Consider the following 576716-nt stretch of genomic DNA (forward strand, 5'->3'; position numbering starts at 1 on the left):
CTCACTGGGAGCTGATGGATCAATAAGCACAGACGGAACTTTTAGTGACATTTACGCCACTATAGAAATGTCTAGAACACCTGTGCAGGTACATCAATCAGTAAAAGTTTGATTGACAGTCATCTCAAGCTCTGTTTGCACCGGGAATGTGACCCATATTCACTCACTGGTCATTACCAAATCCAAGTCTCTGATTGGTCAAAGTTTCAGCTGGTTTCAACGTGAGTTCAAAGGTCGCGTGTTTTTTTTTTTTTTTTTTTTTTTTTTAACTTGTCCTGTCCAACAACTGGGCAGTCAGATGAGAGCTGAGGGCCTCTTGGGTTGGACATATTTTACTTTAACAAGAGGGGTTATTAATCTTCAGACAAACCTAAGGTATGCCTGAATAAACCCCTTTTGTAATTGAGGCCAAACTTTATTAATTTATTATCTTTGGTGTTGGACCGGACGGAAAAGGAAAGAGGGGAAGAAGAGAGAGGGACGTTAGAGAGAGGGGGGGTAGGGGGTGATAATAGGAGGGGAAGGGGGGTAAGACCATGAAGCAGCATAAAGCAACAAGTTTACTGGTTGTTAATCATTACGGTAAGGTTCAAATGTAGTACAAAAAGGGCGGAGCCTGTCCACACACACACTCAAACGTTATAAACACACCTGTTAGTTGCAAAAATGTCCACCTGTCGACATGTACACAAAACAGATAGTGTTCACACGCATACTTATGCCTTAAATCCAACTAATGTGAAATATTTCAGTCATTCAGTCATGCAAACTGTTAGTGCAAAGGTGAGCTAACACCTGTGCCCAGGTGAGTGTTTATGTTCTTCTAAAATGGATGGTGGAACGTGAAAAGAAGGAAGTAGAGTGCCCAGCCATCCCCACCCCAAGACCCCCACCGCACCAGCAGCGGCAGCCGTAATCCCCCCAACGCCACACGGGAACCGACAGGGAACAACCGCCGCCCGGGCGACCAAGCCCGCCACCCAGGCCAGGGCCAGCAGGGCCGCCGCAAGGCCCCCAGAGCCAGGGAGCAGGGAGGCACGGAGGGAAATAGAGCGCCGCCCCAGCCCAACAAGGAAAGCAGCCCCCCCGCCGCGCCGGGAGAACCCAACGCAGGGCCCCACCGGAGAAGGACGCCCACATTCCCAGACGAGCACCCCACCACCACCCAGGAGTTCCGGGCATCCCCCCGCCCCAACCCCAGGTACGAGCCAGGACCCCCCAAGGGAGACCCGCTCCGCACTCCAGGCAGCCATCCGACCGGCCCACGGTTGGTCCAGGGAGGAGCGAGGCAGGGGCCCGCCGCCCCCGCCCAGGAGGGGGGAACTCCGGGGAAAAAAGAGGGCCCACAAGGGGTGTTGTAAATATGGCCCGACCAGGCTCGGCCACAGTTGGAAATTTGGCGGGGCCCAGCACTCAGGAGCAAGGACCAGAACCCACCCCCCAGGGACACGAACACCCCCGGCTCAGATGTAATGTGAACCCCCCCACCGCGCGGAGAGAGCACCGCCAGGCCCAGGAAGCCGGCACCCCGGGGCCGCCGTTGCAAAGGGGCCCGTACCCCCCACCAGGGAAGAGGCAGGGGACAGACGGTCCCAGGTCCCACCTTCCTTGCAAAATGTGTGTGCGTGTATGTGTGTTTGAGAGAGTGTGTGTGTGCATGTGTGTGTGTTTATGTTGGGATGTATATATTGAGGGGGGAGGGGTGTATGTACTAAGGGGGGTGCAGTTAAAATTGGCGGGTAGGGCACTAAGGGGACATCTCCTGATTACTCACAGTGACGTCCCCTCACCCTCCCCACCAAGGGGCCGTAAATGTCTAAGGTGCGGTTAAAATTGGCGGGTAGGGTGCTAGGAGGACATCTGCTGCTTGCTGGCAGTGATGTCCAAGCACCCCCCCTACCAAGGGCCCTACATGTTTAAGGTGCAAATAAAACCGAAAGAGGGGGGGCCCACTCCATACGGCAACCATAGGAGGGGGGCCACTGCCTAGTAAACCCCCCCCCAAGGCTCATCGCAGGCTAAGCCCCCCACCCCCTCACCCTGTTATGAGGTTATATGAGGAAGGGGGTAAGTTGGGGACAGCTGATAGACTGTCCCCCGGTGGTCAAACAGCCATCCCCCGCCCCCCCCCAACAAGGGGGCCAGGCCCACCCAGCCCAGGGGCCCCACCCCCGGAGGCGCCGACACCCCAGGCCCAGCACCACCCCCCCCACACAGAGAGAGAGGAGCCAGAAAGCGTTGGCCCCCCCCAGAGCAAGCCCAGGCCCCCACCCCCAAACGCCGGCCCTAGAAGAGCTCTGGTCAGGCCTCGACGGGACCGAGGCAGCCAACCGGCCGGGGAAACCGCCGATGGCCTCAGCGGAGACCCCGACCCGTCAACCCCCCCTGCCCCGTACCAATAGTGCTGATCATGTCCCATTTTGCTGCAACACTCTGTAATTCTAGAATTTACTGATCCAGATCAGCACCAAGTGTGTCAGGAAAGATGAAAACCTTCAGAAAATAGACTGACTGGGCCTAAGAACTTTATTTTGATAGTGAACAGGAAGTTGTGGGTTCAGATACCAACAAATTCTCCTTTTTTCATTACGTTTAACAAACACTATGATCACTCCAGACACCCAGGTTTTGTTTGATATAAGAAACGTTCAGTCCCCGTAGATGCACAAAGGCCATTGGGAGATTAATAAAAACATTAGGATTATTTTTCCAAGAAAAAGTTCCAATTCCTGAAGAATCAAATGTCCAATATGACTCAGCAGAAATCCTCTGTTTCAGTCTCTGTGGTGGGTTTGATGATCCGTTGGGTTGTCGTCTCGGTGGGTTTGATTGCGATGATCCTCGTCACCTGCTTCTACGCCACGGTACTGAACACACAACCTGCACGGCAAATACAGGACCTGAAGTATTTTATAGTGATGGTGAATTGTTGTCTTTTAGAAAAGCAGACGGAGAACAGGAGAGGAACCGAGACGTTCCTGATGGTTCTGGTTCTGGAGGCTGTACAGAGGAGAGGACTGCAGTGTGAAGGAAAGAATGAACAGTCCAGGCTGCAGCTGTAGAACTCTGCATTACATTACCAATAGATTCAATAAACATCAATATTAACATTTGACCCCAAACAATATTAAAGATTAAACTAATGAGTAAAGTAGCTCATTTATAGAAAATGTCATTGTCATTATTGCTCATGTAATCCTAATTTTCTACAAAGAGAATGAGGTGAGCGTTGGATGCAGATGTTGTACAAAAGCTGTGAAGTAAAAAGCGCTTTCATCCACCAGATTCATGCTTTAAAAGTTGGAGCAAATTATTTTGGAGTGATACCTGCTTTATTGTTGATGAACTCACTCCAGGCTTAATGGGTCACGTTCATAAATCCTAGAAAGAAAAAGGAGAAAAAGAAAGTCAAACACAAAGGTGTAGGAGGAATACATTTGATGTTTTAAACGGACTACAAGGTTTTTACGTTATAATTAAGCTAAAATGCAAATTACAGGTCAACTGGTTGGAAACTAGCATCACGTCTGAATTCCTTCTCTAATCACTGCTTGGTGCACCATATCAGATGTTTGCATTGACTGTATATGAGAAATGGACTGAGTGGCCCCTCCCCCTCTAGTGTTGATGCCTCAATAAATCATGTGGTGCCCGCTTTGAAACAGTCCGTTTAAAACCTTTGATTGACAGAGGTTTCAGAGGTAGAGGTGAAGACTTCCAACAAGCTTGGTGAGAGTGGTTCCCATAGAAACGTTGACTTGGATCAATAACTGTTTACTGACGGCGGCGTCTGAATTGGGGAAAATGGCGGCTTCATTTTGCTGGAGGCTGTAGTAAGCTGCTTTCTGTGGGTGACATCACACTGACTCAGTCCAGTTCGTTTTTACAGTCAATGGGCGTTCATCATTGTTTGGGGGTGTCTGAATCCTTGATTCCAAATACAGTGACCTAAAAGAATCAGTGTGGACAGATGCTCACTGGATTGGGTGACCCTTGTGCTATCCTAGGCACTTTAACATTGGGAGTTGGGTCATCTAGACCCACTAAACAGTGCGCTGAACCTTTTTTCTTCAATGAGTTGTGATCTTAACTGGTGTCTATGGATTACATGAAATCTTTCCACCTTTGTCATGGTAGGGAGAACACGTCAATGGAAGGGTGGGGTCATCTAAGATAACACAAGGGTTAAAGATGTGAGGTCAGACAGACGTCCTTAGAGCTGTTGGTTGTCTGTTTCCAGATCTCCTGGTGGGAAATCGTTCTGAGCTCTTGGTGTCTGTTTTTTGATACAGTCTTTAGTTTTCAGAAATAACCTTGACAAGGCCTAACGTCTAAACTTTGGCAAACTTTGGCACCACATCAAACAATCAGGAGCTCAGTTTTGGCCCATGACGTGTTGATGATGTCATCAGTGCGCTGACACCTTAAATGTCAGTTCAGGCTCAAAGCTGAGCAGCATTAAAACAAAGATTATTGATCTGAGATTCAAAGCAAACACCTGATCACAGACGTTGACAGTCCTTCCTGTCTGTTGGGGTTTTAAACGTTGACTCCTTGACTTCCTGCTGGAGGCGATTCGATCAGTTCATCAGATAATTCCAAGCTTGTTACTCAGAAAATTCAGTCTGCTTCTCAGGCTCCAATGTCAAACATTCAATCCTGAAACAGTCATGAATTTATTTACAGTCTTAATCTGAAAACAGTATTTATGACAATCCTACCGGGAAGAAAAGTGTTTGTATTTTCACCTTATGTTGACACATTTCTTTACTTTTTGTTTTTATTTTCATAAAATCTAACAAGAAAATAAATGTGTGTATCCCTTCTGAACAGATTAATTTAATCTGGTTCATCAGGTTATAAATCATTTTGCAGAGGAGGAAGCTGTATATTAAATGATACATCTAAAATTTTTATGTAAAAATAAAGTTTATTTACAGTTCCTGGGTGATCCTTTATGTTTTTCTTTTCATTTTCTTGCATTTCAGTTCAAGTGATAACACATTTCTGTATTTCTGTATATTTCTAAAGTCAATAAAGTTTTGGATGGACTCTCTCAGAATTGTGTGGAATCTGTGCCTTTCTGAAAGACATTTACTTGCTCATGAGTTCCTCGTCAGCAGAGATCTTCATGGATCCAGGAGACGCCGTCTGAGCCTCTGGGGGGGCTTCAGCCTCCCCCTGAAACTGCAGATGTTCCTCTGGTTCCAACACAAAGGAACCTCCAAACAGCTTTTTCCAGCTGCTTGGATGTGAACAGAAAGCAACATGAAAACACGCTAGTTTACCTGCAAAAGGGTTAGCTCTGGCTGCTGACGGTGCAAAAACCACACCAAACCAAATGGACCACATGAGAAACCACCTCAATAGCCAGCTGGAAGAGGTTTTTACCATTTATGGTCAAGTTCTTCAGTCTTTGTGCTTGTGCAGTTTCCAGAGTCAAACAGACCATCAGATTCAGCATCAAATGCAGAGCTTCACATGTGCCACCGGAGCTCCTCAAGGCTCCGTTCTTGGCACACGAGAGAATAAATCCACCATGGACGTAGAAACACGCATTGCTTCAAGATTTTCTAGTGTCACCCAGAGCCAGAAGGGTTCCATCAAGATACTGGAGAATATATTATTTGTTGGAGAAAATGAAGAGAGATGAAATGAGAACAAACTCATGACTAAAGTGCCGCAGGAGTTCACTGTTTGACAGTTTCTCTTTTATTACTGATGCTCTGAGACAAGACTCTGACATTGAGCTGTTTATGTGGTTTTTCTTCTCAGTAGAAGGCCCAACTTCTCTTTCAGTGCTAAGAGTAAAAAAAGGGTTTGATTATGGATGTCTGTGCGCCCTGTCATTGAAATAATGCTGTCATAATACTGTGACCCTTTGGCATATGACTATAGTGGGGAAAGAGGAGAGCGGCGCCACCAAATGTCCAGCAGAACATCCTGAAAGCTTCCAGAAAACTCATCAGTACATTCCAGGAGCAGATTCCAACTGTGAGGTTTCAGGAACTGGATCTCTGGTAAATCCTCCAGAACTGAGAGCCCCTCTAGAACCGGGCCATTCTTCTGTAAAAGCCCGGTGAAGCAGCGCAGAACACCAGCAGGCTTGGAGGCCCGACCTGCGTCCCACATGTCCGTCCCAGCGGCATGGAGGCTTCTGCGTAACCACTGCTATTGTAGATGTCCCCCTTCAGGTGTCACTCTGGAGGTTCCAGCAGGCGCACCACGGCGAGTAGACGGGTCCAGAACCTGATCATCAATTCAATTCAATTCAATTCAATTTTATTTGTATAGCCCAAAATCACAACAACAGTCATCTCGATGGGCTTCGAAGTAAAACATGAACTCAAAAGGATCACGAATACAAAGAGTTCAATAGGAAAATACTAAAATGAACTGACAAACTGACTAAGCTATACTGGCATCCCTGCCCTTAGACCCCCCTTCGCGGTAAGGAAAAACTCCTAAAAAACCGGATTCCAGAAAAACGAAGCAACCTCAGGGGTGTCCACATGAAGGAGGGATCCTCCCCCAGGACGGATAGGCGATTTACCAGAACTCTTAGAGAAGAATTAACTTATCTAAATCTACAACTACATATATAAAGTCCAGCAGACGAGCTTCATCCAGCCGTGGTTGGGGGGACAGTCAAAGGCGCGAGTCGAGCCGGAGACAGGAACCACAGCCAGGTGTAGGAGCAGGAGCAGAGGCGAGGTACTCGGTCAGGAACAGGAGCACGGATGAACCAACTGGAGTCTGGAAGCACTCCCACTCCCCAGGAGGGGAGAGGAAAAGAGGGACAATACATGAATCGCACTGTACCAGACAGAGGCATGGAGAACTAAATGATAAATTATGATCAAGAATAGAGGAGAGGAAGCGTAGAAGTAGAAAAGAAAAGAAGGCAGAACCCCAGTGTACCATAGTTACCCCAGTTTCAACTTCTAGCAGCCTTTTAAAACAAATAGTTATTGTTATTAAGTTTAATTTAAACATATTAACATTAAGTTAAATAATCTCTGAATACTAACTAGTCTGACAATAATCCTGCCCACATAGGAATGTTTTCAGTTCAACTTTGAATGTAGAAACTGACTCGGCCTCTCTTCCATGAGCTGGGAGTTTATTCCATAAGACAGGGGCTTGGTGGCTAAACGCTCTACCTCCAACCGTACTTTTACTAATTCTAGGAACCACAAGCAGTCCTGCATTTTGCGAGCGAAGTGTTCTCATTGGATGGTAAGGGACTATGAGGTCCTTAATATAGGACGGGGCCATTCCATGTAAGGCCTTATAGGTTAACAGGAGGATCTTGAACTTGATTCTAGAATCAACTGGGAGCCAATGGAGCGAAACTACTACAGGAGTTATGTGATCTCTTCTGCTAGTTCCTGCTAACAATCTAGCTGCTGCGTTCTGAACAAGCTGGAGACTTCTTAAGGAACTATTAGGACACACTGCTAACAAGGAGTTACAGTAATCCAGCCTCGACGTAACAAATGCATGGATGAGTTTTTCAGCATCACTCTTAGAAAGAGTATTTCTGATCTTAGCAATATTCCGCAGGTGAAAAAAGGCAGTTCTGCACGCCTGAGATATGTGAGCCTTAAATGATAAATCCTGGTCAAATAAAACCCCAAGGTTTCTAACTGTGGAATTGGGGGCTATACTTATGCCATCCAGGGAGACTATCTGAGCAGACAGAGTATCTCTGAGGTTTTTAGGACCAAGTATAATGACCTCAGTTTTTTCTGGGTTCAAGAGGAGGTAATTAATTGTCATCCAGGTCTTGATGTCACTGATGCAGGCGTTCAGTTTCTCTATCTGGTCATTCTGGTCAGGCTTCATGGATAAATACAACTGCGTATCGTCGGCATAACAATGAAAATTAATGCTGTGTTTCCTGATTATGTTTCCTAGGGGTAGCATATAAAGCGTAAACAGGATCGGTCCTAAAACGGAGCCCTGTGGGACTCCATAGTTAACTCGAGTGCACTGAGAGGAATGTCCATTTACATTAACGAACTGATATCTATCGGACAGATAGGATTTAATCCACTGGAGAGCAGATCCTCTGATCCCTATGTCCTGCTCTAATCTATGGAGTAAAATGCCGTGGCCGATAGTGTCAAAGGCTGCACTGAGGTCTAACAGGACCAGAATAGAAAGTACTCCCTTTTCTGAGGCCAATAACAAGTCATTAGAGATTCTAACTAGTGCAGTTTCCGTGCTGTGGTGGGTTCTTTTTTTTTTATTTTTATTTTTATTTTTTTAACTTGTCCTGTCCAACAGCTGGGCAGCCAGATGAGAGCTGAGGGCCTTCTTGTGTTGGACATATTTTACTTTAACAAGAGGGGTTATTAATCTTCAGACAAACCAAAGGCATGACTGAACAAACCCCTTTTGTAATTGAGGCCAAACTTTATTAATTTCAATCATGTTTGAAAATCTTTAGTGTTGGACCGGACGGAAAAGGAAAGAAGGGAAGAAGAGAGAGGGATGTTAGAGAGGGGGGGGGGGGGGGGGGTTAAGAGGGTGATAATAGGAGGGGGGGGGTAAGACCATGAAGCAGCATAAAGCAACAGGTTTACTGGTTGTTTATCATTACGGTAAGGTTCAAATGTAGTACAAAAAGGGCGGGATCTGTCCACACACTCAAATGTTATCAAACACCTGCTGGCTGAAAGAAAAAAAAAAAGTCCACATCCCAGACCCCGCAGCCGAAGCGGATGACCCCCAGAGCGACCGGGGGTCCCAAGAGGGCTGTCCCGTCCCGTCCCAGAGCCAGGGAAGGGCTGATCCCAGACCCAGGTGTAGACGGGCAGCCCACCCAAGCAGGGCCCCACCCAGGCACCGGACCCGGCCCCCGACCAACGGAGCCCCCACCGCCCCCGCAAGGCACCGGAGGCCCCGAACCACGGCAGAAGGGCAAGGAGCGCCGACGACCAGGCCCCCCACCCCCAAAGTCACGGAGTTAGCCATGGGAGACCAGAGAGACTGAATTCTTTCAAAGTTACTTGAACTTTGGGCTGACATTTTTTTCCAAGATGATATGATCAAGCAGCAGATTTCTGTTTTGACTTATATTTATATTTTTCTTGTTTTTACAATTTATTAAAATAGTTTTTTTAGCAATACAAAGAGTTACGAAAATGATAGATACTAATCCTTCTTCTATATCGATGGCACTCATGTCACCAAGCACACAAAGTGACGGTGAAGCTGTGATTGAAACCTTAAGCCAGACTGATAGATCGGCACATACCTGCTGCCAGAGAGCCTGGACAGGAGTGCAGAACCACAGTGCGTGCATGTAGCTGTCGGGTAGATTACTGTCACAGTGCTGACAAATGTCTGAGTTACTGAGACCCATCTTGAACATCCTCTGTCCAGTGTAGTAAATTCTGTGAAGAGTTTTGAAATGGATTAGCTGCAGATTTGGACTTTTTGTCAGTTTAAAGGTGTTTAGACAAAGTTCTGACCAAAAACTTTCATCTGTGCTGATGCACAAATCTGCATCCCATTTTGTTGTTGGAGGGGAAATATTGTTATCTAAATTACATAAAAGTTTGTATATTTTGGAGAGAGTTTTATTCATTGAGAAATTAACCAGAGTGGTAACTACATCTGGTAGCTTTAAATCGTCTCTGTATTTAAGCTTTTTGGTAATAATTGATTTAAGTTGCTGATATTCCAAGAAGTTATTTATTCCATGTTTGTCTTGAAGTTCCTGGGGAGTTATGAATCTTCTATCAATAATTATGTGCTCTAGTTGTTTTATGCCCCCTGCTTGCCAAGCTTGGAAGTGTATCATTTTTTTGTTTATAAGGATGTCTGGGTTGTTACAGATGGGTGTCATTTTGCACGGTTGACTTGATGATTTTGATATTTTGAGAAATTCCCACCAGGCTGTTAAAGTCGTGTTTATATTAATACTTTGAAAACAGTCCTGTTTTCTAACTGTTTGGCTAATAAATGGTAGCTGTGACAGGTTGATCTTTCCACATAACGCCTGTTCCAAGTCTAACCATGAGTTGGTTTCTGGATTATTTTTTAACCATTTTAAGATGTATTGCAATCTATTTGCAAGAAAGTACTTGTATAATTAGGTAGTTCTAATCCTCCACAGCTTTTTGCAGATTTTAAAGTTTTTAGACTTATTCTTGCAGGTTTATTGTTCCATAAAAAGCTTGATATGGATGAGTCTAATGTTTTGAACCATTTTAATGGCGGTTGTGTGGGAATCATTGAGAAGAGATAATTAACTTTAGGTAAGATTTTCATTTTAACCCTGGCTACCTTGCCCATAAGGGACAGAGGCAGGTTGGTCCAGCGTGTTAGATCGTCCTGTATGTTTTTCAGTAATGGGGTGTGGTTTAGCTGCACCAGTTCTGATAGTTTGGGGGAAAAGTATATACCCAGATATTTGATATTTCCTGTTTTAACTGGAATTGTGAGTCTTTGTTCCATATTCCTGTTGAGTGGTAATAAAACAGACTTATACCAATTAATGGAATAGTCTGATATGGAGGAGAATTCATTTATGATCATTGCTGTTTCATTTACAGAATGTAAATTCCTTAAAAACAGTAATATGTCATCTGCATAGAGACTAATTTTATGATGGCTGTGTTTGGTTTTTATTCCTATAATGCTCTCATTCTGTCTTATTGCTGCAGCTAGAGGCTCAATAAATATAGCAAAAAGAGAAGGAGAGAGTGGGCAACCCTGTCTGGTTCCTCTTCCAAGAAAAAACCTGTTTGAAGTCTGTTTGTTAGTTCTAACTGATGCATTGGGGTTGTGATATAATATTTTGATCCAATTGATGAATGCTTCTCCAAACCCAAACTTATGGAGGGCAGCAATAAGGAACTTCCAGTTTACTCTGTCAAAGGCTTTTTCAGCATCCAGTGATAGTATAGTCATTTCCTGGTTTTTGATGGTGGCAAAGTCTATTATATTAACTAGTCTACGGACATTATCATCCGAGTGTCTGCCTTTGATGAATCCAGTTTGGTCGAAGTGAATCATGTGAGGAGTGATTTTTTCTATTCTCTGTGCTAGTGCTTTGCAGATAATTTTTACATCTGCATTGATTAGAGAAATAGGGCGATAGCTTGAAGGGCTAGTGGGATCTTTGTCTGGTTTTAGAAGAAGAATTATGTTGGCTGAGTTCATGTTAGGTGGCATTGATTGGCTCTCATTGATAGATGTGACCGTTTTATAAAATGTTGGTGCCAGTTGTTCCCAGAATTCTTTATAAAACTCAGCAGGAAAGCCGTCAGGCCCTGGTGCTTTACCATTGGGCATAAGTAACAGAGCTTCATGAAGTTCAGACGGCGAGAGCGGATAATCTAAGTTTGTGATTTGATCCTCATTTAGCCTGGGTAGGTTTACATTATTAAGAAATGAGTCAATACTTTGCTCTGACGGATTGATCTGCGGTGTGTACAGGTTTTTATAAAAGTTTTCAAATGCGTTATTAATTTTGATCGGGTCATGAGTGACATCTCCTGTTTGGTCCGTAATAGAGGTGATTGATGATTTTTCTCTATTAATTTTAAGCTGATTAGCCAGAAATTTGCTAGATTTATTAGTTTTCAAATCTTTCAAGTCGTAGCCTTTATATTTGAAATTGTGTTTGTTTATTAATGATGTAATTTAACTGCAGCTTTAAAATTTTCTGATCTCCCAGAGTGTGATCCTGTGCAGAAGCAGCTTAAGCAGTCTCCAGGGTTTTGATTTTATTTTCTAGTTCTAATAAATCTGCTTTCTCTTTGCGTTTTTTGTGCGTTGAATAAGAAATGATTTTCCCTCTCATGACTGCCTTTGCTGTTTCCCAAAGAAAAGCACGGTGGGATGTCTGGAGTATTGTTGAAGTCTAAGAAGGTTGCCCACTCTTTTTTAAAGAATTCAATAAATTCCTGGTCCTTTAACAGAGACGTATTAAACCTCCAGGTTGTACCAGAGGGTGTGGATTTTTCCCTAGAAATGTTTACAGAGACTGGTGCATGATCACTGATAATAATTGGATGGATATTGGAGCTTTGAATATTTTTTAAAAGAGAGTTACTGATTAATAAATAGTCTAAACGCGAGTGTGAATGGTGGACTGGAGAAAAAAAGGTGAACCCCTTAGTGTTTGGGTGACATGAGCGCCACGCGTCGCAGAGACCCAAATCATTCATGTACTGCTTTAGAATACTTGCAGATCGCCATGTACGCTGGTTTGCTGCTGTGCTGAGTCTGTCAAGTTCAGGGTCCAAAACCAGGTTGACGTCTCCTCCTATAATGATTGTGGAGTCAGAGTGAACTGAGAGTGAGGTGAAGAATCTGTGAAAGAAGGAAGAGTCGTCAACATTAGGGCCATAAACACTCGCTATACAAAAGTCCTTATTCTGAATGGATATATTAATGATTACAAATCTGCCTTCTGGGTCAGTAACTGTATCCTTATGAGTAAAATTAAGATTTTTATTAATTAAAACAGCAACTCCTCGTTGTTTGGAGTTGTAACTGGCAGAGTATATAACTGGAAATTGTAAGCAGCACATAAGGTGATTCAAAGAATTTGATAAATGGGTCTCCTGCAGTAGAGCTATATCTGCTTTTAGACCATCCAGGTGATTTAACACTTTCAGTCTCTTTGGCTCAGAGCCAAGTCCACGCACATTTCAGCTAACGATGTTAAGACTGTTCATAACTGCTCTGACTGAAAAGGTGTAAAGCTAAGTAGTGCTTGTGTACCAGTCCGTGTGCGCGTGCCCGCATTGAGAAGCGCTGTGCGCGTGAACGTTTTCTGGCTATGTGATCTGCGTGTCGCGTGCGTCCTATGAGAGCCTGTGTGAGGTGATTGCAGTATGTCGGCGTGTGTGTGCGGGATCGCATGTGCACGCCCCTGTGTGCGCTTGTGTGTGCGCGCGCCCGTTCCGTACATAATTAAATACTTACCGAGGATGAGTTGCTTCCAGGTGATTTACATATGATGAGGGGGGAGAGGTGGGGGAGAGTAAAGGAAAGATAAAAAGAGATAGAAGGGAAAACGAAAACAGCAACAAAACAACAATAGAAACATCAGTGGGACTGAGGTGAAGAAGAAAAAAAAGACTGTTTTCCTGAGATCGAGGTGTGGATTATTGATGATCCAGTTTTCCGTTCATTGAAGTAAGTTTAGCGGGTTTCTTCTGGGCAGCGCAGATGTTCTCAGCGCGGATCTGAAAGCCTTCAGCACAGCCAGGGGGTGATCTCCGGGTCCCGGAACAGCCGGCCGTCCACGTAAAGTTTGTCAACGGCCACAATCGCTCTCGAACCAGCAGCAAGATGCTTCCTCCTCAGCGGGAACAGGATCTTCCTTCTGCGGAGGATTTCTGCCGGGAACTGGTCATTAACGCTGTAATGCGTGCCTCTCAGTTCCCGTCCGCGGCCCTTCACCAACTCCTTCTGTTTGAAATGTTCGAATTTAGCCACAATAGGACGCGGGCGCTGGTGGTCGGACCTTCTTCCTCCGAGGCGGTGAACCCTGTGGAAAGAGATCTTCTGCACCTCCTCCTTGGGGAGCTTCAGGTGGACCTGTAAAAAGGATCTAACGGTGGCCTCGGGGTCTTCTCCTGCCTCCTCTGGAACCCCCGCGACCACTAGATTGTCCCTCATGCTCCTCGACTGAAGATCCAGGAGGGTTTCCTTGATGGATCGGTTCTCCTCGGAGAGACGAGTGGTGTCACTGTTCAGGATCTTGACGGTCTCTCTGAGGGCCTGGTTCTCCGCTGCGAGCTCCCGCACCTGCTGCTGGCTGAATTCCAGAGACTCCCGCAGACCTTGAAATTCTCTATGGAGGATCTCCAGCAAATTGAGGCGGCAATCAAAGCTGGAGAGCTTTTTGTGAATCGAATCCAGGATATCGCTCATTCCGCTGCCTGGAGAGGACACAGCCCCGGGAGAGTCCTCAGGCCGTTCACGCTTGGCGGAGGGGGTGGTGGTGGCGGTTCTGGGCTTCACCATGTTGCAGGTATTAAAACACTCGTCAATGAATTTCTCCAGGTCCTCCAGGCTGACAGAAGCTTAATACTCTTAACAGGTTATGTTAGTTTGCAGGAAATATTTTAATATGGCGGAAAAATGAAACAAGATCGAAAATGTTTGTTCAAATGCTTACGCGCCGCCAAGTCGACTCACCACACTCGTCTCGCTGGGTCTCGCGATACTACAGCATCACGTTCCCCCTCATCCCATCATTAACTATTTTTAACAAGCAGAATTCCCAGAATTCTTTATAAAACTCAGCAGGAAAGCCGTCAGGCCCTGGGGCCTCATTTAAAAAACTTTGCGTAGGATTTGCGTCAGAAGTGGCGCACGGATGAAACATACGACGTGCGTACGCACCGAAATATTCGGATTTATAAAACCGTGCGCACGCACATCCTACGCATCTTTCCCTTAATAAATCACAACCAATTCTAAATGCTGCGCAGCTTTTGCGGCCTCATGACACGCCCATAGTTGCCCATAAATAGTCTGTGAAACGCCCACAAATTAATATTCATTGATAGCGAAACCATGGCAAACACAGAGAGGAAATGAAAAAAACGTAACTTCACTCAATGTGAAGTAGAATCATCGTTGGCGAGGTGGAAAAGAGGAGAAAAGTGTTGTTTGGAGGGACAGTGTGGGCATTACTAATGCCAAAAAGGCACGTGAGCGGCAGACGCCGTTAATGCTGTAGCCTCACGACCTCGGACCGTGGTTAAATAAAAAAGAAATGGTCGGACATCAAAGTCGAGGCAAAAAAACGTCTGGCGCTGCATCGCCAGAGTGTCTCTGCCACGGGGGGGGGGGGGGGGGGGGGGGGGGGGGGGTTGATGAGAGACAAGCGGCAAGAATTGGGGAATCCCTTAGTGGTGACTGAGGCGCAGGGGGACGCCGACGCGCCAGATGCACCGGGTGACACCCCCCCCAAAAGCCCGCAGAGGTCCAACAGGACGGCTCGAGGGAGTCGGAACCGGCTCATAAGCCACTCGTCCTCGTTTGCCAGCAAGTCTTCTTGCTGTCTAAAGATGCGTTCACTCTGAATTCTTCCATTTGCCACATCTTCTAAGAGCGCAAGATCAGCCATTGTGCGTCATTACGCATTGTGATGGGGCATTTTATTTCCATCCATTTAATTACATCTGACAAGCTACAGATGTTGGTAATAATCCACGTGGAAATGGGAAATTGTTCAGCGCAAATGTAATTTCTTGTTGCTTTCTGAATGGTTGAGACATACGCCATACATTGTTTTATCAAAATTAAAACAAACTAAAGGCATATGCATGAATACCATAATTCCATAGCTTATGAAGAAATGTTTTAATATGAAAACAACTTTCCCCAGTGGACAATTAGTGCGTCTGTCCATCCGTCCGCACGCCCGCACCTATATCTGCTCCGCCAGACGGACACATTGACGGGAATATCAGTTTTGTACATTATTTCGTTCTTTTAACTATATTATTTATGAGGATGAATTGCACAACATGCCAATATTGCAGAACATATTTCACTTTTCTTTTTGCAAATAAGTGTTCATTTGAATTTCTGTTGTGATTTACGTTTGTTTTTTTTGTTAGTTTCACTGCTGATCGATCAAACGGGTGTTGGTGTAGCTGTTAATTGTCAGACTTGCTTTGTGAAGTCTTCATGTTATTTATGAGAGGCAGTATTGTCATTTTCACTTTCACGTGTTTCTTCCATCTGCCGACAGCGTCGCCGTTTCTCATTTCACCCGTTTTTGTGCGTACGCCTGGGTCAGAGCTTGCGTGAAGGACCGCACATTTTCCCGTCAAGTTTGCTTTTTATAAATCTCAACTATTGCGTAGAGAGTAGCGTACGCCTTCTTTTGTGCGTACGCAACGTTTATAAATGAGGCCCCTGATGTTTTACCATTGGGCATAAGTAACAGAGCTTCATGAAGTTCAGACAACGAGAGCGGAGAATCTAAGTTTGTGATTTGATCCTCATTTAGCCTGGGTAGGTTTACATTGAATAAGAAATGATTTTCTCTCTCATGACTGCCTTTGCTGTTTCCCAAAGAACGCACGGTGGGATGTCTGGAGTATTGTTGAAGTCTAAGAAGGTTGCCCACTCTTTTTTAAAGAATTCAAGAAATTCCTGGTCCTTTAACAGAGACGTATTAAACCTCCAGGTTGTACCAGAGGGTGTGGATTTTTCCCTAAAAATGTTTACAGAGACTGGTGCATGATCACTGATAATAATTGGATGGATATTGGAGCTTTGAATATTTTTTAAAAGAGAGTTACTGATTAATAAATAGTCTAAACGGGAGTGTGAATGGTGAACTGGAGAAAAAAAGGTGAACCCCTTAGTGTTTGGGTGACATGAGCGCCACGCGTCGCAGAGACCCAGATCATTCATGTACTGCTTTAGAATACTTGCAGACCGCCATGTACGCTGGTTTGCTGCTGTGCTGAGTCTGTCAAGTTCAGGGGCCAAAACAAGGTTGAAGTCTCCTCCTATAATGATTGTGGAGTCAGAGTGAACTGAGAGTGAGGTGAAGAATCTGTGAAAGAAGGAAGAGTCGTCAACATTCGGGCCATAGATACTGGCTATGCAATACTCGTTATTCTGAATGGATATATTAATAATTACAAATCTACCTTCTGGGTCAGTAACTGTATCCTTATGAGTAAATGTAACGTTTTTATTAATTAAAACAGCAACTCCTCTTTGCTTGGAGTTATAACTAGAAGAGTACATGACTGGAAATCATGAGCAGCACAGGAGTTGGTGAGATGATTTACATAAATGGGTCTCCTGCAGTAAAGCTATATCTGCTTTCAGATCATTCAGGTGAGATAACACTTTCAATCTCTGGCCCAGAGCATTAGCATTCCAGCTAACGATGTTAAGACTGTTCATAACTGCTCTAACTGGGAGAGTGCAAGGCTAAATAGTGCGTGTGCCAGTCCATGTGCGCGTGCCCGCTGTGCGTGTCTGCTGCACCGAGAACGTTTCCTGGCTGTGAGCTGCATGTTGCGTGTGTCCTGTGTGAGCCTAAAGGAGATTTTTGCAGTTTATCAACGTGTGTGTGCGGGATCGCGTGTGCATGCCCTTGTGCGCGCTAGTATGCGCGCGTGCCCGTTCCGTGCATAAAAAAAAGCTCACCTTGGTTGCGTTGCCTTTACCTGATTCACATACGAGGAAAGGGGAGGGGGGGGGCAAGAGAAAAGAGAGAGGAAAAGAGAAAAGAGAAAAAACAAAAACAACGAAACAACAACAGAAACATGAATGTGAGAGAAAGAAAAGACAGTTTTCCTGAGAGGTGTGGATTATTGATGATCCGATTATTTCCTATTCATTTAAAAAAGTTTGCGGGTTTCTTCTGGGCGGCGCAGATGTCAGTGCGCCTCTGAAAGCCTTCAGCACAGCCAGGGTGTTACCTCTGGGTCCCGGAACAGCTTGCCGTTCACAAAAAGTTGTTTTTTTTTGGTTTTTTTTGTAACCCTTGTGCTATCCTAGGCACTTTGACATTGGGAGATGGGTCATCTAGACCCATTAGACAGTGCTCTGAACCTTTTTTCTTCAATGATTAGTGATCTTCACTGGTGTCCATGGATTACATGAAATTTTTCCACCTTTATCCACCTTTGTCATGGTAGGAATAACACGTTAATGTAAGGGTGGGGTCATCTAAGATAGCACAAGGGTTAATAACTTGTCCTGTCCAACAGCTAAGCAGGCAGATGAGAGCTGAGGGCCTCTTGTGTTGGACATATTTTACTTTAACAAGAGGGGTTATTAATCTTCAGACAAACCAAAGGTATGACTGAATAAACCCCTTTTGTAATTGAGGCCAAACTTTATTAATTTCAACCATGATTGAAAATCTTTGGTGTTGGACCGGACGGAAAAGGAAAGAAGGGAAGAAGAGGGAGGGATGTCAGGGGGGGGGGGGGGGTGATGGTGAGAGGGGGGGGTAAGACCATGAAGCAGCATAGAGCAGACAGGTTTACTGGTTGTTTATCATTACGGTACAGTTCAAATGTAGTACAAAAAGGGCGGGGCCTGTTCACACACACTCAAATATTATCAACTCCTGCTAGCTGCAAAAAATGTTCACATGTAAACATGTACACAAAACAGATAGTGTTCACGAACGCATACCTATGCCTTTAAACCAACTAGTGTGAAATCTTTCATTCATTCAATCATGCAAACTATAAGTGCAAAGGTGAGCTAACACCTGTGCTCAGGTGAGTGTTTATGTTCTTCTAAAATGGATGGTGGAATGTGAAAAGAAGGAGGAGGAGCGCCCAGCCACCCCCACACCCATACCCCCGCCACAGCAGCAGTGGCAGCTGGAATTCCCCCAACGCCACACGGGAACAGGCAGGGAACAACTGCCCCCCGGGCGACCAAGACCGCCACCCAGGCCAGGGCCAGCAGAACCGCCGCGAGGCCCCCAGAGCCAGAGAGCAGGGAGGCGCGGAGGGAAAGAGAGCGCCGCCCCAGCCCAGCCAGGAAAGCAGCCCCCCCGCAGCGCCGGGAGAGCCCAACGCAAGGCCCCACCGGAGAAGGACGCCCACAGCCCCAGACGAGCACCCCACCACCACCCAGGAGTTCCGGGCATCCCCCCGCCCCAACCCCAGGTACGAGCCAGGACCCCCCAAGGCAGACCCGCTCCGCACTCCAGGCAGCCACCCACCCGGCCCACGGTTGGTCCAGGGAGGAGCAAGGCAGGGGCCCGCCGCCCCTGCCCAGGAGGGGGGAACCCTGGGGAAAAAAGGGTGGCCCACAAGGGGTGTTATAAATATGGCCCGACCAGGCTCGGCCATGTTGGAAGTTTGGCGGGGCCCAGCGCTCAGGGGCAAGGACCAGGACCCACCCTCCAGGGACACGAACACCCCCGGCTCAGGTATAATATGAACTCCCCCACCGTGCGGAGAGAGCACCGCCGGGCCCAGGGAGCCGGCACCCAAGGGACACGGCCGCCATCGCCAAGAGGCCCGCACCCCCCGTCAGGGAAGGGGTAGGGGACAGATGGACCCAGGTCCCACCTTCCTTGCAAAATGTGTGTGCGTGTATGTGTGTTTGAGAGGGTGTGTGTGTGCATGTGTGTGTGTTTATGTTTGAATGTATATATTGAAGGAGGAGGGGTGTGTGTACTAGGGGGGGTGCAGTTAAAATTGGCGAGTAGGGCACTAAGGGGACATCTCGTTCACAAAAAGTTTATCCACGGAAACCACGACCGGGTTCCAGCAGAGAGATGCTTCGTCCTCAGCGGGAAGAGGAGGTGTGGTGGGGTCTAAACCCCGACTGAAAGTCTTCAAAGTGGCTGTTGTCCTGTAGGTGGCAGTAAAGCTGCTTAACTACAACTATTTCTAGGATTTTAGAAATAAAGGGCAGGTTTGATATCGGTCTATAGTTGGCCAAGATGCTAGGATCCAAACTGGGCTTTTTCAGAAGAGGTTTAACAACTGCATATTTAAAAGACTGTGGCACGTAATCCGTTCCCAGAGAGGCATTTATCATTGTTAATATGGGATCATTAATTAGGGGAAAAGTTTCTTTAAAAAGTCTAGTGGGAATTGGGTCTAACAGACACGTTGAGGATTTGGAGGACGTAATAATTGATGTTATTTACACTTGATCCACAATAGTGAAGCAGTCTAATGTTACAGAGGTTTCTATGGATGCCTCCATTTCTACCGCTTCAGCCTGTTCTGGGCTGATAATAGGAATAACTTGATTTAACTTATGTCTAATATTTGAGATTTTACTATGGAAAAATGTAAGAAAATCATCAGAGCTGAGAGAAACAGGAACACGTGGTTCTACTGAGCTCTGACTGCCAGTTAATTTAGCTATAGTGCTAAAAAGAAATCTTGGATTATTTCCATTCTCTGATATTAAGGTTGAATAGTACTGGCTTCTAGCTCTACGCAGAGCTTTTTTATAATTTAATAGGCTATGTTTCCAGATATCCAGAGACTGCTCTGAACCGGAGCAGCGCCATTCTCTTTCCAGCTTACGGGTTTCTTGTTTAAGAGAAAGAGTTTCAGCGTTAAACCACGGTGCTACTCGGTTTTGTCTGACGAACTTAGGTTTCAGGGGGGCAACAACATCGAGTGTACTCCTGAGGGCTTGTAAGGCATCATTAACAAAGTGGTCATTTATACTAGGACTGATGCTATGGGAGCTGGACTCAGAGTATTTTCTCAGAATATCACTAAGTACTGGCTGAACTGTGTGTTTAAACTCAGACACAGAACGGTCAGTTAAGGTTCTTCTAAGCTGTTTCTTATTCACTGGGGCAGAAGGATGTTCCAGTGTAAACTGGAAGGTAATCAGAAAGTGATCAGAAATGATGGGGTTAAGAGGAAGGACACTCAGCTGGCTGATCTCTATCCCATGGGTTAGAACAAGGTCCAGGGTGTGCTTATGACAGTGAGTGGGTTCATTCACACTTTGGGTGAAACCAACATCATCTAATAAAGCTGCAAAAGCCTTTCCTAGACAGTCACTGGGGTCATCAACATGAATATTAAAATCCCCTAAGATTATAGTTTGATCAGAATCTAAGACAATAGTCGATAGGAAGTCGGAAAACTCAGTTAAAAATTCTGAGTATGGGCCGGGGGGGGCGATAAATAATTATGAGTAAAACAGGTTTTGGAGTTTTCCTGTTTGGGTGATTTATAGATAATATGATGTTTTCAAATGAATTATAAGCATTTTTAACTTTAGGGCTGAGAAGTAAGCTAGACTGTGATATTACTGCCAAACCACCTCCTTTCCCTGAAATCCTGGATTTCTGATAGTTAGCATAAGTGGGGGGGGGGTTGCTTCATTCAATCTAACATAGTCATCCTGTTGGAGCCAAGTTTCTGTTAAGGCTAAAAGACTAAGGTTGTTATCAATGATTAACTCGTTGACTAAGAGGGACTTGGAGGAAATGGATCGAATGTTTAATAAACCGCATTTAATTACATCATAATTCTGCTTGTGAGAACTGCTGTCTGTCACTGTAAGGTTTCTATGACGCGCTCCTTTCATTTGTCTTTCAGCACATACACTACATACGCTACATCAGAACGGGGTGGACGGCCGCATGTCCACCTGCAGATGCAAAAGACGCAGAGATGCATCGGTTTAGATGCAATACTATCAGATTTACACAATTCACGTTTCAAAAACAACTAAACATCTTTAATCCACTGATGACACAGATCAGGGGGGCAACTACCTAATTTCATAAGGGAGGCCACATTAAATATGCCCCCCCCCACAAACACACAGACATTAATGCACACAATAAAACATCCCATCCACCCCTCCTAAAGCTATCTTAACCCCCCCACAACACCTTTATTGTTTGAATGTAAATGTACATTTTTTCATCTTTTTCTAACTTCTTGAAGGATTCTGGTTCTTCATTTTTGTTTTGTGCTGTTAGTTTTTATGTTTTGTTCTCTGTCTTCTGTTTTGCAGATTAGGATTCAGATGAATAAACATTCTGGAAAATTTTTGACTTTCTAACGAGGTCTGCTGATTTTAGCAAACATCAGAAACAGATGAAGCTCAAATGTTGCATTTATGTTTCAGTAACATTCAAATCAAATCAACCTCCTTCTGGAAAACCTGCTCTCCTTTTAAAGAGAACATGACCTAAATTATTTAAAAAATATGGTGTAAAGTGGAATTTGGAAGCAAAGACAGCAGAGTTTTTGTGGCAAAGAAGCACCATGAGATGAAGGAGCATCCAAACGGTGGAAGTGGAGGTCGTGTCGAGAGGAACTGAGAAAAAGTGGACGTTCACATCGGTCATTTCTTTTGCAGCCTATTTTTTTTTTTTACCCCAATTCATTTATCCAACCATCATAGATGTGAGGCGATGTTCATAGTTATTTGTTTGACACAAAAAGTGTTGCCACATCTGGGGACATGGAAACACTTTTGCCACAAAGGCAATTAAAAAAAAACACATTTCCCCCATGAGGGTAAAATTCAGCCAAGCTCTCTTTTAACCCAAAGATTCTTTAAAAACTTGATCTCTGAATCTTCATCAGGAAACAGGATCCTTGATAACAGATCTGCAAAATGGTTCAACAGGAAACTCTTCTGACTAGATATGATCATCTGACATTTGTGCTGCAGCAGCTGAGCTGCTCTGCAGCTTGACTTTTCTATAGGTTTAAATTCTGAACCTCATGGAAAAGAGTCAGAATGAGGAAGTTTTAGGAAGAGGAGGAAAAAGGGAGGTGGGGGTAAACATGGAGGACATGAGGGGATCGACATGAAGAGAGAAAACATAAAAAAAGTTGCTTATTTCCTCATATGTGAAACAGGTAAAGTCAACGCAACCACGGTGAGTATTTATTTATGCACGGAACGGGCGCGCGCGCATACTAGCGCGCATAAGAGCATGCACACGCGATCCCGCACACACACGTTGATAAACTGCAAAAACCTCACTTAGGCTCACACAGGACGCACGTAACACGCAGCTCACAGCCAAGACATGTCCACCCACAACGCACAGCGCTTGTCAGTGTAGCAGGTACGCACAGCGGGCACGCGCACACGGACGGGCACACGCACTATTTAGCCTTGCACTCTCCCGGTTAGAACAGCTATGAACAGTCTTAACATCGTTAGCTGGAATGTGCGTGGACTTGGCTCTGGGCCAAAGAGCTTGAAAGTGTTAAATCACCTGAATGATCTTAAAGCAGATATAGCTCTGCTGCAGGAGACCCATTTATCATTATCAGCTGGTCATCTCCTGTGCTGTTCCCAGTATCCAGCTATGTATTCTGCCAGTTTCAACTCCAAACAAAGAGGGGTTGCAGTTTTGATTAATAAAAATGTTACATTTACTCATAAGGATACAGTTACTGACCCAGAAGGCAGATTTGTAATCATTAATATATCCATTCAGAATAAGGACTTTTGCATCGCCAGTATCTATGGTCCTAATGTTGACGACTCTTCCTTCTTTCACAGATTCTTCACCTCACTCTCAGCTCACTCTGACTCCACAATCATTATAGGAGGAGACGTCAACCTTGTTTTGGACCCTGAACTTGACAGACTCAGCACAGCAGCAAACCAGCGTACATGGCAGTCTGCAAGTATTCTAAAGCAGTACATGAATGATCTGGGTCTCTGCGACGCTTGGCGCTCATGTCATCCAAACACTAAGGGGTTCACCTTTTTTTCTCCAGTTCACCATTCACAATCTCGTTTAGATTATTTATTAGTCAGTAACTCCCTTTTGAAAGAAATTAAAAGTTCCAACATTCATCCAATTATTATCAGTGACCATGCACCAGTTTCTGTTACTATTTCAAGGGAAGTACCCACACCCTCGGGTTCAATCTGGAGGTTTAATACATCTCTGTTAAAAGACCAGGAATTTATTGAATTCTTTAAAAAAGAGTGGGCAACCTTCTTAGAATTCAACAATACTTCTAAAATATCACCAAGTGTTCTTTGGGAAGCAGCAAAAGCAGTCATGAGAGGGAAAATCATCTCTTATTCAACGCATAAAAAACGCAAAGAGAAAGCAGATTTATTAGAATTAGGAAATAAAATAAAAACTCTGGAGACTGCTTATGCTGCTTCTGCACAGGAACACATACTGGGCGACCTGAAAAATTTAAAGCTGCAGTTTAATGACATCATCAATAAACAAACACAATTCCAGATACAAAGGCTTCGACTGGAAAGATATGAAAACTCAAATAAATCTGGCAAATTTCTAGCTAATCAGCTTAAAATTAATAAGGAAAAATCAACAATCACTTCTATTATGGACCAAACAGGGAATGTCACCCATGACCCGGTCAAAATTAATAATGCGTTTAAAGACTTTTATCAAAACTTATACAATCCACAGATCAATCCATCAGAACAAAGCATCAACTCATTTCTTAACAATATAAACCTGCCCAAGTTAAACGAAGATCAAATCACAAATTTAGACTCTCCGCTCTCGTTGTCTGAGCTTCATGAAGCTCTGTTACTTATTCCTAACAGCAAAGCACCAGGGCCTGACGGCTTTCCTGCAGAGTTTTATAAGGAATTCTGGGAACAACTGGCACCAACGTTTTATAAAACGGTAAAATTTATCAATGAAAGCCAATCTCTACCACCTAACATGAACTCTGGGGTTCCCCCCTCCTGGGCGGGGGCGGCGGGCCCCCTGCCTTGCTCCTCCCTGGACCAACCGTGGGCCGGGCGGATGGCTGCCTGGAGTGCGGAGCAGGTCTCCCTTGTGGGGTCCTGGCTCGTACCTGGGGTTGGGGCGGGGGGATGCCCAGAACTCCTGGGTGGTGGTCGGGTGCTCGTCTGGGGCTGTGGGCATCCTTCTCCGGTGGGGCCATGCGTTGGGTTCTCCCGGCGCGGCGGGGGGGCTGCTCTCCTTGTTGGGCTGGGGCGGCGCTCTCTTTCCCTCCGTGCCTCCCTGCTCTCTGGCTCTGGGGGCCTTGCGGCGGTCCTGCTGGCCCTGGCCTGGGTGGTGGGCTTGGTCGCCCGGGCGGCGGTTGTTCCCTGCCGGTTCCCGTGTGGCGTTGGGGGGATTCCGGCTGCCGCTGCTGCTGCGGTGGGGGTCTTGGGGTGGGGATGGCTGGGCACTCTCCCTCCTTCTTTTCACGTTCCACCATCCATTTTAGAAGAACATAAACACTCACCTGAGCACTGGTGTTAGCTCACCTTTGCACTTATAGTTTGCATGATTGAATGAATGAAATATTTCACACTAGTTGGTTTAAAGGCATAGGTATTGTTGGAAAATATAATCCGTCGCTTTGAGATTACTTTCCTTGTTGCATGTTCAATAAAGTCGAGAAGAAGAAAACCACGGGATTCGGCCGGATTAAGTTTAACAAATTTATTCCCTAACAATATTTCTAAAAACAGAGTAAAAACAGATCGATCTGGGTGTCCAAAATCAAGGCCTGCAATACGCAAGAGGTTACATTCCGAATTCACATGCAGCTTGTCTGGAGACACAGGAAAATTCCTTGAGTTCAGACTTTTAAGCATGTGGTCAGAACATTCTCCCCCGGGAGCAAGATGGCCGCCGAATCTCCGCCTCTGGTCGCTGGAGATTGGCTGACAGAGGAGCCCGCCTACTTCCTTCAGCCCATGTTAGGAGTTACAGCATTTGGTCCTAGCTTCCTGCTTCAAACGTCCAGGGGGGTTATTTCAAAGACGGACCACTGTCCGACCACCAACAGTGTCCCCATGGGGGTCCAGCACAGTCGCCCGGATCCTTCTCCGCAGGCAATCAGTCCCAACTCTTTGTCCTTCTCATGTGAGTTGACACCTTCAGGGGGTTCCCATGAATTGAATTGAATCCTGGAGACAATTTAATTCTGGTCCATGTCAGATCTACAGTTAAGGCTTCCAGATGGTCTTAGAAGATCAAAGACTGTTTTCTCCTGAAGGGGGTTGGAGGTTGGAGCTGCATTCCTGAAACCTCTCACAACTTAAAGAAGCTTCTTCGAGGTTTTAAGGATGTAAAAGCACACACTTCAGTAAATGACTTATCTTCAATGTAATAAAATTTAAGACTGCAAACCCTAATGAATTTACCAAAAAATATAAATTCCTTCAGTATGCGTGTGAACACTATCTGTTTTGTGTACATGTTTACATGTGAACATTTTTTGCAGCTAGCAGGTGTGTTGATAATATTTGAGTGTGTGTGAACAGGCCCCGCCCTTTTTGTACTACATTTGAACCTTACCATAATGATTAACAACCAGTAAACCTGTCTGCTCTATGCTGCTTCATGGTCTTATCCCCCTTCCCCTCCTATTATCACCCTCCTACCCCCCCTCTCTCTAACGTCCCTCTCTCTTCTTCCCCTCTTTCCTTTTCCGTCCGGTCCAACACCAAAGATTTTCAAACATGATTGAAATTAATAAAGTTTGGCCTCAACTACAAAAGGGGTTTATTCAGACATACCTTTGGTTTGTCTGAAGATTAATAACCCCACTTGTTAAAGCAAAATATGTACAACACAAGAGGCCCTCAGCTCTCATCTGTCTGCCCAGCTGTTGGACAGGACAAGTTAAAAAAAAAAAAAAAAAGTTGCTTGGATTGGAGCTTCATGCTGTCAATGCCATCAACATTTATTGTGTACAACCACACACATCTACACACTCAAACGCAAACTAAAAACTCAACTAAAAGCTAAATTAAAAAGGTGGGTCTTGAGCCTCTTCTTAAAAACCTCTACAGTCATCTTCACACTCAAACGCACAAACAAGCACACACCTTTGTAAATGAGGAATGGTTCTCAATCAACCTTCCTGGATAAATATGTTCTACAAGATGCAGATCTGCACACGACAAACGTGTTCTTTCAGAGTCACATTCACAAATATACAAAGTTAACATATTTACGGCTCGGTGGTGCAGTGGGCAGCGCTTTCGCCCAACAGCCAGTGATTGGCTGACTGCCACGGTGGGTTTTCTCCTGGAACTCCAGCTTTCTTCCACAGTCCGGAAACATGTTTTGTAGTTTTTTTTTAATCATTTTTTAAATGTCCCTCTGTCTGATTTTGTGGCATTGGGACAGGCTGGGGCAACACTGTGACCCCGATAGGGGTAAATTGTAAATGACATATACTTGAATAGAGCTTTTGTACCTTCCTCAAAGGCCCAAAGTGCTTTACAGTCACAGTCACCCATTCACACACTGGTGGTGGCTCTGCTTCCAAACACTGGTGCCAACCTTCCACCAGAGGCAAGGTGGGGTTCAGTGTCTTGCCAGAGGACACTTCAACATATGGGTGGGCAAGGCGGCAATCAAGCCCGCAATATTACGATTGGAGGTCGACCAACCTACCACTGCACCACAGCTGCCCCGACAGCGGGTAAGGAAATGGATGGATGGATGTGTTTGAATCTCATATCAGCATTCTGAGGGTTACATCACACCGAGGAAGAGTGGGAAATGTAGAATGGTTTAGTCCAGGGGTCAGCAACCCAAAATGTTGAAAGTTGAATGTTGAATTATGTTTCATTGCTTTGATAAAATTAAAGACATGTAATAAAGAAATCCGATTTTTGATGTCATTTTTATTTTGAGGGTTCGAACAAAAACAATAAAATGGAACGTGCGTGCCCCATGACAGTCAGCTTGTGCTCGAATGACAGAACAGCTTCAAGCATTTGCAGCGCCTGCAGACTTTCATTCAGCTCCTTTAGCTGGCTAGTCACAGTCATATTGTGTGACTGCGGTTGTCATGGAGGCAACGCAGCGACAGAAGGAGGCGTTGCCTTGGACGCCCCAGGTCAGGATGAGGCAGGAGAGGGTGAAACGCTGGAGAGGAAAAAGCGGCGCTGCTCGTCCAGCTCATGTGCTCTCTCTGAGTTCTGAATGAGGAAGTGTTTGCAGACGTGCTGTACTAACAGTTTGTTCCAAGTGTTGAACCTTTCCTGCGCGATGACTTTTATTTTACGACCGTGGTCAGAATCACACGGGAGATTTCCTCCAGGGCCAAAGGTGGATTCTCCTCCGGGGTTCACTGTCCCGTTCGGGACCCTCAGCTTCCAGAGCGGGTTAAGAAAGACTCCAGAACAGTCCTTTTGGGGGAGACACCTTCTTTTTATTATGGTTCCCCGCCACACTCTCCCTCTCTTCGCTCACACCCCCTCTCCTCTCCACACACACACACACACACACACACACACACACACACACACACACACACACACACACACACACACACACACACACACACACACACACACACACACACACACACACACACACACACACACACACACACACACACACACACACACACACACATACACATACACATACACATACACATACACACACACACACACACACACACACACACACGGTCCCCATCATACACGCCCCCACTCCGCAACACAAGCAAAGAAAGAAACAGCTTGTAGCCTGTTCCAGAGCAACGGTGTCCCGCTTCATTAAATAACAGCGGTTTCCGACTACGGCTGAGGCTGAAAGGTAACACGCTGACAGCAAAATCAGCACAAAAGCACCTTAATAAGTCATGTGATCTCAGTTGGTGGTCTCCTGAGTTGCCGTCACTGAGGTACGACTCGCAATTACTGGGGAATATCCGATCTGTCTGTTTACATGGCACACGCAAATGCACGAATCCGATTCGTATCCGATTTATTTCCACATATGAATGAGGCCTGATCATGATCTGAGAAAATCAGAATCCATGCGCTTTTGTCCTGCTTACACGTTCACCGGTCGTATCCGATCTGTGCCACATGAGAGGAAAAAAGTCGGAATTGTGTCACTTGAAATGGGACCTAAGTGACGCAAAAGGTCACCCCTGGACAGCCGTTGGACTTTGTTGTGCAGCAGGAGATCAAAAGATTTCCTTTTAACTTTATCAAGCAATGCACGGAACTGACGGTGGTTCAATTTCCATCAGCCACCTGCCTAGCGGTCCGCTAAAAGTAAAAAAAATAAAAAATAAAAGAAGCCCTGCTGGTAGAAACGTGTGTCGCAGGCTATGACGCAAATTTCCGTTGACAGAAATGTTGAAATTGTAGTGGCGGTCATGTGCATTTTAGGTCTGTTTGCAGCAGGGGATTGTGGGATGTGGGATGATGATCTTATTAGGGCTCAGCATGAGCGTTTCTGTTTGCCCACGTTTCTCTTCATATGGCAGTTTTGTTGTTCCACCTTAGTTTATTCTTCCTGTTATGTTGGTTCTTTATGTTGAACATGAGTTTGGAAGGGAGAGAGGTTGATGACCCCTGTGCAATGTTCAATGTGATGTGCGTTTAAAATAAATAGGCTTGATATGTCGGAAGAGGCTGCGCTCGCAGCGTCTCGTTGCGTACGCCTCTCTGATACTGTTCGATGTCGTGCGGTGTGTAGGACACGAGCAGTGCTCTCGCGCTGCAGGCGTTAAAATGTACTTTCTACTCATTCAGACAGTATTGAAAAATGTTAAAGATATTTGTGTCTCATGTTTCCTCCTACAGAAACCATAGTAAAACAAAAAGTATATTTCTCTCCCCCATCTTTTTACATTTTAAACATTTTTGAAAATGCTCCAGGGAGCCACTAGGGCAGCGCTAAAGAGCCGCGGGTTGCCGACCCCTGGTTTAGTACAAAAAACACCAAGATGAACGCTACAGACAGACTGTAATGTAGACACACTGCACCAGGGGCAAACGACGTATCAGTGCCGCTTCATGTTAGGAAACATGTGACATACATGCAGAAATGAGGAAAAGTAATCACAATGCATGAAAACATTGTAATTAGCAAAAGATCCTCAGCCCAGCTTGCATTGGATTGCACAATTTGCAGAGAGGCTGAGCTCGATGCTGCAACAGGAAACCCGCTAAACACAGAGATTTGGAGGATAAAATGATAGAAATGATTCAAATGTTTGTGGATGTCATGAAGGAAAGGGAAAAACATTTAGTTTTTACACCTTTTTAAAATATTCTTTAAAACTTCAATGATTCTTATTGTTTTCTTAGCTTGCCATCCCATAATGAACAAATCCAGAGCAGATGAAGGCCGTTTTTCTCTGCTCCTTTTCTTTGGAAGCTGAATTCATTTGCTATAAACCACCTTTCTCTGATGTGGAGCGACGGCTCAACTCCAAGCTCCTTCCAGACTCCTGAGCTTCCTCCACCTTTCTAAGGTGACCAGAGTCTTCCTCAGAGGAAACTCTTGTTTTGATGTTTGATGACATCTTGGTTCTACTCCTGAAGTTTCTTCTGCTAAAAGATAGATCTTGATTGTAAAGTTCTGAGCCCCAAGTGTCAGGAACTTCAAACCCTTATAGATGCTCAGCAGCAACAAACACCCAGAAAATCATCAAACTAGAGTCTTTGAGGGATGTTGTGAAGAACAGGCTGTCAGAGTTTGAAAAAACAGTGAGAGCAGAAAGGCTGGGAGGGCGGGGCCAGAGCACTGGCGTGATAAGTAGAGGAGCACGGGAGGGGAGGACAGACGGAGAGGACATGGAGCGTCCAGCTCTGCTGCTGTTTGTGAGTCTCTGCAGCTCAGGTAAAACTCTGCTTCCATCCTGACTGGCTTTGACTTTTAGATCTGGGAGAAAGCAGTGGCGGCTGTTTGCATTCCTGCTGACTGCAGAAGAATCCGTGCATTGAAGTTGGAGAATGTCACACATGACGCGCTGTTGTCCTCATGAGGGGCCTCATGTTGAGGATGGGGTTGTTTCCATGGAGACCATTCTTGTCTCAGTAGGTAGGGACCCTGAGAAAATTAAGAGGAGCATCAATTGAAAACGGCTGCAGGTAAATTCTGCTTGATGGCACCAAAGTTTGAACAGATGAATATTTAAAAAAAGTATTCTTCCATAAATCATATGGGACGGCTGTGGTGCAGTGGTAGAGCGGTAGACCTCCGACTGGAGAACTGCAGGTTCGGTTCTCGCCTTGTCCAGACATGTGTGGAAGTGTCTTTGGAGTTTGGACACTGCTTGTGGTTACGACGCTGAAGTTGGCTTCTGATTCACAGCTTCTGATTGGTGAGGCGCTAAAGGAACATTCTGCTGCATTTTTCACACTAAGATCACCTAAAACCAGGTCCTGATCAAAAACCACTGGACCTGGTCTGCTCTAACCTGGATTAAATTATGATTTAGATACTAAAGAACACATTAAACACAGTTTCTGATTTGTGAGAATGTGAAATAGTAGAATTTTTATTGTATTTTACGCACTGAGTCCACCTCAGACCAGGTCCCGTTCAAAAACTGCTGTGTGAAATAGAATCATTTTAACACATTTGATGTAATTTAAGGATAATAGGGACAAAGGAAGGACAACTTCAAGCAAAACACCAAAACAGGAACTTTAAAGTAAATCAGGAAACAAACCAAGAAAAAATGGAACAAAAAACTCAAATTAAAGTCAGGGGCTCAAACTAACCCTGACCATAACTATGTGTCCAATCTGACATCTGTTTCCCAGTTTCTTTTGGATGTTGATGTCTGAGATTGTGATGTGGCCTCGTCCAGCCTTCTTGGAGTTCCTGTAGTCCATCGTTAAAGTGTCAGCTTTAGTCTGTGCCCAGTCTGTGGAATGCAACAAAGTCATTTTGTGCACCCAGGTGATGTTATGGCCATCGGCTCGTACCTGTGGAAACAAATACAATAGTACAATCCAGTGTAAAAAATAAAAATAGAAAAATGTGAAGGAATTAAAAAATAAATTTCTCCGAAAATTTCAGGAACAGGACCTGGTCTGAGGTGGACTCAGTGCGTAAAATGCCATAAAAATCCTTCTATTTCACATTTTCACAAATCAGAAACTGTGTTTAATGTGTTCTTTAGTATCTAAATCATAATTTAATCCAGATTAGAGCAGTCCAGGGGCCTCATTTATAAAACTTTGCGTAGGATTTGCGTCAGAAGTGGCGTACGGATGAAACATAGGACGTGCGTACGCACAGAAATATTCGGATTTATAAAACCGTGCGCACGCACATCCTACGCATCTTTCCCTTTATAAATCACAACCAATTCTAAATGCAGCGCAGCTTTTGCGGCTACATGACACGCCCTTAGTTGCCCATAAATAGTCCGTGAAACGCCCACAAATTAATATTCATGGCTTGCTAAATCTTGGCAAACACAGAGGGGAAATCAAAAAAACGTAACTTCACTCAATGTGAAGTAGAAGTTATCGTTGGCGAGGTGGAAAAGAGGAGAAAAATGTTGTTTGGAGGGTACAGTGTGGGCATTACTAATGCCGAAAAGGCACGTGAGCGGCAAACGGTGGCAGACGCCGTAAATGCTGTAGCCTCACAACCTCGGACCGTGGCCGAAATAAAAAAGAAATGAAATAAATGATCGGACATCAAAGTCGAGGCAAAAAAACGTCTAGCGCTGCATCGGCAGAGTGTGTCCGCCACGGGGGGGGGGAGCTGACCCCTCTTGATGAGAAACTGGCCGCTATTATTGGGGAATCCCTATTAAGTCCCCCTTATCGGCGTCCTCCTCCGCCTCAGTCACCTGACTGAGACGGAGGGGACGCCGACGCGCCAGGGTCAGGCTGACACAGGTAAGAGAAATAATTCAAATGAATGCAGTCAAGTCACATGTATGCAGGCTACACAATTACAGATTATTAATATAGAAAATTTTTATTTTAGTTGCTGGGTGTTCCAGCGGGGCCAGTGGTTACGATGCTGCAGCTGAGCAGCCGTCTGGACCCAGCGTCTCCACGGCACGCGGCTCTCAACCCTCAAGCAGTGGACGCGTCCTCACCGATGCAGTCCTTGAAATGCAGAGGGAAGTCAGTAGTTCAATCAGAGAGGTGGCCAAGGAGTTGGGCGAAATCAAGACTGACTGAAATAAACTGCACGATGAGGGAATTCTTAAATAAATAATATTTTCCACACCTTTTGTTGTTCTTTACAAGCGACGCATCACTTCCAAGCGCTGGCGCACAGCAGCAGCATTTGGCTCAAATGCGTGGGGATGGGGTTCAGGGTCGGGGCCAACACAGCAATCGGCGCCAGGGGGTAGAGGCACGTTTTTAAGCTGTGCCACATTGTGTAGCACAGCACATGCCAGCACGATTTGGCACACACTGTCACTTTCACGTGTTTCTTCCATCTGCCGACGGCGTCGCCGTTTCTCATTTCACCCGTTTTTGTGCGTACGCCTGGGTCAGAGCTTGCGTGGAGGACCGCACATTTTCCCGTCAAGTTTGCTTTTTATAAATCTCAACTATTGCGTAGAGAGTGGCGTACGCCTTCTTTTGTGCTTACGCAACGTTTATAAATGAGGCCCCAGGTCCTGTGGTTTTTGATCAGGACCCGGTTTTAGGTGATCTTAGTGTGAAAAATGCAGTGGATTATTCCTTTAGTGCCTCACCAATCAGAAGCTGTGAATCAGAAGCCAACTTCAGCGTCGTCTTGTGGTCACAGATTGGCGCCAGTGTGAGCCGCCATCAGTGAGTGAATGTGACTGGAAAGAGCACTGGGCCTTAGAGCGAGGTAGAAAAGTGGGATGAAAATATTTACAAGTGAAACCATCCGTCCTCTAAAGCTGCTGAATCTTATTTGGGTTACCGGGGTTGCTGGAGCCTATCCCAGCTGCTGAGTGCAGGGTCAGATCACCAGTCTGTTACAGCACCACACAACCACACATTCACACCCAATGGACAAGCTGTGATCAATGAACCTATGAAGTGTGTTTTTGGACTGGGGGAGGAAACGGGAGAAAACCCACACATGTACAAGTAGAACATGCAAACACTCCCCCCTGGGATTTGAACCATTTGGGAGGTTAGAGTGCTTCCCACTACACCACCATGCAACCCCCATGTAAATCAGTAAACACTTTAATTGTGGATTGAACTAAAGTGAAGCAAAAGCTGTAACTGATAACTTTAAGTTTCCAGTAAAAGTGACGGCAGGATCTCTAAGAACCACTCAGCAGGAGTCGACACTCAGACTTTTCTGCCCTCTGGTGGTTCACATGCGTTTCTGCAGGAACTCTGACATCCTCATCTCATGACTGTGTGCGTGCAGTGAATGTGCGTGCGCGTGCGGTGAATGTATGTGCGTGCGCGTGCGGTGAATGTATGTGCGTGCGCGTGCAGTGAATGTATGTGCGTGCGCGTGCAGTGAATGTATGTGCGTGCGCGTGCAGTGAATGTATGTGCGTGCGCGTGCAGTGAATGTATGTGCGTGCGCGTGCAGTGAATGTATGTGCGTGCGCGTGCAGTGAATGTATGTGCGTGCGCGTGCAGTGAATGTATGTGCGTGCGCGTGCAGTGAATGTATGTGCGTGCGCGTGCAGTGAATGTATGTGCGTGCGCGTGCAGTGAATGTATGTGCGTGCGCGTGCAGTGAATGTATGTGCGTGCGCGTGCAGTGAATGTATGTGCGTGCGCGTGCAGTGAATGTGTGCGTGCGCGTGCAGTGAATGTGTGCGCGTGCGGTGAATGTGTGCGCGTGCGGTGAATGTATGTGCGTGCGCTGGACAAATGCTACTGTTACAATCAAGAACCTCAGATCCATGAGGAGTATATTTATATAAACCCCTACAACTATAACAATTAAATGTTTTCCTAAAGGGTGGGGCCTGTCACTCATCCACACACAACACTTTGTAGCGCTTTCTTAGCTTGCTCTGACCTACAGCAGATTTGTTCGACTCATGGAGCCCAGAGAGTGGATAGAAAACGCAACACAGAGATAAAGCAATCAATAGACTGTATTAAAAAAAAGGAAACAAAACAATAATTTGATACAGTGGAGAAAGGAGTGTCCAGGGATCCACAAGGATATTTTTCAGTCTTTGGTTTTCAAAGTTCCTTTGGGTATGGAGTCTTTTGCAAAGTTCCTTTTTCGTAGGTTCGTAACTCAAGTTCTCATTGAGAGTTTGTGGGTAGCTCGCCATGCACCATTGCTGTATGGTGCAGATCAAAGAGTTGTTCTAATCAGGGATAGAAGTAGGGGTGGAAAAAAAAACCTGACCTAAACAAGGTCAAACAAATTCTAGATTAGACACATTTGCAACACACACCATTTACAAGACATTTACATCAAATACAGTAGTCAACTGTATGTCATAACTGAAAGAAAAATAATAATCAAATAAGGTCCTAACAAAATTTGTAGAAAACTACTTTCAAATTTCCGCCCTATAAATCAATGGGTTTCAATGTATCAAAAATAAAGTGCACTTTCAATCATTAAGCAATCAATTCAGTTTAGTATTAATCAATTTAGTATAAATCAGGAGGAAAAACAATGAAATGAATTAATGAAGTCAAAACCAAAATGGCCGACCAGGCACAAATAAAAAACAAGTTGAAAAGTCCTAAAACGGACAAAAACTGAAAACAATTACCTGAAATATTTCCAATTTCAACAGAAAGAAGACTGATCAAAAATCTGTAAGTAGCCACACTAGCATGGCATTTCTGTGAGGTAGAAAGCCTCTGAAATACTGATGTATTGCTATGTGTGTGACCCGATCGCATAAACTCACAGAAGAGTAGGTAAAGTTGTTTATAAGAGTCGTTGCTCAAAGAACTGGTTCAGCAAGATGTTACAAAGTTTAAATAGCAGACAGCTATAGGGGATGCAGCCAGCCACAGCAGATCAACAACAGCCAGAGCATGGATGACAGGAAGTGGCTATGTGACCCGGATGTTAATATAGGGAACTGGCCCCATCAAAATAAGAGCGCCCAGGTGTTCCAAATCTGTTAATGCAGGTGGGGTACTGATCCGGGTTACATATTAGAAACACGTTAGCACACATACATGTCAACACGTACACAATACACTCTCGTGCACATGCATATGTCCATGCATACACACAAATAAACACAAACATTTATTATTCCTGTATCGTGTCGTGTTTTGCACTTGCTGAAGTAGACTTTGGTTGATTGAGTGAATGAGAGTCAGGTGTGTGGCATCCAGGAAGTTCACGCTGGAGGTGCTGGGAGATGAAGTGCTTGTTCTCTGAAGACTGTTCCAGCCGGTGACCAGAGGGGGAGACAGAGTTTTGACTTCTGACAAGGAGTTTTGAGTTCAGATGCCTGAAACCTGCATTGACATAGACCAGGGGTCTCCAAATCCAGGTCTGGAGGGCCGGTGTCCTGCTTCTTTTCCAGAAATCCTGCCTTATTTGCTGCTGGTTACCTGGATCAGGTGAGTTTAGCCAATAAGGAGCTTCAATGGCAGGTTGGTTGGAAAACATGTAGGACACCGGCCCTCCAGACCTGGATATGGGGACCCCTGACATAGACTATCTACTAGATGAGGACACTGAAACGTGTGTTTCTGATGGTAATGTGAACGCAGCTTTAGAGCATCTGTGACTAAGGCTTCATGAGATTCTCACCTTCAGTCAGTGATAGCTGTAGATTTCAGTGTGGACACGTGACATGTTGTAGAAAGTTGACTAATCTTCTTCACGCTCCCTCTCTGGTTTCTCCACAGGACTGTGGGCTGAACACACAACAGGTCAATGAGACAAACCCACAACAACACAATCTGCTGTAGGTTGTGCTGAAGTCCCACTGCTTCATGGCATTACTGTGTCTGTGCTCAGTAGGTCCAGAAGAATTCAGGTTGGTAGGAACAGACAGTCGCTGTGCTGGTGGACTGCAGAGGAGGATCCAGGGATCTGAGTGGAGTGAAGTATGGGACATAAACATGAAGATTGTAGCCAATGTTTGCAGGAGACTGGATTGTGGTTCTCTGGTGTCAGCCAGAGAAACAAGAGACAATTTGGAAATAACTTGTACAGGTGAGTTTATTAGTGTGTCTCTCTGTGACTTTAAGGGAGAAGAAAAAAATGTAAAGAAAACAATAAAACACTGAAACACTTCAGCTCCATCCAGGAAAGTCAATAGAATGAAAGTTCCCACATGAGAGAGACCATCATCTGATCAATGTCTGATCTGCTCTTCATCTCTTTCCAGACTCTGTCAGGCTGGAGAACGGATCCAGTCGGTGTTCAGGCAGGCTGGAGGTGAAGTCCAACAACTCGTGGTCCTCCGTGTGTGAAGATGACTTTGACCTGCTGGATGCAGAGGTGGTCTGTAGGGAGCTGGGCTGTGGGGCTCCTTCAGTCCTCCAGGGGGCGCTCTATGGAGAAGCAGAAGCTCCCATATTGAGCAGAGAGTTTCTCTGTGAAGGTCATGAGTCTGTTCTTCTGGACTGTGGAAGCTCATGGAGGAAAACAAAAGCCTGTCCACCTGACAAAGCTGTTGGACTCACCTGCTCAGGTACAGCTGCCAGTTAGTGAATGTAGGCGTGTTTCTGTAACATGTTCAATCTCACTGGGAGCTGATGGATTAATAAGCACAGACGGAACTTTTTGTGACATTTACGCCACTATAGAAATGTCTAAATCTATGAAGGTATTAATGTTCCAAAATGGCCGAGCTTGTATATTTGATTTGAGAACTTGTAATACAGAATGTGAATACTTGTGCAAAAGAAATCTGCATCTGTGTGTAAAAATCTTCTGCTGTAAACTGACAAATTCCCATTTGCATGTGTTCATTTAGAGTTACAACTTCAAATCTGTGATTACAACTGCTGAAATGTGCTTCTGCGTGTGCTCGAATCTGCTGCCGCAAATCACAAGTGCGCTACAACTGCGCTCTGAATTCTGACACATTCCTTGCGAGAAATTTGTGTCCAAACTGATCTGTGTCCGATAATGACCTGGGGGGGAGGGAGGGTTAGAGGAGGCGGAGTCAACCAATCAGAGTGCAGGATTCTGAGAACTTGGTAAAGTTAGAAAGAGCTTCACAGAGTCGGACTTCCTGCTTCAATAACTCTTCTGATAAACGTTCAAATGTGACAGCAAGTCTCTCAATCATTTTGTATTAACACGGAGAGTGAAATAAAAATGCATTTCTAAAGAAAAAAGTCATTTTTTTCATACATTTTAATGAGAAATGATCTCTTTTTGTCTTTTAAATGCAGACATGCAGTTAGACGGCTGCGAACGGACAGCGTCAGCAGGAAGATCATCTTTGTTGTAGCAGGACAACAGGGCTGTTGAGCATCTTTATTATAAATCATATGGAATAACATTTGGAAAATATGTATTAGATTAGATCAAGGCTTTCCCCGCGATGTTCCAGGCGACGGCGCGGCGGAGCGTGGCTGTGGCGGTCCCAGCCCACTGAGCAACGGCTGTTTCTGTGCAAGAGACAGGCGTGCTCCGCCGTCGGTCAGCGGGATCCTCGCTTCTTCTTTCCTCGACGGAGCTCAACGGCTGGCCGCTGAGCGAGGACGTAGCGCGGTGTCACAAACCCAGTATGGTTTCTAATATATGTTTTCAAAGGTTAATTCGTATGATTTATAATAAAGATGCTCAACAGCCCTGTTGTCCTGCTACAACAAAGATGATCTTCCTGCTGACGCTGTCCGTTCGCAGCCGTCTAACTGCATGTCTGCATTTAAAGCACAAAGAGATCATTTCTCATTAAAATGTATGAAAAAAATGACTTTTTTCTTCAGAAAAGCATTTTTATTTCACTCTCCGTGTTAATACAAAATGATTGAGAGACTTGCTGTCACATTTGAACGTTTATCAGAAGAGTTATTGAAGCAGGAAGTCCGACTCTGTGAAGCTCTTTCTAACTTTACCAAGTTCTCAGAATCCTGCACTCTGATTGGTTGACTCCGCCTCCTCTAACCCTCCCTCCCCCCCAGGTCCATTATCGGACACAGATCAGTTTAGACACAAATTTCTCGCAAGGAATGTGTCAGAATTCAGAGCGCAGTTGTAGCGCACTTGTGATTTGCGCCAGCAGATTCGAGCACACGCAGAAGCACATTTCAGCAGTTGTAATCACAGATTTGAAGTTGTAACTCTAAATGAACACATGCAAATGGGAATTTGTCAGTTTACAGCAGAAGATTTTTACACACAGATGCAGATTTCTTTTGCACAAGTATTCACATTCTGTATTACAAGTTCTCAAATCAAATATACAAGCTCGGCCATTTTGGAACATTAATACCTTCATATAAATCACCTGTGCAAGTACATCAATCAGTAAAAGTTTGATTGAAAGTCATCTCAAGCTCTGTTTGCACCGGGCATGTGACCCATATTCACTCACTGGTCATTACCAAATCCAAGTCTCTGATTGGTCAAAGTTTCAGCTGGTTTCAACGTGAGTTCAAAGGTCGTGTGTTTTGTTCATGGAGCCTAAAAACGGTCATAGAAACTTGCATAGCTAAGCGTGAATGTGAGAGCTTTGAACCAGAAGCCCTAAATGCACGTTTACATTGACTTTTCATTGGAAGTGGCTGCTTAAACGCGTTACTGAGGCCGATGTGAACGGAGCTTTAGGGAAGTGGACGGGTGGAGGGAAGCTCCTCCCACTTTGACAAAGCAGCAGTTTTTGCACTTCCTTGTGTGCTAGCAAGACAGCATTTGCTACAGATTGAAGGTCAGATCTTGAACTGGTTTTGTTTCCATGTTTCTCAAACAATCTTTGATTTCTTGGCTTCTTTCAGATCCTGTGAGACTGATGGGATCGAGTCGTTGTTCTGGTGAACTCCAGATGAAAATCGGAGGAGAATGGAGAGCTGTTGACGCCCGGATATTTCTAACAACACAGACATTAGCATCTGTGTGCAACAACCTTAAGTGTGGATCCTACGTTTCATTGACAACTAAACAACTTCCAAGAGAAAAGCCAGTTTTCTGGATTATATCTCTCTGCTTTGATGAATTTCCACTAAATTTGGAGGAATGTGTGTATGAAGATACAGTGAGCAGCAACACGATGGAAATCACCTGCTCAGGTAACAAACCTTCTGATGCCGACTGTATGTACGTCTCACTGTCAGTTTGTGATGCGTCATTGAGTCGATCTTAAGTCGTTTTTTTAGTAACCTGAGATGTTTGAGTCCAGAGAATTGAAATATTCCTCATTGTGAACCGTTCTAAACTTGGTCTTCTCTTCTGGATCCACAGACTCTGTCAGGCTGGAGAACGGATCCAGTCGGTGTTCAGGCAGGCTGGAGGTGAAGTCCAACAACTCGTGGTCCTCCGTGTGTGAAGATGACTTTGACCTGCTGGATGCAGAGGTGGTCTGTAGGGAGCTGGGCTGTGGGGCTCCTTCAGTCCTCCAGGGGGCGCTCTATGGAGAAGCAGAAGCTCCCATATTGAGCAGAGAGTTTCTCTGTGAAGGTCATGAGTCTGTTCTTCTGGACTGTGGAAGCTCATGGAGGAAAACAAAAGCCTGTCCACCTGACAAAGCTGTTGGACTCACCTGCTCAGGTACAGCTGCCAGTTAGTGAATGTAGGCGTGTTTCTGTAACATGTTCAAACACCAAATGATCGTCTCCTTACAAATATAACAAATTTATTTACAAATGAATAACAACTAACAGGAACTTAAAGTAAAACCAAAAGACTTCAGGGTGAACCAAGACCAAGATAACATGCAAAACCCCACCCGACTGAAATCTGTTTTCTTACCTGTACTAACCCTTGTGCTATCTTGTAGGGTAATGTTCCTCCAAGGCACTTTAACGTTGGGAATTGGGTCATCTAGACCCACTAGACAGTGCTCTGAACCTTTTTTCTTCAATGATTTGTGATCTTCACTGGTGTCCATAGATCACATGAAATCTTTCCACCTTTATCATGGTAGGGAGAACATGTCAATGGAAGGGTGGGGTCATATGGACCCCATAGGATAGCACAAGGGGTTAAAAGAAAAGGGAAAACAAAGACAAACACTATCCTCTGGACCAACATAAACAGGAGAAAAGGATCACTAAAGATAAATGTCAGTTCACCCCTACAGCTTCAATTAAACCAAACTACAGAGTGGGCCCAAACACAAAACCACAAAGAATTACAAAGTGCAAAACAAAAAAACTAAACAAGTGGAGAAGAGGGTCAAGCTGCAGTGGAGACTGGTTGCAGCCGAGCTCCCTTCTCCCAGGCTGGAGGTCCAAATAGTGCTTTTAGAAGATAACTCCATCAGCTTGGGTCCAAATGGAAGGAACACCCATTTCAGCACAACACCTGAAAATATTCAGGCACACACACAGACACACACCCACATGCACACACACACACAGACACACACAAAGATCCACAAAAACAAGGAAGTCCCACTTTAACAGAAAAAAATACACAAATCACAGAATAAATAGAACAAAAAAAAAAAATATATATATACATATATGTAAATATAGCCGTAACATGGAGGGAAGCTCCTCCCACTTTGACAAAGCAGCAGTTTTTGCACTTCCTTGTGTGCTAGCAAGACAGCATTTGCTACAGATTGAAGGTCAGATCTTGACCTGGTTTTGTTTCCATGTTTCTCAAACAATCTTTGATTTCTTGGCTTCTTTCAGATCCTGCTACTGTGAGACTGATGGGATCGAGTCGTTGTTCTGGTGAACTCCAGGTGAAAATCGGAGGAGAATGGAGAGCTGTTGATGCCGGGGAATTTATAAGATCACAGACAATAATTACATCTGTGTGCAAGAACCTGAAGTGTGGACCCCACGTTTCATCGACGACTAAACAACTTCCAAGAGAAAAGACAGTTTTCCAGATTGGGTCTACCTGCTTTGATGAATTTCCACTAAATATGGAAAAATGTGTGTATTACGATACAATGAGCAGCAACACATTGGAAATCACCTGCTTAGGTAACAAACCTTCTGATGCCGACTGTATGTACGTCTCACTGTCAGTTTGTGATGCGTCATTGAGTCGATCTTAAGTCGTTTTTTTAATAACCTGAGATGTTTGAGTCCAGAGAATTGAAATATTCCTCATTGTGAACCGTTCTAAACTTGGTCTTCTCTTCTGGATCCACAGACTCTGTCAGGCTGGAGAACGGATCCAGTCGGTGTTCAGGCAGGCTGGAGGTGAAGTCCAACAACTGGTGGTCCTCCGTGTGTGAAGATGACTTTGACCTGCTGGATGCAGAGGTGGTCTGTAGGGAGCTGGGCTGTGGGGCTCCTTCAGTCCTCCAGGGGGCGCTCTATGGAGAAGCAGAAGCTCCCATATTGACCAGAGAGTTTCTCTGTGAAGGTCATGAGTCTGTTCTTCTGGACTGTGGAAGCTCATGGAGGAAAACAAAAGCCTGTCCACCTGACAAAGCTGTTGGACTCACCTGCTCAGGTACAGCTGCCAGTTAGTGAATGTAGGCGTGTTGCTGTAACATGTTCAAACACCAAATGATCGTCTCCTTACAAATATAACAAATTTATTTACAAATGAATAACAACTAACAGGAACTTAAAGTAAAACCAAAAGACTTCAGGGTGAGCATAGACCAAGATGACATACAAACCCCACCGACTGAAATCTGTTTTCTTACCTGTACTAACCCTTGTGCTATCTTGTAGGGTAATGTTCCTCCAAGGCACTTTAACGTTGGGAATTGGGTCATCTAGACCCACTAGACAGTGCTCTGAACCTTTTTTCTTCAATGATTTGTGATCTTCACTGGTGTCCATAGATCACATGAAATCTTTCCACCTTTATCCACCTTTGTCATGGTAGGGAGAACATGTCAATGGAAGGGTGGGGTCATATGGACCCCATAGGATAGCACAAGGGGTTAAAAGAAAAGGGAAAACAAAGACAAACACTATCCTCTGGACCAACATAAACAGGAGAAAAGGATCACTAAAGATAAATGTCAGTTCACCCCTACAGCTTCAATTAAACCAAACTACAGAGTGGGCCTAAACACAAAACCACAAAGAATTACAAAGTGCAAAACAAAAAAACTAAACAAATGGAGAAGAGGATCAAGCTGCAGTGGAGACTGGTTGCAGCCGAGCTCCCTTCTCCCAGGCTGGAGGTCCAAATAGTGCTTTTAGAAGATAACTCCATCAGCTTGGGTCCAAATGGAAGGAACACCCATTTCAGCACAACACCTGAAAATATTCAGGCACACACACAGACACACACCCACATGCACACACACACACAGACACAAACAAAGATCCACAAAAACAACGAAGTCCCACTTTAACAGAAAAAAATACACAAATCACAGAATAAATAGAACAATATATATATATATATATATATATATATATATATATATATATATATATATATATATATATATATATATATATATATATATTATATATATATATATATATATATATATATATATATATTATATATATATATATATATATATATATATATATATATATACATATATGTAAATATAGCCGTAACATGGAGGGAAGCTCCTCCCACTTTGACAAAGCAGCAGTTTTTGCACTTCCTTGTGTGCTAGCAAGACAGCATTTGCTACAGATTGAAGGTCAGATCTTGACCTGGTTTTGTTTCCATGTTTCTCAAACAATCTTTGGTTTCTTGGCTTCTTTCAGATCCTGATACTGTGAGACTGATGGGATCGAGTCGTTGTTCTGGTGAACTCCAGGTGAAAATCGGAAGAGAATGGAGAGCTGTTGATGCCGGGGAATTTATAAGATCACAGACAAAAATTACATCTGTGTGCAAGAACCTGAAGTGTGGATCCTACGTTTCATCGACAATTACACAACTTCCAAGAGAAAAGCCAGTTTTCTGGATTGTATCTCCCTGCTTTGATGAATTTCCACTAAATATGGAGGAATGTTTGTATTTTGATACAATGAGCAGCGACACATTGGAAACCACCTGCTTAGGTCACAAACCTTCTGATGCCGACTGTATGTACGTCTCACTGTCAGTTTGTGATGCGTCATTGAGTCGATCTTAAGTCGTTTTTTTTAGTAACCTGAGATGTTTGAGTCCAGAGAATTGAAATATTCCTCATTGTGAACCGTTCTAAACTTGGTCTTCTCTTCTGGATCCACAGACTCTGTCAGGCTGGAGAACGGATCCAGTCGGTGTTCAGGCAGGCTGGAGGTGAAGTCCAACAACTCGTGGTCCTCCGTGTGTGAAGATGACTTTGACCTGCTGGATGCAGAGGTGGTCTGTAGGGAGCTGGGCTGTGGGGCTCCTTCAGTCCTCCAGGGGGCGCTCTATGGAGAAGCAGAAGCTCCCATATTGAGCAGAGAGTTTCTCTGTGAAGGTCATGAGTCTGTTCTTCTGGACTGTGGAAGCTCATGGAGGAAAACAAAAGCCTGTCCACCTGACAAAGCTGTTGGACTCACCTGCTCAGGTACAGCTGCCAGTTAGTGAATGTAGGCGTGTTGCTGTAACATGTTCAAACACCAAATGATCGTCTCCTTACAAATATAACAAATTTATTTACAAATGAATAACAACTAACAGGAACTTAAAGTAAAACCAAAAGACTTCAGGGTGAACCAAGACCAAGATAACATGCAAAACCCCACCCGACTGAAATCTGTTTTCTTACCTGTACTAACCCTTGTGCTATCTTGTAGGGTAATGTTCCTCCAAGGCACTTTAACGTTGGGAATTGGGTCAACTAGACCCACTAGACAGTGCTCTGAACCTTTTTTCTTCAATGATTTGTGATCTTCACTGGTGTCCATAGATCACATGAAATCTTTCCACCTTTATCCACCTTTGTCATGGTAGGGAGAACATGTCAATGGAAGGGTGGGGTCATATGGACCCCATAGGATAGCACAAGGGGTTAAAAGAAAAGGGAAAACAAAGACAAACACTATCCTCTGGACCAACATAAACAGGAGAAAAGGATCACTAAAGATAAATGTCAGTTCACCCCTACAGCTTCAATTAAACCAAACTACAGAGTGGGCCCAAACACAAAACCACAAAGAATTACAAAGTGCAAAACAAAAAAACTAAACAAGTGGAGAAGAGGATCAAGCTGCAGTGGAGACTGGTTGCAGCCGAGCTCCCTTCTCCCAGGCTGGAGGTCCAAATAGTGCTTTTAGAAGATAACTCCATCAGCTTGGGTCCAAATGGAAGGAACACCCATTTCAGCACAACACCTGAAAATATTCAGGCACACACACAGACACACACCCACATGCACACACACACACAGACACAAACAAAGATCCACAAAAACAACGAAGTCCCACTTTAACAGAAAAAAATACACAAATCACAGAATAAATAGAACAAAATATATATATATATATATATATATATATATATATATATATATATATATATATGTATATGTATATATATATATATATATATATATGTATATATATATACATATATGTAAATATAGCCGTAACATGGAGGGAAGCTCCTCCCACTTTGACAAAGCAGCAGTTTTTGCACTTCCTTGTGTGCTAGCAAGACAGCATTTGCTACAGATTGAAGGTCAGATCTTGACCTGGTTTTGTTTCCATGTTTCTCAAACAATCTTTGATTTCTTGGCTTCTTTCAGATCCTGCTACTGTGAGACTGATGGGATCGAGTCGTTGTTCTGGTGAACTCCAGGTGAAAATCGGAAGAGAATGGAGAGCTGTTGATGCCGGGGAATTTAAAAGAACACAGACATTAGCATCTGTGTGCAAGTACCTGAAGTGTGGATCCTACGTTTCATCGACAATAAAACAACTTCCAAGAGAAAAGCCAGTTTTCCAGATTATATATCCCTGCTTTAATAAATTTCCACTTAATATGGAGGAATGTTTCTATTACGATACAATGAGCGGCGACACGTTGGAAATCACCTGCTTGGGTAACAAACTTTCCGATGCCGACTGTACGTACGTCTCACTGTCAGTTTGTGATGCGTCATTGAGTCGATCTTAAGTCGTTTTTTTAATAACCTGAGATGTTCGAGTCCAGAGAATTGAAATATTCCTCATTGTGAACCGTTCTAAACTTGGTCTTCTCTTCTGGATCCACAGACTCTGTCAGGCTGGAGAACGGATCCAGTCGGTGTTCAGGCAGGCTGGAGGTGAAGTCCAACAACTCGTGGTCCTCCGTGTGTGAAGATGACTTTGACCTGCTGGATGCAGAGGTGGTTTGTAGGGAGCTGGGCTGTGGGGCTCCTTCAGTCCTCCAGGGGGCGCTCTATGGAGAAGCAGAAGCTCCCATATTTAGCAGAGAGTTTCTCTGTGAAGGTCATGAGTCTGTTCTTCTGGACTGTGGAAGCTCATGGAGGAAAACAAAAGCCTGTCCACCTGACAAAGCTGTTGGACTCACCTGCTCAGGTACAGCTGCCAGTTAGTGAATGTAGGCGTGTTTCTGTAACATGTTCAATCTCACTGGGAGCTGATGGATCAATAAGCACAGACGGAACTTTTAGTGACATTTACGCCACTATAGAAATGTCTAGAACACCTGTGCAGGTACATCAATCAGTAAAAGTTTGATTGACAGTCATCTCAAGCTCTGTTTGCACCGGGCATGTGACCCATATTCACTCACTGGTCATTACCAAATCCAAGTCTCTGATTGGTCAAAGTTTCAGCTGGTTTCAACGTGGGTTCAAAGGTCGCGTGTTTTGTTCATGGAGCCTAAAAACGGTGATAGAAACTTGCATAGCTAAGCGTGAATGTGAGAGCTTTGAACCAGAAGCCCTAAATGCACGTTTACATTGACTTTTCATTGGAAGTGGCTGCTTAAACGCGTTACTGAGGCCGATGTGAACGGATTTTTAGGGAAGTGGACGGGTGGAGGGAAGCTCCTCCCACTTTGACAAAGCAGCAGTTTTTGCACTTCCTTGTGTGCTAGCAAGACAGCATTTGCTACAGATTGAAGGTCAGATCTTGACCTGGTTTTGTTTCCATGTTTCTCAAACAATCTTTGATTTCTTGGGTTCTTTCAGATCCTGCTACTGTGAGACTGATGGGATCGAGTCGTTGTTCTGGTGAACTCCAGGTGAAAATCAGAGGAAAATGGAGAGCTGTTGATGCCCGGGAATTTCTAAGAAAACAGACAATAATTACATCTGTGTGCAACAACCTGAAGTGTGGATCCTACGTTTCATCGACAACTAAACAACTTCCAAGAGAAAAGACAGTTTTCCGGATTAGTTCTTTATGTTTTGATGAATTTCCACTAAATATGGAGGAATGTTTGTATTACAATAAAATGAGCAGTCAGACGTTGGAAATCACCTGCTTAGGTAACAAACCTTCTGATGCCGACTGTATGTACGTCTCACTGTCAGTTTGTGATGCGTCATTGAGTCGATCTTAAGTCGTTTTTTTAGTAACCTGAGATGTTTGAGTCCAGAGAATTGAAATATTCCTCATTGTGAACCGTTCTAAACTTGGTCTTCTCTTCTGGATCCACAGACTCTGTCAGGCTGGAGAACGGATCCAGTCGGTGTTCAGGCAGGCTGGAGGTGAAGTCCAACAACTGGTGGTCCTCCGTGTGTGAAGATGACTTTGACCTGCTGGATGCAGAGGTGGTCTGTAGGGAGCTGGGCTGTGGGGCTCCTTCAGTCCTCCAGGGGGCGCTCTATGGAGAAGCAGAAGCTCCCATATTGAGCAGAGAGTTTCTCTGTGAAGGTCATGAGTCTGTTCTTCTGGACTGTGGAAGCTCATGGAGGAAAACAAAAGCCTGTCCACCTGACAAAGCTGTTGGACTCACCTGCTCAGGTACAGCTGCCAGTTAGTGAATGTAGGCGTGTTTCTGTAACATGTTCAATCTCACTGGGAGCTGATGGATCAATAAGCACAGACGGAACTTTTTGTGACATTTACGCCACTATAGAAATGTCTAGAACACCTGTGCAGGTACATCAATCAGTAAAGGTTTGATTGACAGTCATCTCAAGCTCTGTTTGCACCGGGCATGTGACCCATATTCACTCACTGGTCATTACCAAATCCAAGTCTCTGATTGGTCAAAGTTTCAGCTGGTTTCAACGTGGGTTCAAAGGTCGCGTGTTTTGTTCATGGAGCCTAAAGACGGTCATATAAACTTGCATAGCTAAGCGTGAATGTGAGAGTTTTGAACCAGAAGCCCTAAATGCACGTTTACATTGACTTTTCATTGGAAGTGGCTGCTTAAACGCGTTACTGATGTCGATGTGAACGGAGCTTTAGGGAAGTAGACGGGTGGAGGGAAGCTCCTCCCACTTTGACAAAGCAGCAGTTTTTGCACTTCCTTGTGTGCTAGCAAGACAGCATTTGCTACAGATTGAAGGTCAGATCTTGACCTGGTTTTGTTTCCATGTTTCTCAAACAATCTTTGATTTCTTGGCTTCTTTCAGATCCTGCTATTGTGAGACTGATGGGATCGAGTCGTTGTTCTGGTGAACTCCAGGTGAAAATCGGAAGAGAATGGAGAGCTGTCTATGCCCGGGATTTTCTAAGAACAGAGACAATAATTACATCTGTGTGCAAAACCCTGAAGTGTGGATCCCACGTTTCATTGACAACTAAACAACTTCCAAGAGAAAAGACAGTTTTCCAGATTAGTTCTACCTGTTTTGATAAATTTCCACTAAGTATGGAGGAATGTTTGTATTTTGATACAATGAGCAGCGACACGATGGAAATCACCTGCTCAGGTAACAAACCTTCTGATGCCGACTGTATGTACGTCTCACTGTCAGTTTGTGATGCGTCATTGAGTCGATCTTAAGTCGTTTTTTTAGTAACCTGAGATGTTTGAGTCCAGAGAATTGAAATATTCCTCATTGTGAACCGTTCTAAACTTGGTCTTCTCTTCTGGATCCACAGACTCTGTCAGGCTGGAGAACGGATCCAGTCGGTGTTCAGGCAGGCTGGAGGTGAAGTCCAACAACTGGTGGTCCTCCGTGTGTGAAGATGACTTTGACCTGCTGGATGCAGAGGTGGTCTGTAGGGAGCTGGGCTGTGGGGCTCCTTCAGTCCTCCAGGGGGCGCTCTATGGAGAAGCAGAAGCTCCCATATTGAGCAGAGAGTTTCTCTGTAAAGGTCATGAGTCTTCTCTCCTGGACTGCAACCACCCCAGACTAGAGAGAAGCTCCTCATCAGACAAAGTTGTTGACCTCACCTGTTCAGGTGGGGGAGGAGCCACAGCTTTAAACTGGTATCAGGTGTAATCATTTATCAATAACGTATCTGTTTGTGTCTACATGAAGGAATCATCCGCCTGGAGGGAGACGTCAGTCACTGTGCTGGAACACTGGAGATGTTTTACGGTGGAGAATGGGGACCAGTAGCTGCTTCTACCTGGAGCCGGGACTCCGCCTCTGCAGTGTGCGCTCAGCTGGGTTGTGGTTCTGCTCTGTCTACTAGAAGCAAAGACAACTTCCTGAACAGATCAGTGTGGTGGATCCAGCCTCCGTGTGGCCCATCACTGGAAGACTGTAATATTATGCGTTGGGATGATCAAAGCCAATCTACTCTTGAAATAATCTGTTCAGGTAAAACCAAACATCAACGTCATTATTTTACTGATCATGTCCCATTTTGCTGCAACACTCTGTAATTCTAGAATTTACTGATCCAGATCAGCACCAAGTGTGTCAGGAAAGATGAAGACCTTCAGAAAATAGACTGACTGGGCCTAAGAACTTTATTTTGATAGTGAACAGGAAGTTGTGGGTTCAGATACCAACAAATTCTCCTTTTTTCATTACGTTTGACAAACACTATGATCACTCCAGACACCCAGGTTTTGTTTGATATAAGAAACGTTCAGCCCCCGTAGATGCACAAAGGCCATTGGGAGATTAATAAAAACATTAGGATTATTTTACCAAGAAAAAGTTCCAATTCCTGAAGAATCAAATGTCCAATATGACTCAGCAGAAATCCTCTGTTTCAGTTTCTGTGGTGGGTTTGATGATCCGTTGGGTTGTCGTCTCGGTGGGTTTGATGGCGATGATCCTCGTCACCTGCTTCTACGCCACGGTACTGAACACACAACCTGCACGGCAAATACAGGACCTGAAGTATTTTATAGTGATGGTGAATTGTTGTCTTTTAGAAAACCAGACGGAGAACACGAGAGGAACCGAGACGTTCCTGATGGTTCTGGTTCTGGAGGCTGTACAGAGGAGAGGACTGCAGTGTGAAGGAAAGAATGAACAGTCCAGGCTGCAGCTGTAGAACTCTGCATTACATTACCAATAGATTCAATAAGCATCAATATTAACATTTGACCCCAAACAATATTAAAGATGAAACTAATGAGTAAACTAGCTCATTTATAGAAAATGTCATTGTCATTCTTGCTCATGTAATCCTAATTTTCTACAAAGAGAATGAGGTGAGCGTTGGATGCAGATGTTGTACAAAAGCTGTGAAGTAAAAAGCGCTTTCATCCACCAGATTCATGCTTTAAAAGTTGGAGCAAATTATTTTGGAATGATACCTACTTTATTGTTGATGAACTCACTCCAGGTTTAATGGGTCACCTTCATAAATCCTAGAAAGAAAAAGGAGAAAAAAGTCAAACACGAAGGTGAATAATGAACACATGTGATATTTTAAACGCACTAGAAGGTATTTAAGTTATATTTAACTTAAAATGCAAATTACAGGTCAACTGGTTGGAAACTAGCATCACATCTGAATTCCTTCACTACTCACTACTTGGTGCTCCATATCAGACGTTCGCATTGACTGTATATGATAACTGGAGTGGCCCCTCCTCCTCTGGTGTTGATGCCTCAATAAATCATGTGGTGCCCGCATTGAAACCTTTGACAGATTATCCTGAGTCCACTTTCAGAGGCAGAGGTGTAGACTTCCAACAAGGGGAGAGTGGTTGCCATAGAAACGTCGACTCAGACCAATAACTGTTTACTGACGGCGGCGTCTGAATTGGGGAAAATGGCGCTCATCATTGTTTTGGGGGTGTCTGAATCTTAGATTCCAAATACAGTGTCCTTAAAGAACCAGTGTGGACAGATGCTCACTGGATTGGGTGACCCATGTGCTATCCTAGGCACATTAACATTGGGAGTTGGGTCATCTAGACCCAGTAGACCAGGGGTCGGGAAACTTTTTGGCCAAGAGAGCCATAAACGCCACATATTTTTAAATGTAATTTCCAAAGAGCCATACAATAATGTAGTGTCCCTTTCCCACACTGAGGCACGGAGACTTAACCTCTTTTAAGGTTCTTTATTCTGGTTACTGCAGACCGCAACGAACGCCGTACAATTAATTCAGCAACTCCTGAATCTCTCCCGCCGAGACGAAAGCGCTTCTCCCAAGTTTTTTTTATTTTTTTTTATTTTTTATTTTTTTAACTTGTCCTGTCCAACAGCTAGGCAAACAGATGAGAGCTGAGGGCCTCTTGTGTTGGACATATTTTATTTTAACAAGTGGGGTTATTAATCTTCTGACAAACCAAAGGTATGTCTGAATAAACCCCTTTTGTAATTGAGGCCAAACTTTATTAATTTCAATCATGTTTGAAAATCTTTGGTGTTGGACCGGACGGAAAAGGAAAGAGGGGAAGAGGAGAGAGGGACGTTAGAGAGAGGGGGGGGGTAGGAGGGTGATAATAGGAGGGGAAGGGGGGTAAGACCATGAAGCAGCATAGAGCAGACAGGTTTACTGGTTGTTTATCACCACGGTACGGTTTAAATGTAGTACAAAAAGGGCGGGGCCTGTTCACACACACTCAAATATTATCAACACACCTGCTAGCTGCAAAAATGTCCACATGTCAACATGTACACAAAACAGATAGTGTTCACGAACGCATACCTATGCATTTAAACCAACTAGTGTGAAATCTTTCATTCATTCAATCATGCAAACTATTAGTGCAAAGGTAAGCTAACACCTGTGCTCAAGTGAGTGTTTATGTTCTTCTAAAATGGATGGTGGAATGTGAAAAGAAGGAGGAGGAGCGCCCAGCCACCCCCACACCCAGACCCCCGCCGCAGCGGCAGCCGCAGCCGGAATTCCCCCAACGCCATACGGGAACAGGCAGGGAACAACCGCCCCCCGGGCGACCAAGACCGCCACCCAGGCCAGGGCCAGCAGGACCGCCGCGAGGCCCCCAGAACCAGAGAGCAGGGAGGCGCAGAGGGAAAGAGAGCGCCGCCCCAGCCCAGCCAGGAAAGCAGCCCCCCGCCGCGCCGGAAGAGCCCAACGCAGGGCCCCGCCGGAGAGGGACGCCCACAGCCCCAGACGAGCACCCCACCACCACCCAGGAGTTCCGGGCATCCCCCCGCCCCGACCCCAGGTACGAGCCAGGACCCCCCAAGGGAGACCCGCTCCGCACTCCAGGCAGCCACCCACCCGGCCTACGGTTGGTCCAGGTAGGAGCAAGGCAGGGGCCCGCCGCCCCCGCCCAGCAGGGGGGAACCCCGGGGAAAAAAGGGCGGCCCACAAGGGGTGTTATAAATATGGCCCGACCAGGCTCGGCCATGTTGGAAGTTTGGCGGGGCCCAGCGCTCAGGGGCAAGGACCAGGACCCACCCCCAAGGGACACGAACACCCCCGGCTCAGGTGTAATATGAACCCCCCCACCGTGCGGAGAGAGCACCGCCGGGCCCTGGGAGCCGGCACCCAAGGGACACGGCCGCCATCGCCAAGGGGCCCGCACCCCCCACCCGGGGAAGGGGTAGGGGACAGATGGACCCAGGTCCCACCTTCCTTGTAAAATGTGTGTGCGTGTATGGGTGTTTGAGAGGGTGTTTGTGTGCATGTGTGTGTGTTTATGTTTGAATGTATATATTGAAGGGGGAGGGGTGTGTGTACTAAGGGGGGTGCAGTTAAAATTGGCGAGTAGGGCACTAAGGGGACATCTCCTGATTACTCACAGTGATGTCCCCTCACCCTCCACACCAAGGGGCCCTAAATGTCTAAGGTGCGGTTAAAATTGGCGTGTAGGGTGCCAGGAGGACATCTGCTGCTTGCTTGCAGTGATGTCCAAGCACCCCCCCTACCAAGGACCCTACATGTCTAAGGTGCAAATAAAACCGAAAGAGGGGGGGCCCACTCCATACGGCAACCATAGGAGGGGGGCCACTCCCAAGTAGCCCCCCCCCAAGGCGCATCGCAGGCTAGACCCCCACCCCCTCACCCTAATATGAGGTTATATGAGGAAGGGGGTAAGTTGGGGACAGCTGGTAGACTGTCCCCCGGTGGTCAAACAGCCGTCCCCCAGCCCACCCCCAGCAAAGGGGCCAGGGCCACCCAGCCCAGGGGCCCCACCCCCGGAGGCGCCGACACCCCAGGCCCGGCACCACCCACCCCACACAGAGAGAGAGGAGCCAGAAAGCGTCGCCCCCCCGGAGCAAGCCCAGGCCCCCACCCCCAGACGCCGGCCCTAGAAGAGCTCTGGTCAGGCCTCGACGGGACCGAGGAGGCCAACCGGCCGAGGCAACCACTGATTGCCTCAGCGGAGACCCCGACCCGCTAGCCCCCCCGACCCGTACCAATAATGGGCCCCCCTCCCCCCCAGAACGCCCCCCCACAGGACAGGGCCGACAAGCCCCCCACCCCACCCCACCCCAGACCCCGCAGCCGAAGCGGGTGACACCCAGAGCGACCGGGGGCCCCGAGAGGGTTGTCCCGTCCCGTCCCAGAGCCAGTGAAGGGCCGATCCCAGCCCCAGGTGCAGATGGGCAGCCCATCCGGCGCCGCTGGGCCCCCCCCCCGAGCAGGGCCCCCCGCCAACCCCCCCCAGCACAGCCAAAGGGACCACCCCCCCAAGCCAAGCCAGACCACCACCCCACCCCCCCACCACGCACCCCCACACCCAAGCCCAGAGGACCACGCAGCGCCCCAGCCCGCCCCACCCAGGCACCGGACCCGACCCCCCGACCAACGGAGCCCCCCACCGCCCCCGCCAGGCACCGGAAGCCCCGACCCCCACCCCAAACCACGGCAGAAGGGCAAGGAGCAGCGACGACCAAGCCCTCCACCCCCTAAGTGCTTCTCCCAAGTTTTTATTCCCCCCTCCCGCTCCAGCCGTCCCATTTCCCTTATTCGGCCCATAGCTGAACCCCATTGGTCCAAACTACCTAACAACCGCCTGAGCGATAGAACTGAGAGACAATCAGATCTCTGCTTGATGCGTTTAATGAACTCCAGAACTTTTAACGCGGCCCAACGCGGTTTAAACGAGATCTTAGGTCTGGGTGTTCTTTATATGTGAGAAAGACTGCTCACATGCAGATGGGGAGCCAAACACACACGCTGCAGTGAGTGACGGGCAGCGGGTTTTACGTTTTTACAATCCCTGCGCGATTCACCTTACTGGCCGTGTCCCCCACCCCCTCCCACCCCACCCTCTGCTTTCCTCCTCTAACATCCCGTCCCCGCAACTGCGCGCTCGTTCTCAGAGACGGGGGCGCGCAGTTTTAGGAAGGTCAAATCACAGGGTTCCGGCTGGTACAAACTCTGTGAAATAATAGATAATAGTAACCGATAGTGCTGGCGTAGATATTGTTCTCCAAGCACCGCTACTACTGCGCGCCTCTGGCATCGCATCGCGCCAGACGAGGACTGGTCTAATTAAAAAAAAAAGTATAATTAAAGATTTGTCTGCGAGCCACATGTGACCATCAAAAGAGCCATATATGGCTCGCGAGCCATAGTTTCCCGACCCCTGCACTAGACAGTGCTCTGAACCTTTTGACTTCAATGATTTGTGATCTTCACTGGTGTCCATGGATTACATGAAATCTTTCCACCTTTATCCACCTTTGTCATGGTAGGGAGAACACGTCAATGGAAGGGGGGTCATCTAAGATAGCACAAGGGTTAAAGATGTGAGGTCAGACAGACGTCCTTAGAGCTGCTGGTTGTCTGTTTCCAGATCTCCTGGTGGGAAATCGTTCTGAGCTCTTGGTGTCTGTTTTTTGATCCGGTCTTTAGTTTTCAGAAATAACCTCGACAAGGCCTAACGTCTGAACTTTGTCAAAGTTTGGGACCACATCAAACAATCAGGAGCTCAGCTTTGGCCCATGACGTGTTGATGATGTCATCAGTGCGCTGACACCTTAAATGTCAGTTCAGGCTCAAAGCTGAGCAGCATTAAAACAAAGATTATTGATCTGAGATTCAAAGCAAACACCTGATCACAGACGTTGACAATCCTTCCTGTCTGTTGGGGTTTTAAACGTTGACTCCTTGACTTCCTGCTGGAGGCGATTCGATCAGTTCATCAGATAATTCCAAGCTTGTTACTCAGAAAATTCAGTCTGCTTCTCAGGCTCCAATGTCAAACATTCAATCCTGAAACAGTCATGAATTTATTTACAGTCTTAATCTGAAAACAGTATTTATGACAATCCTACCGGGAAGAAAAGTGTTTGTATTTTCACCTTATGTTGACACATTTCTGCTACTTTTGATTTAGTTTTCATAAAATCTAACAGCTATAAAATAAATGTGTGTATCCCTTCTGAACAGATTAATTTAATCTGGTTCATCAGGTTATAAATCATTTTGCAGAGGAGGAAGCTGTAGATTAAATGATACATCTAAAGTTTTATGTAAAAATAAAGTTTATTTACAGTTCCTGGGTGATCCTTTATGTTTTTCTTTTCATTTTCTTGCTTTTCAGTTCAAGTGATAACACATTTCTGTATTTCTGTACAAGTCAATAAAGTTTTGGATGGACTCTCTCAGAATTGTCAGGAATCTGTGCCTTTCTGAAAGACATTTACTTGCTCATGAGTTCCTCGTCAGCAGAGATCTTCATGGATCCAGGAGACGCCGTCTGAGCCCCTGGGGGGGCTTCAGCCTCCCCCTGAAACTGCAGATGTTCCTCTGGTTCCAAAACAAAGGAACCTCCAAACAGCTTTTTCCAGCTGCTTGGATGTGAACAGAAAGCAACATGAAAACACGCTAGTTTACCTGCAAAAGGGTTAGCTCTGGCTGCTGACGGTGCAAAAACCACACCAAACCAAATGACTGAAATTTGAAATACTGCACATTTCCACGTATGGAAGCAAAAAAAACCAAAATGCTTCAGTCTTTGTTGCTTAGTCAACATATAAACCCTTTTGTAGCAAACAGTTTCTAGACAAAAGTGTTTCAGAAATGGGTTTCACTCAAAAAAAAATTTTTTATGTGTAAATATAAAATATTTTCAGCCTCAGTCCCACCTGGATGCCTCCATCTTTTATTCTCCGTTCAGATGCTCTTGACAAGGGCTTTAAGTAGATAATGTCATGGTGGCTCTGTCAGCTCTTCCCCCCTTCCCTCTGTGATTGGCTCCTGATGCGACACAGCTGTTACCACTCACCTCATCACCTGCCTGCCTACTTAAGAAGATCCTCGACCAGCATTCTTCGCCAGTTCATTGCCCCTGATGGTGCATAGTTTGGTCACTATTTATCTTGTCATAGTGCTTTTGCCTTTGTCTTTTGCCTAAGTCTCGCTCTCTGTCTCATGCTCAGGTATTCATTCCCACGAGTGCTCACCTCACGGATCCAAGACTCAATCTACCTCCAGTTTCACCACGAGCCTCTACCGGACCTCCAGCCACGCCAACTAACACTCTGGACCAAGAAAAATTAAACATTATTATCACCCACCTACTCCCCTTAGTTTTCCTTCCGAGTTCCAGCGTCTGGGTCTGTTTCGTCGAGCTAGCATGACAGAACAAACTGGCCAAACACCAGACTCAGCTGACCGGTAGGACTTCGCTTCGCAGTTTCCCAGCAAGGGATCATGCTCGGATGTCAAGCAGATGCCTTAACTCAAATGGCCGCCGCTCAACAAGATCTGTTTCTTCGTCTAGATAGTATGACACAAACTCTCCATGATCTAACCAGACAATTTTCTCACACCGCAGCAGCTGCATCCCATGTATCCACTAGCAACCAAGCCATTTCCGCTTCCCATTCATTCACCGCACCAGAAAACTTCCGTCTACAACCGGAACCGTTCCTTGGTGACATCGAGGCCTGTGGAGGATTTATTTTTACAATGTCAACTGATCTTCCAGCAAGCACCCAGGTACTATCAGTCGGATCACAGCAAAATAACTTTAATCATAAATTCCCTACGGAATAAAGCTTTGCAATGGGCCCAACCATTCATAGCCTCCGATCCCATCTCCCATTTATATGACTGTTTCATTAATGAATTTCGACTCATCTTTGACCAACCCCATAAACAAGAAGAAGCCACACGACGATTACTGAACTTAAAACAGCGTAATCGCTCAGTCAGCGATCATGTGAACGACTTTCGAATTTTAGCTGTGGAAGCAGGATGGCCCAATATTGCATTAAAGGGCATTTTCTATCAATCCCTCAACGAAAAATATCAAAGACCATCTCTGCTCACAACCTGAAGCTCAATCTTTTGAAGATTTTGTGTCTTCGGCTATCCATTCAGATATCCATCTTAATGAACGCCAATACGAAAAGAATCAATTCCCTTGTAAGACCTTCACTAACATCACCTTCCCGATATCTACTGCTGTTTCATCATCCAGACCGGAGCCTGTTTCTATCCATAAATCTCCTGAAGAACCTATGAAAATAGGACATTCAAAGTTAACTGAAGAAGAACGTCGCAAACGCCGTGAAGAAGGTTCCTGCTTTCACTACGGAAACAAAGGCGACCTTGTACTACAATGCCCCCTGCGTTTAAACACCAGGGCCCCCCGCTAAAAGACAGGCCGTGAGCGGGCCACTCCGTAAATAACACAGAAAACAATTTCTTATTTATTCCTGTCTGCTTTCAGTCCAAATTCATGATTTACGAGCCCTCATTGACTCCGGTGCAGAGCAAAGCCTTATCGATCAGCAACTTGTCTCTAAATTGTCTCTGCCAACAGAACCCCTGGAAGTACCCAGCGAAGCCTCTGGATTAGGGGGTCAACACCTCTCCCGTAACCCCTCCTTCTCATCTCATCCGGTAATCACAGAGAATCGATTCAGTTCATAATTACTCCACCCACTCATACCCCCATCATGCTGGGGTTCTCCTGGTTAAAGCTCCACAACCCTCTGTTTAATTGGTCTCTACGTACTATTGTTAATTGGAGTGCTTACTGCATGGCCAATTGCCTCCAGTCTGCCATCCCCACTGTATCATTTTCTGACCATGATGAATCCTTTAAGGAGGATCTCTTTAAAATCCCTTCCTGCTATTATGATGATGATCATGTTATGGTAAAACCAAGGCTAGCGCTCTACCACCTCATCGCCCGTATGACTGCTCAATTAATCTGGAACGTACCACCACCACTATTCTGCCCTCCACCTGTGTCGTGGGGAACCTCACTTGGGACGTTGAAACCAGGGTTCTCCAAGCCCAAGGTGAGGATCTTAACCACCCACCTTGTCCCAGTGGTACCTTGTTTGTCCCCTCTCGTCTCACGTCAGGGGTGATCTCGTGGGGACACTCTTCCAAAGTATCTTGCCATGGAGGAGTACACCGGACCCTCAATCTAATCTGGAGGAGATTTTTCTGGCCCTAGATGGAAAGGGACGTCCGGGAGCATGTCTCCGCCTGCTCTATATGTGCCCGCTCTAAATCTTCCTCCTCTTCTCCGCTAGAATCCTTCATCCCCTGTCCACTCCTAACCATCCTTGGTCTCATCTGGCTGTTGACTTTATTAACGGGTTACCTCCATCTCAAGGTAACAGTTATTTTCACCATCATCAACCGTTTCTCCAAAATGGCTCACTTTATTCCGTTGCCTCAATTACCTACCACCACTGAAACTGCTCACATCTTAGTTAACCAAGTATTCCAGCATCATGGCACACTTTCTGATATAGTTTCTGACCGTTGCCCTCAATTCATTTCTCAAGTCTGGAAGGCCTTGTGTTTAGCCTTGGGGGCCAGGAACTGGAGGCGGCTCTTCGCTGCCTGGCAGCACAGAACCAACAGGACTGGTCCCAATTCCTTGTCTGGATTGAGTATGCTCACAATACTCATCCATCCTCTGCCACTGGGGTGTCTCCGTTTGAGGCTGGCCTCGGGTACTCACCACCTTTGTTTCCGTCAGAGGAATTCGATCTGGCGGTGCCCTCAGTCAAACACCACCTCCAACGTGTCTGGCGTCAAAACAGGGCTGCTCTCCTCCGCACCAAGGAGAGAAACTGCCGCATCACCAATCGCCACAGGGTGGTGGGACCCAAATACCAGCCTGGTCAGAGGGTCTGGCTCTCGGCCCGGAACATTCCCATCCAAGCTTCATCACAAAAACTGGCTTCCCGGTTCATCGTGCCCTACGTGATTGACACAATTATCAATCCTACCTGCATCCGTCTCCGTTTACCCAAGGCTCTCAAGGGACACCCTTCGTTTCATATCTCCAAAATCAAGCAACTTCAGGACAGTCCTCTGTGCCCGCCGTCCACTTCCCCGCCATCCGCCCGTATCATCAATGGCGCCCCTGCCTTCACTGTTAGCCGGGTTTTGGATGTCCGGCGCTGGGGTCGTGGATTCGAGTTCCTGGTTGACTGGGAGGGTTACGGTCTTCTGGTTGTTCTATGATGTTGAAGTGATCTCCTGCTCTCTCATTTTGGATCCATCCCTCATCAAATACTTCTACCAGGCCCACCCAGATCGCCGTCCTGGACCACCTGGAGGCGGTCGTTGAGGGGGGGGGGGGGGGTACTGTCATGGTGCCTCTGTCAGCTCTCCTATCCAGCCACGCCATGAGCCACGGACAAACCTCCATTCACGCCACGAGTCATCATCCGATCTCCCGAAACGCCAACTATCACTCTGGACCAAGAAAAGTTAAACATTATTACTCACCCACCTACTCACCTATGTTTTCCTTCCGGGTTCCAGCGTCTGGGTCTGTCTCGTCGAGCTAGCCATGACATTTAAATTACAACAAATCCACATTTCCAAGAAAAATACCCTTTTATATCATTATAAATCCACGTAATTATATCTATGAAAGCATAAAATCCCAGATTTGCACATTGTATTTTTTTTTCCGTATTGTGATAGTTTGTTTTGTTCTATTTAAAGTAAATCATGGGTTTCAAACAATCGAAGTGCTGAGACGTGACGTGATGCTGTAGTATCGCGAGACCCAGCGAGACGAGTGTGGTGAGTCGACTTGGCGGCGCGTAAGCATTTGAACAAACATTTTCGATTTTGTTTCATTTTTCCGCCATATTAAAATATTTCCTGCAAACTAACATAGCCTGTTAAGAGTTTTAAGCTTCTGTCAGCCTGGAGGACCTGGAGAATTTCATTGACGAGTGTTTTAATACCTGCAACATGGTGAAGCCCAGAACCGCCACCACCACCCCCTCGGCCAAGCGTGAACGGCCTGAGGACTCTCCCGGGGCTGTGTCCTCTCCAGGCAGCGGATTGAGCGATATCCTGGATTCGATTGATAAAAAGCTCTCCAGCTTTGATTGCCGCCTCAATTTGCTGGAGATCCTCCATAGAGAATTTCAAGGTCTGCGGGAGTCTCTGGAAATGAATGAATGGAAAACCGGATCATCAATAATCCACACCTCGATCTCAGGAAAACAGTCTTTTTTTTTTCTTCGTCACCTCAGTCCCACTGATGTTTCTATTGTTGTTTTGTTGTTGTTTTCGTTTTCCCTTCTATCTTTTTTTTTCCTTCCTTTACTCTCCTCCCCCCCTCTCCCCCCTCATCATATGTAAATCACCTGGAAGCAACTCATCCTCGGTAAGTATTTATTTATGCACGGAGCGGGCGCGCGCACACACAAGCGCACACAGGGGCGTGCACATGCGATCCCGCACACACACGCCGACATACTGCAATCACCTCACACAGGCTCTCATAGGACGCACGCGACACGCAGCTCACATAGCCAGAAAACGTTCACGCGCACAGCGCTTCTCAATGCGGGCACGCGCACACGGACTGGTACACAAGCACTACTTAGCTTTACACCTTTTCAGTCAGAGCAGTTATGAACAGTCTTAACATCGTTAGCTGGAATGTGCGTGGACTTGGCTCTGAGCCAAAGAGATTGAAAGTGTTAAATCACCTGGATGGTCTAAAAGCAGATATAGCTCTACTGCAGGAGACCCATTTATCGAATTCTTTGAATCACCTTATGTGCTGCTTACAATTTCCAGTTATATACTCTGCCAGTTACAACTCCAAACAACGAGGAGTTGCTGTTTTAATTAATAAAAATCTTAATTTTACTCATAAGGATACAGTTACTGACCCAGAAGGCAGATTTGTAATCATTAATATATCCATTCAGAATAAGGACTTTTGTATAGCGAGTGTTTATGGCCCTAATGTTGATGTCTCTTCCTTCTTTCACAGATTCTTCACCTCACTCTCAGTTCACTCTGACTCCACAATCATTATAGGAGGAGACTTCAACCTTGTTTTGGACCCTGAACTTGACAGACTCAGCACAGCAGCAAATCAGCGTACATGGCGATCTGCAAGTATTCTAAAGCAGTACATGAATGATTTGGGTCTCTGCGACGCGTGGCGCTCATGTCACCCAAGCACTAAAGGGTTCACCTTTTTTTCTCCAGTTCACTATTCACACTCCCGTTTAGACTATTTATTAATCAGTAACTCTCTTTTAAAAAATATTCAAAGCTCCAATATCCATCCAATTATTATCAGTGATCATGCACCAGTCTCTGTAAACATTTCTAGGGAAAAATCCACACCCTCTGGTACAACCTGGAGGTTTAATACGTCTCTGTTAAAGGACCAGGAATTTCTTGAATTCTTTAAAAAAGAGTGGGCAACCTTCTTAGACTTCAACAATACTCCAGACATCCCACCGTGCGTTCTTTGGGAAGCAGCAAAGGCAGTCATGAGAGGGAAAATCATTTCTTATTCAACGCACAAAAAACGCAAAGAGAAAGCAGATTTATTAGAATTAGAAAATAAAATCAAAACCCTGGAGACTGCTTATGCTGCTTCTGCACAGGAACACATTCTGGGAGATCTGAAAATTTTAAAGCTGCAGTTAAATGACATCATTAATAAACAAACACAATTTCAAATACAAAGGCTACGACTTGAAAGATTTGAAAACTCTAATAAATCTGGCAAATTTCTGGCTAATCAGCTTAAAATTAATAGAGAAAAATCATAAATCACCTCTATTATGGACCAAACAGGAAATGTCACCCATGACCCGGTCAAAATTAATAACGCATTTGAAAACTTTTATAAAAACCTGTACACACCGCAGATCAATCCGTCAGAGCAAAGTATTGACTCATTTCTTAATGGTAAATGGCGTATACTTATATAGCGCCTTTCTTCCTACAAGGACAAAGCGCTTTACAGTCACAGACCCATTCACCCAGTCACACACACATTCACTCACACATTCACACACTTTCTTAATAATGTAAACCTACCCAGGCTAAATGAGGATCAAATCACAAACTTAGATTCTCCGCTCTCGCTGTCTGAACTTCATGAAGCTCTGTTACTTATGCCCAATGGTAAAGCACCAGGGCCTGACGGCTTTCCTGCTGAGTTTTATAAAGAATTCTGGGAACAACTGGCACCAACATTTTATAAAACTGTCACATCTATTAATGAGAGCCAATCAATGCCACCTAACATGAACTCAGCCAACATAATTCTTCTTCTAAAACCAGACAAAGATCCCACTAGTCCTTCAAGCTATCGCCCTATTTCTCTAATCAATGCAGATGTAAAAATTATCTGCAAAGCACTAGCACAGAGAATAGAAAAAATCACTCCTCACATAATTCACTTCGACCAGACTGGATTCATCAAAGGCAGACACTCGGATGATAATGTCCGTAGACTAGTTAATATAATAGACTTTGCCACCATTGAAAACCAGGAAATGACGGTACTATCGCTGGATGCTGAAAAAGCCTTTGACAGAGTTAATTGGAAGTTCCTTATTGCTGCCCTCCATAAGTTTGGTTTTGGAGAAGCATTCATCAATTGGATCAAAATATTATATCACAACCCCAATGCATCAGTTAGAACCAATAAACAGACTTCCAACAGGTTTTTTCTTGGAAGAGGAACCAGACAGGGCTGCCCACTCTCTCCTTCTCTTTTTGCTATATTTATTGAGCCTCTAGCTGCAGCAATAAGACAGAATGAGAGCATTATAGGAATAAAAACCAAACACAGCCATCATAAAATTAGTCTTCATGCGGATGACATATTACTGTTTTTAAGGAATTTACATTCTGTAAATGAAACAGCAATGATCATAAATGAATTCTCCTCCATATCAGACTATTCCATTAATTGGAATAAGTCTGTTTTATTACCACTCAACAGGAATATGGAACAAAGACTCACAATTCCAGTTAAAACAGGAAATATCAAATATCTGGGTATCTACTTTCCCCCCAAACTATCAGAACTGGTGCAGCTAAACCACACCCCATTACTGAAAAGCATACAGGACGATCTAACACGCTGGACCAACCTGCCTCTGTCCCTTATGGGCAAGGTAGCCACGGTTAAAATGAAAATCTTACCCAAAGTTAATTATCTCTTCTCAATGATTCCCACACAACCGCCATTAAAATGGTTCAAAACATTAGACTCATCCATATCAAGCTTTCTATGGAACAACAAACCTGCAAGAATTAGTCTAAAAACTTTAAAATCTGCAAAAAGCTGTGGAGGATTAGAATTACCTAACTTCCACAAATACTTTCTTGCAAATAGATTACAATATATCTTAAAATGGTTAAAAAATAATCCAGAAACTAACTCATGGTTAGACTTGGAACAGGCGTTATGTGGAAAGATCAACCTGTCACAGCTACCATTTATTAGCCAAACAGTTAAAAAACAGGATTGTTTCAAAAGCATTAATATAAATGCCACTTTAACAGCCTGGTGGGAATTTCTCAAAATATCAAAATCATCAATTCAACCGTGCAAAATGACACCCATCTGGAACAACCCGGACATCCTTATTAACAAAAAAATGATTCACTTCCCAACTTGGCAAGCAGGGGGCATAAAACAACTAGAGCATATAATTATTGATAGAAGATTCATAACTCCCCAGGAACTTCAAGACAAACATGGAATAAATAACTTCTTGGAATATCAGCAACTTAAATCAAGTATTACTAAAAAGTATAAAATTAAAGACGACGATTTAAAGCTACCAGATGTAGTTACCACTCTGATTAATTTTTCAATGAATAGAACTCTCTCCAAAATATACAAACTTTTATGTAATTTAGATAACAATATTGCCCTTCCAACAAAAAAATGGGATGCAGATTTGAGCATCAGCACAGATGAAAGCTTCTGGTCAGAACTCTGTCTAAGGCAAGGCAAGGCAAGGCAAGGCAAGTTTATTTGTATAGCACAATTCGTACACAAAGTAATTCAAGGTGCTTCACAAAACAGAAAAATGCATTAAAATCACAATACATCATAGAAATAATCAACATAAAATTTACTTTAAAAGAAAAGAAGAAAAAAAAAGATTTAAAAAGAAAGGAAGGAAAGAAAAGTGCAGATAGGACCTTTCAGTCATATACACGGCTAAACAGAAATGTTTTAAGTCTAGATTTGAACATTAACACAGAAGAGGCCTGTCTTACGCCTTCAGGGAGGCTGTTCCAGATTTCAGCTGCAGAATATTGAAACGCTGATTCCCCTTGTTTAGTTCTGACTCTGGGTATCAACAGGAGGCCGGCCCCTGAGGTCCTCAGAGTACGAGATGGTTCATATGGCACTAACATGTCAGAGATGTACTTTGGTGCGTGGCCATGGAGAGACTTGTACACAAGCAGAGCTGCTTTGAAGTCTATTCTTTGAGGTACAGGGAGCCAGTGCAAAGACCTGAGCACAGGACTAATGTGATCATACTTCCTGGTTTTGGTCAGGAATCGAGCAGCAGCATTCTGGATGTACTGAAGCTGTTTTACAGCTCGTTTGGAGAGGCCGGTGAGCAGGCCGTTACAGTAGTCTAACCTACTGGAGACAAATGCATGGATAAGTATCTCCAGGTCTCGCTTTGAGATTATGTTTTTGATTTTGGCAATGTTTTTCAGGTGGTAAAATGCCGCTGATGTTACTGACTTGATATGGCTGTTAAAGTTCAGGTCAGAGTCCATGATTACCCCTAGATTTCTGACTTGATTTGAGGGTTTAAGAGACAGAGAATGAAGGTAGCTGCTGACAATTTCTCTTTGTTTCTGTGGGCCAAAAACAATAACTTCGGTCTTGTCTGAGTTTAGCTGGAGAAAGTTGTCCTGCATCCACGCGCTGATCTGTTGGAGGCAGTGGTTGAGTGAATCCACTGGCCCATATTCACCTGTTGTCAGTGACACATAGATCTGAGTATCATCTGCATAGTTGTGATAAGAAATGTTATTACTGCATATTAACTGCCCTAGTGGCAGCATGTAGAGGTTGAACAGAAGGGGTCCCAGGATCGATCCCTGGGGCACACATCAATTCAAGCCCATGTAGTCTGAGACACAACTCCCAATTTCAACAAAATATTTCCTGTCTTCCAGATAAGACTTGAGCCAACTTAGGGCAGATCCAGAGATGCCAACCCAGTCTTGGAGTCTGTGCAAAAGGATCCCATGATCAACAGTATCAAAGGCAGCGCTCAGGTCTAGTAGGATCAAGACAGAGACTTTTCCATCATCAGTGTTCAGGCGGATGTCATTGGTTACCTTGATAAGAGCAGTTTCTGTGCTATGATGGGGTCTAAAACCTGACTGGAAAACATCAAACGAATTGTTTAATAAGAGAAAGTCAGTGAGCTGTTGGTAGACAACTTTTTCAAGGACTTTTCCTAAAAATGGCAGATTAGAGATAGGTCTGTAATTATTCAGTAGTCTAAACACCTTTAAACTGACAAAAAGTCCAAATCTGCAGCTAATCCATCTCAAAACTCTTCACAGAATTTACTACACTGGACAGAGGATGTTCAAGATGGGTCTCAGTAACTCAGACATTTGCGAGCACTGTGATAATAATCTACCCGACAGCTACATGCACGCACTGTGGTTCTGCACTCCTGTCCAGGCTCTCTGGCAGCAGGTATGTGCCGATCTATCAGTCTGGCTTAAGGTTTCAATCACTGCCTCACCGTCACTTTGTGTGCTTGGTGACATGAGTGCCATCGATATAGAAGAAGGATTAGCATCTATCATTTTCATAACTCTTTGTATTACCAAAAAAACTATTTTAATAAATTGGAAAAACAAGAAAAATATAAACATAAGTCAACACAGAAATCTGCTGTTTGATCATATCAGCTTGGAAAAAATGTCAGCCCAAAGCTCAAGTAACTTTGAAAGAATTCAGTCTCTCTGGTCTCCTGTGGTTGACTCCATGAGTTAGGGGGTGGAGGGCTTGGTCGTCGCTGCTCCTTGCCCTTCTGCCGTGGTTTGGGGTGGGGGTCGGGGCTTCCGGTGCCTGGCGGGGGCGGTGGGGGGCTCCGTTGGTCGGGGGGTCGGGTCCGGTGCCTGGGTGGGGCGGGCTGGGGCGCTGCGTGGTCCTCTGGGCTTGGGTGTGGGGGTGCGTGGTGGGGGGGTGGGGTGGTGGTCTGGCTTGGCTTGGGGGGGTGGTCCCTTTGCCTGTGCTGGGGGGGGTTGGCGGGGGGCTTTGCTCGGGTGGGGGGGGCCCAGCGGCGCCGGATGGGCTGCCCATCTGCACCTGGGGCTGGGATCGGCCCTTCCCTGGCTCTGGGACGGGACGGGACAACCCTCTCGGGGCCCCCGGTCGCTCTGGGTGTCACCCGCTTCGGCTGCGGGGTCTGGGGTGGGGTGGGGTGGGGAGCTTGTCGGCCCGGTCCTGTGGGGGGCGTTCTGGGGGGGAGGGGGGGCCCATTATTAGTACGGGTCGGGGGGGCTAACGGGTCGGGGTCTCCGCTGAGGCAATCAGTGGTTGCCTCGGCCGGTTGGCCTCCTCGGTCCTGTCGAGGCCTGACCAGAGCTCTTCTAGGGCCGGCGTCTGGGGGTGGGGGCCTGGGCTTGCTCCGGGGGGGGCGACGCTTTCTGGCTCCTCTCTCTCTGTGTGGGGTGGGTGGTGCCGGGCCTGGGGTGTCGGCGCCTCCGGGGGTGGGGCCCCTGGGCTGGGTGGCCCTGGCCCCTTTGCTGGGGGTGGGCTGGGGGACGGCTGTTTGACCACCGGGGGACAGTCTACCAGCTGTCCCCAACTTACCCCCTTCCTTATATAACCTCATACTAGGGTGAGGGGGTGGGGGGTCTAGCCTGCGATGCGCCTTGGGGGGGGGCTACTTGGGAGTGGCCCCTCCTCCTATGGTTGCCGTATGGAGTGGGCCCCCCCTCTTTCGGTTTTATTTGCACCTTAGACATGTAGGGTCCTTGGTAGGGGGGGTGCTTGGACATCACTGCAAGCAAGCAGCAGATGTCCTCCTGGCACCCTACCCACCAATTTTAACCGCACCTTAGACATTTAGGGCCCCTTGGTGTGGAGGGTGAGGGGACATCACTGTGAGTAATCAGGAGATGTCCCCTTAGTGCCCTACTCGCCAATTTTAACTGCACCCCCCTTAGTACACACACCCCTCCCCCTTCAATATATACATTCAAACATAAACACACACACATGCACACAAACACCCTCTCAAACACCCATACACGCACACACATTTTACAAGGAAGGTGGGACCTGGGTCCATCTGTCCCCTACCCCTTCCCTGGTGGGGGGTGCGGGCCCCTTGGCGATGGCGGCCGTGTCCCTTGGGTGCCGGCTCCCTGGGCCCTGCGGTGCTCTCTCCGCGCGGTGGGGGGGGTTCATATTACACCTGAGCCGGGGGTGTTCGTGTCCCTGGGGGGTGGGTCCTGGTCCTTGCCCCTGGGCGCTGGGCCCCGCCAAACTTCCAACATGGCCGAGCCTGGTCGGGCCATATTTATAACACCCCTTGTGGGCCGCCCTTTTTTCCCCGGGGTTCCCCCCTCCTGGGCGGGGGCGGCGGGCCCCTGCCTTGCTCCTACCTGGACCAACCGTGGGCCGGGTGGGTGGCTGCCTGGAGTGCGGAGCGGGTCTCCCTTGGGGGGTCCTGGCTCATACCTGGGGTCGGGGCGGGGGGATGCCCGGAACTCCTGGGTGGTGGTGGGGTGCTCGTCTGGGGGTGTGGGCGTCCCTCTCCGGTGGGGCCCTGCGTTGGGCTCTTCCGGCGCGGCGGGGGGCTGCTTTCCTGGCTGGGCTGGGGCGGCGCTCTATTTCCCTCCGTGCCTCCCTGCTCTCTGGCTCTGGGGGCCTCGCGGCGGTCCTGCTGGCCCTGGCCTGGGTGCCGGTCTTGGTCGCCCGGGGGGCGGTTGTTCCCTGCCTGTTCCCGTGTGGCGTTGGGGGAATTCTGGCTGCCGCTGCTGCTGCGGCGGGGGTCTGGGTGTGGGGGTGGCTGGGCGCTCCTCCTCCTTCTTTTCACATTCCACCATCCATTTTAGAAGAACATAAACACTCACTTGAGCACAGGTGTTAGCTCACCTTTGCACTAATAGTTTGCATGATTGAATGAATGAAAGATTTCACACTAGTTGGTTTAAATGGTTCAAAGAATAATTAAAGGCATAGGTATGCGTTCGTGAACACTATCTGTTTTGTGTACATGTTGACATGTGGACATTTTTGCGGCTAGCAGGTGTGTTGATAATATTTGAGTGTGTGTGAACAGGCCCCGCCCTTTTTGTACTACATTTGAACCGTACCGTAACGATAAACAACCAGTAAACCTGTCTGCTCTATGCTGCTTCATGGTCTTACCCCCCTTCCCCTCCTATTATCACCCTCCTACCCCCCCCTCTCTCTAACGTCCCTCTCTCTTCTTCCCCTCTTTCCTTTTCCGTCCGGTCCAACACCAAAGATTTTCAAACATGATTGAAATTAATAAAGTTTGGCCTCAATTACAAAAGGGGTTTATTCAGACATACCTTTGGTTTGTCTGAAGATGAATAACCCCTCTTGTTAAAATAAAATATGTCCAACACAAGAGGCCCTCAGCTCTCATCTGTTTGCCTAGCTGTTGGACAGGACAAGTTAAAAAAAATAAAAATAAAAACGCCGCTCTGTCAAGAAGGGGGCGGGGTCATTGAGTCAGGTCAAACCAAGACGTCAGAAGGTGGTTTTTGCACGCCAAACAGAAGAGTGAGCACGGTGAAAGTGGCTTTAGCTGGTGAAGTCATGCAGACACCTGGAGGCTGGAAGAGAAAAGTCCCAATAAGAAAACTGCAGTTTTTCAGTACCAGGAGGACAGTTGGAGACTTTCAGAGTAGAAAGGATGGTTGGAATGGTTGGATGGTTGACATGTAGGGCCCTTGGTAGGGGGGGTGCTTGGACATCACTGCCAGCAAGCAGCAGATGTCCTCCTAGCACCCTACCCGCCAATTTTAACCGCACCTTAGACATTTAGGGCCCCTTGGTGGGGAGGGTGAGGGGACGTCACTGTGAGTAATCAGGAGATGTCCCCTTAGTGCCCTACCCGCCAATTTTAACTGCACCCCCCCTTAGTACATACACCCCTCCCCCCTCAATATATACATCCCAACATAAACACACACACATGCACACACACACTCTCTCAAACACACATACACGCACACACATTTTGCAAGGAAGGTGGGACCTGGGACAATCTGTCCCCTGCCTCTTCCCTGGTGGGGGGTACGGGCCCCTTTTCAACGGCGGCCGTGTCCCCGGGGTGCCGGCTTCCTGGGCCCGGCGGTGCTCTCTCCGCGCGGTGGGGGGGTTCACATTACATCTGAGCCGGGGGTGTTCGTGTCCCTGGGGGGTGGGTTCTGGTCCTTGCTCCTGAGTGCTGGGCCCCGCCAAATTTCCAACTGTGGCCGAGCCTGGTCGGGCCATATTTACAACACCCCTTGTGGGCCCTCCTTTTTCCCCGGGGTTCCCCCCTCCTGGGCGGGGGCGGCGGGCCCCTGTCTCGCTCTTCCCTGGACCAACCGTGGGCCGGGCGGATGGCTGCCTGGAGTGCGGAGTGGGTCTCCCTTGGGGGGTCCTGGCTCGTACCTGGGGTTGGGGCGGGGGGATGCCCGGGACTCCTGGGTGGTGGTGGGGTGCTCGTCTGGGGCTGTGGGCGTCCTTCTCCGGTGGGGCCCTGCGTTGGGTTCTCCCGGCGCGGCGGGGGGGCTGCTCTCCTGGTCGGGCTGGGGCGGCGCTCTCTTTCCCTCCGTGCCTCCCTGCTCTCTGGCTCTCGGGGCCTTGCGGCGGCCCTGCTGGCCCTGGCCTGGGCGGCGGGCTTGGTCGCCCGGGCGGCGGTTGTTCCCTGTCGGTTCCCGTGTGGCGTTGGGGGGATTCCGGCTGCCGCTGCTGGTGCTGTGGGGGTCTTGGGGTGGGGATGGCTGGGCTTCTTTTCACGTTCCACCATCCATTTTAGAAGAACATAAACACTCACCTGGGCACAGGTGTTAGCTCACCTTTGTACTAACAGTTTGCATGACTGAATGACTGAAATATTTCACATTAGTTGGATTTAAGGCATAAGTATGCGTGTGAACACTATCTGTTTTGTGTACATGTCGACAGGTGGACATTTTTGCAACTAACAGGTGTGTTTATAACATTTGAGTGTGTGTGTGGACAGGCTCCGCCCTTTTTGTACTACATTTGAACCTTACCGTAATGATTAACAACCAGTAAACTTGTTGCTTTATGCTGCTTCATGGTCTTACCCCCCTTCCCCTCCTATTTTCACCCTCCTACCCCCCCCCCTCTCTAGCGTCCCTCTCTCTTCTTCCCCTCTTTCCTTTTCCGTCCGGTCCAACACCAAAGATTTTCAGACATGTTTGAAATTAATAAAGGTTGGCCTCAATTACAAAGGGGTTTATTCAGGCATACCTTTGGTTTGTCTGAAGATTAATAACCCCTCTTGTTAAAGTAAAATATGTCCAACACAAGAGGCCCTCAGCTCTCATCTGACTGCCCAGTTGTTGGACAGGACAAGTTAAAAAAAAAAAAAAATAAATAAAAAAAAAAAAAAAAAGGATGGTTGGAATCTTCTATGGTTTAGTAAATGTTTTTAGAGATGCATGAATAACACCAGTGGGGCTCTTTAGGGGGACATTTGTTAACCAAAACCACAGTTTCAGCAGCTCAATGCTGCTCATAGATCACCATCCACTGCTTTGAATGCAGTCAGTGTGGATAGAGAACGGAGATGAACCTCAAAGCTGGAAATGAAATTCACTTTGGAGTCTGACAAATATTGAAACCTGCAAGAAAGACTTTGAGTCATTTTAACTCAGGCTTGGAGCAGAATTTGTGACAACATTCATGTATTGAGAGGGTTAAGGTTAGTAAAGAGAAGCAGGTCAGAGCTGCACCTCTGAGGAGAATGTGCCACCGTTACATGCACATCATTATTGTCCAGCATTTGGGTTCAATGCTGTGACACACAAATGAAGAAACCGTTTCAAACCTGTTCAGAAACAAAACAACCCCTACAGATCAACAGGTTTTGGTTGGGATGCATTCTGTAGTCTAGACCTCACCCATTGTTGACCAAGTTTGGGTCTGAGCAGAGTTTGTTCCTCTAAATGAGGATGAACTATCCTCAGACAGGTTGGTGTGAAAAGAAGAAGCAACCAAACGGAGGGGGACTTCACCCCCCCACCATGTTTACCACAGAGTTGCTTTAACCAAAAATATGTTCTTTTCTCTCAAAATGACAAAAATGAAACCATCCAGTTATAGAAATGTCCACCTTTCAGGGATCAGGACACGTTTGTTCAGAATATAAACTTCCTCCGTTTATATTCAACCCGGTTCTGAGATGAAAACCCAAACCGAGTGCAGAGAAACCCATAAGGCCTGGTTCCTCCAGAGTCCAGAGAAAATGACTACATTCAAAAAGATTTTTCATGCACCATTCAACAGACATTCCATAGGGAGACTCTACTTCCTGCTAGAGATCAAAGCATAGCATGGTTTTCAAAATAAAGCTAGATGGTTTTCAGCACTGTTCATTTCACACTCTAACCCGTAATGGAACAGAAATCTCAGGTAATCCGATTACAGGACGGCATCAATGCACCCAGAAAGTGAAGATCCCAGGTGTGTAATGCTGTGGCGGCGCCCCCCTGTGGTCAGGCCCAGAGCTGGAATAACTGGATCCCCAAAATACCATTTCCTCACAGCAGAGCAGATGCTTCTCAGAGGATTTCAGTTTCATGAGTCATGTTGGTGAAACCAGAGGGATGGAGGGAGGGTTCAGGGTCAGGAATCCTCATGAATCCATTGTTCTTTGGAACAATGTTCAGTATTTAAACCATTTTTTCAAGCAGCCGTTTTGGCCAACAACTTTGCCGTGCGTTTCATTTGCTCAGAAACTCATTTTGGTAGTTTGTTCTTTGAGGATTCCTGCAAACAACTTTGGTTCCATCAAGTGAAGTTTCTGCCTCAGTGGGACGGTGTACATCCTTCTAGAAACAGGCTTTGAATGCAGCACCTGACCATTTCTACAGACTTAGTGAATCTCAGGAACAGAGTTTGGAACTTTTCCTTTGGCCAGACGCTTTAACCACAGCTTTTCCATCCAGTTTGCAGTGGAATCTGTTTGCATACATGCTTGTATTTTCATGGCTCCCATTGGTCCAGTTTACTCTCTAGTTGGCTTTCAGTCTGAGTTGAAGCCTTAGTTCATGTTCCTCCAATGGTCCGGTCCATTTATCCAGGTCCACACGTCTTCCTGTTTGGGTCACAGTTCCTCAGGACTTTCACAGCTTTTTGCCATTTCTTGCTCTCCAATGTGTTTGTTGTTCTTCCATGAATCAGGCTTTGTGGGTTTTAGAGACACATCTTCATCTGTTGTGTCCACACAGTTCCTGATGAGTCTGTCCACTGCAGAACCACTTTGGAAGGAAACCGGTTCATGTTTGACACTTTATAAACCCAACATGACAGCTTTATATGAAAACATAATGACATATTCAGAGGTAATGTTAAACCCTCTGCTGGGAGGCCTCCCATCACACTACAATAGTTGGAATAAAAACTAACCCAGAGACCCAACATGAAGCCCAGAGGCGGAGCCTCCAGGTGGACGCTCCAGAAACTAGAACACCAGTGGACCCAGAAAGACAGACCAGTGGGGAACCAGAGAAGAAGAGTTCCCAACCATGCATCACCGTGACAACCATGCATCTCCGTGACAACCATGCATCTCCGTGACAGGTGGGTGTGGCCGACGGTGCATGCAGCCCTCCCTGATCTACAGCTCCCTGGTTGTGGGCTGGGCTTTCACGTTCACGACCGCATCAACAGAACCTGAAGAACCAAAGACCAAAAAAATGATTCAGACTACAGATTGTTCTGAGGAAGCCCAGAAGTGGGAGACACACTGCAGCTTCTGGACCAGATTCTAGTTGATTTGGCCACTAAGAAATAGTTAGGAAGTCGGTGAAAGGAGGACGGAACCTAGAAGTTCAGGCAGAACTTGATGATCTGAGAAAGATGAGAGTCCAGCTGCAGTCAGGCTCTGCTTTAGAATCAGGATCAGATTCAGCTGAACAGAAACCAGATTTAAAGAGTTTTATTTAAGAGTTTGAATTCAGTTAGTAAAAAGTAAAAACTAAACTAGAATGTTGAATGTGTTTGAAGTTTAAAATTGTAAATTAAAAAAAGGAATGTTTTCAATTAGAATACTAAAAAAAGAAGAGAAAAAAGAGGAAATTTAAAACTTAAACTTTAAAACTGTTACATGAAAATAATATTTAACTGGAACAGCTTTTGTTATTTTCAGCTTTAATTTCTTTTTATAATTTTATTTCAAGTATTGATGTTTTAAAGCATTTCGTCCCACAAATGTAAAGTGAAGCCAAATATTGTTAACATTCTGACATCTTTACTCTCAACGATGCTGTTAGATTTACAGTTTTGTTGATGATGATGTAATATTTAGAGTATTTCAGCAGAGAATCCGATTAAACCAAATTAGAATCTGGAGAATCCTAAATCCAACAGCTGTTCCCAAAAATCCAGCAGAAAAGACATTAAAGAAAATATGAAGCACAGAGTTTATTAAAATTTAAAAGCTTTATCAATAAAAAGCCTGATAGTGATTTGAAATAAGATTTAGAGCAAAAAGAAAACTGTTTTCAGGAACAGCGGCCTTTCAGCAGCTCCAGAACAGAAACGTCACATTTCTCCCCAAAGTTCCGGATTTTCACCAACAACCCGAGCAGAATGAAGAACCACTGACCTGCAGCTCCGCCGCGTCCCGCAGAACCGAACCGAACACTGCTGACACACCTGGACCCCCTCACCTTAATGAGCTCTCAGCGGCAGAGGGAGGAGGGGGCGGGGTCACGTGACCAGCCGCTCCTCCGGGAGACCAACCAATCGCTTTGAAGATGAGATGGTGACGCAATAAGGCGGCGGTTCAAAGCTGCTTTGGTCATTTTCCTTCATGTTTTTGTGTTTTGGATGCGCTTATTCAATAGGGGAGCCAGTTTAGCTCGTGCTGGTTTGCGGCGCCTTCCGTCCGTGAAACCCGGGCTCGACTCCGGGCTGCTCCCTGTTCCCTTCTCCACCTCTGCCGGTTTGAGAAGGTTGCGTCAGGAAGGGCATCCGGCGTAAAACATTGCTAAATTTACCATGCGACTCGTTCGCTGTGGCGACCCCTGATGGGAGAAGCCGAAAGTGGAAGAAGATGCGCTTATTCAATACAGCTTTAAAAGTTATTTTCTACGATAAAATAAAATCAAAAAGAGGTCAGGTTTCTAGGTTTTCTAATTTTAGTACTTTTTAAATATACATTTTATATTTTAAGGGACAAAACTGAGTTCAAAAGGTTTATTATAATCCAAAATGTGGCAATTAAGATCACAAGTGCATATTTGGTTCTAATAGTAATAATTCTAATAGTCAGAATAATGTTGAGAAATGAAAATAAAAAAAATAAAAAAACATGTAGTTTGAGATTTTCCCCTGCTTTAACTGTCATCTTATCTTCTGTAAGAAAATAACAAAAGACAAATTCAGTCAGTTATGAACTCTGACGTTGAAAAAGCCTGATTTCATTTTGTCCTGAAATACACTTTTTAAAGTTACTTAAGTAAATGGAACTGAGAGTCTGTATCTGTAACTGCTGCTAAATCATTTATTATTCTTCCCATCAAAACCTTAGTTGTTGTCAGAGGGACTTCAAATTATTTAATGTATCAAAGTATCTTTATTACTCACTGGTAACCTTTTGTTATGTATTAACGTAAATTCCGGACTACAAAGCGCACCCGATTATTAGCCACACCCACCCATTTTCACATGTTTAACTAATTTTGTACATACACAAGCCGCGTCGGGGTACAAGTCTGCATGAATTAGGCAACATTGTCATCCTGACGGATCACTTCCTAACTCAGAGTGTAAGTGTGATTTATTAGCACACAGTGGGTGGAGTCAGTTTTGCCTCAGGCTCATGTCTTTGAGTCTATCTGCATCTGCCAAACAGTATGCAGCTCTATTCTGTTCACAAGTTCCTCAGTTATGGTTTTTATTTTATTTTATTTTTTTTAACTTATTGACAATCTAGGTATCACACATAAAATTACAAACAGTAACCATATAATCAACATTACATCCCTCAGTTATGATGAGAAAATTTACATCCCCGATCCCCCATTTCCCATGAGTCTTAGGGGCTAAAGGCGGGGCCAACGCCCGGCTCGCCATTCTGTTGTACGTGTTTAAGAATGAGCAAGTATCAGCAGTGCACGGAGGGGTGAACGGGTAAAGCTCTCCTTCCGCTTGTGTCGCGGCAGCGTTATGGTACTATCAGGGCTGGTTAAAAAACACGCTCCCGTTTCTATCTACTCCGACAGCTCTGGCCAGGGCGGCTTCAAGGAGGAGCGCTTCGTCCCCATTGCGCCGGTGGACGGAGCAAATCGTGTCTGTGCAGAGCAATCGGACTTAATACTGTAAGTTTTGTGTATGAGGGGCGGATGCGTTGTTACGTGTGGGAGCCTTCAGACTGCCATCGGCCCCGCAGCTCACACGACACGCAGTCTCCAGCTCACACGGAGGCTGTGAGCGTTTCAATGCAAAACTCCGCTCAGTCCTTAATAACCGTTAAAACGATCACATCAATTTGTGTTTCCAGTCGTGTCCCGACAAAATAAAGGCTGATATTATTGCCACATATTTACGTGCAGCCAGCCGAGTCACTATGACTCAGAGGTAAATGCACTCCTGAGCATGCGCTGTTCTTTCCGTCACGCAGCTGACCGGCTTTTCCAAACCCGTTGGTGATTTTTTCACGCTGCTTTTAACTATTGCTTTTAACTTGAAAGCTTCATCATATTGTAGCGGCGATCACGTGCACGTTGGGTCTAATGGCACCAAAGGATTCTGGGATGCGGCTGGGCATGCGTGTTTCGTTTTGTTGAACCATGACTGAAGTGTTTAAGACCTGAAGTGAGGTCAATGCTGTTTGGCTGCTTAGAGGTGTGTTGAAAAATAAATGACTTGTGTTTGACGTTAGAGAATTCAAACCATTCACCGTGTCCGAAAATACGTACACGGCGGCCGCCAATAAAATCCAATAATTAGCCGCGTCACTGAATAAGCCGCACGGCTGTAAGCGCAGCAAAAAAGTAGCGGCTTGTAGTCCGGAAATTACGGTACTTTGATTAAAAAAACTTCATTTCTCTTCTGTGATGGTCGTCATGGTAACAGTCTGGAGTAGAGCTGCACGATATGAGCAAAACTTGGGATGTGCGATATTAGTGATCAATATAGCGATGAAGATATAATTTGCGGTACATAAACAAAGAGCTAAACAACCAAATACATCATTACCATTTCATTTCAACAGTTTAAAATTATACTCCAAATGACCGTCGTTGATGAAGGAGGCAAACATCTAACATAAAAGGCTCATCTGATTGGTCAAAAACGTGAAACGGTCCATCCAATTGGTCAAATGCATAAATGGATTTATTTGATTCATTAAATGCTTCAAGCTGCCATAGGATTGTTTTAGCCCATTTAAGGAAACGTTTTATTGTGATTTCTGCTGACTTTTGTGATATGCATGTTGCACAGCTTGATATTGTGATGACGATAAATTTGCGGTAAATTGTGCTCGCCTATGTCTGGAGATTTGCAGGAAAATCTGGTATCTCAGTCCAGCCTTTTGCTCTTCTTCTTGCTCTTTTGGGTGTGATTTTGTCACGGTGTCCCCGGCTGACTCCTCCCCCTCATCAGCTACACCTGATGCCTCCAGCTGCACCTCCTCATCCTCGTCTGGCCGCAGGTTCTAAAGGAGACCACGGACCTGTAATCAACGCTAGTTCGTTGTACTCCCACGGTGCATCTCCTGGCATAGTTACGATTCTCGTGCATGTTTGCTACGTCCTCGACTAACCTAGCCTGTCTTAACCTCGTCTCAGGATCGCATCTCCGTTTGGACCCCTTTGGTGGCTGCTTACCTCTCGCTGGTCACGTCCCGACGTTCCTCTGGCTTTCCTCCTCGGATCCAACGGTTGTCGCCGCCAGGACCCTCCAACAACCTCCGCTGTCTACCACAGCAAACCTGGGACTCAGTTTCATCCTCCCTGCCGTATTAAAACCAGTTACCACTTACCTTTCTGCCTGCCTTGTGTCCTTCCGGGTTCCAGCACTTGAGTCTGCCTAAGCCTGCTAGCCATGACAGATTCTTCCATTCGTTGTTTTTATTTATGGGTCAGAGGTCAAGGCGACAGACACAGAAGTTGAATCTGCCTCATTTTATCGTTGGTGAGGCAAAGTAGCAGTTGAACCTTTTGCTGATGTTGTTTTAATCTGGTGCTGAGATGTCTGATCTGGGCTGATGCTGGAATTCTCCTTCTTCAGACTGTAGAATTGTTTGTCCTGTTTTTAAAACAATGTGGTGCTTTAAGAATGTTCTTTGTCTAATGGTGGACAATGTTCTGCTGCTCCGTTATCTGACTATTTTTATTCCTGTCATTCCTGATTAAACCAACATTTAAAATCAAATCCATCTTCCTCTTCTTCGTCTTCTTCTGTCAGACGGCTGTCTTCCTGCAGAACATCAAACCAAAGCTGGATCTGTTTGTTCAGCAGCTGCTGGATGTTCTCTGTTCTCTGAACGTTCTACAAGTCTTCAAACACATTCTGCAAACTCCCTCTGAAGATGAGCAGCTTGGAGGAAGAGGAGGATGGAGCAGAGTCCTAAAAGAGTGACCGGTCCAAAAGGTCAACATGAGAACTTCAGACATGATTCCCAAACCTGCAAAAGCTGCACCGTCCTTCATGTTGCTTCCTGATCTGCTGATGAGCTGCTCCTCTGGATGCAGGCTGGACGACTGCGGCTTGTCTAAAGCCAGCTGTGACGCTCTGGTCTCAGCTCTGAGGTCTGCTGGGAACCACCTGACAGAACTGGATCTGAGAGGGAACAGACTGCAGGACTCAAATGTTCGGCCGCTCCAGGACCTGATGAAGAGTCCGGACTGCAACCTGCGCACCTTAAGGTCAGATTCTGAGGCTCCTGCAAAGCTGCAGCGTCTCAGGTGAAGGCAGGCAGTCGGCCAATCACAGCAGCAGAGCGTCCAGCACACCTGAAGCCACTTTTGGTTGACATCTTCTCATTGCAGATGGAAGTACTGGCACTGATCGGGTCGTGTGTTCAGGAGGAGCAAAGAGATGAAGCAGAGGAGGTGAAGAAGACTACGCTGGAGGAAATGGTTTATTTCTGGCCATCAAAGCAAAAAAAGAACTAGAGAAGACAAACCACAGAAGTAACTATCGATACAGAGATACATCAGACTTAGAATAATTCTTTTTGACGTGATAAATATGGAGTTAATAGAAAGGTTGATATTCTGTAGATTGTCCATGTTGGCTCCAAGCTCGGTTCTCCTTTCTGCTGTCAGATCGACATCCTTTCTTCTGGTTTTAGCAGACATTGTTTTAAGTTTTCTTCACTGTCATGTGAACTGATCTGAACTAAAACTGGCGCTGTGCAGCGTCCACGCTCCACCTCCGTTCCAGCCGTCCTTTTGGGTGGATACGGCTGTCTGTGGGTGAAAAGGGTCAAACTTGTACAGGGCGCACAGATGGCTAACATGAAATGTCGAGGTCGTGGACCCTCATTGAACCCGTATGGAGAGAAAGTTAAATTAACGTATCACGTGCACCTCCTGTGTGTGATCAGTAGGAGGGCCAGTACTCACACCTATTAATGACTAGAGTGCAGCATCAGGACGCCGTACGACATCATCACCTGTACATCATAAGTGCGTGTAACTAGACGCACAACAACGCTACGTTCCATTTAAGTGACGTTCCTTGTGGCGGCTGTACGAGCCTCAAGACACACCTGTGCTCCCCTTTAGATGCAGCCGCTCCTCTACGACCCTCCATGGACCCAGACAACCCAAAAACAGTCAGGTTAACCCCTTACAGGTGCTGTGACTGAGACTCTAAGACACAGCTTTTCAAAAAGCTGCTCTGATGGTGAGTCTTTCATTAGTCAGAACAGGAAGTTGCACAGGAAGTCAGGTCTTCTGGTAAACGTGAGCTGCTGAGTTCAGCTGCAGGAAACAAACAGTCCTGCTCCACTCGTTCCTTGTTCTCCACGCTGTAGCGCTTCTTTAAAAAGAATTGCAGCTCGACACAAAGATGCACTTTTTATTGTTTTCTTATTGAAGCCCAATAAAAGTAAAAGAGAGAAAAAGTTGAAGAAATGTACATTTTTTCATGTTTTTCTAACTTCTTGAAGGACTCTGGTTCTTCATTTTTGTTCTGTGCTGTTAGTTTTTATGTTTTGTTCTCTGTCTTCTGTTTTGCAGGTTATTCAGATGAATAAACATTCTGGAAAATTCTTGACTTTCTAACGAGGTCTGCTGATTTTAGCAAACATCAGAAACAGATGAAGCTCAAATGTTGCATTTATGTTTCAGTGACATTCAAATCAAATCAACCTCCTTCTGGAAAACCTGCTCTCCTTTAAAGAGAACATGACATCAATGATTTCAAAACATGGTGTAAAGTGGAATTGGGAAGCAAAGACAGCAGAGTTTTTGTGGCAAAGAGGCACCATGAGATGAAGGAGCATTCAAACGGTGGAAGTGGAGGTCGTGTCAAATGCAGCTGGAAGCTTCAGTTTAGATCTGATCAAAGATGCAACCAAAAGATAAGATAGGAAAGAACTAAAGTTCAACAAATCTAACCAGCAGCAGAAATGAAAGGAACTGAGAAAGAGTGGATGTTTGTCGGGCCCCCACCTTTGTCAAATGGGGGGGATCTGGCTAAATTGCTACACCCAAGATATTCCGGACCAGGGAGAGGGCATCACACAGAAAACCCAAGGAAGGATCATTTTTTGTACTGCAATAATAATTTAATAGAATAAAAACATGCAGCCCCAACACGACAAAGTCAGAACTGTTAAAACCCAAATAACTACAATAAAAAAGGTAATGAATACAGTTAAAAACTAAGCGAAACCTCATAAAAACGTTAAAAAAATAAAGATAAATAGTCCATGAAACACCGGGGGGACAGGTCCTGCAGCCAGCCACAGTCCTATTGCACCTCTCATCCACCCTTTGCAGGCGCAGTGGGTTGTTCCTCCAAACATCCACCTGTAAAGTGAAGATAGGTCCTGGGAGTATCTCAGTTGTTACGGGTAGACAGGCCTACATGCAGAGTGAGAATGCCACTGGAAGGGAAGAGGATCCTCACACACCAGCAGGGCTCCTCACCCGGACTATGCGTGTATGTTGTGTTGTGGCACTCCTGTCCTGGAGAAGACTCTCACACCGGCTCCGGCTCCGGCTCCGGCCGCACAGATTGCTCCAGTGCTGTCTCCTTCAACAGCTTCCAGCTGTCTTTTCTCTTTTCTCCTAATCACAGTTCAGCTTTATGGGTGGGGCCATCAGCTTACTGAGGTGTGTCAAATTTGGGCTTCAGACTCCATGGGTGTGAAACAACACAAAACACAAAAACCAACTCCACCACTAAAGCATGCAAACAAAAATGACAGGAGAAGGTTTAACCACACAACACGTTCACATCAGTCATTTCTTTGGTCCACACGCGTAAGCTGGTCACAACTCCAGAGCAAGGGACAGATTTGACCCTGAAGTCATGTGAAGGACGTGTCTGTCTGTGTCTGATTGTGAAAAAGCAGAGAAATCCAACCATCTTTTCCAGTGTGTGTCCTGAAACTGCTCCAGGTCCTCCCTCCTAAAGTCCTCACCTCGTCTCCTTCATCCTTAGCCGGGAAACTCGGACACGTCGCCTCCTCCTCTGCTGCAGTGAACCTTCATCTGCCTCTAACCGGCTTTCAGGAAAACAGCAATACAACATTTTTCCATCCATCTTCAGATTTACCTGAATCCCAATGAGGGTTACGCGGTTGCTGGAGCCTATCCTAGCTACTGTTGAGTGCAGGTGGGGTTCACCACTATGGCGTTTCATGACTGCCATAAAGTGTGCCAACTGAGTGAGGAACCTTAAAACCGCACAGGAGCAATTCTAACTGAGCGACCCCCCCATTTTACAACTGCAGGTCTGCAATCCCCAGACACACACACACACACACACACACACACACACACACACACACACACACACACACACACACACACACACACACACACACACACACACACACACACACACACACACACAATTAAAGCCATATTATTTCCCATAACACACTCTTCTCCTTACTATACAGCAGCTCTGGATTAAACGGTGCAGTTTCAGTTGTGATTTATTGTTTATTTGTCAGTCATCAATCAGCATCAAACGTCCATCAAAGTCCTCATCTTCTGCATCTGAAATGAACAGCTGGGCTACATTTCTATCAAACAGCTTCCCTTTCCTCATCCTCAGAGTCCATCTGGTTGCCGTGCGGCTCCAAAGATCAGTGCAGGCAGACGCCTCAGTCCCAGCTTTAGTCCTACAGTCATAAAGTCAGGCCTAACTCGCCCGGCGCTGCCTCCCAGTAAAAGGGGGGAGGATGGACAGCTGTTCACTGTCATCTGCTGGAAGTTGCTGCTCTCAGCCTCGAGTTGATCTTCCAACAGGCAACCTCACCTTGTTTCTGCAGAAACTCAGCTGCTGCTGCGTCTTCTTGTCTTGTTGGAGTTTGTTTTCCAGCTTCCTCACTTGTGAACCATGGATCCATTATTTTAAATTCTCTGACAACTGAGGTTCAGTTAAGTTAGAAAGATCTTCACAGATTCAGACTTCCGGCCTCAATAACTTCTGATAAACGTTCAAATGAGTCAGCAAGTATCTCAGTCATTTTTTTAGCTGCACAGATAGTGAACCACAAATGCATTTCTATAGAAACAAGATAGTTATTTTTTACCTTTTAATCACAATTGTTCTCTACACGCTGTGAATGCAGACATGCAGACACGCAGACACGCAGACAGGCAGACATGCAGACATGCAGACATGCAGACATGCAGACACGCAGACATGCAGACATGCAGACACGCAGACATGCAGACAGGCAGACATGCAGACATGCAGACATGCAGACATGCAGACACGCAGACATGCAGACATGCAGACAGGCAGACATGCAGACATGCAGACATGCAGACAGGCAGACATGCAGACATGCAGACACACCAGACATGCAGACACGCAGACAGGCAGACATGCAGACATGCAGACACGCAGACAGGCAGACATGCAGACATGCAGACATGCAGACACGCAGACATGCAGACAGGCAGACAATGCAGACATGCAGACACGCAGACATGCAGCGGGCCGGCTGCCAAGGAATAGCTGATAGCTGCAGTTTAAACTGTGCTTCATAATCGTGTCTCTTTGCATTTCCAGGGTTTCCAAAACGATTTTGATCTGCATTTATGCTCATATCTTCACCTTTGTACTATGGGGGTGGTCTTCTTTTAGATGCTCACCTCTCTCCGTACTTTTTTCTTCTAGGTTCTCTTTACTGGTGTCACACATGATCACATTAGGGCAGCTCTGTACATTTTTGGAGAAAATGTAAGACTTTTATGTGCGCCTTATGGTTGTGAAAGTACAGCATACAGAAACTGATCAAAGGCAGAGAGCCGCATGCAGCTCAAGAGCTGTTAGCCCCCCCTGCTCTAAAAATGAAAGTCCTGCCCTGCTGTCTGGCTGAATTTGAACAGCAAATTTTGGCAAATCTATTTATCCCAATTCATTTATCCAACCATCATAGATGTGAGGCGATGTTCATGTTTATTTGTTTGACACAAAAAGTGTTGCCACATCTGGGGACATGGCAACACTTTTGCCACGAAGGCAATTAAAAAAAGCTCTCTTTTTAAACCCAAAGATTATTTCAAAACTTGATCTCTGAATCTTCATCAGGAAACAGGATCCTTGATAACAGATCTGCAAAACGGTTCAACAGGAAACTCTTCTGACTAGATATGATCATCTGACATTTGTGCTGCAGCAGCTGAGCTGCTCTGCAGCTTGACTTTTCTTTTAGTTTAAATTCTGAACCTCATGGAAAAGAGTCAGAATGAGGAAGTTTTTCCACCTTTGTAACCCTTGTGTTATTATTCTATGACCCCACCCTTCCATTGACATGTTCTCCCTACAAAGGTGGAAAAAGGTGGAAAGATTTCATGTAATCCATGGACACCAGTGAAGATCACAAATCATTGAAGAAAAAAGGTTCAGCGCACTGTCTAGTGGGTCTAGATGACCCAACTCCCAATGGTAAAGTGCCTAGGATAGAACAAGGATTACAATATTCTTTAAAAGTTCAATGATTCTTATTGTTTTCTTAGCTTGCCATCCCATAATGAACAAATCCAGAGCAGATGAAGGCAGTTTTTCTCTGCTCCTTTTCTTTGGAAGCTGAATTCATTTGCTATAAACCACCTTTCTCTGATGTGGAGCGACGGCTCAACTCCAAGCTCCTTCCAGACTCCTGAGCTTCCTCCACCTTTCTAAGGTGACCAGAGTCTTCCTCAGAGGAAACTCTTGTTTTGATGTTTGATGACATCTTGGTTCTACTCCTGAAGTTTCTTCTGCTAAAAGATAGATCTTGATTGTAAAGTTCTGAGCCCCAAGTGTCAGGAACTTCAAACCCTTATAGATGCTCAGCAGCAACAAACACCCAGAAAATCATCAAACTAGTGTCTTTGAGGGATGTTGTGAAGAACAGGCTGTCAGAGTTTGAAAAAAACAGTGAGAGCAGAAAGGCTGGGAGGGCGGGGCCAGAGCACTGGCGTGATAAGTAGAGGAGCACGGGAGGGGAGGACAGACGGAGAGGACATGGAGCGTCCAGCTCTGCTGCTGTTTGTGGGTCTCTGCAGCTCAGGTAAAACTCTGCTTCCATCCTGACTGGCTTTGACTTTTAGATCTGGGAGAAAGCAGTGGCGGCTGTTTGCATTCCTGCTGACTGCAGAAGAATCCGTGCATTGAAGTTGGAGAATGTCACACATGACGCGCTGTTCTCCTCATGAGGGGACTCATGTTGAGGATGGGGTTGTTTCCATGGAGACCATTCTGGTCTCAGTAAGTAGGGACCCTGAGAAAATTAAGAGGAGCATCAATTGAAAATGGCTTCAGGTAAATTCTGCTTGATGGCACCAAAGTTTGAACAGATGAATATTTAAAAAAAGTTTTCTTCCATAAATCATATGGGACGGCTGTGGTGCAGTGGTAGAGCGGTCGACCTCCGACTGGAGAACTGCAGGTTCGGTTCTCGCCTTGTTCATGTGTGGAAGTGTCTTTGGAGTTTGGACACTGCTTGTGGTTACGACGCTGAAGTTGGCTTCTGATTCACAGCTTCCGATTCATGAGGCGCTAAAGGAACATTCTGCTGCATTTTTCACACTAAGATCACATAAAACCGGGTCCTGATCAAAAACCACTGGACCTGGACTGCTCTAACCTGGATTAAATTATGATTTAGATACTAAAGAACACATTAAACACAGTTTCTGATTCGTGAAAATGTGAAATAGAAGGATTTTTATCGTATTTTACGCACTGAGTCCACCTCAGACCAGGTCCTGATCAAAAACTGCTGTGTGAAATAGAATCATTTTAACACATTTGATGTAATTTAAGGATAATAGGGACAAAGGAAGGACAACTTCAAGCAAAACACCAAAACAGGAACTTTAAAGTAAATCAGGAAACAAACCAAGAAAAAATGGAACAAAAAACTCAAATTAAAGTCAGGGGCTCAAACTAACCCTGACCATAACTATGTGTCCAATCTGACATCTGTTTCCCAGTTTCTTTTGGATGTTGATGTCTGAGATTGTGATGTGGCCTCGTCCAGCCTTCTTGGATTCCTGTAGTCCATCGTTAAAGTGTCAGCTTTAGTCTGTGCCCAGTCTGTGGAATGCAACAAAGTCATTTTGTGCATCCAGGTGATGTTATGGCCACCGGCTCTTACCTGTGGAAACAAATACAATAGTACAATCCAGTATAAAAAATAAAATAGAAAAATGAGAAGCCATTAAAAAGAAATTTCCCCCAAAATTTCAGGAACAAGACCTGGGGCCTCATTTATAAATGTTGCGTACGCACAAAAGAAGGCGTACGCCACTCTCCACGCAATAGTTGATATTTATAAAAAGCAAACTTGACGGGAAAATGTGCGGTCCTTCAAGCTCTGACCCAGGCGTACGCACAAAAACGGGTGAAATGAGAAACGGCGACGCTGTCGGCAGATGGAAGAAACACGTGAAAGTGAAAATGACAATACTGCCTCTCAGAAATAACATGAAGACTTCACAAAGCAAGTCTGACAATTAACAGCTACACGAAGACCCGTTGGACCGATCAGCAGTGAAACAAACAAAAAAGATCAAACGGAAATTACAACAGAAATTCAAATGAACACTTATTTGGAAAAAGAAAAGTGAAATATGTTCTGCAATATTGGCATGTTGTGCAATTCATCCTCATAAATAATATATTTAACAGAACGAAATAATGTACAAAACTGATATTCTCGTTAATGTGTCCGTCTGGCGGAGCAGATATAGGTGCAATTAGACAGACGGATGGATAGATAGAGAGAGATGCATTAAGTGTCCACTGGGGAAAGTTGTTTTCATATTAAAACATTTCTTCATAAGCCACGGAATTATGGTATTCATGCATATGCCTTTAGTTTGTTTTATTTCTGATGAAACAATGTATGGCGTATGTCTCAACCATTCAGAAAGCAACAAGAAATTACATTTGCTGATCAATTTCCCATTTCCACGTGGATTATTACCGACATCTGTAGCTTGTCAGATGTAATTAAATGGAGGGAAATAAAATGCCCCATCACAATGCGGAATGACGCACAATGGCTGATCTTGCGCTCTTAGAAGATGTGGCAAATGGAAGAATTGGGAGTGAACGCATCTTTAGACAGCAAGAAGACTTGCTGGCAAACAAGGACGACTGGCTTATGAGCCGGTTCCGACTTCCTCGAGCCGTCCTGTTGGACCTCTGCGGGCTTTTGGGGGGGTGTCACCCGGTGCCCCCCCCCCGCCCCCCCGATGGAGCGTCTTTTACGGCGTCTGCCGCCGTTTGCCGCTCACGTGCCTTTTTGGCATTAGTAATGCCCACACTGTCCCTCCAAACAACACTTTTCTCCTCTTTTCCACCTCGCCAACGATAACTTCTACTTCACATTGAGTGAAGTTACTTTTTTTTGATTTCCTCTCTGTTTGCCATGGTTTCGCATCAATGAATATTCATTTGTGGGCGTTTCACGGACTATTTATGGACAAATATGGGCGTGTCATGAAGCCGCAAAAGCTGCGCTGCATTTAGAATTGGTCGTGATTTATGAATGGAAAGATGCGTAGGATGTGCGTGCGCACGGTTTTATAAATCTGAATATTTCTGTGCGTACGCACGTCCTATGTTTCATCCGTACGCCACTTCTGACGCAAATCCTACGCAAAGTTTTAGAAATGAGGCCCCTGGACTGAGGTGGACTCAGTGCGTAAAATGTGATAAAAATCCTTCTATTTCACATTTTCACTAATCAGAAACTGTGTTTAATGTGTTCTTTAACATCTAAATCATAATTTAATCCAGGTTAGAGCAGTCCAGGTCCAGTGGTTTTTGATCAGGACCTGGTTTTAGGTGATCTTAGTGTGAAAAATGCAGCAGAATGTTCCTTTAGTGCCTCACCAATCAGAAGCTGTGAATCAGAAGCCAACTTCAGCGTCTTCTTGTGGTCACAGATTGGCGCCAGTGTTTGTCCGCTGAGTCGCCATCAGTGAGTGAATGTGACTGGAAAGAGCACTGGGCCTTAGAGCGAGGTAGAAAAGTGGGATGAAAATATTTACAAGTGAAACCATCCGTCCTCTAAAGCTGCTGAATCTTATTTGGGTTATCGGGGTTGCTGGAGCCTATCCCAGCTCCTGAATGCGGGGTCAGGTCACCAGTCTGTTACAGCGCCACACAACCACACATTCACACCTAATGGACAAGCTGTGATCAATGAACCTATGAAGCGTGTTTTTGGACTGGGGGAGGAATCGGGAGAAAACCCACACATGTACAAGTAGAACATGCAAACACTCCCCCCTGGGATTTGAACCATTTGGGAGGTTAGAGTGCTTCCCACTACACCACCATGCAACCCCCATGTAAATCAGTAAACACTTTAATTGTGGATTGAACTAAAGTGACTCAAAAGCTGTAAATGATAACTTTAAGTTTCCAGTCAAAGTGACAGCAGGATCTCTAAGAACCACTCAGCAGGAGTCGACACTCAGACTTTTCTGCCCTCTGGTGGTTCACATGCGTTTCTGCAGGAACTCTGACATCCTCATTTCATGACTCTGAGTGTGAATGTAAGTGTGTGTGTGTGTGTGTGTGTGTGTGTGTGTTGGCAGATGCTACTGTTACAATCAGGAGCCTCAGATCCATGAGGAGTATATTTATATAAACCCCTTTAACTATAACAATTAAATGTTTTCCTAAAGGGCGGGGCCTAGGGATGAGTATCGTTAAGGTTTTAACAGTACTACCACTCTTATTGATACTGCTTATCGATCCAGTATTTTAACGGTACTCTTATCGATACTTTTTGAGGACAAAAAATAAGAACATAAAGTATTTTATTTCCTCATTATGCAACATTACTGTTTTTTTAACAAAATGTTTTACTTTAAACATGATAATGTTCCAAAACAAACCTGGAATGCATGTGGATGTGCCAAACCAGGGGTCTGACCTGAACCTCTCAAAGAAACATTTGGATCAGTTTCCCACTGAGATGAAAGCACAGGGAGCCAACTAGGGGTGTTAGAATTTTTGCCAATGTACAGCAACAGTTTATTTAATTCAAAATGCTTTCAGGATATATATTTCATTATTTATTGGAATTATTTTTATTCATTTATGAGCCTGATGTTTCCTTTGATCTTTTGTCCATTTTCCACAACTTTGAATAGAATTGTCTGTCTGTCTGTCCGTCAGACACCCAGATTTATGATGAGTGAGATGATGGAAACAAATTCACTTTGATGCAGACTTCTTTCTGTTAATTTATTTTCTTTAAATCCAGTAAACCCAATAAATGTTATTAATTTTATGGATGACAACTAATTTTTATTAGGATGCAGCTGTTAGTTTGTTGCGGGTCTGAAATCATAAGCGGTGAGTCTAGGATAGTAGGGGCGCCCTGACGCAAATTTAATTCATATTACGCAGAAAATAGGGGTCTTAGTTTAGGGGCATAAAATATATATATATATATATATTTTTGGACGCTCACATGTCCCCTACGAGATCGCCACTGCCCTTTCTTTCCAGAAAAACTTTCCATCCCATCACAGACTCGGGTCAGCGTTCACAGCTGCAGACACGCCCCCTCCGCCTGCTAACGCTGCTCTCTTCCCCTGTCTGCTCTGACGGTGTTAAAGGCACCACGACAATCTGAGAACATAATGGTTATTGTACAAAAACACAGAGAGCCGCAGCGTTTTGGGTGATGTGAACGCAGCTTTAAAGCATCTGTGACTAAGGCTTCATGAGATTCTCACCTTCATCCAGTGATAGCTGTAGATTTCAGTGTGGACACGTGACATCTTGTAGAAAGTTGACTAATCATCTTCACACTCCTCTGGTTTCTCCACAGGACTGTGGGCTGAACACACAACAGGTCAATGAGACAAACCCACAACAACACAATCTGCTGTAGGTTGTGCTGAAGTCCCACTGCTTCATGGCATTACTGTGTCTGTGCTCAGTAGGTCCAGAAGAATTCAGGTTGGTAGGAACAGACAGTCGCTGTGCTGGTGGACTGCAGAGGAGGATCCAGGGATCTGAGTGGAGTGACGTATGGGAAAGAAACATGACGATTCTAGCCAATGTTTGCAGAAGACTGGATTGTGGTTCTGTGGTGTCAGCCAGAGAAACAAGATATAATATAAACATAACTTGTTCAGGTGAGTTTATTAGTGTGTCTCTCTGTGACTTTAAGAAAGAAGAGAAAAATGTAAAGAAGACAATAAAACACTGAAACACTTCAGTTCCATCCAGGAAAGTCAATAGAATGAAAGTTCCAACATGAGAGAGACCATCATCTGATCAATGTCTGATTTGCTCTTCATCTCTTTCCAGACTCTGTCAGGCTGGAGAACGGATCCAGTCGGTGTTCAGGCAGGCTGGAGGTGAAGTCCAACAACTCGTGGTCCTCCGTGTGTGAAGATGACTTTGACCTGCTGGATGCAGAGGTGGTCTGTAGGGAGCTGGGCTGTGGGGCTCCTTCAGTCCTCCAGGGGGCGCTCTATGGAGAAGCAGAAGCTCCCATATTGAGCAGAGAGTTTCTCTGTGAAGGTCATGAGTCTGTTCTTCTGGACTGTGGAAGCTCATGGAGGAAAACAAAAGCCTGTCCACCTGACAAAGCTGTTGGACTCACCTGCTCAGGTACAGCTGCCAGTTAGTGAATGTAGGCGTGTTTCTGTAACATGTTCAATCTCACTGGAAGCTGATGGATCAATAAGCACAGACGGAACTTTTAGTGACATTTACGCCCAAGCTCTGTTTGCACCGGGCATGTGACCCATATTCACTCACTGGTCATTACCAAATCCAAGTCTCTGATCGGTCAAAGTTTCAGCTGGTTTCAACGTGAGGTCAAAGGTCACGTGTTTTGTTCTTGGAGCCTAAAAACGGTCATAGAAACTTGCATAGCTAAGCGTGAATGTGAGAGTTTTGAACCAGAAGCCTGCAGGGCTCCAGACTAACTTTTTTCACTAGGAGCACTGTGGCCCCCAACTGAAAAATGTAGGGGCGCATACCGTAAATCAACATTCTAACCAGATCTACTAATTTCCACTGTATTACTAATAAATACTTTAATAATAGATGCAGAAATTACAATGTGCTGTTTCAAATTCAGTGTCACATTTTATTCTGCACTTTTGAAGATTCAACAATGAGGTAAACTGACAGCAGCATCGCTGTCATGACAGTACAAATAGTAAACAAATTACCAAACATTTAGAATTTAAAAAAAGTTTTTAGTAACAAGTGATTACCGTAGTAACCTTTCGGTCATTTCACAGTTTCAAACAATACTTAAATGTATGTAAACATTAGGGGACGGAAATACATGTTGGCGACACCAAATAGTTGCAGGCAAGATGCACAATAATTTGAGATCACCCAGATGGACGCAACGCTGCACAGATCACCTGGTGTGAGACGTATATTTTTGTTTTTGCTCTAACATCACCTGTCAATCAAAACAAAAATATCACCATAAAGGGGTGGGAGCAAGACCCCAACCTGAGCGAACACAGCTGGAAATTTAGTACTGCACTGACTGAAAGCTGCCCTACAGACTACAAAACAATGCATTATGGGATATGCGTCCTGATGGGTTTTTGTAGTTCACTGATCAATTAAAATAATTTAAAATACCTATGATTAAAAAAAAGGCTACATCCACTACAAAATATTAAAACAATTATAAAAGCTGTAATATCACAGATCACACTAAGGGGGAGAGGAATATTAAAAGTAAACTGAATGTTAAGGACTACAACTTCCTGTTCTCCTTCAGTCTCGCTTTAGCTTCACCTTCATGCCCCCCCCGGGCCTGGTCACCCCAATGGTCCAGGCGCGGCGCTGGTTCATCTTAAACACGTCTATCGTTGCATTTTCCCCACGTGTTTTAAGCGTGTCTAAGACTAAATGGTGTTGTTGCTCACACGTGTTTAATGTTAGAGCCCCGTTAGCTGTCACGCATGTAGGTGCGGGACATTTATGCTCCTCAGCTGACCATCTCCCGCGGGATCGGTGTGCTGCCGTAACAGCCGTGCATGAGATCCGTGGTTTGCTTTACGAGTTTGAGACCCCTGCTGTACACTCTGGCACTGGTACACTAGCTGCAGGTTGGAAGAACGTATCAATAGTTCGCTAACTCAGCTCAGACGCACATATCAGGTTGTGATGATATTTGTCTCCGTTTCCTTCACACAGAATGTTTACGTGCGCTCGATTATCTCTAGGCCCCTCCCCCTCCACGCATTTAGCCACTTACAGTGACTTTCCCTATTCTTCTCACACGTATTGGCCGCCTCACAGACAGGCATCACTCAATGAAACCGGGTGTGTGCTCGCGTCTCATGAGTATGTGTGCGAGTGCGTGTGTCTGTCTGCATGCGCGCTCGCGTCTCATTGATTATTTAATTGCTCATTTCATTGATCATTGACGTGCCCCTTCCATGTTTAATGTATAAAAAATACGGAGGGAGGGGGAGGCAAATTTACTGGTAGCACATGTGCGACTGGATGTGAAAATTAGTCACACACTCTCAAATTTTGGTCGCAGTCTGGAGCCCTGAGCCTTAAATGCACGTTTACATTGACTTTTCATTGGAAGTGGCTGCTTAAACGTGTTACTGAGGCCGATGTGAACGGAGCTTTAGGGAAGTGGAGGGAAGCTCCTCCCACTTTGACAAAGCAGCAGTTTTTGCACTTCCTTGTGTGCTAGCAAGACAGCATTTACTACAGATTGAAGGTCAGATCTTGACCTGGTTTTGTTTCCATGTTTCTGAAACAATCTTTGATTTCTTGGCTTCTTTCAGATCCTGCTACTGTGAGACTGATGGGATCGAGTCGTTGTTCTGGTGAACTCCAGGTGAAAAGCGGAGGAGAATGGAGAGCTGTTGATGGATGGAGATTTGAAAGAACAGAGACATTACCATCTGTGTGCAAGAACCTGAAGTGTGGACCCCACGTTTCATCGACGATTAAAAAACTTCCAAGAGAAAAGCCAGTTTTCTGGATTAGTTCTACCTGCTTTGATAAATTTTCACTAAATATGGATGAATGTGTGTATTACGATACAATGAGCAGCCAGACGTTGGAAATCACCTGCTTAGGTAACAAACCTTCTGATGCCGACTGTATGTACGTCTCACAGTCAGTTTGTGATGCGTCATTGAGTCGATCTTAAGTCGTTTTTTTAATAACCTGAGATGTTAGAGTCCAGAGAATTGAAATGTTCCTCATTGTGAACCGTTCTAAACTTGGTCTTCTCTTCTGGATCCACAGACTCTGTCATGCTGGAGAACGGATCCAGTCGGTGTTCAGGCAGGCTGGAGGTGAAGTCCAACAACTCGTGGTCCTCCGTGTGTGAAGATGACTTTGACCTGCTGGATGCAGAGGTGGTCTGTAGGGAGCTGGGCTGTGGGGCTCCTTCAGTCCTCCAGGGGGCGCTCTATGGAGAAGCAGAAGCTCCCATATTGAGCAGAGAGTTTCTCTGTGAAGGTCATGAGTCTGTTCTTCTGGACTGTGGAAGCTCATGGAGGAAAACAAAAGCCTGTCCACCTGACAAAGCTGTTGGACTCACCTGCTCAGGTACAGCTGCCAGTTAGTGAATGTAGGCGTGTTTCTGTAACATGTTCAATCTCACTGGGAGCTGATGGATCAATAAGCACAGACAGAACTTTTTGTGACATTTACGCCACTATAGAAATGTCTAGAACACCTGTGCAGGTACATCAATCAGTAAATGTTTGATTGAAAGTCATCTCAAGCTCTGTTTGCATCGGGCATGTGACCCATATTCACTCACTGGTCATTACCAAATCCAAGTCTCTGATTGGTCAAAGATTGAGTTGATTGCAAGGTGAGTTCAAAGGTCGCGTGTTTTGTTGGTAGGACAAATGTTGGGAAATGGTTAAAATGGCGGAAAAAATGGCGGACGGAGTAACACCAGTGGTGAGTCCAGACCAGAACTCGGGTAAAAAAAAAATCCAACTTATGATCTGGACTCACAATCTCAGCGTAAAACCAGTGGAATCATTACTGACATTAAAGAAGACATCCGTCATCTTAAAGCTGAGCTGGAAATGAAGGACGCTCTCCTGTCAAGATTCATGGATGTCTCCTTCGCTCAGTCTAAGCGGCTAACCTCGCTTAGCGCCGCGCTCCAGGATACAGCTCCATGGGACCCGTCCACCTGCACACACCCGTCTTCATCTTCAACACCCAAGCAAAGATCCCTGGATGAAGAAGTGGTTGTCCGAAGGCCCAGAAGGAGATCTGATGAGACCCGGAAGGCTCCTGTCCTGAGTCTCTCCAATCAGTCACAACGGCACAGACTCCACCAGACTTGGGCTTCACCGTCGATTTCCCCGCTCTACGGAGAGAAGCCACGGAGATCCCTAAGGAGGACGGATGCATCGCGGCATGCAGCAACCCGGACCGGGCCTCGAGGATCACCGCTAAAGCCCCATCATCAGGATCAGACAGGCGCCTGCAACTGGATATCCCCGCCTCCTTGTGGGCTCCATCATCTTCCTCCCGCCGTCGGATCCTGAAGGAAGCCATCCGCTTCCATTCCAGCAAGGCTCGGGCCTCGCCGCCGCGGATGGATCACCGACCGCAAGGTGAGGTCCCCGCTGCCGCCACACAGGTACCTGTTGGCCCGCGTCTCCTCCTCCACTGTTTACCCCGACAATGGCGATAATCGGGGATTTCATAATACGGATGGTCCGCTTCTTTAACGCGCTCACTCACTGTTTTCCGGGAGCCACAGTTCTGGATATTCTGGAGAAACTCCCAGACCTGCTGCGATCTCTCCCGTCCTCTGTCAGGAGGCTGACTTTCCATGTGGGTTTTAATGACACCTCTTATCGGGAGTCTGAAACGACTAAAAAGGCGTTCATCAGACTTTTTAATTTTTTTAACTCCTGCCCAATGACTGTTTTTATCCCCCCCGCCCCTCCCCCCTCCTGCTGCCAGGGCCGCTTCGGCAGGCTGCTGAGTCTGAGGTCCTGGCTCCAGTCTGCTTCCAGCCTGAATAGATTTGTTTTTATTGCTGTATCCGTGGAGACATCTCATTCAGGTTATTTTTGATTATGGAAACCAGTGGTCGATGATCAGTCTCAGCTGTGAAAGATGGTAAGCCGTACACATAGTTATGAAACCGTTCCAGACCATATGCTAGTCCCAAGCATTCTTCCTCGATCTGTCCGTATCGGCATTCAGAATTGGTAATAGCCCTTGAAGCATAGGCTACTGGTATCCAGTGCTCACCCTCAGCCTGGAGTAGAACAGCACCAATGCCATCTTTGGAAGCATCTGTTGACAGCTTTATCTTCTTGGTGTGATCATAAAATGACAACACTGGTGCAGTGGTCAGCGAGTTCTTTTTGGTTTTATTTTTATTTTTTTTTAACTTGTCCTGTCCAACAGCTAGGCAGACAGATGAGAGCTGAGGGCCTCTTAGGTTGGACATATTTTACTTTAACAAGAGGGGTTATTAATCTTCAGACAAACCAAAGGTATGTCTGAATAAACCCCTTTTGTAATTGAGGCCAAACTTTATTAATTTCAACCATGTTTGAAAATTTTGGGTGTTGGACCGGACGGAAAAGGAAAGAAGGGAAGAAGAGAGAGGGATGTTAGAGAGAGGGGGGGGATAGTGAGAGGGGGGGGGGGTAAGACCATGAAGCAGCATAGAGCAAACAGGTTTACTGGTTGTTAATCATTGCGGTACGGTTCAAATGTAGTACAAAAAGGGCGGAGCCTGTCCACACACACACTGAAATGTTATCAACACACCTGCTAGCTGCAAAAATGTCCACCTGTCGACATGTACACAAAACAGATAGTGTTCACACACACATACCTATGCCCTTAAACCAACTAGTGTGAAATCTTTCATTCATTCAATCATGCAAACTATTAGTGCAAAGGTGAGCTAACACCTGTGCTCAGGTGAGTGTTTATGTTCTTTTAAAATGGATGGTGGAATGTGAAAAGAAGGAGGAGAAGCGCCCAGCCACCCCCACACCCAGACCTCCGCCGCAGCAGCAGCGGCAGCCGGAATCCCCCAACGCCACACGGTAACAGGCAGGGAAAAACCGCCCCCCGGGCGACCAAATCCGCCACCCAGGCCAGGGCCAGCAGGACCGCCGCGAGGCCCCCAGAGCCAGAGAGCAGGGAGGCACGGAGGGAAAGAGAGCGCCGCCCCATCCCAACCAGGAAAGCAGCCCCCCCGCCGCGCCAGGAGAGCCCAGCGCAGGGCCCCACCGGAGAAGGACGCCCACAGCCCCAGACGAGCACCCCACCACCACCCAGGAGTTCCGGGCATCCCCCCGCCCCAACCCCAGGTACGAGCCAGGACCCCCCAAGGGAGACCCGCTCCGCACTCCAGGCAGCCACCCACCCGGCCCACGGTTGGTCCAGGGAGGAGCAACGCAGGGGCCCGCCGCCCCCGCCCAGGACGGGGGAACCCCGGGGTAAAAAGGGGGCCCACAATGGGTGTTGTAGACATGGCCCGACCAGGCTCGGCCACTGTTGGAAGTTTGGTGGGGCCCAGCGCTCAGGGGCGAGGACCAGGACCCACCCCCCAGGGAGACGAACACCCCCGGCTCAGGTGTAATGTGAACCCCCCCCCTGAGCGGAGAGAGCACCGCTGGGCCCAGGAAGCCGGCACCCAGGGGATACGGCCGCCGCCGCCAAGGGGCCCGCACCCCCCACCAGGGAAGGAGTAGGGGACAGATGGACCCAGGTCCCACCTTCCTTGCAAAATGTGTGTGCGTGTATGTGTGTTTGAGAGGATGTGTGTGTGTGCATGTGTGTGTGTGTTTATGTTGGAATGTATATATTGAGTCTTTTACTGGGCTTGTCGTTGGCATGATTCTGTATATTCTTTTCACAAGTCCCAATTCTTCACAAGCTTTGTCACCACGAAGGGATTCACGTCCCTCATTTACAACAAAGAAGAACAGGTGGTGCACTTTTCCTTTTACTGACACTCTCAGTCTGCATGTGCCCAAACATTTAATTGGCTGCCCATTGAAATCTTTCAATCCAGATTTTTTCCTCTTTATTTCTGGGTTATTTTGCATTGTGTTTATGTCAGCCATGTTGATGAGATTTGCTTTTGCACCCGTGTCCAATCTCATAGTGATTTCAGTCCCATTTATCATTAGTGGAGCTAACCATTTATCTTCTTTAGTGACATAATTTTCTTTGTGTGGATTATTTTCTTGTTCGTTTTCACAATTTACAAGTCCAACAAAGAAAGTGTCACCTAGCTCTGGCTCTTCAATTAAGTTTACAGTCTTTCCTTTCCTTCCTTCTTTTCGTTTAGAGAAACACTGTTTGGCGAAATGGTTCTTGCCTTGGCAGTTGGAGCATTGCTTATCAAAAGCTGAACACTATCTGGGCTTGTGCTGCGAACCACATCTCCTGCAGCTGAACTCCTCCTGCTGCTGCTGTGCAGGCCGGGTCTGCATGCGTCTTTTCCGCTGATACGTCACCGGTCCGACCGCTGCAGTACTGTCGCTCATCCCCTCTTTGCATTTTCGTTTTAATTATGACACAGAATAAGCGGTTTTAGGTATAAAATGAAAAAGCATTTTGAAATATTGCTTTTTAATTTTAATTTTAAGTCATTTGATGCAGCTACATTTTGAAAATGAAAAAGGATTTCTGTTAATCCATTTTAATAGTCGAATTAGACATTTCTATATGAATTATGCTACACATTTAGCAGAGAACATCTTGAAAATGAAATTTCAAATACCATTTTCATTTTCATTTTAATTAGGTGACAGAATAAGTTGTGTAGAGGAAGGAAATGAAAAAGCATTTTGGTGGATTGCTTTTTCATTTTCATTTAGAGTCAAAAGATGCAGGTTCATTTTGAAAATGAAAAAGCATTCCTGGTTTTGACTTTTCTTTTTATTTATGCTACAGATTCACTTCCATAAAAGAGAGACTGCTTTGGGAGAAATACCTCACTCTTCGTAAAGCATTAGAAATATGCAGATCAGCAGAGGTGGCCAAAGCACAGATCCAGGCTATGCAGTCAACACCTATCAATCATGACACAGCAGTGGATACGTTGAAGAAAGCTCAAGGACACAATAAATCAGCACATGGCAAACACAGAACGAGCAGCAACAAGCAAGTGGTTTGCACCAAATGTGGTAATAAGCACGAGCCTCGACAGTGTCCAGCTTATGGAGCAACGTGTCACAAGTGTGGAAAAATTAATCACTTTGCCAAGGTATGCAGAACAAATGCAGAGAAAAAAGGTTACTTCAAGAAAAACGTGAACAACATTGAGACTGAAGTTGACTCATTGTACATAGGCATGGTGCGGAGTGATGATAGTGACATAGATGGTAGTTGGAATGAAACTGTGAACATCGAAGGCATGCAAGTTACTTTCAAACTTGACACAGGTGCAGATGCAAATGTTCTGCCCAAGTCAGTTTATGCAAAGCTACCTGGTGCTCCTCAATTACAGCCCACAAAGACTGTTCTCATAGCTTTTGGTGGAACTTGCATACTCCCAATGGTGTAGTTTCTCTTGAATGGGAAACAAGGAAGTGTAAAGCTGTGTGTCCAGCCATGCAGATAAGTCGATCCTAGGTGGAAAAGCTTGTGAACAGCTGCACCTGGTGAAACGAATTGAGACAATCGCAGCAGCAAAGTCTCCACAGCCAACCAAACCACCAGCAACCAAGGAAGAGCTCATTGAGAAGTAGGCAGAGGTCTTCACAGGCTTGGGGGAGTTTCCTGGAGTTCACCACATACACATAGACCCAAACGTCACACCTGTGATTCATGCATGCAGAAATGTTCCGCTGTCCATAATGGAGCCGCTGAAAAAGACACTGAAAGACTTACAAGACAGAAATGTAATAAAGCCAGTCAAGGAGCCCACAGATTGGGTCAACAGTCTGGTTGCAACACAAAAAAAGAATGGAACACTAAGGGTGTGTTTGGACCCTTGTGACCTGAACCAAGCAGTAAAATGTCAGCACTATTCTATCCCCATACATGAGGATGTTGGTAGTAAACTGCAGGAAAATCGATCTTCACCATTCTGGATGAAAAAGATGGTTACTGGCAGATCAAACTGTATGAGCCATCTTCTAAGCTCTGCACATTTAACACACCTTAGGGCCGGTTTCGTTTCCTCCGGCTCCCATTTGGCATTAAGTCTGCCAGCGAAGTTTTTCAACCAAAGAACTGTGAGACTTTTGGTGACATCCCTGGTGTGTTTATCATCGCAGATGAAATGATCATAGCAGCAACTTCAGAGCGCGAGCATGATGAAATCCTGCAAAAGGTAATGGAGAGAGCGAAAACAGCAAATGTGAAGTTTAACAAGGACAAAATTCAATTCAAAGTAGACACAGTGAAATACATGGGTCACATCATAACTGCAGCAGGCCAGAAAGCAGACGACACAAAGATTAAAGCCATTATTGACATGCCAACTCCAGAGGATAAACAAAGTCTCCAGCGTCTTCTGGGAATGGTAAAATTCTTGGCACAGTACATCCCAAATGAAGCGTCGGTTACTGCACCTTTGAGGCAGTTACTAAAGAAGGACACTGTGTGGCAGTGGCAACCACACCACACAGCTGCGTTAAGCACACTGAAGACGACGCTCACTCAAGCTCCAATTTTGAGATTCTATGACCAAACTAAATCTTTGACTACAAGCAGACTCTTCAAAAGATGGACTGGATGCGTGCCTGCTACAGGATGGACAACCTGCATGTTATGCGTCACGAGCACTCACGGACACAGAAAAGAGATACGCACAAATTGAAAAAGAGCTGCTTGCCATTGTGTTTGCTACCAAAAGATTCCACCAGTATGTCTGTGGAAGACCAGTGACTGTGCAGTCTGATCACAAGCCTCTTGAAGCGATCATGCGCAAACCGCTGTCCAAAGCACCAGCCAGATTGCAAGGAATGCTGTTACAGCTGCAAAGGTATGAACTCACTGTCACATACACGCCCGGCAAACACATGTTCATAGCCGATGCCCTCTCTCGTGCTACAGCAACCAGTGACAATGACGCCACAAGTGAAAATGGCTGCGATGAGAGAGTTGTGTATGCATTAGAGGCTACAGAGGCACTGAGTGAAGACACACTCAATAGACTGAGAACAGCAGTTGCAACAGACAGTGAGCTACAATCTGTGTGTGAAAAACACATTTCAGTCAGACAACTCTTGCAGTAAGAAATATTTGACATTTTTCCACATTCTTTAAGTTGGCATTCACATATTTTCGTTTGGCATAAGGCTCCGTTCAATTCCATAAAACTTCCATAAAATTCCATAAAACTTTCGGGTAACAAAACCCCCCTTTACGGAGCCCACAGGTGGAAGCCGGGGAGGAGGGTGGGGCGAAGAATGAGCGCTGAAGGTAAGAAAGAGAATGAACGACTGCGCACCTGGGCTTAAATAGGACGCTGAGCAGGTGAGTTAATTAACTGAACCGCCCTAGGGTATTTACCTGAAAAACACTGCAGCGAGTATCTGCCCGAAATACGATAAATCGTCATTAATGGGTGGCCAGCTGAACGGAAAAGTTTACAGAGCACTATATTGCTATTGGCCCATGCAACACACATCAGCATTCATAAAGGCATAGTCATGGTAGGAGACAAGATCGTGATACCACAGAACATCCGACAAATTATCCTGGAAAAACTGCACATGGCTCACCAAGGTATACAGCGCACGAAAGCTAAAGCAAGAAAAGTGCTATACTGGCCTGGTATGTCCAGTGATATAGAGACTATGATTCAAAAATGTGAACAGTGCCAGCAATTGCAACCAAAGAACCAGGCGGAGCCACTTGTTCCACACATGATTCCGGAGCTGCTGTGGATGAAAATTGGAGCAGATATTTTTGAGCTGAATGGTCAGCCGTATCTGTTGTTAATTGATTACCTGACCAAATACCCGGAGGTTCTCAACTTGCCAGACAAAACAGCTTACTTTGTCATTCAAAAGATGAAATCAGTGTTTGCAAGACACGAGATTCCCAAAGAAATAGTGAGCGACCATGTTCCATTTGCCAGCTATGAGATGAAATCATTTGCAGATGCTTGGGAGATTAAGCTCACTTATTCCAGCCCTGGTTTGCGGCGCCTTCCGTCCGTGAAACCAGGGTTCGAATCCGGGCTGCTCCCTGTTCCCTTCTCCACCTCTGTGCTGGTCCCAAGCCCGGTTTCTTTGAGAAGGTTGCGTCAGGAAGGGCATCCGGCGTAAAAACATTGCCAAGTTTACCATGCGACTTGTTCGCTGTGGCGACCCCTGATGGGAACAGCCGAAAGAGAAAGAAGATTCCAGCCCTGGTTTTCCCTCTTCAAACGGAATGGCAGAGCGACCCATTAAGACTGTTAAACATGCACTAAAGAAAGCAATCCAGACCAGCACTGATCCACATCTACTGATGTTTTCACTGAGAAACACTCCAGTTACTGGATTGAACTTGTCACCCGCACAAATGTTGATGGGAAGAGTCCTGCGCAGCACACTGCCATGTTCTAGTAATGTGTTGAGACAGTCAACTCAACAAAACATCCCAGATAAAGTACGAGGCATGCAATCAAAACAAAAGTTACTCTTTTTTTTTTTTTTTTTTTTTTACTTGTCCTGTCCAACAGCTGGGCAGGCAGATAAGAGCTGAGGGCCTCTTGGGTTGGACATATTTTACTTTAACAAGAGGGGTTATTAATCTTCAGACAAACCAAAGGTATGTCTGAATAAACCCCTTTTGTAATTGAGGCCAAACTTTATTAATTTCAACCATGTTTGAAAATTTTGGGTGTTGGACCGGACGGAAAAGGAAAGAAGAGAAGAAGAGAGGGATGTTAGAGAGGGGGGGGGTGATACTGAGAGGGGGGGGGGGGGTAAGACCATGAAGCAGCATAGAGCAGACAGGTTTACTGGTTGTTTATCATTACGGTACGGTTCAAATGTAGTACAAAAAGGGCGGGGCCTGTCCACACACACACATTTACATTGACTTTTCATTGGAAGTGGCTGCTTAAACGCGTTACTGAGGCCAATGTGAACGGAGCTTTAGGGAAGTGGACGGGTGGAGGGAAGCTCCTCCCACTTTGACAAAGCAGCAGTTTTTGCACTTCCTTGTGTGCTAGCAAGACAGCATTTGCTACAGATTGAAGGTCAGATCTTGACCTGGTTTTGTTTCCATGTTTCTCAAACAATCTTTGATTTCTGGGATTCTTTCAGATCCTCTGAGACTGATGGGATCGAGTCGTTGTTCTGGTGAACTTCAGATGAAAAACGGAAGAGAATGGAGAGCTGTTGATGCCCAGGAATTTCTAAGAACAGAGACATCATTAGCATTTATGTGCAAAAACCTGAAGTGTGGATCCCATGTTGCATTGACAATTAAAAAACTTCCAAAAGAAAAGACAGTTTTTCAGATTAGTTCTGCCTGCCTTGATGAATTTCCACCAAATAATGAGGAATGTGTGATTTACTATACATTAAGCAGTCACACGTTGGAAATCACCTGCTCAGGTAACAAACCTTCCGATGCCGACTGTATGTACGTCTCACAGTCAGTTTGTGATGCATCATTGAGTCGATCTTAAGTCGTTTTTTTAATAACCTGAGATGTTTGAGTCCAGAGAATTGAAATGTTCCTCATTGTGAACCGTTCTAAACTTGGTCTTCTCTTCTGGATCCACAGACTCTGTCAGGCTGGAGAACGGATCCAGTCGGTGTTCAGGCAGGCTGGAGGTGAAGTCCAACAACTCGTGGTCCTCCGTGTGTGAAGATGACTTTGACCTGCTGGATGCAGAGGTGGTCTGTAGGGAGCTGGGCTGTGGGGCTCCTTCAGTCCTCCAGGGGGCGCTCTATGGAGAAGCAGAAGCTCCCATATTGAGCAGAGAGTTTCTCTGTGAAGGTCATGAGTCTGTTCTTCTGGACTGTGGAAGCTCATGGAGGAAAACAAAAGCCTGTCCACCTGACAAAGCTGTTGGACTCACCTGCTCAGGTACAGCTGCCAGTTAGTGAATGTAGGCGTGTTTCTGTAACATGTTCAATCTCACTGGGAGCTGATGGATCAATAAGCACAGACAGAACTTTTTGTGACATTTACGCCACTATAGAAATGTCTAGAACACCTGTGCAGGTACATCAATCAGTAAAAGTTTGATTGAAAGTCATCTCAAGCTCTGTTTGCACCGGGCATGTGACCCATATTCACTCACTGGTCATTACCAAATCCAAGTCTCTGATTGGTCAAAGTTTGAGCTGGTTGCAACGTGAGTTCATAGGTCCTGTGGTTTGTTCATGGAACCTAAAAACGGTGATAGAAACTTGCATAGCTAAGTGTGAATGTGAGAGTTTTGAACCAGAAGCCCTAAATGCACGTTTACATTGACTTTTCATTGGAAGTGGCTGCTTAAACGCGTTACTGAGGCCGATGTGAACGGAGCTTTAGGGAAGTGGACGGGTGGAGGGAAGCTCCTCCCACTTTGACAAAGCAGCAGTTTTTGCACTTCCTTGTGTGCTAGCAAGACAGCATTTGCTACAGATTGAAGGTCAGATCTTGACCTGGTTTTGTTTCCATGTTTCTCAAACAATCTTTGATTTCTTGGCTTCTTTCAGTTCCTGTGAGACTGATGGGATCGAGTCGTTGTTCTGGTGAACTCCAGCTGAAAAAAGGAGGAGAATGGAGAGCTGTTGATGGCCAGGGATTTGTAAGAACAGAGACATCATTAGCATCTGTGTGCAAGAACCTGAAGTGTGGATCCTACATTTTATCGACAATTAAACAACTACCAAGAGAAAAGCCAGTTTTCTGGATTGTTTCTTACTGCTCATATACATTTCCACAAAATATTGAGGAATGTGTCTCTTACGATACAATGAGCATCTACACGTTGGAAATCACCTGCTTAGGTAACAAACCTTCTGATGCCGACTGTATGTACGTCTCACAGTCAGTTTGTGATGCATCATTGAGTCAATCTTAAGTCGTTTTTTTTAGTAACCTGAGATGTTTGAGTCCAGAGAATTGAAATATTCCTCATTGTGAACCGTTCTAAACTTGGTCTTCTCTTCTGGATCCACAGACTCTGTCAGGCTGGAGAACGGATCCAGTCAGTGTTCAGGCAGGCTGGAGGTGAAGTCCAACAACTGGTGGTCCTCCGTGTGTGAAGATGACTTTGACCTGCTGGATGCAGAGGTGGTCTGTAGGGAGCTGGGCTGTGGGGCTCCTTCAGTCCTCCAGGGGGCGCTCTATGGAGAAGCAGAAGCTCCCATATTGAGCAGAGAGTTTCTCTGTGAAGGTCATGAGTCTGTTCTTCTGGACTGTGGAAGCTCATGGAGGAAAACAAAAGCCTGTCCACCTGACAAAGCTGTTGGACTCACCTGCTCAGGTACAGCTGCCAGTTAGTGAATGTAGGCGTGTTTCTGTAACACGTTCAATCTCACTGGGAGCTGATGGATCAATAAGCACAGACGGAACTTTTTGTGACATTTACGCCACTATAGAAATGTCTAGAACAGATTGAAGGTCAGATCTTGACCTGGTTTTGTTTCCATGTTTCTCAAACAATCTTTGATTTCTTGGGTTCTTTCAGATCCTCTGAGACTGATGGGATCGAGTCGTTGTTCTGGTGAACTCCAGGTGAAAACAGGAGGAGAATGGAGAGCTGTTGATGCACCGATATATCGAATAAGACAGGAAACATTGGCATATGTGTGTAAGAAGCTGAAGTGTGGATCCCACATTGCATCGACAAATAAACAACTTCCAAGAGAACAGCCAGTTTTCCCGGTTGGTCCTTTCTGCTTAGATAAATTTCCTCAAAATATTGAGGAATGTGTGTATTACGATACAATGAGCAGCCAGACGATGGAAATCACCTGCTCAGGTAACAAACCTTCTGATGCTGACTGTATGTACGTCTCACTGTCAGTTTGTGATGCGTCATTGAGTCGATCTTAAGTCGTTTTTTTAGTAACCTGAGATGTTTGAGTCCAGAGAATTGAAATGTTCCTCATTGTGAACCGTTCTAAACTTGGTCTTCTCTTCTGGATCCACAGACTCTGTCAGGCTGGAGAACGGATCCAGTCGGTGTTCAGGCAGGCTGGAGGTGAAGTCCAACAACTCGTGGTCCTCCGTGTGTGAAGATGACTTTGACCTGCTGGATGCAGAGGTGGTCTGTAGGGAGCTGGGCTGTGGGGCTCCTTCAGTCCTCCAGGGGGCGCTCTATGGAGAAGCAGAAGCTCCAAAGTGGAACAAAGAGTTTCTCTGTAAAGGTCATGAGTCTTCTCTCCTGGACTGCAACCACGCCAGACTAGAGAGAAGCTCCTCATCGGACAAAGTTGTTGACCTCACCTGTTCAGGTGGAGGAGGAGCCACAGCTTTAAACTGGTATCAGGTGTAATCATTCATCAATAACGTATCTGTTTGTGTCTACATGAAGGAATCATCCGCCTGGAGGGAGACGTCAGTCACTGTGCTGGAACACTGGAGATGTTTTACGGTGGAGAATGGGGACCAGTAGCTGCTTCTAACTGGAGCCGGGACTCCGCCTCTGCAGTGTGCGCTCAGCTGGGTTGTGGTTCTGCTCTGTCTACTAGAAGCAAAGACAACTTCCTGAACAGATCAGTGTGGTGGATCCAGCCTCCGTGTGGCCCATCACTGGAAGACTGTGATATTATGCGTTGGGATGATCAAAGCCAATCTACTCTTGAAATAATCTGTTCAGGTAAAACCAAACACCAACCTCATTATTTTACTGATCATGTCCCATTTTGCTGCAACACTCTGTAATTCTAGAATTTACTGATCCAGATCAGCCCCAAGTGTGTCAGGAAAGATGAAAACCTTCAGAAAATAGACTGACTGGGCCTAAGAACTTTATTTTGATAGTGAACAGGAAGTTGTGGGTTCAGATACCAACAAATTCTCCTTTTTTCATTACGTTTAACAAACACTATGATCACTCCAGACACCCAGGTTTTGTTTGATATAAGAAACGTTCAGTCCCCGTAGATGCACACAGGCCATTGGGAGATTAATAAAAACATTAGGATTATTTTTCCAAAAAAAGTTCCAATTCCTGAAGAATCAAATGTCCAATATGACTCAGCAGAAATCCTCTGTTTCAGTCTCTGTGGTCGGTTTGATGATCCGTTGGGTTGTGGTCTCGGTGGGTTTGATGGCGATGATCCTCGTCACCTGCTTCTACGCCACGGTACTGAACACACAACCTGCACGGCAAATACAGGACCTGAAGTATTTTATAGTGATGGTGAATTGTTGTCTTTTAGAAAACCAGACGGAGAACACGAGAGGAACCGAGACGTTCCTGATGGTTCTGGTTCTGGAGGCTGTACAGAGGAGAGGACTGCAGTGTGAAGGAAAGAATGAAGAGTCCAGGCTGCAGCTGTAGAACTCTGCATTACATTACCAATAGATTCAATAAGCATCAATATTAACATTTGACCCCAAACAATATTAAAGATGAAACTAATGAGTAAAGTAGCTCATTTATAGAAAATGTCATTGTCATTCTTGCTCATGTAATCCTAATTTTCTACAAAGAGAATGAGGTGAGCGTTGGATGCAGATGTTGTACAAAAGCTGTGAAGTAAAAAGCGCTTTCATCCACCAGATTCATGCTTTAAAAGTTGGAGCAAATTATTTTGGAATGATACCTACTTTATTGTTGATTAACTCACTCCAGGTTTAATGGGTCACGTTTATAAATCCGGTCTACAACCGGAACCGTTCCTTGGTGACATCGAGGCCTGTGGAGGATTTATATCACAATGTCAACTGATCTTCCAGCAAGCACCCAGGTACTATCAGTCGGATCACAGCAAAATAACTTTAATCATTAATTCCCTACGGAATAAAGCTCTGCAATGGGCCCAATTATTCATAGCCTCCGATCCCATCTCCCATTTATCATATGATCGTTTCATTAATGAATTTCGTCTCATGTTTGACCAACCCCGTAAAAAAGAAGAAGCCACACGACGATTACTGAACATAAAAGGGCGTAATCGATCAGTCAGCGATCATGTGAACGACTTTAAAATTTTAGCTGTGGAAGCAGGATGGCCCAATATTGCATTAAAGGGCATTTTCTATCAATCCCTCAACGAAAACATCAAAGACTATCTCTGCTCACAACCTGAAGCTCGAACTTTAGAAGAACTTTTGTCTGCGGCTCTCCATTCAGATATCCGTCTTCGTGAACGCCAAAATGAAAATAATCAATTCCCTTGTAAGACCTTCACTAACGTCAGCTACTGCTGATTCTGCTCCCGAAGAAAATATGAAAATAGGACATTCAAAGTTAACTGAAGAAGAACGTCGCAGACGCCGTGAAGAAGGTTCCTGCTTTTACTACGGAAACAAAGGCCACCTTGTACTACAATGCCCCCTGCGTTTAAACACCAGGGCGCCCCGCTAAAATACAGGCCGCGGGCGGGCCACTCTGTAAATAACACACAGAACAATTTCTTATTTTTTCCTGTCTGCTTTCAGTCCAAAATTCATGATTTACGAGCCCTCATTGACTCCGGTGCCGAGCAAAGCCTTATCGATCAGCAACTTGTCTCTAAATTGTCTCTGCTCACAGAACCCCTGGAAGTACCCATCGAAGCCTCTCCCGTATCACCCACCGCACCAAACCCCTCCTTCTCATCTCATCCGGTAATCACAGAGAATCGATTCAGTTCCTCATTACTCCACCCACTCATACCCCCATCGTGCTGGGGTTCTCCTGGTTAAAGCTTCATAACCCTCAGTTTAATTGGTCTCTACGTACTATTGTTAATTGGAGTGCTTACTGCGTGGCCAATTGCCTCCAGTCTGCCATCCCCGCTGTATCATTTTCTGACCATGATGAATCCTGTAAGGTGGATCTCTTTAAAATCCCTTCCTCTTAAAAGCCGTTTTGGTAAAACCAAGGCTAGCGCTCTACCACCTCATCACCCGTATGACTGCTCAATCAATCTGGAACGTACCACCACCACTATTCTGCCCTCCACCTGTGTCGTGGGGAACCTCACTTGGGACGTTGAAACCAGGATTCTCCAAGCCCAAGGTGAGGAAACTAATCACCCACCTTGTCCCAGTGGTACCTTGTTTGTCCCCTCTCGTCTTAGGTCAGAAGTGATCTTGTGGGGACACTCTTCCAAAGTATCTTGCCATGGAGGAGTACACCGGACCCTCAATCTCATCCAGAGGAGATTTTTCTGGCCTTAGATGGAAAGGGACGTCCGGGAGTATGTCTCCGCCTGCTCTATATGTGCTCGCTCTAAATCTTTCGCCTCTGCTCCCGCTGGAATCCTTCATCCCCAGTCCACTCCTAACCATCCTTGGTCTCATCTGGCTGTTGACTTTATTACCGGTTTACCTCCATCTCAAGGTAACACAGTTATTTTCACCATCATTGACCGTTTCTCCAAAATGGCTCACTTCATTCCGTTGCCTCAATTACCTACAGCCACTGAAACTGCTCACGTCTTAGTTAACAAAGTATTCCGGCATCATGGCATACCTTCTGACATCGTTTATGACCATGGCCCTCAATTCATTTCTCAAGTCTGGAAGGCCTTCTGTTCAGCCTTGGGGGCCAGGAACTGGAGGCGGCTCTTTGCTGCCTGGCAGCACAGAACCCACAGGACTGGTCCCAATTCCTTGTCTGGATTGAGTATGCTCACAATACTCATCCATCCTCTGCCACTTGGGTGTCTCCGTTTGAGGCCGCCCTCAGGTACTCACCACCTTTGTTTCCGTCACAGGAATTCGATCTGGCGGTGCCCTCAGTCCAACACCACCTCCAACGCATCTGGCGTCAAACCAGGGCTACTCTCCTCCGCACCAAGGAGAGCAACTGCCGCATCGCCAATCGCCACAGGGTGGTGGGACCCAAATACCAGCCTGGTCAGAGGGTCTGGCTCTCGACACGGAACATTCCCATCCAAGCTTCATCACGAAAACTGGCTCCCCGGTTCATCGTACCCTACGTGATCGACAGGATTATCAATCCTACCTGCATCCGTCTCCATTTACCCAAGGCTCTCAAGGGACACCCTTCGTTTCATATCTCCCAAATCAAGCAAGTTCAGGACAGTCCTCTGTTCCCGCTGTCCACTTCCCCGCCATCCGCCCGTATCATCGATGGCGCCCCTGCCTTCACTGTTAGCCGGGTTTTGGATGTCCGGCGCTGGGGTCGTGGATTTGAGTTCCTGGTCGACTGGAAGGGTTACGGTCTTCTGGTTGTTCTATGATGTTGAAGTGATCTCCCGCTCTCTCATTTAGGATCCATCCCCAATCAAGGACTTCTACCAGGCCCACCCAGATCGCCGTCCTGGACCACCTGGAGGCGGTCGTTGAGGGGCGGGGGTACTGTCATGGTGCCTCTGTCAGCTCTCCCATCCAGCCACGCCACGAGCCACGGTCGTATCCTCCGGTCACGTCACGAGCCACGGACAAACCTCCAGTCACGCCACGAGTCATCATCCGATCTCCTACAACGCCAACTATCACTCTGGACCAAGAAAAATAAAACATTCTTACTCACCCACCTACTCCCCTATGTTTTCCTTCCGGGTTCCAGCGTCTGGGTCTGTCTCGTCGAGCTAGCCATGACATATAAATTACAACAAATCCACATTTCCAAGAAAAATACCCTTTTATTTCATTATAAATCCACGTAATTGTATCTATGAAAGCATAAAATCCCAGATTTGCACATTGTTGTGTTTTTTTTCCGTGGTGTGATAGTTTGTTTTGTTATATTTAAAGTAAATCATGGGTTTCAAACAATCGAAGACTGTAAGGTGTATGTCACACACAAACACAGACACTGTCAAACAGCAAAGAAGGAGGGAGGGGGAGGCAGGAGAGGGACAGCGCGAGTTCTGCTGGCCACGTCTTCATCTGTTCCACACATGAGAAACCACCTCAATAGCCAGCTGGAAGAGGTTTTTACCATTTATGGTCAAGTTCTTCAGTCTTTGTGCTTGTGCAGTTTCCAGAGTCAAACAGACCATCAGATTCAGCATCAAATGCAGAGCTTCACATGTGCCACCGGAGCTCCTCAAGGCTCCGTTCTTGGCACACGAGAGAGAATAAATCCACCCATGGACGTAGAAACACGCATTGCTTCAAGATTTTCTAGTGTCACCCAGAGCCAGAAGGGTTCCATCAAGATACTGGAGAATATATTATTTGTTGGAGAAAATGAAGAGAGATGAAATGAGAACAAACTCATGACTAAAGTGCCGCAGGAGTTCACTGTTTGACAGTTTTTTTATTACTGATGCTCTGAGACAAGACTCTGACAGTGAGCTGTTTATGTGGTTTTTCTTCTCAGTAGAAGGCCCAACTTCTCTTTCAGTGCTAAGAGTAAAAACAGGGTTTGATTAGGGATGTCTGTGCGCCCTGTCATTGAAATAATGCTGTCATAATACTGTGACCCTTTGGCATATGACTATAGTGGGGAAAGAGGAGAGCGGCGCCACCAAATGTCCAGCAGAACATCCTGAAAGCTTCCAGAAAACCCATCAGTACATTCCAGGAGCAGATTCCAACTGTCAGGTTTCAGGAACTGGATCTCTGGGAAATCCTCCAGAACTGAGAGCTCCTCTAGAACCGGGCCATTCTTCTGTAAAAAGCCCCGGTGAAGCAGCGCCGAACACCAGCAGGCTTGGAGGCCCGACCTGCGTCCCACATGTCCGTCCCAGCGGCATGGAGGCTTCTGCGTAACCACTGCTATTGTAGATGTCCCCCTTCAGGTGTCACTCTGGAGGTTCCAGCAGGCGCACCACGGCGAGTAGACGGGTCCAGAAACTGATCACCAGAACGGGTGGACGGCCGCATGTCCACCTGCAGATGCAAAAGACGCAGAGATGCATCGGTTTGGATGCAATACTATCAGATTTACACAATTCATGTTTCAAAAACACTTTAAACAACTAAACATCTTTAATCCACTGATGACACAGAATCACACTTTCAGGAGGTCCATTCCTAGTTTTTCAGTTGTATGTGTGTGTGTGTGTGGGGGGGGGCAACGTTTTAGTTAGAAGAAGTCAGAAAACAATGTGATGCAGAACAGACAAAATTAAAGGAGGAGGTCCATCATCCAGCTAACAGAGGGATGGGGGGAGAATAAACCTTAAAGAGAAGAGAAGCAAAGAAAAGAGTAGAAGGTCTGACTGGAAGAAATGAGGACAGTAGATGATGGAGCTCCAGCAATCTGCATCCTGAGGGGCATCATCATGCTGCCTGCTGACCCCATAAGCAGAAATGATGTTGTTTACCAAAGCAGGGTGGTTTTTACAGAATACTTAGAGAAATGGAGGCTCTGGCTCCCCTGATGGCTCCTGCCCATCCTCCATCTCATCTTCTCCATGAGCTTAAGCTCTTCGGCTGCATGTTTCCACCATCTCTGCCCTCAGGAGGTTCTCCTGGAGCTTCTCTGGTGGGCAGGTGAGGGCTCAGCCTCTCACCTCCACTAAAGTCAGGAAGTCATGCTGGATTCATGAACAACAAAGTTGAGGTTCTAGCTTTGTTCTGAACATTGTTTTTCTTATTTCCTGTTCTGCCCAGGTGCTCCTAGAATGCTCTAGAATGTTCCTGAATGGAATAACAGGAACAGGAAACCCCACAGCACTGAAGCCCACAACAGGTGAGGAGGAAGGGCAGCGCTGACCAGCCCGGCCCCCACATAAAATACAGAGTGGCTCCGCCCAACACAAAACTAACAAAAGACCAATATGAAACCTAAGATTTAAGGTATGTCCAAAGCATGTGTGAAACCGTTTTAGCCCTTTATTGTGCATCTTTAGATTTTTTATGTGGCTCCTTCATAGAGGAACTTAACCCCTGACCCTTTTCTGTATCCATGCTGAAGTGAGCCACACCAGAGCACATCTGTAAATAAACCCAGACGTTCACCTGAGTTCCCACCTGCCAAAGGAAGCGGACGGCCCAGACTCTGAAGCGGATCACATGACTGCACCACAGTTTGAAGGGAATGAACAGCATTCTGACTCTCATGTCAGAATGCTATTCATTGACTTCAGCTCCGCCTTCAATACAGTCATCCCCCAGCAGCTCATCCACAAGCTAGACCAACTCTGACTCAACACCTCCCTGTGTAACTGGCTGCTGGACTTTCTGACAGGGAGACCACAGGCAGTTCATGTCGGAAACAACACCTCCAGCACCATCACCATGAACACAGGGGTCCCCCAAGGATGTGTGCTGAGCCCCCTTCTCTTCACTCTGCTGACTCACGACTGCACCCCAACATCAAGCTCCAACCTCTTCATCAAGTTTGAGGATGACACAACAGTGGTGGTCTTATCAACAACAACGATGAGACCTCCTACAGGAGGGAGGTGAGGCTGGCGATGTGGTGCAAAGACAATAATCTCCACCTGAATGTGGAGAAGACAAAGGAGATGGTTGTGGACTTCAGGAGAACTCCCACCCAGCACGCTCCACTGATCGTCAATGGTGCTGCTGTGGAAAGGGTGAGCTGCACCAAGTTCCTGGGGGGGCACATCTCCGACGTCCTGTCTTGGAACCACAACACTGCATCACTGGCCTAGAAAGCCCAAAAAACGCCTGTACTTCCCTACTCAAACTGAAGAGGGCCAGAGACCCCCCATCGTGCAGACCTTCTATAGGGGGGGCATCAAGAGCATCCTGACCAGCTGCATCACAGTGTGGTATGGAGCCTGCACCGCGTCCTGCCGGAAGACTCTGCAGCACATTGTAAAAACACCTGAGAAGATCGTTGGTGTCCCTCTCACTGGCCTCTTGGACATTTATTACCCCCGCCTCACCCGCAAAGCCATCAGGATTGCAGGGGACCCCCCCACACCCAACCAGAGACACTTCAACCTGCTGCCATCAGGGAGGAGGCTGCAAAGTCTGCAGGCCAGAACCAGCAGACTAAAACACAGTTTCCTCCATCAGGCGATAAGGACACTCAACTCCCTCCCTGCCCTCCCCCCTCTGCCCGCTCCCCTCCCTGCTACAAACTCACACTGAAAAACTTTCATACCTGTTCAGAACATCATCTTCACCAAAGACTGCCTTCACAGACTCATCTACTTACTGTTAGCACTGTTGTCATTTCAAACTGTCACTTTAACATCTCATTGCTCTTTACTGTTTAGATTGCTGTTATTCTTCTCATTATAATTGTTATTTTATTTTATTATTTTATAATCTGCTTGCACTGGGGGGGCGAGAGGAAAGTCATTTCATCTGTGCTGTATGCTACGTGTATGCAGCATACTTGACACTAAAGCTGACTTTGACTTTGATAAGAAAAAGGTCACTTCTTATGGCGCCACAGCTTTCAGTGGATGGTCAGAATGAAACCGTCACCTGCTTTAACAGGAAAGTACTTTCAAACACGGAGGAGCAGGAAGTTATTAAAACTACTCATTTAGTTAGCAGCATACAAGATTTGCTGCTCAGCACAAACAGATGTCCAAATTCAGAGTTTAGGAGTCGGGCTTCCATGCATGTGAGGAGGCTTGAGCCCCTATAGGAACATATATTATTCATGCTTGGCTCTGCTCAGCACGGAGACGCCTGCTGGCTCAGTTTCATCGTCATTTGCTGCTTGAAAGGTTTAACTTTTCTTCACCAACAACAGTTTAAACTCCTCACCTGAGTTTAAATAAAAGTTAACAACAGCAGGGTTGGGCGTTTTCCTGGTAGCATGCTGACAACATGACCGCATTGTCTATTCCTGATTCTTCCTCCTGCATAGATTAGTACATCAGACGGAGAGTTGGCCGTATGAAATCTCTGCAGTGCCTCGGGCAACCTGGTTGTTGCTGGTGTCTCCGTCCGTCTGATGTTTGTGCAGCTTTCTGACCAGAGGCCGCTGAGGCTCCTCCAGCAGCTGCAGACTGTCACTCCTACTCTGTCCATAAAGTCCATATAATGAGGCGCTAACCTGGTTTGTGAGATGCTTTATTGAGGATCGTCTTGCATATGCAAAGCTTAATCATCTCAATTAAATGTCATTCAGTCAAGATCAGAGAGGTCCTTCAGTCTGCAGCAAAGCCAGCTAATTAGCCTGATCTGAAGTATTTTAAAGACAAACCGATAAGCAGATGTCCTAAATCTCACCAGAATTCACAGCAAGGCCGTCACCTACATGAGATCCCATCAGAACACAGAGCTTTCATGTCTTTAGAGTGCCGTAGCTGGAATCTGGTCCATGATCCTCCTTTAGAACCTCTGCATGTAACCCTCGGATCTCAGAGGAACACGGATTTGGTTTCAGCCTCCTGCACATCTCTGTTCACACAGGAACCCAGAAGACGATGTTCGTTTTTATTTGGCGATACAGCAGACCGATGCTGCATGTGAAAAAAATGAAAATCCTATTCAAGAAAAATTCAAATTCTGCAGCAAAAAAAAACAAAAAAAAACACCCAACACTATTTCCTGAGGCCGACTGTCGTCTCTCAGCTCGCAGGATCTTTATGTCCGATTTCCTCCAGAGCCTGTTTCTGTCCGTCCCCCCCTCTCCTTTGTGACAGTCCCCCCCATCTTCTGTCTTTGGGGGCTTTGTGACTCATCTGTGCTTCACTTCTCCACCATTTCGCTGCTCAATTTGGGCTTTTCTGCCCAACCTTCGGAACTGACTCTGACTTCTGTCTCCATCCTCACCGTTGGGACATTTCTTTTTCTTTTACCTGACCAAAAGGTCCATCTGTTTTTTCTGCCACATCAGCCCAAAGATATTTTTTTATGTTTATGTTTTCTAATACATTAGGAGGACGCTCCTTCAGTAAACCTAGAAACTAAACAGGAGACATGTGATCATGCATGTCAAAGTAAACCTCAGTGGAAAAAAGAGAAATGTCTGTGACTAAACAGCCTTAGCAAAGGCTGGTCATCCCTTCAGATGTGGTTTAAATACACCAAGATTGATTAAACCCTCCAGGCGACTGAATGACTTTTTACTTTTTCCCCATTTGGCCCATTTTTCTGTTTCAGGTTATTCCCAGATTTCAGATCCATTCCTGTATTATTCCATAAACGCTCCAGAACAGATTCCTGGTTGGTGCAGGACTCTGGTCCAGGGGGTTCCATGGTGTTATGGAACTTTCTGGGTCTGTGGAGTCCCACAAGGCTGAGTTTTAGTCCCAGTTTCATTCTTATTCATATATCTAATGATTGGTTGCTGATCTTTGATTGTTTTAGTGGTTTCTGAAGCTAAATCTGATCCAAAAATGCTAAAGCTACTTGGATGTGAGTTCTTTCTGTTGGCACAAACGGGTGATGCAGAGCAAGCGAGCAATCATGGCCTTCTTGGCGTTCTCAAGAACAACTTAAGCAACAACAAAGATGGCTCCAAAGCGGGCACTGACAGCTGAGGACATCGACGGGGTCAAAAGGTCGCCTGGCTTCATAGCAGAGATCTTTGCTGTGAAAATGCAGCAGAACGCTTTCCTGCAATCCACGGAAAAGGTTAAAAACCCAGAGCGCAGAAAGGAACCGGCATCTACTCCACCTGGACAGCAGAAAGGCGGAGCTAAATTCCAGATTCAACTCAAGTTCAAGTCAAGAAGAACAGTGAGAACCTGGAGGACTAAACTGAGAGACATCTGTCTGACAGAACCGACTCTCACACTGAAGGGATTCAGATGATCACCTGGATGGACGCTCCTCTCATGTGACAACGATAAAACACTGATCCTGACAGCAACTGATATGTCAAGCGGTCTCACTAACGATCGATATGATCCTCCATCTTCGACTGAAAAGACAGACACTGAAGTCCACTTTAACGGCAGGAGATCAAAGAGAACTCAAGTCTTTACTCCACCTTTCATAGAACCTGTAGCCAGTCTGCTTCAACAGTGAAACAGACTTTGAACTGAAATAAAACGACATATTTCAGCAGAAAAACCAAAGTGGGGCGTCCAGATGTGGACACCAGACGACGCTGTCGTTGGCTTCCTATTCACAGCGTCCGATTGACGAGGGCACTAAAGGAACATTCCACTGCATTTTTCACACTAAGAGCACCTCAGACCAGGTCCTGTTTGCAAACCGCTGGACCCGCTCTGAGGTGGACTCAGTGCAAACAATGCGATAAAATCATCCTATTTCACTTTTCACAAATCAGAGGAAGGTTTCACAAATCAGAAACTGCGTTTAATGTGTTCTTTACTATCTAAATCACAATTCAATCCAGGTTTGATCAGTCCAGGTCCTGTGGTTTTTGTACAGGACCCGGTTCTAGGTGGTCTTAGTGTGACAGATGCAGTGGAATGTTCCTTCAGTGCCTTCGCCAATCGGACGCTGTGAATAGGAAGCTAACTTCAGCGCCGTGGACACCAGGACGACTGAAAATCTCTCTGATAATCTTCTTCAAGTAGAAAAAAAGAATATAAAAAGATTTTAAAATGTGTACAGAACTGCTGCATGTCTGGATCCATCTAAAGACTGGATGGAAGAACATCTGGTTTGTATGTGTGTACATATGACCTTTAACCTCAGAGGGAGTCATGATTTTCTATACACATCTACAGAAAATATTTAACAGAAAAAAAGGACATTCATGACACATTTTAAGAAAGTTTTAAAATTTTCATAAAAAAAATTATCCAATTATACGACGTAGAAGCAGAAAAAAGGCTGGTCAGAAGTCTTTTGTAGGAAAAAAAAATTAAACTAAAACCAAAAACTGGGAATGAAATTTAAACATAAAAGAACATATCAGGTGATTTTCTCAGAAAGAGAAGGAATTCATTTAGTTCCAATCCACTGAAAAACTATAAATATTATATAGATGGAATTTTTTCAATAATATAATAAAGGATACTCATAGTCTAAATTTTTTGTTGAAATTAAAACGTTTATTAACTATTTTTTAAGACATGGATGTAAAGATCTCCTTTAAATAAACCCTCTTTTCCCAGCAGAAGGTTGTGATGTTCTTTATCTTCCATTGTGGGCTTCACCACAGAATGTGAGAGACAAGGTCCTTGTGTTTTTCCCCGGATACATGAGGATAAAAATAAAAGCTGCCCTTCACACAGCAGCCAGCAGGTGTCAGCGTGACTCCGTGACACGGCTCCCCGGGTCTGAATGACCCCTCATGGTTTCCCTGAACCCAGACGACGGTCTCAGCTCTCCTCCCCCACCATGTAAGGAGCTCCGTGGGGGTGGGACGGAGGCCGGGTGACACGCGTTCCAGTGCAGATGAAAAAACGGATATATTTACACCGACTTTAGTGAGAGACGGTTCCTGTTCTGTGAAGCAGCAGAAACCGGCCTAGCGTTGGACTGAAACAGAATTAGACAAACCTTAACGATGAAAATTTACATTTTGATGCCAAAGTGAATAAAAATGAAACCATTTCTGCAGAATGTGTGATGGATATGCAAGTTTTAGAGGTAAAACCTGAACAAACAAAATAATGAAAATGAATAGAAAGGGTCCACGTGCCATCTAGAAGACCCCCAAAAGCCTCATGTCCGTCTTTCGCCCAGCTTTGTTTTGTGAGATATGGACGATCCTGATGGGATTTTGTGGGAAGCCGAGTCCTGCTGACCGACAAACAGCAGCTCGGTTCTTTGGGATTGAAGAACAAATATGTGCTGAGAGATTATTTGCTTCTGCGGTGGATATTAAACCTGCAACAAATGGCCAACAGGCCGGCAGGAGCGGCGGAGATTGCCTCTTTCACAGGAAGATGATTGTGTAAGTGTGTGTTTGGGGGTGTGAGAGGAAAGACATGCATGACAGTGTGTGTGTGTGTGTGTGTGTGTGTGTTCAGACCAGAGGAAGATTATTAGAACCAGGAGAGGCAAGAAGATCTGTAAATAAATCAGCAAAGCAGGAGAGGACTGATGGGAATGAAATCTGCTGAAGTCAAGCGTTCATCCTCAGTCTTTCCTCTGATCCCAGCTGCTGTGTATTGCAAAAGACCTCTTACATCACTTCCTGTTTGGTTGTTAAGCTGACTTCCTTGAAGGAGTTCTTTTGAGACATTGTTGCTTGTTTTTGCTAAACTACTTAAAGACCTACTCTGATAAAACTGGTGTTTTTGGTGTTTTTAACATGTTTTTGTGGCATTTTTCTGATGATGGAGGATAAATATTAAGAGAATTAAGCAAAAAACTGTATTTCTGCCGTCTGCAGCATGGACGTATAAAAAATGTACTCAAACATTTTCTCTCTACGGGTTCACTAAGCGGTCTACCACTTTGATATTTCCTGCAGGAGACCTGCGTGTCCCGTACAGGTTTGATTATTCCTCAGCCGAAGACAGCCCACCACATCCACCCATAAGGGTAGTTGGGACTAAAGCTATGTCCACACCGCCCCTTTGCAACAAACGATCAAACGGACACTTCCTATGAGAAACGTAAACTGGTGTAAACCAGAGTTTTGGGCTTCTGGGTTTGAAACTCGCATTCAGGCGTAGCTAAGCAGGTTAGTCTGACCGTTTCTATGTCATACATACCAAACACCTGGACAGTTAACACGGGTTCCTTGTTAGACCAAGTCAAACTCTGATCAATCAAGGACTCAGATTTGGTAGCGATGTAATTATTTGGTTTATCTGGTCAACTGAGACACAGCGACGACCCTGACGATGTCTGCGTTTATGTCCAAATAAAGATAAACTAAGGCCACTCACCTGACATGATGGTAATCCAAATCCACCATTGCTGAGACGCTAGCAATCAATCAAACTGTATCCATATAGCGAGATCTGCACTGCTTTGACATTTTGCCTCGTAGGCGGTGGACATGCGCAGGTGAACAGTGGAAAAAGAATGAAGAAGACCCTCCCTGTTTGTTCAGTGTGAACACCATGGATTAATTGGGCTTTCAAGAACCTGCGTCAAATTCCCGGTGTGTACGTGTTTTATGGCTTTACCCAGAAGAAGATGCGGCTGTGAGAGACCTGACCAGGTGTTTCCTCACCAATGACAGGAGCTGCTCCTCGCAGGAAAGTGGAGTTTTGGCTCCAGGCACCAGAAACAGTTGTAGTAGAAAAAAAAGAAGGGAGGTGGAGACTGGTGGGGTTTGACTGACAGTTTCTTGTGTGTTATTGGGAAATTGCATCATCGTCATGGGTGTGATTTAGGTCCACCACAGTAGTCCCTCGAAGAGAAGCTCCTCCCACCCCCTCAGCTGACGACGACGACGGCTTATTTACACATCCTCCTGCACAACAGAAGGAGTTAGATCCTGGAGGTCAGGGAAACGTCGGCAGCTTTCTCGTCTTTTCTTACCTTGGCCTGCATTGGAGGAGGATGGAGGCAGAGCCAGGATGTTGGCTCCTCCCCCTCCCCCTCCATTGGTTTGGGAGCAGACGTTGGCCTGGCGCGCGGCGGCTTTCTGCTTGTAATGGTTGCTGTGCAGCTTGTACTTCATTAGGAGGATGAAGATGAAGACGAGCACCGAGGCCACAATGATCCCCCCAATGATGATGATCATGGTGCCGCCCAAGAACTGGTGGGAAAGGCAGAAAAAAAAAGTATCTGAAAGTTCATTCAACGCTGAGTCACGAACCTCAACAAGAAAAGGAGTTCTAGTAAAAGATGAACATAGGAGCATCTTTCTGACAGAAGTTCAGTGATTCTTAGTGTTTTGAATTTGAGGTAAAAATATTAGAACATGAACAAATGTAAAATGAACATCTTCTGATTTTCTGCTTCAGTGATCAGAAACAGCAGCCATCATGATGATGTGCTAACAAGCATCCACCTTTTTGCTTTATTCTTCAGATGTTATTACGGTTAAGATCATATATTTACATTTCAGAAAAACTATAAGGCTTAACTGCTTGTTATTATTATTTGAGTTGATTTTTTTTGCTTTGCAACTCAACTGTTTTCTCTCCCTGAGGGTCCTGAGATGGATCCCAGAAATAAAATTATTTTAAGTTAATAAAGATTTGTTTTTCCTCTCTTTTGTATTTTCTTCATTGCAGCTGTTTATCTTCAGAGGCATTGCTTAATCGAGACCATTGACTTTATATGAAAACTAGATTGAGTGACCCCTCCTCCCTGGCGTTCCAAACAGGAAGTACCTGCAAAATCCATAGACTTCTATAGAGAAATATCAGCTGTTAATCAGTCATTCTTTTGGTCAGAAGAACCGTTCTGGATCTGATTCCATTTTATTAACATATTCTAAATAATCTTTCATTTTTTTCATGACATTGCTTTTCTATAGTTTAAGCTATTCAAGACAGAAACTGACCAATCAGTTGCCTCAACAAAAGTAGTTGGAGCCTGCTGGCCCCACGTCCAATGTTGAAAAAGTTTGACACATTTCGTGTAGCCAGCTTTTAACTGGTAGGGGTGTTTCTATCAAGCAAGGGTTGATCCAGATTGGTGAGAGTGGTTGCCATAGAAGCGATGACTCAGACCGACTCGGACCAATCACTGCTCACGGTCGAAATGGCGGTGTCCGTATTCTGAGTTTGATTTGGTTGAAGCCAGATGTAAACCTTGTTCCATGGATGACATCACAATCGACTGATTGGACAGAACTTTGAATCCTATTTAACTCCATGTAACTACAGGAAACGGTGCAGCTGAAATGTGCGGCCGCCTCACAAAGCGTTTTCACCTCTTTGAAGGTGGTACATTATTGTTACCTGATCATTACCTGTATCAGGTGTTGTCACTGAACCACAAGGTGGAACTTACTTTGTCTTTCCTGATTCCTACTTTTCATAAACTGTCTCCTCTAGTTTCTGATTGGTTGAGACGCTTTGATCCAGGTATTGAGCCGATCTTGAAGACCAGGATAAACAAAAGCTAGGAGGTCAAAGGAGACCCGGATGGATGGAATGACTCCAGCTCTTCTTAGACACTGACCTGGTCCCGAATGGAGTGACAGTGTCCGTACTCAGAGTCGGTGCTGAAAGACACGCAGCCCACCAGCTTGGTGCCGGTCAGTGTGGTGATGCCGTCGTCGTACACGGCCAGGACGCACAGCTCATAGTCCCGCGCCGACGCCAGGTCGCTCAGCAGGAAGTACTTGTGGTTGGCTGGGATCATCCTGAGGAGCAGACAGAATAATAATAATAATATTAATAAACTTTGTTTGTATAGCACCTTTCCAGATAAAAATCACAAAGTGCTTCACAGTACAACACGATAAAACAACAGTAAAACACAGTAAAAACACATGTTAAAAAGAAATTAAGAAAAAGCTATTTTAAAAAGATATGTTTTTAGCTGCTTTTTAAAAGAAAACACTGAGTCCACAGATCTGAGGCTGAGAGGAAGAGAGTTCCAGAGGGATGGGGCCACTGCGGCAAAGGCTCTGTCTCCTTTAGTCTTTAAACGGGTTCTCTTAACAGCCAGCAGACCCTGGTCTCATGACCTCAGTGACCTGCTGGGAGTGTATGGCTGCACCAGGTCTTTTATGTAGACTGGTGCTTGGTCATTAAGAGCTCTGTATGTTAAGACCAGTTTCACTCTTCTGACTGTCTTTTGGTTGTGATGGTTTGATGGCAGAGTGCAGGTAAACAGGATTCAGGAGCTCAGCCCCGACTCCACACAGGAAACAGTTCACTCGGCTGTCAGAGGTCATGTGACCAAAGAAGGCGGGATCAAACACACTGCTGCCTCATTTATGCCGTGGACAGAAACCATCCTAAGCAGCAGCTTAAAGCTGTTCTCCAAACTAAGCCTGAATGTGTCAGAGCAGTAAGTTTTCTTCTGTCAGACCGCCACAAACTCATAAGGAAAAGCTTTTTGCTGTTTGCGGGTCAAACTGACCCAAGAGTAACCAGAACCCAAAATACCAGGATCAAATGCAACACTGTCAGGAAATTCTGACTTTTTTTTTTTTTTACAAGCGGCAGTTGTATCCGTTTTTTTTAATTTTTATTTCTTTGGGGGATGGTTTTGACCATTAACGTTTTGACGGATGAATAAATAAAACCAACTTTATTCATAAAGCACTTGTCTGATCGAAACGCTGTATAGTCCACAAGGAGCTGAAACGTATTTTAAAACAAAGCTCCACAAACAAATGAAATTATTCTGACAAAAGAAACACAGAAACACAATAAAACTAGAAAAGAAACGGACAAAAACGCAGAAATGTAAAACCGAAATCAGGGAGAATTTAAAGCTATATTTAAAGAAGATGAAATGTTGCACATTTATCATAAAAGTACATATTCCTTTAGAATGTAAGCAACCAACATGTGCGCTTTTAAACTTTGCCTGATACTTTTACTGAAGTTATGGTGTTTATTTTTTCTTTGTAATCTTAAATCAAAGAACATATCCTGAGAATGTTTTTTTTTGAAAGACACGACAGGAAGGGGTTTCATTGGAACACCAGGATCAACTGTAGGATCAACCGTAGGATCAACTGTAGGATCAACTGTAGGATCAACTGTAGGTTTAACTGTGTTTCAGCTTCTACTCGGAACCATTTTCCATGTTTGCAGTGAAACAGAAGCTCCCACAAAGGGCGGCAGTTATTTTTTCGATTTGTGCTGAAGAGGAAGATGAGAGGTCATCTGATGATGTCATAAAAAGGGGGGAGGAGAGTTCTCCAGCAACAGCAGAGATTGAAGTTGAAGTAGAAAATTGGAGAACAAAGTGAAAGGATAACCAAAGGACGGGAATCAGAGGGATTCAAAACACACAGAAGGTGAGAGGATGGAGCAAAGAAGATGAGGAGGAGGAGGAGGAGGAGGAGGAGGAGGAGGAGGAGGAGGAGACACAAGATACCAAACAATTGAAGCAGGAAGAGGAAGGCACAGAGGAGTCAGGAAAAGACGTGGAACCAACCTATCTGCATCAGGATGACAGACCTACAAGACTGACCTATGGGGACTCATCAATAACTGCAGCTACAGGTAACATAGAAGCACATGGATGATCCCTGAGGGGGGGGTTTATAGAACATTTGAGTGAAAGGATCCATTTCATCCATCCCTCCAGGTAAACTCTCTCATACTTGAACATGGGTTTTACAGGATGAGTTATTATTGTACAGATCAAATTCATACAAGAAAAAAGAAAAAAAGGAGTCAAAAGTAAAGCAGATCTGTGTGACGGAAACATATTGTTACATAATCGACATGATCTTCTCCTGTCCTCACCTTACACTTTTTTTTTTACTGCTGATACCTATATTGTACACTTTAAAATCATGTGTTTCACTTTAAAGATTTGTGAAAATGTGAACTAATTAGGTTGTCTGTTTTAATTCATTTGATCTAATTTTATTATATTTACTGTTGTTTATTATGTATTTAGAAAATTTATATGAAAATTCTGTGATTTTAGTCTGTGAATTCTCTTATTTATGGGTTTGGTCTGTTTGCGAACATGCATGTATGTATGTGTGTGTGTGTGTGTGTGTAGGTGTGTGTGTGTGTGTGTGTATGTATGTATGTATACAAAAACATATAAACAAACAAACAAATAAACACATGTATTGATCTGTGGGGACATGGCTGCAACTAAAAAGAAAAACCATCAATAAAGAACAGAAGCTTCACTTATTAAGTCTTTATAAACTAGAACTTTCAACATAAAAGACATATTGAAGGAGATCAGCTGTGAGTCACCAATGATGTTTTTTTAGTCGTTACACACAAAAAAGTAGAAATAAATTTAGTTTAAAAACATTCGAAAACAATTGTTGATCAATGTTCGTTATCAAATTTAATATTTTTTAAATTTAATATTAGAATTCCATCCATCCACCTACCCATCGATCCATCCATCCATCCATCCATCCGTCCGTCCGTCCGTCCGTCCGTCCGTCCATCCATCCATCCATCCATCCATCCATCCGTCCGTCCATCCATCCATCCATCCATCCATCCATCCATCCATCCATCATCCATCGATCCATCCATCCTTGGATCCATTCGTCCATCCATCCATCCATCCACCTACCCATCGATCCATCCATCCATCCATCCGTCCATCCATCCATCCATCCATCCATCCATCCATCCATCCATCCATCCATCCATCCATCCATCCATCCACCCACCCACCCACCCATCCCTCCCTCCCTCCCTCTCTCCCTCTATCCATCCATCCATCCTTCCATCCATCCATCTTTTCATCCATCCATCCACCCATCCCTCCCTCCCTCCCTCCCTCCCTCTATCCATCCATCCATCCTTCCATCCATCCATCTTTTCATCCATCCATCCATCCATCCATCCATCATCCATCCATCCATCCATCCTTTGATCCATCCATCCATCCATCCATCCATCCATCCATCCATCCATCCATCCACCCATCCCTCCATCCATCCATCCATCCATCCTTTGATCCATCCATCCATCCATTCATCCATCCATCCATCCATTCATCCATCCATCCATCCATCCATCCATCCATCCATCCATCCATCCATCCATCCTTCCATCCATCCATCTTTTCATCCATCCATCCATCCATCCATCCTTTGATCCATCCATCCATCCACCCACCCACCAACTATTCAGTGACGGGCAGTAAGGTTGATGCTGGTGAGAATGTGACTCCTCTGAAGTCAGATTTATGATGATAAAACGGAATATTTCATTGTTTATCCAACAGCATTTAACTGGTAATTCTTTGTGTCTCAACATTTCTCTTTCAATGATACTTACACCAACAAATACACAAACATCTGGACAGAGCATCCTTCTGGTGTCTGAGTGATTCATATTCACAGTAAACACATTAAATACATCACATTTCAGTTGTGTGCAACTTAAATTAAGTTTGATCTTCATTAGAATATCTTGCTTTTATATGTTTTTTTATTCAAAATTGTATGACTGACATTTGCATCAAAAGCAAATAATGTATTAAATAGTAATACATTGCAATGAATCAGTTTATACTAAGGAGTAATATTCCAACAAATAATCTGAAATAAATATTATAAACTACAAATCACACTAATAACACACTAGAATAAATGTAACTGCAGCACTAAGAACAGAAACACTAACTAAAACCTAATCTTTGTGGCCTTCCTGATGCAAGCTTGTCAATAACGTCATCATATGAAATCTGCTCCCCCCTGAATGATTGATACTAACAACAGCAGGTTAGTGAGTTGCTCCTGAGACATTGGTGATCTCAGGTATGACTTGATCAACTGGAGTTTTGAAAAGCTAACAGCAGCAGCAGCAACATGCTACCATCACAGCTTATTTAACATTATGAACTAATATACAACAATAAAACACAACAAAAACTTTGTGTTACAGCAGAGCAGACAGACACACGAATCATAACTAATGTTACAAGTTAAGGCAGAGCAAACATTTAAGAATAAATATCTTAAAAATGACGTTATTTGCAATATTTGGGCCTACTTCAGTTTTGGTCATGATAGACCAAACAAGAGATTTTTCCTCTGCAACGTTGTTGTTGTTGTAGGGCAGGTAGCATTCGAATTTAGAAAACGTGCATCTAGCTATGTGATAATACCCTTTTCTTTGTCTCTTTTCTCCTCTTCTTCTCTTTTCTTTCTAAATTGGGCACCAGCTTTGACCTTTTTTCTCCATATTTCAGATGTTTTTGCATTTAGCATAAATGTCCTGACATAGGTATCAAGTCTGTCGACTAAACCAACTGTCATCTAAGTGAAGAATTTTTTTTGTTTTCCCATTTTTTATTTGGGCATTTCACACAAAAATAACCAAAGAAGCATGATTTTTTTTATACCTTTTTTATACCCGCAGCCCCCCGTTCGTCAAACATTTCCAGCAGGAGCGCGTGCAGCTGCACCCAGGGGCGCCAATTCGCTACATGGCGGCGCAATTTTTATTTTTATTTTTTCATCAAGCACTGAGCCGCGGCCCGCGAACGTTGCCCCCCTGGAAGAAGATCCAGCCAGGTTTGCGCATGCGTTTTGTGCTCCGTGCTCACCTCTCAGCCTGCACCCTTCACCCCGCGTACCCTCCATTCTCCTTCTTCACCCCGCGCCCCCTCCCTTCTCCTTCTCACACACATTTGCGTCTACTTCTCAAAGACAGGTGGGAGCGCAGCTGCGGGGCGGGGGCGCCGCCAGGTTTCAGGCTGTTACAAACTCTGTGATATAAGTAAACCAATAGTGGTGCATAAAGTATTTTACAAGAGCTGAGCCGCTGGCGCCGCCCCTCCGTCATTTTTCCGCCCCGGGCGATCGCCCGTATGGCCCGTGCCTAAAACCGCTACTGAGTGGGATGATGGCCGTTTTGAATGTGCACTTTGAAAAGCTTCAACTTGTTAATAAAGGAGACAATTTGTGTCAGATCAGGAAGTTTTTCATTTTCTCCGGGATACGTTTTGTTCTTTTCTGCCATGACCAATGTTACTTCTTCCAAAAGCTCATAATAATAAACATCGTGACACTATTCTGTTCAGTAAAAAGTAAGAATCTTCCAGTTCTTCCAGAAACGTCCTGTGTTTATCTGTATACTCTGAATTTCACCATTTTCACCATGAGGGTAACAGTCTGCACGCACATCAATCTGTATCTATGTGTTCCGGCATTGGGCGTAACCCGCGCAAATGATTGGCGGTCACGTATGTGTCGGGAGCAGTATCAAACACACACTGCCAAATTACTTTTATTATTAATTATTTATTTTTAATACCTTCTGATGGTTTGAGTGTGGTTTAAGAGGGAAAAAATTATGAAATGAGGCACAGTATATGAAAAATATGACGAGACGCAAAGAGCCGCACGCTCATTGGCCAAGAGCCGCATGCGGCTCGAGAGCCGCGTGTTCGCCACCCCTGGTTTAGAGTAACCAACCTATGAAACATGTTTTTGGCCTGTGGGAGGACGCCAGAGAAAACCCACACGTGAGAACATGCAAACTGCACACATGCAGATAATTCACAGCAGGGATTCGAACCAGGGCCCTCCTGCTGTGAGGCACAGAGGGCCCTGGTCCACTGTGCACTTCTGAGAGCCTTTATTGATTCTGAACTCTGAATTTACACACAGGAGGAGGTGGCAGCAGCTGATCCTGAACATTTTCTTCCTTTTCTGATGTAAATCTGAATCTCTCGGCTTTGCAGGAAACTAAAAAATCCCACTGGAGTTTGGAGAAAAACCACGTGAGCGACGTTCTTTCATGGCCTCTACCTTCAGAATCCTGCAGTGGGCTGCTGCCTGTTCCCAATGAAAGAGAGGACGGCGTGTGGAACAAGCGCCGTCCTCCACCAAACACTTGGTCACGCAGACCACTGTTGGATCTGCCCTCAACCTCTGGGTGGAGCTACAGAGAATCCTAACGGCTCCGGATGTGTTTGGAAATTTAAATTAACCCCATCGAGAGATGAGGCCTCAGATAAAAACACTGAACTGAGCTCAGTGAAGCAGTAATGAAAGCCGCAACAAATCTGAGATCAAAAACGTTGAATTTTTAAAGCAGATTAACTTTAATAAAGAGATTAAAATGAAAACAGAGTTTGAGTTTATTAATATGTAAAAAAAAACAACAAGAGCAGCTGATGTTTCATCTTTACAGCCTTGTGTTTCACCACGAATAACTGAATACCATCAAGCACAAACATACAGCTCCGGCCTAAACACAACCCCCCCCCCAGACACCAGCAGGATGATCCACCTTCCTTCCAGTCAGACATAAAAAGTAGCTTTTTATTGGTCCACTATTTAATCTTTTTTCCAAATCACTTCATTCAATTTGGCAAAAATGTGCAAGAAGTTTCAAGATGAGATTATTATTTTGGTTTTACAGGAGGGGGGTGGGTGGGGTCTGACAGTTTCAGGCTGCAAAACCTCAGTTGTAAAGTAAAGTGTGATCAAACCCATATCATGACCCTTCCACCGCTGGTCCTGACCTTCTGTTTGTCTCTGCTTTTTGCTAGTGTATGTGAGGTTCCTGTGGCTGTGGAGGTTTTCCGTGTGTCTCCTTTATCCTGAATAATGTTCTGGTGCTGGAAGTGCCGAGGTTCCTTTGACCCAAACACGGTTTTTAACCCCTAAAGCAGCAGGAAAGGCCTCAGCGGTCCATCACTGTGTGACATTTTTGGTGACACCAGAATGCTGCAGACCTCCAGGATAACATAAGAATAATCAACCTATGTGTGACTAAAGTCTTTGGCCAGCTCAGCGGCCCTGTGGTGGAGTGTTTGCCCTGAGACTGGAAGGTCAAATCCTCAACTGAATCCCCATGGGACTTAATGCCTCCCTGCTTGACACTCAGCATTAAGGGGTTGGATTGGGGGAGGGGGTTAACCCACCAAATGGTTCCACAGCGCTGCTGTTTCCCCCAGGGGAGGGGTCAAATCCTGAGAACAAACTTCACACACCTAACTGTGTGACACCAATGGGATTGTTTGTTCTTTTGGAAGTGATATGTCTTGGTCTTCTGTCATTTGTTGTCCCCCTGTGTCAGTCAGACCAGGTCAGTGTGGATGACGTTGACTTCATGCTGTCCGAATTTTGAGTTTGAACGGAATAAAACATCCAGAGTTGCCTAAAAGCCCCGCTGTCATCCACTGTGGGGAAGTGACTCCCAGCGGATGGAGGGAAAAGATGAACTCCGACAGTAAAAGATGTAGAGGTGAGCGAGTGCTGACAGGAGGACAAAAAGATGATAGCAGATGAGAGAACGAGGAGTAAAGAGCGGGCAGACACTCCACTATTTCATAGGAGGACGGTTATTTCCTGTTTTCCCACACCTCCTCCTGCAAACCAGCTTCAACTGTTGAAGACAAGTCAAAGAAAAGACCCTTCACAGCCATTCTGCAGCCTCTTCTTCCATCCTTACAGTTTCCTCTCCTCTGAAAAAGGCCTAAATCTCAATTACAAAGCAGGAATTCTCACTTGCAAATAGCTGCACAAACAAAGACAGACATGGTGAGGCACACAGACAAAGAGCAGAGGAGGCTGAGAAAGAAAGGAGAATCAATAGACTCATTTCTTGGTGCTGGCAGAGGCGGCTCTCCCGTAATCCTTTAGTGCAGGCGTGTTTGTGTTTGTGAGGGAGGGAAAGAGGTGAAGGATGAAGACGGTCAGGTTCTTCCAGCCGCGGGGCACAGTCCAGAAAAAGGGCTGCAGAAACACAGCTTCTCCTCCCACTCCCTCCTTTTCAAGGGTCCGACAGTCAGGAAGCTGCACATGCAGGCCGAGGAAGGGGAGGACGAGAACATGTCAAGCTGTTATCTCCATGCCTCCACTTGATGCCACCGCAGCAAGACGAAGCAAAAAACGCCAGCACGGAGACTCTGACTCGGTCCTCCAAACTAACTTTCCCTGCTCTGCGTCCAGCTCTCCGATCCTCATCTTAATGCCTTCCCCAAACTGCTGTCAGCTGTTCTCCTTCGTCTCATAAACAAGCCAGAAGTCTGACAGGTGATTTATCAGCTGTCATCTGGCTCTATTATTGAGAGAGTACAGCTGCTGCAGGGAGACACCTCCAACTCCAGACGCTGGCAGCTCTCAGCGTCTTCAGCGGCTAAAAGGGAAGCGCCGCGTGATGGGAACGCTTCACGAATGTCCTGGCAGCCCATCAGCAGCAGCAGCTTCATGCACCAGCGGGTTCCAGCGCGAGCCACGAGGCGTAGGAAGTTAGATCTGCTGCTAAAGCGTCCGTCCGAAAAAAGGAAACTGTAATAGGAAACGGTGACGTGTTATGCACAAGAAAAGGTTTTCTGTGAAAGCTTGAAGGTGTGAAATAGAAGCTACTACAGACAAATAGATCCACGTTCATCTTTGTTTGCTTGTCTGTTTGGCTAAAAACAGCATAATCAGAACTAAAAGACCACCAGGAATGCTTTGAAAAAAGTTTAAAAGATGATTAGAGTGGGACTTAATGCCTTAAAGACATCAGTAAATCAAATCAATATTTAAGTAAGAGGCTATTTTAATGTAACTTAAGAAAAACAACCCCCCCCCAAAGAAAAAATAAACAAAAAGAAGACAAAATATGATCAGGACTTTCTGAAAATTATAAAGATCAAGAGTTCTTTTGTTTCTTTTCTTAGTGTGAAAGTCGACCATATTTCAGGTTCCTTCCACCACTATTTCCCCCTGCAATAGATAGCATGCTTCTGATTGGCTGCTTCAATCAGCAAACTGATTGGGTGACAGAGAAAGGCTCCTGATTGGTTGAATTATTGGGAAGCAAAAGAATTGTATTTGTAAGTTGCACATGGTGGTGTGTGCACGTGACGTCTCACACACAGTTTTACAGACGCACACATTTCCTATTATAAGTACGAAAACCTTTTTACCGACAGACAATCCTTAAGCGACAAATCTAACTTCAGAGGCGAAACTCCCATCTTCCATTAGATCCCATTTATTCAAGATACAGGAATAGTTTCAAATGTCATCCGGGTTCATTTCTAGTCACAAATGACTCGGACTAGTGACACGTTTCCACACAGTATGTCCTAAACACAAAAAAGGGTGAATCCACACTGGAGCCCAGTAAAACTGCAGATTCTTGCTGAGCAAAATCTAAAAAAAAGGTCAAACTAAAGAAATAAAAGCGTCAAACTGCTGGAATTTGGTGTAATTTGATCTGTGTGACGCGCTGGGCTTGAAGTGTCTGCAGAATTGAAGGCAGAGATAACGGCGTGTTGGTCGCTGGATTTCCCAGAACTTTGAGGATTTCTGCCGCTGCGTTCGTCACGCCGCGCTGAAAGGGCAGAAATCCTCAAAGTTCTGGGAAATCCAGCGACCAACACGCCGTTATCTCTGCCTTCAATTCTGCAGAGACAAGCGGGCAGCTGAGATGACCAGTCAGCAGATGGGAGTCAGTGACTTTCTCCTGCGAGGAGCGGTGCCGACTGATGCTGCCCGCCTCAGCTGGGCCGGACCGCCTGTGGAGCAGGCAGATGAGCAACAGCTTCAGGAAACAGGAAGCAGCGAAACCGCTGAATCCTGCCGGACGGAGCCGCTTCAGTGAGGAGGAAGAGAATTTCTGAGCAGAGATGAAGCTCAGCGCAGAAGGTTTCACAATCGCATAAAAACTCAAACTTTAGCGAGGCTGCAGGTCTTTGTGGTCCATATGGACCCAAAGTCAGTCCTTCGGGTCTCAGAGGCCCCGCTTGCATGTACCCGATGCTTAGAAATGCGTCTGCAGTGCTGCTGGGCGGTTCCACAGAAGTGTCTGTTGGCGGTGACCTCTGACCTGGAAATGCCAAACCTGGATCAGAGGTCCAGAAGAAGAAGAAGGTCCCCGCTGCTCGTCGCATGGACAGACCCGCAGCTGTTATGTCCCTGCGTTAGAGCCCCATCCCACTCCACCACAGGCCCAGAGGGACCTGTACTCACTCAGGCTTGTCATGTGAGGTGACGTCCTCCCATGCACATCCTGAGAAGCTGCTCAACCAGCATCACCTGAGGAACGCTCGCGTGACGAAACATTTATACTTTGTGGCTACCGCTTTACGATCATTGAGAACACTGGTGTCATGTTTGTGTCTGTGATGCTTTTTGATCTAATTTCTATTAAATAAAATAACTTCATATGAAACATAATGGCCTAAGATAAATGTTACAGGAAACAAAACAGATTAAAGAAGGTATTTTCCCTCCAAAATAAAGCAATAAACATGTTTATTAAGAGCAACAAGTTTGTTTGACTAGAATTGAGTAGAATTTTGTATTAGTCTGCTAATAAAAGTGTTTTTTTGTTTGGGAGAAAAATAGAAATAAGTGAACCGTCCCTGCTCTGCTCAGCGCCAAAGCTCTGTTCTGATTGGTTGATGTGAGTTTGCAGCTTTCTGTGTGTACTTATAAGGATTTTCCTCATTTACAGATTAGTTGACGTTAAATATCTCCTGCTGGTTTGCATCTTTTAAAGCTTAAAGTTCAATTCAAAGATTTTTGCAAAAAGCTCATTAAAAGTATCTCTAAGCCTCTAAGGCAGTGTTTTTCAACCTTATGCCGTGAGAGATGGTCAGGTGTGCTGTGGGAAACTACACATTTTCACTGATCTAAAAACATTTACCATCTCCATCTCATCATACTGAGCTCTTAATTAAAATAAATAATGTCTTAATTGAGAGTGTTACAGAAGTCAAATTCTTAAGTTGGAAGCAACACATCAGACACAAACTAAAGTCTCAAAAAGTATTTCAATCATAAATAAATCTAAACATATATTAGAATACAACAGTAGATATTTATTGTACTGCTCCTTAATATTACCATATTTCACCTACTGTATAGAAATTTGGGGTAATAATTACAAGAGCTCACTACATCCTCTCTGTTTACTTCAAAAACGAGCCGTCAGAGTTGTACATAAAGCCGGATATCTTGATCATACAAACAATCTATTTTATCAATCTAGACTTTGAAAACTGTATGACTTTGTGGATTTTTACACCAACAACTTCTATACAGAGCCAGTTGGAAATCGTTACCATTCAATATCGAGAAACAGTTCTTAGAAAATGAAGGAGGCTACAGACTGAGGGGATGTAGGAACTTCAAGATCAAACTGATAAGAACCACAAAGAAAGGTTTCTGTGTGTCGGTGTGTGGCACTAAACTTTGGAACGGTTTAAGTAATGAGCTCAAACAATGTTCAACTATTCAAATATTCAAGAAAATGTATAAAGAAACTCTTATTTCAGGATATGAAGATAAGAGGATTTAAGGATCAACAGGTGTTTGAATAATTCCAAATCCATGTGTGAACTTGACTGTGGTGAAATAATCAAAGCTCTTTTAATTACAACCAATGAGTGTTACATTGTAATGTGCAATAATGATTACTGAAATGTTTGAATTACAATCAATAACTATTGATTTTGTTTAATTGATCTGCAATGTGTAGCAATAATTACTGGTTTATTGTGATCATGTGTTCTAATGATAATCAATTATTATTAAACATTGGTATCGTTCCTGTTTACTGAAATCACGAATGAATGTTTTCTGAAGATAATCAATCATTTCTAAGCACTGGATTTAGTTACTTGAAGAGAATCTATCGATCAGAACTGGATTACCAAAACTGTCAAACTATGAAATAAATGAATTCAGTAGGGGTGGGGTTATTTAAACTCACTTCTTCCCGCTTCTTTCAAGCAACAAATCAAACTATACTTGACTTTAGTTAATGATCACTGTATTTAATTAAGCAAATGTGATTTAAGTGACTTTTTTTGTCTTATTTCCAGTTCTGTAATGAGTTTGACAAAGCTGTCTAAATTCTTTACTGCTTTGACTGCAATGCTTGAAATAAATCAATAAATCAAATCAAATCAAATCAAATCAATGACAGCTGGATGTAACCTTGACAGTTGCACGCTGAGTGCCCCCCCCCAGCAGACCTGTAGTCGTTTCTCATAGGCCCCATGCACTCAGCATGGCGGAACAAATCAAGGGATCCATCCATTCAAAGTCCTCTGAGAGGACAAATAAGCATTCAGAGCTCTGCAGGTGACAGGAAAGCAAGAGCAACAGTAAAAGAGCAGAGTAGTGGAGTGCAGTAAGTGCCTCAGTGTGCGATGATGAAGAGTTCAGGGCTGCTCTGCCTGGAACGGCCGCAGAGACCGGCCCAACAGGTCAGAGTGGGCGTCACGAGTCTCCGTGATTACAGAGTACACGGAGAGCGCCGCAACTCCACCAGAAAAGCTGCACTAGACTTCTGGAGAGCTCAGAGCCAAGAGTGAATTCAGCTTCTGTCAGCCACAGCGGAGCTCTCAGGTCTTTGTTACAAACTGGAAAGAAGCTGGACGGACGCTGAATCATAACAACACCAAAAGACAGCTTTGAGGTTCTGTCTCAGATGAAAACCGGATGGATTTCCCACACACTGACACAGCTGCAGCAGCACACATACAGGTGTGAAAGCACCGCAGCTGACATGTAAGTAATTCTTGCATCAATCATGTCATTTGAACGAGATAAGTGCAGCATATACGCGATATCAAATGTATACATCGGTGGTTCACGCTGTAAAGTCTGTTGGTCATACGTGGAACAGACGTGGAAAGAAACAAAATTGCGAATGCATCTTGCAAAAGTCCCGGACAACGGCGTAAAACTTGCATAATAATTCTGTATAAACTAAGTAAAATATGGATAAACAGCGTACATCTCAACCAACCAAAAATTTGAACAACTCCAAACCAAATTGACCTAAAAACCCGTCGACCGAAGCGCTAAACGGACACCTGCACACATCGTCGAATGAAGAACAGCAGAAACACTCATGAATGACGTATATCAAGCTTGTATGACGAAAGACCGACATTTCATACACAGTGGGACTGTGACAAGGCCTTAAAAAACTCTAATAAAACCCATGAAAATGGTCATTTTGGTGTTTTTAACATGTTCTTGTGGCAGTTTTCTAAAATGATGGAGGACATCATCAACTAAAAATAATTAGGCTTAAAACTGATTTAGAATCAGGAGCAGAAAAAAAATGCTGTGTGAAAAAGGTTGTATTTATGATGTAGAAAATACGCTGGGCGGGGCCACAAGCTCCCTGCTCCGCCCCTTTCTGATCATCCACCTGCAGACAAACAGATCCATGAACGTCTTTGTTTTCCTGGTCTGAGCTGGATTGCTGCGATATTTCTGCCATTTTTGTTGCACCTGCTAATGTTAACTTAAGCGAGCCTGAGAGCGCCTTAACACAGTCTCCAGTTATGGGTGTTGGGTAGGGGGGGGCGGGGTGACTCCATGCTAAAAGTCCCGCCCACAACTCAGAGGTGAAGTTCTTGTGAATCCCTGCCGCTCTGCAGAAGCGATGTCCAAGAAACCAACACAGTTTTTTAGATTTTGACTAAAAACTGCATCATTAATATTAGATCAAAAGATGTTGAAAGTGGATTTGGGATCATTGCTCGGTCTGCTTAAACTGTGTTCAGACTTTTTTTTACATTAAAAAAAAACAATTAGATTAAAAAATCAGATCCAATCCCCTTAAAGCGACATCAAAACACAGCAGCTCATGATTGGTATTCAAGCTCCTTTAGAGAATGACTTTCTCGTGATCCACATCATTGTTCATGAACTGTTAGTTTATTGGTGGAGACAAAAAGAAAAATGCAGCCGTTTTATCGTTCTGTGGTGTTTATGAGAGCAAAGAAAACTGCTCTTAATAGGCAGGGATGCTCCAACAGCTCTATTTTTGCACAGAAAACTGCTCCCTGAGTGAGATAAGAACCCCTATCTGGTCTTTTCTGCAGGTTTACAGATTTGTCGTCCTTCGGCTTCAGCTCCACAGGAGAATGCAAACGCTCAACTGAAGGGAGCCACAACAGAAGGGAACGAAATCAGACGAGAACAATTGGGTTTTGGCTGCAGTTCTCCTCTGAGCTCAGGAATCAAACGGTTGACCTTTGAAGGCTGCACCTCTGCACCATCAGGGTGCCAGGATGTTCAGAGGAGAAAACCCAGCCGTTCCTGCTGTAAATAATGCAGAAACCCACAGAATGGATGGAATATTTACAAGGCCTGCAGCAGGAACGGCAACTTTTCCTGAAAGCACGAGGAAAGACGTTTTTTTTCCTTCTTTACTGAAATCCAACATATTTGCGTAAGCATCTTGCAAAAATGAATGGTAAATATGAGTAAAAATGAAGTCATGTTAAATTACGAAGCATTTCTTTACTATTCCTTTCGGATAAATAATGGTTGAAAGTTAAAAATAGCAACAGAATTATTGGTAAATGAACATTGTTCCTCCTGCAAAGGGAGAACAAGACAGAAAGTTTGAAAACCACTGCCTTAAATGGTATTTAGAAATCAATTATTTAACAATTTTGTAGCTTTTTGATCCCAAAAAGTTCAGAATTCTAAGAGAACTTTAAGCTTCTTTTCAAACTTTTTAAAAAAACAGAAGAAAAGCAGTGTTTTTATGGTTTGCCTCCTGAAGGACTGTGGATTTAAAAAGGAGGTTTTGGTTCTAAGTTGCAGGTGTTTATTCAGATCCTGCAGCTAAAGGCCACAGCTTCATGAAGGAGCTGAACTCTTAAAGCTAAAGCTTTAACCTAACAGGATTACAGAACAAGTTTGCAGCTAAATGGTTATTATTGGTGAAATGTAATTAAAAAGGTTTAACAAACCTTTGGAAAATGTTATTTTTCTGGTTCCTCACACAAACTATTAACAAACATACAACAAACATTCCTCTGTTCTTCATAGATCTTTTCTCTTTTCTTCAGCGTTAGCTTCATGTTGTGGCGGGTGGTTTTCCTCGCCGTCTTACCTGTAAATGAGGATGTCGTCAGTGGAGCTGTTGTACTGGATCTGGTACATGCGGACGCCCGGTATGTGGTTCTGGGGCGGCCATCGGATGACCGCTGAGCTTGAGGTCAGATCGGACACGCTGACTCTCTGCTGGTCGGGTCTTAGGTGACCCCCGCTGACGTTGGATTTGATGGATGTGGGGATGTCTGAAGGCCCCGGGTCCGGGTCCAGTTTGGGGTCAAAATGAGGCGAAGGGTTGACAACCAACTCGACAGGAGCTGTAGCCTCACCGGCTGCGTTGGAAGCTATACATGTAAACTTCCCAGAATCCTCCAGGGAAGAAGAGAAACAGAAACAGATAAATATCGTTTTCCAACACAAACAAAATGACAAATGCAGAGAAAATAGATGATCCATCAATAGACATTTTAGAAAACTTAAAATTTTAAACTCTGAAAGTTGGTGTTATAAATGTATACATTTCCCCTCTTATTTCCCCAATAATTTTTATTTTTAGATGGATTTCAGAACCCAAAGGACATTTAACTTGGATTCATAAAGGCCTGGAAATCAGGTACAAGCAGATGAACAATCCGTCTTTACAGGATGGATGGAAAGAAAAGAAAAGGGTTTCAGGAGGGGTTTAGACCTGCGCCTCTTCCAGAAAAATGAGCCGCAGGAGGGAGTTTGGATATTTGACAAAAATGCCTCCAAAGTCCTCCTTATTGGGGTAGATTCAACTAACCGCTGAGTTTGAAACCCCGGGTAAACAGAAGAATGGATGGATGAATATATGATTAGATAAATGGAGGGAAGAAGGTATGGATGGGTCAAAAAAAGGAGGGAGGGATTGTTGGATTGGATGTATGAATGAAGTGATAGATAGATAGATAGATAGATAGATAGATAGATAGATAGATAGATAGATAGATAGATAGATAGATAGATAGATAGATAGATAGATAGATAGATAGATAGATAGATAGATAGATAGATAGATAGATAGATAGATAGATAGATAGATAGATAGATAGATAGATAGATAGATAGATAGATAGATAGATAGATAGATAGATAGATAGATAGATGGATTAGACAAACAAACAAACAAACAAACAAACAAATGGATGGAGGGATTGGAGGATGGATGGATGAATGGATAGGGATGGATTAAATAGATGGGTGGATGGATTAGGGAGGGATTGGTGGATGAATTAATGGATGGATGGATGAATAAAGGGATGGATGAAGGGATAGCGTATAGATGATGGGAGGAAAGCTGGAGAAAGGAATGATTAATAGAGGTATACATGAATGCATGAAGGGAAGGATGGATGGATTGGATGGACAGATAGAGAGTTGAATGGAGGGATAGATGGATGAACAAACACCAGATGTCTTTGTACCTTGACGGACGCCTTGAGGATGTCCAGTGATCCGTTTTCGTAGCAGACGGTTCTGGAAGTGTTTCCGATCAGCTTCCCGTCAGGACTGACCCAATGCGTCGACGGCTCAGGATCCCCGATGGACTTGCAGCGCAGGCTGACCTCCTGACCTTCCATCACAAACATCTTGGAGGTGTGTCGGGTTATCATAGGAGGCTCACAAACAAACTCTTCCTGTTGGGAACAATCGGATTAATGAGGATTGAAGAATTCCAGACCATCTCAACATTTGGAATCTGAGATCGTTATTGATCTGATTTTTACCCTGACCATGTAGCATTTAAAGCATTTCCTCCTGTCGTGAAATGACTATTATTTGTATTTCACATCAAACTAAAGGCAGGAAAAACACAATTCCAGATAAACTAGATTTTCACACCAGAGCAATAAAAATATGAACGTTTCCTCCTCTGTTATTTTGTTAGTGTAAGTCCAGTCTGTGCAGGAGGTAACGCTGACATTGCAACCACTTTTCCAAGGGTAACCCAATATAGTCATAGCCTACATAAAACACAAAGCAGCACATCACATCAGCTGCTACCAACAGAGTTTTAAAGCGGGGGTCACTCTGCAGTTTTTGTCCTACTTTTACTCATTTGTGTCACTGATAAGAGGTGACAAACCTCCTGGGATTTGGTACATTTCCCCAAAAAGACCCTAATGTGTCTCTATACATCCTCTAATAGATTGTGCATTCTTCCAAACCTCCCACAGGCACCTGAGCCGGTGTAAGGCGGGCACCAAAGCCCTGTTGGAGCAACGGCTCGGCGCTGAGGCTTATCACGGCTTACTCATCGTTCCTCCAAAGCTCCTCACGAGTCTGCTCCCCAGCAGAGCTGGTTTCTGACCTGACGGCTGCAGCTTCAATGAAACCCTCCTGCCTTTCAGCTGCGTTCTACATCCTGACCCCACAGCCGGCTCCCGTGAAGCTCAGGGAATTTCCCTGATGTGAGTGAAGAGCGAGGACGGAGGAGAATCGAAGCGTTTGTCCTGCTAACCCTCAGACTTCCTCAGCTCTGCAAGTTTTCCACCACAGCAGCAGCTTTCATTGATTGGAGAGCAGGAATGTCCCTCCCTGCTGAGAACGGAGCGGCGGTGGGTCACTTGTCTGCACAGTTGGGTAGGAACTATCGAACCTGGTTGTTAAGAAGCCAAGACACTTTAGACGCACAGGAGTCTTTGCAGTTCCCTCTCCACATGTTTAATCCTCCTAATACAGCCTTCAGATGGAGACGCAGGCCCACAGCACACCGCTCCGTTTGAGAAGACTTTAGCTCACAGAGCACCTTCAGGTGATGCTGTGGCTCTCAGGGCTGAGAGGGATCAAAGACCGAAGGTCTGAAGAAGGAGAGTCCTCTCATGAAAATCATTATTGAAGGCTGCCTCCCCACAGGTTCAGCCTCTTTTGTGATGCTGCTGATGTCTAGACTCTTTTTGGCTTCTAAACTCTGTTGCTGAAAGTCACAGACGTTTCAGGGAAACAAACTTGTGTCTACAGTTTTGCACAATAACTGCAAACATTTTTTAAGTACAGATCTCGTGGTACAGAAGACTGAACTTAAACCAACAAATTGACGAATCTGATGGAGAAACAAGACAAAATTTATAGTTTCAACTAGAGCGTCCCAGATTGACGTATTTTAGTTTAGGTTGATACAAACTAAAATTACTAAAGTTTTCTTGGCCCCTGGTTCACCTTTCATGATCTCGTTGTTTTTTGATTTTTTTTGCATTCTCTTTTTTAAAACAGCTCATTGTGTTCTGCGTCCTGATTGGCTGTAGGCCATTGTCAGTCAATCTCCTCCATGCCGGGTCTCCTGTATGGCTGTGGCTTCCAAGCCCCGGGCCAAGGACTGGTACCGGTCCGTGAGACAGTTGGAACAAAAACAATACGACCTAAACTTCAGCCCACTGTTGATTTTCCACATCCAAAGAATTCAAAGGGAACATTCTTAGAACATTCTAGAACACTGGATGGTCACATGACTTTGGTAAAGTCAATGTTTTCCACACTTTGGACTGGAATGATGGACTGATCCATTTTTGCTGCATCACATGTGTGTTGTCCGCTGTGATTGGTTGTTTTTACCTTATAGTCAAATAAACCTCAATCCAAATGGTATTTTCCAAGAACAATTGTAATAAATTTATTTCATTTTGAATTAATTTCATAATAGTATAATCTGATTTGATTCAATTAACAAATTGAATCAGACAGATCCATTTGGTTGGATAAATCAATTCATCGATTAATCTTTATATTTTGAATTTACTGCTATTTAAAAATATTCGTTGCTGAAACTTGTTATATTGTACCGACATAAATAAAAATCTACTTTCACTGCTGGCGAGGTTGAAGTTGACGTCTCATTGTTTTTATCTCCAGTTGTGGGTTAAGGGAAAATCTTGGTCACATTTTAATGGTTCCTACAGGAAATCTAGAGAACAAATAAAGTTTAAAGCAGCTGCAGAAAAACTTTACAGAGGATGGAGATGAACTTTAGCCTCAAAAGTGAAGAGAAACTGGAGGCTACTTCAGCCTGTGAAAATATTGACAGTAAAATGGTCTGTGGCCTGAAAAGGGTTAGAGAGCCCTGCTGTAAAATGTCTCTAATATACAACATCAGGTTTTAGATTAGGATTAGGAACGTTTGATTGCTCACTCTCCCCTTTAAGCAAGCAATCAAACTATTTGACAAACCTAATATTTGCTGGATTCAACGCATCATATATATAAGTACACTTATTTATGATTTAGAAGAATTATAATTTCATGTTCTAATAAATTTATGAATTATTATCCTGGATGGATTTGATGTATCTGTTTTTTAAATCGACTTTCTGCTTTATTTTTTTTGATAAAAATACCTTAAAATCAAGTAAAAACCTAAAATCCTTGAAATTGTGAGACAAGTCTGTTTAGAGTTTGTTTTTTCAACAGTCATGCAGTTACAGTCCAGAACCGACCTCCGGACAGACTGGAGCTTCACGTACAAAGTGAGCTGAATGTGTGACAGACCTCACGGATGGTCCAGAAGTATTTGCCAGCGAGGTCTTTGGGCGACGCGCAGGTCTCCAGGTCGTCCTCTCGGGTGACTCTGCGCAGCCACACCAGCTCGCAGTTGCAGTGCAGAGGATTCCCGCCAAAGCTCAGCACCAGCGCCGTGAGCGGCGAGCCCTTCATCTTGGCGTAAACCGGGATCCGGAGGAAGAGCGGGTCCGGGGGGATTTTCTTCAGCTTGTTGGACGTCATGTCCAGTCTGATGACAAAACGCAAACGTTAGCTTTGCCCTGTTTGTGCTTTCCCACCGATGTGAGGAAAAGTGACCCAAACATGATGACGTTTCTGGTTCAGGAGGACAAAAATCAATAACAGCGTTTGGAGAATAAAACCTGGAGGAAAGTCCCAAAAGTCGCACCGTTTCAAAGGGAGAAACCTCATAGTTTCACATGATTTCCTCAACAATTTCCTTCATTAGCTTTGTCGAAACAGCCATCAGGGCAATTTTCAAATGATTCTTTGAAACATTGACTTTAAACGAATGCCTTGGCCGGAGCAGGCAGAGCAGGTGAAGCCTCCGGTGACTCATTTCTCCACAATCATTGCTTTTATTGTGCTGCTGATGCTCTGAGAGGATAAAGCAGGAGGCCAGAGCAGACGGGCGGCGCATCGATCTGGTGGGAGGCCAGCCGAAAAGGTGAAATTGGAGGAGAGAGGGAAAGATGAAAAGAGAAAACGACAGGACGGCGGTAAAAGTATAAACTCATCTTCTCCCCCTAAAGGTAAAAAAATAACCAAAAGTATTTTTGTTTTAAATTCATCTTTGCCTTTCTAAAGATTAAAAAAAATACTTCTTCTATTGTAAGAAAATAAGAAGCTTTTTTGCAGCTTCTCTTACTTTAGCATGTATTTATTTTACTGGAAACACAAAGTTATTATACGTAGCCTGGACCAGGCTAACAAAGGCGGCAGCAAAGATGGAAAAGGGAAAAAGAGAATCACTTGATCCTAAAAAGTGCTTCTTCTTTGGTTGGTTGGTCTGAGAACCAACAGAGGAAACATAAGCAGATAGAGATTTGACCCAAAAAACAGAATTCCATCAGGTAACTATGGTCACAGGATCAAATTAAACACATTTTTAGAACCCAATTTAACTCACTAAATCAACTGGAATCTGACTTCCAGATTGAAGCCCATTTGAAGACAAACAGTCCTAAAAACACAGATTTTTAACCTTTTATTGGTACATTTTTCCCAAGAGGCCCCAACACATAACCTCTAATAGATGCATTCTCTGCATTATTCCAACAGCGGGCCCAGAAACCCTGGTAGAGCAACGGCTCGGCAGAATTTGATGTTAAATTAGCTCCATAGATAAGCTTACACTGTTGTCCCCATGAACTTCAGGGGTCCTGAGATGAGTTTTCATGAACCGTCTTCTTGTTTTTTGTCTTAGGGCAGTTTTTGTGGTACATTTGGGGGGTGTTTTTTTTTACATTTCCAACTGAGAGCATGTTTGTTCTGCCTGTTTGCCTTTTTCTTTTGTAGCTCCAAACGGCATTGACCACATAGATAAACAACTCCAACAGGCCAAATTCAACCAACAGGTGACCTCATGTCTCGCCTCCATAGTCTTTTTCTACAACCTTAATATTTCCATTTTCGGTCCTTCATCTGCATCCACCCGTACAGGCAGCTTCTGTGCTCCTGTGTTGTACTTTCATCAGGTTGACTGGAATTCTGAGTGCAATCATGGGATCTATTCATTGGAGTTAATGTCATATAATAAATGTGGTAAATGTGTCAAAGCAAAGGCAGCAGCGCAGTGAAAACGGTGTTTTCTGCTGAGAACGCTCAAGTGCTGGAGAGTTAAGCTTAAGCCGCTCTAAGTGCTAAATGGCTCCATTACCGTTACTGGGCTGAACTTCAGAGGCAAGCGGCGCTGCGTTAGATCGCTGTACTGCTAAGGGCGTAGATCAAGCAGTTTGATCAGAGGTTAAACCTCATGTTGGGACTTTTCTCTGCATTCAGCTGCTAATCCCGGCTTTCAACTGAACAGGGGTGAAGAGCCGAGGCAGCCTTTCAAACAGGAGACCCGGCCTCAGAAAAACACTTTTTTCTCATCCACTTTGGAGTCTGAAGGGTCATTTTTCCTGCAAAAGAATAGACCTGAAGACGGGCAATCAAGCAGGATACTCAAGCGTTCAGTGCTGGAAACAGCAAACACAGAAAAAGACTATTTTACCCCCCAGAAATATTCAAAACGGTGTCTTAACAAGAAGCTAAAAGCTGCAGAGAGCACGCTCAACTTGACAAATTTCAATTACTGTGTTTGATGTGTGGCAGCGGGGGGTTGGTTTGTGTGTACAGGTGTTTCCAACACACACACGGCCGGCCGCTACACGGGCGCCAGGTCTCCAGGGCGAAACGAATCCATTCAGCCTCTGAATGTCAGACCGTGCATGAAAGGTTCACATGATATTGCTGTTTCATGTGCCGATGAAGGACTTTAATCTCCATCAATTACTGCTAATTGGGTTTGTTTGTTCATTTCTGGACACCAACAGTTATGTTGCACATTTAAAAAAAGGCCAAACCAATAAAGCTTTGGATCCGCTCTGAGAAGGAGGTCAAACTGCAAATGGTCGCCCTCAGTGGTCTATGGTGCAGAGCAGCTGCTGGTGGGGGCATTAGTGGGGGCATAAAAACTCTATCTGCAGCTTCTAGTAGAGGGTGTCTACTAAATGAGCTCCAATGAGAAATATTTAAAGGTGACTTTCATTTACATGAACATCCTTTGTTTAAAAAGAACAGAGAAATGTTGAGAATTTGATCTGTTTCAATGTTTGAATGCATCAATAAATACATAAAAATCTCATACCGACTAGCTCATACTTTGACATTTTCTTATTCAATTACCCTGGTAGAAGTATGAGGTTTCACTGATATTTGCTAAATTGTTTTTTTCTGAGGTTTTTTTAACTCTAAACTCGATCTAGATAGAGTTTCATTTTTGCTTAGTTCAGAAAAATGTTCCAAAAACAAGTCAATGCATCTGACTAAATCAGCTTTTTGTCATTGTTATAATAATGTGTGATGTTTAGAAAAAGCATAAAAAAAAGAAATCCAGCTAAAATCAAAGCCACATAGTCGTTTGATTACATAACAATCTCTACATTTTTTAGCCCAAACAAGAAGTAAACTGTGTTTATTTCCAATTATATAAAAACCAGTTTTTGTTCTTTTCCAGTCAAGTCGATGCTCAGGGAAGTGGACTCCTGGATTAAAGGACAGGTTGTGATTTAGAAGAAGGGGTTAAATTCAAGCCATTTATGATTTATTGTAAACGAAGGAGGTTTGATGAGTTAATCACAGACCTACACCTGAAGCAGGTGAGATGGAAATGTTTGCATTCAAACAGAAAAGTGTTTCCTATTCTTTATGTGTTTCATTCAAAGCACCAATTCACAACCTACATCGTCTTGAACCTCAAAGAAACCAAGAAAACTACCCAAGAGGTTAGGGACTCTCCATGCAGCTGCAGAAAACAGGTGACCTCTGACCTGGCCAGCTTGTGCAGGTTGGAGAAGATTCCCTCAGGGACGCTCTCGATGAGGTTGTGGTCCAGGCTGAGCGTGTTGACGCTGACCAGCAACGCGATGGTGTCCCAGGGGATGTCCACCAGGTTGTTGTAGCTCAGGTCCAAGTCCTCCAGAGTCTCCAGGAAGTCCTGAGGAGGAGAAAAAACAGGATAACAGGACAAGTCAAAAAAGGTACATGAGATGGAATAAGCGGACATTCAAAATGGAGAGGAGTGAAAACGTGTGGGGAGCTGAAAAAACAAGATGTTTGGGTTCAATGAACGAATGAAGACATGTTTGAAAAGGAAATAAATAAATAGATTATTTTAATAAACCAAGGGGTTTTTACCAAATGTCTCCAAAAACCATCAAAGAGAAGTCTAGTTAATTTATGTCATTTTTATTTGACACGTATGGAGAATAACTCGCCATCTTCAAAGAGCTGATACTCCCATAAATGTATATCCACAGTATTCGACATATATTTATACTTTTATATCTGTGCTGGTGTAGATGAAACATAGAAGCTGGAAGTCAAATGACGCCCCACCACAGACAAATGCTAGGGCAATCTGATCAGTCGCTTTTTTTGTAATAGAGTACCCTGTTTTTCAGAGTATAGGTCACATTTGCTTTGCAGAGTTTGGTTGGAGGTGGGACTTCCACTCAGGTGCGTCATAAGTGATTTTTGAAAATGATAATAGGCTCATGTGTTTGTTATCTTCCCACTAACAGCCACAAGAGGGCGCTGTGGCACTTGCTTTTGACGGCCATAAAAGGAAGAAGCATCTGTAATTGTTCAAACTTGACACAGAAGAAGAAGAATTCAGCGTGTTAGTGATTTAGAGATTAGTTAACTTATTAGCATGTCCTTTTTGCGATGCTCATCAGAAAAATTGTTCATAGGTTGCGCTACTATGCTACGAGACATTTGTTCACCTTTCAGCATATCCCTTCAGGAGTCGCCATAGCAACTTAGCTTCCACTGATTTCCACAGGTGGCTTGACAGAGATTTTTACGCCGGTTTCCCCATCTGACACAACCGGGCTGGGGGAGCCAAACTTAGCCTCCCTTGTGACTACATGGTTCGGCAGAAATGCAAAGGGTCTTTCCCATGAACCCACACTGGATTAAGCTCATCGCCCCCCCCCCTCCCCCCCTCCCGGTGGGCGATGAGCGAACCCTGGTTTACCATGCGCCAGTTCTATATGTAGCCAACCGAGTCATCCAACCGCCACTCGCTAACATAAGAGACGCCGCAGTTGTGTCCGAATTCCCCCCCCAACCCCTATATAGTCCACTATGTAGCGCGTTCACCATTCTGTATTGCTGTCCGCATCTACAATTCCGAAATCCAGAGCCCTAGGAATTTCCCAGAAGTCTCTGCAATAAACCAGTGTGCATCGATGCTCACGAGATTGGCGTATATAGACCACAATGCATTGCGCCTGAAAATGTTTGCCAAAAAAATGTATTTAAATGTATTTTTTTAATAAGTCATCAATGTTTCTATCAATCTAGCCACAGGGGTTGCAAGCCAGTAACTTCTGTGCCGGTCCCAAGCCCGGATAAATAGAGAGGGTTGCGTCAGGAAGGGCATCCGGCGTAAAAAAATTGCCAAAATAACCATGCGAATCATCCACAACACTGTAGACATACCGGATCGGTCGAGGCCCGGGTTAACAACGACCGCCACCGATGCTGTTAACCTACAGGGTGTCGGTGGAAATTTGACTACTGTTGGTGGAAGAAAGAGGGGAGGCAGAAGGGTCCGTGGCCAGAGAGAGAAGGGAAAAGGCAGGAACATAGGTTTGAGAATAGGGACTCTTAACGTTGGCACAATGACAGGGAAAGGCAGAGAGCTGGCAGACATGATGGAGAGAAGGAAGGTAGATGTACTGTGTGTGCAGGAGACAAGGTGGAAGGGCAGCAAGGCACGTAGTATTGGAGGAGGATACAAACTGTTCTATCATGGTGTTGATAGGAAGAGAAACGGGGTAGGAGTGATTCTGAAGGGGGAGTTTGTAAACAGTGTTCTAGAGGTGAAAAGAGTCTCAGACAGGATGATGAGCCTAAAGTTAGAAATTGAAGGGGTGATGGTGAATGTAGTCAGTGGGTATGCGCCACAGGTTGGCTGTGAGTTAGAAGTGAAGGAGAGATTCTGGAGTGAGTTGGATGAGGTCATAGAGAGTTTTCCCAGAGGAGAGAGAGTTGTTATTGGAGCAGACTTTAATGGGCATGTTGGTGAGGGCAACAGAGGTGATGAGGAGGTGATGGGCAGGTTTGGTGTGAAGGAAAGGAATCTGGAGGGACAGATGGTGGTGGACTTTGCGAAGAGGATGGAAATGGCTGTAGTCAACACTTACTTCCAGAAGAGAGAGGAACATAGAGTGACATACAGAAGTGGAGGTAGGAGTACTCAGGTGGACTACATCCTATGTAGACGAGGTCATTTGAGAGAGGTTAATGACTGCAAAGTGGTGGTAGGAGAGAGTGTAGCCAGACAGCACCGCATGGTGGTGTGTAAGATGACTCTGGAGGTCAGGAAGAAGAAGAGAGGGAAAACAGAAAAGAAGACCAAGTGGTGGAAGCTACAGAATGAAGAAACTTGTGAGGAATTTAGGCAGAAGTTGAGGCAGGTCCTGGGTGGTCAGGATGAGCTTCCAGAGGACTGGGAAACTACAGCAGAGATTATCAGGGAAACAGGTAGGAAGGTGCTTGGTGTGTCATCTGGAAAGAGGAAAGACGGTAAAGAGACTTGGTGGTGGAATGAGGAAGTACAGGAATGCGTCCAGAGGAAGAGGTTGGCTAAAAGGAAGTGGGATGTAGAAAGGACTGAGGAAGGTAGACAGGAGTACAAGGAAGCGCAGCGTAGAGTGAAGAGAGAGGTGGCAAAGGCCAAACAGAAAGCTTACGATGAGCTATATGACAGGTTAGACACAAAGGAAGGAGAGAAGGACTTGTACAGGCTAGCCAGACAGAGAGACAGAGATGGGAAGGACGTGCAACAGATAAGGGTGATTAAGGACAGAGATGGAAAGGTGCTAACAACCCAAGAGAGTGTACAGAAAAGATGGAAGGAGTATTTTGAGGAGCTGATGAACGAGGAAAATGACAGGGAAAGAAGGGAGGAAGATGTGGGTGTTGTGGAGCAGGAAGTAGCAGAGATTGGAAAGGATGAGGTTAGGAAGGCTCTGAAAAGGATGAAGAGCGGAAAGGCCGTTGGTCCTGATGACGTTCCTGTGGAGGTATGGAAGTGCCTAGGAGAGACAGCAGTGGAATTTCTAACAAGGTTGTTCAATAGGATTTTAGAGAGTGAGAAGATGCCTGAGGAATGGAGGAGAAGCGTTCTGGTTCCGATCTTTAAGAACAAGGGTGACACGCAGAACTGCAGCAACTATAGAGGAATAAAGTTGATGAGCCACACAATGAAGCTGTGGGAAAGAGTAGTGGAAGCCAGGCTTAGGAAGAAGGTGGAGATCTGTGAGCAGCAGTATGGTTTCATGCCCCGTAAGAGCACCACTGATGCCATTTTTGCTTTGAGAATGTTGATGGAAAAGTACAGAGAAGGTCAGAAGGAGCTGCATTGTGTGTTCGTAGATTTAGAGAAGGCGTATGACAGGGTGCCGAGGGAGGAGCTGTGGTACTGTATGAGGTGGTCTGGAGTGGCAGAGAAGTATGTCAGAGTAGTTCAGGACATGTATGAGAGAAGTATGACGGTGTAGGTCAGACAGAGGAGTTCAAGGTGGAGGTGGGACTACACCAAGGATCAGCTTTGAGTCCTTTTTTGTTTGCTATCCTGATGGACAGGCTGACAGACGAGGTAAGACAGGAATCTCCCTGGACAATGATGTTTGCGGATGACATTGTAATTTGCAGTGAGAGTAGAGAGCAGGTGGAGGAACAGCTAGAGAGGTGGAGGTTTGCTCTGGAAAGAAGAGGTATGAAGGTCAGTCGTAGTAAGACAGAATACATGTGTCTGAACGAGAGGGATCAAGGTAGAAGCGTTAGGTTACAGGGGACTGAGGTGAAGAAGGTGCAGGAGTTTAAGTACTTGGGGTCAACAGTTCAGTGTGATGGGGAGTGTGGAAAAGAGGTGAAGAGGCGAGTGCAGGCAGGTTGGAGCGGGTGGAGGAAAGTGTCAGGAGTGTTGTGTGACAGAAGAGTGCCAGCAAGACTCAAAGGAAAGGTGTACAAGACAGTGGTGAGACCAGCTCTGCTCTATGGGTTAGAGACGGTAGCAGTGAGACAGAGACAAGAGGCTGAGATGGAGGTAGCAGAGATGAAGATGTTGAGGTTCTCCTTAGGAGTGACCAGGTTAGACAGGATAAGGAACGAGTACATCAGAGGGACGGCTCATGTTGCCTGTGTCAGCGACAAAGTCAGAGAAGCCAGACTGAGATGGTTTGGACATGTTCAGAGGAGGGATAGTGGATATATTGGTAGAAGGATGTTGGAGATGGAGCTGCCTGGCCGGAGGGCAAGAGGACGGCCAAAGAGGAGATATATGGATGTCTTAACAGAGGACATGAAGTTGGCTAACGTTAGGGTAGAAGATGTTCATGATAGAGTGAGGTGGAAAAGGATGATTCGCTGTGGCGACCCCTGATGGGAAAAGCCGAAAGAGAAAGATCAATGTTTCTATCTTCAGAAGATGGTGGATTCAAAAATATTCATCACAAAACGCTCAAATCAATTAGATTTTAACTTCATGAAATTAATGACGTCATATCCGGCGTTAAAAACAAAACAGAAAAAAGTAGTGAGCATTGTCTGAATTGCTTTTAAAATTCAGGGCACTATATAGTCCCGCACTATGTAGTTTTTTAGGAGTTAGGGTGGGAATTCAGACCTAGTTTATATTCATTAAGCTAGTTTCAGTTAAGGTGGTAAAATGTGCCTAAATTCTAGTTTATTATTATCTATTCTTTCAAGATTACATTTTTCTTCACGTTCCTGTATTTTGTCAAAAACATTTCTCCCAAAAGTGCAACTTTCCTTTTTATTCTGCTTATTTAGGATTCTGTGAAATACTCTGGAGTGACTTAAAGTCCAAACAAAACAGCAAAAGAGAAAACAGGACTGGCTGTTTTTTCAGACATTTGGTATCGAACTACACTTTCTCAAAGCTAGCGCGAGACAAACGAAGGCGCCGTGTTTACAAAGGACTGACGGATGGGGGTTTTGAAGCAAACGGAAAGTTACATCATTGTTGTTCTCCAAAACAAATCGATTTGATTTATTGATTTATTTCAAGCATTGTAGTCAAAGCAATAAAGCATTTACACATATTTATCAAACTCATTTCAGAAATGTTGAAATGCATAGATTAAAAAGACAAAACAAAAAAGTCACTTAAATCACATTAAAGACAGTGATCATTAACTAAAGTCAAGTAGAGCTTGATTTGATTTATCGTTTGAAAAGGAGCGGGAAGAAGCCACCTTAAATAACCCCACCCCTTCTGAGTTCATTCATTTGATAATTTTACAGTTTTTGTAATCCGGTTCTGATCCGATAGATTCTCTTAAAGTAACTAAATCCAGTGCCTGGTAATAAATGATTATCATCAGAACACATCATCACAATAATAATTGATTCCTGAACAGATGACAGTAGAACTGCTTGTTTACAGTAATTCTGCTAATGTTTTACTATGATGGACAAAAATATCTCCAAACAAACAATCTTCATTTTGAAATCCTATTTCTGACGCCCCATTGCCACGCCCATAGCCACGCCCACGGCCACGCCCATAGCCACGCCCCATAGCCACGACTTTGCAAAGCAGCATCATCAGAAATTCTGAAAGTCACACGTCATACTTTTAAATTACCGATCGATGTTATGTATTTATGTGATTTATGCATTTAAGTTTGTGTGTATATATATATATATATATATAGAGAGAGAGAGAGAGAGAGAGAGATAGAGAGAGAGAGAGAGAACTTTTACATACAACAAAATGTTAAGATAGAAAGAAACTGATTCTAAATGAATTTTATTTGGTAACCAGGCTCTTCATTGATTTTGAAATGACACGCTAAACATGGAGGCTGATGCCAAGACGGTGTGATCGAGAGCGTTTGTGTCTGAAGGCCTCCAGCAGAATGGATGGAGAACACTGGAGGATTACAGAAGCTGGTTCTCACACATCAGGGTAATACTAGCACCCTTGAAAAGGTTCTCAGAAGAATTGAAGCACATTTTGTAAGCTAGTAGACATACACATCATGGAGGCACGACTCGTTTAGGAGCAACATGAAGATTAGTTTTAAATTGAAGTTACAATTTGCAGCTAATGAGGGCCCGAGGCGTCCAGAGAATGCTTTCCATCTATGTTTATTTCACTAAAATGGCTTCAATTTCTCCATATTATATTCCTATACAATTTCCAATTAAAGTTCTGCATTTTGCTCAAATTTCCTGCTGTGAAAGTCTACCACAACTATTCATGTTTCCACTGTTTCTGAAACTTAAATGATAATAAAAATACATTTTTAATACCTTTTCTTCAATAAGTCTTTGAAGACTCATTTATCCAGGTAGATTCCATCACAGCAGTAGGTTTAAAGGTTGTCATCTGGACTTGGTTTTTAAAGTTAAAGACATTTCACCTCTTTTTCAAAACACTTTGTCAATTCGTCTGAATTGATAAAGTCTACAAAAACCATGAGCTTTTCTTCAAATAGATGCATTGTGGTGTATGTTAGCCAATTAAGTGAGCATCAATGCACACTGGTGGTTAGGTTGGTGCCAGTGTTTGGCAGCGAAGCCGCCATCACTGCGTGAATGGAACTGTGGCTGTAAGGCACTTTGGGGAAGGCAGAAAAGGTCTGTACAAGTACACACCATTTACTAGCTCTTTGGCAGAGACTTCTGGGAAATTTTTAGGGCGCCGGATTTAGGAATTTTAGATTCAGACACCCCCCAAAAAACAGCAAACGCCAGATATGGTACACTAATTAGTACTGAGGGAATCCAGACACAACCGACGCGTGGATATTGAAGTTACCATCTCCAGTCAATGCAGAGTGTTTATGATGATATAAGATCATACTTTAAAATGACAGATTGTTATGTTTTAGGATTTATTCACTTATTTTTTTGTTATCCAACTGTACTTTCAATGTATTTCAAGTTAAATAAAACCTTGTTTTCTGCTACAGATCCCATTTTCCACTGCCGGTTTAAAATCTATTTAACAGTTTAACGCCAGATATTTCGCTTCTGTGTTTACGTTTTTCTGCTACTTTAACTGTTTATGAAGTTAACATTCGCTGCGTTCTCACCTGGAAGGCTCCTTCAGATATGCTGTGCAGCTGGTTGTTGGCCAGGATGAGGTGCCTCAGGTTCACCAGGCCCTGAAAGTGGGAGTCGTCCAGGACAGTCAGGCGGTTGGCATCCATGTGCAGGGCGTGGAGCTCCTGGAGGTCAGCAAAGGTGTACGGCCTGATCTGGCTGATGGTGTTCCTGCTGAGGGTCAAGTGGATCTGCAGGTACCAACATTTACAGTCACTGTACTATTCTTCCTTTTTTTTATTCAATCCAATCAAGTGTTCACAGCGTCATTGGTAAAATGATATAAAGTTTAAGAAGAGTACATTTCTTCTGGCTCCACTGAGCTTCAAACCTGCTTGAAGGAAGAAGAGAATCCTTCTGACTGTCAAGAACCACATCCAGGAACCCAGAATTACATTGAAGAACCAAGAACCACATCCAAGAACCCAGAATTACATTTAATAACCAAGAACTACATCTAAGAACCAAAAATTACTTTCAAGAACCAAAAATTACATTGAAGAACCAAGAACTACGTCTAAGAACCAAGAATTACATCCAAGAACTATATCTAAAAACCTCTTCATTAATCAGTGAAAGTCAGCGTGGGTTTTAAACCAGTTTATCATTCATGAACAAAACTGTGCGTCTGCCACCAAACACAAAACCTCCACAGTGTGAGGACGCAAAGACGTATTCAATTGACTCTGAGAAAAGGTCAATGAGCGCCAACACGTTTGGAAAGGTGCCACTTTCAGCAGGGACACGTGTGGCGTTCTGCGGATGCTCAGTGATCAAAAGCTCATCTCCCGTGTTTCCGTGTGAGAGCAAACATCGTCAGTGCTGCTGTGGAGGCTCTAAAGAGGAAACGTTCAGACATGAGATCAAGATGTTGCTGTTTTTATGTGGCTGCTGCAGAGCGACTGCGGGGCGACTGCGGGGCGACTGCAGAGCGACTTTAGAGTGACTGCGGAGCGACTCCTGCAGAGCGTAGGGATCATTTGTGGAATTTGTCCCATTCTGTGTTGCTTTAAGGAGCAGATGTTTATCAACCGGGTTTGTCCCCAAACATCCATCTGATTTCTTGTTTTGGATTCTCAGAGGACGCTCCGACGTGCCCCTGAAAGCTGAACATTTTCTAAACTCCAAACACTTTTCAAGGCCACTACAGGCCTCAGTCTGACGCAGAGATAGAGCCTCACCTTCCTCCTCTCCTCATCCTCAACCAGAGGCAGTCTAACCTTATTTGGGTAGTAGATGCTTCCTGTTTGCTCACACCTGTGGATGTGATGTAGAACAGGTGAGGACCACCATTCAGAGTCCCCTGCAGGGGACTGTGGGGGCGACTAGTGTTGTTTCTGCTTTGATGCCCCCCCACAGCCACAACCTGACCGTGGGTTTGACCTTCAGCCAAATGGAAACGAACACAAACCACCAACGTTCTTGTTTCTGATTAGCGTCTTTGTAATTAAGTTTGATTTGTAAAACAGCGGGAATTTTTTTCAGCTTGTTTGAACCAAAATGTTAATGTTCAATATTCTGTGCATGATTTTGAGCTCAATAGTGAGAAAACATCTTTTAAAGTCACTCCTGGGAAATCCTCCTAAGGGTAGAAAAACACTCAATTTTTGTTATTTCTGTGAGCTTTTGTGAGCCTCAGCAACATAAAAACTTTCATGCCAAATGAGGTAAAAAGACCAAAATGATTCTTTGTTTTCTGTGTCGGTGCTGCTTCTGCAAACCCGTTGGATACTTCCCCCTGGAGGAAGTGTCAAGGGTCAGACTTTCAACAGAAACGAGTCAGACTGAAGGTGGCTTGGATGTGGTCGTCCTCAGACTGAACGCCGTGACTGACTGTGTGAAGGTGAAGGTGATCGCAGCGGCTCTGACCAGGCTGGACATGTTGGCGAAGTCCCGGTGCCTCAGCGTGGTGATGAAGTTGTCCATCAGCCTGAGCTCGGCCGTCTGCCGGTCGATGTTGGGCGGGACGAAGAGGAGGCCCGTCTTGGCGCACAGCACCGTGTAGGACGGCAGCAGGTTCTGGCAGGTGCAGCGCTTTGGACACAGCATGGAGGGGACACAGGGGGGGAAGAACAGCAGGACGAGGACGGGGCAGACCAGCGACGTGATGGCGTCCATGGCTGCTTGCCGGCTGCAAGACAGAAAAACCAAGCAGAAGTTGAGATGGGCGACTTTTTCCGCCGGGGTTCGGCTGCAGATCTAAATGCTTCTTACACTTCTGTGGCAAGCCATGATGGAGAAATGCTTCAACCATTTGGGCTTTTTCACTATTTCAAACAACACTTCTCATCTCCTTCTTTCGCTGAAACACAGCAAATGTTAAAAATGCAGCAAAGCAAGAAGCAGATATTTGCTGGAAAAAGCTTTAATTGCAGCTTGTTTTCAGAGGTTTTTTTGTCCCACACCTGAGAGTTGACGGCATTTCATCCACAGTCTCAGCAGGAGATGCTCTCTGCAGTTATCAGCAAGAAACCCCAATAATGTTTGTGCGCACAAAAATGTCAAATATTCCCAGGCAAGGCAATAAATGGACCAATCACGCCTCATTCTCTACCTAATAAATACGTTCAGGAGGTCTGAAGGAAAATCCTCTCAATGAGAAGGGAGGAGAGGAAAATCCTCCATGTTTTAGGATGAGGATGTGCAGAGCTGCAGATTTCCATGTAGACCTGCTGCAGAGTGAAGATGCTGCAATTGTAACACAGGTAGACAGACGCTTGTATTTGTGTGCTCATTCGATTTAAACTTCACCAAATCCTGGTCATTTAAATACATATATATACTTTATGACATGTTCATCTTGTTCATAATCAGGATGTGTATATTTTTTTGAGACATGAGTGCTCATAGCTGTACCTTCACTTTAAGCGAGCTTTCTGGCTTAAATCTCAGTTCGTGCTGAGACAACTGAGGAGAGGTAACACGATGGAGACCCACGCATGGGACGAATGCAAAACGCACACAACCGGAACCAAAAAAAACAAATCAACCAAAGATGAGGAGGGAAACAGCAGACTGAGGCCTGCAGCCGGAAGCTACGCTCCTTAGTTTTTCTCTTTGAATGCAAATGATTCCAACTTCAAGCACAGCCACAAACAAACATGCTTTTTTTTAAAACAGACTTGATCTTTTTTTTTTTTTATCCATTTTTTGAATGAACTTTCATTCTCTGAGTCAAAACCTTTGTTCTTCTGTTTTCTGAGCTGCTCTGCGTTTGGGTCAGGGATGGAATACAGGACGAGCTTCAGGGTAAAAGTAAGACAATCTTTGTAATAATCTGCTTTAAACAGAGTGCAGTCTGGACTACAAAAGTAGTTCTCATCATGCCTCACCTTCATTTATTCACCTTCTAAACCAAACATGTTAGGTATGTGTAACAAAAGAACAACAAAAATGTGGTTTTGAGCTTTAGGTTCTGAGCTGGATGTTTATTGCTTCCATTTCCTCCATTGGAGTTGAAATTTTTCAGCTTTCAACCGTGAGTGAAATCTCATTTTCTCCACAGAACCATGGATCCAGTCTCAGTGGTTCCCTTTTAAGCCAAGTCCTTGTTATGGTTTTTTTTGCAAGCCATGATCATGACTTTAAACAGGAACTTGTCCTCTTGTTGGTAACAGTCCTAGGTTTAGTATCCGTGGGTATTTCATACCCTACTATGACCTGCAGGGTTTTGATGATGCTCTGCCAGAAGGGATCAATTTTACTGCATGTCCAAAAGATGTGTGACTGATTGGCGCTCGCACCCCCACAGAGTCTCCAGCATTGTTGTGGAGTCCTCAGCTGTTTGCTCTTTATGTGGGGACTGATAAAGAACCTCGTTATACTTTTTCACCCGAATTCTCTCCATTGTCTAGAACTTGTTTAGGGGTGTTGTAGAAGGGAGATTGATTACCAGATCCTTTATCTTTTTTTTTTTAATAATCTATCTGCATCAGTTTACTCAAAAACCAAATGAAAAATCAATCCTCCAAAGTGCTTTTTCTTTTTCTACTTAAACACTGCTCATTCTGTGACATAATTAAAGGAAAAATGCAAAGATGGGATTCTGTTTATTCACTTTAATTGTCAAATTAGATATTTCTCATTGAATTTTGCTACACATCTTCTAAAGACCTTTTTGAAAATGAAATGACAGCATTTTCTTTATCATTTTAATTAGGTAACAGAATGAGCGGTGTTGAAGAAGAAAGAGCTTTTTCACTTTTTAATTTTGAGTCAACAAATGCAGCTTAGTTTTGAAAATGAAAAAGCGTTTCTGGTTTTGACTTTCAGTTTTAATTCTGCTACAGAGATGCTTCCATAGCAGCAAGGGGGTCACCTGCGCGCCCCGGTTCCTACAGGTTTGACCCGTTTTCGCCCGTATCCACATGTTAGGACAGTTGGGACTAAATTCTAAAAACCTATTTAAATATTTCATAAATGAATGTTCGGAACCAAAAAGAAAACAGAGAAACGTCTTCACAGCAGCTTTTTACAAAGACAGACGTTTTCTTTGTGTTTTTATGAGGGTTGAACGTTTTTAAAATATGTGCACAAACCCGTTAAGAAAATACAGTTCTCTGTGACACCAAGGTGACCCCCTGTCATTTATTTACACCCCCATCATCAATTATGGGAGTTAACACTGCAGGTTTTGGAGATGGATGGATTCAGCTGAGTTTCCTGTGAGGAGCCGGCTCTCTGAGGAGCACGGCTGCTTTGAACAGATTTAATTTGTTTAGTCAGGCCGGCTTAGCGTGAGAAAAATGCAAAGCAGCTTCATTTCCAGCTAGCAGCACTTCTCCATCTCCCCCCTCTCCTCTTTTGATCATCTGCTCCTTGGCTAAAAGTGGCTTTCATTTCACTCACAGTGCTCCTCGTCTCCATTCCTCCCATTAGACTCTACCTGCATCATCCCATCATCCCTCTCTGCCTCTCCTCTCAGATGTACTCCTCTCCTCTCCTCTCCTCCGCTACGACACAACAAACAGCAATTTGTTTATCTTTCCTCCCAGTCCTATCATCACTCTTTACTCCCATTTGAACTGCTGCCTCCATCCATCTCTTCATTCCTGCCTTTTATACCTTTAAGAGCATTCAAGCATCCATCTTCAGCAGCAACATCTTCATCATTTTTCCTGCCTTTCTCCCCCTCTCCTCACTTCATCATCTTTCTCTCAGAGTTTTCTTCTGCTGACTTCTGTTTGTCAAGTTTCCTTAAATTCAAATGTAGATCATCCACATTTGCATGCTGCTGGCCTGATTGTGCTGAGAGGATGATAATGAAATGTCTGATTGGAGGAAAACATTGGAATGTAGATGGAGATTGAACTGTGAGGATCATCCATCTGTCTTCCAAACAAAAAACAGAGCAGCAGATTCTTCTTCCTCTTCTCAATGTATTTATTTTAGAGCAGAATCTCAAAGAGTTTTATTTCCTCCAACCCAGAAGTTTCTTTCTTTTTTTCAAATGGTACATGATGGAGTTTAAACAGGAAAACCTGGTTTCAGCTGCTCCTTTGGACTTCCTGCTTCTTTTGGAGCTGAACACAGACTCCGCCCTCAATCTTCTGCGCACACTCATGTTCGGTTTGGACGTGTGTTTCCCAGCCCCCGGTCCCATTTGTATCCTGAAAGTTTCCATCCATCCAGCTTTAGGGCACCTGTGGACTGCTGTTGTCAGAGGCGGATGATGAGGCGGGTCAGGTGTGTTTGAGCAGACATGCGGCTGATTGAAAGGTGTTCAGCCTTGGAGGCGGGGCCTCTGGTCACTACTCTGGGGGTTACCGTGTGCGCTTACAGGAGGGTTACTTCTTTAAAGTCCCACTCCGATCATCTCTGATCTATTTCCAAAGCCTTCCCAGTGGTCTTTTATTATGATGATGCCGTTTCTGCAGAGCAGCAGGAGTTCATTAGACATTCACCTCTGAGATGTGGACGGGACTATTGGCGCAGAGCAACCCGGCCCCGCCCTTCCTCTCCCTTTTGCTGAGAGCTGTCTGTTTACATGCTCTCCCACTAGCTAGCAGCCCCTCACATCCCCAACCTAACATTACTACTACATTAAAAACTAAGACATTCATGGATCTATTCATTTATAAGTGGATGCATCAGAATGGGGCGGAGCAGGCAGCTTGTGGTCCCGCCCACGTCACAAGATCTTTTTCAAACAAAATGTTTTTTTCATCTGCTCCTGATTCAGATGAAAAGGCCACAGTTCTATTGGTGAAGGTGTGGTTTAAGAGGTTAATCCAGCTTGATTTGCAAAAAAAAAAAGAGAAAAAAAACATAGCTCTGAAGGGAAACCTTACAAAAATCAAAGTTGACTTTGTCCTAAATGCTTCAAAGATCCATTCTGATGAAATCTGTGCTTTTGCTCTTTTTAACATGTGTGGATGCAGAAAAATAAGCAAAAAGAGAATGTTTTTCATTAAAACAATAAAGTGGGATTTACCCAAAAGTTCATTGAACTGCATTTCTACATCATGCTCCATTGGTTAATTGGTGTCTCTAAATTGCCCCAATTGGTTGCTCTGGAGTGTGTGGTTGTGTAGCAGACTGGCCCCTGCTCAGGACTTACCCCACCCTTGCCCAAAGGTAGCTGTGTCCCTGAAAGGCATTCTGAGGGTTTAGAAGACGGATTTGTTCCTGCTTCAGGAGACGCGTTAGGAGATGCTACCCGTCAAACACGCAGGTTGTAAACATGATCTAGTCCAGAATGCAGCCGACAGGCTTTTCGTGTCTGTAATGGGAGCTAATGCGTTCATTTCATCTCTATCATGGAGAGAGAGAGCGCAGCTCTTTTAGATGGAAAGTAGAAGTCACATTTATATGACATGAGATGAGCGTGCAACAAACTAAAGGTAAATGTGAAAAGAAGATGAGGAAATGATGGACAGATTGTCATGTTTACACAGCATTTCTAACAGAAAGATATAAAAAGGTGTGGAAATGCATAAAGCAAGGAATGAATGAAAAGTGACGCTTATAGGGCGAAGAACTGCTTAGAACGTCGTAATGACCAAAAAAGACTCAACTGTGGGCAGAAAGGAAGATTGTTTTTACCGAACATCTGGTATGAATGTTGTTCTGCATGTCAGAAACACGCAAACAGGAAGAGTTCAGGCGGACGGAGTGAATTAACAGAATGAGAGAGCTTCACTCTTCTAACTCCGTCTCAATGATCGGTTCTCTGTTGTTCTGCGGCTTCTGCACTTAAAGATAAAAAAATAAAAATAAAAAAACTGAATAGAACTGTCTTCATGAAATGTGAGTTCTTGTTTTTTTTATTTTAAGTTCTATCATTGATTTATACATATATTTACTTAAGGAATTGGATCAAATGCTCCCTTCATGGCGTGAAGCAGCACTTCTGCCACTCTTCTGGGGATCTTTGTGGCGCGTACAGTGGAACTGATTAGAATAGAGAGCGCTAATTAGACTGATAATTACTAATTGAAGTAATGTCATTTTCAAGGCGTGTTGATTTGCATCCACTCCAACTCCAGTTTGTGTGGAACCAGGATATTTTGAGGGTCACAAAGAGAAGCCCACAGTAGAAAAACCGGATTGACCACAAAAAAACATCTCAGCTGGTGTCATGACAACGTCTGCAGAGATCCAGCAGGAGCACTTCTTGCTTTTTTAACTTCCTTGGAGCTAGTTTCAGGTGAAACTGAGCGAATGAGGAGCTGCCAGAACTAAATCATGTCCGGACATACTTAAAGGTTCATTTCTAAAAGTATTTTTGCACATTTCACCCCTTAAACAGCATAAGAGGAACTAATGTTTCTGTTTAGCTGTGTTTATAAGCCCCCCTGTTCATTTGATTTGCTCTTTCCTTCCTTTTAAAGTGAAGTTTATAATCATTATTTATGTTTTAAATCTTTGCACTATTACATATTGTGATTTCAATGCATTTTTCTGTTTTTTTAAGCACTTTGATCTACTTTGTTTGCGAATTGTGCCATATAAATAAACGTGCCTTGCCCAAAGGTTCAGGAGTGAGAATCATCCAATGAGAATGACGACAATTATATGTTTAACCTAAAGATGGGATCCTTTATAAGGAAAGTTAGATTACCAGGAGCGGGACGGGACTGGACAGGAGTGAAAATCCACTCCCGTGCCATCCTCTAGTCCAGTGTTTTTCAACCAGTGTGCCGCGGCACACTAGTGTGCCGTGGGAGATGGTCAAGTGTGCCGTGGAAAATTGCCCTCATTAACTGATCTAAAAACATTAACCATCTCCAGGAAATCAGCTCTTTGTTCATCCAAACAGGTCCTGATAAAACACTGAGGAGTTAGGAATATGAAAGATCATAAAATACTTATTTCTTTGTGTTTAACTGATTCTATTAAAGACATTTTGATAAGAATGACGGCACCGCGATTTACCTGCAGCTATAACTGTTTTCTGAAAAGTCCCGCAGCTTTTACTGTCTCCACGACTCCACCAATCCTTCTTGAAGGCTTAATCACATGTCATCAGTCTGACCAATCAGAAGTGTTTAAAGTCTAAACTTCCTTGTTCCAATTTAGCTCATAACTCACTCATTTCCAACAAAAACACCAGCTAAAGCTCGTCTTTAGCGGTGTAGCTTTCCACAGAATCCGGTATCAGACCGTGGAACAAGTGAACAAAACCATGAAACTCAGAGACGCAAGTGTTTCTGCCGTTTTCTCGCCGTATTCACACTACATCTCCCATGATGCATTGGCTTAAAGGGACAGCGCCTTAGCGTACAATGAGTCGTCCTTGTTACACGGATTGAAACCACAACGAACATACAGTTTGTATGTAACTTAACTTTTATTACATCTTTTAGAAAAAACATCTGCAACTTCCTGCTTTTTCTGCCACAATTATCACAAAAATGCACGTCAGATTGCCGGGGGGGGGGGTTTGCTGTTGATCAAAACAGACTATGAGTTTCTGCTTTTTTTTGGGGGGGGGGGGGGGGGGTGTGCTGGTGTGCCGCGGGATTTTTGTCAAGGTTAAAGTGTGCCGTGGCTCAAAAAAGGTTGAAAAACACTGCTCTAGTCCGTACCTACAGTAAGAAAGTGGTTGGTGGGTGAAGACTCCAAAGAAGTCGCTCAAGTTTCATGTTTTGCTGCTCAATCTGGAAGCTCTGCAGACGAGACCATCATCTCTAAACCAAATTATGAGCAGATTAAGGTTTTTTTCTAACCTTTTCATTCATTCAGTCATTCATTTTCTTAACCGTTTTATCCCTTTCGGGGTCACGGGGCTGCCGGAGCCTATCCCGGCCACTTGTGGGCGAAGGCAGGGGGGACACCCTGAACAAGTCGCCAGTTTGTTGCAGGGTATAATGTCCTCACTCACACACCCATTCACTCCCGCACTCACACCTAGGGTCAATTTAGAGTTGCCAATTAACCTATGAAGCATGTTTTTGGATGGTGGGAGGAAGCCGGAGACCCCGGAGAGAACCCACGCATGCACGGGGAGAACATGCAAACTCCACACAGAAAGGTCCCCCACTGATGTTCTGTTTTTTTTTTTCACGTCCCCCAGCCGGGACTTGAACCGGGGGCCTTCTTGCTGTGAGGCAAGAGCGCTAACCACTGCGCCACCGTGCAACCTTTTTTTTTCTAACCTTTATAGCTAAAAAAGTAAAAGTAAACCCTAACAAAAAGTTGTCTATTTCAGTGGACTACAAGTCTGTGTTCAAAGTGAAAAAGCACTGAAGTTTATGTAAACTTCCAATTTATTCAGAAGAATTATTCAGTTGCTACACGTACACTCAAGTATATTTGATAGAATAAATGTTAGTAGTACTACTTTTTGCTAACGGGAGCATCCCTGGTATATGTTTGTGTGGTGGATGTCCAGCTGCAAAGAGGCGATAACGAAACCCACACCCGCTCCGGCTGAGGCTAGAAGGATGATCAAAGATAAACCTGGTAAGGACTCCTCCCTCAGTGTTTGCTGCAAAGCTCAACTCTGAGTTTTCTGGCTGTCCTTCAGCAGCCGGAACCGTCACACGCCAATCAGCTCAGACAGAGGAGACTGGCGAAGAACAAGTCCAGAAACACAGTGATGCTGGCAGACTACAAGAATCCAGACTGTAAAACACTGACAGGATACAAGCAGGGAGCTGACAGAGGCAGAAACTCGGCCTGATTTGACTTGAGCGTCTCAGCGAGAGCACAAATGTGGACAGAAAACAGCCAAAGAAATTGCAGTTTCAATTAACATCAATCACTGTCTTCTTTAGCAGTGACACACTAATGGATTTTGCATAAGCACAATGCTTTAGCAGGCTGGATGTCATGGAAATTGTCATTTCTATTTAAATGTCATCACTGTTCATTACAAGCCACATAAAGCTGACAGCCTCAAACTTTAACCAGGAGTCCTAATCAGTATCCGTCTGCCAATTAAGGCAAACACACTTCCTGTTTATCATCCTGTTACTGTTGGCTACATTTATTAGGATTTCCATGTAATGAATGACTAATGAAATGACAGGACAATCACAGGAAAATGGTGCCATCCAAATCCCAGCCATCCAGCAGACATCCCTTATTACCCTAACTTGTCTAGGACTTGGTGGCTTTTCATATCAACAGTGAATCAACCAGGTGGTTTTCACCTGTAAATGTACAGATCAGATTGGATTGGATTGGATTGATGGATGGAACGATGGATGGACTGTAGTTTGTTGCTGTTTGGACACTTCCAGGACCAAAAGGTGCGCTCTAAAGGCTGGTTCTTGATCCTCTTCCTGCATTCTATTAACCAAATTTAACCCAATACCAATTTAAGGTAGAAAATATGCAACACTTCACCACCATAAAGTGTTGTTTACAGTAGTAGTTTTTCATAAAGTGTTGCATATTGACCCAAAGCTGCTTTTCGACACTTTAAAATCTTTTGGAATGACGTTAATCACGTAAACGGTGGAAAAATTACGGTGGTTCAAAAAGCTTATCTTACCTCTCAGACCCCTGGCCCTGGTATTAAAGGTTTAAAACAGTTTTTATTTCAAACATCTAATGTTTGCAGATGACACAGTTCTCTCCACATCAGGATCCACTTGTGGCTGCAAGCAGTCTGGTATCAGGAACCTTCTCTGCCTCAAAGTTGGTCTGCATGTGCTGTTTTTAGAAGTTAAAGAGAATTTTTAAATTAATCCAAAGAGCCTTTTTTTTGACCAAACCCTATTTTTTGGTGGCATGAAATGAAATGATACAAAAAACCCACTTTGTGTCACACAGGCTGTTGTGTCTAACTGAGAACCAACATACTTGGCTCTAATCCCACAAGAAGACTAAAGATAACTTCATTCAAGCAGCTTCTTCACCAGAAGAGGCCAATTCACACAGTCTGGTGCTTCCTGGTTCTTGGTCCAGTTGTCTTTACAGAATCCGGTCTGGATTTTCTTCTGAGATCGTGGTTTTATGGGCTGTTCCTGTGATCCTTCAGATAACCTGATCTGGGTTTTCTTTAGACCATTGGTCTTCAACCTTTTTCAGGCTGCGGACGGTTTAACGTCAGACAATATTTTTACGGACCGGACCAAACAGGGCTTAAGTTTGCGCTTAAGTACTGTTAAGATTCTGGTTTATATATATGTTACAAGAAAATCAAATTAAAAAAAAAATCAGAAGAAGTTTTTCTTTGCAGGTGACAAAACTGCTGATTTGTAGAAATTGACTTGTAAAAACTCAATAAAAGCGACATTCCTGAGATCAGAAACTTCTTCAGGAAGTCGGCAGTTTTATCTGATTGAATCTTCCTTCTCTGTCAAATGTTTGTGGCTGGTTTAAACTTTGTGATGAACACGAAGACGTCAAAGTGGATGCTAACAACCGGATGCTAACTTTAGATGCGACCGACTGTTAAGCTGTAAACTGCAAATTTTTTTTTTTTTTTTTTTTGCTATAAAATGCTGCATATTGGTGCAAAGCTGCTGTTCTGCACTTCAGAATTCTTTGGAATTACAATAATTGCATAACTGGTTGAAGAGTCATGGTAGTATGAAAAACATTATTTTGTTGTTGGTGGGGGCAGCTCTGGGCTTAAAGGGTTAACTCACCATATTTCTTCATGTAAAGTACTCCATCTAAGAAAAGCCCCAAAACAAGACATTTCTTCCATATTTCTTTTATAAACTAAATTTCTAAATTACTAAATTTCCCTTCAGGGATTAACAAAATTGATCTTGAATCTTACACATCTAAAAATTCAATCTCCAATGTCATAAACTCTGAAGTGAAAATAATAGCAATCATAAATGTGCATGAATCCATTTCTGCAACCTGATGTGTATTAACCCTTGTGCTATCTTAGATGACCCCCCCCTTCCATTGACGTGTTCTCCTACCATGACAAAGGTAGATAAAGGTGGAAAGATTTCATGTAATCCATGGACACCAGTGAAGATCACAAATCATTGAAGAAAAAAGGTTCAGAGCACTGTCTAGTGCAGAGGTGGGCACTGAGGGCCGCATTCCTGCATGTTTTCCAGCATACCCTGCTCTGGCATGTTCTGATTGGCTGGACACACCTGAACCATGTAATCAGCCATGAGTGGGGCAAGACTATCTGGAAATCATGCAGACACACCGGCCCTCGAGGCCTGGAATTGCCCACCCCTGGTCTAGTGGGTCTAGATCAGTGTTTTTCAACCAGTGCGCCGCGGCACACTAGTGTGCCGTGGGAGATGGTCAAGTGTGCCGTGGAAAATTGCCCTCATTAACTGATCTAAAAGCATTTCCCATCTCCAGGAAATCAGCTCTTTGTTCATCCAAACAGGCCCTGATAAAACACTGAGTAGTTAGGAATATAAACGATCATAAAATACTTTTTTCTTTGTGTTTATTTGATTCTATTAAAGACATTTTTATAATAATGACGGCACCGCGATTTACCTGCAGCTATAACTGTGTAAGGAAAAGTCCCGCAGCTTTTACTGTCTCCACGACTCCACCAATCATTCTTGAAGGCTTAATCACATGTCATCTGTCTGACCAATCAGAAGTGGTTAAAGTCTCCACTTCCTTGTTCCAATTTAGCTCATAACTCAGTCAGTTCCGACAAAAAACCCAGCTAAAGCTCGTCTTTAGCGGTGTAGCTTTCCACAGAATCTGGTATCAGACCGTGGAACAAGTGAACAAAACCATGAAACTCAGAGACGCTAGTCTTTCTGCCGTTTTCTCGCAGTTTTCACACTATATCTCCCATGATGCATTGGCTTAATGAGTCGTCCTTCTTACACGTCTTGAAAACACATCGAACATACAGTTTGTATGTAACTTAACTTTTATTACATCTTTTAGAAAAACATCTGCAACTTCCTGCTTTTTCTGCCACAATTATCACAAAAATGCACGTCAGATTGCCGGGGGGGGGGGGGCTGTAGATCAAAACAGACTATGAGTTTCTGCTTTTTTTTTTTTTTTTATGGGATGCTGGTGTGCTGCGGGATTTTTGTCAAGGTTAAAGTGTGCCGTGGCTCAAAAAAGGTTGAAAAACACTGGTCTAGATGACCCAACTCCCAATGTTAAAGTGCCTAGGATAGAACAAGGGTTAACTCAGTGAAAGCTTTTTACAGTAGAACACTGTACTATAGATCTGTACTATATCCAAATTTCTCCAGAGTCCACCAATCAGACCTTAAGGAACACAGAGCAACACTAAAGCACAGATGCATCTGTTAATGTTTCAATTATCAAGCATGTGCTGCAGGTTTTCATCACGGCTGTCTTACGTTTCTTTTTACCTCCACTGCAGACCGTATTGATCACGGTCCAGCCGCTTCGCTTGATGGCGTGGAATCAGCCTCAAAGGCAGCAAAGATCAAAGACTAGCAGAAGACCGCTTCACCTTTCTCCAAATTTCAGCTAATAAGCCTTTGATCACGCACATTGCACCTCTCCAAATCAATAACTCCTGGATTTTTGCCACAGATCTCATTGGCTTTGCTCCTGTTTGATCACAGGTCTGTGTCCAATCGGTGACGGGGTGCATGTTTCAGAGCTGAAGTAATTGGATGGGGGGAATAATAATGTGTGGTTGAAAGAAAGCAAAGAACCTGCACGGCGTGCTGACAACAGCTCTAATCAGAGCTCTGTTTTTCATCCTCACTCCCTGAAAAACAAGGCTGCCGCTACACTTGGATAACATTCTCATGTTCACAAATTTAAACAATTTCTCAGCACCCTGCTGGAAGCAGGAGATTTATTGTGGTAATAAGCAGCCGAGTGGCATTTGGCTCACCTTGCAAAGGCCAAGTGGGCTTTGCTTTGCATATTTAAGTGAAGGCGCCATGACTTCTGCAGACCCGCTCGCTATAAAAATGGTAAGCACTGTTTGAAAGAGTCCAAAACATGAAACGGAAAGATTATTCAATTCTCGTCACACGCTCTACAGACGCAGGCAGCAAACTCTCAGTAAATTAAATTCCTGCATGTCAAACCGCATGGATTTGAATTTGTTTGTTCTCCAACAGCCTGTAGCATCTTTAGGTCAGCTGGTTTGGAACATGGTGGACAAAGTCCGTCAACGGAGGTCTAATTCTTGAACTTAGATTCCTGCAGACTTCAAAAGGAAGATGAAACATTCCTGAATGTTGTTTTAATGTCATTTTTATTTAAATGAGTATCCAGTGGTCCCTCGTTAAATAATGGTTCATCTTTCACTGATTTTTGTACACTTATTTTTTTACAGTGCATATTGTTCTGCGTTCTAATTGGCTGTTGACCTTTTCCATCAGTCTCCTTCATTTGCTTCCTCCTGTACAGAATGCATTCAGTTCGCCAAATCCATATAAATCTTTCATCATAATCAATGTTTTGTTTATTATTCTATAAATCTAAATCTTTTTTTTTCTGTAAAAGTTTTGAAGTTTGAGAATTTGGAACAAGAGAGAAAAGTGTGAAAATGTTCATGTCTGTCTGAGAAAAGTGCAGAAAGTTTGACTAAGAAAGAAAACATTCTCCCCCCATTTGTGTGTGCATAATTCCTGATTTGTTACCTATGCAATACATTTGGAGCATAACTGTGTGTTCACGGACACTCGAACATCAAATCCAAGAGAAATGCAGTTTACACACCCACACCTTGAAATTACAGCTAATTGACATTTTTTCCACTTTCTTAAACATCTACACCCCAACAAAAATGCATTTTGAGAACTCATCACCTTTTTTTATCTGTTTAAAAAGATGGAAAAAAATGTCAAGTTTTTACTACATATTATTCACAATCTGAATTCAAAGCTGCTGATTAGAAAACTGTGATGACCCAGCATTTAAATGCAGTATCTACACACACATCTGGCTCTCCTGGACACACATCTGGATGACGGACAAGCTCTGTTTGGATTTGACAGTTTATCATCTTTTTGGCATCGCTGTCTTGGCTGGATGTGATGTCATCACAGCCCGTCTTGAAGGTTTGGCAACCTCCAAAATGGGCACAAAGGCGGGGCAAACATTTCTGTGGGTTGTTGGAAAAAGACGCCCATAAAAAAAACTACACTCCATTGAAACACAGTTTCATGGTAAATAAAAAATAAACAATGAAGTAATGATGTTTATTTCTGCGGTTCTGACCCGGTTGTGTAACAGAACCACCTGTTGCACACGAGCTTTATGTTAGTGTGGACTTGTTCAATTAAGTTTAGCCTAATCAGTTTTTCTTCTTTGTAAAAAGGCTGTAAGGCACCGAGACTTGAGGTAATTTCATCAATTCTTGTCTGCAGGGGTGGGGGGACCAAACTTCACAGATTTCTAATGAAGGTTTGTCGACTCCGTGGGCTTCAGGAACCCTCTGGTGACATTATCACATCATTTGCATTTCTCAGACTCCCCTGGGAAGAGCTCATCTACTGAACAAACAGGAATACCATTATCACCGCCAGCCAGCAGCACAATCACAGACTTCGACAGGGACGACGGTTCACTGATGACAATTAGAGATGCCTCCACTGAGTGGGGGAAACAGCAAGGCAGGGAAGAACTGAAGAATGGATTCTTCTCCCGTAAAACAGAAGGTGTATTCTGGGGACAAAGGGGAACCAGGATCTTCTGTTCCATCAGCGCTGAAAGTTGGAGCCATCTTGGTTGTAGTTTGGAGAGAAGTCATTACAGCCGTCAAAACACCTTAAATTAGTTTTTAAAGATGCAAAGTTTGACTCCTCAACGCTTTGCTGCATTTATACCCGAGAAAAGATTCATGTCGCTGTGAGGAATCGTCCATAACTTCGTTGAGAAACGATGGAAGCGTAATCTGTGAGTCTCTGGAAGTGATGGGATTGTATTAGAGCTCAGAGTGAGACGCTCAAACTTGAGCCGGCCATCGGAAGACTGTCAGTGCGTTTACATGGACTAAAAAGGCTTCACGTAAACACGCCATTCGCAATACTCTGAACCGATCAGACTCATTCGGATCAAAATTTCCGTCCGATCGGTTATGCCGGTTGTTGATCAGAATGTTGTGTCTATAAACAATCTATGGTGATAGTGGGTCGGCTCGTGAACGGAGAAGTGAGTCCAGAAAAAAACTAAAGGCTGATGTTTGTACATCAAGTACAAAAACGGAGGGAAATTCACGCTGACCACTTGTAAGACTTGCAGCAAAATTTCCCATTCCAGCATTGCCCACACTTAGTGTAAGAGCGTCTTAGGCTAAATGATGTCGGTTGCACGTTTTAACCCTAACCTTAACCTTTCTGCCGGGTCCGTGAAGCCAAGAAAAATAGTCTTCCACGCCCGATTCCAGTATTTTAGGTAGCTCTGCGCTGGTCAAAGTGATCCATTCCGATCGAAAGTGTGACGGTTGTAAACTTTTTTTCCATGCCCTTGAACACAGCTGAGTTCTGATCCAATCTTTGATCCGATTCAAAACTCCTCTGTCTGTCACAGACGGGTTCTACCAAACTCTGAAACTTCAGAACCACCAATGTTCTTCAGTGCTGAGGCTCGGTCTGCATCACTGATGTTTTTAGGAGGAATCGGTTTCATTCCTTTTCATCCCTCATGCAGAGTTTGGAAGGACTGTTTTCAGTCACTTTACAATTTAAATAGAACAACTACTGCTGTTTATTGGTGATTGTGTGCATGGATGGCATTAAACTGGAAATAATTTTGAATAACTTTGCATAATCCTGGAATGCAGATTTAACAACACAAATGAAGATGACATTTTAAACTCCAATCAGCCCTCTGTGGAGGCTGAGCTCACTGCCGGCTCACGCTAATGTGAATGCTAATACGAGGGCCTTTGCAGGCCTGCAACAGGAGGAAACATGGAACATGCAACGAAACGAGGAGCTGGAAACATCTACATACGGCCATTCACTACCTGACTGTAAAAAGAATCCAACAAAGTCAGTCGAAGCTCAAAAATGCCACCTTAGTTTTGCATTAATGGCACCATAACTGTGGATGCTTGCTGAGTGTAAAGAACAGCAGGTTTCCTGCAGAGCTTCAGGTTTTTCACAGTTTTTCTTCTGATTGGATGGAATTAAGGGTCCGTTTGCAAACCTACAAAAGCGTCTGAACTCTCCAGGACTGAAGGCAACGCTCCCAAAGCTTTTGTGCAGAAAATCATCTACCGTAGTTTTATTGCCGGGCCTAAAAATGACCATTTGATCAGACCCAGGAGTGTTTTTGCTCATTCATCCGCTGCAGTGATGTGAAACCCTGATGAAGATGTCAAAGAGGCTGTTATTCCTCACAGGAAGTGGTGAAAAAAAAATAAGCTCCACGTTCAGACTTTCTTCTTCTGTGCATGAGAGTATTTCAGTCAGATTTATGAATGAAAGCTCCTAGATTAAGTTAAAATAGTAAAAAAAAATTAGCTTTAGTGTCAAACAAATCCTAGAATAACATTTTAAATAGACAAAATTAAAAAACAATAAAAATACCATAAACGAAACAATGGAAACATCAATCAAATTAACAGCAAGCTGACCCACCAGATCTGCTCACTGGAGTTAAAAGACAAGTTTTTAAAAGTGACCTAAAATCCCAGGAACTGGCAGACCTCACAGAAAACGGGAGAGTATTCCAGAGTTTGGGAGCTGCAGCGGAAAAGGCTCCGCCTCCCCAGTCACAAGCCGAGTCCTGGAACCATTACAAGCATTTGATCTTCAGATCCCAGGACGATAAAAATGTTAAATCTGAAAGATGCTGAGGTCCCAGACCACTCAAGCATTTAAAAACCAGAAGTAAAATAAAAAAAACTGAGTCTGCAGGTGAAACCATGACGCTTTTTATCCAGTCACGGTCAGGATCTTCCAGGAAAGTCTTCATTTAAAATAGTGACCCAAGAACCCATGAAACCATCACGAAACCGTCATGAAACCATCACGAAACCGTCACAACATTTGAGGAACACGGCTGTTCTCATTGTTACTGTGAGGAAACTTTGATCCACAACACTCTAATGATTTCAGGTTCTTCAGGATATTCTGACAACAGTATTATTTTAGAAGCGCCTCCACCTTCCGCTCCTAAATTTGATGAAAACAAGGAAGTAGCTCATGATGGAGGTCCTAAAAGACCACTGGGGTCAGAAGGAAGTGTTCAAGCATCAACTCTCACAAGACAAATCTAAATTTGAGCTTTGAGTGGATTGTTTTAGATCGATGACATTCAGTGGAAGCTGGAAATCCTTTTTTGGAGCTCAAGTTTGTGCATCTTTGATTGGCAGCTGGTTGAACTGTATCTTTACTTTTTTACTGCTGTTTTTCAGAATGTTGCTGAGGTGAAAGTTGATCCGTCCCATGCGGGTTTCTCTGAGTCGTTGGAGAAACTCTGAGAGGACAGCAGAGAAAACAGAAGCGTCTTTAGCGGAGGAGCTGAGCGGAGCTGCAGCTCCAGGTCTTTGAAAGTCGATCTGCTCGGACCGCAAACATCCACATTTCCTTTTATTGCATCAAGTAAGCACCAACGCTGAAGCAGCAGCAGGAGGGAGGGGTTTGTTTTTGAAATGTTGCGTTTTCTAAAATGCTCTCACTCAAAATCCAGAACAAAAACGATCCCTTTAAAAAAACATCAGTTTCTCAGAATAACTGCTTGTTTTTCTGCTGCAACATGTTTATTCACAGGGAGAAGAGAAAAACATCATAGCAGCAGCAGCACTAGAGTCGCTCTGGCTGAGCCGGCCTTCAGATGAACTAAAGACCATCAGATGTCTGTCCTCAGACATCAGCTAGAACGGCTGGTAAAAACCTGCCTTCCTTCTTTGGGCTGCCATGTTTTTCAGAACAACAGTCCAGCTGTTCTCTGTCTTTTCTAAACCACCTCCGGGATCACAGAACCTTCAGCTCATGAAGTTCTCTCATTTATTCTTTTAATTTCACTCTAAAAACCACAGAATTGGAAGACAGGAAGATGTTTGAGGTGTTGATCAATAACCAAGCAGACGTAAAATTGATCTGTTGATCAGTTAACCACAGCTGTGACGTGTGTTCATGTTTTACTGCGTCTGCATCGCTTCACACGGTGAAAATGTGGCTCTTTAGTGGAAGTTGTTAGTGGAAATTTGGGTTTTGTGGATTTCTCACTTGAATAAATATACCTTACTTCTTTTTTTTTCTTTGTGAGAAGTCCTTAAACGATTTTTAACAAATCTCTGAACTGTTTTGTTGGTCATCAGGTTGACTGAACTCCAGGTTTTTGGTGGCAACAATGAAAAGACGTGTGGAGCTTCAGCTCTGAACCACACAAACGCAGCCGCAAACACTTCCTGAAAGCAAACAAAGCGCGCGATAAGATCGCCGCTCGCACACATACCTGACAGCGATAAGCACGCCCGCTCAGACACAGAGCGCACAGCCGTTCCTGCAAACGGAAGCGGCTGCTTGTTGTTGACAAGAGGATAATCGTGTCAAGGAGGAAGAACGAGGAGGATGAAAACCAAGATGCTTCAACGCTCCTGCTGTTGCATCACATTCCACATTACAGCACAACTGACGACAAAACGTCTACAACTGACTACTGGTTTATAATAAAAAAAAAAAAAAGACCTGTTAGATCTTCACAGGATGTGAGCTTAAACTGAGCTTCACAGTAAAATGCTTTCTCAGATTCTTGTAGTTAAATAAAGACTGTTAATTTATGGTTTAATTGAAAAGTAAAAGCAGACTTTAAATGCTTTTGATTGTCACCTATTCATCCATTTCTGTTCATTTTCAGAACCCACTGAAACCCTTTTGGGGTCTGCAGTTGCTGGAGCCTATCCCTGCTATGTTCATCCTGAACAGGTTGCCAGTCTGTGGCAGGGCCACAAACACACACACATATGCACACTAAGGAGTAATGCAGAGTCACCGATCCATCTATGAGTCCATGACCACACATGCACGGGCTCCAGGAGCTTAACACTGGATCCTTCCTTCAGTTTGCATTGCGGGGTTGTATGGCTAAAGAAGCCCCTAAAGACACGTGACATAGGATGTCTCAACCGTGACACCATGACTCCATGAAATAGCGTATGCAGCGCACATAGCACATTAAATTACGTAATTGATACACAAATCCCAAATGAATTGCAGATAAACAGCGCAAAAATCCCACACGTTCATGTCCCAATGGCGTATTGTGTGATGGGTCTTTAAATTGGCTGATCTTTCACCCCTCCAGCAGTCCAAGTGGGAGTCTCCCGCTCCCCTTGTCCGGCTTGTCTTGGCATAGGTGTCAGGTCTGAGGGGCGGTGTCCGGCACCGGTCACATGATGGGGCCGAGTCTGGCGGGTGTGACTCTGGACACAAGCTCGGGTCTGTCTGGTGGATCTGTCTCGGCAGACTGCCTTGGTTGGCTCCTAGTAGCTGACTTAGAACTGGTGCAGATCAGGGGAATCCCACCGTTTAATGAAAGCATGAGGGCCTGTGGCGGGAGCTGTCCATGGTGCTGACAAGATGTGATTTCTGCTCAGTGCTCTGAATGTCAGCATGAAGGAACTCATTAAAGAGCAGGTTTACATGTTCTTTGCGTGTTTCTTTCGTATTTCTTCCGTGGTTTTAATGTTTGGTGAACCATCTGTGAAAATGTCACGTAAACAACCAAACTTTTCTGACTTTTTTTTTTCAATATACGCACAATGTACATAGCGTCTGTGTGACACGGCCTCAGGACGCCGCCGTAGTGTTTATCTCTGTCGTGAAGTTTGAACCTTCTTGTGTAACAGGCCACTTTGTGGTTACAGGCTCTCACAGGAAGTGCAGGTCTCCCACAAACAGCTCTTTTATTTTTCCTGTTCGTTTACAGCTGGATTTCGTAAAACTCACATTTTCTGTTTTCATATTCATCCTTAACTGCGGCATCGTGTGATGCCCTCCGTCTGTTCCTGCACTGAAACTCTTCCTCCTCACATCTGTCAGGACCCTCTTTGCTGACATCAGCATGAATCAAGCCTCCTAGCTGCTCAGTTTGGGCCTGAACGGTGCAGCCCATATTCCCACGCCGGTGCTCACACGCATGTCTATATTTACTCGTGCTCGTCTCCGGAGCGAGCAGGAGAAACCGAGAACAGAGGCTGAGATAAATCATGGAGGAGGGGAGAGGTGTGCTGAGAGGAGCAGCAAAATGAAGAGATGAAGAAGTCAGCAGGAAAGCTGACACCTCATTAATGCGGCAGAACATCCTGTACTCAGCACAAAAACCAAATGAAAATGAGTAAAACACAGGAGGAGACCTCTGTTTATGAGAGATACAAGATCAGCTCAGACTCTGTTTTACCTGGGCTGCTCCTTTGGCCTGTCGGGTCAGATTCTGTTGTGTTATTTTTTGTTCCAAAGGGTTTTGGGTTCATGAAGGACGGGCTTTTCCTCCTTTGGCTTGTTGGACCACAAAACAAGGTTCAAAGCAGGGATGGAGGAAAGAGAGCAACGGCAGGAGCAGAGATGAAGAACGCAGGCAGACGCTGTTTTGACAGTGCTGATCCTCTGGGACTTCCCCTCACAGATACCTCTGGAGTTTTACAGAGACCAGTCAGGGAAATAAATCAAAGACATGCAGAGAGTGTCAGATCCCCGGGGGTGGACAGCACAGGCGCTTTATTAATGCCAGAATTCAGAGGGAAGCTGCACTGAGAAACGAGAATGTGACCGGAGGAAAAGATTTGCAGATTAGCGTGGAGATGGGCAGCTGAGTGACAGACTTTTTAAAAATGAAAAGCAGGTTTTTTTTTCTCTCCATTAAACCATAAATAAAGGATTTATTAGACAAGGATGTTTCCAGCGTCCTTCATGAGGAAGAGAAAGGACGACCCTCAGCATTCAGTCGTGATTGAAAGGAGGAAAGCTTTTCTTTGGGGGCAGCTCCACGGCTCTCTGTAGGGGTAGCTGAGCTTCTCCTTTAAGCCTGCCCTGCTGCTAGAACCCACCAAGGCCAGGAAAACCAAGAACCTTCAAGCAGTTTCTGCAACTTTCTCTTAGAGCATTTTGGGTGGAAAAGAATCACTTGACTGCAAAAATACAAAATACAAAAAAAAAAAAATAACAAAATAAAAACCTTTTCCTTTCTTTTTAAGACACAGCAACACGGCTGGGAGGTCAAAGACCGGAGATGAGTGACCTTCAATCCAGCATGAAAACCCCACGTCAACAGGACCACATGTCTCTGACTTCACATGTCTGAACTCCTTCCTGGTGGGTTTCTGGACTCGCCTGAGCAGAACCCCTGAGCTTCGGCTCTGATCTGCTCCACCGAACCCGTGTGGTCGGGTCTGGAAAAGTCAGTTCCCACCAACGACTCGTTTGTTATGAATGATCAAGAAGGACTTTAGTTTAGACAGAAAGATTCTGTAAAACGTTGCATTTTTTTACCTATACTGTATGTTCACTATGCTGAACTCCAGCGACCGCTTCACCTCCTGAAACCTGGCGTTCACACTGGAGGACATCACATGGTGGGTTCTGTTTTCACTCTAATCAGTTCTGATTACCTGGGGCCCTGTGACCTAAAATAAAATAATAATAAAATAAAGGCAAATCAAAGAAGAGTTTGGGTCTCAAGAGGTTAATAGAAAAATTAAAAGATTTAAAATTAAGTTTATTTCTTCAAAAAGAGCCGTTGGAAGAATTGATGAGATTAGATTTTGGGATGTACCACTTTGGCAGAAAATGCCTACATAAACCTGTAAAAAGGGGAGCCTAAAGGTTGGCATTTCCAGGCCTGGGGGGCCAAAGTGTCTGCATGTTTTCCACATATCATTCCTCTACTCACAGCTGATTACTTGGATTCGGGTGTCCAGCCAATCAGAACGTTCCAGATCAGGTTATGTTGGCCCTGAGCGCCCATCCGTAGTCTATAGAGCTCGTGACATCATTGTTTTTCCACCTGCCTCCCAGTGAGAAAAGCCACCAATTACATGCAGTTGTTTCCCGACGGCGGCGTGAATGCGGCTTTGTTGTTTCTCTCAATTCAGTCTGGCTCACAAAAGCCTCTGTTTCAGCACGAAGAGTCAAAAATCCCACGATTCCCCTCACCCAGTTTGCTCTGCTAAAATGGGTTTCCATGGTGACCGCATCTCAGCCCAACATAGCAGCTTTGGGAGTTTGATGCCGCATCGCATTGAGCAATTCTGAAAGCAAAGGGAGGTCAAGTGGTAACAGCCCGTGTGTCTGGCTCCTCCCACAAACAGTGGACGGCGCTCAGAATGAAGACATTACTTTGTCTGAAATTTCCAGCAGATTTCTCCACATTTGGGGTTTTCTGATTATTTAAATTAGCTGCTTTTGCAAAAAATGAAACTAAAACTGGAGGAATTTTAAGAAAGGAAAACAGCTTTTTGTTTCATCTTTAAAATATTCAGGATGTGTCTTTAAAAACGAAGAAATTCCTCCTTTGGCAGCAAAGGAACATCTGTTCAGACTCTGGATGGAGACAGGAAATGACAGGTGGCAGTGAAGCCACGCTTCTGCTTTCCTGACCCGGGCTGCAGAGCAGCCTGGGGTCAGGACCCCGGGGGCTCTGTTGTCTTGACCGGGCCGACACCGCCGGCCCTAATCAGCCCGAACAACAGCACCGAGGTCCGGCCAGGAGGCGAGGTCAGGCCTGCTGCAGGGAGAAAATGAGTCCTCCAGGACTTCTGCTGGAAGCGCAGAAGCACAGCCAACAGCGAGGAGCCCCCGCCTGTCAGAGGGCATGAGGACGGCGGGTAAAAGGCCCCTCCCTCTGAGGCATCGGCAGGTGCAGAGCTCACCATCGCCGGGTTGACTCTCCTTCACAATGCCACTTAGATGTGTGTTTGTTCCTCGTTAATCCAGATTTAAATGAGACTTTTTCAAACAGGAAGTTTGGTGGAGTCTAAAACCACAAAAAAACGGGAACGGCTCGGACTGAACCACTCACTCCTGCCGCAGTTCCTGCTTTTTTCAGACTTCCTGAACTAAAGATCTTCAAACCTTCCAAACATTCAGGTTTGAACCAAAAACCACAATACAGCTGAGATTTTTACATTTTCATCCGTTTTTTGGAAACAAGAAGAAAACATTCAATGTTCAAGGGGGGGGGGGGGGGGGGGGGTGTCACTCTGACAGCTTTTGTAAAAACAACGTGGGCCTGACTCGACTTTTAATCATGTTTCACCTTAACAAAGGCACAAAGTGCTTGGTGCTTCATGGCTTTACTGTCACACGTGTCAGGAAGGCGTCGGCCGTCACCAGCCACAAAAGCCGTTTCAGTCCCTCGAGTAAGAATCAAGGGGATGCCAGTCAATTCCAAACACAGCAGAATCACTTTACTCTTAAAATAAAGGTTATAAAATAAAAGACACGTTTTTTCTGCAGCATAAACTGCCATTTCCAATGTGAAACATGCATATATTTTCTCCAGACATATTCATTTGCTCTTTAACCTGATTGCATCAAACATTTCGGCTGTTTTCCTGTCCATTCAGGGCCATAAAATGCAAAGTGAAGGTTTCTGAATGCTGCTGGAGTGCAGCTCTGACAATGACAGACTGGATTTACCATTTATGGTGTCGCTCTGCATACAAGGCAAATGAGAAACTGGCCTCCAAACACAAAAGAGACTCAGAGAATTTGACTGTATTCTCAAAAACACGATGTTCAGCTTCCAAGGCGGTAAAATCTTGGAAAAATGATCCAACTATAAAACCAGTCCAGATCAATGAAAACTGTTGTTCTGTCCTTTTTTAAATGTGGACAACATCTGCTCTCTGATCCTCCAGTAGCCTAATTAATGTGTCCTTTTTTCTGTTTATGCATTTTCTAGTTTACTGTCACAGTTTTGTCTTCTTTTACTTTCAGATGTTATAAACCATTTCGGAGATTAAATTCCCATTTAACGGCCACATTGTGAAACATATATATATATATATATATAAAAAAAAGAATGATTGTATTTCTGACCCAGGGCAATAAGAAATATTTAGGAGACGTTATGGCTGGGCTGTTAAAGTATAAAAAGTGGAGTTTACTTTATAGTTTTAAACATTATTACACCAAACACCAAACTGATTTGAATTCTTTTTTACGTTAGAACTTTAGGTAAATGTCTTAGTTTCCTTCTTGACATCATTTCCTTTGGTGTCAGAAAATGAACAAAACAGAAATCGTAGCGTTTGTTTTTTCTTTTTCCGTCTGCAGCCCGGTACCAGGTGGCCTATGGACCGGTACCGGTCGCTGGACCAGAGTGTGGTGTCTGACAGCGTCACCTGTACGACATAAGTGCGTCTCACTTCCATTATCTTTACAAATACTTGACGATACACTTACCACCCACACGATGATGGTACGTTGCATTGTCATGACGTCCCCTGAGGAGGTCGTGTGAACCTCAAGTGAACTGAAAGACACACCTGCGCTCCCTTAAGATGCAGCCGCTCCTCTCTACGACCCTCCATGAACCCGGACCACCCAAAAACCCCGTAGGGGTCGACCCCCATACAGGTGTTAGTAAGGCTTGAGACAGATAACAGTTCCTGCCCCCCACCCCCCAAACCCTGAGGCCTTTGTTTTATATCAAAGAACAACCCAGAGGATGAAAAGAACAACAGTGATGCTAAAAATGATCCCTCCCCCCCCTTGATAAATGTCTAAAGGCAGCGACCCTGAACTGATTACAGGAAGTGAAAAGACCGGTTGGACCTGGGAGTTCCGGCTGACAGAATGTGGTCCATCAGCTGCTTTGTTTACTGCACTCATAAAGGCCTGATGGATTTCTACAAAAGTATCTAATCATACACTGCAGAGGCTGAAATCAAAGCACACCTGGAATTAATGGAAGACCTTCACGCACACACTCTCTAAACTCCATTATGCTCCATTCATCATCCTCCCAGCACTCTGTGTTTAGTGCACGCCTGTAATTGCTTTGTGCACATGGGAGGGGGAGTCTGACGAGGAGTGTGTGTCCGTGTTCCTGCGCAGGTTCGGAGTATTCTCTGCATCCACGATGCAGGAAATGAGCAGGTTAGGTTCACCTCTGTGAGGAAAAGCTGCAGTGAACAAAGTTCAAGGAGATACAAGTGAAGAAACTGAACCAGATGTTCTGATCAATGAAAGTCAAGTGGAAACAGGTTTGGAGACGTGTTGGTTGGCAGTTTTCAAAGCCTTACTTACAGTATATACTGACTTTTATAAAAAGGGGGAACTGAAATTTGGAGGTTAATGTAGAGAGTCTGTAAGAGTAAAGGAAACAATTCTGAGTGAATCAGTTCAACTTTAACGTATCAAAGTGGATTTGTGTCATGAGCCTTGGTCATTTCTCTGTAAGAACCATGAGAAGAACTGAGAGAATATCTGAGGACATGTGACAAAACAAAGAGAACACGTGAGGACAGGCAGAACATTTTCTTAAGAATTATACCCAAAAATAACTTGTTTCTCCTGCAAGAAAAATATCTTTTTCAGACGTTTTAAAATAACTCTTTTTTTCAGAGTTATGTTTCAAAAGTATGTTTCTTTTTTTCACTTCATGCAAGTTCAAAACTCTAAAATTTGAGAACATACTAACTAATTTTTTTCTGTTTTTGAGAGTTACCGTGGATTTTTGGCAACAATTGTATCCTGAAACACAAAGTGAAGCAGTAAAAGACAAACATGTTGATGTCCTTGTGCATGAATGAGTGCGAACATTTCTTAAGACTTGCTGATTTCTTGTTTTGTTTTAATGATCCAAAAAGCTGTGATTTCATTTACAGCTGCAGAGAGGCTTTTTTCTGTCACTGACTCGACATTTGACATTTTGCAACAGTTCAGATGTCGCCTTGACTCTTTCAGAGTTGAATTAGTGAAATACTCCTAGTCTCCTTGGGTGTGGGCATCAGCGCGTGCGTGGGCTTAAGCGCACAGAGGTAATTAGTCAGAACTTTGGCTTGCCTGTACACGCTCCCACAGCCCCCCTCTCAGGGTCTTTGCATATTGTTGGGAGCTTTGTCTGAAACCTTTATTCCTCTGCTGGCCTAATTAGGTTTCAGAAAAATGAAGTGGGTCACTGAGGAGAAGCGGCTGCTGAGCATGGGGGTGAAGGAAAGGTCAGTGAAGGATGAAGAGCCCTCAACGCTTCTGCAAACCTCAGATGTGAGCAGCTGTGCTTGAACGCTGTTCTGGTGGTTCAAGAGTCAGGAAGGTCTCAGCTTTAGCTCCACATTTTAGGAGAGGAAACAAGAGTCAAACCATGCAAACACTCAACCATAACTGAAGAATCTGGATCATGACCAAAACAACATAACCAAAATGTTTGGTTCTATAAGAATTTCTTTTTAATCAGAAAATATAGACCATAGCCAATAAAGGTAAATCATAAACAAAGAATTTACACCGTAATCAAATAATTTAGACCGGAAACAAATCAAATGAAAAAGAAACGAGTTCAAACCCAAAGAATCTAGGCTAAAACCAAAGAATCTAGACTAAAACAAATAATTTAGACTAAAACGAATAATCTAGACCAAAACCAAAAAATTAGACTGTAACCAAATAATAATCAAAATCAAGTCATCTATACCATAGCCAACAAACGGTAGATACAAAACATCTAATTTATACCATAGTCAAATAATTTAGATGAATTATTCCCACATATTTATGTTCATTTGAGATGTACATTAAAGCATTCACCGCATGGATTTGAACTGCATCTACGGCTAAATGCTATTGTTGGCACGTGTAAGCCTAACCCTAACCCTTCTTCTGGCTCTATGCGGTAAAGAAAAAAAGCATGGAGTAAAAAATTACTAAAACTATGAGCGAACAAGCACATAACCACGTTTAGAAGATCATCTCTCTCTCTCTGCATGTTTCTTTGTTAAGAACGGACACTTAATATTTCTTTTTCTACGGTGGTTTCCAGTATTTCAGAGTTCTGCGGATGTCCAAATGATTTATTCCCACCTAAAGTGTGTCGTGTTTAAGCATTTGTTATAATCGGATAAAGTTTTTCTGGGCCCATGTACACAGTTCAATTCTGATCCGACCTTTTATCAGATCAAAGATATTTTGCACTGTGCTGGGGGGGTTGGCGGGGGGCCCTGCTCGGGGGGGGCCCAGCGGCGCCGGATGGGCTGTCCATCTACACCTGGGGCTGGGATCGGCCCTTCCCTGGCTCTGGGGCGGGACGGGACAGCCCTCTTGGGGCCCCCGGTCGCTCTGGGTGTCATCCGCTTCGGCTGCGGGGTCTGGGGTGGGGTCTTGTCGGCCATGTCCTGTGGGGGGGCATTCTGGGGGAGGGGGGGGCACTATTGGTACGGGGCAGGGGGGGTTGACGGGTCGGGGTCTCCGCTGAGGCCATCGGCGGTTTCCCCGGCCGGTTGGCTGCCTCGGTCCCGTCGAGGCCTGACCAGAGCTCTTCTAGGGCCGGCGTTTGGGGGTGGGGGCCTGGGCTTGCTCCGGGGGGGGGGGGGCGACGCTTTCTGGCTCCTCTCTCTCTGTGTGGGCTGGGTGGGCCTGGCCCCCTTGTTGGGGGGGGGGGGGGGACAGCTGTTTGACCACCGGGGGACAGTCTACCAGCTGTCCCCAACTTACCCCCTTCCTCATATAACCTCATATTAGGGTGAGGGGGTGGGGGGCTTAGCCTGCGATGGGCATTGGGGGGGGGGGGGGGGGGTTACTAGGCAGTGGTCTTTCGGTTTTATTTGCACCTTAGACATGTAGGGCCCTTGGTAGGGGGGTTGCTTGGACATCACTGCCAGCAAGCAGCAGATGTCCTCCTAGCACCCTACCCGCCAATTTTAACCGCACCTTAGACATTTAGGGCCCCTTGGTGGGGAGGGTGAGGGGACGTCACTGTGAGTAATCAGGAGATGTCCCCTTAGTGCCCTACCCGCCAATTTTAACTGCACCGCCCTTAGTACACACACCCCTCCCCCTTCAATATATACATTCCAACATAAACACACACACATGCACACACACACCCTCTCAAACACACATACACGCACACAATTTTGCAAGGAAGGTGGGACCTAGGACCATCTGTCCCCTACCTCTTCCTTGGTGGGGGGTACGGGCCCCTTTGCAACGGCGGCCGTGTCCCCGGGGTGCCGGCTTCCTGGGCCCGGCGGTGCTCTCTCCGCGCGGTGGGGGGGTTCACATTACATCTGAGCCGGGGGTGTTCGTGTCCCTGGGGGGTGGGTTCTGGTCCCTGCTCTTGAGCGCTGGGCCCCGCCAAATTTCCAACTGTGGCCGAGCCTGATCGGGCCATATTTACAACACCCTTTGTGGGCCCTCTTTTTTTCCCCGGGGTTCCCCCTCCTGGGCGGGGGCGGCGGGCCCCTGCCTTGCCCCTCCCTGGACCAACCGTGGGCCGGGCGGATGGCTGCCTGGAGTGCGGAGCGGGTCTCCCTTGGGGGGTCCTGGCTCGTACCTGGGGTGGGGGCGGGGGGATGCCCGGAACTCCTGGGTGGTGGTGGGGTGCTCTTCTGGGGCTGTGGGCGTCCTTCTCCGGTGGGGCCCTGCGTTGGGCGCTCCCGGCGCGGCGGGGGGGCTGCTCTCCTGGTTGGGCTGGGGCGGCGCTCTCTCTCCCTCCGTGCCTCCCTGCTCTCTGTCTCTGGGGGCCTCGCGGCGATCCTGCTGGCCCTGGCCTGGGTGGCGGGCTTGGTCGCCCGGGCGGCGGTTGTTCCCTGCCGGTTCCCGTGTGGCATTGGGGAGATTCCGGCTGCCGCTGCTGCTGCGGTGGGGGTCTTGGGGTGGGGATGGCTGGGCACTCTCCCTCCTTCTTTTCACATTCCACCATCCATTTTAGAAGAACATAAAACCTCACCTGAGCACAGGTGTTAGCTCACCTTTGCACTAATTGTTTGCATGACTGAATGACTGAAATATTTCACACTAGTTGGTTTTAAGGCATAAGTATGCGTGTGAACACTATCTGTTTTGTGTACATGTCGACAGGTGGACATTTTTGCAACTAACAGGTGTGTTTATAACATTTGAGTGTGTGTGTGGATAGGCCCCGCCCTTTTTGTACTACATTTGAACCTTACCATAATGATTAACAACCAGTAAACTTGTTGCTTTATGCTGCTTCATGGTCTTACCCCCCTTCCCCTCCTATTATCACCCTCCTACCCCCCCCTCTCTCTATCGTCCCTCTCTCTTCTTCCCCTCTTTCCTTTTCCGTCCGGTCCAACACCAAAGATTTTCAAACATGATTGAAATTAATAAAGTTTGGCCTCAATTACAAAAGGGGTTTATTCAGACATACCTTTGGTTTGTCTAAAGATTAATAACCTCTCTTGTTAAAATAAAATGTGTCCAACACAAGAGGCCCTCAGCTCTCATCTGTCTGCCCAGCTGTTGGACAGGACAAGTTATAAAAAAAAAAAAAAAAAGATATTTTGCACGTAACCACAGTTATTGATAGGTGAAGGTGGGGTTCATCCTGGACGGAGCATCGCAGGCCCCCCCTTTTTCAGTGGGGTGTTTCTACACCGTCAGTGATCTGATGAAGATGTTCAGAATTCTTTTATCTTCAATTATAAAATCTTCTAAATCAGGCATCCATTGATTTTTCTCCTTAGACGGGCGTGGACCCCCACTCCCAGCTGGGTTTCTAACGGAGTCTCCAGCCAAAACTCCCAGACAAACTGGGATCCTGAGGATCTGTTGTTATTGGTTATTGCCAGCAGCCATCCTTGGTGAAGTGTTAGGTCTTTTTTTTGTGTTTTGGTACACAGAGTTTCAGGTTTTACGTTTTTTTAATTTTATTTTTAAAATATTTTTCTATTTTTTCTGATGAATTAAATAGTTTCCATTAAGTCTATGCCTCCAGTTAATTTAGACCATAGCAGCCTAACGCTGCTCCTCCACATCTACCACTCTGTCCACATGATCTTGCACTTTTTTCTGCTGATTTCCTGGATCAGGCGTGTTCAGCCAATCAAAATAAAGAGTGACTGAGTCAGCCAATCAGGAGAAAGCAGTGCAGGGAGCTCTGTAAAACAGTCAGAGTGGGGAAGCTCTGACTTACATCCTCCAATAATCTAAAATCAAGACGGAAGTACGGAAAACAAAAACAGGAAGATCTGAGGGCGCGGTCAACCAACTCACCTTAAAAAAGAATCATACGTCTTTTGTGTGGACACACGTTTAAGGATCCTGCTATCAGCGAAGACCAAACACAGAGGAAGACATTCTGTGCAGCACAAACCTCCAACTCCAAGCCTCTTCATCAAAACGGGACACGCAGGGGTTTTAATAAAGGAACGGATGAGGCCATTCATCACAGATGGAAGCACAATGAGCCCTGCTATTACAGACGCTGCTGCTTCAATGTAAACATGTCTGAAGCTCTTTGTCAATGCTGAGTAAGGCGGTGCAGCCGTGGGCCCGAGCAGCTCAAATCAATGCTGCACCGAAGCGGAACCTCTTCTGTTCTCCACAAACCAGAGGATCTCCGTCTGACAGTAACTTTCTTGTTGCCAAAAGTCACATTGAACTGGATCTAAAGCCAGCTGATAGATACACAGTCATTTCTTTTAAACTGCGTTTGCGTGACTCAGTAAAGCCAACCTCCCTGTTAGTGAGGTCACTTCCTGAAAAGCCGAAGAAGTTTGCGTTTTTACCCTCTTGTGCTGAGATGTTTCAGAGGAGCGAGCGGTTCAGCAGAGCGGACCCTCAGGAGGTGATGCGGAAAAGGTTCCAACCATACGGGAACGATGTGAGGAACGCATGTTGACCTTGAAGTGATAATTGTTAGTTTTCATGTGTCATTACTATTCTGCGGTTTCCTTGGTGACCATGTCACCATGGTTACGGCACTTCTGACTTGAAGCAGAGAGAGTCCCGCTCATTGTTTCTGCTTTGACTCAGTGGTAAAAAGCGCCGACCTTCACATCCAGCTGAATGGTTGGCGTGTTGAAATCTGCCAGTTTTCTCGGCAGTGTGCATCCCAGAGGAGAAGAAAAAACTGTTGCAGCTGAATGTGACACAGAACCGCAGTTGTTGTTGGATCTGACTCCACCTTTTAGATTGAATTTATAGCTTTGTCCTAGAGTAAAAGGACTCTGAATACAATGAAGTACTGCTGCAGGCTTGCGTTTGCCAGAATTGATTTTTACAGACATAACATGTTCCTCCAGGTGAAGTCTTTGCGGTAGCGTCTTTCACAGGTGACAAATCTGCATTGACGACCCGAATGAATGATCCATATCTCTGACAAAAATGAAAGTTTTGTTGGATAACTCAAAGAAAAGCTGCTTGGGGTAAAGCCAGGCAGTAACATAAGAAAGACGTAAGCGTGCATCACATGCCTGGTGTGAACAGTGTAACTGTGCACTCCTTGCACAGTCCACAGGATTTAGGGAGTTAAAGATATAAAAAATCTATACGACACACCTGTCAGAAGACAGAACCCTGTCTGACCCCCTGGTCACTGGCGGGAGCAGCCTCCAGAGTACTGAATGGACTACACCTCCCAGCAATCCCAGTGCACACTTCCTGGATGCCACACACCTGACTCTCATTCACTCAATCAACCACAGTCTATTTAAACACTGCAAAGTATTGTTTGTGTCACTCTGCCTTCATTACCAAACGTTACATCTGGACCTGATCTTCTGTCTCCTGACCCTGTTTGCCTGCCGCCTGCCCCATCCCCTGCCTGGATCCTGACTACTCTACAGGGTCACTGAGCGGTCTACGACCTTAATATTTCATGTGGGTCACCTGTGTTTCACCAGGTTTGACCTTTTTTTTGCCCACAGACAGCCCGTATCCACCCAAATGGCCTGTTGGGACAAAAGGCTTAAGCTTCAAACATGTTGACAAACCGTTTCCTCGTGTTTTCCGAAAATAAAAACTAAATTGAAATGTGTGAAAATAGGATCTAACAACAGCAGGAAAATAATTTGAGGAAAACTCTGATTTTCACATCACTGTGGGGGTTTTTAGCCTACAGTTTTCAGAACATCCCCACCTCTTTGATCTTAGAACTACATAAGGACAAATCATCTCACATGTCACCCATTGAAAAAAAGAAATCTTGAAGTTGTTGTTTTTTTTTTTTTTTTGGTCTACTCAACTCATAGCACATTTTAAAAACTGTAAAAAAAAGTTGGTGGAACATATTTAAGCCTGAAAGGCTGAAATATAAGTCCAGCCACCTGTCAATCAAAACAAAAATTACACTCCTGTAAACGAAATAATCTGAACTCTGACAAATCAAAACAGATTATTTAAAAAATGACACCCCTCCCTCAGCATTGTTATAAATAGATGCGTCATCAACTTAGCCTAGCTGAAAACTAGGATGAGTCTGGAACCAGCCCCCAGTGGTCGTTAGGGAAACTGCAGCATCCCACACCTCCTGGTTGCTTTGGAAGGTCGGGGCTAGAGCTCCACATCAGTTTCTCAGCAGAGAACCTCCGTCAGTTTCACACTACTTGGTGGATTTCTGTCAGGTTATTTTACCCATTTATATAAAGTCTGAGTAAAAATATGAAAAAATGCTTCAAAAGAGGTTAAAAATGTCCTTTTTTAAGCTCACATCAGACTGATGAAACCTCCTGCAGGTCATTCACTATCATGTCACAGAAATTTCCATTGTCTGTTTACCTGTTTGACCATATGTCCCACGTGTGTGCACGCGTGTGCACGTGTGTTGGACAGTTTATGCTAAAAGGACGCACATCTGTGCCGCACAGCAGGAACAAAAGCAGGAGCACGTATCGTTGAGTCGGGAAGGTCGAAGGAGCGGCGAGTCGGGACGCCGGACAGCTGGAGTCCCGCAGCATTGAACCCCACACCCCATTAATCACAGGCTGACAGGCACATCAACCCCATGACAAAACAGCACCTCTGTCTGTGGGCTCAACCCAAACAGAGAAAGCTCTGAATATTTACTCTGCCCTGAAGAAAACACTCTTTCAAAGCTGGTTCTGAGGAAGCAAATGTTTGGACGAGACACTGAAATCTAATAAAATAAATAAAATAAATGTGTTCCTTTAAATGAGGAGAGGACCGAAGAGAAAGGCTGCGTCTCTGCTGCTCCTAAAGACGACGACCGCCTGGATTTTACAAACCAGAATTTGAAACACTGAGCCAAAAGGTCAGAGTTCAGGTCCGGCTTGTTTTTTATTACTGAAAAAAGGCAAAAACTTGATATTTTTATTGTAATTCTGTCCCGCAGCAGCAACAGCCGTCCGTTTGCATCAGTGTGTGTGCACGTTTTCAGAAATGCGTGTATGTTTGTTTTCATTAATGTGTGTGCACATTTACATGACTGTATGTGCATGTTTACACTGGCGTGTTCATGTATGTGTGGGTGCATGTTTGCGTTAGTGTATGCACATTAGCATTAGTGTGTGTGCACGTTTGCTGAAATGCACGCACATGGCTGTGTGTGCATGTGTGTTTTGGTGTGTGTGAGTGCATAAATGTGTGTGTGTGTGCACAAGTAGGACATAGAGATGAGTATCTGTAATCACCCACACAGAAACATCTCTATCTGGTTTGACCTCCACCTGCTATATGTTTCCACCTGCTGAGGGATGATGGGAAACAGGAAGCCCCTGCATCACAGCAGCTACTCTTTCATTGGCTGTGAGTCCCAACGTCTCCACAAACACACAAACCCTCTTTGAATGTCCTTCGTCCAACTTCCTGCAGCCTCTTGGCTTTGAAAAGCTGCAGAGTTCAGACCAGTGCTGGTTCACCTGAGAACACCTGGTTATGTCAGAGGAACATGTAGGTGACTCACTAAAATGCTAAACTGTCTCATTAAATATTTACCTACACAGACATACCACAATATGTGTGTACTTATTTGTATATGTTCATGTACTTTCATAATTGGATGACAATTCTCATGAACAATGAACATATGCTGACTGAAAACCAGCTCATTCATGGAAAATATTAGTTCGTAGATGTGGTGCTGTGTAACTGATGTAAAATTAAAGTTAACTTAAACATACTCATTCACAGGTTAATGTTTAGATTATTCCAATCATAACAGAAGTAATTATTGGCTGAAAGCTCTCTTTGATTTGAGTAACAGTTTATGTCCACTTCTGTTTTCCTGGAACCTTCTTCATTATCGTTTTTCAGAATTTCAATCTTTCTCTTGAAATGTCTTGAGAAGCATCACTTCTGTTTGTTGTTTTTTCATAGTTTTACGTTGCAGCATCTCCTTTCCAGCCTTTCTTCTTTGCCTGCACGGCCTTTTTTCTTTCTTCTTCTGTGAACCTGCAGCTGATTTCACACTCAGCTGACTGGAAACCGTCGACGTCTTTTGTCGCGTTCTGAGCTGATTGACGTTCTGGAATTTTCCCGCTCTTTTGTTTCCGCTGACGGATCGTGTTGCGGTTAATGAACCAGCAGCTGGTTAACCATGACAGGTTCTCCAACCTGCACGCACATCTACATAAACTTTACATCTGAGAAAATAATCGTTTGTTTGTGTCTTTAATCTGCAGAAACAACATTTTACAACAGCGATGGCATCTTCCATTTTTTTAATTAAATGTTGGAAAATTTTAAGAGTAAAAAATGACTTTTTTTGTTTGTTGTTCATATCAAAGTTGCCATCATCATAGAAAACTTGTAACCGCATATCCTTTGTGATGCCACAAATCCTCCATCATTTAATCTAGAATAAAAAAAAAGGCAGAAGACATAAAAAGAGGACATAAAAAGGAAACCGATGACGCTGGGATGAGCATCGTGCAGTGACCTCCCTGCAGAAGGAGCTGCTGCTGCTGCTGCTGAGAAAAGGCTCCAGGTCTTCCTCTGATTTGCTTAATTTCAATTTCCACAATAAAAAACACTTTTTAAAAGAAAGAAACACCTCCTCTCATTTGGTGTAGATAAAAAGACGTATAGATAATTTGGTTTAATGAGACCAACTGAACAAACTTGGTGGTGCACCCCCACAAAGTTAACAAATGTTTCATCAAAAAGTTAAAGTTTCCAGGTGAAGAATCACCTCGAAGTTTTTAGTGAAACCCTGGAGTGAAGGAAACAGATTCTCCAACACAAACACGGATCTGCAGGAGTTCTCATGAACATGTTCGTCTTACTGTGACGCAGAGAGAACGTTTTAGCACCAAAAAGATTCCTTTTACGCTGAAAAACGGACAAACGAGTTCTGTTTAAGAAAACTTTACGGCTAAAAGAAAACGGCTGCAGGGATCTATATCTAACAAAAGGTAAGTGATACTAAAACTGGCAGAAGAGGCAAAAAGCCAAACAGCAGAGGATTAATATTGCAAAGAAAAATCATAGAAAACTGTGAATCTAGGAAAGCAATCAAACAAATGCAAAAAAATATCTGAAATTCTTGGAATAAATGATACATTTGTTCAATAGTATTTACTTTTATTCTCCTAAAATGAATATTGAAGACGGATTTAAGAAAAATATGTTCATATGAGGCGGAAAATTGTCTTCAAAATAGTTAAATAAAGACAGTAATAAGTAAGTTTCACTCTGAAAGTTTGGTTTAGGAATAAATTGTTAAATGTTTGCAGAGTTATATTTATATTATATTTGGAATAAACTTGCAAAATTGTTGTTAAAGTTTTAGCTCCTAACAAGCATTAAGTTCTGTTGAACTATTAATTTCAGTGGGCATCAAGCAGCTTCATTCTGTTTTCAAACAAGATAATATATAAATATCCATGTATATTTTGTCTTTTGGTGCTGTTATTGCTTAAAAGGACAGAAATTTACAAAACAAAAGTGAGTTTATCAGCTCAATAATTCATCCACTAACAGTGAAATGACATCCAGAAGCTCAGCGGTCTTCTTCACCAACGCTTGTCTTCAAACAAATGTAGTGACTCTGTTCTGTGCAGTTTCTGACAAAAGTGATGAGGCCAGAGCAGCGACGAGAGGCGGAGTTATTCCTGGAAGTCGCAGACGAGTCGCTCTAAACCCGGATGATGGAAACAGTTTACACCAAACGCTCAAACCTCCGCCGGATCTTTCAGTTTATTATTTCCACACTTCCTCTGAACACAGAATCTCCCCCACCTCATGAATCCAGCTGAAAAACAGCATCCTGGTTAAAAAACAACACATCTACTGTATGCCCCTCCTCTGAAGCTCCACCGCTGACGCAGAGCAGCAGCGGAGGACGCCGCCCACGGAAACCGTCTCTATCCACAGCCCTGTGCTGCACACACACTGACCCACAACAAGCTGCTCTGAATGACAATTCCGAGTTTTGTTCTGACGCTGATAAACCAGGAAATCCTTTACCTGCCGACATAAATGAGGAGGAAAACTATTTTCTCTAAGAGAATCTGAGCGTTTTAGACGATTCATTCACGTCAAAAGGCGGATGGACGCTGAAGACCAGGTTTCCACGTCTCTGAGGAACCACTGGACCTTCCTTTGTTCTAAAGAAACCTGCAGCATTCTGGTGTCCAGCTGGACGTGCCAGTCAGACCCCCAAACCCCGTTCTAGCGGGAGCATCAAGGCCCACCTGTGATCCGCCTCACACCTACGGTCAGCTCGTAAAAACAAACGGGTCGGACGCAGAACTGAGCCGTCCTCCTGTGAAGATGTCTTCATCTAAAGATCCATTTCACTTCTGGAAGATTCCACATTCGCCTCATGGAGACTCAGGTGTCTGAAGGCTTCATAAGACTTTCCCAGGTTTTTTTCTGAGGGGCATCAAATCTGATATTTAAAGAAAGCGGCACATGATGCAGACGGACGCTCAGGCCCCGCGCCGGAGGGAAGGTCCTACCTGATCTTTCAAGGTTCCGCTCTCTGGGGTCCGGATCAGCGTTGGCTGGATCTGATCTGCACCGCCTGGAAGACAAGAGTTCGGACTATTTAGTCAACATGAAACACAGAGATCCCAGAAAACGTGGTGATCACAGAAGCAGACGGTTCAAATCCCGCTGGCAGTGCTAAGGTTAAAATGCATGTATTAGTGAGCTTACAGCCTGCTCATAGCTGCAATTTGTTTGCTCCATTACTCTGCAGTTCACATGAGGCCGGCAGATCAGCCATTTAATTAGGCCTGAGCCAGAGGGCCTAATTAGGCGTCTGCTTCTTCTCTTCTATATGTGAGCCTAAAAAATGATTCTATACGTTTGCATGATTTCAAAGGGTGCTACTTAATCCATGCTGTTATCTTTGAATACTCTCTCATGTGGGCCTCCCACAGAAATCAGAAGACAAAAATTGTTCAGTAACCATCATGAACACACTGGGATGGTCCGTTAGACCCCGCCCCCTTTTTCTGGTTTGGTTCGCTGTCACACACGGCGCTCTCAGAGGAGAACCAGACACTGAAGAGGCCAAAGACGTCTATAGAAGATATTAAATGATAATCCTTTTTTATTTTATTTCTGTAGTTCAAGTTATTCAAGTTATAAACGGACCAATCCGATGCCTCAGTAAAAGTAGGTGGAGCCTGCAGGATCCCAAACATTTGATCAACAGATTTTGTGTAGCCCACTTCCGAGTGGTAGTTGTCCGGCCTTCCAGCAAAGCTCACTGGTTGCCATAGAAACACAGACCATCCCAGAGACTGGGTCCAAAGACAGCCGGATGCCCCGTGAAGTAGCGACACAAATGATGACGGCGACGGAGTCCCCACAGGGACGGCCGTGACTCAAATGTGGGTCAGAGTCCAGCAGCGGAGCCCTGTTGGCTTGATCTCTCATGGAGTGGCAGGTGTTATGTAAGCTCCTAATTCCAGCAAAGTAAGACGGACAAAGAGATGAACGGATGAAGGACAGCAGCCTCAAGGCCAGAGAGCCTCCTGGTTAAATAAAGGTTTGGTTTGAATGCATATCCATCATCTAATCTATCACCGATCTGCCTGGTTCTGGTTCTGCTCTGTGTTCTGTACCACAGCGATCACCTCAGACGTTTTCCTCCTGCAGGCAGACAGACACAACCGAACCAAACTGTTGTTTCTTCTGAAACAAAGAACTTTTCTGACCGCTGTGTTGCAGCTCAGGTGGGTTCCTAGTTTAGTATAATCGTGGCCGCCGTCGTCCTCTCACTGTTTTAGGCTGCAGCATAAATCCTCCAGGTTTGACAGAGAGCTGCACAAACACCAGGGAAGCACTTTTGACTTTGTTGAGCTCATTTTGAAGGAACAGATCATGAAACCCAGAGCAGACTGGCCCTGGAGTTTGTGAGCGAGACCGGCAGGTCATTGTGCAGTGTTCACGTTACACAATGACCCAGTGAATTCCTGACACGCAGGAAGTCCTTCATGAAATGCTTGAAGGGATTTATGTCGCGATGGTGTGGGTCAGAAAAAACGCCTCCCAGTGATTCTTCAAAACACTGTAGCAGAGAAAATCTGGGTTTTTAGATCATCGAGCTCGCAAACATCTGCTTGATCCATTCGCTGCAACTACATCCTCAGACTGTACAGTGGTGCAGTGGAAGGCACTCTCGCCTTACAGCAAGAACGTTCAGGTTCAAATCCCAGCTGGGTGGAGTTTGCATGTTCCCCTCGTTCATGTGTGGGTTTATTCCCACAGTCCAGAAACATGATTCATTGGTGATTCTAGAGTACCCCATGGTGTGCCAGTGAGTGTGTGACCCTGCGACAGACTGGTGACCTGTTCATTGTGACCCCAACATGAACACAGCGGGTTCTGACGATGCATGAATGCAATGATCCTCAGATAAATGCTTGACAATGGATTACAGTCAATCCACACTCTGCTGCCAAACGCCACTACCAATCTAGAACCACCAGGAGCAAAGCGGAGTTCATTCTCATCCAAGCACACGTGGCGGGAGCTGAACCTGTGACACTGATGCTTGATGAGTCTGTGCCTTAAATGTAAACATGCAGCCGTTGTGGAAGGGCGGCATGATCACTGCAGCCTCAGGAATGTCACATTTACAGAAGACGGCTCTAAAACATCGTTTTTAAGAATATGACGACTCCAACCCTCAGAATAAAATCCCATCTGCCCCGGCTGCCACTTCCACGTCTGCGTTCTTACTCGACTCTTTCGTCCTCTCGGCTTCCGTTTGGAATAAAATACAAACATGTGAATTACACGCAGATGATGAATCAGAGCTCTTTGGTTCCTCAGAGGAAAACGCAGCTGAGCTCAACCGGATTAGAAACACAGGAAACATCAACGCCACCACGGCGGAGCCAGATCTATTCAAATCCCCGGCTCTGATCCTCCTCGCCGCGTCCCGCTATCTGACATCTGAATCCGACATCATCCATCGTCTTCAACAACCGGCAGCTGTGTGCAAATAAAAGCAGAGCCCCTGCGTTTCACGCTCGCTGCTGGCTAACGGCGGCGGTGGCACGCAGCGAGGGAGTCAGCGATTAGTGAGGAGGACGGGGACGGTGAAGTGTCAGCTGCAGGAGAAAAAACACATTTAAACCACAGAGGCCAATGAGTCTGGTTAATGAGGTTCAGAGGCAGGCGGCCTTCAGGGATGGATGCAGCCGCTGCTCAGATCCTATTAAGATGAGGGAGGAGATAAGTGGGGTGGGGTTGTGGGGTGGGGGGCCGGTCAGTCAGCAAAGTCACACCAACACTTTCTGGTGTTCTGTTCTGATGACGCTCTGGACTCGCAGAAACAGACCTTCAGGGAGGAGGACGGTGGTTCCAGCTGTTTTCTTGTCTTTAGATGAAATATTCCTCATCCGGCAGCAGGACATGTAATCCTGAGGGAAAGACGCTTATGGAGACTAAAACAGGCACTACTGACTCTGAGGGTGAACCTGGAAGAACAAAAACCCTCAGACTGACCGTCTCACAGAGACGTTCACACCGACACTTTAGACACACCTGCATGTAGAAGCAGTGGAAGGTTCTACCCACAATTCATAAATTAAGCTGACCCTAAAGACTGGTTGGTCTGTCCAGTCAAAACTCTGACCCCGGTTAAATAAAAGGAAGTCCAAAGCCCGGCAGCGGTTCCGATGATCTCTATACATGTCAACCTTCTACCTAAAAATGACTCAAGCACAACATAAAGCAAACTATGAACCACATTAGGGAAAGTGTGAAGTTCCGTTCACACTGAACCGTGCATCAGGGGTATCAAGTTTCTATGTTACGTGAAGCGGAAACGCTTTTTGGGCAGTGTTTGCAGTGCTATCAACATCATCCGTTTCTCCCATGTGGTGACAAGGTTAAAATTCTTAACCGGTAGCTCCTCCCACAGGTGGCAGCAGCAACAGGTTTAGGACCGTTGGTAAATGGCGTATACTTCTATAGCACTTTACCACCTTCCTTGGAGACCCAGAGTGTTCTACACTCACGGTCCCGATCCGCCGCACTCACACACACACACACACACACACACACACACACACACCCCCACAGACACACACACACAGACACACACTAAATGCGGCTTCGCTGCTGAAGACTGCCGCTAACTTATGACCACCAGGAGCACTGTGACACCGGCAGGGCGGGACCTGAACCTACGATCTTCCGATCAGGGGTCGACCGCTCTGCCTCTGCAGTCACAAATTTCGTTTCGTTCAGTTTGAACGGGATTCACACTGGATTGATCAGTGTTAACCTTTAACTCTTCTGCTCCAGGATGACGTTTCTTCACGACTTAAAAAAGGAATAATAAATAAATAAATAAATAAAATAAATAAATAAATAATAAATAAATAATAAATAAATAATAAATAAATAATAAATAAATAAAATAAATAAAGGAATAATAAATATCTTACTAGAACCCCAAACAATAGTAATACTTCTTAATTTGTTAACAAAGGTTGTTAATAAATCTTATTAAGCTTATTAACACTGACACATTTGTTAGGCACCTATAATATCAGTAAATGCATCATTTGCATCTTAAAAACATCCTAATAATAATGCTTGTAAATGTGTTAACTAAGTAATTTAATAAACCTTATTAGACTTATTGTACTAATAAATGTCTTATTAACACCCTATAAATTAATTTATAATGCTTGTTAATGTGTTAACAAAGCTTGTTAAGGAATCTTAATATAAAGTGTTACCGGAATTTTCTTCCATCAACTGCTTTACTGTCAGTTGATGAAACAGCATCTCAAAATCTCAAAGTAACATACTTTACATTTTAAATATGTAAACACGATTCTGTAAAAATAGAATTGAAAAGCGTTTTTTTTTTCTTAAAAGCTTTTTTTTGTGGTCTCTTTTTGTAAAGTTTTGTACAAATTACTCCACTCACCCAAAATAACTGTCAGAAAACATAAAACAGAAGTAGGAACTGTGTAAAAATCTTTGTTCTTGACAAAGACAAAGAACAAAAGCGTTTCCGAAGAGGAATAGTTTGTAAAGGACAATTAAAGCTTCTTTCTTTTCAAACCAAAAGGAGATTTCTTTGAGCAACAGAGTGCAGGTGATGCAGCGAGTCAAACAAACACGTTAGGAAAAAAGCTCAACTTCATGTTCGGGTTTCAACTAAACATAGATTCAGTTTGTCTTTAATGGAAAATGTTGGAGTTGATATTTGAATCTTAAATGTCAAAGCATTACGGAGCTTTCTTTTCTCTTTTGATAAGAAGAAAGTCAAACTGACATTTGAGTTGTTTCTTTTATCACATTTCACTTTTATTGTTCTTTTTTTTTTACTGCTTCCGTCATTTTCAGACCAGATTTTTCTGTATAATCGGCTGCTCTTCATCTCTCCATCGTTCTGTTTTAAGTTTCATTGTTCTTCTAATAATCAATTTTCCGTAAGTGTTGGTTTTCCAGACTGGGTTTCATTTCAGGACGGCGTTCAGATCTACATTTAAATTCACACGACGTTCTTTCCTGGCAGATGCTGAAAGCTACGTTCAGTCTACCTCCTGGTTTCCTCTACAGAGAGGGAAGATTCTGATGTAAATGATCCAAAGGTATATTTGGGAAGAGCCGGTTTTAAAACTGAATCCATACGATGGTATCAGGCCTGCATTTAGCCCTCTCCCTGCCTTCCTTCATCCTCCTCTTCATCCTTCGATTGAGCAGATTTCATTTCAAAACAGTTTCCAGACGGGGCTTTTGAGTGGTGAGGCTTTTCCCTCTGTCACGTTCTCTCCTTCCTGTCTGCTCCTTCTCCTTCTGATCTGTCCATCCATGACCTTCAATCCTCAGCAGTAATCCCCGAGAGGACGGACAGGGAGAATGAAGAGAAGAAGAAAAGACAACCAGCAGGTTTCACTGCACCAAACGCTGCAAAAACACTTTCAATTAATGAAATCCTGAGTCTGCATCAGCCTCTTCTTTTCATAAAACTAATGATTCAAACTATTCAAAGTTTTCAAAGCATCACATTAAACAAACAGCATCTATGATGTCATGAGAACCATCAACATTTACATGATATAATAATGATCCAACTATAAAATGTTGTTGGAGAGCTAAATGAATATGATTGATGAGATGTTTTGTTCAACTCTACTACCTTTTATTGTTAATTTGTGAGAGGTGGAACCTTCTTTCTGTGTTGTGTCAGGCGGGGAAGCTTATTGCTGTTACTCCTAACTGGTCCACATGGCAGCCAGATGAAAACAGGATAAGTAAGAAATATTACTGCTGTAAACAGATGAAGTTTAACGACATGCTCTTCCAATAATTCACCTGTCAAAGCCACATTGTTCTCATACCCTGTCCAGGTGAAAACTCGCCTCTGATTGGCTGCAGGGTATCCATTAAAGCTAAAATAGAAGTTCCAGTGCATTCGCCTGCACGTTCCATGTTTTGGCGCTGGACTGAACGCCAGCAGGGAAGCAGAACAACCGAAACTTGGAACATCGGTGGACAGACGTTATTCCACAGTTTTTCACAAACGTAGAAAAGAAATAGTTATTGGTGGATGTCCCTTCAATAACACCGACCTAGGAAACTACTTATGGACTTTGTTTCTTGGAAACAAACTTTATCTTCATCGTCTGGACAGAAAAAAGCGGTAAGGGGTGAACTTCCCCTCTTAGATGATGCTTTGGATCACTTGACATGATATTTAACAGATCTATGTGTTGAATTAAAGTTTTTTTTTGGAAAACTACCAGATTCTGTTCACCACATCCATCCATGACTCACTCTTGATGCATGTCAAATCCGTCTATGGTCAAGTCGTTTGCCGTGGTCACGTGACGTAAAGCAGCTGCCAAGTTAAAAGCCCTAAGCTTAAAAGACTGCAACAAAAAAAAAGAAAAAATATGTTTTGGAATGCTTTTTTGGGGAGAAAACAGCCAATTAGGAAACTGAAGAAGAACCTTCAAAGAGGACCAGGAGTCTTCCTCGACATCTGGATTTATTGAAACAGTTTTTATCCGTCACACCTTGAAAGTCGGATGCAGCTAAAGATAGCGTCTGGTTGTTAGTCTCCACATTGACGATAAAAGGAAGATCTTCATCACAAAGTCTAAGTTTAAACCAGCCTCAAACATTTTATAGAGAATGAAGATTCAATCAAATGATGCTTTTGATTTGTGGAAACTTGTAAATGTGACGTTTAAGAATTTCCTACTGCAATGGGACAAAGGGCGCACAGCTGTCAATTAGCACAGAAAATGTTCTTCTGTGCGAAAAAATAATACAGAATCATTCAGGATTTATGGAAAACAAAAATATATATCATAAATATTTTCGTCCTGAAAGATAATAAGATTGAGTTCTGTGTTATAATGGCACTCTATGGGGGGAAAACTGTAATGTTGTCTTTATTGAATTGTTACAAATCAGAAACAACTTCTACAAATCAATAACTTCTTCAACAACAAAATCCACTGATATTTTCAGACATTTTTAAACTAAATTCCTCAAAAACCGCAAACTTAAAAATATTCGACACTAATGAGACACCGTTTGGACCAGTATGTGAAAGTATTGTCTGACATTAAACCGATCTGTGGCCTGTAAAGGGTCAGGGGTCAACAATACATACTACCGGTTAATCCTCACCAGCTGCAGCAGAGTGAGGTCGGTGCAGGCTATGTAGCTGTTACCATGACAACAGGTCAAATGTCTTATCAAAAAGTTAGCTTCTTATGAAAAACGATTTAAAAATTAGAAGAATGAGGTACTAATGTTCTATTTAATATTCCCTCCTAAGTGACCTTCGTATGTTGTTAAGGGTCGCCACAGTGAATCAGCTTTCACTGATCTGCACAGGCGGTTTGGCAAAAGGTTTTTACACACAATCCTGTATTTTGATAGGCACAGGGACATCTAGATACACCCAGATAGGCAGCTCATTGCACGCCCGGGGATCAAACTCAGGGTTTTCTGAGTGGCAGTCCTACACCGAGCAAACTTAGGTATTTAGAAGTGACAATGGTATAAATGGTATAGTGTTCTTTCAGGCATCTTTGATCAGACTTTGGACTTTGTGGAATCACCGTCCTTCTCTTTTTGTTGGAAGGTTCACGCCTCTTTATCGTCCATAAAAAGAATGGATAGTGGACACCTCATCTGGCGTTACCCCATACTTATTATCTATCCCGTACTCTTGGATAACAGCAGGTGGCTCAGATGTACAGTAAAATGCCGGGAGGGACTTTCCTTCAGTTTTGCTGCAGAAAAGGAATCGGATTGACTGACATCTTCTGTCAGGACGAAGGCAGAACGGGGACGGAACAGAAAGGCCTGCCTGGTGTTAAAAACAGCAATGCAGCAGACAGATCTGACTGAAAGGTGAAGGGTGAGGGAAAGGAAAATAACGAGAAACACAAAAACAGGAAACACCCGGTTGCTTGGTTTGACAAGATACAGATGGGAAAACGAGTGATACCTGGCGGAAGAAAAGGTGTCTGATGGTCTGATGAACAAACGGAGAACTGATGAATGGACCATTGCATAACTGGCAGATGAGATAATGGACAGAGAGAAGGTTCGGTGGACAGATGGATGTGTGAACACAACGCTTGACGGATGGACAGAAGTTGATTAGACAGACAAATGAGTCTAGTAATGGATGGATGGATGGATGAAGAGATGGACAGTCTGATGTATTAACGAACAATTGCATTGTGGGATAAATGGATGAGAGAGAAACGGAGAAATTGATGGACGGAGCAGAAGCCTGATAAAAAGGCTTCTGTGAGAAAATGGATGGAATTGTCGGTTGAATACACCGATCTATGCTCACCTTGTCATCTGTTTGTTAAACAGCTGATGGGTCAGGAATAGAAAAATTCAATAAACATGAGAGAAAATCCTCTGTGAAGTAAACTCATTACAGTTCTATTCAGAGTTCTGATTAAGGTGCTGATCCTTTGTGTTGTCAGCTGTACTGATGCTGGTGTACACGTGCTGTTGCTGCCGTCACACACGGTGGAACCAAGGCCTAAAGGTCTGAAGTGTTAATAACAACAACTACAGAGAAGATTCTCACAAACAACGTTCCAAACAGAGATAATGGCCTCCAGTTTTGGCAGCTTTACAGGACCAGGGGTGGTTGGTTACAGAGGATCCTTCACAAGGACTGGTCAGATCTTTACTTAGGGGTTTTCAGGTCTAGGGTCAGCACAGGAACTTTTTCCAGGCTGGGTTTGTCCTTAACGAAGGTCTCAACCATTAACTGTGAGAACTGTACCAAGTGACCCCTTCCACCCGATGTTCCAAACAGGAAGTACCGGCGGCCTCCAAGAAAGTAAAATCCCACAGACTTCTATAGAGAAATAAACAGCTGTTACTCCGTCGTTCTATTGGTCAGAAGAACCCTTTTTGATCTGATACCTTTTGTTAACATCTTCTTGATAAACCTCATTTTTGGTGTTTATTTTTTTTTTCTGTTGTTCAATGTATTCAAGTTATAAGCTGACCAATCAGATGCCTCAGTAAAAGTAGGTGGAGCCTACTGGCCCCCACTCGAACAACAGTTCGACAGATTTTGTGTAGCCCGCTTTCAAGTGGTAGGGGTGTGGCCTTTTAACAAGCTCTTATTGATTGGTAAAAGTGGATAATTCAGACTATTCGACCACTGATGTCATCTGATTCCAACATGGCGGCGTTAGTATTGATTAAAGACTAAAAACCTGGACTAAAACCTGGCCATGATTTTTATTTTGAATATATAATTATATTTTGCAATTAATCAGAGAAAAGTATTAGAATAACTAGGATTAAACATTTAGATTGTTGCCTAGCACTTTTTTGCTGGCAAAGTGCCTCTGATTCAATGGATTATTTAGCACCAAATGGTTCCAACAACTTTATATGAACCAGGTAATTTCTTGAGAACTTGATGAAATGTCTGATTAGAAAGGAGAAGAGAAGCTTCAGGTCTCCTCCCATCAGCAAAGACAGCAGCAGATGTCAGAAAAAAAGAATCAGTTTTTTTAAGCAATAAAAAGCCAATCAATCTACAATTCTGGGCTACAAAGGGGATTACACATCTCAAACATATTTTTAATTCCAGTGGTCTAGTACAATTTTCTTATCCAAGAATACGGCATCAGGAAGAGTCAATTTTTAGAATACCTACAACTTAAATCTTCAATAGAAGCTAAAATATCTGTAACTACAATAAATCTAGATCTACCACCTGCAGTAACAGATTTAACCTCAAGAAAGATAAAAAAATATTTAAAATAATCGTATTTTCAGATGAATCTTTATCACTTCCCAAAACAAAATGGGAAAACAATCTCTTTATTTCTGGTAACACTGAGTTCTGGGTTCAAATATGTAAGAACATCTATACTATGACAAAAAACACTAACTTACAGCTAATACAATACTAAACCCTCCATAGAATTCACTACACAAGAGAGAAAATGTCAATATGATTCAGAGATCTGCTCATTTTGCACTCAAAATACCCCGGACACATATATTCATGCAACTTGGGACTGCACACCCGTAAAAGAATTTTGGGAAGAAATCACCCAAACCTTATCTACCTTCTTGGCCTGCCTCATCCCTTTATCACCCTCATTGTGTCTTTTAGGAGACCTATCACAATTAACACATTCGAATATTGACCCGTCTAAGATTGAATTCACTCTTATAGCAATAACAATAGCTAAAAAACAATTTTCATGAGCTGGAAATCAAAGAACACCATAAATCTATATTTATGGAAACATTTTTTTCTTGAATATATTTCTTCAGCCAGTTTATTACCTTCTCTCCCTGACACGACCAAACCACTATCAGTGTGGTCGGCCTTCATGGAGTTCCTAGACCAACACTAAGTTTCATCTGAAAATCAAATATGTGACTGTCGTGTGTCCTCACCTTTTTCTCTCTATAATGTCCTATTCACTTCATTTGCAGTTGTCTGTCTGATGGTTATGTGCAACTTTGTTTGTTTTATCCATTTATTTATTTTTGAAACAATGACAAAATGATTATTTACAGAGAGGGCTTCAGGAGGGAGACCGCTACTGTTTTTCCAGTATCAAGAATACAATGAAGGCATAATTATATATGTCTCGAGCCTTTCCTGTCTATCTATATGATTCTCTAATAATCTACCCCATAAATATGTATAGTTGACACAATGTGTGACGGTTAGTTCAAGCTTGGGGATGGAATTCTCTCTCGCTGTCCTTACATCACACACACACTCACACTAAGACACACACACACACTCACACTAAGACACACACACACACACTTTATGTGTTAGTATCGGTAGTTGTCTGTGTTTGTCAGATCTGTTTTTTTAATTGTTTGTTGTTTTGTCTTGTTTTGTTGTTCTGTTGTCTCACTTAAATAAATAAATAGAAAAATATGTATAAATAAATAAAAAAGAATAAAAGAATCAGTGAAGTGTTTTATGTTTTCCTCAGAGGACCTGCAGGATGTTTCAGCTGTTTAGAAACCTTCAAAATGATCCGGTCTGGTTCTGGACATTTGTGAGGTTAATGTTTGTTCCAGAGTGGAATTAAGATGGAAACAGAAAAAACAAAATCAATGACGGTTGCTCTGGAAGAACCTGCAGTCAGTTGGAGGCGCCGTGTCTATTGTTGTTGAAGGAGTTTGTGTCTTCGGCAGGAAGGATGTCTGAACTTCTCAAGAAACCAAAAGACTCTCAGAGTCACGCAGGACTTTTTAAACACAGAGTTGTTTACTCTGAAACGCTCACGACAACATCTTTCCAAAAGAAGACAAATGTCCTGTGTTCAGTCACAGGACGTTCTGGTCTAAAGGTGTTTTTAAAATTCTCTCTGTACAGCCGTCTTGGTTGCATATTGACGTTCCCACACGAAGCTGCCTGTGCTCCACCTCTATGTCCACAGACATGAACACAGAGGTGGAGGTAAATCCAGGCTCTGAGGGAAAAGAGGCAGAAGGCAGCGATGGATGATGGAGCTGTTAATGAGAGAGGGGCTGCTGAGAGGGAAGCATAAAACCACCGGGGGGGGGGGGGGGGGGGCTGGCAGGGAGGGACGCACACATAAAACACACATATTAGGATTCATCCTGCATTTCTGCCTCCAAATGGCAAAAAGCTGCACGCAGGTTTGTTGTGCGTGTACGAGTTGGCAAAGGCTGAAGCCTAGCAGATGGTCAGAGCTGAGTGTCTCTCCCTGGTGAGTCTGTCATCTCCCCCCATCCTCCCCTCTTCTGTCCCTTCAGCCTCATGGCTGCTCTGAGCCTCGGAGTCTCTCCACTCCCAACACCACACGTTCTGATGAACTCCACAAAGTTTGGACGCATAAAAAACACAAAAATGGAGAGTTTATGCTTTTGCTATTTCACCTCAAAGGATGCATCATGACCGACTCCCATGACCCTCCTCAGGACGAAGCAGGAATTCAAGATGGATGGTTGACGGACGGACGGACGGATGGGTGGATGATGATGGACAGATGGACGGACGGACGGATGACGGATGGACGGATGGACGGACGTGTCAAATACTTTTAAACACCTTCTGGCCTCACTGTCTCCATTAAATATTTTGCTTGTTTGCTGAAAGACTTGGTGAAAAAAAACAACTTTATTTTTCTGCAGAGCTCACATCTGTCACATTCTGTCATTGACATCCGGAGCAGGTTACCGTGGTAACTGCATCACATGGCTTAGTAAGCCTATTAGACTATTATTATTATTTTATTCATTATACACTGCCCATTTTATTATTATAATCATGAAATTGAAGGTTTTGTTTTTATAATTTCATTATTTTTATTTTTGAATTGCCATTATTTTTGTGTCTGACTTTATTTTATTTGTATTATTTTATTATTATTGACATTCTGATGTTTCTTACTCCAGTGTTTCCTCTCGGGGATCCATAGTCCTGGTGCACTACTGGCTTTGCCTGTAGGGGGTGCTGTTGCAGCGGTGCTCGTTCCCATAAGGCCGGCTGGGGTCCCAATCTGTGGAGGGGGCCCTGAGCTGCTGTGTTGGGCGGGCGCTGTGGCAATGCCCCCCGTGGTCGGGCTGAACCTTGGAATGAATGGACCCCCATTATTTTGATCCTCACAGCCGGGCTTTCTTTAAGCTGCAGTGCTTTCGTTTTTGTTTAGGGTTATATTGGGGGAGCTGGGCGGGTGGAGGGAGGAATGTGGTGAGGGAGGGGTGCCAACTGTGTGTGATTATCCTGTGTTTTCTGTTTTTATTAATCTTCATATTTAATGACTAAGTGTATTTGCTTTTTTGTAAAGCGCTTTGTGTTTTCAAGTGGAACGAAAGACGCTAAACAAATAAATACAGTTGAGTTTGAGTTCAGCTATCATCAGGCCAGGTGAGGCGCTTTGGACTGAACCAACAGTCATATTCAGATCTGAACAACAACAAAAAGTAGAAATGAACCCAAAATGAGAAATAAGATGAAGATGAGATTGATGACAACCACTGAAAAACTGGGATTTCTGCCTGATGCATGAATTTATTTCCAGCTATGAAAAACAAAACAAAAAAACTTGTGTTTTCATCATCAAGTAGATGCTAAATTAAGGTCATTTTGGAGCTAAAGTGGTTTCATGTGTATTTCATCAACAGGCGTCAAGGGGATACCAGGTGGGATCGCCAGCTGTAAATTGATCTGAATTTGCTTTTTCTAGCAAATAAAGCAGAATACTGTTTTACATTTTACCTCATTCATGGTGGGGCTATGTTCTCAAAAAATTATAGATTTCTTGAGGCTGCAAAACCAGCCAATCAGGACGCAGAACAAAATCCAATGTTTAAAAAAAACGTGCAAAATTTAAAGTTTATTTAAAATTAAGAATATGTAAATTTTTAATTTTTTTTAATTTTTGTTTAATACATTTTAAATAAATCCTTCCTGTTTATGTTTCAATGTTGAAATTGAAAGAAATTGTCATCTTTTTATTCTTTTTCTTCACCTCTTTGTTTTTCCCGTCCTCTTTCAGACTGATTTCTCATGACCATCTGCAGGCGCTCCGTTTCCAACGCTCCATTCTGATTGGCTGCAGGGAACTTTGAAGGGACTGTTCCTGCCTGTAGGCAGAGGTTTTGAAAAAGGCCTCAGAAGACCTTCCCGTGTTTCTGTATGGCCAAACAAATGCATTTGCCGATCAGCAGCAGTTGGAAGTTGGCTGTTTTCTTTGGTTCGCCTGTTTTTTTTTCCCCACCTGCTTGGTCCACTCATGACAATGGTGTCAGAAGGGGATGATGGGAAACATGTTTGATATGTTAAGGTGCAAATATTCAGGCTCAGTGAAAAGACAGAGACTTGTGTTTGTCTGAGAAACTGTCACAGAAGAGTCCGGCTTTTGTTTTTTGACCGTAAAATGACTAAAGACTGGAGTTCAGCCGAAACTGTGAGGGAAGCTCAGCAGGAAAACAGTTTGTGACCAGAAGAGAAGCTATGAAAGCAGCTATCTCTGTATTGAACTATTTTTAATAAATCACAATTATTTGGTTCCAATGCTGTTCGTCTACATTTAACTTAAAAAAAATCTGCTGGATAAAATAAAAAAACTCTGTAGCCATTAAAGGTGGTTGGTTATATATATTAGATTTTTAATCCTAACCTATTAACTCAGTGTTAAATTTTAACCAACATCAACCAGTGTTAAATGTACAATTCAGGACAACGTGTCGTTGGGTAGCTGTGAAGTTTTGAACCCACTGTTCCCCCCCTCACACATCAGAATGGTTTGTTCTTGATCCGTAATCCACTCGGTGAAGCCCCTGAGTGGATTTCTGTAAGCGTCGGCGCCCAACTCAACACCCGCAGTAACTTTAGTCAGAGGCGGAGCCTGACGCAAAAAGTCATTTTCCTGAAATTGAGTTAAAGCCTCGGAAGACAGGGAAGGTGGGAACGCCTCGGGAAAGGAAATTCACCTGTTTCAGAAACTTAAACCGCCTCTCCAAGACTTGATGGTTTTTCCAGCTTTATTCCCAAATGAAATGATGGGATGTAACACAGTTAAGGCGTTTCTACACCTGCACAGCAGTTTTATTTGCTTTTTTGTCTGACAGAAGAGAAGGAATTCTTTTTCTTAGAAGAGCTTGGACAAACTCTTTGGCAAAACATAATCATAGCGAGTAATGATTGGAGTCAAAAAGCTACCGCAGCGTGTCGGGTTCTTGGTTTCTGACCAAGCAAAAGTCAAGTTTTTAAAAACGAGTGTTTTCAAACACACAATGTCTCCCACCAATCACAGGAGAGCCAATGGGACATGTCAGCTGCTCAGACAAGTCTATTTGGTGCAAGTCTGCGGCGCGCTGTGGGTGACTGCGAGGGCTGATGGGTAATTTCTTGGTCGGCTGCTAGTGTTTTGAATGACCAATGAGGTGGATGATTTGGTTGAGTGCATGTACGCCCCTGAGGCGACAGACCCGACTCTTTTTCAGTTTACAAGCTGAATATCAAAGTGACCTCGTCTGCTATTGTTTGGTTCACATCTATCCATTTTCTCTGTGGTGTTTCTTTCCAGTTTCCACGTCAGTCTCACTCAGAAGGATGTGTTGGCCTCATATTTGACCCCTTTCTTCTTAAAAATGCCGTCTTTCCACGAGAACCTTTTTCCCGATTTAAGGTGATACATTTGGAGTTTCCTCTTTTTCTGTTTTTAGTTTGATCATTTTTAGTCCAAAGCTGCTTTCCTTCAGTAACACATACTGCTGCAGTTCTGGGAGGAAAACTAAAAAGAAGGAGCAAAGACTGAACTCAGCAGAGTCTGCCTTTGCTGCTCCTCTTGGAAACGTGGGAATTCCATCAACGTTGACCTGTGTGCAGTGTAGTATACTTTACTGTACTTTTATGTACTTTACTTTAGGATTTCCTCACAGTCTGGCTGCAGAAAGGAGCACACACTTATTTTGATCGTTGTACTGTCAAAAGGATTTGGGGGTTGCAAAATAAAGATACGCCTACGTCTCACCTACTTCCCCCTCTCTCACCCGTACGTCACGTAGAAGTGTCCGCTATGACTTGTTGCCGCAGCATTCCTGTGCAGGTTGGACCGTTTTTGACCGGCAGATGGCCTGTATCCACCTGTAAGGACCATCGGGACGAAGGCTGAAGCTCAGTTCAGCTACCGTTGAGTTTTTATGAATGCTATAATGTTGCTGACCTGATGCATGACAAAAATCATGGAGATCTCTGTCAGCATGAAGATCAACCATCCGCTGCTGCAGTCAGAATGTCTTCTTATGATTTCAAATGGAGAAAGGTTTTGGCGAGAACACAAAGAAAAAGCTGAAGGAAAAACAATCTTTATCTGATTCTTCACATGCTCAGTACCACACAGTTCACACGATAACCAGGACAACAGCCCCAGAGATGGCACATACAAGATCATAAGGCATCATTATTTATCGTAACTTATACCACGGTCCGGGTGAATACTCGATTCTGATTGGCTGCTGGGTGTGCGTTAAAAGTGATAACCGCACGCCCCAAAAAGAAGTTCCGGTCACTTATCTTAAATCTTCTGCATCACTGTGCCAGCTTCTTTAAAACAACCTTTAGCTTCAGCATCTGGACAAAAACAAGCGGTTAGAGGAGAACTTTCTCTCTGAACTGATGCTTTATTTAACACATCGAGATCATCAGCATATACAGCACAGACCAAAGGTTTGGACACACTGTCTCATTCAAATGAATGTGACGGTGTGTTCAAACCTTTGGTCTGTGCTGTATACATCGCTTTATATCGCCGAATCTTGACTGCAGTGGTGGTGTGGTGCCTTGTCAGGGTAACGTGACCAGGCGCAGCACCACGTAACAAATAGTCCGCTTTTTGTGAAAAAAGCGATTTAAATTGGGAAAAAAAACAAGAATTAAGGAATGACAACTGGTTCATATTGATTTTATTTTTAAGTGACCATGGTATAAGCGGGTTAATGGCCAACAAAGTGTCCATCATCACTTTTAACGCACTTTGCGGAAGCAACCGTCCGACGTGCAGCGGAGGCTTCCACGGCGTGCGTTAAAAAGTGGTAATGCACACATCATCGGCTGTTAACCCTTACTTAAGCTGTAAGAAGGTTTTTCTTTTCAACAAAAAGTGTATTTCAGGGCAAAAACTAACATTCAGACAAACAATGATGTTTGCTGTTTAACTCTGTCATCTCAGTTAAACATCTCTTCAATTTTTAAGTCCTGACAACAAACGAACGACACAAAAAAAAAAAACAAAGACGCCAGAGCTGTGCTGTCAGAAGGACTTCGCCTTCAGCGCCGGTCGGCAGAAGTCCGTTGCCTTTACGGCACAGCGGCAGAGGTGGGAGGTCAATGGAGGAAGGCTCGGAGGAGAGGTGATGAATCACAGAGGGAGACTCTGCTTTGGAAGATCTGGCTTTAAATCAAACCATAAAACTAGACTGGAAGAAGATAAAGAGTTTGGATGGATGGATGATAAGGGAGGGTCTGTTGATGAAGAGGTTTGAGTTCACATCAGACAATCTAAAGCACATCGACCTGTGAGGAACGGCACCATCACAGCCAGATTTATAGATAAGCCTGGGCAGATGATGAAGGACGTATTTGAAATGGGTTTAACTACAGGAGTAAAAAACTAAATGTTCAGCAATAGTCTCTCAGAATCAAGCATACGGGATGGAACGGATGCTTTACTGGTTTGGTCCTTCCCTGATGCAGCAAAGTTGAAGCATAAATGAGGCAAAGATTTGTTCTAAAATGAAAAGCTATGATCAGCATCACAGCGTTGACCTTAGAAGGCTTTGATTTGAGGTTCAGGCAGAGAACAGGGACAAACTGGAACAGAAATTACACTGAAAACTTCTATCTTTTGGCTTTTCCTCGACTGATTCCTCTTCTGAACAGTTCAAAGATCCTCTGTACGGTAAAGACCGTCCACTCCAACAACTTTCCATGTTTTGCTGACCAGCTGGAGGCCGACTGTCCTTTTCTGCTCTAAAACTTTCAGACCTTCATGGAAACTTTGTTACCAACAAAAAGGTTTAACCTAAATAATTTTTTTAGGAGCACCAAACTACAAACTTTATTTCTCTTGTGTTGCAACCAAGACTTTAACTGAAAATAATAAGAATCTGCTGCGTTTGTTCTGCCTGAGAAAACATTATTCATGTATTTATTCTGTTTACATTTGCATAAGTCTAAACTTCTTCGGGATTGTTAAAAAAAGTCTCCAACTGTGAGAAAACTCACGACTGCATTTAATTTTACGCAGTAAGAACAAGTGGAGAGATTTCGGCTCCACAGTGAAAGCAGATCCAAGCTGCTGAATAAAACATCTGTGCGCGCACGGAGGATCCAACGCCTCGGTGGAGAAAGTTAGGAAACCGGGAGTAACCTTTGCAGACGCAGCAGCTCCTCCTTACAGTCAGTCACTTTGGGATTCCAACTGAATTCAGGAGTTTTCAGTCGTTGACATGAACACAGTAAAGTGGTTGCTGAAGACCGGGAGAATTAAGGTAGCATGAAATAAACAAATGCAGTTTTGTAACGTGGCTGCATAGAAAAATATATGTCAAGAGGAATTTTCTTATTTAGACAACGAGGCTGCTTAGAAACACATCATAAATCAAAATTTACTTTATGAATCATATTTTAGGTACCAAGACTTGTTTTCTCAAGCTTCGATTATTTAGATAGTGAAAAACTTTCTTGATCAGATTATTTTCTTGCCAGACAAAATATATAACATTTTTTCTTGAAACAAGCATCCTTTTACTTTCTTAAGAATCGTTTCATTTTGGTGCAGTTTTGAGTTTGATCACATGTTGGCTCATAGAAAAGTTTCAGTGTCTGAATTTTTCTCAAAACATGTTAGAAAATAGAAACTTAAGATGCTTTTCTCAAGTTCCAATGAAATAAAATTTACCATTGGAATGATTAGACCTGGTCTTGGTAGGATCTCTTAGAAAATGTTGATTTTCTGCCTTATTTTGCCCAAAATAAAACTTGAAATTAGCTATAAAGACTTATATTTAAGCACTAGAACAGTCAGGTTCTGTTTTTTTCTTCATAATAAAGGACAGGATTTCATATTTTAGGAAAAAAAAATAAAAATAAATGTATGGTACAGCTTCTGTCCTACTGTTTGTACTGTGAAATGAACTTAGTTTCCCTAAATCAAACCAGACTGTTTAATGAAACAAAAAGACTCACTGTTCACAAATAAAACTTCTGCTTAACAATATTATGTTAAGTAAAAAAAAAAACTTGTTTCATTACAGATATCGCTTGAAAAAATATGTTTTCAAGATGAAATGACATAACAAAATATTCAAGATTTATAACCTTACGAATAAGTAATTACATCTTAAAGAACATTTTTTTTCTTAAATCAAGTGTCATAAGAAATTTAAACTACTGAGAGAAATTTGGAAGTGTAATGTTGAAAAACTGTGGAATTCCTTAATGAGATTCCCATCAGACCAATTCATGCCAAGCTCTAAGACGATCCGGGTAATCCTGTGTTGGTTTAGGAAGCCTACAACATCAGTAATCCTCTCATGAATGTTAACATGATCACAGCACGGAGCCCCCGTGATTTCATGTGGATTCATTTCCCAGTGCACATTAGGACCCCTTTCAAAACCCCATCATTTCATAACACGATGCAAAAAAGCACAACATCAGATATGCTGGTCGTCTCCTTCATCGCCTCTGGCCGGATTTAAACACCCGGCTTTCCCTCGTCGTCCTCTCACTGACGAGAGGAAGTCCTCATGGCTGAAAGGAGATGAGCGGCACAAGGAGAGGAGCCGAGTTCTGACGAATCAGGTGAGTTTTTTCACAAGAGCAGAAACAAACAGGTCTGAAAATCAGACATTTGAATAGAAAGGTCAGAATAAAAAAAACACTTGAAGTGATAATAGTCTAAACTAGAACGAGCTGCATTTCCAGAGGAAACGGCAGGTTTGAGTGCTCTATTGATGAATGGAAATGGAACTTAGAGGGTAATAATTGGCAAAAAAAATTAATAAAGTAATGATCAAAGTTGACCATAAATAAAGTGAAAACAGCACAAGAACAAAAAATAAAAGTTTGTGAAAAATGCCAGAGCCGGGTATCGAACCAGTGAGCTTCTGCACCAAGGATTCCCCATGGATTTCAAAGGAGGCAAAAATCCTGGAAGTCCTGGAATATCTGGATAAGTTCTAGGATTTGAAGGACCAAAAGTCATAGCTGGAAAAAGCTGAAAGAGCTGAACATTTGAATAGTTGAATGGTTGAAATAGATAAACAATTCTAGAAGGACTTAAGTGGAAAAACATGGTGGAAGATACTAGAATAAAGAAGGAGGAACAGGAAAATGACGATAAAGGCAGTTTGGGTTCTGCTGCTTTGCTGGTCTGTAGTGAATCAGCCGAGATGTAAATCCATGTTTCCTGCATGATGAACGTTCACCCGGCTGTCTCCACTTCCTGTTCTCCTGGCATCCAGATGCAGTTAAACAGGCCTCTGGGGCAGGAGTATTGGCGTCTCTGTACATTCAAACATTCAAACTGCACGGCTTTTATAGAAGCTGCTGGAATAAAGCGGATTCAGTTGAAGACATCCTAGCCTGAGACTGTTTTACCATATTCTGCATTTAAATCCCCAGAAGAAATGCATTTGTGTTGAAGGCGCTTTTACACCTGAGAAAGAAGTCATTTGCTGTTTTTATCCAATAACATGTTTATTTACCATTAACAGTCTAAAAAAAGTCAACAAAAAGGCAAAATCAGTTAAATAAAATCAGGAAAACGGTTTAACATCTGTTGGTTTGTTTGCATTTGGGTTCTATGTCGTCATTTTGAGCCTTTGACCCAGTGTCATGTGGACGTGTTCAAAGACCACATATGATCTAAACTGAACTGTGCTCTGGCACGCGTCTGCCACAGCCGGGGTGCTGAGCTGGGCTCGAGCCCTGAGATGCTTTGAGCTTAGTGACACGGTAATCCATCCTCCATCCAGGAAGTAGCCATCAGGGGATGGAATGGAAGCACTGTGACAGATAGGCATGGTCAAGAACGATGCTTAAGTGGGAGGAGACTGTGTGTGGCGTTGAACAAGATCCCCTTTACCGTTACTTTTACCAAATCAAGATTCATCAGAAGAGGCGATCTTTGATTTTACATCGTTTGTTAGCGCGGTGCGCCGAATGTCCATTGTTCAGGCTAAAAGGGCTGTCAGGTAAAAGTATTCTAGGAGGAAGGAGACGGATAAACCAGCGATCCTCATCAGGTTTGTGGATCAGAAACACAAGCTAGCTCTGATGAATCAAAGGAGGAATCTGAAGGGATCTGCTGCTTACTGATCGACCATCTGACCAGAAGGAATGCAGAAATCACCAAACATGCCAGACTTCTCAGGAAGCGTAAGCAGATTGAGCCTGGAACTGTGTTGGTAAGGCATTGATATCAAATGAAAAGCTAGGAACCAGATAATGACAAATCATGTAATAAATGGTTACAGTAGAACAGGGTGGGATTACAGAAGTTTGCCTCCTTCCACTCCCTTACATGCAATCTTTGATTTGATATCTAATTATCTTAAGTTTGACACGTCTTTGAATGAATGTATGATTGCTTATTGTATAGTTTTGTGCATTATTCCTTGATTGCTTGAAATAAACCATTTCAAAATCAAAATAAAAAACTTCACAGCATTTGACTGATGAGCGGTAAAATCCGTGTGCAAAAACGGAGATGCAGCGCCGCAGAGCAGACTGTCAGAAAGAAGGAAATAAAACATCTTAGGCACATTCGGGAACTCTCCTTTGCCATTTTACGCTGTTTCGTCAGACCTAAATGCTTTTGGAGTAAATTGTTGCAGTTTTACATTTTTCAAGCACCGTTGAGACACTGGGACAATTTCAAAAGTACCGGTTGGGCACTGGATGAAATCCAAATGATACCCATCCTTAGTAATAACGTGCCGTCAAAGCTCACGTAAGAGCTTTAGTCTCTATTCTTTTGTGTTTTTACAAAGTTCAGGCCCCACCATTTATTCACCCAGTCATTCATCTTCTAAACCCGGTTGGTCCCTTTCAGGGTCACGGGGCTGCATCAGCCTAACCCGGCCCCTTTTGGGCAGAGCCAGGGGACATTCTGGACCGGTCAGCAGTCTGTCGCAGTGTCAGGTCACACCAGAGTTGTATCATTTAGAACCAAAAATCAGAATATTTCTTGGACCACAGCTATTCGTCATGAGCCCTCATTTTACTGTAGTTTACCACAATGTCACATTTCAGTTCAGTCATCAAACGTATGGATCCAATTTGGCCCCCGGAGAGAAACTTGTTGCCCTTTTCGTCTAAAAGCCTACAGTGACAAATCCTCCCAGAATACTAATGCCCCGAAAGCTCTGGAGGCTCAGAAAAATCACTTTTTTTAGAATAAATTTGCAATGACTGTCCACAGAGCTGAAAGGGAAAAATAAATACTTTCAGTACTCAGCACTGGTGGGAGCCCACGGTTATTAAAGTAATGAGAAAACTAAATTAGCCCTGTGAGGAGAGGTTACGGGTGCACTCGCACCCTTATCAATATTCATACAACACGGTCCACTTATTAATTCTCTAGACCAACATGGTTCAATTGTTATTGAGGAGGAGCCTTCAGGGGTTTGAGTTGAAGTGTTTTTGGTCCTTGGGTTTGCACAGTGTGGACAGTGGACTGTTTTCCTTTTCCACACTTGACTGAAGGCTTAAAGTCAAAATGTTTCACTTTTTACCATAGATGCATGTGATGGTAACATTTTAATTAAATCGTTTTGATTAACCAAGAATCAAAGAAGTAAAATAGCTGGGGGGGGGGGGGGGGGGGTCGGGCAAGAAAAAGAAACTCCCATATTTTTTATTAAGTAAAACAGAGAGGATTCAAAGTGATGAAAGAATGTCAAGGACATTTTTAGATTGACAAGAATTTTAGAAGTATTCAACAAACATTTTGGATTCTTTCAGAGTTCAGAGCTTGTTTGGGTAATGTGGAGCTGATCTCCTGCTGTGGGATCTGTATATGTTTGTTAACTAACAAAATTAATAATTATAATTATAATAAACTACAGACTGAAAATTAATCTTCTCTCCAATTTTAAATCCAATTTAGACTTTTTTGTTTTGAGCTGGACTAGTTAGAAACAAACTGGGGGCTTGTCCAGGATGTATATATATATATATATATATATATATATATATATATATATATATATATATATATATATATATATATATATATATATATATATATATATATATATATAATAAATTTTTTCTTTCATAATTCACATTTGTGGCAATTCCCGCTAATTTTTGTACAATTTTTTTAAAAATCTTTTATCAACTCATCCATTGCCTTCTTTTCATACTTTACAGTCTCCTTGTCCATTCAACTGCCTCTTCATCTATTCCGTCCACATGCTCTGGAGCTCCCTTTATCTTTTCCATCTATTTCATCTTTCTTTGTCTCTCGTGTCAGTGGCCACCATCTGGGGTCCAGCGAACAAACATGCTAGGACTCAAGATGCATCATCATGTATGCTATCATTTTAGCGTACGCCATCCAGACAGACTGGTCAGGTTTCTATTAATCATTCACGTCAGCAAAGGTTCTGGAGTTCATCAAGAAACGTAAAGCTGTTTTCAAATGTTGTCCCACAGATTTTTTCCTTTTTCAACCCCCCAAATCCTCTGTTAGAAATGAGGAAATCAGACAATCAGTATAGTTTGTGTGGACGTCCTACGGGCATTTACAACAGTGTTTTTCAACCGGTGTGCCGTGAGAGATGGTCAGAAATTACCCATTTTCAGTGATCTAAAAACATTTACCATCTCCAGGATATCAGCTCTCTGTTCATCCAAACAGGCCCTGATAAAACACTGAGTAGTTAGGAATATGAAAGATCATAAAATACTTTTTTCTTTCTGTTTATTTGATTCTACAAAAGACATTTTGATAAGAATGACGGTACCGCGATTTAGCTGCAGCTTCAGTTGTTTTCGGAAAAGTCCCGCCCCTTTAACTGTCTCCACCAATCATTCTTGGAGGCTTAATCACACGTCATCAGTCTGACCAATCAGAAATGGTTAAAGTCTTCACTTCCTTGTTCTTAATTCTGCTCATAAAGTATCTCAGTTCCAACAAAAATACCAGCTAAAGCTCGTCTTTAGCGGTGTAGCTTTCCACAGAATCCGGTATCAGACCGTGGAACAAGAGAACAAAACCATGAAGCTCAGAGAAAAGAGTCTATCTGCCATCACTACATCTCCCATGATGCATTGGGTTAAAGTGAGTCTGAGCGTACAAAGAGTCTGTTAAAGGTCTTAAACCAAAACGAACACACATCAACCAGTTTTTAAATCTTCTTGATGAAATCAGAGGTCAGAGGTCAACAGTTTAGTTCTCCTTCAAGGTTTGTGTTTCTTAACAGTCAAACATCCCAGAGTTTGGTCCAAGTCATCTTTCTAACTGAAACCCTTTTCTAATAACTTCTGGATTATTTTAGATGTTAAACTTAAAAAGAAGTAAGAACAACATTTAAGAAACAGGATTAAGGTGAAGTGGCCAACAGACACAATTAACTAAATTGAAAAAATGTAATCATCTAAAAATAAATAAAACATTTTTGTTAAAGTTTTCAAAGACTTTATCTTTGATTAAGACAAGAAAAACTAATAAAACTTCAACATGTTCACTTTGTGTGTAGCTACAGAAAACATAAATATAATGTTAGTTTTTTGTGTAAATTTTATCAAACATATTGTGATCATATTGCTCAAAAACTACAGTTTCCTTTGCACCAACATAAAAAATAAAATAAAAAAAATGAATCACTATTTAGAAAGACTATTTGGTTTTTTGTGAGTTTACATAAAATTGCATGTCAAGAAACTGGAGGGAAAAACAATTACCAGGGTAAAATTTCAAATAATTTAGTTGAAAATTATTACTGACTAAAACTAACTTAACTTTTTATTACATCTTTAGAAAACAGAGCAGCAACTTCCAGCTTTTTCCGCCACAATCATCACAAAAATGCTCGTGGGATTGTTGAAGGACTGTGGATCAATACAGACTATGAGTTTCTACTTTTGTAATGTTTGGATGCTGGTGTGCTGCGGGATTTTTGTCAAGGAGAAAGTGTGGCTTGGCTCAAAAAAGGTTGAAAAACACTGACTTACAGTATGTCTCACGTGCACACCCTGTGCATGTGGGTTTGGATGCAGTTAGTAAGGAGCCAGTTCTCACACCTAACCTTACCTTAACGACTAGAGTGTGGAATAGGAGCACTTTAGGCCAGCATCACCCGTAAGCCACAAGTGCATGTAACTTCCAGTATCCTTATGAATACTTCACATTACAGTTACCACACATAGAGTTATGGTACTTTCCATCCTTCTGTTTTCCCTTAAGGTGGCCACACGAGCCTCAAAGAAGCTTAAAGATGCAGCTGCTCCTCTCTGACCCTTCATGGACTCGGACGACCCAAAAATCTGCAGCAGTGGTATGGGTCAACCGCTGTACCAATGTACATGACTAAGATTTGAACACCATGTTTGTCCTGCCGACCTGCGATTTACAGTGTTGGTCTCGCACTGGACAAAGATTCCTGTAAAAAACTGCAACAACCCGCATTAAAACTATTTTATGAGTATTGTAGATAATTGTTTAACAATTGTGTGCATTCCTTCAACATGTCAACTCAATTTTTGCGTTGTGTAACACTTGGATGGCGTTGAGCCTAAACGATTCTTGTTGCTTTCGTTCAAGTTCCACCACATAACTTTAAGAGATGAATTTGCTCCTTTTCTCTGCAAATATGGCATATATTTAGCAATTTATTTGTCTCCTTGAAGCTGGAATCTGTCATCAACAGAGTGAACCCTCCGATCAGCAAAACCTCCCAAAAGCTTGAACTTCCCAGCATGCCGAGGGTATCTGCTGCAGTGTGGCATTACTTCCTTGCAATTCTTCTTTCTGCTGGAGCCCAGATGAAGACAGAGCCCAAATCAAATACGCACCGTCCCCCGGGCGAGGAGAGTGGAACTGGCACTGTTAGATTAGATGTAGCTGTGTCAATAATACAGCAGTCACATTGGCAGGCGGCAGGAAAATCCATCTGCTCGCCCACTGTGGGCGATAACGACAGTTGATGAAAAATTACGGAGGCTGAGATATATTTATAAAGCTTCTCCATAAATCAGATGTGAAAAAAAAAAAAGTAGTTGAACTCAATAACCTGACACATCTCCAACTGCGTCACACCCACAACCAAAACAGCCAAACATCTGCAGAGATAACAGTCAAAGCAGCAACACACACTTAACACAAACATGTAATCACACCAAGACCTGCAATCCAGAGACGCAAAACGAAATGAGAAAAAAAGTGGGATCAATTCAGAAAAAAACCCAAACAAATTGGAAGCAGAGGAAACAGAAATCGACTGACTATAGTGGTCATCGTGTATCAGGCAGCAGAGAACAGCAGGCCGCACACGGAAAGCATTCATTTCAGACAATAACGCCTCAAAGGAATGAGCTCTGGGTAAAAAAGATGAAGACAAAGGAGGGAAAGAAAGACGTCGCAGTAGAAGCAACCGGAGAGAATCACACAAATACTAGAACACGGCGCTCTTTTCTGATCATTCCAACTGAATTCTTCTCCATGTCTTTGCTCTGACTCACAGAAAAACCCTAAATCTGAAAAACAAAAGCACGTGTAAATATTTGTATAAAGTAAACATGGACACAGTCATATGGGGGGGACTTAAGTGTGACAAATGTTTGGCAGATGGATGCACTGCTGGTCACATGATTCCCTCAGAAAACATCTGCTGGGCAAAGAGAGGGAATCTATCTCTGCATTCGTCTGTGTTTTAATCAGGCATCTCTGCAGACACCTCCAGGCCTGGACTCCTCTGACGGCATGTAGCTAAACCAACACCACAGAGACCAACGAGCCAAGCCTTTGACCTATAGCTTTTGGATTTGAAATAATTTGAAATAATAATCTGTTTATTTTTAGCGTTTTTATCAAAGCCTTTTCAAATGAGAGTCAATGCAGAGAACTGAAGACAAGAGAAAAAGCAGCTGCAAGAAACTTCAACAGCTTCAGAAATCACATGAAACCATATAAAAAAAAAAAAAAAAAAAGAAATCACATGAAACCATATAAAAAAAAAAAAAAAAAAAAAAGAAATCACATGAAACCATCATTTCAGTTTCTGGACAGTTTTTTCTTCCTAATTTCCTAATTATTTTTGCTGTTTCATATGAATTTTGCAATAATAAAAATATTAAAACCATGGCAGTGAAATAATGCAGTTATGGACTCTCAAAAATGTAAACAACACAACAGGATTTATGCAGAAGCCAAAGACAAATGTGTATCTTTTCTTCAAAAGTAATTATTTTATGTTTTTAATCAGGGCTGATTTTCTTCTGGATTCATTTATGCAAAACATTTCTCTAAAAGAACCTTAAATGAATTCTAATGAATTCTCTTCTCCAGTGGACTCAACACTGCTCACATGGTTTCCACGGATCAAGAAAAGGTTTATACGACCAAAAGGGGGAAAACACCCAAAAAAACTTAGGAGACAAAAGACCAGCAAAGGAGGCCGACAGGTGAGGAGTTTACACTTAACATTAAAAGAAACACCAACAGAAATACTACCGAGTTAAAATTTTAGTAAATGTAACATATGCAATTATGTAAAGTGTGAGGATATGAGGATGAATGATTGAAAACTAAGAAAACAAGGATCCAAGGACACAATACTGCAGAAATGCAAATTTATCTTAATGGAATGGTTATATATTAAAAAAAAACAACAACAATGTGAGATTATCTTCTGAGTAACTGATGGGATAACACTTTCTAAAATGTTAAAATCTATTATAAAAACTTATAAGTAATTAAAAAAAAGTTATTTCTGTAAAAATACATTTGAGACTTAATTTATACCAAAGAAAGGTGAAAAGGATAAAGACTCAAACATCATAGCTGCCAAAACAGCAGATAAAAGTCCAGAAATTTTGGATTAAATGTTGGATCAGGAAATGGTTTCTCAGAGTTCACACTAGGAAATGTGAAGTAAAACAGATGCACCAAAAAAAAAGGGCAGAAAACCCACAAAAGCCAACAAGTCAAACAAAAGCAACCAAATACAAAATAACTGGATCAAAGTTGCAAGAGTCTCACGGGACCAACAGCTTCATCTTTTTATCTATTTTCACTTGTCTTTAAATTAAATCAAACAGCCTTTCACACAGGAGGACCTGCTTTGAATCCAGGTTTAAAGGGAAAACATAACGCTGAAGGATTTGTGGGCTGGCCCTGCAGAGTCATCATCAGGATGAAGCATCAGGTTTGTTCTGCCAAAGCAGCAACAGGCCACTGCAGTGTGGAGGGTTAGTTCACTGATCACTCTCTAACATTTCTGCTTCCTATCTGTATTGATAAATGGAAAAGAACGAAAGAAACGACCCAGAGGCAAACCTTCATCTCTCTAAAATCTGTCCAGACACCACAAACATGCAGGACAGACAAACAAACGGGGGACAGCAAACGATTCACTTTCATCTGAACTCAGTTCACCTGTGGGTTTTCCCTTCATCCTTTTTGCTGGCTAAAGTGAGGTGAGAGGGGGAGGCGGACATAAAAACAGGACCTAAGGTCATATTTCAAAGTCTGGTTTGTCCATCAGAGTGGAAAAGTGCAGTTCCTCCTCCTCCTCCTCCTCTTTACTGCTGCTGGACTTTTATAGCAGCCGTGACTGAAAAAGCAGAGGAGTCAATGAAAGGAGCCCCATAAATGAGACAGTCGTCGTCTAAATGTCAGCTCTTTTTAGGAGAGTGGGGTTTTATGAGGCTGTGGTCACTTTACCGGAACCATCAGAACGTGTGAAGAAGATGAAGAGCACACCAAACCACATGGATGTTTGTGTGTGAGTCATAAACAGCTCAGCCCCCTTCAAGTTATTAGCAATGAAAAGGAAGTGGGCATGAAGTCCGTCTGACACGAGAACCTCTGAAGGAAAGAAAAACTCCAATAATGTCACTTTAAGGCGTGTCACACAGCCACTTCGTACATTTTGCACATATGGCACGGATGAAAATTGGTCATACGTGAATAAACGTGTGGTCTTTACGTGAAATTTTCACAAATGTTTCACGAACACACCACGCAAAGAACACATAAACCAATGTAGAACATGAATTAATTATAATTATTATTATCACGTAATTAATATATGAAATTCATTAGTGATTTGTGCGTCAATTACATCATTTGAACTTGATATGTGCGACACGACATATACGTGACATAAAAGTTATACATCTGTGATGTATCCCTGAAAATTCAGTTGGACATATGTGGAACAGACGTGGAAAGCCTCAAATTTGTGTATGCATCTCACAAAAATCAGGCACAATTGTGTAAGACTTAAGTAGTAATTGCATATAAACCACTTAAAATACGCGTAAACGGCATAATCTCAACAAATCAAAAATCGTGAAAATTGAATTTACACAAAGACCCGTCGGCAGAAACCTTCGATGGACATCTGAGCACATCGACGAACACAAGAAACACCAATAAATTATGTTTATCACGCATGGACCACAGAAGACTGACATTTCATCCATGGAAAAAGCACATCCATATATGCTGGAGTTCAACAGGTTCTTTAACCAATCGCTGCTGACTTTGCAGAATTGGTCTGCAAGCACAACTCGTAATACATTTGACCAAAATGTATTTCTGTTTTAAACTCAAGCTCTAACCTCCGTTAAGTCACATCATCATGTGTGGATTACAGCATCACATCTGCAGGCCTTCACATTTTATTTAAAAGATGAATTAATTTATGGAAACAGCTGTGAAAGCAACAAATCTAAAAGTAAGAATAAATACAAAAAAAACTCTTACTGGCGATTTCATCACACCCTTAAGAAATGCATGCAATAAAAGCAAATCAAAGAAAAAAGTTCCATCTAAATAGAGAACAAGACAGAATAAAAATGATAAACAGGTTGCAAGAAAAGAATCAGAGCTGCATCCCGGACAAACCCCCAGCAGACACGCAAACGTGAAAGGAGAATTTAAACATGCCAACAATTAGTCATGAGCTGGAGGTTTTGGACCTCCGGGTGACGAAAACTTCATAAACAACAACTTTACTGACAGCAAAAACACAAACGCAGTTTGGGTTCTGTCTTCAGTTGACTTCAAACGAACATTTTTGATTGTTTTGTTGATTGTGTGACTGTTTTGGAATTTCAATCCAAAATAAAAGAGTTTAAAAGTCATTTTTTTGTCATGAAAACAACTTAACTTTTGTTTCTGATTAAAAAACAACAACAATCAAATAAATGAGAACTGATACTGTAGACCTTTACATAAAACACACACTGAATATGCTCAATAGTCAATAATAATAGTAAATGATTGTCATGTTTCATGTGTTTTTGACAAAAATATTAACACGTGAACAATGTCTGTTTTGCTGCAAAAATGCAGAAATTAATAAAATGTGTTTTTGTTTTTTTAATTACATCCCAGTTCTGCGTTCTGGCTGTATGAATTGATTGTCCACTGATCTTAAAGGTGCATAAATCCAACCTGAGAGAAAATCCTAAAGAAACATGAAGACTAAAAAAGAACCATTTTCCTCCTCTGGTTTGAGTCCATAGATGCTTAAAAACCACAGAGATAGAAGGTCGGTGAATGAACCTCCTTATTTGGATACTTTTTTGAATCCTGATGATGAAAACATGGAAACAAAACCAACCTGCGATGAACACGCCTGACGTATCTGTGCCTGCGTTCACGCGATGCCACAGCATTAGTGCTTGGGTTTGGGGTTAAGTCCTCCAATGATTCTGTTGTGGAGAACCCATCGCACACACTGAGCAGTAAAATGCGCTTAGAACCACACTATTAAAGATTCATAAGTAACTATTGCTTCTTTAAAAGAAACTAGAGAACCATAGGAATCCAAATCTAATAGATTTCCCTGTAGCTTCATCTACCTGAAAATGGTTGGCATCCTCTTCTTCAGAACTTTGACAGCCAACCTTCCAACACTAAAACCCATGAAAACTCCTTTAATTCTGTTCCTTTCAAGTCCTGGTTTGTTTTGGATCACAGACCACAGAGCTCCAGCTGCATCACCAGGTTAGGTGATCCGGTTTGGGGTTTAATGGGTCTAAACGAAGTGCAACAACCACGTCTCTCAACCCACTCTTCCACCAGGTCGGAATCACTCCTTTTTTGGGTCAAATGCTGAGAGTCGGCAGCTTTTTAGGTGCTACTTTCCAATTGGAATTCAATGCCTTATAAGGCTGTTTGTATGTTTTAAATTTAACATGAAAGCTGTGATCAAATGGAGGCCTGTTATTTTGATTGACTGGTGACAGTTGAATCTTTAGCTGTCCATCAGCATTTCAAACAGTGTAACATCAATTAACTTGATTATTTTTCCCCTTGTTAATTGCAGTTTGATGATGTCATATTTACCCTGAATGGCGACCGCTGCAGAGCTAAATAAAAACATTTAAATGGAACCAAAACACACCCTTGGGTCATGTGACCACAGGGGTTCTCCATCTTCTCCATCATCTATTGCGTAAACCTATGTTGATGCAAACTGACCATAATGGTAAGACAGTGAAGGAAGACCAAACAGTCACACCCACACCACCGTGCTACATACACTTAGTATGGGCAGCCTTTGCATAAATTAGTCAATTCCAAAAGCATGCGTCTGTTTACTATTCTGGTAAAGCAGAAAGTTGTTTCTACTCTCTCGTAGCTTTATTTTGAAAATACTTTTTGTCTGTATAGTTTTGGATTTAGGACACACTGTGCTTGAGGCGTGGCTTTTGGATTTCCTGCTTTTCTCTTTCGTTTTCTCCACGGTTAGTTGGGATTTCTTGATCGTCAGCCGACTGGTTTTTGCTTTTGTTCTTGTTTTTGTCGTCTCCTTCATCGTCGAATGAGATCTGAAAGTGACTGTGGTGCCAACTGTTCCTCTCTGCCATCAAGAGCAAATTCATGACGAACGACACCACTGAAGGCAGCATTCACAAGCAGCACTCAGCTGGAGCTTCCCGGGATCAGAACGCTTTCAGGCCTCACGCACTTGACTGCTCTAACATCTAGTTGTTTAGTGGAACTCATGATGCCGTTGTTTTAATCTGAGTTCAGCTCATTTGTGCTGCTGCTAGAAAAATACTCTGATGCTTGAAAGAGGACGAGGAGGAGGGAGGGTGAAGAGAGACTCATCAAAGATGGAGAGAAGAGGGCAATTACAGTGAGCTAAGTGGAGGGAAGGATGGGTGGGTGATGGATGTGAGGATGAAATGAAAAACTAAAACATGGCATGGAGAAGGGACAGCAGGGGAGGGATTGTGGGAATAATACTGGTCTGCTTGACTCAATGTTTTAACAGATGGCGCCCTCCTCCACCCACGCTCACACACATTTGTCTCCCGCACAAGCGCACACGCGTACGCCACGCTCACCAAAATAAGCAAACACACTCACACAGACGGAGAAAATGGGCTTCAGCTCAGGCCAAGATGGACGGAGTGTGTGTGTGTGTGTTTGTGTGTCAGAATGGGTTAGTTGTTGATCTGGAAGGCTGACGCTTCCCTGACTTCCTGTGTGCGCGCGTGTTTCCATGGCGGCTTGTTGTTTGTGTTTGAAGCCATTTTGGGTTTTTGCAGTTTCACCCTCTGTGGACCAAAGTCTGTAGATGCTCAACTTTAAACTGGGACTGCGTTTGTAACTTAGGATGCCTTTGCGGCATGAACTCCAACCACCTCAGCAATAGCGGGGTCGTGCACGTGTTGGCATACGGCGTGTCAGCGGGGCCGCATGCCCGGATCTGAATTCCTGTGAAAGAACTGGTGTCGCACAGGCCGGAATAATCCACAAAACCTGCTGCTTAAATTAAAAACACAATCATTTGTATCTTTATGCTATGCTAAGGAAATGACAAAAACAATCAGATTTAAGAGAATGTCATAACTTTGACTTAACAGAATAAAACTAGACTCTACATTAAATGCAAACCAAATGTCATTCAGATCTACAGAACATGCAGGAAAATTGTTCTTTTTTTCCTAATGTTAGGATATTTATTTTACTTCTTTTATTCTTCTGTTATTTATCTGGAGGTGAACTTGAGGGTTTCTTCCACCTCCCTGTAAGTTGAACTGCTGTGAATAATTTAAGTACTATAGTTTTATTCTCTCCTTTAGTTTTACGCCATGATGTTAAGGTCGTGTCACACAGCCACTACATTTATACATTAAGTGTATTTTTCACAAACAAAGTCTTTTGCGATCCATGCGTGTTATACGTCATTCATAAGTGTTACTGTTGTTCGTTATTCCTGGATGTTTGCAGATGTCCGTTGAGGGTTTCGACCTTAAGGGTCTTTACGAGAGTTTGGTGTTCAGAATTTTGGGTCGGTTGAGAATTACGCAGTTTACGTGTATTTGGTAGTTTAAACACTAATATGCAAATCTTACACAATTGTGGGTGGCGTGTGAGATGCATACGCAAATTTGTGTCTTTCCACAATCGGTCCATGTATGTCTAACAGATTTCCACGCATGTACCACTGATGTATAACATATATGGTGCACATATCATGTAAAGATGAGGTAATTAATGCGTGAATCACTCAGGAATTGCATAATAAAACGCTGCAAACACGGTATATGTTCTTGGTTGGTCCGTGGTTTTAACGTGGTTCATTCGTGATACATTCATCTTCTTTACCGTTTATTCCTTTTCGGTTGCCGGAGCCTATCCCGGCCACTTGGGCGTAGACAAGGGATGCCCTGGACTGGTCACCAGTCTGTCGCAGGGTAGATATCCTCAATCACACATCCATTCACTCTCACACTCACACCTATGGAGCATTTAGAGTTGCCAATCAACCTATGAAGCATGTTTTTGGATGGTGGGAGGAAGCCGGAGATCCCGGAGAAAACCCACGCATACACGGGGAGAACATGCAAACTCCTCACAGAAAGGTCCCCCATTGATGTTGTGTTTTTCATGTCCCCCAGCCGGGACTTGAACCGGGGGCCTTCTTGCTGTGAGGCAAGAGCGCTAACCACTGCGCCACCGTGCAGCCTGTGGCGCAGTGGAAACGGTGGCAATCATTCGTGATACATCTGTTAAAATTTCCAGTGCAGACTTTTCTCTCTTTTTCCACGTATATTCATGTATGATCAATTTTCATCCGTGCAATATGCACATAATGTACATACTGGCTGTAAATTATGCACACGCTAAATAAATACATAATCAAAACATGAATGGATGGATGATGAGGTTGATCCTTTTCTTTACCTGACAAAAACCAGCATTGATTGGTCAGGTTTCCTGTCTCAGTCTGCTGACTTGTTCCTTTTTTTGACCCTCACGGTGTCCCATCATGTCCACCTCATTGGAATCATTGGATTTTCTCCATTAACCATGAGTTTAAACACCATCGTGGTAAAAGTTTATTTATTCAACCTATTTCTGCTTCTGAAACGTCAACCCCTCACCTCCTGTCCCCAGTTTTCTCACACTTTCTGATTCATGAACTTGTCAGGAACAATGCTTGTGACATCTGGCAGGAAGTAGAAGGAAAAAAAACGGAGACAAAAAAGTTGACATTAACTGTTAGATTTGGTGGTAAAAAGAAAAAAAATGTTGAGTTTGTTATAAATGGAGGTTTTGTGCATCTTAGACACAAAAATGAACAGAATCTTTCTTGATGTCCCTCTTGCATTGCTGGATTCTATTTACGTCTTTAATGAATCGTACGTTTTCTAGATATTGGTTTGTAATTTGGTGCTTACCGCTGGATGGGAAAACGTGTCGGGATTAGCATCAAACGGTAAATCTGTGATTGAACAAAAAGAGCTTCTGTCTGAGAGAGAATTAGACACAGTGGGCCTGCATATCATCAGCTAATAATACATTCTGCAGAGCACAAGTGCTGGGATGCTGCAATCACAGGAACACTTCCACAGAAGCGTCCTCTTGCAGTCATAGTGGGAAAATAAGAGGAAGTGTGAGCCTTGGGGGGGGTGCTAAATTATGAGTGACAGAAACGGTGGGGTGTCGCAATCTACATCGCAGGCATGTCAACTCCATTTGGTCCTTGGATCCAAACCCTCTCTGCGTAAATAAACAAACATGGAGGGGATGATGGAGAGGGAGAGAAATGGATGAAATGATGCATTGTGACTGACAGAAGTGGAGGGGGGGGCAGCAGGTGGAAGGGGCGCCAACATCAGCACAGCGTTCTGTTGGAGCTTCACCCAACGTAAATGAGATGGGGGAGTGATGGCAGAAAGGGAGATGGGGGATGTGGCAGCAGGTGGGGGGTGATGTATTTGAAATGACAGCAGTGGTGGGACCAATCAGCATCACAGCAGACCAAATCCCCGTTAGCCCTTCTTCTGCTGCGTTACCACGTCCCTCCACCAGGTGGTGTCAAACATTTCTCATCAGGTGTGATTTCTTGACGCGGGGTGGGGGCTGGGGGTCGTTAAAGTGAGCAAGAATGCTGATCAAATGGCGACAAATATCAGAGCTGTCCATCTGAACAGTTCTGATCCAGATTCCAGCTCAGACCAGGAAAAACAAAGACGTTCGTGGACCCATTTGTCTGCAGGTGGAGGATAAGAAAGGGGCGGAGCAAGGAGCTTGTGGCCCCGCCCAGCGAATTTTCTACATCACAAATACGACCCTTTTTTAAACTGCATTTTTTCATCTGCTCCCGATTCAGAACGATTTGAAAACTCTGTAATGAAATTCCAGGCGGAATTTTTTTTATTTACGTCCTCCATCATCAGATAAATGCTACTTAAAATTAGGGGTCTTAAATTATCGTGTTAATCACAATTAATTAATTACACGCAACTTAGCGCGTTTTCCTTTTTGTTGCGTTAATCTCATTCATGCTTCCCTGTAAGTCCGCTCATGTCTCATAACGCACACTTCAAAAAATCATGATCTCGCTCATACAAAGATCATTTACTACAAAAACAATTTTTCTTCTGTTTCACTGAAAGCGGACTATTTAAAACGCGGTGCGTTGTCATGGTAACAGCTGCAGTGCCTGCAGGGCTCTCGCTCTTTCGTCTCTGAAGAACATGATTGTCATGAATCGTTAAAGCGTCATTTTGGAGGGAAAGTTCTCTTCACGCTTGTTTTTTTTTCCAGTTGATGAAGCTAAAGTTTGCTTCAAAGAAACAAACGTAAATAGTTCAATTCCTCCTCGTGTCTCATTTCCTCCTCTTGATGTTCTCTTCTGTCTCCTCTGGTTCATCCCAGAATTCAAAATTATTAAACTCAGCAACAGGTTTAAAAAAAAACAATAAAACAACAATATCGCTCATCTTTTTATACTGTTTGCTGTTGTGATATCTGTGGAATATGGCAGTCTCTGTCAATATGTACGATGGTATCAATAGGAGGTTTGTGGTCAATATTCTTTGGTGGATTTGCTCAGAAAATCGTTCATACTTTTTTTTGCGGTGGTAAATTAGAGCACAGTGGACCTGCTGTGTTTTTTTGACCTGACTTTTGTTTTCTTAAGTGTTCAAGTTAAAAAATAAATCCCCGTCGGTGGTGTAAAAGTAAGTGGTAGAAGTTTGTCAGAGTGAAAAACTTCATATAGCCATTTTTTCTATTGGATGTTTAATCTTTTACTGCAAGTTAATGTCATAAAATTACATGAAAATATCCAAAAATGAGGCTTTTTTTTTTAGGTCATACAATAACTGCGATAAAAACTAGATGAATTAGATGAATTAATTACAGGTCATGATTAATTAATCGCAAAGACATGAATCACGTGACGGCACTGGTTAAAAGCACAGTTTTCATCAGAGTGGCTTTTTAAACCTTTTGTTATCTTTTTCTCATCTCTCATCATCTTTTTCTCACAGAGTATTGGAAATTAAAAAGACTATTGATTATGTAAAGGAATCCCTGTCACGTATGTTAAGACATTCCTTTCATCTGATCATGTCAACCGTCTTCAGTTACAATCACAGGTTTCTTCTGCAGGTGATGTAAAGAAAAACTCATAACTTTCATTTGATTCTGTTTCAGTCCGTCCATCAATTTCAGACATTTGAACCTGGAACATGTTCAGAGTTGCAGAAAGGTCAGTCTATAAAAAAAATAACATCTCCAAGAAAAGACGGATAAGTGAAGCAGATCTCGGGAAACTTCTGTGGAAACCATGACTGAATACAGAATGTTATCATTTGTGTGGTAAAAATAATCTGCTGTCTGTTTCTGTTCATTTCTATGCTGATGACCCTCTGCTCAGATTCTCCATCATCTCTGCTTGGATAAATGAAAGAAAGCATCTTCATGTCTCACGGATGTCTGTCCTTCCTGCAGCCAAGCACCAATCACCTGGAGAGACCCTCATCCAGGTGCCTTTGACCCATTTCATGCCTCATTTTGAAGCTTTTTTGTAGTGTTGTTAAGGGTTAAACTTTTTTAAATAAACTGTATCCAGAACATATAAACTTTTTTTAAAAAATCTGGAAATGCAGAATTATACTTGAAAAAAGCCTAATTTGAATCATTTCAATAACTTTATTGGTCCGTAAGAGGTGAAATGTGAGTTCACCCTTTCCTCATTACAGCTTAAACCATCTCCTGCTGGCAGAAACGCCTCTGTTTTTATCTGAACCCCCAAGCAGAGAAAACTCCTCTGCCTCGGCTTTCCCCTGAAGCTCAGGCCTGGCCTGATGGAGCGTCCAGCACCGATCATCTCCTGCTCGGCAGCCCCCACACCGTCTCCACGCATTTCCCTCCACATCCTGTCAGCAGTTCCCGTTTGGAGGGTCCACACCTCCTGATGCTCCTGTCCCGTCTCGCCCACGCCGCCGTCAGCCCGCTCTCCATACATCATCATTCATGTCTACCAGCTGCTCGTCCCTCCCACCTCCAGCTCATCGCTGAAATTGACCTCGCTTGATGCTGACCACCGGATGTCACTTTTGCGGCTGTCATGGAAGGCGGATGGCTGCGGCGTGAGACCTCTGCAGGCGGGACTAACGATGGGTTTCTGTGACACGCCAGACGTGTCGGTGACAGGACGCGCGTCCTTCAGGCGTCCAACGACTAAAATACAGCAGAGCCGGCTTCTTTAGACACAACAGCACCCATTTTTTTCATTTTGTCAGAGGTGTGTGCCGTATTTTCCCATGAAACCATGTTTCCTCAACAGGGCAAACAATATCTGCAAAATATCTTTGATGGGATCAAAGATCGGATCAGGGTTGAACTGTTCACACGGGTCCAGAAAAACTTCATCCGATAATAACAAACGTTTACATACGCCACACAGTTGGTCAGAATAAATCCTTGTGACATGAGCACAGCTGTCAAAAATACCAGAAACAGCTGTGGAAGAAGAAATATTGAGTTCTGTTGGAAAAACAAAGAAAGCTGCAGCCTATGTGACATGATTTTATTATTGCAATGATTATTATTAAGTGCCTGATCGCTTAATCTTTTTCTAAAAAGGTGCGGTGAGCGCTTGTTTCTGGGCCGAACGGACCCGACACGTGTGTTTTGGATTTATTAGTGGGTTTTGAAATATTCTTTTGGGCTCCATAAGTAATTTTGGCTCCATTCATTTATCTGACAGTCTCTTCCATCTTTTTTTGTTTGTTTTGTGTGCACGGTTTGGAGTTTGTGCCAGAAGAACCTCTGCGGCCCGCTGTAAACAGCACACGCTCTGAAGTTTGGACCCCAGAAGCAAAAGGCGGGTCCCCGTGGACCGCCCAGAGTTCAGGAAAATCCCCAGATGGAAGTGCGCTCCGATAGGCCCCTGAGGGCTACACACAGCTGGGGGGCAGCCAATAGCAGCATGCCATTGTGGAGTAAATAAAAGTGTTCCAGAGAGATGAGAAGCTCTGACTCAGCACGAGCGTAATGAACATCTGACACTGTGTGTGTTTGCTGGCTGAAGTCCTGGATGTGTTCCCCGCAGCAGCAGAAGCTGCCGATAAAGTCGGCGCTGAGGGAGGGGCTTTGGCGTGCAGAGCGCCTCTGATCCCCCCCACAGCACCTGCGGGGTTCTGGGTTCCTGCAGCAGCATCTTCTGAACAGAACCAGGAAATGAAGCTCGCCTGAGGTGTGAGGAGTCTGCTGTCATTCTGCTTCTTCTGTCCCTGCAGCAGCAGAGAAGCAGAGAGCTGAGGAAGAGGAGAGCCGAGGAAGAAACCTGCCCCTCCCTGCACACGCAAAGATAAGATAAGCTCTAAAGATGACATCAAGCAAGGTTAAGGAGACTTTTTTTTGCACTTCTGTCTTAAAGAGTTGAACACAAATCTTCATTTTGACCTTTTCATTTGACTGCAAATCTGAGCAAAAAATGATAATTATTCTCCACGATTATCTTCTTCAGCGTTTCCGGATATTGTCCGGCCGCTTCTGAGTCAGCTGATGCCGTTTCTCCATGCAGGGGCACAAACGTAAATTATAGCAACCCAGGAACCGGTGGAACCAGCTGTGATAGTCCTTAGCAGCCGGTGAGGAAGCTGACGGGCCGGCGTGCTCTTTGTCCCCGCAGCCCCTCATTCAGATGCAAAAGTCTCAAACAAGCATCTTGAGCTGAGTTTTTGTGACCGTTGAGGAGTTAGTGAGGAGTCACATGACTCAAAAAAAAAAATCTTCAAATACTTAAAACCGCAAACAGTGAAACACGAATGAGCGGGAAAACACTGGATAATATATATACACCGGTATATATATATATATATATATATATATATATATATATATATATATATATATATATATATATATATATATATATTTTTTTTTTTTTTTTTTTTTTGCAGAAAAACCAGGAAAGAATTTTTTCTAAAAAATAATACAAGAAATAAAATAGTTTTGCTTTTCCTTTAGACTTCCTTTCAAAATGAAACACATCCTGTGCCATTTTGGATCATTCCACTGAGGCTAATGTTCTCCTTTGAACTGTTGTAAAAATAACATTCAACATTCAACTTTGTTACTTTCATCCTTTTCCTTTCTTACTACAGATGAACATGAACACATTCACATTCATAGCAGTTCCCTCCTGTCAAGCTAATAGAAATACTGTGCAACATAAGACGTATGCAATAAAGTCAGCATAGAAAAAACAGTCAAACTTTTTAATAAAGTGTTGATAGTATGTGAAATCTGTGAGATGGAGGAGGACAAGGCCTCTTGTGTTGATGGAATGCAGCAAGGGTGTAAAAGAACTTCACAGTTTATCCTAAATTTCAAGAAAACCCCATTGACTGTATGTGAGAACTGGACTGAGTGACTCCTCCCCCCGGGCGTTCCAAACAGGAAGTACCTGCTGGCTCCAAGAGGCTCTATGAAGAAATAACAGCTGTTACTCAGTCATTCTATAGGTCAGAATAACCATTCTTGCTCTGAAACCTTCTTAATAATCCTCACTTTTTAAAATAAATCTCTGTAGTTCAAGTTATTCAGTTTAATAACTAACCAATCAGATGCCTCAAATAAAGTAGCTGGAGCCTGCTGGCCCCCACATCCAATGGTCAAAACGTAACACCCCTACAGAAAAGTGGTCGGACTGTGGCCTTCCAACACGCTGACTTCTGATTGGTGAGAGCGGTTGCTATAGAAACGTCAACTCAGATGGACTCGGACCAATCACTGCTCACTCGTGACCTCTGGCTCCACCATCCCTGCATCCATATCGTGTAAAAACGGCGACTTAGTCGACTGCTGGAAGTGAACCATTTTCTATGGATGATGTCACACACACTCACTCAGTCAGTCCAGGTCTCTGATACAGTCTATCATTACAGTGTTCTTCAGCCAGAGAGCCACTATGGACGGTAAAAGAGCCAAAGTGGCCCCGGAGCCTCAGGTTCCACACCCCTGGTCTACAACATGTACTTTTCCTCTTCTTCCGATCAGGAATCAGGACTTCCAGCAACGGCACGGACTACTGCAGGTCAGTGTTCTACTTCCACAGAAACACTGATTCACACTGACTACAAAAGCCAAAACAGGAAGTTTGTGCATTGACATCCTGTTTGATCAAACCTCGCTGTTGTTTGTTTAACCACCATGTTGGTCCAACCACACACTGGTGTTACCTGCGTGTTCTCAGCGTTGTTTAGAGATTCTTCTCCATCTGCTTTATGTGCAAACATTTCACAATAAAAGCCCAGCCATCCCTGTTTGCACAAATATATTTTTGGAACCAAAAGTCACTAAAACCTGTCCAATACCTTCCGTCTGGTTCAGGTGCTACTTAGAAGAGAATGTGTTTTGGAGAAAAAAAAGACTTGAACTAAAAACCAGGAAGATGAGAGGATGTAGGTGTGGAAGTTAGAGCGACAGAAGAAGCAGAAGTCATGAAGAAATGGAGACAGATCTTCTACTCTGCTGACCCCCGAAGAGAAGGATTTATTCAGAACTTGGATTAAAAAGAAAGGTTTATTCTCAACAAGGTGACCCTTCCAACAGACCTTTACGTCGTGGCGTAGACCCCACCCTCAAAGGTTTTTAATCAAACCCAGATTTTGATCTATGGACCCGTGCTCGCACTGACAGAATCAGAATCTGCCTGCAGAGATTAAAGTCTCAGCTCATGGATTGGTGGGTCTGGATCCTCAACAAATGACCCGTCAGTGTTTTAGGTCCTTCCGCTCCAAACACAGGGCTGCCTGTCCAGCCTCAGCTGGCCTGAAACAAGGGCGCTCTGTTTCCGCTTTCGTTTCATCTGCACGCGGCTCCTCTGAGGGCTTTCACGCTGCAAAGGCCAACCGTCGAGAAAACACACACTGATCACCACTTTCTATCAAAATGTCGATTTTTCCAAAAAATGAACAAGCTGGCCTTTCTCCGCACATGCTCAGTGTGGTTTTAAAGCCCCACTCCGATCATCTTTGGATCTCTTTTCAAAGTGTTCCCAGTGGTCCTTTAATTACATGACCAAGTGGGTTTTAACCTGTGTTGTTTTTTAGGACATAGTTTCTGCAGAGCGGCAGGAGTTTATTAGAAATTTCCTGAGTTGTAGACGGGATCAAAAAGCCAAAAGAAACAGATCACAACATTTTAGTGGAAGTAAATGAAGCAGAATACGACACTAGTTTGATCAGGATGTGCAAATAGATCAGGTAGCAACAAGGATCACAAAGAAAGTTTGATAAAGTTAGCAGGTGTTGAATAATAGAAGGAGGTTAATAGAATAAAACTCGAGGACAACCTGGATCTGTCAATTCATTTTTTTTAAATGTGCCAATTATCTGCAAATTATTTAAATCAAATAACTCGGAATCGGAGCCAGAAAGACCAAATCATCCCTACAGAAGTTATTTAAGTGAGCTGATAAACCGGTGCAACAAGAATTACAGCCACATTGGAGCTCAGCCGTCCAGTTTAGATCCAGAGTCTCTTTGTCTGCGGATGGATGCATCAGAATGGGGCGGAGCAGGGAGACTGTGGTTATTAGTTAGCGTATTTTCTACATCATAAATGGGATTTTTTCATCTGTTCATGATTCACAACATGTATAGAAACACTGAGAAATACAGTTTTGAGCTAAAAACTGCCACAGTAACACGGTTACAGCACCAAAAACCCATTTTCATTGGAGTGGGTCTCTCAGCCTTCGCCGTGGCGTTCCTGCTTCAAGGTGACTTCCAGCCCCGCCCGCTGCTCTTCCACACGTTTAGCTGTTTTCCGGTGTTCAACTGTCACTCAGAACGTGTCGCTCCGGCTGCATCTCCTCTGCTCTGCTGTGACACCCCCCTCGTCCGAATCAGCCAGGCCTGAAGAGTTGTGGGGGGGCAGCATGGAGCTGAATGAACCTAATTAAGCTGTCCAATAATATTTTCTCTGATCAGCGTGGAAATCCGTTCTCACCGCCCGTCTCTGATGTCCTGAAGCTGACCCCCCAGTGGAGACGAGAGCTCCGTCATCGATGGCGTTCGCTCCAGAAGCAACTGTTACTGCTGCAAAACTATGAAGCTTCTTTCTTCAGGAAAAGTCTGACAAGCCGAGCAAATACTCTGTTTGCAGCAGCCAGTTTGCATCTCATCTTCTGTGAGAAGGCTAGAAGTTCTTTCTATCTGCTCCAGTCTGCAGAGCAGAGCTGAGGTCAGGACCAAAACGGCAAAACTAAGAATAGCTGCTGAAAGGATTTAAAGGAGTCCAGAAGATGTTTAAGAAAAAAAGTGTTCATGAAGTCCAAAAGGTGAAAACATTATGATCATCATGAAGAGGCTTTCAGAAGTATTGTTTCTCCTGCAGAAAACAGAAGACCTCCCCCTCCGAACATCAGCCATTCTCCATTTACTCTCAGGGCCAAGCAAATCTCCAGGTCAGAAATAGTAGCTGTGGGAACGCTGCTGCTGCCGCCGCTGTCGCCACTGCCGCCACTGCGGCCGCCGCTGCAGCTCATTGTGCTGCCAAAAAGGTAGTTCTGCAGGTTGCAAATACGTGTTGCTGCAACTGTTGCTAAAATGAGCAAACAGTTACCGACCCCGACTGTGGCTCTGCAGCGACCGTCTTGATCTGACCCTTCTTCTGTCAGGGTCACAGCAGCTTCCGAGTTTACAGACGATGACCGGAGAGAGGAGAGACAGATCCAGATGTGGAAAATGGATAAAATCCTGACTCTCACAAGGACAATAATCCTTCACTACATGTAGATGGGAACTTGGTTTAAGGGAGGACAGTTGTACATTTTATTTCTAATCTAAAGCGAAAGGACGTTTTATTTTGGAGAACTACTGGATTCGCTCGGTCCTGAATGGAAACCCATTTGCTTCTTTCTTAAAGTGGCTGTGCCGCCCGCCAAACTGAAACCCCAAGCTAATAAAGTTGACAAAAAACAAACTTATTTGGAAAGTTTCTTTTAGCGGAAAAGATCCAGAAAGGAAGCAGAAGAAGAGCCTTTGACTTCAAAATAAAAGAAGTCTGCATTAAACTGTCTTTACTCCAAAGAGGGATTTATTGTGACAGTTGTTCCCACAGACCATAATAGTAATGCAGAATATTCAGCAACCAACTGTTTAATGAGGATGCTGCTAATAAAGTTGTTCAAACGGTGTTTTTACGTTTATTATTTAGAATTTACCTGTTTTTTTATTTATTTACCCGTCGTACCTTGAAAGTCAGACGGGGCTGAAGTTGGTTTCTGATTTTTTTATCTTTCGCTTTGACAGTTTTGGGTTAAGGAAAAACCTTAAGTAAGATCAGACGCCAACCCGTAAAAAGGTTGTCTGATATTAAAACCACTGAAAAAGGTTGGAGACCACTGATCTCCATGGTGGATGAACGCTTTCCCTGCAGTCAGCTCTCAGTGTTTGTAGTGTTTCTCCCTGCTTCTGCTTTGCTCTTGACTTTGATCATAGAAAGCTGTTAAAATGGCTTTTCTCAGACTAATCAAAAATAGATCTTTTTTGATGAAAGTATGCATAGTTTGGAGGATTAAAAATGACTGCAGCTGGAATCTGAGCCTGATGTGAGACTCAGAGGCAGAAATCAGTGAATGAGGTTAGGAGGACTGATCATCCAGACCAGACAAACTCATTAGATCAACTATGAAAACAAGGCAAATATAAGCAGTTTATGTCCAAACATGCAATAGAAACCTCCTCTGTGGGGGCAGATGAAACAGACCCCCCCTTCCTTCTCAGATTCATAAATGTGTGGTTATTTTTGTGGATTATCAGCCGAGATCTCTCCACATTTAGGCAGTCTAAGCGTGTTATTCCATCATTTCACGGATGAGGTGTGAAATCACCATGACGCCCACATCCGCTGAGTTTCCACACACAGAGCTGCAGGGGCTCTTCATTGGAGGGGGGGGCATCCACACACATTACGGAGCCAGGCGGCAGCCCGGCTGCATCTGCTGCCCACGGTCAGACCAGAAGAGATCTTGGGAAAAATCTGGCTGACGTTTGGAGTAGTGAGACAGGAACGACGGAGGACGCCCACCGAGCTGCGTGGAAACGTTCACTTCAGCTTCTGAAGCTTCGTTCACGAGATCAGTCCTGAAATTCTGCACAGCAGCTTCCTCTCGACTCCAGAATGTGGTGACATTTTAAAAGATGGAAGTCCAAAAATGTCAAAAGTAGCCCTTAAAGCCAAGAATCAAATGATTTAATTGAGCCACAGGATCTGAGGGAGGATCCAAACTGCCAACCTGAGTCTCACCTGGCTCTAAAAAAAAAAGATCAAAATGCTGCTTTGATGATGACAAAAGCAAACAGACTAGTCTGAAACTATTTGTTTTACAAATCCTGTGTCAGTTGTTTTGTTATTGTCATTATTATCATTCAATTATTTTAATGTCTTTAAGCCAGTTTGTCCATAAAAATAACTTTTAGACTTGACAATCAGCCTTTATAACTGGAGATGTCGCCACCGACACATAAAGAACACACCGTCTGACGGTTTACGTTGATCGCGTAAACACTTTACTTCCGTCAATTGCATAAATGATTGAAAAGCTACGGTGGTTCAAAGAGCATGTGAGTTTTCTGATGATCTATCCTGCCTCATGAGAGTTTGTAATAACAGGTATCTGGTTGTCCTATCTTGTCCGATAATCCGACCAATATGGACGAACGCTGGGTTGACGGGTCGAAAACACGGCAGGTTGGAAAAGATTCACGGGGAAGTGGGACAGATTTAAGCCAAAACGGAAAATGATGAGGTAATTTTGGACCCCGCATGCACAGTAATTGTTTGTAGGAAAATGTCACAGATAAGATGGATTTATAGAACACCAGTAACTGTACATTCTGGAGCGTTACTCACGAACTATCATGAACAGAACTGGAGGCAGATTTTTGAACAAGGTAGAACCAGATTTAGAACTGTAAAGTGTTTCTAGCTGCTTTTCTTCACTTCATAATCCACTGGAACTATGTCCATTACGTAAACAGCATGTAACAGTTGAGTTACGGTAAATCATAGAACTATGTCTATGAAGACTCTCATTCATCCAGGTAGATTCCATCCTCAAAAAAACACTCGTTCCAGGACAGTGAAGTCCAAATTTTAGCCAGAGAGAAAAAATGGTTTGAGCGAGGAGTGAAAGAAGCCATCTTGGTGAAGAAAGGTAAACCTTCTCTCTTATCAGCTGAAAGAGTTGACCAGTTTGGGGAGGGAGTCACTGGCTCCCCAACCCCCAGCTGAGGACAAAGGACTCCTAACGACCAGAAACCATGTTGTCTAGGTAGACAAAACCATCCAGTTTCAGGTCTGACTCCTCCCCCATGAGCGCATATATACACCAGCTCTTTTATCAGCTAATTCAGAATTGACAAAGCTTTTTGGATGAGAGGTGAAACGTCTTCAACTTCAAAAACCACGTCCAGATGAGAAGCTTTAAACCTACTATAATGATAAATCATAGAACGTTAATGGGTTAGTCGTTCTTCTCATGAATGTCTCCATCTTTCTATGATGAGGTGATGGTGAGCTGGCAGTAAGCTGTGGGGTTGACAGGAACAAACCGCCTCTTGTTGCACTTCCTGCTCCGTTCTGAGGTTTTTCTATTCTTGCCTCATGTTCTCATTTTCCTGCACATGTGGCCTCTGTCAGTCCTTATTGATTAGCTACACCGACGTCACGCTCCGTGGCTGTCCTCTGGACTTTGGCAAGCACCTGACACGTTCACGTCTGCCAAGCTGGTTGCATTCTCTTCCCTGCTTCAGAATGAAAACCACAGAATTGAATTAAATAATAATGAAAATGCCAGTAAAATACATTTGGCGGCAGATGAAGGTCTTCGTATCACTGAAATGCAGACTGGCTTTCACTGAATGGCAAACGGCATCCTCACCAATCATCCTTCAGAATGAAAACAACCATTTAGATTCAAAAATGTTTTTCACAAGAGAAAGAAAAACAGACTAACTTAAAATCTTGAATAAAAGCAGCTGCCAAAGCTCTTAATTACAAAAATTGTTCTGAAACCTCCAAGCAAACATCATTACCTTCAGCAAACTGCAACAGATTGAGGCTGGCACCAAACGGCGGCCATACAAAACTCATCTGCGCCCGCAGCAGCAGCAGCACGGGCATCTTGGCAGGGGAACAGTCATTGATAAGAAAAGCTCTGAAGTCATTAGAGCAGCCTGCAGCTTCATAGGAGTGATGCTGCAGCACCACAAATAGCATCTCACAAATCCAAAAGAATGAGAGGGAAAGAAAAAAAAACATGGACAGAAATGAAACGGGAGGAAAAGAAAGATGGAAAAACCGCAGACACAAAGGAGTCAAATTAAAGACCAAATCCAAAGATGGAGAAAAGAGCCAACAGCTGCAGAGTAATTACACGCACAAAGGAAAATCCCTGTAATGCTCTTGAAGAATCCGAAGGTGGATATGAAAGTGTTGCTGCTTTGTTTCATTTGTTTGGCTGTCCTGATCAGTTCCTGCCTTAACGTGCGGACAAAGCTCATAAAACCCTGAAGCTACGGCCGATACGATACAGCAGGACGTTACCAAGCTCTTTGTTTGACTCAAATACTTTACGTCAAAAGGTCTCTGGACATGGAGGATTCCAAGATGCCGACCGTGTTTAAAGATGGCTGCCATACGATGAAGAAATTGCTTTTCTTCATTTAAATATAAGAAAAAAAAACAATAAAAAAGAAAAAAAATCCAAATTTTTTTGTGGTAAAAACTTTAATGTAATCATTACTATGAATTTAACACTTTCCCATGTGTGTGGAACAAAAAATGACATCCAAAAACTGAATAAATTTAAAGGTACAATGAAATTACTGATCTATTTTTAGAGAAAGACTTAGGATCCAGTGATTTGGTCATCATGGTTTTAGATTAACCCTTTAAGATCAGAAACGTGATCTTAAAGGGTTAGTGATAGGATGTACCATATGCTCTCCGAACTACCCCAACTCCCAGAGTTACGTACATCATGTGTGGTTGTCTATGTGTGTCATGTGCGACGGACTGATGACCTGTCCAGGGTAAGCCCCGCCTCCGACCAAACAGTAGCTGGGACAGGCTCCAGCAACCCAATGACCCCAAATGAGACTAGTGTTTTTTTTTTGTTTTTTTAACTTGTCCTGTCCAACAGCTAGGCAAACAGATGAGAGCTGAGGGCCTCTTGTGTTGGACATATTTTACTTTAACAAGAGGGGTCATGAATATTCTGACAAACCAGAGGTATGTCTGAATAAACCCCTCTTTTGGAATTGAGGCCAAACTTTATTAATTTTAATCGTATTTGAAGATTTTTTGTGTTGGACCTGGCGGAAAAGGAAAGAGGGGAAGAAGAGAGAGTGACGTTATAGGGGGGGGGGGGGGGGGGGGGTTGAAGGGTGATTATAAGGGGGGGGGGGTAAAACCATGAAGCAGCATAAAGCAACAAGTTGCTGGATGTTTATCAACACGGTCAGGTTCAGATGTAATATAAATCTAGAAGGGGCGGGGTCTGTCCACACACACACTCAAATGTCATAAACACACCTGCTAGCTGCAAAAATGTCCACATGTCAACATGTACACAAAACAGATAGTGTTCACACGCATACTTATGCCTTTAAACCAACTAGTGTGAGATATTTCATTCAGTCACACAAAGTGTTTGACAAAGTGAGTTTTGATTGATACAGTGAGTGAGACAAAGTGGGTTTGATGATAAGGACGGATAGATGGATAAATCAATAATCTAGTGTTTACCAATTCGATACATTTGCACATTTACTCCCATAACCAGACATTTCAAGTGATAAAAGGTGATAAAACAAACAAACAAAAAGAACAAGACCTTTTTCTACATTTTATAAGTCAAAAGCTGATAGAGGTCAGAGCTGCAAGTGCATTGAGTCGCACAGTCAGAGACGTGATATGATCACTCGTCATTAAACTTTGTAACTAGAGCCTTTCAAAAAGGAAGAAGTCATTCATTTAAGACTTGTTTTAAAGCTAATCAGATGTTCAGTGTTTTCACTCTTGGGAACAAATCCTTTTGCAGAGGAAACTGAAGTTATTAAAGAGGAACATCAGCTTGTCAGGATCCTGGTCACCTCCCTACCGGGTGACCATCTGCTCGCCTGCAGCCTTTATCTGGACTCCTCACCCTTCAGTCGACGTCAGTCCGTCTGCTTCCTGCGGTACAGAAACTGACTCATGCTAAGCTCTCAAGCCAAGCCTCATGCCACGCTTTCATCTGCACGCTTACCCACTCTGGGTTTTGCTTCTCCAGGAAGTACAACCGGCTTCATCTCCACCACTGTCGACCACTTGTCATTCCACAGGACTCCAATCAAGGCTCCAACTCTTCAGTCGTCACAGCTTCCACCAGGCCAGCAGCTCATCCATTTCATCAGCCATCCAGAACCCTACACCACTACTGGGACTCAATAAAGACCGTGTTTTCATCTGACTTCTGTCTCTGTCCTGCTTCTGGGTCCAGTCCCTGTCCTACATTACACAACTGGACTTCATCTGTTTTTGAAAATGCACATATAGATATAGAGTTGATCAGGACTGCTGGAAAACACGGAGTTCCTAACCGAGCGGGGGTCAAACTGTTCCCGTTCACCTCCTTTTGTTCCCACATGCCGACTTTCTGGCTCCGTCATCACCTCCGGCCTTCCGTTCTGCTCCAACAGAGCCCGACTTGAGACCAGAACAAAATCAGAGATTCTAATGAAAGTTCAGAACCAGAGAACTGCTCTTCGTCTCCTTCTTCATCACGTTATCAGACCCACATTTTCTCCATCCCCCACATCACTTTACACGGACAGGACGCTTTAGGAAGACGGAAGGTGCAAATGGGAGAGCAGCTCATTCTGGAAACTATTTGCAACAGCATCATGTAAACAGGAAGCCGTAATTTGCCGACAAAGCACCCTTTTAATTGACAAACTGTAAGTTTAAGGCAAAGCAAAAGATGCAGGTTTCCTGGTGATTCAGCAGAAAATGGTAACCAAGCAGCTGACATTAAACAAAGATGTCACAAAGTAGAATCAGGAGTTATTGTGCACAATGTAATATGCAAATGAATGACATTTCTGCTGCTTTCGCCTCACTCTCAGTAGGATTTAAAGCTGCATTTAATTGTGTTTATGCTAATAATTCTTTGCTAAGTGGTAACACAACTTTTTTTAGAGTTTGAAAATGGTTTTCATGAGCATTTGATTGCTCAGAGAAACCATCAGAACGATAAAAAAAAACAACAAAATGACTCACAATAACATCCTTTAAAACGCTTCATCCTTTCCTGGCCTTTATTTGTAAGCAGATCCAAAAATAAGGTAGTTACTGAATATCAAATGTTGACTCAGAAAACCTCCCCAAACCTAAATTTGTCATTTGATCAGTGTCCATATCACTGACTTTTCCAACAAGTTCAGAGTCTCCAATTGAAATCTCGAGCAATTCCACCAAGATATTAAGCTAAAAGTGAGATTTAATAGTAAATACAACAGGACAGAAAATAGACAATACAATAAAAGCATAAAATAAAAATACTAACCTATGTTTAAAACTATGGGCACATTTAAGTTTGATTCAAAAATGAAAGGTTTCCAGGTGAGAACCACGAGTTCTCACCAAAAACCATCCCTCAGTTGTTTGGACAGGGAAGCTGATGAAATTGAAAGTCTTGGCCATGCAGATGTTGATGCTCTTGAATGTTTTTCTATGTTAAAAGAAGAGATCTTTGAGGAGACATGCAGATCTGACCGTCGTCTGCATAACAAGACACAAAACAGCAGGATTAAGCTAAGGCTTATAACTAAACTATGAGGAACCACTGAGAAATGAACAGGAAGTTTGGTCACCAAAAGTGGAACAAAAGGTTTGGAAAGAACCAACTAATTGTGATAAGTAAAGTGTTAATATTTTATGGTCCTTCTTAAGATTTACAGCACAAGAATACAACGTTAATCTATTAACATTGTATAATAATGTAATATATAATCCTGTTTATTACGTCTTTGAATGAATGGATGAATGCTTATTGTATTGTTTTGTGTATTATTCCTTGGTTGCTTGAAATAAACCATTTCAAATAAAAATAAATTGGTTAATTGGCTAAAATGATCTCCTCCTCAAGATGGTTTGTTCCTCCAGAAAAGCCTTCAACTGACTTAACAGTTTATTTTCAAGAAGAAAAGAAAGTTTAAGCCTAAAATGAAAGACTGCCTACTGCAGCAGCTCCAACACAACTGACAAAATAATGTAGACACCGTCTGAAAACCACAAGGTCCAGATTAATGAAAGCCATTGGTGGGGGGGTCCTCCTACTCCTGACTTCTGTTGGGGGGGGTTAATACATCACAGTTTACAGAGTGAGGAGAGAGGTCAAAAGTGCACCAGGAGAAACTTCACTAAAAAGCCACCATGGCCTGTTTTTTTACTGATCTTTGATTAACTAACACTGCGGTCCCCAAACTCCCAAAATGCCACCGTGTGGCGACAAAGTTCAACCTTTATGGCGACATTGGTCAGAAGACGCCCGGGCACATTTCAGGGTCGCATGGTGACAGTTCAGTGACAGGCAGAATGGCCCACTTGTTATTTACCTCCGGGCTACCAGGCGATTGATGTGGACGGCCGCCGTCCGGAGGCATCTACATATTTGTTCAATCTGGTTGACGCCACCCAGTGGCCGCCCAGCTGTAGTGGTTTTGTCATGGTCTCATCCCCGCGTGACTGCCTGACACCAAACTGCCGCCATTTACATTCATGATCACTCCAACGATTTTCAAGAAATCAGGCGGCAGCGTAAAATCTGGTAGATTCTGCCGATACCGTCGCATCGCACCGTGGCTTTTGTATCTGTGAATCTAAAGTGTAGATAGGAAAGAGGAGCAGAGCTTCATCTTTCAGAAGGTCCTCAGTTTGAACCAAAAACGTGAAAAAGACAAACTTCCACTGAAGAAGCATACGTGCTGATGATGCTTGAATATCACAGTTATTGAAACCTTTCAGCAGATTCAGCAGATTGGTTTGTTTCTGCAGGACTGGGGGCATTTAGGGGGGCATCTGATAGCATGGAAAGTCAATTCTGACACGCATTTATCTTCAGCTTATTTAAAAGAGTTCTTTTCAGAGTGGAAACCATGCGTCAGTCCACAGAAAAGACTCAACAGCTGTGAAAGTCAATGTTTTCCTGCGAGTGCATCAACATTCTCCACTGTGTTCTGTGGCCATCTGCTCTGCAGGATTCTAGTCAAACAATCAAGCAGCTCTGCAAATGTTGACTCTTTATGAGATCATTATCTGATCTCCCTGCAGAACCTGAAAGGCTGCAAATGATCCATCATCCTAAAAAACACCCCATTTCACAGCACAGAGGTTTGCCTTCAACTTTTTCATTCATGGTTCTCAAATGAAGTCAAATATTCACTAAACATGTAAACCTCTCATAGTTGATCTGAGATCTGAGAGCAGGAGCCAAACTGGCACCTGTCCCAGTCCGTCCTTATTCTGGTTTTTTGCATTTGTTAATGGACTTAATGAGACATTCGGCCTGATCATGTCATGACTGTAATCCTGACTCAACCTTCACAAACATTCTTCTCAACAGGAAACTCTTTCACGGCTGCAGAAAAGACGTCGCGTCAGGAAGGAATTCAGGGACACACAGCTTAAGAATAAATGTCTGTGCAGGAAGAAAAGGGGGGAAAAACTGACAGAAAGGGAAGAACGCACCTCAGAGTGTGCCAGAAGGCAGGGTGCACAGTCAGGGGTCCCCTCTAGTATGTGTGTTCGGGGTTGTTATGGGATCTACCATTACCTAATGGGGCTATTTGCTTATCGGAGGCGCTTCCGATATTACTCAGAGCAAGAAGCTAATGTGGCTATTAAAGACACATTAGCCTCAGTCATTGTCTCCAGAGCGCTAATTGGGAGCTATGAAATCTTTGTTTCTATTACGAGTTAGCCTAGGAGGCTGCGGTGGGGTCACTCTGAGGCCACCGAAGCATAGCAGAAGCTGAGCTCACGGTTCAGATTCATGTTTTGCTTCTTTCTCCTCTCGGAGACCAGATCCTCCAGGAGGATCCTCCTCACATGCAGGGAGGCAGCACAGCATGTCCAGCAGTCTTCTATCGGGATCAGAAGCAGCAGAAGGATCTCAGGCTGAGCAGTAGAGAAGTGTTTTATGCCTAAAGACGTTCCTCAAGTCACCAAAGTCACACCTTTACTTTTTGAAGGACATATTCTTCAATTCCCAGCTTGAAAAGTTTACATCCTAACTGACTCATCCATCCATCTAACCATCTATGCACTCACTAATTTCACCATCCATCCATCCATCCACCTTTTTATTCATCCATTCGCCAATTCATTGAATCATCCAGACTCTCTGGTGAAATAGTCAGGTCTGCAGAGGAGCTCTTGGTCAATTCATTGGTTGCTTTTAGGAGACGTTCGCTCCAAATAGAGTCCAACCCTCCTCATCGTTATTACCGTGTCAACAGACAGTCTTTAGACTGCATGAGGTGATGAACAGACTTGCTGCTTACTTGAATTCCGAAACAACACCAGACCTCTTGTCTGGTTATGAAGTGTTGCTGTTCTGCACAGGAGTATTAATCAGGTGAAAACCTGACCATCTGTCCAGTATTACACCCCATCAGCAACCATGATTGATTTTATGTCACATCAGGAATAAATGTACTTTGGCCTCCGTAAACAGTTTCTCTGACTAACTATTCTGCAGTCTGTTGAGTTTCCATTAAACTCTGCATAGTCCATGCATTAAAGTTAAAAGACCGTCAGTAAACCTCCAGCACCTTTTCCAGTTTTGATGCAAAAGCAAATTATCCAATTCATATTTATATATTGCATTTTAAAGGGACAGAAAGGAGATAAAAGCACAGCTTCAAACAAATGATCAAATTACCGCTGAAGCATGAAAATCAATTAGAGCATGCTGCAGACACACAAAATGAGGCTGATGTTTTCCACACACAGCAGAGGGAGGACTGTAAATACAGCAGTAATCCATCATACCTGTTCCAGCCAAGTGGACAGAAGACAGTTTGGAACAGCAACATTTCACCATCCAGAAACCTCACAGCCTATGATTCAAGACAAACTTCAGCCTCTCAGTTAGTAGGATGAACTCGTGTTGGTCGTCCAGCTCAGTCCCACTCAGAGCCTCATTCCTTGTTTTGTTTTTTAATCCATATTTTATAGAGATGAGAGGATGAAACATCACAACGTATCCAGATCTTTAGAGAAGTCGATCGTGTCCGTCGGGTTTACAGTAAAACTTTATGCCATCAGGCGTAAAGTAAAAGTATTTTGACTACCTTGAATCAGGAGCAGCTGTCCTGGTCTTCCTCCAGGTTCCTGCACTTCAACCTCAGCGTGGAGCAGATGCACTTTCAGCACTCAAAAGCATAGCCATTGGCTCTGTCAACTGTCAATCAAATAGAGACAAACAAAAACAGCAGAAGATGTTAGCAAGAAAAATATAAACATTGGTAAATCTGAAACTGACTAAAAAAGGGGGGTTGAGTGGTTCTTTGCTGGTTTTGGTCATCGTCTTCACTCCATTGATCTGAGAAACTGTGGAAGCTGGAATATTGGAGAAGATTGCCGCCTGACACCAGTTTTAACTGCAACAGCTCCCCTCAAATCCTGTGAGGTTTTTTTCTGTTTAGAGTTGAAACCCAGCAGAATAAATCTGAAAAGATCTTCTCCGGTTTGCTCTCTTTGCAGATCCAGGAAAAGCGTTCAATATGTTTTGAATAAGTAAATATCTGTGGAAAGAGGACTTTTTCTGCAGGTGTGCTTTAAGCTGCAGCGTCTGTCAGACTGCTGGTGACTTAAGAAAACTACGAGGGAATCTGGAAAGGCTTAGAGGGAAAAGCCGTTTTCCTGCATTTGGAATTTACTCATTTATTTCATCGTCCTTTATGCAATCAGCCGCTCGGAGGAAAAACAGTTTTTACCCATCAAAATGTTGATCACCCCACTGATTCTAAAAAACAAACAAGAAACAAACATTTCTTGGCTGAATCGATGCCTCAAACTGTAGAAAAAAACGCCTGGATTTTAGGAATATTTATTGATTGGGTTAGAATTAGTATATTTCAAGAAATCAAAACCAAAAACTACTAAAGAAGACAAACAAAGACAAATCAAACTTCTGCTAATTAGTCACGACTTAATTGGAAAAATAAAAAAATAAAAAGGAAGATGCATTTCCATAAACACACACACACACACACATAATTATCTGCTTGACAATTAGTGGAAAAAAAGCAAACTTGTATTACAGCATCCCTAATATGCTCGTGTTATTGATTTACAATCAATCAAGTACCGAATAATTGTTCAACATTTCAATGGGATTAACGTTCAGATTGAAATAGATCCCACTCACAGATCCTTCCATCATTAGATCACAGAGAAGTTCTCTTTCCTCTCTAACATCCATTTCTCTTCAGTGGTCGACAGCTTCAGGTGTGGATGAGACCAAACCGCCTTCTGCTGATGATTCTGTTTGTACCTGAGGTAATTCCCCGTTTGCAAACAGTCAAAACTCGACATAATTGTTGTTTGTGCTGGTAATGCGCTGAAGGAGACATGGAGCCAAGACAGAAACCTCTTGAAGTCTATCTTCCTGGTGGTTCCAGCTCCCGTCTGCCAAAGCCGCCTCCCTGTTGCCATCTGGTTCCTTTCAATCACTTATTAAAATCTCTCCTCCGTGCCTCCTTTCACTGCTCTATCTCTCCAAAGTTTCGTGCTTTCCTTAAAGCCCAAAGCAAAAACTCCACATTCTCATCCGCAGACATATGAGAGCTGACTTTGGCCCACTTCCTAAACTATCTTTTCACAGTTATAAAAAGATGCATTCAGAGTGAAGTGCAGCAAACTAAATAGGTGACTGCATGAAATTGTCTGGGTTTCTAAGCACATTTTCTGCTTGGGAACTGTCAGCACTTCCACAAAAATAATGCTGGCAGACTTCCCCTGCCTTTTCCTGCGCAAATGAGCCCAACCTGGCAACCAGTCTGCTTCATCCATTGTCCTCCCTTTTGTCCCTGAAGAATCCTGCTTCTTCATCGGAATATCTTCAAATCTTTAGCTGCTCTGATGATAAAACCGTCTTTGTTCCTGACTTTGTCTACAAACACTGTGGCAAATGTTAGTATGTCCCATGAGGAAAACCATCGGAGGAAAAAAGGTGAAAACAGACAAAAATCAAGAACAACTTTAGTAAAAAATGGACAAAAAAAATCACAATTGTTTTAATGGTCCTGGCTGTTCTTTCAGCTTCAGAACTTTCCAGAGGTTCTGAAGGTCTGTTAGCAGTTCTTCCTTCAGAGTCAGAACAAAAACCCACAGTCCAACTGTGGATCTAAAGAAATTCATCTGAAGAGATGATCATGATTCTAGTGCCTTTTCTTCTGCGATGTCCTCTGACCTCCACCTCTCCAGCAGATAGTCATCTCTTCAAGCAGATAGGCTCCTCAGAGGAGGAACATGCTGGAGGCCGACCGCACAGCAGCACTGCCTCAACACTTCCTTTGTCTTCTACCTTCCCAGAAAAAACAGACAACTCTACCTGTTCTCATTAACCTGCACGCTTCCCCCACCAGCGGATTAAAGCGCTCTAGGACATGGTCGCCCCTGCTCTGCATCAAGCTTAACCCCCTTCACTTCTGAAGAGCTCTACAAGATTTCTGCTGCAAGTCCACTCCCTCCTGCTGCCTAAAATCCCTCCACTCCAGCGGTTCTGCAGTGCTGAGAACGCTCCTACCAAGCCGACAGCCTCAGCCGGTGCAGAGATCTCTGGAGAGGAACGGTGAAGGACATCATCTTCATCTCTACAGCTCCCTCATTCTCTGCCTTCAGTGCTGAAGTCTTAGCCACAGACAAGTTCAACTCTTTTGTGAGCAAACAATCACATTTGATATTTAATGTACACAGATGTTTGAGTCTACATTTTTAACAAAAGCACCAAAAAAGAGGGTTTGGTAGATTTTCTCATTGCTGTGAAAGTTTATTAATATTTGTAAAAAAAAACCAAGTTAGTAGCAGAGCTAAGGATCCAAATTTAAATCTGCCCACATTTCTGGAACCGTTGATTTTTTCGTTTCTGGTGCGTCCATATGGTGCAAGAGCATCAGGTCATGTTTGACTGAACTGGGTTTGGTTCAAACAACAGGGAAACTTCTGAATAAAGTTTTGCTAAACCAAGCTGCAGCATTGTTCGGAGAGGGCCTTGCTACCACCGTGAGTGGCCCCTCCCCCTGGCGTTCCAAACCCGCATAATCCTGTTGACTTCTATGGAGAAATAATCAGCTGTTACTCAGTCAAAACAACCATCCTTGCTCTGATACCTTGTTTTTTAAATATGTTCTTGACAATCCTCATTTTGTTATTCAAGTTATTAACTGACCAATCAGATGCCTCAATAAAAGTAGGTGGAGCCTGCTGGCCCCCACCATCCAACGTTCAAAATGTTTGACAGATTTTTCGTAGCCCGCTTTCAAGTGGTAGGGGTGTGGCCTACTAACAAGCTCAGTCCTTATTGGTGAGAGTGGTTGCCATGGAAAAAGTGACTGATATACAGTCAGTGAAGGCGGTTCAGTCCGCACTCAGCCGTTGCCGTTCCGGTGACCGACGTTCACCAGCAGGCCGGTTTGTGCTGCTGAGGAGCCGGCCTACTGTGGCGATGTTCAGTGTTTCCATCTGAGGCTCCTGTTTGTTGGTGAATTTTTGACCTTCTGACCCACCAGCCTAAATGTGTGGAAGATAAGTCAAATGTAGACGTGGATGAAGCAACAGGCTTTTAGGTCCACGTCCGGCCATTCTTCTCGGCGTGCTTTTCATGTGAACACAAAGTAATGGGCCTTGCAGGATTAAGCACCTTTTAAATATTGAGATCCATCGCTTTGACATTTAGCTACACATTTATCCCACATCAATCTGGAGGAGCTGATAGAAAAATCAATGCAGGTTTAAAAAACAAAAACTGTTGTGGCCCAGTGGCTTGAAACGTCTTTTTGTCGCTGGTTGTGTAATCTGATGCGTCTTTGTGTTATTATCTGTGTGTGGGAGATAAATCCAGGAGCACGGTCGACACTGAGCAGTCATCACTTTGATTATAACCCGTAAAAACCATTTGGCCATGGTTTGTGCTAATGGAATATTATTACCAGCACTGATAATGTGAGAGATTCTGTTGTTGCTGGTGCTCATCAAGATAAGCTATTGTGTGTTTGTGTGTGTGGGTGTAAAAAAGGGTATCTGACCCCATCATCGCACAGCGGCACCTTCATCCTTAAGCCTCCACGGACTTTTCTCACTGTCGCCAATCAATTCTCATTGCCGCCGTGACCCCAAGATCCATTTAGAGCCGCCTCGCCTCAAAGGCAACACACATTTGTGTGTGTTTTTGTGTGTTTGTAGGCTTCTGCTCGCAGCTTTAGTGACGACCTTGAAATGTAACAGGAAGAACAATCTGAAGATTTACAACGACTGCTGCTTCAACGAATATCCAGAAACCAGGACAAAGCGGGATGAATGGGACGATAAAACATGAGAAATAGACGGTGGAATAGAGATGGAGACTCGTGTCAGAAACATGAAGGCTGTTCCAACAATGTCCATGTCACACACACACACACACACACACACAGTCTGTTATGATGGATTGATCCAAAGCAAACTCGGTTTACCTCTTTATAAACAATAAAAAAACGCATATAAAATTGAATTTTAACTTTAAAGTCCCACTCTGATCATCTTCTGATCTGTTTTCACAGCATCCCCAATGGTCTTTTAATCATGATTACTGTGTGCCAGTTTTCAACAAAAGAAGGGGAGATGAAGGCCTCATGTGTTGGACAGATTTTACTGCGACAGCATACCGTTATGAATCTTCTGACCCCTTCAAAAAGAAAAAAGGGTTTTTCTAGGACATAGTTTCTGCAGAGCCACAGCAGTTCATCAGAAATTCACCTTTGAGTTCTGGGCTGGACTGTCGATGTGGAGTAAGCCCGCCCCCACTTCCCATCTGTTTAGCTAGCTTACAGCCCCTCACAACCCCAACATCACATTACCGGGGCTGCTCCTGATTCACAAAGGTTTGAAGAAAGAAATACTCAGAAACCTGGCTGTGATCCTCGCCTTTGGCTCGTCTCGCGACCCCAGCCGTCCCCCAACTCTATCTGGATAAAGCGCATGATTTAAACATGTAGTTGCAGAGCTGGATAAGCTAAATCCTCTAAAAGAGTTCTGGTAAATCACCTGGCTGTCCTGGGGGAGGATCCCTGCTTCATGTGGACACCCCCTGAGGTTTCTTCGTTTTTTCTGGAATCTCCTTAGTCAGCTGACTTTATGTTCTTTATGCTTCATGTTTATTACACAATCACTGGTATGAAGCCCATTGAGACGACTGCTGTTGTAAATATCGGGTAATAGAAATAAAATAAAATAGAATTGAATTAAATTGAAATGCAACTTTGAGCTTCATTTTCTTTATGATTTTCTCCATCATCAGAAAAATGCCATAGGAACACTTTAAAAAAACCAAAAACATCATGTTTATCAGTGTGGCTCTTTAAGATTTGGACTTGAAATTAGAGACTCGTGAACATTGAAATAAAAACAGAGAAATGCTTTTAAGTCACTCTACTTTCTTTGGACCTTTTGTTGTTTTAAAGACTCACTTTAGAAATGCTTGTTTGAATTTTAGATACTGTAGATTTATGGAGCCTCTAAGAAACTGGACATTTCCACTAAATCACATGGAGACGAGGATGAAGCTCATTTACATCTTTCTGGTAGCATCATGTAGGTCTCTACTTTATTCCTGCTTTAATGTGCAGCGAGATTTATCTTCATTTATTGAGCTGCAGCAGCACTTCCAGTTCTTCTGCATCCAGACAAACAACCTCCAGGCTTTGTCCAAAAAGAAGCTTTGACCATAGCAGATAGATTATTGATGAGTCTGAGATGGGACTGCAAGGAAAAGCCAAAAAAGAAGGAAAAAAAACATTTTTTGGGCTACCATCAGTTCAGTTTATTTCGACACTTTGACTTCCTGAAAAGTTTTATTGTGATTCCAAAGACACCATGTTGCTCCTCATGACAGATTTATCTGTGCTGACAAAACTCATGAAGATTTTAAGAGAAGCGCGTCTGTGGAGCTTTGAGTGCCTTCGAAAAAACTCGCCTAATTGAGGTTGAAGCAAAGCTTTGCTTGGATCCAAATAAAGGGAAAACGTGAAGCAGCCAAAACAAAAGCAAATCTGCTCCAAACTGACTTTGTGTAACGGTTGGTAATCTTTATAGCTGAGGACAAAACATCTTTATGTTCAGACCCTCCTCATCAAACTTTACAATCAGAACTCTGCTTGTTGTCTTAGCAACAGTGACTATTATCAGCTGATACAGATGAAGCTGTAGATCCCACAAACACACAAGGACTCTCAGCTTACCTCCACCCACTCAAACCCTGCCAATCCAGCCACACAACAGCACCAGGCCCTTATTGAAGTCCAACTCCATTTAGTCACAGAGCTAAAAAGAAAGAAATCCCATTATCAAAGAGGAGAGGAGGAACAAAAAAGGGGAAATCCTGAAATCCTTTCCTGTCCTCTTCCCTGGGCTCTGGCTGCTCTTTTTTAACGAAAGAGGAGCGATGCAGGCTCCAAACCTGCACCACCTTTTCATCCGACCGCACAACCTGATAGTCATTAACCGGATGAACGGGACTAGGTGTAGGCATAGACTTTATGATCCTAAGCTGTTTGCAAAGGTATCAGCTGCAGACCCGTTCACATAAAAGTCCTAAAGTTATATTTTGTTGACCTCAGTCAAACAGATTTAAGCACTCAGATGTGTTTGTGACAAAGAAACAGGGAGTTGAGAACTTTTCAAAATGAAGAATTTTGGATTTCATTGGGAAACTGAATGAACTCAGTAGGGGTGGAATTATATAAACTCACTTCTTCCCACTCCTTTTCAAGCAATAAATCAAGCTCTACCTAACTTTAGTCAATGATCACTGTATTTAATTAAGCAAATGTGATTTAAGTGACGTGTTTGTTTTGTTTTATTTTCTGTCTATGCATTTCATAATTTCTGTAATGAGTTTGATAAATATGTGTGAATTCTTTGTTGCTTTGACTACAATGCCTGAAATAAATCAACAAATCAAATCAAATCAAATCAAATCAAATCAAACTGAAGTCCACACAGAAAAGCATACCATCATCAGCATAAAACAGTAGCGTGGATGTTTGTTACACAACATGGCAGATACTCTGCAGGTTTAAGAGTCATATTCTCTGCCTGTTTTTTCTGCCTTTTTTAAATCTTGAGCTTGAGTTTTATTCTATTGCCCATAAAGACAAGTTATATTTCAAGAGTGAACATAGCTCTTAATCAAATCAGGACAAAAGCTGCGTTTACACTAAGCGTGATTCCCGTGGCGGGGACATTCAGTTTAAACGTTTAGTCAATGCAAAGATGCGTTGAGAAGTCCTGTGGCGTTTTTTTTTTGAGTGTCACGATGGTTAGAAATGTTTCCAGAGTTCAAATATCTGAACTTTGACAAAGAATTTGTGATGCGTCAACCAATCACGACTTGTTCATGAGTCGTGTTCATGACATCATCAGTGGGTGGAGTCTAAAACCAACATGCGGGAGAATCTGATCGTTCTCACCCGGCTCACCAAAGGCTAAATTGGTTCTGCTTTCATTTTATGTTAAATATTTAACAATAAACTTATAGTATAAAACTTTGTAGGCATCAAACTCTTGCCCACAGCAAAGAAAGTCTGCTATTGAGGTCTGGGAAAGCAGATATGCCATCAGCTCTGCTCCCTATTGAGTTACAGTTGACATTTCAGATTATTTTGCTGCTGGTGTTATCAGTCTGCATTAAACTGCTACCCAGCCTCAGAGACGCAAATGCAAACACAAACCTTTTTGAAGGGGAAGAGAAAGTTTTAGGTTTCCTCTAATCAGAAAAAAATACAAATGTTACACCTATTTGTTAAAAAAAAGTCTCAAGTCATTTATTAAACAAATAACTATCTCATTACATATAATTCAATAATTTAGTTTTGTCTGGCAGAGCGACCAAAGGAAAAAACATTTAAAAAACCTTTTTTTTTCTAACAGTTGAGGCCAATCTCAGGTCTCATCCGTCATTTGTTCATAAAGAGTAAAACGGCGTCACATGCAGTGAAATCCCCGTGTTCTTAATTAACACACAGAAGATAAAATGGATTTTAAAAATGTCAGGGAAAGATTTTGTTTCTAGAAACTAGGTTTATTTAAATGTCAACTTTGAAGGAAAATCAATGCACTTAAGCCTGTGTTTGCCATTAACCTCATGAGGAAATGCGTTCTCCAAACTGCAGGTTGGAGGTATTGAACATAACTGCAAGTCATTTAGTGGTGACGGATTTAATTTGTTTTTTATATAGCATTACAAAGGAGTATTGATCAGAGTCCACAGCATCTGCATGCAGCACCAACACTTTCCCTGGCGTACGGTAAAAAAAACCTCCATTTGGTATATACCATCGCATTTACTCACCATGAGGCACAAACGCTGTTGTTCTGCCACACGGTAACGTTCTGATGAATGGACTCCGGTAACTGGATCAACGGATACAAAGCTGGGTCACACGTTTGGCTGTTTTAGAACCACAACAGATTGCTTGATCGCATGGATTTAACTGATGGTGCAGGAACGAATCGCGAGTCTTTACACCAGAGTTCACTTGCAACAACCCGTTCATTCAGCTTCTATACCTGCACAGTCCAGTGCTGATTCATGGGGGGGGGGGCTGCTGGAGCCTATCCCAGCTCTCACCCAGGGGGGGGTTTCACCTGGACAGCTCACAAGTTCATTGCAGGGCCACAGAGAAACGTGCAACAGTGGGAGGAAACCAGTGTGCCAGTGGAAAACCAACACATGCACGAAAGAAGATTGAAGATTTTGTTTGAAGAGTTTGAAGATTGCTGTTCCAGATGAAACATCCAACTTCCCCTCCTGAGTTCCAGCAGTTCCTACAAAGAACATGGCAGGATGATCAGTAAAGACACATTTTATTTAAATTCCAGGTTGGATGTAACACCCCAGTTAACAACAATCTGTCCAGTATTTATCCTCTTCTTTCCCTTCTCAATACAGGTTTGAGCATTTTCCTCCCGCAGACACTCCATATCCTCCAATTTCAGGCTTTAGTTTTGGCGCTCGTCGCAAACTTCAGTCCAAACGGTGGGCCAGAATATCCATGTTTGACGTGACTCAGGGAGAAAGGTCTGAGGAGACACAAAGAGGTACAAACCTCCCAGACGCATTTGCATATCAGCCTGAATGAGTAACCCCTGGTGTTCATCTCTGATGTTAAAGTTGAAGAAACAAGAGAGAAGAAGAAGCAAAGCAAACAAGAATCGGACAAAACAGAAGAGGAGCAACAACCCAAGCAAAGGAAGATCAGCGGCTGGGAGGCGAAGGGCAGAAAGGGCGGGGCATGGCTGCTGCTGCTGCTCGGATGATGACACCAAAAGAGCTCTTTGTGGCCTTAACTGTTACTGAGAGGCGGCGGGTTGAAATGGTGACACCCCTGCTCAGAGCTATGAAGGACTTTAGACTCTTTCACACCTCCCTCTTTCTGTTTCGGAGGGAAACTGGAAACGCTCATTTACTGCTTATGTTTGCAGAATCTGGCATGGATGACCTTTCCATGAAGCCCGTTGTTTAATCATTTATACCTCTGCTTTGTTTATTCAATGTGAACCTTTACTGATGGCAAAGCCATTGGTTTTTCATGAAGTAACAACATCAGCCTTTTCTTTCCTGTGATTATCGTCATTGTTGGAGTCTTTTTCTGTGGGGACACTTCTATTAGACAGCCGTCCGATGACAGAAGTTCTGTTTTCTCTGCAGAGCTTTCCTAATATGGTCCTGTATGGATGATTTTAGGAAAGAGGTGGACAATATCAGGAGATCCCGGCTGGATCGTGGCTGCAGGAGCGGAAAGATGCCCCTGGGGCTCCCTATAACGCTGTGTTAAGAATATCATTCATATTCCATATAGTTAGAATAAAAGGTTGATAGTTTTACTGCTTCTGCAAAGTTTGTGAAAAAAAGGAAAGGTTCTGGACGTGACGTTCTACAATAATTAAACTAATCAAGAAAAATGGAAACTGAGCATAAATTATGGAATATCCGTAGACTGCAGATGGAAAAGTGGAACATTATTAGCTTCCCTCCTCAGATCAGCATCTGTGTACATGGCAGCTGAAAGGAGGCGCAGCTCTGTGGAATGAGTCAGTCGCTGTTTTCCTTGCAGGCCTAGATAAGACGCAAAATTACCCCTTCCTCATACCTCATTTTCTCATTTGTTTATCCCGCCGCTTCCATCTGCGTGGCAGAGCGGAGCAGCGCGCCCGTGTCACCCTCACACCAGCAGCAGTTGCTGCTTCTGGAAAATGAACATTTAGGTCACTCTGACGGCGTTTTCCTGGACGTCAACACATCTCTGTGCTACACATCTGAGCTGTTACACAGAGGATTAACGTATGGTCTTCACTGAACAACAGGATGAAACATTCAAAGTTATGGAAAGTTTATTTATTTATGCCGAAGTTTTTCTCTTTTAGACAACAAATCTTTGTTGTGGATGCATCGGAGGTCTGATGGATTTCAAACACATGTCAGGTTCATACGGGGGCAAAGTGTTCTACTACAGCGTTGATGCGTCAGTGGTGTCTGTAGCCACTTTGAAGATCCGGGCAGAAAGGCCTTTTGGCTGTTCCTGGCGCGTCTACAGTTCAAAAATCGGAACTTTGGCAACGAAGATCATTTGCGTCTACGATTCAGGGACCCAGCTTTGGCCCGCGATGTGTCGATGATGCAATCAGCAAACATAGAGGAGAATCTGATGGTTCACCTCCTGAACTTTGCAATACATATATATGTATTTTTTTCCATCAAGACAGCAATTAAAAGATCATCTAATTTTATTTTTATTTTTTCCCTCCTTGAACTCGTGCGGGACAGCAAGTTGACAAACGGAGTCCCAGAGGGATGGAAGTACTGCTAAAGGTGGCCGTCAAGCTCCAACGGCACCACTGAACCTTGGATCCAGTCTGTACATTGGCTTAACTTTAAAGCTGGACGCCACCAAATGCATTTGGTTGACCTGGAGACGCTGAGGCAGATCTATCATTTGTATTAGTAGACATGTTTGTATTTCATGTTTGATTATGTTTTAATGTAAAGCACTTGCGTTGTAAATGCACTAAACAAATAGATAAACTTTGATTTGATTTGATTTGTAAACACACAAATAAATCAATACCTCTTGGCCCACAGAGTCCTACTGTTGATTCGTGAACAAAAAACAACATTTCAAAGTCCTTCCAGGTACACGTGACGAATGAAGCGGTGAACAAAATGTAGCAGGACCCGCCCACCCACTCCGTACGCAAACCAACCAATAAAAATCTGCAGGTGAACAGAGGCACCACATCAAATTCTCTGCCTGATCATGTGACTCTGCCAAATCAACTGCAGCTACAGTCACAGCAAAACTTTATTTCAGACTTTTATCTGTAATTTATTATAGCTCCCAAAGCCAAAACACTTTTTATTTCGGGAAATCATCTGCAAACAAGTATGTTGTGCCAACATTTTAAGCTCCTTTTGACCTCTCTGGGGTCATCCTAACTCAGGCCTGTCAATCAAACTGCTTATTCAGATGAAAAACTTCATATTCATCTTGACAGCTCGGCTGATGCCACAGCCATCTGCCTCCCCACCACAATGTGCAGAACAAATACAGTGGTCCTAATGATGGAGATTATTGATCCTCTTCTGTTAGAGGAGCATATTTACACCGCAGCTGTTTGTCCACTTAATTATCTTACAGACTGTGGTGAAAAACTCAAACCGTCCCCGGGTTAGTCAATAACTAATTTAACACTGAAATGTCACACAACCGCCCTCATTTTTCATCCTTTGATCACCTCCTGCTCCTCCTTAACGCCGTTGCTTTAAGAGGAAGAGGAGCGATAAATCACGACCGTCCGCTTTGCTGCGACTCTCAGTTTTCCTAAAACAACACATTAATGAGAGAAGAGAGAAAAAGAAAATTGCTGCTAACTGCACTAATGTGTGTTTGTTCTGCGGACAGCGCCGGCTTTGGGGCTAAACATTAAAAATGTATGGAGCGAGGCGACTCTCAGCACTTCTCTGCAACTGTATTGATTTTCTGAACGAGTGGCTCGGACTAATATCTTTGGTATTCATGCCTTTTAAATATTCATGATGGGTATCACTTTACATACCCATGGAGCTCTTCCTTTATGCTCCAATAAGACTTCTCTGCAGCAGCTACAGCGGCGTTTCGTAGAGGAGAACCTTTATCCTCCAACATTGCTTTGGAAACCCAGAGTCTCAGGTTTTTGTTTTCCTTTGAACGTTGATCCGGAGCCTTTTGTTCCAGTGGCTGCATCTCGGTTTGTGGTGTAGAAACATTAATAGTGTTGGTGGAACACAGGTAGTCAAACCTGAACAGCCCTGTCACATGACAGGCATCCAAAAGTCTAAAATTCTACCTGTGAATCTGCTAACTTCATTACAGAACTGTCAGTTTTAGCCCAGGTGCCGTCCATACTCAGTAGTGGGGGGGGTCACAGTGGAAGACGATCAAACTTTCCAGTAAAGATCCTCTTTTATGGTTTAACCGTACAAATCTTTGCACTTTTCCTGACTGAATCCAAATGACAGACATGTCTCTTCTGGAGGTCCTGCCCTCTGTTGACTAGAGATGGAAAATACATTTACTCCTCTACTGGATTATTTAATCCTGCTGCTGTCATAACCGATCCATGCCAGACCAGAAAAGTTCTCCTACTTCTCCTCTGGTCAGAATTCTCCAGTTTTGGACATTCCATCCTGTAGGTGGCAGTACACTGTACTTTGAATCATCCACCCATGAAGAAGAATAACTACTGAACACATTTAAACAATTTAGACATTGAATTATTTCTATTAAGCTCCATCTTGTGTTTTACATGGAGGCTTTTAACTATTTGACACGAGGCGTCTGACCCTGAAACAGCAGACTGAATGGTGCTGGAACCCTAAAGCCATCACACGAGCCACATGGAGTCAAACACACTCGGGTACAGAATGCTAACAATAGCTGCGTTTACCTGGACAAAAGTAATCGGAAAGAACGCCTGATCGGAAGAAAAATGCGTCATGTAAACACGCCGTTCGGAATACTCTGCCTCGATCAAACTCGTTCGGATCAAAATTCCTTTCCCATGGAGATAGGTGGGTTATGCCGATTGTTGATCCGCCTGGTGTGAAGTGCCGCCCAGCCCACGCCCCGCCCACGCCCCGCTGGCTCCTCGCCTCTCCCTTCTCTTACACCCCTCGTAAGGGGGGTGCCGGAGAGGAGCGGTTCGTGCCCTGGGGTGTCTGGACCCTGTGCGGTCCGGGCTCGGGTGCCGGTGGACCGAGCGAACTGTGTCTCTGAGCAGAGCAGCCAGATTAATAACTTTGTGTTTGAGGGGAGGGGGGTTACGTTGTTTTGTTATATGTGGGACTGAGACTTCGGACTGCAATCCGTCCCGCTGTTCTGGGTTAGCGGCTGCCGGACGCAGGAGGAACAGTGTTTCCGAGCAGAGCTCAGACTTCCAGCTCACACAGCGGCTTTGGGGCGGTGTGTGAGCTTTTCAACGCCGAAACGCCGCTCAGTCCTTAGAAACTGTTCAAACAATCACGTGGATTTGTGTTTCCAGTCGTGTCCCGACAAAATAAAGGCTGATGTTATTCCCACATATTTACGTGCAGCCAAGATGCAGATTGCAGCATTTCCTGAATGGATTTATGTTCATCAAACAAAGCTAAGTTGTTAGCGGATGTTAGCCTTCACCTAACCGTTCTTCCAGCTACCTACGCTCCGCACCAAAAAAGCACTGACCACACGGATTAAAAATAAAATAATGAGCGAACAGGCACTTCCTAATAACTATAACAATAATAAAAGCATGTTTAGAAGATCATCTTGTATATTACGGAGCTGCCACATATCTATGCATGTAGCCGCTCTGCTTGTTTACAGCGGGACTCATTTCCTCTTCCGGTATTTTAAAGAGAAGTTCGCATGTTTTATTCCAACCAAAAGTGTGGCCCATGTAGACGTTTGTTATAATCGGAAAAGGTTTTTTTTGGGCCCATGTACACGGTTGAATTCTAATCTAATCTTTGATCCGATCAAGATATTTTAACCGCGGCTGTTGACGGGTGAGATGGGAGCGTCGTAAATGTTAGCAGTTAAAAGGCTTTAAAATAAAGCTGAATCAGAGTTATTACGTCAGTGAAGTTCCCCCTTTGACAAGTTTCCGCAGCAGAAAGAGGACAGTGGTGGCTTGATGGTACTATTCAAACCTAAAAACTATACATGTTCAGAGTACTGAGTAGTGTATTACATAGGACCGCTGTTGTGACTCAACTTTTAATTGAGCAGTTTTGTGTTGAGCTTGAGTTTACAGGTAATGAATTGGGGCATGTGTACAGGTGCATGATGGGGCTCTACCATCACTAACCCTCAGATTTAGGTGAACAATGAAATCTGTTTTCATCTACTGGAGGGGCTCCCTGGCCACCATGCAGAGTACATCCCTCTATTCTGCTGAGACCAGACAAATCTAAACAGATTCAGATAGACACAATAGACTTTATGAATATGTGGGCTTTATTAATCTGTCCGGCACTCATGGATTGGTGGTCCTCACCTTATCTGCCGTATTAGAGCCTTTTCACCACTTCTACTCTCGTTGTTCTTTCTGCTGTGAGCTTTGAGTCACAAAGCCTTCATCACTGATCTGGGATGTGCTTTATTCTTCCTCTCTGTTGACGCCACGGATTTGGCCCGTCCACAAATGACACACACGCACACGGGCGTTAAAAATAAACTGCATACATGATCCATGAGCTCACGCTCAGAGCAGATGGAGGCTCTCCTGGAAACATCACATGTCTTCGTCGCTTCTGAGTCCAAACAGACTTTCAATCATTTCCAGGACAGTCAGTGAGCCCCTGATGAAATGCTACCACAGAATGCACACGAGCAGCGGGACATTCACGCAAACACACACAATGTTCCAGCGGTGTAGTGGACCCTAAAAGCCTTCGGTCCACGGGACCGGGCACAGCCAGGGAGTTCAGCAGTCTGCTAAAACCCAAAACATTCCTGATGAAGCTGCAGGAGAAGAAGTCCACCCGTCTGTAACCCAGGACCAAACTCAACAGGACTTTGTTTGAAAAGGAGCTGACGCATTTTCACTGATAGACCACAAAAAGCCCAGAAAGGCTTTAACAAACTACAAAATGACATATTAATTATTTCTGTCATTCAAAAATCTTCAGGTTGTTTAGTTTCGATTTGTTACCAGTATATAAAAGTGTTTGTGTGTTTCTGATCTTAATAAACCACTTTACTTGGAATAAATCAACAGAGACGTTCTCTAGTTTAGATTTTTCAACTGAAGTGGACTTAATTCATGAAATGCAGGCTCAGAGCAGCAGCTCCTGAGTTTTGAGTTCTTGTTTGTGTTTGTCTCTGAAAATGTATGCGTCATAGAAACTGAATGACCGTCAGCATCAAAGGCTGCCATGGATCCAGCATCAGGAACAGAGGAGGCAGCAGGTGAAAGACAGAATTCCCAGAGTTTACTCAAAGGAACATTCGTCACGGTGAAAACTTCATAGAATGATTTAGTGCTAATGTTTTGGCATCCATGTGCTAACACCAGAGTGAGTTTTGCACTTATCAAAGTGACTTTGACCTGCAATCCCTGATAAATACAGCTTAAATAAAGGAAGTACCTGTTTACCAGAGTCACACACTAATGTAGTATCGTTCCTAAAATCCTGAATGGTTTGAATTCAGTTCCATCCATCCATTTTCAATTCACTGTGCCAAATGAAAGCTCTATGGGGTCAAAGGGCTGCTGGAGCCTATCCCAGCTTCTCTTGGATAAATGCAGTTACACTCTGGACAGATCACTTAACTACACACCAGCTAACCGATAAAGCATGTTTTCTGGCAGTGGGAACTGTCACAAGTGGAATTGAACCATGACCTTCTAGCTGTGTGTGGGTTAAGAGCACCAACCACTACGCCACCATGCAGCCTAAACTTCCCTTCAAAAGTCTAAAATTCCATTTTGATTTCTGAGTCAACACATTTTACCTCAGGTTGACTTTTTAAAATGTTTGTCCAGGGAAAACTGTTTTTCAACCCTTTCCCGTGATAAAACATCTGTAGGTAAATGTGTTGAGCAAGAGAAAACAAACACGTTTGAATTCTACTCTGATGTTTGGTATAAACGGATGAATCCATGGTAAATTTGTTTTCAGCCTTATTGATTTAAACAATGAATCGTTGCAGCCCTGAAATGAAAGGTGGAGTAGAAAAGGGCTGGAGCTGGTTTCCCTGCAGGCTTTTTATCCACACCTTCCCAACCAGGACAGGAAAGCACATCCACCTTTCTCCTTCAGCCAAAGGCTGTGTGTGTGTGTGTGTGTGTGTGTGGGGGGGGGGTGCAATCACAAGGCAGAATGTAAAATGGGAAAAACATGCATTTGCAGTCATTAAAGAGGCCATATTTCATGGTTCATTAAAAATTAGCAAAGGCCATTTTGCTGAGAAATGATGTGTCTGTGCCTGAAGCTTCCCTGTTAGATTTTATTTTTTTATTTAGAATCAGCAGTCCTCCACATTTCCCTCAGTCTTTGGCTCCAACAACATCTTGTACTGTGAAACAGGTGACTGAGACCTGCAGAAGACCTGCAGAAGACCTGCAAAAGACGTGCAGAAGACCTGCAGAAGACCTACAGAAGACGTGCAAAAGGCCTGCAAAAGACCTACAGAAGACCTGCAGAACACCTGCAGAAGACCTGCAGAGGACCTGCAGAAGACCTGCAGAAGACCTACAGAAGACGTGCAAAAGGCCTGCAAAAGACCTACAGAAGACCTGCAGAACACCTGCAGAAGACCTGCAGAAGACCCGCAAAAGACGTGCAGAAGACCTGCAGAAGACCTGCAGAGGACCTGCAGAGGACCTGCAGAAGACCTGCAGAAGACCCGCAAAAGACCTACAGAAGACCCGCAAAAGACCTGCAAAAGACCTGCAGAAAACCTGCAGAAGACCTGCAAAAGACCTGCAGAAGACCTACAGAAGACCTGCAGAGGACCTGCAGAAGACCCGCAAAAGACCTACAGAAGACCCGCAAAAGACCCCCAGAAGACCCGCAAAAGACCTGGAGAAGACCTGCAGAAGACCTGCAGAGGACCTGCAGAAGACCTGCAGAAGACCCGCAAAAGACCCCCAGAAGACCCGCAAAAGACCTGCAGAAGACCTGCAGAAGACCTGCAGAAGACCTGCAGAAGACCTGCAGAAGACATGCTGAAGACCCGCAAAACACCTACAGAAGACCCGCAAAAGACCTGCAGAAAACCTGCAGAAGACCTGCAGAAGACCTGCAAAAGACCTACAGAAGACCTGCAAAAGACCTGCAGAAGACCTGCAGAAGACCTGCAGAAGACCTGCAGAGGACCTGCAGAAGACCTACAGAGGACCTGCAGAAGACCTGCAGAAGACCCGCAAAAGACCCCCAGAAGACCCGCAAAAGACCTGGAGAAGACCTGCAGAACACCTGCAGAAGACCTGCAAAAGACCTGCAGAAGACCTACAGAAGACCTGCAGAAGACCTGCAAAAGACCTGCAGAAGACCTGCAAAAGACCTGCAGAAGACCTGCAGAAGACCTGCAGAAGACCTGCAGAAGACCTGCAGAGGACCTGCAGAAGACCTGCAGAAGACCTGCAGAGGACCTGCAGAAGACCCGCAAAAGACCCCCAGAAGACCCGCAAAAGACCTGGAGAAGACCTGCAGAACACCTGCAGAAGACCTGCAAAAGACCTGCAGAAGACCTACAGAAGACCTGCAGAGGACCTGGAGAAGACCTGCAAAAGACCTGCAAAATACCTGCAGAAGACATGCTGAAGACCTGCAAAAGACCTACAGAAGACCTTCAGAAGACCTGCAGGAGACCTGCAGGAGACCTGCAGAGCTGCACGGTTGTTTCCAGCTCATCTGGGTGATCACACATCTGCTGAGGTGGAGCGTTCGTCCTCAGACGGCGGCACTTCTCCTGCCATGTAACGGTGAATGTGGCAGTGGATCTCCAGGTTCAGAGGCTCGTGTCTTCTCCTCAAGATGCGTTTGAGAGTGAATTAAGTGACTAAGAATAGACTGGAGCTCATATCGGGTGTCTTATCGCATACAGATTGTGTCTCGCCCTGAAGGGCTCCTTCTGTGACTAATTTGAATTTTGAAAGAGCAAAGCTGAACCCGTCACAGGAAGCTCACTGTGTCTTTTACATCCGTCTGCCTTTCAACACTTCAAACTTGTTCGGTTTCATCTCACTGACAATCTTAAGGGTAAACACTTTTTCTGGAAACATTTTACAATGAGGAACACAAAAGGTTGCTAAGGGAGAGATTGTCTCAACGGATCAGATAATCAGTCCCTTTTATTGTGCAGCAACCTTTGAGATAAACCCAAATAAATAACGTCTGTTCCAAGATTCCCATATGAACACAGATATTTAAAACATGTAAAACATATAAGTACAAGTAAAAGATAAAAACAAAAAAGAATGTGATAAAAGATATTTGCCAATCAAATTGGCTGATTGGATTTATTCATTTTTATTTTGTCGCTACACATTTCCGCTTTTCTTTAAATATATAAGAACTAATTTAATTTTTCGAGATTTTTGTTGTAAAAAAAGGACAAAAATTAGAAGGACTTTTGTGTACAGCTTCAGCATTATTGTGGAATTACTGTAAAAACTGAAGAAATTGGTATTGTACTGAAAAGACGGAGGTCAAAACATTTAACATAAATGATCACAGCAAATAGTAAAAGTAAAAAATGTTAGACAGACAACTGACGGTCAAAGACAATGTTGGACTAATAAGGTGGCGTCTCTGATTAGGAGAAGGATAAGAACCACCTGGTAGATCATCAAAACCAATCCAGAGGAGTTTCAGCAAATCCCAGCTGGTCACTAAATACTCAAAACTTCAGATACAGAAACCGAGGAAGACCTGCACATACTCGGTATGGAGGTACTTAGAATCCAGAGGAGTAACTAAAATCTTTGGAGTCTACAGGGATTCAAGAATAAAATGAGAAATGATGAAGTAATGAGCCGCTGTGACTGAGTGGAGGAAACCAATGGGGACGGCGCCTCGTTTGTTGGGGTTTGCTTTTTCCAGCAGATATTTCAAACATCTGGAGAAGAAGAAAAAAAACAGTTTCTAGTAGGGCTGTGAGCTGATAAACGTCACAAAACAATATATATCCTCAGACTGACACAAAGAAGACAATGGTACCCTCCACTTGAGGCACAAGCCTCAAAGAAACTGAAAGACAGCCTGAAGATGCAGCTGCTCGTGTCTACGATCTCCACGAACCCAGACACCTGCAGCACCTGTGCAGGTGCACGGGCCCAAAGCTTCATTGATTCTTTTTATGTGGTGCATAAAATAGTTTCTCGCTCCTGCATTGAAACAAGAATTATTATCAGGTTGGTGCTTTTGCTCCATTTTACAGTTCCATTGAAATATTAAGGGTGTATTCTGACGGGAAAAAGTCCAGTTCAGCGGTTCCTTCATTCCTAATCTGTTTGCATCACATAATGCCCGGGTACGGTTTCGGTCCAGTTTTTCCCGCTCTGAGGACGGATTGTAATTGGACTGAGGAATCTCAGTCCGATTGGAAACGAACCGAGACCACCTCGAAGGATGGGTCCGAAAGCGGTTCCTGGTCCCGGACAAGGGTCCAAATGTGTCCAGTCTGGTCAGGTTTAAAGAGTCTCTGTCTCAAGTTAACTGGTTAGGGGTGTTGGTTTGGTACCAGGACTCCTGGTTTGCTCCTTGCAGCCTAACTGCACACACGGTGGAGTAAAAATCCTCCACTAGTTTGTTTTTGACTTAACAAACTCAATGAAAGGTGCAGCACTAAAGGGTCTTTTATGGCTGCCCATAATTTCCACCTGCTCCTTTACAGTCTTCATTTCAGAGCTATTTAGGTCGGCTGCAGTTAATTGATAATTCTACAGTCAATTTGGAGGCGCTAACTTTGAAAGTTAATTTCAAAAGTAATTTCAAAGTGTTGCTCTTAGCCGTTCATCTCAGAAGCAATTTGGAGGCCACTAATGGCAGAGAGGCTATTTAGTGACACACTTTATTAATTGAGTGAAACAGAAACAGACTGAAAGTCAGTTTGTGTTTGAGAGATTTTTTTCCCTCCGACTTTAGACGAACGACACAGACCAGGTATTCTGGAAAAGTGACGAACGTTCTGGACTTTATCACAATCATATGTTCAGTTTTCATCGTGTGGTGTGGGGATTTAAAGTCAATATTCAGTTGATTCTGTTCAACAAACTCAACACAATGACTTCAAAAGAAGTGAAACACGTGTTTCCAAAGTGTCCTTTACTAAATGATCCAAAAGTCAACTTTAATTCATTTCAATGGGAACATTAGAATCAGGACGCCCCGTTTCTGTTAAGAATGACTCTGAACTTGTTACAAAACCCATCCAGAGGTGGGGTGGGAGGTCACGGTCTGAACCAACACACGCCCACAAACCCGTTCTCATCCGGCACATGAGTTCTCTGACCGCGGAGAACAAGTTGGATTTATTGTTTAGGCTTGTAAGTATTGATTCCTCTGTGCTGTTTGGGGGTTTAAGCTGCTTCACTGTGACCTGCTGGCTCCATGTTCTGTTTGTCTTTGGTCGTTTACTCTGATTGCCCCCCCCCCCCCCCCCCCATTTCCAGCCTGAGGCCCATAACAAGGAAAATTAGACAACAAAAGATGAAAAACCACTATTGTAACAATAAATCTCTTCAACACAAAACGCCTCCGTTTGCTGAACACGGAAAAAGAAATCATTGGCTTTTAGGGTTTTAACAAGAGTTCAATAAAATGCAATAAATGCTTGTTTTTACAGCTAAAAATGAAGCATGACATTTAGTCAGTTCATCGCGAAGAATATCTGATGACAAATCTTGGAGACTCTCCTCTTTTTTCTTTAGGAAGCTCAGGAAAGACGAGGCGTTTTCAGTAAAACCTAAGAACATGAACCCACCACTGCTGGGATCCGCTCACACTCTACGCAGAAGAAGCAGGAGATGTTTTTGTGGAGCATCTGTGAAGAAGCTGCAGGCTTTGGACCGGCTCCTTCCCTTTCCTGCACGGTGTGATGGGAAAATGCCACAGAGCATGGGTTCGTTTGACTGCGTATTTACCCCTCCAACTGGCTGCTGGTGCTGATTCTACGCCGACCCTCAGTCGGTTACAAGACACGAACTTGTTTCTCATGGTTTCTGTTGGTTTGAACCTTTGGTCCTCCGAAAAAGAGCGGCGAACACACAACCAAGATGGGTTGCGAGTGAATGGTCCTGGGGTCCACCATCTCACAGGACCTTAAGTGGACCGCTCACATTGACTCAGTCCTAAAGCAGAGGTTGTACTTCCTGCCACAACTCAAGAAGTTCAACCTGCCTCAGGAGCTGCTGACCGTGATATACATGGCAATAATCCAGTCTGTCCTGACCACATCCATCACGGTCAGACACGACAGGAACAGACTAAAGAGAATCGTCTGATCTGCTGAGAGGATTAGTGGTTCCAGCCTTCCCTCCATTCAGGACCTTTGCCGATCCAGAGCCAGGTAGCGGGCTGGCAGGATCATAAAAGACCCCTCGCATCCTGGTCACTGCCTTTTCAGCCTCCTCCGGGCAGGGCGGCGCTTTAGGACTATGCACACCAAAAACCACTCGCCACAAGGACAGCTTCTTCCCCCAAGCCATCACTCTAATGATCTCCTGACTCCAGACCACTCAAGAACACGGAACAACCACAGAAAATGTCACACCAGAACTACTGTTGCATTTTTATTTAGTTATGTTTAAATTTTCCTATATCTACCTCATAGTACTTTCTTTTTATTATTTATCCTCTCCTGTCTTATTTCTTCAAACATTTTTATATCTTTCTAGTTTGCACGAGAGCACAAGACACCAAAGCCCAATTCCTTGAACATGCTCTGTACGTATTTTGAGCTTTGATGACAGAAGACTCAAAGACATATTTTTCACCCAAAACAAGGACCGTAGTAGTAGTTCTTCATACAGAACTACTACAGAAGTAGGAGTCCAAACCCCGGGATGCCTGCAGAAAGCAGAGCAGGACTTTCCTCACTGCCACCGGAGCTGAAAAGAAACTTTGACTTTTGCTTGGCTTTCATATGCAGAAGCCTCCCACACTGCGCATAACTCATCCAGACACATTTATGACTTTGAGCGAGCCCAAGGCGCCTCGCCACAGAACGCTGCTGATCTGCTTTCCAAGAAAAACACACATCAAAAATGAAGCTGACACTGAAATATGGAAACATTAACCCAACAGAACCACCAGCACCTCAGAAGAACCGGCCTTCTGCCAATGAGTGTAGTATCACGGCGGCTGTGATGACCCCAAATGAACGACGTCGACCATCAACAAACCGTGGTTAGGTTTCTAAGAAGGTTTGGATTAAGTCAAACTTCCATGCAGTCCAAACTATGTTTAGAGCAGAAAGAAATATTCTATGAATAAGGAGAGCACCCCCAGCCCCAGACAAGCCACCCACCGCCCCCCAGGGGTTCTGGGCATCCCCGGGCCCCCCAAGGGAGACCCGCCCCACACTCCAGACAGATGCCGGTAAGCAATACTTGGTAATGTGTGGCATTTCCATGAAGCGCCGCTCTTCTCAGCCGATCAGCTGCTTCATGTTGATTGCGTGAGGAGTCAGGGAGTGACAAACAGCATCGTCGGTTTAGACATCAGGTTTCAAGGGTAAAATGGAAAATAATGTAACTGTTAGGGAGGATGAGAACGGGACGTAAACTTCCGGTTAATGATGTCTGGGCGCCATCTTGTTGTCTGCAGCCGGGTCCTCTTGACCTTAAAGGATGTAATGAAAATGGAACGCACCATTGTCGTGCGTGTGGTTAGTGTATTGTGACATATTTGTAAGGGTGATGGAAGTTACACACAGTTATGATCCACGGGTGACTTCATGGTGTGAGTACAAATCACAAAACGCCATTTAACCGTAGGAAACCCGTCAGTTTTTTCCATGATAATTTATGCTTGGTCACATAACTGAAACGTACAACATGAACCATAAATCATACTATGCTATGTCAGTTACATATTGGGCTTTATGTGATTCGTGTACTTTTGTTGTTTTGACGTTTACAATTTAAATGTTTTTGAGAATTCAGTTTGTTAAACATGAGAACTGTTCAGGTGATTCCACTAATATGAAGAAACACTCATGTGGGATTTATTTGGATTAGGTATTTAAACCAAACGGGGAGTGAATGCAGCATCATTGGACATTAGAAAGACGAAGATTAGGCTGAATGATACTCGGCGCCGTGCTTTGACTGTTGTTTTGGCAATTTCTTCACTTTTAAATAAACTGTAGAAAAGAAGGAGCAGCTTAAGCGTTTTAACAAAGCACAGATTTGTTGTTCTGGTGTCTCCAGGGAGCCAAAGTTAAACCTCACAGGCAGTTTTAAAAAGACCGTTGTGGGTATTTTTGGTATTTTTCTCATCTTTGTTGGGGTTTTGAAACTCATGTCGATGAACAAATGAAGACACGCAGAGTGATCCAACGTCTCAGATGGATTTATGAAAGATAAGAGACGAGGTTGATGACGACGGCGGAGAGAAAAACAAATGAAGACGGTTGATGATGCAAACAGAAGAGCTCAATCCTCCAGCAGAGATGCCATTGATTGTTCCTGCTGGTAGAGACGCCCAAACGAGAGGAGAAAACAGAGCCGAGTCTGACCTATTTACAGCTGCTAAAATCAGAACCACACACGGATCACACAGCGCAACAATGGCTGCCAGGAAATCAAACACTCACCCAGAAACTACAAAAAAAAAAACTGATGCAAATGAGCAGCTGATGTCAGAATCAGAACACAAACACTGAACTGGTACAGGAAGCTGCGTTTGAGAAGAACAAACACGACTTCCAACCACTCCCACTCCCCCCAAAAGACTGTACAACCGATCAGCTTAGTGCTTCTGCTTTGTTCCGACCTGAAGACACTCTTTGGCGTCACAGAGCAAAGGCTCATGGGACTGATTGGCTGTGGTAAGTCATTTATCAGTTTGGACGGCAAACGCCGGCGTTTGATGTCACCAGTTGGTGTTTTCAGAACCTGGAAGACGTTTTAATTGAGTTCATAATGAGCAACCGTGGCAAAGGTCGCATTTTCCCAGGTTAGTCCGTTTTTTCCACATTAATTAAATGACTGCGGTGACATTTTAGTTCATAACACGGTTTTTATTACTGCAAGGCAACAGGCGTTACACTAAGAAGAAAGTGAAAGTCGCCACAAAACTCTTTTCTCGTCGTCATGCAGTGGAACCCTGACATGCAGATGCTTGGCTCCCTGAGGAGTATTGACACTCGTGATGAAGATCACCTTCCTGCTCCTCTGGTAATAACAGGCACCTGCGTCTCCTCCATGCTCACTATGTTTACTGACATTTCCAACTCTTTAGCTAAACACTTCCTCAGCTCCACGCTGTGACCTGTTCCTCTTTTGGTCTGGAGCCTGGTTGCATCTCAAGGACAGGAAGTCCCGTTGAAGGTTGATGCCTTCATGTTTAAAGAACAACATAGATGACGAGCAGGAAGTGGAGCACGGGAACATATATGTGTGTTGGAACAGACAAGCATCAAAGTGGCTTCGGCTGACAAACAGCCTCATAACTGCAGTCTGTGCAAACATGCTAATTAAATGTGCTATTAGCCTCACATTAGCGTCTTGGACCTGTGACTTTCTTCATTTAGGTGACATATGACACAACTGCAGCTGAAACGGAGCAACAGAACTTCAGAAGGAGCTCTGGATAATATTTGAACGGATCTGCTCATTACTGCAGCGTCACAAACCAATCCTGTTGTTACTCCTTAGCGGCAGATGAATTATCAGGAGCGTGTTTACTAAATGAGAAGCGTTTTCAGCTTAAGTCAAACTGTGTGAAACTCTTGTTCTCATGCGGATCAGCAGAAATGTTGTGACAGCGACGGAAGAAGAAAGGAGTCAGAATGGATCCTAAACACCCGTTTGTGTGGGCCGATCTGTTCTCGGATGAGACAAACTATCCTCAGACTTCCCTTTGTGTGCAGCTCATCACAGTCGGTGTGATAGCAGCATTGTGCTTTTTTAATATCTGCACTGAAAAGCAGGCAGGAAGGCTCTCAGATCAATGAATGCCTGAGAGATCTCTGTGTTCGCTCTTCCATGACTTTGCTGCGAGCGTAACTCACTGACTTACAATTATGTCTCTTTTGAGGATGTTTAGAGAAAGAAAATTGAGCTTTACTTCAATGAAGGAAAGAGACAAAGAGAAAAAGAATAGAAGGTCCATATTTGTTCTGGTTCTGCTTTTAGGCAACACAAAGAAGTCATTAAACTCACATTTTGGTACAGGTCTGCCTCACCCCTGCTGCACGACTTACACCAGCTAAGGAGGACCGGGGCGTCCCGTTACACCATTTACCCTAAAACGTACCCCCACTGGGAAAACCCAAAGAGACCAATGAGCACCAGGAGCTTCTGGTGTTTGGTTTGGATTCCATCACTCCTCCACAGAAGACTGTATGGTGTGGACACATGCTCACTACTTCAGCAAACATGGCCACACCCAAAACCTAACAAATATGAATATTTTATGAAGACTATTTACCATTACACTGAGTTCTGATGATGAAAACATGGGGGAATTATAAAAAATACATGTTCAGACTTTCTTTTAAATTAAAAACTGTTCAAACATAATGCCTTGTGGTCAGTCGAGTGAGCATTGATGTGCACTGGTTGTTCACAAAGACTTCTGGGAAATTCCAGGGCACTGAAGTTTGGAATCGTAGATTTGGACACTCCCAAAAAAATGGCAAACGCCCTAAATAGTTCACTAAGTGCTGACAGAACTCCATCACACCCTTACATGTGTCATAGACGAGGCATGCGAGATCATTTCATACTATTGTTATTAACGGCCCGGTGAAATGTAGGGCTGATAACATTCACTACAAATCCCATAATGCAGCTCTTCAGCTGCCCACTAGCCCTCACGATGACGTAGAAAAAAAGTTGATTCTGAACCTTTAAAAACCGACTAGAGGCAAAATAAATGTTTCTGACATCACTGGTCAACACGCATGTTTTATTTGTGGAGCGTATGCGGCTGTAGTTAAAGAATATAAGATAAATATAATATAAACATCAAATAAAGTCACAAAGATTTTGTTCACAAAAGAGAAACACGTCTTCATTTATGTGTAACAGTTATAGACCATTGTGTGAATTCTGCATACTCTTCAAACACTTGGGTTACTTATTATGGGATATATTTTTGGAGTAATACTAATATTTGGGTAATAGTGGTTTCTTTTTCCTGAGATTTTTTACATTTACCTTGGGTGGGGTTGAAAATAACCTTTTTTTTTTTTAAAGGGTCTATATCATGCCAAGCCTCACACGTCGCTCTTCATATCTCCATTTCCAGGGTCTCCTCCCCACTTTAACGCAGGAATGCCAATGAAAATCCACCATCCATTTATTACAGACGCATCTCCGGAACAGGACAACCTTCACGGACGGCGCTGCGATGCGGTCGGCCTTCTAAGCGTGCAGCTCTGAGAGACTTTAGCGGATCCAGTTATTACAGCCGAATTAGAGGTGTCACTTCAATTTGAAAGATGGGCATTACGACTATCTTTGCTTCCACTTAGGACCAGACGTGAAGGGACTTCAAGGACAAATTGGCTTTTTTAAAGCTTTGTAAAACAAAATGAGCCCATTTAGGGGAAAGAAACGGGTCTTTGATGCTGTAATCAGTCTGTTCATACCTGATGGGCTCACCATCCATCATTGTAATGCATGACAGCCATTTGCCTGCTTTTAAGGACTACTTCAATTGATTTATGACATGAAGAAGGTGGATTATTATTGAGTGATATCTGTGTTAGAGTAACAGGTTTTTATTTGAGATATTACTTTTCCTATTTTTGTGGCGTCATCTTTGGTGGCGATACATTTCCTTCAGGAGAACAAATGTAGTGAAACATCCGCCACAGCTCTCCGTTCTCGTATCGTCCTCTTTTTGGATCCTGTGCCAGTGCAGGACAACGGGTGCCTATGAGGACAGCCTTCAAGTGCATCCTCATTAAAGTTTCATTAGGCTGAGAGGAGAAACCTGCACATTGATTTGGAGCCGAAGGCAGACAGTCTCACTGGGAGAACGTCATCTTTTGTTAGAAATGCAAAACAAAAAACAGTGGTTTGCATCTGCTTTTCTGTGGTTTCATAAGCGGGTTTTTATGACGATCACATCTATCTGAGCTACGATTATCTCTTAATTATTATTCAGCATAGGGTCTTTGATCCTAAACTTTCCAATGATATTAATATTATCATCTACTGAACAGAAACATGGAAAATAGAGGATGGGAGCAATCAAAGCTCAAGATGAAAGACCACAGTCACTCAAAGAGAGATTTTCAAATTTTAGAGACAGAGAGGCAGAAGATAAAGCAGCAGAGATAAGGATGATGACACGCATCTCAATCTCAAGCACCTTCAACTTAAACGGCCCGGGGCCTTTTTTATCGAGCTGAAAACTTTTTTTTCAATTATGAATCTCCTGCAGAATCTGAAAGCTGACATGCTGTTTCTTTAGGATTTAGGCTCATTAGCACCAGAGCTGCCCAAAACTGGTCCTCAAGATCCACAGATCCGCTTTGGGTTTGTTTTCCGGTTCCTCATGTAGGGTTTACTGCTGGTTATCGGGTCACAACGTGGAACGCCAGCTAATCAGCAGTAAGACGGAGGTTCAGAGTGACGTTTATCAGTGCTGACACCAAAGGTCCAGTTTTAAGGTCACCGGTCCAGGAGCCTTTTAACAAGACTCAGGGGGGGGTCAAACCTTTGGTTAGGACTCTAGAATCCAAGCAGACGTCCACCGGTTGTTGGGCCAGAAGAAATATTGTTAAGGAAAGACGTTGCAAGGACAGAGAAGTATGATAACACGTCCAAATATGGGCAGGCAGGACTAAAGAGAAAAAAAGTATCCTAAATAATGGACTAACGGAGAATTGCACTGCAAGAACTGAAGAAAATAACCCCTCCCCCCTTGTTTAAAACACGTCCTATTTTCTATTTTTCAAGAACACTGATATTATTGGAAAAGATTGTCAAAAACAAAATCTGGTAAAATAAAAAAAACAAAAGGATCATACCAAGATTCTTTTTTAAGAAAAAAATTCTTGTCACTAAAACTTGATTTGTTAAAGTTTTTTTTCTTCAAATTTGAATGTTTTTTTAAATCTATTTCTAGGGGGGCTGCTTTTGTTGTGTGCGGACTTCCATCTTGGATTGGGTTTGACTGTTTGTCAGATGTTGACGTCTTTTATTCTTGAATAATCAGAAGTTCCATTTCGGTTCCATTCAAGAGGATTTTCCCGTCAACACGGTCTGACACTCGGCTCAGGAGCCGGTCAGGAACATCACCAAATGAAAAGCTTTGACTGCAGCTCACCGATAAGACCAGGAAAACCTATTGAGAACAAGCAGAGAGTCGGGGAAAGTTCAGGTGACGTTGTTCTGAAGTTAAGTTACGTCAAGAGAGAAGATTTGAAGTCCAGGTTGAACAGACAGTCAGATAAGATGCCTCTGACTTTGGACGTGGATCTGGAGGCGTCCATTTTACCAAAAAACCAAAGCAAAAGACAAAAAACAACAACAAAAGGACTCATTGTCCAGCAGAAGAAAGCCACCCCATGAGGAGGTGTCAGTGAGGAAGAAGAGTCACTTCCTGTTCTGTCACCACACATGGCTTCTCCTCCAGATGAAGGTCAAATACCTGAAGTCTACCTACATAATGGTGGCACACAGCAGAGGTTTGAATCGGGTGAGGAGACTTTCAGAGTTTTGTGACAATGATTTACTCGGCGAAGAAGCCCCGCCTCCTGGTGCAGAAACAGTACATCAGCTCAACGCCGCTATTTCCAGTGAATCTTTACGCTTCAGGCTCCTGCAGGTTTAAATGATCAATTGAGGTGTTAAAGTGAAGAAAAGGCTTTTATTACACTGTTCTACAAAGACGTAAAATGGAAGCTAAACCACTGTTAGCAGCTCCATCATTTAAACTCTTATTGTTCCCAAATCAGGTTTAAGCCTCAGATGCTGAATACCTGTCAGGGAAGCGCTGCACTTATTCCACACTTCAAAATAAAAGTCTCTAATATGAGGCATAAAAGGCAATGAAGTGAATGGATCAGCACTGAGGTGAGCAATAAAACCAATTCAAGAACGGAAGGAAGGAAGAACCCAACTTCCTGTTTGAGGAAACCGCAGAGAGGAAATGCAGTGTCATGCATTTGAGGGAGAAGAGATATTTTCTTCATCATTACAGGGCATCAAAACTGACAGCAGATTTGTTTTTGTTCTGTCGACGGAAGAAAAACCTTCTCTGAGACGATGGAAAGGTTTGACAGTTTGAAACCGTTTAAAGTTGCACGTCAGCACAAATTTAAAATCCGCCTTTTGGCAGACATTTTGGAGACTTCAGGAGGGGAACGACATCCAAAGACAGCAGCTTCCAACCCGCCGCCGCCGCATGAAACAGTGGATCAGGACAAACCTGGAACGCCGCAGGCCTTTCTACTTTTAATTGGATGAACATTTGATCCAGTTAATTACGTTTGACAACAAGTAAATAATTTGAAAAACCAAGTTGGACAGAGAGCCTGGAGGTCTCTAGTCTGTCTACATTTCGGATTTTCTTTCATTTACAAAAATGTTTTTGTAAACAGAACAAAAATAACTTTTTGTTTTTTTATAGGATTTAATGAGAGCTGAGATAATGATCTAGACTCATTACAATACATTGATCTGTCATTTACATAGCTATAAAACATATTAAATAATCAGAGTGTGTATTTGTTATCTATGAACACAGAAACATGATGGATGATTGTTTCTTTCTCCCAACCTACCGTCTCAGACCTGCCTGTTGTTCCTAATGCATCATTTTACCGTCTCTTTATAATTTTATGAATTATTTTACTCTTGTTATTCTGTTTTATAAATTGTTCTTTACCTGTATGGCGATCTTGGATACCCAGAAAGGCATCATATAGAAAATTGTTATTATTATTATAATTATTTATTATTGCAGTGAAAACGAACCTAATTTAATATTCAGAATTAAGTTTTTTGTGCAGTTTCAGGTTGATTGTGGAATTATTGTTTGATTTAATTAAAATGTTTCTGTAAAAACAAATAAATTAATGGATATCTAGCCATCTTTTATCACAACTAACGGGACATTTTTGTCTTTAACACGTTTTAATGCAGTAAAGAACAAAAAGCCTCAGACTACTAGTCCTCAGCTTTTAATGTCCCAAAATTCCTGTTTGTGGAGTTAGAAATGGGCAAACAACCACAGACCTGCTGTGGAAATGAAGAACACGTTTCCTATAGAACCAACCAATCAGCTCTGACCACAGACGTGATGCTCGGACAGATGAACGAGTCAAACCTGTGCAGCTTTACTGTTCTGCCCGTTCCGGCCTCTGAACGTGAGCATTTGCTGCACCGATGCCTGAAATATTCCTCTGGATTCCACCTACCTGAGGTTCTCAGGAAGTCTGCAGGCGGGGTGGGGGCTTTAAAGACGAATTGAAATTCCGGTCACATCACTTGCTTGAGGGTTACAACGGGATGACAAGCTAACAAGGACACCCTCCCACCTACAGAGGAGCAAAGAAAGGAGATGAGGAGGAGACGAAGGAGGCGATGGGGGAAAAGAATGAGCGACGGATGCGGGGACAGGGAAGGAAAAATGTCAACACGTTGCATCATTAATTCATTAGCATTCCTTATGGTTCTCTCCTGCCGTCTCCCGTCCCTGGTGTCACCCACCTCTCCTCATTTTCCTTCTATCAATTACTCCTTAGTCCCTCGCCTGCCTCTCCCGCCCTCCCCCCAGGCTGCTCTGTCTATTTTCCTTTCATTAAAGTTCCTCAACCCAACGCACCAAACGCACAAAAGCAGCTGGTAATTCTGGCAGTGTCACAAAAATGCAAATAGTCAAAGTAATCTCGCCACAAAATAGATTGGAAACAAGAAGAATGTGTCGCATGTGCAAGTTCCAAGCATGTCTGATGGCAGACAGAACACAGAGTGTGGACGAAGCCTAGACAACAAACACAAAAGGAAGTTTCAGCATTCTGGACACAAGTTTATCCATTTGTATCATATTTGATCCACTTATCTCATGAATAAAATCAAAACTTAACTTAAAATTCAGTTATAAATGACTTGGTGCATGTTTTTTGCCTTGCAGTTCATCATTATTCCACTAGGGGCGGTAGAAGGGCTTTCGGTAATATTACACAAACTCTTTTGGCGGGAAAGGTTTTCCTGATTTTCAACACGAGAATTAGTAATCTAATTTTTTTAAATGACTTCCTGCTGGATTAAAAGAATCAACATTAGTTATTCTTTATGATACAGGTGTGTATCAAATCTGATACATTATACGGTCCTTTTTCCTGAAGAATATCCCTTATATTGCTGTGAACAAAAACTTAACAAATCACACAAATTTTCAATCTTTATGTGGCTTAAAGGGTCTAAAAAACATCTTAATTGCCCCCCAAATAATGAAATTTCTGTCAATGTCTGATGTAGTGGACTTTACAGGAAAAGACCGTAAACCAAACGACTGTATGGAAGCTCAAACTCACCTCTCAATCGATTGAGGTAAACTCAGAAATGGAGAACCAATTGATCCAGGCCTCAACAGACAGTGTTTCCTACTGGTTTCCAACTAACCTGCCACTGCATCTCCTCTCTGATGAAACACACCTGATCCAGGTAATTAACAGCCAGTAAGGAGCTGGGGTTCTGAAAAACCAGCAGGAAGCCGGCCCTCAGGAGAAACGGCTTCAATCCCAGGAGACTCAGAAGTATGCCTGCTGTTCTGCTCAGTCAGAACAACACCACAAGGTTTTGGAACCATAAGGGTGCTCAGGATGAATGGTACAGTCCATTGTTATTCCTGAAGGCTGTTAAACAGCAGTGGATGCAGTTTGTTTTCTCAGAGAAAATTTGCTTTGGTCATTTTAACACCCATACTCTGCTGTGGTGAGGATTTCTTTATATGAGTACATTTATGGACAAAAGTATTTTTACAAAACCTGAATATTTGACCTCTATGCCACTCAACTTTTTCTGTTTTTTTCCAGCAGATGATCTGAATTTGTTTGCGGTAGAATCATGTGACTTACGCTCAATGCAGGATAAACAGATCACTGATTTCACACCTTTAGGTAAACCCTCATCAACATATTTTGATTTACCTCAGATGCCCCCCCTGACACAAACCTCAACCGTTACCGGGGCTTGATTGTGCCCCCTTGTGGTTGCTTAGAGCGGCAGGTGCTGAACCAATGAAAGCAGATGTAGCAGGAAAGGCAGAGATGTGAATGTGACAACTATCACAAATAGAAGCAGCTGTCGTCCACCTACACATCAGAGCCGTTTAAGCTTCTCCTGCAGGAACCGTGGAGGGAAAACCCGGACTCAAATATGAGTTTGGCAGATTAAGCATTTCAAATCAGACAATCTCACTCCAGCGCTGCGCAGAAGCCTCGGTGACACGGTGGAGGCGGCGAGGGCGAGCCGTGTGGGCGACTTACATGGCCGTCTTAACTCGAACACACACTTGTATCAAATGTTTGTTTCCAGCAGAACCGTTTTCTAAAGAAATTCCATAACTGATGAACTTGAAAACACTCCAGCTCTGCGAGTGTTTTTCAACAGATTAATTTTGCTCGCATGAATACGAAGGTTGAAAAGAAATTAATTAAGTTGATAAAATACAGCAACAAGTAAAAGAGAAAAAAAAACAGAAACTGTTTAGTAAAGATAAATGAAAGACGCGCACACCTTTAATGAAAACACAACAACAGAGGCTTGATGGAAAACACAGCGGAGCTCGATCAGCAAATCTAAATCCTTTTAAGACATAAAGAACTGGATTACAGCAGGAAACCAGCAATATTCATGAAGTCACAATTAAAGAAGGAAGAAGTAAAATATGAAGATAAATGGACCTGGGGGATAAAACAGAGGAAGGGGGAGGAGGAATAAGACAATTCTGCAAAGCTTGAAGCAGCTTTGTCAAACCAAAGGAAGAAAAAACTGAAGCATCCGAGGAATCCAGCATGCAGCAGGACAGAATGGAGGCAAGGATGACCTTCATCAAGCGTTCAGGGCTTTTGGAGAAAACCGAAAAACACCTTTTTGGGTTATTTTTGAAGACAACTCTCTTACTGATTTAAAATATGTGACAGGAAGCGCAGTGAGCTGAGACTACATTCACTTCAATGTGCGTTCAGGCGACCACTTTCAATGATAAGTCTGTGTCGACATATATGTGCATATGTGTAATGTAGCTACGCACATTTTCAAAGCTGCTTTGGAGAAACATGCATGTCCACTGAACACGTGTTAAAAGTTGAACCAGGTCGAGCGTTGACCAATCAGAGACTGGGATTTGGTAGAGACGTTTTAATTCACAGAATAATACGATTATAAGAAGAAAACAGTAAGATAACTCTGTGTTTTTTTATTGAAACCGTCTTCTGAGAAGCATGAAAAAATGTCTGTGAAAAATAAACTGCATCCACTGCTGACTGGTATTAACTTGGTAACAAAAAGCAACTGTTGACCTGATTAAAAAAAAAAAAGAGTTTTTTTGGTGAATCTCCAACCTGTGATGAAGTACCGGGTGACCGACAACCACTCCTGCAGTGCTGCCCCCTGGTGGCCTGGTAGGCTTTTCAATGTCACCCCAAGGAAATGCTAAATTCAAAGGGGGTCGTTTTAGGGATAATGGTTAATTTATGGTAATGCATGAATAAATAACCCCCCCCCCCCTTAACACAGTGATCCTGTATTTTTTATTATGGATTTGACATTTAAGACCGAATGAAGAAAGACTAGAAGTGGCCGACAGGTGAAACAGCTTTTGTTATCCCTCAGGTGATCCATTGGCGGTTTTCTGCCTCTTATTGATTTGTTGCCGTTTTTAGGATAACAGCAACCAGAGAAGATCTCAGACACCCAGAAGGACGTCAGACAAGCCGAGGAGATGTGCGAAAAACCAGAAACCAGAGATCCAATCTCAGAGGAAGACCCAGTTAGACCCAAAGCTGGAGATGAAGGTGATGCATCCTCATCTCTGTCTGTCAGTGACTGACAGCTGCAGGAGCATTAGCACACCGACAAAACGCTGGATCAGCGTTAGCTCGGCTCACTACACTACACAAAAACGGATTAGCCTTAGCGCACGCTAATGCTGTAGGCTATGAGATTAGTGCTAGCTACACAACCAGAAGGCTACAGGAGGAGAGATGAGCCACAGTCAGACTTTACACTAACGATGATCAGCAGCTTCAAGGACCAAACAGCGGGGAGTTGAAGCATTTAGAGAGCAGCGGCGGGAGAGATTAGCAGGGTTTTACGGTTCACGGTATCAGGAAACCATCCAACGATTAATAACCAGGAAGCGTGTCTGTCTGAGGAAGTCTGACAGGAGGAAGCAGCCGAGGTGGATTCTTCATCATCAGCTGATTTCCATCCAAAACACACCAAGAGCACATTTTGGGAGGAAATGTTTAAAATGATAAATGTGTTTATCAGCAGGCTCAGTCTGTTAGTGTTTTAGATGCACTGATTTGTCTTTAAAATTCACTGACTCTTATAGACAATTACAGTCATTATACAAAACTAGCCACATTACATACTTCTTACGTTGTTTTTCTTCAGAAACGTCAGAAAATTATACTTTTCACACTAACTTGACGTTAACTAGCGTCACGTTGATGTATGTTGCTAAACTTTAATTTCAGCCTAAATAGTGGGGTAGAAAAAAATGTAGGCAACCATGAAGTTGTCCCGTCCAGCTCTGACCGGGGCAAGGGCAGAATGAATGGGTGGGGGGGTAGATAGCAGCTGCTCAGCTAGTTAGGGTGAGTAGAAAGGGGGCTAATGTGGTGGGAGCGGGTAACACCTGAGGGCCACAACGCTGCTCCAATGATGCTCTTTTTTCTTGAAGAGCAAAGGATCCTAGACATCTGGGTCACACAGAGAAAGTGACATTAATGCATTATTATTATACTAAATCTCAGAGATTGTCGTGTTTAATTTGCAGAAAATACAAAAGCCATTGAAAACAAAGAGAAAATGTTTTTTTTTTCCATTTACCAGAGATTCACAGTGATTCCGTTCCTCCTGTCAGGAAATGTCCAAACACGGCCTTTTAAAAAGCTGCTGAAGGCTGGAGGTGCTGAAATGTGTGCAAACATTTGCCGTGTCTTCTCCTTGCGATCAACAAAACGGCGATTAAAATTTATGGCTGCTAAAATGACTCCTAAGGCGCAAATCAAATGTCAAAAGAAAAATAATTAAAATGTAATTAGGATCATAAAGTGATTGCAAAGTCTACTGACGGGCATTTACAGGAAAAACACATTACTGTGCACGACCCGCTGCCCTGATGATCCCGTTTGATTCATCAAAATTCATGGAGTCATAAAATGCACCAGGATGGACAACATAAACACAGTGTTCCGGGCAATTCCTTCATCTGTTTGAGCCTGGATTACAATAATATGCTCCGATGAAATATTCCCAGCCAGCAAGGCCAAGTGGGCCCCAGCTCCTCCGCCCAGGGGCCGGCATCCGGGGCCACGCTCTGCCCACTTTTAAACCACATGGGGCCCGCTTGGCCTTGCTGGCTAGGAATGAATGCATACAACTGAAATCCAGTTAAGGAATTTTACAACATTTCAAATCTAACAATGTTCTGCAAGGTTTTCTCTCTGCAAACATTGAATTTTGGGATAGCATGGATTTCTTTCAACTCATTGATTTGGGGGAAAAGCGAAAAAATAAAAACCTTCTGAAGATTGTAAAGATAAGTTTCTGCTATGATCTATTATAGATGGATGATGGAGAAAGAGTTTAAATCAAACACCAGACGTTGATTCTTTTTCCCCGAAGTGGCTGCAGGCACTTTTCGCCCAGCAGGACTCTTTCCTGTCCACATCAGGTCGCCAGGATGCTGGACTGACCGAGCATCCAAAGCATTACTTCTTCTTTTTTTCAGTCCCAATCTGAAGTGGGCAGAGCATGCTGGGAAAGTCGATGGGCTCATAACAGCCTGATTGACTGCAGACACACTCAGGCACACACACGAGTGTGGACTCCTGCTCATTTGTAATTAATGCTGTTTTCAGCAGCTGCAACAGAATTGGTTAAAAACACCACGAGCGGCCAGTCGGCGTGATTCCGTTGGAGTATTTGGAAGAGCTGCATCCATGAGCACCACTGAAACTGCCCTGATGTCCCCGACAGAGCCAAACACAAAGCAGGATCAGAGATCTGCTGACTATTTCATTCAGGATCGAAGCTTTAGCAGGAAAATGCTATAAAATGCTATAAACTCCATCACTATAGCAACAAGAAGACACAAAGGAGCATCCCAAACGGATACTAGACTGGAGGGATGCGTCTCTACAAACATCCAGGTTAAAGTCCCAGTCCCAGTCCCATCTATTTCTAAAGCGTTCCCGGTGGTCTTTTAATGATGATGATGCCTTTTTAAGCCAGAAAATAAATAAAAAACATTTTGTTCTCCAGGACAAAGTTTCTGCAGAGCAGCCGGAGTTTACTGGGATTTCACCCTTGAGTTGTGGGTGGATCTTTGGCGTGTAGCAACCCCGCTTTCTCTCTCAGCTGCTGAGAGTTCTCTGTTTAGTGTGTAGTGGTTAGCACTGTCACCTCACGGCAAGGAGGTTCTGGTTCAAATCCCAGCTGGGTTTTTTTTTCTGTGTGGAGTTGGCATATTCTCCTCGCCCCTGTAACAAACTGGCAACCTGTCCAGCTTTTGGACGGTGGGAGGAAGCCGGAGAAAACCCACGCATGAACGGGGAGAACATGCAAAGGTCCCCCATTGGTGTCCTATCTTTAGTGTTTTTTTCCTGGACTTGATCAAACAGAGCTAGGTGATGGGAAGTTGTCTGCTAAATGTGAACGCCTTCTGCGTGTTTTGGTGGTTGGACCTCCTCCCTGCCTCTCATCTCCTCCAGCATCTCCTTCGCCCTCGTTTCGCTGCAGGAGCCATCCATTCTGCTCCTGTCTGCCTGCAGTCAGCTGTCAGCTCTGACTGATAGTCGAGCGTTTGATACCGTCCGCGTTTGATTGCTCGGGTCTTGTTATCTGTCACTCCCACGACGGCAAAACTCAATCTCAGTTTTAGCAGCGAAATGGTTTCCCCCGGCAACGCCCCCTCACAGAGGAAGAGACGCACGCAGCAGCGACTCGGTTTCCAGAAGCCGCCATTTGTCAGCATCAGTCAGCGTGTGTGTGCGTCCCATAAGTGTGTGTGCACACCATTCATCACAGTCGGTGACACGGTGAGCTCTCTCCGTGTGGACAGCAGAGTGTCGTTTCCATGACGGCGTCCGATGAGGTTCTCCTGAGCTGTGGTGTCCTGGGTTCTCCCATCGACTGACTTTATCTTCTGCAGGAGATCCATATCCACACTGATTTCATAAAGCTCATTTTTGACCAAAGCGTCTGATCTGGGGTCAAAGGTCGACCAGTCTGTGGGCTTTGCATCTCCATCAGAAGGTGTCTTGACTTGAACAGGTTTTCCTGTTTGCTTCCACAGATGGATGAGAAATGGTTTCATGATCCCAGAGTCTGTCAAAATGTGTTGTTCACAGCCCGACCCGACCCGACCCGCCCTCCCGACCCGCTCCGCTCAGCCCTGCGGGGGTCTGATGGAGATTCCTCCCTCCCGCTCCGGCCTCGGCGTCCCCACCTCCCCTCCATTATTTCTGGAATTGAGAGCAGAGACACAGCTGGAGGCCCAGTCGGCCGAGCTGTGCTTCGGAGTAAATGATCATTCGTGTTTTCTGATTATGATCAATAACCGAACCGTCACGCCTCCCTCCTCCCTCCTCTCCTTCCCGTCTGCTCCAACTTTGCACATTTCCAAAAAAAAGTCATTGGTTGCCGTTGTTTACAGATCTCGTCTGCGTCAGGCCGCCTCAGGCGACGCCAGCCGCTGACCTTTCTCTCATCTCACACCTCAGAACTAAACCCTTTTCATACCAGAATCTGAATAGAATCAGTTTGGAGCATTTAAACCCAAACAAAAAGAGCAGATCAGCACAACAGTAAAGACAGGAAACAGTCAGGCTTTACAAATAAAAGTCAGGCTATATTAGGCCTAGGATTAAAAATAAAATACCCTGAAACTCTCCTGAACACAGAAACTGGAGCTGAGTGCTGCATTACTCACAGTATTCTACAAAGGTTTTTATTTTATTTTATTTGGATACATTTTTGTTTCATCCGTTTTCATTGTTTTTAATCACCGTTTCAGGTGATTTTCTCCATTTTCTCCGCTCGTCCTCATTCAGAGCTGCCTGTGCTGTTGATGGTTAGTCCTATTATCCATGATTATGTAAAATTGGGGAGTTTAGGATGGTTTCTGTGGAGCAGAAGAGTTGGTGGCACAAACCTTAAGAAACCTTCATCCTTGTGATTGTTGCTCCTTCTATCATTGCTGGTTTTCGGTGGATTCATGTTTCTTCTTAAGTTGCTTTAATTTAACCTTAGACAAGTCTAGCTCTGTAACACATTTTTAACGTCTATTCATTTTTCTTCTCTATTATATTAAACTCATTCAGGATTCTGGCAAAGCTAAAAATGTGAAGGGCAGCCTGGCTTTAGTTAGAAAAACTCAGGGTAGAGGAGAAACGGCGCCTGTGGCATCCAGCAGGACTTCCACTAATCCAGACTGTCTGTTAGAAAAGGGCAGAAATCCTGGCTAATCATCAGGTGGGAGCAAAACACTGATAGGAACGAGGCGCCGCTCTTTATGTATGAGCAGGAACGCCATGTAAATGCACCTTCACACGCTCGTGTGCACGGCCTTCACTTGTAGCTTCGCCACCCAGAATCCGAACTGCAGCCTGATGAAACGGAAAAAAAAAGAAATAAAAACAGCTGGAGAAGGCCGGATGCAGAGAAACTGATTAAGAGGAGGAACAGAAAAACAAAGACAGAGATGACAACAGGGACAAACAAAAGGAGAGGGGAGATAGAGGAGCCAGCGTGCGACAGAGGAAGACAGATGGAGGTGAAAGCGTGGAGCGAGCTGGCTCTGCTTTAAAGCAGCGCTCTGCATTCAGATGGCTGCTGCAGGCTGTTAGAAAGCTGCATGCTGAGTCTGTCAGAGCAGCAGAAAGGACAAACGCCTCAGCAGGTGCAGACACGCCGCAGACCACTCATTATGCCTTTGCTGCTGCAGCATTTCACACAACTGGAAGACCGCGGGCCGAGTCCAACAACCATCACCGTCCAGGTCTGGAAGTCCATCCCAGCAGCACACACACACACACACACACACACACACACCCACACACTCATCAGCTCGCTCAACAGTTTAACAGACATTCAGCCAGATTTCCCAGCGCCGCTATTCTCCCTTTAACGTTGATCACAGCCACAAAAAACTGTTTTATGACTCTTTTTTTTATAATCACCTCAAAGGAAAAGAGCGAAAAGAAAAAAACGCATTCATGATGTTCAGGATTTTGTGATTTTATACGACAAACTGCAGATCGGATCCAATACGTTTATGGATCACGTTTCCGCGAAAAAAATTAGGCCAGACTAAGCTCCGCCCACCTCAACAAGATCTCAACAAAAGCAATAAATGAGATTAAAAAAAAGTTTAAATCCTGTCACCTAAATGTGAGCAAATTTGACCTCAAACAAAATCCAGACAGCAGTATTGTTTAATTACCCGTTTTAATGAACATCTAGATTTAAAAAATATCTAAATGTTCCCAAACCAAAGAGTTCTTATAGTTTATATTGTGTCTGAAATGAGCCCTTTTCCCATGAGTCAACAGAGAACTGCTTCTCTATGGAACCTCTTTGGAGGAACTACAGGAACGGCTTTTTCTTGATTTACATCGAATTCTGAAACAGAACGAAGAAAACCAAAGGAGGGGCCTTCGTCTTATCACACAACTACAATCATCACTAAACCAATAACTAACCAAGCAGACAGCTGAAGGTAAGACCAACGGTCTAAAGGCTGCTCTGTCACTTTCACCTGCACCAGGGGTTTGTTTTTCCTGAAAGCAAAGAAGAAATGAAGGCATTCATCCAAGCATCACTTTCCTGCAGACACCAAGGTTAAAAGATTTACAGGGAAAATCCCTTTAAAGCCTAAAAAATACTGCAGTTCAGGATGAAATAATTAAACATTTGCCCCCTTAAGCTTCCAGTTGTTCCTTTTCCTTTTTTGAAGAGTTCCTTTGCCTCCATGAGAATCCCTTCTTTCCTCCTGGTACTGGTGTCTGCTGCATGGAGGGGGGGGGGTCGTCACAGGAGTCTGTGAGATGATATCTACCACCTTGTTGTGAGGAGGTGTTCATTACACAAAAGATCAGACTGCGACGTCTCCCACTTTTCCCTCAGCAGGACTGCAGCGGCTGAGGGAAAAGTGGAAGCAAAGGGGGGGGGGGCTGCTCTTCCCTGCCGTCTAGCAGACAGTTTACTTTCCTCTGTCATGTGGACGCACAGATGCTGCATGAACGCCGCCTGATCCATGTCAACAAAAAATTAAAATAAATAAATGCTACCGTGTGATGAAAATAAGATGCTGTTGTGTTGTTGTCGTCAGCTGGGAATCAGAGAAGTGTGCTGAAAGTGTTACACTCTACCAACATGACGACATTTTTTTATAATTGAGCATCATCAGCATCATCTGGGCCTTGCATACAGTTACGGTGAAAGAGACACACAAAGCTTCCATGTATGTGAGGCTAACATCTTTTGACGGTAACTCCGCCCACACGCGTCAGGAGTGGCCAGTTCATGAACACGTATTTGGACAAGCGTCTGTCTCATGAAGCTGCTTCTCTGTGCCGTCTCCCATTTCTCCAGTTTTCACTTCAGAATTTCTGTTTCACCATCTTTTAACAAATCCTTCAGCTCTATTTTCATCTTCATTTGATGTCCAGGAGAAGTGAATTCAATCTTCTCCACCCAGATAGAAATGAGTCAAAACCGTCCATCGTGGAAACTTTCCTTCCTCTGACGTGTTTTTGTGAGCTGGATTTGGAGGCAAATCCTCCAACCAGACCCCAAGAGCTTGTGTTGTGGGGTTTTGTGGTGTCCATTAAGGGCCTTAAACGTAGTGCCATGGCTCATTATCTGCAGCGTCTGCAGCTCTTTGTAATCTGGTTTCCCTGTTGCTCCGCCGCTCCTCGTTGCCCTCTCCTCCTGCCTGCGTCTCCTTCTCTGCGTGCTATCCTGTCGTCAGCATGTCTCTCTTATCGTGCCACGTCCTCAAGAAGCTAATTAGCTCTGCGATTGTTAGCCGGCGCAGCACGGGAATTGACTGGCGGCAGTCCAGAAGGACTCGAACACACACGCACATCCATTCCCCGTGTTCAATCAAAAGAACAGCCACACAGCCACCTCAAAGGACTCTCCCTGCTGTGTGTGTGTGTGTGTGTGTGTGTGTGGTAGTTCTCTGGTATAATGACTTGGTGAAAGTACAGTGCTGCAGTCTTGGAGGGTTTGAAGTGCAGGAAGGAAAGATAAAACTCTTTGATTTTATATTTAGCAGGGGTTTTCTTTTTTTTCTTTTTTTTTTTGCTGCAGCAGCACTGAATCCATTTAGATGAAGTTCAGTGGATTCTGGAACCAAATGCATAGATGGACCTCTCACTTCTGACGACAGGTGGGGGCTTGAACCTTTGACTCATGTCGGACCAAACCTACAAACCGTAGGGAGGCATTTCTGACAGGTCAGTGCTTCTTCCCACTATGTCATTTGACTGGCCTCGACTCGACTCGACTCGCAACCCAGGACTTGTAAAAGAAAATGTCTTTCAATTTCATCTCAACTTTAAACTATAATTTAAAATGTATTTATAAAATATTCATCAAAGATAAAGTTGATGTCTTGACCAGAGGAGCTCTTGTTCCATCTGCACGGTGACTTTGTCTCCACGGTCATGGATTTTGGAGCAGGAGGGGATTTGACCCCAGTCATGAAAAGATGTCAGCTGCAGGAGAAAGTCGTATTGTGTCAGCAGCACTGACCAGTCAAGACACCACATAGATAGGCTTCACTACCATTTTGAAACAGGCCATCACTTAAAGAAAGCAGTTTAAACTCAATATCCTAAAAAGCAAAGTGGAGCAGTTCTGGCTGTTTGATCACATCATAAAATCACTGTAATGCCTTTAGTGAAGCAATCAGAAGAAGCAAACTATGTTTAACAGTTTGTTTCTGGATAATTGTCAGAGTGAGACATCTGTCGTTTCTGTTCAGTTTCCGATTCAAATTAGTGTCAGAGTGAGAGCTCTCACTATGCATTTTTAAGTTTAATTGAGCACATTTTCACGGAGATTCGGCCATGTTCGTTTTGAGTCGACTCTGTGGGAACGTTGGGAATTCTCTGTCTTTGTAAGTGTAATATATTAGTGTAATATATTATATATATATATTATATATTATTATTCCTAGGAAGTTTTTCAACTGTTTCTTGTGTTCCTTACAAACTGGATTAACAATAGGCCTGTCTTACTTTGTTATGGAAAGCTAAAGCTTTACTTCAGTTACAAACAATAATATATTAAAGTATTTTCCAAGAAGAAGAGAAATTAAAGTACTTGTATTTGTTTGCTGGCTGTCCAGCAACATCAAGTCACGTGTTATGAGGACAGCACACTCACCCTAAAGAAAACGTCCACATAAGATGCATTTGGAGTTTAATTGAAACTTAAAGTAATGATGGTATAGATGGATGAAGGAGCTGTGGTTAAAACCACCCATAAGTCTAAGGCACGGTGGTGGTAGAATCATGATTTGGGAGTATGATGCAGCTCTAAAACCTAATTAACCTGCAGTCATTGGGTCAACTGTGATTCATTTGTCCAATATGGACTTCCTGATCACAAACTTGACTGTTCTTTGGGAATAAAAAAAGTCTATTAAGCGTTGAAAAAAGAAAACCAAATCTCTTTTCTTCTAAGCTCTTCCACTCAAATGTGATGAAAGCAGCAGATATACAAGTTAAAACTGCAAACTGCACAAGGATACATGACATGACATCTATTCAAACAGATGTCATGTCATAGTTAGGAATTTTCTTCACATTGTTGATTATAAAAAGTTTCGTTACATTCATCCATCACGTCTAAAAAGCCAAATATGTATCAACAGAGCACGATGGAAACATCAAATGCGTCCAATGAAGGAAGCTGCTGCAATTCAAACTTCCAAACTGCTTTTTTCCGCAGCATTTAACAATCTCCAGGAGCCCATGACATCAGAATGTCAGCGGTTTTCCAATCAGAGAGGTAGAGGGGTCCAGCGTGCAGCTCAGACCTGAAGGTTGTTCGATGAGCAGGCTGCACCTTGTTCGATTTTGTTTAATTTGGAGGAAGGAGTTTTGCTGACTCTTGATTAAATGTCCTGAGAGCAGCGGAGCAGCAGCTCAGTCTGGTTTGACTTTGTGACCAAAGACACCTGCAGTCTGGCAGGAAAAAGCATTTTTCTTTACCTGCTTCCCGTTCCCCGCAGCCGTCTGCAGAAATACACGTTCATCATTAAAAATGTAAAAATCCCACAACATTTATCACATGGGGGGCAAAACCACTGTTGGAATCATAGTGCTGCTCCTGTGGGGGCTCGGAAATAGCCCTGGCCTGCAGAAACATTTACTTGACTGGAGTGACCGCCGGTTTCTGGGTATGGAAGGAAAAAGCCAAATTTCAACAGCAGATCAATTTATGACCCCCCCCCCCCCCCAACCCCCCCCGCCATCCTTAGAGGTGATCCGCTGTCCTTTAGGCGTCTGGATTCATCCATCTGATTGTTCCAGTCTTTTTCTGGGAAGAGACATGACTTTCTGAAAAACGAAGGCCGTCATTATTTAAATTCATGAACAGCTGGGAAGCAAAGAAGAGGAGATTACACCGTTTTTCTGCCAAAAGCTGCTGGAAATAAAATAAGCACTCCAACTCATAAAAATCTGTCCCCGGTGCACCGAAAACCGTAGAGCAGCTGGAAACGGATCCAGCTTTTAAGAAAAGGGCTGATTTAACGACAATATTTCTATAGTCACTGAACTGTGGGACCAGTAAGATGGACAGATGAAAGAATGAAGAAGATGACGGTGACCCCCCTCCCAGCAGACCGTAGACTCCCAGAGCCTCTGCAAACCGCCTGAGCACCTGCTTTTTGTTAACGTCGTTAGCTTGTGGGTTTCAGTTTAGTGGATGTACGACACACGATTGAGGGACCTGACATGCGTCAAGGATGTGGTGGAGAAAATCCAGACGTTTTTCAAAGTAGAATCAGATGTGACAGAACATGGAATACATGCAGGTCTTGTTGTTCTGGCTCTGTGGTCTAGTACCAACTGTCCCATGGACTGGTACCGGTCCCCACTGACCTCATGGACAAACAAGAGAAGGGGGGGTGGCAGGGGTTGACCCACAAGCAGCCAGCAGGTCCGTCTCTGATATGGGTGGCCCCCTGGAGGGCGAGATGTTGGCGTCGTGGCCGAGTCAGGACGCCTCCTCACAGCGCTGAGGTTTGGTGTGCGTCAGGTTCCACCTGAGCGGCTCCCAAGTCAGCGCTGCTGATCCTCACTACGCTGTGAACTGAACGGCGGCGGCGGACGTCAAGCAAAGACAAAAGCAGCACAGCAGCCGAAACCGAAATAAATAAGTGATAAGGCAGCCGGCACCAACATGAGGTGTTCGGCGGTTCGCCTTTCTGTGCGGTCAGCTGTTTGAAAACTTTGCATCCCTAAACTTTTTGGGGAATTCCCGCTGACAGACGAGCAAAAAACAGGATCAAATTCTAGCTGACATGAAGAACAGGGTTTTAAGAAAGCCTCTGTGGGTTTTCCTGAGCCGCTCCGTCTGCCAGACAGACATGAATACAAATACTGCAGTTTACAGGTGGCGTGCTGAGCCGCGCCCGTCTAAACTTAGAGCCCAAACCTCCGGCTGCGACTGATGCCTGTCACCCCACTGAGAAATGCGCCTCTATTGTTGAGGAACATTCCCTGACGTTCCTGTTAGGAGCAGCATCTCTAAATTCTGACGGAACGCAGGTGTTTGATGCTTCATAACCGTCTTGCTGTTCTGCTCTCAGCCTTGTCTGTTCTGCGGTTTTCCGGGGCGCCGTTTTTGTTTGATCCAGTCAGAAAACAACAGGAAGACTCGCATCGAGTCTCTCCAACTTCTACCTCATCTTCTGTTGCTTCACAGAAACTACATCCCAGGTGAAACTAAAGCAAAGGGAAGGTTTAATGCAGGGAAATAAAGCCTCATTACCAGGAAAGCTAAATCCTGGAAGAAAAAATGTCCCAAAGTGAGCTCTCTGCATACTAATCTGGGAATTATGAATTGACCTTTACAAGCTGCACGTTTTTACTCAAATCACTGATATTTTGTTGGGTGTCACCATCAGCAGATCCTGGGTTTATTCTCAGCTGAGCTTCATTTTACTGGATTATGTCAGAAAACATCAGCTCCTCCTAAAATATGGAACATCTGCCGGTTACTGGGTGGAAATAGATCTCAGGAAGTAAAGTTGTTTTCCAGTTTAGAAGTTACACTGACTCCACTAAAATGACTCACTGACCCACTCCAATGAAAATTGTGTTTTTGGTGTTTTTAACATGTTCTTGTGGCCTTTTTCTGATGATGAAGGCCATATGTGTAGAAAATTACACTTAAAATGGAGTTTTTCTTCATTCAAATCATTGGCAATCAGGAGCAGAAATAAGTTTGTATTTGTGATGTTAAAAATATGCTGGGCGGGGCCACAGTCTCCATGCCCCACCCCATTCTGATTGATCCTCCTGCAGATCCGTGAACGTCTTTGTTTTGATCTGGAATCTGGATCAGTACGGACGGATGGATAGTTTGTGGTTGTGAGGGGCTGTAAGCTAGAGGGACAGAGTGCTAACTGATTCGAGTGGTGATGGAAAGCGGGGGCAGGCTTACTCCACAACAAAAGTCGCCCCCCACAACTCAGAGGTGATGAACTCGTCCTCATCAACTTGATTTATAAAGCACTTTAAAACAACTGCAGCTGAGACCAAAGTGCTGTGCATCTAAAAAAACAGGCAACAATATGACAGAGATAGTCTAAAAACACAAAGAATTCAGAAAGAAACTAAGTCTGGCTGGGTCTAAAAGCCAGAGAATAAAGAGGGGTTTTAAAGGTGGACAGTGAGGGGGAACTGTAGCGTTCAGAGGAGGTTGTTCCGCAGTTGAGGAGCAGCAACAGACCGAGGTCCAGCCGCCTGCTGGACATCGGTACCTGCAGGAGTAGCAGGGGCCGAGGGGGGGGGAATAAAGGTGAACAAGTTCAGAGAGGGACGGAGCGGCAAGACCGTGTAGACATTTAAAAAAAATGACCTCGGTAAACACAGGCAGCCAGTGGCGTGATGCGAGGACCGGGGGGAGAGTCTGAAGCAGCTGCAGACGGGAGAGCAAGGACCGACTCACCACAAAGATGATGAACGCATGGATCAGGGTTTCTAAATGCTGCCTAGAAAGAAACGGTTTCACCTTTGGCAGTCATGTTAAGTGGTAAAAACAGGACTTCACTACTAATCTAATGTGTTCCTCCAATTGGAAATCACTGTCAATGGTAGTTGTAGGTTTAAGATATGGTCCCAGTGGACCCAGGTCAGCAAAAGTGGACTCTGACATTAGAACTTCTGTTTTGATTTCATTCAAATTTAAAAAATTCACGGCCAACCAAACTTTTCTGTCCTCTAGGCAGTCCAGGAGTGCTTTAGCTGAGAAGCCATCAACTCCTGCTGCTCTACAGACACTATGTCCTAGAGAACGACACAGGTTTTCAGATTTGGGCTAAAAATGGCATAAACATGATTAAAAGACGACTGGAAACGCTCTGGAAAAAGATCCGAAGATGATCGGAGTGGAACTTTACGTTACATGAAGAATCTCTTTTTGTTTTTGATCCTGACTCCTGAAAATATGAGTTTCCAGGTAAATATTTGACAGATTCTAAGCTTTATTAAAAACCTTTACAATTTTAAACTTTCTGCACTTGAGTTTTCTTCAACAAGGTTTGTTGGTAAATATTTTGGGGACTTTCACAGTCTGTGCTTGCAGAAAGGAAGACAAACTAATTCCATGTTGATGAAGAGGCTTTCCGCTGAGGTCCTGTGCCGCTGCCTCAAAGCCGCCTTAAGTCGCCTGGACTGGAGCTTCAGCCATGAACTTATCCATTGTGAGGGCTCCGGCCTGCACAGGGAGGGCTGTCCCAAACGCAGGAGCTTCAGGGAAAACGGGAAGTCGTTTCTGCCAGATCAAAGACAATCTGATGGTTTTCCAACTGAAGGAGCAAAAGTTTGTACTTGAAGAACACTCTGCAGCTTTTAGACTGAACATCAGCTGATCATCCAGCCCCTTTCAGTTCAATCTGCAGGTCTGAATTCAAATCACTTAGTGTTCTCTGCTGCCTCACTCTGTTCAGCTCCATTCAGTGGTAACTTCAACTGAAGGCCGTGTCACGCAGCCACCACCAACGTTTTCCACGTGTCGGTCTTTCGTGATCCCTGCGTGACGGACGTCATTCATAAGTGTTTCCTTCGTCCGTTTTTCCTCTATGTGCGCAGATGTCCGACGGGTCCTTACGTGAATTCAGTTTTGAACTGTGCAGAATTTGTGGTCGTTTAGAAGTTACAAAATCTACGTTTATTTTATGTGGTTTGTGTGCAATTGTTGTGTAAATGTTACGCAAATGTGCGTGATTTTTCTGAGATGCATGCACAAATTTGTGGCTTTTTATGACCGTTTCACGTGTGACTGATGGGTTTTTAACGCATGAACCACCAACATAAAACTTTGATATCGCGTATATGACGCACATATTACGTTCAAATTACGTAATTGACTCACAAATGACTAATGAGTTGCGTATAAACAGAGCAATAATCAGGCACGGTTCATGTTCCACATTGATCTTTGCGTGGTTTATTGGTACTTCTGTGGTTTTAACGTGGCTCATTCCTGATACATCTATGAAAGTTTCACATAAAGACCTTTTTTTTAAGGAATATTCAAGTTTGACCGATTTTCATCTGTGCAACATACGCAAAATGTCTGCAGTGGCTGTGGGGCGTGGCCTTAAGGATCAGCTGTTTGCTCCTGGAAGAGAAACGGACAGAAAAACGGACACCAAATGAAACTGGTTTGATGGGCATGAATGTGGTTTCGGTTAACTGTGTCTGCGTCGTCACCAAGGTTTGTTTCCAACAGAAGAGATGTTTTCGCTTCACCTCCTATTGGGATTCATTCAGTCATCCATGTCAGAGTTTTCATTAAAAGTGTAGGTTGTGTGAGTAAAAGCTATAGTTGTGCCTCCATATGCATAAATAGCTTTTAGATTTTCCCTCAGACTCCAAAGATAATGAGTGGCTGCCAGGAAACCACAGAAACACCGTAAGGATCATTTAGAAAGTCGGGATGCTGTTGCAGAGCGATGAAGACTCCAGATGACTTCTTAAATGATTATGATTTTTTTATCAGACACGGTTTGTGTTTGTCAACATGCCTTACATGTTTCAGGGGGTACAGTCGTCATCAGGTGGTGGTGTGTGGCGTCTTTACAGACCTATCAGACTGTGACACGTGACTCCGCCCCTTGATGTCCTTGATGTCTGTCTGTTTTTAAAGACGTCACACACCACCAACCCACTACTAATTGAAGACTCGAGATGCTGAACAGGTCTGGGAATCCTACAGTAGTTCAGTGTAGAAGTCATTGTCTGCAGACTCACATCAACACTCATTAAATGCCTGAAGCGGCCTCCTGCAGAACCGCTGGATGTCTTTTGGTGTGGTGAGAGTGGGATCCGGTTCTGTCTGTCGCCTCCTCCTCCCTCCTCCACCTGGACGCTCTCTATCCCATCATAACCACGCCAACGTACAGAGGAAAGCCCTTCAGCCATGAGGAGGCAGACGCAGACAGGACAGAGGTCGCAGAGCGCCACTCCGCCCTCAGCTCTCCACATCCAGCCGTCCACCTGCCCGTCGTCCTCTCAAACACTCCACATCCTCTCGGCGCTCCGCCGTCTCATCCATCTGCATCCCACAGAATCCTCTCACTTTTCTGGCAGAGCCGCGGTGAATCAGCGATGCATCTCCATCTGAGAGGCTGTGAAGATGCTCATGTGAGACCTGGACATTCACTCCTCATGCGGGAGCAGCTAAACACGCAGAGACATTTCAACCTTGTTAGACCCGTCCAACTTTAGTGTTGTTCAGAATAAAGTCAAGAAACGTCTTTGTCCAGACGACTCAGTGGTTCGTTTCCTTTCTCTGCCATCAACAAACCGGTTTTTGTACATGTTTGTGTAAACCCTGAAGATCATTCAGCACATGAAACCGTTGACTCTCTCAGGAGATTCCTGCTTTTCATCGCCGGATTTTACAGTTGAGGGGTAAATCGCTGATTTGATATCGATTTCAGAGATCCAGTGAATTGAAACCTGGATCAAGGATGTTTTGCACTATAGCAGTTTTTCTAAAATTTGGAAACTCTTTTTTGGACATGTTGAGACTTTACAATCCTGTAACCCCCCCCATAGCTGGCTTTCATTTACCCAAAAATGTTGTTTAATTAAGAGGACTTTCTGCTGCACTTTTTTATTTTTTTGATGGGATGTCATCTTTTTGTTTGGGGTTCTTTTGGTTTCAATGTTAGTTAAAAGGGGGAAAATGCATACATTGTTTCATATCACTTGTTCAAAGTTGCTGCACTAAAATCCAATAAAAAACATTTAGAAAAAAAGAAAAAAGAAAAGAAAAGGTCCAGTGAATCGGATTGAATCAGATGCTTCAAAATGAACCAAAATTGACTGAATTGATTTGAACCGTTACTCCTCTAGTTTAGAGCATCTGAATCTTCAGAGAGCCGTCGTCTGCATTCACACATTACATCTCTGTCCAACTAAGAAAGAAAGTAAAGAGATGGCAATCATTGAATCATTTGGATTTTTCTGTTCCTCCACCTTTCAAAGGAAAAGTCCAGCAGGAAGTGCAGCTCAGTTTGACCCAAACGCTCCTTCCTGTGTCAGGAATGACAAAAAGCAGGACTATGTCTTCACACGAGCGTCTTTCTTGCAGATCCGCATTCCTTGCAGCCCCCCCCCCCCGGTCGCAGTACAATGTCATCCATCCATTGTGCTTAAGGTGGACAATTTCAGGAGATATTAAGATGAAAAGGCTGACTCTGTGGGCGAGTCAATCCTGATATTAAGGTAATTCATCACCGCGCTGCAGCTTCACCCAGTGCATGCTGGGAGCCACGCTGCGCCTGGGAATCGCACCGAAACAAACCCCACCAGTGTGTTTGTGGCTCAGAGGCTAATATTACTTCATAACAGACTATTTTCCATGCCACATTAGCCCCCTCCCGTACCCCCCTGCAGCCCTTCTTGCCTGTCTTGTCTCAGGCGCGGTAATGAAATTACCCAGCATGCCTTGGGCCGACCCCACCGTTTCTCCGCTGCCTGTGATCGAAAATGGCTTTTGAATATTTGACGGTCATTTTTGGTTCTTTGTACACAGTTACTGGTTCGTCTGGAGGGGTCTGACACTGACGGGAGGCAGGTGGAGGAACAGGAAGTAGCATCAAAGGCGCATCTCAGTTCCTCACTTCAGGACATTTGGAGGAACGTGGGAGACACTTTTACACAAGAGGGGGACAAAAAAAGAAGAGGAGGAGGAGGACGAGGAGGAGGAGGAACAGGAAAACAAAACTTTCATTTGGACTCAGAAAAGAAGCAAAGGACTCCCTGTTTGCTTAAAAACCAACGTAAACGGAGCCAGGTAACAGAGGAACCCCCGGTGTCAGCTGCCATTCACTCCAAACTCACAACACAATGATAGTGATTGGACGTTTTCTATGAATCCCAACAATTGAAATTAATCAGAGGATTTCTCAAATGTGGGCGTGGTCCTTTGACTGACAGCTGACCTTCAGATCTTCTAGTCTAAGGACGGCTTTTCATTGGATGCTCACGACAACTGTCAGGTTTTTGTGTTTTGCCTTCGTATTTGTTTGAGGAAAAGCTGGTTGAAGAGACTTAATGCCTCAGATTTCTACAATTCCATCAGCTTTATTTGATATCAGAAAAAAAAACAAAAAAAAAAAACAGAAGGAATCAGGAACTCCGAGGACAGGTAATCTACCAATATGGGCCATAGTTGAAGTTCGGGGCGGGCGGTGCATCAGGAGTGAAAGATGAGGCTACAACAAATGTAAAGCAACCATTCATGAGGCCGTAATGGACTCACACATCACCCCCCCCCACACACACACACACACATCAACAGCTGGCTGCTGAGCGCCGAAGATGAGCCAAAATCCCCAGAGCGGGAACAAGCCTGAAGATCGGGATGAAGATCCCAATCATCCAAACCAAAGGACGTGTAAACCGCCGGACAAACAGAGTCCGGCTGTGATCAAACCTTCCAAGACCACCACCAGCAGCAAAAACCGGCCTCATTTAAGGTCCAGCAGTTCTCATCAACTGCAGGATCGAGAGTCTTTAACCTTTTCTGGGAAGGAAGTCCCAAAGCTGCACTCACTCTCATTAAAGTGTACAGTATTACTCGGTCAGAGCTGAACGCAAACCAAACAGGAAGGTCAAGTCACCAACAGCCTCATTACGGAGCTGACATTTAAAAGAACTGGAATTTAAATAAATAAATAAATAAATAAATAAATAAATAAATAAATAAATAAATAAAAGAACTGGAATCTGGTTTCACTGCTGCTCCATCATTAAAACACCGCAGACCCGGAATGTCTGCTGGATCAGGAAGGACGTTGAGAGATTGACTCCACCGACATCCCTCTGACAGAGAAACCACATTTCTACACGTCCCAATCCTAATCCACGACTTAAAAACCCCAAAGGTGGTCTTCGATTTTCAGTCTGATGAAGAACTTTAGATGACGATTCTTCCTCAGGTGTTCAGACTGAAGGACCGACTCCAGCTGCAGCTGGCTGCTCGGGATTCTGCGACCTGATGCTCCAGGAACCGGTTTTAACTGCTTTATGTCACATTCCAAACGTGCTTTTCAGGTTTCAGCACTAATTCCTAACAGTGTCCCACGCAGAGGCCTCAACTTTTGTCTTTATGAAATCAATTTGTACAGATTTGTTATGAAATATACGACAATCCAGAGAAGTTTCAAACTTAGCAAGTCTTTTCGGTTTTATGAACATATGAATGAATGAATCTTTATTTTTGTGGCATTTTCCAACGCTGTCAGGGTGCCAAAGTGATTTACATTAAAAAAAGATGAAAGAAAAATTTAAATTGAGCAAATTCAAAACTAAAATGTAAAAAACACCAGCATATATTACAACAAGCAATAAAACACATAAAAGACAATTAAACAATAAAAAGAAATAATATGCCACCAACTACAGTGTGTTAAAGTCATTTTTAAACATTCAGTTGACATTAAAACTATTCGGGATTCTATCTATTGCATAACTGGGGGCCAGCGATGAAAATCCCCCCTCGGTGTTTCTGTCCTGACCTGGACACAGGAAACAGACACTGATCCACAGACCTTAAACTAGATATTTCACAGAAATAATTAATTTTATGGTCCCTCGCTCTTCTTTAGACTTTGATTCTGTAAATTGAATATTTCCTTTAAATATCTTTTTTTTCCTTCATGTTTTTAGGAATGTTCCATCTTTGTGGCATCGTTCTGTTTCCAGGTCTTTCAAAAACATTTTTGTCAGCTTTCCTTTCTTCTGTCTTGGAGCTGATTTATGTTTAGAAGTCTTTGCAACATCTTTTATTTGTCTTTTTTTTTATTATTAATTTTCCTTTATTACTCATCTGTCATATTTTGGGTCCTGTCTATCACCTGGTGTTGGTATTTTGTGATTCAACTGTTGCTGAACGCCAGAAGGATTAAGAACGAGAATTTTTTGAATATTTCTGTGCTTCAGTTCCAAAAGTTTATCAAAGCAGTTTGCTTTTAAACCCACAACACCACAGCCACAGTTGTTAAAACGTTTACTTCTACCAAGTGTGACATTTGACACATTTCAAATTAATCGGTAGACATTCTCTGCATCTAAGGTGCTTTTCTTTTGGAGTTTTGTCAAACTTTACCACCATTCCAAGTCATGGTGTTTGCATGCAGGAGTCCTCCTGTTGCAAAAGTCAAATGTGTGCAAATGCAAACCGTCATAGCAGCTCCAGATCAGAACAGAGACCCCCCCCCCCCCCCCCCCGACCTACTGCTTCATTTCCTTCCAGCTCTAAACTCCTCATCTTCTCAGCAGCTGAATGTTGATCCAAGCTTTCTCTTTTCAGCTTCAATCTGCAATCGATTCAAAGTGTTTTATGCAAGAGTGCGAGATTGAATTTGACATTTTATGGCTCCAGGGAAAGCCAGGCAGTCCTCAACTGCCATTGAGCTGAAATGGAATATGAATAATGAATATGAAACTCGGAGATGTGCAACATTATTAGTCTGAAGACAGAATGTGTTATCAGAAGTGTTTCCACATGGCTTTAATACGACGCTTTCACAGAAGGGCCTTCAATCGCAGACACAACAGCGTGGAATAATAAATAGGAATTAAAGTCAAGCATCATCAGCAAAAGTGGACGTCTGCTGGCTGCAGGACCATCAGGTGCAGCTCCCTGATGTGGGAGGAGGGGATGATGGGAATACAAATCCAGCGCTTTGTGATTAACAAAGACGTTTGGGGAAAGTTTGGAACATTTCCCCTTTAATACAAAGAAAAGGACATTTGTCTTTAAAGGTGGACGCTAACGAAACTAAAGAACTGAGGGTCGACTTCCTCTGACCAACATCCATCTGTGATTGGTTGGAAAAGTAAAGGGGCGGAACTGTTGGACCAACAAAAGATTTCCTCCACTTTTTTGTACTTTGTTGCTGTTTGTCTGACTCCCCACAATCCTTTGAGCGTGTGACACAGCAGTAGGATCTTTCCCTGTGGGGGGAGCGTCTTGTGTCCCGGTCATAAAATGTCGGTCTGGCTCTCATCAGCGCTCATGGACAGATCCTGTGGGCTTTGAACTCGTCCTTTGAGGATGGAGACCCAAATGTGATTTTCTCAGTTCCCTGCAGATGGTTGGGGTTAGGGTTAGTGATATGTGACCCTGCGACAGATTGGCGACCTGTCCAGCGTGTCCCCTGCCTTCGCCTGTAAGTGGCCGGGATAGGCTCCGGCAGCCCCGTGACCCCAAAAAGGGACAAACCGGAAGAAGATGAAGGAATGAAAGAAAACACTTAAGATGGTGTTTAGTTATTTCAAGGAGCTGGGTCAGTATTTCGCTACAGTTTACTTCTAAATGTGCTTCAATCTGGAAGTCCACTACGTCAAAGAAATGACAGAAAATTCAGACTTTTGGGATTTAATGTTTTTTTTAAACTTTCTGTTAAAATAAAAAAAACTTTTAACAATAAAAGAAGGCAAAATAGTTTTTATTAGATATAGATTTGATTAATTATGACATATTCGGCAATTTCTTAAGTTTTTACCCTGAATATTTTTAGTTGACGTTTTCAGGGGAAAATCTCCTTATTTTACCACCGTCTCAAATTTGATTCGCACATTTTTAAGATGGTTTAACTGTACCATAAAAAAATATATAAATTATTATATAATTTATTAAATTAATAAATACATAATTAAAACAATAAATAAGTAATGAAATTAATACACAACAAATTGTTTCACTTTTTAAAACACCAAGTAGACGTTTAACTGTCCTTCTACTGCCCCTAGTGGAATGATGATGAACTACGGGGCAGAAAAGATGGATTAGGTTTTTGGGGAAAGTTTGGATCAGGCTAATAAGAAAGGGGTCTAAAAAATACTAAACCTGAAACAAATGGTAATACAAAGGCATTTTTTAAATATCTTCAATATCAGAGTTTTATAATTTAACCTAATTTATTCAGAGATTTACTTTCATCAAAATTAAGGTCGTTAGCCCCCAAAAGGCTCCTCATTTCTTTCTGAAAGGCTTCACAGCGGGGCCACATGAAAAAATCCACAATGAGTGTGACATTTTAATCAGCACATGGTCAGAATTAGAGGGTTTTCGGTCAGAATCCGTCTCTCACAACCGGGCCAGTGTGTCAGATGTTGCTTGATTGGTGGGTTTGGAAGCACTTCTTCACGTACTTCACAAGTCCAATGCCCAGTAATCACCGTAATGTGACATCCTGCCACGCGGCAGCGCCTCCGCCGCATCCACACATCTGTGTTACGGAGATGTGAGTGAATAATAGGAGGACTTTTTATAGCGCTGAGATCCGTGAGCCGTTTCCTCACCTTTCCTCGCGCCGCATCAAGGCCATCCATTGTGGCCACTGACATTTAGAGACACCGCGACAGCTTACACAGCAGGCCCCTCTCCCCGCTGTCCAGCTCCGACTTAATTGGCTGAATAAGTCCTCGTCTCGCCGCGACTATCAATGTGGTGTGAAAGAGAGAAGACTGACAGATGGACCAACCAGCACAACCATCTCCTATGGCAGAGCTCCTCTCAAAGACACAGAAATGCCTTCAACAAACACACACAGCCATGACCTGCAGAGTGACAAACAGACAAACAAAACGACGTCTCAGATGCTGATGAGAGAAGCTGTTTATCTGTCTGCCTCCCTCCAGCAGCTCCTCATCCTCTCGCCCTCGATTGATGTCACAACCTCCATCTGTGGCCGCTTTGCTCTGGTCATCTCCTATCTTTCTTCAATTAGATCTCCGGGCAGAGAGACGGAGCTGCATCTCAGAGGTGGATGCTGCATCACGGCACAGGCAAACAACTCTGGAGCTCTGCAGATCGCGCCAATACAGGTTATGAAACATCGAAGGTAAGATGTCCAAAAATCTCAATGTGACCCATCCTACCGGAGAGACGGGTCTTCTGAAATGAAACTGACCTCCTGACATCCTCTGAAGTTAGAAGTTTTAGTCGTCCAAAGACACTTTTATTCATGACTTGTTCTGTCCAACAGCTGATCAGATCAGAGCTGAAGGCCTCTTGTGTTGGACAGATTTTACTGTTACAAAAGGGGTTTATCTTCAGACAAACAGTGTTTATTTGAATAAACTCCTTTTGTACTTGAATAGCATTTAAAATACTGAAAGTGCACATCTTTTGAAGCAAAATCCAACAGCTGACGAAAAGTAACAGAAGAAAAACAAAAACGTTTGTAATTGTATGATTTATTGATTTAGCAAACAGAGAGGAGTTCGTTTTGTGGCTCTTCTAAAAATTTTTTCTTGGAGATTTATCCACACAGAGTTTGGAGCTTTCCTCACGCCGCATGAAACATATTTCTCTCAAATATAAAGGGAGCCGCTAAAAAATCAAGAAGAAGGTGAACTGAAAGCTAGGAAAGCTGACGCTTCTGAATAAATGTTGAAAATATAAAGGATGTTGCTCAACTCAGTTGTTCCTACAGTCGCTCAGCTCATTGCTAAATCACACAGCTGTGTAAGTGAGTTTCCTTGAAAACTCTCTTATTTTGGGTCCTGGCCCATTTGAGGATCAAATAAAGAAGATGGTCTGTGGTTTTTCTCTCTAATGCAAATGGACCAAACCCTGCAGAGGCAGTGTGCTGCATGTTTCTATGTGGACCTTTCACAGGGATCAGCTGAACATTTTCAAAATGCAACAAAGTTCTGCAGAACAACTATTAAATACACTACTGAGAAAATGAACTCTTTCTCCTAAAGCAAACAGGCTTAACCCTCTGAGATGTTCAGGAAGTTCTCCATATTCTCTGAAATGTGCACAACGTACGGCTGAAGTCATCTCAAACGGCCGAGTAGAAGGCGGAGCCTTTTCTCCGTCCTCCAGATGATCAGAGCTGCTGCTGAACATCAGCTGTTGGACCACCATGTCCATTCAAGTCCCACTCCCATCATCCTTTGATCTATTTTCAAATCTCTCCAAGTGGTCTCATGGTGTCATCGTGTGACATAGTTTCTGCAGAGCGGCAGGAGTTCACTAGAAATTCACCTCTGAGATGTGGGTGGCACTGTTGGCATGGAGTAAGCCCACCCTCATTTCCCATGATCCCTTTGTACATTCTCTCTTGCTAGCTTATAGCTTCTCACCACCGCCAACAAACATGGTGAGCGATATCGTAGCTATCCAGCAGAACATTTAGATCCAGATTCCAGCCCATGGAACTATTTGTCTGCAGGCGGCTGCATCAGAATGGAGCGGAGCAGGAAGCTTGTGGCCCGGCGACTAGCAGCTACGGCACAGCTTTTGTTTAAATGTCAATGTTTTTTAAATAAATACTCAGAAATGCAGTTTTAAGCTTAATTCTCCTCATAAATGTCCTCCACCATGAGAAAAATGTGTCATCAGAACCGCCCGGTCCAATCCAACGCTGTCGCCTGTCAGAAACACCATTGTCTTTTTAAATCCAGCAGGACTTCATGACCCATCAACAGGGCACGTCGTTTCACCAAACACTTCTGGTCAAAAGCTCCAAAGACGCTCCAGAGCACCGGCTTCTGAAACTTTTTCACTTTGCTTTCCAGAACTGAATATTCATGTTTCTTCGGCTACCTCTAAGTTTTCATCTGCATCTTAACTTGTTTACCAAAAACTGACACTTTGAAACCTTGAATAGAATGAAATGGATTGTAGAGTGAGAGAAAAAAGCTTTTGGGAATATTTTTCTTCCATTTGGTTTTTGATTGCTTGACGCCCTCACTTAAGGTTTGCTTCAAATGGCAGAAGTTTATCCGCTCCTTAAGTGAAAATGACTCAGATGACATTTTCTTCAAATGTCTTTAAAAGAAAAAGTTCTGCTGCACGCCTGGTGAAGGTTTTTAAACATTTTAATGCAGACATAAAAGCGAGAATTGCTAACGTGAACCAGGTCCAGGTAAGAAGATCAGGATCATACCAGAGCATGTGGATGCTGAGCTGCAGGACTCATACAGCTGCTCTCTGCTTAGGTGTTTGTGCCTCTTCATCACTGTTGCTGTCACATGCCAGCATGCTGACAACAGATGTGTCATTTAGTGTTTAAAGCCCATTAACAGTGTCAGGAGTGATCAGCAGCGGGCAGACAAACAGTGAAGATGACACTTTGCTGCTTCCAGCTGCTGACGCAGATCCACATGTGAAGCTGCTTCAACGAGACGCTATTGATCCCTGCAGGAAGGTTGTCTTCTGCTGCATGTCAGGGTCACTTACAGCCATTCCATCTAAAAGATGCTGCTCACTTGCATTTTTAATGGCAGGACTCACTCAGAAAAGGGTGGGGGGTCGGGGGTAGGTGTCAAAAACCAGGCTGATAGACTCTCCATCTAGTTCCACTTCTCACCTCTGTTCACATCAAATCTTCCACATCCTTAACCTTTAAACATCGAACTCTTCCCCTGTTTACATGTTTTACGTAATTCCAATGGATTCTAAGGCGGTATTGCAAATTGGCAACAAGTTGCTTTTCTTCCTGTCATAAAAATTTGCCAATAAACATCAACGTAAACACTTGACTATTTTAAAAAATCGGTGCAAAGCTGCTCATCTCAGCTTCAGAATCCACTGGATTGTAGAATTGCAGTCGTCCACAGAATGGCTCTGACATTTAAGGGTTAATTCAGCCAAATGTCTGCAGTTCATCAAAGTGAGGACATAGAACGACAACTTGTTGTTTTTTAGCACAATTGTTTAGCTTGTTTAGAGTTCAAATGCTAGCTTATAACTTACCCCCAGTACATTAAGGCCGAGTCAAACAGCCGCTTCGTACATTTTGCGGATATTACACAGATGAAAATCAGTGATATGTGAATATAGGTTGGAAAAAGTGAGAAAAATTGTGATCTACACTAGAAATTTTCATGAAGAAGTACGAATAAAACAACATAAATCATCGTAAAACGTGAACTGTGCGTGATTATTGCGTTGTTTATATGCAATTCATTAGTGTTTTGTGCGTCAATTATGTCATTTGAACATGATCTATGGCCGTATATTAAAGTCATGCATCGGTGTTTCATGCGTGAAAAGTCTGTTAGACATATGTGGAACGGTTGTGGAAAGCCACAAATTTGCACGTGCATCTCACAAAAATCACGGCCCATTGTGTAATTAAACTACGTGTAGCATGCAATTCTCAACCGATCAAAAATTATGAACAGCTCAAAACCGAGTTCACATAAAGAACCCTCGGCCAAAACCCTCATTGGACATGTGACCCCATCGATGAATGACGGAAGCAAGAGACATTGGACACACATGGATCACCACAGACCACAATTATGTGGAAAAATGCACAAACTGTAAACAGTGGGTGTGTACCACGGCCTTTAGGGGGCAGTATGCACTCGTCTTCACCTTTCTCATGTGACGTAGGGTCGACACTCCATCTTGAGGCTCATTCAAAATGCAAGATGACCAGACAGATCGGTTCTTTGGGTTCCTGCCAGCACCTTAGATAGCTCATTGGGAGACAGGAAGTCCATCTCAGGACGGCGTCACATTTTTTTCTTTGCAGCTTTAGAAACCTCAATGGTGAAAATCAAACGACATTAGTTCTGTACAACAAAAACTGGGGAGTTCAAAGAGATGACCTAACCGTGCCAGAACACTGATCTGAGTGATCACACCTGCATGGTTGGTTTTAAAGGTTAAACGTGCTTTGGGACGGTACAGATGTGCTAGCATGAGTGTAACCATGAAATCTGAACAAAAATGTCATTTCCAGCTCTTTTCACCAGTAAAAGTAAACCAAGGAGGGATCTAAATGCAGTTAATGTGCCATTTCTAAGATTCTGTTTCTGCATCTGCACTGCAGGAAGAAATTAGACAGTGACCAGACATCAACACGACAGACCCACTTACTTCATCTTCCTTTCATTGATGAATCGTGATTTATTCAACCGTTTCACTCATTCTTGACCATCTCCGCCCACTAACAGACTAAAACTTTGATTTAGTCACAGTTTAAAAACGTCTCGGTGTTAACTTTTTATTTTTGAATCACTAAAGGCAGGTTTCCAGAATCTGTGGGCAGAAACAGCAACACGTTTGTCTTCTGCGTTCGGCTCCGTCGTGTCCGTGGTCCAGCCGTTCCACCCACAGCTTCACAGATTCCTAAACTCCAATCAGTCACCGTTTCGGCTCCGTCTGTGCAGGTGGTTTCTATCCTCGTCGGCATCGCCGTCACTGATCTCATTTCTCCAATGGTTCAGAATGAGACTTTTCTACGAGATGCATCATCCGTTCATTCTAAATTTGACCATTTTCTGTCACTATTGTTTGTAAGCACTAAAAGAAAAAGCTCATCTTAAAGTTCTTAAAAACAGCAAAGTGGCTAATCACAGATTGTGAATCACAGATTGTGGTCGCAGGTGTAGTTGCACCATCGTTTCTTGATGTTTTCACTTCATGTTAAAACATATTAAATATCCACTCTAAGCGTTGACACGTTTGAGCTCAACCTGGACTCCTTTTGGCACATCGGTCCACAGAACCACCTCAGTCGCTGTCGCCTGTCCCAAAAGACTGGGACCTGTGAAGGATGTTGGGACAGTTGACCCAAACTTTCATGTCATAGAAAAACAGGAAGCAGGTTATGTATCTTCATTGATTGAAAGCAGGAAGATTTACTCAACAGCGTCAGTCGAGGCAGATGTGGTCCAAAGACCTGCAGATGAAGGCTGTAGGTCCAACACTCTTCATAAAGAAAGCTGCTTGTCACTCACATACAAGAGTGTAGAAACGTTCCATTTCTGACAGTCTTGGTGTTGCTTCTGCTTTGAGATGAGCCTCTAAGCCCAGAACAAGCAGACAAAGATGTGGAAAACTGTGATTCTGTGTTTGTTCAGAAGAACCGGCAAACCTGCAGAATTCCCCGTTTGCTCTGCGCTTCCTGAGAACAGCAGGAGGCCTGCGAGGTGCAACAGACCTCATTACAGGGAAACTGCATTTTTAATTGCAAAAAAACAGTTTAGGTCAGCAGGTCCTTTTAAGATCTACACATTGGTATTAAGGGGAAATGTGGTTCAAACACAATAATTGAAGTTGCCTGAGGTGAAAGCCTCTACTGAATCCATGCTTACTGGGAAAGAGGTGAAAATACCGATTTAAAAAGGTAAAATAAAGAAGAAAATGTATTAAAAAGAAAGTATTTGAAGTCAACTTGAATATAATTGTTGTAAGTGAGGGTTTGAGGGAGTCAGACTAATGGAAAAGTATCTCCCGGTTCATTTGCTGAAGGAGCCAGTGACCCAGTACTGCCAGCAAGCTGCCATCGCGGGGCAGATAACTGTCAGCTGGCTCAATACTTGGCAGTAGTTTGCTCTCTGCAGTCCAGAGGCTGCCTGTTCTCATTTTTGAAAGCTGCATTCCCTCCTTTCTCTCCTTTTATTGGGCTGAGACTCAGTCTTAGTCTATGTTTCTTCCTTCATCTCATTACTTCACGTTCTTCTGTCTGTTCCTTTGCCTTCTCACGAGACACCTTCCTCCTCTCCAATTCTACGGCATCCTCCCCAACTTCATCAGCGCAGCAGAACACATATAAATAAAATATTCATTCTTTCTTTCCAAAACAGGAGGCTTTTATTGTGTTAGCAGCAGCCTCCAAGCTATACGTACTGCTGCCAATCCAGAGGAGATAGGATAGTGAGGAAATCTTAAAGATTAATAATATATTTGCTGGGATCCCTTTGCTTCAACGTTGCTCATTTAGAGAGATAAAGAAAAGGAAGAGAGCTGCAGATGTCGAGGTTCTCTTTGGGTGTATGAAGTAAAAACAGAGATGAGACCGCCACCGTTTGGAGGTAAGAAGGAGGGAGATGGCGTGGACAGACTTCATGAAGTAAAATTAGGCTAAGCACGAAGAGGATCGGGTCCCCGGCATGGGTTTATAAGTTTGATGCGAAGCTTATTGATGTTGAAGAAAAAGGAAACAAATGTGCATTTACATGAAAACTGTCAATTCTCAGTCAACTTTTGTAGCAGAAAAAAACAGAAAATAAGATTTTGAACATAGTTTACCAAATAAATATAATCCAGATTGGTTTGGTTGGGTTTTGTTGACTGGACTGAGTTGGGTTAAGTTGGTTTTATTGTGTTGGCTTGGTGTTTAAAATTCAATTGATAATGAGAATAACCAATGTTTTATCCAGAAGAATGTAATCTGAATCCAAAACCATAAAGACTTAAACTTGGAAAAGTGTGCAGAAGACCCCCCCCCCCCCCCCACACACACACACACACTCACACTTAATGTAAAAGCTGGTCTTAACCCTAAATAGGCAGAGTGGCCTTCTTCTTTTGGCAATTTGAGCAGAGCATCCATTCATCCTTCTATCCATCCATCCATCCATCTATTCATGCTACAGTCTAGCTTTTCAATCAGATATTTCAAAGCTAAGGTCTGTTCAGAACACAGAGGAATAGAGTTAAGCTGCTCAGACAGAAAATTACACACATCTTGAGTTTTTGGTGTAAGCTTTGAAGTGCTAACAATGTTTGTCGTTACATTTTTTAAACCATCCAACCTTTTCTAATCTGAGACTGCATATCTTAAGTTTCTTCCACACATGAACATCTCCCCTGAGTTCAGGTCGAAGAAATTCATTTACACTCTGGCTGTTATTTCCTCTCCCTCCCATGATGACAATTTGCTGTTCCTTTGCTCTGGTAGATAGCGCCCTTTAATCCCACAGCATCTACAACTTTGATGAATCATTTCTGAATCATCTTTGCTGTAAAATGCAGCTCAGAAATCAGGCTTTTCCCTGAGCAGACCCATATCTTGTGCTTCGGTACACCAGCATGTCTGCTTTCAGACCGCAGACAATGATCAGGTGGTGAAACCTTCTCCACTGGTCACCACACATCTGAAACCACCGGCTGCCTAAGAAATAAAAGCTAAAGTCTGCACTCTCTCTGATCAAGAGGCCACTTTCCTTGCAGGTTAGTGTTCAGACCAGACGCTCCTCATCTCCATGGCACAAATGTTTCCCAAAGGAGAAAATAACAACATTTAATGATTATTTTCCGAAAGGTTGTTCACAGCACTGAGGCAACAAAACACGGCTTTACTTTCAACAACATGTGTCACATTTGCTCAATAAACAACATTATTACCCCAAAGAAGAAAGCATGTGTTACAGTACGGGGGTGGTGAGTGGCCAGGAAAAAAAAAATCATTGATTAGATGCAGCTTATAGTAAATCCAACAGTCTGGTTTCAGACTTCAGAGCAGGTATCAGAACCAGGCAATCAATCAGCAATGCAAACTCAACAAACAAGGGCTTGGCAAAGGCAGAACATGCAAACAAAGCAGCGGCTGAAAATCCTGAAGCAAACAGTGTGAACACGGGCGAGGAAGGAGGCGGAGTGTGTGCTGAAAGCAGAGGAGCAGAGGTCATGGACTGTGTGGTAAACACAGCAAGAGCTGCACATGTATGACTAAAGTTAGCAGGAAAGGCAGAATGGAAGATTGGAAGCAGCTCATCAAGAGCGAGGAGTTTCTGTTTTTGCTCATTTTTCTCAGATCTGACACACATAAGCTCAAATGCTCGTTGGATGAGATCAGTGACCTCTTTGGAGCAGGCAGGCCTCACCGAAACCAAATTCTGCTCTGAAGGAACTGCTCTGATGGTCCTGGGTAAGGATTTATTCCATGGTCTTGCATGCTTAATGAAGCTCATGAATAAGTAAAGAAGTTCACGATCAGTCATTAGATTGCACAGCGTGGATGAAACCTAGAAAATGTCTAAAGATAATGAATGGCCATTCAGCCAGAAGAGAAACACGGCTGCGTGGGTCGTTGTTTGTCCTCAGGTGAAGACCTTGAGATGTTTATGTACCAATCTTCTCTGGCTGTAAGGGCTTAGATTGACAATCTCCAACACCCCAACCATAGATTGGTGGATGTTCTTGGAGTCATAAATGTGTTTTGCCATGACATGCTGCTCGTTACAGGAATGCCACATGTTCACAAACCAAATCCAGACGGGGAAGTCCCAGGGTCCAAATGCTCAAATTGGATGTAGACATCTTTTATGCCCTGGTGTTTATATTTCAGGTGAAACAAGCTGTCAAAGACAGAGAACATGTCAAACAGACACAGAAGCTGCCAGGGACGGTGTTTTCTATCCGCATGCTGCTTTAATGACACACAGTGAGAAAAAGTCGGCCTCCAAGGCCAACAAGTCACGAGGATCTCATCCAGAAAGTCAACTTTGAGTGACAACAATACCTCATAAATACAAGATAAAGATGATTCAATCAAAAGTCATTGAAGTATGAGTAACAAATCTATTTTTTCAAGATGAATCTCTGCTCCTCTCAAATACATGGAGACACTTTCCTCTCAAGCATGTGGAGAAATGTGTGGCTCAACCCGAACCATCATTCCAAACCAGTTTAGAGCTCAGAATCTAAAGGACTTCCAGGGTCTGTGTCTTAGTCCACATAATTCAATTCAATTCAATTCAATTCAATTTTATTTGTATAGCCCAAAATCACAACAACAGTCGTCTCGATGGGCTTCGAAGTAAAACAATAAATCAAAAGGATCACGAATACAAAGAGTTCAATAGAAAAATACTAAAATGAACTAACAAACTGACTAAGCTATACTGGCATCCCTGCCCTTAGACCCCCCTTCGCGGTAAGGAAAAACTCCCAAAAAAACCGGATTCCGGAAAAAACGAAGAAACCTCAGGGGTGCCCACATGAAGGAGGGATCCTCCCCCAGGACGGACAGGCGATTTACCAGAAATCTTAGAGAAGAATTAACTTATCTAAATCTACAACTACATATATAAAAGTCCAGCAGACGAGCTTCATCCAGCCGTGGTTATCGGGACAGTCAAAGGCGCGAGTCGAGCCGGAGACAGGAACCACAGCCAGGTGTAGGAGCAGGAGCAGAGACGAGGTACTCGGTCAGGTACAGAGCAGAGACGAGCCGGAGATGAGCCAGAGGCAGGATCCACAGCCAGGTGTAGGAGCAGGAGCAAAGGCGAGGTAAACGGTCAGGAACTGGAGCACGGATGAGCCAACTGGAGTCTGGAAGCACTCCCACTCCCCAGGAGGGGAGAGGAAAAGAGGGACAATACATGAATCGCACTGCACCAAACAGAGGCATGGAGAACTAAATGATAAATTATGATCAAGAATAGAGGAGAGGAAGGGTAGAAGTAAAAAAGGAAAGAGGACAGAACCCCAGTGTACCATAGTTACCCCAGCTTCAACTTCTAGCAGCCTTTTAAAAGAAATAGTTATTATTAAGTTTAATTTAAACAAACTAACATTAAGTTAAATAATCTCTGAATACTAACTAGTCTGACAATAAGCCTGTCCAAAGAGGAATGTTTTCAGTCTAGCTTTGAATGTAGAAACTGAGTCGGCCTCTCTTATATGAGCTGGGAGTTTATTCCATAAGACAGGGGCTTGGTGGCTAAACGCTCTACCTCCAACCGTACTTTTACCAATTCTAGGAACCACAAGCAGTCCTGCATTTTGCGAGCGAAGTGTTCTGATTGGTTGGTAAGGGACTATGAGGTCCTTAATATAGGACGGGGCCATTCCATGTAAGGCCTTATAGGTTAACAGGAGGATCTTGAACTTAATTCTAGAATCAACTGGGAGCCAATGGAGCGAAACTAACACAGGAGTGATGTGATCTCTTCTGCTGGTTCCAGCTAACAATCTAGCAGCTGCGTTCTGAACAAGCTGGAGACTTCTTAAGGAACTCTTAGGACACGCTGCTAACAAGGAGTTACAGTAATCCAGCCTCGACGTAACAAATGCATGGATGAGTTTTTCAGCATCACTCTTAGAAAGTATATTTCTGATCTTAGCAATATTCCGCAGGTGAAAAAAGGCAGTTCTACACGCCTGAGATATATGAGCCTTAAATGATAAATCCTGGTCAAGTAAAACCCCAAGGTTTCTAACTGTGGAATTGGGGGCTATACTTATACCATCCAGGGAGACTATCTGAGCAGACAGAGCATCTCTGAGGTTTTTAGGACCAAGTATAATGACCTCAGTTTTTTCTGGGTTCAAGAGGAGGTAATTAATTGTCATCCAGGTCTTGATGTCACTGATGCAGGTGTTCAGTTTCTCTATCTGGTCATTCTGGTCAGGCTTCATGGATAAATACAACTGCGTATCGTCGGCATAACAATGAAAATTAATGCTGTGTTTCCTGATTATGTTTCCTAGGGGTAACATATAAAGCGTAAACAGGATCGGTCCCAAGACTGAGCCCTGAGGGACTCCATAGTTGACTCGAGTGCACTGAGAGGAATGGCCATTTACATTAACGAACTGATACCTATCAGACAGATAGGATTTAAACCACTGGAGAGCAGATCCTCTGATCCCTATGTCCTGCTCTAATCTATGGAGTAAAATACCGTGGTCGATAGTGTCAAAGGCAGCACTGAGGTCCAACAGGACCAGAATAGAAAGTAGTCCCTTTTCTGAGGCCAATAACAAGTCATTAGAGACTCTAACTAGTGCAGTTTCCGTACTGTGGTGAGGTCTAAACCCCGACTGAAAGTCTTCAAAGTGGCTGTTGTCCTGTAGGTGGCAGTAAAGCTGCTTAACTACAACTCTTTCTAGGATTTTAGAAATAAAGGGCAGGTTTGATATCGGTCTATAGTTGGCCAAGATGCTAGGATCCAAACTGGGCTTTTTCAGAAGAGGTTTAACAACTGCATATTTAAAAGACTGTGGCACGTAACCCGTTTCCAGAGAGGCATTTATCATTGTTAATATGGGATCATTAATTAGGGGAAAAGTTTCTTTAAAAAGTCTAGTGGGAATTGGGTCTAACAGACACGTTGAGGATTTGGAGGACGTAATAATTGATGTTATTTCCGCTTGATCCACAGCAGTGAAGCAGTCTAATGTTACAGAGGTTTCTATGGATGCCTCCATTTCTACCGCTTCAGCCTGTTCTGGGCTGATAGTAGGAATAACTTGATTTAACTTATGTCTAATATTTGAGATTTTACTATCGAAAAATGTAAGAAAATCATCAGAGCTGAGAGAAACAGGAACATGTGGTTCTACTGAGCTCTGACTGCGAGTTAATTTAGCTATAGTGCTAAAAAGAAATCTTGGATTGTTTCCATTCTCTGATATTAAGGTTGAATAGTACTGGCTTCTAGCTCTACGCAGAGCTTTTTTATAATTTAATAGGCTATGTTTCCAGATATCCAGAGACTGCTCTGAACCGGAGCGGCGCCATTCTCTTTCCAACTTACGGGTTTCTCGTTTAAGAGAACGAGTTTCAGCGTTAAACCACGGTGCTACTCGGTTTTGTCTGACGAACTTAGGTTTCAAGGGGGCAACAACATCGAGTGTACTCCTGAGGGCTTGTAAGGCATCATTAACAAAGTGGTCATTTATACTAGGACTGATACTATGGGAGCTGGTCTCAGAGTATTTTCTCAGAATATCACTAAGTACTGGCTGAACTGTGTGTTTAAACTCAGACACAGAACGGTCAGTTAAGATTCTTCTAAGCTGTTTCTTATTCACTGGGGCAGAAGGATGTTCCAGTGTAAGCTGGAAGGTAATCAGAAAGTGATCAGAAATGATGGGGTTAAGAGGAAGGACACTCAGCTGGCTGATCTCTATCCCATGGGTTAGAACAAGGTCCAGGGTGTGCTTATGACAGTGAGTGGGTTCATTCACACTTTGGGTGAAACCAACATCATCTAATAAAGCTGCAAAAGCCGTTCCTAGGCAGTCACTGGGGTCATCAACATGAATATTAAAATCCCCTAATATTATAGTTTGATCAGAATCTAAGACAATAGTCGATAGGAAGTCGGAAAACTCAGTTAAAAATTCTGAATATGGGCCGGGGGGGCGATAAATAATTATGAGTAAAACAGGTTTTCGAGTTTTCCTGTTTGGGTGACTTAAAGACAATATGATGCTTTCAAATGAATTATAAGCATTTTTAACTTTAGGGCTGAGAAGTAAGCTAGACTGTGATATTACTGCCAAACCACCTCCTTTCCCTGAAATCCTGGATTTCTGATAGTTAGCATAAGTGGGGGGGGTTGCTTCATTCAATCTAACATAGTCATCCTGATGGAGCCAAGTCTTTGTTAAGGCTAAAAGACTAAGATTGTTATCAGTAATTAACTCGTTGACTAAGAGGGACTTGGAGGAAATGGATCGAATGTTTAATAAACCGCATTTAATGACATCATAATTCTGCTTGTGAGAACTGCTGTCTGTCACTGTAAGGTTTCTATGACGCGCTCCTTTCATTTGTCTTTCAGCACATAAGCTAAAGCTAGGACCTGCTTGACTTTCCCTGCATGGGTTTTGCACCGGCACTAACCCTAAGGGAGGCTCAGAGGAGCGTTTTACACTGCTGCTCTGCGCCCGGGTCTCGTCTCTGGATTGTCAGGTTAACAGACTAAGGCTAGCAGAAATGTTTCTAGAAAGAAGAGCGGCACCGTCCCGAGTGGGATGGACGCCGTCTCTCCGCATGAGACCGGGCTTCCCCCAAAACGCGCTCCAGTTATCCACAAAACCAACGCCGTTTTCTGGGCACCATCTAGAAAGCCAGCGGTTAAATGATGAAAAGCGGCTGTACATTTCATCATTGACTAAGTTCGGCAGGGGACCAGAGAAAATTACAGTGTCGGACATCGTCTTAGCCAGTTTACACACCGAAGTTACGTTTAACTTAACCACCTCTGACTGTCTCCGTCGGGCATCATTACCGCCTGCGTGAATCACGACTCGACGGAACCTGGACTTACTCTGAGCTAACATCCTAAGGTTCCCCTCGATGTCACCAACTCTGGCCCCCGGATAACACCTGACAGTAGCCGCTGGGAGCTCCACGTTTCTAACTTCAGAAGAGCCTATAACCAGAGTTGAGTGTTCAGCGGGTGTGTCGCTGAGGGGGGAGAACCTATTACTAACGTGGAGTCTCGGGTGCTCTAAGTTTTTGCGTTTAGCACTATGTTTCCTCCCAACCGGTACAAACCCCTGACTGTCTCCCGGCTGTTGGGAGGGCGCTGGGGTGCTAGCTAAGTTAGCCCTGGTAGCGCGGCCCGCGCTACGAGTAACGACCTGGCTAGCCGGCTTAGCTTCCACTGTGCGGAGCCGCGCTTCTAACTGCTCCAGCCTGGCCTCCAAGTCTAACACAAGACTACACTTAACACACCTACCCCTATCTTCACTAAAGGAGGCAGGATCATCACTAAACATATGGCACATGGGGCAGGAGAGAGGAGGAGAGGCGGAAGGAGTGGTGGTGGCCATACTAGGTTCTAAGCTAAGGCTAGCGGTGTTTAAGTAAAGAGAAGTGGTTTATTTAGCAAAATGAGAAAAGTGAACAGCAAGCGGTTTAACAGTGGTGAATTCGCTAATAAAAGGTACTAGATGTGAATATTAACCCAGATAACCCTTAAAGTAAGCAATAGTAGTAAGGCTAATGCCAAACAAGAGGACAGCAGTCACACAGCTAGCACTGGGAATAGCTCACCCGGAAATGACGTCACAGGAAGAAGGAGCCTAAGTATGTGTGTTAAAAGCCAAAAATCATTCAATCAGTTTTTTTTCCTTTTGTTTCAGAAGATGATAGCAACAGGAGGAAATATTATTTCAACTTTGAGACAGACACAAATATCAATTCACTTAGTCAATCTATGGAACTCGCTGGAAACTACGTTCAAGGAAAATACAAGCATAGTTGCATTCAAATAATGTTTAAAGCTGGGATAGTTGATAAATACAAGCAGAGACATTAACCAGGACATGGTTATGCTGGAGACCGACATGGGTTAGGGAGGGGATAGAAATGTAGAAATGTAAAGTGTAGATGTTTCTGTTGTAAGGAATCTTTTCTTTGTGCTTATGTGAAAGGAACAGATTACACAAGAACTGTCTTCATTCGGTTCCAATTGTCTAAATGTAGAGAAGGGCTAATGTTTGCTTCCTTGTCAATTGGCATGAGCAATGAACCATTCATTCATTCATTCATATATTCCCACCCGGAAGTAGGACGACTCGAACTCTGAGGCCCCGCCTTTCCCTCCTTGTGGGTGCCGCCCATTACATGACATCATCGTAGAGTGTTTTTTGTGGATTGGGAGGGGCTGGTGCTCAGACAGCAGGTTTTAGGAGGAATACTCAGAGATATGTGAATGGAGTAAAATACCACTTTGGGGGGATTTGTAATGAGGAATGAACATTATAACACACTTAAAAGCTCAACATCAAAAGTTTATTTTGCACGATATGTATAGGCACTAGAGTTAGTCATGTCTATGACTGTTTAGATTGAAATAAGATGAGCACTATTCTTTAGGGAGAAACTGAAGAAAAAGACTTTTGGATATGGTTTTTGAAAAAGAAGAAACAGTAAAGCCACTGCATCCAAAAGCTCCTGGCAGCTGCTGCGTGTGCCAGAGCTGCTCCTTAATTTATGTCCAATAATAAACTGCCTCACATCACTGCTGTACAGGGAGTCCCTGCAGTTGCCGTGGTAGTTAATAAGACTTGTTAAGATCAAAGTCATAAAGGAGATTGTTGACTGGCCAGGGAAGGCGGTGGAGCCCAGAGGAATGCAATTAAAGCTGATGCAGGGATCCGCCATACCTGGAAGGCAATTAAAGCGGCGACGCCGCTGCCGATCCTCCACAACATTCACAGCCGTGAGCGCCGTCTGTGCGGAGCCGAGCGAGAGGAGGGTCCTATTTTCATGGAGGGACATGGTCTAATATCAGGTATTAGACTACATCACGAGGATGGGATGTTAGAAAGGCAGCCGTTTCAAGAAAGGCTTGAAGGTTAAGGAGAGAAGAAGAAAACAGTTCAGGTAAATCTAAAGGAAGTTAGATGACTTATAGGACAACAGCTGACGTCTTTCTTTTTGTCATTAGTCCAAACATGAAGACCGTAAGCTGTAAGAAATGGTTTCCTTAAATGTGTTAAATCAGTCTTATGGCAGCTTGAACTATTTCACGGGTCAAATAAATCCATTTATGCATTTGACCAATCGGATGGACGCCTTCATGTTTTTGACCAATTGGATGGAGCGCCTTTATTTATTTGTTAGTAATATAATGAATGTAAATAATACATGTATTTATTTATGTTAGATGTTAGATGTTAGGGTCATTTGGACTATAATTTAAGTTATGTTGACTCTTATTTTAACGAAACTGTTTCAGTGAAATTAAAACATTTGTGCTTTGCTATTTGTTTACATACCGCAGGTTATGTCGCCATTGTAATATTGATCACTATTATCGTGAGCTTTCCTCGTATCGTGCAGACCCAGTTTGGACGCCATCAGAACTCCTGCAGCGCGTTTGCAGCGTCATTCTCCAGCGACAGCACCTGACGGTGCTATGTTTCCAAAGTTCAAGTATCTGAACTTTAGCAGAATTTCGTGTCACATTAACCAATCAGGAACTTTTGGAAGTATTGGTCTACAACAGGTCGATGATGTCATCAGCGGGTGGAGTCCACAATCTAGATGTAAGAGAATCTGATTGTTGTCCTCCTGAAATTTAGGAGATTTTCTTAGATTTTATGGAGACAATAATAATAAGTTCCCCAAACTTTTTTTTTTTATGTCTTTCCTCCTCGGACTAATGCGGGACAGCAGGTCATCAAACTGGGTCACAGAGAGACAGAAGCACCGCAGCTCCTGCAGAGGAGGGTGAAGCTCACCGCACTGGGACAGTCTCTGAGTTATCTTACAATAAATAATCCTGAACTTTTGACACCATCTGTCTTTTTCATGTTGTTATGAGTCTAAACCTTTGAGATAACTCCTCCCACATGTGGGAAGAGCCGCTGGTCTGGGAGCAAACTTTTGGAAAAGCAACATAGAATTCGATTTTATCTCTAAATGTGAGATATGGAAGTCATTTTGCAATCATGAGGCTTAAACATTGCTGGTAATTTCACCGGCTTCACAAAGCTTTCAAGTCTTTTTTTGATGCTTGTAGCTTAGCCTTAAGTTTACGGTAAGTGTTTCCCTGAACCTTTAAACAACTTGTGTGTGGGGGTGTGTGTGTGTGTGTGTTGGTTTTCACAGTCCTCCAGGATCCACACTCAAGAAAGACCCTCCTTCTGAGCACAAAGGCCTTAACAATGACGAATGATGTCAAATACTTGATCCGAAGGAAAAAGAGGGTTAAGTAAAGGTTGGTGTCAGAAATGTACTTTTGATGATTGGGGTTAAGCGCGGCAGCGGGATGGATCGTGTTAATGGAGTGTCCACACAGCAGTGGAGGGGAAAAAATGTATGCATAATGGAAGGCAGCAGGAACAGAGAGATGAAGCAGATAATGGCAGTTCACTGAAAGCAAAAAGCTCACCTCTAACGACACAGACTCAGGTTCCCATTACGATAATCACTGCTAGATTTGCTGTAACGGTCACTTTAATGTGATGATTTAAAAAAAATATATTATTATTTCTGAATTTCACAGATGAATTTAAAGCACTTTTGATGTAATTACATTCACACTTCAATTATTGCTTTCTTTCTGCTCGTTCTCCCAGGCAGAGCTGCAGCCGTTGGAGGAGATGTTTGCTTCCCGCTCCCACTCTTATTTCCTTTTAGCGCGGATAATAATGACATGTCTTCAGATGCTTTGGAATATTTTAAGCACCAAATTAAAAGAAAATAAAACAGCAATCACTGCAATAAGTGAGGAGACACAGAACTCGCAAATGGACTCTGGCAGATACACATTTGTGTGTTTCTTCAAGAGTCCACTCACATATTTATGAAGGATTTTTTTTATGTTAGCATTTCTTTATTGAATATGATGCTGTTAGATTTGTATCCCTTTTAAAGATATTTTGAACATAGGATAAAGGTCGAAGGTCAAGGCCTCATAAGATGGCAAAGGTGGTGGAAGCTAAGGCAAAACTTCCCCATAATGATAGATTTTCATGGTCAGAATTATGGGACCACCTGTGGTTTGCCTGTTGGGTCGGTTGATGAATTAAGGCTGCTTGCCTGTGCAACAGATGTGATGCAAAAACCAAGCATCATGACCAGGGAAGATGAAGAGAAGTATGGATGAAACACATGTGACAGGTCTAGGACCAAACCGGAGACTTTAGACTGATAAGACAGCTGTCTGTCTCAATATAAGGTCTATATGATACATTCTTTGAATAAATTAGAGATCTATACCAGTAGAAGACTAAAATATGCCATATGGGCCATCTTTGATCTGAATTTTGCAACTTATTAAAGGCATACAGTACCAATCTATTTCTTTAACAGATCAGAATTCTACAGGAAACTTCTCTGCATTGTGGAAACACAATACTTCTCGTAGATTTAAAGCCGGCTGGGTTAGTGAGGCAAATGGAATGAAGCTAAGCCGGTTTTGAACTGTCCCCTGGGGAGGGGGGGGGGTGAGAGGCATTTGGTGGTTTAACCCCCCCAATCCAGCCTCTTAATGCTGACTGTGAAGCAGGGAAGCATTGGCTCCTATTTTTAGAGTCTTTGGTATGACACAAATGTGGATTTGAAGTCACAACCTCCCAGTTTCAGGGCGGACACTCTACCACAAGGCCACTGAGTTGGTATGAAGTACCAAACTATGTATCTAACTATATATACTGCCAGAATTTGTCTAGACTGCCACAAACGTACATAAATAGTTTAAAGGTCATTGAAAGGTGACTGACGGTAAATGTCAATATCGCCCGCTGACGACGTCACTGAGTGGCCGGTTCTTTTCTACACATCGCTTTTTTGGTGCAAATGTCGGCAAAGAGGTTGACCCCAACAGACACTGCATTCCTTCTCCATCCGTTTGTCAAGAGGTCGGTTGTAGAGGTTAAAAACACTGCTCGACCCTAAAAAGGTTTTTTTGGCTTCTTGCACATGTTTATAAGACCTTCACCTTTGACCTCTCCCAGAATTCATCGCGCACTGCCACATTTATGAACTGCTCCATGAATTCTATAAAAGAATGAGACCAAGTTTTATAATTGATGAGATCAAAACAATCAAGCAATATGTAGATCCCAGATCAGGCATCATGTGACTGTGGAGGTGAGGAGGGGGCGTGTCTGAACGCCGACCAGAGTCCGTTATGGGATGGAAGGTTCTTCTAAAAAGACAGTACATGTTGAATGAGAGGTGAATAAAAGTGTCATCATGCAGAACCTCTCTGGGTCGTCCGTCGACCCGGAGAGGTCTGAACCAGGAGCGGGTCGGAACCAGGCAACCTGGTCGTCCCCCCCCCCCCCCCCCCCCCGTGCTGACGACTACAGTCGGCAAGCAGTAAACAGGAAAGGTTCATAAAAATCCTTTTGAAAACAAAAAAAACTAACGGGCTCAGTTTTAGGTTTAAACCTCTCTAAATGTAGATATTTTCTAAGTAAAGTTCTGTGTGACCTTTGACCTGCGTCACCGCCACGCCGGCGTGTCCCAACAACGTTCCGACCCAGGTAGGTTTGAGAAAATGGAAGTTACTAAAGAAAACAGTCCGTTCAATGGCACCCTGGCAGATTTGTTTTCTTTAACGACTTTACCAGAAAGACTTATATTTAAAGAGGAATTAACAAACAGCAAAGTCTCAAATGTGGCGAGACATCCCAGAATAAACACACAGTTTTAGCCCCAAAACATACTGATCCAGATGAGAAAAAAAAGTTGTTTGTTGGCCAAAATCTTTGCCAAAATATTTGCTAGTTTTGTAGAAGTAGTTCTCCTTGGAACTCGTTAAATGACATTGGATCCCAAAAAACTGGAAATCCCGGGTTTTCCAAAGGGTGTTGCGGGTCCCTGTGTATCTATTCGTGTTTATTTATTAAGTTTAGTCAGAGGGTACCACAAAAGCAGCTCTGGTGGGGCATTAATGCTATCCTGCTGGTGAGGTGACCCCCCCTCACAGTCATTATTCCCTCATGTCACCCTGTCCTCCTCTGACACACCTGAGTCCAGCGATGGCTGCAGTAAAGCCTGCCGGGCTCAGACGGGGAGTGATAAAGAGACAGCCTCACAGGAGCCAATGACAGAGAAACAGGTGACAAACTGGGGCTGTCTGACTGGACAGTTGGTGCCAAAGCAGTCTGTCAGTGCTGGGACCGGCAGGCCCGGCGGGCTGGAGAACCGAGGCCCCGTGGAGCGCGAAACTAGCCCGAGTGGAGGAGGCTTTTCAAGCAAAAAAGCTTCATGCCCTTCCTCACCTATCTGCCCTTCAGGCACCTTTCCAGGGGATGGTGCAGCAGAAACGCTGGCTAAGCTGGAACAGATTTATTATCCAACAACAAACAAATTCTGCTGAGCATCACTAAATCTCTGTTCCAACTTCATTTATTTAATAATCTGCTAAAAAGTCAAAGGTATCTTTTTTACTTTCAAAATTAAGGGGGGGGGGTCTTTGCAGAAGCTAAACAGGTCTGGAAGGAGCAGACAGCAAGACTTGGAGTGATGTTTAGGCCTTTTAGACATTCTGAAACTTTTCTTGTTTTGTTTTTTTACAAAAATAACAGGAAGTTTTATTTTGAAAGCACAGCAAAACTAGGAGGAGCTGCAAATCCAGAAGACAATGCTGGTTTAATGCTTTATTGCTGAATAAAAATGAAACTTAAAAGGCAAAGAAAAAGAAAAAAAGGAAAGAAATGATCAAAGTTGACCATAAATGAAGTGGAAAAAAGCAAAACAAAGACATTTTTGTCAAAAATGCCAGAGCCGGGTATCGAACCAGCGAGCTTCTGCACCAAGGATTCCCCATTTATTTCAATGGAGGTAGAAATCCTGGAATATCTTGAAAGGTTCAAGGATTTGAAGGACCAAAAGTCACAGCATGAAGAAGCTGAAAGAGCTAAAAATTTGAATAGTTGGATGGTTGAAATAGCTGAAAAATTTTAAAGAGTTTACTAGAATAAAGAAAGAGAAACAGGAGAACAATGGGTTGAAGGATTTTTCTTATTTTACCAGGAAGATGAGATGACATCTCTTCTTCAAGGGAGACCTAAAGAGGGGAAGGAAGCGGCTGCAGACTCCTCCCACCGTCCAGTTTAATCTCATTCAGCCCAAATTCTTTGTTGTGGGAGCAGAGTTCAGGCAGACGGCCTCTCCAACATGAAACGGAGCAGACTCTGGTGTCCCAGCGTGAACCGTCTGCCGTTAGCAGGAACATCTAAGGAGCAGCTTGTGCGCCCCACGCAGAGATTGGCTCTGTCTGCAGAAACTTCAAACGCCGCACAACTAAACCTGTGGGACAAACTCCGATCCTCTGGAATGCATTCAGACGAGCCGGTCCGGGAACGTCTGGATCCGGATCGTCCTCCTGGAGGAGGGGGATGTTTCAACCTTTGAAGTTTTCCTTGTAGGCCTTGAGAGAATAATCAAACTAAAGAGTCTGGGGATCCGCTCACTGAAACTTTGGGATGGATGTGGCCATATGGTCTGAGCGGTGAAGCCAAGCAGAGCTGGACTCCAGAGTGTGGGCGGGCGGGCGGGCGGTCCTGCGGTGTTTGGCTCCCCCCGCAAAGAAACGCCACGTTTTTTACACAGAATACGCAAGACTTTGATATTTGTTTTGGTGAATTCAGTCCCATCAGTGACAGCAGGCGGGGTTAATCAAATGTTTACCTGGAAGTGTTGGGGACACAAACATCCCACCAATGCCTCAAAAGAAGCCAAAAAAAAGGAATAATTTACCAAAAAAATGGAATAAATAAGAAGCTATGGGATCCATCTCTCCAGCAAATCCAGTGTTTTCCCCTTTGGCTTCAGGAAGCTCATCATTCCTTAGTGGAACATCAAATTGTCTTTCCCTTTCAGAATTTTTTCCATCTCCGACAAATAAAAACATGAAAAACACAGAATTCTTGCTATAAACCTGAAAGACATTTGTGTTAGTGGTTCCGTGGGCCGCGAACCGGTCTGGGACAGTTGGTACCGGGTCGCAGAGAAAACAAAATCGCTCTGTCCATCACTCCATTGACCTGACTTACACCTGTCAATCACACCTGCAGACCGTTTTCTGTGTGGGGTTTTCATGTTGGCGTGAGTTTGAATGGGCTTCAGATCTCATTGGATCCCGTCTATATGAGATTGTGTCTGGAAAAGGTGCTCTCCTGATATCTAAACCTCAAAAAATAACAGCCATTTGATCTTAGTGGAGCCTCCAGTAATCGCATCTTGTTTTTAGTGCACTAAAATCATTAGAAAATGAATGCTAAAACCTTGGAAAAGAGGTTTTTTAGGACACTAAATAATCTATTATAAATATTCCCGCTTTCAAAACAACAACTGACATTATTTTCCGTTTATTTTTCCATCATTAATCCGTTTGTTTCCCTGCTCTCTGGATTTTCCTCCCTTAAACCCCGTCCGCAGCATCACAGCCAAATCTGGGATTCGCATATTGGGGCAGGGAAACATCCCATAATCCATCTGTTCTCCCCCCCTCCCTGTGCTGTGAGCAACAGAACAGTGAATTAATCATTCCTTTGTCTAACAAAGTCGTTGGAGGAGCGCGCTGCTCCTGCTGGAGCGTCAGGATTTATCTCTGCCGGTTCGATTCATCATCTGAGCTCTGAACCGATGACGCCGCCACACATCACGCCTGGCAGGACGTCGCCGCCTGCACGCACGGCCTCAACGGTCTTCACGTGCACACGTTTGAGCAGAAAGGTTGCAAAGTTAGCGATGAGGACGAAGAAGAAGAGCGCTGCTTCCTCATATTTCACTGCGGCGTGCAGTTCTATTCTTAGATGGGACGCCTGCATCCTCCCTACATGCATCCTCCATTATCACAGCCGCTGTTTTCAGGGGGCCAAAGTGGGCCACTAATAGCCCAGGAAACGCTGGCGTGCACGTCGAACGCCGACGCATTAGCATACATAAAACATATTTTAAGTGTGAGGCAGAAATAAACACAAAGGTTGCAGGCAGACTTTTGTTGTTCATGCTCTGCAGCGTTTACGTGAGAAAACCGTGGTCATAAATTCAGGTTAAAGCCTTCAGTCCGGATGGTTTTCATCCATTTGTTGTTAAAGAGTTCTGTCAAAGAAGCAGATCAACTTTGGTTGGACTTGATAAGTTCATGTCTTTGAAATTAGCTTAAAGTTTGATCATCTTTAGATGCATTTTCACAATTATTCATCACATAAATGATTAAAAAGATGAGTTTTTGCTAAATGAAACAAATATTTAAATGTTAAACAAAAACAGAAATGATTACTGTATGAAATGCAAAAATCTAAGTCAAACATTAAATTTTTACATTAAAAGGTTATTTAACATCTAAATATATATATAAACCATTTAACGATCTATTATTTCAAACCACGAGTGAGATTCTATCTATGTTTTCCTCTCACCCGCTGGGAGTTTGTCTTTCACATCTCTGCCCCTCACCTGGTTTTCAGTGTTTCTCAGATCCCCAGGTTCTCATTTTCTGCTTCAGTTTGTTTTTCCCTTGATTTATGAACCTTGTTCTCCATCGTGTCCTCGCGGCCTCAGAGAAATTAGATCATTTAAGTTTATTTTAGGCGTTCTGTAGACCCGCCCCCTTTTTTTTTTTGTCTGTGACAGCAACAGAAAAATACCGATAGTTACCGTTTCTGAAACCGCAAACCAAGTAAATAAAAAATAACAGTTTTCTTACTAAAATCGGTCACAGATTTATGAAATATCAACCAAAGATGAGTTCAAGTCAAACTACAAAAACAGAATTGAGTCATTTTTAGGTTCTAAATCCTCAAAGTCAGGCAGAGGAGTCACTTCTGGCCTGCAGGTTCTGGACTCCTGGCTGCATTAATCAGAACCGCACCGGCGGGTCCATGTGGACAGACGAGCCGGACATGCCTGAGCTGCAGCAGAGCTTCTTCTGAACACAAGGGGGGGGGGGGTCACTGAAGGACGTCTCCAGGGACGACATGCCACCAACTCTATAGATCCGTCCACGCTGCCCGCAGTAACGCGTGTTCCAGCGACCACGTCCAAAGAAAAGTCCATGGAAACTTGCGTCCTATGATTGAACCCGATTGTGGTCTCGGTTTATGCTACTTATTTTATTCAGGGAATACAACAGCTGACACATCCCAGAGACTTATGGGACATTTCTAGGGCACTAGAAATTGTAACTTTTGTAACTTTGTGCAGCACTACAAAGTGGCAAACGCACCATAAAGCGAACAAAGTAGTGAGCAGTGAAGAACTGCTGCAGCAGTTTAGCATCACCTTGAAAGAAAAGAAAACAACAGAAAAAACATATATGTAGATGTATTAGATATGAATTCAGTTATGAAGGGGTTAAATCTTTGCATTCACTTTGAAAATCAGCTAAATGTGAGAAAACAATTTAAGAATCTTTGGTTTGATCCGTTCTTTTACCTCGTTTGTAACTTTAATCCCAAAGGTTTTTACCTCCACTGAGTTATTTCCCACGACGAGGCAAAAATGAGAACCTCAGCAGATATTTCACCATCGGGGTTCCTGTCTGGGTCAAAGTGACAATGCAGTGAGAAAAGGAGCCCCACTTTCAGGGTTTTCACGGTGGACGTCTTCCACTCTGCTAATGAGCTGCGCCGTGTTCACTGTATCAACAATGAGAGTCAAGCTCTTCCCCCTTTTTGCTTTGCTAATAACCCATTAGGAGCTTTTTCACATTGAGATCTTCATAGAGAGAGCCTTCGGGCCCGAAAGGGTTGACAACCTGACTTAATGAGCAAATTATGCTCCAACATCACTTAGCCTAATGTTTCAGACGCAGATGAGGAAACGGAACTTTGTTTTCCCATCAAAGTAATTGGAGGGTTTCCCTCCCCCTTTAGTCAGTAAAGAAGAAATCAGACAAATAGTACAAGGCGATGCTGAAATTCACCATTCAGCAGCATCTCCGTGCTGTGGGGTTAGCGTGCCGCCGATGCTCCAAGACTTCCTGAATGTCATTTGTGCCCGGATGTTTGTTTGTTTTGCTAGATCCCTAAAAAGGTCCCGAAAGCGCAAGAGAAACTGTCAAATGAAGAAATGTTTTGAGGGAAAACCCACTGAGACACACACATGATCTGGAAACGATCGGACTCATAAAGACCTTCTTACAAACACGGAGGAAAGCAGGACAGATGACACCCAATGTTCCCGCCTTCTGACCCAACGCAGGACACTAATGATGGAACTCTCATCATTGTAAAGTCAAGTCCCATTATCTGTCACACACCTACATGTGTGAAATTTGCTCTGCACAGTCGACCCCTCCCCTGGAGGAGCGGTGAGCTGCAGACACAGCCGCACTCGGGAACCCCAATCCAACCCCTTAATGCTAAGGGTCAAGCATTTTTAGAGTCTTTGGCCTGGATTTGAACTCACGACCTTCCCTTCACAGGGCAGACACTCTTCCACAAGGCCACTGAGCTGGTGTATGTGGGCGGGACGCTGTCAAACAATGACTGAACATGAAAAGTGGACTGAGTGAGTGTGACATCATCTATAGAAAATGGTTCACTTCAGCTCCAACCAGATGACGTCACTTCAGCTGCCATTTTTTTGCAATACCGACGCCGCCATGTTTGAACCAGACATTGTTTCGCCATTTCTATGGCAACCACTCTCACCAATCTGGAATGAGCTTGTTGGAAAGCCTCGCCCCCACCACTTCAAAGCAGGCCAGATGAAATCAAGCATGTTGAACATTGGACGTGGGGGCCAGCAGGCTCCACCTACTTTTTCTGAGGCATCTGATTGGTCAGTTTATAACTTGAATAACTTCAATTAAAAAAATAAAAAACAAGCCCCAAAAAAAATGTATCAGAGCAACAATATTTTTTTTTTGATGGATAGAATGACTGACACATTCAGGTTAAAAAAAAAAATCCAGAAAATCTGCCATTTTCAGAAAGAAACGGAGGAATTTAGGTCCAACTCCAGGACCGCCCTCAGTTTTTACAGCATTTGAATAAAGATCTTTGGATCAAAGGATTTTTAAGATTGACTGCCCCTCCTACTTTCTGTTTTTTTTTTTTTTTCCATTTGTTCTTTTTTTTTCCTTTTTCCATTTTTTGAGTTTTATTTTTTCTCAGTTGTTTCTGCAAAACGACAACAACAAACACGTGAACACCAAAATGTTTTCAGTTGGGTGCAGATATTTTTGGCCATGACCGGAGCCAGCCCATGAGCCAGCTCTGCTCGCCGTTTACGTCCTGCAGCAGAGCACCGAGAGGCCGATGGCGGCGTGACAAACCCGCAGCAGAGGATGTGCTCAAAGCCATCGCCTCCTCCAGCCACAAACCGCACAGCTGCTCAGTATTCACCCCAGACAAGCAGCTCCATTAAGGGGGTGGGATGGAGCACCATGGGGGTCTGCGGTGCTGACCTCCCTCCTCCCATTACTGCGGCTTCTCCCTCCATCCCTCTGCAGATCCAGCAGCAACCACGGCTCACGCTCCACCAGCTGGAATCTGTCCGAGCGCTTCAGCTGGTGTCAACGCTACACACCTGTCACTCCCTGCACCGCTCTCAACGCTCGGCCCCCACAGAGGTCACATGACTCTCCGGTTTCTAAATACAGAGCTCATCTCTGGAAATAGCCAGAGAGGCTGAAGGAACAAAGCGAAGTGACGGTGGTTTCACGGCACAGCGAGAAGGAGCGTCGTCCAGTTAAGGTCTCATCAACAATAAGCCCGACCATGACAGGAAAAACCAGCTGCAAATGTGCCGTTTGGGATTCGTTTGTTATCACATGTTCTTCTTCCATCCTACTCACCGTTCTGTCATCTGGTGGTGCTATCAGTCCCTCCTGGTACCTGAAACCAGAACAAAGACGAAGACAGGTCAGTCAGTCTCATCCAATAACATCATTTGTCATTGATAAAGATTCTGGAAGCAACAGATGGAGCAAAAACTGGACTTTTCTTTGTCAGTTTCTCCCAAACAACGACTATGAAAACAGAAGTTTGAGGTCAAATGAAGATCAGCTTTAAGGCAATAAAAAAACAAATTGTACAGATTTTTGTAGTTCCTCATTTCTTCCTTTTAATTAGGAAAAATTAAGGTACTGTCAAGAATTTAAGCCCCGTTTCCCCTAAAACACAAAACGAACATTTAGTAATGGAGGACAGAAACCTGCAGGAGAAGTAAAACTACGTACTGAAAACATTTCACAGAGTTTTTTTAACCGTATTATCTGAAATAAATGTGAAAACAGAATTCAAATGTCGTCGGTTTATGCTGCTCGTTTTATTCAGGGAAGAATTTTTGTCACATTTTCATCAACTCAACAGCAGACACATTTTAACAACAGTTTTCCTGCTTTTCCTGTAAACAAATTCAACATGTCAGCTTTCAACTTTGCAGCATTTCCAGCCTTTTTCATGCAGCAGCAAAGCAGAGAGGGATGAGAGGCTTCCTCCAGCGAGGTTTTCAGGAAAAGGGACAGAGCGACGCTGGGATGTTAGCACCGCTCACGCCGGATCGTGGACGGACAGAACCCGTGCTGGTAAGGAGGCAGAGGACGAAGCCAAACCAGGAGCTAAAATGAGAACAAAGCTTACTTTTCCATCTCTCCTTCCCTGAACTTAACGGAGAAGATCTTTTCAGACAGCACAGATAATCAAAAGCCCTCTCTGGCCTCTGAATGAAATGGGACTACTCGAGTTTAAAGCCAGCCAGCCACTTTGATCTGAAGATAGCATCGCTGACATCACTGAGTGCGCGCCTGAAAGGTGGCGTCACAAGAACAGAGGACTCTCAGAACGGCGGCTGGCTTTGAGAGGCATGCTGGGATTTGCCTTGGATGTGAAAACAGGATTGCAGAGGGCAGGTGTGAGGCAGTTTCCTCCACTTTCAGCATCAAAGGCTCACGCTGCAGCGACTCAACCCCACAAGAAGTCGGTCCTATTTGAAGCGGCGGCCTCCCCCAGCGTCCCGCCGACCCGTGAGAAGTGCTCCTTCTCCATCAGCTCCATCGATAATAGAGTCAAACCCAAGAAGCACTTCATTCGTCAATGGCAGCCCTTAAAGCCGGGGGAGGGTTTTAAAGACAGAGAGGCGTGGCTATGGCACTGCTAAGTGAGTGACTTGGATCAGAACCAGGACCAGAACCATGTTAAAACTAAAATTATCCACACATGTCCATAATCTACTACATTACAGTAAAATCTTCTACAAAAGACAGAGAAAAGTCTGGTTTACTCTGTACAGACTTCTTCAAGTTTCACACTTAATCTGTGGCTCAAATCTTTGGGAGAAACCATCTCAAGAACAAACCATTTCAAGCATCTTCAATGCTAAACTCCAAGTAAACGTCTAACATTTGTTCAATGGATTCATACATATAAAGTTAAAGGCTGTTAGAGAGAAAGGAAAGATAAATCCTTTCTCTTAACATGTTCCAGGGGAACATTGGATTCTGATTGGCAAAAACAAGCCATAAGAGGCGAATTTACCCTCTGAAATGATGCTTTGGACTACTAACATGACATTTAGCACACATGCTGTTTGGTCCTCAGGTCTGATCACACTGGTCCATCTGCATGGGGAGTCAGTCTCATGATTAATGGTTTACACAGTCTCTGTTGCATTCCTGACCCATCCCCTCCCCCTGGCTTCTGTAGAAGTGCTTTGTTCTGTAAATGTCCCTGTAAAATGCATGTTTAGTGTCATCTACCATGTTATGTTTTTGCCATCACTGACTGTGTTAATATACGTTTTCGCTTTGGCACGTCCCGTTAAACATATAGATTTTTTTCTTTTTGATTATTATTTGTTTTATTATTAAATATTTTAAAAGGACAGAGGAAGTTTTTACTTTGAAACCTGGACCCGTTTGTCGGTGCTCTGCTTTTTGTGGTGAAAATTGACGGACTGGAGCTAGGATTCCTGCGTAGAGCTAGCATTCCATTGCAGAGGGACTGAAAAACGAACACTCTATCTTTTTGCGTCAACACAACGGCGATGCACCGCAGACGGACCCGTGTAAACCAGGCGTCATCAGCATGGTCGGTGCAGCCTCGGTAGCCGTTGCCACGAAAATGAGTCGTACTGCGTATCAAATAGCTTGTAAACAATGATTTAAATGTCAAAAATAATAAGAATAAAGTATCAAGATTTGATTTGATATTTATTTCTTCTGTAAATGTGTATGGTAAGAGCAGGATAATGTCTTCCAGGTGTCCATCATCAGAACTTAATGGACGGCGTGGGGGTGGGAAGGCTTTCCCCCTAAATTTTAGCTCAAAGTACACAGAAGGGAAAGAGGGAAAAAGGAGAGGAAGGTCTGATGGATAGAACCGGATGGATCTGGACCAGAAGCGTCTCACTCTCAGGACTTTACAGTTTCAACGCTCTTCTATTTAGTTCTGTATCTCATCTTACGTCTGGTCTTTTTTCCATCTTCTCTGTAGCGTCTGGACCCGTCAGGTCACAGTGATTCCAGCAGTTTTGCTCGCCGCCCAGTCTCCATCCAGATTCACTTTTTATGATTTCACTCCCTGGAAACTTCAAAGGAGCACGGCGGCTCCTCCTAGTATAGTTCAGCCAACTTTTCCTCTGAAGTTTTCCATGTTGTTCTCCTCTGGCTGTCACCTGACCCCCCCTCACACTGTCAGTGGCTCTGAAGACCTCAATGATGGGGGGTCTGTGGAGCATCCACACCGAGTGGAGGGTTAGATGGAGGCAGCCTGAAGGAAAACGAGGACCAAAGACGGTTTAACTGGGCCGTTAACTGGTCAAGGATGGATGTAAACACGGGGAATCAGTTTCATCACGGGTGTGTTCCTTCTACTTGACTGTCATCAGGTGAAGCAGCAAAGACAGGTAGGCGGTCCTAAAGATCCACCTTGATTTTGCGAGCCTCAGAATCCCCCAAACAAAAGTTGGTTCAGTGTTTGTGAGTGAGGGATGAGCGGTGTGGCTCCATGAACGATTCAGCGGAGGGGAATTGTGCCGTGACCAGCCGCCTCTCCGTGCCTAAAGCCTTTCCCAAACAATCAGGGATCGCTTTGGGAGTGTGTGTGGCTGTCTTTGTGTTGCTGCGCACACGTTGCAGTGGAGCAACGTGTGCGTGTGGAGCCGATCGGGGAGGTGGCCCCGGGGCCGCAGCCGGATCAGATTGAGTTGGCAGTCAGAAAGAGATGCTCAGCCTTAATCTGATTGTGGCTCCAAACTACACACTCAACTGGCTGTGAAAAAAAAAGAACCACACAACACACACACACACACACACTGTCCCAGCACCTGTGAGGCAACTGATGCAAACCGACGGATCAAATCATCCAAAGCAGGAGATGAGCAGAAGCTCCACTCTATCCAGCTAAAACTTCTGCTGATGAGTAACTTCTGCTGCATTTTGTGGGAAAGGCGTGTTTGTTCTCATGGAGGCAAAGCAGATTAGAGGAGAAAAAAACGGGCTAAAAATCAGGAAACATATAAAAGGGGTCACTGACTTTGCCGGCCTAAATCTCTGTGGACGTGTGTTTTGCGGCTTTGGGGCTTTGACTGTGTGTGCTCTGTCACCGCCAGTCTTCACTCTCACTCTGTGATGAGAGAAAAATCTCCTGCCAGGGGAACCCACGGCTGCACGAGTGCTTCTGCGCGTCAGGTCACATCTACCGCTCGGCGGAAGCCCACCCAGGGCTCCCAGTCAACGGCAAAAGTTTGACCAACCGCCGGATTCAGAGACGAGAACTTCCAGCCGCTGTGAACCCGAGCTTCACTGAAGTTCTTCCTCCAACCTCACAACCTGACAGGTCCACTGAAAAGGAAGTCTTAGGGGGAAAAAAACGGTTTCAAACTTGGACAAATCCTAACCCTAACCTGAGACGGACACCAGGATCTCGATGGACATCTCTGAGATCAGTCGGGATCACGGGAAGGAAAAAAGGCTGAATTCCATGTTTGGCTGTGAGGACCACATGCTGCAGACTGTCAAATGTGTGACAAACAGGACGCCAACATGGACATCAGAGGACATTCAGTGATAGTTTTTTGTTGCTACCCTGAGCATCAGGTGGGTTAAATTAAAGCTGCTCTGGTTTCTGAATACGTTTTTGTTGTGAATAAAGACGAAACTCTGCAGATAAACTTCACTCAGCATCACCGATGGCCTCCCGTTGGCTCTTGATGAGGCTGTGATGTTCACTGAAGAAAGGAAGCAGCAGGTGGGAGGAGCTAAGAGACAGAGTTCCTGTATTCAAGCACTTTTTCACTAAGTAAGTAAGTAGCATACTGATCGATGACTTGCAATCTTAACTGAAGGAGTCATGAAGAAAGTAAAAGGTCAGTCCAGCCTCCAGGAAGTCCGTCTGAGTTTACCATCAAACCTAGAAAAACTGTCTTCAACGCATCGTCCCAGAAGGCTTAGTCTTCTTCAGTCCTTCGCCACTCGCCACAGAGACAGCTTCTTCCCCCGAGCTGTCACTCTAATGACCTCCTGACCACTAAAGAACACGGAGCAATACCACGGAAACTGTCACACCGGAACTACGGCTGCATTTTGACTTAGTCTTTTTTCTTATTAAGTTATGTTTATTTATTCCTATATCTAACTTATATTGCTTTCTTTTTTATTTTTTATCCTTTTTTGTCTTACCCCCCTCAAACATTTTTATCTAGTTTACACGAGAGCACAAGAGGAGCCAGTTTAGCTCGTGCTGGTTTGCGGCGCCTTCCATCCGTGAAACCCGAGTTCGACTCCGGGCTGCTCCCTGTTCCCTTCTCTACCTATGCCGGTTCCAAGCCCGGTTTGAGAAGGTTGCGTCAGGAAGGGCATCCGGCGTAAAACATTGCCAAATCTACCATGCGACTCGTTCGCTGTGGCGACCCCTGATGGGAGAAGCCGAAAGTGGAAGGAGGACACGAGAGCACAAGACGCCGAAGACAAATTCCTTGTACCTGCGCTGTACTTGGCCAATAAAGCTGATTCTGATTCAAACGGTTTTGCTTACTAGCTTTTGATATTGTAATTCTGTTCAGGAAATCCTTTTAGGTTTAGTTTGAATCTTTTCTTTATTTTATTTTCCATGGTTGCCTCTTTTTCATATGTTGGTGGTTTTATTCATTTTTTTAGTACAGCTTTGAGAAATCCTCAAACATGCTGAAAAAATCTAAAACAAAATAAAAAGCTGCAGGGAAAAAAATCATTTTTAGTTTTATTTGAACTTAGTTAAACTTTATTTTATCTCACAGGGAGAAATTCACTTAAAGAAAAGAAGAAGTCATAATATGAATTGTAGCTCAACAAATATCAGTGCAAACAAACAAATAAGTAAATGAACAGCTGTGCAAATGTTGATGACCTCGTCACACGGAGGAGCTGTGCAGTCTGATAGGAGAGAATGAAAAACATGTTGCTTCTCTAAAGGATTTTCACAGGAGGCTGCCGGTCGTTGGGTCTACACTGACAGTAGCTGGAGTTTATGTTTCAAACATTTCTATTTCAAAAAGCTTCTTTTTTTCCTAAAAAAGTGGATGAAACTGTGCAGACAAAGCGGCTGAATGACTTCACAGAACCAGCCCCTCTTCTGATCAATAATGAGGCACGTCTGTGGCGTTTCTACACCAGGTGAGTCGCCGTGGCGCTGGCATGTCTGCCGGCTCTGACCTGGTGTGTACACAGCATGTCCCGTCTAGCTGGAAATGGGATTACGCTGCACCACAGCCCCGTCAGTCACGCTGCAGTGGACCGCTGGGATGTTAATGCTTCAGGAGTGGGAAACTGAATGGCTTGCTGCCGGCTTCCTTAACAAAGCAGAAGTAAACTTCGGAACAGTTCTCCACTGACAGAAGCAGAAATGAAGCAATCAGAGCCGTTCTGCTGGAGGTCATGTTTCTGCGCTCGTTACTCGCTCTTCTGTGACTTTCTTGGTGAGACCTGAACGTGACAAGCGAGCCAGATTCAGGGAGCCTCCAGCCCGGCGAGGCACGACTTCCTGCCATTTGTGTCCCGACTCGACGGCGAGAAGAAATCGGAGCCCGAGGGCATCTCTGCAAGCGGAGGCCGGATAAATCCTTCTGCTTATTGGAGGATCTCAGCGCTCCTGCAGACACACAGCTTCCCTCAAACCTCACCTGGATCTGCGAGCAGCAGACATTTCTGACAAAAACCAGAAAAAGGGATCTCAACTTCCACAGTTTCCTACATTTGAAAATGGAGCAGTGAGAGCTTTGAATGCATCTGCTGCAGCAGAAAACTTTGTTCTTTAAAATGACTGAGGCCTGAAACCGGCTCCGGTTTGAGGGTGGCGCAGCCGCCCACCGTGAGCTGACAGGATTACACGCCGCTCTGTGATCCGACAGACACATCCAACTCTGCTGCGAAACAAACGCAGGGCATCAAACGTGTGTTCTGGAAGCGCTGCCAGGAGGCCACTTTGAAGTCATGCAGCTTGTTTGCATGACAACAAAACAGAAAAGGAGTGTAAACAGACGAGGAGGGAGGGGCAGAGAGATGAAGAGGAGGGACGGAGTGAAAGAGAGAACCAAGCAAAGGAGGTAAAGGAGCTAGTCTAACAGATCCAGTGTGATGCAGAAAAACAAAACGGACAAACTTAAAACTATTTAAGGTAGAATTCTGAAATTTGGAACCAATGATGATGATATTTTTTATATTCTTGTGATTCCAGACACACAAAAACAAGATTTCTCTGGAATCGAGCTGGATATAAGCAGAGAAGTTTAAAAATAGCCTCTCCTCTAACCTGCAGAGCTGTGAGGCCAAGAACAAGATAGAAGCCATCCCACGCCACCCTGTCGCTCTGTGACGACCAGGCCTCCATGTTGATCTGAACCGCCCGACGGTTTGATGCCAGTCAGTCTGTGAACGGGGGCCGCAGCGCCGCTCTCCACGGGCAACGCTAAATCCAACATGGCTCCACCCGGATATCTTCCTCAAGAAATAATTCTCGTGTGTTTCTGGCTTTCCCGACTCTGAAACTTTTCGTCTTACTCGTTCTTCTGAAATTTGTCTGGGAGTGCTCTTGATGAAATACTAACTGGTCTCAACACGTGAGGGGGTCAGAGACTCCCCCACAAAAATGAAATGTAGTGACCAGAGAGCAGAGCTTCCACCTCTGAACCCACTCTGTTCTCTGAACTGAACTCTGAACAGGAAGGGTCAGGAGGTCATTGTAGAACTAACTATTATCCATTCAGCGCAGTGAGGTACGACACGAGAGGACAGACGATCATGTAAATAAATACTGGTATTCCACAGGGATTTGTCCACGGTCCCAACCTTTTTTTTTAAATTCTTTTTTGCATTGACATCATGGCTAACCATGTATGAGATCTTTTTATGCAGACGATGCAGTCCTCTCCCTCCAGATCTAGTTGGTCAAAACTGAGGAGAAAAAAAAACCTTTTGTGACCGGTACAGAAAATTACATCAAGCTCTTTATGGTCAATCTCTTCATCCAGCAGACAGAAAGTGTTTCCAACATCTTCCTCCACAGGATTCACTCCTGGTTCCTTTCTAACCGAGACAGATGGGGATGAAATGTCTGCAGTGTCCGTACTGACAGATCAGCATTTAGGGGTTCTTAAACCTAAGTACCCACCCATGCCATGAATCCATGGCTACATTTGACATTTTTACCCTGTCAACCCCCACACTTACACACACTACCAGTTACCCACAATCCTCAGCATTCATTGCTCTCTCTGCAAACGTGGTTCTGTTAACAGGCTCTAAAAGTAATGAAGTGTTTTGCTCTGTCAGTTTTACAAAGACAGAATTTCAGGAAAAATGCTTCTCCTGAACGAATAACTCCTCTTTTGTTCCGTTTCTGTCTTTCTGGGTCTATATTCTCTGTTCCTTTGTTACGTTTGCTGTTTAATTATCATTAAGGTTTAAATTGAATCCACTTTTTTTTTAGCTGTGTGGTCTGGATTTTCCCTTTTCCTCGGAGACCGGTGTTTTGTACACAGCCAAAGTTTACCATTGATTTAATCCGTCTTTCTTGATCAAATCATAGATTTCCACCAATGAAGGGGCGTGTTTGCATCGTTTGTTGCAGCTGCGTTGAATAACTTTGTTCGGACGAACCTTAAATTGTTTGCAGTTTAATCAGACTCTCCATAAAAGACCTCCAACAGTTTGAACAACATCTACATCAGGATGTTGGAGTTCATCCACATTTCATCCTCTATTCTAGTGTTTTATATCCACACCTTCAGACAATAAAACAAATTGAATGTGACGAACTCGTCCTTCACCAGAGAAAAACCTTTTTTCTGAGAAATGTTCTGGAGGATTTGAACATTTGAGCAGCCTTCAGAGAAGCCCGCTGACTGGGCTGTTCCCTTTCTTAGACGTTCACTCACTCTTTGAATTTGCATAAATATGTTTAAGGCAACGATAGATTGACAAAGAGCACAGATATATCCAAGGAGGTGAAGATGAGGAGAGGATGAAGACAGAGAAATCTGGTCTGACTGGTCATGTGACAAAGCAGATGCTGGTGTGAGACGAGCCCCAAAGGCAATGTCCTGATCCCCTACCACACGTGCACACGCACGTGCATCAGCATTCACTGAAGCAGACTTTCATTTTTGCTTTCTTCAGCTCCTTCTCTTTTTGGCATTCTTCTGCTAACATTTACACTTTATAATTCCTTTTACTTAAAAAAAAAAAAACAACTTGAAACAGTAATTTTAAAGCCTTGCAAAAGAAAAGAACTTTGGTTTAGGTGGATGTGTAGAAATGTGGTTCTTATTGGCGGAGGCTTGGATAATTATTAGTCTATATCTTTTTTAGTGCTTTAACTGAACCAAACTTTTTTCATCAAGATAGGAGAAAACCTGCGTAACACCTTATAGATGTTATTGTTATTTTTGTTCTAGTATTTCATGGATAAATTCTTCTAAATGGATTCATTTGCTTCTCTCCATGTGGACCCTTCAGCTGCTAATGGACCCTAATGTTTCTTTAGGACCTCTGGAAGAAAGAGTTTCTGACCATGTTCTCCAACCTGTCAATCAATCATCAACTTCCTAAAAGAAGTTTATGATTTCAATGAGAGCGGTAACATGTTTTTCTGTTCTGCATGTGCTGGAGAAAGACCGGCAGACTTTGTTCTCTGTCTGTCCTCCTGCGTTCCTCCCAGCTCTGCTGTGAGAGGCTGAAATGGAAGCAGCAGAAGCTTCATCTGGTGTGAGCGCTCAGGGTTCAGCCTCAGCTTCTTCATCACTGCAGCTTCCTTTGCTCACCGATGGAAACGTGTGAAAAATATTTGCATGTCAGCCTTTTGAGAATTCGACTAAAACACATTTTTCTGTTGGTCGTGGCTGTGGAAGCCATTATCTATGGTGTTCCAAAACTGTAATGTCCTCCCAGCCTCCGGGTGGCGCTGTTAGCACTTTCGGGAAACAAGCAGCGAGTGAGTCAGCACTTGGCTTTCAACTCAGACACAATTTAGCTATTTAAAAATATAATAATAATAGTGTTACAAATTCCCAAGAGCCTTCACAGTCACTCCTGATGCTTTCAAGATGGAGCAACAATGGCGGGGACAAACAGACAAGAGGCATTTTAAACACATATGGGAGGAGGATCATTTTATTGCACAAATCTCTTCTAAAGCTGTTTGTCTTAATTGCCAGCAATCCGTGGCTGTACTGAAAGAATACAATATTCGTCGCCACTACAAGACTAAACATGCAGTTTTCTCCAAATACAAAGGTGAGGCGTGAAAGAAAAAAAACCTAGCGAGCTACTAGCTAAACTTTGGTCAGAGCACGCCGCCCTCACGAGGCCCTGGACAGCACAAGACTGCGCCACAGCTATGAAATTTGATTGGGAAGGAAGCTAGCCTCACTGCTCTCGTTTCCCCAAAAGTTTCCGAATGTGGAGGAAAAGTAGTGCAAAACCAGCTGTGTGCTCAGACAATCAGACTGGCAGACGTCGTGCGCCGTGTTGTTAAAATAATAGACTGTGTCCGCCAGTTCAGAGCCTTTTTGGATGAAGTTGATGCACAGAACACAGATGTGCTTTACTGGCTAGATTCTAGATGGTTCTGGCAGACGCTTCATCTTCATCAAACGGGGCCTGAAAGTGAGATTTATGGTCCATACACCACAGCAGACCCATTACAGGCCAGAGACCACAAACCCCCCGCCCCCCATGACCAATCTCAGCACATCAGAACACCAGCATGATGCTCTGAGGCAGAATCCAGCATCTGGAGCTTTCAGGGTTTCTTTGTTTTGGTGTCGACTGCATCTTAACAGAAGCCGTTGACCCTCGACATCGCTACGAAAGAACAAAACAAAACTCCCTTTTGCTTCTGCTTTTAAATAGATGCTAAATGAATGTTGGAGCCAAAGCGGTTTGATGCGTGTTTGCATCAGTATGCATGGAGGCGTTAGAGAGCAGTCTGAGCTCCATTCACTGATCATCACTGCGTTGATCATCGACACCCTGTATCTGCAGACCTCGCTGCCGCTTCTCCTAACATCTCCCGTCCGCCGCTCGTCTTTGTAGGTCTCGTCCATCTCCTGGTGACCCCCCCCCCCCGCTGCCTTCATTTCCCCTCATCCTTTCCACACCTCCATCCTGTTGAGTGCTTTTGCTTGTTAGAGTCTTGGCTCTGCAGGCGCCTCACTGCGCTCCTGCCCCCAGGAGACAGTTGACATGGAGCAGACCGAGGGGAGGGCGGGATGTGGGGGAGGAGGAGGAGGAGGAGGAGGAGGAGGCAGCTGCAGGTAAGGAGTGTTGATGGCTGTGACAGGAGCAGTGCAAAGAAAACGACAGATTGTGAGGTGAAACATGGAAACAGGACGAATGAGGCTTTGTGTTGAGATGTGTAAACCTCAGGAGAGGAGAAGGAGGAGGAGGAGGAGGTGACGAGGAAGGTCCAAAAAAAGATGGAAGGAGAAAAAAAACATCCGTTGTTCTGTCAAAAGTGGGTGATCCTTATCCATACGACCATTTCAACGGAACGGTCCGCTGTGTTTGTAAAAATGCCTTTTCCATTAAACCATTTTCCTGCTGAAGAATGAGGAGAAGAAGGAGCACAAAGAGGAGTAGACAGGAGGTGACACGGTGAATGGTCAGAGGGTTGGGAGGACGAGAGAGGGAGAACTGGGGGGGTGGCGGGAAAGTACACGGCAAATGGAGCATAAACACTAAAATTAGAGAAAAATGGGAAAATGATATCCAGACAAAAACGCCAAATTTAGATGTGACAGATGCTCACAAACTCCCTGTAACGTCACCTCCATGCTGATGTCTGGACCAAAACTGCTCTAGAAAAAATATGGAGTCCATTTAAGAATTTTGCGGTTTTCTCCACCCCCCCCCCCCCAAGTGAAAATGTCAGTCAATCAAAAACACATGTATTCATTCACCTCAGTGATTGCTACTCTGAAAGAGGCCAACTCCAGCATCCTCAATGTTCTGGATCAATGACACGATGTCTTCTTTAATTGGAAAATAAAAATAAAAAAATACTCAGTAAAGGTTTTTTAGAACTGAATTATTTCAAAACTAGCACATATGTAAACAGTCCATTAAAGGAGGGAAAGGAAAACGCGTCTACTACTATTCTTTGTATTTTTGATTGAAAAAATTACAATAATTATTTAATTATCATTTTATGAACATTGTCATTTTCTAGTATCACAGGTGGCCATTATTTCTGTTACCAGTATAAAAATGACCTTAGCTTTGGGGGGCTGGCAAAAGTGTGGACATGATGTTGCATGAAAGAAACAAAAATTATTAAACTGTGTTCACAAAACAAAACAAAAAAAAATAGAAACACAAAGATAAGTGAAGTCAGAAAACAGCTAAAGATGCTTTAAAAATAGCAGCAACACATCTGGCTGCAGTGGGATGATTGAATTAAGCCACTGGTCCACCATAAACCAGCTACCATAACAACGTTCACTCCTGCTGTAAAGCTGGACCAGTGGGAATCGGAGAAACGGACTGGATTGTCCAACCTAGTGGTTATACGGTGAAGTGATCAGGTTCTTTTGTTTTTCAAACCAATCTGGAGCAGGAAGGATGCTCCTGGCATCAGAAACCCAACTTCCTGCCTCATCCGCCTCCTTCATGTTCTTCAAAAGAATTGAAGAGAAGTGGAGATCAAACCGTTTTCTCCGTTCTGAACCGTCTTTAGAAGAAGTGTGGGAGAAGGACCGCTAAGCTAACAAAGACAGAAGGCGGCGGTGCTAAAGTGTGGAGAATCCACAAACTGGTGAAGTGAAGGATGCGCTCCTCGTCTCCACGCCTCCTTCTAAAGGCCGCTTTCGTTCCATCTTCCGCGTTCACATCAAAGCGTTCTCCCAGCGCGTGGGGGGGTTGTGCGCTCGTGCAAATGCGAGTGGAAGCGCGTGGTGATGCTGTCGGACGAGCAGGTTTGCTCCAGAGTTCCAGAATAATTCTGACTGTGGTTCTGGAAGCGGCTTAAAGCTCGGCTCACCGTCTCTGTCTCAGCTTCCATCGCATGGAACTTCCCTTTTTGAAAGCGCGCCGTCAGGAGCGGCAACAATAATCAGACAAGGCAGTGGTAAATAACGGGGCCGCTGAGCTATTAACCTGATGTGCATGTTAAATTAACTTGAATTGATGAAATTATCAACCGGCTGAACAGCTGGGAAGTCAATACCCCAAATGATGGCTAATCAATGGCGAGAAAAAAAGCTATGGCAGCGCTGCGGCCCGACTGAAGCCCCTGGAGCGCTTGGACCTGCGCGTTTCTGTCCATCTATTTTTGAAACCAGTTTCAATGTTTTGAATCACCATCAGTATAAAATATTTTTAAAAAAACTGTTAAGGGAGGTTTGAAGTAATTTTAAATGCCCACCCCAGTGAAAATGGTGGTTTTAACATGTTTTTGTGGCATTTTTCTCATATGTTGAGCTCAAAAAGGCATGATGGGAAATAAATGCAGGTTCACTCCATGCCAACAGTCCCAGCCACAAATCTGAGGTGAATTTCTAATGAACTATTGTGGAACGTGTGGAAATGACCACTTTGAGATTAGATGAAAAGACGATCGGAGTGGGCGTTTAAACCTAAGCACAGAAGGTAAAAACATTTTGGAGAAAGTCTGCCTTTTCTGTTTTTGATTAGGCCCTTCACATTGGAGTGAACCAACACTTGTTGTGTAACCACCTACCTAGAGCTGAAATGCTAAACTGACCTGCTCCAGTCACCTTTATTTCCACTCAGCTCTAACAACACAGGCAGGCGTCCGCCGGGGCAACGAGTGGACGGATAATCTCTGACGTGACCCAGAAGATTCAGAGCCGAGAAAACGAAGCCGGGCACATTGACCGGCGTTAGCTCCGCCTACCTCAACAGCTGCTCTGACAACGGCAGATTGGATGGGACAAAGTAAACGTGAAGCTCGGTTGAGCCCATCCACTTGTCAATCAAAAAGGCTCTAAAGCCTCGTTTCCACTGAGCGGTGCGGTCCAGTCCAGTCTGGTTTAGAATGGCCCAGGTGAGCGATTCCACTCAGAATTGGACCGTCTCTGCGCATGAAGTGTGAAGACCGATGGCGTAGTTTGGTGTCTTAGTCGTGCGACTACAGAAAGAGCAAAGCTCAACAATGGAGGTCAGTCAGCAGCTCGTTCTTCCGCTTGGCTTTCGGTACTTCCTAAACTCAAGTCATTGAATGATGATTCAGAGAAGATTGCAAAGAGGAAGACGCTGGAGCTGCGTTGACGCTTTCTTTTGCTGTCATGATGGTCCGCCAATCAACGCATGTCACCTCGACCTTTGATGGAGGCTGTAGTAATAATTGAATGTCGTCACAGTGGAATCAACAAAGATTCCTGAACTAACTTACAGGCCGTGAAGGTTAGCGTTTAGTTTTGCCTAAAACATTGACATCAAAATCAGCTTTTTAGTGAAATTTCTTTAACTCTTTCACACCGGAGATGTCACCAGTGACACCTAAAACACTCACTGACATATCATTGTTTACACTATCAATGCGAGTCTCCAGTGGAGCTAAAGCTCTGGAGGTAAAGGGTTAACCGTGGTTAAACCAGACCCTCCTTGGACCGCCCTCATGCCTAATAAACTCAGTTTCCCCCTGATCATCATCCGTCACGCTTGTATCTCAGCCGTGGGATGAACCGGTCACCTGTGCAGAGCGCGCTCTGGCTGCAGGCTCGCCGTTGCCTCGGTCGGGATAAAGCCATTTGAAACAGGAGGATAGCTGGACCGGCCATCATGGAGACGAAGTGTGGATGGGAGTGATGCAGAGTGAGTGTGTCTGCGGGGGTGTGCGTTAGTGGTTTTGAGCACAGCAGTGCTCAGAGATCCAACATCAGTCCTCCAGACTCGACCTTATTTCTGTTGTTCTGTAAACGTCTCTTGTTTTGTTCCTGCATGAGAGCGCACCTTTGACCCCGATCAGGATTATCCTGTGAATCATGCCCAGCAGTCAGTATTAACACGAGCCGCTACACCAATGCAGCGGGAACTGGGTGATTCACCGCCGGCAGCAACACTTAACTGTGAAAAAGCATCTGAATCATTTCTTCACTATATATAAATAGAGTTTAATTATTCAGGGTCGTGCACAGATGCTGCTCTTCAGTCACGCTCGGTTTCACGCATAAAACAATTTCTCACATGTATTCACACAGTCATTCTTCTGATGCAATTAGGAGACATTCTGCAGCATGATATGTTTGTGCTGCACTAATCACTTTGGGGTTTAAAAGACGAGGTAAAAACACGTCAAGGGCGCGGCGGGACTGCTGCGTCAAAAGGACGAGTCCCACGAATGGAAGTGGTTTTTATCTTCTATCTGATTTACCAATATTACTGCAACTCCATCTTCACATGTTTAAGCAGACATGGGCTCTAGAACGGCTCCAGGTTGACCAGAACGCTGCTGCAAGGCTGTTAACCAATTCAACCGAGTTTTCACGCGTCACCTCGTTGTTAATCCAGCTGCACCGGCTCCACATTCGCTACCGAGTACATTTTAAGATCCGCAGGATCTCTCACCACGTCTTTAAATTAAGCAGGAGGTTTGTTTAGTTAGTGCAGTTTGACAAACAACCCATGAAAGACCCAAAAGACATTCTAAATTATTTTAATTCTTGTGTAGCATCCAGTTTTCATTTCATTGTAAACTTCTCCAGCTGAGTGTTAAACCAACAGAAAGCCCTGAAACTGACTTTATTACTTCATGACATCACCTAACAGGCAGATGCTTTCAGTAATCAAGCCTTAATAAATAATTATAATAAATTCAAACCAACACATCTCAGACAGAAGGAGAATCATCTACGTTCTCCAACTTTATGTCTACTCAACCTAAAGAAATGCTGCACATTCTTATGTCCTGAAGTGAACGGTCTGTATTTCACATGAAAATACGAAGAGTCTTGGTAAGCCCCGCCTCCTTTCACTGATTATAGTCCTACATGTCTTTTTTTAATCAGTCAGCGAAGGTGTAAAGCATTGAAATGAGATTCCTGCTTTGTTTTGTTTTTCCAAACTTTCAAATCCATTTTCTCTGCTGCTCCAAGGTTCCTGACTTCATGTCAACCTTTTCATTGTGAAAGGAGGTCGTTCCGAATCAGAAATCAACACAAAAGCAAACTGCTGCCAAACGCAGATGCATTAAACTTTTATGCTTTTAGTCCGCCTGGATAAATAAATCATAGTTTCATGTAACTTCAACATAAAGTAACGACAACAGACTGGAGAGAGAGCTAAACTGTTTTTATGTGGGTGAGCTCATTTGGGAAACAAATGTGTTTCACGATTCCTTTGATGGAAGAACAGACACTGGAGAACGAACATTTAGACGTGGAGTTTCTGCTATAAACTGAGCTGCAAGTGAACCCTGCAGCGGTAAACTACAGACGGACTGTCCAGCAGAGCAAAGAACAAAGAAAAACCAAAATAAAATTCTCTTTAGGAGTCTTTAGGAGTGAATGAGTCAAGAACCTGCAATGATGCATCAGATCTTCTCTGGATGGAATAAACAGCCATTAAACACCATTGAAACGCAGTCGATATCCTCCTGACTGGCTACCAGCAATGCACGTGTCCTCTATGGAGGACATTTCTAAACTCGAATGTCTCCCAGTCACTGCAAACTACAAAATGAAATCCTTTTGGTATCTACAGAGGACATTGGGGGCTTTTCAATGATACCTTTTGTTAAAAGATGAAGCTCTGGGATTTGTAGTTTTTGGTGGACTTAAAAAAAGTACTGGATTTTGTTTTTACTGGTATCAGAAGATAAGGAGAAAACAAGTTCCACATGTATTCAGTGTGGAATCTGTTGGATGTATAAACTTTATTCACTTTATTATCATTCCAACTGCTGTTTTTCAGACTGCTTTTTGAACTCTGCAGACCTACACATTGAAGGCTGGGATTATTTTTCTTCTCCACATATCATCTGGAGGATGGAGATGTCTGGATTATGTCTGGATAAACAGGAACTATGAACCAAGACTCCCATGTCTGCAGCAAGAAGTTTAAACGAGTGGATTGTTATCTACTGACCTTGCTCCTCCTAGATTCTGTAACCAATTGTAAATAAAATAGGAGGTCGGACCGACATCCACAGAGCTGTTGGAGACAGAGGCGTTGGACGGACGGTTGTCTGTTTCGCCTCACCTTGCAGAATCTTACTGGGCTCTTGTGTCAGTTTTGTGATACTGGCTCGTGTTTTCAGAAATAACCTTGGCAAGATCCTAGCTCTAAACACATTCCATGTTCTGACTGTAAGAAAACGGATCTATTGTGATGAGGAGTTTGATGATTTGGAGGTCGGTGAAGAAAACGAATGGATGATGGAAGCTTTTTGACAATCAGACATCCAGCATCCGCGCACACTGCTGCGTCTCTCATGTAGCTTAAAGCTCTCTTAAAGTAACTCTGAACTCTACTTTTATTGATATTTGTTTTGTTTTTTTTGTCAGCTGCTCAGAAATAAAATCAGGAGGTCAACGTCGGTGAAAAAACCCGTCCAAAACGTGGGCGGGATGGGGTTATGTAAAGCCTTAAACACACGCGTTGTAATCCTTCATGTTGCTGCTGTTACTAAAAATGTAATTCCATTACTGGAACAGCACGGCCAAATTCTCATTACTTACTGCTCCAGATTATTTTCAGCAGCGCTCAGATTTCCTGACCTCCCAGGATTTGCCTGGATTCATGTTTGTTTTACTTCCTGGTTTGTTGCTGCTGGTTATTGGATGCCGTTTGGCTCTGCTGAGCTCCATTATTAAAGAGTTTTCTCTGCAACCACGCGCCCCCGTCTGTTTTGGGGCCGTGTTTGGAGCTGCTGGCTGGGATGGGCCGAGACAGCGGGGCGGCTTTCATTTGGATTTCTTGCTCGCTGATTATTTCTGGCTGTGGTGATGCATGCTTAGAAATAAGCAATATACAGCGGGAAACATGCAGGACAAAGGCAGACAAAGGCAGATTATTCGCTTCTGCCAGGGATTAGTCAGCTGTGCCACTAATAGAGAAACTGGCCTAAATACACATGCGCACGTGCACGTGCACAGTGGAGATTGAGGGACATTACTGGATGTTCTTTGTGCTTTTTTGCATCTAGAAAAATGTCATTTGGAAAAAAAGGAAGCTTTTGGGACTAATTTACACGTAAATAACTAAATACATAAACTGAATAACAATAGTTTAACCCAAATATGTTGTTTTGTGCTTCACAACACAAAAGACTGAACACTTTCGATCAACGCCAGGTCTGTTGTGACGGCGGGATCAGCAACCACCACAGCCTGTTTGCTCCAGAACCGCCTCAGAGGTCGTATCCGAATTCCCGCCCTAACTACTAAAAAATATCTAGTGCCCTGGATTTTAAAAGCAAACCACGCTCACTACTTTATTTTATTTTAAACGGCGGATATGACGTCATTGATTATTCATGAGTCTACTGTCTTCTTATGATGAAAACGCTGATGGTTTATTAAAAAAATACATTTAAATACATTTTTTTTTGGCAAAAATTGTCCAAACGCAATGCATTGTGGTCTATATTCACTGCTCTCGTGGGTTTCAATCCTCACCGGTTTTTCGCAGACTTCTGGGAAATTTCTAGGGCACTGGATTTTGAAATTGTAGATTGGGACAGTACTGCAGAACGGCGAACCCACTATATAGTACACTATGTAGGGGTAAGGGGGGGGGGGGTTAAGACACAACCAGAGTCACAAATGTGAGTCAAAAAGGCTGAAAGTCCAGTCAGTCACAACCACAGCTGCTCCTTGGAAAAAAGCAAACTCCCCCGACATTCCTTTGCACTCTGGATCACGGACGGATGCGGTCGCCTGAACCTCTGCTGTGTTTGATGCTGCTTTCAGATTAAGCCTTCTGTGTCCATGTCAGCAAAATAGTGAGATTATTGTGAAGGGTTCTCATGTGGAGAACCTGAGAGGACCGGACAGACACCTGAAAGAACCAGAGGAGGGAGGGAGGTGGTGGATGTGAAAAAAGAGTGAATGAAGCCAAAGAAAGAACGAGAAGGAGGAAAAGAAGTTCAGAAAAAATAGATTTTGATATTCCAAATTGTATACTGATGACAGTTTTTATTTAATTCTGTTAATTTGTTTTGATCCAGATCAGATTTAGCCTCAGAGGCTTCATCATGAGCAAGTTTCCCATGATGATGGACATTTATAAAGAAAATTAGGCTCAACATGTCATTTTTTAAATCCTTCAGATTGTTGTGAATCAGGTAGAGACAAAGAAAGTTTTATGGAAAACAGATTGTAAACGGGCTTCCAAGTTAAAACCAAATAAACAACAATATTTCTTTGGATAATCTGCTTTAATTCTCCTGATGTTTAAATGAAGAGGAGAACAGCAGAAAATTCCATTTTTATCCAACTGAAAGCATTTCAATGGTTAAAGGACGGCGTGATGGCGCCGCGGCAAAAACCTTCACTAACAAGAGTGTTTTTGAGGCGCTGGGAGTCAGCAGCACAGAAACAGCCTAACAAAGATCAGCAGACTGCAGTCACTTCCTCTGTCAACGGCTCAAACGGACCCCGCCTGCTATTGATCACAGAGGATTCTGGGTAAAAAGCAGAATCTATATTTACTCAGCCACATCAGGAAACATGCAATGAGAAAAACAGAACGTTAAAAAAACCAGCAGATATTTGGGTGAATCACAGAAACAAGCTTCACTTTATTTGTTTTTTTTCGTCTCTTTGTTTTAAAGCATTCATGCTAGTTTGTCCTCGTTTCATTGGTTCCTGTTCTTCTCTGCTGTTTTAATCTCCCACGTTTTTGTATGTCCTCCATTTATCAACTTCCAGCCTGCATCCAATTCTCCCCTCATTCGCCGACGCGCTCCACTTCTGCCATATCAGGCGGCCAAATTTCTATTTTCTGTATCTCCTCTTTTTCTGCCCCTCCTGACCTCCACGCTGATGAAATCTTCCTCCCTGTGCGGCTTCATTGTTCCACTGGAGTATTCAAAACCTGCATCTGAGACACACAAGGCAGCAGATTGTGTCTTCTGTGGGGGGTTTTCATGGATTCTGTTGTTCCGTCAAATTTCTCAAAGTCAGGCATCTTTATGTAAAATAAAAATTAAAAAAGCCCCCCATGAACAGCCCGAGGCATGCAGAGTGCTAAAGACAAAACACTGCAATCCCTGATTACAATTGTTGGTTCTAGCAGCTTTCTGCTAAAGTTAGACACGCAGAACAGAAGCCAAACAAAAAAGAAGTGACCCACCATGGAAAGAGAAGCAAATAAAAGAATAAATAAACCTAAACTCAACTGAGAAGAAGCAGTTGGAGGCCGAACCTTGAATCCTTCAGACAGACCCACCCTGATGGAAATGGTGTTTTCATGCTGGGGGGGCCACAAGCTCCCTGCTCTGACGGACGGACGGACGGACGGCCTACTCCACGCCAACAGTCCCGCCCACAACTCAGAGGTGAATTTCAAATGAACTCCTGCCGCTCTGCAGAGGTTATGTCCTAAAAACAACAAAGGTTTTTGGGATTCTGTCAAATCAGACGCCGTCGTCGTGGCTGAAAGGCCACTGGGAACACGGAAGATGATCAGAGTTTTTCACCACAGTCTGGTCAACGTTTTCACCATTTTGACGGCTAAAGTTACAAAATTATTACGAAACATTAATTCTTAGTTCCTAAATGATTTGTTTTTAATTGTTAAAAGTTTGAATTACTGACGTCAGCTGCTTATAGACGACACATTTCAAACGTCGGCACAATCTGTCTCCTGAGAGCTCCAAACGGAAGCCTAAAAGACGTCTCTGATTTGTTTACGGATGGATCCACAGAAGTGGCAGCATTAAGTAGCTCAGCACACTGACAGTTTTAACATGGCAACAGAAAAGGGAGGGGCTATGAGTTCAGTCATCAAACCGTCTCCTCCTCTTCTTCAGAGGTGCCTGTGGAGGACGGGAAAAGATGACCGGTGCGCCGTCACTTCCTCTCAGAGGTAACGTTGAAGCACATTAGAGTCGAGCGGGGGTGGTGGGGGTGGAGGGCTGAGTGATTGGATGCAGTTTTTGTGCAACCCCCCCCCCCTCTATTTGTCAGTCTTTAACCGCGTCTGAGTCAATGACGCAGAAAGTCATTTTCTGGTCATTTTTCCCGTGGATCCCTCCGACGGTAATGTGTGGATCAAGCAGAAATGTCCACGAGAAAAACAGAATTTTCAAGCAGCTCCTCAAACCCGCCGGAGCCGTGAGATGTCTCCATCACACCCAAAAACAGGGGGAACATTTTCCAAACAGCAGGAGGCTCAGGGTCGGAATGCTGGTCCTGATTACAGATGGAATGGGCTTCGCCGTGGGCGGAGTCAGGCGGCCAAAGCAGTGATTTGGCGAGATAAAGCTTGGAAAGAAGTCCTGTCGATGACCAAACAGATGGCCTTGAGTTTGACACGTGTCGAACTCAAGGCCCGCGGGCCAAATGTGGCCCCCATGTCATTTTATGTAAGAACACGAAAGTTTTCTTAAAATAAAAAATAAAAAAATGGTGTGTATTTATTCATATCTAGGGGGAATTGGACTTGAAATATCGGATTGGGCAAATATACATTAGGACTTAAACGCTGTCCATATAACATAACCAGATATAACCTAACCTGACAGAATCCAATTTAAAGGGATTTATGCTTAAATAACAAGCAAACATATGTTTTCTATGCAACTGTATTAGTCACTTTAAAAGTTAGAGTAAATAAATAATGAGTTATTTAACATGAAGGAGTAGTTACATTTATTTAGCATTACATTTAGTTACATGTATAAGTTACATCTGGCCCTTTGAGGACAGACGCTATGCTGATGTGGCCCTCAGTGAAATGAGTTTGACCTCGCTGACCTAAATTAATGCAGATTGGCAAAAAGGGTCAGTTTTTAGATTTCAAGCCTTTAAAACGGGAGATGTTGCCAGTGCCACAAAATAAACCGCTCTCTGGACCACCGTAATCCAGCAACGTGTTACATGTTTGTACCAAACTGCTTTTCTTTGCATCAGAATCTGTTGGAATTAGGTTATTTATGTAAACGGTTGAAGAATTATGGTAATTCAAAGAACGTCAACGCTTCAGCTGAAGCTCCTGTGTTACAACTGGACAACAAAGTGGTTTTGATGTAATCAAGACTCGATGCTTATTTGAAGCAAAATGATGTTCTGCACGTAACACACACACACACACAAACACACACACACACACAGTTACAGGTTGGCTCCACTCCAAACCGTGACAGATGAATGCGATCAAACTCAGCCATGATGGCTCACTCCACAGTTCACCTCAATGCTCACAGCTTTCCCGTTTCAGAGGGTTAATTCGGTTTGCTTTACAGTGTCCCAAAGGCAAGATGGGCGGGTGACCAGAACCGAGCCCGTCAGAGACTTGAACAGCTCAGCTAGGTCTAGTGCTCTATAAGATCTGTGAACTGCTTTTATTCTGAATGATTTTCAAAAAAATATATATCATTTTGTGAAAATTAAGAGGTAATGTAACACAATCCAATCATAAAATACATACAATATCTATAGTGATGGTATATTTGATGGTTTCCCTTTGTTTTTTAAATGTTAGCGGTGGGAGGGGCTTCATGTTCAAAAAGCTAGATCCTGGGTTTAGATTCATTATTATATTTTTGAAGTTATAGATTGTTTTTTTTGTCTAAGTCAGATTCTTTCTGCTTATTGTGGCATTTGGGATCCAGAAAGTAAAAGTGCAGCAGATGGATCTTCTTAGCTTCAACCAGCATTCTTTACCATGAAACACGTCCAGGACGGACGTTCCTTCAGATTCCTGCAGTCCTCTGAAAGGGAAAAAGCTTCAGACCTTCCAGTCAGAACTAACGTGGGACTAAAACAAGCTGCTCACGTACAGAAAAGAGGCCTTTAATTTTTATCGCCGCCTTTTAGCTCCATAGTGTCATGTCGTCCTAATAAAGTTGGAGCTGTTTTGCATCATTGTGCAGATGACTTGTCAGTCACGATCCTGCTTGCGTGGAGTTTTGTTGACACTTTTGTTCTCAGTTCAATGAAGACTTCCGTCTTTGATCCGATCCTGAGGATCCCTGTGGGAAACGGAGGCGCCATAACAGACATTTGAAGAGGAAATATGAAAGTGTGCCGTTTGTTTCGGTTCCTTTGCCTGCCTGCCGGTGAAACCAGCTCAGTCTTGATGACGGCTGGTTCAGGAGGATTGTTCTGCGTTGTGTTTTTGTTGTGGAACGGCGGGACGGCCAGCTTGTCTTTTATTTTGTGTTTTATTCTCGGACATGTCTGTGTCACAACTGAAAAAGTACACTTTACAAAAACAGTTTTATAACAAAATATGTACAGGGTGATGGTCAAGCATGGAAGACTCTCGCACATGGACACGCAGCACGCTACAAAAAGTATGAAGCCCATTAAACATACACAGATTAGATAACTTAAAATGCATTAACCAAACAAAGAAACATTAAAATGATATACTACGAAAATATCACAATGAGACAATGATTATAAATTGAAATAAATAATAATGCGGGGTGCTGCAAAATGCGACATACCTCAGACATGTCTGTGTCACAACTAATTAAGTTTTTGTTGCTACACATAGAATACAGACGTGAACCAATAGGGGGCGCCCAAGAGCCCATTAAAATAATAAACAAATAATGACAACTCCTGTGGCAAGTGGATTCACTGATATAACAAACTGTTGTGCAGAAAAGTCTTCCTGGAGAACATTAGGATTCCTGCCTTCAGCTCAGGGTTCAGACGGCTTCTAATAGACTATTTTTACTGAAAAATGTCACAGAAACTTAACTCAAGAGTCACCAGAAGAAACATGCTTCAGAAAAGATTGTAAATACCGGATGAGCCCCCCATTTGTTATGGTTTGCTTTCGACAAAGAAGAATGGAGACCAACCCAATGTTAGAATGCACAAATCAATGGTTGGTGATGTGTGGTGCAGCAAAAACCTGGACCACGGCAGGACGACCGAAGGGAGAGACCGAAGAACGAGGAAGGTGGACCTTTTATGTCCGTCGTCTCTTTGCCGACAGGTCGGCAACACACCCACACGGCCCAGAACCGTAACAGTCACTCGTTGGTTTAGTGCACAGCATCACAAGTCTTAAAGTTCTCTCCATCAATTCATCTATAAACTTTGGTTATCAAACTCTTCTTAGCTGACTGAGGACATCCCAAAGCTCTCAGCCTGCATCTCTGAAAGACGAAGGTCTGACTGACCAGCTTCCAGGAAGCAAAACAAAACCTAAAAACGCAGCAGAAGACCCAGATACAGATACGCTCGTTACTGAATAAAACCACAACTTTAACCGTTTTTTTCTTTAGGTCTTATTAAGATAAAGACGTGAGATTTACCAGATCTGTCTGGACTCTTCTGACCTGACCTAGAGGAGCCTCTCTTAATGAACTCATGACTAACTTAGCAGAAATCCTCCCTTCAGTTTGGATTTTTCTCCTGGCTGAACTTTGTTTAAACTCTTTTGATGGATCTGAAGATAAATCAATATCCAAAAAAGCTTCAACATTCACAGCAAACTGAAAGCTGCCGTGGTGCAAAACACAACGAGCAGACAAAGCTGTGGTGATGTGACCCACAAAGCAGAAACCTCACAGTATCATGCACATCCAATGCCAGTTTAATTTAATCACGCTTTTCATTTCACTCCTCCAACATGGTTCATGTTAGAGATAATAGAAAACCACGAGGAGAGTAATTATCCACAGACTCTATTTGGCATGCTTCAAGTGAAAACCAGAGCCGTGCCGGAGAGCTGACAACGTTTTTACTTCAGAAGATAAAAATCACAGATGTTTCGCTTTTGTCGGGTCAAACGTTTGGAATTTCCAACAGTAAATATTGTTTAACTTAACTTTTATATAAGAAAGTATATAAAAGATCAAACTTGATGAATCTGTTAACGTGTTGTTGGTGTTGTGTGTCAGGCGGCAAGGATTGTCTTTTTTTCCCTTTAAGCTTTGAAATACAGCCGAAAATAAACCATAATATTCTCCTCACTGCTCCTTTTCAGTCATAAGGTTTTATGATGCATTGAATATGTTAATGTACTGAGCTCCTCTTCATGAAAAGAACCAATAAACAGAACAGAATTGTTATGTAAAATGTTTAGGATTTCCCACAGATAAACCAGTTTTGTGAAAGAAACCTGAACAAGCTGAAGGTGGATTCTTTTTCAGTCTTAACATCTTCACAAACGAGATCAGATGTTAAACCAGAATAGGAAAAATATAAAAATAAACTGCCTTTTAAAATGAAAAACAGCTATTTTTTTAGTCCCCAGGCTTAAAAAGTTGGAATCCATTGCTACTCTTGGTTCCGTCTCCCATTCCAGACCATCCAGCTCACTCCAAAGGTCAACAAAAACAGGGAAAATCCCATTACGCCCCCCCCCAGTGTGCATCTGGGGTGTGTGGTGTTGTTATTGTTCTCAAGGACACATGCTGCTGGAAAACAGCCAGATGCTGCTGCTGCTGCTGCTGCTGCTGCAGTCAGGAGAACAGGTGAGAGCTGGAAGCTGGTCATCCTTTCCCACACATGAGGGGAGAAATTTAGAGCAACGACGCTCAGTTTCAGTGAAATGAAGTATTACACTAATGTGTCAGAGTCATCACAGAATTATTAGCCCATAATTAACTTTTCTCACTAAAAAAGGATTTTAACTGCTCAGCATGTCCTTGAGCGTCCCCCCCCCCCTTCAGACAGCAGCTCTTTCTTTATCTGCTGATGATGATCAAGGCACAGACCGGCCCCACATGAAGGTGTTGGTTAAAGCCGACGGTTGGATCCACATCGATGGACGTCAAAAAGAAAACGTGTCAGTTTTCCTCAGATTTAAGGTCCAAAATCTTCTGAAATGCCTCTCAGAGAGCAGGATCAGAACCGTTTTTGGAGATCATCCGAATACCTTTAGGTCTACTTTCAAAGCAGTGATCATTTAATTATGATTGTTTTTAGACAACATCCAACCCCGCACCCCTCCCTGTTGCTGAGAGCTCTCCGTTTACACGCCCTCCTGCTGGTTTACAGCCCCTAACCCCCCCGACCTAACATCAGGCGTGCAAGAAAAACCGTAGAGTTTTGATGCAGATTCCAGCTCAGAAGATGAAAACAAAGACATTCATGGATCTATTTGTCTGCAGGGGGATGTATCAGAACGGAGCGGACCAGGGAACTTCTGGCCCCGCCCCGCCCCGTCCCGCCCCGCGTATGTTCTATGTCACAAATAGGATGTTTTACCACCAGCATTCTGTCATCTGTTCCGGTTTCACAATAAAGAAAATAATCAGAAATGCAATTTTAGGTTAAACTTTCTTTATAAAGGATCTCCACCATGAGAAAAGTCATGTTAAAAACACCAAAAACATCATTTTCATTAAAAGTTCTTTAAAAAAAATGGTCTCATCTGAATGTTGGAGAGGAAAAAGCCTCTGTTTTTAAAATCACCCCTTCAGGAATTTATTCAGGAAATCATCTGCAAACGTGAAGCTGCAGAGAACTTTGGAGTCGTCAGGCCGGGACCTCCATCCTGTGCTTTGTTAACCGGGGCCAAACAGTCGCTTGTTCTTCATCCTTTTGTGTGCTTTCTATCATCATACTCAATAAATACGGTACGGTTCCATCCTATTGAACATAAAAGAACCGTGTTCTGTGTTCAGACTGGGGGCTCCTCCTCCAGAGTGGGTGGGGTCACAGTTCTGTGATGTCCATTAGAACAGCATCTGCACAAGTTCTGCAGATCAAATCCAGCCTTTCATTCAGACAGATTACAGCAAACGAATGTTTGAACAGATTATTAATCCGAGTCCCTGAAGCATCTGATCGTTATTGATGAGCAGTTTTCTGGTTTGATCAGATTTAGGGCAGGAGTCCAAAGACAACCAGCTAAGAAACCTGGTTTGTGAAACTATTTCTCCATTTTCTCTATGAAAACGAAGAGTTAAGCCTCGTCTTCACTAAACCACTGAAATGCAACCGCAAACGCCTCTGCAGTTTGACCTTCAGTTCATGTTTGTTAAACTAAATGGAAAATACATTTTGTTCAAAAATCCTAATTTCCAACAGTTTGAGTTTTTTATTTAGTTAAGCTGAGACAGATAAATAATGTAACAGAAGTTTTTTGTTGCCCTATTAGTCATAGTAAAAAAAATAATTTTAATGTTTTTCCCATTTTCAATGAACTCTGACAGGATCACTTGTCTGATTTTCAGCCAAACTGGGATCCTGTTTCACCTTCTTTCAGATATTTTGCCTCTTAAATGAAGCAGAAGACATTATTTTGAGTAGCTTGTCTGCTTTCAACAGCAACAGTGATTTTCTGTGCAGCTGAAGAATAAAAACACTTAAGAGCGTCGGTGCTGAGCTGATTTATCAAGCAGAAAGAGAAAAAACAAAAAAAGCTTCCGACCAGTAAAAAGGCAAAACTGTTTTGTTGAATTCCTGGTTAGCTTTTAAACAAAAAATCGGAGTTGATCTGAGTGAATGAACAGTTTGGTTAGTGTCTGTTTCACATCCTAAACGTTAGCAGCCATTCAGTTACTGCTAATGGGAAGCACTTAATGGAAGACCAATCGGCCGCTCTGCTTTGAATAATTGAAAAACGAGGAGGAAGATGAACGCCGTTCCAAGCAAATGGATTTGGGCACATCAGCAGCTCGTTAACATCCTTTCACGCTCGTATTCAGGGCCGGCTTTCGGGGCAAACGCCTTGGCACGGACTCCCTGACATCGCTCTGGGCAGCCACCTCTACCAGCTCTCCCGGGGGACACCGAGGCCTTCCCAGGCAGCCAACAGAAACCCGGCATGTGGGGCCATATGGTCTGCCTGAGGCTTGTACTGGTGAGACGCGTTTGAGCATTTCCACTGGAAGGCGTACAGAATGCGTCCTGCACAGACGCTCAGAGATGAGATGACTTCCTCAATGTCTGCAATGACTTGAAGTTTTTCTTTAAAACAAATTCCCATTTCCTTCATCTTTAAAATGCTCTTGATTGAAACCTCAACCTCTTTCTCTTGTAGTCTTAGTCTGTAAATCCCCTTCATGAAGTCATGGTCATATGTAGGGATGGGCACCACCTGGATGTGATCAGGTGCCCAACTGGTACTTTTCAAGTGTTTTGTGATTAAAGTGTGATGAGGCAGTATGGCAGGATGTGGGTGAGCTCTTGGTTGTGCCTAAGATGCTTGATTTCCTTCTTTCTGACATCTCTGACAGAAACACAGACTTCACCACTCATCGTCACGACGACAGCCTTTTTCAGAGCATCCATCCATCATATCCTTGAATTGGAGTTTTTTGCTGTGAGGAACCTCCGCTCCCACCCTTCTGGCCACACCCAGTCTCATGAGCCCCCCCACAACCACTGGAAAGATAAAAGATTGGCTAGAATTTCACAGCAAAACTGAATAGAATTAAATGATTGAAACAAAACTCAGAAATAAGTGGTTTTATACTGTATTTGTCAGCACCAGTACCAATTTGGCACACAGTTTTGGTTCCCATTGCTAGTCATATGTGGGGGTTAGAGCTTTGATAAACAGATAAATTGGCAGTTTTGCTACGGGCAAAGCTATCTTTTCACCCTGTTAGACCAAAATGGACTACTTAGAACTATATCAGTTCTTTCCTTTCATGTCATAGATTCCTAAAATCTATCCTTTCAAATCGATGGAAATGACCTCTGAGTTGAAGATGCTGACCTTCCCGTGCAAAGACGCTCGATGAAAATCCTTTGAAGAAATGGTGCAAAAGAACCGCTCCATTGGGACTGAAAGACACTCCAAAGTCCTCCCGCAAAGACCTGTGTGTCTGGGAGGGTCTCAGCATCTTCTACAACAAGATAAGGACAGCGGATACACATATTTTTCTCTTTTATGTCTCTTGTTTGGTGCCAGTGTTCGGAAGCCATCAGTGTGTGAATGGGGGGATGGGACTGTCAAGCGCTTTGGGCCTAAAGCACTATACAAGAATACACCATTTACCATGAAAGAGCAGTAAATCTATAGCAAGGAATAAGAAATAGATGGTTCTTCAAAACGCTTACTATACGTCTCCTCTCCGGCATCACCGCACACATTTTTCTCCAGGTAACAGTGATCCTGCGGAGGTTGGAGTGTCCTCTCTAGAAGAACCACATCCAGCCTGGCTAACCAAATGAAATGCTCTTGATCTGTACAGTTTTTGCACTTTGCATGAATACACAAAAGCCTCTCGGTCAGCTGTCTGTCAGGAGGAGCCCTCAAACGTCTCGTATCTCATTTTCTCAGAACATTCAAACATTTCAATGTGGAAGTGAATTGTGGTCCGCGACACATGAAGGAAAAAAACGGAGAGGATGGAAATGTGCTCCTGAGAACAGTCGAGTCAAACCAACTCTGCCGTCAGCGGGGGGACAAAAGAGTGGAAGAAAGTAAGGGGGGGGGCAGTATCTGAAAGAGCAGAGTATGCTGGAGAGGGGGGAACATCAGGAGAGTGTGTAGCTGTGCTAAACGTCTTGATGTTCACTGGAGCGTGCGCTGGGCTGAGCAGGTCTGTGATCCGGAGTAGTTTTTGTTTCCTCCTGCCAGGGTCAGGGTGGAGTTTGAATGAAGCATTTAGCACCCCCCCCCCCTTCCCCAAATGTTTGCAAGCACACCTGCTCTAGAACTAAGAATTCAATGGTGACATGTAAATCACAATGCCCTGCCCACACAGATCCAGTTTAAAGCTGCAGGAAAATCCCTGTCAGTTCTTGGAGTTTAACACGACGAGGTAACAAAGACTGAATTTAAAATATTCCTGGGATTAGTTTGGGAATTTTAACCAAAATAATAACAATTTCACATTAATTGCTAACTTAGTGCTTTTTGTGACATAGAAATGTAAGTAACTAATGACACATTGTAGAAAACTCCTCATCCGTTTATTGACTGAATTAAAGCCTGCTGGACTTAATCTAACAAGATTAACACGGGATTTTCTAATCCACAAACAGCTCAGCCACACAAAAGCTCCTGCAGTGACGCAGCCTCGACGGCACGCTTTCACTGCACTTTTACTCAGCCGCGCATTAGGAGCCATCAAAATCCCCATCATAAGCACTTTTTAAGTGTTGTGGATTTGCTTTAAAGGGCTCCTGAACAGTAATGCCTCCAATAAAAGTTGGAATGTGTTATTTGCCCGTAAACGGAGGCCTGTAGTTAAATAACATAGAACATAGAAACATGCCAGGACAGGTCATGCATCACACCGACTATCAACCGATGACAGCGTTTTTTTATAAGACGTAATGGATAAGCAGCTTTCTCCTCCGTCAGAAAAGAACATTAGCATTTTTATGGGGAACACGAATGTCTTCAGGATTTCTGAAGTGGACCATTACGTCTTGTGTTGAGAAACGGACCGACAGCTTCCTCTAATGATGGAGATGAACTTGCATGCTTTGGTATCCCACATGACAGAATTTATTCATGGCACCCCCACTCCAGAAATGTTGGATGGGAGGATGAGTCAGCTTTCACCAGCTGCCCTCTGATGACTGAAAACAGGGTCACAAGTTCAGGATCTCTGAATCACAGCCTGCTGTGAGGACGAAGCCGAACCCGACCCGTCTACCTCATCTGATGGAAGTTTATAGAGAAATGCCAACATTTTACCCTAAAGGGAGAAGCCAAAGACAAAAAAAGGAGAAACAATTCCTTACAAAAGCAAGACCTAAGAGCGCTTTTAGTGCTTACTGCCTTAGTCCCAACTGTCCGTACAGGCTGTCAAACCCATCAACCGAGTTGGTAGACCAAACCGTGAACATTTTTTGGGGCGACAGGTGGTAGCGAACACTTAGACACTTATTTATATGTGTGCAATCTTCTGTGCAGCCTGTCTGTTAGAATGACCTCTCATTAGTCTTACAAAAACTTCACGAAACACGTAGAACACGCGCGACAACGGTACATTCCATTTTCTTGACGGCCCTTAAGGTGGTCGTACATTTGTGCTTCTCTTAAGATGCAGCCACTTATCTCTACGACCCTCAACAAAACCTGACAACCAAAAACCAACAGAATCTGTACGAGTCAAACCACTGCATGTGGTCAAGGCGTAACCTCTAGCATCAGAGCTGTCGCCGGCGACTCCAAACGCTCTTTCAACTACTGTTACTCTTCGAGGGTTTACACCGTGCAGTCTTCTTCTTTCTCTTTCGGCTTTTCCCATCAGGGGTCGCCACAGCGAATCATCCTTTTCCCCCTCACTCTATCATGGACGTCTTCTACCCTAACATTAGCCAACTTCATGTCCTCTGTTAAGACATCCATGTATCTCCTCTTTGGCCGTCCTCTTGCCCTCCTGCCAGGCAGCTCCATCTCCAACATCCTTCTACCAATATATCCACTATCCCTCCTCTGAACATGTCCAAACCATCTCAGTCTGGCTTCTCTGACTTTGTCGCTAACACAGGCAACATGAGCCGTCCCTCTGATGTACTCGTTCCTTATCCTGTCTAACCTGGTCACTCCTAAGGAGAACCTCAACATCTTCATCTCCGCTACCTCCATCTCAGCCTCTTGTCTCTGTCTCACTGCTACCGTCTCTAACCCATAGAGCAGAGCTGGTCTCACCACTGTTTACACCGTGCAGTTAAAAAAAAAAAAATATATATATATATAAATAAACATACATACATAAGTAAGAGAATCAGGGGATTTTTAGAATTTACTACTTTACATTCATTCACTGTGTCTCCTGCTGTTATAAGCCCCTCCCACTGGTTATAAAGGAGCAGTTTGCTGAGATCTGTCTGGCTGAACGTCTCAATCCTCTGATAAATGAGGCTTCTGTTGCATCATGGGAGTCATTAGTCTGAGGTGAACGCTTGGGCAGCTCTGCGTCCCCGATGAGACGCAAAGAGAATGTAAAAGCAAAGTAAAGCAGACAATAAATATTCAAAGTCTGAATGTCAGATTAGAAAACATGTAATATTACAAACATTAAGATCAATTCAGCTTCAAACCACGTCTGGATGTTGATTAGCAGAAATGGGAATGCACACAGTAAATATTTCACTCACATTTGAGTGTTTGTGTGGTTTTCCCCCCAGTTTTCAACCATTTTTTTTCTTTTTTTACACCATTTTCATTTCAGTGACTGATATCTCTGAATAGAAAATGTGTAAAAATTCATTTAAAACATTGAATTTATAACACGTTTAGAGCTGAGCTCTGACTTCAGCAGAACAACAACACAGCAGTCGTGTCTTTGGCAGAGGAATCAACCATGTTTACTGTAGATGTGTGAGATTAAAGAACCATTTTGTCAATGCAGGAAGTAGTCTGACCCCAGATGAACAGTTTCATGTTGATCTGAATTATTACTATTTTAAAGAAAGCCAGATGTTTCCTGCAGCCACTAGGGGCGCTAAATGCATTGAAGACCTGTGACTCGGCCTGCACAATAAATCGCAAATTTATCATCGCGATATAAAGCTGTGCAATACGCATAATGCAAAAGTTGGCAAAAAAAATAAGTGAATCAAATTCCTTTATGTATCAGATGGACGCTTTCACGCTGTTGACCAATCGGGTGGAGCCCTTTCATGTTAGATGTTGGGCTCCTATGATACTCCTATTTAATTTAAACTGTTGCAGTAAAATGGAAATGTTTTTGTTCGTGTATCACAAGTTTCCCCATGTGTGCAGCCCTACCAGTGACGAACACGTCAAGATTATTGAGATCTGTTTAAAAGAAAAGATGAACATGGATTTATTTTTTTCTGTAAGATTTCTTTCACACTTAAGCTAGCGGGTATCAAATTCTCAAAAGCACATTTGATCGACGCCTAAGATACAGAGAATTTGAATTTGAATATTTTGAGGTAAAAACACGAGTTTCCTTTGAAAATCCAAAGTAACTTTAACATTAAAAATCTTTGGTGAACTCTTCTTCTTTTCTGCACCAGAAGGTTCTCGAGTGTCACATCTCAGCAGCCTTTCTCTGGATTGGCTGCAGACCTTAAAGAACAGAATTCCAGAATCTTTTTTGGATCTTTTCATGTAGATTTCCAGCAAATAAAAGAGTAAAACCAACGTTTGGCGTTCTGTCTTCTTTCTGCAGACACATTCCTCTTCAGAAGCAGGAATTTTTCTATCTATTTTTCTACCTGCATCTGCATTTATGAGCCAGAGGGGCTGAAAGAAACTAGATTATTAAACATTTCACATGTAATTTGATCCATGTGCAAATGCATGCTGGGACATTTGCTGCAGGCTTTGCATGAATATATATTTCATGCTGTGAACTGTTTGAATCTTTATACATAAACTATTGGGTTGAACTGCGGTAGATTCTTACAGGTGGATTTCTGTGCTTTAATCCCATTTTCTCTCTCAAAGTCATTTTTTTTTAATGATTCTGGATTCTTGGTGACAGGTTTTCTTTTCAATATGGGACGGATGTAGAAATGGTCTCATCCTACGAGTTCCTGAACCTCCATCTGGACACTAACACTAGGGGGGGGTCTACAAGAGGGGCATGAGCAGACTTTACTTTCTGAGGAGACTCGGGTCCGTCCGTGTTTGCAGCAGGACGCTCCACATGTTGTACCAGGCTGTCATGGCGAGCAGCGTCTTCTCTGCTGTAGTGTGCTGGCGTCACAGCAAAGGACGCCAACGGGACAGACTGCTGGCTAAACTGTGGACCACCATGGACAACCCCCCCCCCCCTCCTCTCTACAAAGTGGTGGACAAACAGAGAAGCAGCTTTAGCAGTGGACTCATTCACCCCCCCCTGTGCTAAAGAGCGGTACAGCGTCCCTGCTGTCTGTTTAAAAATCCCTTTAGACAGCTGACAGGGTTTGAGGGGTTAATCATTATTAACGTCACCCTCCAGAACTTTAGCCAAAATAAACCATGAAAGTCCTGAATTTCGAGGAAAAAGTTTCTGAAGATCTAAAAGAGCGGTACAGGAAGTCATTCCTGCCATCCGCCATCAGACTCTACAGCTCATCTGGTAGCCGCGGGTGTACAGAAACGGTTTTGTTAGGCATCAATTGTGTAAGTTCTCCCACCTAAAAAGATGATAGATGCCTGTAATTTACATCATAGGTACACCTCAACTATGACAGAACAAGAAAAGAAAAAAACAGAAAATCACATGATCTGATTTTTAAAGAATTTATCTGTAAATTATGGTGTAAAATGAGTATTTGGTCACTTAAAAACAAGCAAGATTTCTGGCTATCAGACCTTTAACTTCTGTCCTTCACTCGTTACCTGCTTTAATGGCACCTGTTTAAACCGGTTATGTATATATCTAGATAAAAGTGAAAACCTCCTTCCATCAGCATTGAAGATGAACCGTGGCTGAGTCTTTCAGCGTGACAACCATCCCAAACATGCGTTGCCCGGGTAACAAAGGAGTGGCTTCATTAGAAGCATTTCAAGGTCCTGGAGTGGCCAAGCTAGTCTCCAGATCTCAACCCCATAGAAAATCTTTGAAGGGAGTAGAAAATCTGTGTTGCCCGGCGACAGCCCCAAAACATCACTGCTGTAGAGGAGATCTGCATGGAGGAATGGACCAAAATATCAGCAACTGGTTGGGAAAATTTTGTGGAGACTTACAGAAAACGTTTGACTGCTGTCATTACCAACAAAGGGTATAGAACCAAGTTGAGTTAAAATTTTGTTATTGACCAAATATTTATTTTCCACTATAATTTACAAATAAAATCAGACAATGTGATTTTCTGGATATTTTTTTCTAATTTTGTCTCAGGCCTCTCTCATCTTTTTAAGTGGGAAAACTTGCAAAATTTCATTACTGCCTAAATACTTTTTTTGCCCCACTGTAACAGGGCGTTCAGATATGTCACTCACAGCAGATTTTCCCTCCAAATCTGAGAAGCAAAAGCTCAAGAACACAAGCAAAAACGATCATCTTCTCATTTCCATCACCCATTCTGTTTTTTTTTTTCTTCGTGTCCAAGTTAAAACCTTACAACTGCGACCAAATATCAACAGTATGCGTCCCTGCTGTCTGTTTAAAAATCCCTTTAGACAGCTGACAGGGTTTGAGAGGTTAATCATTATTAACGTCACCCTCCAGAACTTTAGCTAAAAATAAACCATGAAAGTCCTGAATTTCTAGGAAAAAGTTTCTGAAGATCTAAAAATGTGAGTGATGGGTTTGTTTGGGGAAATGAAAACAAGTCAAGGCCACATGGACCAACAGCGTTGGCTTTGCACCAAGAGGACGGGCGCAGGAGCTCCATCAGCGCCAGCAGGAAAGCTTTATGTGTCCATCCTGGAGAGATTAGCGAGGCGGCATCAGGATCAGCAAACCAACACTGATACCAGCAAACACCGAGATTACAAGAACACACAGCTCAGCGGCAGCAAACATCATCTTCCCTGACACAATCCCACTCACACAACGTTTGCCTGCCGGCGCAGGCTGTGCGATCACGGATCTTTAACCTCCGCCGTAATGACCCTCACGACGGCGGGAGGCGGAAATGAGAGGAAGGATGGATGCTCAGAGCCCTGTGAGATGAGGAGATGAGGAGATGAGGATGGGAGGTGATAGAGGGGTCAGAGTCAGACAATGAGAGCTATTGAAGGGATAAATTCAAGGTGGAGGGCAGCGCGGCGGTTTATGAGCGGCGGGATGGAGGTGAAGCCTGAGGTGGAGGACGGGGGGATAAAGAGAGCGGATACAAGGAAGAGAGCCGATGAATGACGATGACGGGGAGCAGCAGGAGAAAGGATGGAGCTGTGGGGATGGAGGTCAGGCTGATCAGGAGATGAAGGCAGGAGAAGTGAGTAAAGAGGAAACGCTAAACGCAGTTTGGAGTTTGATCCGGTCCGGCCTGTCGGTGACACCTGAACTTTCCATCGCCTCCATCTTCAGCTCAGCTGGATGGACTGAACAGATGTTGGAGGATTATCACCGGCTGGAGGAACGGAGTTGTAAATACTCCACTTTTTTTTCTGTTCCAGTTCAGCCGTCAAACCATTTCAGAGAACAAAACAACACAGGTTCAATTTACTCTCTAATGGCTTTCTGCTGTTACGATATTTGGTTTAATGTCTTACATTTTTATGTTTAGTGAAACTTTAGGTTTTCTGCTGAACATCTGAGAAGAATTACACTTTATTTATTTTTTCTATTTTATAAAACTGCTGACCATAAAAAAGTTCAACACTAAAGAGGTGTGAAAATAAGAAATGTTCACCAAGCAGGCATCACTGATTACAGGGCTGCAGCACTAAAGTTAAACTTAAGAGTCAAGACTCATTTATTTGTCATTAAAAACAACAAAATCGCCTAAAGGTTTGGAATTTAGTGCTGATTAAATTGAGCACAAAAAACATGAGAAAAGCTTGTTGAAACAAAAAATGGTAAACAGCACTTTTTTAAACTGAAAAATTGTCAATTAAAAGAAAAGAATTGAACAGAGTTACAGAAGGCTTGTTTAAATGTATCAAAACATTTTTGGGAGTGGATTTAAAATCTCTACAGAATTTTTAAAAGGTTTTCCATTTACGTCAAAAACGTAAAGTTTTTGATCTGAATGAGCTCAAAGTTTTGCAAGTTTTCTGTTTGTTTGATGAACAAAAATGTTTTAAAAACTATAAAAGTGAAAAAAACCAAAGCAGAGTTTTCCAGTGAGGCGTTTAAAAGCAGAAGAGCTCAGGAAAGAGGCGATGATTTACGTGGTGAAAAACGTAGAAAATCAGGAACATTTCTGCTTTTACGCCATCGTTTAAAGGCTAAAATCTAGAATCTGAAATCCAAAAACAAAACCTCAGACTTCAGGAAACCCAACGCTTATCTTAAAACCATAAAACAGAAATGTTGTCAGATTCTTTCAAAGTTAGATCCTGAACTGGAGGTTCTGGACTAACTTCACCGTTATTTTAAATTCAAAGTCGCACATCTGGACCAAGTCAGAGCCCCAGGTGGAGCAGTTTTCCATGGAAGGGGGCTTTTCTTCCTGTGTTCTTCTACCACCTAACACTAACTGCCCCTGTGCATTTTTTGTTTTTACCAAGGAGAGGTAGAAACTCATCTTTCCTCTTCAGTGACGCCACAGACTTGCGGGTGAACTTTTTCATTCTGTTTTTTTTTTCTAAACTTCTCTTTTTCACTCAAACTCTTCAGCAGAAAATGTTAATGTCTTCTATGCTGATTCTTCCAAAAAGTAGAATTCTTATTTTGCAGCAGCAGCTGCTGGACAGCGGCCTTTCAGATCGCCGGCGCTGCCGTCTCCTGCAGCTGAGCCCCGGTCTTTAACCCTGCTCTGAGCTCCTCCGGGAGCCGCCTCTGTCCTCTCGCTTGGCTGACCTCCCCTCAGAAATCTCCTCCCTGATGGATGACCTGTCATTTCAGCGGTTGGGGGGGGGGCAGGGCTCGGAGAAGGAGCAGAAAGAAAACCCCCATTTACCCTTTTGCGGCTGACCGGCAGCGGCGGTCAGGTCAGCAGAAACGTCCTCCAGACAGAAACAGGTAAAGGTGGTTAAACGGAGGCTCAGTCTGAAAGAAAATGCTTGAAGATGTTTGACGTCTAGACATTATAAAAGAAAGTCGTGCAGCACTTTGCCTCACTGAATGTTTTCCTTTACAGAAACATCCAGACGTTGCATCCTCAGAGATTCATCTGCATTTTGCACGTTTATGTTGCACTGATTGGAAAAAGTTTCCTTCAAAGTTTTGCCCAAATTTTTCAGCAAACACTTTTCAATACAAATAACAAAACTCAATCTGCTTTTGGAAGAAATAGGTCATAAATAAGAGGCTAAGGAATTGAATTGGAAGCTTTTACACCCTCTAGTAAGCTGCCAGTCTGACTTTACAGTAAATGATGGTCATTTCAGGCGCGGATCAAGGAGACTCAAAGGCTCTGAAAGGCTCGAAGGGGTTTCCATTTACTGTGGGAATTTACTCTGCTGCAGCCTGGAAGAAAAACAAGATCAAAACTCAGAGTCACCTTCTTCAAAGCAGCCTTGAAGCAAGAGTGAAGCGGCTGTGAAGCGGTAGTGAAAGCAGCTGAGAAGCAGCTGTGAAGCAGCCATGAAGATGCCTTGAAGCAGCCATTAACCAGCTTTGAAGCGGTAGTGAAAGCAGCAGTGAAGCAGCTATGAAGCAGCCATGAAGCAGCCATGAAGCAGCCGTGAAGCAGCCGTGAAGCAGCCGTGAAGCAGCCGTGAAGCAGCCGTGAAGCAGCCCAGAAGCAGCCCAGAAGCATCCAAGAAGCAGCCAAGAAGCAGCCGTGAAGCAGCCGTGAAGCAGCCGTGAAGCAGCCCAGAAGCAGCCAAGGAGCAGCCAAGGAGCAGCCCAGAAGCAGCTGTGAAGCAGCCATGAAGCAGCCATGAAGCAGCTGTGAAGCAGCCGTGAAGCAGCCAAGAAGCAGCCAAGAAGCAGCCATGAAGCAGCTGTGAAGCAGCCGTGAAGCAGCCGTGAAGCAGCCGTGAAGCAGCCCAGAAGCAGCCATGAAGCAGCCATGAAGCAGCTGTGAAGCAGCCGTGAAGCAGCCGTGAAGCAGCCGTGAAGCAGCCGTGAAGCAGCCAAGAAGCAGCCATGAAGCAGCCATGAAGCAGCTGTGAAGCAGCCGTGAAGCAGCCGTGAAGCAGCCCAGAAGCAGCCCAGAAGCAGCCCAGAAGCAGCCATGAAGCAGCCATGAAGCAGCTGTGAAGCAGCCGTGAAGCAGCCAAGAAGCAGCCAAGAAGCAGCCGTGAAGCAGCCGTGAAGCAGCCATGAAGCAGCCATGAAGCAGCCATGAAACAGCCAAGGAGCAGCCAAGGAGCAGCCCAGAAGCAGCTGTGAAGCAGCCAAGAAGCAGCCCAGAAGCAGCTGTGAAGCAGCCAAGAAGCAGCCGTGAAGCAGCCGTGAAGCAGCCAAGAAGCAGCCATGAAGCAGCCATGAAGCAGCCATGAAGCAGCCATGAAGCAGCCATGAAGCAGCCATGAAGCAGCCAAGGAGCAGCCCAGAAGCAGCCGTGAAGCAGCCAAGGAGCAGCCAAGGAGCAGCCCAGAAGCAGCTGTGAAGCAGCCGTGAAGCAGCCAAGAAGCAGCCAAGAAGCAGCCAAGAAGCAGCCATGAAGCAGCTGTGAAGCAGCCGTGAAGCAGCCAAGAAGCAGCCAAGGAGCAGCCAAGGAGCAGCCAAGAAGCAGCCAAGAAGCAGCCATGAAGCAGCCGTGAAGCAGCCGTGAAGCAGCTATGAAGTAACCATGAAGGAGCCTGACGTCGGCCGCCTCTGCTCTGTGAGCAGAAGCCCGTCAGGCCACATTCTCCCTTCAATCTGTCTCCTCTGCAGATGCTAATGAAGCCAAACTGCTGCTAAATGCAGATTTAGAAGGTACTGGCTGCAGCCTGAGGTTGTAATGTACACGCTGAAGGTGATTGATCGCCGTGTTTGACACTTTGGCAGCAAACCAACCCCTCTTTAATGAGAGGTTGTCACAGGTTGGTGGAGCGGCGGTCATGTTTTGAGATGCAACCAAAAGCTGAAGCTGCAATAAAAAGAGTTTCCTCTGAGCCGAGCTCAGCTGGAGGTCTGAGAGAGAAAAGAAAAGATTCCAGGATCGATACCCGACCGTGCAGCCTGCACTCGCTCTGGGTTTCAGTGAAAGGAAAACATCCAGAATCTTCCTGCTTGCAGATGTGGACTGGGTGTTCCTTCTCTGACCGCTTAGAGTCCTGAAGGACTCGGAACTCTGCATGAAGATCTCAGCTCAGTTTTGGTCTGCCTGCTGGACGCTCTCCCTCCCTCCCGTTATGGAACACAGAGGAGAAAACGCTGCATGGAGATTCAAGGTGTGGAGACACGTTCAGGTCATCTTTATGTAAAACTGCTTCCTAAAACATTCCTACGTTCTCGACTGTGAAAAAAAGACGTTTGATTCTGAAGGAGTCCAGCAAAGAGAAGGAAACTCTCAAAAACATCCCTGAATAAGATTCCATCAGCATCTAGGTAACTTCTGACCAACATCTCAAATGCACCAAGAGCTGCTGAAAAACCAACTACAGAGATGGAAACTTTAGTGGAATTTGTGGATTTCCAGGAGAAAATTTGGGAAATTTCTTGAGTTTTTTTTAAATTTTCTTTTAGTTTTTGGTTTAAATTATTTGTCTTTTTTGTTTCTTTAGAAGTCCAACTAAAGCTCCTGAAGATCAGAGGTTTCACCTTTTTTCCCCTTTTTAGGATTTTCATTTTTAATCTTTTTTTTTAAAAAAGTCATGTATCTGAAATGAAAACAATTTTAACCCGTTTGTGTCCAAGTTCTGGTGTGAGAGCAGAATCTCGTTGTGATGCGTCGGTCTGGAATCATCTCGCCGTGTTCCACACCTGCTGCAGTCGTCAGCGCGTCACATGTGCGTCGGACAACATTCCCAAACACCGGATTCACTGACATTCCCATGAGGTTCTCACATTCCTGAGGCTGATGGAACTAAATCCAGAAAAGTTCAGGGCAAATTTGACAAGTCTGAGACTTTTTCTTTTTAAAGCTTTGTGACTTTGTGAGGAAAAACAGCAACAGTTGTTAGAAAGGAAACAACCCGACAGATGTTACGTTACTCTTATTTTGGTTTATTTGGAAAAGTATTCTACAAATAGGAATCTTTGGCTTTAATACGTGGAATAAAGTTTATCCCAGCTACAGCAGAGAGGCCCACGTGCATCAAAGTTTGAACGTGGCGTGTTTGCCTCCACACACACACCTCCCACCTGCAGCTCCGCCTCCCAACGTCAGTTCAGCTGTAAAAGCGGCTTTGGCGTTCAAATATTCAGAAACGCTTACAGAAAGGTGAAGCATGAATGTTTAAAGAGCGCTTTATGACCAATGCAGGGAAGGAGCAGAGGAAGCGCACTCCGGCAGCAGCAGCAGCTGATGAAATATGGAATTATGCCGCCTGCGTGACTAAACGAGCTTTAAAGGGTCCATTTGCAGGACGCAGCTCATTCAGCGTTTAATGGAGTGAAGGCGCGTTCTGCTGGTTCCAGGAGGACGGAGGGACGCTCCTGCTGAGCTGCAGGGATGTCCGTCTCACTGCAGCAACTCACAAACCAAACTGACCAGATAAAAATACCTTTTTTGGCTTTCTTCCCTTGAATCTAGAATCAAACATCAGGGGTTACTGAACCAACAAATCCTTGTCTACAGCTGTCCAGATCCTGAGCCCGTTCAGAAATTAGGAGGTTTTTAAATAGAATCATTTTCAGGACGTTTGAGAAACTGCTGAACAGAAAAAGGGTAAAAGACATTTAAAGCGAGTGACTTCAGTTTTGCCCTCAGTTCCTCCGTCAGCTGCTGATTATCTGAAGTCCAGGAGAAGATGGAGCGGCTCAGTCATCTTAGACCAGGAGCCAAAGGATTCACAACAGCTGGTTTTTAACCTCCAGCAGTCAGAGAGCTGCAAGAACGGAACGTTTGAAGAACTTTCCTCGGTTTTACTTTAGACTTCAGGACGTTTTTTTGCTCAATTCTAAAAGATTTGGGAGTTTTCATATTTTGCACGTCATCAGAAACAGACAAAAAACGTGCGTTTGACGGAGGTACGGCACAGAATTTCCTGCTCCTCTAATACCAAACAAAAATGGAACAGAGCCTTTTCTTGGCTGACGGAGGAAAACGTTGCTTTTTTTAGGGAACAGGAAAACGGCTTCAGTCGCATAATGTCAGTTCTTCCTGAAACAGTTTCATCCGTGCTTTTTCCCCCCAAAATCCTATGAAGGGTTTGAGGAGGAAGAGGGGAGGAAGAGAGCTCCTTCCTTCTGAGCAACAGGAGCTCCTTCCTCCTGAGGAAGAGGAGCTCCTTCCTCCTGAGGAAGAGGAGCTCCTTCCTCCTGTGCTGCTGACGGCGTGTGACAGATTAGCTCTCATCTCTCTCCATTACTATTTCATGACTCACTAAAATGGAGACACTCTCCCATGAAAGTCATTCCATCAAACCAAACCTTCAGAGTTCATTCTTCAGCTTCTTCAGGAGGGGGGGGAGAGGCTGACCCCCCTGCCCAAGAGGAGGGGGCGGAAGGGTCAGTGACTTCCTGCTGTGCGTTCACATGTCGTCGAGTATTTATGATTTTCCAGGAATTACAGTCTTCTCTATTTGCTTTGTGTCCCCCCCCCTTCCCAATGTTATTTAATGTAGTAACAGCCACGGCGTTCACCTCCCCAGGAAAGTGCTGCAGCATCCATCAGCCGCCTGTCAGATCTGACCTTCAACGGAAACCCGGCGAGGAAGACGGGCGCCGAAACGATGGAGACACGGAGAAAGTGGACGGGAGGATGAAGGATGCAGGAGAGAGAGGACGACAGACGGACGAGAGACGGACGTGATGGACGGCGGGTTATTAGCGGGACGACGGGGCGAGACGAGCATCAGATCTGTGTCACGCCAACATCAAGGCGAGTTTACAGAAGAGCAGCTGGTCATGTGACCTCTCAGCCCAACGTCCCTCGACAGGTTTGGTGTCATTAATCCCTCAGCTGTGTGACTCACTCATCCACCACAGTTGGAGAACGGGAACTTTCCTCCGCAGCTCTCAGAACTTCTGAAGGTTTGATCAACCAGAGTTTTGGAAAATCTGGTCGACAGAAGGAGGTTTGGGGCAAAAAGGATGTTTTTGGTCTTCTAAAAGCATTCTTTTCAGCATTTACATCGGGCAAAAGAAAACCAGCTGGAGAAAAACCGGAAATTCATTTCCTTCCTGCTAACTCTGACGTTTTCCTCAGAACTCCAGCAAAGATTTATCCATCCGACTGATGCGGCGTTGATTTAGACGGGATGTCCCAGACCTCTCTCTTTCAAGCGACTCACTCCAGCTTTTCCTGGAATTGATCTCAGCTCGACATAAATCCACCAGACCACCTCCTCCTCCTCCAATGATGCACCAGATCAAAAGTCCAAAGCCCCTCCCCCGGCTTGTATTGACGTCAACTCCTGACGGCTAAAACGTCTCCATCAAATCTATCATCCAAAAAACCGGACTTTATCATCCAAAAGGTTTCATCCAAGGACCATCAGCCAAGATGAAGAGACCCCCCCCCCCCCCCCCCCCCCCATCCTCTGAAAGACAAAGCTTCCTGGAAAACCTCTTTGTGGCCGAAGATCGGCTTAAAAAAATAAATTATGAAAAAAACAGGCTGTTCCTCATTCCTCACGCCGTTGTTCTCATTAAAGCTGTTTATAAAATAATTGCTAAATTCAGACATGTTGACACAAACAGCCCCCCCCCCCCCAGGCTTCAGGTGCAGGAGGAGCTTTCATCTTCACCTCTGTAAATGTTTCCATTAGTCTGACAAAGGCAGGGAGGTATAATCCCCTCCTAAGACAGGAATGTAGGTCGCACTTTGTGCGGTCGCTTTTGAAAAGCTTAATCACCGCCATCTTTTTCCGGCAACACGCATAAAAAAAAAAAAAACAACTGGAGGAGAGGAGAATTCATTAGCGGCTCTTCAGCATCTGTGTGACGTGTGCGGCGGAAAGAACAGCGGGCTTCCACGCTCGCATCCAACACTCCACGACCACGATGCACCGAACGGCGACCAACGGTTAACGCTGGGACAAAAAGGCCTTCCGGTGAGGAAGGAGACCAAATGCATGAGAGCCGTGCACACCTGCAGAGCGTGCACGTGCAACCGTCTGCAGCTTCACCCAGTTATCAGTGAGGATGTTTCATCAATCTCACTTTTGCGAGCACGAGTCGAGGCAGACGCCCCCGTACTCCATGATTAATTCAGATATAAAACACGGCTGATGCAAAGAACGGCTCCAGCTAAGCGCTGCCGTTTAGCCACTCAACAAAAAAAACACTCCGGTCACCACGATCCAGAGGGAGTTTTTGTGAAGGAGACAAAAAAAACAGCTGGAAATAAGACACTGTTGGATGAAAAACCCAGAAACTCAGAAGAAAATAACTGAAAACATGTCATCTGAGAAACACGGAGCTCAGCTTCCTCTTCAATGATGGATTTCACATGACTGGTGACCAGACTGAACCTTTAGACTCATCCCAGCTCTAAAGCACTTTAGACGGACAAACGGGTGAACGATGTGAAAGAGACGTACAGCCTGATTAGCCGGATTGTTGGTTGATGCTATAAAGCCTTCAACCAATCATTGTTTTCCTGTTTCTCTTCCTTTATTCTAGGATCTTCCTCCATTTTTTGTCGCTTAACTCCTTCTACAATGTTTCAGCTATTTGAACCATTCATCTATTCAAATGTTCAGCTCTTTCAGCTTTTTCCAGCTATGACTTTTGGTCCTTAAAATCTTAAAACTTTTCCAGATATTCCAGGATTTCTGCCTCCATTGAAATCCACGGGGAGTCCTTGGTGCAGAAGCTCGCTGGTTCGATACCGGCCGGCTCTGGCATTTTTCACAAACATGTCTTTTTTGTTATTGTGCTCAACTTTGATGATTTCTTTCTTTAATTTTATTGTTGGGCCAATTATAACCCTTTAAGTGTCATTTTCATGAATCAATATAGCATTCAATCCTGCATTTTCTGCTGGAAAAGCAGCTTCTCCTAGTTATGATTACTTTCAATATTTTTATTATCCTTTTAGTATTCTCATATTTAATTTATTGCGCGTTTTCGGAGCAGTGGATGGACCTGCAGGTTCCCTCTGGACTAATAAAGTATTTTATCTAGGTCCCAACTGCTCAAACGGTGGTTACAGGCTGTCTGAGGGCGAAAAACGGGCCAACCTGGACGGGTCACGCAGGTGACCTGCAGGATATATCAAGGTCATAGACCAATATGTGAACCCGTGGAGAGAAAATGGTTCATACGTGCTTTTTTTGTCTGCTGTGGGCAACAGGTCGTAGAGAACACTTATGCAACACGAGCCTACGCATAAGCAGCTTCATAGAGGACGTTTTTTCTGAAATACCCAAAGTAAACATTTTATTTAAGAATAGCAGGAACGCAAAGTGGACAAACATTAGTTTGAAGTTTTAAAATGTGATGCATCTGCAGGAACAATCTACCCTGAACTCAGCTGCTGCTGCTGCTGCTGCTCACCTCCATCTGAGCCTAAATCTACCCTGAAATAAAAAGAATTAGGATAAATACACCCTGCAGTTCTCAGTGCTTTGCTGGGCATCTTGAATCTGAATGACTGTAATTTGAGTTCACGTTTGTGCTGCGGTGGCAGCAGTGGAGTTAGTGCTCCTGCTGCGTCGGCACAACACCGTCTAATGGACGAAGAAAAAAGAGGTAAACAGCTCGTGTGATGATTCCACAGCAAGTCAGAGTGGAAAGGAAATGAATTCTGCTGATCGGGAAGAAGGGAAGCAGAGATATCCGTCATCCCATCTCATTTAAACGTAAAGACTGCAGCAGAAAGCTCACCTGCAGGAAGTGATGCAGGACGGGATGCCAGGAGAGACCCGGCGAGGGGGGGCACAGGAGAAGGAAAGAGGGCAGGCTGCTCGGATAGACAGATGGACCAGGAAACAGATGGGCGGGTAGAAGCGGGGACCGTGGGTGTGGCTCTGCACTCTGAGATTACGCCAAAGATTAAATCTTCTGTCAGACTGAATGTCCGCTCTGACGGAAATCACCACAATCCTGCAGTGACAGCCTCTTTCCTGCTCATCCGTCAGCGGGGCGGGGCGGGGCTCATGCAGCCGTTACCTCTGGGTAACAGGGAGACTTCTGGGTAACAGGGAGACTTCTGGGTAACAGGGAGACTTCTGGGTAACAGGGAGACTTCTGGGTAACATCCAAATGAAGCTGAAGACGAGTCACAGAGCAGGAGGCTCCATTTAAAGGGCTTCAAACGCTTCCGTTGCTCAGAAAACCGACGTGCAGAAACAGCGTGAGCATGGCGAGCTCATCAATGTGGCGTTTTCATGTTACTCATACATTTATTTTACCAAAACATTGTGAAAATATAACATGAATTGTTCAAGCTGAAGAAAACAATATAACATACAATACATTTCAGTAGGAATGCTCGCAGCGTTAATCTTATTGTTTTTAAAAACGGATCCTCTAAAGTTTTTCACTAAGCCGTCATCAGTTTCCTCCTCTGCTGCGGTCGCATCCTGAAACTACTCACAAACTCAAAGATGTTCCAATGTCTGAAGAGCAGATCTGCAGTCGTCCTCTTTGCCAATAGGTTAAGACACACGTTGTGATACTCCACTTGTGAAAAGTGTCACCATGAAACAAATCCGAGCACGCCCAGACCCTGCAGGTTGGGTCCGGCGTGGATTCTGCTCGCCCACCTGACGGCAGCCTGAGCTGCAGCTTCCATGCAGGCTGATCTGTCCACCATCTCCAACGGGCCGCATCACGTCTGCAGCTGCAGAGCTTCAGTCGATCCAGGCCATGCCTGAGCTGAGATGAGCGATAGAAACCAACCCTACAGTCACTCTGACTTTCTTCAGTCCTGAGGATCCTTTTAAAAATGCTTCTGCAGCCTGGTTTTTGGGCAAACTCCTCCACTTCCGCACCTCTCCAGCGTCTTGGCAGGCGTCTCGATGACGCTTTCCAAACACCAGCGTCAATGACGCCGCACACACGACATGCCCACTGTGTCCACGGAAGAACAGTGCTAAATTCAAAGGGAATCAATAAATGTATGCAATGCTATGCAATAAATTCAAACCCTTTCATTTTTATCAAGTAATATCAAATTTGCTCATAAATTCTATTAAATTGCAACAATTTGGGGGTTTTGGTTTCTTTATCAAAGTTTTGAGCCCTCAGGAGCTGCTCCACGGCACATAGGAGCCGGTCAGCATCAAACTCCAGCCTAAATAGACAGACACAGAAGGATGAAGAGGCTCGGGTCACGAGGAAGAGGAAGCAAAAAGAAGGGAGCATGAAGATAAGGCCTGCAGGAACCGGACAACAGTCACAGTCAGGATGAGTAATGAGGTTCTCCGGTTGTGTCTGTGGGTCCTGCTGCCTCCTTAAGGAAATGTATTCTGCTTCTCTTCACTGATGACTCTGAGAACATCATGTAGGAAAACACAGTCTTTACAGTTTTCACCTCTGCAGCCATGTGCAACAGTCCGGTCGATTCTTTAGATTCACATTTGACTCTGAGTCCACATTTGAATTCTGTTTAAGCCGCTGCTGCTCTCCTCAGGAGCTCTGAGGGTCTCTAGCCTGAACCATCATTGTCCCGTCACACCTGAGCTGGGGGGTGTCCGGGTCCCTGTGGGGTGGGTTCTGGTCCTGGCCCCTGAGCACTGGGCCTCACCAAATTTCCAACTGTGGGCGAGCCTGGTCGGGCCATGTTTACAACACTTTTTGTGGACCCCCTCTCTCCTGGGTGCCCTCCGCCTGGGCGGGGCGGCTGACCCCTGCCCTGCGGGTCTCCCTTGGGGCGGTCCTGGCTGGTACCTGTGGGCGTTCTTCTGGGGCGGGGTCCCGCGTTTGGTCCTCCCGGCACAGCGGGGGGCTGCTCTCCTGGTTGGGCTGGGGCGGCACTCTCTTTCCCCCCATGCCTCCCTGCTCTCTGGCTCTGGGGGCCCCGTGGCGGTCCTGCTGGCCCTTGCCTGGGTGGCGGATGTGATCACCTGGGGGGGGGCGGTTGTTCTCTGCCTGCTGCCGAGTGGACAGCAAGTTTGGTGTTGGGGGGGGGGGGGGTTCTGCCTGCCGCTGCTGCTGCGGCGGCGGGGGTATTGGTGTGGGGGAGGCTGGGCACTCCCCCTCCTCCTTTTCACATTCCATCATCCATTTTAGAAGAACATAAACACTCACCTGAGCACAGGTGTTAGCTCACCTTTGCACTAATAGTTTGCATGATAGAATGAATGAAATATTTCACACTAGTTGGTTTGAAGGCATAAGTATGCGCGTGTGAACACTATCTGTTTTGTGTACATGTTGACATGTGGACATTTTTTGAGCCAACAGGTGTGTTTCTAACATTTAAGTGTGTTTGTGGACAGGCCCCGCCCTTATAGACTGTATTACATCTGAACCTCACTTTAATGAGTATAAACATCCAGAAACTCGTTGCTTTATGCTGCTTCATGGTTTTACCCCCCCCCTCCTTTCTATTATCACCCTCCTATCCCCCACCCCCTCAACATCCCTCTCTCTTTATCCCTCCTTTCCTTTTCCGTCCGGTCCAACACAAAAGATCTTCAAATATGATTCAAATGAATAAAGTCTGATCTCGATTCCAAAAGGGGTTTATTCAGACATACCTCTGGTTTGTCAGAAGATTAATAACCCCTGTTGTTAAAGTAAAATATGTCCAACACAAGAGGCCTTCAGCTCTCATCTGTTTGCCTAGCTGTTGGACAGGACAAGTTAAAAAAACAAAAAACACAAAAAAAAGAAGTGCAGAGCTATTTCAGTTTCCAAGAAGAACGTTTCCAAAAAACAGGCAGAACAAATTGTTGCAACCAGCTGTAAACGCTGGAATCAGACTCATTTTAGCTTGAAAGAAAGGAAGCAAGAAAGCCCCTCGGCTGTGAAAGTCCGAGCCGGCGAAACATCACTACTGTTGTGATTTAGAGTCGAGCAGCTCAACGACAAGGGAAGACACCTCCATGCCAATTTGTGCTGCAGCAGCTCAGAAACCATCTCCAGCGCTGTGATCTGTGGGTCAGACCTAATCTCCAATAAAGAGAAGCCAATGGCCTCAGCGAAAAAGGATGAGATCCAAATCAATTAAACCAGCAGTGCTGAACTTTACTGAAGGCCAGTTCTGTGCTGGAGCAACACATCATCTCAGAAAGTCTTCATCAGTTCAGTCGCTGACACACATCCACCAAAACCCTCTGCTAGATGTTTGTGCAGCTCTGGATTTCAAGCAGCCTAACGGCTTCTGAGGTGCTCCTCCACCAACAGCAGTCTTTGGTCTGCAGATAGTCTAGAGATTTTACCCAAAAGGTCTTGATGTCACAATGACGGGTTCAAACACGACAGGCCGGCTGCACAACAGATCAGCGCTGCTAATGACACGGAGCTGTCCATGGTGCTGAAATCTGCTTTCAGCTTCAGGCTGATCTACAAACAGAAGAAAACCTCAGTCAACCTCTGGAAACCAGGGAGCATGAGGGCAGGAGTTTACCACTGCATGACCCACAAATGCTCCTCCGCCTGCTGGTGGAGCGAGGCCCACTTGGAGATCTTCATGTGGAGCAGACGGAGCGTCAGTGTGGAGCTGCTCCTCCCTCCCTGCACTCCTCCCTATGCGCAGTTGCAGAAACCAAACCAGATCTGTTCTTCCCCAAAGCGAAAACTGGCTGCTGTTTGACATTTTAAGTGCAGCCGTTTGCAGGGTTGCTCTTTGTTTGCAGTTTCTAAATGTGAAATGTGTGTTTTCTTTCACATTTAATCAGCTGTGGCTTCACACTTCCATCTTTCAAATTAAAATCCCCCCCCCTTTCCTTCATATGGAGTTCTTCAGCATTTTACTCTCCTCCTCCCTCTACCTTCAGCAGTCCGCTTCCCACTTGTCCTCTTCAGGCCCCCCCCCCCCCCCCCCCCCCCGTTCTCATCTTCCAGCCTCCTGCATAATGGATGTGGCTGTAACGCCAGTCAGCGTGATGAGGCAGCTTCAGAAACGGAGAGGGAGGCAGATGGAGAGAAAAGATCCCCTGCGCGCACGCATGTGGATGCATGATGTAGATGTGTGCGCGCGTCTCCACACATTCCGAAACAAGCACTTGGTTAATGGCGCGCGCGGGGCATCGCAACGCACAGGGGTCCAGGACGCCCCCGAAACAAATAAACTCGCTTGTCGATTCAGTTTCTTGTAAATGGGTGGTGGTGGTGGTGGTGGGGGGGGGGGGTGCGATCAGCTGCAGTCCACTGAGGGAGCCGGCGGGACGCAGGGAGGAGCAGTTACACACAGCGAGGTTACGGCACACAGTAATCAGATTACAGCGATGATTCATTTCCTGAGAACTAAGAATAACACCCCCCCCCCCCAATCCCCTCCCGCGGTGAGCCTGACGTCCCCGTGGCAGAACGGCCATTCTCCGCCATCTCACGCGCGCCCTGCCATCCGTCCTCCTTACCTTCATGGATCTCCGCTCCTCTCCTCCTCCTCCCAAACACTCCGCGTGGCGTTATCCTCAAAGCCTGAAAAAACGGCGCATCCCAAAAACTCCCGGTTCCCGCGTCTGCGTCCTCCCGTTCCCCATCCAGAGCAGATCCGAGCGTGCAGGCTGGACTGTGCGTGTGCGCGCGCAAACAAGCGAAAAATGTATATATGGACGTCCGACCAGAAAAAGCACCGACCTGGGGGGCGGTGGTGGGGGGTTGACGGAGAAAACTCCCTTCAGAGTCCCCCGGCACGCCAAATGCACTGCGGGGCGAAAGTGAGCGGGTTTGCGCCAGCTCGCGCCATGCGCGTCAAAACCGCGTTGAACCCGCCACAGAAAACTCCAAATCCCAAAGGGGGGGACAGAAAGTGATGCTGGGAGCTGATTCCTAAAATCCAGAATCCGAGTCCCTCTGTTGCTCCGGCGCGCGCCTGCAAGCGCGAGGAGGATCCAGCGACGGGATCAGAAAGCCGTATGGGAGCAGAAGGGACGTTTTCTCATCCAGGATTCCGTTAAGAGGCTCCCCGTCGGAGCGCAGCTTCTCCTCCGGTTCCGGCCTGTGGGAGAAAGGAGACTTCAGAACATCCCGGGAGCGCGCCCTGCTCCGCCGCCGCGCGCAGAGCTGCAAACTGCCTGTTTGCGTGGAGAAACAGATTCCTGCTCCGCGCGGGCGGAGTCCCGCTCGTCATCCGGTGTCAGTTCCACATTCCGCTGCTCTGCAGCCGAGGCCGGTCTTCTGATGCCCCGGGAGCGGATGTCTCCTTCTGCTCGCAGGTCCGCAGAGGTGCAGCACGTCCAAACTCCCGCGCGCCGGCAGGGACGCGGGAAGGAAGGTGTCACCTTGTCAGTCTGATTCCACCTCAGCCGGTTAAATCCTCCGCTCCATCCCTCTCTGCCCGCTTCTTTCTCACTGCAGCGGCTGCGGGTTTGGTCAAATGAAGGCGAGCTTCAAGTTTGAAATCTAGGCTCAATCCTGCGCGCGCTCCACACCGGCTGCACGAGGAGGACTGACGGCGGAGGGAGGGGGCAGCGCGTGAGCGGTGAATTTAAATAAAGACACACCCAGACTCTCCATCTCCTCTTCCCATCCGCGCGCTGCATCAGGACCAGCGTGCAGACAGAACGGCTCAGGTGTGAGAAGCGGCGGACAGGTGGAGGAATCTGACCTTCAGTCCCAACATCCAGATGTTTCAAACTCACAGGAAGCACAAACTCATCGGGTTCAGCAGGAGGTGGAGGAATCATTATGTGGGGACCAGCAAAAGTCAAATAAAGCTTCCCTAAGGTTTTAAAAGACTACATCCACTGCAGAGCCATATTGATCAAACATCACACGTTCGAGATGATCTTCACTGAATCTCAACATTTTTGCATAATCCTGAAAGAACGAAAAGATCCAAATCACCAAAACCAGCGAAGTGGACAAAAGAATCCAGTGAAATTCTGAAAAGCATTTGAAAATAAAGTCACACTAAAAAGTCTTCAAGCGTTCACGGATTTATTTCACTACATTTATCACATTTACCTTTAATAATAATCATTATTTTTGAATAATTAAGTTCTCAAAATTGACTAACAAAAACGATTTCACTGAACTACGGAAACATTTTAATTTCCTAAAAGTCCGTTTTTATAGATGAATTCAAACTGAAATTTCAGACACGCCCACCGTGACGGACCTGGACTGTTCTGGGTTTGTTCAGCTTGGGCTCACAAAGAACCGCTTTGATGGACTTTGTTGGACATCTCGCTGGAATAAAAGGTACTGTATAGTTTTGTTTTTGTTACTTTGACTATATAACCTTTTTATTGTAAGCCGCATGGAAAAAGCATATTTATTGAGTTTGCATTTAGTTTATGTTTTAAATACTAACTCTGTGAGTTAGCTTTATCATAACATCAACACTGCGCTTAATCACAGAAACTGTTTTTATATTTTAGTCTTTTTCAGGTTTAGCATTGTGGTAAAAGAGCATCTGTTCCAAAAAAAAAAAAAAAAAATAGCACGTTTTAACCGAGATTGTAATTGTTTCAAGGCTAACCCAGACACAGGACAGTGAAAGTTGAAGAAATTAAAAGCAAAACTTAAATGTTCCGTTTAACAATTGTTGAGTTTTTTATTTCCCAAAAATATATTATGAATAAACATTAAATGATTCATTTGATGTGATTACCAGTCTTCAAGTCAGACAATTCAAAGTGGAGATGAGCTGTCCAGTAGAATCTCCCTCACTTCTTCATGATTGACAGTGTGGTAAAAAGTATGAAAACATGTTCATCAAATGCAGTTTGGCTTCCTCGTGGGGGGGGGAGATGGTGACAGAAAGTTTTAGTCCTCCTCATGGGCCAGTTTCCTTTTAAAATAAGACGTAGAGAAACCTTTCAGCAGGTGCATAGATACGGTCCTGGTAATCCACTGTGTTGTGCTCAGATTCTGATCAAAACTGATAACATTCTAGTCTTTTTTTTTTAAAGGTAATTGTTCAGGTCTCTCAGAAACTGCCGTGCATGAGGCGTAGGAGGCGGCATGAAGATTTTCCTCTGCCGTGCGGCAGATGCAGCAGGAATCCTCAGGAGTTCCTGTTCCTACAGACATTACGGTTTTTGAAGAGCCGGCTGTTTGCTGGTTTGGATCCACCGCGATTTCCCTAAAACTGTGAAGTTTTTAAAAGGCTAAAGTTCTCCCTATTCTCCCTGTTTTTTTGTGGTCTTCTTTGAAATGTTGACTGAATGATGTTATGACTAAATGGTTGTTGAAACGTCTATTTTGAGTTCTTTTAATAACTTTGCAATCTGAATAACTCTTTTCAAAATCAAAAGAATTTAAAAAAAAACAAAGATGTCGTTAAGTCCTAACAAATAATTTCACTTTTTCAAAACTTACATTTTAAGACCTCATTAAAATGAAAACATTTGGGTTCGTCAAAGAATTATAAACGTGCTACATATTTTATTTTTTTATTATTTTTTTATCAAGTACTACCAACTCAAATTTAACAAAGTTTTTAAAACTAGTTTTTTCTTAATAGTTGTGTTGACTTAACTATAATTTTTTTTTACATTCCACTTTTTTCAATAAACTATAAAATAACTTGTTTTGAAAACGTTGCCTTAACTTTTTTAAGGTAATATCACAGGAATACTTTTTACAGTGCATCCATTCTGCAGGCTGGCTCGTTTTCGGTGCGTTCAGGGACTCTTGTCGGTGTTGGTGAGGAGCAGCGGGGAGGAAGGAAACCTCCCACCTGCTCCCCTTCAGTCCAGTGATGCCAGCCAGACGGTTAGGAGGCAGCAAACCGTTTTTGATGTCGTATTAATCATTATAAAGGTATTTTTACCAACCAAATGATCAAATACCAACGTTGGTTTAAGGATGGGTAAAGAATGATCCATCATCAATTTAATAACAAGGTCATCAATTCTTCAAGTTCATGAATCAATTTTGCTTAGAAATTTGAAGGATAAAAAAATGGAGTTAAATCTGTCATTTTTGTTGAATTCTTTGGATTTATCTTTTGGAAATGGGTTCTCATTCTAATGCATGCATTGCTGTTCATTTGGAAGCTTTTCAGGATATTATTTTTCATGAAATGTGTGTTTTCATTTCCCTTTTCAGGTTCTTCTGGCCCGTTACAAACACTTAAACAGCCGGTTCTTGTTCTCTAAAAATGCAGTTAGGACCTCCTTCAGAAGGAGTCCACCCATGAGGACAGGGATGGAGGTCAGAGTTCAGTCTTGGACCTTGGGTCAGTTCAGTCAACAGCGTTCCTGTTCATTCCAGGATCCTAAAGCAGAATCCTGACTGAGTTTGAAATGAAGTGACCGATCACCGTCCGAGCATTTGTCCTCATGCTCTTGAATAAATAAAGGTTTGGAATAAATAAAGGGACCATGTTCCTTCCTCCAGGAGGAACCAGCATCCGTCTGTATGCATTTTGCGTCAGACAACTGGGACGAGGTAAAGACGGAGGAGAGGTGCACTCAAAAAACGTTCACTTTGAATGAACATAAAAAAATTATGGAAAGGATTTCCACATGATTAGATTGCGTTACTTTAACAAAAATGAATCATGTTGGTCCTACTTAATGTATTTAGGTTGGCTCAACTTAATGTATTTAGGTTCAAACTAATAAATTTAAGTTGATTCAATTTAAATAGAGCAGTTGCACCCAACTTTAAATTGATATTGTTGCTCACTCTAAAAAGAAAAAAGTTGATCCAATTTAATTGAATCACTTCAATTGGTCACACATAAGAAAATTAAGTTTATTTAACTTAAATTTCTATTTTTTTCTTTAATTTTATTTACACATCTGTAATTGATATGTTGTTCCAATGTTACAACCAATGGGTCTTTTAATTTTCACATCAATGACATGAATTACCCAGCAAAGTCCCACATCACAAGACAGGAGCTCAATTACCACGAACTCTGTGTTAAGTATTGGAACATTAACATTTTACCACACAAGGGGGTTGGTCATCATCCTCTACCAAACTTTAACTCATGGTGCAAAAAAAAAATAAACATAACAGTTTAAATCACTAGTTAAAACAGAGTAAAACAGCTAGACAATAAAACCCAGGGACAAAAACTCACACTTAAACCCCAATCTGCCCAGATAGACAAAGAAAATGGTATCCCACAATTCCTTGCGATTACTAATGCATCCAATTTAATGGTATCACGTTGGATCAACATGATTGAAATAAGTAACTTTTAAATGGATTATTTTTATGTACAATCGACATGATTCATTCACGTAAGATTTACAAACATAACATTTTCTGGTTGAAATGACAAGTTACTTTTTCGTTAACTTAATTGGCTGGTAATTTCCTTTTTTTGAGTGTGGTGGTGCAGGCAGGTCTGGGTGGTGGGGGAGTCTGCTGTGAATCCGAATTAGCAGCACCGGGGGAGCGCCACACGTGTGCTGAATGCTGAAGCCCCCTCTGCTGTGTAAGTGGAAACGTGCTCTGCATGTCTTTGGAAAATGCCAATTCTCTTAGCCTGGGGGGGGTGGGGTTGTGAGGGGGCTGAACAGCAGCAAACGAAGCGTCATGATGGCGGGAAAGTGACTGGATGTCTATCTGACAAATGGTTAAACTTACGAATGAAGCTCAGACTTTGAATTAACTGAAGGCCAACCCCACAGTTTGATCAGGTTCAATCCAGCAGGTCCCACGTGGGGCGACGGCCACGCGGCGTGGCGGCCGAGCCCCGGTGAACGCACAGGAAGAGCTGCTGAGCTGCGAAACCTCCATAATCTCTGCGTTTACTTTCACACACTTTCAGATCGCTGCTCTGATCCCGGCAGGGAAAGATGGGTGAAAGGTCGAGAGTTCAGTTGATTCTCAAGGAAAAGAGCGGCGTAATCAGAGGGCAGAGAAGAAGAAAAAAAAAAGAGGAAGGTATAGATATGCTGAAGGTGCAGAATGTCAGCAAACATGATTGATTTGCTCCCAGAACTTCATCAATAACGCTGGATATGAAAACCAAATTCTAATGAGCCAAAGTGGTTCAGAAATGAACAGGTTAGCAATAATTTCTAATTGTTTGCAAACTTAGCAGCTTTAAGACATTAAGAACAAAGAAAGAGCATGAGAAGGTAAGGAAACATTAAAGACGATTTTTAACGACTTTTATTTAGATCAAGTTTTAAAACTAATGATGTTGACTTGAGAAGAATTCTGGGAACAACGGAAAGGTTCGCTTGAAAAAGCTCTAAAGAATCCAGACTGAGGAACAAACCGTTGAACTTCACCGGATGGAGGAGACCAAAGCAGAGTCAGGGACGTTTTCTTAACTGTTGGAGGAAATTCAGCTGAAACATCTCGAAGGTCGAGCTCAGATGTGGAAGCAGCGGCTCAGCAGCCATGATCCGCCCATCGGAACATTCCGGATGAAATGTGACGTCATGTCAAGGAAACGTTGTGAACACGGACAGCTGAACGGTTGAAAGGAAGAAGAGTTTTGTTGTTTTCTCCAAATTCACAATCTTCCATCTGCAAAATCATCTCCCTAATTAAAGCATTTTCCTCAGTTTCAGAATTCTCCATAAACGAGTCCAAAAGCACATTTCTGCCAATTAACTGCAACTATTTAAATCCATCCTCCATGAAATCACAAACAGGCAACAAAGTACTTAGGTATAAATATTTCCTCTAGGCTTTCTGATCTATTCAAGCTAAACCAAACCCGACTCCTTAAAACAACCGAGGCTGATCTCACTAGATGGAAAACTCTACCCATCTCCCTAAAAGGGAGAGTTGCAGCCATAAAAATGACGATTCTCCCAAAAATTAACTACCTGTTTTCAATGATTCCTTCCAAACCTCCAACTACTTGGTTCAAATCATTAGACTCATTCATTTCCCAATTCCTTTGGGAATGTAAACCACCACGGATCAGTTTGGAAACCAGAGGAAGACTCAGCCTTCCAGACTTCCAGGACTAATACTCCTCACTGCATCCACATTGAGGGGTTGAGGGGTTTCATGGGGTTTTTTTTCTCACTTATTTCTTGGGGCTTAGGTTATTTGTTTACTTATCTGTTTATTCAAACCATACAAGTATACACCATTCACCATTTAACCAGTGGTCACATTCAGAGGCAGAAATGGACTCAAAGAAGGATCAATTAGAGCCATAAGGGTATTGGCTGCCTAAAGGAGAAAGGTTCTGAGTTGACGATCAGTTCAGATCAAACAGTTTTTTAACATTTACGTTTTCTAGCCAAGCTTTTGACAGAGTATGAGGCTAAATGATGCCTGAACCATGAAAGCAGCTGTATGAACCTGCATGGAAGCACCCAGGTGTGTTTAAGGGGCCGTGGAGAAGAGCAGCCTGTAAGTGCAGCAGGGAGACGGTTTGCAGTGTGGAGAGAAGTTTCTCTGGATCATGGTTGTCATGCTGAGAGGCTGGCAGGTTGTTAAGCTCAAAGAATGTCGTCTCCCCCTGGATTCATGGCCTTTGCGGACCGACATCCGTCTGCTGCTTCTGGATTTGTTCTGCAGGAAACGAGCTAATGAAGGAGACATTCCTCAAAGCCAGACATAAACACATTCCAGGGATTTTGATGATTGTCAGGGACTAAACATAACAGGTTTTCACCCAAAAACATCACTTCTCCTTTGAACATACACAAGACCCGATGATCTCATTTGATGGAAATGATTAAGTTCGGCAAAAAACGCGTCCAAATCTCACGTATCCAATCCTTACTTACTCCACTTCAAATTCCTCCATTCGGCTGTGGTTGGAACATTAGATGTGTTTTGTCTGTGGTGTGACTCCCTGACTGATCTTTTCTCCAATGACAAAGTTTCAAAGTGGGTTTTAGTAAAGACGAGTCCCGTGGACTCTGATTGATGGTTTTCAAAACACTTTAATAACTTTAGCCGGCTTATGATGATGGATTTTCTGAAGAGAACCATCGGCAGTCACAGCCACTCCTTATTTGGATTCCCAAACAATGGACACAAAGGAAAAGTGAGGAAGCAGGAAGACTGCTGAACTCTGGAAGATAATTGTAGCCCCCCCATGGACAAACTTGAGAGCAGTGGTCTCTTTATAAATTCTCTTTTTGTGCTAAATCTGTGCAATGATCATAGGGAACTGTGGAATACACCATTGCATTAGGTTCAGGTTACATGTTTTGTATCACATTGATACGTTTTTCATTTCCCGTCACAAATTTCCTTTTTATCTCTGTGGTGAAATGACAATAAAAGATCTTTGAAACCACTCAAAACGCCACATCAAGACTTTTTCAACGTTTTTCATGACTCGCTCTTCTTTGGAGTCGATCTCCCAGCTTCCCTTTTGATTTTTACTAGACATAATTGCAACACTTTCCTCTAGTCATTCAGAGTGTAGTGAAGCACACCAGGGTTCACTTGCATATGAGCCAGGACCACCAGAGTTCATTTGTTTGCTCGGCACCAGAAAGATCAGAGCTTCGGCACCGACTGGACTCGCACACTATAGGAACCAGCGAACAGATAACTGATCAACTGTAACAGACCCACCCTGATAGGTGGAAAGAGAACAGAGCGCAGGTGGAACAGAAGCTGACTGGATGGCATAAAATCACCAGCCTCAATGATTCTTCGTTCATTTACTTGTTTCATGTTTACCTTTCAACCACATCAACACAATGAGCTGCTGCTCATCCTTCTCTGCAGAAGATGACTGCCTCACACATTCTGCACAGATCAATTAACGACTTGAATCATAACGACCCCAGCTCATTAATGATCAATTATGCATTTCATTTCACCGAGCAGCTAATATATAAAATCTGACAGATCATTAACTTGCGAACAGTTTGCCTTGTTGAATGTTTTATGAGCGATTTAAAGCTGTTAAACGGTGTCACACACTAATACAATTATTTGCCTTTTGTTGCGCTAGTTGGGATGCAGACCGCGTCCACAACTTGGAAAATGACTTCATAATTCAGGAATGGCTTCAACCATTTGGTCGGGTCTCAGTTGAGAACGCTCAGGTGCAAAGTGAGTCGGTCGGAACAGTGATTACCTGTGACCGCAGAGCCTTTCTGAACGGGCTGCGATGAAGACTGGCGCCTGACGCTGGAGCCTGGCAGTTGACTCATACAATGGAGCCGGTCCTTACGATGCTTTAGATCAGGACTTGGAAGAGGCCAAGATCCTGGACGGCTGCCCTGAGTGAAGACAGACCAGAGGTTTAATTATATTCATCCCCAATGAGCCTTTCTTGGGGCCTAAACAGTTAACAAAAATCACCCTTTTGTCTACAACCTCAACATTTCCAACCACATCCAAACGAAGGATCTTTAGTCCGTTGGCACGTTGAGATTCAGAAATAATCGTTATTCTAGTTTTCAGCCCCACTTTAAGCTCAAAAACAAACTGTTGGTGAAAAAACTTTCAAAGATAAAAATGGGAGACAAGCTGGTAAAACTTTTTACCAAACTCTAAAGAATGAAGACAAACCAGAGAGGAAACAAGGGTTTTGATCAGAACTCATCAATCATTAACTTGAGTTTGTCGTTGAACATTGTTTTGCAGTTTCTATAGTAAGAAAAGTAATTTTAAACTGCAAATACACATTCATCTTATTCAAACAGTTTCACAAAAAGATTTCTAAGAAAAAACAAAAGGTAGTGCTGTTAAAGAAATATTTTGATGTGCAAATCAAACCAGCTTCTGATATATGTGCAGAGTTGAAATATAAATATATTTGAGACAAAATAACAGATTGAAGCCAGAGTCCAGAGGTTCTGTTTTTTATAAAATAAAAACTGTCTCTGAATTTGGACCATAATTACTAAAATATCCATTAGCCTGTGAAAAATGATGAATATTCTTTAGAAAAAAAAGTCTTCAACTTTGAAAAATGTATGCCCTGAAGTTTAAACCCACTTGACTTAAATCAGTGCTCATGAAAAAGCTCCACTCAGCCACTAAATGAATTATGTAGAACATTAAGTGCTATCACTGAAACATCATTCATTTTAGATTTGTTCCTTTTTTTCTACTCATCTTACTTCTGGGTCCTCCTTTCTCTGCTCCAACCGTCCTCCTCTTTGATCGGGTCATCAGAAGTCAAGATGGAAAATCCCATCAAGAAAGTGACTGAAAACATTTACTCCGTAAAAAAAGAACTGGACGAAGGAACGGAAAAATTAAAAAAACATGCTGAAAGCAAAACAAACAAACAAACAAACAAAACATGGTAGTTTTGGGTTTCAGATGAAGGAAGGATGAAAGGATCCATTAATCATCAACAGGTGTGGGAGAAAACAGCTACAGGAAGCAAACTGAAGCAGAGGTTTTTTCAAAATAAAACAGGAAATGGCCCACACTAAGGTTTGGGTTTGGGACTTTTGATTGGTCGTAGCAACCTTCACATCAAGCTTCCTCTGACGGGTGTTCATAACCTTTCTCACGACAGAAAAAGGTCATGAAATGAGGCCAAAAACACTTTTCCACCTGATCCCTAACTATGACTTTGTTTTCCCTCATGTCATGGGGGGTCCCTGCTGGTCGGGGGGATCCTGTGAGATCCCGGCAGAGGCTCCAGACATACATTTGAAACTTGAAAATAGGTTTGTGTAAGTATAGCATATAGACCATGTACGTGTAGGAAGTTGAATACTTTTTCAGACTTAATTGAAACATTTTAAGTTTACTGTATACTGTCTCACTTTTAGCAGATACTAAGTATATTTTTAGTACACTTGAATAGAACAATAGTTGCTTCGGGGGTTTATTTTCTATAAATACACGTTCATACTGAACCCCCTGTGATTGATAGCCACCATTATTTTTCTTTTATTGGATCTTTTCATCTTGGTTTGCTGTCATGTTCAGGCTTTGGTCCTGTTTTGGCTTCGGTCGGGTCCCTGTGTTTGAATTTTTTAATAAACTGGATACATTTTCTCCAAGTAAATGGCTTCATTAAAACACGTAATGCCTCTCTGGGGAGGAGTCTTTGGTGGTCATGACCTCATTTAACAGAAAGCCATCTAAACAATTAAGCCTTATTGTTTGTTTTGTCTTCCTATAATTTGTACTGATTATATTAAAGCCATCCAGGCTGTTTGCATTTCAATCTGTCTGCTGCTCTGACAGGGAAGCAGCCCAGAAGAGCAGATCCAGGCCTATCCTCAGTAAGAGCAATTAAAGGGACTAAAATATCTCATCCCTTAGGGGTTGTATGGCTGTCAACTTGACTGTTCACAGAAAACAGACAATGCTATTAAGTGTTGCAGGCAAGTAACAGTGTGCTTCTGGTTCTGGAGTGACTCGCCTTTGGGCGTAGAACCACCTCTTTGGAGCCCAATTCGCTGGAAAGAGAATAAATCTTCCACCATGAATGGAAATGTCACTTATTTGGAACTTTGTTTACATCCAAAGACAAAACGGTGGATAACCGTCGTTAGCCTCTTTGGAAAGTTTCTCCGTGGAATCTGACGCTCACCTTTAGTCTCCTTTCCTTCTCATTGGTAAACGTTCTCCTCCTCCTCTTTTATCCACTAAACCAGCTGCAATATGAGCCAGGCTGCAGGGAAAAGAGTAAGACGCTTTTGTACTTCTTGTCTCTAAAGAGTCTGATGATAAGAGAAGCGTTACTGAGGATGATGGGTAATTATGTTGGTCTAAAGATATACTCTCATAATCTGGCCACTGCCGCCTCCTCATCTCTAACTCTTTCTGTCTGCTTCTGCCACTTTAGACCCAAAATTTCCATCATTATTATCTACAATGTCCTCTTTTTATTTGCCAGGAGTCTCCCCGTTTCTCTCAGGGCCAGCAGAACCTGATATGCGCCGGGACTGACAAAAAAAAAAAAAAAAAAACGCAATGTGTGAATTTAATTACCGGTACATTTTTAGAAGTGGAGAAAATGTCGATTTTGTATCAGGGGAAGTACTCGTGTCATGACTCGGCTGTAGGGGATGTTACACCTCTCAGCAGGTCACAGAGAGCTGAGCTGAAGCAACATTCACAGCGGAAATGGAGAAGAAGAAAAAGGCTTGTATGGCTTTGGAGTAACTTCTATATGTATGTGAACTTTGAAGAACGATGTGATGCAAACTTACTTTAGGTTGTGCAGGTTGTCTAGTCCATTCTGGAGAAACTTTAGAAAACGTTTTTGTCAAGGGCTCTTGTGCAACTAACATTTATGAATCCCTAGTTCTTAAATCCATTAATGTGTAACTTCAAGCTGACATTCTGAAGGAAACATTGTCACTAAGAGTTGCTGAAAATTAAATCACTCCGTCTTGCAAAGAAGCTTAAATATCTGTGCTTGTCGTCACCAGCGAGAGTGTAACATCTTTGCAGTGATGTAGACAGAAGCCTAAATTTACACGTCAGAATGTCGGTTCCATTGTCACGGAGTCGCCTCAACACACACCTGTGCTCCCCTTAGGTTAAAACCCCAAGTCACACACCTAGGTGTGGGAAATCTGTTCTCTACATTTGACCCCTCCCCTTCCTCGGGAACCATTTGGTGGATTAACCTCTCAGAAAGGCAATAGGTCGCATTTCTTTGGTATGACTCTGCCTGGATTTGAACTCACGACCTTCCAGTCACAGGGTGGACTCTCCACCATAAGGCCACTGAGCTAAGATCCAGCCTCTCCGCTTTACAGTCCCCCATGGACCCAGACCACGCAAAAACCTGCAGCACTTTCAATCTAGCAACCGTCAGCTGCAGCAGTGAGTTGCAGGTTCTGCTTCTCTTCACAGATCTTCATCTCTGCTCTCGCACACGGCTGACGCAAAAGTGCTGCAGGATTTTACACGGTGTTCTCTCCGACAGATGAGTCTGCATGAACTCTTTTGTCCGACACACAGAAGTGGAAGGTCAACTCGCAGCCTGCGAGGTGTTCAGCGGCCGTTCAGCAGGCAGGGAGGTAGATTTGAAGGTCAAACGTCTCCCCTCGGTTTCAGCTGTCAGAATGTTGTTCCAGAATCATTCGGTTTGTTCACTTTCAGCTTGGTGAACCTCACAATGCTTCTGCGTGACTGCAGAAATGCCACAGTGACGAAGGCTTTGGAATGGCCTTTCAGCCCTGGAGGGTAAACCCCTGAAGATTGTTTGGACATTGTTGGACACTGGAAAGTTTGTGTCATTCAATGCTTGTCTGGGAAAACTGAAATGGAAACAGGGAATAAACAGTTTTCCCCCTTTGGGCTCGACGGCTGCCAAATGATGATAGCTGCATAAAATGAAACAGTTTATCTAGGTGCATTTTCACCTTTAAAGCTTTATATCGTGTTTTGGTAACATAATAGATGGGCTAGTGACTTTTGCACAGTGTACACATATAGTAAAAAGATGAGATTAGAGTCCGTGTCCGCAGGTCTAAATGCTCATGTCTAGAAATCAGACAAAACCACTTCGTGGTGATAAAGAAGTAGGTAGTCGACATCAAACATCAAAGGCGTTGAGTTTGAGCATGAATATCAGGACCTCTCTGCTCAGCCACCGTGGAGGAACACTGAGTCCTGCAACAGATGGTCTGACTCCCACAGAGCCCTAATCTCAGTATGATTGAGTCAGACGAGGGAAACATGAAGACTGAGGCAAGAAGACTGCAGCCTTTCCAACCCCAACAGCCTGCGTGTGCCAAGAAGCACGGATACACGGATACCTGCACCAAAACAGGCACTTCCTCCTCTGCAGACTGAATTTAAAGTTATGTAAAAATAGATGTAGAAAAACAAAAAAACGTTTCAGGCATTACATAAGAAATAATCCTTGCTTAAAAAATTCACTTTTGTTCTTTGCCTCTAAAATATCTGCACCTTTTGTAAGTAAAAAAAAAAAAAAAGGTTTGCTGCTAAATGATTAATTAATTGGCAAATTCAAGTTAATCATCAGTGTCAAAGTATGAAGAGCAAACATCCTTTAGAGCTGTGGGGCCGTAGGCTTGACATTTCCCGGCCTGTTTTGCTGTGCGATGCTGTTTTGAAGGCTTTCCAGTTTACCATAATTATGCATTCTGCCGTGGATAATTGAACAAACTCAGCCTTCGGGGACTCTCAGTTTTTGGTGGGCAAAATCTCGTTTTAGAATTCTTTTTCTATTTTATGTGCATTTCAGTGCAAAGTGAAAGCAGCTAAACGTAAAGGTTCAGGTGAGCTTCAGCTTTCACACGCTTATTTATTTATAAGATCTGGAATCCAAACAGGAAGTCGTGTTCAGGCTTCACGGGCTCCTTTCCAAGCCGCTGCTCTTCATTTGCTTTGTACATTTTTATGATCTCCCCTAAATAAAAGGATTTTCCTGCATGCAAAATTCTCCCTCATACTGGAAGGGATTCCTATCCCCTAAGTGCCTCTTCTTTCATGAAGTCGTCCGGCTCTGTGGCATCTCAGAAAATGGAATATTTCTGCTGTGAATGCTTCCCACTCCCTGCCTTCTCACAGGAGCTCCACCGACTGACTCCAGCTGGAAAATCCAACATCATCCTGACCTCATTAGCGGATGCCTTCACGTGTGCAACAGTAACCAGGTGAAACTCTGTTTTCTTTGGGTGTAATTCATTTGAATTCAGCTTATTTGTAATGTCTGAGGTTTAATCGAGGCAGAAAGCATGGAACCAGGCTTTACAAGTTATGGCTGTAATAATCCCGTCCCTTCTAGATCTTTGTGAACAACTCAGGATCATTTCAGTGATGTCAGGTTGTTTTCCTTTGTAGACTAACATTTATTCAAATAACCAACAAGTGTTTTCCATTTTGGAGAAAAAAATCCTCCTTTTGAAGGATAAATGTTGATCGTTGACCCCAGAGCTTCAGCTCCGCCGTAACAGATTACACAATCAACAGAATTCCAGTGAATTCTGAGGCAGAGAAAAGCATATATATATATATATATATTGACACCATAAAAGCAGCTTTGCGTTGATATGCAACACTTTACATTATTGAAGGGATTCTGCAATCAGCTGAATTTGCAGAATCAGCCGATGATGTCAGCAGTTTAGAGGAGTGAAAGTGGCCGATCCAAACTTTTCTCCATGAAAGAATCAACGATTTAGGAGTTATGGTTTGTCAAAGAGCGTTTGTTATTTAAGTGTCGCCGGTGACACCTCAGGTGTTAAAGGGTTGAGGAAGGTTTACTGCCTTTGATGTCAATGTTTTAGGGAAAATGTGAGCGCTGTCAGTTTGCATCCATGTAGAGGAATTTTCTATCCAAGCTGAAGAAAACGTCACGGCAGCCTTTATATCAATCAATCCGGTATTTTAAACATAAACAGGAGGGAAGGAGCCATTTTTTTATTTACCGCTGCAGAAACATGCCAACGCTGTTATTGCATGAATGTGACACACAGACCTGACGACTGCTCCTTTGTATGAACGTCTCAGCTGATGTGTGTGTTGTTGTTGTCAGTGTGTGTTTGTGGTTCAGTGTGTGTTTGTGGTTCAGTGTGAGGGAAGCTGCTGCAGTTAAAACTCTGACGGTGGAAAAGCGAGTCCCTCCCCTGACTCCAGACCCACTTTTTACTCCAGTCACTGTGCTGCAGCTGCTGCTGCTGCTGCAGCACCATCTTCATGCCCTTGGCTGCAGTAAAACTGTGCATTTGCAGTAATGCAGCAGAGCCTGGACCTGGACATACAACTCTATAACTTCAATGGTTCCTTCCATACTGACCTGGATTGATAGATTATAGATTCTATCAGGGTCAGTTGTTCCTCCTGCAGACGTTGAGAGGATGGAGGATCTGGAAACAGGGACCTCATCATCTAAAAAATAAAGACTAATAAATTCAAATGTGACAGATTGGAATAATTTTTGTCATGTTAAAAAGCTTCAATCACCTCATTTTCTATCATTTATAAATCAGAAGATGTATTTTTCCACTGTTGAAGGATCAGACGTTCCTCCCTTTATGAACATTTTATTTTAGGTGCTTATTGACTTCCAGAGTCAGAACATCTGAAAGCTGCTAAGGATGTTTTTATTTCCCATTTCAAAAGAACGGTTCCTGTCCGATTTACCTGTTCAGTGTCCAACATGAACCTTGAACTCCTCTTCCTGGAGAATTTTTCATCTCTAAAATGCCAGACAACTCATTTTTACGTAGTGTTATCAGTTCTTAGCAGGAAGTCCAAAACAGTAAATTTTGAAAGTATAAACACTCATCAAAGGCAACAGCAAAAAATACATAATAATAAACTGCATCCACTGTTGCCTGTTATAAATACTCTCTATAGGGTCCACAATTGAAAGCAACAATTTTTAAGGATAGATAGATAGATAGATAGATAGATAGATAGATAGATAGATAGATAGATAGATAGATAGATAGATAGATAGATAGATAGATAGATAGATAGATAGATAGATAGATAGATAGATAGATAGATAGATAGATAGATAGATAGATAGATAGATAGATAGATAGATAGATAGATAGATAGATAGATAGATAGATAGATAGATAGATAGATAGATAGATAGATAGATAGATAGATAGATAGATAGATAGATAGATAGATAGATAGGTAGACAGTCAGACACTTTTTGACACTTGTGCCTCTTCAAAAGCTAAATGTCTCATTTTCCATCCTGGGTCTTTTGTGTCCCTGAACAGACAGATTATTGACGGCAGATGAAGAGAATATTTCATCTTGGTTTCTTCCCTTCTCTCTGTCTTTTCCAGGGTAGTGAGAACTGCCTCCCAGGATCTGCTCTGAAAAGTGATCACTCTCCACAGCCTCATGTGACTCTGAAGCACTGAACACTCCAGCACAGTCCTCCATCTGCTCTAGCTCCATTTGCCTCCTACAGTTTTTCAGCCTTTGCAGCTCATTTATTCCGTCCATTGGAACCCAGCAGTGGTAACAGCTAAAAGAAAAGAGCAGACCGTTTCTACCATCCGTCTCTCTTTCTCTGATTCACAGACTGAAACAAGAAGGCACAATAGGATCTCACAATTGCAAGCGTTCCTGTTTTCTTCAAAGAGCTTCTGGTTAACAAGCAAATGTAGTTAAAACAGCTCAATTTAAACCACCGACTGTGTCGCCTCCTGTCTACTCGATCTTAGCGGAATTCTACTTATTCCAAGCAGGTTTGAACCAGGAAGAAGAGAAGAGTGACAAAAGAGTCAAACGAAAAGTGATGAAGTGAGTGAGGTGGTCTAATGCAGAGACTGTAGGCTGGATGGACAGGACCAGAAGTGAAGACATCACCATGATCTGAAGAGTTTGGACTTTCCACCAGACCTAAAAGCAGGAGACTAACTCTAGGACAGGGAAATATTTTGGTAAAGGAACTAAAACACACTAGGCAGTTGTTGGCTTGTGGGTTCCTTTCACACAGACAGTTTCTGTTTGTAAAAACCAAACAAACTGCATCCACTGCTGACACAGACAAAAGTCCCAGTGTGTAAAACATAGTAAAACCTTTAGGTCTTGGTTGACCTTATAAAAACTGCTTATGTCTTTGTCTTGCACAGTTTAAGGCAAATAAACAAACAGCCGGATTTTCCTTCTACTGTTTAAACTTTGTGCAGGATTTCCAAAAACTTTTCTTTTAAGAGTCTGATGGTGTGCAGTAGTTTTAGAAGTTGTATTAGGTCTGTTTTCAAGTTACAATAAAAAGTCATGGCTGCAGAATAAAGAATATCTGGCATCATCAAAAGCAAAACAAAGCAGCTTCTGCACGTCAGGGGATTTGAGGCCTTTGAGCAACATGCTGGAAAAAAGTCAAGTATGTGAGGAAGAGTCTTTGCACCTTCAGCTTGATTTGATTGAGCATTTATGGAGCAGAAAACCAAATTGTTCTGGTGGATTCTCAGGAAGGTGTTTTTGTTTATTTTAAGCTTAACATTTTCTTTTTAAGACATTTTAGATGGATGTTACTCTTTGTTCATTTCATCACTTTGCCCTGTGCATTACATGCAAAGAGCTTTAAACTCTAAACATTTTCTTGTCTCAAATAAACTCCCACTTTCAAAGTACAGTTTTTGTTGTGACAGATCCATAGAAATGTGCAGGAATTAACAAGGTAGCGTTGCAAACAAGCTCCTCACCGTCAACAACACAAATGGTCTCATTTAGTACATCCCTCTCCTTTGTAAATCCGTGCGTTTATGTTGGATGTCATTCCTCTCCTCTTTCATCTTCATTGGGAATAAAAGACTGAACTTCAAACCACAGATGAGTCCATTCTTCTGTGAGAACCACTGCAGTTTTCAAAGAGGAGACATTCAGACTCTTAGAATAGGCAGTGAACAAGCAGGGCTTCCTCAGAGTTAGGAACCCAACTGGAGTCTCCTCATGTGGGAGTCAGACAAGTATGGAGGCTCTGTGTGAATCCCAGACTCCAACCACCGAGCCAGACCTTCAGCCAGACGGCAGCAGATGGAGATCTGTGACAGCAGAGAAGCAACCCTCACCAGAGGAAGCCGGACTTCCTGTTGCTTTCCTGAAAACTGGGTGAAAAATTAGAATCATATTTTAAATTTACAATTAAAATTAAAATATAATCGATACACTGGGGGATGAGACTTTTAACATTATTAATTAGGATACATTTCATGTAAACCTCTCCTCGCTTTTTTTTCATGTATTCACGTATGACCAGTTTTCAGACGTGTAATACGCGAAAACTGTACGTAGCGGCTGTAGGACACGCCCTCCAGGTTGAGGTTTGTCTCCGTGGTTTCTTGGAAAGTCCATGAACCCTCGAACCCCTAAAGTTTACAGTTACAAGAAAAACAGCAAAGAAAAGCAATTCTGCTGCAGTTTGAAACAGTACTGATGGGGCAACAGCAACCCAAGACCAACCTCAGGTGTGAGGAACCCAAACGGATCCGTTCTCATCAGAGAAATCCGTCCGACAGGCTGAACTTCACCCAGCAAACGTGTCTGGGATTTCAGTGATGAACTGTCCACGGCGGCTGCAGCAGAGACGCAATCAGCCTGCAGCGTGTTGCCATTTGCAGCGGCACATCACCTACAGGCTCTCACCACAGGAAATTAATGCAACCAACACTATCTCCATTTTTCAGCAAACAACGACACAGAAATTCATCAGTGCTCAGCAGTCTCTGTTCAGCAGAAGTTATAAATATGAATGGAAGCCGATAAAGTGAGCGTGGCTTTATTGCTGTACTGTACGGCTGCAGTGGAAGGTGCAACAGCCATTACTCACTCGTGCGCATAAAATCCTCTGCTGTAGCTCGCGCAGCACACGGTTTCATGTGTTTGTGCACCGACTGATCAATCAGGCATAATCAGCAGAACACACTCTACACAGAAACTGAATTAAGCCTCAGAGCTCATAACTCACTGAGCCCAATGTACAGTACAAGACGGAAGCGGTGAAGGAAATTAAATCCCGATGTTTATGTTGCTGAGCAGCGACTCTGAGGCAACAAGAGGCGGGCGGGGCGGTTGCTGGTTCCAACTAGAATAATAGCCATGAAGGAAATGTGGGAAAAATGGAAACGTCCCAACAATCCAGGGACGGAAATTGAGCAGTTTCTGTAATTCCTGGCTTTGAGAGACAAACGATTTCTGACAAAAGAAAATCATGCACAATACGTACGATTTACCAAGCAATTAACTACAAAAAACTATGCATAGACTGTGTAAATCTCAACCAACCAAAAACATTGAACAGTGCCAAACCGAATTCACGTAGAGACCCGTCAGCCAAAACCTTTGATGGACATCTGCTCACATCAACACATGATGAACGCAAAGAACACTTTTCAATGACGTATGTCACACATGTATTACTAAAGACGGAACTTTCATATGTGGAAAATGGCTGTGTGACACAGCCTTAAACAACTAAAGGGGAGGAGCTTCCGACAAACGTCTTCATTCTTATGCTTTTTAACATCAAATCATCTGATTTTGATTTTTGTGATCTCCCTATTGAAGAAGCTGAAAAGCTTTTCCCTCTAAAGCCTCAGGTACTATCAGGCATTTGATAGAAATAATTTTTGTTTGTCGAATCTTCTTAAATCCGCTTCTTTGACATCACTTGCTGCGTTTCTATGTTTCAGAAAGGTCTTTTTGTGGTTGCTGTCACTGTTTTGGGGGAACAGCCTGAATAAAAAGACTGCACTTCCTCCAAATCTGAGATAAAAACTGATATGAAAGGAGGTTTCTCTTTTCATGCTTCCTGGAAAATCAGGACAAACAGAAGTTGATCTAAATTCTGCTCTGCTGTGTCCCAGACAAAGAGAAGGACAACAAGTGTGAGGCCCAGAATGAAAGAGGGAATGTTTATCTCAGTCTGTTTCTGGAAAAGCAGAGGACAACAGACAGAGAGGAGGAGTGTTGATATCAAAGACGTCCAGGTTGTCCCTGTTAACCCTGGGGGGGGGGAGGGGGGGGGGGGTTGAAAGGCTAAGGACAAAGACAACAAAGGCAGAGGCAGGCTTTGTGTGGTTTATCACGAGCTGACACCCAATGAAAACACAAGAACTGCAGCTATAAATATCCTTAAACTTCATCACAAGTTGTCAGATGGTTTGTACCAAATAAAAGAATAGGCCCAGACGTCAGATCCCGTCATGTTGTTTCACATTGCTTCATCAGACAGGCTCGACAAGCCCTCCTTTGGTCCTAGTCCCAACTGCCCGCTACTCTTTGCACCTGCAGTCAAGTCCTCACGGGCGTCTTAATGTCTGCATACCAGAGAATGTTCAGCTGCATGAACCTTCACATGATCCCATGTTAGTATACAGCAAGGAGGAGTAAAAACCGGCACCGTTTCGACCATTAGCTTAATGCTGAAACAGAAGCTGCTGACAGATAACCTGACTAAACATGAACCTATTTGGTGTTTTGAGATGTCTTTATGCCAACAAGCATCTTTCTTAAAAATGTTTAACAAGATATAAAGTCATATAGCAGTTATTTTGGTTATTTTTGATCAGTCTTGGCTATTTTTGGTTAGTGTCAGTTATTTTTGTTCACTGTTGGTTATTTTTTGGTTAGTGTTGGTTGTTTCTGTTCGGTGTAATTTCTTTTTTCAATTAGAGCTTACCAATATTGGTCTTCATTTTTGTCTCCAGGTTGAATGAAAACACTTCATGCTCAGCCGCATGAAGTTGCAAATAGAAGTAATTCTCCATAAATGTATTTCAGATAACATTCATTTAATTGTTTTTTTCTCATTGATTCTAAATCTCCTCAAACATTTTGATCAGAGACTATTTTTTTCCCGTTGTTTTTTTTTAAATCAAATCTGATGAAGACTTCCCGTCAGTTGGTCCATTTGTGTGCTTCTGACCCCACGTTTGTCTGAACCAAACCTTTCTGAGACACCAATGGAACGTGTTGCTATGGTTTCCATTAGCAGAGGCAACACACGCATGCGGTAGCTCCGATACCATCCCCTCCTGGAGCAGCAGGACAGATGGTGGAGATGGTAATTATGGAATCAACTTACCATCAAGCAGGGCGTCTCTGTTTTTTGACAAGTGCAGTCTGTTTTTTTAAGAGGAAAGTTACTCCAGTTAGCAGACGGAGGTGGATGAGTGTCTCCACCTGACTGTGAGAAGAAGAAAAAAGAGGCTTTCCACGCTGCCACAAAGCTCTGGCAGCATTAAAACAAACCGTCCAATAGAAGAAACATTTGAACGGGGGACGGCATGGTGATGTAGTGGATACCACTCTCACTGGTTCAAATCCCAGCTGGGTTCTTTCTGTGTGGAGTTGGCATGTTCTTCTGGTGCATGTGTGGGTTTTCTCTGGCTTCCTGGAGAAACAGATACTAAAGTCACACAATGATCTGCAGTTCGGTTACTAAAAAAAACAAAGACGTGATGCTTTTTCTTTAAAGAAACCTGTTTGTGTTTGAGCGACCCCCTCCTGGCGACCCTCTTCTACCTTTCTAATGTTCACTCAGTGCTGGGATGATGATTCACGGCCGCTATTGTGGCAGTTTCCTGCAGCTCAACTGTTGGTGTTCCGCAGCCTTCAGCTTACAGGAAAATAGAATTGTGTCCCTGTCAGTTGTGTCACATCCTGTAACATCTCACATCCTCTGCAGACCACTCCCTCTGTGTGTTATTGAGCTGCTGGATCCAATGATCCCTGCCGGGACACCCCGCCAAAGCTGCGCTTTGTTAATTGTGTCACTTAATCAAACAGTTTGTTTCCTCACTGAGAGGCAGATGGTGTGGATGCCACCTCTGTTCAGCCCACATGACATGAGTGAAGCAGCAGGTTTGCAGCCAGACTCTTCTCCTTCAGAAGAAGAACCTCTGCTGCTCACGTTGAGGCGTTGTTAGAGAATTCTGGGTTTTAGTCAAATACAAGGAACGTTTCTGATGGTTCACTGACTCAGGGGTGAGAGCTTATTGATGCCCCGTTGGTTTAAAATGTGAGAACAATTTTTTTTTTTAGAAGTTACATAGTTATTATTCTTTGTACATGGGGGTCATGGGTCATATGTTTTAACGGAGGGAAGTGGAAGGTGTAAAGGGTGGGTTGGGTTTTTACTGTAATATTGTGTGTTTTTTTGTTTTTTATGTTAAAGCACTTTGATGCATGAGAAGTGCTATTTTATAAATAAAGTTTGATAAAGTTTGAATTATGTCCTTTATGTTCTCTTCAGTTTATTGTGATGCTTTGAAGGAATTTAACAGATTTAGACATTTTTATTAATTTGGTCATTGCTACATCCCAGGGGCTAGTAAAAGGATGAACCATTAAGCCAAGAATTTACACAGAAAAAAACAAAAAATATGGACCAAACCCTGTATGGATAACATATCTTATCACAACTATGCAGATGATACTCAGATCTATGTGTCACTTACAGCAGGTAAATATGGGCCGGTGGATTCACTCAGTTATTGCATCCAACAGATCAGTGCTTGGATGCAGAACAACCTTCTCCAGCTAAACTCAGACATGACTGAAGTCATCGTCCACAGAAACAAAGAGAAAGTGTCAGCAGTTCCCTTCACTCTCTGTCTAGAAAAGCTTCAAATTAAGTCAGAAACCTGGAGGTCATCATGGACTCTGACCTGAACTTTAACAGTAACATCAGCTGCATTTTACCATCTAAAAAACATTGTCAAAATCAAAAAAATAGTGTCAAAGCCAGACCTGGAGATACTTATTCATGCTTCACGTAAAGACCACAACTTTTCTCACTTTTTCCACATACATTCACGTATGACCAGTTTTCATCCTTTCCTTATGCTCACAATGTTCATAGTGGCTCTGTGACATGGGCCATACGTCCTGTGAAACCATGATCTTCCTCTCCACATGGTTTTAGATCCACTCACACAACAAAAGCTCCAGCATGTGACCACAGAGAACAGCAACGCTCAAGATGTTTGAAATGTCAAGAGCTTCTTATCTCATTTTATGATGTTTGGATGGTTAAGAATGTATGTAATTAACCAGTAAGCTTTATCAAAAAGATGGTGCGATGTCTTGTCCAGTATCATTAATGCTAAAGCTAACTGCACTAAAATATATCCTCCTTTACCTGGTTTAGTCGATTTAATTCCAATCATCTGCTCCAGGATGTCAAAGTAATCAAAGGTGAAGGTGGACGAGCAGAACTGTTCTTTTATTTTTCAGCAGATATTTCTTCTGATTCAGAGAAATTCTCACGTAAACAACATTTCGTTTTGTGGCCTTTAAAGCCATTTCAGTAAAACACAAATGAGTTTTTCTCTGTTTGCGCCCTTCGGCTCCCCACACCTCCTTGTTCATTCATGGTGATTCATTCTAAATGAGACATGATCAGCCTAAATCTCCAAGTAATAACCCTCCAAGGGCACACTGAAGTGAGCGCTGGACGCCACTCTTTTATCTCATTTAGGTTCATCCACACAGATCGTGTCAGCAAGCAAATTCCCGTTTCTAAATATGTTTCTCATTTCTAGCAGGGCTTGGGTGCTAGGCCTGTGGCAGCTATCGTCTTTCCATGACATGTGTGCTCCTCTGGTGCATCTGCCACACTGCAGGCGTCCTCCATCCCCTCCAGGCTCCCAACCCTCATTCCAGTTGGTAATGATTGGTATGGTTGCTGTTGGTCAGAGAAGAGTGAGCATTTCATTCTGCTGCTCGGCCACAGACTCGACGTTCAGACGGTTTGAGTCCGTCCCAGTACGGCAGTCAGTTGTGTAGGCTCGAGCCATAAAAGTGTGTTTTCTCGACCTCAGCTTGGCCTCAGGTAAGATCAGCTAATGAAAGCTGTTGGCTCAAAAGTGACAAGCGTGATTTGTGACCCACATTTAGCCTGTCAGTTATTTCCAAAACGAATTCACCATCCGATGCAGTAAGAGAGAGAAGATCAACCTGCTTTCCCAGCACTCTGTTATCATGAACAGTTGGAGTTAAGTGCAGAAAAAAAGAGGTTATGTGTAAAAAAAAAGGTTTTGCAGATAAAGTGGACTCAGCTGATGCTTATATGGAGGATTTCTTTAACTCAGAAATTAAACTAGACATGAACCACAACAGAAACCTGATGTGACAAAAAGAATGGCCTTGAATGGACTGGGGACTAATTCATTCTTTGACACTGGAGTTGACATTCTTTACCATAACCTCTTCAACTCTTGACGCAATTAATTGCAGCAACTTCTAAATGGGAGAAAAAGTAACTTTGCTCAGTTATGCAACACCTTACGTTAGTAATGTGTTATATTCTGGTACAAAGTCAACCTTGAACTGCATGTGTGTATTTCTGTTGTATGTCTGATCTTGTTCGCGTTGTACTAGAACGCATTTCGTATGTCAGTGTAAGCGGTGCATATGTCAATAAATCTCTGCCGCTACTACTACTACAAAGCCGATATAAAACGGCGCTTTTCACGTATCAAATTCAGTCGATTCAAGTTGATCGCGTAAACCGTCAAAGTGTTACAGCAGGTCAAGAAGTGTGTGTTATTTAGGCGTCGTCAGCTACATCTGCAGTGTTAAAGGGTTAAGGAAAGGAGGAAGCTGGTAGGACTGCACAGTAGTGTTGTTGTTAGCACTTTCACCTGGACCCTGATCCTGGTGGGTTCTTTCTATGTGGAGGTTGCATGTTGCATGTTCTGCTGGTGCATGCGTGAGTTTTCTCCGGTTTCCTCCAACCGTCCAAAAACCTACTATAAAGATCAATTGGTGACCCTAGAGGTTCATTTGTGAGTGTGTGGTCCTGCAATAGACTGGTGACCTGCCCAGGGCGTAACCCCGCCTTCACCCAAAAATGGCTGGGATAGGCTCCAGCAACCATTCTGAAAATGATTCAGTGGGTTCTGAAGATGGTTGGATGGAACTGGCTGGCATAATGTGACTGGGACAGACAGAACTGGATTGTCAGGAAACACGAATAAACTGAAAACAGGAGCATGAAACTGTTTACCGTCCCACAGACTCTGTGTACCAGAGGAGGGGTCGGGTTGCCAGCAAGCCTTTCAGAACTTGTTAACCCTTCAGCACCAGAGATGTCGATGGCGTGATGAAGCCCCACTCCGCTTACCTTTTGAACTATTTTCAAACTGTTCCCATGCGGTCTTTTAATTAGGATTATGCCGTTTTTAACCAAACACAAAATAACCCCCTTTGAGATGTGGGCGGAACCAGAGGCAAGGAGTAAGCCTGTCCTCACTTCCCATCATCACTAGCTTACAGATCCTCACACACCCAATTTAACATTAGCGGTGCAACAAGAGTGGTGAACAATATCAGAGGAGCTACAGTTTAGATCCAGAAGTAGTAGGTCTTTAAAGAGTTAAGGATCAGAAGAACAAAACACAAGTTTTGACCTTAGACTGACAAATGAAAAAGACTCCATTCCTTTTGGGTTTCAGGACAATGGAACCCTAATGTTTCAGCTTCATTGTCGTCTCCATCTTGAGAGGCTTTCCAGCACCGGAGATGCAGTTCTTCAGAGGGGCCAAGAAAACAGCCCAACCCTCCAGCCGTTTGAAGGTTCTCACGTGACATGACTCGTGATTTTATGGAAATTTAATGGACCAATATGTCTGGAATCCTTCATATACATGATGATCCATCAATGCGCCTCAATATCTGCTGAATTCTTGACAGCATGTGGCGTCGATTGGAGGTAAGCTGTGAAAAGTCCCGTTTAAAATCAAAATTGCACGGAAAGTTGCACAAACTCCCGAAACAGTCAGAGTGAGTCAGCATTTCTGCATGTTGGGAGGAAAGCGCTGACACGCCAGTGTGCATTGTTGTCACGCTGGCACAGGGACGTGCTGTTATCGTGTTCCTTCTGCAGCTCTCGACTTGACTTTTGAGCCTCTGGAGGTGATAACAGTGTCTTCTGCTTCCTCTCTTCTGATGAAATATTAAAGAGCACAAACCAGAAGTCAGTTTTTCATGTCAGGATATGAAACATTGAACAATGTTACTACAGCGCTTTGTTAACCCTTTGTTTTTGTTTTTTTGAGGTGACAATGTTAAAATCCAACATGGAGATTCCACATTAAAGCTGAGAGAAGCTCAGAAAATTTGGCTTCTGGTGTTTTTAACTAAATCCAAACGTGGCAGTTTGATGCCTCACATATGAAAAAAGTGTTTCTTTTCTTAACTGTGTTCCCTTCATTGCAGAGAAGCGCTCCTCGTAAAGATGAAAGCGGCGCAGTCTTAAAGCGGGATGTATGTAAGCCTGCTGATGAGATTAGCTTTCACTGTTTTGTCTGAATTTATACCTTCAGCTGGAGGCCACGCTGCTGTCATGGTTGACAGCTAAATGCATTCAAAAGCTTTTTTTGCAAACATATTCGTATGCAAACACAGTAGAATAGCCTATTTATGTTGAGTTATGGTGAAAGGTTTATTGTAAATGTTACTGAAAGAGTACACGGCTAAATCCTTGGGCTTTATGGAGCCGTGTGAGCAGTCACTCTCCGTGCTCTGACTCATGTCTGGATCCAAGATTCAAGAAGTGGTTCAAGAATAAAAAAATAACAAAACAATTCCAGAAACAACCAGAGACTTCTTCCACTGCAAACAACAACAGTGGAGAGCAGTCAGACTTTTATGTAAAGCTCAGAGTTTGACCAGGAAAATCCCAATAAAAATGTTCTGAACCATTTCTTCTTTTAAAAATCCTCAGTTCATGTTTGGGCTCCTACTCCATTGTTGTTTGTTTTTATCTTTATTTATTTAAGCTCCCCGCAAATACAATTTATCTGCAGGCCAACAGGTCCAACAGTAAAAAAGATCTGGATGCCTGTAGAAGAATGTCAGGTCCAAACCTGTACAAGGCCTCAAGCATTGACTGTAAATGAGAACTGGACTGAATGACCCCTCCCCTCTGGCGTTCCAAACAGGAAGTACCCGTTGGCTCCTGGAAGACAAAACCCCATAGACTTCTATGGAGAAATAAACAAACATTACTTAGTATTTGGGCAGATTTACCGTTCTTGCCCTGATACCTTTTTTTTTTACATCTTCTTGATAATCTTCTTTTTATATGCTACTTTTTTTTAATTGGAAGTTGTTTTAAGTATTAACTAACCATTCAGATGCCTCATTAACAGTAAATAGATCCTGTTGGCCCTGTCTGTAGGGGTGTTGACGTCTTGTTGGAATTTGATCTCAATTTCTGCTTTAAATTGCATTTATTTTCTATTGTGTATTTTATTGTGAAAGTGGTTTGTGTTATTTTCTGTTTTGTTTCTTGTCCAGGTGTGTTGGATTTATGATTATGGGTGTGTCTAAATAAATGAGGCGATAACTCTCAGCTGCATTGTTGGCTGAGAGTGAAGAAAGAGGAATGGTTTGGTGTATGACTTATTTGATTCTTTAACCAGGTGAAGTTGACTCGGTAGTCCGGGTACCACGCAGCACCGCAGTACACTTCTAACACGCTTATCAGTACGAGAGGTTGCCATAGAAACAGTGTCTCTGACGACTCGGTTAAATCACTGCTCACTGAGGATGTTTGGCTCCGACATGGCGGTGTCTGCCCCCAGAGAAATGGCAACTGAATTGACTTCATTTGGCTGGAGCCAGAAGTAAAACACTTTCTATGGATGGCGTTACTCAGTCCAGTTCTCATGAGGATACTATGTAGGACCAGCACCCAGGTTTACAGGCTGCCCCCGTGACCTCACAGGGGCAAATCATTGCAGGGGGGATGGAGGCAATGACTCAGGATGCCTTCACACCACAGCCATCCAGACTGAGAGGAAGTCAAACGCAATCCAAAATCCAACCGGCCATAGTCACAATAGGTGAACTCCCTTATGCAGGTCCCAATGAAGCGGGTCAGGTCAGAACAGATCCCTGAAGACGGCTGGACGCTGAGCAGATGGCAGCACAACCCGATGGAAATGTTCCAGCTAAAGTGAAAGTGACTTCTCCCATTTAAAAAGAAGCTTAATGAAAACATTAGAAGCTCAGATGAAAGGAAGTTAGCAGAGTTTAGTAGTAGAGGAAAAATATAGTTCAGATAATGGTGCATGTTTGTACTTCATAAGTATTGATATGCCCCACATGTCAATCAATGTAATGATCTAAATATAAATCAGATTCTTAAACATTGCTCTCCTAATTAAGACACAAACATTAAAAAAAGGCCAGAAGCCAGCCTTTAAGGCTCTGCATCACAGCGCTGCTTTGTGCTTTTGGAGAAAGCATTTTCTGTGGCTTGGGTAAGGAGAGCATGAAGACAAAGAAATAAAAGGCAGAAAATAGAAAGCCAAATGAAGATAAAGATAATTAACTCCAAGAAGATGAAGTGGGGAGAAAAACAAAAAGCCCAAAGTTGATCAAGAAGAAGTGTGTAATGCAGGGAGAGCTGGAGGAGGAGAGGAGGTGTGTTGCAGACGCCAGAATCAAGTTCTTAATATGATGAAGGGATGCAGTGGAAAAACCAATCACAGCTGGCCCTCTCCCAAAGCGGCTGAGCTGAGAGGAATTGCTATTCTCTGGAGACGCATCAATTCTGGCTGCCTGCACAAACACACACGTGCACAGACACACGCACACGTGCACCGACACACACACCTTCACATGGCTGAAGAGAGGCTGCACAGTCATTACAGCAGAGAAACAAAGCAGCGGAGAAGCATCTTTCCTGCAGACTGCAGGTGCCGCAGCAGCAGGAGCAAACACGCGTTCATTCCCTCCTCTGAAGTGTTTGTTCAGAGCTCAGCACTTTCATCGGCTCGTGTTTATGTCTGCCGATACCGAGCTGTCCGCATAAATTGACCGCCGCTCGGCCTCATTTTTATTACCTCCTGAGTGGAGCGCAGCCTCACATGGAATGGTGTGTGTTGGCGCAGTAAAGCGTACATCATCTTCTACCCAAAGTTCCTGCTCTGAAGCACCAACGAACCTTTCTCTAAAGCAGGGGTCTCCAACCCTCAGTCTGTGGGTTGCTTGGTGCGAGTACATAGGGTAACTTTCCATTTTTTTGTTTTGTTTGATTTCTGATTATGAAGGAACTTTTATTTTGAAAAAACACATCTGTCTATAACTCACATGCGTCCCGGTCACATGTCCTAAAGCGAACAAAGTTTACAAAGAACAGAAAAAAACAACCTGGCTCTTTTCTTTTGGAAAACATGAGGAAACCACAGATGAGCCTTCAAATGAAAGGAAATCCAGATTAGACTTTTATTGTGAAATTTTCCAGAAACCGTAAAATTAAAAAATGTAAAAGCCAATTTCCGCCTCATAGAGGTCAGTAATGAAAGTAGCGTCCCACATTAAATGGGTTGGGGACTACAGGTCTAAAGGCTTCCTCTGTTATTTTATTATATTTTTTGTGGCTGGGAGGACCTTCTCTCTGAGAATCAAGAAAAAAACTTCTGCAGAACAGTTCCAGCAGAGGAGCAGCTGTCATGTTGTTGTGTTTCCTTCTAATTCCCATATTTCTCCACTTTTGAGCGAGAAAACCTAAAGCCGAAGGTTGGAACCGCCCACTCTGCCGGTGAGGGTGACTCCTTCCTCACTGCATCATCAGGCTGCAGCGAAGGGCAGCACTGGCTCCAAAGGTCCATTGTGAAGGTTTTGATGACTTTATGGTTCGGCTCCTGTGGTGGAGTGTCTCGTTTGTGACTCACACACTGGGACCCAATCATCAGTGCATCGCTGCAGGATGTCATTGTGGAGCTACTTCAATTCAGCACAGCTGAATAAGCTCTATTACTAGTTTGTGTGCCGACGTGTGGCATTGTGATGGTTTTTGTGTACTGCGGCGCCGATAAGGCGGCTGTGTCCCTTCACTCCGCCGCATTGTTCCTGTGATAAGGGGACAGCGGAGGAAGACATTTTCTTCTACGCCGAGGCACAGATGCTATCGGAGCAGAGAGGCTGTGTGTGTGAGGAGGAGGGAGGGGCGTGGCTTCAACAGATGGACTTAGAGTCTGTGGGTGTAAACACTGCGTGCTATTATGTAGATAGCTGGAACAGGTGGATTCAAGGGATTGCCTTGGAATGTGGGGTAGAGTTTGTTATGCAAAGAATTTCACCATTTAGATGCACGGATGAGCTGCAGGGAATGATGCTGGTAGGAACCCAAATGGAGGTTTGGGTTGTTATAAGGGAAACATGAAAAAGACACAAAAAAATGTAATAAAACCATAATTAAGTAAATGTGTTTCTTGTGGTATCTTTAGTTTTCCAATTTTCCGGGTTTTTTGTCTTTAAATGATAAAATCAGATCATTTTTAACAGAAAAATGGAAGTGCATCAAAGGTAAAAAGGCACAAAATGAACACAACAGTGGCATCAAAATGGGCAAATTCCCGCCACTTCACTGCTTCTTCTCAGCACTGTCACTTTACCATTAAATCATTTTAAATAAAGTTTTTTTAAAGGTCACTGTAAATGGTGTACATCTAATAAAAAAAACATATTTTCAGTCTAAAACACAGAAGGCAGTCCTTGAGATGGATCAACACATTAGAGATGACATAACAAACAGTTCCAACCAGCAAGCTCCACTGGGGGAGGCCTCTTGGGGGCGCAGGGTCGATGTGTTGCTCTGGCTTTGGGTTGCATCAGCAGAGAGTTTGGGTTCAAGTGCAGAACAGAGCATGTATGTGAGGCTTACACGCATGTTAGTTTTTTTTTCTTCTCACTCTGGAGTCTCTGCAGGAGAAAGGAGCCATTCATTTCCACGCCGAGGTAATGTTTTCACTGCGCTGCACTACATTTACTCAACGAGTAAACGTGGGGAACTTTCTTTTCATGTGTACTCAGTCTTTGTAAAAGTTACACATTGTAGGGGGTTTAGTTACAGTCAGTGTGTAAATTTTTGTATTCATAATGTGTCTGTCAAGCAGGTATTTGCTGTTGTTGTGCAGTGGAAAAGGAAAACCTTTTGTGTTTGATGTTTTTGGTTATTTGAATCTAGCTAGATGTCGAGTCAGAGTCTTTTTTTCCCAAACATTAAGGACGGTGAAAGTGTGTTACATCATGGTATAGAGATCAGCCAGCTGAGTGTCCTTCCTCTTAACCCCATCATTTCTGATCACTTTCTGATTACCTTCCAGTTTACACTGGAACATCCTTCTGTCCCAGTGAATAAGAAACAACTTAGAAGAACCTTAACTGACCGTTCTGTGTCTGAGTTTAAACACACAGTTCAGCCAGTACTTAGTGATATTCTGAGAAAATACTCTGAGACCAGCTCCCATATTATCAGTCCTAATATAAATGACCACTTTGTTAATGATGCCTTACAAGCCCTCAGGAGTACACTCGATGTTGTTGCCCCCTTGAAACCTAAGTTCGTCAGACAAAACCGAGTAGCACCGTGGTTTAACGCTGAAACTCGTTCTCTTAAACGAGAAACCCGTAAGTTGGAAAGAGAATGGCGCCGCTCCGGTTCAGAGCAGTCTCTGGATATCTGGAAACATAGCCTATTAAATTATAAAAAAGCTCTGCGTAGAGCTAGAAGCCAGTACTATTCAACCTTAATATCAGAGAATGGAAACAATCCAAGATTTCTTTTTAGCACTATAGCTAAATTAACTCGCAGTCAGAGCTCAGTAGAACCACATGTTCCTGTTTCTCTCAGCTCTGATGATTTTCTTACATTTTTCGATAGTAAAATCTCAAATATTAGATATAAGTTAAATCAAGTTATTCCTACTATCAGCCCAGAACAGGCTGAAGCGGTAGAAATGGAGGCATCCATAGAAACCTCTGTAACATTAGACTGCTTCACTGCTGTGGATCAAGCGGAAATAGCATCAATTATTACGTCCTCCAAATCCTCAACGTGTCTGTTAGACCCAATTCCCACTAGACTTTTTAAAGAAACTTTTCCCCTAATTAATGATCCCATATTAACAATGATAAATGCCTCTCTGGAAACGGGTTACGTGCCACAGTCTTTTAAATATGCAGTTGTTAAACCTCTTCTGAAAAAGCCCAGTTTGGATCCTAGCATCTTGGCCAACTATAGACCGATATCAAACCTGCCCTTTATTTCTAAAATCCTAGAAAGAGTTGTAGTTAAGCAGCTTTACTGCCACCTTCAGGACAACAGCCACTTTGAAGACTTTCAGTCGGGGTTTAGACCCTACCACAGTACGGAAACTGCACTAGTTAGAGTCTCTAATGACTTGTTATTGGCCTCAGAAAAGGGACTACTTTCTATTCTGGTCCTGTTGGACCTCAGTGCTGCCTTTGACACTATCGACCACGGTATTTTACTCCATAGATTAGAGCAGGACATAGGGATCAGAGGATCTGCTCTCCAGTGGTTTAAATCCTATCTGTCTGATAGGTATCAGTTCGTTAATGTAAATGGCCATTCCTCTCAGTGCACTCGAGTCAACTATGGAGTCCCACAGGGCTCAGTCTTGGGACCGATCCTGTTTACGCTTTATATGCTACCCCTAGGAAACATAATCAGGAAACACAGCATTAATTTTCATTGTTATGCCGACGATACGCAGTTGTATTAATCCATGAAGCCTGACCAGAATGACCAGATAGAGAAACTGAACGCCTGCATCAGTGACATCAAGACCTGGATGACAATTAATTACCTCCTCTTGAACCCAGAAAAAACTGAGGTCATTATACTTGGTCCTAAAAACCTCAGAGATGCTCTGTCTGCTCAGATAGTCTCCCTGGATGGTATAAGTATAGCCCCCAATTCCACAGTTAGAAACCTTGGAGTTTTACTTGACCAGGATTTATCATTTAAGGCTCACATATCTCAGGCATGTAGAACTGCCTTTTTTCACCTGCGGAATATTGCTAAGATCAGAAATATACTTTCTAAGAGTGATGCTGAAAAACTCATCCATGCATTTGTTACGTCGAGGCTGGATTACTGTAACTCCTTGTTAGCAGCGTGTCCTAAGAGTTCCTTAAGAAGTCTCCAGCTTGTTCAGAACGCAGCAGCTAGATTGTTAGCAGGAACTAGCAGAAGAGATCACATCACTCCTGTGTTAGTTTCGCTCCATTGGCTCCCAGTTGATTCTAGAATTAAGTTCAAGATCCTCCTGTTAACCTATAAGGCCTTACATGGAATGGCCCCGTCCTATATTAAGGACCTCATAGTCCCTTACCAACCAATCAGAACACTTCGCTCGCAAAATGCAGGACTGCTTGTGGTTCCTAGAATTAGTAAAAGTACGGTTGGAGGTAGAGCGTTTAGTCACCAAGCCCCTGTCTTATGGAATAAACTCCCAGCTCATGGAAGAGAGGCCGACTCAGTTTCTACATTCAAAGCTAGACTGAAAACATTCCTCTTTGGACAGGCTTATTGTCAGACTAGTTAGTATTCAGAGATTATTTAACTTAATGTTAGTTTGTTTAAATTAAACTTAATAATAACTATTTCTTTTAAAAGGCTGCTAGAAGTTGAAGCTGGGGTAACTATGGTACACTGGGGTTCTGTCCTCTTTCCTTTTTTACTTCTACCCTTCCTCTCCTCTATTCTTGATCATAATTTATCATTTAGTTCTCCATGCCTCTGTTTGGTGCAGTGCGATTCATGTATTGTCCCTCTTTTCCTCTCCCCTCCTGGGGAGTGGGAGTGCTTCCAGACCCCAGTTGGCTCATCCGTGCTCCAGTTCCTGACCGTTTACCTTGCCTTTGCTCCCGCTCCTACACCTGGCTGTGGATCCTGCCTCTGGCTCATCTCTGGTTCGTCTCTGCTCTGTGCCTGACCGAGTACCTCGTCTCTGCTCCCGCTCCTACACCTGGCTGTGGTTCCTGTCTCCGGCTCGACTCGCGCCTTTGACTGTCCCCACAACCACGGCTGGATGAAGCTCGTCTGCTGGACTTTTATATTTGTAGTTGTAGATTTAGATAAGTTAATTCTTCTCTAAGAGTTCTGGTAAATCGCCTGTCCGTCCTGGGGGAGGATCCCTCCTTCATGTGGGCACCCCTGAGGTTTCTTCGTTTTTTCCGGAATCCGTTTTTTTTGGGAGTTTTTCCTTACCGCGAAGGGGGGTCTAAGGGCAGCGATGCCAGTATAGCTTAGTCAGTTTGTTAGTTCATTTTAGTATTTTTCTATTGAACTCTTTGTATTCGTGATCCTTTTGATTTCATGTTTTACTTCGAAGCCCATCGAGACAACTGTTGTTGTGATTTTGGGCTATACAAATAAAATTGAATTGAATTGAATTGAAGTGTACGACCTTGGGAGTATTTCAGGCAGGCAACTCTAGCAGTGCGTTTACCTGGTTACTCCTCCCTGCGGGCGGATCAGTCTAATCAACTCACCTGTTTAACGTCCTACTTAAGTTCCAGGTGTGCGGTCCAATCCTCTTCTTCCTTCTACGAGCTCCGCATTCGTCACCCCCCCCCGGCTTCCACCTGTGAGCTCCCTTAGGGGTAGTTTAATACCCAAGGTTTTCTATGGGGATCTTTGTTTTATGTAACCGAACGGAGCCTCGGCCAAACTAAAAGAAGTATGGAAAATAAATCTCTTTTACTGCATGAGTTGTCTGACTGAACATACTTAAGTCATGGCCAGAGAGGTGAAAGCTGAGTATCCAGAGAAATGTTTATTTGTTCATATTGGTGTCAAAAAGCTGCAGACTGGAGGAATTCAGAAGACAGAGCCTGGGAATAAGGAGCAAGGCTAACTGTCAGCTAATTGGTTGATGCCTGGCTTAAAGTAAAGATTCATTTGATTACAAATACAGCAGAAGAAATTTTGGACATAGTTCTTCCACCTTAGGAGAATGTATCCCTGCTCTGTGAACCCTGTAAGCATATTTACAGTCAAATATATGTCTTAATAAGTTAAAAATACCCTGAAGTTTTTCTTCTAAGCAGCAAAGGCTGCACACTTATAAATTCACTAACTAAAAGCAAAAATACAAGTCCAGTAAATCTTCAGGACAATAGCTACAGAACTTTTTTTGGACAGTGACGATGTGTTAGTTTTTAAACTTAAGCAGGCGGGTTCTACACCTTGCTCATGGGAACGGCAGCACTTTTTAAGGAGAATAAGGGATGCGTTTTCCCCTGTTATAGCCTGAATTCGAACCCATCACCCACCAGTTGACCGTCTTTGAGTCCCTGTGGGTCAGAGGGAAGCTGACACCCCTGTTTACTGTGAGACACTGACACAGACGGACAGCAGAGGCAGAGGAGGCTCTGCTCATGCCGTTCAGATTTGCCACAGGCGTCCCTGTTTTATGGATGTTAACTAAAGCTAGTTTTCCCTCAGCAATAATTAAAAGTTAATCGGATCTAACCTCCATCTTTCATCATTCTCATGTTTTTCAGTCTCCGTCTGGCTGTCTGCCTCAGCGGTCTCCTCCGTCGCAGCGTCTAGAAGGAAGGAGGTTTTCTTGATTGGATTGAGGCTTCAGTCCCTGTTGACCCCCCCCCCCCCCCCCCATATCTTTATCAGAGAAACTGAAGATGGATTTTATTCATGTATTTACTTATTTGCTTTACTGTACAGATGTGCAGTTCAGGAAGTAGCCTACGCTCTTCCAGATGCAGCAGAAATGGCGGATCATGACATTCGTGTTCATGCCTCAATATAACTCCAACAGAGTAAAAGATTGTCAAAGTGAATTTAACATATTGGTCTAAATGTGTTTTTTTTCCATCTCTGCTTCTTCCTTTCCTGTGGCTTTCAATCGATTTCAGGAGTTCTTTGAAATGTGCTTGAATATAATAGTGACCCTGAAATTTCTGTTAAAAAACAAACGGTTGTCGTACCTTCACTTCTGGAGTCTGAAAATGAATCGATTTCTGTAAAAAAAACAACAGCAATTAACTCTTTTTTTATATGACACTAAGAGAAAAAGCTCTAAAGTAAATCAAAATTTAATCTACTTATAAGGGTTTGTCTTGATGTGGAAAAGTGTTTGTTTTTTTCATTATACAGTTTCATCTTAGGCTGAAGTTATATGAATGGATTTTGGGCTGTTAGAAAAAAAAAACGTTGAAAAAGTATGGCAAACGTCAATTTAAATAGACTTTAATGTTAACAGTCAAAAGTCTAATTGAGAAAAACTAATGTTTTGAGCGGTGGCCAACTGTGTCTTTTATTGTCGGTCCAGAGAATATTTGTGTCTTCTTTTACAAAGTGAACATCTCAGCAGTTATCAGAACTCCACATTTGCCCCCTCCATTTGCCCCCCCACACAATCAGGAACAGCTGGTTGATGAAACCCTAAATCTGACGTTGAAGCATTGGGAGGACATGGCAAGGCAAGGCAAGTTTATTTGTATAGCACAATTCATACACAAAGTAATTCAAGGTGCTTCACAAAACAGAAAAATGCATTAAAATCACAATACATTATAGAAATAATCAACATAAAATTTACTTTAAAAGAAAAGAAAAAAAAAAAAATTGAAAACTGATTTAAAAATAAAGGAAGGAAAGGAAAGAAAAGTGCAGATAGGACCTTTCAGTCATATACACGGCTAAACAGAAATGCTCTAAGTCTAGATTTGAACATGAACACAGAAGAGGCCTGTCTTACAACTTCAGGGAGGCTGTTCCTCCCTGAAGTTCTTGTTCGGTCTTGTTTGAGTTTAGCTGGAGAAAGTTGTTCTGCATCCACGCACTGATCTGTTGGAGGCAGTGGCTGAGTGAATCCACCGGCCCATATTCACCTGTTGTCAGTGACACATAGATCTGAGTATCATCTGCATAGTTGTGATAAGATATGTTATTACTGCGTATTAACTGCCCTAGTGGCAGCATGTAGAGGTTGAACAGAAGGGGTCCCAGGATCGATCCCTGGGGCACACCACAAGTCAAGGCCATGTAGTCTGAGACACAACTCCCAATTTCAACAAAATATTTCCTGTCTTCTAGATAAGACTTGAGCCAACTTAGGGCAGATCCAGAGATGCCAACCCAGTCTTGGAGTCTGTGCAAAAGGATCCCATGATCAACAGTATCAAAGGCAGCACTCAGGTCTAGCAGGATTAAGACAGAGACTTTGCCATCATCAGTGTTTAGGCGGATGTCCTTGGTTACCTCGATACGAGCAGTTTCTGTGCTATGATGGGGTCTAAAACCTGACTGGAAAACATCAAATGAATTGTTTAATAAGAGAAAATCAGTGAGCTGTTGGTAGACAATTTTTTCAAGGACTTTTCCTAAAAATGGCAGATTAGAGATAGGTCTGTAATTATTCAGTACAGTGGGATCAAGACCGTTTTTCTTCAGGAGAGGTTTAATGACTGCAGTTTTTAAGGCCTCTGGGAATATTCCAGATTGAAGAGACATGTTAACTATTTGAGTAATTGATGGCAACACACTGTTCAGGACAGACTTTAGAAATCTAGTGGGTAACACATCAAGGCAGCATGTAGACGAGCTCAGACGGGTGATGGTCTCTTGGACAGTTTGGTCAGTGACAGGTACAAAGTGAGTCAGCTTAGAGTGAGTAGGTGGCCGTTCGATAGTTATATGTGTTGTGGAGTTGATGGCTTTTTTAATGCCCTGAACCTTGTCATTAAAAAATACAGCAAACTCATTACACTTAGGTGTGCAAACCAGTTCTATTGGTAGCTGGGTTGGAGGGTTAGTTAATCTGTTTACTGTTGTGAACAGGACACGAGAGTTGCTGCTGCAACTTCCAATGATTTCAGAGAAGTACCTTTGCCCTTGTTCTGCATAAGATCTTGTTGTAAGCGTACAACTCCCCCTTATACATTTCATAATGAACCTGGAGTTTTGACTTGCGCCACTTTCGCTCAGCTCTGCGGCACTGTTGTTTCTGTGCCCTGACTAGATCATCGTTCCTCCAGGGAGTTTTCTGTCTATGTTTTCTCAATTTAACCTTCATAGGGGCAATGGCATCCAGAACATTCAAGATGCTAGAAGTAATAGAATTCAGCATTTCATCAACATTGGCACCAGAGGCGTTTTCAGGGTTTATCATTTCTACAAACTGTGCCCTAGTGCTCTCATTTATTTGTCTCCTTTGGACAACTGCAGGGCCAGGCGGTGGTTTGGGAGTAACAGACAGGTCAAAGAATACACAGAAATGATCAGAGAGGGCGACATCAACCACACTGACATTGTAAATATTAACCCCCTTTGTGATGAGCAGGTCCAGAGTGTGCCCTCTGCTGTGGGTGGGGCAACTTACATGCTGAATTAGATCAAAGGTTTCAAGGACAGCATTGAGCTCTTTTGCATTTCTGTCATTGACATTATCAACATGAACATTAAAATCACCTGTAATGACTAGACCATCAAAGTCTGTGCACACAACTGAGAGCATTTCAGTGAAATCATCAATGAAACTTTGGCTGTGCTGAGGAGGTTTGTACATGACTATGCAGAGTAAGGGAGGAGTGTGTTTTAACTCAATCTTAAAGGACACATACTCAAATGATGAAAACACACCAAATGATAGTCTGCGGGTTGCAATATTATCTCTAAACAGTGCAGAAACGCCTCCACCCTTTTTATTAATCTCGTATTTCCAATTCATGTTTGTAGTTGGGGGGAGTTGATTCGACTAGAACTATGTTTCCTGTGTTTTTGTCAAGCCATGTTTCAGTTAAAAACATAAAATCAAGATTAAAAGAAGAGATAAGATTATTGATTAAAAATGATTTGTTGCATAAAGATCTGACATTGAGTGCAGCAAGTTTGAGATTAGTTTCCTTGGGACTGGTCGAAACCTTCTTGCTGGGGATATGAACTAGATTTCTTTGATTGGACAGTCTAACTGCCCTTTTTTGCATTCTACGTGGTGCAACAACAGGTATAGCACCAGAAGGAAGCTGTTCATCACAGGGCCCCAGTTTGACATAACCTTTCCTAGGACACTGGGGGCCCGTTTCATCCTAGCTCCGGGGGATAGCACGTCTAGAGGCGCGCAGGGGAGGTCGAGTTGAGGGTAGTTTGGGTGTTGGACCAGGAGGAGCGGGAGCTGGACGGGATTTGGGTGAACGATGGAGGGGGCGTGTTGGAGGGGCTTTGGATGAAGGATAAGGAGGGAGTGCTGGAGGGGTAGGAGAGCTCCTGTGTGGTGTGAGGCTCACAGGTGTTAGGGGAGCCATCTTAATTCCTGACTTAATGAGGCTATCAAAATGGCTAGGTAGGGCCATGGGTGAAAGTGGGGGGGACGAAAAGGAAAGTGAGTCTTCACTGGGAGTAGATGTAGCAGGGGGCGCCCACAGCTGGTCAGACGGTGGTATTTCTGGGGCCAAATCTGGTGGCTGTTGTTGTGGTTCTGCGGTTGGGTCCTTAGCTGGCGGTGGTTGTTGTGATGCTGGTGCAGCTGAGTCCTTAGATGGAGGTGGTTGTGGTGCTGGTGCAGCTGAGTCCTTAGACGGAGGTGGTTGTGGTGCTGGTGCTGCCGGATCCAAGTCTTTGACCGATGGTGGTGGTGGAGGTAGTTGTTGTTGTTGTTGCCGTTGTGCTGTGGTTCCTGGGACACTGGCTCGGTCCTTCCTTACTGCCTTTTCAGGGCCTTGGCCTCTATGCCCCAGTGCGTGGAGGAGGTTCTTTACTAACTCTCTTGCTCCACCTCTGTTCAGGTGTGGGCCTCTTCCCATGAATAGGTCCTTTCGTTTCCAGAATGTATTGAAGTTCTCAATGTAATAGAATCCTCTGGAAGCACACTCTCTGGAGAGCCAATTGTTCAGCTGAAACAGACGGCTGAACTTGAGTGACACCCCATCGATGTTAGGAAGAGGTCCACTGATGAAGGCTTCAACCTCTACTTTGTCAGGACATAATGAGTTTTTGGTAGGGCCCAAACAATCTCCATCCTGTGTGGACACTGAACCACTAAGCCACATCTCTGAGTATTTAGAGCTCATCTGAAGCCTCTTTGTCCACAACTTGTGCAAACAAAAAGTCAAATCTTGTCCTGAATCGTCTCTCAACTCGGCTTGTTGCTGCATTCTGTTACAAAGACAAAGCAGCGGTTACCTGTTGGTGGTTTCTTCATGTTTAACTGCTGAATCCCTGAAACTCCACTGACCATCACACTGTCTTCTTTATTTGAGATGCTACTCCATCATCCAGAAAGCAGTCACTTTTTCCACAAATACAAAGAGCTGACAGAACTTCACTCCTCATTTTCTTCTTGACAAGGAAAAGAAAAAGTTATTTCTTTTTTCAAACCCCAACAGTCTTATTTTTTTAAGCCTCTGCCATTTTCTTTTTACAAATATTCCTACTTTTTCAATTAATCAGGTTGCTGCTTCGCAACAAAAACGTCTTTTACAGTAAAAATAGCAAAATATGACCATGAAATTGAATTGTTTGTGACAATTGTTTGTTGTGTGACAGTCAGGCAGGCTGTTGGGAATTCCAAAGCAGGGAAGAAAAAGTCAAATAATACCAAGAATTTATTAACACATGTGTGAAAATGCAAAAGAAAAAAAACCCTAATACTTAATGGAGCAGACACAGAGAACTTAAACACTGGCAAAGCAAGCCAACACTTAAAACACACACAGTCTTCTCCCTTCAAATACTATGTGGCTAATCAGCAAAGTGCAGGCAGCTGCAGCTCATCAAGAGCCACAGGTGAGGGGGCGGAGTCACAACCAGAAATACAAGAAAAGACAAAATGCTTTCAATCAAGCAAGACGTGACACCTTCTTCTAACTTTAACGAGGATGAATCCAAGATAAGATAAATGTTAAACCTATCCACTGTGTGGGACGGAGCCAATCCCAGTAAAATTCTCCAATAACTTTGTCTGCCTTAGTCATGTTTGTCTATTGAATATTTGCTGATAGCTTTGTCCAACTTCAGTGATGACAAAAAAAAACATTTTACAACAGAAACACAGTTATGAGGCGAGCGATGATCAAATCAAGTCAATAGATTGTGTGAAGCCCCACCCTAATGGAAATGCTGTTTCTGGTGTTTGTTTTTTTGTGGCATTTTCTTACGATGAAGGAGAATTTACAAAAAGGTTAAAAAAACTACAAACCTGATGACTGTGTCTTTTTGGAGTATAAGACGTGTTTTTATTGCAGAGTTTGGCTCGGGATGCGACTTAAGGCCCGTACACACTGGGACGAATATTCGCCAGTTGTTATTCGCCACGTTTTTTGTGTTCACACCCAGGCGATTTTCGCTGACGATGAGCCGAGCGAACTTCCAATTTCATTCCCTGACACTCTGTATTGTGTCAATTTCCATGCGGGAACCTCCCAAATGGATAAATAAAGTTGTCTATCTATCTATTTATCTATCTATTAGATGGCGCTTAATGTAAACAGCAATACTCCTGTACACAAGGTGGCGCTGCACAACTTTACACTTCTTAAAGTTGTTTTCCCTCAGAAGAAGAGAGCAAGTATTTACGCGCTTGTCAGAATCATACAAAGAAAACATGAATATTTCAAGCATCAGTAGCTCCAACTGATGCTTGGTTCGGGGATATTTTAGAATGTCCGTCATTATTTCTTCGCGGCTGTGTAGATGCAACTCGGCGTCTATCTTCTTCGCTGGTATGTGTGCTCAGCAAGGCAGTTTTGTGTTTGAGCGCCCCCAAGTTGTGTTTTACTGTAACTTCAGAAGCTCCAGACACGTGGGCAAAAGCGCCGTTCTCATTGGTCGTATGGTTTTCGATGCGGAGCGTCAAACCAAAAAAACGAACCCGAGGCGTTTTTAAAAAGTGACGCTTTGAACCGTGTCGTTTTTTCGCGTCAGTGTGCACACTCACATTGGTGCCCTTTGTTTAGTCACGAGGCGTTAAACGTCGGCGAAAATCGCGGGCGAAATTCGTCCCGGTGTGAACGGGCCTTTAGCTGTGGTTTTTAGAAAACAAAGAGGCCGCTACAGATGGCTGTCTCACTGTTTGGTTGAGATGTTCCAAAGCGATACAGATGATGAAGATTTGGTGATTTAAAGCTATGTAGGGTTTGGTTGACTTGTTAGCATGTTCTTTATGCCAACAAGAGTAATTGATTCCTCCCAAGAGTGTGACTCGTACTCCAGCTGCTTAAATATGATTTTTTTTTCTCTTTCTTTATATTTTTTTTCTTTTGCTGCTGCAACTTATACTCTGGAGGGACACGGAGTCCCAAAAATATGGTATTTCTTGATTCAAATAGTTGTGAATCAGGAGCAGACAAAAAATATGCAGCTAGAAAAAGCTTGAAATTAGGACGTAGAAAGTAGCCTGGGCGGGGCCAAAGTCTCCAAGCTCCGCCCCTTTCTGATCATCCACCTGCAGACAAACAGATCCATGAACGTCTTTGTTTTCCTCGTCTGAGCTGGAATCTGGATCTGGTTATTGCTGCCTTTTTTGTTGCACCGCCAATGTTAGGTTGGGGGTGTGAGGGGCTGTAAGCTAGCAGGAGAGAGTGTAAACAAAGAGCTCTCAGCAACAGGGAGGGGGGTGTTGCTCAACACCAGCAGTCCTGCCCTCAACTCAGAGGGGAATTTCTGATGAACTCCTGCAAATCTGGATCTTTCACGGATTCTCTGGTGCTCCCAGTTCCCTGCGTTGACGCCTCCAGCGTGCATCTCTACACAAGAGGCTGAGTACTCCCGTCTGAGCATTGTTCTTGGTACCTGACAAACACCAACTCGTGTTTCCGTTCCAGACTCCCCTGTGGATCTGGCTGTATCATCGTTCCATTACCACCTGAACTTCAATAAACTGCAACCCTCCTCGGGTTTTACCCGATACCTGTTCCTTCTGATATGTTGCCTAAACGGCATCATTAAAAACCCACTGGGAATGCTTTGAAAAGGGTTCAGAAGATGATCAGAGTGGGACTTTAAAACATGTGTGACGGCCCAAAGACCGCCTGGCTGTGACTGGAGCGTCTCCATCAGACTGCAGCTGTGAGTGTGTGATGCAACTGTGGTCCCGACAGACGAGCAGAGAGCAGCCGCTCTGACATCTAATGAGTCAGCTGTGTTTCCAGACCCATGTTGTGTTCGGGAGGGTTTGGGGTATTTCTGCTGTTAGAGAGAGGGCAGATGCACCATTTCTCTCTGGCCTCCTTGAAGCTGAGCTAAAAGGGGTTAGCAGGTTTATGCTCCTGGGTTGGCGTCTCTTGAGTCTCATTGTTTTTTTGTTTTTATCTTACAGCTACTCATCGTTTGACCTAAATCTTTATGTGAACTTTTGCCTGCTGCTGTGAGGTTCAGCAGAAGTGCACCAGAGTGTTTCCAGGTTAAGATGGTGCTAGAAATAAAGCTAACATTAAGCTGCCTCTGTATTGTGAGGGAATATTGATCCATAAGTACAGTAGCCCCTCAACTGTTTTGGAATTAAGGTTCTAAAAATAACCTGCGATATTTTCCAAAGTATAGTTGTTTTTTCCATTCTTAAAGATGTTTTAAGACTGTGACACCCCTCAATGCATATTTCATCCTCTTTTCTTAGACAGACATTAACATTTAGCAGCAGTTGTGTCGCTGGCAGCAGACGACTAACACATCAAGACCGCGAATCGCAGGGGAGGGATCACTGCAAAATGAAAGTTTGCAAACTGATCTTGTGTTTGACTTTGAAGGCATCATCCAATGCCTTCATCTATTTTCCCATCTTGTCTTGGGTGGGGGGACGTAAATGGACATAGGACCAGGCTTTAGTGTGTTCAGAAGCTACAGTATAGAAGCTACCAATCCTGTTGTTTTCATGTTTATCCTTAGTCCAAAGTAAATATTGAAACAGCAAACTTACTTTACTTTCATCGTAAACAGAACAACGCTGAAAGGCTTCAGGAAACGCAGTCATTTTTTGTTTTTTTCAGCAGACGACTGGCCAGGTCCAACAATCCTTAATGTGGGAACCAGCGTTGTGGCAATCTGTTTTCATGAAGCTGACCATCTATATACAGTAATAATTTGTTTAAAAAAGAAAACAGCATCCACCGCTGTCTTGGAAACTGGAAACACTGTTCTTTCATATTGACGTCGTGGTTATTTTGTTTTCACACACGGGTTGTGTTTTTCACTCACAGATTGTGGTCTAACTTCTACCAGCAGACATGTTGAAGGGCTGACGCTGGAACGATTCACCTGCTTCAGACCGACCAAAGTCATTACTTGTAATGTTTAGATGCTCTTTTGTTGAGGCCAAAGGAACGTCGTTTTGTTTGCCGATGCATCTTTGAAGATGCACATAAATGACAAAAGAAATCGGACTCATTGCAGTCATCCATGTCGTTAGAAGTTCTGAAAATCTGCTGGAGGAAATGTGACAAATCAAGATGACGTTTTCTTTCAGGAGCTTAAAGAAGAGCAGCTGGCAAAGTTGTAGTATGAAATACAGAACGGCCAAAAACTTTCACCATAATTTCATGTTTTTTTGGAAAAAACACCCTAACTCCTGATAGGTTTCTTTGAGGGGACTCAGTGACTGAAAAGATGCAAAGCGAGCTCCATCCATCACCTCTCTACCACCTTTTTGTATGTAGAGAGAAGTGGAGATGGCTCTGATGCCTGGCACCACCATTTCAGCCAATCAGCAAGGCTCCTAAACCTGGTGTGCTTTTAGTGCAGCTTTGCAATTCAGAGACACTCAACCATTTTCTGTTCACACTGTCTCCTGCCATTTGTTCTTATTTTAGGAGAATGACAGATGATTTCCCTTTTCTTGTACTTTTTTAGTGTTGTTTTTCGGAGCAGCCGCCTCCTGGAAGGACTCCGACTTGTGAGTCCAATATTAATGTTCAACACGGAGGGAAGCTGCGGATAAACAAACCTGAGGCCTGTGATAGGAAACAGGATTTGAGGCTTAGACTGATAACTTCAGCTTAAACCTTGAACCCTTAATGTGATGGAGGCAGCTCACTTCTGACTAAGGGCGTCGCCATGGAAACTGACGCTGCAAACACGCCCAAGCTGAGAGGAACCTTAAACTTGGCATCTCTTGCTTTAGCAAGAGCATTTTTTTATTTATATGTAGATGGATCTCAGTCAAATACATTTTTTTAAGCTATTATTTTTTTAAATTATTTTGTAGCATCAATTCCTCATAGGTCTGAAAGTTTCCCCATCAATTTCCGGTTTGATTGGATCCAAAGCTGATAACAGTGAAGGAAGGTGAGTCACAGCCAATGTTATCCGTACAATGCTGGAATCCATGGCATTGTTCCTTACAAGGATTTAGCATATTTTTAACAGATATTCCCCCAAAAAACAACTTCTGTTAACCCTTTAACACCAGAGCTTTAGCTCCAGTGATTAAGTACACAATTGTTCGATTTTTAACGCAATTAACACCATGTTTCCTGGATCTTCTCTGTGTGGCTTCTCTGGCTTGACGTTTTGGATCGATGACTTCTGGTTTGGACTTTGCTTTTCTGATTCATTTCTTTTTCAGCAGAAGACTTTTTCCATCATCTTTTCTCCACCCTGTTGAAAGATGGAGCCCAGAAGACTTGTAGTCTGGTCGAATCAATTTTCCTCTAAATATGTATGATGTAGAGGACAGTCGGCCTCAGAGAACGATATGGAGGGAATTGGGGGAGGACAGGAAACTTGGAGCCAAACTAAAGGTCACTGTGGATTAAACACTCATCCTCCAAAACCTGTGTACTGCTGCCAAAATGCCAAACTGTGCTTGTGTGCGCATGCACTTGTGAGTTAAGTGTGGTCCTAAGCGCTCTCCAGACCTCCAGGGTCTGTTTGCTTTTGCTCTGAATGGGATAGGTCAGCGTTTGGAAACACATGCACCAAAACGCCCACTTCCACACTCCTGGAGGTTTCTGTGTGAGGACATGGACTTCTGGACTTCACCTGGAGAGCTGAACCCAAATCCACAGTTCCACCGTAAAAGGCCTCGATCCTGCCTGTGGCCCACGAGGACTTTCCCAAACGAATCCTAAACATTAATCAACAAGTCAAAAGCTTAAGCTGGTTTTGTCATCAATACAAATAAAGCTTTTAATTCATGATAAACAGTAGTCAAAATGTTATAATAGATGGATTTGTGCTGAAAGTATCTCTCCATTTGACTGAACATCTCCCTCTTTGTATCACTGAGTCTAAGCATCCATGAGCATCCATGTGAGTTGGTGTCCTGACTTCCTGTGACGTCATTTCCGGGTGAGCTATTCCCAGTGCTAGTTGTGTGACTGCTGTCCTCTTGTTTGGCATTAGCCTTACTACTATTGCTTACTCTAAGGGTTATCTGGGTTAATATTCACATCTAGTACCTTTTATTAGCGAATTCACCACTGTTAAACCGCTTGCTGTTCACTTTTCTCATTTCTCATTTTGCTAAATAAACCACTTCTCTTTACTTAAACACCGCTAGCCTTAGCTTAGAACCTAGTATGGCCACCACCACTCCTTCCGCCTTTCCCCCTCTCTCCTGCCCCATGTGCCATATGTTTAGTGATGACCCTGCCTCATTTAGTGAAGATAGCGATAGGTGTGTTAAGTGTAGTCTTGTGTTAGACTTGGAGGCCAGGCTGGAGCAGTTAGAAGCGCGGCTCCGCACAGTTGAAGCTAAGCCGGCTAGCCAGGTCGTTACTCGTAGCGCGGGCCGCGCTACCAGGGCTAACTTAGTTAGCACCCCAGCGCCCTCCCAACAGCCGGGAGACAGTCAGGGGTTTGTACCGGTTGGGAGGAAACATAGTGCTAAACGCAAAAACTTAGAGCACCCGAGACTCCACGTTAGTAATAGGTTCTCCCCCCTCAGCGACACACCCGCTGAACACTCAACTCTGGTTATAGGCTCTTCTGAAGTTAGAAACGTGGAGCTCCCAGCGGCTACAGTCAGGTGTTATCCGGGGGCCAGAGTTGGTGACATCGAGGGGAACCTTAGGATGTTAGCTCAGAGTAAGTCCAGGTTCCGTCGAGTCGTGATTCACGCAGGCGGTAATGATGCCCGACGGAGACAGTCAGAGGTGGTTAAGTTAAACGTAGCTTTGATGTGTAAACTGGCTAAGACGATGTCCGACACTGTAATTTTCTCTGGTCCCCTGCCGAACTTAGTCAGTGATGAAATGTACAGCCGCTTTTCATCATTTAACCGCTGGCTTTCTAGATGGTGCCCAGAAAACGGCGTTGGTTTTGTGGATAACTGGAGCGCGTTTTGGGGGAAGCCCGGTCTCATGTGGAGAGACGGCGTCCATCCCACCCGGGACGGTGCCGCTCTTCTTTCTAGAAACATTTCTGCTAGGCTTAGTCTGTTAACCTGACAATCCAGAGACGAGACCCGGGCGCAGAGCAGCAGTGTAAAACGCTCCTCTGAGCCTCCCTTAGGGTTAGTGCCGGTGCAAAACCCATGCAGGGAAAGTCAAGCAGGTCCGAGCTTTAGCTTATGTGCTGAAAGACAAATGAAAGGAGCGCGTCATAGAAACCTTAAAGTGACAGACAGCAGTTCTCACAAGCAGAATTATGATGTCATTAAATGCGGTTTATTAAACATTCGATCCATTTCCTCCAAGTCCCTCTTAGTCAATGAGTTAATTACTGATAACAACCTTAGTCTTCTAGCCTTAACAGAAACTTGGCTCCATCAGGATGACTATGTTAGATTGAATGAAGCAACCCCCCCCCACTTATGCTAACTATCAGAAATCCAGGATTTCAGGGAAAGGAGGGGGTTTGGCAGTAATATCACAGTCTAGCTTACTTCTCAGCCCTAAAGTTAAAAATGCTTATAATTCATTTGAAAACATCATATTATCTATAAATCACCCAAACAGGAAAACTCCAAAACCTGTTTTACTCATAATTATTTATCGCCCCCCCCGGCCCATATTCAGAATTTTTAACTGAGTTTTCCGACTTCCTATCGACTATTGTCTTAGATTCTGATCAAATTATAATATTAGGGGATTTTAATATCCATGTTGATGACCCCAGTGACTGCCTAGGAAAGGCTTTTGCAGCTTTATTAGATGATGTTGGTTTCACCCAAAGTGTGAATGAACCCACTCACTGTCATAAGCACACCCTGGATCTTGTTCTAACCCATGGGATAGAGATCAGCCAGCTGAGTGTCCTTCCTCTTAACCCCATCATTTCTGATCACTTTCTGATTACCTTCCAGTTTACACTGGAACATCCTTCTGTCCCAGTGAATAAGAAACAGCTTAGAAGAACCCTAACTGACCGTTCTGTGACTGAGTTTAAACACACAATTCAGCCAGTACTTAGTGATATTCTGAGAAAATACTCTGAGTCCAGCTCCCATAGCATCAGTCCTAGTATAAATGACCACTTTGTTAATGATGCCTTACAAGCCCTCAGGAGTACATTCGATGTTGTTGCCCCCTTGAAACCTAAGTTCGTCAGACAAAACCGAGTAGCACCGTGGTTTAACGCTGAAACTCGTTCTCTTAAACAAGAAACCCGTAAGTTGGAAAGAGAATGGCGCCGCTCCGGTTCAGAGCAGTCTCTGGATATCTGGAAACATAGCCTATTAAATTATAAAAAAGCTCTGCGTAGAGCTAGAAGCCAGTACTATTCAACCTTAATATCAGAGAATGGAAACAATCCAATATTTCTTTTTAGCACTATAGCTAAATTAACTCGCAGTCAGAGCTCAGTAGAACCACATGTTCCAGTTTCTCTCAGCTCTGATGATTTTCTTAAATTTTTTGATAGTTAAAATCTCAAATATTAGACATAAGTTAAATCAAGTTATTCCTACTATCAGCCCAGAACAGGCTGAAGCGGTAGAAATGGAGGCATCCATAGAAACCTCTGTAACATTAGACTGCTTCACTGCTGTGGATCAAGCAGAAATAACATCAATTATTACGTCCTCCAAATCCTCAACGTGTCTGTTAGACCCAATTCCCACTAGACTTTTTAAATAAACTTTTCCCTTAATTAATGATCCCATATTAACAATGATAAATGCCTCTCTGGAAACGGGTTACGTGCCACAGTCTTTTAAATATGCAGTTGTTAAACCTCTTCTGAAAAAGCCCAGTTTGGATCCTAGCATCTTGGCCAACTATAGACCGATATCAAACCTGCCCTTTATTTCTAAAATCCTAGAAAGAGTTGTAGTTAAGCAGCTTTACTGCCACCTACAGGACAACAGCCACTTTGAAGACTTTCAGTCGGGGTTCAGACCTCACCATAGTACGGAAACTGCACTAGTTAGAGTCTCTAATGACTTGTTATTGGCCTCAGAAAAGGGACTACTTTCTATTCTGGTCCTGTTGGACCTCAGTGCAGCCTTTGACACTATTGACCACAGTATTTTACTCCATAGGTTAGAGCAGGACATAGGGATCAGAGGATCTGCTCTCCAGTGGTTTAAATCCTATCTGTCCGATAGGTATCAGTTCGTTAATGTAAATGGACATTCCTCTCAGTGCACTCGAGTCAACTATGGAGTCCCACAGGGCTCAGTCTTGGGACCCATCCTGTTTACGCTTTATATGTTACCCCTAGGAAACATAATCAGGAAACACAGCATTAATTTTCATTGTTATGCCGACGATACGCAGTTGTATTTATCCGTGAAGCCTGACCAGAATGACCAGATAGAGAAACTGAACGCCTGCATCAGTGACATCAAGACCTGGATGACAATTAATGACCTCCTCTTGAACCCAGAAAAAACTGAGGTCATTATACGTGGTCCTAAAAACCTCAGAGATGCTCTGTCTGCTCAGATAGTCTCCCTGGATGACATAAGTATAGCCCCCAATTCCACAGTTAGAAACCTTGGGGTTTTACTTGACCAGGATTTATCATTTAAGGCTCACATATCTCAGGCGTGCAGAACTGCCTTTTTTCACCTGCGGAATATTGCTAAGATCAGAGATATACTTTCTAAGAGTGATGCTGAAAAACTCATCCATGCATTTGTTACATCGAGGCTGGATTACTGTAACTCCTTGTTAGCAGCGTGTCCTAAGAGTTCCTTAAGAAGTCTCCAGCTTGTTCAGAACGCAGCAGCTAGATTGTTAGCTGGAACCAGCAGAAGAGATCACATCACTCCTGTGTTAGTTTCGCTCCATTGGCTCCCAGTTGATTCTAGAATTAAGTTCAAGATCCTCCTGTTAACCTATAAGGCCTTACATGGAATGGCCCCGTCCTATATTAAGGACCTCATAGTCCCTTACCATCCAATAAGAACACTTCGCTCACTAAATGCAGGACTGCTTGTGGTTCCTAGAATTAGTAAAAGTACGGTTGGAGGTAGAGCGTTTAGCCACCAAGCCCCTGTCTTATGGAATAAACTCCCAGCTCATGTAAGAGAGGCCGACTCAGTTTCTACATTCAAAGTTAGACTGAAAACATTCCTCTTTGGACAGGCTTATTGTCAGACTAGTTAGTATTTAGAGATCATTTAACTTAATGTTAATTTGTTTAAATTAAACTTAATAATAACTATTTCTTTTAAAAGGCTGCTAAAAGTTGAAGCTGGGGTAACTATGGTGCACTGGGGTTCTGTCCTCTTTCCTTTTTACTTCTACCCTTCCTCTCCTCTATTCTTGATCATCATTTATCATTTAGTTCTCCATGCCTCTGTTTGGTGCAGTGTGATTCATGTATTGTCCCTCTTTTCCTCTCCCCTCCTGGGGAGTGGGAGTGCTTCCAGACTCCAGTTGTTTCATCCGTGCTCCAGTTCCTGACCGTTTACCTCGTCTCTGCTCCTGCTCCTACACCTGGCTGTGGTTCCTGTCTCCGGCTCGACTCGCGCCTTTGACTGACCCCACAACCACGGATGGATGAAGCTCGTCTGCTGGACTTTTATATATGTAGTTGTAGATTTAGATAAGTTAATTCTTCTCTAAGAGTTCTGGTAAATCGCCTGTCCGTCCTGGGGGAGGATCCCTCCTTCATGTGGGCACCCCTGAGGTTTCTTCGTTTTTTCCGGAATCCGTTTTTTTTGGGAGTTTTTCCTTACCGCGAAGGGGGGTCTAAGGGCAGGGATGCCAGTATAGCTTAGTCAGTTTGTTAGTTCATTTTAGTATTTTCCTATTGAACTCTTTGTATTTGTGATCCTTTTGATTTCATGTTTTACTTCGAAGCCCATCGAGACGACTGTTGTTGTGATTTTGGGCTATACAAATAAAATTGAATTGAATTGAATTGAATTGAATTTTAGAACTCCAACCACATTGTGGCCATTGTGTGTTTATTGTGCCTGATGATGGAATAAACAACTGAAGTAAACTATCTTTGTCTCCGACCCCCAGCTCTTACAGTCACGGCACACAGCTGTAGCTAAACACTGGACTAAATTGGAATAAAATGTGATGAGATATTAAGGTGAAGAGTGATTATTTTTGTGTGTTTACAGCCTTTGACAGCTGACAAAACAGCATCAGAATAGTTTAACTTAACTCAGGCTGTTATGACTAAAAAATAAAGCTTTATTTATTTTTTTTCCTTCCAAACTTACTGGAAGCATTTGGGAATAAAACAAAGTGTTGGGATCGTCCTCTTTTCCAGCAGCGACAGTGATCATCTCAAAAGTGAGAGGTTAACCTGTGTGGAGGTCATCAATGGCCAGAAAAGGCCTGATGAGGTCAATCAGGAAGTAGCTTTAAGGGGAAAGGACAGACAGAGGCTTATAAGTAAGAGCTGACGTTCTGCTGCGGCACAAAAGGGAAGGACATTTCCTGCATGGGGGGGTCAGAGTCAGGTAATAGGTTTTCCACTCCACAGCAGGGGTTCACATCCCCGCTGCCCCACAGACGACCATCTGCCTTTCATTCCACAAGGACAAAGAATTGATTGTCTTATTAACACCAGGCCTTAAAAAGGCATTCTGTTGGACAGGTACCTGTTCACCTGAGGCTGCCAATCCTCAAACTGAGTCATCGTCTTCCTCCAACAGTCCCTGACGTCTGATCCCAGCAGGAATCTGCTGCCATTTCAGGCTAACTGAACATTTGATTCACCTGAGCATTAAGCAGAACCTTTCACACTCGTGATGAACAAATTCTCACTCAGGAATTTGCTCCTTTACTTCATGCTGCAGGATTTTGAATGTTTTTTTTTATCATTCTGCTCTGTGGTGTGTCTTACTTTACAGCCTCTTTGGGCTTCATTTTGTACAATCAAAGTCGTACTTTGTGTCATCTTGACAATCCTGCACGAAACTACAGGAACGTACAGTAATGTTGGTGTGTTTTTTTGGATGAGAAGATTCAAACGTAAAAACTGATTGATGTGAACATTTCTGCTGGTTGTGCTTTGATCATGTCTCCATGAACTGCATCAAACTGTAACATGTCAAACCAGCTACTTTCCCCGCCTCGTTCACTCTTTTTTTTTACAACACTTGGAGCTACCCTGCAGCGCTGGCATTCTTTACACGTTGCAGAAAAAAGTTTTTTTTTTAAATAAAGACATGCTACACTTCAAAACGTAAGTGGATGGAGACTCAGTTCGTAAGCAGCAGTGGGGCGGAGCCTCACAGTCAGACCGAATGGTCCTCCGCCTGCAGAGACTTTGATGGCATCGGAGCGAGTGTGCACATCTTAACACAATGGCTTGAAGTCCAGCACCATAGATTTCCTTTACATCAGACGTGTGAGCAGCTTTCACAACAGGGACCAATCACAGAAACTCAAAAGTTAAGTTTAAGGTTTAAATTGGAGTGTTGGTGCTGGTTAACATGTTATTGGATAAAGACAAAAATCTAATTTTCTGCATCCCTAAGTTGTTAAATTGTCGACCACTATGATTGCAATAAACTTCCTTTATATATTTAGTTTTCCCTCTACAATCATGAGAAAAGCTGTGACAGGTGTGTCGTACCTACAGTTTGAGGGGAGGAAAGGTGCTTTCTTTGCTTCCAGCATCATTGGAATCATGACATCTTCCGGTCACCACAGTAGCCAGATGGTCGTGTTAAGAATGGTTCCTTCAGGGGGTGGGGGGTGCATCAGTGACTAATGGACATCCAAGCAGCTCACATGCCCGGTGATATTTACCAGGAAACTTGGCAACAAGGATGGCGTTTCATCTGCCACGTCCAGGTGAACCTCAAAGGCAGGAGACAGAAAGGACCAAAAGAGAAGTTGATGATGAGAGGAGAAGAAAAAACACAACAGGAAGTTCCTGTGTTCATTCCTTCTGGAGAAAATCTCCTTTCATTTCTGAAGTTGCAGCTTATTTGAGTTCACAGAGCTGAAAAATGATGTTTGCAGTTATGCTTAACATATATTTATAACATATATTTCTGCAGTTATGGCTAACACAGGTGAAGATGGTCCCTAAAACCTGGAAGTAACAAAAGAAAATGGTGACACATAGATATAGAAATGTTAACTACCTTTGGGGATAAAAACCCATAAACATTGTAGACATCTGAGAATGAGAAGGTCACAAACGTCTGCTCATGAAATCATTATGACTAACCCAAACTATTTTCATATTTGTGAAATATTTTTTTATCATTGTGAATCAGGAGCAGACAAAAAATGTTTCAGAAAGATCATATTTGAGACTTGGTAAATACGCTGGGCGGTCCAAAGTCTCCCTGCTCCGCTCCATTCTGATTGTCACAAGAACAGGTAGACAGCTGGATCCGAAGGCAGCAGGTTTATCAGGTCCACAAAGCAAAATCAGGGTCAGGCAGGCAGGCTTAAATTGGCAGACATGAGATCATCAGAGGAGAGACGGGGTAGTCAAGATCCAGGCGAGAGTCTGGGCAGGCGGCAGGCAAACAGAGTCAGAAACAGGGTCAGGAGACAGAAGATCAGGTCCAGATGTAACGCTCGGTGATGAAGGCAGAGTAACACAAACTGGGTGATGCTCAGCTTCTAACTGCAGAGCTTAAGTAGACTGTGGTTGATTGAGTGAATGAGAGTCAGGTGTGTGGCATCCAGGAAGTGCGCTGGGGTTGCTGGGAGGTGAAGTGCATTCTCTGCTCCCGCCAGTGACCAGAGAGGGAAACAGAGCTCTGACTTCTGACACTGATGCGTCCACTTACAGACAAATAGATCCGGGAATGTCTTCTGGAATCTGGATCCATGTACGGCTGGAAAGCTCAGATATTGCTTGCAACTTTTGTTGCACCGGGAGTGTTAGGTCGGGGTGTGAGGGGCTGTAAGCTAGCGGGGGAACATGTAAACAGAAGTCAGAAGGGGAGGGGGGTTGCTGTGAGAGGTGACTTTCTAGTGAACTCCTGCTGTTCAGCAGAAACTATGTCCTAAAAAAGCTTTTTTTTAAGCTAAAAATGGCATCATCATAATTAAAGACCACTGGGAATCCTTTGGAAGTAGATCAGACGATGACCACTTCTCTGTCGTTCAAGTGGCTTCAATAGTTCAGTCTGAGGAAACATGAAAACTTTTCACAGTTTGTTTGATGTTTGTTTGTCAGTGGTGAGAAACACGACATCACAAACATCACCAAAAGTGTTTGCGTGTGTGTTTGGCTGCCGAGACTCTCCGACAGGCTTTCTGCTCGTAGATGGATGAGAGGGCACATCGTGTTGAGTCTGATGAGAGGGCCTGATGCTCATTAGACAGTTGTGATGAGCTGATGGATGCTCCTCAATTATGAAACACCACTTCAGTAATGATAAATGGGGGTGTATACGAAGGAGGCTCATGCTCTCCTTTTTTTATCTGTGTCTAAGAACAAATAAGCTCTGTCTCTGTTTATTGAATTATTTGATTTGATAAAGAAAGTCTCATTAAAACTAACCAGCAGAGTGATTCATCACCACATTGGCTCCATACAAGTTGATCAACTTGGAAAAACAATTTCAGAGAAAATCTGTTTTAAAACCTTTTGAGGTGTTTGGTTTTAAATCTACAAATAATTACAAGAAAATAAATCATAAAGAGATTAATGTGATACACTACGTTCCAAAAGTATTGGCTCACCGGCCTTGACTCACATATGAACTGAAGTTCCCTCCGTTTCTTGAACTTATGGAGTTCAGTAGGATTTGGGTCCACCTTTTACTGCAATTACTGTTTCAACTCTTCTGGGAAGGCTGTCCACAAGGTTGAGGAGTGTTTCTAGGAATCTTTGACCTTAATTCCAGAAGGTCATTGGTGAGGTCACACACTGATGTTGGTGGAGAAGGCCTGCCTCTCAGTCTCTGCTCTAATTCATCCCAAAGGTGTTCTATGGGGTCCAGTTCATCCACACCAGACTCTGTCCTCCATGTCTTTATGGACGTTGCTTTGGTCACTGGTGCACAGTCTTGTTGGAAGAGGAAGGGCCGCTCCAAACTGTTCCCTCAAGGTTGGGAGCTTGGAATTATCCAAAATGGTTTGGTATCCTGAAGCATTCAGAGTTCCTTTCACTGGAGTTAAGGGCCAAGTCCTGAAAAACAAGCCCACACCATCATTCCTCCTCCACCAATTTCACCCGTCAATCAGATTGCCAGATGGAAAAGTGTGGTTCATCACTAGAGAAGGCCAGACTTTAAACAGAAATAAAATCAAAGATTAAAACATTTCAATTTTATTTATATACACAAAAATACAACAATAGTCACCTCAACGGGCTTCATATCCATAATATGATATCTATCATAAACATAAAATCATAATGAACACAAAGTCATAGAATTCAATAGGTAACGGCAAAACTAAACCCAACAAAAGCTGCAGAAAACCCAACAAAATCCCAACTGGAGAGCAAACTCTTAAATCCTCTGAAGCTGTGGATGATTCACAACTAGAATCTGGTGAGACGGTGTCAGGACAAAAAACACAAAACCAGAAAATAGAACAGGAAGAAAGAAACCAGCAGACAAATTCTCACCATAAATCCACCTCAGATTTATCCCTGACTGGTCATTTTTTAAGAAGAGACTTGCGGTTCATGTGGAACTTTTTTATGCATTGAGGTTTTTTAAATTGGACTCTTGAATAAATTCTAATTCTGTCTCATGGCTTCACGCAGAAAAAAAACTGAGAGTTCAAAAGGGAAAAAAGAATGAACTGTAAATGAAAAGAAATTTCAGGAGAAGGGAGAATGCTGAGTGTCAGGGTAGAGCTCACTTATTACTAGATGATCTCTTCTACAGATGAGAGAAAGATGGCCAGGAGATCCCAGAGAGGAATTGATTTCCATCAGCAAGAACAAACGGCCTTTGAAAAGATGCTCTGATTAGGTCAGGCGGCGAGATTATTTCATCAATAACACAAAAGAAAAGCTATTTCTCTTTATCTCTGTGTCAAAACTCTTTTTCCTCGACTCAGTTTGAGAAATTCTGGAGTTCTCTGGTGACAGAACTCTGTTAGCGTGTAATTATTGGGAGTTTAAACACTTCAACAGTAACGATCTGCAAAAATGTAGCAAGCAACAAAATCAAACTTAGCTCACTATTTTAATGCCTGAAATAAAACAATAAATCAATTCAAATTATGGTGGTACCTTCAAAATAAAATCTGGATTAGATTAATGCCCAGAGAGTATTTACTATTAGGCTGTGTCGTTGTCTCTATTCAACAACTTGTAATGTTTTGGTCAAAAAGCAGTCCTAAATCTTTGCATATCTGGGCTTCTTCTCCTTCCGTCAGTCCTTTTTTTAGCCACAAAAATGAAAGTCTCTTAAATGGAAATTCTGATTTGATCCTCTCACTTCTGTCAGAATTCAGATTAAGTCAGTGTTGATGAAAGATGAATGCTAAAAACAATAGTCTGTAGTATAATCAGAATGCAGTTAAAATAAAGCACAACTTAAATGTGCATTTCACACAGTGTTGGATACAAAAAACACACACTCACCGGATTTTGCTGCTGACTCCTGGCCAGAGAAAGATTGAAGATGCACTTTCATCCGCTCCAGCATCATGATGAGCTTTGTGCATGAAGCTGTCCTTCATCATGTAACACTGACACACACAATTTTTAAAATATATTTTAACACATATTGGCATTACCCCAAGCACCAAAGCAGACACCCTTACAAATGTCTGTTTTTTGTATCCTATGCTAATCCATGTGGGATTTCCTGATATCAGGAATTAGAACTTTTTGTTAAAGAAATGTTCAAAATCAAGTTGTTTGAGGCAGGTGAAGAGCAAGCATAGCAGAAACATGATTAGAAATAAAGGAAAGTCATCCAGTTTATTGCTAGGATATCATATAACTTTACAAATGTATAATTTGCTAAAAAAAAACAAAAATTCCCTGAATGTCTTTCTCTGTTTGATGATGTAACCTGATCTTTATCTACTTTGCAGGAGTGGGTTTTAATGCTGCTGTTGTTTTCATCGGTGGTGTGGAGCTGAAGGAGGAGGGGGGGGGGGGGGGGGGGGCAGGAGCTCCGCTGTGTCCTCCTCATATGCTTGTTCTCCTTGGCTTTCCCTCTCATCCTCACACTCTGTCATTGTCATTTCATACCGGGCTGATGATGTGGAGCAGTGTCATCACCTGCCTGTTAGGAGTTTTTCAACCATATCCTGAGGAGGAGTGATGCTGCTCTGCAGGCTCCCTGATCAACATCATTTGGCAGGCAAGTCTGCAGGAAAATGTGGGGTTGAATCAAAGGAAAAACAAACACACTTGTTAGCTACTCGCTCTGTCATGAGTTTATGAGATCATTTAACAGTTTTCATTTATCCATGCCTGTTTTTCTACTGAAATATCAGGTTTTTTTCTCTCTGTTTAGTCACCATTTTGCTTTGCATCGCTGTGCCGGACTGATAAAGTCTGGACACATAAGGTGTGGATTTATATAGTTTTCAGGGTTTTTCCATGGACTGGAATGATTTCAGTGCAGGCTAGAGCAGCAAGTCCTATCCCCTGAGGAAACTTGAGTCCTTTGAGGAGGACGTATTTAAGGATCTTCACTTCAGTGACATTAACCGTCTTCTTTGGAGAAGCTCTGGCTGGGGAAACAAATTCATAAAAAAGGTATAAGAGACTGGGCAACATCGTCAGACCACAAGGTCAGGACTAGAGACAAAAGGATGGTGCTTTAGCTTATATCCATTTGACCAATTGGACTAACCCAGTGGTGGGCAACTCCAGTCCTCGAGGGCCAATTGGTTGTTGGTGTTTCCTTGCTTTAACACAGCCATGACAAACAGACTGTGTCATCAACAGAGCTGTTCAGACCTTGGTGATGTGGGATGATGATTGTTCATCAAAATCAGGTGTGTTGAAACAGGAAATATATAAAACCGCAGGACTGGAATTGCCGACACCTGGTTGACCCATGCAGCCTACATAATCTCATTGATAGAGTGAAAACGTAATTCTGAACTTTTACTGTGACAGTCGGATTACCAACAAAAGGCTGGATGACGTACTTTTGGATAAATGTCAACAATCAGAGAAGAATTCTTTGTGAAAGTCAATGGTGATTTTTTTCCAAGAACATCAGCTACATTTTCTGCCGGTCTTGTTTGACACACCATAACTTAACGTACGCTACGCATCACAACCACAGACGGCATCTTTGACTGAACGCGGAAACCCAGAAACAGCTTAGGACTCGGGTGAGCGGCTAATAGAAATGTATTAGCAGTCAAGGTTACGTTCAAGATCAGCGAAAGAATTCCTAATCCAAGCAGGATGTAGGTAAGCTGTGACAGTCGAACATTCATGAGCTTGATCGAGGATGTAAACGCGGTCAACATTGGGGAAAACTTTCGATGACTTGGTCAGTGACACCAGATGAGGCAAAGGCAGAGATGTGGTTGGGGTTGGAGCTGGGTCAGAACCTGGAACTTGACTTGAAAACCCTAAAACAAGTCAGTAAACCACCATAAACTGCAAAGAGAGAGGAGTGGCGGCGTGTGTACGCAGAGGAACATCGGGGACAGGAATAAAGTTGACTGTGCTCGATGGTGACATGGGAGGGAACCGAAGGACAACAGGGCGTGGTTGAGGCATATGATGAGCATGTTTGGTTGTTTACCATCCTCATGTTTAATATTTACATTTAATATTAAAACACATAGGTTATATTTGTGTTATTATATGTGGTATGATTGTTAACGTGACTTGTAGATAATCTAGGTTTTTGTCGCATTTTTAGAGATTGCTGCAGTTTCATGTTTGAAAAAATTGCTAGTCATGGAAGATTACACCTTGTTATTTATAAATGACAGAATTTTTCCTTATTTCTAAGGTTTTAACTGGATGAGTGTTTTTGATCTTCATCGAATTCAGCAGCTGTTTTTTTTTTGTTTTTCCTAAACACTCAGCGTTTAACATCCCCACAGCAGATCCAGTTAAATCAAAGCTTGTTCTGACACACCACTGGAAGAGGCTTTTTAAATAAGGAGAACCATGAGGCAGCTAACTGATCTGTAAAAATAACATGACCCATGATGTTTACTTTAAATGCAATCTTCTCGTTCACAGGGTTCCCCACAGTGACAGGCGCCGCAGATTGCTGGAATATTCACATTGCTGCATGCCTGGATGTGAATGATGGCAATTTAGTAAATTCCAACCATTCCTCTGCATGCCAGCCTTTCCCCTGTCATTGAAAACATTATTCAGAATTCCCCAGAGCAAAGCCTCACTGTCTCTCCTGCTCTCTGTTTCCAGTTCACAGACCTGACTGTTGAAAGTGAACGACGCCTTCTTATTCACCATGAAGGAAAAACCTAATTGTTGCATTAAATTATGCATCATTATTTAATTAAGCCATCCATCAGATTTTCAGTGGATGTACACTCCTTGCAGTCAGTGAGGTCTAATGTGTTATTGCAGTTTTAGCAGTGGAATTAGAATTTGATGTCATTTAATTGAAAAATGTGATCAGAACAATGTCAAAGCAGAAAAATTTTTGGTTCTTTGTTAAAGTGTTGACAATAAATCATCCATGTTCATCTGTCACCACCCAAAGGCTGTTTGACGGAGATCAGAACTTCGTGGAGTTGTAGTCATACTTATAACTCTGAGATCCACATCATCAGCCTGCAAGAATCTGTTAAACGATAGAGGGCAGGAATAGAACCCCCTATTGGAGCTTCTTCAACACCAAAGATGTTGCTATAGCGACACCAAAATGACACAGTAACTCTTTGACTGTTTTTGCAGTCAACGTAAGTCGCTGATTCTGACGCAACGCTGAGGAAAGCAATTTTATGTATTGGCTTTGCAAAGATAATAATAATAATAATAATGATGGATTGGATTCATCTGCGCTTTTCAAGACACCCAAAGCGCTTACATTGTGTCCATTATTCATTCACTCCTCATTCATACTTGGTGATGGTAAGCTACTGTTGTATCCACAGCTGCCCTGGGGCAGACTGACAGAGGCGTGGCTGCCAGTTCGCGCCTACGGCCCCTCTGACCATCACCGGGATCATTCATGCACATTCACACACCAGTGGAGCCACACTGGAGGCAAGGAGGGTGAAGTGTCTTGCCCAAGGACACAACGACAGTTGGCTGGGGGGAGTGGGGATCGAACCGCTGACCCTTTGATCATTGGACGACCCGCTCAACCGCCTGAGCCACTGCCGCCCCGTAACCCTTGTGCTATCATAGGCACTTTCACATTGGGAGTTGGGTCATCTGGACCCACTAGACAGTGCTCTGAACCTTTTTTCTTTAATGATTTGTGATCTTCACTGGTTTCCATGGATTACATGAAATCTTTCCACCTTTATCCACCTTTGTCATGGTAGGGAGAACACGTCAATGTAAGGATGGGGTCATCTAAGATAGCACAAGGGTTAAGATGCACAATGCATTCCTAACACAAAATGTTGCCTGTTGGCACAAAGGCGCTTTTCTCCGCTTTAGAATGTGAGAATATGGGCCACTCCATGGTTTAATTAAATTAATTGCCTAAACAGTAGAAGACTTAGAGTAGCTGGAAGAATGCTAAAGCCTCAGTGTTACACTTGGCTCTTGACTGTTAGAAAGAAGAACGGAGACGTCAAAGGAGATTTTAGCATAAGTACCGTATTTTCCGGACTATAAGTCGCACCAGCCCAAAAATGCATTACAAAGTTAAAAAAAAACACAGATAAATTGCACGGGACTATAAGTCGCATTTTGACGGGAAATTTATTTGACAAAATCTGAGACCAAGAACTAATAACTTGCAAAAACTCATATGACACAATCATAGCAGACTGTTTATTTCATAATTTCACCGTAATTCTTTCTCAAACTTATTTATGTATTCCTTTCATGAAGCATCATTGTCCAACTAATACTCTGTTTTCATCCTGTATTTGTAGAAACAGTTGTCATTTTTATTGCATTTCTGAATCTATGAAATCATTGGAAAATAGAATATTATGTTGTTAGCCTTCAAGATCTTACTGTAAAAAAAGGTTTGCTGATTCTCTGAGTCACTTAACATACTCTTAACACCCCAACTTACCCCTTTCCTCATATAACCTCATACTAGGGTGAGGGGGTGGGGGGCTTAGCCTGCGATGGGCCTTGGGGGGGGTTACTAGGCAGTGGCCCCCCTCCTATGGTTGCCGTATGGAGTGGGCCCCCCCTCTTTCGGTTTTATTCGCACCTTAGACATGTAGGGTCCTTGGTAGGGGGGGTGCTTGGACATCACTGCAAGCAAGCAGCGGATGTCCTCCTGGCACCCTACCCGCCAATTTTAACCGCACCTTAGACATTTAGGGCCCCTTGGTGTGGAGGGTGAGGGGACGTCACTGTGAGTAATCAGGAGATGTCCCCTTAGTGCCCTACCCGCCAATTTTAACTGCACCGCCCTTAGTACACACACCCCTCCCTCTCAATATATACATCCCAACATAAACACACACACATGCACACACACACCCTCTCAAACACACATACACGCACACACATTTTGCAAGGAAGGTGGGACCTAGGACCATCTGTCCCCTACCTCTTCCCTGGTGGGGGGTACGGGCCCCTTTGCAACGGCGGCCGTGTCCCCGGGGTGCCGGCTTCCTGGGCTCGGCGGTGCTCTCTCCGCGCGGTGGGGGGGTTCACATTACATCTGAGCCGGGGGTGTTCGTGTCCCTGGGGGGTGGGTCCTGGTCCTTGCCCCTGAGCGCTGGGCCCCGTCAAACTTCCAACATGGCCGAGCCTGGTTGGGCCATATTTACAACACCCCTTGTGGGCCCTCTTTTTTCCCCGGGGTTCCTGGGCGGGGGCGGCGGGCCCCTGCCTTGCTCCTCCCTGGACCAACCGCGGGCCGGCGGATGGCTGCCTGGAGTGCGGAGTGGGTCTCCCTTGGGGGGTCCTGGCTCGTACCTGGGGTAGGGGCGGGGGGATGCCCGGAACTCCTGGGTGGTGGTGGGGTGCTCGTCTGGGGCTGTGGGCGTCCTTCTCCGGTGGGGCCCTGCGTTGGGCGCTCCCGGCGCGGCGGGGGGGCTGCTCTCCTGGTTGGGCTGGGGCGGCGCTCTCTTTCCCTCCGTGCCTCCCTGCTCTCTGGCTCTGGGGGCTTTGCGGCGGTCCTGCTGGCCCTGGCCTGGGTAGCGGGCTTGGTCGCCCGGGCGGCGGTTGTTCCCTGCCGGTTCCCGTGTGGCGTTGGGGGGATTCCGGCTGCCGCTGCTGCTGCGGTGGGGGTCTTGGGGTGGGGATGGCTGGGCACTCTCCCTCCTTCTTTTCACGTTCCACTATCCATTTTAGAAGAACATAAACACTCACCTGAGCACAGGTGTTAGCTCACCTTTGATCTAACAGTTTGCATGATTGAATGAATGAAATATTTCACACTAGTTGGTTTAAAGGCATAAGTATGCGTGTGATCACTATCTGTTTTGTGTACATGTCGACAGGTGGACATTTTTGCAGCTAGCAGGTGTGTTTATAACATTTGAGTGTGTGTGTGGATAGGCCCTGCCCTTTTTGTAATACATTTGAACCTTACCATAATGATTAACAACCAGTAAACTTGTTGCTTTATGCTGCTTCATGGTCTTACCCCCCTTCCCCTCCTATTATCACCCTCCTACCCCCCCCCCCCTCTCTTCTTCCCCTCTTTCCTTTTCCGTCCGGTCCAACACCAAAGATTTTCAAACATGATTGAAATTAATAAAGTTTGGCCTCAATTACAAAAGGGGTTTATTCAGACATACCTGTGGTTTGTCTGAAGATGAATAACCCCTCTTGTTAAAGTAAAATATGTCCAACACAAGAGGCCCTCAGCTCTCATCTGTCTGCCCAGCTGTTGGACAGGACAAGTTAAAAAAAAAAAAAAATAATATACTCTTAACACTTAACATACCTCATACATCAAATTGACCCAGGAACATCATCTCTGTTCCTCACAAATGAACATAACAGGAGGGTTAACAATGTATTTATTTCAATTTATTTCTAATATAAGTCGCTGCGGAGTATAAGTCGCACCCCTTGCCAAACTATGAAAAAAAGGGCGACTTATAGTTCGGAAAATACAGTAATAAGAACATATGAAAACAAACCTCAAAGGACTGCGTGTGGTGTAAGGACGCCGTACAACAGCATCACATGGACGTCATACTTCACCATACACTTACCACACGCAATGGTACATTCCATTTTCATGACATCATTAGGGCTCCTGTCCCAGCCTCAAGGGAACTGCAAGACACATCTGCGTTCCAGCTTAAACGTGGCCGCACCTCTTTACACCTCTTTTGGAGTCCTCCACCCCTGATCACTTTGGACCCTGCAGGGTTTTCCTGCAGCGCCAGAGCGAACATCCCTCCGCTCCCCATGATGTGTGGCCTAAACGCTTTTCCCGAAGAATGGGATTTTTCAGGTCCAGTGCAGCTGCTTTAAAGAAAACATGAAGAAGTGCTCCTCTCCAAACCTGAAACACACAAACACTCAGCGGCAGGGACAAATTCAAAAACATGTTTTGTACTCTGAGAGCGAGCCACAGCTTGTTTTTGATGCAAAGAGCCTGCCTGGAGGAATAAATGACACTCTGGAGCTCAGCGCCGAGACATTGCTCCTCTTTCAACATCATTTTTATGCTTTCTCCGCTGCTGGGAGGAAATCTGAAGCAAATGGACTGTCTGTTGTCAGGATGTTGAGAACATACACAAACCTGTGGATGTGATTTCCAAACGCATGACCTCCCGCGTGCAACCCTTCAAGTGTACATTGTTCCTCTTGTGCATAAATTGAACCAAATGGAAATCATTACTGTTCAGACTGGATGTCAGAGGCACCATCATTAGAAGTCAGTCATGTTTGTGTGCAAACACAATATGCAGGAAAATAAATACTTTCTGTAGGGGATTCATTGTTGAAGTTATTTTTGGCACATTAAAGACCTGAAAGTTAGTTGGAACAGTTCTGGACCATGTATGAAAAGCAAAATTGAAATCTTGCTTTCATTTTTTTTACTGTAAGCAGTAAAGTATAAGATACTCAAGTTCCAGACCTATAGATCCTACCAGACTCTATTAAATGTGTCTTTATTAAATAAATCAGTGGAAACCTTACCCTGTATTTCCACTGGTCCGTTTGTGATGCGTCTCTGTTGCGTGGCGAGTCCATCTCACGACCGTCAGGTCATTTACTTTGACTCTGTTGTGTCTGTTCCATCCCCCTCCACCATGGATCCTGCAGGAGTGGTTTGTCCTGTCACCCCCGTGTCAAGTAGTTCATCCCGCTTTCGGTGCTCATCCAACACTTATCAAACCCCATGCTCTCGCTTTCCCAACTGAGTCCTTGTAAAATCCATGTTTTGTGTCAAATATGATGTTGTGTTTTTGAACCTCCACAGTTAAGCTTTCGTCGTCCATGGTGCTGTTGTCCGTAGTGTTAACGTTATCATGTGAGCACATCTCCATAAGTATGAAGTGAAGTCGTATAAAGTTTTTTTTGAAAGTACAACATACGTTTTCATTTTGAAACTCAGACCTGGCAATAAGCCGGGGAACCAGACGTGTGAGCGGACCGGAAATAGAACCCGTGTGTAAAGCTTGCATTGTGGTGCGGACATTCTGATCGACTCATGAACGTTCTATTTTTTTTATCCGCACTACGCAACGGAGACGCAACGGAGACACAACGGAGACGCAACGCAACGGAGACGCAACGCAACCGAAACGCAGCGCAGAAAGCAGTGGTAATCAACCTTTAAAGTACAAGACTTGAAAACTTTTAACTTGTTATGGCTACCATCTGCAAAGGAGAGGGAAACAACATTCAGCACATACAATTAAACTAGTACTCTGTAAGTACAAAGTATAAAGAGAAACTGAAGAGTGAAGCTAACAAAGCGGAAAAAAGTTGCTGTGGTACTTTAAAACATTTTTACTACCTCCACGGTTTAAAGACGGTTCCTGGAGCACTTAAGCTTTAACTTTATTTATTAATTAGGGACCATAGGCATTGATGAACATCATTTCCGAGTCATGTAAATGTACCAGATTATAGCAACAATGCTGATTAACATCTGTAGATCCTTGGCAGAGAAATCAGAAGAGGATGGGGCATTAAGTCGGGGCATTAAGTCAGGGCATTGAGTCGTCGTGGTGGAGACAGCTTCATAGTAAAAGGTTAAGATCAGCATATAAAATCACAGGTCCAAACATGGATTTATTTACATGCCCAGTGAAGAAACAGCTCTGCTGATTAGAATCTTGAAATTCTTGGAGTTAAAGAACTAATAACTGAATAAGATTAATGAACTTACAAAGATCAAAAAAGCCAAACCCTGAAGGAGGGAGACACACACATCCTCTTCAGAAGACGTTTCTTCTTCCTCCTAAATGCTTCGGTGGAGATTTATCTCTGCCCCTCAAAGAAAATCAATTTTAAAGAAAGGCTTATCACTTTGCATTGACATTGAACAGATGTAGGATGGAGATTTCCAGCGTGAATGCCTGTGTGTCATACTTTGCTCATGCTAAGTCTGCTGGGTGCATTCCTTCTAATCCACTTCTTCATGGACAGGCAGACAAAAGAGATGTGGATTGGAAATTGAATGTGTGGGCTCAGCTGAAGTCACGCCGTCTTCAACGTCAAGTACCGTTCAAGAGCAAAAATGTCTGAAGCTCTGTGTTGGAACATGAGGTTAATCGGAAATACGAATGAAGAGATGGAAAATGTAATTCAGCAACGAAGGAGATGCAAAAGGTTTGGGTGGCATTAAGAAAAAAGGGTGGTGTGTATCCATTCCAACAAACAAATATCCATCTATTCACCCAACTATCCATGCATCTACCCAACCTTCCATCTACTCATCCATCCATTCAATTATCCATCCATCCATCCATCAATTATTGGTTCCTCCTGTCAGTCATCTGTCTATCATCCAACCCACCCACGATCTATCCATCTTTCATAAATCCACACATTCATTGACATAGTCATTTTTATCATCTATCCATACATTCATTGAACTATCCAACCATCCATCCTTCCATCTGCCCATCAATCATTAATTCTTTTATGCAGTGGTCCATCCACTGTATCTTCCACCCATCTATGATGAATCATCCATCTATACAAATGCCTATCCTTGCATCTATCCGTTCATTCACCCAACTATTCATCCATTTAAATACTTGTTCTTCTATCTATCCAAATTCCATCCCTCCCTCCCTCCCTCCATCCACATAGTCATGTCTTGATGACAGAACCAATAACTAAATATTTTCTCTAATTCTTCTTATTGCTGTACCTCATTTGTTAAATAGTCATTTGTAGAGTTTATGATCACTTTCATATAATTTAGAAACCTGATGGCGACCAAATACTTCTGCCATACATTGACCCATGTCTATTTGCATGTGCTCATCCACAGAATGCATTTAAATACTCATGACTAAAAAAACCTTTTTGGTATTTTAACTTTACAAATATTGAGATCACATAACGGCTTCAAGCACTGAAAGTCTTTCCTTTTGGAGAAGAGTAGAAACCGTTTACAACATAACTGCTGTCTGTCTCTGTTTTCAATTATCTGGCACTTTATTTATGTCCACACTGAGGGAATAAGTATGGGGTTTACGTGCACAAAGAGGGAATTTAAATACAAAGTAGTTTCTCAAGAAAATAAAGAATCAAGGCTGCCAGGGGGGAAACTTTGTTTTCCTGCAGCAGCAGGAGTATGCATCCGTGAGCTCTGCTGACTGAGGAAGACATTTATTCTTCCAGCACATAAACTGTGCAACTTACAGTGTGAGATAAGGATAATGTACCATAAGAAGAGATATTTTTGGAAATGGAGCCAGGTTCTCCTTTAAAGTGATCCATTGCCAGCTATGCAACCCAAGGCAGCGTTACATCCTCTACAAAGGGATGTGTAGGACGCTTCAGGAAGGAAAATCAATGCTTCCAACAAACTGCACCGCAGTCCACAAGATCTATACTGAGAAAAAAATCACTGCCAATACGACACCGGAGGAACATTACACTGTGAACAAGCCAGAGGAGGAAGAAATGGACCCATAAAGTAGAGCGGGACAGTGTCACGGCCATGAAACATTCATTAAAGGCCAGTCCTTCCACAGCCGAGACATTCTGGATAACTGCTTTGGCCGTACACTTAATATAGAGCTAAACAGGAGGAGTGCTTGTGTGGGTTTTGTAGAGAAAAGATCAACATAATAATCATTGGTACAGATGGGATCATGAAGACAGATGAAGGACGTGGAGAGATGTTTTAGTAAAAAGAGAGTTCCATAAATAAATGTCTGGAGAAACTCAGGTGTGATGGACGAACACCTGTCACATTTTGACATATATGTTGATTTAACGAAAGAGTATCTGCACGGAAAAAATAACCCTAAAATCATGAAAATCACAAAATCATCTTTCTATATAAAAACATAGTGAAAGCTGAAAACCAGCAGCTGCAGTTGTTATCGCTTTTTTTTTGGTGAGTGTCTCTTTAAAAGGAGGAAAAGTGAAGGTGGACTGGCAGACGGATGAAGGATGTGCCATGACCACAGTTATCACAACGGCCGGTTTATCGCTGAACGACAGTTCATCCGTGGCGCTGAAGGGGAGGAAGGAGCCAAATGAGAAGAAGACCAGGTATTATCACATACGTGCACACCAACATGCACTGATGCACAGCTCTGTCAGAGCTCAACGAGCGGGGAAGACCACGCTTTCTCTGATGGATGTTGATGTCACCACGGTTACGAAGGCAGCATTCATTCCAGTATGAATTATGTATGTTCTTAAGTGTCGGCTCGTTTCTACTATTACCCCCCCCCCGGCCGCCTCCCCTGCTCCCGCTGTCCGCGTCGCCGTCCATCCATCCGTATCACTCTGCCCGCCTTCCCATCTCCAGGCACAAATAAGAACAAATTGAGGCTGCAGGGAGAGTGTGCGCCTCTAAGGAGTGTTTGTAGGCTCTGTGGGAGCATGTGTAAGTCAGAGCTGCCTTAACTTGAGAGAAGAAGATAATAAACTAGACTCAAACCCACACGCATCCATTTAGTGGAAAGGTTTATGTTACACATTACAGCAGAACGCTGCAAGAGTCATGCTATGTTCCTCCTGCCTTCATATCTGCACTTCACTGCCAACATGAACTAAAAGAAAGGTTTGATGTTGAAGAAGAATGGCATCTCTTCCCGCTTTGGTGCTGATGATTGTCACATTTACACCAAACTTTGAGTAAAATAACCTTTTACCCAACTCTGTTGTGTCGGTACAGCCAGTGATTGCTTGACGGTGAACATTTTAAATCTCATCAACAGACAAACTGAAGTTGTGTTTGGTTCCCAAACAACAGTGAAAGACTTGGGTCCACCTTAAGGAACAGGTCTTAAGGAACCACGACTTCAATGATTCTGACCTCAACAGGTGTGGTCAAAATTGATAGAAAAACCTGTTTTTTCCCTTTAGGATCAGAGAATTTTGACCACACGTCTCTGAAGTCAGCTTTGTTTTCATAAGACGAAGCCCAAAGAGAAGGGGCTCGAACCCTTGTTCTGTGCTAGCGTCTAACTTTGAATTTCTATACCTATTAAGCCAGAAATGATGCCATCAGTTGGTAGTTTTGCCTTAAAACCTGCAGTACCTCTAATTCAGGTTCAAGTTGTTTTGGTCTTTGGGTTTGTATTTTTTCTCTTTCTTTATTATAAAACATTTACTTCATTCATAATTTAAGTTATAACTTTACTGTAGGGGGACTCTCCTCCAAGTCTCCGCCTAAATCCTTAATCACAACTCCCCTCGTAGGTGGATATGGACGAAAAATGGTCAAACCTGTACAGGGCATGCAGGTGACCCTCAGTGAGCCCAAGAGGGAAAATGTTCATGCACATTTTTCTCTATGGGCATGCTGCAGGCGGCAGGTCGGAGTGAACATCTTTACAACATGTAAGGGTAAGAAAGGGTGAAGTAGGTGAGTCTCTTAAAGAACGCACAAGGAGTCCTTTAGTCCTGTTCATGTGATACGTGCGTGCTCCTTGCTGCATCCTGAAAATTAGACAGAGTGTAGTTTGTGTGAGAATCCAGCGGTAGTCCTACAGACACTTACGTATCACGTGCACACCTGGTGCGTCCTTATTTTCCCCATCAGTAAGGAGTCAGTATTTACAGCTTACTAACGACTACAGCGTGGTATAAAGACACAGTACGAGAGCATCGTCTGTACTTCATAGGTGTGTACAGCTTACATCATCCATACAAATACTTCAGGTTACCCTTGCCACGCGTGCAACAATGGTACGCCCCCTTTTCATGACGTCCCTTAAGGTCGCTCCTCACCCCCACCCTGCACAGGCCGGGGAAACCCCAAAAACCAGCAGCACCCGTAGGCATCAACCCCCCCTTATGTGTGCATGTGACTAAGGCTTCATTAAGGAATTATTGAAAGCTGAAGTCAGAAACATCTGAGCTTCTCCGAACGTCATCTTAGACACGTCCACAGGCCCAGAAACTCTCAAACTCCTGCTGGATCAAAGGCACCAAACAATGAGAACATTTATGTGTGTGTCATGTTCATTTGTTTAATCCTCAATATTTTGCTTCTGAGGACATTTTAGTGAAAACAGCAAATCTGTGAGAAGTTTATCATAACATGAATAAATCATCCTGTACTGGAAGATAAAGCGTCTCCGCCCACATTGCTGTCAAAACCTACATAAAGAATTGTCATTTAACTCCACAGAAGGAGTGAGGAAAGCACAGATGACGTGTTTGCTGTTGCTGTGTATGCAGACGATGGAAAGTGTCTCAGTCATGTCTTCCCACAGGGCTGCTGCAGAAACTCTGTGTTTTCCACGTTCTCTCTCTGACTTCCTGCTTTGTTCTGCTGCTGCAGTCTCTCTGCCCCCTCATTAAACGCTGAGCGCTGCGTCTGACGGCGCCTCAACTTCTGAGCGTCACGTCACTCAGAGATTAGAGAAAACACCATTAAAATATGGATTCCCAGTTGTTCATTTGAATCAACTTCACCTTGAAGTAGCTTTTCTTCATCTTGATCTCAGGGTCAGAAATGATGAGATTTAAAATTTTGCCTTCTCTCTTGGAAGTTAATTGAAAGCCGCGGCGGCTGCCGGCTGCGGTGACGGGACCTGCATTTAATGCTGGCAAAGAGAACAATTACAGTGAGATCCATTGATTTAGTCATTCAACTTGATATGTTGATGTCTGAAGAAGTTAGAGGTGCATTATTCACACCAGAGAGGACAACAGTTGGCAGATATTTTTCTCTGTTAAAAATGTAATTGGACTTTGATTTGGCCTAAAATTCTTCTGTCTTTTGGACTGAAACTCCTCTTTCATACCAACATCAAGTGTTTTGAAGTGTCAGCTTCTGATTTTCGTTTTTTTGTCTCCACCAAGAACAAAACTATTTCTCATTTTCTTTGTGCTTTCTGACCTTCAGAAAGGTCAGTTCACTCCAGGATACTGAGAACTCAGAGGGATGTTTGACGACATGTTCATGCCTTTAAGTCAAATACTGCAGATTCATGTCTTTTTTCAGACATTTGGAAGAAAAATTCAAAATTTAGATGTTTAAATCAGCTCCATCCACCCACTATGGTGCTGTGATTTGAATGTGCTCAGTGCTCTAATACTTCAGAAGCGCTGCTTTATGTGGTTTGTTTGTACTTCTGTGGTTTTAACATCATCCATTTGTGATGCATTGATCAATTCAACATAAAGAACCACAACTTTTCTCACTTTTTCCACGTACGTTCACGTATGACCAGTTTTCATCCACACAAAATGCGCAAAATAGCTATAGTGTAACACGGCCTTTAGATCACCATGGAAACACAAAAAGTCTCACAGTTGTAGTCCTTGAATTCTTTGAAAACCCACAGAACATTCTCTGTCAGTGCTTCTGCAGCCCCACCTGCAGCATCGTCAGGAAGATTTATACATTTGTCATCTATGATCCTCTTTCATTTGCTAAAGCAGCACACGTTAATGTTGAAGGTTATGGAAGCGATTATGTAGCATAAATAAAAAGCTAAGTCAAAACCAGAAATGCTTTTTAATTTTCAAAATGAAGCTGCATTTTTTGATGAAAATGATAAGTTACAGAGGAGACAGCGCTTTAATGCCCGCCAGCCCCCGCTGAACCAACAGCTCGGACGGGATTGCGACCCGCTCTGTGAGCGTGCCCTCTGAAATGCTGTTTGAGCCTTTCAGGGCCAGGTGTTAATAGAAATATCAAGCGTATGACGGGGTGATTGAGCAAAGTTGGAGAGGCGATGAGTGCATGGGACGTTGCCTTGAGCTGAGGGAAAATGGATGTGGAGAGCAGTGTGGACAGGGAAAACCGAACAACGCTGGTCAGAGGATGGAAGCGCTCTGCAGAACGGGAGTGAGCCGAGGCTTTGAATGCAACACGTTTGCTGCAGACCAGTCTGCCTTTAGAGCTAACAGGGTTTGACTGTCTGTCAGGCAAGTTGTGAGATCGGGGAGTGCAACAATCAGTCTGAAAGAAAGGAGCACATTAAGAAATGTGTCAACACAAAAGCAGCGCTCACCTAAGATGACAGCGCCACAAAACCAGGAATAATAAGCAATTAGAGGCGTCTGTGCTCGCCCAATCAGGTCCTAATTAGCATGAAACACGATTAGCAGCTAAAAACTGTAGATAAGCCCAGATGAGTCAAATGAAAAATGATTCAGTGGAGTGCATGTTTCACATAAATGAATTTTTTAAGATGGTGAGCAGAAGTCAGAGCAGCTCGAAGAGGCTGCAGGCGAGGTGTTTGCTTGCAGGAACGACTCACTCGCTCCTACCGAGGGCCAAGTATCGACTGCTTATCCTTTCATCTGCGTTGCAGCAGCATGATGCCACGCTGAGAGTTGTCAGTTCAATTAAAGTTCATGTTCTGAGGACGCGCTGAGAAACCAAATTCATGACAGATACACAAAAAAGCTGTTGGATGTTGTGGTGTGGACCAAATACCTGCTGCCTGCTTTTAGCGTTAACCTCTTTTCAGGCTGGGTAAACACCTGCTGCTCAACACTCAGTCCCCATAGCTTCATTACAGGTTAGACCATGCTTCGTCTGTCATTTGACCTCCAAGCACACAAGTTTTGGGTCCCACGTTGTTGCGTATTTTACGAGAAACCTGTTTTGTGTTTGCTAATCTGCAGTCAGAGTGACGGGATCACATTAGGATGGCATCAAGATGTAAATGACATTCACCATGGCATTGCTGGACAAAACTGAGAAATGTGGCCGTAAAATTCAAACCATGAATCTTTTCATTGACACCGGCAGAAGAAAACCAAAGTGTGAGCAGATGTTTTGCTCCATAAGTAGACGGAGGAGTTTTCCACTCCAGCAGCTCTGCCGGAACCTGATTTGCATTTCCTCAAAGTAAGCAGAAAGGCAGAGAGGATGGACAGAGACAGAATGGGACGGTCGGGAACAGAGGAGGATAGAGGAAAGGAGAAGAACCAGAAACCAGAGTCTGAAAAAAGAGGAATAAAAAAAGATTTTCCTGTTGGAGTTTGATAATAAGTGTAAAACCTTATATTCTTCCTTTAGTTTAGGCAGTGTCACTGTGTACAATTTCCTCGTATGTAACGTCGGCCTTTCGTGATCCTTGAGTGATCTACGTAACTCATAGGTGTTTTTTTTCGCGTTCGTCATTCATCGACGGGCTCAGATGTCCATCGAGGGTTTCAGCCGACGGGTCTTTATGTGAATTCCGTTTTGAGTTGTTCAAAAATATTTGTCAGTTGAGAATTACGCACATTTATTGCCTAAATCATTTGCAATTGTGTGTTATTTCTGTAAGATGCATACACAAATTTGTGTCTTTCCACCACCGTTCCACGTATGTCTTTTCATACATGAACCACCGCTGTATGACCTTTATATTGCAAATACGGAGCAATAGAAGTACGGGAAAGCAGAATGACAGCGAGGGAAAAAAGAAGATAGGAAACAGTCAGGAAGCTGTTGCCTGCTCATAAAGTGGTGAACTGTGTGTTGTTGTTTTAACAATGTCGTGTCATCTGTGGCTTTTAGCAGTGTGTGTGGGGGGGGTGACAAATGGCGGGACACGGGAGGAACATTTTAGTCTAAGTAAATGTTTCACTTCTACAGTTATGCTGACACTCCTGAATGCGTCTGTGCACACACACACACACGTGTGCGTGTGTTAAAACGCCATCACCTCAGAGCTGGAGGAAGGAAGTCAGGTGTTTTGGTGCCAGCAGGGTGGTGGGCAGATCAAAGTCCCCCCCCCCCCCCCCCCCGTCCAGCGGCGGCAGGCGGCAGAGAGGAGGACACCAGTGTCCTGGACTCCACTTCCACCAGCGCCACTCAAAGGAAGCGGAGCATTGTGGCGTCCATGCAGCTGCTCGGCACTGTGGGTTGTCTTTGTACTGAGGATCAGTGCCGCCATCAGACAGAGCGCCGCGGCTTCAGAGGAACACAAAGGCATCAAATGCAACACAGGAAGACACATTCTGGCAGCGTCCTGTGATGAGCTTTGTGTTGGGGTTCAGGAGAGGAAGTTCATGTTTGTTTTTTTATCCTCAACACGTCAGAAAGTGAAGCTGAACGTCTCAGATGGACAGCAGACAGAGAGATAGAAGGACGGATGGACAGACAGAAGGACGGATGGACAAACAGATAGATAGAAAAAAGGATGGATGGATGGATGGATGGATGGATGGACAGACGGACAGATAGACAGAAAGACGGATGTACAGATGGACGGACAGACAGATAGAAGGACGGATGGATGGATGGACAGATAGACAGATAGATAGATAGATAGATGGATGGATGGATGGATGGATGGATGGATGGATGGATGGATGGATGGATGGATGGATGGATGGATGGATGGATGGATGGATGGATGGATAGATAGATAGATAGATAGATAGATAGATAGATAGATAGATAGATAGATAGATAGATAGATAGATAGATAGATAGATAGATAGATAGATAGATAGATAGATAGATAGATAGATAGATAGATAGATAGATAGATAGATAGATAGATAGATAGATAGATAGATAGATAGATAGATAGATAGATAGATAGATAGATAGATAGATAGAAGGACAGATGGATGGACAGACAAATAGGATGGATGGATGGATGGATGGATGGATGGATGGATGGATGGATGGATGGATGGATGGATGGACAGATAGACAGATAGATAGATAGATAGATGGATGGATGGATGGATGGATGGATGGATGGATGGATGGATGGATGGATGGATGGATGGATGGATGGATGGATGGATAGATAGATAGATAGATAGATAGATAGATAGATAGATAGATAGATAGATAGATAGATAGATAGATAGATAGATAGATAGATAGATAGATAGATAGATAGATAGATAGATAGATAGATAGATAGATAGATAGATAGAAGGACAGATGGATGGACAGACAAATAGGATGGATGGATGGATGGATGGATGGATGGATGGATGGATGGATGGATGGATGGATGGACAGATAGACAGATAGACAGATAGATAGATGGATGGATGGATGGATGGATGGATGGATGGATGGATGGATGGATGGATGGATGGATGGATGGATGGATGGATGGATGGATGGATGGATAGATAGATAGATAGATAGATAGATAGATAGATAGATAGATAGATAGATAGATAGATAGATAGATAGATAGATAGATAGATAGATAGATAGATAGATAGATAGATAGATAGATAGATAGATAGATAGATAGATAGATAGATAGATAGAAGGACAGATGGATGGACAGACAAATAGGATGGATGGATGGATGGATGGATGGATGGATGGATGGATGGATGGATGGATGGATGGATGGACAGACGGACGAACAGAGAGATAGAAGGACGGATGGATGAATGGATGGATGGACAGACAGACGGACAGATAGATAGAAATACGGATGGATGGGCAAATAACAGACAGATAAATACAAAGACTCCAAACGCAGAGTTATGGGAAAAATACTGTCTTCTATTTCGGAAGTCAATCCCACTCGATGATGTCATGAATAGTCGTCGGACATGCGTGTTAGCACATAGCTGCTAGCGCTTGGAAAACACATAACAACATCAGTTTCATAACTTTAAAAAGACGTGCTAAAACAGTCATGACTTCCATTTAAATGTGCACTACTGTGTTCCAGAGCACAACCACGTGGAGAAGAGCGCTTCTCCTCCGCCGCACAGCGTGGCGAGGAACACCCTCACGGCGGAGGGCTGTGAATCCCCTTCAAAAAACGATTCCGAACAGCCCTATCCCCCCCAAACACCCCTATAAAGAAGCACTAGGGAAGAGCCAGAGGGGTAGAAGATGAATTCAGATCTGGACAAATAGATAATTATAATGATCTTCAACTATGTAGTCAGTACCTGCTGAACGTGTTGCATTGTGGGTAGCAAAACCCTCTTCTTAAGGAGAACTTTCCATAGAAATAAATTATTTAACATCCCTTCTCAAATAAAAATTAAAAAATGTATGTTAATGATGTTGGGGCAACAATCAATTAAAAGTTCAACTCTTGCAACTCTTAGGGTTAATTCATTACTGTGTGAGTGTAATCGCTTTTTTTCCTAATTTGGATTTGATTGTTGCAACAGTGGACCAACAGCTGCTTTTGGCTTCATAGGTGTAGATGTTGTGTATTTTTTGGTAACAGTTAGCCTCTAACTGCATGGTAATTATGTCGTCTTTGCTGCCTAATGATGCTGTAAAAATGTGGGGATGAAATAAATATGAATCTTTGTAGCTGCTTTTTATTCCACAGCGTTCTCACAAACTGGACTTTGTGAGATGTGTTCCTGCATAGCTGGTTATTAATTTGTCTGTAATCATAGAAAACAACAGGGTGTTTCCTTTGCATTTTACTCTTTAGCTGAATTAAATATACATTCAAAGATGCATAAATGTATTTATTTTCCCTGTAGGGCAGAGCCTGTGCCAGAAAAAGCGACATGTGTATTACTTCTGTGTGCATCATATGGTCGAGAAAGCATAAATTATGTTTCCCAAATTGAACAAAGAGAAAAAAAGAGGAAGACTCAGACCCCAGAGGCCTTCGTGGAAGAAGAACAAGTCTTAAATGAAATATTAAATCTTCCTCTCAATGTTTTAACAAAGATGAATGCATTAGTTTGGTGTAAAACATTGTTTATCTGGAGATGACAATGAAAACCTGCCAAAACAGAATCTTTTTAAAATAATTTAAACTATTTTAAAGGTTTGAAAAGAAACCTAAAGACCCAACAGCGTGAATTCTTCCTGTATAATGTACACAAGTGTACATGAGGGAGCCCCACATCACTGAGAGGGAGAACAATGTGGTGCCAACATTGAGCTGAACATATGACAGTAATGACACGCTGTCAGCCGGCATCACTGTGTGAGACTCATTAGAGGCAGCCAGCCTGAACAAACGGAGCCGTTCGTCGGAGGCGTGTTCACACTACCGCGTGCACGTGCCCTCCAGACATGCACGTGTCCGTTCTTAAAAGGCCTCTGTCCTGCATTTGGAAGTCATGGCTGGGAATGAATTCTCTGAGTTTTGCAGCCAGTGGTGCTGAGCTGCGTTCAGCATGACAACGTCCTGCACCCGTGTGCTGTGATTTTCTGCCTGAATGCAGGTCGGGTCTCGGTGGTGTTCTGCGCCCCGCAGCAGTCTTTCCTCTCCGTGTGTGGTATTGGATCTGCGTTGAAAGTGTTGCTTCTTCACCGCAGCAGAACGGCCGATCATCTCCAGAAAACCTCTGAATCTGGTAAAACGCTGGAGTTGGGGCTGAAAAGACTTCACATCATTGGCTGCGTTTCCATCACACATGTGAGCAAAGCTTAAGTGCAACACAATTTTACAATTAAAATGTTTGCATTAAATCCAAATCTAGCTAAAAAAGAAAGAAAAATCAGTAGAACTTGTTGAGTTTAAGAAAGTAGACATTTGAATGCTAAACATTTCTGAAAAATGAACAGAAGAAAAAGTTTGAATTCCTGCTCAAATGCAGATGTGCATTCTGACGGCTGAAGCTGAGGATGTTGAAGTTGCTTTAGTACCTAATGAAATAGAGATGCCTTAAACAACTAAAAATTACAAATTCCTTGCATATCTGTATGTGTTTTCCTTTTATTTCTGTCGCATGTGCCTCACTGACCAGTTTTGACCTGCCTCCGTCTTTTGCTCCCCTGTTGTGGCCGGAGAAACAAACATTCACTCGATGGTGCACCTTTGATGTCATGCACGTCTGAATCTCAGACATTCATAAAGCATCACATTTGATCCATTTGCAGCAGTAAAATCTCAAACCACAATCTTTTAGGCTGTGATTCCTGTGGCGGGGGCGTCCATGTTGCAATGTAAATGTCCAGACGCCATCAGACGTCCTTTGATGCAATTTTAGTATCAGGTGCGGCGGTCTGGCAGTGACTTGTTTTGAGAGATGTTTTCAGAGTTCAACTATCTATTTTTGTTGTGTTAACCAATCAGGAACAGAGTTTTGACCCGTCACGGAAGTACCACTGCAAGTGTCCGCCATTCAGGCGCAGTGAAGCTCATTGTATCTCTGGATGACCTCATGAATCCATGGAGATGTGATAACTGATGTTAAGACACTTTATCTATGGTTTTATTTATCGTTTTAACATTTCAATTAACAAAACCATCCTAACTCTCACCAATATAAGGCAATATACGCACTTTTAGATACCAGTCCCCTATTTGGAGGCTTTGGTACGGTTGTCTTTCTTATAGTTTTAGCAGTAGTTTTAGTCTTTTGTAAAGTCTATGATACTTATTTACTTTACTGTTTTTATACTTTTATGAATGTTTTTTTTATTTCTATCCATAAGTCTTTTATTTGTTTTGTGTCTCTTGTGGCAAATGGACCTTGAGTTTCTAGTAAAGCTTCTTGGATTCCTGATGTTTTTGTGCAAATCTTCAAAATAATTATATCTGATCTCTGAACGTCGTCTGCGTTTTCCATGCATTGACTGGATATGAGAAACAGTGTTCCTGCATTTATCACAGGGGATACGTTCTGCTAAAAAACTGTGAAAGGTGGAATAGGGAAGGAAGAATTTCAAATCTTTAAAGGTTCCTCACAACAAATTATCTACACTTTTCTCAGACATGAACATTTTCACACTTTTCTCTATTGTTAAAACTCTTAAAGGTCAAACCTTCATTCAATAATGATTTATTTATCTCTGGCATCAGCAGCTGACCAGGAATCAGAACACAGTGCTGTTAAAAAAGAAAAAAAAGCATGAAAAGTTGCCCCTAAACGATCGAAACACTGAGACTGACGTGCATAAGAAGACAGGTGGAGGATATGAATTTGATACACGAATCAGGTTTGGTGTAAACACATCATTAGAGTAAAACTTTTTTCTAAATGAAAAAGATTCAAAGTTTTGAGCTAAATGTCAAAACAAAACAGCAGAGATTTTCAGTCAAATTCAATGTTTTTTCATGGTCCAACTTAAACTAAGATATGAATCAGTGCCACATTGTTAAGGTTCAAAGTGTTTAGACTGTAAGTTGTTTTATGCAAAATGATCTGCAATTCTCACATATCTGTGTTTTCACATCTGAGATGTGAGCTGGTTCTTGGCGATCAGATGATCGGCGGTTCGATCCCCGACTCATATGTTCCACTGTTTTGTGGTTACATATGAAAATAGTTAGCTGATGGCCCTGGATCTCCATTACATGCGAGCTGCGTGGTTAATTCTGGATCCGTTTAAGCTTACATCCTAGATGTCTCACGACAGACATGTGGCATCTGCTAAGTTTAGACATCTAAGAGATAGAACTGCCCCAAGACTGAATCCTTTGAGATGCTGCTTAAGCTCAGACTCTTCATCTGACAAATGTGCTTTCTCCTGTGGAGGACAACTGAAGATGATCGCAGCATCACATGCTTGTGTGGCAGCACTGAGCAGCAGTAAAAAGACATTAGAAAGTATTTCAAACCAACATTTACCCAACTCTTTTTTTTTTTTCTTTTAGCTGCTTCTCATTTTCAGGAACTGACACTGAGAAGGAGCAGAGCTGCAGGGGGAAAAAGATCAGCCCCGCCACTTGCTCCCAATTTTGAAATCAATATTATTGTCATTACAGGCAAAGATTAAAAAACCATCAATACAAGCTTCTTTAAGCTTTGCAAAACTAAAAAAAAAGCAACGTTTTTAAACTAAACTTTTAAACTGAAAATCGTTTGCTATGCCCTTGAATCGTGTACGCCGGCTGATCCGGCATTATTTTTGTGAAACACAATTTTATTAAAACATCAATAATAACACAGAGTCAAAAATGTATTTTTGATCCTTTCAGGAGTAATGGCTGTGCCCTTTCTAAAGTCCCCCCCCCCCTTTCCCTCTGTCTAAATCTCTGATTTCAGTGATTTTACATTTTTTATTCATTTTTTAGGCACCTCCTGGTTGAGACCAAAGTGTCTAAAGTTCCAGCTGGAAACAAGATGAAGGGCTGCAGTAAAACAGATGATGCATTTTGTCTGACAGTCCTAAAATGTTCCTCCTACAAATCAGCCTGTCAACATTTTTCTCAAGACTCATCAAACAATCACATTTTGGTGATTTAATTTGTCCGAAAAGCTAGTTTTTTTTAGCCGTGGATTTGAATGTTAAGGCTCCCACCTGCAATTGATTTCCAATAGTCCCAAGGCTGGTACTACAGGGGTAGAGTCATCGGAGTACAGACCCATGTGGTCTCTTTAGGGCTGTCAGACTCCTGGCTTCCACGGCTTGAATCAGGTGTGCTTTGCCATTAAGGAACTTCAGTAGTAGGTTAGAACCTGTAGAACCTGTTGTACACCGGCCCTCGATACTTGGAGTTTGACACCTGTGCTTTAAGCTATGCTTGACTGAACCCCATGAGCAACAGTTTGGAATCCGGGGACCTGTAAATGCCATATCAGATGAAGGAGCATCAAACTGAGGGTCGTCCTCCTCATTTCCATTAGGTTCTTGTAAACTACTCTCATTAGGCTCATCACCAAAAACCTGTTCCAGCATCAATACCAGGATCAGTAACAGTATCTATACCAAGATCTGTACCAAGATCAGTATCACTAACAGGGTCAGTACCAGGATCGGTAGCAGTATCTGTACCAGCATCAGTACCAGTATCAGTAACAGTATCTATATCAGTATCAGTAACAGTAACAGTAACAGGATCGGTACTAGGATATGTATCAGTAACAGGATCTGTACTATGATCAGTACCTGGATCTGTATTGGTACCAGGATCAGTACCATGACCAGTACCCGTATCTGTACCAGTATCTGGAGCAGGATCAGTAACAGGATCAGTACCATTATCTGTACCGGGATCAGTACCAGTATCTGTACCAGAATCAGTACCAGTATCAGTAACATGATCTTTACCAGGATCAGTATTAGAAACAGGATCTGAACCATGATCAGTATCAAGATCTGTACAAGGATCAGTACCAGTATCTGGAGCAGTAACAGGATCAGTACCAGTATCAGTAACGGGATCGGTAACAGGATCAGTGCCAGTATCTGTACCAGCATCAGCATCAGTACCAGTGCCAGTTACAGTACCTATACCAGGACCTGTATCAGGATCAATACCAAGATCAGTACCAGTCTCAATATCAGTACCAGTATCAGTATCAGTAACAGTATCAGTATCAGTATCAGTAACAGGATCGGTCTCAGTAACAGGATCTGTACCATGATCAGTAGCAGGATCTGTATCGGTACAGTACCGGGATCTGTAACATGATCAGTACCCGTATCTGTACCAGTATCTGGAGCAGGATCAGTAACAGGATCAGTACCATTATCTGTACCGGGATCAGAACCAGTGTCTGTATCAGGATCAGTACCAGTATCAGTAACAGGATCGGAACCAGGATCAGTATTAGAAACAGGATCTGAACCATGATCAGTATCAGGATCAGTACTAGGATCAGTACCAGTATCAGTAGCAGGATCATTACAGGATCAGTACCAGTATCTGAAGCAGTAACAGGATCAGTACCAGTATAAGTAATGGGATTGGTAACAGGATCAGTGCCAGTATCTGTACCAGCATTAGCATCAGTACCAGTACCAGTTACAGTATCTATACCAGGACCTGTATCAGGATCAATACCAGGATCAGTACCAGTATCAATATCAGGACCAGTATCAGTAACAGTATCAGTAACAGGATCGGTACCATGATCAGTCTCAGTAACAGGATCTGTACCATGATCAGTAGCAGGATCTGTATCAGTACAGTACCAGGATCTGTAACATGATCAGTACCCGTATCTTTACCAGTATCTGGAGCAGGATCAGTAACAGGATCAGTACCATTAGCTGTACCGGGATCAGTACCAGTATCTGTACCAGGATCAGAACCAGTATCAGTACCAGAATAGGTACCAGGATCAGTTATATTGTTTTTTGGGCACACACAGGATAGAGAGATGTTTTCGGGAGCAGAGTGATTTTGGACATCTGACAAGAATGCTGCAATTCCGGATGTATGCAGGGATCGAATAATGAACGTATAGATGATGGATTGATTAGGATGGAGGATAATAGATTGATTATTTATCATGACAAAAGGTACTCAAGCTCCAGGCCGTTCGATTCACAAAAAGGCCAGTTTTCCTTGAACATTTTAAAGCTCATTATGAGAATATTATGAATAAATATTTTATAAGGTGTTTAAAACGTTTTGTGTTGTGGGCCACTCCTTTCTCTGCAAGGCCTGCTTGTGGGGGAGTAGATGAACACTAGAGTTGGGGGGTTTGTGAAGGGGGGGTTATCAAAGGATCTGCTGATGTTGTTTGTGGTTGTTGGTTAGAGCTGCTCTGCAGCAGACAGGTGGCTGACAGAGACAAGAGGACAAGGAGATAAGAGCAAAGAGAAATCACTTCGGCATCATGCCACACACAAGACTGATTCTCACACACTAACACAAATGCACACACACAAACACACACAGGCAGTTTATTTCTGTGGCTCAGCTCGGTGATTTGCTTTCTGTTCTGGTCTTTGTTAGGACCGTTCTGGCTACGGCAGGGATAAAGGGCCGCTGTGATGGCTGTCGTGTTCAAACACCAATTAATAGGAAAGCTTGTAATTAATGAGGACAGTTTGCTGCAGTCACCACCAGATTACCTCAAACAAATGAGACTGGGGCACAGACAGTCACTGACCTCTGGTTCTCAGCGATACTTTCATTACTGTTAATCACTATAACAGTCTGGAATCCAAAGTGTTAGCAATGCAAACAATAAGATAAATGACATCTGAGCCTTTCTTTCAGGGTTTAGCTCTTCTCTTTAGGCTAAATGATTTACGGGGTGCAAAATCTGAACAATCACAGCCAAAGTCTGATTCCTCACCTATTCTGACCTCCTCCTCACCAGCAGTTGCATCATCTATTATGTTGCTGCTGTTTCAAACCCCACACAGCAGGTGACGGTATCCAGCTTTTAAACAAACAAACAAAAAAGGCTTGTATGCATTTCACATTACAGATGGATGTACGTCTGTAAACTTGTTCTACCATGAGTCTAATTCACCAACTGCTGGTGGCAGAGCTTCCATGCAAGACATTGTCAGAATAAACATTTATTGGTCCAAGTCGGTCTAAGTCAACATTTTTATGGCAAGCTCTCTGGCCAATCAAGAGGGAGATTGTTAGGAGTCCATACCCCCACCACTTGAAAGTGCCTACACCAAATCTGTCAATCATATGTTGTTGAATGTGGGGGCCATCAGGCACGACACTGAGGCATTTGATCTTTCAGTTTTTAACTTGAATAATTTAAATATAGAAATAAAATATGAAAAAAGAGGATAATCAAGAACATGTTAAAAAAAGGTATCAGAATAAAAATTGTCATTCTGACCAATAGATTTTGGTTTGTAGGCGCCAGCGGCCACTTCCTGTTTGGGAGGGGAGGAGTCACTCAGTCCACTTCTCATATATAGTCAATGGTTATAACACAGCAGATAAGAAGGTCACTGAATAAATGCTTTGACTTCAATCACTCCCAATTTGTGGAACATATAGGATTGTAGGAAGCACTGTGGCTAGTAGTTGTTGTTCTGTTAGCCCTCATGAGGCATGTTGGGATTTTTTTACAGTTCAATATCTACTGACATCAGCAGTTCTCAATGCCCAAATTGAAACGACTTGTATCCAGGGATGGATGCTTCCTCTGATATATAGAATGATTTTGTTTATTTCACCATTGACTATCATCACCTATGTGCTAAAGTCTTCACCTCTGGGAGCTGCTGAGAGCTCCACAGCTCTCTAACAATGGCGTAGTCTGAAAGCGCTTTCAGTAGACCGCTTTTCCAGACATGCTCTTGGCTCGATGATGGTCTGAATTGCTCCCTGCAGTGGCATATTGTTTGCATCCATTCTGCAGAAGAGGGCATGCCGCTGGACCACAGCTACGCCATCAGTAACCTGTCCATCCGCTTAAAGCATTTCCACTGTCAGAGAGGATTAATGGTTACAATAAAAGGGGCCTTGCATGGAGGCTCATAGCAATGTTCTGAGCAAAAAGTCATTTTGCAGATTTTCTCTGTGGCCCGGAGAGCCCGGTCTCATGAAGTGTACATGAAAAACACGAGTCACGCTTGTAACGGCACATTTTCATTTCGCATATATCACATTCTCCCATTAGAGAGTGATGAATGGCAGCCTTAACACGCCATTATTAGCAATTCTGTGGTTATTTTACAAGGTTAAAGCCTGCTGTGCATAGCAATGGTATGAGATGAAGGTAGCATGTTCCTTTTATATGCATCACCCTGAGATCATGCAGACTTGAAGAAATGAAGTGAGATATTCACAGAATCGGCAGCAACTTCTGCGTAAAAAAGCCTTTGATTTTGTTTCCGTTAACACCTCACGGTCTCACTGCTGTGAAAAATAACATTTTGGGGTGATTTAACCGTCATGAGATAATTTGCAATATCTTTGTTACTCTGAAAAGTCATCAAATTGATTTTGTTATGCTTTACTACCAACACTGACTTGCGGGGAAATGTTGGTTCCTGGAAAATCCTTTAGGAATAGTTAAGAAAATGCTGGATTGTCTTCTGACTCTGTACTTTATGGTGATTTAAACAATGTATGTATTTTAAACCCACCAATTAACAATGCTGATAAAATACTGATCCTACAACCAATAAAGCTAATCAAGAACTGGATCTCCAGGAAGCCATTTCCAGCTGTCAAGGTTTTCCAGGAAATCCACATATATATTTAAATACAGACAGACAGACAGTATGGATGGATGGACGCTTTGAAAGACTGACTGATCAATCGATAGACAGGTATGCAGGTATGCAACGTGACGTGTCTTTCAGCTCTATCTGCTCTTTCTGTTCTCACAGGAACAACATTTTCCAAAAACAGCCAAAGCCTGGTTATGTCACATGATTTTGGACAGAAAATCAACGCCATAGTTTTGCTGACCATCTAGGAAGAAAGTTTTCATCCATCATCATCCATCCTCCATCTGGTACGGGTTGTGAGGATTGATCAACTTAACCAATGAATTCATTTGTAGTCCCTCGATCTAACCAAATCTATCTAACTGAAGTTGTTAATCAAATTGATCTACACCATTATAAAATTGCTTCAAAATAAATAAATCAGTAATAATCAATCTTGGAAAATACCATTTGAATTGAGGCACAGTAGTTTATTTTACAATAAAGGTAAAAATGACCAATCACAGCGGACAACACACATGTGATGGAGCAAAAACAGATCATCAGTCCAGTCCAATGTGTGGAAACACTTAGAATTTAGCAAAGACATGCTAAAAACAGCGTGCTAGAATGTTCCATGTTCCCTTTGGATCATCTGGATCTGGAAAAATCCAGTGCCAGGTATTTCTCTCTGAGTCACACTGGTTGAAGTTTTGGCTAAGGACGTCCTGGATCCGTTTAGGTCAGTGAATCGGATCATTTAAAATGAATCCATATTGACTTTGATTCAGATCAGTTACTACAAATGAAGTGAATCCTTAAAAGGAATCGTTACACATCTACCATCTATCCACTGATCCTCCATCAATCCATCCATCTTCAGAATCCCATCTCTGCTAACGGGGTGAATGCAGGGCGTCTCTTCAAAAGGCCAGTCCATCCAGAGAAGGAAGTGTAGTTCTCACGATGTGACTCAATTAGCTTTGTTTGTCTTTTTAGCCCCTCCCACTTCCTCCTGTTTGAGAACAACACGTGTCATTTAGTGCACATGTTCAGAATTGAGTGTTATTTCTCCGTTTAGGTCACCTACCCGACTGAATTTAGAGGTGTGTGTGTGCACACACATGTGTGTGTGTGTGTGTTTGTGTGTGTGTGTATACAGCACTGGTTTATAATGTCTGTATAAATGCCTGTGTGTTTGTGTGTGTCTGTGTGTGTGTGTGGAGCCACAGATGGGAGATTTGATAAAAAGAGACAGCAGTGGATTGTTCTTAGATTCAGCACAGTTAGAAGGTGTGTGTGTCGGTGTGTGTTTGACTGAGAGTGAGGGAATTACAGCTGCCAGTAGTTCGATAACAATGTTAGAGTTAAGAAGTGTGCCTGTAACACACAAGCTGACGGGAAAGGTGACTTTTGGCAGAGAAAGAGAGAGGAGGCTTAGAGAAGAAAAGATAGAAGCAAAGTGTCAGACTGAAGGTGACGCTTCAAGAACTGGAGGGAATTTTAAAGAAATGACAAATCCAGAACAACAAAGTGGAGCAGAAACATCAGAAAAGATATAGTTGTTTTGCACTTGTCACCACAAACCGTAAGGTCCCCAAAAGGAACATAAAAGACAGATACAAAAACAAAAGAATGAGGGATTAACACATGAATCATTTCTGAAAAAGGAGGATGGAGGGAAGGAAACACACGGACTACCTAGTCTGGTTTGGTAATTAAAATACAAGATGTCACGATTAAGAAGGAAACGGAATCCTCTGGTAGAAAGATTGAACAGTTTTACCTTTCTAATATCAATTTAAATTCATGTTTATTCTAGACTTTCTTTTCCGCTGTCGGTATTGTTACCACAAGCAGCTACAACCATGAGATTACAGACAACACAAACTAAAAAGGTGCAGCTTCAGATCTGACTTGCTGCTTGGGTTTCCCTGCGTGATCTGTCGGGTCAAAGGGCAGCAGCTCGTGGTGTGCATCAGAGCAACAAACACTGAAAACCATTTCCAGGTTTTAACTTCTAGAATTCAAATATTTTCATTCAGTTTTTAAGAATCCCATCTGCTAAAGCCCACGTCAGAGGAATAGTTTCAGACTCTTATTTTTCTTCAAATTGAAGGTCCTCATTTATCCCGGTGATGTCTTGAAGTTGAGTCATGCTAGCAGAGCTTTGTAAAAACTCTTCATTTTAAAAGATCAGTTGGTAAAACTTTCTCAGAAATGTTGAAGCTGTGCTACAAACCACTCCTAGCCACGTTCACCAACCAGCTGCTGCTGCAGCCAGTGACTCGACCCCTCCCACACACACCAGGCTCCGACGTGGGTTTCTGCGAGTCTGAAAGGGATTTCAGTCCACTGTGAAACTGCTTTATTTGTCTGTGAAAGTTTACTTTTATTTTGGAACAAGTAAATTTTAATGAACCTGAATAAAAAAAGACTCTTTCAGTTTTTCTTTGTGCAGATCTCAGCATTAAAGAAGTCAAATAACGGCAGTGTGTGAGGGTCTTCTGACAGACCAAAAGGCTGCCTTTTTTTTTTAATCACAGGAGTCCAGGCACAGACAAGGTGTTGTCTCACTAAATAGACTCATTTTGGTCAGAGGCTGCAGTCAGACTTGATTTTCATGTGTTTTGGAAATGTCCCTCACGCAGGATTTCCCTGAGCGGCTGCAGCCGTGCTGCCTCAGTTTCCATCACTGCAGAGTAAATCATGAAGTCTGTCATAGGAAGGCAGAGAAAGTATGACAGGCCTTTCAAAATAAAACACAGATGTATTGATGTTTGAGTAAACCTGACTTTCTGGAAGTCTGTTTTTTGTACGATATAGGAGAGAGTGATGCATAATATTTAAAAAAAAAACGAGAGTTAAAATAAACAAGTTATTAAAATACAGAGCTACCCATCAATACGAGAACTTTAAAAGCCATAAAGCCATCCTCCAAAATGCACCTCCAACTAACCTGCTCCACTCGTTTCTGCTGTATTTCTGAGATTAGCAAAGGAGCACTTTGGTCAGCACCAGACATTTAAAGCTACAATAAGAACTAAAAGCAGCTCCAGGAATAAATCAATGCAATTAAAGGTGCTAAGGGCAGAAAGGGCAATTAAACCCCCACACAGGCCTGGCTTCAGCTCTTTCAGGGGTCATGATTAAACATGATAATTCAATACACTTTGACAGATTTCACCTTTCTTTAGCTTTCAGATCTTTCCACAGTGACTAAAAGAATGAACCTGGCTTTGCAGAGAAATGACAAAAGCACAAAAGGCTGTGAAGCGGCTCAAAATGCAATTAAAAAGGTGAAGACGAAGAGCAGCGATTTTATTTGCGCTGTTAGCAGGAGGGCAGAAATCCTGACATCCCTCCCCACTGGACAGAAACCAAAGAACTCCACTGCTCACTGGGAGATATGAGAAGATACCTGCAGATCCCCCAGCCTCCTCACACCCCCTTTAAGAAGCTTCCCCACACGATCAATGAGTCAGCCTTGTTCTATGTGATGAAGAGCAGACGCCCTTCAGAGTCCCCTCATTTGGGCCCTTTGTATTCTCAAAGCTGCACTTTCAATCATTGTCCGTCTTTGAAGTCATTAAGCCAAATCAGTTTCTGAGCGAAGACACAGATCTACTTGGTGAATATCTATCTGCTAAACACTCTGAATAATGTATGATCCAAGGCCGGCTCACCCCGCTCAGCCATCGCACATTTCTGCGTGGATTCAGTTTTTCGAGGGAAAGCTGTGGACAGAATACCAAACCCTTCAATTTACAAACACTGATATTTAGTAAAAAGATCAGCACAGACTTGAGTGGAGTTTGGCAAATCAGTGTGTCTTATTCAAAGAGGGGTCTACATTTGGTTCAGACTAACACAAAGCAGGCTTAGTCGCAGGCTTCTATATGGGGGGATTGACTCGCACAGGAGCTGCGGGTTATCCGGGCCCATGGGGGGTCACAGAGAAAAGCAGCCACATCAAATGCCCTATCGTAACTGCCCCGACAGGGGGATACGGGCTGTGCGCGGGGGGAAAGATTAGGCAAACCTGTACAAGGCATGAAGGTGACCCGTACAGGTTACCTGACCTGCTGACCCGGTCAACCCAAAATCCGCAGCACCTGTACGGGTCCATGTGACTAGGGCATTAAGGGGGCCGCAGTCGTAGACAGGAGAGGAGGCATCTTCAGGGGAGCACAGGTGTGTCTTGTAGTTCCCACCTCAAGGGAATTCACGAAAATGGAACATGTGTGTGATAAGTGCATTATGAAGTATTTGTAAGGCTAATGTTAGCAGCACACACTAATGACGTACGGGTGATGCAGTCGTACGGCGTCCTAACGATACACTAGTCGTTAGTAAAGTGAGAGTACCGGCCCCTTCCTTGAAATGCTCTGAGGACAAAGAAATAAACAGCGTAAATAAATCATCAACGCACTTTGAAGTTAAACATTTCCGGAGTTAAAGGTCCGAGACAGTAAACACGTGTGTTGTTACGTTTCGTGGTTGCAGTCTGTCCCTGCAGTTTTAAGCTTGGCAGTTTCTGCTGTTGAACAGAAAAGGGAAGTGTGGCGAAGAGGATGGAGGTTTGGCGTGCGCACTGACTGAAATGTGTTTACAGCATGTGAAAACAGCGCATGTGACAGGTGCTGGTCTTTCCCCACCCTCAAGTCTCAGCATGGGCTGGGGCTCTCTGATGGGCCACTTCCTGTTTTTGTCTCTGTAGTTTTCTCAACCTGCTGCTTCTCAATCCACAGGTCGCATTCGTCCGCAGGTTGGATCAGTGTGTGCAGTTGAGTGTGTGGATGTGTGCGGTATTTGGCTGCCGACATCAAAGGATCACCAGCCTGATCCTCCCAATACGACGCTAATGCTTCCTCCTCTCTGACTCCTGATTTCCTCTCAGCTTCACCGGCCTAATCGTCCTCTTCATTTCCAGTTCTGTTCTTCTTTTTGGCTTTGTCATCAATGTTTCCTCTTCTGGAGAGGAATTGACCAATACATAAATGTATTGGTTCCTTTGTTCTATCTAACTCCCCAAATAAGTGTAGTTCTTAGAATAAATAAGCGTTTTTTTGGTTGGGTGGCATTGGGATAAACAGCAGGAACAGGGTTTCCCTCTGCCATGCTGGTGCTGGAAGAACACTGGAAAATAGAGCAAATGGATCTTTTCTTCATCCGACAAACCTCGACTCATAACAAGAACACCTGGAATAACAAGATTAAACACACAAAAAACCCCAACTTACCCCCTTCCACATATAACCTCATAATAGGGTGAGGGGGTGGGGGGCTTAGCCTGCGATGAGCCTTGGGGGGGGGGGTTTACTAGGCAGTGGCCCCCCTCCTGTGGTTGCCGTATGGAGTGGGCCCCCCCTCTTTCGGTTTTATTTGCACCTTAGACATGTAGGGCCCTTGGTAGGGGGGTGCTTGGACATCACTGCCAGCAAGCAGCGGATGTCCTCCTGGCACCCTACCCGCCAATTTTAACCGCACCTTAGACATTTAGGGCCCCTTGGTGGGGAGGGTGAGGGGACGTCACTGTGAGTAATCAGGAGATGTCCCCTTAGTGCCCTACCCGCCAATTTTAACCGCACCCCCCTTAGTACACACACCCCTCCCCCCTCAATATATACATTCAAACATAAACACACACACATGCACACACACACTCTCTCAAACACACATACACGCACACACATTTTGCAAGGAAGGTGGGACCTAGGACCATCTGTCCCCTGCCTCGTCCCTGGTGGGGGGTACGCAACGGCGGCTGTGTCCCCGGGGTGCCGGCTTCCTGGGCCCGGCGGTGCTCTCTCCGCGCGGTGGGGGGGTTCACATTACATCTGAGCCGGGGGTGTTCGTGTCCCTGGGGGGTGGGTTCTGGTCCTTGCTCCTGAGTGCTGGGCCCCGCCAATTTTCCAACTGTGGCCGAGCCTGGTCGGGCCATATTTACAACACCCCTTGTGGGCCCTCTTTTTTCCCCAGGGTTCCCCCCTCCTGGGCGGGGGCGGCGGGCCCCTGCCTCGCTCCTCCCTGGACCAACCGTCGGCCGGGCGGATGGCTGCCTGGAGTGCGGAGTGGGTCTCCCTTGGGGGGTCCTGGCTCGTACCTGGGGTTGGGGCGGGGGGATGCCCGGAACTCCTGGGTGGTGGTGGGGTGCTCGTCTGGGGCTGTGGGCGTCCTTCTCCGGTGGGGCCCTGCGTTGGGTTCTCCCGGCGCGGCGGGGGGGCTGCTCTCCTGGTTGGGCTGGGGCGGCGCCCTCTTTCCCTCCGTGCCTCCCTGCTCTCTGGCTCTGGGGGCCTTGCGGCGGCCCTGCTGGCCCCGGCCTGGGTGGTGGGCTTGGTCGCCCGGGCGGCGGTTGTTCCCTGCCGGTTCCCGTGTGGTGTTGGGGGGATTCCGGCTGCCGCTGCTGGTGCGGTGGGGGTCTTGGGGTGGGGATGGCTGGGCACTCTCCCTCCTTCTTTTCACGTTCCACCATCCATTTTAGAAGAACATAAACACTCACCTGAGCACAGGTGTTAGCTCAACAGACTGAATGACTGAAATATTTCACACTAGTTGGTTTTAAGGCATAAGTATGCGTGTGAACACTATCTGTTTTGTGTACATGTCGACAGGTGGACATTTTTTGCAACTAACAGGTGTGTTTATAACATTTGAGTGTGTGTGTGGACAGGCTCCGCCCTTTTTTTTTTTTTTTACATTTAAACCTTACCATAATGATTAACAACCAGTAAACTTGTTGCTTTATGCTGCTTCATGGTCTTATCCCCCTTCCCCTCCTATTATCACCCTCCTACCCCCCCCCCCTCTCTCTAACGTCCCTCTCTCTTCTTCCCCTCTTTCCTTTTCCGTCCGGTCCAACACCAAAGATTTTCAGACATGTTTGAAATTAATAAAGGTTGGCCTCAATTACAAAAGGGGTTTATTCAGACATACCTTTGGTTTGTCTGAAGATTAATAACCCCTCTTGTTAAAGTAAAATATGTCCAACACAAGAGGCCCTCAGCTCTCATCTGACTGCCCAGCTGTTGGACAGGACAAGTTAGAAAAAAAGAAAAAAAATAAATAAATAAAAAAATAAACACACAAAAATTAAGGGTACACACACAATCTGTCATTCAACTTTAATGCCGGCGCCAAACCGGTACCTTTGAAACGGTTCTGGTCCCTAAACGTCGCTCAAATCTGTGCTTTAAAAATGGTAAAACAAGCCAATTTTCTCTAAACATTTATATGTGATGAAGCAGCGTGACAGCAGGAAGGAGAGCACTTGAATGTTCCTCAGATGCTTTATTGCCGTCTTTCTTTTTTTTTTTATTGCCTTCTTTCTGACAGTCTGACATTTCCTGTATCTCTGTTTTCACACAAGCAGAAGACGCTCATCTCCACAACGACAAACTTTTTTTGGAGTCCACGTCTGTGACGGTGTAGAACCGTCAGCTGCCGCTGCGGGCACACACGCTCGCGCACACACGTGCGCATAGACGCGCACGCTCGGACCCGGTAACACGTCATTTACATCAGCTTACCCTTTTCATTCCGTCCCTATCCCTCTGCAGGTAGCCCTGGGTGCACACTAGGTTGCTGACTCACCATCCCCATGCATACATTAACACGAAGCACACACGACGCCAACATTAACGTTGGTTTGTTTACCCGGAAGTAACCCGGTAACCCGGAAGTGGTCATGGACACCCTGGGTCATGTGACGCATCGGTCACTGTTTGTATTTATTTTTATTGGTATTTTTCTGTACACGACACAGAATGTTTAGTTGAATGAAACTGTTTATTTAGGTATGTTTATTTATGTTATTTATGCAAACACTTCTCCCTGTTTTCTCTTTGGACTGATGGAGAGCAACGCCCAGGAGGAGGGGCTTACCACTTAAAAGAGAACCAGATACAGCTGTCAGTGTGGGAGTCTGAGTGGAGAAGTTGGAGAGTCTGAGAGGAGAGAAACAGATGCTGGTTAACCTTTGTGGAGCAATTGGTGTGCTCTGTTCTTGCATTAAAGTCAAGAATACTTTCACCTTGGCACCTCTGCCCAATTATTCCCTGGTGGGACCCACGACAACGTCACTCTGATCCATTAGGTGACTGAATTTGAGTCTTTTGCTGTGAAGAACAGACAAACTTTCACTCTATTTTGACTCCGCCCACCCCTATGGCCACACCCACCTATAATGAGCCCACCCACAACCTGGAAAGGTAGTGTGTTTGGCTAGAGCTGTACAGCAAAACTGAATAGGATATAAGTGAATGAGATGTTCAAAGCAAAGCGCCAAAGTCTGCTTTTTTGTACAGTGTACATATAGTAGTACCTGTACAAACTCGGCATAGAGTTTTGGTACCCATCTTCAGCTTTGGACTCAGCAGATGCCAAATAAGCAGAACCTGACATGACAAACCGTTAGAAAAACACCAAGATTATGCAGAAAAACATGGAAACTATCACAAAAGTATTGGGATGGAAGTTGTAAGCACTGACTGCACAGAAACGTCATGGGGCGTGCTGTGATAGGACACCTGTAGGATGTCTACACAAACGACACTGTCCAATTTCCTGACTTCTAACAGTCAGGCAGCAGCAAGGAGCGTGAACATATCACATGAAGAGCACTAACGGGAGCAGAGTGCAGGGCTTGAAAAAAGAGAACATCAGTACAACACGCCTGCATGATACCTGCAGCCCCCTTACTTACCCTTAAGTGTTGTATATAAGTATTTCTACAACCTGTCAGCCGCTGCGTGTACATAGAAAACATGTACATGAACATTTTCTCTCTATAGGTTCAATGAGTGACCTATGACTTTGATAATTAATGTGGGTCACCTGTGTGCCTTGTGCAGGTTTGAGCATTTTTCACCTGCAGACAACCAGTATCCACTTCTCAGGTGTCGGGTTTGCCCTCGCACACCTGCCTGAGGATCGGGTCACTCGCATCTGTTCTGCATCCAATCAGACAACCTTTATTAGTCCATCACGCCCTCCAGCCATTGTCGGTTCGTCTGCTTTTCTATGGAATAATTCACCCATCATTGCTGAAGCCTTGTCGAAGCCAAGCTAAGCCATGCCAAGCCAAATAAAGCCAAGCCACACCACTGAAAGCCAAGCCAAACCAATTCAAGCCAAGTCAAGTCAACTCCAGTCTCATAGAACCCAGCCAAGCCTAGCCACGTCAAGATCTTCTGGATTCTTATTCTCCACGCCATCAACTTCCCCCAGGAAGTTCACTCTGGATCTACAGCCCTCCTGCCGGTTCGCCCTTCACCAGGTCAACCATCCACGAACACTACCGCCCAGGCTTTTATCTCTACATTCAAGAAACTGCACTACTTCAAACCTTATCCCTGTCTGCTTTTGGGTCCAGCTAACTCAATACCTGACACCACTCTTAAGTACAGTTGTGACTAAGGCTTTAAATGTATGTATACACCAAAAGCTTGGTTTGCCAAACACTAATGTCCTTATCTGACTCAATGCAGAAGTGATGAGAACCTCAGACATTCTGCCAAACACAAACCACTGTCAGAACAACCGGAATTTACTTTCAGATGTATTGAAGTATAGGTTTTTCCCAATGCACGTCACTCCAGTGAGTTGTTAAAACCAAAGCATTTACTACAGCGCATTACTTAAGCTTTGTTTACCATCTATATTTCTGCGTTCCATCATAATGACGGACAGATGGACGAACGGACAGACGGACGGAGAAAGCAGAGAAAATAGGTTAATAGTGGCAGCAGCAGTGTGTGATGCGGTTTAGTGAAAACGACAGAGACGATGACTTTTGGTGTTTTTTTTCCTTTGGATTTGTCTTTCTCAAAAACAGACTGGATGTTATGATGGATGCCCCCCCCCCCCCCCCCCCCCCCATCCACATCAGCAGTTATCCCGCCCACGTTCTCATGAGCACACGCGTGCACAAACACATCTCACAGAGTGGATCCAACTCATCAGCTGGAAATTGGTGGTTAGTCAGTCCTCTGCAGAGAAGGACTGTCACTAACAAAGACTCCCCCCACCTCTCCAGGCACCAGGCAGGCTGTGATTGGTATGTGCATGAGTGTGTGTGTGTGTGTGTGTACCTCAAAGCACCCTAATAGTTCTTGATAAGAGTCTATCAGAAGTTGGAGAGACAGTGGAAATAAAGACAGATGGTCTGTTCAGACACTTCGGGCATGAGACGGTCGCTGCAGCCAGAGGAGGGATGAGCGGGACCCGCGTTTCATGAAGGGCGGGGGCTGAATCCACAGGGCGAGAGACCCTGGAACAGACACTCCAGAGAGAGACAGAGACGGGGACAATTACAGGCAGCTCAGACTCCCAAGAGGAAAGGATGAGGAGTGTCCACGTCAACAAGAGCTGACATCTGTTCCCTCACACATGCACACACAACGAGGGGGAAGCGTCCTCCATCCGCTGAGCGCCGACGCTGACAGCAGCCATGAGTCCAATAACAAAATAAACTGCAAATATGTTCATAAATAATCCAGCAGCGATAAAGAGCGAATAACTCGTAACAGCAGCAGATGAAAATCAATAATCACCATTTATGGAGAAATAATTGGAAGATTAAGAGTGGGTTTTTCACATGTGGGTGTTATTATCAATGATCTTCTCACGGGGGCCGGTAATCATCCTGATGGTCTCAATTCTGCTCTGGAAAAGATCAATGACAACCTCATGTTGTTGAGTTAGAATAATTAAAGAATCATTGGTGCAGGTCCGCCACGGGACATGTTGATGTCTTCTGCTGCTTCTGCTGGTACCCACGTAGGTCAACATCTTAGCCAATTACCAGGGAATAAAATTCCATTTTACAATTGTCCATCTTACTCCTGTTTTCTTGTTACGTCTGTCATATTTTATTCTCCACATCCTTTAAGTTACCATAACCATTGACCATCCGCATGAGGACGTAGGAAACTGTTCACACAATTAGTTGTTAGTCTGTAAATTGCATTCTTAGTTTCCTGTTTGCTCTCCACTGCTCAAGTCTATACCCTCCAAGTAATCCTGTTCTCTTTTTGTTGCAGTTCCTGACATCGTAGATGTTTGGTAATCCGTGAAATAATGGATTGGATTTATCTCTGCTTTTCCAGACGCTCAAAGTTCTTCCAGTGTGTTGGTTATTCATTCACACTTGGTGATGGTAACTACTGATGTAGCCACAGCTACAGACTGACAGTGGCGTGGCGGCCAGTTCACGTCTAAGGCCCATCTGACCATCACATTTATACGCATTCACACACCAGTGGAGCCACGCTGAAGCAGAGAGGGGGAAGTGTTTTCCCCAAGGACACAACGACGGTAGACTGGGGGTAGAAAGGATCGAGCCGCCGCTCATTCGATCACTGGAGGACCTACTAAACCGCCTGGGCCACTATCGTCCCTGTGTTCTCTTGCTACTTCGCATTTCACCTTTCACTGTGTTGCTTTTTTGCAGATTTTCTGTGCAATTGTACATGTTTTTTTTTGTTTTTTTTTACTAGTGCATTGGGTTCTGTATCCTAATTGGCTGTGGACGTTGTCAATCAACCTCGTCCGTCTTTCTCCTCTACAGAATCCTCAAAAATCTTTGATCGTGTTCAGATCTTTGTTTGTATTCTATAATCCTGGACTTTTCGAGTTTTAACACGAGACATATGTTTGTGTGAGAAAAGTGTGAGAAAATAATACTGTGGTCCATTTTGGTGCCGCATCTTATGGTTTTGCTTTGACTTCCATCAGTTTGATGTGTTCTCAAGTTTGCACTTCTGCTGTGTGGTGATTCTTCAGTTAGTATCTTAGCTTCTTCTACAGCTGCGATTCTGCCCCATAACACCGTAACCCTTGTGCTATCCTAGGCACTTTACCATTGAGAGTTGGGTCATCTAGACCCACCAGACAGAGCTCTGAACCTTTTTTCTTCAATGATTTGTGATCTTCACTGGTGTCCATGGATTACATGAAATCTTTCCACCTTTATCGACCTTTGTCATGGTAGGAAGAACACGTCAATGGAAGGGGGGGGGGGGGTCATCTAAGATAGCACAAGGGTTAAGGATGGTCTTCTTCATCCACAAAGTGCATGCTGTTACTTCCTTCTAGATGTTTTCAGATGAGAGTCAACATAAACTAGATCTGCCGACAGTAAAGGTCTTCTAACCTCCATGTCTGTCCTATTTCCACGAAAATACATTTTCTTTTTCTTTTGAGAATGACAGACTGTTTTCCTGTTTCTTTGTTCTCTCTATATGAGATAGAAGGCTTGAAGATTCTGCCTTTGATTTCGTCGTTTTAATGGAAAGCTCATTGATCAGATTTGTTGCCTCAGAGTGCGCTCTCCTCCTGTTTCCTCACAGGATAAAGGCCGCGCTGCAGATTTAAATCAATGCCTTTTTGGTGATAAAGTGGGGGAAAGCACACGATGTGCTTTTGCGCCAGAACAAAGCGGAAAAACATTTCAGGTGGGAAGTGGGACGCAGATGGAGGATGTGTGAAACTCCAGCTCTGCGGTGCTGATGGTAAAGATGGATGCGCCGGGCTGAACCAGCAGCTGCTGGTGCTGTCAATACGACCACAGCTCATTCATGTAGCGCTGCTGCACACATCTGTGTCAATCATGACATGAGCAGCCCATGATATCTCATCTTCTCACTTCATTTCCTTCTTATGAACCTTTTACTCATTTATTAGTTTTACGCTTTAAGGTCCCGGCGTTCCCTCCTGGATCAATAAACACCAACGTTTTGCAATATTTCAGTCAGATGTTTGGGGAGATGTCTGACCTCTTTGAAGAGCAGGATGTGACCTCAGATGTTAACCTTAAGGGGAAATGGGGCACAGGAAGGTTTGTGTGACTGCAGTTTATTAGACTTTAATCATTCTGCAGGACTTGACCACCAAAAAAGGGCAAAATGTAACACATAAAAGAAAGTTTCATTAACAATTTTGATGAATTATTTTTTCTCATAAAGCTTCATTTAAATATTTATAATATATTTATTTGTACTAAAGAAAGTGTCATTCAGTCATCTTCTAATCGGATTGTTCCCTTTCAGGGTCACGGGTTGCTGTAGTTATCCCAGCCACTTGAGGGCCAGTCTGTCACAGGGCCACAATCACACACCCATTTTCTCTCACATTCACACCTATGGACAATTTGGATTAACCTATGAAGCATGTTTTTGGACGGTGGGAGGAAGCTGGAGACCCTGGAGAAAACCCACGCATGCATGGGAGAACATGCAAACTCCACACAGAAAGGTCCCCCATTGATGTTCTGGTCCAGGTCCCCCAACCGGGACTTCAACCAGAAACTAAGGGAGCAACAAAAGAAAAACTGATGACCTGACAATGAAGAACGGAAAACCAATAACGGATGCAAATTTCATGACAATTTACTGAAAACAGCTCCGACCTGGTCATTATATCCAACTTCAACTGGAGAACATCCCCAAAGAGCTCATCTGCATATTTTAGACCCAGAGCTGCAGGGCGACTCAAGCGTTTCATGAGCGGCCATGTTTTTGATTCATATTTAAGCGGGTCGGAGGAGTTATTAAACAGAGCAGTGCTCGTCTTCTCAGTGGGAATCAGATCCTCTGGTCTCTGAATGAGCATCTTCAGAGGAGCGCAGACACTCTGCGAGGGAGAGCGGCTCATTTCCCCATAATTATGAAACCTGTTTTTTTGCCTTCTTTTCATTTCCATAATTCATGTTTGGTCATGGATTCACTGGAACATGTTTCTGTGAGGTTACAAAACACAATTGGCATTTATTTTAGGAAGATGTGCAAGCCTGAGAAGAGGAGGAAGGTGAAGAAGTGCAGCAAGGATGAAGAAACTGTGAGAAAAAAATGAAAGGGACAGGAAGGGACGATGGAAGACGACTACTAATGTCCCCCAATGTAGATGAAGACACTTAGTGCTGTCTCTCTCTCTCACATGCACACGCTCGTGCACACATTCACACACACATGGGGTTCCACTGGGCAGCTAAGAGGAGGAGGAGGGATATCAAAGAAGAAGCAGCGGCGTTATGAATACTGATGCCACTCTCTGCCATTCATACACAAAGACACACTCACTCACACAAACCTGGAAAACATGGAAATTAGGCGCGAGAGGAGGAACCTCATGAAGGGCTAAAAAGAAGAAACTGCTGAGACACCGAGAGGCAAAGATGACAGGGAAAGGTGAAGATGAAGGAGCAGGGAGGAAAGGAACTGAGATCTCCAGAAAAAAAAGTGAGAGGAAGAGGAGCAACATGAATTATGAAGGAAAAGATCAAAGCCAAAAAATGGAAGCAAGGAATGAAGAACAAGAAGTAAAATGGAGGGAAATGGAAAAGAGATAAACCTACCCGTTCACCACTGCACCATCTGATATGTTGACTTTGTAAAGAGGCTGTCGTTCAGTCTGACCATCATCACCAATTTCTGCTGCTTTTGTCTTCAAATGTTGCATTAGGAACAAAAAACCCTTTACTTGGGGTTCATATCATTAATGCTCTACCTGCAATGAGGAAAGTCTAAGCCTTTTGTGGGACTGGCGACCTATCCACACTGTCAGAAAAAATGTGCAAAATTTGTACCTTTAGAGGTACAATGGCTTGTCACTGGGGCAGTACCCTCAAGGGTACAAATGTTGTACCCTTTCATATAGGTGCGTATCTGTACCCTTTCAGTATGTACCTTTCAAAGGCAAATATGTACCTCTGTGGACTAAATTGTACCTTATAGTGCTATGGTACCATAATGTACCTTTAAAAAAAGGTACAAATTTGTTCTTTTAAGGGTACTGCCCCAGTGACAAGCCTTTTGTACCCTTTGATGGCAAATTTGTACCAGATACAGCACATTAAAAGACCAGTATACGGTTTATCACATTTATTAAACATTCAAAACAATTACAATTCTGACATTTCACAGTATGTACAGTGTCACAACAGGTTGCATATATTTACAATTATTAGCAATTTTACAATAATGAAAAATCTATATTTTTCCTTCAGTTCACATTGCATTCATTGTAACTATAACCTTAACATTTGATCAATTGTAAACAGCACATAGCACTTCAGTTACCATTTTTAAACCATGAAATAAAACTTGTGACATTAACAAAAGAAGCACTAGACCTCATTTTAAGTAAATCTTTCAACTGCATTCTACATTTTCTAAAAATAGATAATAAAAAAGTAAACTTATAACCAAGTTTAAATGCATAATTTAAATAAAAAAATGCATAAATGTGATAAGATAATATTGATACGAATTCTAAAAAGAAGAACTATAAACACAAAAGATTACCAAGGATTACGTTTATGTCAATACCTAGTAGATCCTCTGCAAGCATCTCTTCTCTTGCTTCGTTGTAGACTTTAGCTAATGGAGCTTTTCTTTGAACAAGCTCAAGCACCTTTGGCACAATACTGGTAAACGCCGTCCTTGAAGCGCTGGCTTAAACTGACAGGTGATGGATGCATTCGGTCAACATCAAACAACTGAAAATTGGAAAAAAAATAGAAAATTAATCATTCACTTTATCTAAAACAAACAAAAGACATAAAACATTCTAATATTCTTTGTTGCCTCTTTCATTGCCATTTCCCTTTAGTGATCTCATTGTATAAATATTACTTGGCTTGAATGACTATATATTTATATATGGGTTTAGAAAATTACAATGTTTTTACAATTGAGTTAAAGCTGTTAATGGTCATTTTAGCAGATGTCTCAGCTCATATTGACATTCAAAATGTATTTTAAGCTGAGAACTGATTTAAAATGTCACTGACCCCTGAGGTTGTCTTCAAGAAAGGGTACTTCTTTAGTATATCCTCTCGCACCTTGCTGTACTGGATATGCAGGACATTCACATGACCTTCAACGGATGATGCATCCTCACCAATGACAGCAACCACCTATTGGATCAAATTTAAAAGTCCATATTAATAATAAAAAAAATACAACCGCAAGCACTGATTACTGGGGTTAAAGCACTTTGAGATGATGTTTAAAGACAGTTTGTGCAGAGTGGTTTGGAGTTGATCAGAAATTAACTTCTGATTTGTAGGCGGGGTTATTGACATAGTAGTTACCTTCTGCTGATGTCCTATCATCCCTTTGTGTACGCCCTCTCCCTCTAGCTTACAGTCCTTCCAACCTAAAACCAACATTAGTGGTGAAAGCAAAATGGTGACCAATATTGAAGCTTTCTGGCCATAGTTTAGATCAAGCTCAGACAAGTATGATGAAGATGTTAATGGATCTGTTTGTCTGCAAGTGGACGCATCAGAATAGACCAGAGCAGAGGGACTCGGACCCACCTCATTTCGTGTGGTGCGTCACAATAGAGAGCTTCCTCAAACTGCATTTATTTTGTCTGTTCCTGATTCATCCCAATTTGAGTGAATACTCAAATGTGCAGTTTCAAATGTGTTCTTTTAAACGTGCCCATCATGAGAAAAATAATGCGACATGTTAAAAATGGGGGACCCACTCCAATGAAAGTTATTTTTTAAAATGTAGCATTTTTATGATGACATATTGTTATAAGATTTAAGAATAAAACTGTGTTTCTGAATATTTATTTTCTCAAATTGGGATGAATCAGGAGCAGATGAAAAGATGTAATTTGAGAAAGCTTGTAGTTGTTACGTTACAAGCTACATTTGGCAGGCCACAAGCTCCCTGCTCCGCTTGTCTTCATTCTCCTCGTCTGAGTTGGCATCTGGCTCACATCTAGAAGGCTGGATAGCTCCAATATTGCACGCCAATTCTGTTGCTTGGGGGTTGTGAGGGACTGTAAGGTAACGGGAGCGTAAACAATGACATGATGGGAAATTAAGGCCTGTTAACTCTGCAAAACAGTCCTGTCAAGAACTTGAAGGTGAATTCCAATTGAACTGCAGAAACCATGTCCCAGAAAACATTTTTCCCCCTCAAAAACTGCATAATCAATGTCTGTCTTTGTATAATAATAATGGATTGGATTTATCTGCGCTTTTCAAGACACTCAAAGTGCTTACAGTGTGTCCATTATTCATTCACTCCTCATTCATACATGGTGATGGTAGCTACGGTTGTAGCCACAGCTGCCCTAGGGCAGACTGGCTGCCATTTCGCGCCTACGGCTCCTCTGACCATCACCGGGATCATTCGTGCACATTGTGAAGTGAAGGAGGGTGAAGTGTCTTGCCCAAGGACACAACGACATTTTTTGGCTGATAGTCAATATCTTGTTAATTATGCAGAGATTTGTTGAAGGAAATACAGAAGAATTGTATGATGAAGACAGTATTCCAGAATGTATTCAATGTGTTGTGACTTACTCGGTGCAATCTGCTGTTTCCCTAGAAAACTTTAAACTAGTTTGGATGATCTGCCTTACTGCACTGTTTGACAACTAAACTGAATTGGAAAGACAGCCTGACTTTGAATGCTTGAAATGACTTTGTGAAAAGATTATTTACTTACTTTGGCAAGAGAGGTGCCTTCAACTCTTCGTCTTGTTGTAGGACTGTGTTGTAATATTATGGTGTCATCTGAGTCCACTTCAGTATCTCCAATTGAACTGGTATTGCAGCTCTTTGCAGGACAACTCTGCTGATCTGTCAAAGTATTAAAGCTTTCAGTTACTGTAATATTTAAATTAGTATGATAGCAAAAACAAAAAAAGTAAAAACAAAGATTTTTAAATACTGACCAACTTAACAGTTTAGCAGATTTATTATCTTGTCTAAGACAGCAATAGGATAAAAAAAACTTATACTTATTTGCCCGTGTTTTGTTCCCCACACTATCCTGTCAAATAAATCATTAACCCTCAGACTCCTATTGATGCAAATATACAATCAAAACTCTTCAGCTCAAAAATGTTCTTAATTTAGCATGTACTTGAAAGCAGAAACACAGATTATTTCCCTTGGAAATAAATTCAGGCATCAAAGGGGAATTTACCCAAAACCATTCAAAACAAAATAGATAAATTACAATTTAAAAGAAAAACTTCACCTTCTGGATTTGCATCTTTGGCCAGACAACTTTCCAACACACCAAGGTTTGGGTTTTTCAACAGGAGATCAAAAACCTGCTCATCAACTTCTGTCTTTGAGTCATCAAACACTTTCAAGTCCAAGGTTGGGATGTTGAACTTTTTGGCAGCTGTGACACAGCAAAATTATGTTTAGAATACAGCACAGAAATTACCTTTAAATTAAAAAGCAATTAAAAAATCTGTTTGCATCACAGCTGACAGTTTATCCACAAAGTTGACTGATTCCTGTAAAGAAAAATGCTGGAAATTGTGATGTTTCCACTCACCGCATTCCCAAAAGGATTTGGAGGTCAGCTGAACTTCAAAACATTTATTTTTTTTGGCGTTCGAGTCATGTTCACGCACAGCTTGCATCTTTCCTGGTGGGAAAAAAAATAATATATTACAAAAAAGAAAAAACATTACAACACCAAAAGGTACCAACACAGCATTTATTCAGATGTAAACCCTGTTCCAAATAAATTTATACATTTTAAAATAGTAATGGCAAATATACAGTTCACAAGCTGCCACAGCAATGTTGCAGAATTTGCAGAACTGCTAAAAAAACACTGGCGACAATGCACTGGCTTCTAAGGGCCTACAGATTTATTTCTTGGAAGTTCATTTAAAAAAATTATTTTTTCCTGGTTTATAAATGAGTTTTTGGTATGGGAAATCGTGACGAGTATCTGGAATCACGGACCTCCATTTAAAAAAAATAATCTGCAGGAGAATGATCAAAATCAACAACATTGTGTAAACTTCGCTTGACCAACAATGAGCGATCATGACAACCTAAACAGTCTGTCACTGTCTTGCATTCGAGAAATGGTGGCTGCGCGCGCACAGCAGCTAAGGCAGGCTGACATATGGGAAGGACTGCCATACTGCGGTGTAAAAAATAAATAAAAATAAAACGTTATTGGACTCCTACACATTACAGATTAAAATGATCAATGCATTGAATTCGACGGACCTGATAAATATCAGCAGGAATTATGGAGCTGGTCGTTTCAAAAGTAGCTGGCTTCCTTACTAAGAAAGACAGAAAGACAAAAAGAAAAAAGAAAAGGGGGGGGGGGGGGGTAGGCAACAACAACCGGTGCATAAACGCCAGCGTACATACACCGGTAAAACGGCGACAAAATTATCTAGTGAAAAAATGTATATATTTCAATGTATTTAACGGAACGCGGTACAACACCAATAAAAACAACAACTTAATTTATTTAATGGCTGCATTTAGCTGAACTTCAAACGGCTGAGGCTAACCGTTAGCAAACTCCCGCTCATAGTTTTCAATCTCCTCACAGGCACATACACGGTGGAAAAGCAACATTCCACTACACAAAAGTTATTCCTTACAGATAAAATAACCGAACCCGCTTAAAACAAGTTTCCAACTTATTTTTGAGCAATTAGCAGACTTACCTCAGTCACAGCCTCTATCTTCCTCCGGCCGCTGCGGGATAACAAAATGGCGGAAGAAACGAAACTTAAGAAAGTAGAGTGGGCGTGGTCTCGCTGGTTTACTCCAACATATTTCCTCTACGATTTTACACCTACTTAAATTAAAATTACTGATGGTAACTCCGAAAAAAGTACTCTCATTTTTCCTGTGTAGGTACAAAAGCTAAAAGGTACTAATATGTACACAAAATGTAACGTAGTAACAGAGAAATTTACTTTTTTATGAGAATGTATGATTAGAAAGAAAATAACTTAAATTAACAGCTCAAAGACTAGAAATTTAAATTGAACTTAGGCCAAGTTAAAGCACACCATATAAGGTTAAAAACATCAAATAATTTTGTCTACATTGTGCTTTTGTTCTAAATTAAAGGCAAAACTTAAAACAGCTCTTATAAGTAAAAAAAAACAAAAACAGGTTCACACTAATACATGTTTAAAAGTTATTATCTTGATGCTCTGCACAATCAATAAAATATAATGTGCTTGTGTACTGTTCAGAACTAGTCATAAAAGATGTGTGGTCTCTTAAATATATTTGGTTATTTTGTGCATCTTTTCCAAATAACCAACAATGTATTAAATGATTTTGGGTGACGTTTCATACACTTTGAATTATTACTTTTGTCACACAAGTGATTGTACCCTTGTTTGTGGAATAAAGGGTCCAAATATGGGCCCTCTGATGGTTGGAAACATATTTGTACCTTTTTTATCCTTAAATGGTACATATGAGTACCCTAAGGTGTAATTATGACTCACTTAGGGTACAAATTCACCATTTGTACCCTAAGTGTTCACAAACGTACCCCAACCGTACCCTTTTTTCTGACAGTGCAGGGTGTATGGAGTGATATTCATGCCACCACGTTGCAAACTAAACCAAAGCTGTAAATTCACAAATCTGACTGAATAAAAAATAATCAATGATGGAAAATAAAAAGAAGAAAGAAAAAAAGTATGATTTTCTTTAAAATGACTCATGACTCAGCCAAATAGACAAAATCGAGCATAAAAAGAGTCGGTTTGGTTTCTGAGCCTCAGTTGCAGACAGCATGTTAGATAAATACAGCGATTTGATTGGTTAGAATCTACACCAATCAGCAGCTGCTTGATGGCAGCTTTGTCAGGCTGAACGGAAACTTATATGAGCAAAATCAAAGATAGGAAATAAGCGAGATGAGACACAATGCAGGTGAAAACAAAAATGTTTTTTGAAAGCAAAAAAGAAAATTGAAAGCAAACATTTATTATTCTCATTTGCAACTTAGAAAGTCCAAGCAAAGCCAAGACAAGCCCCACTAAGTAACGCTAAGCTAAGCCCCTCTAAGCCACATCAAGCCAAGTCATCTGGACCTTCTGCCCATCTGCTGGTTGCCTCTTCTCCGGATCTACCATCCACATTTCTATGTTCAATAAACTGCACTTCTAACCTAATCCCTGTCTGCTTTTGGGTCTGGCTTATTCAAAAACACTGACAAAGGTTATGAATCACCAAAACAGATGATTTAGTTTGTTCCTCGTATGGAAATTTGACCGTTTGCTGCGTCTTCCTCATGAACGTAATGAGTTTTCTTTTTCCAAACACAGACTCAAACGGGGAGGAGCGCGGGGGAGGGAAAAACACGGCAGACAAATTGCTTTTCCAAAGCTATCAGTTCCACAATGCATCACAATATCGGAGCTGTGACGAGCGCTGACATGGAGGGACACCCAGGTGACTCCGCCGACTTCATCTGACTCTTTGTTTCAAGAACAGCAGGCGAAGAACGACCCTAATTTACGGCGTCATGTTCAAATATTTCCTTTTTTTCTCAAAAATATTATTCCCAACCAGTTTTGACGGTTTACACAACTTCCGTATTCCTCACACAGCTTCAGCAGTCAAAGAAAATTGAACAGAGATGCACTAAAATAAATGCTTGGAAGGTGTTTCCAGTGAATTCCTGCAATTTTCTTTTGTGCAAGGTTTAATTTGTAGAACTGACAGGCATGTCTGTCCCGCCTGTTTTCAAAGGGTGAGAGCCCAATAACACGATATTCGATGGAGTTTGACTAGAGAAAAACTAGCAAGTTAAATGTGTCTACAGATGTTACCAAGGCCTTAAAAGATGAAGACAGAGAAAGGCCACAGAACTGGAGTATAACCAGAGAGGCCGTTTGGGAGGAAAGGATTTGACCGTCACTCCTCAGAAACAACATCAAGACTTTGCCTCGGCACAGTTTTACTCCTAAATGTGAAATGGCATATTTGTTTTTCATAAAAATAATTCCACATTTGGATCGAGACTGAATTCTTTTTTTTCTGACATGAGGGACACTTTGGTTTTTAAACCAGCCAGAGAGGAACCTGGGGCCTGTTTCAGAAAGGAGGTTCAACCAACTCTGAGGTTAAACTTGAACTCTGAGTTGGTCAATCGGGAGATTAACAACTCTGAGTTTTCTGTTTCAGAGAAGCTGATAGGAGTTAGGTCAATCAACTCTGAGTGGACTGATTTGGAGTTAAGCGTCCGCACCGTGACTATAAGAAGCCATTATCAATGGAGCGCAGATATCACGAGTCACCATGGCAACCGTGGAAAAAAAGAGGTCTGCATATTTTTCTCCAGCTGAACTTGACGTGCTGCTGCAGAGTTACAGTGAATATGAGCACATATTCTGGAAGACAAGCAACACCGCTGCATCTGCAAAACAGAGACAGTTAGCGTGGAAAACATAGCTGCTCAAGTTAATGCGTAAGTTTGCATTTAAATCATTGTTATAAAATATTGGCTGTAATAACTTTTTAAATAGCGTAAGGTGTGAAATGCAAATGGCGATATTTAGGTGTACTTTTGAAGTGTTATTCCTGGTGTAATTGCATGAAATGCTGCATAGTGTACAGAACCAATCTGGGGAAAAATGCATTTAACGTCGGTAAAGTTTAGAGGACTTTTTTGTTAACCTTCCCCTCTTGCAAACGTTGGTCAGTTTAATATTAATACATTCAATTGTGTTTTTAAAAGTGAACTTTTGTCTACCCTTGTATTGATAAAGTGGTATAGGTTTATATGGGATTAAGAAAGTAAGCAGTACTAGCAAATTGTGTTTCCAAAAAGTAATTGTTACATTAATCTAATTCAATGTCCCTGATTTCATTTTCATGTAGATGCAATCCTGCAGGAATTAAAAGAACATGGCAGCAGCTAAAAATGAAGTATAAAAACATAATCCAATCAGGTAAATTTGAGCATCTCATGGATGTAGGCTTTGTTGACAATATTTGACATATGAAACATCTACATAGCAATACATATCTAATGTTGTTTTCATTGTATATATGTAATTGACTGCAACGAAAAACTGTAACGCTCAAACAAAAACGTCTGGGGAAATGACAAAAAATCGAGTCTAGGTCTCAAAATCCTCGCACGACGTAAATGTAATTCTCTAGGAATTAATGCAGCCTCCTCGTCTATTGGGTCCTCCAAAAAGGACAAGCCATTCTTGTCACTTGTCTCTGTGTGACGGAAATGTGGGCAATGAAGGTTAAAGCGAAAAATACCGCTTCGTCTTTAAAAAGGGGAGGGGACCGGCAGAAACCTTGAGTTTAGAGAATAAAACCTGCTCCCGACCAGGTTAGGTTCACAGCATAAGTAACCATGGACACTGACTCCGAGTATAAGTTACCTCTCTTTCAGAAACGGGTTTGACTTACTCTGCTTTCTCTGGTTTAACAAACCTCCCATTCTGAAACGGAAAACCCAGGGTTTCCCTGATTTCAGGGTTAACGCACTCAGAGTTTACACTTAACATCCTTGCTGAAACAGGCCCCAGAACTGTATCTGCCCCCCCCCGGTGTCCCAAACAGGAAGTATCTGCTGGCTCCAGGAAGCCAAAATCCCATAGACGTCTTCAGAGAAATAAACAGCTGTTATTCAGTCATTCTATTGGTCAGAAGAGCCGTTCTGGATCTGATACCTTCTTTTTGTAACATCGTCTTCTATTATTTTGTGATTTTTTATTACATAGTTCAAGTTATTCAAGCTACAAACTGACAAATCAGACGCCTCAATAAAAGTAGGTGGAGCCTGCCGGCCCCCACGTCCTATGTTCAAAACGTTTGACAGGTTTTGTTTAGCCCGCTTTCAAGTGGTAGGGGTGTGGCCCTCTGGCAAGCTCAGTACTGATTGGTGAGAGTGGTTTCCATAGAAACGATGACTCAAACTACTCACTGCTTAGTGACATTGCCTGGCTCGTACACAATTTGTAAAGTGGTACATGAATAAAGCCTCATTCATTTTGGCGTCCTTATTGCAAAAAAGTGGCGGCTGTGTGTCTGTCTCTTTCAAACTTTTGTCTGTGGTTGTCATTTTAAGCCTGAGTTTATTCCAGACTTTTCACAGTTTTATTGATTATATTTTTTATTAATTCTACTGTTAAATGCGACGAACCAGCGACTGTTAACAGAGTCTGAGAACTTGAGCAACTGAAGTTTGACGTCTGAAATGTCGGGACTGCCTCAGCAGAAACACCCAGAGAATCTACAATGTAATCAGCGCTGATAAAACCATATCTTCCAGTGGTAATAAACCCCACTTTTCCCATGCGGCATGTTTCTCTGAGACCATTCTTCTCCTAATTCTCTTACCTAATCCTTTGAAATGCTAATCTGTGAATGGAATTACCCACACAGTCTTGATAGTGGCTCCTGGCACAGCGTTCATCTCCAGCAGATCAGCATATTAGCGGGTCGGGTGAGAATGTGAGCTCACATGCTTTGCTCGATGATGCGCTCGTCTCTGCAGGTGGCCTTCGTCTGTTGTGTTCATTAAACGTTATGCCATTTATTTTCTAATTAGTCGCTCCGTTCTGGCCAAATGAAATGAGAGCCATTACTTCCTCTGAGGCAGAGAATGTTTAATCAAAAGGAGCCGCCTGACGGTATAATAATTAGTTCCTCCACACGACTCTTTCGCGTCCAGCGTCTGAAGGCTAAGCTGGGGTGGTTTGTTATTGATATTTGAAATCCAGCATCAGAAATGTTTTCACACTGATGCTTTGCTCCAGCATCACTTTCACGTTCAGACCACCTTCATCTGTTGCAGAGCTTGACTGTGATTAATCGGAGCGCTGCTGTTTGCACCCGGTTTTAATGAGCCCTGTTTGCCACGCAGGGAAAGACATCAATCTAAGCTGTGTCAGCAGTTCTGCAAATGAATGTGGATTCAAGACAACAGACAGCAGAATCACTGCTGGATGTTGGGAGTTCTCTGGACAGTTCCAGGAAGAAGACCCGCCCCCTTTCTACTAGTGGCAGCACTAAAACAGATGTGATTTTTTATGTCAGATACAGATTTAACAGTGAATGTAAATGTCAAACACAAGTAAACATGAAGAATTCAGTGAGAAAAAAAAGTTTTGTATGTGTTAGATAAATAAAGATGCAACGTGATGTATGAAGACTGAGGCGTCTCTATAGTCTTTCATCTGAACAAATGCAGAAGTGAAAACATTTCCATATTTATGAGAGAGAGTCGGTGAAATTTACAAGGAAAGTAGGTTTATGGTGGATTTCTAAAGTTTGAAGATGCAGAAAACCTGAGCAGCAGCTCGTCACATGTTGTCAAATGATCTAAGAGAAGATGCAGTTTGTGACGAATATCTAACCTGGTAGAACCTTCAGAACCAAGATTTCAAAGAGTCTTTGACAACAATGCTTTACTTTCTAGATGTTTACAGAAATGTCTTTATTCTTAGTTAGAAAGCCTTGCTCGAGGGCATCATTGCCATTCAAGCTAATGGAGCATCAGTCCATCCAAAATGCCTGCAGTTTCTCATCAAACCTCCGTCAGCTATGTTCATCTAAATTTTGGTTTATTTTGTGTCAAAACTTTTCTTCAAACCCATGAATCTATCAGGTACCGGTGGAGTAGGGCCCAAAAATGCAGGAGACTTACTTGATGATGAAACTTTTGATTAAAAAAACTGTGAACAAGACCAGCCAATGGAGAAACACAGCGAATGACCAACGAAAACCAGGCACTTCAAAACACTGAAGGCGATCAGAACTGAAATCAAAACAGCTGTGAATCGAGATGAAGCTGAAACTCGTGTGAATGACAAAGAGAAACTCAGAAAATAACCAGAAACTACTTAAAAACCAAACCAAACCACGGATGGTGATGTCATCAGGAGACATGGCATAAACTTTCATCATTATGCTGATGACACCCACTTATATGTGGCTGTGTCTCCTGATGACATAGGACCCATTGATGAACTTTGAAGTTGTATTTTAGATATTAAAACATGGATGAGAGAGAACTATCTAAAACTCAATTAAGACAAAACAGGCATTTTAATTGTTGGTCCTGAAGCTGAGAGAGAATCCAATCCTATTTATCAACTTTTTATCTGAATGTGTGCAGTACAGTCAGAAACCTCGGTGTAATTTTAGATGCAGATCTTACCTTTGAAGCACAGGCAAACCAAGTTACAAAGACTGTATTTAATCATCTTAGAAATATTGCCCGAGTGAGACCCTTTCTCTCACATGCCAGTGCTGAAATATTAATCCATGCTTTTATAACGTCTAGTATTGATTATTGTAAGGATCTTCTTTCTGGTATTAAGAAAATTTGCAATCAATCGGCTGCAGCTTGTTCAAAACTCGGCTGCAAACGTTTTATCTAGAACCAGAATGACGGAGCACATTACTCCGATTTTGAAATCTTTGCACTGACTCCCAGTCAGCTTTAGGATCGATTTTAAGGTTCTTTTATTAGTTTATAAAAGTTTAAATGGAACTGGCCCCTCATTTTGATCAGCTTTACTTTTAGTCTATGACCCTCCCAAAACCCTCAGATCCACAGGTCTGCTGGTGGTCCCAAAGGTCAGAACTAAAACCCACAGCGAGGCCTCACTTCAGCGCCGTGGTCCTCGCCTTGGAACAGCCTGAGGGTTGGGGGCTTCATCTACTGTGGAGGTTTTTAAGAAAAATCTTAAAACACATCTTTTTACATAGTTTTTACTTGTCCACATGTTTTCATTTGATTTGATAAATCTTAACATTTAATTTGATTTATTTTGATTGTACTGGTGGGATGTGTATGTGTTGGGTTTTTATTTATTTATTTGTTTGTAGTATTATTTTTACTATGTTTACCATTTTAGCTACTTTTTAAAAAAAATCTTACTGATATCTATTTTATTATACTCTCTTATGCTCAGTTTTCATGCATGAAAAGCGCTGTACAAATAAAGTTGAATTGAATTGAAGCCCAACATCACCCCTACCCAAAAGGGCAGATCCCTGATACCCAACAGCAAACTTGGGAGAAGGAGACCTGGAAGAGCGACCAAATAAGGACTAAACCAGAAACAGTTCAGGTTCCTGCAGATGTGAAGTGTATCAGAGAAACCTTTTCTCCTCAGGAACAGGCACGGCTCATCAGACAAGGTTTAATCTGGTAGGAGGCTGGACTTGAGTCTCTCCAGAGAAGAATAAACAGATTACGGATAAATGAGGCCAAAAGGATTAACATAGAAATCTTGGATGTAACTAGCTTCAAAGGAAAAGGAAACATTCCAATCTGTGTCTTTGGTCATTTATTCATAGTTAACTTATGAATAATGATAATTACTAGTATGATTTTAGTTTTTTCATGTGGACTTTTTATTGTTGGCTTTGTTATATGAACAGTTTATTTTTACCTGTGGTTGCCTCCACGTTGGGAATCTTACTTCACACCATCAAACACCACCGACTCAGCAATTTAGGGTCTGGACTATGACTGGGCTCTTTGAAGATGGATTCTTTTAACGATGAATTCTTCTGATGCAGACCTGATGGTATTCTTGGTGTGTGTGCGGTGACACAACTCAAGCTTTGAACCTACATTTGTGTGGATAAAAGACTGATGAGTGTAAATGGGAAACGAGCCCAAACCATCAACCTTCTACAGAGGATGAGATGCTTCTGCATGTGCTGATCAACAGCCTTTCGTTTTAGAAATATTTGTTTAAAGAAAGTAGTCTACCTTCAAGTTTTTTTCATGTGTTGAGACCCAACACTAGCATTTTCTTTCCCAGCACAACCCCCTAAACGCACTAATGTTCAGTCATCTTCTCTGTCTACCATCAGAAAGCTCAGCATTCAGCAGATAATGAGGTGTGAATTCAGAAAGGTTTTAGTTTGGATTTATCGAAGGGCAGACCTTCTGGAGGCCAATTCGATTGTATTATTATTGTCACACAGCCACTATGTACATTTTGTGCATATTGCACAGATAAAAATTGGTCTAATACACGAGAAAACAGTAGAAAGGTTGTGGTCTTTACGTGACATTTTCACAGATATTTCACATCTGAACCACCTTAAAACTATGGAATAGACGCAAAAAAACCACACAAACCAGCTAAAATTCACACAATGCGTTGCATGAACCATGTGTGAATATTGCGCTGTTCAAATAAAATGTATTTGTGAATCATGTGTCAATTAAAATTTAACATAATCTGTGCGTCATATACATAAATTTTAAGTTATACATATGTGGTTCATGCGTGAAAAGTCTGTTTGACATACGTAGAACGAACGTGGAAAGTCACAGATTTGAATATCCATCTCGCAAAAATCAGGCACCACTGCATGAGCTTTATATTACAATTGTGTAAGAACGATGATAAATATGCATAAACTGCATAATTCTCAACCGACCAAAAATTCTGAACAGTTAAAAACCAAATTCACATAAAGATCCGTCAAACCTAGACGGATTCTGTGAACATTGACGACGGACGAATGCAAGAAACCCGTATGATTGATGTATATCAAACACGTATCACAAAAGGCCAAAATTTCATACGTGGAAAATGCAGAAAAATGTACAAAGTGGCTGTATTACATGGTCTTAAACAAAAATAAATGTAACTTTTTTTTAATCGACTGCCAATCAATATCCTCACCGTGAAGTACATCACTAGAATGCACAGCAGCCAATCAAACATCCTCTCTTTTATACGTCACTGCTCATAGGTGTTCAGATACCACGCCCCACAAGCAGATGTGGAGTTTTTCTTTCTCCTGAACGTAAGCATTCAGCTTCAGAGTCCTGAAAACAGATGTAGCTGTTAATGTGACACATATTTTTACTGACTGATCCGAGGTCAGTCACTCAAAAAAAAAAACATTAAACAGAATCCAAAGCGAACGTTTCAGCTGTCGGTACGCTACTCGCTGCAGTACCGTTGACAAGACAACCACGAAACACAAAAGTCCAACTCAACAACTGTTGAAGGAAAAATGACAGAGGAGCTTTTTATCATTTTGTGATCTCACATATTCATCCATTTAATATAAAATGACTGTCTGGTTCACTTAAAAACCTTCTTTTCATGAGGAGTTTGTGTATCTAACTCCCTAAATACTTCCAAATAATACTGTATTTTTTATAAAGTGAGATTAAAAAGTGTGGACACCCCTGGCCAAGCTTCAGTTTACAGTCTACAGCCCTCCGTCAGGTTGTTGAGAGATTCTTCAAACTCTACCTCATAATATTGTCTCTATCTTTGTCGCATAAATTAGGACAAGTTGCTCTAATCTCATCATCCCGTTTATTTCAACACCTTTATAGGGACATTCTAATTACCGTTTTGATCCTGATCTGCAGCAGCTGAACTGAAAGGTGTGTCTTCTATTACAAGCCTGTTTATTTAAAGCAGGCTGCTGGGAGTCGACAGATGGACCGGAGCGTCCTCGCTGCTGTCCAAATAAACACATTACAGCCTCACCTGGATGAAGAGAGAGGCCAGTGAGTGTGTTTGTGTGTCCAACTGGTTCAGTGTGAAATCTATTAAATAAGTCATGGGGGGGTGAGGAAGCCACAGAGGGGAGCTGAGAGCGTCTGCCCTTTCACACACAAACATCGACACATATGAAGCACTTTCAATCCTCTTCTGTGAAGGTGTTAAGACTTCTTCACACTGTTGTACCTTTAAGATTTTGTGCCTTCACCAATTTAGGCTTCATATTTAAACAAAACAACTACTCTGACTTTTTTTCTACATTTATGGTTCCATTTCTAAATCTGTGAAAAACTTTTCACATTTGTATTTTGGTTTGTATTGGACCCATTTAAGCTTGACTTTGTAAGTCATTAGCATTTTCATCAGCAATGAAAAAGCATCCACTCATGAATAAGGACAAATGCAGTAAGGAACCCTGTAAGGCTGTATCAACCCCCCCCCCCCCCCCGCCCCCCACCACCACCACCACCAGCATCACCACCAACCTGCTGGCAGAGAGCTGTTGGATCCCATGAGCTCCAGCCACCCCCACACCTGGAACTCACCGTTGTCTTCAAGGAAACGAAGAGGGAAAAATGCCTGAAAAGTTTTGGCTTGTGAGTGTGGAGTTCAGCTGGCTTTCCCCTCGGCGTTTCCTCCGTGCAACATTTCTGTTAGATGATGCAAACAGACTCTGTATGTTCTGACAGCCCAGACTGATTTAAAAACCAGTTTGATAATTTAGCTTTTCTGCCAAACACACATCAGTCTACTTCCGTTGGTACGGGGGGCCAATGGAAGTTTTTAAGATGTTTTGGTAGATGCCTGCATCTCATCTACATCACCCCAACGTGCTGTAAAAGTGTTGCGATGGCCTGTCGCCTGCAGCATGCCTTTAGAAAAAAAGTCCTTGAATTTTTTTGCTGGATGAGTTCACCAACCTTGATATCTGTGTGGGCCACCAGCGCGCCCCATACCGGCCCGTATCCATCCGCTGGGGTAGTTCTGACTAAGTTGTTCATGAATGTTCATTACATTTAAAAGGATTTGCTTTTTTTGTTTAGCTTTTTGATTTCTAAAGTCTATGCTCATCTCGTCAAGTCAACCTTTTTGAAATTTGCTGAGGGTCACAGCCTGATGTTCCTGTTTCCAAAGCTGGCAGTGACTCAAAGACTGATTGTGTTTTGTGAAAATGTAAAAGAGCTGCTCTTATGGTGAAGCTTTTTTTTCTGTTGTGTTTCCATAAACAAGAAATGTGGATGAGTCAAGGTGTGATTAATATGAATCCGCCCACGGGGAGACCCTGTGCAAACCATTGTCTATTCTGGATCCAGTCTGAATGGCTGCAAGGCGCGCTGCGCCTCCCACATGAGAGGGACCGGGGTTGGTTGATGTGAACCCAGGATTCACTGGAAAGCACAAACGGACCTGCAGTGAGACAAAGGAGACAGTGAGCGCCAGAACCCTAACCCAGAAATCCACATAAAACAAACATGAGAACACCAACCCCACGCCTATAGTCTTCAGCTTTTTTAGATTATGGAACAATGAAACAAGGATGTGTGAATCCAAGATGTAAATTGGCTCTCCTTCTTTGTTCGGGTTGTTCACAGATTGTATAAAAAGACTGAGATGCCTCTTCCTCCCACTCTGGGAAAAGAAGAAGCTGGCTCCCCAAGATGGTGATGTCATTCAGAAACAGTCAAACATGACCAGGATAAAAGAAAGCCACCTGGGTTTGGGTCTTTCAACTGTATAAGAATATGTATGGATGGTAGTTTAGGGGAAACTCAAGCATGAATAGTTGATATGTTTTGTTAGCATGTTAGCTTGAAAGACACATTTAGATTAAATTTGGAAAACTGGTATTTGCAAATCCTTTGTAGGGAGACCCTGATTTAGGACTTATGTTCCATGGACAAATGTGCATCAAACAAACTATACATTCCAAATGCTGGAGAGAGGATTTGGACCAAAACTCCTTATATGGTACTTTGTATATGGCTGTGAAACTAACACCCTTAAGCCAAACGTGAATGTGCTTTAAGACAACAGTGTTGACCTTCTTTGAAGTATTGCAACTCGTCATCCTTTTACACAATAGAAAAGGATTTTCTGAATTACCAGAAGCTCAATTATAGCTTAAGATAGAACTCAAATGTTCTGTCTCTGTCCATCATGTAGTTTTACTCTATATCTATTTTATTACCCAACAAACCACAAATGTGTCAATATGATTAAGAAGTATTCTATTTAGTTTGTATGTTTGAACTATTTGGAAGCAAGATTTCTGGTATTGGTTAATCTTTTTAATTTTATTTAATAAAAATACATTAGTAAGCATTCATGACATTGACCTTTAATTTTCTTAAATGGAAAGGATGTTGGATTAGAGGTCTTGTCCACTGACACTCATGCTTTAAAGAGTCCAAAGTCGTGGTCAGGGGGTGTACAAAAAGTGAAACTTTGTGATATTTTCTTTGGCAATACTGGTATTGATTTCAAGTTCTGCCAAAAAAAAAAGGACAACTGATTTACAAGCAAACATTTAAATAGGCGTCTCCCTTATATATTATATTTCTAACCCCACTGCTATTGTCAGTCCACCACACCAAGCCTTTTTCAGCAACTCTGCACCAAAACAACAAGATCTCACTGGAACCATCGTGGTTGATGTTCACTCAATAGTCTTGCGCTTGTTACTCAATGACACCTTTAGGACTCAGCTTTAACTGAAATAGACATGATGGAGATTGCTCTTTGTTTGTTTGGCCATTTTGTAAAAACTGTGATATATTGGAATGTGTATCACGGTACACATCGTATCGCCAGACCTTTGCCATTATCCAGCCCTACTGAATAGTAGATGGCAGCTTGACCCACTGAAGCACAGCTAGAAGAACGCTAGTCCTGCTTCAGAAAACGCAATGAGAGCCTCATTACCTATTTTTCTATGATAAGGAAACTTCAGGCTTTATTTATTTATACAACGCCTTTCGGTTGAAATCCCAAGGGGCTTTACATAAAAGCATAAACAATTGTCACAAGCGATGAGTATTGTTTCAGACAGAAAACACAGTTGGCAGTTTCCCTCACCAGATTCCTTCCTCCACCCTCCCAGTTCCGCCAATATAACCCTTATATCAAAAACTTAAGAACTGCAGCTTCAAGAAACAGCCTTGCTCGGTTCTGCTGTGCAGAAATGATATAATGGGGATCCATTTATTCCAAGGCCCGGCCCGACCGTGGGGTTCATCGCCACAGCGCAAGCCCAACACAGCCGCTCGGGGCCCACTCTACGGCTATTAGACTCCAGAGTGGGACCCCAGTTGGCCTAAGTTATCACGCCACGCCCCCAACAGGTGTTTGCACCGTTATGTTTGGGTCACAGGCTGCAGATGGTCAGGAGGACAGAGTGGAAGTCGTCTCCTTCTCCTTCTATTCATGTTACCCACAAAGGTCATCTCAGCAACTGAACCGTCTGCTCCTTCCTCTCTAAAACCCACCAGTTTCATGTCATCATTTACTACCTCCACACTTCTTCTCTTTGGCTCTTCCTTTCATCCTGAACCTGGATCCTTTCTGCCAGAGTTTGCACATGTTTTTGATTTGAATTTGATTTGAAATGGTTTATTTCAAGCAATTAAGTAGAAATAATACACAACAGCAATACAATCATCAGTTATACATTCATACAGTAACTAATCAAACTTAGGATGATTAGACATATTAATAAATATTGCTTGAAAGGGAGTGGAAGGAAGCAAACTTATATAATCCCACCCGTTATACTATAACCATTTTATTACATGATTTATCAATATCCGGTTACCAGTTTTTATCAGACAGAATTTAAAATCATAAGATATCGATAAAGCACATGACAAAGATGAATTACTTAAGTATTATGTCAAAAATAACTATTTGTGTTTAACTTACCCCCTTCCTTATATAACCTCATATTAGGGTGAGGGGGTGGGGGGTCTAGCCTGCGATGCGCCTTGGGGGGGGGCTACTTGGGAGTGGCCCCCCTCCTATGGTTGCCGTATGGAGTGGGCCCCCCCTCTTTCGGTTTTATTTGCACCTTAGACATTTAGGGCCCCTTGGTGTGGAGGGTGAGGGGACATCACTGTGAGTAATCAGGAGATGTCCCCTTAGTGCCCTACTCGCCAATTTTAACTGCACCCCCCTTAGTACACACACCCCTCCCCCTTCAATATATACATTCTAACATAAACACACACACATGCACACAAACACCCTCTCAAACACCCATACACGCACACACATTTTACAAGGAAGGTGGGACCTGGGTCCATCTGTCCCCTACCCCTTCCCTGGTGGGGGGTGCGGGCCCCTTGGCGATGGCGGCCGTGTCCCTTGGGTGCCGGCTCCCTGGGCCCGGCGGTGCTCTCTCCGCGCGGTGGGGGGGTTCATATTACACCTGAGCCGGGGGTGTTCGTGTCCCTGGGGGGTGGGTCCTGGTCCTTGCCCCTGGGCGCTGGGCCCCGCCAAACTTCCAACATGGCCGAGCCTGGTCGGGCCATATTTATAACATCCCTTGTGGGCCGCCCTTTTTTCCCCGGGGTTCCCCCCTCCTGGGCGGGGGCGGCGGGCCCCTGCCTTGCTCCTACCTGGACCAACCGTGGGCCGGGTGGGTGGCTGCCTGGAGTGCGGAGCGGGTCTCCCTTGGGGGGTCCTGGCTCGTACCTGGGGTCGGGGCGGGGGGATGCCCGGAACTCCTGGGTGGTGGTGGGGTGCTCGTCTGGGGCTGTGGGCGTCCCTCTCCGGTGGGGCCCTGCGTTGGGCTCTTCCGGCGCGGCGGGGGGCTGCTTTCCTGGCTGGGCTGGGGCGGCGCTCTCTTTCCCTCTGCGCCTCCCTGCTCTCTGGCTCTGGGGGCCTCGCGGCGGTCCTGCTGGCCCTGGCCTGGGTGGCGGTCTTGGTCGCCCGGGGGGCGGTTGTTCCCTGCCTGTTCCCGTGTGGCGTTGGGGGAATTCCGGCTGCCGCTGCTGCTGCGGCGGGGGTATGGGTGTGGGGGTGGCTGGGCGCTCCTCCTCCTTCTTTTCACATTCCACCATCCATTTTAGAAGAACATAAACACTCACCTGAGCACAGGTGTTAGCTCACCTTTGCACTAATAGTTTGCATGATTGAATGAATGAAAGATTTCACACTAGTTGGTTTAAAGGCATAGGTATGCGTTCGTGAACACTATCTGTTTTGTGTGCATGTTGACATGTGGACATTTTTGCGGCTAGCAGGTGTGTTGATAATATTTGGGTGTGTGTGAACAGGCCCCGCCCTTTTTGTACTGCATTTGAACTGTACCGTAACGATAAACAACCAGTAAACCTGTCTGCTCTATGCTGCTTCATGGTCTTACCCCCCTTCCCCTCCTATTATCACCCTCCTACCCCCCTCTCTCTAACGTCCCTCTCTCTTCTTCCCCTCTTTCCTTTTCCGTCCGGTCCAACACCAAAGATTTTCAAACAGGATTGAAATTAATAAAGTTTGGCCTCAATTACAAAAGGGGTTTATTCAGACATACCTTTGGTTTGTCTGAAGATGAATAACCCCTCTTGTTAAAATAAAATATGTCCAACACAAGAGGCCCTCAGCTCTCATCTGTTTGCCTAGCTGTTGGACAGGACAAGTTAAAAAAAAAAAAAAACTATTTTAGAAATCAACATGGCAAATGCAGATCAGTCATCTGAAATATATGCAGATTATGTTACTTATAAAAGCCATTCATATGAATAAACATAATACTATATCAGTAAAGCAGACACAACACTGTTTCAGGAATTTTCATAGCAAAAATTCATCAAGTATCAAAAGTTAAAAACATGTGCAAAATTATGCTACATTAGGAAAGATTTTTGAATCAATTTATCAATTTTTGGAGAAAGTGAAGTAATATCATTAAAAGTGTTCAGACCAACTCAGCCTCAGCGCCTGGCTTCCCTCTGATCTGGGGCCTCATTTATAAAACTTTGCGTAGGATTTGCGTCAGAAGTGGCGTACGGATGAAACATAGGACGTGCGTACGCACAGAAATATTCGGATTTATAAAACCGTGCGCACGCACATCCTACGCATCTTTCCCTTAATAAATCATAACCAATTCTAAATGCTGCGCAGCTTTTGCGGCTTCATGACACGCCCATAGTTGCCCATAAATAGTCCGTGAAACGCCCATAAATTAATATTCATGGCTTGCGAAATCATGGCAAACACAGAGAGGAAATCAAAAAAACGTAACTTCAATGCGAAGTAACTCAATGTGAAGTAGAATTTATCGTTGGCGAGGTGGAAAAGAGGAGAAAAGTGTTGTTTGGAGGGCACAGTGTGGGCATTACTAATGCCAAAAAGGCACGTGAGTGGCAGACGCCGTTAATGCTGTAGCCTCACAACCTCGGACCGTGGCCGAAATAAAAAAGAAATGGTCGGACATCAAAGTCGAGGCAAAAAAACGTCTGGCACTGCATCGCCAGAGTGTGCCTGCCACGGGTGGGGGGGACACCGGAGCTGACCCCTCTTGATGAGAGACTAGCGGCAATAATTGGGGAATCCCTTAGTGGAGTGGTGACTGAGGCGCAGGGGGACACCGACGCGCCAGATGCACCGGGTGACACACCCCCAAAAGCTCCAACAGGACGGCTGGAGGAAGTCGGAACCGGCTCATAAGCCACTCGTCCTCGTTTGCCAGCACGTCTCCTTGCTGTCTAAAGATGCGTTCACTCCGAATTCTTCCATTTGCCACATCTTCTAAGAGCGCAAGATCAGCCATTGTGCGTCATTACGCATTGTGATGGGGCATTTTATTTCCATCCATTTAATTACATCTGACAAGCTACAGATGTCGGTAATAATCCACGTGGAAATGGGAAATTGATCAGCGCAAATGTAATTTCTTGTTGCTTTCTGAATGGTTGAGACATACGACATACATTGTTTTATCAAAAATAAAACAAACTAAAGGCATATGCATGAATACCATAATTCTATAGCTTATGAAGAAATGTTTTACTATGAAAACAACTTTCTCCAGTGGACAATTAATGCATCCATCCATCTGTCTGTCGGTCGGTCGGTCGGTCGGTCGGTCGGTCGGTCGGTCGGTCGGTCCGTCCGTCCGTCCGTCCGTCCGTCCGTCCGTCCGTCCGTCCGTCCGTCCGTCCGTCCGTCCGTCTGTCTGCACTTATATCTGCTCCGCCAGACGGACACATTGACGAGAATATCAGTTTTGTACATTATTTCATTCTATATTATTTATGAGGATGAATTGCACAACATGCCAATATTGCAGAACATATTTCACTTTTCTTTCTGCAAATAAGTGTTCATTTGAATTTCTGTTGTAATTTTCGTTTGATTTTTTTTGTTTGTTTCACTGCTGATCGGTCCAACGGGTGTTGGTGTAGCTGTTAATTGTCAGACTTGCTTTGTGAAGTCTTCATGTTATTTCTGAGAGGCAGTATAGTCACTTTCACGTGTTTCTTCCATCTGCCGACGGCGTCGCCGTTTCTCATTTCACCCGTTTTTGTGCGTACGCCTGGGTCAGAGCTTGCGTGAAGGACCGCACATTTTCCCGTCAAGTTTGCTTTTTATAAATCTCAACTATTGCGTAGAGAGTGGCGTACGCCTTCTTTTGTGCGTACGTAACGTTTATAAATGAGGCCCCAGGTGATTTCTAGCCCTCTCCATCCTGTCCAAACCCAAAGAAAACTTTAGCACCTTCCGATCTGCCATCAGTCTGTAAACCATGAGAGAAACCGTGCTCCCTCCTTTCTATGTTATTGTTGAAATAAAAAGGGAACAACTTTAGTTAATAATCTTGATAGATAGGAGACCCTATCTATCAAGAACAGCAGGCAGATGTTCCCCTTTTGGCGTTGGGGGAATTCCGGCTGCCGCTGCTGCTGCGGCGGGGGTATGGGTGTGGGGGTGGCTGGGCGCTCCTCCTCCTTCTTTTCACATTCCACCATCCATTTTAGAAGAACATAAACACTCACCTGAGCACAGGTGTTAGCTCACCTTTGCACTAATAGTTTGCATGATTGAATGAATGAAAGATTTCACACTAGTTGGTTTAAAGGCATAGGTATGCGTTCGTGAACACTATCTGTTTTGTGTACATGTTGACATGTGGACATTTTTGCAGCTAGCAGGTGTGTTGATAATATTTGAGTGTGTGTGAACAGGCCCCGCCCTTTTTGTACTACATTTGAACCGTACCGTAACGATAAACAACCAGTAAACCTGTCTGCTCTATGCTGCTTCATGGTCTTATCCCCCTTCCCCTCCTATTATCACCCTCCTACCCCCCCCCTCTCTCTAGCGTCCCTCTCTCTTCTTCCCCTCTTTCCTTTTCCGTCCGGTCCAACACCAAAGATTTTCAAACATGATTGAAATTAATAAAGTTTGGCCTCAATTACAAAAGGGGTTTATTCAGACATACCTTTGGTTTGTCTGAAGATGAATATGAATAACCCCTCTTGTTAAAATAAAATATGTCCAACACAAGAGGCCCTCAGCTCTCATCTGTTTGCCTAGCTGTTGGACAGGACAAGTTAAAAAAAAAAAAAAAAAAAAAAAAAAAAAAAAAAAAGAACAGCAGGCAGATTTGTCATCATGTTGGCCGCATACGTTTGGAAAAAAATAAATTGGTGGAGCAGAGTGTCTTTATAGACCAGAACGAGATTCAGATCATACAGAGAAACTCATGATTACAGAAGAGAGTGTGAAAGTGGTGAAAGCTCAAACTTCTTGCACAGATTGAAGATAAACTGTGTGTCAGCCCAAACCTCCAGAATCTCATTAGACTGTTGTCCAGATCCTCCAGCTCATCTAATCCCAATCGCCAACAGAAATCTAATCCTCTTTTCTTTTCATGTCTTGTTTTTCTCTGGTAGCTGAAACCAGCTGACGCTCAGTTTTAAATTTCTTTTTTGTCTTCTTTTGATTTACGAGCAGACTGAAGGGTCTGTAATACGATGTTCTTTGATGCTTGATGTCATTTAGTCGCATTGATCTGTGGGATGGGTGCTTGGATTTCAGTTGCACGTCAATGCCTCTCCAGAGATTGACATAACGATTAGATGTCAACATGAACACATAAGTCTGAAAGAAATTTAAACAAACAAAAATCTAGTTTGATTTTCTGCAAACTCTGCACACAAAATAAACCGTAAAACCGTAAAAAGTGACACCATTTGCACTAAAGAACCTTCAAAGTTCTGTGCGTTTATCTCACGGTTCTGGTTCTGAAGAAAGCTGTGAGGTTTTGGCTTTGCATTGTTTATTTCTTTTAATAAGCTCTTCAAGAGCTATTTACTTTGAAGATAAGCTTAAAGGATATTAAAGAGCTGAGGCTGTCCTCTCTCTTATAATTTATCTGGATGCATGGTGGGCACAGAGGAGCATTACTCTCCGCCCTTTTCTTAATCCTGGAAAACATTTTCCTTCTTCAGACAGGCAGGAGTGGATATGAGCGAGCAGCGCCGGCCCTCTCGTTTGATCCAAAACTAAACTTACAGGGCAAATAAGAAACATCTTTCCCTTTGAAAGCCTTTGTTTGAAAGAAAGAAGATGCTTCAAACTAAGTGACTCTAAAACGCACAGTTCAGGTGATCAAACGGTTTCCTCAGGCACACAGACACAAACGCTTCATTTGCTTAAATGCTTGTATAAAGAAAAGTGAGCAGTCTTGAGGTTTTGTCTGCAGGAGTCAACAGATGATTAGAAATGCGTTGCTGCCGTTTAGCTTCTGAGGGCGAGTTTGGCTACGATTAGCGACACAATGAACAGATTTTTCTTCTCTTCCTTCCTGTGTCTTTACCGACCGGCTCTTTTGGTCTGTTTACAAACTTTCAGTCTCTAATTATAATTATGCCGTTATTACCCAAAATCAAAAAAACCTGTTGTTTTCTAGGACATAGTTTCTGCAGAACGGCAGTTCATTAGAAATTCACCCCTGAGTTGTTCGTTGGGGGCCTCCACTTTCCCTCCCCGCTGCTGAAAGCCCTCTGTTTACAAGCCCGCCCACTATCTAACAGCCCCTCACACCCTGGTGCAACAAAAAAGGTGAGCAATATTGTAGCTAGCCAGCAGTGATGGGTCCAGCAACACAGACGCTTCGGCTCACGTGTCGAGCTCATAAAGTGAAACCCGTGTCGGTGTCACGTGACCAATACCGCCACTGTGTCGGTGTGTCACAGAGGAGCCAAACTAGGGAGCGCTTTTACCAGCAGTGTTGCCAGTTTCTGCAGTTTTCTGCCCAATTCGGTGGTTTTGATTTTGACTTTGCAGGGAAATCCATACAATTCCATTGCATTCTGGCTAATTTAAATTGAATCATTTAAAGTTTTGGAGATTAAATGTGGCATTTTTTCAGCAGAAATGTCACACTTAAAAGCACCTCCTCAATCCCGGTGCTTTATGGAACGAGACATAAAAATGAGGAACTACAATGACAAATTTTGTCTTCAGTTTATTTAATCAGCGGAGTTTCTTAACTTTGTTGCCTGCAATGACGTTTTCGGTCCAGCAGGAGTCAGTATTGAGTGGCACAGTATCAATACAGTTTGGGCAATGTGCCGAAACGCTTCACGAGGCTTCATCTACCCATCACTATCCATCCGTGCAGGTTTGAGCCGGATGCCAGCTCGGATGAGGAGAACAAAGATGCTCATGGATCTGTTTGTCTGCAGGTGGATGATCAAAAATCAGAAGACCTGAACACTTAAAAACACTGAAGATGATTAACTTCAAGCAGAACAGCTGTAAAACATTGGCAGCCCCAGCCTGGTGTCGAAGAAAACACAAAGTGCACAATCCTCACAGACAAGAGACGTGAAGCCAACTCAGGATAAAACCAGGAACAGTGAAGAACCTTTTTCAGAGAGACTTTATCTGAAATGGAGAAAAAACTTCACAAAAGTTTATGATTCACAGACTGTTGAGCAAAAAAACACAAAGACTGTAATTATTGATCAAACCACAGAACCATGAAGGGATTTCCTGGTTCTGCAGGAAGGAGACATCCAACTTCAGAACAGATCTAAAGATATAAAGGGATTAGGAAGGTTTTTTAATTTGATTTTCCTAAGCAGCCATTCATGAAGGTTTGTGTTCCAGTAAATCAACAAATTTCCTCAAAATTATTTATTTTTTCCAGTTATTTGAAAGACTCCAGAGCAGTTACCACTTTAACCCTTGTGCTACCCTATGACCCCCCCTTACATTGACGTCTTCTCCCTACCATGACAAAGGTGGATAAAGATGGAGAGGATTTCATGTAATCCATGGACACCAGTGAAGATCACAAATCATTGAAGAAAAAGGTTCAGAGCACTGTCTAGTGGGTCTAGATGACCCAACGCCCAACGTTAAAGTGCCTAGGATAGCACAAGGGTTACGACTGGAGTTTTCGCTCTAGTCATATGGCCACTTACACCGCTTGTGTAAGTCTGCAGAAGTCTGCAGAAACCTCCACCTGAAGGCCACAAACCGATCGTTTGAGGACAGTGAAGTCCGAATTCTAGCCAGAGAGAAAGGATGGTTTGAGCGAGGAGTGAAAGAAGCCATCTTTGTCAAGAAGGATAAACCTTCTCTTAATCAGAATGGTGGTCTCAGGTTTATTCTTCCTTCCATCAACAGCAGTGTTCTGAAACCCAAACAAACAGAACCGGTTCCATTTGGGTCGTTAACAGCTGAAAGAGATGACCAGTTTGGGGAGGGAGTCACTGGCTCTGTCTAAGTAGACAACACCATCCAGTTTCAGGTCTGACTCCTCCCTCATGAGCGCATATAAACCAGCTCTTTTACCAGCTAATTTATAATTGACAAAGCCTCTTGGATAAGAGGTGAAACGTCTTCCAACTTTAAAAACCAAGTCCAGATGACATCCCCTAAACATACAACTGTGATGGAATCAACCTGGATGAATGAGAGTCTCCATAGACATATTTTCGGTCTAGTGTTCACATTCTTTCTACTACCTTAACTCCTCAACCTTTTACACCATTAATGTTATTCCAGTGGATTCTGAGGCGGATAAAAGCAGCCATACGCCGATACTGAGTCCTGACACAATCCATGTCAATTAGCTGAGAAAAGCAGCTTATGCAACACATGCTAGTAAAGTGGACAGGGCGGCCATTGTGCAGAGGTAGAGCGGCTGTCTCCCGATTGGAAGGTCGCAGGTTCGGTTCCCGCTCTGTGCGCCTGTGTGTCGAGATATCTTTGACACAAGACACTGAACCCCACGCTGCTCCTGGTGGTTGTAGGTTGGTGCCGGTGTTCAGCATCAGTGTGCGAATGTGTGTTTGTATGGGTGAATGTCAGTGTAAAGCGCCTCCAGGAGGTAGTAAAGTACACGCTGTTAACAACAAGTATGGCTGAGGGCAACTCAGAACATGACCAAAAACCAAAGAAAACCACAGAACCCTTAGATTTTCCTGTCTGAATTACTTTATGTACGAATTGAGCTGTAAAAATAAACTTGCCTTGCCTAAAATGCAAGAAAAGTTTGCTTCCAGATCTCCTTCAACAGTTTCTTCCTCTTAACTCGTGATTTTCTTTTTTTTTTCCAATTGTGACAGAGTTGGGAGGGGTCTGGAGTCTGCCCTCCTCCCACAATGCCTCTGAGTGAAAGCTCACATGTCCTTCATAAAGATGTAAACACACACCAGCCTGAAGTGGATTAGAGGTGTAATTTGACTTGACGTTTACATAATGGCAGAACGCCGTCTGTGTACGTTTAAGCAGAAGTCTGATCCAATAACTCCATCACACCTACACCATCCGTGGAATTATTCTTGTTGATGACTCCTACTCTTCTGTGTAATGATGTATCATAAAGCCGAGTATTTAGTGGTTTTAGTTTCTGTGAAGTGATTAGAAAAGCTGATGAAGTTCTATTGGGGGCTCAAACTCTGACGGGGCCCCCCACACAGGGTGGGCGTCCATCCATGTCGCCCCTCGTCGGTTGTTGCTGTTGACTGTACCGGTAGGAGAAAATGGATGAAAATGGTTGCTGAGCGCTCCCCTAAGAGACTTCAGGAGATGGCGCAGCAGCTGCAGCCCCCCTCGTGGTGCTCATAGCTTCCAGCACATTACACATGGAGATGAAAACACAGGAAGGTAAAGGACGGCGCATCCAGCAAAGTGAGACAGTAGAGTGGAGCATCTCTTCAGTTTAATACCTCATGACTAGTGTATGAGCCTCAGCACAGAAGGGAGATGGATCCTTCACTCTTGAATAGACACCACCAGTCTCTGTCATCGGCGTAAACCTGCAGTTTTCACCCAAACCTTCACCTTGAAATGAGACGCTGCATAATGCCTCCGACATTTCCTGATGTGTCTGCAGACGTCGTGATGGAAGGAAGGAGCTTTCAGGAAGAGGGCTGGCCTCTCAGGTGCAGCAGAAGGTGTGTGGGTGAGAACGACTCTGTATGAATAATCATGTCAGAAAACACGACTGCTTTCTTCATTCTGCAGGGTTTTATATCAGCGTCCAATTAAAGTATCTCGCTTATCACTCATTTTTAAACATTAATAACAAAATCAAACATTTCTGACCAAAGTCCATTAAGTTGCGTCAATTATTGAATAGTTGATTGATTTTCTCAGTTATTGTTCTATTGGAAACTAACCCAAAAGGCATCAGCAGTAACTTTATCAGTCTGTACACAGAGGGGAACACAGAGCAGTGCCATACGTGGTTAGAATTGATCATTCATTCATTCATGCACTAAAACAGATCAAGCTCACTTGGTTTCAACTATACCCTCATTATTACTTGATTGATTAGTTTATTGCCAGCAAGTTTCAGCAATAAAACAAATAAAAAAGACAATAATAATAAATTAAGACTTTAATTCATAAATAGTTAGAAAAATAAAAATAATAGTTTCTCCTTAACATTGTAAGTACTCCTAATGACAAATAGACATAAGTCCACTAATACATGCACAACACACACACTGAATCTATTCAATCGAACCTATGTTGATTTTCAAGTAGAGTTTTTTTGTTTAAAAAGGAGTAAGAAGAAGCTAATTTAAATATTCCAAGTCCTTTTATGTTTTACTTACATTTTTCTATATATAGTTGCTTTAACAGATATTTTAAGTTATTAATACTTTCATTTACTTCATTCAAATTTCCTTTTTCATTCATCTTCTTCCATTTTATCCCTTTCAGGGTCACGGGGCTGCTGGAGCCTATCCCAGCCACTTATGGGCGAAGGCAGGAACACCCTGGACAGTTCGCCAGCCTGTCACAGTGTCACACATATCACAAACCCACGCACATTCACACCTAGGGACCATTTAGATTAACCAATTGACCTATGAAGCATATTTTTGGATGGAGGGAGGAAACCGGAGACCCCGGAGAGAACCCACGCATGCACGGGGAGAACATGCTAACTGGTCCCCCAGACGGGATGTGAACCAGGGGCCTTATTGCTGTGAGGCAAGAGCGCTAACCACTGTTCCACCGTGCCGCCCTCAAATTTCCTGTACATTTTGAAATGACACCTGATAGATTTGGTTTCATCCAGTTGACTGTGTGTGAATGATTGATGGTCAGTTTAGTTCCTCATGTGACGCATCGCCGTTGGACTGCATGAACTTTGGAAACGGTTCCTCCCATCCGACCATTTCAAATTTAGCTTCTATCAGTAATAAACTGAATTTCTTAACCATTGATTTTTTTGTGTCCAGTTGTTTCCTTATCTGTAATGGAGTTCTGATCAATGCTTGTGGAAAATCCACTCATGACACATTGTTAAGCAAAGTTGACCTATCACAGTTTGACTTATTGACATGATCTAAATGATATTTTTAGGGGATTAATAATAGTTCCCTCCTTTTTTGCAGGAGTTACATTCAATTCTTTGGATGGATTCTATATGTTTTAGGGCTGTAAAACTTCTCACGACACACTTTTCTCAGACAGAAATAAACATTTGTACAACTTTCTATCTTGTTTAAACTATTTTCTTCTTTTTTGCTTTTAAAACTTCATAGAGAAATAAGTCCAGAATGAAAACATCGCAGTCAAAGATTTATGTAGTTTTAGCAAACCGAACACATTTGTGCAGCAGACACGGCGATTGATTGACAAGGTCAACAGCCAATCAGAGAGTAGAACACAACGCACTGTGAATAAAAGCACGCCAAACTGCACGGATAAAACTCTGCAAGGTGAACTGCAATACAGTGAGGGAACAGTAATGAATGTTCTGCAGATCAGTTTATCATTCTGCTCGGTATTGTCAGACCTTTGAAAGAGCAAACTTTCCTTTTCTACTTGTCCAAATGTGTGCGCTCTCTATCTGTTTGTTGCTGGCAGGAGAGAATCGTTCTGCGGTTTAGTGTTTCTTCTGAATGATTTTACACACACACCCCATTCTGTTGTGTGTCTGTGTGTGTGTAATAGGATTATTTGGCTGGACAGGACTGAGTTTGTCATCTGGGAGGATCTTAACCAACGCTGTGGCTGAAATACATAAATCGTAAAGAGGATGACTCACCTGGGATTGCACAGTCCTATTCACACACACAAACACACACCAGCGCACGTCGCAGAGCAGAAACAGAGGCACGCATTAATTCACAATGTCTTGCAGGCGCCTGAAGCACAAATTGGCAGTCTGCTTTTTCTAATGCTCACATTACCACACAGGAGGATTTCGCCGTCTCCCCCACATACACAAACACGGCTCGGTGAGGTTCAGCAGCGAGGATCATGTTACCTCAACACGGAGGTGGTGTGAGACCTGCTTCAGCTGCAGAGCACTCTAGAAAGGTGGTTTGCTGCTCCACAGCCAAAGAACAATCCAAGGCGTGAACATCCTTGTAATTCTGCAAACATGATAGAGACATTAATCAGTGAGAGTACTTTTTTTTTGTTTTTTCAACCCCCAAACTGTGCGGGTAGCCTGTTTGTGCCGTTCATGTGATAAGTGTTTGCTCCTTGTGTTCAGCCAGACTGACGTATCACATTATCACGTGCACACTACGTGCATGTGGCATTTGAGCGCGGCCAGTAAGGAGCTAGTACTTGTACCTTACCAACGACTAGAGTGTGGCGTAACGACGCCGTACAACAGCATCACCAGTACTTCATAGATGTAACTTCTGGTATCCTTATGAATTCTACAAAATACACTTCCCACAATCTCAACAATGGTACGTTCCATTTTCATGACGTTCTTTGGGGTAGACGTACGAGCCTCAAGGGAACTAAAAGACACACCTGTACTCCCCCGAAGATGCAGCTGCTCCTCTCTACAACCCTCCACGAACCCGAACAACCCAAACCATCCAGGTCAATAACACTACGGCAGCAACCAAACGTACCAGACTTTGAGGTGAAATGTTTTAGAACGTCTCCTTTGGCTGACCCTGAAACTCCCCCCAGAAGAGGGGTAAGATGTAGCTGACCCTCTTATGACAGATAAATATGTGAAGGTGTTTATTTTTTTGTTTTTGTTGTTCCACTTGAACTGCAGGGATTAAAATGCAGTTCCCAACTTGATTGTAGCTCCTAATTGGCCAAACACGCCTGTTCCAGGTCCAGGAAAATAATAACAATGCATTCCCCCTGACGACCTTCAGTTTGACAGTCCTGATGTTTGGTTGAGTCATCGTTTACAACCAACAATGAACTGCTCCTGGGGAGCAGACAGGAAAAGGGTTAGTAAAGAAGGAAAGGTGATAAAAAAGGAGGCGAGAGGAAGATACTTTTGGAGGTTGTACGGAGCAGCAGCCAGGTGTTGCCGTCTCTTCGCTCGGTAGAACCGGACCCTGCAGCACCTCCCGCTGCGTGAGCGCGCTGAGGCTACTTGTAGCTCCGCTCATTACCCTCTTAATGGATCTGAGACATCTGTTACATCTCTCTTTCCACAATCCTCCTCACATCCTTCCCATTTGCATCTTCCTCACTCATTTGTGCTTCCTCTCCCTCGGAGCCGCCGGGAGAGAACGGCGGGACTCACAGCGTTTGCTGTTCCAGTGCAGAAGAACAGAGGAGAAGAGACAGATGACTGCCAAAAGTCCAAGAGGGACGCTGGCGAGAGGAGGAGGCAGGAGAAAATGACTGGAGGGGGAGCAGGGGAGAGGAGGAGATGTGCCAACTCTGCGCCGAGGGTCGGTGCTAATGACACTAATGAGTTAGATCAACATGACTTTTGTTTGCTACAGAACTGTTTCCAGAGTGAAGAAAATAACCTCAACTTTTAGGAAATTCATGAACATCAGGAAATCCTACATAACCTGATGGGAGGAGCTTCCTTTGTGATCCTGCAGCCGTCAGAGTTTGATAAAGGGTCGTTGTTCATTAAAACTCATAATTAAGGATGAATGAAGACACAAAAATACATCTCAGGTGCTTTAAAAGATAAGTACAGTTCAGACAAAGTTTATCAGAACTCAGTTTTTCGTTAATGGAAAACCTCCACGCTAACGTTTTGGTGGCACAGATCTCCAGAGACGCCGTTTCATTTGTGCCTGATGGGTTAAAAGGTAAAAAGAGAAAAGACTGAACTTTTTTCACTAAATCTACTGATACAAGTGCTTCAATTCAAAGACCACCACAAAACTAAAACCCCAAGGTAGCCAATTACTGATCGCTCCCCAGCTTTATGTCTGGAGTTCCTGTTTTCAGGGCTGAACTGAGCCTCAGTGGAGTTTGGTCAAAAGAACCTTCTGAGAAAGAAGGAAAGCTTCAGAATTTTCAGAAAGACTTTAAAGATGTTTAACGTGAATGCGGACATGCAGATCAAGACTTTTCAGCTGGGATTTGACAGCTGTTGTAAGAAAGGGAAGGCGGTTTGGCCCATCGCTGTGCTTTTCATGGTCATTATTTAATCTTCTCCAGCCCATAAGTGGATTTGTTCATTGGAACTACTTTCACGACCCTAATCAGTTTTTTGTTGCATCTCCGTGTCGATTTTGTCATTTTGGGGATGGAGGTGAACACATTTTAGAGACCCATCGAGGCTTAAACTGACCGATATTTTGGTAAATGTTCCTTTGTTAACCTATCACTCTTATATTAGGTAAAGGTATAAAAAAGAAACGACTTCAAATACAGTGCCAAGAACCTGCATGGAGAGGGAGCTTCATGTGCAGGGTCAAAGATTTGGTTGACATCTAGGAAATACACACAGATTCAGTTTTACCAGAGTTTACCAAAACATTTGTCAGAAAATTTAAGTTAGATTTGTTATCTAAATGTGAACTTTTGGTGTACATAAAATACTGACTAAATGACGAATAATGAAGGTTAAACACAAGTATAAGTCATTTTCTTTACATATTTCATTAGACCTGTTAAGACTGATCTGAAAGTCTCATTTTTGATGTGCAACAACTTTTTGATACTAACCCAAATATTTACTTATCTTGGTAACTAGTTACTTTTATTATAGAGTAATATAATTAGCAACTTTGTCTCTCTTTAAATCATATACTGAGAAAAGTATTTTTTTAATAAATTGTCCATAACTGCATTGATGCAAACTAATTGGTGAATATGGACCACAATGCATTGCATTTGAATGATTTATTGTATTTTTTTAATGTAGATACATATATTATTGAATGAATCCTTTACATTTTCGTGAACAAAGTGGATTATCTTAAAATAATCATATTTATTAGGTTTTTACTTTAGAAAAGGGGTGACGTCATATTTGGTTTTTCAAAAAAAGTAGAGAGCTTGTGTGTAAATTACACTGAAATTCATGTCACGAATAGTCCTGCACCATGTGGTCTTTTCGGGGTTACTTAGGGAATATTGGGGGAATTCAGACTTGGTATGGTTTAGCACTACTTCCTGTCTCAGCCTTTATTTTTACTTTTCCTGTTTCACGGCTCCAGCAAGTTTAGTTCCTTCACAAATGAGATCATTGCGTCCGCCTGTGTGTTTTTATCTGACCTAAACAGACATGTCTTCTTGTTTCATGACCAGATTGGGTTCCTCTGCATCTCCAAATGGTTTCTTCCACCTGACCTGATCCAGAATCTGGAACGCCTCCTCTGCCCTTTCTGAGTCCTGGTGTTCTAATTGTGCCTCATTGTTTATTCGGTGCTCTACATAAAATAAGACTCTGAATTCAATTTGAAATGGGTTTTTGATTATTTGGGACAAAATGCAAAGTCCTGCTGGTTTACAACATTTTTTACTGAAACATTTAGTGTTTCTGTCTGTTCACCTCACACTCTTTTGAAACCGTTGCAGACTGCTTTGACTTCAATCGACCACCAGAAGTTCTTATGTTTTGTTCTGTGCTATAGTTGAAGTCTTAAAGCTTTGAACCTTTTGAGAAAATTGTCAGTTTAAAGCCTCAAAGTTGTTTTTAACTTTATTTGAACAAAAAGCTGTTTTATTTCATTATTTTATTCCTATAAAACTGTCAGAGTCACTTTTATTCTTTTGTCTGTTTTGCTCTGTTAAAGCTTTTACCAGCATGTTGTAAAATGCAGATAGAGTTAAAGAAGTAGGTCAGTAAAAATACACTAAAAGTATTTTATCTACATTATATTGGCTACTAATATCACCGGTTTCTAAACGTGTCTCTCGACAAATAGTTTGTCTTTTTGATAATGCAAAACAATGCCATTCCCTCTGTATTTGGGAATTATTACTTTAACGCCCTTGAAGCCTGACTTTATTTCCAGCTATGAAGAAAAAGTGTCACTTGTGTGTTTTTTCTATGATGTAGCTGTTAGATGAAGGTAAGTTTGACGCAGGAGTGGTCTGATGCATTTTTACGTCAATAAGCATCAAGGGGTTGAAGTGTTTTTAAAACCGTCTTATAGTAGATAAAAAAATAAAATAAAAAACAAACCATCAGTAATCTGTGCAAATGTGTTTTAGAAGGTTCTCTTACTGTTTCACATTTTAAGGAAAATTTGACCCGTTTTAAACGTTTCACTGCTGACTCCAGGATCACTAGTCTTTTCTTGTTTGAGCAGCTTAAGTCATCTTTTTTTCTCGGAGTGAGGAAAACATCCACCTACTGAAAGTCCAAGGTCATAAGTGTGTAGCTCTGACCCGCCTCTTTCAGACCCTTCCAGAAGACCTCTAAGAGATTAGAGCTGTTTCATGCAGTTGGGTGAAAACCTCTCCATCGTAAATGCATTTTTCCTCCGCCTGACCCGGACTGAAATCAGACTCCTCTTTGGGTCTCCAAGGGCGCTCTCCGCCCTGTTTTCAGGCCCGAGCTGCTTCATGATGAACACATGCGGAGGCAGACTGCAGGTAGATGGATGCTGCAGGTTGAGCTGGTATAGCATCAGTTTGATATACACGAAGAACTGCTAAATGGAAGACGAAAGAGGCTGAAATCGGAGGATCTGGAAAAAAAAAAGTGATCTGAGGCTATGCCTTGATGTAGAAGACGTGAAAATGATGGAAAATCACAGTCTGAGGGCGATGGAGACATAACAGGTGCTGCATGGACACAGAGAGGAGGAGAGAAGGAGTCATCAGGAGGAGTGACGGGTGCTCGAGATGGAAACAAAAGCAGGAGAAAGTGGACTCAGGCAAAGCAGAGAAGATGGAAAAACAATGAAGGACAGCAGAGGTGACGCAAACAGACGCCTGGAGGGGCATACACAACATGCTCCGATTGTTTTCCACGTGAACATGCATGAAAATGTCTCCATCACAACCACGGATAATGAAAAGTTAGCAATGCTCATCTGGATGTGCGAGAAAACACTAACATGGTGGAATAACGGCACGTGTCGATTGATCAAACCCAACTGAAAGCCTCTGGAAGCGAGGATGGAACAGAACGCCTGCATAATTCATGCACACGTTGACCTTGAGCGGCGTGGCGTAAACAGCGGCGTCACTTCCATCATGTGATGTCAGCCTTTGATGGGGAATCGCTCGTTAATCATTCATGAAGCGGCCCGTCAGCTCTCTGATCCGTGTCTGCAGGCATGTCCGGAAATCTGTGATGCTCCTAAAAATGAATCACATTTTGTGTCGGTCAGAGCCGCCGATGAAACCTTCGCTCTGTTCTACCCCCAACAGTTTAAAGTGGCTCATAAAGCAGGACGAGCTGCCTGTAATTCAGACCTCAACAGCCTCCCTTAAACATTAAACACCAAAGGCAGAGACATGGTTGAACTTGAGGGAGCACTATTCATGACGGAACGATGGAGCTCAGAGATGTTAGAGAAGATAAGTGGGGCGAGAACAGAACCCTGAGGAACACCAGTGAGGGCAGGATCCATTCCCTGCAAGGAGATCTTAAAAGTTCAGCTAGAAAACTCTCATTTCTGTGCATCTTGAGTCTGACAAAAATGTTCTATTCTCAGTGGGTAGAAAAGTAGAGCTGACCTCAGACAGATCAAGCAGGATTGGACCGAGGACTGACCTCCGACAGGAGCAGAAAGCTCTGACAGGAACGCTCGATTAATCCGTTTTTTTGTCACAGATGCAGACTCACTGTTGCTTTGTTTTCCACTGGGGGCTTTCAGGAGGAAGATGCAGACCATGAGCAATTATTTGGATGTTCTGTTTTCATGGACTAAACAGCAGCAGATGGACGATGGCGCTGGCATTTACTGAAGACTGAGGGAAATGTCAAACGCAATTACGGCTCCTCAAAGTGTGCCGCTCTGCAGAACAAATGTGTTCTGTCAAATGAATGTAAACTATAGTTCACATTTAAAAACATGTGAATCACTGAGTTTATGTGTGAAACAGGAAATAGCATGTTTTAAAATAAATGATAACCTTTTTCTCACTCCATTGGACAACCTGAAAATCCACACATGCTGTTTCTATATGAGGACGTTTCTTCTTACGAATGCCAGAAACACGTTTTATTCATTTAAAAAAGGTCTTTAAACACCAATGCTTCAATGAATGGTGATCTGGAAAGATTCTGAACACCGTCTTAAAGTCCCCCTATAACCAATAAAAAATAAAAAGCGTTCCCAGTTGTGTTTTTGTTCGGATTATGACTTTTTACCCAAAATCCCTAAATGTCTGAAAAAGCCATATTTCATGTTATTCTGAAGCTTCCGTTTCACAAATCTCCTCTTCATGGGCGTGGCCATTGGTGCTGAGCTGAGTAGCTCCGCCCTCAATCCCCACTTTCTGACAATGAGTGAAGAGATTGACCCGGGGGTAGGGGGGTGGGGGTGGCACAAACTACATCGACTGACAGTCTCTATTTTCAAAAGTTTCTCGTCAGCGATACAGAAATGGTGAAAAGTGTCTCTTTTTGATTCCAAATCTTTTTGAACAATGTGTGGGATGACAAAACAAATGTGTATTAATAAAATGACACACAAAAACAAACTTTGATAAGAACATGAAAAATGTTTAAACGACATCAGACTTTAGGCTACATTGCAGCAGCACTGGCTGTTTTACTGTTTTACTGTTTTATAATGATGTTACAAAAAATGTAAACAAACAACAGATAAGACTACAAATAAAGATTATTTTTAAAGCCAGTAAGTTAAGTAATTGAATGAATAAAATCCTGATCGATTATGTTGCAAAATGTACTTTTCTTTTCCTCGATCCTGTTTCTAGTTGTTCCTGCGATGGATTGGCGAAGCGTCCACAGTCTTCCCGCCTTTGCCCAACCCTAGCTGGGTGGGCTTCAGCGACCCCGTGACCCTGAACGGGAGTATTCTGGTTTAAAAAAGGATACATTTCTGTGATCCAACATTTGGAGATCAACATTTCCTGCCTGTTTGGAATAAATCAAAAAAGAATGAAGAAGAAAAAAAGAATAAGACAAGAAGCTCAAAAGAGACAGAGAATTATTATTAGTCATTGTCTTCAGCTAATTACTTCTGAATCTGGTTCTGCACACTGAGATTAATTAGATAAATCAAATTAAGATCTTGTAACAGCTTTGGATGTGAAGGTCAGGGAGCTTCGACTTATTCTGTTCAGTTTCCATTTGAGCTGAAAGAACATGTTGTTCACATGTTGAGAATGGAGAAGCTCCCTGATGAGGAAAGTGTCTCTTTCTTTGAGTCCATAAGAACCATGATGGAACAGAGACGGAGGGCTGGACAGCAGAACCAAACAGGAGTCAAGATATTAAAGTTAAAAAAGATGATGTCATATTTTCAGCTGATACTTATGTCCTTTTGTTGTTTGGACTGAAGAAGTAGCTCTGGGTCTGTGCTATGATGCATCTGCATCAAAGTTATCTCAGGTTTGTGAAAAACCTCTAAGAAGGAAAAAAGCATTGACACAAATCTTCATATCAGCCATAAGCGTTCTTGGCTTCCTCCTCCTCCTCCTTCTTCACTCAGACCAGTGTTTGTTCATGTTCTGCTAGTCTCTGCCTTTGGTTCTACTTCTGAAGGTTTTCTTTGCTCCTCTTGTCAGATACTTTTATTCCGTTTCTCTCATATTAAAAATGTTGTCAGCTCGGGGGGGTGTGCACATGTGTACGCGATCAGTAAGGAGCCAGTACTCACACCTTACCAGAGTGTGGCGTCAGGACCCTGTGCGACAGCATCACCTGTCCGTAACTTTTATTACCCTCATGAATACCTTCTGGTACACTTACCACACATATGACGATGGTACGTTCCATTTTCATAAGGCTGAGGTGTCTGTGGGAGCCTCAGAAGACCTGCTACTCTCATACGAACCGATGACAACCCGAACTTTGACACGTCCAGCAGCACTTGAACGGGTCAACCCACCGTACAGCTGTCAAACAAACAGCTTGTGTGGTGGGAGTTTCATTTGGACAAAAACTTTACTTTGTGTGCTGAAAACCGGACGAAGAATTGATCAAAAAGGACCTTCAGATTGGAATCACTTCCAGTATTTCTGCTTTTGTTTATTTAATTCCTACCCTTTTTCGTCTCTCATCTTTGTTTTTTTTATTGTCTTTTCTTTGTCTCTGTGATGTGGTGGGAGGAAGCCGGCAGGAAAAACAAGGTTTGGAAGGATCTGTTCAGGTGAATGGCACTCTTCACCAGCCTCGCTCCTCCGAGCTTAGGAGCTGCCCAGTTGTCCGCCATCTCAGCGCGCCGTGTCTGCCTCAGCCCAATAATCACACACAGACATGCTAACCTTGTTATGCAGTAACGCATGCTGCAGCGTTCATCCAAATGTTATTAATGTGTCTGCACCATCGTGTTTCTTGTCTGGCTGTTGCACTCTCCCCATGCGGAGTAGACATCATCATAACGAGATTACTTAATGTGTTTGTCCAACTCCAATAAAACCAGCGCAGTATCATCTCTGCTTTCCCTCCATAGGAAACAAGTGGATGTGAGGAGAGAATGAAGCAGAAATCCATCCTTTGATTGTGTTAGAAAGAGATTCCAGAGTAAATGAGACGAGGCTCAGACGCTGAACCGAAGAAAACCTGTGTGAAAGCAGAACGTTAAATGTTGGACCTGCTTCTGATCAGATGTCTAAAACACACTTAAGGTGCATTTCGGCATCAAGGCTGAAGCTGGGATGAAGAACAACTCAACATCTCACCTGCATGTCTATTGTTTGCAGTTTATCTATAGTCTATCTGTTGTTTAAAAAATAAACAATCTGGGACATTTCTTTTGTTAGATAGAAAAAATGAGAAAGCATAAAGACTTTGAAATGCAGGAGTCAACATTTTATTCAAAACACAACTTCAAATTCAAACTTGTATCCACTACATGAGGTGATTCTAGATTTGACACTGCTGCAGGGCTCTAGTCTGAGCAAAAATGAGTGAGATCCTTAAAAAATGGAACTGGGAGAACATTTGGTTCAATGTTGAGTCTGTACAAGGAAAAGAAACTAAGGGACGATTCTAGAGAGGAAGAGGCTCCCCGGAAGAAAGGATGGCTTGTAAATTTCTTAAAGTCCATAACAAAGTTTCTTAACAATAACCGCGAGATTTTGCAAATCCACAAAACTGAACACCTACAAATTTCAGAGAAGCTGGAGTCATCTCTGTGCATCGAGCATCTGCACAAGAATCTGCACGATGCACAAGCATCTGCACGGAAAACTGCATTAGGGGGTCTGCACGAGCATCTGCACGAGCATCTGCACAAGCATCTGCATGAGCATCTTCACAGGAAGCTGGATGAGCATCTGCACAAGCATCTGCATGAGCATCCACATAAGCATCTGCATGAGCATCTGCACAGGAAGCTACATGAGGTTATGCACAAGCATCTGCATGAGCATCTACACAAACATCTGCACGGGAAGCTGCATTAGGAGGTCTGCACAAGCATCTGCATGAGCATCTTCACAGGAAGCTGGATGAGCATCTGCACAAGCATCTGCACTAGCATCTGCATGAGCATCTGCACAAGCATCTGTATAAACATCTTCACAGGAAGCTGGATGAGGGTCTGCACAAGCATCTGCACGGGAAGCTGCATGAGGGTCTGCACAAGCATGTGCACCAGCATCTAGCATCTGCACAAGCATCTGCATGAGCATCTGCACAAGCATCTGCATGAGCATCTGCACAAGCATCTGTATGAACATCTTCACAGGAAGCTGGATGAGGGTCTGCACAAGCATCTGCACGGGAAGCTGCATGATGGTCCGCACAAGCATCTGCATGAGCATCTACACAAGCATCTGCATGAGCATCTGCACAAGCATCTGCATGATGGTCTGCACGAGCATCTGCACGAGCATATGAACAAGCATCTGCATAAGCATCTACACAAGCATCTGCATGATGGTCTGCACGAGCATCTGCACAGGAAGCTGCATGAGGTTATGTACAAGCATCTGCACAGGAAGCTGCATGAGGTTATGCACAAGCATCTGCCATAAAAAGGACCATGTAAACACCCTGAAAGTACCCAATAAATTCCATAAAAGTACCATATAAATACCCTGTAAGTACCCAGTAGTTACACTAATAGTACCATGTAAATACCACTTAAGTACACTGTAATTACTGTACCGTAAAAGAAAACGTTACCATTAACATTTCTCAATTTGAATAAGTAATCCACAAAATAACAAAAAACAGAATTAGGGTTATTTCAACACAAAGAAACGTCTTCTTTTTTTTTACCGACTATTTCCACTCATCTGGGGAAACGATTACAGAATCAAGAAGTTGATTTTTTTTATGAAATCCAAAGGTTTTGAAAAGGTGTGTCCAAACTTTTGGTCTGTACTGTATATGTATTAGATCCAGTCTTTTCTTATTTCCAGTTATTACAAATTAAGTAAATGTTTAAATCATACCCATTGTAGCGACTAAACCAAACAGTCACTGAGAGGCTGACGCTGGGTGGGTCCGGGTTTTGAATGACGCGCTCAAAAACCATAGAGCATAACGAAGTTTGTATTTTTGCTGGTTTTAATAATGGAAAATGAAGGTAATTGCATCCACTTGTAATATTATGATCAAAAATAGAAAAATCAAGGGAAAAGCACAAAAGCGTATAAAACGCATAAAGCGGTCAACAAAAAATACGGCAACCCAGCTCACCCCCCCTTCCATCTTACACAGGGAAAAAACCACAGGTGAGTTATAGTCAATTAAGGTCACCGCCCACAACCATGTGACCCACCAGCTGATTACCTACACAATAACCTATAATCAAAAAACAAATCTATATTCATTTAACATAAGAAAGAACACACTTAATTTATGGCACCTACACCCATGTTTCTGCAGAGTATTGGTGGCACTGAGGTTTTTATTCTAGTTTAAACATTCAAAACTAAACGAAATTGGTCAAATTTTACCCTGAAATCTGTCCAACTCTTACGGTTACATTAATACATGATGTGCTAACATTAAATTGTAAAAACATCCTTTTGCATTTTCATAATAAATGTTCCAAAAAATGTATGGATGACACATCTGCTGAGGTAAAGAATAATTTTTCTATTAATTTCACAGTGTAAAAAGTATAATGCAGTAAATCTGCAATGTTTGTAAAAAAGTTACTTTAGTAACTGTAACTAAGTACTCCCCAGCTCTGGTCTATTCTATTGAACATTCAAATGCTAAACATTTTCTTTTCAGGAGTTCCATTATGTTAGTTCAGAGATGTGAAAAACAAAAAGGTCCTCTGAGTAATAATAATAATAATAAAAAATAATCTGATTTTGAACCAAAGAAATGAGATTTGGGAGCAGAAACCTTCTGATGTACTTCTGTAAACAGGAGATGGAAAACCGCAGAGTCGTGACCAGCAGGGTGTCTGCTCTTATCGAGGAGATCCTGACTGAGACTGACGGCTCTAATTGGATTTGACACAAAGGAGCTCCTGAAGCTCCAGGCTCCTTTCCTTTGTGTGTGGGGGGGGCAGATGTTGTACATGCTGGGGGGGGAGCGGGGTCAGGCGCTGGCTGGCAGCTCAGATTGGGCAACAAAACAACAACAAATAAAGGATTCATGGCAGGTGCATGATAAGGCCTGATTAGCATTGCTAACATTGACTCTGCTGTCTGTCTGATGTTACTTTATGTGTGTTTGGACGCGAAACCAAACCAGCAGAAGGAAGAAAAAAAGTTTAGCTTTGTTTATTTTCTGATTTGGACTGATGAGACCGAAGCTGTACTTTTGACCACACGGTGAGTCGGGATCTCTTCAGAGATGGAAGTGACAGTCAAGCGGGAAAAACACTGAAACACTGAGGCAAACGGATTCAGGTGAAACTATTCCAGCTTTGTGAGCACTGCAACATGTTGACAGAACAGCACAGCTGTAGAAAAGGACAATAGGTCTGCTGTGAAGGGGCTTCTTTGTTCAGAGAGTAGCAGAAGAGTGGCGTAAGGACACCGTACGCTAACATCATGAGTGCATGCCATTTCTATTGGCCGTACATTTGAGCTTATATGGTACGTTCCATTTTCGTGACCTCCTTTGAGGTGGGTGTACGAGCCTCAAAGGAACTGAAAGAAGCATTTGCCCTCCCCTGAAGATGCAGCCACTCTTCTCTACGACCCTCCACGGACCCGGACAACCCAAAACGTGAGCATCCCTACAGGTCAACCCTCCTACAGGTGCATGTGTGCATGTGACTAAGGCTTTATGCTTGGTCTGAACTAAATACGGATCCATTCCTGAATACGACACATTTATTCCCCAAACTGCACTTATTAAAACTCAGTTCAGTGCTAAACACGTTCTTTAACCAACCCAGACTTTCTCTTTACGTTTGATTGATTTTCAGACCCTTCTGTAGGAGGCGCTATGATAACGATAAAAAGTAAAAGTCCATTCTCTGCTGCTTTGATTCTGAAATTGCTTCAGAAGAAAAAGGAACTGCTGAAAACACAATCCCGGGTTTTGCTTTTATGCAGACAAGCAAAGACACTTTAACATTTTACTGAAAGCGTGCTGAGTTTCATCCATGTTTCTGTTAATTATTTAATCTAATTCCAATTCCAGCTCAGGTTTCCTCAAGGCACTACACAAAACAAAAGAATGTTTTTACCCGAGTCTGTCCTCCAATTAAGATACTCAGGTCTCCCATGAAAAAGAGATCTTACCTCAATGGGACTTTCAGGGAAAATACAGGTTAAATAATTAAAAAAAATGTTGTCCAGTTCAGTCTATATGTAAGCGTTCTGTGGTTTGGTTTAGTTTAGTTGTTCTTGGTCACGTCTTTGTCAGTCTCACCGGTTTCAGGTTCATGATCCACAGCGGTCTTCAGTTCAGGTCATTGTCTTCAGCTTGTTTCAGCGTCTTGATTTCTGTTCACCCTGGTCAGGTCATCTGCTCGTTTCTACTTTGCCACCTTTTTGTTGCTCCCCATGGTTTCATCACGTTTCAGTTTGTTTGAATGTGTCATTTCCTGTCACCAAGCCTGGTCTCCTGCACCTCCACCACCAGTTCCTGACACTAGATCTTAACAAATATTAATAGTAGCTCATTTAAGTGACCCACAGATTACATCAGAGATACTGAGCAAGCAAAGAGTGACAGACTCAGTCGGGGCGACCATCAGCCGTGACCGGCTGAGGGTCAAGTTATTATGCCCCATTTGACACGTGAAAATGTCCACGGAGTTTTCCCAGGCAGGAATTCACACCATCCAGACGCACTTCTCCATTTTGTTCTGTCTATTCATTTCTTGAGCGGTTTAGACAGTAATGACGAGGTGTGGGTTAAGTATGGTGAAAAACCTGAACAAGACATAATATTTGATCAATTCCACAATAAATATATAACATTAATCAACAGTTAAATTCATGGCTCCATAATTAACTCAACTTAAACAATTCATTCATTAAAACTTAACTTCCTAATTACAAGAATTCATTGAAAATACAGCAATAAATAAATATATTTCCTAAAAAGCAGTGCTCGTATAAATGACAGCAGAGGCGGAAGCGCGCAGTGGATCACCATAACGACGCCCCGCACTATCGAGTCTTACCGGCTGCCTCCGTGGTTTTGATGCTTTTTGACCAGATTTTGGACTAGATTGTTGAGATGGATCACGAGGTTTTCGGTCTCTCTGGAGCTCTGTCTAATCTGGCGCTGCATGCACCTCATCCAAAAAAGCTCCGGTGCGCACAGCTGGGACTTTGATTGACATCGCGCCACTACAGCCTTGCACTTCCCTTTTTCCCTCTCTTAATTTTTCTATTTACTTACTCAAATTCATTTTTTTTTCTCAAATTTAACAGGATGTGCTTTAACACATTTTTACTTTAGAAGTTTTTTTGTTTTTTTACTTTTATGTTGTTGTTTTTTTCTATTTTTATTTGCTTTTAAAATAAACTCACTTGAAACATCAGTTTCCTCTAGTTTGACCAAACCGACACGAAACTAAAACATCTGTTTTTTAGAGGCGAGTCATGGTCTGCAGGAGGAAGTAGCAGATGATTACAGAACTGCAGGAACATCTGTCCATTTTAAAAAGCACTGAGGAGAAAAATGTGTCGCTAAAAAAATCCGTAAATGTCCAGAATCCTGGGAAACGTTCAGAGATCACACAGACTCCCTAATGTGTTTTCTGCTAAAGAGGATCCACCATAAACCAAACCACATTGTGGGGCCAGTGCTTCATATTTCTGTTTGTGTGGAGACCCTGCATCAACACGGGAACCAAACAACCTGTTGATTTCATGCAGAAGACTGCAGGCAGCATAAGCAACCCCCCTCCTCTCTCATTATCACCCAGGCCCCCCACTGAGGGAAAAGAACGGCGTGAAAGAAGTCACAAGTCTGCGCCGCCACACGTTTTTCCTCGCCAAAGCTAGGAAAAGCGTTCAAACAGTCATGGGGCGTGTTAGGAATAAACACAAGTGACTGCAGAAGAGGACAGAGGTTCAGAGGTTTGAAGGTGCTGTCCGTCCTGGTTACTGATTCTGAAACAGGAGTTTATTTAAGGTGGAATTGATTGAGACCTCACACCATATTCTGCCAATATCTTAAAGTCTTGCAGCCTGTTGGAGGAAAAATGTGACTTTCAAGAAAACATCTGGGGAAAAGTGCATCAACCAGGGAGGAACTGATGAGCCAAAATGAATATCATGGAAAGGATGTCAGCTGTAAGGAAATCCTTTAGAATGGATGTTGATTTGAACTCTGTGTTAAAGTGACCAACATCTCTAATTGGATTACTGGTAATAATAATAATAATAATAATAATAATGGATTAGATTTATCTGCGCTTTTTCTTGTTAATCTCATCCCCAGCATACGACTCAGGACTGAAAATAACAACAGGTGTAGACAAACAAGCGCATCGATTACCGACAGAATCATCCGTCAAACTCCGATCCTCAAGGATTATTCCAACATTTCAGTTCATTAAACGGTTGAAGAGCACATTTCTCCTTACAGGTGTTGGACTTTTCATATGGATCTGAAAAACTTGTTTCATTTCTATTCTATAGAAGGAAGGCGGCAGAAGGACAATAGTTTTACAAATTCATTAAAAGTCAATTTGACAGACAGTCGTCGCTGGAGTGTGCTGAGCCTGCTCTGTGCGGACCCCCCCGTGCTGAGAGGATCAGTTATTCAGCGCGGGAGTAGGGGTGGTAGATTCGGAGAAGGGAGCCCTGAGAGGAGAGCTGTGCATAAATTAGACTGTAATTAATCTGCAGGAGACAGAGGGGCTGAGAGGAGAACAGAAAGGAGACAGATAAAGAGATGGAAAAAAAGGGACAAAAAGACAAACAGAGGAATTCAAGGACCCAAGGAGGGACGTAGGTGTGCACCGCAGGACGCACAGGCTGACACAGACTGATAGCATGAACTTGAGAAGCTCACACTCAAAGAGCAGAAGAGTGTATAATTACAGAGGTTGAGCCACAGGGCTCCTCTATGGATCATTAGCCGGCTTAAAGAGCCAGGCCCAAACTCTGCGAGGAGAAGCTGCAGAAAAGGTCACAGCGTCTGCTGCTGTGGATGAATGCTCTGCAGTGCATCCAGGCTACTTTGCACCATTTATCTGGGGGCCTGGAAGACACAGGCCAGCAGACAAGAGGCTAATAAACTCCACTGATCAAGAACAAAATCCAGCGACGTCAAAACAGGAGACTCAATGAGCTACTTGTGGTTCCGATGGCCCCGTTGACCCTGCGAGGACAGCAATGCAGCAGCGCTTTCACATGCAAGGGCAGCACCCAGAGGGGAAATATTACAGAGAGGATGTGATCAAAGAAAAGGGAGAAGATTTCTGTTTTTATAGTTTATACATTCTTCATGAATTCTCTGCATAGATCAACAAAAAGTGCTGAACTGAAAAGGTCACCATCTGGATTTAACCGAGAAACAACATCAACTTGGGATTCATGTCTTCCAATTTCAACAAGTTATTAACAGATGTGAGAAAAACTGTTGGTACCCGACCCAAAAGGCACAGGAACGCGTGTGTTGGTAGAGTTTTAGTCCAGAAACAGTAAAGGAAAGAGGATTTTGTTTTTTTAGCAAACCTTTTGATTTTTAGACCCTGATGGAGAGAGCATGTCCTTGCACAAAAAAAACTGTTGAGCAAATGGATAAAGGGTTGAGTTCAGGTAAGCTTTCATACCTGCCAAACAAAACAGAAAGTCTGAAGCGACTCAAACCTTCCAGCGTCAACGTGTGCTTAAAGACAACGCTGGTCCTTTGAAAGGAGGCGCCATCAAACAGCCAAAGACCGAACGAAGGAGGTAAGACACAGAACAGAATCCTTTTGTTCTAGGACAAAAGGATTTGGTTTTCTGTGTCCTCTGACGCCTAAAATAAACACTGCAGCGTTTGATGCAAAGGCCTGCTCATGCCTGAAGTGGTGACAAAAAACAACAGAAACTGAGAAGAAGATGTGATCAAAGTTGATCCTGCAGCCGCTCATCTACCAGAGACGGGAACATCAGAGCTGCTTTGGGGTCCCCTCCCTAAATAAACTTGTAGAAAGTCTTGTCTGTAGACACAAGAGCTGAAAAGGAAGTGGAACCATGAGGATCAACCTTCTACACAGACCACACATCCACTCAGAGCAATAGGTAGAAAAGCTCATGTTCTGTGAACCCACAAAGTCCTGCTTGGAGTTGTCTGATGGTTTCATCATAGTGTTTCCACTCTGGAGGGTCCGGCTAGCTCTGGTTCTGGATTACGGTTTTAGTGAGTCCGGTTGGTATGAGGGCTCATGAAACCGTGGCATCCTGCTGAAGGCGTCACATCGGCCCTCTCACACTCGTCTGTTCAATTTACAAAGCTCCTAAATGTAGAGCCGCCACAATTAACCTCATGTCTCACTAATGACGTGTCCTGCTCCACCAACTCCACCACGGTCATCAGAAAAGCACAGAAGCATCTGCATTCCCTTTTTTTTCTTTACCGACCGGCTCTTTTGGTCTGTTTACAAACTTTCAGTCTCTGTTTATAATTATGCCGTTATTAGCCAAAATCAAAAAAACCTGTTGTTTTCTTTTTTTTTTTTTTTTTAACTTGTCCTGTCCAACAGCTAGGCAAACAGATGAGAGCTGAGGGCCTCTTGTGTTGGACATATTTTATTTTAACAAGAGGGGTTATTCATCTTCAGACAAACCAAAGGTATGTCTGAATAAACCCCTTTTGTAATTGAGGCCAAAATTTATTAATTTCAATCATGTTTGAAAATCTTTGGTGTTGGACCGGACGGAAAAGGAAAGAGGGGAAGAAGAGAGAGGGACGTTAGAGAGAGGGGGGGGTAAGAGGGTGATAATAGGAGGGGAAGGGGGGTAAGACCATGAAACAGCATAGAGCAGACAGGTTTACTGGTTGTTTATCGTTACGGTACGGTTCAAATGTAGTACAAAAAGGGCGGGGCCTGTTCACACACACTCAAATATTATCAACACACCTGCTAGCCGCAAAAATGTCCACATGTCAACATGCACACAAAACAGATAGTGTTCACGAACGCATACCTATGCCTTTAAACCAACTAGTGTGAAATCTTTCATTCATTCAATCATGCAAACTATTAGTGCAAAGGTGAGCTAACACCTGTGCTCAGGTGAGTGTTTATGTTCTTCTAAAATGGATGGTGGAATGTGAAAAGAAGGAGGAGGAGCGCCCAGCCACCCCCACACCCAGACCCCCGCCGCAGCAGCAGCGGCAGCCGGAATTCCCCCAACGCCACACGGGAACAGGCAGGGAACAACCGCCCCCCGGGCGACCAAGACCGCCACCCAGGCCAGGGCCAGCCGGACCGCCGCGAGGCCCCCAGAGCCAGAGAGCAGGGAGGCGCAGAGGGAAAGAGAGCGCCGCCCCAGCCCAGCCAGGAAAGCAGCCCCCCGCCGCGCCGGAAGAGCCCAACGCAGGGCCCCACCGGAGAGGGACGCCCACAGCCCCAGACGAGCACCCCACCACCACCCAGGAGTTCCGGGCATCCCCCCGCCCCGACCCCAGGTACGAGCCAGGACCCCCCAAGGGAGACCCGCTCCGCACTCCAGGCAGCCACCCACCCGGCCCACGGTTGGTCCAGGTAGGAGCAAGGCAGGGGCCCGCCGCCCCCGCCCAGGAGGGGGGAACCCCGGGGAAAAAAGGGCGGCCCACAAGGGATGTTATAAATATGGCCCGACCAGGCTCGGCCATGTTGGAAGTTTGGCGGGGCCCAGCGCCCAAGGGCAAGGACCAGGACCCACCCCCCAGGGACACGAACACCCCCGGCTCAGGTGTAATATGAACCCCCCCACCGTGCGGAGAGAGCACCGCCGGGCCCAGGGAGCCGGCACCCAAGGGACACGGCCGCCATCGCCAAGGGGCCCGCACCCCCCACCAGGGAAGGGGTAGGGGACAGATGGACCCAGGTCCCACCTTCCTTGTAAAATGTGTGTGCGTGTATGGGTGTTTGAGAGGGTGTTTGTGTGCATGTGTGTGTGTTTATGTTTGAATGTATATATTGAAGGGGGAGGGGTGTGTGTACTAAGGGGGGTGCAGTTAAAATTGGCGAGTAGGGCACTAAGGGGACATCTTCTGATTACTCACAGTGATGTCCCCTCACCCTCCACACCAAGGGGCCCTAGATGTCTAAGGTGCGGTTAAAATTGGCGGGTAGGGTGCCAGGAGGACATCTGCTGCTTGCTTGCAGTGATGTCCAAGCACCCCCCCTACCAAGGACCCTACATGTCTAAGGTGCAAATAAAACCGAAAGAGGGTGGGCCCACTCCATACGGCAACCATAGGAGGGGGGCCACTCCCAAGTAGCCCCCCCCCAAGGCGCATCGCAGGCTAGACCCCCCACCCCCTCACCCTAATATGAGGTTATATAAGGAAGGGGGTAAGTTGGGGACAGCTGGTAGACTGTCCCCCGGTGGTCAAACAGCCGTCCCCCAGCCCACCCCCAGCTAAGGGGCCAGGGCCACCCAGCCCAGGGGCCCACCCCCGGAGGCGCCGACACCCCAGGCCCGGCACCACCCACCCCACACAGAGAGAGAGGAGCCAGAAAGCGTCGCCCCCCCCCGGAGCAAGCCCAGGCCCCCACCCCCAGACGCCGGCCCTAGAAGAGCTCTGGTCAGGCCTCGACGGGACCGAGGAGGCCAACCGGCCGAGGCAACCACTGATTGCCTCAGCGGAGACCCCGACCCGCTAGCCCCCCCGACCCGTACTAATAATGGGCCCCCCCTCCCCCCCAGAACGCCCCCCCACAGGACAGGGCCGACAAGCCCCCCACCCCACCCCACCCCAGACCCCGCAGCCGAAGCGGGTGACACCCAGAGCGACCGGGGGCCCCGAGAGGGTTGTCCCGTCCCGCCCCAGAGCCAGGGAAGGGCCGATCCCAGCCGATCCCAGCATCTGCATTCCCTCCGGAGACTCAGGAAGGCTGGAATTCCAACACCTCGCCTCATCACCGTCTTCTTTAAGGGCGCCATGGAAAACATTCTGACACAGAGCTTTGCATCCTGGTTTGCCAGCTGCAAGGTTCAGCTAGATTGTCAGGACTGCGAGGAGGATAATTGGTGCCCCTCTCCCGATCCTGGAGGGGTCTACACAGAGCAGCCTCCATCGTTAGGGACCCCCAGCTCCCGTCTCATGGACTGTTCTCCCTCATGCATACATACTCTCACAACCCCCACACCACCAAGAGACACAATACATGCATACAGGCGCTAACAACCAACGCCCCCTCATAAAAAGACTGCTGCTAAATACATACTCAATTTAATGACAGAAGACTGTTTACTCAACTCTGAATGCTGGTCTCTATTTGATTTTATTTGATTGCTATTTTATTGCTTGCTTTCTTTGCACTGTAGTGAGAAACATCATCTCATCTCCCCTGTGTATTTCTCTGCAAATACTATGCGTGGAATGACAATAAACCAATCCTGAATCTCAGTCAATACCTGCGATTGCTGGGGGAGGAGGACTCTTTATGTCTGAATGTTTGACCCATCTCTGTTTTGTGTTGGGTCAAAGTATAAAAGTTCATCTCTCCTGTAAGGTTCTTCCTTATTCGTGTCACTTTAAAGAAAAAGAAACCCTGCAGGTCGTCACATTTGGGGAGAAAACCTCACAGTCCTTCTGATGAAAATGAGATTCTGGTTCTGTGTATTGGTGCCACGCCGCTCTGTGGCCTGCAGAGCGAGCTGGATGAAGAACAGCTGAGTTCTGTTCGGTCCTCTGAGCTCACAAGAGCCCAAACCCTGAAGAACCCAAGAACAAGTTCAATCTCTTTAAAGGTGATTTGACTTTTTTATTTTTGTATTTATTTTCTGTAGCAGCAATTAAAAAATCATAAAAATGAGAGATAAAAAGGCTATTAAAAAATCTTGCCCAAATGTGACCCAGTGGGTTCTCCAGGGTTGAAGTTGAGGCTTTTGCCAAACTAACCATCAGTAATGACATCATTTAAGGGTCATTTTGCAGACAAAATCTTTACCAGCTGTTGCTGTGATTCATTTTCACGATGCAAAGACTTCTTGACCACCTTAAGTCCTCCTGAGGCAGAATAATAGAAGAAGCCAACAAGCTGCCAATTACCAAAGTTTGGAGAGGGCGGTCCTTCCTGCACAGGTAATAACAGTCTTGACCCTCCAGAGGGGATCTGTTTGGGTTCTGCTAACAGCTCTAATTACTGCTGTGGAAAAAGCAGAATCTGTTCTGTAGAGCAAACAATCCTTTCCCAGTCATTTTTATCACCTCAAGGTGTTTACTTATTTGTAAAACCAAGTTCCTTGTTGCTCAGATAAGATTCCAACGATTCGATTATCAAGGGTGGCAGCGAAAGAGGAAATCCTGTTTACATGTTTTCCAGAATATTTACAACTGAAAATATTGGAGTTAATTTAATTTATCTTCATCTTCTCTCAAATATCTGCAGTTGCTTTAAACATTATTTGGTCACTAGATTTCCTGTAAGAACCTTTTAACAGAGATTTTCCTTTAACTCATAAGTTTCTAAGTGGAAGCTTGAAAATCAAATGGGAACTTCGACCTCCTCCCACTTTTAAGATGTGCAGGATACAGTAAATAAAAAAAATGCCTGGTATTTTCTAAATATAATAATAAACGTGATTCCGCCATTCAGTAACTTTATTAGCAGCATCCTTGTAACATAAGACAGATGGTTGCTATAACTCAAAAGCCGCCACACAAGCCCCACAAATGCGGGGAAACCGCAGAGGAACAATCTTATCAACGGTGTCCGACAAGACAAAAGCTCAGAAATGAAACGACAATTTCTGCAGGAGTTCTTTCAGAGTCCAAAACAACGTAATGGTCCAGCAGTTTCTTAATGTCGAAATAAAATGTAATTTTCGACTCAAGTAATGTTCATTCAGTGAAAAAAAGAATTCTGAATCCTGGGAGGAAATAAAAGGATGAGCATTTGTTTCATGTTGAAAACTAGTTTCATTGGCTTTATTCATATAAATGATGTTTTTATGAGTGAAACAGGGTTCACCTCACACAGATGCACTAACTCTCATTCATTGGAAGTGAAATAACAGAAAAACAATCGGATCTACAGGAGGACTGGTCAGGAACCGGCTTCTTTTGAGTCTCTTCTTGCTGTCCTGCTGATGTGGCTTTTGTGTTCGTCCTGTCATTCTTGCAGTAATGAAGCGCTCCTCTACAGATTTATTCAGAATCATCTTATCTCAGAGTAATCACGACAAGAGCTCTTTGCCTTTTCAAGACAAGGAGTTGATTTGATCTTCGTTACTGAGCAGGAGTTGCCTCATGCAGGCTAGAAATGCGCCGCTTCAGCTGCAGAGCTGTCTGTAGCGGCGTGACCACGGCCCATGGGAGTGGCAGAAAAGACAGGTTAATGGAAAGAGAGAGGCCACTGAACCCAAACACGGAGAGCTTCACATCCTGCATCATACAGGAAACATGTTCAGGTCACAAGGTGATGATGACGTGCTGCAGAGTTCCTGATTGGAAAAACCAACACTCACTGTTTAATGCCCTAAAGAGAGTTTCCTTTCCCCACAATCGTGTCATGTCTCTAATTTCCAGTGGAGTTCATTGACTTTTTTGATCAACACTAATCACCTATATCACTTTGAATCTGCATAATTGAAACTGTATCAAAGCACTGAGGATTGATTGGAGAAACCTGATTGGCCATTTGTGTTGATTTATTCTGGATTAGAAAAACCTTTTGGATTTCTCATTTGTCAGAGATGATACCAGGAATTGATGGCTAACCAGAAACAACACACATTCTTTGGACTACCTTTGACTGTTTGAGCAGTTTCGTGATTCCCGACACCAAGACGTGCGCTGGGAGCGATGGAAGAGGCGTCTTCAGAAGAGGAAGAATTTTCAAAACATCAATTTAATCAGGGATCCCAGGTAAGAAGAATATGAATCAGTCTCACAAAACAACAGCAAGACGTAGTTCATCGTCAGACACAGAACAAAGAATGTTCTTAAAGAACCACAGAATAATGGTCAACTGTCCTGTGGTTCATCATCAAGACAAAGACAGACAACCAATTGGAGCAGCTCTCCTGAGTCCCTGTTCATTTGGTTCACCTGTTGATGGTTTTCAGGTGAGATTGTTCTTCACAGCAAAGACCTGCTGCAAAGCTCTCTGCTGCTCCATCTGAGGACGTGAAGCACTAATGGCTGGACCTGTTATTGACCTTTGAGGGACCAGCTGGCTAAAGAAGAGGTGATGAGTGCAGTCCACATTACATCCCAGAGCTGACTTGAAACCAGAGCAGAGCTCTGAACCATTAAAGCCGCCCAGCAGAATCCTCAGGGAGCAAACGGCAGCTGGACCCGAAGATGCGACGCGTTTGATGAAGTAGAAGTCACACGGAAATGTCAACTCAGCAGCATCTCTCGCTGTTACACCACACTTTCTTAAGAGGTTTCCATTACAGCATAAATGCTAAACACCTCGGGTCTTCACTGTGTTTCCCGCTGAATGTGAATCGATGAAAACTGACATGTGTGCAGCGTCAGCCTGAGAAAACGTACGAACCCCGCTGAGGTTTGACCCTTTCTGCTGCTCACAGAGGCTCCCCAAAAACCCTCCTCCGTCTCTTCCTGCAGCATGTTTAGCCATCCACCTCCTGTCTTTTTCCTCCTCTGTCAGCCTCTGTCATGTTTCAGCTTCCATCCATTGGTTTCCCTCACCCTTCAGAGGAGCAGCAGAAGGGCGAGTTCAGAGGAAGTGATGGGATTTCCCCTGACATACCGACAAGCACTGACTCTCCTGTCGTTCCTCTGGTGCCTCACAGGTTTTCATGGAGTCCTCTGTGGAAAATCTGCTGGCTTTGCTTCTGTCACCTGAGCTTCAAACACTTTTTGTTTCTGCGTCCCTAAAACCTTTACACTCAGGACGCTGACAGAAATACCATAACCCCTTAGAACCGCCATTTTTAGTTTTTGGTTTACGTGCTTGAACTCTGAGGATTAGAGAACATTTACAAATAAAGTTTATCGGTTAAAGTTAAACCATAAAAGGAGCTAAAAGCATCTGCAGAGACAAATACACGTTTGTGTTTTTAGCTTGTCAAAAAGACAAAACTTGACCTCAGAGTGAGTGGATGGATAAAAGAAAGACTATTCTTGACAGCATTGAGTCACGTGACCCACGGCTGTGACTGAAGGGCACAAGAGCATTCTGGGACGCCAGACTTTGTTTTTTAGTGCTTTTAATCAACGACTATTTCCATCACTTTCTAAAAAACTGAAAACAATGATGAGCATCTTTGAGTTCTGGGTTCCTGTGGTCCACTTTCAGCACTCCAGAACCGTCCGGATTTATTATTTTCAAGCAATTTCCATCCAACCATCTTGGGGGGGGTCACAAGGTTGCTGGAGCCTATCCCAGCTACTGTTGGGTGAAGGCGGGCGGGGAACGCCCTGGACAAGTCTGTTGCAGTTTTTCAACAATAAAATGATTATCAAATAGAGTTTGATTAATTGCTTGAAAGAAACTGGAGATTTTATTGTTTTACATATTTGTCAAAGTTTATTTGAATTTAAGATCAGGATGAGTCAGAAAACCTGAAATTTGGTTAACGAAGGTAAGAAAATGTTAATTGTGAAAGAGAACACAGTGCTAATTCCTGTGTTTACATGGTTAGTCTGCTTTAGCAAACGTTGTTGAAATGACGACTAATCTAGAAAAAAGTATAGGAAAAAAATAAAACTATAATTTAAAAAGTAAAGAAACGAAATAGCACTGACAGACGGAGGATGTCTTAGCACTTGTTTTGTATTAACACATCGTAATGCAAAAAGTTAGAATGCTACTTACGTGTTAGCGTAATGCTAACAGCTGTTCATTTGTTTCTCCTTTTTGATCAGGTTGGAGCAGGGGGGCGTGGCTGACCATTTCCCTGGTGCCTCTCTACACTACACACCCATTCCTCATCTCATCACTGTCTATGAAAGCCTCAATCTTTCTGCTTCTCTCTGCCAGATGATTACATTCAGGAGATCCTAGTACCTGTCCTGTATGTCAGTCTAACTTAGTGAATTCAGCAACCTGTCCCATTTAGTTTTGGTTCCTGAGGATTAAAATGTCAACCTGCCCTCGGCTTCAGTCTCTGCTTTGGGATCCTTCCACTCAACCTAACAGGATCTCCATATTCAGCCCAGGAAGAGCATCATCCTGAAGATCAGGGAGAAGATGGGGATGGATCGGCCACACCCAGAGGAATCCAGGATCCCCCATCAAGCCTGGAATCCCCAGGTGAAGAGAAAACAAGGCAGACCAGAGAACACGTGGAGAAGGAAGTTGGAGGCCGACGTCATGCAGACCTGGAGGGACATGAAAGGACAGAAGACTGTGGCAGGGAGGTGCTGATGGCCTAACAAACTTCTTTGTATTTTTGCTTTCATTTATGCAGATTTTGATAGTATTTTAGATACTCTAAATTATATTGAGACTATAATGTGTTTGTGGCACCCAAAACAAAATGCTCTTCAGGTTCCTCATGTCCTCCTCTCTGATGGTGCATTCACACCACCCTCAAAAATACGCATTTAGACCACTTCCAATGTAAATGCTATATAGATGTGGAATTCTGGGCTTCCGCCTTCAAAAGGCACGCGTTCACGCATCACCACACAATTTTTGAATACATTTCATGGCTTTACGCACGCGTAGCCATTGAACGCACGCTGAAAGTTCAACCAGTTTGAACTTTGACCTGTCAGGGTTTCCCATTTAGCAATGACTTAAAGATGGCGTCCTTTCTTTAATGACAGAATTGTAAATCACAACGAAAAACGATCATGAAGGAGGAATAAATAATTGCTGTTTGTACCCGGCTGGATTTCTTTGACACCAAGTCTTTTATGGATCAGAATAGAGGTGTGAAAGAAAAAGCCTGGAGCCAGATTCAGCGGATTCATACCGCTTTAACATTTCACACCAAGAATCTTCCCACTGTGGACACATGCTCCAGTGTGAACACCGCGTGCTGAACATGCGCTGTTTCTCTTTTTTATTTTGTCCATCATAACAAGCTGAAACCTGCTTGTCGGGGGGGGGGATCTTTAAAATCTGCTTTTCTGGTTTTATCTCAGTATTTCCACTGAAACACGTGAAACTTCAGCAGGATGTGAGCAGCTCATCTCTGCAAGCGGCTGATTGACAGCAGAGCAGATGAGAGCTGAGTGCGGCGGCGGCGGCGGCGGTAGGGGGCGTAAAGAGAGGCAGAGGGGCATGCGGAGAGAAAGTGACGCTGAGACTCTGTGATCTTTCCATTTTTAGTTTCAAAGGCTGTTTTTGTTGGCGGCGCTCAAGGTCAGAGACCCTGCTGAACGCCGACTACGAAGAGAAATGGAGCACCAGACCTGAAAGTTCAAAAACTGTTGCCTCCAAATTAGAATTCTTGGCGTAAAATGCATTAAAATTCCATTAGAATTGTAAAGTCATTTCCAAGTACCTCACAAAGACAAGCTGCTGAGTAATTGGTTGGCTTAATGCTGTCGGTGCTCATTAATGAAGCAGAAAATGTCCCTGGCTGCACAAAAGCGCCTGTTTCCATCTCTAATCCAAGCGCACACAAAATAAGCCGTCACTAATAAAAAATTGAATCTGCCCGCCAGGCTTTTCAAGAGACTGGACTCACAGAGAAAAGGAAATGAAATCTTTTTAACGAGAAATTCCAAACTAAACATTTACTTGAAGAAAGGTTCTAAATTTAGATTTTTATCGTTAAAATTCATGAACAGTCAGATTGAACAGTGAGTTCTTTACCTTTGCACAGCGCCGAGTTTATTCTGGAGGGTCAGGTCAGACGATTCTTCTCGTAGCTTCGTACATCGGCGTCCTGATGCAGCATCTGTCCCACAGCGCCCCCCGCCCAGAGCAGCAGCTGCTCCAAAATGACTAACACAAGAACCGCCACTTTCATGAATGCGTCCAGTTTGCTTTGTTCGGGTGTCCTCTAACATCCCTGTTCCTATTAAACCTGCAGAAAGAAACCTGCAGTGTAATTAGTGCAGATTTCAACAGATTTTATTGAATCTTTCCCATAAAGAAGTTCATAAACGTGTTAAATGAGACCTTTCATGGGTTGTGAAACTCTTTATTCCTGAATATTACTTCAGCGACCAAACTGTGAGACCATTACCGGTTCATGACATTCTTACTGGAAACCACATTTTTAAGTACTTTTGGAAAACGCTGTGTTTGGTTAAAGCTTGTACTGAACATGTTTTCTGCAAAAGCGCCGTCATACTGATGACTGGGATCTTATCAGGAAAATACTCCTCTGAAGGCAGAGGAGGACTTCATCTGTGCCGTTTCAGGATTTCTCACAAAAAACGTATTTTGTTTGTGTTGGTTGGGTCTAATCTGAAACGGTTTATTTAGGAGTAAAGTCAATAGTTGTTCAGCATGTCTATGAAGATTCATCCAGGTTGATATTATAGTAGTCAGTTTTGGGGATGTCATATGGACTTAGTTTTTAAAGTTAGAAGACGTTTCACCTCTTATCCAAAAGGCTTTGTCACTCTGAAATAGCTGGTAGCAAACCCAAGTGGACCTGAGTCTGCAGAAACCTCCACCTGAAGGCCACTAACCACTCGTTCCAGGACAGTGAAGTCCGAATTCTAGCCAGAGAGAAAGGATGGTTTGAGCGAGGAGTGAAAGAAGCCATCTTTGTCAAGAAGGATAAACCTTATCCTAATCAGAATGGTGGTCTCAGGTTTATTCTTCCATCCATCTACAGCAGTGTTCTGAAACCCAAACAAACAGAATCGGTTCCACCTGGGTCGTTAACAGCTGAAAGAGATGACCAGTTTGGTGAGAGGGAGTCACTGGCTCCCCAACCCCCAGCTGAGGACAAAGGACTCCTAACGACCAGAAACCATGTAGTCTAAGTTGACAATACCATCCAGTTTCAGGTCTGACTCCTCCCTCATGAGCGCATATATACCAGCTCTTTTACCAGCTATTTCAGATTTGACAAAGCCTCTTGGATAAGAGGTGAAACGTCTTCTAACTTGAAAGTCCAGATGACAGCCCATAAACCTACCACTATAATAGTTGTTTAGCAGTGGAAACGAAGAGAAAGGGGTCAGTTTGGGATCTGAGAAACCAACAGTGTGATTCTGAAACCTTCCATGACCAAAAACCTCATGGAACGGTAACAATTATCAAGAAAACTTGAAAAAAATACTTTTTTTTTTTAAGGAGACAGGCTGTTAACCCCAACAGGAGCTGGAGATAAATGCATTTCATCAACGCTTGGATGGTTTATGGTCTTCAGCTCTTGGTTTGGTCACCAACCAGATTTCCAGCTCAGCTGACTGGTTTGCTCAAAGAAAAATCATCCGATCCAAAATGAAAATCTGTTTTTTCAGATGAGAGAAAAAAAGTTCTTCAATCTAGAATAAATATTCAGTGTAAATTGATGGTTCTGACACCTTTTTAAAAACAGACAATAACCCAGTGACCTTTATCCTTCATCCTACATGGATTACAGAAGCAAATTCCATGTGGGCAGAGACTTCATTGTCCCACAGTTCCTGAAAGCCACAGGGTTTTTCTGAACCGGACCTTCTGGGTCTAAATCACTTCTGCAGCTTCGGTATTTGGAGCCAGTTTTAATCTGCGAGCTCCAATTAATTTATCGCGACTGCAGCAACTCTGAACCGCAGCAATGACAGACCAGAGCTTCTTCTGCTGCTGCTTTTCAAAGTTTGGGGGTGATTTCCCCTGAGGAAGATCTCATCAGTGCGCCGCCATCCTCCTGAGGGGCTGCCGCTCCTCTCTTGATCAATTCTGCTGAAATTGATAATGCAGCCGCTCTTTTTGGGGGCAGTGGAGCTGCAAGGACAAAGTCTTTTTTCAACATTTTTCTAAAGCAAAGAAGCAAAATAATACAAGTGAACCACTTTGTAATAAATAAATTGATCAATCTGTCACTGATGTCAAGTTCCTAAAAGTTGGAAAAGACCACGCTGTGAAAGTTATTTATGAATGTTTTATTCTGAAAATTCCTGAGCTTTTTAGGAAATGTTAAATATACATCTGAAAGCAGAAAATGTCAGTGAAATAAAAAAAATCTCCTGGAGTTTTGGTTTAAAATTCCACTAAAAAAATCCTAACAAACACGAACATTTGAGATCATCTGGGTTCCCTTTGGTTTTGTCACAGCTAATCTGTTTTTGCTGAACATTCTTGAAAGTTCTGACATCAGACGTCTCAGTAGTTGAACTGCTTTTCAGGACCATGGCTAGAATTCAGAGGTGATTAATCATACGGACCAGAATCAGAAATTCAGCATACAGATAACAGGAAACAGCAAACACCAGGTGGATGATAATAATAGACACTCATTACAAGAAATATAGTCAAAGTTGATGGAGAATTTGAGGTCATGTCAGGTCCAGAGTTTCTTTGTTGTTTAACTGTGGAAGCTCTTATGAACTCTTTTGTGGTCCAAAGCAGCAGTTCTGAGAAGCCTGAGAACCAAGAGATGGCGGAGCCGAGCATTACAGGAGGACAAAAGTCAAACTGCAGAGAATCATAAGAGCCAGAGGTTTAAAATGTCTCATCAGTTATGAAAGCTCCTCTGTGTTTTTAGAATGGATTCTTGCTGGACTTGTGGAAAGTACTCGTGTCAGCGTGTTCCTCTGTAGATGGTAGGAAGCCAAAAAGCATCTTCAAAAACATCTAGTCTCTGTAGGTGACCTCAAAAGTGTTGCTTTCTCACCTGCTTAAGCTCCCAGCTCTTTCTCCATCAAAGGCAGGTTTAAATCCTTCCAAAGGATTTTCCATCCTGTGTAGTGGTTAGCCCATCCCCTCACAGTGAGAAGGCCCCGGTTCAAATCCCAGCTGACTCTTTTCTATCAGTTCTCATGTTCATGTCCTCATTCATGTGTGCGTTTTCTCCGTTGGAGGTACCTTCTGCTTGGAACTCCAGGGGTGAGGGTTCACTTAGTGCAGTTCTCATATGCAGTTGATAATTGGCTGTAAATTTGTGTGTGTGTCTGTGTGTCATTGTGTAGCTCTTTGACAGACCCTGCCATTGCCCAACCATAGCGAATTCCAGCAACCCCATGATCTTAAAAGGGACTCACCAGGTTCAGAAGATGGACGGATGGATTTGTAAAGCTGATATACTTTAGAAACCTGAGAGTTCATGCTTATTATGGTTTTCCAATCACAAACTGTTTTAGATTGTGCTGGGTATGTAAAAAGAAATAACTCATCGACAAAGCAGTTTGGCATCAAATGCAACTTAATTGTCATGGTGCCTCTGTCAGCTCTCCTCCCCCTCCCCTCTCTGCTTGGCCACTGATTCATCCCAGCTGCATCCACTCATCTCATCACCCCGCCAGACCTTCTTAAGGAGCTCCAGGACCAGGATTCAACGCCAGTTCGTTGCCCCTGACGGACCTTCATGCCCACGAGTGGACCCCCGAATCAGTTATTACCCGAGCGGATCATCATCCGTAGCCACCTACCTCTTCACGGCGCCTCGTCCAAACATCAGACCTCAACTCGAGCCATTTCTGAACCTCCATCCACGTCGAGAGCGGCAGCCAAACCTCAAGTCTCGGAAGTCCGGAACCTCGACGGCTCTCCAGCCTCGCCGCCCTCCTGCCGCAACAAAACTACTTCTTCACTGGAACAATAAATTCCATTACTTACCTTTACGCACCTCCTGGCCTGTCATGCCTAGCATTGCTAGCCATGACATTTATACTAAAATGTGTTCACAAAGAAACTCCACGAGTGAAAAAAATAAATAACCCCAGCCTGTGTTTCAGCAAAAAAAAAAACTGCATCCACTGCTGATTTTGGTAACAAAAAGCACTTTAGCTTCTTTGTAAATCCATGAAAGCCAAGTTTATCCTAAGCAGCACAGCAGACGCACTTGGACATTACATCTCAAATGGCTCATATCAATGAAAAATGTCAATTTGAATTCCAAACTAGATTTTCAAATCATAATACAAAAACCTTAATCTTTCCATCACAGAGCTTTTACAATTACAGGCTGCATCACAATGAGTCCAACCAACACAACGCAACTAAAACACACGAGCTAAAATGTATGTGAAGGCATTTTTCCACAGGCTGTAGAAATGTCTGCTTCACATGAAGTTAGGACAGCAATACAAAGAGGAGTCATTTATTGGATAAACTTGACACCACAAAAATACATATTATGAAACATAAAAAAGAGCCGTAACAAGGGATTTGAGGAGATGTGAAGATGTACATCACACTTACTTTATGATCTGGAACAGTGGGGAGTAAAGAAAGAAAAGGGAACGAAAGAGAAATGGCATTTATTTGCTTATATAGCCGGTGGGTTCCTCTGAGGTTTGGAAGCTCTTTTCAAAGGAGGGCTGGCCATGGGAAGTCAGGCTGCGAGTCCGCTGGGAGCTTCCTCTTAAAGTGCTGCTTCCTCTTATCGTTGTTTACTGTGGAGAGCTGAGTGTTACAGAGAAAGTGTTGGAAAGTTTCCACGCTGCCACCAATTCTTTCCACCTTGTGTCTCTTAAGGGAGCGAAAGGCTTCTTTTGGCTTGATTGAAGAGATAATAAAGAAGAAAAAACCCCAGAGAGCATCTTCAGCTGGATGTGAAATAAAGAAACTGATTTAAACCTGAGGGGAAAGATTGATTTGAGCTTTTATGATTTCACATCACACAGTGTTTCTCTGAGAGTTTCCTTGTGTTTTATTAAGGAAACTAACACATATTTACACTCTGTCTTATTAGAGGAGAGCTGTGGGGCACATCTGGACTCACCCGGCTGAAACATCTGCTTGTGTTCGACTTCAGCAGAACTTCCAGCAGGATCTTCTAGAGCTTCTTCAAGAGATGTGGGGATTGCTTCTAGGGATACACCAATCCGATTATGTGAACAAAGCTTCATGCTTGATCGGAATCGGATGTCACATCCCGATCACCTGAACTGAATATTTCTTTCATTATTATTTTTGATCAGCGCTAAATATTTCAAGCTTATTATTACAGATAAATTCTCTTCTAGAAGTCTGTTAATCATGAACAGATCACCAAAGTTTATTCCCATAAAGCACAGCAGACTACAGCACTAGTCTGAACACGAGGCGCACATAAAAAAACAACTCAGTGAAGTTAGTGAGACATTCACAGATTACGACTTTCCGGCTCATTAACTCTTTTAAAAAAAGGCTTAAACTGATGGCAACAAGGGCCTCTATCGGTTTGTCTTAACTCAAAATAAAAATACATTTTTTGAAATTCTCTTTACTGAGAATTAAATGGACAGACGCGGTGAGTCAGCAGGCAAGGGACCGTCCATAAAGTGCAAGCTTCGTCCAGAAAAATGGTCAAAAATAAATAATGTTCCACAGTCATGAATAGTCATCATATTCATGCTACAACAATGATTTTAGGGGGGAAAAAACGTGTTTTTTTCATCTGAATAATTCTTGAAAAAGATTTGAATCACATCTGATCAAAATTATTAAATAGTTCTGAAGATCCTAAAGCTGCAGTCACCAATCTTTGTATGTATCATGACATGTATCACCTGTTACTAGTTATTATTTTTTGTAGTTGATAGTTGCACTTTTATTATCTCTTCGCAGAATTGCTCTGCTTAAGTGTGAAATGATAAAAGAAAGTGAATAAAATAAAAGACATGGGAAACCCTGGGACCTGTTTATTTAATGTATTCACTTTTTAAACGTGTTCCAAAAGTATCGGATTGGGATTCGGCATCAGCAGATACTCCAAATCATATGACTTAGTATTTGCAACCATGATTTACTTGGAAAACTTCAGGAAAGGAGTAAGGGGTCCTTTCAGAGACTCTTTAAAGTCGTTCTTTGAGTTCCAGACCTTCAGTCTAGAAACATCTGTGGGGTCTGCAGCTTGTCTTGGATTTGCAAAGCCTCAGTTGGTTCTCCCCCCTTTAGAGCCATGCCGCTTTGGGCTGATGGGTGTTAAGGACGGTCATTGTGTTGTCACCTTAGAGGAAACCCTTTATCTTCTCTGCCGCTAAATTCAGAGAAATCCTAAATTATTACAGAATCAAGTTTTTTACAGAAAGAAGAAACTAAACCTCAACTTGACGGTGAATAAATTCTACCAATAAATCTACATATAGTTACATAGATGGATGGGTTAGTGTTCCAACAGAATGTAGCTAAAATCTGTATTTTTTCTCCTGTATCTGCTTATTTCTCAGCAATTTGACATTTAAGAGGCGCCAACCTCCCTCCGGTCACATTTTGGGTTAATCTTGCAGATCCATATATTAAAAAGTTTGACTGACGCAAAAGAAGAGATGGAAGCAGTGGCAGCGCAGAACAAGACAAAGTCAAATAAAAAAGAGCTGGACATCGTCTGGGAGCAGATGATTTATGGCTGAATTAGACCTTCTTATCCAATTATTGAGCATTAATGAATTCTGGAGGCAGAGCAGCGGCTGCACAGACATGACACTTTCAAAGAGAAAAACAGCAGCGCTCATTCTTCTTCTGGAGTAAATGACACAGACACAGAACTAATGATTTATCTCTGTACGTCTGACAGAAGCATATTAAGGCCCTGCAGCACACACTTAAACAGACTCTCTGTTCATTAGTGCCTTATACAGGGACCATTATCTGCTGTTGGAGCTGGAAACAGAAACTCGTGGATAAAAATCACCTGCAGTCCAAATGAGGGGTCCTCGCTCTTGGCTTGATTAGAGTGAGTCATTGGACAGAGAAACACGCGTCCATTATCACATTAGTAAAGAGAGACTTATTGAGGTCATTATAAGCAATCAGAGCAAATGCCCGGACAAACCAATCCAGTTTTCTACAGAAAGAAAATAGTTGAATGTTCAGGAGAAAATGTAGGAGTTCGGCCTTGGGCTCTTAAAGAAGACTCACTCAGGCAGTTACGTCTGTCACGATGCATGAGGTGCTGGAGTCTGATGTCTGAGCGCTGGCAGCGGATGAGCCACGGATGAATGGCACGTGGTGTAAATGGGCTGCTTGAGTTCTCTCCAGTCTACAATTAGCCTTTATTCTGAGAACGGTGGACTAATCAGTGAAGTTCCACCAGTCCTTCCATCAGACTAACGGTTGTGTCTCAATGGACTGGCCTCAGTGGTCCCACATTTCTTAGGTTTAGAAAAACATCCTTTGGAATGACTTGAGACGTCTGTTAGCCGTGCTTATTTTTGAGAGCTGTTGATTTGCTGCCTCGTTAAAATGCAAAAAGACTTACACGTTATGGATGTGCCCATGTGCTGTGGCCTGCAGTGTGTGTTGTTCTCTTCACCAAATATCTTTAAAACCCAATGAGAGAATCCAAGAAGAGTCGGATTGAACCGCCTGAAGGCATCCTGGCAAAGTAAAAATGAGCATCACAGATAAGACTGATTATTTTAAGGTGACAGTAGATTGATCTTTTGTCCCTAAGCTCTACTTTAACCCAAGCTCCTGCATATTGTTTGTTATTAACGTTAAAGAAATTTACAACTAATTGAGGACCCGATATGAAATATGTATAAACAGTAAAAAAAACATGTGTTTGTGGAGCATCATGCAGTGAACAGAGTATTTTTACTCGCTCCCTGAAAGCCTTACAACCTTTTACGGCCATATTCTGATGGGCGATGTTGTCCCTTGTTTCAATGTCCCAGTGGGGGGGTCAGGCTCAGACCATCACTTCTTTCCCTGCCTCTCATTATGGGCTGGTGTTGGTGTGCTGCCGTGATCTGCCTGTCTGTGTGCGACTTTACTCAACGAGCTGTAACCGAGGCTTTTGTCCCAGACTTTGTTAAACGATGTCGCAGGTTTTTTTCTTCTTCCGGGGGCTCTGTCTGTTTTAAGCACTGTACAGAAACCACTGACCTGTTTTCTGTGTCTGCATAATGGTAACCGCCTTTTTAACATAAATTAGCTTCTACTGAATATCAGACGAGCTAAAATGGGAGCCAACGGTTTTCCCTCGGCAGCACAAAGAAGCAACGTGACAATGTGTGACTTCTTATTGTTTTCTCTCTGCCAGTTTTTCTGGGAAATCAGATAAAAAAAGACCAAATCAACTGTTGATGCAGATTTGCATCATCTTCCTGTGAACTCCAAAATAAAGATTTAGTTCAAAGGAAGTTCGGTCCCTCTGGATTTTTTTATGTAAACCAGTGTTTTTCATAGCATGTTTATGCTTCACAGATAAAATTCACATTGTGTGGTGATTGTTAAAAAGGTCAAAGTGCATATTTGAATCAGGAATATCCCAATGTTAGTTGAAAAGTACAGACTTCTTAGAAAGCCAAGTCATAGTCTGGGCATGGTTGAAAAAATTAATTGATTTCTGCAATTATTGATGACTCCTTTATGATCATGCTTACAACGGTTGTCACTGCCATGTTTTTGAAAAGGACGCCATCCATACATCACTAAATCCAAGACCCTGATTGGTTAAAGTTCAGCTGGTTAAACTTTCATCACACTTTTTTTTTTTGGAAAAATGTTTCCTGTTTTTTTTTGTTTTTTTTTTGAAGCAGCGTTTAGGCACCCGAACTGTTTTAAAAGCACCAGATAAAATCCAAACGTAGCAGACTTGGATGGGTGTTTGGACAGTTTTCAAGATTTTTTCTGCTCATCCCAAAATACCGTCATGTATGTAATACCTGTGATGTAAATGTACTTTTTGAATTTGAGCTAAATGTATCAAACGGTAGTCAGTTTTTTCCAAAAGTCTTGTTTGATTATAAAGTAAGGCTGCTACATATAATGATTTTTGCATCACTGTGAAGGTCTGTACCAGAACCGGGCCATGCTGGGAAAATGCATCGGTGAAGGAGCAGTATGAGGTGAAAATGTCTTCCAGAGCATTTCAGGTGAAGACTAACCCCTTTTGTCAGGAAATAAAAGCCCCAAAAGGTGAAGACCTTTCTTTTTTTTTCTTTTTTTTTAACTTGTCCTGTCCAACAGCTGGGCAGACAGATGAGAGCTGAAAGCCTCTTGTGTTGGACACATTTTACTTTAACAAGAGGGGTTATTAATCTTCAGACAAACCAAAGGTATGACTGAATAAACCCCTTTTGTAATTGAGGCCAAACTTTATTAATTTCAATCATGTTTGAAAATCTTTGGTGTTGGACCGGACGGAAAAGGAAAGAAGGGAAGAAAAGGGAGGGATGTTAGAGAGAGAGAGGGGGTAGGAGGGTGAAAATAGAAGGGGAGGGGGGATAAGACCATGAAGCAGCATAAAGCAACAAGTTTACTGGTTGTTAATCATTATGGTAAGGTTCAAATGTAGTACAAAAAGGGCGGGGCCCGTCCACACACACACTCAAATGTTATAAACACACCTGCTAGCTGCAAAAATGTCCACATGTCGACATGTACACAAAACAGATAGTGTTCACACACGCATACTTATGCCTTAAAACCAACTAGTGTGAAATATTTCAGTCATTCAGTCATGCAAACTGTTAGTGCAAAGGTGAGCTAACACCTGTGCCCAGGTGAGTGTTTATGTTCTTCTAAAATGGATGGTGGAACGTGAAAAGAAGGAGGGAGAGTGCCCAGCCATCCCCACCCCAAGACCCCCACCGCAGCAGCAGCGGCAGCCGGAATCCCCCCAACGCCACACGGGAACAGGCAGGGAACAACCCCCCCCGGGTGACCAAGACCGCCACCCAGGCCAGGGCCAGCAGGACTGCCGCGAGGCCCCCAGAGCCAGAGAGCAGGGAGGCACGGAGGGAAAGAGAGCGCCGCCCCAGCCCAACCAGGAGAGCAGCCCCCCCGCTGCGCCGGGAGAGCCCAACGCAGGGCCTTACTGGAGAAAGACGCCCACAGCCCCAGACGAGCACCCCATCACCACCCAGGAGTTCCGGGCATCCCCCCGCCCCAACCCCAGGTACGAGCCAGGACCCCCCAAGGGAGACCCGCTCCGCACTCCAGGCAGCCACCCACCCGGCCCACGGTTGGTCCAGGGAAGAGCAAGGCAGGAGCCCGCCGCCCCCGCCCAGGAGGGGGGAACCCCGGGGAAAAAAAGGGGGCCCACAAGGGGTGTTGTAAATATGGCCCGATCAGGCTCGGCCACAGTTGGAGATTTGGCGGGACCCAGCGCTCAGGGGCAAGGACCAGGACCCACCCCCCAGGGACACGAACACCCCCGGCTCAGGTGTAATGTAAACCCCCCACCGCGTGGAGAGAGAACCGCCGGGCCCAGGAAGCCGGCACCCCGGGGATACGGCCGCCGTTGCCAAGGGGCCCGCACTCCCCACCAGGGAAGGGGCAAGGGACAGATGGTCCTAGGTCCCACCTTCCTTGCAAAATGTGTGTGCGTGTATGTGTGTTTGAGAGGGTGTGCATGTGTGTGTGTGTTTATGTTGGAATGTATATATTGAGGGAGGAGGGGTGTGTGTACTAAGGGGGGTGCAGTTAAAATTGGCGGGTAGGGCACTGAGGGGACATCTCCTGATTACTCACAGTGATGTCCCCTCACCCTCCCCACCAAGGGGCCCTGAATGTCTAAGGTGCGGTTAAAATTGGCGGGTAGGGTGCCAGGAGGACATCTGCTGCTTGCTTGCAGTGATGTCCAAGCACCCCCCCTACCAAGGACCCTACATGTCTAAGGTGCAAATAAAACCGAAAGAGGGGGGGCCCACTCCATACGGCAACCATAGGAGGGGGGCCAGAGGTGAAGACCTTTCTTAAGTATTGGGTTATCCTCTCTTTTTTTTTTAACGGAGGGGGTGGGGGGAGTAAAAGTCAGATCATAATGAGAATTGAGGATTTACCTTTCTGAGTGGGTTAGAAGCCAAAAACCTCATTAATCAGTAATGAGGGTTTCTAGCTGCACCGCAGCTCAATCCAAACTTGTCCATCAGGTTTGTATCTGGTTTAGATTTGATTTAGATTTAGAAAATAATGGAGTAGCCATGTAGAATCTGTGCATTTTGAATAAAATATGGCAAAAGACAAAAAAAATCCTAAATCTATTTTTCTTCAATGACAGCTGTCTTATGTGGCGCACTTTTCTATTACAACTTAGATCCAGCCGTGCAAATGCACTAGAGGTGAGGACTATCCTATTTAAACCTAAGTGATTCCCTATAAAGCTCAAAGTAAAGGATCTATCTATCTATCTATCTATCTATCTATCTATCTATCTATCTATCTATCTATCTATCTATCTATCTATCTATCTATCTATCTATCTATCTATCTATCTATCTATCTATCTATCTATCTATCTATCTATCTATCTATCTATCTATCTATCTATCTATCTATCTATCTATCTTTGATGGATACGGTGTGGATGGTGTTGGCTGTCAAACCTCATCTTTGTAATTATGGCCTGCAGGCCATATTTATGCTTCTCTTTCCTCACATCCCATCTTTCTCACTGTTATCAGTGCTGCTCTCTCCCTCTGCTCCACGAAGCAATAAAAAAAAGAAGGAACGTGGGCGTCAATTGCTGCTTCACGTTGCTGCTCGGCTGACAGGCAAGAGAGGAAGAAAGGGAAGCGAGGAGGAGGAGGAGGACGGAGTGAGACAGAAGGAGAGGGGATGAGATGGCGTATGGGAGCAGGAGGGAAAACAGCATTTTGTGTCTGCATGACGGAGAGGATGGAGAGCAGAATGTGCTCCGTGTGCACTTAGCTGTGTATATTTATGTATACAGTTTGTGTGCTCTTTGCACCCTGTATATGTGCACACAGGCCTCTGAATGCATTTGCTGGGTTAGATGGGAAGCAAAAGCCCGGCAGAGTCAAAGAAGGCGTGTTTCTATAGCGAGATGGAGGAGGCTCTGACCTAGATACTAAAAGCATAGTTCACACAAAGGAAATGAGGCTCTTAAGCTCAATGATCTGCTGAAGTGCAGCTACTTGGCTACCTTGGAGAGATTTAATGACCCAAGATAATACAGTTGGAAGAAGAAGTGAGGAAGATATGTTCATTTGCGGAAAACGCTCCGCAACTTGAACACACCGTCTTGAGGAGTTGGACTAAAAAATGTGGATGAAGTTAATCAGAAACATTTATGTTTCTGATTAACATAAATGCAGGGCTTGATGTCATTTGATGCCTCATTAAGGAATCAGTCCTGAGGTTTGTTTAAGTGCAGCAGTTCAATAACCGAGCCATTATCGCTGCAGATGGGTGTTACCTATCACAGCTCGGGGTGAAGCCTGCAAATGAAATATTACAGAAAGGGCATGCTTGTTTTACATGATGTTACTGCATGTCTGAAACATTTTATTGCTGTAAACACTTAAAGAAGTCAAAGCGAAGCTTAAAGTCCAGCCAAGTGAAGTTATTTAACTGCAGAAGAGTCCGGCAGAGTTGATTCCACTATTAAACCCTATGGAAAAGAAACAAACACGCAGAGTAAACGAAAAACTTAATTCAAAGGTTTGCAGTTTGGAGGAAACCCACAAAAACTCAAGTAGGGATGGGGATTGAAAAACTGGGCCAACTTGGTTCCATTACCAAAGTATTTGGTACGACTGGTACCGTCCAAAAACACAGATTTGGGTGCTTCATGTTTGTGCTTCGTTGCAGACATGTCAGTATTCCTGTGAGGCAACGCGAGTTTCTGTCAGATAAATGCATCTAGACATTAAAGAAAAACACAATTATAAACAACAAACCACAACAAGAATCAAGTTTCTCATGCACGAGGGAGAGGAGCAAGAGTGACAGAAAACGTCTACCACGCTTCTCTTCTCAAAGGTCTGCCTCTCCTCGTGCTGCTTTTATTAAGAACACAAGAAGGAGGTAACATTTTCAAGACAAAGAGAAAAAGTTCATTAAGGGGTGTCGTCAAATGACCCTTTTGGTTGGATTCTAACTTCAAACAGTATCCCTTATCAGCTGAGGACAGTGTGTCGTAAAACCCCCTCTTAGCTGGGGATGAGAAGCAGATGAACAAACACACAGAACTGTTTTCAGAAGAGGTAAAAAGGCCAATCTGAGTTAACATTTAAACATACATTTCACCAAATACATTTAAGCAATGATAATAATAAAACAATTTCCTTCACAGTTTCTTATTTTGTTGTGTGCTGCTTTGTGGTGCAGACTGCAGAAACCACTGCAGGTGAAAAGACCTGCATCCTTTTCTCCACCAGCAGCTTTTATTTACCAGAAGTGTTTCCTCAGTGACCTCTTCATGCTTCTTGATGTGTTTCTGTCTTGCAGTGAAGGTGGTGAAGGTGTGAGGTCGGTGAAGGCAAGACAGAGCTGTGCTGAGAGCAGAGAGGTCAACATTAACTTTTCAACCAGAAAAAACTTTGGAAATTGGGTCAAATCTAGATGAGACACCACTGAGAGTTGTTTGAACCCGTTTTTATGCAGGTTGTATGAACCAGATACTTATCAGTTATATGTATTAACGTACATTCTCATGGTCTGGGTTACACTTTCTGAATATGTCCACAGACAGAATTTAGTAATCTGTAAGATGTGGTGGTGGGGATATGATGATATGGGCCTTTTTGAGGTAAGACCCTTCACCTCCAGTTCAGACTAATTTCAATTATTTGGCCCCCAGAGCCAGAGAGCAGGGAGGCACGGAGGGAAAGAGAGCGCCGCCCCAGCCCAACCAGGAGAGCAGCCCCCCCGCTGCGCCGGGAGAGCCCAACGCAGGGCCTTACTGGAGAAAGACGCCCACAGCCCCAGACGAGCACCCCATCACCACCCAGGAGTTCCGGGCATCCCCCCGCCCCAACCCCAGGTACGAGCCAGGACCCCCCAAGGGAGACCCGCTCCGCACTCCAGGCAGCCACCCACCCGGCCCACGGTTGGTCCAGGGAAGAGCAAGGCAGGAGCCCGCCGCCCCCGCCCAGGAGGGGGGAACCCCGGGGAAAAAAAGGGGGCCCACAAGGGGTGTTGTAAATATGGCCCGATCAGGCTCGGCCACAGTTGGAGATTTGGCGGGACCCAGCGCTCAGGGGCAAGGACCAGGACCCACCCCCCAGGGACACGAACACCCCCGGCTCAGGTGTAATGTAAACCCCCCACCGCGTGGAGAGAGAACCGCCGGGCCCAGGAAGCCGGCACCCCGGGGATACGGCCGCCGTTGCCAAGGGGCCCGCACTCCCCACCAGGGAAGGGGCAAGGGACAGATGGTCCTAGGTCCCACCTTCCTTGCAAAATGTGTGTGCGTGTATGTGTGTTTGAGAGGGTGTGCATGTGTGTGTGTGTTTATGTTGGAATGTATATATTGAGGGAGGAGGGGTGTGTGTACTAAGGGGGGTGCAGTTAAAATTGGCGGGTAGGGCACTGAGGGGACATCTCCTGATTACTCACAGTGATGTCCCCTCACCCTCCCCACCAAGGGGCCCTGAATGTCTAAGGTGCGGTTAAAATTGGCGGGTAGGGTGCCAGGAGGACATCTGCTGCTTGCTTGCAGTGATGTCCAAGCACCCCCCCTACCAAGGACCCTACATGTCTAAGGTGCAAATAAAACCGAAAGAGGGGGGGCCCACTCCATACGGCAACCATAGGAGGGGGGCCAGAGGTGAAGACCTTTCTTAAGTATTGGGTTATCCTCTCTTTTTTTTTTAACGGAGGGGGTGGGGGGAGTAAAAGTCAGATCATAATGAGAATTGAGGATTTACCTTTCTGAGTGGGTTAGAAGCCAAAAACCTCATTAATCAGTAATGAGGGTTTCTAGCTAGCCAGGTTGTATGAACCAGATACTTATCAGTTATATGTATTAACGTACATTCTCATGGTCTGGGTTACACTTTCTGAATATGTCCACAGACAGAATTTAGTAATCTGTAAGATGTGGTGGTGGGGATATGATGATATGGGCCTTTTTGAGGTAAGACCCTTCACCTCCAGTTCAGACTAATTTCAATTATTTAGCATAAATGATTGGACAGCCTTTGGTTTCTAAATGTGTCAAAGTTTGGGGATTCCTGAAGAATTCTTTAACCCTTTAACGTTGGAGTTGTAGCTCCCATGTTTAACCCATTGACAACACTTCAACGCATTCAGATGCAGAGAAAAGCAGCTTTACGTAAAGTGCTGGACAATGTTGCATGCGTTACATAATCATTGAATAGTGTTGCAAACTGTCTGCTAATCTCCACTGTTGTGAATCTGCCCAAAGCCCCTTCTCTGTGTCAGAATCCGTCGTTAACTGCAGAAATAGACAAAGAGTTTCGTTAGCTCAAAGAGCGTGTTTGTTATTTTGCTATCACCAATGTGGCAGGCAGAGGGCCACTAATTAATTTCACCTGTGCACACCACCTGCTTCATCAGCAGAGGCCTGATAAAAGCCCTTCCCTTCACTGTCAGAGTATAGAATCAGCCTGAGTTCGGCGTCACCTGGCTGCTCCAGGTTGGACCGGCTGAGCGCAGCCTCAGGCTTTATTGCTGAGGGTAGCTGCAAATGGCCCTCAGCAATGGCAATGAGTGCCCTGGAATCAGTATCAGGCGCTGATTGGCTGCGTTTCAGCCCTTACTATCAGCCACCAGAGTCTATCGTTGTCCCATGACGGACGGACGTCCTCTGCCACCGGTGCGTGCCATTGGGTCCGGCCCACAGGCATCAGGACTTTGTGCAGTGTCTGGGAATGCGCACTACAGCTGCTGGGGTGATACGACCTATCCATTACTCAAGGTGCAATTGGTGTTTTCCAAGGTGTCTGTTTCCTTTAGCTGATGTATTCTAATAACATTTTTGGATAAAAGATTTGTATATTTTCCTAAAGTACTTTCCTAGGAGAGTCCTGCGCTTCTTTGATTTTTAGATTTCTGGTGGCAGCAAATGTGGAAACCATGAAGCCACACCAACAACAGTAAAGGAGAAACAAAGTGAACTGACTTCACTGGACCTGCACTTTGTCAAAGGACACCGTAGTATTTAATAAACGTTTTTTTAAACATGTAAAACAGGGGTGCTCATTACGTCAATCGCAATTGCAAGGGTAGATCGCGGGACAGAGAAAAAAAAAAAAAAAAAAAAGAACTTCTTAAAAATCCACCAGCCAATCAAAATCCTCACCGAGAAGTACGGGACTTGATTGACATGCAGAACGGCCAATCGGACATCCTCTGATGCATAAGTCACTGCAGACGTGTGTTTAAATTCACTGAGCGCAAACTGTCTGTCATCAGAGAGTTGCTCTCTGACCGCGTCACGTCAAGTTCCCGGCAGAAGACCGCTCCGCGGAACCGGAGTGTTTATTGAAGCCGCCCCGCGTTTCTCCTCCTGCTATCAGCTCTGCAGTTCTCGCCTGATAAATACGAGCTCATAAGGAAGCTGTTATGGCCGAGGCACGCGCTTCGTACGGAGCCATCAGCGCCTTTGAAACGCCATGATGCTCCCCCTAATGCACGGTTTACAGCAGAGCATGAAATACGATGGTTGCTGCTTTCTGTCTTTGTAATAAAACGCCTCATCTGTTAATACTAAAGTATCTTTGTGTAATCTCACTGTGTAAACCTACGCTCCCTAAGCCAAGTTGATGCTCTGATTTGTTGGTGACAGAAACTCCTCCCCATAAACAGTAAAGAACAAAAACCTATAGCAAAGGACTTTTTAGCTTTAAGCCCTTTCAGCTGAACGCAACAAAACTGAATCTGAACAAACAGAAAGGAAGGAAAACGAGAGCAGAGAAACTGCTGAGTCACTTTTTGTGAACGTCTGTGTATTTTTATGAGGAAGGGGAATTTATGTGAGAGTCCCACAGTCCCCCCCCCCTTCCCATCCCACAGAGCTTCTATGAAATCCACTTTATGTGAAGATTGATACAAGCCAATGATTTTCTTATTGATGGGAATCATAAGTCGGTGAAAGCTGGCAGGCCTGGTGTGTGAATACGCAGCGCCAGTCTATGAATTTTTCATACTTGGCTGCTTAGCTGCTCCTCTTCATCTGTCATTTCTACGATGCAGGCAGTGACACAATATTTTATGTCATATTTCATCAAAAAGGTTGCATTTTCTTTCTTTTTTTTGATCAACTCTTTGTTTTTGAACAAGCGGTCTTCCAGACTAATGAGCTTCATTGTCAGGCAGCAAACCTTGTCGTTTTAAGACGATGTTGTGCCACCAACTTTCAGTTCTGACTCAATTCTCTCTGTTTCCATTGATTGCTTATTTGTCTTCAATCATGTCTGTAGACAACCAGTGGAGCATGAAGAAGAGCGTAAAAAGGAAAACCCACCTGCATCACCCCCATTAGGGGGAGGGGCCAATAGGAAATTAATGCAAATTCTACCAACCTTGACAACCTGACAAATTTAGCATTTCCACCATTTATTTATTCACATCTAATGATCCGTCATATGTTAGTGGATTTGATTATTTTACAATTGATGTATAAAACAAACCAAATATTATTCAAATGATTGAAAGAAAAATACCACAAACTTCTCTGTTATGACACAATATTAACAAAGAAACCAGGAGATCAGTATTTTGTAAAAAACTTTTAAAAATCTTTGTCATAAGTTCATGACATTTCCTAAAACTGCACTGAAAGTATAGCAGAAGTTGTAAACATGAAAAAGGTAACATTAGAAGAAAATAAGGCTTTTTATAGCTTCACAGTTTACTGTGTTTTCATCATTGGGCGACTACAAAAAAACTACAGAAAACAACAGTTTCACCAAAATAGATTCACACTTTTAATTTTTTTTTCCCCACTATAAGCGAAGTGTGAAGCTTCAGTGTTGTAAAACTGTGGGACTTGTGTGTTTTTGTGGATCTCTGTGTGTCGGTCTCTGGTCATGTTCAAGTGTGGTGCTGGAAAAGGGTGTGGCTCCCATTGGACCAAGCTGATGGAGGCAACCTTTAAAAGCACTGAGTGGACCTCCACACCTCGAGAAGGGAGCTTTGCTGCAACCTGGCTCCACTGCAACCTGGCTCCACTGCATCCTGGCTCCACTGCATCCTGGCTCCACTGCAGCCTGGCTCCACTGCAGCCTGGCTCCACTGCAGCCTGGCTCCACTGCAGCCTGGCTCCACTGCAGCCTGGCTCCACTGCAGCCTGGCGCACTTCTCCATTGATATGAAGTCTGTGTTGCACTTTGTAGTTCTCTGTAGTGTTTTGTGCTGAGAGCCACTCTATGTTGTGTTTGGTGTTTTGATGAATTGCCATTGTCTTTCACGTGTTTTCTCATGTCTGTTAGCCAAAGGAGGTTAGTGTTTGACATTGTTTTCCCTTTTTCTTTTGCAGGTAAGATCTCTGGGATTAAATAGGTGGGGTTTGCTGTTTTGGCCTCGGTTCATGCTGAAGCCTTTTTGCTTCAACTTCAAGTTAATGTTGTTGTTTCTTCATTTGTTGATACATTACTTTAAATATAGAGCCAAACTTTTGGTGCGTTTGTTGTCACTTTTATGTTTTGCACCTCATGTCCATAATTGCATTTAACAGTATAGATTTCTATTAAAAATGGGATTCTACACCATTGTTTTTAATAGTAAGAGTGTCATGATCTGCTTAAACAGAAGACACCCAGACACTGGAACCCGGAAGAAGCACAGGAGAGTTAGAGTATTAAAGGATTTATTTCTCTTGAGGAGGACCACTGATGTGGAGTGGAGTTGTGGTCGTGGCGTGGAGAGGAACCGGGACCTGAGGTAAGTAGTGACGTGGCTAGGAGCTGTGGCGAGGCTTGGAGCTGTGGCAAAGCTAGGAGCTGGGCTGGAGGCTTATAGGATCTTTGATTATTTTCAGTAGGCACCTTTGGAGAAAGGACCCAGTTCGACACTCATGGAATCTGTCCTATAGACGAGGGAGGAGAGATGAGAGAACTGGATTTAGTAAACAGGCATGGATTGAACAACCTAGATCAGCATGACATGAGACCAGGTAATGCAGCATAGAGGGGCAACGAACTGGTGAAGAATACTGGAGCTGGATCTCCTGAGTTAGAGCTGGCAGATGATGAGGTGAGTGTCCACAGCTGGGTCCAATCTGGGAAGGCAAAGCAGAAAGGGGAGGGCAGAGCAGACTGCCAGAGGCACCATGACAAAGAGGAGAAACAAGACGAAGGAGCACCAAAGGCCTTCAGCTCTCATCTGTTTGCTCAGTTGTTGGACAGAACAAGTAAAAAAAAAATAAAAAATGCATGCGCAAGGAGCGGGGAATCCGCGGTACGTGTGTGTGGAACCGTGGCTACAGATCCGTAGTGATCTGTGGCGCCCCTCATTTGTTCCAAACATGAATGAAACATTTTAAAATAATATTGAATTCCATCTGTGATCTGTAATGTCTCTAGAGGATGCCTTGAGGGCGCTTGGGTACTTCGTTGGCGACCCCTGAGCTAGACGATGCAAAAGGCTGACGAAAGTACACAAAAGGTTAAAATAATCCCAAAAACCAGGGTTTGCGTCACAATGGCAGACGTCATGATTGCAGACTTAAACAGGGGGTGGGCCAGACTGCAGAAAAAAAACATCATGAGGACAAATGTGAAACAAACGTAACTTGACAAAACTCAGAGGACAGGAAGCAAGTGTGCTGACATCTAACATCCTGAAGGCTCCGAAAGAAAAAACCTGTATTGCATCAGCTGGAATTACCCAGAGTGCACTGACCTTTCCCTCATTACTGCATCGCTGTGGTTTGTTTGCAGGAACATGAAAAAAGGGGGGGCTGACCTGATTCTCAGAACATGACCCTCACTGGGGTTGTGTCCGAATTCCTTTCCTACTCACTCTATTGTGCGTTCGCCATTTTCTAGTGCTGTCCGAATCCACAAATCTAAAATCCAGTTCTCTAGAAATTTCCCATAAGTCTCTGCGAAAAACCAGTGTGCATCGATGCTCACTAGATCTGCAAAAATAGACCACGATGCATTGCGTTGGAAAAAATTTTTTAACCACAAAAATGTATTTAAATGTATTTTTTTATTAAACCGTCAACATTTTTTATCTTCAGAACACAGTGGATTTATAAATAATTGTCGCAAAATGCTCATATTAGTTCAATTGTAAGTCTGTGAAATCGATCGCTCTTTAAAAGAAAAAAAAAAAAGTAGTGAGCATGGTGTCAGAATTGCTTTTAAAATTCAGGGAACAACAAATTCCTACACTATATGGTTTTTAGTGGTTAGGGTGGGAATTCTGACCCTTTTGGTCTAATATCTCTCCTTTCAGTCAACGTTTGTCAGTTAAAAACTTATCAACTCCCCTCAACAGTAAAAGTTAGAACATGGGTGGGGAAAAAAAAAGAGTTGATGGGGATTTCTGGTGGAGCTCTGCTTCAGTCCAGCAGCCACAGCTCCACCAGTTTAAAGTGGAGTCCCTTATGTGCTTCACCTGAGAGTGACCAGATCAATGCAGCTTTACCTGCTTTTCAAGAATCAACAACACCACCAGAGAGCAGATAAGGGGGGGCTTTGTGCTCTTTGGTTTGGTTTCTGTTCTGTTTTTTTTTTGCTCCCACTGTCTCACCTGCTTTCATTTGATAATCACCCACAGCTGTCCTCACTCCAGTGAATCATCTTCGGTTTATTTAACTGACTGGTTCTGCCTTCATCACCTTTTCCTTCCTTGGGTCACAGTTTATTCATGTTTGAGTTTGTTCATTTTTATCCATTTCAAGTTTCTGCCAAAATGTCTGATCTGCTTCCTGACAAAACAGAACCACCATCATGTCTGATGTGGGACTTATGTTTTTAATACACTCCAGTGGAGGAAAAAAAAATATTTAGAAAACCAATCACTGTTTACAAATTAATCTTCGTAAAAACATTTTGTAGATGTATAAATTATAATATGTTGGACATCAAAAGTTTTAAATGTGTAGCTAATTTTCTATGTTGCTTATCCACTTCCACATTTACATGAATTCCTGTGAAAAGAGAAGCTTTTAAAAAAAAATTAAAACTAAAGTCCTGCAAATTCAACCAATTTGAACACGTTTCAGCATCAAACTGTCTCCACCAATCAAGTTTTGAGGCTCCAACGTAAACGTCATCAGTCAAACCAATCAAACGTGCTTATCGTACTGACTGATGACGCAGATAAAGTCCCTCGCCAAAAAACAATGGCTAAGGGTTGGCTTCTACAGTGAAGCTGCTTCCTGCAGCCTTTGGTTGTTATTTATAACAAAATAGGAGTTTAAGCTATGGGATCAGAAGCTACTTTCACCTGAATGTTAAACTAAATGGAAATAATTGTTGTTTTTATCCTGAAGATACCCCCAACATTGATTTAAACATGATAAAAACAGATAAAACGTTTTATTTCTTATGTAATGAACTGATGAAGCCACTTGGATAAGTGAAATATTTCAAAAAACAGTCCAGACTCCACGAATCAACCTCAATTTAGGTTCACTTGAATAAATGAGAAGCTTTGATATTTCTCCAGTAAAATTGTAGCTTTTTGATTTTATAATCTGTAATTTGTGTGTGCAACGTACTAAAAATTCTACGGAGCCCGTGACCTGACATGGGTAAAAAATAATTAATTTGTTTCCAGGAAATAAGAATTCACCTGATAAGTCATTCATAGACACATATGTGAGCAATACTTGGATTTACAGTTTGTATTTACCGTCTGCCGGCCAGCAGCTGCCCGGAGTAGCGATCACCTCGCTACAGTCAATGGAAACATCAAGGATGCAATGGCAAAACATATTTTATTATTACTTTAGACCTGTTATCTTTTTACAACAAAGATGTAACCGGAAGCATTTAAGTTTATTTCTAGTTAAAAATACGGGGTGTGTGAAAGGTCACAATTATTTCGTGGGAGTGAAGTAGTATATATTTTTTAGTCATGTCAGGTCGCGGGCTCCGTAGAATGCTGATATGTCATTAGATCCAAAAACATTTCTAGTGAATCACGGTTTAATTAGGAAATGTTGTCAGTTCTTTGCAATTATTGTGAGGTTACATAAAATTCCATTTCAATGAACTGGAAAAAGAAATGTGTTCAAACTTTTAGATCCTCCTACAGACTTAAAGTTGAACATTATAGATGAAAACTATTGCATTTTTTTCAGAATCAGAATTACTTTACTGATCCAACATGTGGGAAATTTTTTCGTTACCGTAGCAAATGACAGCATTGTAAACAAAAGAGGAAAAAAATAACATGAATAACATAAAAACATAAAAAAATGTTACATAAATGTAAACAATAGGGTGGTATAATTTAATTTACAGACAGTGCAGATAAAAAGATATGCAAGAAAAAAAAAGTTCAAAGATTATCTGTTGCATTGTGAGTTATTGTAATGGGGTATGAAGGATTTCCAGTACCGGGCAGTTTTGGAGCGGAGCTATCTGAGCCTTCTAGAGAAGGAGCTCCGCTGTTTGTCCAGAACAGGGTGGAGAGGATGGTCTGCGTTGTCCATGATGGATGAGACCTTGTTCAGTGACCTCCTCTCCATCACTGCTTCAGACGTTACCAGTTTGCAGCCAATGACAGAAGCTTGTTCAGTCTGTTGGCGTCAATGACTGCAACATTATAGGAAAATGTTGTGTTGCAACAATGTCTGTAAGATCTTGGAAGCAACAGTGTTGTCACCACTTCACTTTGTGTCGGATTTGCTGCAAAGTTTATTATAACCTGAGGAAACAGAAAACCTTTTTTTTTCTTCACTCGAGTGAAGAACTGGTTTAATCGTCATGCTGAACATGAAGTTTGGGCTTCCTGGTACAAAATATTAACCGTGTTGTCACCTCGACCTAGGGAGTGGGAACAGTCACACACCAACAATACTAGGATGCTGTACTTCCAGTGTTGGTCAGGAACATCACAAAACAGGAAGTGATAACCCATCAATGACTGCAATCATAATAGACCTTGTGCTATCCTATGACCCCACCCTTACTTTGACGTGTTCTCCCTACCATGACAAAGGTGGATAAAGGTGGAAAGATTTCATGTAATCCATGGACACCAGTGAAGATCACAAATCATTAAAGAAAAAAGGTTCAGAGCTCTGTCTAGTGGGTCTACATGACCCAACTCCCAACGTTAAAGTGCCTAGTATAGCACAAGGGTTAACAGGAGGATGAATCTGAACGCTTAGTCTACAAAGACAGAGACTACCCTTCCTTTACGCTTTGACTGGATAACAGATGATAACAACCACATTTCCGGCGCTCAAACGTTCCAAGCGAGGCAGATCACACATCTGAAGATCCATTTCTGTTTGTTAAGCCTCTCTGTCAATGAGCCGTCACCCTGCATGCCAGCAGCTCTTGTTAAACAATGCAGGCGTTGAAGAGCCAAGCTAAGAAATCATTAGAGCAAACAGGCTGGATCAAAGGTTCTACTGAAGCTATACGCAAAGTGATTTGCCATCACTTCCTGTCAAACAGCCGTTTTCACTTCGACGGAGGACTGAGGGAGTCTGAACTGAAGTGTGTGCTGCAGATTTCAGTCAATGATCGGCTTCTGCTGGGAATGTTTACTTCTCCATAAATATTTATTCTGAACACGAGTATTAGTCTGGCTAGAGAGGAACAAACACTTCATGTTCAAGTCCTTTCAAACTGTAAGTATTGTGTTACAAATAAACGGTCAGAATGAACTCAGGCACATTTAGGGGCAAAGGACTCGTCCAAAACATCAACATCGAGGGCAACACTTTGACCTCCTCCGTAAGGTTTGTTGGTTAGCCCCAATGAGCTACGATTGTGCTTCCTATTGAAAAAGACAAACAAGTAGGTCAGCTTCTCCAAGTCATTACTAGGTGGCTTGTTGAATAGAAAAGTTCGTCCCCATTGAATTTATAAACAGTCAAATGTGTATTTAGGTTGAACTATTATCTTAGTTGATAACTGAGTCTGGGGTTTCCCCAAACTCTGCAAAGTTGGCCGTGACTTTTGACTTGACACGTGACTCTGAGTCTCACCCAAACATCAGCCTTGTTGGGCGTTTCCCAACAACCGACCAGCGTTTTTGTCTTGCAAATTTTCTTGTTTCTAAAAAGTTTATAGTTCAGAGTTGCTGTAGTTGGAAAAACTGGCCTAATTGGTCAGTCTAAACCATTGTGTCGCATGACCTTTTTCAGCTACCAAAAGGAAAATCTGGATCTAGACTTACCTGCATCCCTCGGTGAACGGCTATCAGTAAATACCAGAGGAATGAAAAACTATTTTAAAAGGAGAGATCTCAGAAATGCAAGCAAAGATTAATATGGATTATAGAAAGAAATTTGCATGCAATAAGTCCAAAATCTGTGGCGGTTAGGCTCTGGGCCAATGATGCCAACCCTACCAATGACGTGGTTGGTTGGGATGTACTCTGACCTTTGATTCTAGATGCTGATGGTGGTTAAAGGCCAGACCATTCCCAAGCATCACAATCACAATCAAATGATTGTGATTGGCTGAGAAGGAAGGCGGGGTTATTTACCTATTGGTTCAAATTTAAGTCCTAATTCATGTTGATGAGTGGACTGACGTTAACCCTGCTCTTCATCTGCGCCCCCCTTCCTCAGACATTTATACAGCGCATTCCTCGAACGCAAAAGTCTTAGACAAGCATCTTGAGTTGTCTGAGTTTTTGTGATGAACTGGAGGAGTCACGGGACTAAAAAGTACGTAAACCGCGAATATTGAAAGGCGAATAAGCGGGATAACACTGTACACTGACACAGCTAGCATTAAGTTATATATAATCCAATGGGCCCTGTAATGTGAAGAATATGGTATATGTTGGAAAGTGTGCAACTGTCTACTTTCATTTGATTCTTTGTAAAAGACCCTGCTGTCGCTGCTTGTGGTGCCGACGTAGGTGATGATGAGCCAGAAGGAACCAAATTGAAACACCGAGATTTTCACCAAACCCTGTAGTACCGGCGAGCGAGAGTGACGACTGGATTTAGATTTTCTGAGTCTTTTTGAGGGTGTAACTCTTTGTGGGCCAGCAGAATGTGGAGTCGCTAGCACACAATGATTTTAGCTGACTGACAGGTTTTTTGACATATTAGTTGATTAGGGAAAACTTTCTGATTGAGGTTTTGAAGCGTATGATGTGGTAGACAATCCTTCTTCACCGGGTTGAGGAGGATAAAGACCTGAGGTGACAGAAGAGGAGCGTCCGACCTCATTTGAGAACATTCACTGACCTGATTTTCTACACATTTTTTACATTGTCTTGACCTTGTCTTCAATTTTTTTTCTTAATTTTTGTTGTGCACAAATAACAAAATTACCAACCAGAATTGTGGCTTTTTTTGCAGTGTCAAAACTATTGTGAAATGATTGTGTAATAGGATTGTGGGGCGGCGGTGGTGCAGCAGTAGGGCGGTTGATCCATGATCATAAGATTGCACCTTGCACACCCATGTGTCAAAGTGTCCTTGGGCAAGACACTGAACCCCTCCTTGCCTCTGGTGGAAAGTTGGCGCCATTGTTTGGCAGCGGAGCCGCCATCAGTGTGTGAATGTGTGAGTGAATGTGTGTGTGACTGGGTGAATGGCTCTGTGACAGTAAAGCGCTTGTAGGTAGAAAAGCGCTATATGAGTATACGCCATTTACCATTTACAGTTTTTCTCAGTCACTTTAGTACAATCCTCAGATCAGAATTGAAGTTTGCAAATACGTGTGTGCATTTCTCAAAACAATTTGTACAAACAGCAAAACACTATGGATTTCTTGCAAAAGCCTGTAACTTGCTCAAAATCTTTAGTTCATCTCTCAAAACTAAGTCTTTATGTCATTGAACATGTCAGTGCCATCAGAATGTCAAGTCCTTGTGTCATTGTCTACGAACAAGACAGTCAAATGACTTACCGTAATTTCCGGACTACAAGCCGCTACTTTTTTCCTGCGCTTACAGCCCTGCGGCTTATTCAGTGACGCGGCTAATTTATGGATTTAGGCAAGGCAAGGCAAGGCAAGTTTATTTGTATAGCACAATTCATACACAAAGTAATTCAAGGTGCTTCACAAAACAGAAGAATGCATTAAAATCACAATACATCATAGAAATAATCAACATAAAATTTACTTTAAAAGAAAAAAAAAAAAAAAAAAAAAATTGAAAACTGATTTAAAAATAAAGGAAGGAAAGGAAAGAAAAGTGCAGATAGGACCTTTCAGTCATATACACGGCTAAACAGAAATGTTTTAAGTCTAGATTTGAACATGAACACAGAAGAGGCCTGTCTTACGAATTCAGGGAGGCTGTTCCAGATTTTAGCTGCAGAATATTGAAACGCTGATTCCCCTTGTTTAGTTCTGACTCTGGGAATCAATAGGAGGCCGGCCCCTGAGGTCCTCAGAGTACGAGATGGTTCATATGGCACTAACATGTCAGAGATGTACTTTGGTGCTTGGCCATGGAGAGACTTGTACACAAGCAGAGCTGCTTTGAAGTCTATTCTTTGAGGTACAGGGAGCCAGTGCAGAGACCTGAGCACAGGACTAATGTGATCATACTTCCTGGTTCTGGTCAGGACTCGAGCAGCAGCATTCTGGATGTACTGAAGCTGTTTTACAGCTCGTTTGGAGAGGCCGGTGAGCAGGCCGTTACAGTAGTCTAACCTACTGGAGACAAATGCATGAATAAGTATCTCCAGGTCTGGCTTTGACACTATGTTTTTGATTTTGGCAATGTTTTTCAGATGGTAAAATGCCGCTGATGTTACTGACTTGATATGGCTGTTAAAGTTCAGGTCAGAGTCCATGATTACCCCTAGATTTCTGACTTGATTTGAGGGTTTAAGAGACAGAGAATGAAGGTAGCTGCTGAGACTTTCTCTTTGTTTCTGTGGGCCAAAAATAATAACTTCGGTCTTGTTTGAGTTTAGCTGGAGAAAGTTGTTCTGCATCCACGCACTGATCTGTTGGAGGCAGTGGCTGAGTGAATCCACCGGCCCATATTCACCTGTTGTCAGTGACACATAGATCTGAGTATCATCTGCATAGTTGTGATAAGATATGTTATTACTGCGTATTAACTGCCCTAGTGGCAGCATGTAGAGGTTGAACAGAAGGGGTCCCAGGATCGATCCCTGGGGCACACCACAAGTCAAGGCCATGTAGTCTGAGACACAACTCCCAATTTCAACAAAATATTTCCTGTCAAAAGGATCCCATGATCAACAGTATCAAAGGCAGCACTCAGGTCTAGCAGGATTAAGACAGTGACTTTGCCATCATCAGTGTTCAGGCGGATGTCGTTGGTTACCTTGATAAGAGCAGTTTCTGTGCTATGATGGGGTCTAAAACCTGACTGGAAAACATCAAATGAATTGTTTAATAAGAGAAAATCAGTGAGCTGTTGGTAGACAATTTTTTCAAGGACTTTTCCTAAAAATGGCAGATTAGAGATAGGTCTGTAATTATTCAGTACAGTGGGATCAAGACCGTTTTTCTTCAGGAGAGGTTTAATGACTGCAGTTTTTAAGGCCTCTGGAAATATTCCAGATTGAAGAGACATGTTAACTATTTGAGTAATTGATGGCAACACACTGTTCAGGACAGACTTTAGAAATCTAGTGGGTAACACATCAAGGCAGCATGTAGACGAGCTCAGACGGGTGATGGTCTCTTGGACAGTTTGGTCAGTGACAGGTACAAAGTGAGTCAGCTTAGAGTGAGTAGGTGGCCGTTCGATAGTTATATGTGTTGTGGAGTTGATGGCTTTTTTAATGCCCTGAACCTTGTCATTAAAAAATACAGCAAACTCATTACATTTAGGTGTGCAAACCAGTTCTATTGGTAGCTGGGTTGGAGGGTTAGTTAATCTGTTAACTGTTGTGAACAGGACACGAGAGTTGTTGCTGCAACTTCCAATGATTTCAGAGAAGTACCTTTCTCTTGTTCTGCATAAGATCTTGTTGTAAGCGTACAACTCCCCCTTATACATTTCATAATGAACCTGGAGTTTTGACTTGCGCCACTTTCGCTCAGCTCTGCGGCACTGTTGTTTCTGTGCCCTGACTAGATCATCGTTCCTCCAGGGAGCTTTCTGTCTGTTTTCTCAATTTAACCTTCATAGGGGCAATGGCATCCAGAACATTCAAGATGCTAGAAGTAACAGAATTCAGCATTTCATCAACATTGGCACCAGAGGCGTTTTCAGGGTTTATCATTTCTACAAACTGTGCCCTAGTGCTCTCATTTATTTGTCTCCTTTGGACAACTGCAGGGCCAGGCGGTGGTTTGGGAGTAACAGACAGGTCAAAGAATACACAGAAATGATCAGAGAGGGCGACATCAACCACACTGACATTGTAAATATTAACCCCCTTTGTGATGAGCAGGTCCAGAGTGTGCCCTCTGCTGTGGGTAGGGCAACTTACATGCTGAATTAGATCAAAGGTTTCAAGGACAGCATTGAGCTCTTTTGCATTTCTGTCATTGACATTATCAACATGAACATTAAAATCACCTGTAATGACTAGACCATCAAAGTCTGTGCACACAACTGAGAGCATTTCAGTGAAATCATCAATGAAACTTTGGCTGTGCTGAGGAGGTTTGTACATGACTATGCAGAGTAAGGGAGGAGTTTGTTTTAACTCAATCTTAAAGGACACATACTCAAATGATGAAAACACACCAAATGATAGTCTGCGGGTTGCAATATTATCTCTAAACAGTGCAGAAAAGCCTCCACCCTTTTTATTTTCTCGTATTTCTGATACATGTTTGTAGTTGGGGGGAGTTGATTCGACTAGAACTATGTTTCCTGTGTTTTTGTCAAGCCATGTTTCAGTTAAAAACATAAAATCAAGATTAAAAGAAGAGATAAGATTATTGATTAAAAATGATTTGTTGCATAAAGATCTGACATTGAGTGCAGCAAGTTTGAGATTAGTTTCCTTGGGACTGGTCGAAACCTTCTTGCTGGGGATATGAACTAGATTTCTTTGATTGGACAGTCTAACTGCCCTTTTTTGCATTCTACGTGGTGCAACTACAGGTATAGCACCAGAAGGAAGCTGTTCATCACAGGGCCCCAGTTTGACATAACCTTTCCTAGGACACTGGGGGCCCGTTTCATCCTAGCTCTGGGGGATAGCACGTCTAGAGGCGCGCAGGGGAGGTCGAGTTGAGGGTAGTTTGGGTGTTGGACCAGGAGGAGCGGGAGCTGGACGGGATTTGGGTGAACGACGGAGGGGGCGCGTTGGAGGGGCTTTGGATGAAGGATGTGTTGGAGGGACTTTGGGTGAAGGATAAGGAGGGAGTGCTGGAGGGGTAGGAGAGCTCCTGTGTGGTGTGAGGCTCACAGGTGTTAGGGGAGCCATCTTAATTCCTGACTTAATGAGGCTATCAAAATGGCTAGGTAGGGCCATGGGTGAAAGTGGGGGGGACGAAAAGGAAAGTGAGTCTTCACTGGGAGTAGATGTAGCAGGGGGCACCCACAGCTGGTCAGACGGTGGTATTTCTGGGGCCAAATCTGGTGGTTGTTGTTGTGGTTCTGCGGTTGGGTCCTTAGCTGGCGGTAGTTGTTGTGATGCTGGTGCAGCTGAGTCCTTAGATGGAGGTGGTTGTGGTGCTGGTGCTGCCGGATCCAAGTCTTTGACCGATGGTGGTGGTGGAGGTAGTTGTTGTTGTTGTTGCCGTTGTGCTGTGGTTCCTGGGACACTGGCTCGGTCCTTCCTTACTGCCTTTTCAGGGCCTTGGCCTCTATGCCCCAGTGCGTGGAGGAAGTTCTTTACTAACTCTCTTGCTCCACCTCTGTTCAGGTGTGGGCCTCTTCCCATGAATAGGTCCTTTCGTTTCCAGAACGTATTGAAGTTCTCAATGTAATAGAATCCTCTGGAAGCACACTCTCTGGAGAGCCAATTGTTCAGCTGAAACAGACGGCTGAACTTGAGTGACACCCCATCGATGTTAGGAAGAGGTCCACTGATGAAGGCTTCAACCTCTACTTTGTCAATCTCTTCAAATAACTTGATGAAGTCTTTTTTCAAACGTTCAGATTGTTCTTTTTTGATATCGACAGCACCTACATGGATGATTATTCGTTTGACTCCTTGGTACAAGACTTTAGATAAGAGTCCTGTAATCACTGGAACAGTAGAACTTGGGCAACATAAAGTTTGCATTCTTCTGTGGCTGACTCCACTGACAGCGCCATCTCCAAGCAGCAGCGTATCTCTGACCTTGACGTTTGGCACAGATTTTCTTTCTGCCTGTGCTTTGTTTCCAACATTATGACTCCTATTCTGTGGTCCAATTTCACTTTGTTCTTTAACATCACATTGTGTTAGGGGTAAAAATCTGTTTGTGAGCTTTATTTCGGATGTTCTGTCATCTTTACGCTTTGGCTTAACACAGAGTTCCTCCACACAAAGTTTCGGAAAGGACACAACATCACTCAGGTCTATGTCACTGTTATTCTTTTCATTTGTAGTAAGAGCGGGCTTCTTACCACCCGATGATACTGGAAGGGTCTTGTGAAGTCCATTTTCAGTTTCCAAAGTAAATATCCGTGTTTGTAGCTCTTTTATTTCTTGTTGGTAGATCCGACAGCATTCACAGTGGGAGTTTGTTTTTCTTCCTCTTCCGGACATGTCGCTGGCTTGTCAGACGTAAAAATATTGATTTGTATAGGTGGAAGTCACAAAAAAGGACCAGTCTGATATTCCAGGAGTTGTGGATGAAGTAAAATAATTAAAAATGATTAATTAAATGATTAAAAAGCAAATAAAGCAGGAAGCGGCAGGAGCAGGGGAAAAAGCGTCTGCACTCTTTTTGATTTGATTTAATTGGCGGCCGCCATGTACGTACTTTCGAACTCAGTGAATAGTTTGAATTCTCTATCTAACACCAAGCACGAGGCATTTTTATTCAACACACCTCTTAGCAGCCAAACAGCATGGACTTGACTTCAGGTCTTAGACACTTCAGTCATGGTTCAACATACGAAACACGCATGCCCAGCCGCATCCCAGAATCCTTTGGGGCCATTAGACCCAACGTGCACGTGATCGCCGCTACATTATGATGAAGCTTTCAAGTTAAAAGCAATCGTTAAAAGCAGCGTAAAAAAGTCCACCGTCACCAACGGGTTTGGAAAAGCCGGTTTGCTGCGTGACGGAGAGAACAGCGCATGGAGTGAATTTACACTCCATTTACGGTTTCTAAGGAAACCGTAAAAGCGGAATTTTGCTTTGAAAAACTCACAGCCTCCGTGTGAGCTGGAGACATCTTCTCCTGCTGATTGAGCTGCGGGGCCGATGGCAGTCTGAAGGCTCCCACACGTAACAACGCACCCGCCCCTCATACACAAAACGTACAGTATTAAGTCCGATTGCTTTGCACAGAAACGATTTGCTCCATCCACCGGCGCAACGGGGACGAAGTGCTCCTCCTTGAAGCTGCCCTGGCCAGAGGTGTCGGAGTAGATAGGAAGGGGAGACAAGTAGCGCGCGGGGCGGGAGCGGAGCACAGAGGCTTCTGAATTCTGACGCACGCGCCGCACTGAGGCGCGCGTATCACGCTGAGGCGCGCGCTTTTCAGTCGCCGCTGCTGTATTTTACCGTTGTGTTTTCTAACCAGTCCTGTTACTCCCATAACGCTGCTGCGACACAAGCGGAAGGAGAGCTTTACCCGTTCACCCCTCCATGCACTGCTGCTACTTGCTAATTCTTAAACACGTACAACAGAATGGCGAGCCGGGCGTTGGCCCCGCCTTTAGCCCCTAAGACTCATGGGAAATGTGGAATCGCGGATGTAAATTTCCTCATTATAACTGAGGGATGTAATGTTGATTATATGGTTACTGTTTGTAATTTTATGTTAGATACCTAGATTGTCAATAAGTAAAAAAAAATGAAATAAAAACACCATAACTGAGGGACTTGTGAACAGAATATAGGTCCATGCTGTTTGACAGATGTCGATACACTCAAATACGTGACCCAGAGGCAAAACTGGCACCACCCACAATGTGCTAATAAATTGCACTCACTCTTTGATGCTGGGTGTGATCTGTCAGGATGACAATATCGGTTAACACATGCGCGGCTTGTACTCTGACGTGGCTTGTGTATGTATAAAAGCAGTCAAACACGTGAATATGGGTGGGTGAGGCATGTAATCGGGTGCGCTTTGTAGTCCGGAATTTACGGTAGTCATGTTGTCAATATAACTGTGTACTATGGCTAAAGTTTGGATGACAATTATTGTAAAATGGAAGTTACAGCTTTTTTGTTTGATTGCAAGAGACTGGTCAAGATTCACATTTACACTTTTATTGTTCATATTATAATTTGTTGACAGACCATGTCATACCAACATAGAAAAAACCCACTGCAAACAGTAACACAAAGGGGAAAAAAAGATAGGACAATATTCTGTCCAACAGTACAGGCAGTGCAGTAGGAATTGGTGTGGTCTTCCTACACCTCTTGTCGTTCCTGTATGTTAGGCCACAAACTCTCATCCACATCACAGCTAATATCCTCTCTTGCAACGCAGCGTGGAAAGAATCTTTTAGAGTGTCTTATCCAGCCTCTGCAGGCGTCTGCTGTGATGTCATCACACGCTGCATCCATGGCAGCCAGGAGGGTCATTTGTGTATGTGGCTGGCGATCATAAACTTTCCATCTCCATGCTGAGAAAAATTCCTCAATAGGGTTAAGGAATGGAGAGTAGGGTGAAATAAACTCCATCCGCATCCTGTTGTGGGCTGCAAACCATTGCCTGATGATGTTGGAGTGATGAAAACTCACATTGTCCCAAACTATCACATACGATGGCAGGTGATCTCCACTCTGACCCCTCTCTTCTTCAGAGATGAGATCTCTGTAGAGAGTTTCTAGAAAGGTTATAAGATGTTCTGTGTTGTATGGACCTATTATGGGAATATGAGTAAGCACACCATTGTCACAGACGGCAGCACCCATGGTTATGTTCCCGCCCCGTTGGCCTGGCACATCAACTGTAGCCCTGTGGCCGATGATATTTCGGCCATGCCTTCTGCATTTTGTTAGGTTGAAGCCAGCGTCATCCATGTAGATGAAGCTGTGTGGCTGTTCACTTGCTTCCAGTTCCATCATACGCTATATACAGAAGACACAAAATGAGTTTTATGAATTACAAGAATTTACATTTTGTCCAAGATAGAGTTACATCAAATGTATAAATCACATATTGTATTACTTTTCTACAGCCATAGCAAATGTGTAAATATTTGTGTAGTGTGTAAAAACACGCTTACTGTAATGTATATCGTTGTATGATATACATAGTGTTCACTGTGCAGTACAGTTGCTGCATGTCCATGCATGTTTTACCTGTACATACTGGTAGCGTAGTTCCTTCACTCTTTCACGATTTCTTTCAAATGGAAAAGTGTAAAGCTGCTTCATTTTCATCTGGTGTCCTTTCAGCACTCTGTCAATGGCTGAGATGCTGACTGTTTGGATACTTGCAAATATGTTGTTGTCCTCTATAATGGCACTCTCTATCTCCCTTAGTCTTATCGCATTGTTTTCTACAACCATGGTGCAAATGGCCTCCTTCTGTTGAGCAGTGAAAAGGGGCCCTCTGTGTCATGTCTCGTTAAGCTTCCTGTTTCGTATCGTGTGGGGTTTCCTATCTTATTGTGAAACTCTAACCTACCTCTCTTTCCAGACATTCCCCTTCCTGCCTTGTCTGTTCCCTACACCTGAGTCTGCCTCATCATCCCTGATCATTCCCACCTGTGCTTCCCCTCCTCATGTATTTATAGCCTGTGTTTCCCTTTGTCCTGTGCCTGTTTGTCATTTGCTATCACCTGTCAAAGCTAGCCATTCTCTTGTGTCCAAGAACTAAAATCTCCTTAAGCTCTGCATCTGAGTCCGGTCCTGTGTTCTGCCTTGTCACTCTGCCGCCCCTGTGAAGTTATCTTGCAGTCCTGTGTGGAAAAGATACAGTAATGCAAAATAAAAAATTCAGGAAGATAAAATGTTACTGTATAAAATGTAGGCCTACTTACAGTACTTACTGAATATTGCAAAAAGCTTTACATATTGTAAAAAATACTGTAATATTGTATGAAGCATCACAGATCAGTTCATATTTTAGATTACATACCTGTTCTCTCGACGAAAGGTCTGAATGATTGAGGACACAGTTGTTCTCCCAAAATTTGGCTGCACCCTTCTACCAGCCTCAGCCATTGTGAGTCCATGGTTGACAACATGGTGTACAAGTGTGGCTCTTATCTCATCAGGAACACTTACATGTCTTCGGCCTCTTCCTCGGTTTTGCCCCCTAACTCCTCCACCACGCAGCCTCACTCCTCTTCTTCTCTCTGGCTGTTGACCCCGTCCAATTCCTTGTCCTTCCATTGTCAGACATAGAACATTGTGTTGTGCTTTAGCCCAATACAGTATAGATTTGCCCATTCATTGTCAATGAGATGCACCTTTGTTAGAGGAAGTCAAGTCACCTGAGAGCAATTTAACAATTCAGGACAGATTTAGACAAAAACATATAATGGAGATGTATAGAAATATGTTTGTCACATTATAACAACTTGGTCAACCATTTTGCAGTTCATGACTTATACGATGAACCAATGACTAGGTGTTTTGAGGAGTAAGACTATTGCACAGTGAACTATATAATATATTTTGATCAACATGACATAAACAATTGATAATGTAGCAAAGAGCAGAGAATTGTACATAATCATTTGCATGGATGTACCAAAGCAATTGCAACTTGTTCAAAGAAGTGAGAAACTGCTTATATGATGTGCACAAGTGACATCATGATGTGAAGATTGAACAAATAGTTTGGGAATTTCATTCTGATCTGAGAATTGTACTAAAGCGACTGAGAAAAACTGTAATTTGCTGAAAAATATCTGTTAAAAAAAGAGAAGCTGGAGTTGTGCTGGAGCAATGGGTATCAAGCGTTGCTAACTATTTTACAGGTAAATTATCAGAGCAAAGAGTGAAAACAACACTCAAAAATGTCTCTGACTGCTAAGAGTTAAATCTGCTCATCCAGAACGCTGCTATCAAATTTGGAAGCAGAACCAGGAGAACTAATCACATCTGTTTTTTGAGTCCTGACACCGGCTTCCAGTCACTGACATTCTTGAGGTTAAAGTACTGCAGCAAATACATTAATCAAAGTCAGGGATGTGAGGCCTACGCCACTATTAAGCTTTCCAGTGTAGGAAAATGCAGTTTTTATAGTTTAGAAGTAGAAACTTTTCCTGTTTTTTATATAAACAGAACAAGCATCTTCACTTAAAGTTGGGCAAATCTTTTTAAATGTGACCAAGTTCAGCTGATCAGATGAAAGCTGGAATTCAGACCAACGACTTCATTATGAATGAGCAGACCAGACTAGAACACATCAGAGCTCGTGGTTAAATTAGTCAAGTGACAACTCGCTTGCGCATGACGGGCACATGTATCTGATTCCATTCCTGCACTTTTGAAGAACAAATTATCGCAGTAATGGAAAGAGGCGTTCCTCGACCTTCCTCTGCAGGCTAATTTGTCTTTGACGGCGTCTTTCAGGAAAAGTTTCTGGCGTTTGTGATGTGTACTTCCTGCTTTTCCTGCGCCCTCAGTCTCTTCCTGTACCTCCTGTGCTGGATGGAGTCACATGATCAGCCTCACACCTTGTATTTCATGTGTGATTTGTTGTATTGTCAACGTAAAGTGAAAGAGCTGCAACAAAAACACATAAGGAAACATTTCCTACAGGTAACGTTGTGAGTGCAGCTGAAACAGAAGTCTGGATAAAACCATTATTTGTATGTTTACAGTCTGGCGGCCGCTCTGACGGCGTGCGGTGCCGATGAACGTGACCTTCACCAACAATGATACATTTACAGTTGTGTGTTCTGTGATGATCTGTAATTACTCTCTGCTAGGTTGATCGATTCTACTAGGTTTTAAGCAGCAGCGTTTGTAGCATGCTAACGCTAAAAGTTTCTCTTTTTTTTCTTGCTGATTGTTTCTTTTTCTGTTTAGACACATAACAGACCTCTTTGAGTAAGACTTTGTTTCTGTAACAACAGCACTTGAACAAACTTTTCATTAGGGGCTGAAATACAGACAGTATGAAGATTAAAGCTGCAAATGCTTCACTCAAAGCTGTAGCCACAAAATGCCCCTGACGGGTGGATTCGGGCCGTCTGTGGGCAAACCTGTACGTGGCGCACAGGAGGTCTGCGGGAAATGTCAAGGTCGTAGACGCTCAGCGAACCCGTAGGGAGAAAATATTCATGCACATATGCTGCGGCAGACAGGTCGTAGTTAACACCTAAACAACCTGCAAGGGTGAGGGTGTCAGTACCTGCACCCTACTAACAGCTAGAGTGTAGTTTAAGGACCTCATACCTGCATCGCCTGTACATGACACAATGGCTGTGAGAGTCTCAAGGGAACTACAAGACAAACCTGCGCTCCCCTTACAATGCGGCCGCTCCCCCCCAAGACTTGGCTTTGCTTCAGTTGCAAACTGTAACTTTGTACCCATAAATAACAACAAAGCTATTCTCAGGGACTGGGAAGCAGGTTTAACATGGGACGATGACAACAAATGAACCAAAGTGGGGAAGAAGGTGCTTGAGGAACTCTTGCATTTATGCGGGAGAAGCTCTGACTGTGAAAGAGGTGCTTTGGTCACGATGCTTCATGAAGCTGCCGTGGCTGTTGGGGTCACATGAAGCATGAATGCTTTCTGTTCCAGAGAGAATTCTCAGATGAAAGGATCCTGAGAAGCGCTGGTAGAAAGGTTTGGAGATGACACATTTAATAAGCACTTCAGCTCATAACGCTTTTCACACACGTCTGCGATGCTCTTTCACTCCACGGGCTGCTGCAGATGTGACAGCTTGGCACAATGCTTCATTTATAAAGCCGTAGTGCTGCTATTTCTGGAAACCCTGCGCCATATCTATGCGCATCTTTGAGTGTGGAGGAGGAGGAGGAGGGAAACCCAGAGCTTGTGTCTCCTCTGCACAGGACGCGCAGCTGAACATGCTGGTTAGGACATAATAAATGGATGCTAGACTACAAGTATGTCTTCTAAAAGCAAAATTAAGAGACATGAACTCGTCTCTGGATGACCTGCAAGCGTCCTCCAGAGAGCGGCAGCAGGTGGAAGAAGCGCGGCGCAGAAGGATCTTTTGAACCCGCAGATGTTCTCGTGCTGCAGATATTCAGCTGGGAATATTTTAACAGCAGAAGCTTTATCTGACAACAGCGCTGACCGCATGTGTGTTTGCATGAGTCCTGCTTTAGCATATGTCTGAGAGTAATGGAGTACTCTGTGCATACGGGGCCGCTATAAAGGCTGTTGTGTGCTTATAGCAGCCCACCTGCTGTGGAATGAACGAGGGGGGAGTAATGTTCCGGCTTCCCACAGGGTTATCTCACAGTGACCCTTGTTAGATTGGAACAAATGATCTATTAAATGCGTGTATTTGTGTGTTCATGTTCACCCTTTGTCTCCACCTTTGTATGGAATCAGAGGCGGAGGGTTCATGGTTTGTGTGAATACATTTGGATCTGGACATTTTTCAGTAGTTATAACATCTGCATTTTTTCACTGATTGCTTTATTTGACCGTTTTGTATGTAATAAATAATATAAAAATGGTAATAATACTTTATCAAAGTCAAAGATTTTATAATTTTATGTGGTTTATTAATAAAAGTAATCAAGGTAAACTGCAAGTTAACCACCTTGTGTCCATTTCTGATCATAAAAATGTTTCACTTTCCTCTAACAAATATTGCAGTTCCTTAAATGAGATTTATTCTGCTTTGGTTTCAAAGAGTACCAGAGGATCCGGAGCCTCATGTGTCTCTTTTACTTCTCTGATGCTTATTCAAAATGTTTGTAATTTTAAAAAGTAAGATATTTTTTCGGACTGCTAGGCACATCAAGAGAAACGAAACTGATCAGTCAAAGTTTTTGGACTTCATTTACCAACAGTACATATCCCTCTGCCAGGCTCCCGACTACAGTACCCATGATGCTTTAATGCTTTAACAATTCATCAGCCGGTGCGGCTTAATGGTTTACCAGAGATCTAATACAGAGTACCGTGTAGCATAGAAAATCAGTCTAAGATCAGGAAGTACAGCAAGAATTTACACATATGGAGCACCGGATTAAAGTTAGACATAGTTATATTATCTGTTTTGTGTTTTTAATTAAAGATTTTAAGTCAGGAGCAACTTAATTAGCTCTGATTTAATTTTATTTATGCTTTATAATTTATGACTGAGATGCACAAAATACACAGTTTGGTTCTTTTTCTTGAAATCCCTGCTGACATAACACTACCTTATACGACATTTACTTCATTGAGATGATCCTTTGTGGCACACGCTGTCTTCTATTTGTAAAGGAAGTCACGTGAACATCTGGAAAAAGTTCTAAAATATTTCATGTTTATGTTTTTCATACCGAAAATGAAGAGTTTCTTCATTTTTATCATTTTAATATCAGCAGCATAAATGCAAAGGAGTTTTTCCAAAGAGTGAAGTAAGTACGTTCAACAAGATTAATTTGAATAATCTTAATTAATATTTCCTAACACAGAACCCACGTAGAGAGGTCATTTGTGGATTTGGTGACCGTCTTGAGGGCTTGTGGTCATACTATCTTCTCCTCGGTGAACTCCTCCACCTGCAGCCTGCAGTGAAGCTTCCCAACAGTGAATGGGCTGGTTTTTTTTTTTTTTCCTGATCTCTTTCACCACCCAAAGCCCTTCCTGACAAAAGGCACCCTCGCCTTTTCTCCCAGTCATGCAGGAACCTCCGTCCTTTGCAGTGAAGCAGTCCCTCTCTTTGTTAAACCCACCAACCTTCCCCACTGAACCATGACAGAGACGGTTCCTCAATCATGAAAGTCCTGACAAAGCAGCATCAGGACCAGCGAGCTGGAGCTCAGCAGACGCGAGTCGGACTCTAAGGATTCAGCTTTTCACTTTGGTTTTGGATGTGGCAACATGTGGAAAAGCACTGCGGCCTTCTTTCTGCCAAAGCTTGATTAAACAAACCAGACTGAGATGTTTCTTCGGTTCTGTTGGGTTTTTGAACGTGTTTGTCTTTGTGTTCCTGATGTGTTATCTGTCAAAGTGACCTCTGACCTGAACTGATGCCTGTAAGTTTGATTTCTCCCTAAAGGCCGTGTCACACAGCCACTACGTACGACTGTATACGTCCTTCATAAGTGTTTGCTGCGTTCGTCATTCGTCGATGTGCACAGCTGTCCATCGGGCGTTTCGGCTGAAGGGTCTTTTTGTGAATTCAGTTTTGAGGTGTTCAAAACGTTTGGACAGTGGAGAATTTTGCAGTTTACCTGTTTTTACGTAGAATATATGCTATTATTATGTGAATGTCACGCAAGTGTGTGTCATTTTTGGAAGATGCATATGCAAAGAGGATCATGATCATGAGGGTCAGAGAGCATCATGAGTCTAAGGTTGGAACTTGAAGGTGTTGAATGTTGTCAATGGTTATGACCTGCTGGAGGAGAAGGAGGAGCCCTGGAGCGAGACGGACGAGGACGTCCAGTGTCTCCCTAGAGATGGTGATTGGAGCAGACTTTATCGGACAGGTGGAGGTTTGCTTATGAATGGGGGGGGGATGAAGGTCACACAGTATCTGTGTGTGAATGAGAGGAAGAAACAGTGAGGTTACAGAGAGAAAGGAGAAGAAGGTGGAGCTCTTAGAGTCAACAGTCCAGAAGATTGTGGTGAGAGCAGAGATGAAGATGGATCTGTTTGGGACTAGGATAGATCTCGAGATAGAGAGAGAGAGAGAGGGATCGGTCTGTCTGTCCGTCCGTCCGTATGTATGTATGTTCTGGAGATCCGTGCAGCAGATGTTTGGACACATTGGCAGTTTAAACAGTGATGATGTTGGTGAAATGATGCTGAGGTTGGAGGAAAGAGGAGGTTCGTGGACGGAGAGGAGAAGGTCAGATAGGGGTAAATGATTCATGGTGGAGCAGCTGGAAGTAACCAAATATAGAGTTTTTGTGCTTCTCATTCATTGAGTTTCAGATTTCTGTTCTTTTCTGACTCTGAAACCAGACCAAGAATATTTGGCGATATGTTTTAGAAACTCCAACGACCGTTTTTAACTTTCAACTTCCAGAACGCTAGAGCAAACTTTTGGGCTAAAAAATGTGGAGACATTTGGAAACTCCCAGTAGAAACCAGTTGAGCCGGTTGGCTCCATGGCTTCTGTTCCGGATGCTGGTTGCAGCCGTGGAAGTGGCTGTTACACACAGCAAACATCTCTGTGACACTTTCAGCAAAGTCTATAAAAGGCAGCTCCAGAAAAAAAGTGTCAACCTAATAAATCTTTTCTTTGAAACGCGCTGCCTCTTCTGCTCTCCTGGTGGAACCGACTCCCTTGTTCTCACTGCATGTCTTTGCTATATTTAAATGCAGCCGCAGAGGCTGCCATGATCAAGCCAACGTGACTCATTTTTCCCCACGTTCCACCAGAAAAAGAGGATGATATCTGGGTCACAGGAATTTTTGCAGCTCTTACTCAACATAATTAAATCAGTGACAGTCACATCAGGTGTCGAGACACGGCTCCTTCTTCTCTTTATCACTGAAGTCAGTGAAGCACAGAAAAGGTTTTGTTCCAACAAGAAGACTTTTTACACCATGAATGTTAAACGTCTGGATTCTGATCACAGCTGCAGACGACACCATTAAGGCCCGATTGAACATTTTCAGGAAGAAAACATGTCAAACATTTTTTGAGAGGTTTCTTTTTAAACTAAAGACTAAAAATTTGTTTTTGACATTTCAAACTAAGACTGCATCAGATTAAAAATAACTGAACTTTCTTTATGGAAGCATATCGCATTTATTTCAAGAAAAACAAACCCCTCTTTCGGTTTTATTTGCACCTTAGACATGTAGGGCCCTTGGTAGGGGGGGTGCTTGGACATCACTGCAAGCAAGCAGCAGATGTCCTCCTGGCACCCTACCCGCCAATTTTAACCGCACCTTAGACATTTAGGGCCCCTTGGTGTGGAGGGTGAGGGGACATCACTGTGAGTAATCAGGAGATGTCCCCTTATTGCCCTACTCGCCAATTTTAACTGCACCCCCCTTAGTACACACACCCCTCCCCCTCAATATGTACATTGCAACATAAACACCCATACACGCACACACATTTTACAAGGAAGGTGGGACCTGGGTCCATCTGTCCCCTACCCCTTCCCTGGTGGGGGGTGCGGGCCCCTTGGCGACGGCGGCCGTGTCCCCTGGGTGCCGGCTTCCTGGGCCCGGCGGTGCTCTCTCCGCACGGTGGGGGGGTTCATATTACACCTGAGCCGGGGGTGTTCGTGTCCCTGGGGGGTGGGTCCTGGTCCTTGCCCCTGAGCGCTGGGCCCCGCCAAACTTCCAACAGTGGCCGAGCCTGATCGGGCCATATTTACAACACCCCTTGTGGGCCCCCTTTTTTCCCCGGGGTTCCCCCCTCCTGGGCGGGGGCGGCAGGCCCCTGCCTTGCTCCTCCCTGGACCAACCGTGGGCCGGGTGGCTGGCTGCCTGGAGTGCGGAGCAGGTCTCCCTTGGGGGGTCCTGGCTCGTACCTGGGGTTGGGGCGGGGGGATGCCCGGAACTCCTGGGTGGTGGTGGGGTGCTCGTCTGGGGCTGTGGGCGTCCTTCTCCGGTGGGGCCCTGCGTTGGGCTCTCCCAGCACGGCGGGGGGGCTGCTCTCCTGGCTGGGCTGGGGCGGCGCTCTCTTTCCCTCTGCGCTTCCCTGCTCTCTGGCTCTGGGGGCCTCGCGGCGGTCCTGCTGGCCCTGGCCTGGGTAGCGGTCTTGGTCGCCCGGGGGGCGGTTGATCCCTGCCTGTTCCCGTGTGGCATTGGGGGGATTCCGGCTGCCGCTGCTGCTGCGGCGGGGGTCTGGGTGTGGGGGTGGCTGGGCGCTCCTACTCCTTCTTTTCACATTCCACCATCCATTTTAGAAGAACATAAACACTCACCTGAGCACAGGTGTTAGCTCACCTTTGCACTAACAGTTTGCATGATTGAATTAATGAAAGATTTCACACTAGTTGGTTTAAAGGCATAGGTATGCGTTTGTGAACACTATCTGTTTTGTGTACATGTTGACATGTGGACATTTTTGCAGCTAGCAGGTGTGTTGATAATATTTGAGTGTGTGTGTGGACAGGCCCCGCCCTTTTTGTACTATATTTGAACCGTACCGTAATGATGAACAACCAGTAAACCTGTCTGCTCTATGCTGCTTCATGGTCTTACCCCCCCTATCACTATCAACCCCCCCCCCCCCCCCCTCTAACATCCCTCTCTCTTCTTCCCTTCTTTCCTTTTCCGTCCGGTCCAACACAAAAGATTTTCAAACATGGTTGAAATTAATAAAGTTTGGCCTCAATTACAAAAGGGGTTTATCCAGTCATACCTTTGGTTTGTATGAAGATTAATAACCCCTCTTGTTAAAGAGCACGTGAACAAAACAGATCATGGCTGACATAAACACATTGTGTGTTTGGAACTTTTGATTTTATGCCATCATATAGTTTTATTGAGCAGATAAGTGCCCAGCCTGTTTGTAATTCCTTAAATTATGGCAGTTGCTCAGGTGGTTGAGCGGGTCGTCCAATGATCAAAGGGTCGGCGGTTCGATCCCCACTCCCCCCAGCCAAAAATGTTGTTGTGTCCTTGGGCAAGACACTTCACCCTCCTTGCCTCCAGTGTGGCTCCACTGGTGTGTGAATGTGCATGAATGGTCCCGGTGATGGTCAGAGGGGCCGAAGGCGCGAACTGGCAGCCACGCCTCTGTCAGTCTGCCCCAGGGCAGCTGTGGCTACAACAGTAGCTTACCGTCACCAAGTATGAATGAGGAGTGAATGAATAATGGACACAATGTAAGCGATTTGAGTAACTTGAAAAGCGCAGATAAATCCAATCCATTATTATTATTATAAAATAGAACAGAACAGAATGCAATAGAATACAATAGAATAGCTTTATTTATAAGCACTTTTTCAAGAAATATTCTCACAGTTCTTTTCAAAAGGAACATCAAATCAAAACACAGAGAGGAAATAAAATACAATAATAATAACTATTTAAAAAAAGAAAAAGACATTAAAATGTAGTAAGTCAAGGACTAAAAGCTCTCCTGAATAAAAACGTCTTTACCTGATATTTAAAACACTCAACAGTCAATCTGACTCAACGTCAATGGGAGGGAGTTCCAAAGACGAGGAGCAACGGGTTAAAAGGAGAGATCTCCTCTAGTCCTAAAGCGACTTTTTAGAACGCTTTAAAGATTTTGATTGGATTGTGGATCCTTGCTTTTGTAGTTCTTAAAAAAAATAGAATGAAATGTCTTTTTGCTTTTCATTAAATACAATACACTTCCATAGCTTTGAGGCAAACCTAAGTATCTGGTTCTTTAAGAAGATCAGGTCTGTGCTTATCTGTTGAATGTCTTTTGTGTTGAAGAGCCACATCATTCCTCATGAATACAGACCGTTTAACTTTGATAAATGTTTCTTTCTTGCATCTTCCTGCAGTTTTGTCTCAAAGCTTTAACATAGCAACGTGTGCAGGTTTTGACCCCTGGAGATGGGGGCTTGTCCAGGACCAACTGTCCGTACGGTGGATACGGGCTGTCTGAGGGTGAAAAATGGGCAAATCTGTACGGGACACGCACCAACAACAAATGTCTGAGAGCAGAAAAGCAGCAGAAAAAATGAGGACGACAATCGGCACAAACAAGGTTTGTGGTAATTCTGCTTGTTGTGAATTTTGATGTGCCACTCACTGGAGACGGGAGGCGTTCGTGAGTCACACGGCTTTGTTTACTGTCGGGTCGGGACCTCTGAGATTCTCCTCTGGAGTCGTTTACGGCTGAAAAGAAATATTTTAATTTAGTTTTCAGAAGAAAGTGTAAACCTGCCTCGACTGAAATGATACATAAGTACTGGTCTGACAGGAAAAATGTTTGGGGAAATGACACAAAAGCAAATCAGAAGTTCAAACTAAAATAAGAGGAAGTTTATCAAAATATAAAAATGTATCAAAATCAAATTATTTTGATGTAATAATAAATGACAAGAACTCCAGAGAATAGCATTTTTATTCAAGAAAACATTGAAATTAATGTTTCTTTTATATTCTTCAAAGTTACCTCGTGTTATAATTTTTAATAAAAGGATTAGAAATCTGAATTGAAACCAAAAAATCCTTAATAACAAACGTTACACATTATGCAAATGAGTCATATGACTTTTTATGGTAGATATAATATTAAGAATATTACTATAGGTCAAATATGAGATGACCTATAGTAATATTCTATATTATTATAGGTCTATAGGCTATATTATAGTAATATTCTGTATTCATATCTGTCAACTATAAGTTGACAGAAAAACCTTTGATTTTGACATTGGCTATGTCTGAATTAAGTTCAATTCAATTATTTTTGTTGCCCAAATTTACTATGACAGTCGTCTCAGTGGGCGTCGTGTCGGTAATTGTAAGGTAAACATACAATCATAAAGGATCATAAATGCATAGAATTCAATAGGAGAATACTTAACTTCAACTAAACAGACTAAACAGGCATCCCTGCCCTTAGACCCCCCTTCGCGGTAAGGAAAAACTACTAAAAAAAACGGATTCCGGAAAAACGAAGAAATCTCAGGGGTGCCCACATGAACGAGGGATCCTCCCCCAGGACGGACAGGCGATGTACCAGAACTCATAGAAAAGAATTAACTTATCTAACCCTACAACTACATGTTTAAAGTCCAGCAAATGATCTTTATCCAGTTGAAGTTAGGGGACGGCTGGGGGCGCGAGTCGAACGGAGACAGGATCCACAGCCAGGTGTAGGAGCAGCACGAGAGACTAGCCAATTCCCATCCTAATCCCTAACTGCACTGACCAAAAATATAAACGCAACACTTTTGTTATTGCTCCCATTTTTTATGGTATGAACTCAAAGATGTGAAACATTTTCCACATACACAAAATAACCAGTTCTCTGAAATGTTGTTCACAAATCTGTCTAAATCTGTGATAGTGAGCACTTCTCCTTTGCCCAGACAATCCATCCCACCTCACAGGTGTGCCATATAAAGATGCTGATTAGACAGCATGATTATTGCACAGGTGTGCCTTAGACTGGCCACAAGAAAAGGCCACTCTGAAATCTTCATTTTTGTTTTATTGAGGGGGTCAGGGGACTCAGACAACCAGTCAGTATCTGGTGTGACCACCACTTGCCTCATGAAGTGCGACACATCTCCTTCGCATAGAGTTGATCAGGTTGTCTATTGTGGCCTGTGGAATGTTGGTCCACTCTTCTTCAATGGCTGTGCGAAGTTGCTGGATATTGGCAGGAACTGGAACACGCTGTCGTATAGGCCAATCCAGAGCATCCCAAACATGCTCAATGGGTGACATGTCCGGTGAGAATGCTGGCCATGCAAGAACTGGGATTTTTTCAGCTTCCAAGAATTGTGTCCAGATCCTTGCAACATGGGGCCGTGCATTATCATGCTGCAACATGAGGTGATGTTGTTGGATGTACGGCACAACAATGGGCCCCAGGATCTCGTCACGGTATCTCTGTGCATTCAAAATGCCATCAATGAAATGCACCTGTGTTCTTCGGCCATAACATACGCCTGCCCATACCATAACCCCACCACCACCATGGGCTACTTGATCCACAACATTGACATCAGAAGACCGCTTACCCACACGACGCCACACACGCTGTCTGCCATCTGCCCTGAACAGTGTTAACCGGGATTCATCCGTGAAGAGAACACCTCTCCAACGTGCCAGACGCCATCGCATGTGATCATTTGCCCCCCCAGACGGTTACGACGTCGAACTGGAGTGAGGTCGAGACCTCGATGAGGACGACGAGCATGCAGATGAGCTTCCCTGGGACGGTTTCTGACAGTTTGTGCAGAAATTCTGTGGTTATGCAAACCGATTGTTTCAGCAGCTGTCCGAGTGGCTGGTCTCAGACGATCTTGGAGTTGGACATGCTGGATGTGGAGGTCTTGGGCTGGTGTGGTGACACGTGGTCTGCGGTTGTGAGGCGGTTGGATGTGCTGCCAAATTCTCGGAAACGCCTTTGGAGACGGCTTATGGTGGAAAAATGGACATTCAATTCCCTAGCAACAGCTCTGGTGGACATTCCTGCTATCAGCTATTGCACGCTCCCTCAATACTTGTGACATCTGTGGCATTGTGCTCTGTGACACAACTGAAGATTTCAGAGTGGCCTTTTCTTGTGGCCAGTCTAAGGCACACCTGTGCAATAATCATGCTGTCTAATCAGCATCTTTATATGGCACACCTGTGAGGTGGGGTGGATTGTTTTGGCAGAGGAGAAGTGCTCACTATCACAGATTTAGACAGATTTGTGAACAATATTTCAGAGAACTGGTTATTTTGTGTATTTGGAAAATGTTTCAAATCTTTGAGTTCATACCATAAAAAATGGGAGCAATAACAAAAGTGTTGCGTTTCTATTTTTGGTCAGTGTACTAACAAACAACACAACTATCTGATGTGCTGGATTTTAAAAGCAAATCTGACACTACGCCCTCTGCTTTTTTTTCTTTTTAATGGCGAGGATGATGATACCAATTTCAGGAAGTAACATTTCTGATTGATATACTATTTTACAATAGTATTCTGAATATCCACGATGTTCTGATGATGAAAACATTGATGGTTTAATAAGAAACAGCTTTTGAATACATGTTTTTCGCAATGCATTGTGGTCTATATTTTCTCCAATCTATAGAGCATCGATGCACAGTGGGTTTTTGCAGGGAATTCTGGGAAATTTCTAGGGCACTTGATATTTGAATTGCAGATTCAGACAGCCCTACAAAATGGTGAACACACTATATAGTGCTCTATTTGTTGCACGTATACCATGGTCACTTTCACAAGACATAAATATTCAATCCATTTTCAGTACTTTCTTCTTGTTATCTTTAAGCATTAAATGGCTTCTTCAGCAAAAAGCGGACTATTTAAAACGTGACCTCGACTGTGGCCTCAAAGGAAAGCGATATCTATGCTGATGATCACAATGTGTTAAATAAAGCATCAGTTCAGAGAGAAAGTTCACCTCTAACCGCTTGTTTTTGTCCAGATGATGAAGCTAAAGTTCGTTTTAAAGAAGCCGGCGCAGTGATCCCGAACATCTCAGCTATGTGACCGGAACTACTTTTTTAGGCATACATTATCACTGTCCATCACTTTTTAATCTACACCTGGCAGCCAATCAAAATCGAGTATTC

General features: G+C 43.6%; 5 protein-coding genes and 4 long non-coding RNA genes across 13 annotated transcripts in view; 7 read left to right on the plus strand and 2 right to left on the minus strand.

Moving 5' to 3' along the window:
- The window catches only part of LOC111948407 (antigen WC1.1-like), a 74222-nt gene extending 24653 nt beyond the window's left edge, over positions 1-49569 (plus strand). Inside the window, exons 3-14 of the mRNA XM_023961319.1 lie at positions 36465-36770; positions 39028-39318; positions 39491-39796; positions 40888-41187; positions 41360-41665; positions 43374-43679; positions 45328-45633; positions 46723-47028; positions 47646-47945; positions 48118-48420; positions 48501-48785; positions 49190-49569. Coding sequence (XP_023817087.1) covers positions 39042-39318; positions 39491-39796; positions 40888-41187; positions 41360-41665; positions 43374-43679; positions 45328-45633; positions 46723-47028; positions 47646-47945; positions 48118-48420; positions 48501-48785; positions 49190-49473 — 3279 coding nt within the window. The 5' untranslated portion in view covers positions 36465-36770; positions 39028-39041 and the 3' untranslated portion in view covers positions 49474-49569. The remainder of the gene's footprint in view (positions 1-36464; positions 36771-39027; positions 39319-39490; positions 39797-40887; positions 41188-41359; positions 41666-43373; positions 43680-45327; positions 45634-46722; positions 47029-47645; positions 47946-48117; positions 48421-48500; positions 48786-49189) is intronic.
- A 27938-nt stretch (positions 49570-77507) lies between these two features.
- Positions 77508-77963, plus strand: LOC110016145. The gene is made up of 2 exons (XR_002291430.2): positions 77508-77721; positions 77845-77963. It is a non-coding gene; the product is annotated as an uncharacterized LOC110016145 (long non-coding RNA).
- Positions 77964-83427: 5464 nt separating this feature from the next.
- LOC101172749 (scavenger receptor cysteine-rich type 1 protein M130-like) lies at positions 83428-97224 on the plus strand. The gene is made up of 8 exons (XM_023961815.1): positions 83428-83546; positions 88338-88361; positions 88453-88647; positions 88823-89128; positions 91297-91617; positions 91766-91981; positions 92803-93105; positions 97094-97224. Exons 1-8 carry the CDS (start codon positions 83501-83503, stop codon positions 97222-97224), a joined length of 1542 nt encoding a protein of 513 aa, XP_023817583.1. The 5' UTR covers positions 83428-83500.
- Positions 97225-102392: 5168 nt separating this feature from the next.
- Positions 102393-105285, plus strand: LOC110016277 (scavenger receptor cysteine-rich type 1 protein M130-like). The gene is made up of 7 exons (XM_023961816.1): positions 102393-102426; positions 102600-102905; positions 103110-103403; positions 103576-103878; positions 103959-104243; positions 104647-104732; positions 104809-105285. Exons 1-7 carry the CDS (start codon positions 102393-102395, stop codon positions 104848-104850), a joined length of 1350 nt encoding a protein of 449 aa, XP_023817584.1. The 3' UTR covers positions 104851-105285.
- Positions 105286-108169: 2884 nt separating this feature from the next.
- Positions 108170-383397, minus strand: LOC101172994 (leucine-rich repeat and fibronectin type III domain-containing protein 1-like protein). 2 transcript variants are annotated; one of them, XM_004075203.4, is made up of 16 exons: positions 383157-383397; positions 382166-382310; positions 323883-323922; positions 272583-272702; positions 242043-242152; positions 188143-188207; positions 151890-152151; positions 150011-150211; positions 142700-142866; positions 139155-139395; positions 136097-136309; positions 134710-135020; positions 119393-119576; positions 117797-118016; positions 117486-117728; positions 108170-109384 (listed from the first exon to the last, which is right to left on the minus strand). In XM_004075203.4, the coding sequence occupies exons 7-15, from the start codon at positions 152136-152138 to the stop codon at positions 117610-117612; spliced, it is 1905 nt and encodes a 634-aa protein (XP_004075251.1). In that variant the 5' UTR covers positions 152139-152151; positions 188143-188207; positions 242043-242152; positions 272583-272702; positions 323883-323922; positions 382166-382310; positions 383157-383397; the 3' UTR covers positions 108170-109384; positions 117486-117609. The 2 variants fall into 2 exon arrangements, with proteins under 2 accessions (XP_004075251.1, XP_023817089.1); XM_023961321.1 differs by lacking the exons at positions 382166-382310; positions 383157-383397 and adding an exon at positions 373596-374395.
- LOC110016174 lies at positions 313363-313908 on the plus strand. The gene is made up of 2 exons (XR_002874401.1): positions 313363-313662; positions 313790-313908. It is a non-coding gene; the product is annotated as an uncharacterized LOC110016174 (long non-coding RNA).
- On the plus strand, positions 323854-328840 carry LOC111948408. The gene is made up of 3 exons (XR_002874402.1): positions 323854-323949; positions 324473-328124; positions 328194-328840. It is a non-coding gene; the product is annotated as an uncharacterized LOC111948408 (long non-coding RNA).
- Positions 374450-375103, plus strand: LOC110016173. The gene is made up of 2 exons (XR_002291461.2): positions 374450-374773; positions 374849-375103. It is a non-coding gene; the product is annotated as an uncharacterized LOC110016173 (long non-coding RNA).
- An 89390-nt stretch (positions 383398-472787) lies between the features above and the next one.
- Positions 472788-477424, minus strand: LOC110014377. Of its 4 annotated transcripts, none has more exons than XR_002874521.1 (6): positions 477384-477421; positions 476237-476317; positions 475928-476077; positions 475391-475524; positions 473710-473835; positions 472788-473415 (listed from the first exon to the last, which is right to left on the minus strand). XR_002874521.1 is itself a non-coding variant. In XM_023962022.1 (6 exons), the coding sequence occupies exons 2-6, from the start codon at positions 476322-476324 to the stop codon at positions 473323-473325; spliced, it is 591 nt and encodes a 196-aa protein (XP_023817790.1). In that variant the 5' UTR covers positions 476325-476329; positions 477384-477424; the 3' UTR covers positions 472788-473322. The 4 variants fall into 4 exon arrangements, 3 of the variants coding, with proteins under 3 accessions (XP_023817790.1, XP_023817791.1, XP_023817789.1); XM_023962022.1 differs by having other exon boundaries at positions 476237-476329; positions 477384-477424; XM_023962023.1 differs by having other exon boundaries at positions 476237-476329; positions 476929-477413.
- Positions 477425-576716: the final 99292 nt, after the last annotated feature.

This window comes from Oryzias latipes, chromosome 13 (genome assembly GCF_002234675.1).
Source record: "Oryzias latipes chromosome 13, ASM223467v1".
Lineage (NCBI taxonomy): Eukaryota > Metazoa > Chordata > Actinopteri > Beloniformes > Adrianichthyidae > Oryzias > Oryzias latipes.

Coding starts and splice junctions, on each gene's coding strand:
- LOC101172749 (XM_023961815.1), top strand. CDS start 83,501: ATGGAGCGTCCAGCTCTGCTGCTGTTTGTGGGTCTCTGCAGCTCAG. Junction 83,547..88,337: donor TGTGGGTCTCTGCAGCTCAG/GTAAAACTCTGC, acceptor GTTTCTCCACAG/GACTGTGGGCTGAACACACA. Junction 88,362..88,452: donor GTGGGCTGAACACACAACAG/GTCAATGAGACA, acceptor TGTGCTCAGTAG/GTCCAGAAGAATTCAGGTTG.
- LOC110016277 (XM_023961816.1), top strand. CDS start 102,393: ATGAGCATCTACACGTTGGAAATCACCTGCTTAG. Junction 102,906..103,109: donor TGTTGGACTCACCTGCTCAG/GTACAGCTGCCA, acceptor GGGTTCTTTCAG/ATCCTCTGAGACTGATGGGA. Junction 104,733..104,808: donor TCACCTGCTTCTACGCCACG/GTACTGAACACA, acceptor GTTGTCTTTTAG/AAAACCAGACGGAGAACACG.
- LOC101172994 (XM_004075203.4), bottom strand. CDS start 152,138: ATGGACGCCATCACGTCGCTGGTCTGCCCCGTCCTCGTCCTGCTGTTC. Junction 139,396..142,699: donor AACCTGCACAAGCTGGCCAG/GTCAGAGGTCAC, acceptor TTTTGTCATCAG/ACTGGACATGACGTCCAACA. Junction 135,021..136,096: donor TCCTCAAGGCGTCCGTCAAG/GTACAAAGACAT, acceptor TCTTCCCTGGAG/GATTCTGGGAAGTTTACATG.
- LOC110014377 (XM_023962021.1), bottom strand. CDS start 476,372: ATGTTTTTTCTTTTTTGTAATATATTATTTTTTTTCCCACCAGGAAAG. Junction 475,525..475,927: donor CAAAGATGCAAATCCAGAAG/GTGAAGTTTTTC, acceptor ATACTTTGACAG/ATCAGCAGAGTTGTCCTGCA. Junction 473,836..475,390: donor AAGGCACCTCTCTTGCCAAA/GTAAGTAAATAA, acceptor TTGATCCAATAG/GTGGTTGCTGTCATTGGTGA.